This window comes from Haliotis rubra, unplaced genomic scaffold (genome assembly GCF_003918875.1).
Source record: "Haliotis rubra isolate DU_JTF1 unplaced genomic scaffold, ASM391887v1 Scf102, whole genome shotgun sequence".
NCBI lineage: Eukaryota > Metazoa > Mollusca > Gastropoda > Lepetellida > Haliotidae > Haliotis > Haliotis rubra.
The window spans coordinates 1,283,126-1,840,884 of NW_025764915.1; the positions used below are offsets into that span (position 1 = coordinate 1,283,126).

At 40.8% G+C, this 557,759-nt stretch overlaps 18 protein-coding genes, 1 long non-coding RNA gene and 6 other non-coding genes across 37 annotated transcripts; 10 read left to right on the forward strand and 15 right to left on the reverse strand.

The window, feature by feature from the left end:
• The first annotated feature begins 447 nt into the window (after positions 1 to 447).
• Positions 448 to 16,583, forward strand: LOC124270248 (cingulin-like). Its single transcript, XM_046705289.1, has 10 exons — positions 448 to 1,235; positions 1,645 to 1,696; positions 3,524 to 3,705; positions 4,192 to 4,273; positions 8,593 to 8,797; positions 9,095 to 9,162; positions 10,935 to 11,011; positions 11,952 to 12,058; positions 15,328 to 15,420; positions 16,458 to 16,583. The coding sequence occupies exons 1-9, from the start codon at positions 1,170 to 1,172 to the stop codon at positions 15,416 to 15,418; spliced, it is 930 nt and encodes a 309-aa protein (XP_046561245.1). The 5' UTR covers positions 448 to 1,169; the 3' UTR covers positions 15,419 to 15,420; positions 16,458 to 16,583.
• A 5,588-nt stretch (positions 16,584 to 22,171) lies between these two features.
• LOC124270237 (protein zyg-11 homolog B-like) lies at positions 22,172 to 48,349 on the reverse strand. The gene is given in 18 exon segments (XM_046705278.1): positions 22,172 to 26,473; positions 27,306 to 27,403; positions 27,977 to 28,029; positions 28,846 to 28,872; positions 28,874 to 28,979; positions 29,298 to 29,365; positions 29,854 to 29,925; positions 30,389 to 30,459; positions 30,743 to 30,884; positions 31,547 to 31,657; positions 34,559 to 34,612; positions 34,991 to 35,128; positions 35,130 to 35,168; positions 35,945 to 36,085; positions 36,372 to 36,483; positions 38,036 to 38,244; positions 44,305 to 44,978; positions 48,227 to 48,349. Coding segments are annotated over 17 exon segments (2,229 nt in total). The 5' UTR covers positions 44,950 to 44,978; positions 48,227 to 48,349; the 3' UTR covers positions 22,172 to 26,330.
• Positions 48,350 to 50,724: 2,375 nt separating this feature from the next.
• Positions 50,725 to 79,105, forward strand: LOC124270261 (major facilitator superfamily domain-containing protein 1-like). The gene is made up of 13 exons (XM_046705299.1): positions 50,725 to 50,818; positions 57,210 to 57,310; positions 60,218 to 60,354; positions 60,806 to 60,861; positions 69,279 to 69,422; positions 70,060 to 70,218; positions 71,039 to 71,154; positions 72,109 to 72,209; positions 73,396 to 73,516; positions 74,524 to 74,661; positions 74,983 to 75,122; positions 76,381 to 76,495; positions 78,515 to 79,105. Exons 1-13 carry the CDS (start codon positions 50,737 to 50,739, stop codon positions 78,656 to 78,658), a joined length of 1,554 nt encoding a protein of 517 aa, XP_046561255.1. The 5' UTR covers positions 50,725 to 50,736; the 3' UTR covers positions 78,659 to 79,105.
• A 16,817-nt stretch (positions 79,106 to 95,922) lies between these two features.
• LOC124270631 (ribosome-binding protein 1-like) lies at positions 95,923 to 96,351 on the reverse strand. The gene has a single exon (XM_046705671.1). It carries the CDS (start codon positions 96,349 to 96,351, stop codon positions 95,923 to 95,925), a length of 429 nt encoding a protein of 142 aa, XP_046561627.1.
• Positions 96,352 to 96,628: 277 nt separating this feature from the next.
• LOC124270270 (delta(24)-sterol reductase-like) lies at positions 96,629 to 145,001 on the reverse strand. The gene is made up of 8 exons (XM_046705310.1): positions 144,676 to 145,001; positions 130,738 to 130,999; positions 109,515 to 109,633; positions 106,906 to 107,172; positions 106,559 to 106,699; positions 103,472 to 103,669; positions 101,419 to 101,597; positions 96,629 to 97,945 (listed from the first exon to the last, which is right to left on the reverse strand). The coding sequence occupies exons 1-8, from the start codon at positions 144,916 to 144,918 to the stop codon at positions 97,792 to 97,794; spliced, it is 1,563 nt and encodes a 520-aa protein (XP_046561266.1). The 5' UTR covers positions 144,919 to 145,001; the 3' UTR covers positions 96,629 to 97,791.
• Positions 145,002 to 149,401: 4,400 nt separating this feature from the next.
• On the forward strand, positions 149,402 to 172,144 carry LOC124270277 (E3 ubiquitin-protein ligase UHRF1-like). The gene is made up of 17 exons (XM_046705322.1): positions 149,402 to 149,653; positions 152,581 to 152,745; positions 152,863 to 152,940; positions 155,224 to 155,744; positions 157,742 to 157,954; positions 158,417 to 158,544; positions 159,457 to 159,643; positions 159,917 to 160,040; positions 160,968 to 161,075; positions 162,097 to 162,201; positions 164,306 to 164,412; positions 165,289 to 165,454; positions 165,675 to 165,812; positions 168,509 to 168,611; positions 169,251 to 169,390; positions 169,798 to 169,896; positions 170,124 to 172,144. Exons 1-17 carry the CDS (start codon positions 149,501 to 149,503, stop codon positions 170,370 to 170,372), a joined length of 2,784 nt encoding a protein of 927 aa, XP_046561278.1. The 5' UTR covers positions 149,402 to 149,500; the 3' UTR covers positions 170,373 to 172,144.
• A 1,227-nt stretch (positions 172,145 to 173,371) lies between these two features.
• LOC124270298 (putative hydroxypyruvate isomerase) lies at positions 173,372 to 179,531 on the reverse strand. Its single transcript, XM_046705341.1, has 8 exons — positions 179,235 to 179,531; positions 178,779 to 178,890; positions 178,219 to 178,318; positions 177,967 to 178,045; positions 176,438 to 176,487; positions 175,464 to 175,533; positions 174,915 to 175,049; positions 173,372 to 174,240 (listed from the first exon to the last, which is right to left on the reverse strand). Exons 1-8 carry the CDS (start codon positions 179,500 to 179,502, stop codon positions 174,191 to 174,193), a joined length of 864 nt encoding a protein of 287 aa, XP_046561297.1. The 5' UTR covers positions 179,503 to 179,531; the 3' UTR covers positions 173,372 to 174,190.
• Positions 179,532 to 179,574: 43 nt separating this feature from the next.
• LOC124270288 lies at positions 179,575 to 190,756 on the forward strand. The gene is given in 11 exon segments (XM_046705332.1): positions 179,575 to 179,621; positions 180,236 to 181,627; positions 184,312 to 184,391; positions 184,394 to 184,499; positions 185,356 to 185,502; positions 186,121 to 186,225; positions 186,428 to 186,543; positions 187,948 to 188,018; positions 188,277 to 188,446; positions 189,248 to 189,394; positions 190,402 to 190,756. Coding segments are annotated over 10 exon segments (2,484 nt in total). The 5' UTR covers positions 179,575 to 179,621; positions 180,236 to 180,276; the 3' UTR covers positions 190,593 to 190,756.
• A 6,694-nt stretch (positions 190,757 to 197,450) lies between these two features.
• Positions 197,451 to 269,513, reverse strand: LOC124270307 (ras-related protein Rab-3). 7 transcript variants are annotated; one of them, XM_046705367.1, is made up of 6 exons: positions 269,449 to 269,488; positions 268,588 to 268,622; positions 221,138 to 221,362; positions 207,539 to 207,657; positions 204,636 to 204,760; positions 197,451 to 201,110 (listed from the first exon to the last, which is right to left on the reverse strand). In XM_046705367.1, the coding sequence occupies exons 2-6, from the start codon at positions 268,609 to 268,611 to the stop codon at positions 200,920 to 200,922; spliced, it is 684 nt and encodes a 227-aa protein (XP_046561323.1). In that variant the 5' UTR covers positions 268,612 to 268,622; positions 269,449 to 269,488; the 3' UTR covers positions 197,451 to 200,919. The 7 variants fall into 7 exon arrangements, with proteins under 7 accessions (XP_046561323.1, XP_046561316.1, XP_046561352.1 ...); XM_046705360.1 differs by lacking the exon at positions 204,636 to 204,760 and adding an exon at positions 205,307 to 205,431; XM_046705396.1 differs by lacking the exons at positions 204,636 to 204,760; positions 268,588 to 268,622 and adding an exon at positions 204,472 to 204,596 and having other exon boundaries at positions 269,449 to 269,513.
• A 9,120-nt stretch (positions 269,514 to 278,633) lies between these two features.
• LOC124270640 (F-BAR domain only protein 2-like) lies at positions 278,634 to 295,587 on the reverse strand. Its single transcript, XM_046705681.1, has 10 exons — positions 295,461 to 295,587; positions 294,433 to 294,548; positions 293,838 to 293,948; positions 291,103 to 291,308; positions 289,548 to 289,580; positions 288,139 to 288,294; positions 281,804 to 281,936; positions 281,079 to 281,257; positions 278,897 to 279,126; positions 278,634 to 278,677 (listed from the first exon to the last, which is right to left on the reverse strand). The coding sequence occupies exons 1-10, from the start codon at positions 295,585 to 295,587 to the stop codon at positions 278,634 to 278,636; spliced, it is 1,335 nt and encodes a 444-aa protein (XP_046561637.1).
• Positions 295,588 to 347,748: 52,161 nt separating this feature from the next.
• On the forward strand, positions 347,749 to 403,707 carry LOC124270357 (solute carrier family 4 member 11-like). Of its 3 annotated transcripts, none has more exons than XM_046705398.1 (19): positions 347,749 to 348,122; positions 372,937 to 373,106; positions 382,767 to 382,804; positions 384,005 to 384,212; positions 385,018 to 385,105; positions 390,108 to 390,231; positions 390,766 to 390,975; positions 391,752 to 391,836; positions 391,986 to 392,108; positions 394,738 to 394,851; positions 395,871 to 396,003; positions 396,232 to 396,305; positions 396,903 to 397,167; positions 397,782 to 397,888; positions 398,486 to 398,654; positions 398,867 to 399,040; positions 399,233 to 399,428; positions 399,721 to 399,890; positions 401,298 to 403,707. In XM_046705398.1, the coding sequence occupies exons 2-19, from the start codon at positions 372,941 to 372,943 to the stop codon at positions 401,356 to 401,358; spliced, it is 2,505 nt and encodes an 834-aa protein (XP_046561354.1). In that variant the 5' UTR covers positions 347,749 to 348,122; positions 372,937 to 372,940; the 3' UTR covers positions 401,359 to 403,707. The 3 variants fall into 3 exon arrangements, with proteins under 3 accessions (XP_046561354.1, XP_046561361.1, XP_046561369.1); XM_046705405.1 differs by lacking the exon at positions 347,749 to 348,122 and adding an exon at positions 355,545 to 355,563; XM_046705413.1 differs by lacking the exons at positions 347,749 to 348,122; positions 372,937 to 373,106 and adding an exon at positions 379,164 to 379,406.
• LOC124270726 lies at positions 385,797 to 385,940 on the reverse strand. The gene has a single exon (XR_006896868.1). It is a non-coding gene; the product is annotated as a U11 spliceosomal RNA (small nuclear RNA).
• Positions 386,758 to 386,882, reverse strand: LOC124270715. Its single transcript, XR_006896866.1, has one exon. It is a non-coding gene; the product is annotated as a U11 spliceosomal RNA (small nuclear RNA).
• Trnae-cuc lies at positions 387,345 to 387,420 on the forward strand. Its single transcript has one exon. It is a non-coding gene; the product is annotated as a tRNA-Glu (tRNA).
• On the reverse strand, positions 387,705 to 387,829 carry LOC124270709. Its single transcript, XR_006896865.1, has one exon. It is a non-coding gene; the product is annotated as a U11 spliceosomal RNA (small nuclear RNA).
• LOC124270722 lies at positions 388,618 to 388,742 on the reverse strand. Its single transcript, XR_006896867.1, has one exon. It is a non-coding gene; the product is annotated as a U11 spliceosomal RNA (small nuclear RNA).
• Positions 389,558 to 389,682, reverse strand: LOC124270701. The gene has a single exon (XR_006896863.1). It is a non-coding gene; the product is annotated as a U11 spliceosomal RNA (small nuclear RNA).
• Positions 403,708 to 405,860: 2,153 nt separating the features above from the next.
• On the reverse strand, positions 405,861 to 451,482 carry LOC124270382 (exosome RNA helicase MTR4-like). Its single transcript, XM_046705421.1, is given in 27 exon segments — positions 405,861 to 406,978; positions 407,545 to 407,649; positions 408,562 to 408,727; positions 408,824 to 408,986; positions 409,282 to 409,445; positions 409,725 to 409,820; positions 411,045 to 411,137; positions 413,001 to 413,111; positions 413,259 to 413,384; positions 413,938 to 413,979; positions 413,981 to 414,037; positions 417,877 to 418,049; positions 418,402 to 418,552; positions 427,949 to 428,074; positions 428,682 to 428,783; positions 432,167 to 432,277; positions 432,798 to 432,877; positions 433,787 to 433,921; positions 434,888 to 434,990; positions 435,533 to 435,631; positions 436,467 to 436,591; positions 436,800 to 436,890; positions 436,977 to 437,151; positions 437,237 to 437,412; positions 439,388 to 439,460; positions 439,626 to 439,730; positions 451,299 to 451,482. Coding segments are annotated over 27 exon segments (3,123 nt in total). The 5' UTR covers positions 451,421 to 451,482; the 3' UTR covers positions 405,861 to 406,925.
• A 15,023-nt stretch (positions 451,483 to 466,505) lies between these two features.
• LOC124270389 lies at positions 466,506 to 469,005 on the forward strand. Its single transcript, XR_006896748.1, has 2 exons — positions 466,506 to 466,556; positions 466,667 to 469,005. It is a non-coding gene; the product is annotated as an uncharacterized LOC124270389 (long non-coding RNA).
• Positions 469,006 to 474,964: 5,959 nt separating this feature from the next.
• LOC124270681 (dynein light chain Tctex-type protein 2B-like) lies at positions 474,965 to 487,485 on the forward strand. Of its 3 annotated transcripts, none has more exons than XM_046705713.1 (2): positions 474,965 to 475,108; positions 485,970 to 487,485. In XM_046705713.1, exon 2 carries the CDS (start codon positions 486,011 to 486,013, stop codon positions 486,608 to 486,610), a length of 600 nt encoding a protein of 199 aa, XP_046561669.1. In that variant the 5' UTR covers positions 474,965 to 475,108; positions 485,970 to 486,010; the 3' UTR covers positions 486,611 to 487,485. The 3 variants fall into 3 exon arrangements, with proteins under 3 accessions (XP_046561669.1, XP_046561684.1, XP_046561675.1); XM_046705728.1 differs by lacking the exon at positions 474,965 to 475,108 and adding an exon at positions 477,777 to 477,880; XM_046705719.1 differs by lacking the exon at positions 474,965 to 475,108 and adding an exon at positions 484,471 to 484,594.
• Positions 487,486 to 490,516: 3,031 nt separating this feature from the next.
• On the reverse strand, positions 490,517 to 493,711 carry LOC124270405 (SET domain-containing protein 9-like). 2 transcript variants are annotated; one of them, XM_046705456.1, is made up of 7 exons: positions 493,560 to 493,711; positions 492,937 to 493,211; positions 492,543 to 492,666; positions 492,181 to 492,296; positions 491,853 to 491,973; positions 490,969 to 491,082; positions 490,517 to 490,897 (listed from the first exon to the last, which is right to left on the reverse strand). In XM_046705456.1, the coding sequence occupies exons 1-6, from the start codon at positions 493,637 to 493,639 to the stop codon at positions 490,995 to 490,997; spliced, it is 804 nt and encodes a 267-aa protein (XP_046561412.1). In that variant the 5' UTR covers positions 493,640 to 493,711; the 3' UTR covers positions 490,517 to 490,897; positions 490,969 to 490,994. The 2 variants fall into 2 exon arrangements, with proteins under 2 accessions (XP_046561412.1, XP_046561407.1); XM_046705451.1 differs by having other exon boundaries at positions 490,521 to 491,082.
• Positions 493,712 to 493,721: 10 nt separating this feature from the next.
• Positions 493,722 to 502,481, forward strand: LOC124270396 (translation initiation factor eIF-2B subunit beta-like). The gene is made up of 13 exons (XM_046705441.1): positions 493,722 to 493,852; positions 494,349 to 494,435; positions 494,982 to 495,101; positions 495,565 to 495,613; positions 496,572 to 496,631; positions 496,856 to 496,905; positions 497,787 to 497,883; positions 498,880 to 498,939; positions 500,291 to 500,424; positions 500,783 to 500,843; positions 501,096 to 501,155; positions 501,367 to 501,503; positions 501,905 to 502,481. Exons 1-13 carry the CDS (start codon positions 493,776 to 493,778, stop codon positions 501,975 to 501,977), a joined length of 1,065 nt encoding a protein of 354 aa, XP_046561397.1. The 5' UTR covers positions 493,722 to 493,775; the 3' UTR covers positions 501,978 to 502,481.
• Positions 502,482 to 507,941: 5,460 nt separating this feature from the next.
• On the reverse strand, positions 507,942 to 519,501 carry LOC124270443 (zinc finger protein 367-like). Its single transcript, XM_046705470.1, has 4 exons — positions 519,122 to 519,501; positions 515,959 to 516,078; positions 510,049 to 510,187; positions 507,942 to 509,589 (listed from the first exon to the last, which is right to left on the reverse strand). The coding sequence occupies exons 1-4, from the start codon at positions 519,387 to 519,389 to the stop codon at positions 509,385 to 509,387; spliced, it is 732 nt and encodes a 243-aa protein (XP_046561426.1). The 5' UTR covers positions 519,390 to 519,501; the 3' UTR covers positions 507,942 to 509,384.
• Positions 519,502 to 519,786: 285 nt separating this feature from the next.
• On the forward strand, positions 519,787 to 530,779 carry LOC124270424 (plasminogen activator inhibitor 1 RNA-binding protein-like). 2 transcript variants are annotated; one of them, XM_046705462.1, is made up of 7 exons: positions 519,787 to 520,106; positions 521,723 to 521,894; positions 525,103 to 525,306; positions 526,673 to 526,744; positions 527,397 to 527,459; positions 528,395 to 528,623; positions 529,133 to 530,779. In XM_046705462.1, the coding sequence occupies exons 1-7, from the start codon at positions 519,902 to 519,904 to the stop codon at positions 529,340 to 529,342; spliced, it is 1,155 nt and encodes a 384-aa protein (XP_046561418.1). In that variant the 5' UTR covers positions 519,787 to 519,901; the 3' UTR covers positions 529,343 to 530,779. The 2 variants fall into 2 exon arrangements, with proteins under 2 accessions (XP_046561418.1, XP_046561424.1); XM_046705468.1 differs by lacking the exon at positions 526,673 to 526,744.
• Positions 530,780 to 533,948: 3,169 nt separating this feature from the next.
• On the reverse strand, positions 533,949 to 551,159 carry LOC124270459 (intraflagellar transport protein 74 homolog). Its single transcript, XM_046705471.1, has 23 exons — positions 551,072 to 551,159; positions 550,473 to 550,537; positions 550,127 to 550,173; positions 549,939 to 549,993; positions 549,517 to 549,594; positions 548,974 to 549,019; positions 548,100 to 548,198; positions 547,462 to 547,522; positions 545,902 to 545,961; positions 545,438 to 545,499; positions 543,734 to 543,812; positions 541,565 to 541,687; positions 541,392 to 541,425; positions 541,013 to 541,163; positions 539,387 to 539,466; positions 537,565 to 537,618; positions 537,188 to 537,228; positions 536,897 to 536,953; positions 536,324 to 536,444; positions 535,720 to 535,883; positions 535,051 to 535,176; positions 534,772 to 534,832; positions 533,949 to 534,640 (listed from the first exon to the last, which is right to left on the reverse strand). Coding segments are annotated over exons 1-23 (1,785 nt in total). The 5' UTR covers positions 551,074 to 551,159; the 3' UTR covers positions 533,949 to 534,521.
• Between the last annotated feature and the right edge of the window lie 6,600 nt (positions 551,160 to 557,759).

Sequence of the window (557,759 nt, forward strand, 5' to 3'; positions counted from 1 at the left end):
ATGGTGATGCTACCAGGACACGGTGATGCTACCAGGACACGGTGATGCCATCAGGACACGGTGACGCCATCAGGACGCGATGACGCCATGAGGACACGGTGATGCCATCAGAACACGGTGACGCCATCAGGACGCGATGACGCCATCAGGACTCGGTGACGCCATCAGGACACACTTATAAATATCAATAAGGGTCATAGCATTACATTAGAATTATGCTAGCTAATCCAAAATTGCATCTGAGAATTTCTACCACTGCTCATCTTATCCATATATCTTCTAAGACGGCCTTTTCTGTGTACAGTTGGTTTTATCATTAATACATCGAGAAAGAATTGGAATCACTACTTTATTAAAACCAAATAGAGGAATCGAGTTTCAACAGCCGGATTTATGGAAGCATCCAATATTCGAAATTTAGGCTAAGGAAAAGACTCTCTAACTTACTACGTGGAGGTCTGTAAATAAGCTCTTCTGGAACATACAACCCTGTGATTAACATCGTGAACATTAATCTACGCAGTGAACTGGGATACAGTTAGGCAATTAACTAAGTCACAGGATCCGAGCAGCCGGTCTATTTCGCCGCTTCTTACGACAAAGATAAGTTGCTGGATGGAGACCATATTCTTTGGAACCCTACTGCTTCATTGATAACGACGTCCTGTAAAGTTCTACAACACTGACGTTACATGTCAGATTTGGGTAATGTCCTGTAGACTCTTATTTTTTCTTGAAAAAGACATTCAGGACTAGTTGAGTATGCGGGAAAGAACAAATTTCAGTTAATTTCAGAAAATAAGCTTTTAATTATTCATCTGCAATTCCAAACGCAACTCTAATATAAGGGAAACAACTCCCATATCTCTTCGCAAAAAAAAGCTCTTTAGTGTTTGGAGATAGAAAGAAGCCATCGTTGATAATGCAAACGATCCGCTAAGCAACGGAACTAAGCCCTTAAAATTAGGAAATGTGTGATGTGTCATGTTGCATAATGGTTGCACTGCTTAGTGACACTTAGCTAAACAAACGGTGTGTAGGTTTTATTGTTATACGGTGTTGCTGTAGTTCACGCATCGAAAGATCATCGTGTCGACAAAACAAAGCCTAGATAATTCCCATGAGATCTTATGATTCATTGTCGTTGATGGTTCTTTCCAATCGGAAAAATGAACTGGGAAAGTAAATTTTCGTCAATTGTCCAAGAAACAGAAGCCAACTTGGCGAAGGTTAAAGTAAGTATGATTTTATACAGCGTGTTTACATGCAGAGAGCTGGCTACGACTGTGTAGATTCTACAGTTACCGTCGGTTATAACGAACTCAAAGGGACCAGTAATTTTAACTCGTTGTTACATTAGTTCCTTGTACACACTTCTACTACAATATTCACAACAAGTGAGTCTGGCTAAAACACAAGATCTTTATTGACGTAGTTTACTGTGTCTATTTATCACTATTCTCTATTCAGGTTATTTTGTAATAAAAACATCGAAAATCAAAATACAGAATTCTGTTTGTCTTCAAGGATGGGATATGAGTTAAGTCATATTCACCTTCACAAACACATGATTGCTTTCATCATCTGCAAGTAGATGTCCTGGTGTTTGGTGTGTATATGTGTCTTGAAATTTCTTTTTTACAGCAAAAGCTAAGGAGTAAAGCAAACCTGTCTGCAGATACAGTTTCCCTGGACTGTGAGTACATACAGACTCGTGCCAGCAGAGACCGTATAATAGTCTATTATATATGTATTATATGGTCTCTGATCACATTTATCAACTTACGTATGGTTCCACAATGCACAATCCCATAGGCCGCCATGTTAACAGAGTTCATCGCACTGTACATATGTTTATTAAACTGTTGCCATTCGATAAATAAGCAACAGAAAGTAAAACAGAAATATGTGATTGTAGGTAAGATGAGTCCTCACAAATGTGCAAAACTTGACACTGGGAGCTTACGAAAATTAAATTCACGAAAATTATTTATGCTACACTAAATTAACATGTAAGTCTATGGAAATTATGTCAAGTGTCTGAATATAACTGGCATGTGTCTGTAGTTCTTGTGTTCAAATATAACATGAACTGACAACCTGGAACAAGTTTGGATAACACAATGTCCCAAATGAACTCAAAGGTTGATTTGTGTTTGTTTGGCACTTAAAGACACACTATCATAAAAAATGATTTCACCTTCTGTCTAAATTTGTAGCATTTATATTAAAAAAACAGCTGTTCACCTGCATAACATATCTTTCTGCTTTCCTCACTATTGTTGCATGTTTATCTAAATTGCTTTTTGAAAGTAACTTGTTCAATTCAAAGATATGTAATATATACTGCTCACTTTACCCTAGTCATTACATTGGGCAGTACCAGTATGTATGTCAGTGTTGGTATGACAGTACCAGTATGTGAGTATGTATGTCAGTGTTGGTATGACAGTACCAGTATGTGAGTATGTATGTCAGTGTTGGTATGACAGTACCAGTATGTGAGTATGTATGTCAGTGTTGGTATGACAGTACCAGTATGTGATGTGAGTATGTATGTCAGTGTTGGTATGACAGTACCAGTATGTGAGTATGTATGTCAGTGTTGGTATGACAGTACCAGTATGTCAGTATGTATGTCAGTGTTGGTATGACAGTACCAGTATGTGAGTATGTATGTCAGTGTTGGTATGACAGTACCAGTATGTGAGTATGTATGTCAGTGTTGGTATGACAGTACCAGTATGTGAGTATGTATGTATGTCAGTGTTGGTCAGTGTTGGTATGACAGTACCAGTATGTCAGTATGTATGTCAGTGTTGGTATGACAGTACCAGTATGTCAGTATGTATGTCAGTGTTGGTATGACAGTACTAGTATGTCAGTACGTATGTCAGTGTTGGTATGACAATACCAGTATGTCATTATGTATATCAGTGTTGGTATGACAGTACCAGTATGTCAGTATGTATGTCAGTGTTAGTTTGACAGTACCAGTATGTCAGTATGTATATCAGTGTTGGTATGACAGTACCAGTATGTCAGTGTTGGTATGACAATACCAGTATGTCAGTATGTATGTCAGTGTTGGTATGACAGTACCAGTATGTCAGTATGTATGTCAGTGTTGGTATGACAGTACCAGTATGTCAGTATGTATGTCAGTGTTGGTATGACAGTACCAGTATGTCAGTGATGGTATGACAGTACCAGTATGTCAGTATGTATGTCAGTGTTGGTATGACAGTACCAGTATGTGAGTATGTATATCAGTGTTGGTATGACAGTACCAGTATGTCAGTATGTATGTCAGTGTTGGTATGACAGTACCAGTATGTCAGTATGTATGTCAGTGTTGGTATGACAGTACCAGTATGTCAGTATGTATGTCAGTGTTGGTATGACAGTACCAGTATGTCAGTATGTATGTCAGTGTTGGTATGACAGTACCAGTATGTCAGTGTTGGTATGACAGTATGTGAGCTACTCTGCATGGCTTATTCAATGCTTTGTTTTCACACAGACTCAGCGTCCCCCCTGTTGTCTACATCACTTGGCCACTACCCAGCAGCATCTACTCCTAAAACTCGACTGATGGACAGATATGGTCACAAGATAATCAACTCTAATATACGTCATGAGCTCACTGGAATGCCACAGTCCAGTGTCTTACAGCTACAGGAGCAAATTGAAGATCAGAATGCTGTAACGTTAACAGTCTTGTTGTAGAATCGATGTTCATTATTCAGTTTCACAAATCTAAACGTAATTAGGCAAAAACTTGAGTGAAATGTCATACACAAAGTTTGAAAACCATTAACATTTCTTTCAACAAAACAAAATTCATTGGAACAAGGCTCTCACAAACTCAAAGTACTTTCATAGGTCCCTTCAGCTTCAACACAACATTGTTTCACTGTTTATTACTTTGAACTGTACAAGCAATTGTAACTGTAACTCTTTTTCTCAAGGTATTCTTTTTTAAGATCTTTTAGAAGCAAACTGTCGGTTACAAGAAGATAACAGGACTTGGAGAAAAGATACCGGTTGATGATCATCTGATGATGATTGTTTAAATGAATTAGTTAGTTCATCATAGCCACCACTGTTACATGAAACAGAAAGTGTCTGCAAAGTATTTGAAATGAGATGTATAATTGGATAATTCATATATATAATGTTTTCTTCCAGACCATAAGTCGCCTGAACAAGACAGTGCAGTGTCTGGAGAAGGAGAGAGGAGAGTACCAGACACAGATTCAAATGCTCCGAAGTAAGTCTCGCCCAGAACATGATAGACAGAGTGTCATTAGTGAGACTGTTCAAAAACATGATAGACAGAGTCACTGTCATTAGTGAGACTCTTCAAGAACATGATAGACAGAGCGTCATTAGTGAGACTGTTCAAAAACATGATAGACAGAGTCACTGTCGTTAGTGAGACTGTTCAAGAACATGATAGACAGAGCGTCATTAGTGAGACTGTTCAAGAACATGATAGACAGAGTGTCATTAGTGAGACTGTTCAAGAACATGATAGACAGAGCGTCATTAGTGAGACTCTTCAAGAACATGATAGACAGAGTGTCATTAGTGAGACTCTTCAAGAACATGATAGACAGAGCGTCATTAGTGACACTGTTCAAGAACATGATAGACAGAGTGACATTAGTGAGACTCTTCAAGAACATGATAGACAGGGCGTCATTAGTGAGACTGTTCAAGAACATGATAGACAGGGCGTCATTAGTGAGACTGTTCAAGAACATGATAGACAGGGCGTCATTAGTGAGACTGTTCAAGAACATGATAGACAGAGCGTCATTAGTGAGACTGTTCAAGAACATGATAGACAGAGTGTCATTAGTGAGACTGTTCAAGAACATGATAGACAGAGTCACTGTCATTAGTGAGACTGTTCAAGAACATGATAGACAGAGTCACTGTCATTAGTGAGACTGTTCAAGAACATGATAGACAGAGTGTCATTAGTGAAACTATTCAAGAACATGATAGACAGAGTCACTGTCATTAGTGAGACTGTTCAAGAACATGATAGACAGAGTGTCATTAGTGAAACTATTCAAAAACATGATAGACAGAGTCACTGTCATTAGTGAGACTGTTCAAGAACATGATAGACAGAGAGTCATTAGTGAAACTATTTAAGAACATGGTAGACGGGGTCAGAATGTCAGTATGTCATTTGTGTTGTTGTTACAGATGTGTTGTGTGTTACAGGTGTTGTGTGTTACAGATCTGTTGGGTATTATATGTGTGTATAATTTGTATGTAATGAGACCTCGTGTAGTATTCTCTATATATGTTACAGGTGTGTTGTGTGATACAGGTGTGTTGTGTGATACAGGTGTGTTATGTTACAGGTGTGTTATGTCTTACAGATGTGTTGTGTGATACAGGTGATTTATTAACCACGTGGTCAACGTATGGGTAGTTGCATACTGATCTCATACGTCACACGAGTGTTGTATCACGTCGTGACGGAACTACTTGTCCATTCATAACGAACACGTGAATTCATCCATTCTACAACTCGCGAATGTTGCCGTATCGCTGTTTAATTGTGTGTCGAACTGAGACATTATATCCATCGAAAAACATAAACGCAATGTTTCCTCCAGTGATGTTAGCCGAGTGAAGCATTGCAAACCAAGAAAAGGGGTGCTACGGAGTAGTTTACTGTACGAGGCGATGACAACTGACATGCATCGTGACATCGGTTACTAAGGGGACAGATGAGAATGGCGTAGTGACGTCAATACATCGTGACGTCATGCAAAAGTGACTACAGAACAAAATTCTTCCGCAACCTCTTTATGAAACCGGTTTCAGTTTGAAACCATAACAATAACTAAAATACACTAACTTGTTAATTTAATGCATGTAAGACGTGGATAATAAATAAAATACCACACTCTGTCGCATTACATACAAATTATATGAAACTTGGACCTTACTATGGTATCTGACCGAGCGAAAGCGTAAGGTCATACACATTTTATCTGACCGAGCGAAAGTGAGGTCAGAAACCATAGGAAGGTCCAAGTTTCGTATAATTCGTATGTAATGAGACCTCGTGTAGTATTCTCTATATATGTTACAGGTGTGATGTGTGTTACAGGTGAGGTGTGTGTTACAGGTGTGTTGTGTGTTACAGGTGTGATGTGTGTTACAGGTGAGGTGTGTGTTACAGGTGTAATGTGTGTTACAGATGTGATGTGTGTTACAGGTGAGGTGTGTGTTACAGGTGAGGTGTGTGTTACAGGTGTGTTTTGTGTTACAGGTGTGTTGTGTGTTACAGGTGAGGTGTGTGTTACGGGTGTGTTGTGTGTTACAGGTGTGATGTGTGTTACAGGTGAGGTGTGTGTTACAGATGTGACGTGTGTTACAGGTGAGGTGTGTGTTACAGGTGTGTTGTGTGTTACAGGTGTGATGTGTGTCACAGATGTGTTGTGTGATACAGGTGAGGTGTGTGTTACAGGTGTGTTGTGTGTTACAGATGTGTTGTTTGTTATAGATATATATATATATGTATATGGGTATTATACAGCACTATAGTCCATCCCACATGCATGCTCAAAGAGCTTCTTTGCTTTCCCTCGATCATTGGATGTCAATCTTAGTGGCACATCATATTATCAATCTCAACTCCCTGGGGACCATACAACTCTTGCTGCCACTAGGCGCACCGAGTGAGTGTGACTTTCCCATCCTTTCGAGGTACCCATTCACAGTTGGGTGGACTGGGACACATAGTCACAGTACTTTGTCCAAGCTGTACCCGCAACTAAGTGTTTGCACGTATTCATGTGGCCACCGTTTGGTCATTTACCAACGGATTTGTGGATTCTTTTAGGCGCACAGGGTTGTGTACTGTACACTAGGGGCTGCGACATTGCACTGACAACACTGAAAGAGTCTGCACACAAAGTTGACTCCAAGGTTTTTACACCCGGTCACAGGTTGGCTCGATCCCGGCACCACCAAACTTGCTGGATCACTAGCCTGGCGCCTTAGACAGCTCACCCACCACACCCCATAGATGTGTAGCGTTACAGGTGTGTTGTGTGTTATAGGTGTGGTGCATGTTACAGATGTGATGTGTTAGAGATGTGTTGTGTTACCAGTGTTGTGTGTTACAGATGTTTTGTGTGTTACAGATGTTTTGTGTGTTACAGGTGTGTTGTGTTATAGGTGTGGTGCATGTTACAGATGTGATGTGTTAGAGATGTGTTGTGTTACCGGTGTTGTGTGTTACAGATGTTTTGTGTGTTACAGATGTGGTGTGTTACCGGTGTTGTGTGTTACAGATGTTTTGTGTGTTACAGATGTGGTGTGTTACAAATGTGTTGTGTGTTACAGATTTGGTGTGTTACACATGTGTTGTGTGTTACAGATGTGGTGTGTTACAAATGTGTTGTGTGTTACAGATGTGTTGTGTGTTACAGATGTGTTGTGTGTTACAGATGTGGTGTGTTACAAATGTGTTGTGTTACAGATGTGGTGTGTTACAAATGTGTTGTGTGTTACAGATGTGGTGTGTTACAGATGTGTTGTGTGTTACAGATGTGTTGTGTGTTACAGATGTGGTGTGTTACAAATGTGTTGTGTGTTACAGATGTGGTGTGTTACAAATGTGTTGTGTGTTACAAATGTGTTGTGTGTTACAGATGTGTTGTGTGTTACAGGTGTGTTGTGTGTTACAGATGTGGTGTGTGTGACAGGTGTGTTGTGTGTTACAGATGTGGTGTGTTACAAATGTGTTGTGTGTTACAGATGTGTGTTACAAATGTGTTGTGTGTTACAAATGTGTTGTGTGTTACAGATGTGTTGTGTGTTACAGGTGTGTTGTATGTTACAGATGTGGTGTGTTACAAATGTGTGTGTTACAGATGTGGTGTGTTACAAATGTGTTGTGTTCCAGATGTGGTGTGTTACAAATGTGTTGTGTGTTACAGATGTGGTGTGTTACAGATGTGTTGTGTGTTACAGATGTGTTGTGTGTTACAGATGTGGTGTGTTACAAATGTGTTGTGTGTTACAGATGTGGTGTGTTACAAATGTGTTGTGTGTTACAAATGTGTTGTGTGTTACAGATGTGTTGTGTGTTACAGGTGTGTTGTGTGTTACAGATGTGTTGTGTGTTACATGTGTGTTGTGTGTTACAGATGTGGTGTGTTACAAATGTGTTGTGTGTTACAGATGTGTGTTACAAATGTGTTGTGTGTTACAAATGTGTTGTGTGTTACAGATGTGTTGTGTGTTACAGGTGTGTTGTATGTTACAGATGTGGTGTGTTACAAATGTGTGTGTTACAGATGTGGTGTGTTACAAATGTGTTGTGTGTTACAGATGTGGTGTGTTACAAATATGTTGTGTGTGTTACAGATGTGGTGTGTTACAAATGTGTGTGTTACAGATGTGGTGTGTTACAAATGTGTTGTGTGTTACAGATGTAGTGTGTTACAGATGTCATGTGTGTTACAGATGTTTTGTGTGTTGTGTGTTATAAGTGTGTTGTGTAATTAATGTGTGTTGTAGGTGTGTTGTGTAACAAAGGTTGTGTTACAGGTGAGGTGAGTGAACTGAGCAGTCATGTGTTGGAGAGGGGCGGTCGCAACCCTCACCTTGAATGGCAGATGGACCAAATCAAACGAGACCTGGAGCGGGAAGTCAAGGATGTTCGAGACCAGCTGCAGCTTTTCAGGACTCGAATAGACAGTCACTCTACATCTGATCAGTCCTCCATCTCAGCATCTCGAAATATAGATGAAGTGTGAGGGAAATTTATTAACTGAATTTATCTGGTCAAAGGGTATCATTAACCTTCTGAAACTAGTTCCAATTCTTTTGTTCCAGTTAATTGATTGTTATTGACAATTGATAATCAGTTTCAATTATCATGAATCATAATCAATGAAAGATGAATAACATCTGCTGTTCCTAGATGTGTCCAAGTTGTAAAGTATAATATTATTATTGATCTGATATTAAATGATTTGTTATTTCCATGAAGGCAACTAAGGAGATATTACATTTCTATTCTCAATCACTAATGAGAGTTTTTGTCCAGTCGGCAAGACATTCATGATGAGCTGCGTTACATCAGGAAAGACGTTGATGCCCTCAGGAGAAGAGTAGGTAGGTTGTAACTATTCATGTGTCAACATAGTCAGGACAAGAGTAGGTGGGTTGGAGAAGAGTAGGTGGGTTGGAGAAGAGTAGGTGGGTTGGAGAAGAGTAGGTAGGTTGTAACTAGTCACATATGGGCATGGTCAGGAGAAGAGTAGGTAGGTTGTAACTAGTCACATATGGGCATGGTCAGGAGAAGAGAAGGTGGGTTGGAACTATTCACTTGTCAAAATAGTCAGGAGAAGAGTAGGTAGGTTGTAACTATTCACTTGTCAACATAGTCAGGAGAAGAGTAGGTGGGTTGGAGAAGAGTAGGTAGGTTGTAACTATTCACTTGTCAACATAGTCAGGAGAAGAGTAGGTAGGTTGTAACTATTCACATGTCAACATAGTCAGGAGAATGGTAGGTGGGTTGTAACTATTCACATATGGGCATGGTCAGGAGAAGAATAGGTGAGTTGTAACTATTCACATGTCAACATAGTCAGGAGAAGAGTAGATGGGTTGTAACTATTTATGTGTCCGTACGTACGTCCCGATTCTTGTTAACCCAATATCTCATGAACTGTTGTACCCAATGTCTTCAAATTTGGTGACAGCCTACATTGGGAGATTTTGCAGACACCAGTCGATTTGGGTGACCTTGACCTTATTTTCAAGGTTACCACGACACTTCGACCACTTTTCAAAATGTTGTTAACGTGATATCTCATGCACTGTTGTACCCAGTGTCTTCAAATTTCGTGACAGCCTACATTGGGGGATTACGCAGACACCAGTTTATTTTGGTGACCTTGACACTTTGACCACTTTTCAAACTCTTGTTTACGCGATATCTCATGAAATGTTGTACCCAATGTCTTCAAAGTTGGTGACAGCCTACATTGGGTGATTACGCGGACACCAGTCGATTTGGGTGACCTTGACCTTATTTTCAAGGTCACCACGACACTTTGATATCTCATGCAATGTTGACCACTTTTCAAACTGTTGTTAACCGTGGCCTTGATATCTCATGCAATGTTGTACCCAGTGTCTTCAAATTTGGTGACAGCCTACATTGGGGGATTACGCAGACACCAGTTTATTTTGGTGACTTTGACCTTATCTTCAAGGTCACCATGACACGTTGCACACTTTTAACTCTTGTTAACGCGATATTTCATGGACTGTTGTACCCAATGTCTTCAAATTTGGTGACAGCCTACATTGGGGGATTTCACAGACACCAGTTTATGTAGGTGACCTTGACCTTATTTTCAAGGTCACCACGGCACTTTGAACACTTTTCAAACTCTTCTTAACACGGCATCTCATGGACTGTTGTACCCAATGTCTTCAAATTTAGTGACAGTTTACATCGGGGTATTACACAGACACCAGTATATTTTGGTGATCTTGACCTTATCTTCAAGGTCACCATGACACTTTGACCGCTTTTTAAAGGCGATATCTCATAAAACATTGCACCCAATGTTTTCAATTATGTCAACAGCCTACATTGGGTGATTATGCAGACACCAGTCATTTCAGGCATCTTGTATGTGACCAAAAAATATAAAGTAGTAAATATAGATATTCTTTAGCGGCGGGGGACATTGCCATATCAGTGGCAAACACTTGTTACTCTTATTTTACTCAGTATGTCAGTGAATGTTTTGATTAGTGTTGTCAGTGAAATACAACCATACAGCAGCTGACTGTGAAAGTCAAATCAAGTTACTCAATCAGAACCTGAATGAAGAAATGAATTTGTAATTAATTATTTTCTGTATGTGCAGGGTCTGTAGAAATGGATGTGATGGGGTCTCACTATGACAGGAGAGATCTGGAAAGGTCACAGGAGAGGATGAACAAGGTCAGAGATAGATTTTTATTCACAGTATTTTAATCAAATTTCTATTTTGACATGTACAAGTCATAGCATTACTTTTTTGGAATCATATATTATAGTACCCACACAGACATTGTAACCCATTTTGAGTTTACCACCAGTTTGGATTAATTTCAAATATTACCGATATGAACGTTTTCCTCCACCCTGGTTTGTATCTGTCTGCAAAGTTACCATCATTATCTACCCATGAAGATTCGGGTTAGAATTGATCTTCAGCAACCCATGCTTGTCGTAAGAGGCGACTAACGGGATCGGGTGGTCAGACTCACTGACTTGGTTGACACACGTTATCATAATTCCAATTGCATAGATTGACGCTCATGCTGTTGATCACTGGGTTGTCTGGTCCAGACTCGATTATTACAGACCTCCGCCATATAGCTGGAATATTGCTGAGTGCGGCGTAAAACTAAACTCACTCACTCACTCAGTGTCATTATCATTTTCACTCGCTTTTGTCTGTGTGAAGATTGAAAAGTATTTGGCATGATGTTGTCAAGTCAGATGGAACAGCCTATACATGTCAGAAATATGGTACACTGCACATCGAACAATTATTTAGCCTAAAGGAATCCTCACAGCCCTGCAAGTAGCTATCGAAATGTTCATTGACGAAGATGATGGACACTATTTAACCAGTTCCACTGCGACAGGCATCCGAGAACATACCTATGTCTACTAATGTGAAGTAATGAATTTCACAAGATGCATCTTTCAAGGCAGTCATTGGGCAGCCCCTGAATTTTGGATAGTGGACAAAGTGAAATTTAGGATGCAGTGGCAGCCATTTTAGTGACAACTTTGATTCCTGTTTCTCTTCCTTCATCGACATGCTACTTACCTGTAATACATGCTGAATGAATAAATCACTGTTCATGTAGACGTGTATCCTTTCCAACAGTCCTTGCATGAGATCTCTAATGGTCGGACAAGAAATCTGGCTGAAATCTTGAAGACGTGTCCTGATGCTGACCGGACTCTTGGACACACGCAGCTGGAGCATCTCAGGTATTTAATGTTAACTGATTAGGGGGATAGTTTAATAGCTTTGCCACAGACCCAGGTAAGATGTGATGTAATGTGAAGCCTGGGACTGGATGTCATGTAAAGATGAACTAGTTCATGGCTGTTGTCTGTTTCACTCAGTCAGTATACACCCTGCTGCATCCGCCTGTTATGTGAAGCCTGGGACTGGATGTCATGTAAAGATGAACTAGCTCATGGCTGTTGTCAGAGCCAACTGTGTCACTACACAGAGTCACCTGGCTCCTGGGTGTCATCCCAATCTGTGGGCAGGAGAGCTGCTCAAAATGCCAGCACAACTAATATACAGGGAAAGAAATCTATCAAAAATTTCCACTAGACCACAGAACCAGTGAGTGGACAATAATTAGTGGCCCTGTCTGTACTTCACTGGTCAAAAATAACATTCGTAGAACTACTTTACTATCAATACAAAATTCACTGGCCACCAGGACCACTGCAAAGTTTATTACTAGCCAGGGACCACAGGACACACTGATGTATGTGACTGCAGCATCCAACATCATGGACTCACTTCTCACCTGTAGATCCTCCAGATTCTGTGAGCGACACTGGTAGTCCAGCAGACTGATGTGCCATAGAGTCCTCACTATAGTTGTTTCCCTAAGTTGACAGGGTCCCCAATAAAAGGGCCCCTCTGCAGTGTGCGAAATAGCCACTGACTTGCTAGCCCATGGCTAGTAAAAATGAAGTCGGGCTAGTGAATTTTCATGGGGTCATTTTGTAAATATATCACTCTCTCCGACTTGTCAAGTTATAATACACTTGTAAATCATGCAAGATTATTGCTCAATAAAGATGTTCATCATATTAGCAGCCTAATGATGAAACCTGTGTTTACATTCAAATTTCGGACTAGTGAATTATTTTGTTGGCTAGAAACTTTCCGGCATAGCTAGCCTGACTGGCAAGCAAAGTTTGGAAACTATTTCGCACACTGCCCCTCTGTTATGCCAATAGTTGTGGCATGATACTTGTGGATGTGGGTTTACCAGTTTGGAAGATGCTTGCTCTCACTTTAAGCTGATCTAAAATGGAATATTAAAAAAAGTTGTGGCAAACTTACTCACTCACTCATATATTCGTCTAGAAACATGATTTAAACAACAGCTATTTGGTCTTGTAGGTGTCTGAATGCATCACAGATGTGTACCCATAAAGATCGGTGTTAAAATTGGTCTTTAGCAATCCATGTTTGTTATAAGAGATGACTAAGGGGATTGGATGGTCAAGTTCGCTGATTTGTTTGATGCATTTCATTGTATCCCAGTTGCATCCCAGTCTGGTCGGGACTCGATTAATTACAGACCGCTGGCATATATTTGGAATATTGCTGAGTGAGGCATTAAATCATAGATGTTAACACACTCTATGTTTGCTGACCTCAATCACACGTCTACCTACCAATCTTTCAATCTCCCAATCTACCCCACCACTATCTCAAGCTCTCAATCTACCCCACCAATATCTCAAGACCTCAATCTACCCCACCAATATCTCAAGCTCTCAATCTACCCCACCACTATCTCAAGCTCTCAATCTACCCCACCAATATCTCAAGCTCTCAATCTACCCCACCACTATCTCAAGACCTCAATCTACCCCACCAATATCTCAAGCTCTCAATCTACCCCACCAATATCTCAAGCTCTCAATCTACCCCACCACTATCTCAAGCTCTCAATCTACCCCACCAATATCTCAAGCTCTCAATCTACCCCACCAATATCTCAAGCTCTAAATCTACCCCACCAACCTCTCAATCTGCCCCGTCAATGTTTCACGCTCTCAATCTACCCCACCAATATCTCAAGCTCTCACTCTACCCCATCAATATCTCAAGCTCTCAATCTACCCCACAAATATCTCAAGCTCCCAATCTACCCCACCAATATTTCAAGCTCTCAATCCACCCCACCAACCTCTCAATCTACCCGTCAATGTCTCACGCTCTCAATCTACCCCACCAATATCTCAAGCTCTCAATCTACCCCACCAATATCTCAAGCTCTCAATCTACCCCATCAATATCTCAAGCTCTCAATCTACCCCACCAATATCTCAAGCTCTCAATCTACCCCACCACTATCTCAAGCTCTCAATCTACCCCACCAATATCTCAAGCTCTCAATCTACCCCACCAATATCTCAAGCTCTAAATCTACCCCACCAACCTCTCAATCTGCCCGTCAATGTTTCACGCTCTCAATCTACTCCCACCAATATCTCAAGCTCTCACTCTACCCCATCAATATCTCAAGCTCTCAATCTACCCCCACAAATATCTCAAGCTCCCAATCTACCCCACCAATATTTCAAGCTCTCAATCCACCCCACCAACCTCTCAATCTACCCTGTCAATGTCTCGGCTCTCAATCTACCCCACCAATATCTTCTCAATCTGCCCACCAATATCTCAAGCTCTCAATCCTACCCCATCAATGTCTCAAGCTCTCAATCTACCCCACCAATATTTCAAGCTCTCAATCCACCCCACCAACCTCTCAATCTACCCGTCAATGTCTCAGCTCTCAATCTACTCCCACCAATATCTCAAGCTCTCAATCTACCCCACCAATATCTCAAGCTCTCAATCTACTCCCATCAATATCTCAAGCTCTCAATCTACCCCACCAATATCTCAAGCTCTCAATCTACCCCACCAATATCTCAAGCTCTCAATCTACTCCCACCACTATCTCAAGCTCTCAATCTACTCCCACCAATATCTCAAGCTCTCAATCTACCCCACCAATATCTCAAGCTCTAAATCTACCCCACCAACCTCTCAATCTGCCCCGTCAATGTTTCACGCTCTCAATCTACCCCACCAATATCTCAAGCTCTCACTCTACCCCATCAATATCTCAAGCTCTCAATCTACCCCACAAATATCTCAAGCTCCCAATCTACCCCACCAATATTTCAAGCTCTCAATCCACCCCACCAACCTCTCAATCTACCCCGTCAATGTCTCACGCTCTCAATCTACCCCACCAATATCTCAAGCGCTCTCAATCTACCCCACCAATATCTCAAGCTCTCAATCTACCCCATCAATATCTCAAGCTCTCAATCTACCCCACCAATATCTCAAGCTCTCAATCTACCCCATCAATGTCTCACACTCTCAATCTACCCCATCAATGTCTCACACTCTCAATCTACCCCATCAATGTCTCACACTCTCAATCTACCCCAGCAATCTGACACCGGGTACATTTCTCCCACAGGAGCACTCGGTGGGACACTGAAAGACAAACTAAATACTGTGGATGCCCGTCTCAAGGTAACGACAACATCTCCACACAGCAGCAACACTAAAGGTGAGTCAGCAAGTTCCAGACACATACACAAGGAAGGGTGTGTTTCTTTCAACCCCAGTGTTAAAATATGGGCTTACCTTGAGGACTTACCTTGATGATAGGCCCCAGAATGCATGTTATTTGTATATATTATTCATGTTGTTTACCCAAATAAGGCTGTAAATGTATTGTGTACCAAACTAGAACAGAGCTGTATCATTCCATTAATGATGTTAATCTGGAGAAGAAATGTCACAGAGACAGTACTATGTGTCACAGAGACAGGTGTATCAGTACTATGTGTCACAGAGACGGGTGTATCAGTACTATGTGTCACAGAGACAGGTGTATCAGTACTATGTGTCACAGAGACAGTACAATGTGTCACAGAGACAGGTGTATCAGTACTATGTGTCACAGAGACAGGCGTATCAGTACTATGTGTCACAGAGACAGGTGTATCAGTACTATGTGTCTCAGAGACAGGTGTATCAGTACTATGTGTCACAGAGATGGGTGTATCAGTACTATGTGTCACAGAGACAGGTGTATCAGTACTATGTGTCACAGAGATGGGTGTATCAGTACTATGTGTCACAGAGACAAGTGTATCAGTACTATGTGTCTCAGAGACAGGTGTATCAGTACTATGTGTCACAGAGACAGGTGTATCAGTACTATGTGTCACAGAGACAGGTGTATCAGTACTATGTGTCACAGAGACAAGTGTATCAGTACTATTTGTCACACAGACAGGTGTATCAGTACTATGTGTCACAGAGACAAGTGTATCAGTACTATTTGTCACACAGACAGGTGTATCAGTACTATGTGTCACAGAGACAAGTGTATCAGTACTATGTGTCACAGAGGAGGTGTATCAGTACTATGATAATGCTGTGTTATTTGGACATATACAGAGAGAACTGTGACATTTGTACATGTGCAGTACAAGAGGGTGGAAATGGGGTATTCATTTTCTGTAAATGAGTGATTATTAAATATACTTTAAAGACAATGCATCATATTCATCATTGTTCCCAATATGTGTATGTCAGGCTACACGTCCAGAACAACGAAGTCGTACCGGAGATCCAATGACAAAGATGTAGACATTGACTCAGATAGCGATGATGACCTTGACATTGATGACCTCTCTGACCTTGAAGACTCAGACACAGAACCCTTGTCCTCCAAGAACAAATACACCACAGCTAGGACAGGTGAGTCACAATCACATGTCTCCTAACAACAATTACACCACAGCTAGGACAGGTGAGTCACAAACACATGTCTCCTAACAACAATTACACCACAGCTAGGACAGGTGAGTCACAAACACATGTCTCCTAACAACAATTACACCACAGCTAGGAAAGGTGAGTCACAAACACATGTCTCCTAACAACAATTACACCACAGCTAGGACAGGTGAGTCACAAACACATGTCTCCTAACAACAATTACACCACAGCTAGGAAAGGTGAGTCGCAAACACTTGTCTCCTAACAACAATTACACCACAGCTAGGACAGGTGAGTCGCAAACACTTGTCTCCTAACAACAATTACACCACAGCTAGGACAGGTGAGTCACAAACACATGTCTCCTAGCAACAATTACACCACAGCTAGGAAAGGTGAGTCACAAACACATGTCTCCTAGCAACAATTACACCACAGCTAGGAAAGGTGAGTCGCAAACACATGTCTCCTAGCAACAATTACACCACAGCTAGGACAGGTGAGTCGCAAACACTTGTCTCCTAACAACAATTACACCACAGCTAGGACAGGTGAGTCACAAACACATGTCTCCTAACAACAATTACACCACAGCTAGGACAGGTGAGTCACAAACACATGTCTCCTAACAACAATTACACCACAGCTAGGACAGGTGAGTCACAATCACATGTCTCCTAACAACAATTACACCACAGCTAGGACAGGTGAGTCACAAACACATGTCACCTAACAACAATTACACCACAGCTAGGACAGGTGAGTCACAATCACATGTCTCCTAACAACAATTACACCACAGCTAGGACAGGTGAGTCACAATCACATGTCTCCTAACAACAATTACACCACAGCTAGGACAGGTGAGTCACAATCACGTCTCCTAACAACAATTACACCACAGCTAGGACAGGTGAGTCACAAACATGTCTCCTAACAACAATTACACCACAGCTAGGACAGGTGAGTCACAATCACATGTCTCCTAACAACAATTACACCACAGCTAGGACAGGTGAGTCACAATCACGTCTCTCCTAACAACAATTACACCACAGCTAGGACAGGTGAGTCACAATCACATGTCTCCTAACAACAATTACACCACAGCTAGGACAGGTGAGTCACAATCACATGTCTCCTAACAACAATTACACCACAGCTAGGACAGGTGAGTCACAATCACATGTCTCCTAACAACAATTACACCACAGCTAGGACAGGTGAGTCACAATCACATGTCTCCTAACAACAATTACACCACAGCTAGGACAGGTGAGTCACAATCACATGTCTCCTAACAACAATTACACCACAGCTAGGACAGGTGAGTCACAAACATGTCTCCTAACAACAATTACACCACAGCTAGGACAGGTGAGTCACAATCACATGTCTCCTAACAACAATTACACCACAGCTAGGACAGGTGAGTCACAATCACACGTCTCCTAACAACAATTACACCACAGCTAGGACAGGTGAGTCACAAACATGTCTCCTAACAACAATTACACCACAGCTAGGACAGGTGAGTCACAATCACATGTCTCCTAACAACAATTACACCACAGCTAGGACAGGTGAGTCACAAACACATGTCTCCTAACAACCATTACACCACAGCTACAGTCTGTTTGGGTCAAAATGATACCGATGAATCACAATCTAACTCCAAATCGGTTCATGATTAAACATTCATTTCATCGTAGAATGTAATGAAAACATCAGACCAAGTTTTTTAACATTTGTCTCCAAAATACAAAAGTTGTTAACAAGCTATCATCATTTTGTTTTGATTTTCCATGTAAAGTTTTACAAGGGTAAAGCAACTGTTGCAGGAATAGATACACATTATTGTTTGATTGTTTTTGCTACCTTCTACCTCCTTCTTATATGCTGTGTTTGCAGTCCTCAAGACGAAGGTTAGCTCTGACCCAGAGCTGAGTGACAGCGACGATGATGTAGATGTCGATGAAGCTTCAATAGATAGTGGGGACTTGGAGGATGATGACCTCGATGACATTCAAGACCTAGATGATGACGATGATATTGATGACATATAGAGGTTGTAATCTTGAGCAGACCCTCGCAATACATGGCACACGTCCCGTCATGCAAGAGTATGCATGAAACGATTTTACAGTACCATCATTGTCAAGGTCTGATTTCATGGAGGACTGTTCCTGTGAGTTATGATAACACTGTCATATCTGGTGCTTGGACTCATTATATCCACTTAAGTTGTCAAAGTGTTTATTTATCAAAACTCATTCCCTAGTGTCTGTCAGTTAGTGGTCTGCAAGGAGTCTCCATCACAGCATTATGTCCCTTGGAATTTCCAGTCCACTATATTACTACATATGTTACTACAACCAAAACATTGGATCAAACACCACATTGGATCCAGTTGTGATTTCACTTTCACCTACTGGGAGACCAGTCAACACACAGAGAGGCAGCACCCCTCTCCTCCCTACAAGTACACAAGGAATACCCAGTGCAGCTACGTGTATTCCCTACTGGGGCCTCCCATCACTCCTTGTACTGCTGGGCTGTGTACTGTCTGCTATGTTCCAGTAGCCATTTTACATGTTGGATGTACACACCGTACCAAAGAGATCTTCTACTTATTTACTTATATATAATATACATATCAAACCAGTATAAAGTTATCCACTGTCCCTTGTCAAAAGCTTGTCCAATGTACTGTTCCATTATGTTGTATATGCCTCTATAAGAAACTCTTATTTTTGCCTCAGAAATATTATATTATTTACAGTTTGTGCTCAATATGCTGCTCATATATGGTGTGTGTGTGATTGTGAGAAATACTACCTGGTGAGTAATTGTGTTATGTGTCGAGAAAAAATAAGTGTCCCATGGTAACAGAATATATTGGTGTTGTAAACCACTAACCTGAGATCTAATAGATGACCACTGGTGTAAGATGATGCTACATGCAGCATCAGTAGCAGCGGCATCCACACGGATATGTCTATGTGGGTGATGGTGTTACTGATGCTGGAGGGGAGTCACACACATACAGATATCATCAAGTTGTTCTACAGTCACACATATCCTCTGTAGCTACAGCTGCAGTGTCTGAACATATGACACTTGTTCTTGTGGTAATGTTTCATCTGCAGGGAGGGAAATGGGTAAATGTATGTCATGACAGCAAATCTCCAGTACCCCCTAATGTCCAGGGCCCCGTTTTACAAAGCTCTCGTAAATCTAAGATCTCGTCACACCTACGTTATATCTTACGATACCACGCTAAGGGCGTTTCACGAAAGTATCTTAGTACTCTCGTTGTTACGAGAAAACTTACGGTAACTTTTAGCAATTGTATTGCGAACTCTTTTGCTGAGAAGACTTGAAAAGAACATGGATTGCGAGTTATGTCCATTTGTGTAAACAGACGACAACCCGCCGTACAATGGGGGACTTGAAGTCAAAGGGAAGGGTTAGAAAAACGAATTTCTTGTCCTTTGAATTGAACATTTTAACATCCGAAGTGGCCCACAACAGCAGCTATCTATTTGGTAGACTTTCAGCAGTCATCACAGCTGCTGGCAAAAAGCGTCTCTGGAATGAGATTGCTGAAAAGTAAGTGATGATCGAGTCGATCTTTCGTTCGTAGGATTCTTCTGATTTCAGCTTAATTAAATTTAAACGCAGTGCTAAAAAAAACTCAACGAATAAACACACTCCTTAATGTTTATGTGTAACAAGTGTCCTAAAAGCAAATGATGTAATACTTTGACAAACATAACATCATAAAAGATAATGACAACCTCGCTATAACGAAATTAGTGGGTGTGACAGGTTACTGTGTCCTTAGATACAAAATGGCGATGGTGTCGGTATATTACGTACATTTGAGAATTTATCTTGTTATATGAAATACCTTCACATGCTCAACAAGTGGCCCTGTCCATTCGATAGTTCATGAACAGTTCGTCGTCACTTACGATGTCCAGTAGCAATGTTCGATCCCGAAAAACACGCTTATTTTGAATACTTTTCTTGCTGAGTTTCTCTTTTAACAACATATAATATGCCATTTTGTTTTTGACTTACGAGAATAAAGCTCATTTACGAGAGCAAATACTTACCGTAATTTTTATTGTAAAATTAATATATCGTAAGCCTACGAGAGTTTCGTGAAACACCCATAAAATCGTAAGATTGTGCTACGAGAAAAGTTACGAGATCTAAGGTTTACGAGAGCTTTGTGAAACGGGGCCCTGCACTGTCTTGAAAGCATCATCCATGTGATACTCAGGTGCATACAGAAGTATACAGGAAATTATTGTCATTCTGTTACTATTGCAACTGTATGGATGAGACATGTTTTCAAGATGTTAGTTCAAGGTTACTGCTGATGTTGCCAGTTCCCTCTTTCAACATACAGCCATCACCTGGTTCATGTGGATGAATATATCCAACATACATACCTTCGTTGTGTCAAAGAAAACAATATTTATCATTCTTTTATTGTAATATATTTGACACTTCCAATTGTTTTTCATGAAATCTTTGAATATACATGTACATGTGAGATTTGAGTGTCTTGCAAAAGGTACAAGATGTGTGGAATATTCTTCACTTTGGTTTCATGTATTTGATATAGGGATCATACAGCAATATATCCATCACACAATTTGTTATATGTTCTTGTCTATGTTGTAAGACACTAACTTTCATACTGACCTGGTGGTAGATGCAGGTCACCAGAACAAACTGGACATTCCATGACCAACAAACAGGGGACTTGGAATATACTACTCAAAAGAAGTAAGGGATCACCCAACTCTTTCAAGTTACAATAGTTTATTCGTCAGAGAGAATTAAGTGGTTCTTATCTTCATTTGAATAGCATACAACAGGGAAACATCATTTGAGATTCAGTTTCACTAGGTCATACTGCAGGAATATTACAAGGGTAAAACTAAGCCTTGATCGGGCCTGTACCACCTTAAGTTAGTTGGGTTTTATGCTGCTTTTAGCAATATTGCAGCAATATCAAGACAGGTGACTAGGAATTGGCTTCACTCATGGGAATGGAACACGAGCCTTCAGGAAGAAGGGCAACTCCTTTAACCACTCTCTACGCCCATGCCCACATTACCTGCAGATGTTATTCCTGTAGCAGGTGACTCAGGTCCGCATGGTTATCAGTATTATGGAGGTTACCTCCCCTTACACATCAGTGGCAGCTGGTGCAGCAATAGAACACTACTCCGTGTCAAAATATATATATTATATATACACTATGTTACTCAAGTCATGTGTTTGGTGATAATAAAGTTTAACCATACTAATTTTATGTCAATTTTTTGTTGATTTTATTGTTGTGCTGTTAATACGTCCATTTATTTGAAAATAAGTCTTGAATGCCAGGATAGAACAATTGTGGTAAGAGGTGACAAAATGGATCAAAAGAGCTGTGCTCACACTGTCTGTCACTTGACTGTCTGGTCCAGACTTGCTTCATCCTTCATACAAAACAGAACACCTGCTATATACATAACATTTTTATTCCTCTGCCTGCCCCTGGCCTTTCCGTGGCTGGTAGTGACAACTAGTCAACAAGATATATGTAACAACTTACACAGTCCCTCCTGTCGACCTCAATGTCATACAGAAAACAAGACATTAGGTCACATGAAATGAACGACTGGCCTGACAATTTGACAATCTGTGAAATTACCTACTTTTAAACCAGCCTTCAACACAGGGACTACTTTGCGCAACAGCTTCGCTTCATATGGGAAGAATTCTGTCCCTTGATCAAAAGCAAGGTGATACTTGGATCTAATGTTATCAGATCCTGGCAGCTAAGGGATGTCACTCCACACAGCTGTACCTCACCACTGGGCCACGCCCCCTTCCTAACTATGGTCAGGGACTCCTATCAACTTGAAAGAATGTTACTTGACAGAAAATTAATCATTATGTTTTTATCTGAGTACTGTTGATGTGTCTTAGCCATGAGTCATAGGTGCCTGCAAACAAATGACTGATTCATTATCTTTAACACATTCATATTTTCATTTGTGCTTCAACAACCCATCGACTTTCATCAACATCTCTCACCTGTAAAATATTTGTGCCAAACAATAAATTTGCCATAAATGACTGATGTGCTTGTGGAAAAGGTAAATGATCTACAAGTGTTGACACAGCTCTGATTCACCACGGGTGACCAGCTCAAGGTGCTTCAACCTGTGGGTGACTGAACGTAAGGAGATGTACAATGTTAACAATGAACACTTTTGTACCACTGATAATTTTGTAAATGTATGGGAGGAACAGTAACAGTTATTGCTCAGAGAGTTGGACAACTGGGAATCAAACAACAGGGATCATACAACTGTGTAAAACAGTTGCAAACTGTAACCATGGTAACAATCCAAGAAAGTCATCAGTGAACATTATGTGATAAGTTGGAAAGGTGTCATTCAAAAGTACTCAACATTTGGTTATACGCCTACGATGAGACTGCATCAATAGGGATCAACACGTGCTGTATGCCCACAATGAGACTGCATCAATAGGGATCAACACGTGATGTATGCCTACAATGAGACTGCATCAATAGGGATCAACACGTGCTGTATGCCTACAATGAGACTGCATTAATAGGGATCAACACGTGCTGTATGCCTACAATGAGACTGCATCAATAGGGATCAACACGTGCTGTATGCCCACAATGAGACTGCATCAATAGGGATCAACACGTGCTGTATGCCCACAATGAGACTGCATCAATAGGGATCAACACGTGCTGTATGCCCACAATGAGACTGCATCAATAGGGATCAACACGTGCTGTATGCCCACAATGAGACTGCATCAATAGGGATCAACACGTGCTGTATGCCTGCACAATGAGACTGCATCAATAGGGATCAACACGTGCTGTATGCCCACAATGAGACTGCATCAATAGGGATCAACACGTGCTGTATGCCCACAATGAGACTGCATCAATAGGGATCAACACGCGTGTATGCCTACGATGACTGCATCAATAGGGATCAACACGTGCTGTATGCCCACAATGAGACTGCATCAATAGGGATCAACACGTGCTGTATGCCCACAATGAGACTGCATCAATAGGGATCAACACGTGCTGTATGCCTACAATGAGACTGCATCAATAGGGATCAACACGTGCTGTATGCCTACAATGAGACTGCATTAATAGGGATCAACACGTGCTGTATGCCTACAATGAGACTGCATCAATAGGGATCAACACATGCCGTATGCCTACAAGGGAACATAATGATCATTAGCCACTGCACCTTCCTACTGTCAATTCACATAATGTAGTGGTTGATGTGTGTGAGCAGACTCTCCACAAACCCCTGTATTTAGGAGTACTTGAATGGAATCCACTGGGATTGCCTACCTCTCCGAGCCAAGTCCCACTCTAAACACAGGAAAGTTTCTGAATAAGCATCTCATCTTCTAGCATAAGAATAAATATTTCATTGCTTGTGCTCTTCAGGAATAAAAATGTTGGCAAAACTTCAACAACACTTTACACTCTATAATCTATTATTGAAAACAATCATAATACCTGTTTGTCAAATATAGTACATTTAATTGGTTACTAGAGATACCAAGTGACTTCATAATCTATCCAATAGTTCTTTGGAGACAGCTGTACAACAATAACATTAGCTCAGCAGCTTTGAGACACTGATTACATTACACCACGGGCAATGCTGGCCACAAAAGTCCACAAATAATGTGCTTCTTAAACTCCTCATCCTCAAGCAATCTCCTTGGCATGTTCACCAAAATATCTGAAACTTGAATAACGTTTGGTGGGAGCCACATGACTGACTGTCCATGAAGTCGCAGGGATAACAGCCGTAACATACTGGTGAGAAGTATTTCTGACATAACCATGGTAGTATTGTGATCATGATATACCATTGTAGTCAGTGTTGGCCCTTAACCCTGAACAGCTGCAGGCCCTAAGGACCCAGAACTATAAAAAGTTGTGGGTCCTGATCAGAAGTGTAGGCCCTATATTTCAATATGGAAATAACACTCTTAGTTATTGGGGATGAAAAAGCTGTCTGCCATAAGGACCTGCAGAAAACAAAAGTTGTGGGTCCGAGTGATTTTCATCCGGTCTAGGGCCTAATGACACGTTTATTTCGAACGCTGATTGCAGTAATAATAAAAGAGTTGTCAGGTTGCTCATTTTTAACGTCTCACCAGTATGATAGCAGTAGAGATATGTTTATGAGTTAAAGGCCTATCTGTGATCAGAATTTAAGGATATAAATCCACTCATAAAAGCATTTAAAAAAACTATTTTCATTAAATCATAAAAATGTAACCGACAATTTGTTTGTGGAACAATGCTGTATGAGTGGTAAGGGGACACTGCAACAGGGATAGCAGTGAATAACAATACCATTACCTTACTTCCTGTCCGTAGCCGAATACCACCTTCTTTATTTTACACTGAAATTAACTTAGACTCCAATTGCACCAAACACCACAACATGTGACCACAATATGGCAAATTCATATGTCTTATCAGCACTGATTTTGTACCGTTAAATGAAATATTTTAATGTGTAATCTATCAAAATTTTAGGGTTCACCCCAGATCCATTATGAAAATGTCAAATTTCAAGAAACTCCAACATGTCTTTCAGTCATAATATAAGCACAAGAACACACAATACAAAAATTTGATCATCTTTCATTAATAAGACAAGTGCTTATCCTTGGAAACTGAAATACATAGTGGATAATATGTAATTAACATGTAACAACAAAACAACCACAAAAAGCAGTGAAAGAGAGTCCATTATCTTCACAGCCCTCAAGAAACGTCAGGGTTGGTCAAAACAGTGTCTAATACAGTTGTCTCCCTTTATCTGACTCGGTGAACCACTGTACATCCAGCTGTTTATGTTCAGTAATACCATACAGTCCACTCCATGTGTTACAGCTGATAATATTACAACCAGGAAATAATAAATACACTACTACATATATAACCATGTCAAGTCACTGTACATCATCCATTATGTCAACTGGAATACAAACTAAAGAATGAGTCCATAAATCACATCAATGTCACTTGGGATACAAAATCTTGCCAACGTTGTAATGGCTGCTTCCATCTCCAGGATGCAGTTCACACATCCTCAGCATCCTCCATGTTGTCACCCACAATGCATCACTGTCATCATGAATGACAGCCATCTTGAAATTACTCTTCCAGGTCATGATGTCTTTCAACTATCACCCATCCATCTATGACCCATGTAGCTATGCTCGTGCACACACTACTTGCATGGAGAAGCTACATGAACGTTTTTCCAGCTCCAGTGATATACTCCATGTGTATGCTGCTGCAATCCCTAACTTGACAATGACTGAGCTGATTTATACACAACTTATACCCCACACACCAAAATACCAAATACCAGCTCTTACAACAACTTTCTGTATCTGGCAAAGTTGCCCATGTAGAATTCCTAACAACTGGTCCGTAAGTTCCTGGAAACACAAGATCCCTGATCATCTCGTTCTCTGTTGATTGCACTGAAATTCCTACGCCTAACCAACAAACCCCCCGTAGGAGTTCCTGTCTGCCCAGGAGTTGAGGTGAAGTCAAAGTGAAGGCACGGTCTACACACTTTTCACATGTTCTTGCAGCAGGCTGAGGATTGTTTTTGAGATGCCGACTACATTGAGATCGGCACTGGCAACCACCAGCTGGTGAATCTTCTCCACACCTCCTTCTTCCTTCAACAGAGGGCAGTACCGCTTGCCTGAAAACACATTACATACATGTCACAGTAGGAATGACTGTAAATGTTGAGAGCGGGAATGAGTGCTGTCATCTGTGATCTTGGGATCACCTGATCCTCATATTAGGTTTTAGGTCAACACAGTTTCACAGAAAAAATAAACAGCGTGCACTCACAAAGTTTAGCCAAACCTTTAGGGATTTTTAAGTTCTATGAAGATAGTCTTCCTTGGGGTTCATATATGCATTTCCTGCTGAAAAGAATTGTGGGGAGGTGGGAGGTCCTACCCCAAGGAAGACTCTGTCAATGTGTATGTCACCTGTCAATGTGTATGATTTTTGTATAAAATGAATGTACCTACTGATGTGAATAAAAAAATGTGAAAAACCCCAAAAACACTTGAGTTTGGTAAACAGCCTTGGAGGAGTAGATCTGCTGAGGTGAGTACAACAAATGCATATATGGACCCCAAGGAAGACAACAAATCCTGTCTTAAGAAAACCATAGGTTTCTATTGAACGAGGGGTGTATCAGCACATGAAGATATGTGTACCATAAGGATGACCTCTTTCAAACTATGTTGCTGGTTTATCTTTCTTGGGATACCATAAGGTTTGTTTCACATTTACATGCATCATGTTACGAGTCTCTCCAAGTCAGACATGGTTTGTGGCCCATATAGCCCAAAGCTGCACTCAGGCACACCCAGACCTACCATTCTTTGTGCAGACATGGTTGATAGCCCACACAGCCCACAGCTGCACTCAGGCACACCCAGACCTACCATTCTTTGTGCAGACATGATTCATAGCCCACACAGCCCACAGTTGCACTCAGACACACCAAGACCTACCATTCTTTGTGCAGACATGGTTGATAGCCCACACAGCCCACAGCTGCACAGAGGGAGCATCATGACAGTCCAACAGGGGGAAGAACGGATTAAATGACCTGGAAAAATAACGACACAGTCAAACAACAATATCATAAATCTTTTTCAAGATATGAAACATACTGATTTGATTCATTACAAAAGCTAAATATTTTTCTCGCTTTACCACTGGTGGCACTATCTGGTCTTTGCCACTGTGACATGTAAAGACTTTATCTCTTGTAGTGAGTGAGTGAGTGAGCGAGTTTAGTTTTACACCACACTCAGCAATATTCCAGCTATATGGTGCGGTCTGTAAATAATTGAGTCTGGACCAGACAATCCAGTGATCAACAGCAGGAGCATCGATCTGCGCAATTGGGAACCGATGACATGTGTCAACCAAGTCAGCGAGCCTGACCACCCGATCCCATTAGTCGCCTCTTACGACAAGCATAGTCAGCCTTTTGTGGCAAGCATGGGTTGCTGAAGACCTATTCTACCCCAGATCTTCATGGGTCAATCTCTTGTAGAATTGTAATGAATACATTGATATTTGTTTTCACACTATCAAGCAGATCGCAAACATAAAATCTTTGGTTTTATCACCATGCTTTCCCCACCACTCAGCCTGTAGTGAGCCAACAACTGACCTGTATGCCACCATTTCACTCTGTGGCTGCTGCCATCTCCGTACAACCGTAGCCTGAAACACATAACACATAACACTGTGGAACCTTGGGACTCTAATATAACCACTTATTTCAACAAATCCATTACTTCTCAATATCTTCACACATGTTGACTAAGCCAAGTAGGTGAAGAGCAAGGGAGGCAGTTTACTGACACACAAACCAGTCCTAGCTGAACACACATGGAAACACTGAAACCAGGTAGGTTGAAACATTGCCACTACAGTGAATGAGTGAGTGAGTTTAGTTTTATGCCGCACTCAGCAATATTCCAGCTATATGGCGGCGGTCTGTAAATAATCGAGTCTGGACGAGACAATCCAGTTATCAACAGCATGAGCATCGATCTATCGCAATTGGGAACCGATGACATGTGTCAACCAAGTCAGCGAGCCTGCATTGCCATTACAAGAAACATACATTCCATTTACTGTGACCTTATTCATCTCTATCAGAACAGAAACTTCTCAAATTACCAAAATGTTTGGGGCCTCATCATCTTAACAATAGCCTTGCCCAGAGCTTTTCAACACCGACATGCATGGCCTTTCAAGGTTTAGAACTGCTTTTCAAGGCTTTTAGTAGGACTCATACTGGCAATATTTTGTTTTAAATCCAGCATGCAATATATTGGTCATTAAAAGCAGAATGAGGATCATTCATACTTTATAAAAAGGGATCTTACAATTCAAGGCCTTCCATAGACTGTATGACCCTTGGGAGCTAAAACAAATCTATATCTCTGTAACAGAATGACAGTTTGCCAGGTCATCCTTATCACAGCACTGTTTCAGAGAGTCTGTCTTGTATAATTTGAGGGGCAGACATACCAGGTCTTCCAGAATATCCTCGCGGGCGGGGGGTGCCGGCCAGCAGCCAGGACTCCTCCCCATCACTGGCCAGGTGAGCTACAATCCCTGCTGCGAAGTAACTCACATCAATAAACTCTGTGTGCAGCAAACGTCTGGAACAAAGAGCCACACAGTTACATATTACATAACATATTACAAAATGCATTGTTCATGATAAAAACTTTTAAGATAAGATAAATAAACATCATAAAACCATGAAACCATTTGAAGTTTAGGCTTTGCTATGTAGTGAGAGTGAATGAGTTTTGTTGAAAACAGTATAAGTCAACAGACCAAAAATCTCGGACTCAAGTTTGCAGCAAGGGCTAATGGAAGCAGCTGTGCACAGAAAGAGCAAAATGTCTGACCAATGGGTCATCCCTGCTTCCTTTATAGAGTGAAGGCATTGTAAACAACAAACAGACACCTACTTGACCAGCATGATGAAGTCCTCTCTCATCAGGGATTGTCGTAGGGTCTGAACTTCAGCAATGTTGTTCTGAAACACAATAACACCCAGCTGATAACACCACACCAAAGAACAAGCACAGTGCTCTTTCAAGAAAACAACTCTCCCCCTCCTTCAAGAAGCACTCAGTTTCAACACATATGACTCATATTTAAGAATACAGCCCCATCTTAACCTTCCTTGAAGGAGAGAGTTCTATCATGAGCTTCCCCAAAGGAAACACTTGTGTGATGACCTTCCCCTTCCTTCTTCCCCCAGACTCCAGTGTGACTGGTCTCCCCCTCCCTGACTCCAGTGTGACTGGTCTCACCCTCCCTGACTCCAGTGTGACTGGTCTCCCCCTCCCTGACTCCAGTGTGACCAGTCTCCCCCTTCCCGACTCCAGTGTGACTGGTCTCCCCATCCCTGACTCCAGTGTGGCTGGTCTCCCCTCCCTTATCCCTGTGTGACCAGTCTCCCCATCCCTGACTCCTGTGTGACCAGTCACCCCTCCCAGGTTCAATGAATCTCTCACTCACCAGCAGCCCGAGTATTTTGGTCTCCACTTGGACCCTGCTCTCATTCTCCAGGTCAAGAGTGTCATTCAGAGTCTGCAACATCAGAGTCAGTGACACACATTCAATGTATCTACAGTGGAGATTGTATGGAATTATGTTTAAAGGATGATAGCGAGTTAAACAAGGCTTGAATAGTACCAGTTACTTTTGGGTGATACGGTGAAGGTATGGCATGGACAAATCTAGAAGCATATTCAAGATAAAATGACTGGCCAAGAGTGATAAAGTTGTATATTGCCTGGAAGGACAGTGGCAACTTGATGTAATGAAACAATTACCATTTCTGTATCATCTGATCATAAAATATAGCATAATTGGAGGCCACTTTTTGCAGTTATACAATATCATTTACACAAAAAGTATGTTTCACAAAGTGTCCCCATAATGGGGATCAAACCATGTTTTCTGTATGGGCAAACACTTGACCCACAAGGCTACCCCCGCACTAGCCATGATAGAGTGTGTGACATTTAGATATCATCAAGTGCATCATCACCTGCAACATTTTCATAAACAACTCCAGGCCACTCTCGTTGAGGAACACATGACAGGTGGGTGCTGACTCATCTGGAAGTAACAGCTGTGTGTTATGACATGTCGGACACACTACCCGATACGTTCAACGTGAAATAGCCTGTATGAACAGACTCAAGCACATATTATATATCAAACTTGAGTCTTGAGGATATACCATACATGAAACAAACTGCTAAGACAATATTTGATAAGCCTCAATTAATGTAATGTTTTAAGAAATTAAGCTGTAATTCCTGAATTGTACTTCATATGAACTCTCAATGTGGTGTAAGTGTACATCGCTGTTTCAGCAACATAATATCATGTGACTGACCTGTGAGGTTCCAGAGAGCACTGAGAGTAAACTTGAGGGTGATGTCAATCTGCACCGACTCCATTCGCTGCTTCACCAGCGACAGCAACTTCTTCATGTACCGAGACTTGGCACCAAGGATAGATGTCTGCTCTGTTGATATCTGGCAGATGAACAAACATCATCAGACACCTACAAGGGGTGCAAGATGGGGGCGGCTACAATTTGTGCAAGATTGGGTGCCTACAATTTGTGCTAGATGAGGCATTGCCTACAATTTGTGCAAGCAAGAGTGCCTACTGCAAGATGATGCCCACAAATTTGTGCAAGATGGAAGTGCCTGCCTCAAATTTGTGCAAGATGTGGATGCCTACTACAATTTGTGCAAGATGGGGGATGCATACAATTTGTGCCTTTCAAGATTGGCAAGATGGGGGCTGCCTACAATTTGTGCAAGATGGGGTGCCTACAATTTGTGAGTGAGTGAGTTTAGTTTTTACACCGCACTCAGCAATATTCCAGCTATATAGCGGCGGTCTGTAAATAGTCGAGTATGGACCAGACAATCCAGTGATCACCATCATGAACATCGATCTGCGCAACTGGGAAATGATGACATGTGTCAACCAAGTCAGCTAGCCTGACCACCCAATCCCGTTAGTCGACTCTTACAACAAGTATGGGTTACTGAAGATCAATATTCTAACCCGGACCTTCATGGGTCGACTACAATTTGTGCAAGATGGGGGCTGCCTACAATTTGTGCAAGATGGGGGGGTGCCTACAAATTGTAGCTTCCTGCAGACAGAAGAGATTTATCCTTACCTTGGCAGCAAGTATAGAGCAGATTGCCACTGACATCCTGTTCATGGAAGGGTCTTCGAAGGAACATAAACACTCCATGACTAGCCGGGCACATCGGAATCGATTAAAGTTCTGTAAAATAATAAATGATCTTGTTTGTTCATAACATGATGATTGTGAGCACTAAACCAACCTCAGAGTAGCATTACTTCAACTGATGGTACCAATGGTACTGACAGTACAGTGAGTGAGTTTAGTTTTACACCACTTTTAGCACTATTCCAGCAATATCACAGCTGGGGACACCAGTAATGGGCTTCACACATTGTACCCTTGTGGGGAATCAAACCTGGGTCTTCGGCGTGACAATTAATCACTTTAACCACTAGGCCACCCAACCGCCACCCGATAATACTGATGGTACTGAAGGTACTGATAATACTGATGGTACTGATAATATTTTCCTTTCTTAAGTGGCATTTAGAAGCTGGTATGATGAATAGGAACACTTTTTATGGATAGACAACTTCTTTGTTGCAGTAGTAGTTGCGACGTTGCAGTGTAGATCCTGAAACTGTTATCAAGCAAATGATACACAACATTTGCACAAGGAGAAATATCTACATGGCGGGTATTGGTTTATAAAATAGAAGAGGTAGATGTACAGCGTGTTGAAAGTGAGGTGATTTGAAGAGCGGATGTATTTCTTCTCCAAGTTGTTGAGTTTGTTGACAAGTGTAATTGCCATCTCTACATGTAGATGGCATATAACTTCCTTAAGTGGCATTTAGAAGCTGGTATGATGAAGTGGATACACAACTGATCATACTGATAATATTAATGGTACTGATGATAAAGTGGAAGGAACAATGGTACTGATACTATGATACTGATAAGGTACTGATAATACTGGATACTGAAGGATAATACTGATGATACTGAAGGTACTGATAACACTGAAGGTAAAGATGGTACTGATAATACTGATGATACTGAAGGTACTGATAATACTGATGATACTGAAGGTACTGATAATACTGATGATACTGAAGGTACTGATAATACTGATGATACTGAAGGTACTGATAACACTGAAGGTAAAGATGGTACTGATAATACTGATGATACTGAAGGTACTGATAATACTGATGGTACCAATAATACTGATGGTACTGAATGTACAGTCAATAAGGAGGGTACCAATAATACTCATGGTACTGAATGTACAGTCAATAAGGAGGGTACCAATAATACTGATGGTACTGAAGGTACAGTCAATAAGGAGGGTACCAATAATACTGATGGTACTGAATGTACAGTCAATAAGGAGGGTACCAATAATACTGATGGTACTGAATGTACAGTCAATAAGGAGGGTACCAATAATACTGATGGTACTGAATGTACAGTCAATAAGGAGGGTACCAATAATACTGATGGTACTGAATGTACAGTCAATAAGGAGGGTACCAATAATACTGATGGTACTGAAGGTAGTCAATAAGGAGGGTACCAATAATACTCATGGTACTGAATGTACAGTCAATAAGGAGGGTACCAATAATACTGATGGTACTGAAGGTAGAGTCAATAAGGAGGGTACCAATAATACTCATGGTACTGAAGGTACAGTCAATAAGGAGGGTACCAATAATACTGATGGTACTGAATGTACAGTCAATAAGGAGGGTACCAATAATACTGATGGTACTGAATGTACAGTCAATAAGGAGGGTACCAATAATAATACTCATGGTAAGGAGGGTAAACTGAATGTACAGTCAATAAGGAGGGTACCAATAATACTGATGGTACTGAAGGTACAGTCAATAAGGAGGGTACCAATAATACTCATGGTACTGAATGTACAGTCAATAAGGAGGGTACCAATAATACTGATGGTACTGAAGGTACAGTCAATAAGGAGGGTCCCAATAATACTGATGGTACTGAATGTACAGTCAATAAGGAGGGTACCAATAATACTGATGGTACTGAATGTACAGTCAATAAGGAGGGTACCAATAATACTGATGGTACTGAAGGTAGAGTCAATAAGGAGGGTACCAATAATACTCATGGTACTGAAGGTACAGTCAATAAGGAGGGTACCAATAATACTGATGGTACTGAAGGTAGTCAATAAGGAGGGTACCAATAATACTGATGGTACTGAAGGTACAGTCAATAAGGAGGGTACCAATAATACTCATGGTACTGAATGTACAGTCAATAAGGAGGGTACCAATAATACTGATGGTACTGAATGTACAGTCAATAAGGAGGGTACCAATAATACTGATGGTACTGAATGTACAGTCAATAAGGAGGGTACCAATAATACTGATGGTACTGAAGGTACAGTCAATAAGGAGGGTACCAATAATACTCATGGTACTGAATGTACAGTCAATAAGGAGGGTACCAATAATACTGATGGTACTGAAGGTACAGTCAATAAGGAGGGTACCAATAATACTCATGGTACTGAATGTACAGTCAATAAGGAGGGTACCAATAATACTGATGGTACTGAAGGTACAGTCAATAAGGAGGGTCCCAATAATACTGATGGTACTGAATGTACTGATGGTACTGAATGTACAGTCAATAGGAGGTACCAATAATACTGATGGTGGTACTGAATGTACAGTCAATAAGGAGGTACCAATAATACTGATGGTACTGAATGTACAGTCAATAAGGAGAGGTACCAATAATACTGATGGTACTGAAGGTAGAGGGTACCAATAATACTGATGGTACTGAATGTACAGTCAATAAGGGAGGTACCAATAATACTGATGGTACTGAATGTACAGTCAATAAGGAGGGTACCAATAATAAGTCAATAAGGAGGGTACCAATAATACTGATGGTACTGAATGTACAGTCAATAAGGAGGGTACCAATAATACTGATGGTACTGAATGTACAGTCAATAAGGAGGGTACCAATAATACTGATGGTACTGAATGTACAGTCAATAAGGAGGGTACACATTATATGGTTTGGGATCTTCACTGTACTCACCACGTCTTGAAGGATGCGATCACTGCAAAGGGTCAAGAGGGCATTCTTCTGAAGCTAAACAGAAATACTTAGTGTGCTCAAAGGGTTCATATAAACGTATCAAACTTAATATGTAGAAACAAAGTACTAGAAATGCTGGGCAGCCATTAACCATCGACTTGATCTTATGGTTGTCTAACATTATTCAGCAGAAGCTACATGACAGTGCACTTTTGATAATTAAGATCAAATAATGAGAAACAACAATTAATGCCATCAGAGTACGACGAGAAGCAAATCAAACATGTCATAAATCATAATCACAAATCTATTAAGCCACTCGGTATGACAGGCAAGTTGCAGGGGACCAGTTCTAAACAGGAGTCCCCACTGCAAGAACTGATCATGTGAATAAACTGTGCCGACCATACAACATCTCATGAGTTTTCCCACCTGTTGATGATTGGGGAAGTTCTCCATGGCCGTGAGGGTCAGATCAACCACACTCTTCAGGCAACCTGGGTGGAGTTTGGAGCCAAGTTCTGACTTGGTAAGATTGTACAGACAGGCTGTGGCAGCCATCTGTACCCCCGAGCTGCTTCGGGTGCCCCTTCATGGACGGCAGCACGACCTGGAAACATGGGGACACATTACATCATTCAGCAACAACAACTCTCTCTATGTGTGGCTGATTGTACTAGCCCACACTTTAGCTGGTTTTATAGTGCTAGCCCACTGAGATACCATGCCGCAGTTAAGCATGAATACCCCACTCAGACACATTATACTGACTTCCGAGCCGACCATTCCTTGTTATACCCATTAATGCCGAGCACCAGGCAGGGTCAACCAAGTACCATATTTTAACGTCTTTTGGTATGACGCGGACGGGGATCCAACCAGCGACCTTGCGCTCTCTGTGGGACTCATGTGGTAATACTATCTGCCACACTTCAGGATCAAGTACTGGGGTATTGCCAGGAGGCATGCATACAGATAGCTGGAGTTTGGCTTGGTATGGAGACAGCCACAGATATATCTCCACCTGTACAGATGCCAATATTCACCCCAAATTATCCAGTCGTAGTCAGTTCAAATTTCCATTTGGTAATTACAAATTTGCCAATTCATATTCATTTAGTTATAACAATAACACAACTTTCACCTTCACTGATAACAGGAAGTAGAAAGATATATTCTTGTATCAAGAGAAGAGGTTAAATACCCTATAATTTAAGAAAATAATAACTTAATTCCAATTTACACAAAGTGATGTTAATTTTCAAATTTCCCTGCAAATGGGTTTGTTGAACATCCTAGATATACCCTGATGACACTACCCTTTAAGGCACACCCTGTTTATATTTTCTCAAACACAATGATTGTACACAAGTTGAGGTGACTGACCTTGATTATGTCTCTCCGGGGTTCAAGCCAGGTCTGGGAGAAACTGAACAATTTAAACAGGGCTCTCTGTACATAGACAGCTCGTGTAGAGTACCTCCGCAGGGCCTCCACGATCTGCTTCTCGTTAGCCTCACCTGTCACCTGCAGGTGTGCCAAGAAATGTGTTAGCAGGCAACATAATCACAACATTATCATTTCAATTAAATTTCCAAGCAACAATGATTAACTTAAATCGCTAATTGTCTCATTAAACTATTCACTTTAACATTATTTGTGAATTATCTGAATGGTTTATACACAAAAAAAGACCAAACAGTTAGCTTATAATTTCCTGAGATTATGAGGACAACACATGCGGAAACAGGTATTTATCTCCGCCTACTCAAAGGTCAATATTCAGTATGAGGAAAGTGAGTTTAGCACACACCACAATGTCATTTCGATATTCAGGGCATTCGTCGATGAACATGGAGTATTGACAGGCCTTGATGAGAGCCAGGCCAAGGAACCGAAGACGTTGGTGATGGCTCAAGTATGTCCTGCAGACAAACACATGCAACCATGTTACAATCAACTCAAAAAAACACAGTCACATAAATGTTGAGATCATTGCAATTTGACTAAACAGTGCTGTTGTGGCCAAGATGATACATGAAGTGAGATTTCAAGACATCCTTGATACTATGAGTGCAAGGACCCATGTTAGAAGGGTTCCTACTGCTGCTGCCCCTTATTAGGCTCCTTATATCACCATTTGAAACTGTGAAGCTGTTGCAACATGATCATGATGATCCGTTAATGGCCCAGTGATCTTGTGTGGTTATCTACAGAGTTTTTCCTTCTGTATATTCCAGTTTCCGGGTTAACCTTTGTGTTTCCATTTGGGAGTCACCTCTTCACCTTATCACCATTTGATAGAAATATAATCATGATAATGGATATTAATAAAAGCCACAATCAGAGATGAGATCTTTAATACATTTTGACAAACCTTGTACTTCATGTTGAGAACAATGTAGTGATTTCTTTATGAACAGTTTCAGTGTTCAGACAACAGTTATTGGGAACTGAAATCTCCATAAAAATATAAATTTAATGGCTAGACAGTTGGGTTGGCAGGCAGGTGGATGGGCAGGTGGATGTGGGGGGGCAGGTTGATAAGCAGACAGGTGAATGGGCAGACACATGGATGGGCGGGTGGATGGGTGGTCAGGTGGATGGGCAGAAAGGTGGATGGGCGGATAGGCGGATGGACGAGCAGTGGATGGGCGGCAGGTGGATGGGTGGGCAGGTGGATGGGTGGGTAGGTGGGCCGGGTGGGCAGGTGGATGGGTGGGTAGGTGGGACGGGTGGACAGGTGGATGGGCAGACACATGGATGGATGAGTAGGTGGATGGGCAGGTACGTGGATGGACGAGCAGGTGGATGGGCAGACAGGTGGATGGGCGGGTAGCTGGATGGGCGGACAGGTGGATGGGGGAGCAGTTGGATGAGGAAGCAAGTGGACAGGCAGAAATGTGGATGGGCAGGCAGATGGATGGGGTCAGGTGGCTGGATGAGCAGGTGGATGGGGGGCAGAGGGATGGGCAGGTAGGTGGATGGACGAGCAGGTGGATGGGGGGCAGAGGGATGGGCAGGTAGGTGGATGGACGAGCAGGTGGATGGCGGCAGGTGAAATGGTAGGTGGATGGACAGACACATGGATGGGCGGACAGGTGGATGGGAGGCAGGCAGATGGACAAGCAGGTGGATGGGTGGGCAGGAAGATGGGCAGACAGGTGGATGGACAGGCACGTGGATGGGTGGGTGGTAGATGGGTGGACCGGTGAATGGGCGGACAGGGGCAGGCAGGTGGATGGGCGGCCAGGTGAATGAGTGTGCAGGTAGATGGGTGGATAGGTGATGAAAACCACTCATGGGCAAAGGGGCCCTTTAATATGTTAATTCTGAAGCCTACCAATCAACTGCAAAAAGAATTTAAGGCTCCAGTAGAATTCCTCTTGTTCAGTGAGTGTCATGCATCTACATTATTACAGATAACACACACTTCAAACAGGTGGGCAGTTATCAGCTGCCATCATGGCTACTTACTTGAGTAAATCTTCAGCAACATCATCTCTACCGGATATGTCCAGCGACGTCAAGTTGGGGTGACACAAGCTCCTCTCAAGAAGGGAGGTAATCTGAAACTTGGGCGGATAAATACTGATGAAAGACTGGGAGCTGTCACTGGAGATGTCCAGATGGACGAGCTGAGTCAGCTCACACAACACTGTCACCAAGTCCTCTGTGTTCGTCACCTGGCAAAAACAAAACATAGGCCTCAGATACATTATTCAATATTTGTTCATCATTCTTGCTTCTAGGGTTAGATCCTTCACATTAAGTTTAACTAATATGTTTATATAAGATTTTTATAACTGCTATTTTGAATCTTTTTTGACAATTCGAACTAACCTGTAGAGGTTTCAGATTCTTTGAATATATTCCTCCTTGGGGTACTTATAAGCATTTAAATGTCCATTTAAAATCCCTATGACAGTTGTAACAATATTTGAATAAATATTTACAAAACAAAAAACTACGTTTTTGTCTTGTGAGACCACCCCTACAGGGCCCTACTGCGCCCTACAGCCAAGAGCAGGTAACTCTAGACTATAACCTCGTACCTCGTACTTTCCATGCTGAACAAAATCAGACAGAATGTGGTGAGGTAGGCGGGCGTACCCCAAGGAGGAATATATTCAAAGAATCTGAAACCTCTACAGGTTAGTTCGATTCTTTTTCATATCTTCCTCCTTGGGATACTTATAAGCATAAGACAGACTCCTAAAGACGGATCTAAGGAGTGGCATTCTGTCCGCATAAAACAACCCCGACAAGAAGAGGAATTTCCCAAGCTAAAAATAGCAGAAAAAAGCTCACTTACCTGGTCACGTGTCCACCATAGCCAATCAGGCGGGGGCATGAGCCAGGGTCAGGGTCGAACACATTACAATTACAATGCGAAACCTCGCTAATGTAAACTGCTGAGATAAACCCCACCTCCCTCCCGTAATCAATCCGAAGTGAAGATAAGGGAATCCAGCAATAAGCCCCAAGAAACAAAATGCCGTAATACTTCTATTTAGCAATGGTTTCCAAGGCAATAGGTCTAGAGCAGAACGGAGTAATGCAGAAGACATGGGAATAAAAACCATCACCATATAAAACCCATCACCAAGGGAATAGGTAAAATTTTACAAAACCCAACACAAGTTAAAATCAGCAGATAATGGTTCATGTCATAAAAACCTCGAAAGCTCAATCAGCTAGAGAGGTGGAACCTTGCCCACTGGAGAGAACTGACTGACCAAACCGAGCACGCTCACTGGAGAGTCTGTCATTTTGGTAATGACGGATGAACGTACTCGGTCGGCTCCAAATAGCCGCGGAGCAGATCTCCTCAATGGGCAGGGCTGCAGCGTAAGCTTTCGATGTAGCAACTGCCCTAACGAATGAGCTTTCAAACCTTCAGGTGGGATCACGACCTTTGAGTATAGCTCATATGTATGGCAGAGACAAAAGAGATATGGTTTGCTTGGTACCAACCTTGCCCCGCCATAACAACAAAACAATGGTTATACGGATACCCATTGTTCATTTGATATAAGTCTTAAGGGTCTTACAGACATCTAAGACGTGAGCACGTCGTAGAGAGGTACCGGGCGCCGTCACATGAAAGGCACTATCTCTCTTAGGACGGTAAGTATCAGGCAACCGTTTGCTAACTCTGTCTTTGTGAAAAACAGTTAGCGCGGGATCGGCCGACATTGCTTGAATATCGCCTACCCACCTGCCTGAAGTTACTGCCACAAGAAAAGCCGCCTTCCACGTAAGGCTAGACCGGCATCCAACCGAGACTGGAGGAATTCCAACACAGATACTAAATCTGCAGAAAAGGGATCAAGAATCCCCCTGTTGACACACCAGCGTGCATAACAGGCCCATCTATCCTCATACTGAACGTTTGTCGAATCCCTCTACGAAAACCAGAATCGTGTCTGCAACTGGTGCAGGAATTCCACTCACTTGGAGGCGATTCCGGACAGCAGCCAAGCCACCCACTGAATCCTGGGATTCGGGTGGGGCGCTCCGTTCTGGGATAGGAGGTCCGGTCGAAAAGGTAATAGAACAGGAGGCTGAGCCAGAAACCTGATGATTACCGGAAACCAACTTTGAGCGACCAAAGGGGTGCAAAACAAGTAAGCGAGCTGGTTGCAGCTGGTCTGCTGAGACAGGACCTTTGAGATCAGTGGTATCGGTGGAAACGCCCACAGTACCCTGCCCGTCCAATCTAGCTGAAAGGCGTCGTTGGCTAGCGCTCTCAAATCCGGAATCCAAGAGCAAAACACAGGAATCTGGTTCGTCACCCCAGATGCAAACCCGGTCGAGCATCCGCACAAATTGTGGGGCTAGTATATACATGTAAGGAGAGCATCTGCATGCGCGTTAAATCTACAGCGGAGATAAACAGGCAAAACCCGAATGTTGAACTGATGCGTACCACAGTAGAAACTGCCACCTCCATGAAGGAGTTAGCCCGGAGACACTATGCGGCTTTGCGAGGATGCGTAATTCATAGCGTCCTGATTGTCCATTTCCGACGAACCCACACGACCCCTGAACAAACTCCGAAAAGCTCTCGAACACCAGCGGACTGCTCTCGAATTCTAACACATTAATACAGGCTGACTTCCCGCTCCACGACCATATACCCGAGACGCAGGTGAGTAGCCAGGACCCCACACACACACACATCTTGTGAAGGCGTCCATCTGAAATGAGAGGAAGGTGCGGGGTGTCTAAAAGGGATCCCCTTGGACCGAATTCCCGGCTTCCGTCCACCACAGTAGTGAGGAATCAATCACTTTCCGTCGCGAGAATAGTCTCTTAGCTCTGCGAAGTGGGACCACGCAGCGGCATGCGTCTGCTGAGCGGGTCTCATCCTCAGACCGCATGCGCCAAATACACATCCACTGCTTCGCAGCCGCCACATGTTGCCTAGCAAAGCCGACCATATTGAGCTTTAAGCGCGTAGACTCAGAAGAAACTGTAACACAGTCCTCTGGACTTTGAAGATATGGTCTGGGAAGCCAGGGAAACAATCCCCTGCTCCATTGTTGAACCTGCCCCAAGAACGCAGATCCCAGATCCTGCGTCTGAGCGAGGTCACAATTTTTAGGTTGATAATCGGCCCAGTAACGCAGAATATCCATCACATGCAGTGTTGATGCTCACGCATAACTGAGGACCCTAAAGGCCCTGAGAAGCCAGTCGTCCAGAATGCGGAATGTAACAACACCTGCCTGAGACCTGGCTTACTGGAATAAGCAGGGCGGTGGATCACAAAAGCTTCCACTGTGGCAAATGGTAAATCCCACAGGTGTGGACAGGACTGGGGATTTGAAGTGGCTACTTCCCACTCCGAGAGGAATAGTGACAACCAGCACACGCCTATAGGGGCGTTTGGCAGAAGGCGCACCCCACAGGCAGCAAGTCTCCGCTTGCTTGTGTGTGGGGAGCAAAAAGGAGCTCCGAGATCAAATTCGCTTGAGGCAGGGGAGCGCTTGCCCGCCTTACTTTAAAAGGCTGCTGGGACTGGAGGCAGGCCTGCCCTGCCTCTAGCTCTCCTACTCGCTTGGCTTGCAAAGGGGCAGTCAACCAGAAGCTCCATAAGCGGGGCAGAAGGATATCAAGGCAGTAAGAGGGATGGCGTTGGCGAGAATGGAGGTGATTCCAACAAAGGCTTAGAGTCTTTGAAGGTGGACACACGCCTCGGCCTCAGCTCTACCTGCAGTGCCCAGGAAACAGGGACCCCATTGCGCGGCGGCAGAGACAAGGCGCCTGATCGTGGCTACTGGAGAATGGCAGCCTGACAGCCAAAGCAAGCGCTTGCGCATGGCGGCATCCATCGCATCTGGCTGGCACAGCACACCTAATACTGTCCCGAGCCAGATGAGAATGAACTATCCGTGACTGGCAAGTCGGCACCACAAAGTTCTCTAGTCCCACAAGCTGACCCTGCTAATACGGACGACAGAGTAAGCTGGAGTGGACAGCCACTAACTGCTGGGCTGCACTGGTACTTACTCCTCAAAGGACCCGGTATACAGAGACTTCCAGCTGTCGGCGCGTGGTTTGAGAAGGAAGAAGCCGCCTGCCTTGCCTGGCCAAAGCTAATGGCGATGGGCGGCCCCGAGGGTAACTGGAGTCCACCACTGGAGATCCACCAAAATCGTGGCGGACACCTCGGCGACCCGGCTGAAAGCCTCCCGAAGGGCGGAAACTCCCCATGTCCGGGAGGCGTCTCTGCGGGGACAGCCACCTGGGGCAGTACTTCCAGCAGAAATCCTACTAGCGAACCAGCCGCGGGGAACTGACCCAAAGAGTGCGGGACCCCAACCTCGACTCCTCTCTCCCCTCATCCTCCTCCATGTCCAACCTGCGGCGATCCCGGCTGCACGTACCTCCTCAATCAAGAGGCCGCCCGAGAGTACCACACAGAGCCCGAGGAACCGCGAAGGCTTAAAAGGTCAAGAGGAACCAGAAGTGTGGGTCGCCCTGCGGAGTGGAACTGGACCAGGGTGCAGAGGTGCCAGAGAGGAACCTGCCCCTACAGGTTTTCCGAGGCGGCAGACGCTGACCACTGGCCGGTGTCCTGAGCTGGTCGGCGAGAAACCGCCAGTCCATAGGCGAACAAGACAAAACCTGCATCACCGGCGCCAGAAGCCTGTGAAAGCGAACCAGAGCAGCTAGGAGTCGCCCTGGAATGCCGAAGGCAGTCCATCACCTGAGCCCGAAGCCAGGATCAAGCTGTCTGGGAGGAGGCATTCAGCGCCCCAGATCGTCGATCCACCTGGCGACGGAAGTGACTGAGCTCAGCGGGACCCAGACAGCGCCATGTCAATCCAAGGGATTTCCGCGGACTGACATCTGTTCTCTAAATAGATTGGATTAATGCATAAAGCGTAACAGCGGGTGCGAAGCAACAGTAGGTACAGGGGGATATAGATATAGGAGGAGATACAGAAGGAGAGAGACAGGGGCAGTGGAAGCCCTCCTTAGTAACCTCCGCCCGTTTGGGAGGAGCCATTCGGTAGAGGAAGGCTCCAGGAAACTCTTTTACGTGATTGGCGCTTGGGCCTGGGGATCCTGGCCCCAGATATCACCGCCCCAGCACGAAACAAATTGCTATGCCAAAACAGGCGTATCAACGTCTCAGCTTAATGCGTCTAGGGGTAAAAAGCACCGCTGCACAGTCCTTCCTCCTCGCATGATTGGCCTCCGTCAGGCATCACTTAAGCACACCTGCGTGAGTGTCCTCACAGGCCGTGAGGCCGCGAAGCACAGGATTCCAGATAATGTAAGCATTAAGTTGATAATAACAAGTAAGACACACTGCAAAATAACTAACAATTACGACTGATAGCGTAAATATAGAAAATGCTAGCAGCGGAAACAAACGCCCAATGAAAATATTCAGAACAAATCTCCAAATCGCCCATGCAGGGAAAAAGAAACACTCATTGTCGCGTAGGGACCCACTTGTCGAAGTGGACCCACGTCTAGCCAGGGAAACGACAGCATGGAAAGTGAGGTACGAGGTTATAGTCAAGAGTTAACTGCTCTTGTCTGTAGGGGGCTGTAGGGCCCTGTAGGGGTGATCTCACCCCCTATTTTATTCAAATATTGTTACAACTGTCGTAGGGATTTTAAATGGACATTTAAATGTTTATAAGTACCCAAGGAGGAATATATGAAAATTAAGGACAACATGTATCAAACAACAAAATTCTTGAAGGACTACTTGCTACAGAATTAAGACCCAGGTACAATGGCAAAATATTTCCAGCCTAGATACATATGGCAGAAATCAATCCTTCCAGCTGAATACACTCCTTACCTGTAGATTGTACATGGACAGAGACTTCTGGAATACACTCCTTACCTACATGGACATTTGCATCTGGAATACACTCCTTACCTGTAGATTGTACATGGACAGAGACTTCTGGAATACACTCCTTACCTGTAGATTGTACATGGACAGAGACTTCTGGAATACACTCCTTACCTGTAGATTGTACATGGACAGACTTCTGGACTTACCTGTGGACATACTGGAATACACTCCTTACCTGTAGATTGTACATGGACAGAGACTTCTGGAATACACTCCTTACCTGTAGATTGTACATGGACAGAGACTTCTGGAATACACTCCTTACCTGTAGATTGTACATGGACAGAGACTTCTGGAATACACTCCTTACCTGTAGATTGTACATGGACAGAGACTTCTGGAATACACTCCTTACCTGTAGATTGTACATGGACAGAGACTTCAAACGGTCCTTGCACTTCCGGAGTGGGGACACATCATTAATCGCCGTCCCTGAGATGTCGATGCTCTCAAGACCAGGCAAATCCTCAGCTATAATCTCAAGTCCGTGTTTATTGAACTCTGTATGACTCACGTTTAAACTTTGAAGATTTCTCAGTTTTGATAAGGAGACAACAACACAAAACTTCGCACTGTTTAGAAAGGTTGAGTTGCTCACATTGAGTACCCGTAGATTTGTAAGCGTCCATTCACCTAAGCAACTGAAGATGTCATTCACAGTAACACTTTTTAGACCAGTTATCTCTAGTTCTGAGATTCGATGTGATTTGAAAACTCGTAAACCTTTTGTAGTCAATTGTGCATCTTTGATGCTAACGCGTCGTAATGTTGTGACACTGGGGTCAAACAGAGCCAGGGTTTCATCATTCAGACGTTCTTTGTCACATAGTGAAGCCATCAGCTGCTCAGAAAGGTTGCTATGGAAATAGGCATCTGCATCCTTGAATGTGTACTTCGTCTGATTGGTATCAAGACACGTTTGGACATCACACAATGCTTTCAGATTTTCACAGATAAAATCAACGCAGCAGTTCTGCAGGCTTATAGGTGTTTCGTACATCTTGCCTGTCCTCAATATTGCGACCTGTGCTGGAAACATAAAAGGAACAATGAACTGATTAATCCCCATCGTCAACAAAAACATTGACGTCAGAAGCATTATGACAATTGTCCATCCTCCTTCATATATTGTTTCCTGTGGTCTAGAGATGCAATGATAGCAGTGAGGCCACAATATGTATCCCAATACCATGGGTGTGATGTGATTCATATCCAGATAACATGGGTGCGATATGATTTGTATCCAGATAACATGGGTGCGATATGATTTGTATCCAGATAACATGGAGTGCGATATGATTCGTGTATCCAGATAACATGGGTGCGATATGATTTGTATCCAGATAACATGGGTGTGATGTGATTCGTATCCAGATAACATGGGTGTGATGTGATTCGTATCCAGATAACATGGGTGCGATATGATTTGTATCCAGATAACATGGGTGCGATGTGATTTGTATCCAGATAACATGGGTGTGATGTGATTCGTATCCAGATAACATGGGTGCGATGTGATTCGTGATCCAGATAACTTGGAGTGGTGTGATGTGATTCAGTATCCAGATAACATGGAGTACGATGTGATTCGTATCCAGATAACATGGGTGCGATGTGATTCTTATCCAGATAACATGGGTGCGATGTGATTCAGTATCCAGATAACATGGGTGCGATGTGTGATTCAGATCCAGATAACATGGGTCCAGATAACATGGTTGCGATGTGATTCGTATCCAGATAACATGGGTGCGATGTGATTCGTATCCAGATAACATGGGTGCGATGTGATTCGTATCCAGATAACATGGGTGCGATGTGATTCGTATCCAGATAACATGGGTATGATGTGATTCGTATCCAGATAACATGGGTACGATGTGATTTGTATCCAGATAACATGGGTACGATGTGATTCATATCCAGAGACAGTACTAGTATTTCATAACTACATACTTTCTTCTCGATGAATTACAATGGTCAATCACTTGCTGTCAAGTTTCAAACAGCAAAGATGGGATACTGTGGAAGGAAACATATAAGCTGTGGGCCCTGTGCACATGTGGCTGTTGGTAGCCAACAAGGAAGTAACAGACAATTGTATAAACAGGTTCTTGAACTGTTATTATTCACATGTTTTACATCAACATATCTTGCAATGTAATCAAAGTATGAATTGTGATATAGGAGTTGTAAAGTGGTGTCTTGTATCGTGAGTCTCTCATCACCAAAAGTAGGCTTCACATTTGGCATGCATGTTAGGAATCAAACCTGTGTCTTCAGATTGATGTGCAAACACTCTGACCACATGGCTACCCCATCCCCCATTTATTACGAATTACTTCCATATTGTTCACCCAACCAATACAAGACCATGCAAGGGGATGATCGTTTAACATTTTGAGGATGGACCTTGGATATTCTATAATCTACCCATAAAAAACATGGACAAATTATTCTTTCCTCAGGTATTACTCACAGAAGTATATTGCACACTGGGCAAGCTGTATGTTCTCAATAATACTGAAAACTGTGAGTACAAAATAGGTGTGTTATTATTTCTTATTGCTGCCATATAACCCCATATCTGTAAAAGAAAATCTAGTGAAGTAAACATTATGATTTACAAAGCTTATGGGGAGAAATTGTTATTTGACACAACCCATGCTTGAGGACAGAATCATTTCAAAACCTCATTCAAAAATGCATTGGGGCGATGGGGTAGCCTAGTGGTTAAAGCGTTGGCTCGTCACGCTGAAGACCCGGGTTCGATTCCCCACATGGGCAGAATGTGTTAAGCCCATTTCTGGTGTCCCCCGCCGTGATATTGCTGGAATATTGCTAAAAGCGGCATAAAACTAAACTCAAAAATGCATTGCATAATCCTGATGATAGTTAAGAAATGCCAGACTCCAAAACTAACAGCACACTGACCTTTTGAAAGCATTGTCTACAAACAATGGCCGAAAACCCCTTATTCCGCTTGATTTATTCGAGAAGAGACATGTCTGTTGTTTGTAAACAAACTTGCATAATCATATTGATATGCTACAACAACAGTGAAGTGCATGACAATACAACGTGACACATCACTAACCATCCATAGGGATTTAGTAACTGCATACTTTTTCACATTTTAGGACATATTTTCAAAGAAAATTAAACATTTCACAACATAAGATTATCCAAATTGATTGGTTGGTTGATTTTTTGACAATGAAAAAGGCTAGAAAACATGCACATCTTGAATGGTGAGTGATGGTGAGTGAGTAAGTTTATTTTTATGCTGCTTTCAGCAATATTCAAGCAATATCACGGCAGGGGACACCAGAAATGGGCTTAACACATTGTACCCATGTGGGGAATCAAACTCGGGTCTTCGTGATGATATCATGAATGGACTGTGTAAGATGTGACAATGTCACAGAGATAGTGGACTGGGGGCATGGAACTGCACAGGTAAATGAGTGATTGGTTTCATACAACCACGGCATTTATATTGTAACCTAGGGTTTGATCAACTAGCAATTAACATTTTGTAAATCCTCTGCAAAAAATACATGTAATATTTGTCAGCCTTGATGTGCTGAGCTTTACATGCCCTTTAATAAACATAAAGATCAGATTTGTATGGTAACAAGATGTTTGAACATATTTTGTGTACAAATGAAACGTTATAGGCAGATTAGGCACTACAACTGGTAAACAGGAACACATATAATGCAAATCCAGGAACTATGATTACAATCTCAGAAGCATATTTCTACATACTGGAAGTGCCATTTTAGTGTGCCTTCCTATTGCCTATTCTGATGTCTACATAAGCACAACTTAAATTAGGTGTGTATACTATCATTGATGGCAAGGTCCTCAGACACAGTATATATACTGGATACACTGGAGGAAGGTCGTTTCAATATTAACAACGAGACGCACTCGTGAATTCCATCGCCTTGTGTCAGCAATGGTCGTGTGCCACTGACAGTGACAGATGAAGTTGACATATCTGTGCCACCATTTTGTTAGTATTGAATATGATTGCCTCAGTAGCAACTGTGTGCTAGCAATTCGAGCGTTACAACCAGGTGGAACTTTCCAATGATACATATTTACTACGCCGTCGTCAAAGTGAAACAGGAAACTTTTCAGCCCACACACATTTCATTTTCGGATCAAACATTTTCCGTCCATGCGTTACGGGTTGATAGTGTCACTGTGTTTCTCCTTATCAGTAGACACATACTTAAAATTGATCTCCATTCTCGGATATACCTTACCTCAACGATCAAAGTGACACCCAAGTCGTTAAGAAATGTGTGGACATGGATATGTAAACGTCTACTTTCTGGCTACAGGTCGTTCGCCTCTGGATTCAGCGACATCTTCGCCATGACGCAAATTCAAGAACGGTAACTCTCATTTTAGCGCACCTGCCGACCTTCAAGTTGTCATTACTTCAAACATGTTGCCATGGCCCTGATGGTGTCAGATAGCTTTCACACATTTTATCTGACTTGTACACTCTATCTTAGCAGTTTGTAAAGAAGTGCGAAAATAGAATGGTGTAGTAGGGTGACTATACATCATATTACAATTAACACAGCATGCCATCCTTAGAAACATACTGAATAATACAAACAGAAAAGCAAAGAAGATGTACTTCACATGCCTTGACAGTCTGATATTGGTCTACTGTATTAAACTGAGTCATTGTTGGGGGGTGTCGTAGTACGCTAAGATTACTTGGATCTACTTGCCATATTACGATGTTTAATTTACTAATAGTACTAATATAGATTTTCCAATTATTTAATTAAAACTGACTGGCATTAGGGAAAATGCCTCAGGCAATTAATAAAGGACTATTAGATCATTTAAACGTACTCTGAACGTTTATTTTATGCACGTCCTCTTTTGGATAGGACGCGACGACGTACATTAACCCGACTTCGCTGCCATACAAAATATCCATTCCCCTTTGGATCTAGAAAAGGGTCCTTTACACGCCTGAAAACTCATGGTTCTGGCCGTCTTTTCACATTATGTAATATTCAAAACTTAGAGGATGAAACCCAATATTAGTGACATGTAAAAGCTTCAAATATGAATCGGACAGCCCTTATGGTACAGTGGTTAAAACGCCCACCAGGATAGCCGAAAGTCGCGGGTTCGATCCCCGACCGCGTCATACCAAAAGACGTTAAAATATGGTACTTGTATAATGTGTCTGTATAAGGTATTCATGCTTTTTTGCGGAATGGTATCTCAGTGAGCTAACGGTTAGGTCCCATACTGCCTGTAAAACCAGTAAAAACTTATCAATTTTTCATGATATATCCACGTCTCCATGTAGAGACGGAGAATTCTCAGAATGAATAAACCAACCAACACTTGTCATCATTTTTTTAACTTCTGTAGGCAGAGTGGGAAGACACCATTGAACAGGTCAGTTCATTAACCAAGTAACTGATCAAGTTCATTTTAGCAGGGGTAGAACAGGTCAGAGCGGTGTATTCCCATTAACTTCATTTCCTGATCACTGGACCCTATCATGTTGTTTTAACCTGTAGGCAGTTTGGAACTGTAGGCAGTATGGGAATACACCGAGCTAGCACTATAAAACCAGCTTAAGTCTGGGCTAGTACAAGCAGCCACACCTACACACACATGCACGTCGTCATATAAGCGAAATATTCATAAGTACGACGTTAAACCTCACCTCACCTCACCTCAATTATAAATCCTCCGTTTATCACCATGTCTTCACTAAACAAACTATTTACTGATATAAGAGTACTATAAATATGTTGTTTCTCTAATTTAACTGAAGTCCAATTACTTATGATTCATAGGCTTCTTAATTAATGAGGAACTGGTGTCTTATGTGTTAGTGTTTCGTACACCAATGATGACCGGCCTCTTTTCATTTTACGCTTGCTCTCATTGTATGTATTTTGTAATATTTTAATAAAATAGTATTATTATTCTACGTTATTTATGAGCCGGGAAATGCGCGTATCAAAATACTAGTCCCTGTTTTTTTACGATCATTTTTGTTCGAGTGAATTTATTATGCCAGAATTCAGGTAAATTATGTCTCAACAAATGTTTTCTGAACAGACCGACTATTAATAGTTTGCATATTGTAAGTGTAGTTGTGTTTTGTATCAGCGATATTGATTGTTGATACAGAAAACAAATATGCATCAATATATACTACCCATCAAAAGTTTAGACTCACTAGTATAAATGTTTCCGCTTTCTTCAGTCAACTCTTCTAAACTAGATTGTGCAAAATATTCCATACTGTTTAAAGATACTGTTTACACATGAACTGATGCATTGTAAAACAAATTCGTAACGTTGAAAAGATTATCATCATGAGTTTAATAAATGATGAAACACGGTGAAAATTGGCAAATTCTTAACAAAACTTTACACCAAAACGCAGCAGTTCACAAGTACGATATGTGCACATGCTTTTCAGCAATTTGATGGATGATCCTCGTGCAGTGCATCTGCATAAGGTCTGCAGTTGGTTCCCCCCAAGTTAGTGGAGAAATTCATCTTCGACGTAACCATATGTTTATACATAACACATAGTGACTGCTTTAAGTGAGTCTAAACTTTTGGTGGGTAGTATATATGGTGGGCGCAGTATCATCTACAGACTGTACGCGATACGTGGAACCAGTCTTGTCACACGTCGCTAGAAGCTTCAATGCGGCGTACGCTGCTTGCGAATTCTAAACGTCGCTGCAAGAAGCTAGTGATATTAGCGCATGTGATGCGGAAGTATCAGTTCAAAGGTCACGAGCAATTTGACAGACACAAAACAAGCGCTATGGCTGGACTCAAGGCGACAGATTGTGAGTTTTCACTTGACAGTCGCATGTGGTGAACACGTATCTAGCTACTCTCTCCCTGTGTGTCGAAGTAAATGCACGATTGTGTTTGATGCATGTTCAGGTGACATCAACCTGACACCATACGCCCATGTCATTTAGGATGAATGATATTCTGAATGATGGATCAAGTTGTTAACAAATGTTTCTGTAAATGTATAGATTGGCTGCAAACTGTGGAATTGTTTCATGTATCCATACTAAATAAGGGAATATGTAAATGTATGGAGTATGTAAATAAGGGATTTTGTAAATGTATACTATGTATACTATTAGTACAGAAGGGAATATGTAACTGTATGCTATAAGGGAATATGTTAATGTATACTATAATTATTTAGTAAATATGGAAATACGTAAATGTATAGTATTGGTATCTTTTATTCAGTAATGTTTGATCGTAAGTTTTCTGATGTCATATGTTTTCGGACGAAAATGTTCACTCGGGCAGTAATGAGGGGTGTTGCTAACTTTTAAATGATGGCTTGTGTTTAGGATAATTTAAGTTAGTGATATGTTTTACAATTGTACATGCGATATAATCTAGACAGCAAAGGATTTTCTTAAGTGTCCAAAAACCCACAACATACACACACAAGAATGCAAAAGTTATAGTGATGTACATGCTTCAAATTGGCTGGAAATTATGCTGATGAATGTTATAAGGGTGATTTAATCTTAATCTTTACTTTTAGAACTTGTGCTAGGAATTTACTCAAGCGTTTAATACTATGGTTATTTTAACTTGACATCAGTCTTATAAAGGTTTCAGTTGTTGGTGGGTTATTCATATGATTCGAAAAGCAGTCTCTTCTTGTGAATATCTGTTGAATATTAGCAGGTAGTGTGATTCATCTTCAATACACACAAAGTCCTTAGCATGGCAGAATATATGTTACAGTCAGATTGTGAAATCAGTCATTTCGTGAAATAACTAAACATTTCAGTCATTTCGTGAAATGACTAAGAGGGTCAGCCATTTCTCTATTGGCTATATAAATAGGTTTGGACGCTTCCATCAAATTTGATGTAAATGTGCTTGATAACGATTGCCAATGTTTGTGATGCACGAAACAAATCGCCAAAACTCATTTTTGGCCCCGACTATTAGAAACATGAAACACATGTCTTAGTCGGATACATGGGAAAGATCGTGCGAAAAACAGTATAAATGGCCTGTCCAACACTGCAATATCACTGCACATAAAGTCACACAGAGAGAATGCCAAGGTTAACCCAGGAAAAAATGAAATGAAATTTTAGTCATTTCATGAAATTACTGATTTCACAATCTGACTGTAACATATGCACAAACGTTCATGATATGTGGTATTTGCATGGCACCCATATACAACTGCAAGTCTGAAGTTATTGCACCTAAACAAGGTTATTACTTTCTGCAGATAAGGGAGAAGGTCAAGGTTAAATATTCTTCAACATGAACAAGAGATTTATACTGAGAGTAAAATTTACACTTGGGTGATTGATGCCATTGTTGAAGAAAGCAGTCATAAAATCTCTGTTTGAAAATTACTATGAATGACGAAATACAGTATCTTGCAACTGGCACAGGAATCCAATTCCGTAGTTAAATAATAAACTTCTCATATGAGTTGCCACGTAGTTTTACCATTGTCATCAAGAGTTTTAATCAAATTATAAGCATGGAGGGGAAGTCTATGTTGCTGTAGCTGAATCAGGCTGCACCAGTACTGGGCTGCTATGGAGGTGTAGTGATACTGCAGGGACACTCTGCCACTCTCTCCCCAAACTGTTGCTTACCTAATCACTTTGAGCAATGACTTGCAGAATCCAATGTGCAAACTCTCGATAACATTGCAGTAGATGAGTCCCCATATCTCAGATCCATAACACAAAATATGTGTAACCATAGAATCAAAATGTTTTTAAAAGATCATGATGGTTAATATATCCAAATTGTTTATGATAATTACAGACTGAGAATAATGCTTTCCTTGCTTGATCTGCATGTTTAAAATTTGGGCCTTTGTTTATGATATTTTCGGAGTGAAAATAGTACCATGACGTCTGTACACATTAACCACTTCTGCTATATTCAAGAACCATTTTTCACAATTTCGAAGTGCACCTCAATTGCGAAAGACTGTTATTTTAGTTTTATTGAGATTTATTTTCATTCCAGTTTCTGCACAAATAAAATGTTTTCCACATTAAGTTTCTTTTGAACCTATAAAGCAGTTTGAGATACAGATGATAAATCATCAGCAAATATTAGCATAATTACATCAGAAATGTGTGTTGATATGAACACACGTCTCCCACCTCCCTCTTCCCACATGCCAGCTGACTGATGGTAATGGTGAAAATCTGACCTGACTCAGTGAGTGAGATCATCTAAGGCCCCAAAAAATTATTACATGCTTTTCAAATATAGGGTAGGTGGGTCGATTATATCTTCTCCTTTTTTTTTCACTATTTTAATTTATTTTTTAGTAGCACCAGGTGTCTTCAAGAGTACGATATAATGTTGTGACAATGTCGTGTGGTGAAAATGTGAAAGATTTTTATATCAAATCATTATTCATGTTATGTATTTGCAGGTTTTGTCAGTGAAAGCCCATTGTGCCAATTCAGTGCAATCCATTTTAGCCCAGTATACACTAAAAACATGAAAATATCATACTCGGTTTGGATGCACTCCAGTCATGATTTTGACTTGGTTATGAAAAGGTTTAGGGTCGGTTGGGTGACCGGAAACGGACATATTTTTTTGTGGGGGCCTAAGAGTCTGTGTCGTAGGTTTGCTTGCTCCCTAAATATCCTCTTTGCTGCACTTAGAATGTTGTTTTTATGTGTAATCATGTGACCAGTCATGTGACTTTGTAGCGACAGGGGTCGCTACCTTCAGTCTTGCTTAGTGTACAGCGCAAAGTTTACAATAACTGGACAATTTCGTTGTCCATTTTGCAGTTGATTGGCCCTCATGATTAAAATGTCACCTACTGGGGTAATATCCAGTATGTATCTCTATTTTCTGCTTTGTCCCAAGTTTCGCTGCTTTCCTCCTCAATACCGTGGAAGAATAGCTTGTTTCTTCTTGATCGAGCCTCATAACCATCATGCTGGTCCTTCATTGTATTGAATTTTTCACACATGTGTTAGTTTTCAAAATCATTCACTCATCCAGTTTGTAGTAGATTGTTCAAAACTTTGATGTCATTTTTAAGTTCAATGTTATCTTCATTGGTGTATTTAGTGTTACACTGTTAGTGATTCCCACCTCACCTGATTCTTCTTGCGACAATGTTGACTGTTCGACTTCAGTGAGTCGGGGTTGGACTTGTCGTCACCACATGCAGTCAACAGCATAAACAACACCAAGACTAGCATAGGCGGATCCAGAGGGGGGGTGCAGGGGTGCTGAAAGTTTGTTAAATGACCATTGAAACTCGGGTGAAAATGAAGTGTGCACCCCTCCTTTTCTCAATAGTGTGCACACCCCACCCCTTTCTCAAAAAGCTGTATGCGCCCTGACTAGTCACAAAGTCATCAAAACATACTTTTTTCTGATCACTATTCCATGCATACTGTGTTTGGACTTGAGAGACTGTTCCTATATTGACTTAATATTGATCGAAACATATACCGGTACCCATTGTGGGAGCTTTGTCAACACGTCCACACACCTGCATTACCCAGCATGCAAACTCTAACTATCTTTACCATACATAATGTAATGAAACTAATTAACACTACACTCCACCAATAATTAACTGATAATCTGTTACTGGACAGCAGATACCGAAATATTTCTACCTAAAATATCAATATGTTAGAGACATTAGGCTAGAAGAAGGGAACGACAGGACAAAACTGAGTGGTGGGAATCGGTTGAAATATCATAATCGATTATCGGTTGCAATCCGATCAATGATTGATTGTACAATTGGTTACACTGATTAAGAATTTACAACTTGACACTTGTGCAATTCTAAGGTAAACATTTTAACTCTTTTACAATACTGTATATTTGTCATTTTTTTAATTATGTGATAACTGTGAGCATTAAATGAAATATGTCAGTTTTTGTGGTTGGTTTCTGTGAAAAACCTGACTTGAGGGTGCATCTACAAGAACTTAAAAACTCCTGAATATAATATTTTTCATAAGTTTTAATTGTCACTTGATTCTAGATTGTACAAAATTACAAACAACCTAAGTCTACATTGATCAACCAAAAATGTGTACAAAAATAAATACTGACAGACTACCAAGATATAGAACAGATGACTGTTCAATTCATTCTTTTGCTTACACTATCACAACAAATCGTCACTTTTTACACTAATGTCCCGTATATTACTGTAGATGAGCTGAATTTTGAGGACAAAAAATAGCAGTCTGTAGAAGGGAGTCGGCTTTTCTATGGGTTACACTTTCAACAACTTTTTCAGGGGATAAGAAAATGACATGGTATCGTTTTGAATGACAGACAGACAAGAGAAGACGACTTTACAGTTAAACATCACTCGACAAGATTATTTACCTTTTCATTTCTAATTGGTCTTGCTAGGCATTGTATTATATGCAGGGATTAAGATTACCATGTCTATTTGTCTCGTATGTAAAGCCGGAAATAGAAATCAGCCATGCACACGTTTCCCAGAGATCTAGTTAAAACATACCAAATAACATAATGGGATGATTCTGCCGCAGTGATCGTTAAAACATACAGTATATGACCCTCTATAAGCCGAATTTTGAGGACCAAAAAAAGCAGTATGTAGATGGGGGTCGTCTTATCCATGGGTTACGCTTTCGTCAAACTTTTTTCCAGGGGTAAGAAAACAACATTGTATCACTTCGCGTGAACAAACAACAGAAGACGACTTTGTCAGTAGAGACGTCAAATTTGCAATTAAACATCACTAGACAAGATTATTTACCTTTTAAGTTCTAAGTTGTTTTTGCTGGGCATTGTATTATTTGCAGGGTTTAAGATTACCGTGTGTATCTGAGCCGGAAATAGCAATCAGCTGTGCACGTTTCTGGCGATCAAGTTCAAACATGCACAAAATATAACGGGACGAATTCTGACGCAGTCATCAGTAAAATATAATACAGAATACTATAAGTTAACCCAAAGAAATATATCCTAGTATTGTGTAATTTTAATTACAGTTTTTGCTCTATAAATAAATTAAGATTAATATACGGTAATATCTAAAACTATTATTTTACCAAGACAAATATATCCTAGCATTGTGTAATTTTAATTACAGTTTTTGCTCTATAAATTAATTAAGATTAATATACGGTAATATCTAAAACTATTATTTTACCAAGACAAATATATCCTAGCATTGTGTAATTTTACTTACACAGGGCTCGATTTAGTTCTGTGTTACTTGCACTGGTGCAACCCAATATTACAAAGTGCAATCTAGCTATTAGCTGAACTTGCACCTGGTGCAACTCAAGTTTTGAGTGGGTAAACTCTCAATAAAACATCTACATAATTCAATACCATATTTCTTACATTGCATATTGCAATAAAAGCAGTGCAACTGGAATTTGGATGGTGCAACTAGGTTTTTATCTTAGGTTGCACCTGGTGCAAGTAGGTTAACATCTCTTAAATGGAGCCCTGTTACAGGTTTTGCTCTATAAATGTAAAATATGTTTAATCAATACTAAGGTTATATGGACCCTCACAAACATGGTAAGTGGAAGTTGAACGCGAATGGAGTGAGGTGAAATAAACATGCCATTTCACACACGTTTCCACCAATGTTACTGTAAACAAGGGCCTCCATGGATGATTACGTGGTAATTAGTTCATGATTGTTGAGAATAATCTGGAACTGAAATTGGTGCTATCGCGGTTGGAGCGAATAGCGTACCCCACATGAACATGGTAAGCGAAAGTTGTACGCGCATGAAATGAGGTGAAATGCACATGCCAGTTTGTTGTGATCGCCAGCTACAATAAGTATGACATTTAGCAAAATAAAATATGTATGCGTATCCATTTTCTGTCAACTACACTTCATTTCGAGGCGGTGAGTAGATGCAAAAGGATTATGATTTCTGTGAATAATGCGGATAGAAGTTATAATTATCGGTGACTGCCTGTTGTCTTGTGGTCTGAGTTGGGTATTCATTACTGTTTTTCTCATAATTATTAGCGACAATCGATTATGAAATTTTGCAATCGATTGTCGCATCGGAAAAGGGTAACCTATCAATTATCGATTATAATCGATCTTTGGAACACCACTAAGAATACAAGACCCTGACTTGTGTCTATTGAATTCTGTATCCTAAACTTCCTATGTAATATTGCCTTTATATCAGTCTTTCTGTATTCAAGGTGGCTACCGCTTTGTGGTCCTGTTCTTCAACTGCATGCTGACCTTTGGTTCATACTTCTGTTTCGACATGCCCAGTGTGCTCCAAGATGAATTCACACAGGTAAACAAAATATATGGAAGTGATAGTTTTAAAGGTCACATTCAACCAAAAAATCAAACATAATTAAAACACAATTATCACTTCTTCATGACATATAATATGCATTGCTGATTATGAAAAAACAAATAAACAAAATTATAAGCGTATAATCGCAAATCAAAAGTGCAATATTTTGTACTTGGGTTTACCTCCCTCGAAACGAAGCAGCCGGGATAGCGAACCCAGTCAGAGCGGGTGGGTGTGCACTCAAGTGTAACGGCTGGTTCATTAGCAGATGCTGCCTTCACGGCTCATTGTGTGTGTATATATAGAAAGTTGGGTTTTGTAAATACATGCTCATTTTTTGTGTATAACATTTTGCAATCAACAGACATCATAACATGTCATGTGTTCAAGTATCACACCTGCCTGTCTGTGTAATTACATAATGTGACAGAGACCGAACTCGGGCCATAAATCAATGCGTTTTGTTTATGGTGTATAGTCTGATTGGTGTTAAGTTCAAATTGCATGTTGTCAGTGATCGCAGTTGTGTATTGAATATTGTCATTAGCAGACAGGCAGGCAGACACACAGGTGTCAATAAAACAAGACATTGAGTTTTGTCTGTGACAGCGACATATCTATATCACAGTTAGAAATTGTGTCAACTCTAAATAATGACATTGCTTTTAAGTATCGAACTGAGAAAGTGACTCGGTAAGAAGAACGTGTGGTGAAATAGACAAATGAAATTATATAAACAGTTTATTTACTGTCATAACATACAAAAGCTCGCGCTTGTGAGATATCAACAAAACATTAGGAAAATAGCTCACACCAAAGCCTTCACCGAGTATTCACAAGACAGCCCGCTTCCAAGTTGCGCGAACCTATTTCACTGCGCACGTGCTATGAGCGCAACCCAGCTGTTGAAACCCGTATTCCCCAGAAAAGTCTGGGGAAAATTAGTGAAACGTTTGAACTCCGATTTCGCGCGTTTTTTTCAACGTGTTATTTTTCAACTTTATAAGTTGAATTTGCATTTTTGACGCTTTGTTTCGGTAAGTCCATACGGAAAGGTATCAGAATCTGCAAAGTTGTGTTTTACGTTGCATGTGACCTTTAACCTTTATTGCTAAATTCAGAAACTTCAGAGTTACATGCAACAATCCAACGTTTGTCTCACAGATATACAATAATTGATCAAACCTTAAATTAGCAAAGGAGAGCAGAAATTACAATGCTGATTTGAATGTGCATGCATGTAAGGGTGCGTGTGTGTGAATGTGCATGCATGTAAGGTGCGTGTGTGTGAATGTGCATGCATGTAAGGGTGCGTGTGTGTGAATGTGCATGCATGTAAGGTGCGTGTGTGTGTGAATGTGCATGCATGTGTGAATGTGCAGGTGAATGTATGTAAAGGTGCGTGTGTGAATGTGCATGCATGTAAGGTGCGTGTGTGTGAATGTGCATGCATGTAAGGTGCGTGTGTGTGAATGTGCATGCATGTAAGGTGCGTGTGTGTGAATGTGCATGCATGTAAGGGTGCGTGTGTGTGAATGTGCATGCATGTAAAGAGTGTGTGTGTGAATGTGCATGCATGTAAGGTGCGTGTGTGTGAATGTGCATGCATGTAAGGTGCGTGTGTGTGAATGTGCATGCATGTAAGGTGCTTGTGTGTGAATGTGCATGCATGTAAGGGTGCATGTGTGTGAATGTGCATGCATGTAAGGGTGCTTGTGTGTGAATGTGCATGCATGTAAGGGTGCGTGTGTGTGAATGTGCATGCATGTAAGGTGCGTGTGTGTGAATGTGCATGCATGTAAAGTGCGTGTGTGAATGTGCATGCATGTAAGAGGTGCGTGTGTGTGAATGCATGCATGTAAGGGAGTGCGTGTGTGTGAATGCATGCATGTAAGGGTGCATGTGTGTGAATGTGCATGCATGTAAGGGTGCGTGTGTGTGTGAATGTGCATGCATGTAAGAGTGCGTGTGTGAATGTGCATGCATGTAAGAAGTGCGTGTGTGTGAATGTGCATGCATGTAAGGAGTGCGTGTGTGAATGAATGCATGCATGTAAGGAGTGCGTGTGTGTGAATGCATGCATGTAAGTGCGTGTGTGTGAATGTGCATGCATGTAAAGTGCGTGTGTGTGAATGTGCATGCATGTAAGGAGTGCGTGTGTGTGAATGTGCATGCATGTAAGGGTGCGTGTGTGTGAATGTGCATGCATGTAAGGGTGCGTGTGTGTGAATGTGCATGCATGTAAGGGTGCGTGTGTGTGAATGTGCATGCATGTAAGGGTGCGTGTGTGTGAATGTGCATGCATGTAAGGGTGCGTGTGTGTGAATGCATGCATGTAAGGGTGCGTGTGTGTGAATGTGCATGCATGTAAGAATGTGCGTGTGTGTGAATGTGCATGCATGTAAGAAGTGCGTGTGTGTGAATGTGCATGCATGTAAAGTGCGCGTGTGTGAATGTGCATGCATGTGCGTGTGTGTGAATGTGCATGCATGTAAGGGTGCGTGTGTGTGAATGTGCATGCATGTAAGGGTGCGTGTGTGTGAATGTGCATGCATGTAAGAGTGCGTGTGTGTGAATGTGCATGCATGTAAGGGTGCATGTGTGTGAATGTGCATGCATGTAAGGGTGCGTGTGTGCGTGCACTCTGCAGGGCTGAGGTTGGATGCCTTGTCCACATGACCAAACGTTAACACATCAGCAAGTTGACATGGTGAGGTATGTAATCTGTAGAATGACACCACACTACAGGTACATGTAAACCACTGGCTTGGTCTCCCCTGCTGAGACAGAGCCGGAATCTTGCTAACAATAGGGGGGAAACGTTTTGCACTTTCTCACTCTGTCTGACATTGAATTGAAACCCGAATCATGTGTCCTAACTGTTGCTGTAACAATTTCCAGTCCAACAACTGTACCAACTCAACAGGAGGGAGTACATTTGATGTTGATGCTGGCAACAACACTTGCAACAACTGCACCGACTGTCTGGGGATGTCGCAGGATGACTACAACCTCCTCTACGCCATCTATGCTTGGACGTAAGGCCCACTGAATGTTGTGTTTCTAACCTAGAGATTATCATGGTTATACATGGTCAATTGGCAACATCTATGTGTCTTGTGTCCTTCATGGCTTTCAACCGTGTGGTACCTGGATTTGTATTTATTACAGGTTTCAACTGTTCCGTTAAGAATAAAACAATTTGTAAATGAGATTCTAAACGTACATGCCAGTCATTGTAATTTTTTAGTAGGAGTAGATTCGAAAATTCTTTTATTCTACACTGCTGTAGGAAATCTATAGTTATACATAGATGTATCTGTCCATTAAGTTCTCATTCAGAAATTATTGTAATTTTGAATCCTCTGATCAAATAGAATCCAGTATTTCCTAGTCATGGAAAGGATGAATCACAGTTATGTTTTCCAGTACTTTACATGTCCATGTGTTTATGAATGTGTTTATGAACGTCCTCGTTACCTGCTGTAGGAATGCTGTAGTTGTCATAGGTGCTGGATTCCTCATTGACAAACTGGGAAACAGAGGTAGGTGTATTGTATGAATACCTCTATTGACCGTATATCCCTGAGTCTGAGACAATACCATGTATAATGTTATCGCAAGATCATAAGCTAGCCTTGACAATATGTTGCATGGTGGTGGATCTGAAAGTTAGCCCTGTTTTGTGGAGCACAGTAATGTCATGTTACATACTGATGCTAATAGACTTGGGTTAATTCTTTTTCATATATTCCTCCTTGGGGTACTTATAAGCATTTAAATGTCCTTTTAAAATCCCTACGACAGTTGTAACAATATTTGGATAAAATAGTTACAAAACAAAAAACTACGTTTTGTCTTGTGAGACCACCCCTACAGGGCCCCACGGGCCCCTACAGCCAAGGACAGGTAACTCTAGACTATAACCTCGTACCTCACTTTCCATGCTGTCATTTGATTGACCAGACGTGTGTCCCTTCTCAAGAGAGTTGAGTTTGAATTCCCTTCACGATGAGTGCTTCGGAAACAGCTACTGTATGTATGGTTCTCTTTCTTCCCTGCATGGGCGATAAAGAGATTGTTTCTGAATATTTTCATTCATCTTTTGTTGTAACTTTGTGCCCGTCCCTGTCGGCTTGCCATGTGCCTGTCAAGATGGCGGATGGATGCCTTAGCTATGCTCATTCTTTCATTGTCTTCCATTTGGGTTTTCAATGTTTAATGTGGTTATAATGTATTTATGTATACGTTTGCGATTTATTACGCATTCGTTTAGCAGGTTAGGGTGTTTTTCCGCTGCTAGCATTTTATATATATATACGTTATTAGTCATATTTTATGGTCATGTTGCGGTGGGTGCAGCCTGTTATTATCTGCTGTTATTCATCTAAATGCATGTATGTGTTATATTAGCATTAGTTGTTTATCGCCCATGCATGTTTTGTGTATTGTATATATGGGGCACACTGTAGGACAGTTTTTCACTTTTGCAGTTTAAAACCTGCGCTATGTGTCATTCATCCATTCCCGTCAAAGATACTCATGATGCGTGCTTCCAGTGTTTGAAGTAGGGTAACCATGAAGAACAAGGTTGCCCCGCTTGTGCCTGTTTCACGCCTAAAACGATTAAGCCTCGGCGGGCGGATACTCTGTTTTACAGCAATCTGATCCGGGCGGGGGGTGATATTTGGGCTCAAGATCTCCCGTCCAAGCGTTCACATAAAAAGAAGGTGCCTGCTGGGGCCTCCTCCTCCACGGAGTTGGCTTCTAAAAAAGCCAAGGTAGTCAAGGAGTCCTCTCCTGCCCCTGTCTCTGCCTCCCCTGCACCTCCTGTTGCTCAAGCCCCTGTGGTAACATTTGATGCCTTATCAAGTTTGTTTCAGGAGCAGATGTCGTCCGTGAAATCTTTGATTGAGCTCAAGGAGCTCAGCACGCCTGTCATCAGGGAAGGATCGGGCACATCTTTGGGGGGACGGATGCAGCCCGATCCCAGGCTCGGGGATAGCTCCTCCCCCCGGGCAACTTGATCCGAGCTTGGGCTCAGGTGATAGTTTGTCTAGGGCACCTTGTGTCGACCTAGCTTCGGGCTCAGGTTCGTCACATGCACCCGGCGCCGGCGATTCAAGTCTTGACCTTTCTTTGCATGGTGCCCCGACCGGCATTCGCCCTGGCGCTGACCAGCTCAGGCGCTCCACGGCGCCCTGTGTGCAGTTGGGGCAGCCTGGGAATCCTGTAGGGGCAGGCTCTTCCCGGGCACCTTGGCGCCCCGGTCTGGGTTCCACCAGGGGGCAGGGTGACTCGAACCTTTTGGCTCCACTTGACCTTTTGAGCCCTTCATGTTCGGCATCAGTGGCGCCCTGTGTGTGTTTGCCTCTATTACCCTCAGGGAGTCGTCCACTTCCTCCCTGGCTTCGGCCAGGCAAGGCAGGCGGCTTCAACCCTTTCGGGCCAATGCCCCCACACTTAAGTCTGCATACCGTTCCTTCGAGGAGGTTTATCGGTGTGCAGCACAGCAACTCCGCATGGCTGTTCACTCTGCCTGTCTGCTTTGCAGGGGCAGCTAGTGAATCAGAGCACTAGTGGTGACGACTCGGTGCCCATGCTCACGCACCAACTCACTGACATCCACTCTCATCTGGCTCGGGACAGCATTAGGTGCTGTGCCAGCCAGATGATGGGTGCGGTCATGGGCATGCGCAGGCTTAAATGGCTCTCTGTGGCATGCTATTCGCCAAGCACAAGCACTGCTTTCTCTGCCATTCACAATGGGATCTTCCCTGTTTCCTGGGGCATTGCAAGTAGTGCGGGAGGCCGCGGAGGTGGTGTCAACCTTCAAGGATTCTAAAACCTTGTTGGAACACCCCTCCACTTCTCGCCATCGGCCTTCCCCTCTTGCCACCGCTTATCCTTCCACCCCGGTGAAGGAGCAAGCAGAGCATGAGGCAAGGGCAGGCCTGCTCAGTCACAGCAGCCTTTTCGGGGCAGGGGAAGCAACAGCTTCCCGTTGAATCTTCCCTTAGAGCCCTTACTGCCCCCACACACAAGCAAGCGGAGACTTGCCGACTGTTGGGGTGCATTGCCTTCTACCAAATGTCCCTGTAGGCGGCTGGCTGTCACTATTCCTTCAGGAGTGGGAAGCAGCCACTTCAAATCCCTGGGTCCTGTCCACACTCAGGGATGGCCATTTCCCACAGTGGAGGCAAGATCCACCGTCCTTCTCCGGGGTTCGGCACACACCAGTGCCAGCCTCCAGAGAGAAGACGGATGTTCTCCGTGCCGATGTGCAGTCTTTACTGGACAAGGCAGCCATCGAGGTGGTTCCGGAAGGTCAGCAAGGAGAGGGGTTTTATTCCACCTACTTCCTAGTTACCAAGAAAGACGGAGGGTTCAGAACCATTCTGAATCTCAGAGGGTTGAACAAGTGATTAGAGGTGTCGTCTTTCAGGATGGAGACACTCAGGTCAGTGATCTCATCCGTCGAGACAGGGACTCACGTCAATCGATCTCAAAGACACATACGTCCATGTTCCAATGCAACCCGAGTTCAAGAAGTACCTCAGGTTCTCCTTCGACGTGAAGTGCTACCAGTTCCGTGTGCTCCCCTTCGGCATCTCCACGGCGCCAAGGGTGTTCACCAAACTTATGTTAATCCCAGCTCAGCCAGGCTAACAGTTTAGCTGAGATTCCACACTGCGTGTGATGGATATTCTCGTGAAACTGGGCTGGATTATCAACCTCAAGAAATCAAAACTTGTTCTGATGCAGGATCTGGTGTTCTTGGGGGCAAGGTTCAACACTGAGCAGGGGATTGTCTCCCTAGCTCCAGACCGTATCGTCAAAGTCCAGAGAACAGTTCTACAGATTCTCGAGTAGCCCCATGCGTCAGCTCGAACATGGCTTTGGATGCTTGGCAACATGGCGGCGACAGTGGATGTGGTTTGGCGTGCGTGTCTGAGGATGAGACCCATTCAGCAGGCGTTAGCGCAGCTGTGGTCCCACTCGCAGAGCTACGAGTCCATACTCAAGATGCCCGAGTGGTTGATCCCTCACTTGCGGTGGTGGACGGAAGTCGGGAATTTGTCCAAGGGGATCCCTCTAGACACCCCGACACCATCCCTCTCATTTCAGACGGACGCCTCCCTCACATGATTGAGGGGGTGGGGGGGGTGTCCTGGACGACCACTCAGTCTCGGGCCTATGGTCGGAGCAGGAAGTCAACCTGCACATCAATGTGAGTTGAGAGCAGTCCGCCGGGTGTTTGAGAGCTTTCTGGAGTTTGTTCGTGGCTGCGTGGTTCTTCTAGAAATGGACAACCGGATGGCTATGACTTACATCCTAAAGCAAGGCGGCACAGTGTCTCTGTCACTCCTTCGGGAGGCGTGGCAGTTTCTACTGTGGTGCGACCAGTTCAACATTCAGGTTTTGCCTGTTTATCTCTGAGATCTGCTCCACGGCTATTTGGAGCTGACCGAGTATGTTCATCCATTACTATCAACTTGACACTCCAGCGAGCGTGCTCGGTTCGGTCAGTCAGTTCTCTCCATTGGACAGGGTTCCACATCTCTAGCCGATTGAGCTTTCAAGGTTTTATGACAATGACCAATTATGTGCGGTTTTAACTGGTGTCGGGTATTTAAAACTATTCTACCTATTCCCTTGGTGTCGGGTTTTATAGTGGTGGTTTTTATCCCATGTACTTTGCATTCCTCCGTACTGCACTTGACCAATTGCCTTGGAAACCTTTGCTTGTTAGGCAAATTTCTTCTTGGTTTTATTGCCAGATACCCTTATCTTCCCTTACGATTAATTATGGGCGGGAGGGGGGACTGTCTAACGCAGTTTACATTACTGAGGTTTCGCATTATATAGCTAGTATGTTCGACCCCTGCCCCTGGTTCATGCCCCCGCCCGATTGGCTGTGGTGGACACTTGACCAGATAAGTGCGATTTTTCCGCTATTTTCAGTTTAGGAATTCCTCTTGCCGTCTGGAGTCTGTCTTATGCTTATAAGTACCCCAAGGTGGAATATATGAAAAAGAATCGAACAAACCTGTAGAGGTTGCAGATTCTTTGAATATATTCCTCCTTGGGGGGAATGGCCGCCCACCTCCCCACATTCTGTCTGATTACGGTCAGCATGGAAAGTGAGGTATGAGGTTATGGTCTAGGGTTACCTGCTCTTGGCTGTAGGGGCACATGGGGCCCTGTAGGGGTGGTCTCACAAGACAAAAACGTAGTTTTTTGTTTTGTAAATATTTTATTCAAATATTGTTACAACTGTCGTAATCTGCAACCTCTACAGGTTTGTTCGAATTTTGCTGAAACATCTTACTTCTTTTCTCTTGTCCTTTAAGGTTTCAAAAACATTGATCGAATTGAGTTCCAACTACCTGTACAACATGTCTTTATCTTATGTGTCTTAATGACCCAGGAATGAAACTAAGACCAAATTGTACATTGATCATGTTTGTCTCAAGTCATTTTAAAGTTCAAGACCAAGTATATTTGTCTTGTACAATGTGTGCAAATCTGTAATTAAATGGATGCTCATATTACAAAATGTCACCATCTTAGAAATAGCACTGTCAAGGTCAGAAGAGACCCATGCTTAGTGTCTTAAGGGGCAACTGACTTAATTGGCTTATCACAGTGATTTTGTAGATGTATCTCATGGTATCTCAGTTAAGAGTCGATATAGGACTGCTGTCATATAGCTGCAGTATTGCTGAGATCAGCACTAAACAAGAACAAATACATATGACACTACTTACAACATCTAGACCTAGACCTTGCTTACAACATCTAGACCTAGACCTTACTTACAACATCTACACCTAGACCTACTTACAACATCTAGACCTAGACCTTGCTTACAACATCTAGACCTAGACACTACTTACGACATCTAGACCTAGACCTTGCTTACAACATCTAGACCTAGACCTTACTTACAACATCTAGACCTAGACCTTACTTACAACATCTAGACCTAGACCTGCATTACAACAACTACTCTACATCTAGACCCTACAACACACCTAGACCTGCCCACATCTTACTTACTTACAACATCTACACCTAGACCTTACAACAACATCTAGACCTAGACCAATATTACTTACAACATCTAGACCTAGACCTTACTTACAACATCTAGACCTAGACCTTACTTACAACATCTACACCTAGACCTTACTTACAACATCTACACCTAGACCTTACTTACAACATCTAGACCTAGACCTTACTTACAACATCTAGACCTAGACCTTACTTACAACATCTACACCTAGACCTTACTTACAACATCTACACCTAGACCTTACTTACAACATCTAGACCTAGACCTTGCTTACAACATCTAGACCTAGACACTTTACTTACAACATCTAGACCTAGACCTTACTTACAACATCTACACCTAGACCTTACAACATTACAGACATCTAGACCTAGACCTTGACCTTACTTACAACATCTAGACCTAGACCTACTTTACTTACAACATCTAGACCTAGACCTTGCTTACAACATCTAGACCTAGACCTTGCTTACAACATCTACACCTAGACCTTACTTACAACATCTACACCTAGATTACTTACAACATCTACACCTAGACCTTACTTACAACATCTAGACCTAGACCTTTACTTACATCATCTACACCTAGACCTTACTTTACAACATCTACACCTAGACCTTACTTACAACATCTACACCTAGACCTTACTTACAACATCTAGACCTAGACCTTACTTACAACATCTACACCTAGACCTTACTTACAACATCTACATCTAGACCTAGACACCTAGACCTTACTTACAACATCTAGACCTAGACCTTACTTACAACATCTAGACCTAGACCTTACTTACAACATCTACACCTAGACCTTACTTACAACATCTACACCTAGACCTTACTTACAACATCTACACCTAGACCTTACTTACAACATCTACACCTAGACCTTACTTACAACAACATCTACACCTAGACCCTTTACAACATCTAGACCTTACTTACAACATCTAGACCTTACTTACAACATCTAGACCTAGACCTTACTTACAACATCTAGACCTAGACCTTACTTACAACATCTACACCTAGACCTTACTTACAACATCTAGACCTAGACCTTACTTACAACATCTACACCTAGACCTTACTTACAACATCTAGACCTAGACCTTACTTACAACATCTAGACCTAGACCTTACTTACAACATCTACACCTAGACCTTACTTACAACATCTACACCTAGACCTTACTTACAACATCTACACCTAGACCTTACTTACAACATCTAGACCTAGACCTTACTTACAACATCTAGACCTAGACCTTACTTACAACATCTAGACCTAGACCTAGACCTTACTTACAACATCTAGACCTAGACCTTACTTACAACATCTACACCTAGACCTTACTAACATCTACACCTAGACCTTACTTACAACATCTACACCTAGACCTTACTTACAACATCTACACCTAGACCTTACTTACAACATCTACACCTAGACCTTACTTACAACATCTACACCTAGACCTTACTTACAACATCTAGACCTAGACCCTTTACTTACACACACCTAGACCTTACTTACAACATCTAGACCTTACAACATCTAGACCTAGACCTTACTTACAACATCTAGACCTAGACCTTGCTTACAAACATCCTCTACACCTAGACACTAGCTTACAACATCTACACCTAGACCTTACTACTTACAACATCTACACCTAGACCTTACTTACAACATCTAGACCTAGACACTTGCTTACAACATCTAGACCTAGACCTTACTTACAACATCTAGACCTAGACCTTACTTACAACATCTAGACCTAGACACTACTTACAACATCTAGACCTAGACCTTACTTACAACATCTAGACCTAGACCTTGCTTACAACATTACACCACCTTTACATCTAGACCTAGACCTTACTTACAACATCTAGACCTAGACCTTACTTACAACATCTACACCTAGACCTTACTTACAACATCTAGACCTAGACACTACTTACAACATCTAGACCTAGACCTTACTTACAACATCTAGACCTAGACCTTGCTTACAACATCTACACCTAGACCTTACTTACAACATCTACACCTAGACCTTACTTACAACATCTACACCTAGACACTACTTACAACATCTACACCTAGACCTTACTTACAACATCTAGACCTAGACACTACTTACAACATCTACACCTAGACCTTACTTACAACATCTACACCTAGACCTTACTTACAACATCTAGACCTAGACCTTACTTACAACATCTACACCTAGACCTTACTTACAACATCTAGACCTAGACACTACTTACAACATCTAGACCTAGACCTTACTTACAACATCTACACCTAGACCTTACTTACAACATCTAGACCTAGACCTTACTTACAACATCTAGACCATCTAGACCTTACCTACTTACAACATCTAGACCTAGACCTTACTTACAACATCTAGACCTAGACTAGACTTGCTTACAACATCTAGACCTAGACCTTACAACATACAACATCTAGACCTAGACCTTACCTTACTTACAACATCTAGACCTAGACATCTAGGCCTAGACATTACTTACAACATCTAGACCTAGACCTTACTTACAACATCTAGACCTAGACCTTACTTACAACATCTAGACCTAGACCTTACATACAACATCTAGACCTAGACACTACTTACAATATCTACACCTAGACCTTACATACAACATCTAGACCTAGACGTTACTTACAACATCTACACCTAGACCTAAGATATTTCGCAGGAAGTTCAGCCACTCTTAAAGTTCATTTACCGGTACATATTTATGACACCATGACACCATGCATCAGTGTACGCTTGAGCTGCTCTTGGACCAATATGTTCTTTGTCTGACTTATGTGGAAGAGTTGTTTCCCTTCTAGTGGGCGTGTTCCTCTTCTCCTTCCTGTGTGTCGTCGGGTCGTGCACTTTCGCTGTTGGTGCAATGCTGAAAGGAACGTCTGCCATGTTGCCTGTCATGCTAGTGGGACGTCTGCTCTTTGGATCAGGAAACGGGTCACTAACAAGTAGGTTTTAGTCCTCTTGGACAAGTAAATCTATAAACTGCATCATGTAGTTAATGGTTATCATTTCAAGTCATGTGCCTTTCATACATTTGACCAAATGTTATTTTCAAAAGAAATTGTCTCCAGGTCATTTATGTACTGCATGTATTAAATTAAGAAAGGGATGGGGTTGTGGGTAATGGCACAGGAAATATTACTAATCACATGACAAAGACAATATAGATTGATATCTTATAATAACAGTTACTCTTCATTATCTGGTAATTATTGACCGCTGAATATAATCTGACTGTGTGCTTGGCTGTTAACTGAATACCCTGTGTATACCACTTAAGGTGTCTGATAAAAAGGAATTGAACTTCAGATTTAAAGTTTTAATATTGTTAACCACTTCCCTGTTCTAATTATCATTAGCAGTATGAGATATTGATGATGGAAATTAACTTGCAGACAAGTGGACGAGCATATATTTTGGAAGGCTGTCCTGTAAACAGTATTTTCTCAGTGGACTTTACCTTAAATAATACTGAACAAAATACGATTTGACTGTTATGCATGATTAAATGTTTTCAGGAAGAAATAATTTCCATCAAGTTGGTGATGGGAACAATATAGAACAGGTGCTTCTGTGTTTCAGTTGTTCAGAACAAGATCACAGCCTTCTGGTTTAAAAACAAGGAATTAGCCATGGCATTTGGTTTCACATTAGCATTCTCCCGTCTGGGAAGTGTACTGAACTTCTTCTTGACACAGTCATTCTCTCAGACGTATGGGCTCTCTTGGACTCTCTGGGGCGGTGAGGAGTCCTTGACCTTGTTTTAAAGGGGTGAGGTGAGGTGAAATTGGGTTTAACGTCGTGCTTGAGAATATTTTGCTCATATGACGACGTGCATACGTTTGTATGTGTATGTGCGGCTGCTTATACAAGCCCAGACTGAAGCTGGTTTTATAGTGCTAGCCCACTGAGATACCATGCTGCAGTGAAGGATGAATAGGTGAGGTGAGGTGAAATTGGGTTTAACGTCGTGCTTGAGAATATTTCGCTCATATGACAACGTGCATGTGTGTGTATGTGTATGTGCGGCTGCTTGTACTAGCCCCGACTTAAGCTGGTTTTATAGTGCTAGCCCACTGAGATACAAATGCCGCAGTGAAGCATGTATATCCCACTCGGACACATTATACTGACTCCGAGCCGACCAGTCCTTGTTGTACCCATTAATGCCGAGCGCCAGGCAGGGACCAACAAGTACCATATTTTAACATCTTTTGGTATGATGCGGCCGGGGATCGAACCCGCGACCTTGCGCTCTCCGGGCGGACGCTCTAACCACTACACCACGGAGGCGGTCTGTTTTAAAGGAGTATAAAATATTAACCTTTTGTGGCCATTACATCTGTTTGAACGCACTTCAGTGCAGATTTTAACTTGATGTGTTTTTATCTTGAAAATGAGGGTCTGGTCCTGAAAATATTGACGTGTTTACTGGAAGCAAGGGTTATCTTATTTCACATCAATACCTTATAAATCACTTAATAAAGTGTGTTAGAAATGTTTATTACTTGAAAGAAGTCGATCGTGTTGCCCATCATGCCATGCTTTGTTTCCTCCAAAGGCGCCATGTTGTGTGGGCTGGGGTTTGTGTCGGCCATTGTTGTAAGCTTCCTGGACATGTATGGCGTCAAGCAGCTGGGAGATGAGGCCAGCATGAAAACAGAATCCAAGAAACTGGTAAGTCAAGGTTACTTGTTGGTGAGACTAGGATTCGCGTAAGACTGGGATTCGTATACTGAAACTGTAGCACACAGGATCAGTACTCACAGATCTACTACACAGGGTAAATACAAGGGCAGGCTATCAATCGATTATCAATTATTATCGGGGACGTAACATTGAGCAAAAATGCAAAAGTGTCTGGAGCATGTGTGGGACATTATAGAGTGGCGAATCCAGGCCCGGAACCCTCCAATACAGAATTTATATCAGTTGGGGGCAGCTCTGCATGCTGAGTGGTTTTTGTTGACCTGAGAACTCTGACTGGAGGCATGAGACGTAGGATGGAACGTGTCATCTGGGTACGTGGCGGGTCCACCCTCTACTGATTAGTCTCACTGAACACGTACACTAGTGTCTTCAAGGAACATTTTCATGTGACAATATCAATGTCATTGTCAACACCCTTTCATTGACTTGCAGCTCCATACTTTGGGGGTTTTGTTTCGGGGTAAAAACAGTACCTGTGATAACATGACATAATCGCTATTAAATTCTAACCACAGCCAACCGATGTTGCATTTCTGTCTTGCCAGATGGTTGTTCTATCAGATGGCATTTGAATGTCCGACCATTTAGGGCCATTGTGGACCTGACATGTTCTTTGACATTTGGCATTGTGAAAATATCAGGGGGTGCTTAACTTTTTTCTTAGTGTATAGTTATAGGTATTTAGAGTTTAGTACCTTAGTCATGCTATGACACTTTCAGGATGGCATTTGAAATCCCATTTTGCAGAAATCATGCCAGCTTTGCTTGGTAATCTATGACCTGCGGGGCATTGCTACTACAGTCAGCGGACACACTAAGATGTACCTGAGTTAATCCCAACTCACTCACAGCTTTGATTACTCATAGGCATTTATGAATAACCACTCATGTCTCCTGGCACTCACTAACTTCCTGCTTCAGAGGTTCACCGATATCCGCTACTTTTCCCTGTCATACTGGCTGGTGGCACTGGCAATCATGTTCTTCTACAACGGAGTGTTTCCATTTGTGGCTGATGCCAGGTGAGTTTAATGTTTGATCAGCATTCTTGTAGTTGGTGAGGTAACAACGAAGCATATGGCTTCAAGTATAACAACATATTGTTTATTACATGTGATGTTTCATGTATATTACTGCTTGATAACAGTGTAAGAATCTACATGTAAACATCACTCTATGAAATCAACAAAAGTTGTCCATAAAATCTATCAAATGCTTCACTTTGTGAACTGATGAGGGTCATATCACCTATGGATGGTTGTGTATCACCTGTACAGGGTTCTACTGATGACAGGTGTGATAAGGATGGTTGTGTATCACCTGTACAGGGTTCTACTGATGACAGGTGTGATAAGGATGGTTGTGTATCACCTGTACAGGTTCTACTGATGACAGGTGTGATGAGGATGGTTGTGTATCACCTGTACAGGGCTCTACTGATGACAGGTGTGATAAGGATGGTTGTATATCACCTGTACAAGGTTCTACTGATGACAGGTGTGATGAGGGGATGACAGGTGTGTATATCACCTGTACAGGGTTCTACTGATGACAGGTGTGATAAGGATGTTGTGTATCACCTGTACAGGGTTCTACTGATGACAGGTGTGATGAGGATGGTTGTATATCACCTGTACAGGGTTCTTCTGATGACAGGTGTGATGAGGATGGTTGTGTATCACCTGTACAGGGTTCTACTGATGACAGGTGTGATGAGGATGGTTGTATATCACCTGTACAGGGTTCTACTGATGACAGGTGTGATAAGGGAGGATGGTTGTGTATCACCTGTACAAGGTTCTACTGATGACAGGTGTGATAAGGATGGTTGTGTATCACCTGTACAGGGCTCTACTGATGACAGGTGTGATAAGGATGGTTGTGTATCACCTGTACAGGGCTCTACTGATGACAGGTGTGATAAGGATGGTTGTGTATCACCTGTACAGGGCTCTACTGATGACAGGTGTGATGAGGATGGTTACAGTGTTTTGTGTCACTCTGTTCATTCAAGAGTTTTTGTTCAGTTTGGGGATTCACAAAATGTCATGCTATAAAATATACAAAAGTATCCCGTGCTATGGATGATGGTATTCTTACTTTCCAATGATGTTATTAAAAACAAAATAGAAAGGCATCCTTAGATTTTCTTTTTCAGATGTCATGGATTGTTTTTTGTTTCATTATACAATATCTTTCCCTTTTCAGTAAATTTATCTACGACAAGTATAAGACAGAGTATAATTTGAATCAGAAAACGTCTTCATACATCGCAGGCTCAATCTACGATGTGTCTATGTTATTGTCTCCATTCCTGGGAGGCATCATCGTAAGTAATGTCTTTACTCCTTTGATACCACATTTATACTTTGTTGGTGGCCATAAGATGTAGATACCATATTAAAACTCTGTTAAACAGCTGTTGCACCAACTATGTGTCTTTGTAACATGGCAGCTCCACTGGTAAATATATTACATATGTCACTCACTGGATGTACAGGATTCCTCAAGATGAGTTTGCACCTTTCAGCCCCTCAATCACAGATGTAGCTCCTGAACTGTATATTTCAGGATGTGTTTTGCGGATGTGTTTTATGGGTAGGGTACGTGAAGCTTACTGGGTACTGTTTAGCTTTTGAACTGTATATTTCAGGATGTGTTTTGGGAAGCGAGGGTACTGTTTAGCTTTTGAACTGTATATTTCAGGATGTGTTTGGGAAGCGAGGGTACTGTTTAGCTTTTGAACTGTATATTTCAGGATGTGTTTGGGAAGCGAGGGTACTGTTTAGCTTTTGAACTGTATATTTCAGGATGTGTTTGGAAGCGAGGGTACTGTGTAGCTTTTGAACTGTATATTTCAGGATGTGTTTGGGAAGCGAGGGTACTGTGTAGCTTTTGAACTGTATATTTCAGGATGTGTTGTGTTGTTTGGGAAGCAGCTTTTGGTATATTTCAGGATGTGTTTGGGAAGCCAGGGTACTGTGTAGCTTTTGAACTGTATATTTCAGGATGTGTTTGGGAAGCGAGGGTACTGTGTAGCTTTTGAACTGTATATTTCAGGATGTGTTCGTGAAGTGTGGGTACTGTGTAGCTTTTGATCTGTATATTTCAGGATGTGTTTGGGAAGCGAGGGTACTGTGTAGCTTTTGATCTGTATATTTCAGGATGTGTTTGTGAAGTGTGGGTACTGTGTAGCTTTTGATCTGTATATTTGTATATTTCAGGATGTGTTTGGGAAGCGAGGGTACTTTGTAGCTTTTGAACTGTATATTTCAGGATGTGTTCGGGAAGTGTGGGTACTGTGTAGCTTTTGATCTGTATATTTGTATATTTCAGGATGTGTTTGGGAAGCGAGGGTACCTGGCCATACTGTGTTCGGTGTTCTCCATCCCCGTGTTTGCACTGTTGGCCTTCACCTATGTGTACCCCCTGGTGGCGACCCTGTGCTTCGGGCTGACCTACTCTGTGGCCGCTGTAAGTCTGTTCATCCAGGAACACTGTTTAGTTGATACAGTGTAAGATGTCACTCTTCCCTTTGTGTTCCATTGGTAGAAATGTCAATTTTGGAATTCTTCAATTCAATGCTAAAAGTCTAAAGTGCAGTGTTGGTGAACAGTTTGCAATATTTCCTTCAAGATCAACAGTAATTGAGATGAGAGATGAAAATGTGAAAAGTGTTAAATATTTGTTCGAGTTACTACATCATGAAAGCATGATCAATCCTTCTCAGCAGCTTAGAAAATCCCTGGTTCCTCAACCTATAATGCAGTCAGCGAGAATTTTGTCATTTTTCAGGCTAGTCTGTGGCCCTCAATTCCCCTTGTGGTAACCCAGGCAACGGTTGGCACGGCAATGGGCCTGACTACATCTATTCAAATGATTGGTATTGGCATTTCTAATCTCATTGTTGGCTCGATTCTTGGGACAGAAAAAGAGTAAGTGAAAACGAAAACAGTGTTTTTCTTTATCTACAGCAACATTATCCATATGACACTGACAGTGCTTGTATTCTGTATAACACTGACAGTGCTTGTATTCTGTATGACACTGACAGTGCTTGTATGACACTGGCAGTGCTTGTATTCCGTATGACACCGACAGTGTCTGTATTCTGTATGACACTGACAGTGCTTGTATGACACTGACAGTGCTTGTATGACACTGACAGTGCTTGTATTCCGTTTGATACTGACAGTGCTTGTATTCTGTATGACACTGACAGTGCTTGTATTCTGTATGACACTGACAGTGCTTGTATGACACTGACAGTGCTTGTATTCTGTATGACACTGACAGTGCTTGTATTCTGTATGACACTGACAGTGCTTGTATTCTGTATGACACTGACAGTGCTTGTATTCTGTATGACACTGACAGTGCTTGTATTCTGTATGACACTGACAGTGCTTGTATTCTGTATGACACTTGACACTGACAGTGCTTGTATTCTGTATGACACTGACAGTGCTTGTATTCTGTATGACACTGACAGTGCTTGTATTCTGTATGACACTGACAGTGCTTGTATTCTGTATGACACTGACAGTGCTTGTATTCTGTATGACACTGACAGTGCTTGTATTCTGTATGACACTGACAGTGCTTGTATTCCGTATGACACTGACAGTGCTTGTATTCTGTATGACACTGACAGTGCTTGTATTCCGTATGACACCGACAGTGCTTGTATTCCGTATGACACCGACAGTGCTTGTATTCTGTATGACACTGACAGTGTTGTATTCCATTCTGTATGACACTGACAGTGCTTGTATTCCATTATGACACTGACAGTGCTTGTATTTCTGTATGACACTGACAAGTGCTTGTATTCCGTATGACACTGACAGTGCTTGTATTCCGTATGACACTGACAGTGCTTGTATTCTGTATGACTCTGACAGTGCTTGTATTCCGTATGACACTGACAGTGCTTGTATTCCGTATGACACTGACAGTGCTTGTATTCTGTATGACACTGACAGTGCTTGTATTCCGTATGACACTGACAATGCTTGTATTCCGTATGACACTGACAGTGCTTGTATTCTGTATGACACTGACAGTGCTTGTATTCTGTATGACACTGACAGTGCTTGTATTCCGTATGACACTGACAGTGCTTGTATTCTGTATGACTCTGACAGTGCTTGTATTCATATTGTCTCCATTTGTTTTCCTTGTATTTCCCAGCACACCAACAGCGACCATCTTACTGCGCTGGAAGTATGTGATGATTTTCCTGCTGGCTAACATCCTTGCCTGTGTCGCCACCACATTCTTCCTGAATGTCATCGACAAGAGGAAGGTCAGACCTCTTGTGTTGTTTTGTAACACATCAATATAAGGTTATTTTGCTTTAAAAAATCCCCAAAAGATCTCAAACTGGGTTGTGGGGGGTTGGGGCATTCTTCTATTACCTTTATATAACAACTGGAAAATATTATTTTGATTATAAAATGACAAAGAATCAATTACAAACGTGAAGCCAGTATGTGAACTGAGTAGGGCTGTGTATTGGCAAATATGTTGTATTGCATTACAGGTATCAGTCTTGCATTACAGGTATCAGTCTTGCATTACAGGTATCAGTATTGCATTACAGGTGTCAGTCTTGCATTACAGGTATCAGTCTTGCATTACAGGTATCAGTCTAGCATTACAGGTATCAGTCTTGCATTACAGGTATCAGTCTTGCATTACAGGTATCAGTATTGCATTACAGGTATCTATAGCGATTTATGTAGAGGGTACAGTAACTCTCCATTCCTTAAAAATAATGGAGCAGTCTTTTTAAGGAATGGAGAGTTACTTATGGATTACCCTACTTAAATTACATTCAAGTATTGGGAATATTTTGTTATCAAAATTAAATGTCAGGCTCCATTCCTGAAAAGTAATGGAGCGAACAGACAATGGAATGACGTCACAAATGTAATTTAATGGAAGCTAAAGTGTGGTATGAGTAAATGTACATGCAGATCCTACTGTCCATATGCTAAAAACATCTGTTATGGTTCTGATTCCTGCAATCTCAAAATTAGTTTGGTTACTGAGCAATTTTTTTTTTGTACAATGTGTATTGTAAAGTATGCCATTTTGTCAGAAAATTGTGAAGGGAAACATCAGTCGATTTAAAAATAATAATATATTTATATGCATTATAAGTTGTTCAGTTCCTGTCCCGAACTATAAGTTGTTCAGTTCATGTCCTGAACTATAAGTTGTTCAGTTCATGTCCTGAACTATAAGTTGTTCAGTTCATGTCCTGAACTATAAGTTGTTCAGTTCATGTCCTGAACTATAAGTTGTTCAGTTCATGTCCTGAACTATAAGTTGTTCAGTTCATGTCCTGAACTATAAGTTGTTCAGTTCATGTCCTGAACTATAAGTTGTTCAGTTCATGTCCTGAACTATAAGTTGTTCAGTTCATGTCCTGAACTATAAGTTGTTCAGTTCATGTCCTGAACTATAAGTTGTTCAGTTCATGTCCTGAACTATAAGTTGTTCAGTTCATGTCCTGAACTATAAGTTGTCCAGTTCATGTCCTGAACTATAAGTTGTTCAGTTCATGTCCTGAACTATAAGTTGTCTGAACAGTTCATGTCCTGAAGTATAAGTTGTTGTTCAGTTCATGTTCAGTTCCTGTTCTGAACTATAAGTTGTTCAGTTCCTGTCCTGAACTATAAGTTGTTCAGTTCCTGTTCTGAACTATAAGTTGTTCAGTTCCTGTTCTGAACTATAAGTTGTTCAGTTCCTGTCCTGAACTATAAGTTGTTCAGTTCATGTCCTGAACTATAAGTTGTTCAGTTCCTGTCCTGAACTATAAGTTGTTCAGTTCCTGTCCTGAACTATAAGTTGTTCAGTTCATGTCCTGAACTATGTCCTGAACTATAAGTTGTTCAGTTCATGTCCTGAACTATAAGTTGTTCAGTTCATGTCCTGAACTATAAGTTGTTGTTCAGTTCATGTCCTGAACTATAAGTTGTTCAGTTCATGTCCTGAACTATAAGTTGTTCAGTTCATGTCCTGAACTATAAGTTGTTCAGTTCATGTCCTGAACTATAAGTTGTTCAGTTCATGTCCTGAACTATAAGTTGTTCAGTTCATGTCCTGAACTATAAGTTGTTCAGTTCATGTCCTGAACTATAAGTTGTTCAGTTCATGTCCTGAACTATCCCAGAACAACATTCCAGGGCCTTTCAGAATGAAATTGTAGGTCTCAAAGTAGTGGCTGGAAGTATGTACAGTGTAGAACAAATCTACCCCAGAAGACTTAGTTGATTCTCGTACAACCTTTCCCTACTGACCAATTCCTTGTCTTCAGGGCGGTATGCTGAACTTGAGTCGCAAACAGAAGCAGTCACTGGCACGGCGTCTGCAGGAAGAGGAGGAAGTCGACCCGGATGAGGAGGTGGCGCCAGTGTACAGCGAGAGGGACCCCCTCCTCCGCAATAACCGTATCAACTGATTCTGCTCTCCTCTGTTTGTTTTTTTTTTTTTTGATGAATGTAGTTCTCGGTGAATGTAACAGACTGCTTTTGGATCATGTGTTTGTAGAAGTATAATTATTTTCAGTGTCCAGTAAGGAATGCATTATCTCACTTAAAATACATTAAGTGCAACAAAATATTGCACATTCAAATTGAAAATAGAGCCTTAAAGTTATAGTACATCGTTGAAAAATGCAACATGAATATGCTGCACAGACATTTCATGCAGGACAAGAAAATATTTGTGCTTTACTGACTGCACTGGAACTCACATGGATATTCTTCGTGTTCATGCAGTTTATACAGTTTGATTGTTGTAGCATTTGTCCTTAGATATAATGTTTGATTCTAAAATTTGCATTGCCAAAAAGTAGGCCTGTAAACTGTCAATTGTTAACAGTTAACACTAGAGTGATGTCAGAGTTGTATGTTAATTAGAAAAAACCAACAAGCTGTGATTGATTGCCTGTCTTCCGTGAGTGAATTGTGCAAGCTACTTTAGGAAGAAACTTCCAGCAAGAGAGAGAAAGAGAGAGAGAGTGCTCTTAACCCTACAACTGTGTGAAGACAGCAGTGATGGATGTATTGTATCTGATACCAAGAAGGCATTACGAACATCTCAGGTTTTCATGCCATATATCCTGTGTGCGAGATATAGAACTGCCATGAGATACGGTTTAGTGTAGTTGTTGAAACATTTTCAATTTTTACTCAGGACTATTTCTATTTCCTTGTTGTGCAAAGGCCAGACTAACAAAATCAATTCACACAAAAAGGGTTATATGAAATCTATTTTTGGTTTCTTATCAAGATTGTTACTATAAGTAATCACATCGTGTCGAGGGAAATACGGGGTTTTATCAGTCCCGAGTAAGGTTAATGCAGCGCATGTTACTAAAGGCTTGGCGATGCACGCTTTTCTCACTTCGCGTGGTCACCGAGGCGTGGCGGGATAATATGACTTTTGTACTCCCTGCTCACGGATCGTGACGGGTGTACATGGTATTTTATCAGTCACGTGAACCAATCAAAAGTCGACATTCTTACATGAGGCTGGATAATGGATTTTGCATTTCTTTTGCATTCTCCCTATAAGTCTTCACAGAAGATGTCGCAAGTATATATACAGGAACTGGTCTTGGACTAAGGTTTCTTCAAACAATGGGCAAACAATTAGTCTATAATTTGTCCAAAGACCTGTGTGGTAGTTTGTCAGTTCAACAAGGGAACGAACTGGTCTCTGTCTTTACATGTACAAGACAGTGGAGTCAGACCAATATACTCATGCACTAGTGTGTGCTGTATTGTGCTAGAGTAACTTATCACCTTTACCATCATATTTTTGTAATGTATTGATAGTCACTTATATTTGTATATTAAACATCATTCCATCCTCCACCATGTTTATCATCACGTGTAACAAAGTCTGTATGACAGAACAACCTGGGAGTACACACAAGATGGATGGCTGTATTCTTAAGTACAACATTCATCAGTAACATTGTCCTGTCTTGTAGACAGCATGATCCTCTACTCACCTACTCACCCTTGTACTATCTTCGCCATATTCACTGATATGTGTCCATGGCATATGATGTTTGCTTATACATAGCTACATATATACATGTTGTATTTGACACATTTATGTCAGGTAGAGATCAAGTAAGCAGACAGTGTTTCATCTAATCTAAAGTAAAGGCCTGTGCACTGGACTGAGTGAGTGAGTTTAGTTTCATGCCGCACTCAACAATATTCCAGCTATATGGCAGCAGTCTGTAAATAATCAAGTCTGGACCAGACAATCCAGTGATCAACGGCATGAGCATCGATCCTGTGCACTGGAAAGGGGATGGCAGTATAGATTAGGTTTGAAACGTAGTTATTTGTTTTTCATCAGGGCACTCATTACCTAAGAAGGAATGGTTTACTCTGTATAATTGGAGCACCTTGCATACATATAAATACTACAGTATGTTTTAAGGAGATTGAAGAAAAAACTCAAATCAACTTTTCTGAAAATCAGGGCTACCTGAAAGAGGTAGTGTTATTATTTGTCAGTCTGTTAATGTTCCACACTTGAATGCGAATGTGTCTGATTGTGTGGAAATTCTTTTGCTCTCTTCTGGTGTGAATGTGTGAATATAGAGTATATGATTTGGTATGAAATCTTCATGTATGTGAAGCTGATCCCAGTTGATAGGCAGGTCCCTAAAGAGAAATGTCTCACGGAACTGATGTATAATTCATGAAAACTGAACAAAAAACGTGGAATGGTTATAACTTTAAGTATATTGCCAGAGTTCTGATGATCAGTACTGTTTCCTAAAGACAAGGCAGACTGTGACTGATGAGTAAGTGTATGAAGCACCCCATAAATATCTGTATCAGGGACACAAGAAGCTTTTGTAAGCTGTTATATTTGAGATTATCAGTAAAGTACAGATTCTAGTACTGACTACTACGTTCTTTCGACAACCGTGACATACATGTAATACATTTCATATGTATGTAGGACCTTGTCCCTTGTGTCTCATGTATTTCTGTATGTACTCCTAGGTTGTCTTGGCCCACACGTCTGGAACAGTGAGACGTGTACTTACGTACGTCTGGAACAGTGAGACGTGTACTTATGTGCGTCTGGAACAGCGAGACGTGTACTTATGTACGTCTGGAACAGTGAGACGTGTACTTACGTACGTCTGGAACAGTGAGACGTGTACTTATGTGCGTCTGGAACAGCGAGACGTGTACTTATGTACGTCTGGAACAGTGAGACGTGTACTTACGTACGTCTGGAACAGTGAGACGTGTACTTATGTGCGTCTGGAACAGCGAGACTTGTACTTATGTACGTCTGGAACAGTTAGGCGTGTACTTATGTGCGTTTGTAACAGCGATACGTGTACTTACGTACGTCTGGAACAGTTAGGCGTGTACTTATGTGCGTTTGTAACAGCGATACGTGTACTTACGTACGTCTGGAACAGTTAGGCGTATACTTGTAATATGCGCTTGTAACAGCGATACGTGTACTTACGTACGTCTGGAACAGTTAGGCGTATACTTACGTACGTCTGTAACAGTTAGGCATATACATACGTACGTCTGTAACAGTTAGGCGTATACTTACGTACGTCTTGAACAGCGAGACATGTACTTACGTACGTTTGTAACAGCGATACGTGTACTTACGTACGTCTGGAACAGCGAGACGTGTACTTATGTGCGTCTGGAACAACGAGACGTGTACTTACGTACGTCTGGAACAGTTAGGCGTATACTTACGTACGTCTGTAACAGTTAGGCGTATACTTACGTACGTCTTGAACAGCGAGACATGTACTTACGTACGTTTGTAACAGCGATATGTGTACTTACGTACGTCTGGAACAGCGAGACATGTACTTACGTACCTCTTGAACAGCGAGACGTGTGCTTACGTACATCTGGAGCAGCGAGACATGTACTTACGTACGTCTGGAACAGTTAAGCGTGTACTTACGTACGTCTGGAACAGCGAGACATGTACTTACGTACGTCTGGAACAGTTAGGCGTATACCTACGTACGACTGAAGCAGCTAGGCGTGTACATTGTACGTCTGGAACAATGGGCTCTCGCATTCCATGGGGAGTGATTATTTCGTTACACATGCATCGTCGTGTCTAATTTAAAGTGAGGAATTGTTTATTAGAAACAGTAGTCATCATGTCGAGGAAATACCTGCCTGTAGCGCACGACTTCGGTGAGGTCGGGGAAATCTATGCGACAGGTAACTAATGATGTCAACTATTTTAAGGTTATATACTATGGAATTCGCACAGGAAGACTATGACTGAACTATTCCAGTCACATGTAAATTGTCGAACTTGGACATCGCTCCACACTGTATTGGTATACGATCACAAGCATCCATGTTAGTCGCCTCTCACCACGAGGGTGGGTTACCGAGGACCGCTGTAACCCGAAACATCGCGGAGGCCATAGATATACTATTGATATGGAACACGACAGACAGAAGACCGTGATATAACTCTCCTGGGGTTAAGATCAGATCATTATTAATAAAAAACGCTGAGTCTGGGGCCATTATCTGCAGATGATAATGTGATTCAAAGGTATATTAGAGTGTATACCAGATTAGGAACGGAGACCTTTAGACGTGTTGAACTCAATGAGGTAATAACCTCTCAACCTGTATCACACAGCCATCACTAACACTGATGTGCACTTTTGTCATCAGTGTAGAAAGGAGAGAGATGGTCCATGCCACACAATTCCCCCTGCAGACATCTGTTATATATTGGATTACTCTTTCTCTGTAAAGTACAGATTCTAGTACTTTTTGGATTGATTCCAATCCGGGATTCGAACCCACATTCTCAGAGACAAGCATTGTGTATTCATCCCAGTGCAGAGCTGCGAAAATTGATTGCATGTTGCGTAATTTGTTTGTGGGTTCGAACCCAAGATATGCCCAAATTTGTGTTTTTGTCATCTCTCGTGTTTCACAAAGCGATAGTTCGGCCTTTAATCGAACATACACTGACACACCACGTGAGATAACTGCAATGCTGTTCACAGTGGCGTGCAGCCCTATCTCACAGTGTATATGTTACAGGGAATGTGTGAAACCAGGGATTTCACGTAATCCATGAAAGATTCAGTGATTTCGCGAAATCACTGTGACCCCCAGGGATTTCATGTATTCCCTACAATTTCCAGGGATTTCATGAAATTACTGATTTTATTGGTGTTCCATTACACACATTCCCTGTTAGGATATCAGTGAATGTGTGAAATTAATGTTTGTAGCTTAAAACTTTACTGTTGAGTCTCATTTCATCAGGGATTACGTGAAATCTCTGGTTTCACACATTCCCTGTAACATATATACTCTATGACGGGTAACGCTGAACATAATACTGTTTGTAAGGACATTACACAAATGTGTATAAAGACGTTATTGTCGGCCCCATGTAATGGATCTGTAGTGTCAGCTATACATTTCGTTGGCAAGATCCTTCAGTAAGACAATATCAAAAAAATTTCTTTGAGTGGCACAAAGAAGTTGGGAAGTACAATATAGACAGATGTTATGGATAACAACTTATTTCATGAGCCATTCCTGCTTGACAACGGCCAAGAATCTGTATTGAAATGTCGCACTCACGAAAGTTGTTATCCATAAAGTTTGTCTATGTAGAATCATATACTCATGGAACGAATAAGGGAACACATGAAAGTACAAGTGTTCCTTTATTCGTTTCCAGATTTTCACCCATAGTGCAATATAAAGCATGACATGAACATGAACAAGAGAATAGGAACACTGTCGTGTGTTCCTTTATTCGTTTCCATGAGTATATTTACAATTAGACACTATATTTAACCAATATTCATCGTCTTAGTGCTGGTTTATGACCTAAATCTTGATAGACAGCTGTTACCACAACTGAGTAAGCTGATGACTTCAACGTTTCTCTACAGGGGTTTAATCAATCCTCTCATGGCTGTCAGAAACAGCCATGTCAGCAATGGACGTTAGGATGTACAGTTGATGCAGACATTGCATTGGTTGCTGTGTATGCTCTTATCGGGATGCGGGTGAGGGATGTACAAGCATTTAATACAGGTTCGTCTCCACCCGCCGAGAACCCAGTGACGAACAGGACCTCGGTACTAAGCGTGTTGTTACTATACTCCCCATCAAAGGTTTAGACTCTTTTAAAGCACTCACTATATGTTATGCATATATGTGTGGTTACATCGAAGATGAATTTCTCCACTAACTTTGGGGAAACAACTGCAAACTTTATGCAGATGAATAGCACGAGGATCATGCATTAAATTGCTGAAAAGCATGTACAAATATCGTGCATGTGAACAGCTGTGTTGTGTAACATTTTGTGAAAAATGCGCCAATTTTCACTCAGTTTCATCATATTTTTAACCCATGACAATAATCTTTTCAACGTTACGAATTTGTTTTACAATACATCAGTTCATGTGAAAACAGTATGGAAAATTTTGCAAAATCTAGTTTAGAAGAGTTGACTTAAGTAAGTGGCAACATTTACACTATTGAGTCTAAACTTTCGATGGGTAGTATATGTGTGTAACCTTACTCCCCGTCATCGTGCCCAAACCGTGCGCGCGATTAATTTGGCGTCAAGCAGTGAATTACCTATTCCAAATTCTAATGCGGACAAGGCACCCATTAAGGTGGTAATACTTGGATCTATGTGCGTCTGGGGAGATAACCAAGACAATATTGAGTAAAACATGGACCTATGAACCCTTGCCATGCAATGCCAACAAACAAACCGTGACCAGTAGTCAGTCAGATCACCCGTCAAAATGAAAATATCTGACCAAAGCTCTTTCCATCGTCTCATGCTCTCTGGCTGGTTGTCAAGGGAAGAATGTTCCCTCTTCAGTTAGAGCATTGCCTTGTTCCTTTAGACGTCGTTTCAGGACCGAAGATCAACGCAGATGCATATACTGGGGTCAATACAAGCTTTCTTGGAGGCAGGGAAAACCTTTAAACCTTTAAACAAACTAAACGCCGGTCATGGCGAAAATATGTGTCCAAAATCAACTCCCGCACACCCATGTCCAAGGTGTGGAGCATGATTCAAAAGATTAAGGGCAAAGGATCCAAATCTGGTGTTCGCCATCTCAAAGATGGTGACTCTCTTCTAACAAATAAATTTAAAATTGCAAATAAACTTGGCGAAACTTTGGCAAACAACTCCTCTTCGACAAAATTATAACCCCAAGTTCCAGAAACGCAACAAGAAAAGAAATCAGTCAATTTTAACTCTGATAATGGTTAGGATTACAATGAAACGTTTTCTCTCCATGAATTACGTACTGCCCTGCGGCAGGCTCACGACACTGCAGCAGGAGCTGATGATATTCATTATCAGCTTCTGAAACACCTCCCTGATTCAAGTTTGGAAACACTACTCAATATATTTGATGACATTTGGACAACCGGCAACTTTCCTTCTTCGTGGCACAATGCCATTATCATCCCTATTCCAAAACCTGGCCGGGATCATACTGACCCCTCAAACTACCGTCCTATATCACTAACTAGCTGTGTTTGTAAAACCATGGAGCGCATGGTCAACAAACGATTAATCTGGTACTTGGAGACCAATAACCTCCTTCGTGACCTCCAATGTGGTTTCCGAAAGAACCGAAGTACCATTGACGATCTGGTGCGTATATAATCTTTTATAAAACATTCCATTGTCAACAAACAGCATACAGTATCTATCTTTTTCGATTTAGAAAAAGCATACGATACAACCGAGGAAACATGGTATCTTAAAAGATTTACAGGAATTTGGATTGAGGGGCAGGTTATCTCAGTTCATATCTCAGTTTTTAAACAACAGACAATTTCAAGTACGGGTAGGTTCCACATTGTCTGATTATTTCTACCAAGATCAGGGCGTCCCTCAAGGCAGCATCCTGTCTGTCACCCTTTTTAGCATCAAAATTAACAGCCTCACTAACGCCTTGAACAGGTGTGTCAATGGGTCCCTTTTCGTGGACGATTTCAATATTTCATGTCGTGGTAAGAACATGCACGCAATAGAAAGGCAGCTACAACTCTGCCTTAACAAAATCCAATTATGGGCCAATGAAAATGGCTTTAAGTTTTCAAAATCCAAAACAAACTGTATTCACTTTTTGTCGTAAATACAAACCACACAAGGATCCAGACATATCCTTAGATGGTACTCCTATCAAGGTAGTAGAAGAGGCCAAATTCCTGGCACTCATATTCGACCGTCACCTGACATTCTTACCACACATAAAATATTTGAAAACCAAGTGCTTGAAAGCTCTGGACTTACTAAAAGTCGTTTCAAATACAGAGTGGAGAGGGGATCAGACTACCCTCCTTCACTTGTACAGATCTTTGGCTCCATTGTTTATGGTGGAGCCTGCAAAAGCAATTTAGAAAAATTAGATTCTATCCACCACCAAGGCCTGAGGCTCTGCCTGGGAGCTTTTAGGACCTCTCCGGTAGACTGTCTATATGCAGAGGCTAACGAACCTTCCCTTGAACAACGCCGCATTAAACTTTCACTGCAGTATATCACTAAATTACGTTCAAATCAGTCCAATCCAGCATACAATTGTGTTTTCAACCCTCTCTATGAAAACCTGTTTCCTAAACTACCAAGCCTGGTTCCACCACTTGGAATCAGAATTCAACCACACATATCTGCAGCTAAAATTAATCTCAATATCATAGCACCTTACCGACTCCTGTTTTCGCCACCCTGGCAGATGGTGAAACCACAGGTCGATCTTACCCTCACTAAACTCAAAAAGTCCGAAACAATCCTTTTGTGTTCCAGCAGGAATACATACTGTTACGTTCCAAGTATGATACCCATTGATCCATTTTCACAGACGGATCCAAGGATGAGGGCCAAGTTGCCAGTGCTACAGTCATTGGCTATGACTTTTTCTGTTTGTAAATGACAATGTAATGAATATATGTTTTTGAAATAAAACTCACTTTGACTCTTTACTTACAATGTTTATTAATGCAGACTTGTCCTCGTCACTATATGGCTGGAATAATGCCGATGTGACGTAAAGCCCAACTCAACTCAACTCAACTCAACTCAACTCAACTCAACTCACCAGTATGTTGTACGGGAGATAGTCTGTCCATGGAAGCCCATGGGGACAAGCAGGGTGTACGTTAGGCAGTCAGTCTGTCCATGGAAGCCCATGGGGACACAAGCATGGGGTACGTGAGTCTGTCATGGAAGCCCATGGGGACACAAGCAGGGTGTACGGGTCAGTCTGTCCATGGAAGCCCATGGGGACACAAGCATGGTGTACGGGAGACAGTCTGTCATGGAAGCCCATGGGGACACAAGCATGGTGTACGGGAGACAGTCTGTCATGGAAGCCCATGGGGACACAAGCAAGGTGTACGTGAGACAGTCTGTCATGGAAGCCCATGGGGACACAAGCAGGGTGTACGGAGACAGTCTGTCCATGGAAGCCCATGGGGACACAAGCAAGGTGTACGTGAGACAGTCTGTCATGGAAGCCCATGGGGACACAAGCATGGTGTACGGGAGACAGTCTGTCATGGAAGCCCATGGGGACACAAGCATGGTGTACGGGAGACAGTCTGTCATGGAAGCCCATGGGGACACAAGCAGGGTGTACGGGAGACAGTCTGTCATGGAAGCCCATGGGGACACAAGCATGGTGTACGGGAGACAGTGTCACGGGAGACAGTCTGTCATGGAAGCCCATGGGGACACAAGCAGGGTGTACGGGAGACAGTCTGTCCATGGAAGCCCATGGGGACACAAGCATGGGGTACGGGAGACAGTCTGTCAAAGCCCATGGGGACACAAGCAAGGTGTACGTGAGACAGTCTGTCCATGGAAGCCCATGGGGACACAAGCAGACGGGAGACAGTCTGTCATGGAAGCCCATGGGGACACAAGCATGGGGTACGTGAGACGTCTGTCATGGAAGCCATGTCACAAGCATGTACATGAGAGTCTGTCATGGGGACACAAGCAGGGTGTGAGACAATCTGTCATGGAGACAGTCTACGTCTGTCATGGAAGCCCATGGGGACACAAGCAAGGTATACAGTCTGTCATGGAAGCCATGGGGACACAAGCATGGGGTACATGGAAGCCCATGGGGACACAAGCAGCATCTGGTTACGAGGACAGTCTGTCCAGGGTTTGGGGACACAAGCAGGGTGTACGGGACAAAATGGGGACCCAGGGTGTACGTAGGCCATTAGTACCTAATTTTGTAACATCCCTATAGGCTTAGCTACTAATAACATCGGCTATTGGTTCATCCCTCTAAAACATGGGGCACCAATGCTTAAATGTTTGCGCCAACTAATCCACTGAAATTAAATGTGACACCCATGCTAAAGTTCACCATCATGGTGAGATGGCGATACCCCCAACCACCTGAATCTCAATGGCCATCAACCCAGAATCTCTCGGCTGTCAACATAATATGTAAACACTGATGCCATCTTTATCTAGATCGTGACTGCCATTCAGCAGTTTCTGTCTGACTCACCATGTCACTTGTGGACGCTGTAATCAACATCTTATCTACTGACACAACACCGCCTCCACTCACACCTCACGTACAGTCCAAACAAAAGTACATGGCAGGTACAATTGTACCGGTACCAGATAACTCACATATGTAGGATACAATTCTGTTATCATAAATAACCAGCAATCAGATGTTGGACGTGACCAAGGTTTAGGCCAGGTTCTCAGTAAGTCTTTGGGCGGCATTTAGAGGTGATACATATAAAAGGCGAGAATGTATGGAAGTCAACTGAGGAACACCGGAGTATATTCTTACTGGTTCATCAGGCGAGTGAAATAGAACTAGGACGCAGCAGATAGCTATATAAGTACATGTGAACCAACCACAGCCGCTAACTGAACCATCTGAAGGAAACCGTGACTACACTTAACGGTTACCCCGCCCATATTACCTTAAAATATATAAGCAAGGCCCTCAAAACTTCCACACGAAGACCCAATCCTCGTGTGTGTGTGTGTGTGTGTATGTGTGTGTGTATCCGTGTGTGTGTGTATCCGTGTGTGTGTGTGTGTGTGTGTGTGTGTGTGTGTGTGTGTGTGTGTGTGTGTGTGTGTGTGTGTGAGTGACGTGACAAATGTGTAGATCAGGTCCCTAGTACCTCGTGTGTGTGTTGGACGTGACAAAGATGTAGATTAGGTCCCTAGTACCTCGTGTGTGTGTTGGACGTGACAAAGATGTAGATTAGGTCCCTAGTACCTCGTGTGTGTGTTGGACGTGACAAAGATGTAGATTAGGTCCCTAGTACCTCGTGTGTGTGTTGGACGTGACAAAGGTGTAGATGAGGTCTCTCGTACCCTGTGCGTGTACATGCGTGGGTGCGTGCGTGTGTGTGTGTGTGTGTGTGTTGGATGTGACAAATGTGTACATCAGGTCCCTAGTACCCCGTGTGTGTGTAGATCAAGGGCCCGTTTCTCAAAGCGATCTTAGCGCTAAGGTGATCGTAGCGCTAACTCCCATACTTATCATAGACTTACGACAGTCGTAGCACTTCGGTCGCTTTGTGAAACGCGCCCCAAGTCCCCAGTACCCCGTGTGAGTGTGCGTGTGTGCGTGCGTGCGTGTTTGTGTTTGTGTGCGTGTGACGTGACAAAGGAGTAGATCAGGTCCCTAGTACCCCGTACGTGTGTGTGTTGGACGTGACAAAGGTGTAGATCAGGGCCAATGGTCAAACGACCACTTTGTGAATGGTATTAGTACCGAGGTTGCAGTCAGCTGAGAGAGATCCGTCTTACAAGACATGCTGAGACAGCACGACTGGTGCTCACACCGTCAACCACTGGTTCCTCCGAGGCCACTGTCAGAGTGTAGTGTTACTCTCAGTTGCACAGCCCACTCCCGCTGGCCTGAATCTCAGACACACGTACAACCAGGTCAGCGATACCGAGGTCAGAGTGTACGGGGTTAGTGTCTCAAAGTGTCGCGCCACAAACCTTGGCCCCAGGTAATCCCACTTCAGCAAACCTCCCGGACTGTGGTATGTTGTCAACTATCAGCGATATCGCCTTGTGTTTGGTATTGCAACAGAAGGGCATCTGATATTTCTGCGATCTAGCAATCTGATTGGCCAGTAACCGTCGTGCTATATGAGACGATAACGAGGTGTGCAAAACCATTCAGCTGGTGAGATCCCCAACACGTCATTCATCGGTACAGGTTTAACATAGATTTCTCTGTGGGTCATACAAGGCAACTGGATTCCTGAACGAGTAATGATAAACACCCATGTATACGTATGTCGTAACGATTAATGTAGCGGAATTTGCCTCTCACACCACAAATGACTCTAGATGTCATACGTGATTGTTTTTCCGAACTAGATGATGTACAAAGTGACGACTTCTTTGATGGACATTTTATACGTTGAGTTGATGAAGAATAATGACAATTATTGTGGATATACAACTTCTTTTATTCTGTGGAGGCGACGTTTCGACATAGTTTCTAATGTCGTTGTCATCACTTGCTTGACAACGAAATTAGAATCTATGTCGAAACGACGCCTCCACAGAATAAAAGAAGTTAGTATATTCACAATAATTGTCATCATTCTTCAAAGTGACGACTTGCTTGAAAAACCTCGTACACCCAGATGGTGAGCAATGTCGATATTTACTCATGAACAAATACCATGTCGATCACGTTTGAATTATGGGGAAATCTTTTGGGAGAGTTACCAGAGGTATGCCATATTAGCTTACAAACGTCGTGGACAACATAATGTCACAGTGAATGACAACATAACATTGTCGTTCTGATCAACATGTTGCCTCAGATAAACTGCAGCTGTTCGTGACAGATTACCCACGTCCCAGTTATATAAATGCCAACTCAGCAATTAAATAATCTTCCTATTTAATTACGTTGAATGTTTAAACCTTCCGTTTTTACACTGCATCTTGCCACGCCACCCTCCATTACTTTTCGGTCGAAGGCTTAAAACTCCAGAGCAGCTCAGAGTGGTGATAAGCCATGTCGCAGCATGGTAGAGCTGGGTTAATCTGATCGTGGTGAGATACTCGGGGCGGCATTCAACCAGTCTTCAGCTTCTTGTTTGTAGTGTCAGGGTAGTGTTTGATTTTCTGCTACAGAATTCAGTGTGCATATAGAGATATATAGTGCACATTACTACTACTTTCTGAAAGAATACCTGGACATTAACCCACCAGTCACCTCGCCAGTTACCCCGCCAGTCATCTCGCCAGTTACCCCGCCAGTCACCTCGCCAGTTACCCCGCCAGTCATCTATTCCTTTTTGTCTCGAAAACCTTCCGAGACATCAAAGATGTCGAATGATGTTTATTACTCACCCGTTGAAGATGTCACTGTTTAACATTTTACAAAGTTATTAGCGAAAGCTGAGAGTCATCACCCTTAGTCTTAGGAAAGAGGTACTTTGCTCGACAGTATTTTGCTAATGTTGGGCGAGTAATAAATAAAATACTAAACTATGCCCCGTGTAGTACCATTTATGAAACGAGTGAATGGTTTGGTATCTAATGAGAGCGAACGCGAGTCTGATACCAATACCATTCACGTGTTTTACACGGGACATCGTTTAGTATTCTCTATGTATCATACATTCACATACATACCCATCGACAATTCACAAACGTCATTAGTTTGCTGATGTTTTCTGGCCAATCGGCTCCAGCACTCCCATAACAAATAACTTGCCATCTTTGAGCAGATGTCAGTTGAGGTGGTCCCCTATTTGCTTATCAAAATCGAAATCCATTGACTGTTTGAAAATATTGAGGTGTAAGAACAAGTTACCGAAACTTGATATTTACTAAATGCCGGTATCGCATGTGATGCTCATCTTTGATCATAGCATGTACATAAATCTAAAATCAATGTATCATTGTCGTGCCCGAAGTGTCAAAATAATCAAATAAACATAATTATGATATGAACATAAATGGTTGTAGGTGTGTAAGACCATCTGTACAGGTATCACTCTCATCTGTACAGGTGTGTAAGATCATCTGTACAGGTATCACTCTCATCTGTACAGGTGTGTAAGATCATCTGTACAGGTATCAATCTCATCTATACAGGTGTGTAAGATCTTCTGAACAAGTATCAATCTCATCTGTGCAGATGTGTGTGATCATCTGTACAGGTATCAATCTCATCTGTGCAGGTGTGTGATCATCTGTACAGGGTTGTGTAATGTACACTAGGGGTTGTGACAACACTGAAAGAGTCTGCAGACAAAGTTGACTCCAAGGATTTTACACCCGGTCACAGGTGGGCTTGATTCCGACACCTCAACCTCGCTGGATCACTAGCCTGGCGCTTAGCCAGCTCTCGCCCACCGCGCCCCCGCGCCGCTATACATGCAGTGGTATATTGACTGTGTCTTCTCTACTTTACAGCTATACATGCTGTGGTATATGGACTACATCATCTACGTACAGCTGTACATGCAGTGGTATATTGACTATATCTTCTACTACTTACAGCTGTACATGCAGTGGTATATTGACTATATCTTCTCTACTTACAGCTGTACATGCAGTGGTATATTGACTATATCTCCTCTACTTACAGCTGTACATGCAGTGGTATATTGACTATATCTTCTCTACTTACAGGTGTACATGCAGTGGTATATTGACTATATCTTTTCTACTTACAGCCATACATGCAGTGGTATATTGACAATATCTTCTACTTACAGCTGTACATGCAGTGGTATATTGACTATATATGTTCTACTTACAGCCGTACATGCAGTGGTATATTGACTATATCTTCTCTACTTACAGCTAAACATGCAGTGGTATATTGACTATATCTTTCTCTACTTATAGCTGTACATGGACTGGTATATTGACTATATCTTCTCTACTTACAGCTGTACATGCAGTGGTATATTGACTATATCTTCCTCTACTTACAGCTGAACATGCAGTGGTATATTGACTATATCTTCTCTACTTACAGCTGTACATGCAGTGGTATATTGACTATATCTTTCTACTTACAGCTGTACATGCAGTGGTATATTGACTATATCTTCTCTACTTACAGCTGTACATGCAGTGGTATATTGACTATATCTTCTCTACTAACAGCTGTACATGCAGTGGTATATTGACTATATCTTTCTACTTACAGCTGAACATGCAGTGGTATATTGACTATATCTTTTCTACTTACAGCTGTACATGCAGTGGTATATTGACTATATCTTCTCTACTTACAGCTGTACATGCAGTGGTATATTGACTATATCTTCTACTTACAGCTGTACATGCAGTGTATTTTGACTATATCTTTTCTACTTACAGCTGTACATGCAGTGGTATATTGACTATATCTTCTCTACTTACAGCTGTACATGCAGGTGTGTGATCTTCTATCTGTACATCTGGTACAGGTATTGATCTCATATGTAAAGGTGTGTGATCTTTTCTACAAGGTGCTTACAGCTGTACATGCAGTCATATCTCATCTGTATCTGTAAGGTGTGTGTCTGTACAGGTATTAATCATCTGTATCTGTACAGGTATCAATCTCATCTGTACAGGTGTGTGTGTATCATCTGTACAGGTATCAATCTCTCATCTCTGTACAGTGGTGTATGATCATCTGTACAGGTATCAACCTCATCTGTAAAGGTGTGTGTGATCATCTGTACAGGTATCAATCTCATCTGTACAGGTATTAATCATCTGTGTGTGTGATCATCTGTACAGGTATCAGTGTATCAATCTCATCTGTACAGGTGTGTGATCATCTGTACAGGTATCAATCTCATCTGTGCAGGTGTGTATGATCATCTGTACATCTGTATCAATCTCATCTGTGCAGGTGTGGTGATCATCTGTACAGGTATCAATCTCATCTGTGCAGGTGTGTATGATCATCTGTACAGGTATCAATCTCTGTATCTGTAAAGGTGTGTGATCATCTGTACAGGTATCAATCTCATCTGTAAAGGTGTGTGATGATCATCTGTACAGGGTATCAATCTCATCTGTGCAGGTGTGTATGATCATCTGTACAGGTATTAATATCATCTGTGAAGATGTGTGTGATCATCTGTACAGGTATCAATCTCATCTGTAAAGGTGTGTGATCATCTGTACAGGTATCAATCTCAGATGTTTCCAGACATATGTCTGGAGGGAACACGTCTGCCGAGTTTCACCATCATTGGTCTAGTGGTGTCTGAGGAGTGTGGGAAGTATATACTCAGGACTTTCAGCCAGGTGAGGAGAAAACACAACAAAGGACATTGTTTACAAATATGCTTGTTTACTGGATTTCAAAATGCATCTCTGACAACTGTGATACGTATCATGGAACAAAAGTCTTGTCATGGTAAGATTGGCAAGGATTAAAACATCTGTATATATAAAACTGGCTTAAAATCTGTGAGCACTGTAAACGTGTAGACTGATATTAGATGTAGAGAAGATAAAATGCTGACATAAGACTTCTGTAGGTAAGAGATGGAGTCATCTCATCACAAACACACTGTCATTTCTCCCCAACAAAACCTTTCTTGTCCATTGCTACAATGGTGACTGTGTCATAAAGAGGGGTCAGACTTGAGGCAGTTTGAAGGTATCTTCACAGGTTATTTAAATAACATTTTGTCAATAGACTAAAGTCTAATAATCTGAATCAATCTCATAAACAAAGACTGCCTCATTACACAGAGACTAGCGCTTGTTTAACTAACACGGACACTTAGCCATCCAAACTAGATCAGCTTTAAAACTGGCACACAAGGCATGAATGGACAATAATCCTAAGATATGATTATATAAATGTATATAGATCACTAACACAAACAGTCCGGTATTGTTTGCTCTCAGACTCCTACTCCTAAGGTTCCCAGACAGTACATGCCCACGCCACTTCTCAGTGAATACTGCTGTTTGTCATTCATACTTGCATTAATGTAGTGTCTAAGTTCAATTGCATTTTCTTCTACAATGAAGCAAAAAATGTCAAACAGAATTGAAGACATTAAATTTGATCTTGGATATAAAATAAGATATACAATGAAATGGGATTTCTGAATGATAGACACTGTGTTATATTAGTAACGGTCAGATAAGAATACTTTTGTTTTGAGAGAATCTAGCTGCAAACCCACTAAGCAGGGCTGTGAACACCAGTGGCTGTCTGGAGGAGATCGGACATCTTCATAGAACAAGGCAGCAGCGACAATTCAGGAGCATCTTCTGACAACACCTCTACACTCTCAGCTCAACCTCACCCTCTCCCTACTTTGCCCGCCCTCACCCTACCTTGCCCACCCACTCCCCATGTTGTCCACCCTCTCCCCATGTTGCCCACCCTCTCCCCATTTTGCCCACCCTCTCCCCATTTTGCCCATCCTCTCCCCATGTTGCCCACCCACTCCCCATTTTGCCCACCATCCCCCATTTTGTCCACCCTCTCCTCATGTTGCCCATCCTCACCACCCTCTCCCATGTTGCCCACCATCCCCCATTTTGTCCACCCTCTCCCTCATGTTGCCCATCCTCACCCTACCTTGCCCACCCTCTCCCCATGTTGCCCACCCTCTCCCCATTTTGTCCACCCTCTCCTCATGTTGCCCATCCCTCACCCTACCTTGTCCACCCTCTCCCATGTTGCCCACCCTCACCCATTTTGTCCACCCTCTCCCCATGCTGCCCACCATCCCCCCATTTTGTCCACCCTCTCCTCATGTTGCCCATCCTCACCCTACCTTGCCCACCCTCTCCCCATGTTGCCCACCCCACCCTCTCCCATTTTGCCCATCCTCTCCCCATGTTGCCCACCCTCTCCCCATGTTGCCCACCTCTCTCCCCATTTTGCCCACCATCCCCCATTTTGTCCACCCTCTCCCTCATGTTGCCCATCCTCACCCTACCTTGTCCCACCCTCTCCCCATGTTGCCCACCCTCTCCCCATTTTGCCCACCCTCTCCCCATTTTGTCCACCCTCTCCTCATGTTGCCCATCCTCACCCCTACCTTGTCCACCCTCTCCCCATGTTGCCCACCCTCTCCCCATTTTGCCCACCCTCTCCCCATTTTGTCCACCCTCTCCTCACCCTACCTTGCCCACCCTCTCCCCATGTTGCCCACCCACCCCCATTTTGCCCACCATCCCCCATTTTGTCCACCCTCTCCCACCCTCTCCCCATGTTCTCCCCATTTTGCCCACCCTCTCCCCCATTTTGTCCACCCTCTCCTCACCCTACCTTGCCCACCCTCTCCCCATGTTGCCCACCATCCCCCCATTTTGTCCACCCTCTCCTCATGTTGCCCATCCTCACCCTACCTTGCCCACCCTCTCCCCATTTTGTCCACCCTCTCCCTGCTTTGCCCACCCTCAAAGTAGGGACTCTGCAAATCATCGAGTTTTGTGCCCCTCAGCTTGACGCCCCTGAAATGTCTGCACAGCACTAACAACGATAGTGGATATCACAAAACAACAACCACAAACTACACAACAATGTATACATACTGGCAAATCACAAAACAAGTGAAATAAAAGTTAACAAGTATTACCACAAACCACAAAGGAAAAGTCACATTGTGTAGTTCTACGATATAACAAGTTTGATTTGGTCTTTGATTTTGTTTGATACAAGTGGATTGTCATCATCAATGCTGAAACTGAGAGGAATCCTGGCAAACGACTGGCTAGAATACTCCACAGTGACTATACAGTCCACTCCATTGCACATCACATGCCTCTGGGGCATGTATCATACCACTTGAAGGAGGACACAGATAGGAGATTGTCTTGACCTACTCACCAGCTAGTGCCTGATGCTCAACTACCATCCATAGCAGTATTCAGGTCTATAACGTTACATTCTGATGACTGCCGGTGAAACACAGGCTCATACATGTAGTCTTTACACCTGCTAATGCTTCATGTCGAGACAGAAGCTGAGAATCTGAGGTATTACATACATTCCCCTCCCATCCCAACCCCCAAATCATCTACAATACAGTATTATTTACCAATATGCCCCTTAAACTATATTGTTTAACATATTGTTTTGTACCCATCATCTGAGACAATCAATCAGATTAGAGCAAACAACATATTTTTCATAGTTCACAGCCAGGTCAATCAGAAGTCCTCTAAAATAATTGTTGTGGCATCTCAAGGTCACCTCATCAGTTCCTAAAAAAGATTTCTTTTTCTAAATCAAATAAAGTGATATCTTGTTGAGAGAGATCAATACAAGAGTAACAAGCAGTGGTACAACTTCTTATTCTCACTTCAACATTTTGATTTATACGCCAGTACTGATACTTAGCAGAAGTGGAAACAAAACTGTTTTCCATACCACTGACTATTAGCCAAATCAACTTGTAAATCAACAACCTACATGTAAGCTTGTCCACAAAGAGATGGACATCAGCAATAGAATTGTACACTGAACAAGGCTACAGTTTTTGCTTCCATCATTAGTGTAAATGGTTATCCATGTGACTAATCACGGACTTTGCGGTTGACTTTGTCGTAGACTTCAGGGAAAGCCTTCCAACAATCCAGCTTCAGACGCATCTTGTCATAGAGGGAGTGGTCGAACATGTCATGGAACTCTTCCCGGGAGAGGTAGGAATCTGCGTACAGCATCTGGAATCTAGGAGGACAAATGGCACATTGTACACTGTATACTGTTAAACCAGGTAATGACTTCACATGTAATGTGTATGTGCAGGGCCAGTCTTTCCAGTACTTAAATTGTGTAACAGTTGTACATGTCAATGAGGAGGGGTGCACTTATAAAGAGCTTTTGATTTTTAGTCTTGTGTTCTACTAGTAAATTCAGTTTGTAAAATCCCATCATTGACACATGTTACAGAAAAAGTCTGAAACAGACAGAACCTGAACCATGGGCTGACAACATAATCTTCAGTCACACACAGCATCACACACACAGTCACACAAAGTCTACCATCAATCACACACATCAGTCACACAAAGTCTCACACCAGTCACACAATCTCACATCAGTCACACAGTCTCGCACAGTCACAGTCTCACATAGAGTCACAGTCTCACATCAGCCACACATCAGTCACACAAAGTCTCACGTCAGTCACACAGTCTCTCATCAGTCACACATAGTCACAACACTCTCTCATCAGTCACACGGTCTCAGATCAATCACACACAGCCTCACATCAGTCACACATCAGTCACACACAGTCTCACATCATGCTCACATCAGTCATGCTCACATCAGTCACTCTCACATCAGTCACTCTCACATCAGTCACTCTCACATCAGTCACTCTCTCATCAGTCACATCATGCTCTCACATCAGTCTCACACAGCTCTCATCAGTCACTCTCTCATCAGTCACACAGTCTCTCATCAGTCACACAGTCTCATCATCAGTCACACAGTCTCTCATCAGTCACACAGTCTCTCATCAGTCACAGTCTCTCATCAGTCACACACAGTCTCATCAGTCACACAGTCTCTCATCAGTCACACACAGTCTCATCAGTCACACAGTCTCTCATCAGTCACACATAGTCACAACACTCTCTCATCAGTCACACGGTCTCACATCAATCACACACAGCCTCACATCAGTCACACATCAGTCACACACAGTCTCACATCAGTCTCAGTCATCAGTCAGTCACTCTCATCAGTCAGTCACACAGTCAGTCACACAGTCTCTCATCAGTCACACACAGTCTCACATCAGTCACACAGTCTCTCATCAGTCACAGTCTCTCATCAGTCTCACAGTCAGTCATCAGTCACAGTCTCTCATCAGTCACACACAGTCTCTCATCAGTCACACAGTCTCTCATCAGTCACACAGTCTCATCAGTCACACAGTCAGTCTCATCAGTCACACAGTCTCTCATCAGTCACACACAGTCAGTCAGTCACACACATCAGTCACACACAGTCTCATCAGTCACACAGTCTCTCATCAGTCACACTCTCATCAGTCTCTCATCAGTCACACTCACATCAGTCTCAGTCATCAGTCAGTCACAGTCATCAGTCACACAGTCTCTCATCAGTCACACAGTCTCTCATCAGTCACACAGTCTCACATCAGTCACATCAGTCTCATCAGTCTCACATCAGTCACACAGTCTCTCATCAGTCACAGTCTCACATCAGTCACACACAGTCTCATCAGTCACACAGTCTCATCAGTCACACATCAGTCACACAGTCTCATCAGTCACACAGTCTCACATCAGTCTCACACAGTCTCATCAGTCACACACAGTCTCACATCAGTCACACAGTCTCACATCAGTCACACAGTCTCTCATCAGTCACACAGTCTCTTCACAGTCTCTCATCAGTCACACAGTCTCTCATCAGTCAGTCTCTCATCAGTCACACAGTCTCTCATCAGTCACACATAGTCACAACACTCTCTCATCAGTCACACGGTCTCACATCAATCACACACAGCCTCACATCAGTCACACACAGTCTCACACAGTCTCAGATCATGCTCACATCAGTCATGCTCACATCAGTCACTCTCACATCAGTCACTCTCACATCAGTCACTCTCACATCAGTCACTCTCACATCAGTCACACACACATCAGTCACACAGTCTCACATCAGTCACACAGTCTCTCATCAGTCACACAGTCTCACATCAGTCACTCTCATCACATCAGTCTCTCATCAGTCACTCAGTCTCCATCAGTCACTCTCACACACAGTCTCACATCAGTCACACAATCTCTCATCAGTCAAACAGTCTCTCATCAGTCACACAGTCTCTCATCAGTCACACAGTCTCTCATCAGTCACACAGTCTCTCATCAGTCACAACAGTCTCTCATCAGTCACACAGTCTCTCACATCAGTCACACACAGTCTCATCAGTCACACAGTCTCATCAGTCACACAGTCTCTCATCAGTCACACAGTCTCATCAGTCACACAGTCTCTCATCAGTCACACAGTCTCGTCACAGTCTCTCATCAGTCACACAGTCTCATCAGTCACACAGTCTCTCATCAGTCACACAGTCTCTCATCAGTCACACAGTCTCACATCAGTCACATAGTCTCATCAGTCACACAGTCTCTCATCAGTCACAGTCTCACATCAGTCACACACAGTCTCATCAGTCACACAGTCTCTCATCAGTCACACACAGTCTCATCAGTCACACAGTCTCACATCAGTCACACATCAGTCTCACACAGTCTCATCAGTCACACACAGTCTCACATCAGTCACACAGTCTCACATCAGTCACACAGTCTCTCATCAGTCACACAGTCTCTCATCAGTCACACAGTCTCTCATCAGTCAGTCTCTCATCAGTCACACAGTCTCACATCAGTCACATCAGTCACATAGTCTCATCAGTCACACAGTCTCTCATCACACAGTCCCTCTCATCAGTCACACATAGTCTCTCATCAGTCACACATAGTCTCTCATCAGTCACACACAGTCTCTCATCAGTCACATCAGTCACATACAGTATCACATCAATCACACACAGTTTCACATCAGTCACACACAGTCACACAGTTTCTCATCACACAGTCTCACATCAGTCACACAGTCTCACATAAGTCACACACAGTCACACCCATACACAGGTGAGTCTGTTTTCCCCTGTTTGTGTGTTGTTTAACACTATGCTCAGCAATATGCCAGCTGTAAAACATCAGTCTGTAGATATCAGGACCAGACGACCCAGTGATTGACATCAGGAGCACAGATCTCCTCAATTGGGATACGATGCATCAACCCAGTCAGTCAGCCTGCCCACCGTAAGTGGCCTCCTCCTCCAACAAGCACGGGTTGGGGAGACCAGTTCTACATATGTTCACGTGGTTGTGGTTATCGGGCTGCTACAGCAGTCTGTGAACCTTCCATAACAAGGCTTAAATCTAGGAAATCATATAATTACATATACCATATATATATAGGACATATATATATTACATATATATAGTGGTATATGAAAAGGAGCAGTAGATCATTCTTGCCAGCTAGCAGAAATAAATCAGTTTTAATCATATTATGTATGAAGAATGTTTGTCTCTAACCTATTGCCTTACTGGATAACTGACATTCATTTACTCTCTACCTACCCATGGACTTTCTTCACGTAGTACTCGATTCTTCTAGTAGAAGGGATGGTACTGAAGCCTGGGTTCTTGGGAGCTCCATAGGCACCAATATCAACATACAGTTCATCCTCACCACTAGCGGGATGTACCATTCCTGGGTTATTGTACAGCATGAAGGGGCATAGCCACAGTGGGTATAGCTGTCAAAACACAAGACATACTGAAGTCATGTACAGCTGTAAGTAGAGAAGATATAGTCAGTGTACCACTGCATGTTCAGCTGTAAGTAGAGAAGATATAGTCAGTGTACCACTGCATGTTCAGCTGTAAGTAGAGAAGATATAGTCAATATACCACTGCATGTACAGCTGTAAGTAGAGAAGATATAGTCAATATACCACTGCATGTTCAGCTGTAAGTAGAAAAGATATAGTCAATATACCACTGCATGTACAGCTGTAAGTAGAGAAGATATAGTCAATATACCACTGCATGTTCAGCTGTAAGTAGAAAAGATATAGTCAATATACCACTGCATGTACAGCTGTAAGTAGATGATGTAGTCCATATACCACTGCATGTATAGCTGTAAGTAGAGAAGATATAGTCAATATACCACTGCATGTATAGTGCGGGGGCACGGTGGCCGAGCTGGCTAAGCACCAGGCTAGTGATCCAGCGAGGTTGAGGTGTCGGGATCAAGCCCACCTGTGACCGGGTGTAAAAACCTTGGAGTCAACTTTGTGTGCAGACTCTTTCAGTGTTGTCACAACCCCAAGTGTACAGTACACAACCCTGTGCATTTAAAAGAACCCACGAATCCGTTGGTATATGACCAGATGGTGGCCACATGAATACATGCAAACACCTAGTTGCGGGTACAGCAACGTGCAGTGAACTTGGACAAAGTACTGTGACTATGTGTCCCAGTCCACCCAGCTGTGAATGGGTACCTCGTTAGGATGAGAAAGCCACAATAACTCGGTGCGCCTAGTGGCTGCAAGAGTTGTATACTCCCCAGGGAGTTGAGATTGATAATACGATGTGACGTTGGGATTGACATCCAATGATCGAGGGGACAAATACATATCCAGTTGCCTGGATATGTGCGCTATATAAATATCCTATGATATGATATGATGATGATGTACAGCTGTAAGTAGAGGAGATATAGTCAATATACCACTGCATGTACAGCTGTAAGTAGGAAAGATGTAGTCAATATACCACAGACTGAGGGAAATTGTGGTGCATTGTATATTATCTTCTTTGTTAACAGTTGTAGACATTTCAATGTTATTAGATTACCCAAAGTATTTGAAAAATATTATGTTCTTCAGGTGGTTCAAATGTACAGGGCAACTGGATTGCCAATGGAAATACTGGTCAACCAAGTGGCATAAACAACGGTAACCATTAACAGTGTTGTAAATTCCCAAAAATTTCAGCCAGACAACTGGACTGGTAACTCTCAAAAGTTACCAGACCGGCTGGAAAGTTGCCAGTCCAGAATTTTCTGGATTAAGAAAATAAAAAGAAGGTTACGTTAATAAGAGGAGGGAACTGTTTAATGTCAGGTTATTGTCACAATAACACACGTTTTCAACTGTTTTTCAGTCAAGGCTGTAGTCATTATATACATTACAAAATTACACTGATTTAACAGCCAGACCATCGGGCGTGCAACTTTTTAAACTGACCGTCCGGTCGCAAAACAGACTGCCCCGGGAGGTCGGGCAGGTGGGAGTTTGCAACACTGCCATTAAGTGTATGACTGCCTTCTGATTGGCTGGTTCCAGCTATACTGGCTGCTGATTGGCTGGTTCCACCTTGACGAAAGTATAAGAACCTATACCGAAACGTCGCTATTGTTAAAATAAAGAAGTTGATCATCCATAAAGTTGTGTCATCTCTATACCAGCAACTTCTAAAATGCCACTCAAACAAACCTCTCGTACCAGGCTGGTATTTATGCATCATTAGTGAACTGACCTCCTTATTGGACACGTTCGCTGCTATTCACACCATAATACACTAGGACCAGTATAACTGTCCGTGTTTTATGAGTACATACGTCGAGTTCATGGTGGAAGACAGACAGCGCGTCACCAAGGTCCTTCATCGGGATGAGCATGTCCTGGATAATCTGGTACTTCTCGTACATCTTCTTGATTGTCTCCCCTTGGGTTAGCTTCAGTAGAGAGATCTTGGGGGGCACCATCCATCCCAGGAGGAAACGGAACACAGGGTTGTTGCCGAACGGGATGATGTCCTGGAAAGAAAGAGACATGTCAGCTTCCACTAAACCTTCCATCTGATACCTACTGTAACATAGATGTAGTCTGGCCGGTTAGTTACACAGTCAAACATTTTCATCACAAGACGAGACGTCCTAATTTGCACAGTTTCTGTGTGAAACTCTCTGCTTTCTAAACTGCCAGGATGCTGACGTTCCTGTTCCTGTGTACTGGTAACTTAATCTTAGCTGTCTTAAATAGTATGATGCAGTGGAATTCAACACTTCATTCCATACCAAGAGACCCGTGAAGATCTGGGTTAGAATTGGTCTTCAGCAACCCATGCGTGTCGTAAAAGGCGACTAACGGGATCAGGTGGTCAGGCTCGCTGACTTGGTTGAGACATGTCATCGTATCCCAATTCCATAGATCAGTGGATTGTCTGGCCCAGACTCGATTATATACAGACCGCTGCCATGTAGCTGGAATATTGCTGAGTGCAGAGTTAAACAAAAAAACAACCAGCCATACTTTGAGTTAAGGAAAAGCTAATGCTGTACAGAATCAAAACTTGGAAAATGATAATCTTCTTCTGTGCATAGTAACATTTTCAGTACAGATATGAATAACACGAGAAACTTGAATTACAAACCTGTTTCTTTGACATCAAAGCAGATATTTCAAAACTGATGAAAAGCATCATGACACAGATGGGTAAAACTGCTATTATTAAGCCCTACTCATTACTAAACCATAATATGTATTGTTGACTTTTGCCAGTCCACCCAATTCGTTCTTGAAGGATTTAAATAGTAGGGCTGCGCAATATAACCGGTTTACCGGTATTTACCGGTTCAGACATGAAAACGATACGTATTGCGATACGCTGGTTGAAAACCGGTATTTTGACTTGCATCCGGAAAACTTCGTAACACTCGGAAATCTTCTGATATTTCCTTGTTTCATTTGTGCAAAATTTTCTTCACATTTTTATTTTATCATGATTAAAAGTTGTTATTAAAGCTTAATCAAGCATAGTGATTTTGTTGTGTTTTTGCTCAATAAATCAAGCATTAACTAGATCTAGCTTATAAGTAGTATTTTGTTTAAAAATACTTCAGGCAATATATTGCAATACATATCGCAATACATGCTTTCGCATCGCAATATATTGCAATATGAAAATTCTGTGCAATACCCACCCCTATTAAATAGCATTGTCTTTGATTTTTAGTGGAGTAAGAAACCAGAATGAATAGAGAGATGTGAATTGTAATCCTATTAAAGATTGTGGACTGGGAATGTTAAACATGTTTGTGATTGTTAAAGCTATGAATGAGCTACAAAACTAAGCTCTACGAAAAAAGTTGGAAAATCATATTAGATGCTACTTTCCCCAAGAGGGACAATTTACCATCCTTAGGACTTCACTATGCTATAACAATTACTACAGGACATAAGAAATATTTTCGGGAAATAATGTCTTCAGTATCACCATGAATTTTCACAAAATTTGCTGTTGGGTCATTTTCAAAATTTCAAAATCATTAATCAGTTTTTTTCTGTATAAGAGACCCTTGAAGATCCAGGTTAGAATTGATCTTCAGTAACCCATGGTTGTTGTAAGAGGCGACTAATGGGATTGGCTTGTCAGGATCGCTGACTTGGTTGACACATGTGGTCACATCGCCATTTGTGTAGATCGATGCTCATGCTGTTGATCACTGGACTGTCTGGTCCAGATTCGATTATTTACAGACCACTGCCATATAGCTGGAATACTGCTGAGTATGGCGTAAAACTAAATTCATTCAGTCACTCATAGTGTAAGAAATGGTTTGACAAAGGAGTAAGTCAGGTGTGTGATCTCGTTATGGGTGATGGTTCTTTCAGGCCTTTTGAGAATTGCCTTTATACTAACTCCATTCTAGTGTCTTTTCTACAAAATCACAGTGAAATAAACGCATTTAGATCATATGTGAAGCATAAACCATTCAAAAAAGTGAATACCTCAATTCTTCTCGAGTCCACACCTGTACATAGAAAGCTCCAATCAACAAAAAAGGGGTCAAACTTGATATCAAATCTCAATTGAAATGGTGAAACCAGATGGTGTTAGACTTGAACTGGTAGAGCATTCATGCAAAAATAGTTAAAAAACACTTGGTTCCAAAACAGAATTATACATAGAATATCCTTCATCCACAGAATACACAAAAAAGAATCAAGTGTTTGTACCTTATGTTGTTTGCAGTGAAAACGTACCGATGAATTTCACTTTAAACAAAACAGTAAATCAAATTGAGTGAAATTAAGATTGCGAATCGTCATAATTTTACCTTGCCAAATGAACATTTAAATCTCCGAATTTTATTCAACTTGCAATAAAAGTTGTTTAACAAACGATCATAGTTTCAAATCGCTATTATTGTTTTGTATTACAAGGGGGTACTCACAATAGTTGGAACAGTGAGACAAATGCACGTCGGTGTGTGATGAGCGTTAACTTAGACTACCGTAGAAACCAACCCCTCTTGTTCTTGGGGTTTCATTTAATTGCTCTAGTATCAACACGCTAAATGAGTTGTGTATCATACATTAACTAAATAAAGAGATGACACTGAGGGGATCACTGACCCATCAAGGTCATTGCCTACTTATATCATGGATTGAAAGGCAAGAAAGTTTTGTAACATATCAAAAAAATATATAATGGTTTCAGAAGAAACGTAGATGAATACTTTTGTAGATGAGTGTTGTATCATATAGTTGGTACTGTGGTCTATTGATAAATCAGTGAATCACTCCCAGGATTAATGAAGTAGTATCTCACAAATATTGACACTACCTACACATGATACTCATGTCAGACTTGTCAATAAGGAAAGGAAAATAACAGCAAGCGAGCCACACTTCAGAAGTACCTCGAGTTCCCAGAAGATGCTGCGAGTGTGGCGGTGGTAATAGTGGCGGAGTGGGATGTATTCGACAGCGGGGCCAGTGCGGAGAAACTCCTCCACATGCTTGTAGAACCATGGCTTCCAGAAGTTGCCGATGGAGTTGATCTGAAACCAAATACACACACTGTACACCCACAAGACAGTCATTCTCTTTAACCATGCCCACTATATTTCCAATCACTTTAACCTATCTAGAAGGGCACCTGTCTGAACACAGAAAGGAATGGGGTAGTTAAGTTTTGGAGTCTCTGTACAAGTTCGTATCTGTAAGTGACAAGAGCTCCCACAATGCACCACCTGATGTGCCCTACCTTGTCCTGTTCCGCTTCATCTGTCATGTTGGCCGTCATGATGACCCCCTTGTCCATGGAATACACCAAACCCTCCACAAAATCATTGCCAGACTTCTTCTTTGTTTCTTCCTGGAACTTGCGTAGCATATCCCTCTTGGTGTGGACAGGGTAGTATTCTATCTTCACATACTTCCTGGCTGGGATGATCTTAATCTCCGCAGACACAAGAAATCCCAGAGTTCCATATGACCAGGGCACAGAATAAAACAGGTCAGGATTCTCAGTCTGGAAATATGATCAAATTCTTTCAGAAACACAGTGGTGTTTATCATTAAAAGTGTATTATGAAGTTCAGTATTGGACTGAATGGGTTTGTTATTTGTGAATTGTGCCAACATATGGCCAGACAACTTGTGTCCAGTGAGGGTCTGCCATTACTGAGAATGTCCATGAAGGGTGTGAAGGACAAGGCACCATTGCTAGACATAACATCCCCACCCACTCTGACTTTATTCACTTATATTCAAATGTTCCATACAGAATCACAGACACAATATGTAACATTAACAACCAATGACGGTTCCAGTTGGTTCACATGTAACCAATCAGGTCACAGCTCACAACCAATGACAGTTCAAGTTGGTTCACATGTAACCAATCAGGTCACAGCTCACAACCAATGACAGTTCCAGTTGGTTCACATGTAACCAATCAGGTCACAGCTCACAACCAATGACAGTTCCAGTTGGTTCACATGTAACCAATCAGGTCACAGCTCACAAGATATGGAAACAGATAAAAGACAAGAGGTTGCTGCAAACTAGAAGTTTTACAAGGTGCAGGGGTACCTCAGCACAAATATTAAAACTCCAACATCTTCATTCACTTCCATAAAAATGTATTGCTAGCGACCACTGATGTAACAGAATATATATGGGAATAGCTTCCACAATGCATAGTGCTTCAAAACTCTTGTGGTTAGCCACACAGGCCACTGTCTACAACCACTCAATCATATCAATCATAGGCCGCTGTCTACAACCACTGAATCATATCAATCATAGGCCGCTGTCTACAACCACTGAATCATATCAATTGTAGGCCGCTGTCTACAACCACTGAATCATATCAATCATAGGCCGCTGTCTACAACCACTGAATCATATCAATTGTAGGCCGCTGTCTACAACCACTGAATCATATCAATCATAGGCCGCTGTCTACAACCACTGAATCATATCAATCATAGGCCGCTGTCTACAACCACTGAATCATACAATCATAGGCCGCTGTCTACAACCACTGAATCATATCAATCATAGGCCGCTGTCTACAACCACTGAATCATATCAATCATAGGCCGCTGTCTACAACCACTCAATCATATCAATCATAGGCCACTGTCTACAACCACTCAATCATATCAATCATAGGCCGCTGTGTTCAACCACTGAATCATATCAATTGTAGGCCGCTGTCTACAACCACTGAATCATACCAATCATAGGCCGCTGTCTACAACCACTGAATCATATCAATCATAGGCCGCTGTCTACAACCACTGAATCATATCAATCATAGGCCGCGGTCTACAACCACTGAATCATACCAATCATAGGCCGCTGTGTTCAACCACTGAATCATATCAATCATAGGCCGCTGTCTACAACCACTCAATCATATCAATCATAGGCCGCTGTCTACAACCACTAAATCATATCAATCACAGGCCGCTGTCTACACAACCACTGAATCATATCAATGTATTAAAGACAACACTAAAGTCACTTGGATTGCCCTATTATTCTATGTCACACCAAGTAGACAGTTTTTTTTGTAGGCTGCGATTGGATGATATTACATATAGTGTTTATGGGTGTTTGGGATCACATGAAACAATCAGCAGGTCTGGTTCTTATTGGTGACATAAAATCTGCCTTGTCAAATTAACATCAGTTTCAGACTTTGTTAAGAATTTTACAGCCCAAAACAAACTTTCAACATTTTGACTTCTGCTTCATTATTTATATTCTTCATTACAGATGCAATGCAGGGTGAGGTAGTGAGGAAAATACACTGTATGTGTTGTGATCAGTGAGAGGTACAAACTCTACATACATATGGGTAACTGGGTCTCCACTGTATAATAACAAATACTGAAATGTTTATAGCATTGTGAATCAGTTTTCAATTGATATTTTAACATATGAAACGCACGTACAACCACAGGATAATTATGCAGTTTTCGCATACCGCATAACTACCGAGGGGGATATAAGGTCGTATCATCGCCACACACTCAACATTCAGGATATAATTGCTCCTTCATGTAATCTGATGACCTAGGTTACTGTTATCATGTATAATTGGCAGTGCACAATCCCATTCCGCTGTCCCTGTGACATTTAAACACACAATCCCAGCATTACTTATAACTACTCATCTTGTCAGCTTGTTTATCATAGATAATGTCTCTGTTAAGTAGCCAACAAATATGTATTTCAATATTTCATATCAAAATTCTTTTTTTTTTTAATTCTTTAATTTTCAAAACTGAATATACATGATCTTTCAAGTATATTATTTACAAGGTGTCATCATTTTCTTTGCTATAGTTTATTCTTTACCTTTGAACATTTGACAACACTCCCATCTGCAATAACCAGTTCAAAGGACTCGCAGCAGTGCTGGAACAGGCCGTACTTGTGGGATGACGTCTCGATGCCAACACCCATGATGAGGCCGCCTGTATCAACACATGGAAGTGGTCAGAGTGCACAACAACATGTACGTCCAAACATAACACTGATCATGTAAATAATCCATGTAAACTTCTTTCTGACAAAGTCCAGTTACATCATAATCCTTGATTTATAGATTGGAACTAGTCAAATTGCAACAGACATGAGATGTTGCTGAATTAGAGAAGAAAAGATATCACTTTGAATATGTCCGTTGAGACAAAATATATATAATTTATATATCTGTAAAAGGTCTTTGTTGAAAACCTTACACAACATTAAAGTGATGCTTGAAAATACTATACTTTTAACTGTACACAGTATTATTCCATAATTCTATTTGCAAATTCATCACAAGCTTTTCTAAAACAACAGTCACTAACAGATGTTTGTAGTTGGAATGACAAATGTGTGCACCTCAACATATATGTTCTTGCTGCTTAATGTCAAGCTAAAGTGTGTCTAAGCCACGTTTATTCAGCAGATTGTGTTAATGATCAGAACCTACACTTGATAAAGTATTACAAGATAATTGAGTATGTAGACTTTTCTTGGGTACCGGGTATTCTAGTAACAACTTGCAGAAGAAAAGACGGACACAAAGCATGTTTGTATTAGCCACTTTTGTGCTGTGTCATATCCACTTACCAAGAACCTACTTGTCATACAACTCATTACATATTTGTACAGACAACAAACTTCTGCTGAACACACTGTGATACTACAGCAGACCTAATAATGATGGTCCTGACCCTCAAATTGAACCATCTTCTCCGAAAAGCATCAGACACAGCTGTGGAGGACGTGGTTGGGAAACAAATCCTGCATCACCTTCAACCAATACATCACCTTCAACCCTACATACCCCTTTAATCCTGTATCACCCTTCAACCCTGCATGCCCCTACATCCCCCTTCATCCCTGCATGCCCCTTCAACCCTGCATGCCCCTTCATCCCTGCATGCCCCTTCATCCCCCTTCAACCCTACATCCCCCTTCAACCCTGCATGCCCCTACATCCCCCTTCATCCCTGCATCCCCCTTTAATCCTGCATCCCCTTTCAACCCTGCTTCCCCTTCATCCCTACATCCCCTTCATCCCTGCATCCCCTTTAACCCCTGCATCCCCCTTCAACCCTACATCCCCCTTCAATCCCCTTTAATCCTGCATCCCCTTCAACCCTGCATCCCCTTTAATCCCTGCATCCCCCTTCAACCCTTTAATCCTGCATCCCCCTTCAAACCCCTTTAATCCCTGCATCCCCTTCAACCCCCCCTTCAATTTTAATCCTGCATCCCCCAACCCTGCATCCCCTTCAACCCCCTTTAATCCTGCATCCCCCTTCAACCCTGCATCCCCTGTATCCTGTGCAACCTCTGGACCCACCAATCAGATAAGACACAGCACATTTCACGCCTATGTTCAGCTAAAGGGCAACATCTGAGAACTGAGAAAGGTAAACTTTAAAACATCCATATCAGATCTACTGCACTACAGCTTGATAACTACAATCAGTTGTGCCAACTATGACCCGGGCTGTGGTGACCATTTCATTCATATCCTTCTCTGTTGATAAAGTCTATCCCAGGTTGAGCTTATCAAGGCGAGCACCTAGTACCCTACCCTGTCCAAGCACTACACAGGTATGTGTACACACCACACGTCAAACCACACTTAACAGATAGGATACTTGGTTCTGAATGGATAGACACCTGGTATTTGTCACAGGGCCTGCACAACAGACCACAGGTAAAATCATGAATGTATACAGGTGGGCTTGGTGACATAGATGTGTACCTCATCATGACAATAAAGACCGTCATTGGGTTTTAGACAGATATAATACCATTTCTGATGTTTGTGAGATTATTGCTGTAGAAATTTTTCCAAACCTGCAGAGGTTTTCAATTCTTTGAAGAGAGTCGTCCTTGGGGTACATATTATGCATTTTCCGGCTGTAAAATGTCCTGTGACAGTTGTATCAATGTTTTTTGAATAAAAAGATTGTACAATAAATAAACTCTTTTATTTATTATACGGACCCTACCTCACGGAGTTACCTCCCTTAACGCATGCGCACCAACTGGGTAGGCTCCTAGACCCGTATCATCATTCCTTCTGCTGAATTCTCATCAGTGAACAGAATTGCGGGGAGGTGGGTGGGCCCTACCCCAGGGCGACTCTCTTCAAAGAATTGAAAACCTCTGCAGGTTTGGAAAATTCTTTTCAGAGAGATCGTCCTTGGGGTACATATTATGCATAAACACAGACTCCCAAAGACCGGAGGCCAGGGAGGAGGAATTCTGTCAAGCACACACAAAATATAGCGATCATTATCATGGAAAAAATTGAACAGGCATGCATAACACTCACCTGTCACTTTCGACCCAGTTTGGCTTCGCGAGGCATTATGGGAGGGAACTGACAGGGAGGATTTGTGCTCAAAGAGCGACCTCTAGCATAATGAGACATTGCACGTAGTGCGAATGTCAGTGAAATCCGACCCACTAAGTGGCTTCTTCATGAGAGAATTTGCGTGGGGGAAAACAAAATACCACTCACTAACGATATCGTAACTCCTTAGAGAATCGAAGGGGGTACAGGTTCTCTGAGTGCTGCATTAGCAGACATGTCAATAATGGAATCATTGTACAGTAGCGTCAACACAAACCAATAAACCAAGACTCACTTGGTCAGGGGTGGCAGGACACTGTCCACTGGAAAACGATGCGACCAAAGCTCGCGCGATTGCGTGAATGTGTATCGAGCTGATAATGGCGTATAAAAGTGCTTGGCGGCTCCAAATAGCGGCAGAGCAGATCTCTTCAATGGGGAGTGCGGCTGCAAAAAACTTTGATCGGCTACTGCCTGACCGAGTGAGCCTTCAACCCCTCAGGGGAGGCTTGCCCTTAGCCTGATAAGCGGCACAAATACGAAACAAGCCAGCGAGACAAAGTTTGCTTGCTGCGGCTGGCAGAACCAACCTTCCACGCCACCGTAACAACAGAACAGCTGGGTACCCGTGCGGATCCCCTGCGTTAAGTTTGATATAGACTTTGGCGTCTGGCCGGACATCCAACGGTGAGTGCTTTCGTAGGAGTGGTCCCGATGTGGAAGGCTGGGTAAGAGTAGGAAGTTCGATAGGAGCTGTCACATGGAAGCGTGATCGACCTTGATTCGGTAAGTATCTGGGAGGCGAATGCTGACCGCGATCCGTGTGAAACACAGTCAGCGCCCGGGTCGGACGACATAGCATGTATATCGCCGACTCTTCGACCAGATGTTACCGCCACCAGAAACACAGCTTTCCAGGTCAACAACTGAATGGAAATAGCCGATAGGTGTGAGAAAGTGGGACGGACAGCCAATCGAGCACGATCGACAAATCCCAAAGGTGGACTGGTTAGCTTCTGAGAGCAGGTCGAATCCGTTCAGCGCCTAGCTAAGCTATGCGAGGGTGCTGCCCCAGAAGAGCACCATCGACAGGGGTGTGAAAAGTGGAAATAGCGGTGGAGTAGCCACGAGATGGTCGGCCGCCAGGCCTTCTTCAAACGAGCTTGCAAAACTCCAATACTGGGACTAAATCCGCAGAAAAGGGATCTGCAATGCCCTATCTGAACACCAGCGGCGCGCATAGCGGGACCACCTATCCTCATACTGAGCGTTTGTCGAATCCGCCTCCGAAGCCAGAATTGTGTCTGCAACTGCTGCAGGAATTCCGCGTGCCTCGAGGTTAGACCTGACAGGCCAAGCCACCCACTGAATCCGTGGATTTGGGTGGGCGCTCCGTTCTGAGTGAGAATGTCGGTCGCCAAAGGTAATAGAACAGGAGGCTGAGCCAGAAACCTGAAATTACCGGAAACCAGCTCTGTGGCGACCCAAGCGGTGCCAGTAGCACAAGTAGCCGAGCTGGCTGGGTGGACAGCTGTGAAAGGACACGAGGGAATGAGTGGTAGTAGCGGGAGCGCCCAGAGCACTTTGCCGTCCAATCCAGCAGGAAGGCGCCGGCAGCCAGCGCCCTCTGGTCCGTATCGAGAGCAGAACACGGGTGTCTGATGCGTCCGCGCGGGACGAAACAGATCCACCTCGAGCGACCCGTACAACTGGGAGATTACTGTGAATATCTGCCTGTCGAGCATCCACTTTCGTCGCGGGGCCAGGATCGGCGAGAGCGCATCTGCTGCGACGCGTTCTCCAGCCCGGAGATAAACAGGAGTACCTGACAATGTACTGTACTGGGTGGCTCAGAGGAGAAAGTCCCACGCTTCCGGAGGGCGCTGGGACACCGTGCCTCCCTGCTTCAGGATGTACGACATGGCCGTCTGGTTGTCTAACTGAAGGCGGACTACCTGGCCGCGGACATGCTCTCTGGCTTTCGAATACCAACCGCACAGCTCTCAGTTCCAACACGTTGATGTGAAGGTGAGCCCGACGGACCAGAGTCCGGAAGCCGACAGACTGCCCAGAAGCGCCCCAGCCCGTGAGGGGCGCATCTGTCTGAACTGTGAGAGCTGGCGTCGGGATTTCAAGGGGAACCCCTGGTGAGATTCCCGACATTTGTCCACCACTGAAGGTGAGGTGTCAACCACTTTCGGGGACTGTGAGACTGCGCTCCAGATCCTCGTGTGAGTCCACAGCGAGCCAAAGCTTGCTGTATGGGGCGCATCCTCAACGCGCCGCCACACTACAGAGATCGTCGCCGCCATATGGCCCAGTAGGCGGAGCCAAGTCGTGCTGGTGCCTGGGGCTGGGAGAGGAATGAAGATACCATCTCCTAACTCTGGTGACCGGGTCGGGCGACAAGGAAAACGAGATCCTTGTTCGTTTGGAATCGGCTCAAGAAAAACCAAGTCCTGGGTGGGTACCAGGTCGGATTTTTGAGGTTGATGATCCACCCCAGTCGAGTTAGAATGTCTATCACTGTGTGAGTAGCATCTTGACTTCGCTGGCTGTGTTAGTGCTCGAGCAACCAGTCGTCTAGGTAAGGGTAACAACGCCTTCCTTTGCGGCGAGCTAGGGTAGCTGGGACTAACATGAGCTTGGTGAACACCCTTGGGGCAGTCGATATGCGAAGGGGAGCACCCTGAATTGGTAATACATCCCGTCGTAAGAGAGCCGAGGTACTGCTTGAACGAGGGATGTATGTACATCAATCGCATCCTTTAGGTCGATTGGCGTGAGCCAATCGCCGGGCTGAACAGATGAGATCACCGGCGCAGTGTCTCCATCTTGAAGGATGGTACTTCGAGCATCGCGATTCAACCCCTTGAGGTTGAGAATCGGGCCGGAACCGCCGTCTTTCTTCGGGGCGAGGAAGTGCGTGGAGTAAAATCCGCCTGTTCCTCTCCGGTGGAATGCGCCTTCGATTGCGGACTTGTCCAGCAGAGCCTGAACTTCGTCGGCGCAATATGTCCGCCCTGGCAGCATGGCGGCACGGAGGTCGCGGCGTATGCCCGGTGAAGTCGAGGCGGACCTCGCTTCCACAGTGGGAGATGGCCTATGCTGACCGTGGCCAGCACCCAAAGCGTTGTTGGTAGCCTTCTCCCATTCCGGCAGGAATAGAGAGGCGGCCTCCCACTGGGATATGGGGTAGGAGCGCGTCGCGTGGACCCTAGTAGCGGAGCTGACTGGGTGTGACACGGCTTGCGGCGGCAGCCTGTTGGGTTAACGGGGAGGTCGGGGCAGACCTCTGGCGCCCTTGAGGCTGGGAGCTAGTCGAGGACTGCTCCTTGCCCCTACCTTTGGCGGACCTACTCCTCCGCCTACCCCTACCAGCGGCGAAGCCAGCCGGCGGGCTTCGGGTGTAGGCTGCACCCGGCGGAGGAAGGTGGCGCGGGGCGAGGCGGGCGACACCCGCGGGTGCTCAACAAGGCCTTAGAATCGCCTTGAAGGAGGTAGCTGCAGCGGCAGCCTCCCGTATGACCTGCTGTGCCCGGGAAAGAGGGTGCGGCTCCCAGGCGGAAAGGAGAGCCAGCAAGGTCTGCTGTGTTGCTGCCCGAGTACCTAGGCGTCGACAGCCACAGCCTGCGCATCCCATGACTGCGCACATCACCGTCGGCGCAGCAGACCGCAAGAGTCAGCGCGAGTGAGCCTGAACTTCCGACAGCTGGCCGAGTAGCCAGCGACATCGCGGCGACCGTCGCCAGCATGCCCCTCCGCCTCCAGGGCCGACCTCTGTATCGAGGAGAGGTAGGCCTCATGGACCACCACCGCACCTGCTGCATCGGCGTTCCGGTAGACCTCCTCGTAGGTCGGTGGCGTGCGCCATGAGCGCCAGCGAGGGCAAAAGGTGGAGTGAAGCCCTTGCCGAGCAGCGGAGCTGCTCCGGAGGAAGCCGAGCCTCCCAGAGGCGGCGGAAGTGAAAACACACTTTCGTCAGCGATGCGGTCACGACGAACAGCAGGAATCCTCCCCAAGCTGGTAGCGCCCGCCGCGAGTTCAGGTAAGTCAAACCTGACTCGGGTACCAGACAAGAGGGGATCGACCCGTCCCGCGACCAGCGATGGCAGAATCGTGAGGAGCTGCGTCTGTGAGGTTGCCTAGGGGCAAGCGCCTCACCAGGCAAGCGGAACTCAGTCGAGTCCACGCAACCAGCAGGCACAGCTTGGCCTGGGGTAGGCCCTCGGCAATTCTCTGCCGGACCTCCCATAAGGCGAAGCAAAGCGGAAGCTGCCGTCATGCTCCTCGACCTCCCGAGCTCCATTGCCTCGGCGTCCGAGCCAGTCAGAGGCTGGGTCTCCTCCGTAGAGGGACCCTAACCCGACCGGTGGACTGCCTGGCGCTGGGCACCACAGGAAGGAGGAACAGACCGACTGCTCCCGTCGTCCGGCGCCAGCCGGCGTCGCGTGGACCCGGTCCCAGGCGCTGGAGGCAGGCCAGGCAGAACTGGTGCCTCCGGCTCTCATAGAGCGGGTGTGCGCGGGACGGAATACCAGGAATACTCAGCGGCCCAAGCGCAAGCTCGAGAGGGGACTGGGAGCACCTCCCTCTCTCGAGCAGCCGGCGTCCCGGACCGAAGCCAGAGGCAGCGGATCGACAGACGCCTCAAGGCTGAGGGATCTAGCGAGGCCGGCGATCCCACCCGGACTCTCCGCCCGTCCGGAGTGGGCGAGAACTCCTGGCGGAGACCTCCAACCGACTCGAGCGAAGGACTTCATTGAGTCCATCTGCTGCTGAAACATCGACTCCATTAGAGACATGTCAAAACCACTTTCGAAGTGGTAGGAGAGGGAAGGGCCACGGGATTTTTCCTTTTGGGCCAGCCCGTTTAGATTTTGGCGGGGGAACCTGCGTCAGGTCCCCTCCGCCTCACGCATCTGGCGGTAAAACAGGGTGTCGACGCCCGCCTCTTCTGTGCCCGGGGAAAAAGGCCAGACAAATTGAACATGTATCAGCCACATGGCCCGTCTTCTCCAGACAGGCCGCGCATTGCAGGAGTGACTGTCAGCCGGGGAATACTTCCCCACAGACCGAACAACAGGTAAAAGCCTGAAACAAACACGTAAACATGTTAGTTAACTTGTGGCCAGCAGCAGAAAACCGTAGAAAACATTGAAAAATGCATTGAAGGTTACCGCGCAATGAAGTAATAGTTGGTTTTAAACGCAATATTACGACGCAGCGACGCACGCTAAACTTCCCGCCATGGCAGAGCAAACTTATGCGTAAACCACGGGAAAGTTTGCGTATTTTGATAGTACTTATACAAAGTCACAATTATGGAAACAACCACTGTAAGGCTTTACTGTTATTGTTTTAGACAAATAAAACCAAACATACAGGTGGTGTCTCAGACATCTTAAAATACAGCGCCGTACGGCTCATGAAAGGTAATCACAACGAACGTCTGTTCAGGGCCGTGACAGCAGAAGGAATGATGATACGGGTCTAGGAGCCTACCCAGTTGGTGCGCATGCGCTAAGGGAGGTAACTCCGTGAGGTAGGGTCCGTATAATAAATAAAAGAGTTTATTTATTGTACAATCTTTTTATTCAAAAAACATTGATACAACTGTCACAGGACATTTTACAGCCGGAAAATGCATAATATGTACCCCAAGGACGATCTCTCTGAAAAAGAATAAATTTGATCAGTGATGTTCTTTGGGGATGGAATAAAAAACCTATCAACAGTTATACAGGGTGGTACTGCTCCTGCAACAGTTATACAAGGGTGGTACTGCTCCTGCAACAGTTATACAAGGGTGGTACTGCTCCTGCAACAGTTATACAAGGGTGGTACTGCTCCTGCAACAGTTATACAGGGTGGTACTGCTCCTGCAACAGTTATACAGGGCTGTGCTCTTATGCTCTCCTGCAACAGTTATATGGTACAACATTAGGGTGGTACTGCTCCTGCAACAGTTATACAAGGGTGGTACTGCTCCTGCAACAGTTATACAGACAAGATAGTTAATTATGGAACTTTTCTTGGGTACTGGTATCCTATTAACAACTTGGGAAGACAGGGTGGTACTACTCCAGCCAACATGTTTGTATTTATTAGCCACTTTTGTGCGCAATACTAGCCTCCTTGCCGAGGCCTAGTTGTCATACAACTCATGGTGCACTGCTCCTGCAATAAGCTGCCACTGAACACAGGGTGGTACTGCTCCTGACCCTAATGATGTTCCTGACCAGGGTGGTACTGCTCCTGCAAGCAGTTATACACAGCTATTGTAGGGGCGTGGTTGGGAAACAAATCCGCCAACACCTTCAACCAATGCATCACCTTCAACCCTACGCATACCCCTTTTAATCCTGTATCACCCTTCCAGCCTGCATGCCATTGCCCCTCTCATCATCCCTTCGCTGCCCTGCAACCCTTGCATCCCTTCAGCCCGCCATTACATGCCCCTTCAGCCCTGCATGCCCTATTTCATCGCTAAATCAACCCTATATCCCCGCCTTCAACCACTGCGTACCCCTACATACGCGCAATACGCTTTTCGTCTGCGTCCCCTTTTCAGCCCTGCTCTTCCCTCTCATCCCTGCGTAATCCCCTTCTCATCCTCAAAGATCCCCCTTTAACCCCTGCATCCCTTCACTGGCCTACCATACGCTTCATTAGCTTTAATCCTGCGTCCCCTTCAGCCCTGCATCCCCTTCAGCCCTACCATCCCCTACAGCCACTTTAATCCTGCATACGCTTCAACCCTGCATCCCCTTTAATCCCTGCATCCCCCTTCAGCCCTTCAATTCCCTTTAATCCCTGCATCCCCCCTTCAACCCCTTTAATCCTGCATCCCCTTCAGCCCTGCGGCGTCCCCTTCCAGCCCTGCATCCCCTGTATCCTGTGCAACCCTCCTCAACCCACCACCAATCAGATACAAGACCACGGCACATTTCACTTATGTCTTCAGCTAAAGGGCAAATGGCATCTGAGAACTGAGAGGTTAAACTTTAAAACATCCATATCATCAGATCTACTGCACTACAGCTTGGATAACTACAATCCGGTTATGCCAATCTATGACCCTGACGGTGGTGGTGACCATTCTATTCATATCCTTCTGTTGATAAAGTTTATCCCAGGGTTGAGCTTATCAAGGCGAGCACCTAGGGCACCCTACCTCTGTCCAAGCACTACACAGGTATGTGTACAATACCACACGTCAAACCACACTTAACAGATAGGATACTTGGTCTCTGAATGGATAGACACTGGTATTTGTCACAGGGCCTGCACAACAGACCATAGGTAAAACTCCATGAATGTATACAGGTGGGCTTGGTGACATAGATGTGTACCTCATCATGAGGATTATTGCTGTAGAAATTAAATTTGATCAGTGATGTTCTTTGGGGATGGGATAAAACCTATCAACAGTTATACAGGGTGGTACTGCTCCCGCAACAGTTATACAAGGGTGGTACTACTGCCCTGCAACAGTTATACAAGGGTGGTACTCCGCTCCAAGCAACAGTTATACAAGGGTGGTACTGCTCCAAGCAACAGTTATACAAGGGTGGTACTACTCCTGCAACAACAGTTATACAAGGGTGGTACTTACTCCTCCAAGCAACAGTTATACAAGGGTGGTACTACTCCAAGCATCAACAGTTATACAAAGGGTGGTACTACTCCAGCAAGTATCAGTTATACAGGGTGGTACTGCCAGCAAGTATCAACAGTTATACAAGGGTGGTACTACTCCAGCAAGTATCAACAGTTATACAAGGGTGGTACTACTCCAGCAAGTATCAACAGTTATACAAGGGTGGTACTACGCCAGCAAGCTCCTCAACAGTTATACAAGGGTGGTACTACTCCAAGCAAACAGTTATACAGGGTGGTACTGCTCCAGCAAGTATCAACAGTTATACAAGGGTGGTACTGCTCCAGCAACATCAACAGTTATACAGGGTGGTACTGCTCCAGCAAGTATCAACAGTTATACAAGGGTGGTACTACTCCAGCAACAGTTATACAGTTATACAGGGTGGTACTGCAAGCATCAACAGTTATACAGGGTGGTACTACTCCAGCAAGTATCAACAGTTATACAAGGTGGTACTACTCCAGCAAGTATCAACAGTTATACAAGGGTGGTACTACAGTTATACAGAGGGTGGTAATTACTCCAGCAAGTATCAACAGTTATACAAGGTGGTACTACTCCAGCAAGTATCAACAGTTATACAAGGGTGGTACTACTCCAGCAAGTATCAACAGTTATACAAGGGTGGTACTACTCCAGCAACAGTTATACAAGGGTGGTACTACTCCAGCAAGTATCAACAGTTATACAAGGGTGGTACTACTCCAGCAAGTATCAACAGTTATACAAGGGTGGTACTTCAACGAGGTACTCCAGCAATCAACAGTTATACAAGGGTGGTACTACTCCAGCAAGTATCAACAGTTATACAAGGGTGGTACTACTCCAGCAAGTATCAACAGTTATACAAGGGTGGTACTACTCCAGCAAGTATCAACAGTTATACAGGGGTGGTACTACTCCAGCAAGTATCAACAGTTATACAAGGGTGGTACTACTCCAGCAAGTATCAACAGTTATACAAGGGTGGTACTACTCCAGCAAGTATCAACAGTTATACAGGGGGTGGTACTACTCCAGCAAGTATCAACAGTTATACAAGGGTGGTACTACTCAGCAAGTATCAACAGTTATACAGGGTGGTACTACTCCAGCAAGTATCAACAGTTATACAAGGGTGGTACTACTCCAGCAAGTATCAACAGTTATACAAGGGTGGTACTACTCCAGCAAGCAAGTATCAACAGTTATACAGGGGTGGTACTACTCCAGCAAGTATCAACAGTTATACAAGGGTGGTACTTACTCCAGCAAGTATCAACAGTTATACAAGGGTGGTACTACTCCACAGTTATACAAGGGTAGCAAGTACTCCACAGTTATACAGTTATAATAAGGGTGGTACTACTCCAGCAAGTATCAACAGTTATACAAAGGGTGGTACTACTCCAGCAAGTATCAACAGTTATACAGGGGTGGTACTACTCCCAGCAAGTATCAACAGTTATACAAGGGTGGTACTACTCCATACAAGGTGGTATCAACAAGTATCAACAGTTATACAAGGGTGGTACTACTCCAGCAAGTATCAACAGTTATACAAGGGTGGTACTACTCCAGCAAGTATCAACAGTTATACAAGAATGGTACTACTCCAGCAAGTATCAACAGTTATACAGGGTGGTACTACTCCAGCAAGTATCAACAGTTATACAAGGGTGGTACTACACCAGCAAGCATCAACAGTTATACAAGGGTGGTACAGCAAGCATCAACAGTTATACAAGGTGGTACTCCCAGCAAGTATCAACAGTTATACAAGGGTGGTACTACTCCAGCAAGTGGTCAACAGTTATACAAGGGTGGTACTACTCCAGCAAGTATCAACAGTTATACAAGGGTGGTACTACTCCAGCAAGTATCAACAGTTATACAAGGGTGGTACTACTCCAGCAAGTATCAACAGTTATACAGGGGTGGTCCTACACCAGCAAGTATCAACAGTTATACAGGGGTGGTACTACTCCAGCAAGTATCAACAGTTATACAAGGGTGGTACTACTCCAGCAAGTATCAACAGTTATACAAGGGTGGTACTACTCCAGCAAGTATCAACAGTTATACAGGGTGGTACTACTCCAGCAGTATCAAGTATCAACAGTTATACAGGGTGGTACTACTCCAGCAAGTATCAACAGTTATACAAGGGTGGTACTACTCCAGCAAGTATCAACAGTTATACAAGGGTGGTACTCCCTCCAGCAAGGTATCAACAGTTATACAAGGGTGGTACTACTCCAGCAAGTATCAACAGTTATACAAGGGTGGTACTACTCCAGCAAGAATATCAACAGTTATACAAGGGTGGTACTACTCCAGCAAGTATCAACAGTTATACAAGGGTGGTACTACTCCAGCAAGTATCAACAGTTATACAAGGGGTGGTACTTCACTCCAGCAAGTATCAACAGTTATACAAGGGTGGTACTACTCCAGCAAGTATCAACAGTTATACAAGGGTGGTACTACTCCAGCAAGTATCAACAGTTATACAAGGGTGGTACTACTCCAGCAAGTATCAACAGTTATACAAGGGTGGTACTACTCCAGCAAGTATCAACAGTTATACAAGGGTGGTACTACACCAGCAAGTATCAACAGTTATACTCCAGCAAGTATCAATGGTGGTACTACTCCAGCAAGTATCAACAGTTATACAAGGGGTGGTACTACTCCAGCAAGTATCAACAGTTATACAAGGGTGGTACTACCAGCAAGTATCAACAGTTATACAAGGGTGGTACTACTCCAGCAAGTATCAACAGTTATACAAGGGTGGTACTACACCAGCAAGTATCAACAGTTATATAAGGGTGGTACTACTCCAGCAAGTATCAACAGTTATACAAGGGTGGTACTACTCCAGCAAGTATCAACAGTTATACAAGGGTACAAGGTTATACAAGTGGTACTACTCCAGCAAGTATCAACAGTTATACAAGGGTGGTACTACTCCAGCAAGTATCAACAGTTATACAAGGGTGGTACTACTCCAGCAAGTATCAACAGTTATACAAGGGTGGTACTTACTCCAGCAAGTATCAACAGTTATACAAGAATGGTACTACTCCACCAGCAAGTATCAACAGTTATACAAGTTATACAAGGTGGTACTACTCCAGCAAGTATCAACAGTTATACAAGAATGGTACTACTCCAGCAAGTATCAACAGTTATACAAGGGTGGTACTACTCCAGCAAGTATCAACAGTTATACAAGGGTGGTACCACAAGTCAACAGCAACTCCAGTATCAACAGTTATACAAGAATGGTACAACAGTTATACAGGGTGGTACTACAACCAGCAAGTATCAACAGTTATACAAGGGTGGTACTACTCCAGCAAGTATCAACAGTTATACAAGGGTGGTACTCCCAGCAAGTATCAACAGTTATACAAGGGTGGTACTACTCCAGCAAGTATCAACAGTTATACTACTCCAGCAAGGTGGTGGTACTACTCCAGCAAGTATCAACAGTTATACAAGGGTGGTACTACTCCAGCAAGTATCAACAGTTATACAAGGGTGGTACTACTCCAGCAAGTATCAACAGTTATACAAGGGTGGTACTACTCCAGCAAGTATCAACAGTTATACAAGGGTGGTACTACTCCAGCAAGTATCAACAGTTATACAAGGTGGTACTACTCCAGCAAGTATCAACAGTTATACAAGGGTGGTTACTACTAATCCAGCAAGTATCAACAGTTATACAAGGGTGGTACTACTCCAGCAAGTATCAACAGTTATACAAGGGTGGTACTACTCCAGCAAGTATCAACAGTTATACAAGGGTGGTAACTTTACTCCAGCAAGTATCAACAGTTATACAAGGGTGGTACTTACTCCAGCAAGTATCAACAGTTATACAAGGGTGGTACTACTCAGCAAGTATCAACAGTTATACAAGGGTGGTACTACTCCAGCAAGTATCAACAGTTATACAAGGGTGGTACTACTCCAGCAAGTATCAACAGTTATACAAGGGTGGTACTACTCCCAGCAAGTATCAACAGTTATACAAGGGTGGTACTACTCCAGCAAGTATCAACAGTTATACAAGAATGGTGGTACTACTCCAGCAAGTATCAACAGTTATACAAGGGTGGTACTACTCCAGCAAGTATCAACAGTTATACAAGGGTGGTACTGGTAACTACTCCAGCAAGTATCAACAGTTATACAAGGGTGGTACCTACTCCAGCAAGTATCAACAGTTATACAAGGGTGGTACTACTCCAGCAAGTATCAACAGTTATACAGGGGTGGTATTTTCTCCAGCAAGTATCAACAGTTATACAAGGGTGGTACTACTCAGCAAGTATCAACAGTTATTACACAGGGTGGTACTACTCCAGCAAGTATCAACAGTTATACAAGGGTGGTACTACTCCAGCAAGTATCAACAGTTATACAAGGTGGTACTACTCCAGCAAGTATCAACAGTTATACAAGAATGGTGGTACTACTCCAGCAAGTATCAACAGTTATACAAGGGTGGTACTACTCCAGCAAGTATCAACAGTTATACACTCCAGCAAGTATCAACAGGGGTATTACACCAATACCATGCAGCAAGGTATCAACAGTTATACAAGGGTGGTACTACTCCAGCAAGTATCAACAGTTATACAAGGGTGGTACTACTCCAGCAAGTATCAATGAGTTATACATACAGGGTGGTACTTACTCCAGCAACAGTCAACAGTTATACAAGGGTGGTACTCCAGCAAGTATCCAACAGTTATACAAGAATGGTACTGCTCCAGCAAGTAGTATCAACAGTTATACAAGGGTGGTACTACACCAGCAAGTATCAACAGTTATACAGGGTGGTACTACTCCAGCAAGTATCAACAGTTATACAAGGGTGGTACTTACTCCAGCAAGTATCAACAGTTATACAAGGGTGGTACTACTCCAGCAAGCATCAACAGTTATACAGGGTGGTACTACTTACAGCAAGCAAACAGTTATACAAGGGTGGTACTACCTCCAAAGCATCAACAGTTATACAAGGGTGGTACTACTCCAGCAAGTATCAACAGTTATACAAGGGTGGTACTACACCAGCAAGTATCAACAGTTATACAGGGGTGGTACTACTCCAGCAAGTATCAACAGTTATACAAGGGTGGTACTACTCCAGCAAGCATCAACAGTTATACAAGGTGGTACATCGGTACTACAGCAGCAAGTATCAACAGTTATACAAGGGTGGTACTACTCCAGCAACAGTCAACAGTTATACAAGGGTGGTACTGCTCCAGCAACAGTTATACAGGGTGGTACTGCTCCTGCAACAGTTATACAAGGGTGGTACTACTCCAGCAAGTATCAACAGTTATACCAGGGTGGTACTGCTCCTGCAACAGTTATACAAGGGTGGTACTACTCCAGCAACAGTTATACAAGGGTGGTACTGCTCCTGCAACAGTTATACAAGGGTGGTACTACTCCAGCAAGTATCAACAGTTATACAAGGGTGGTACTACACCAGCAAGCATCAACAGTTAGTATCAACAGTTATACAGGTGGTACCTACCAAAGTATCAACAGTTATACAAGGGTGGTACTACTCCAGCAAGTATCAACAGTTATACAGGGGTGGTACTACTCCAGCAAGTATCAACAGTTATACAAGGGTGGTACTACTCCAGCAAGTATCAACAGTTATACAGGGGTGGTACTACTCCAGCAAGTATCAACAGTTATACAAGGGTGGTACTACAAGTATCAACAGTTATACAAGGGTGGTACTAGTTATACAACAGTTATACAACTACTACTCCAGCAAGTATCAACAGTTATACAAGGGTGGTACTACTCCAGCAAGTATCAACAGTTATACAGGGTGGTACTACTCCAGCAAGTATCAACAGTTATACAAGGGTGGTACTACTCCAGCAAGTATCAACAGTTATACAAGGGTGGTACTACTCCAGCAAGTATCAACAGTTATACAAGGGTGGTACTACTCCAGCAAGTATCAACAGTTATACAGGGGTGGTCCTACACTAGCAGCAACAGTTATACAGGGGTGGTACTACTCCAGCAAGTATCAACAGTTATACAAGGGTGGTACTACTCCAGCAAGTATCAACAGTTATACAAAGGGTGGTACTACAAGTATCCAGCAAGTATCAACAGTTATACAAGGGTGGTACTACTCCAGCAAAGTATCAACAGTTATACAAGGGTGGTACTACTCCAGCAAGTATCAACAGTTATACAAGGGTGGTACTACTCCAGCAGCAAGTATCAACAGTTATACAAGAATGGTACTACTCCAGCAAGTATCAACAGTTATACAAGGGTGGTACTACTCCAGCAAGTATCAACAGTTATACAAGGGTGGTACTACTCCAGCAAGTATCAACAGTTATACAAGGGTGGTACTACTCCAGCAAGTATCAACAGTTATACAAGGGTGGTACTACTCCAGCAAGTATCAACAGTTATACAAGGGTGGTACTACTCCAGCAAGTATCAACAGTTATACAAGGGTGGTACTACTCCAGCAAGTATCAACAGTTATACAAGGGTGGTACTACTCCAGCAAGTATCAACAGTTATACAAGGGTGGTACTACTCCAGCAACAGTATCAACAGTTATACAAGGGTACTACTCCAGCAAGCATCAACAGTTATACAAGGGTGGTACTACTCCAGCAAGTATCAACAGTTATACAAGGGTGGTACTACTCCAGCAAGTATCAACAGTTATACAAGGTTATACAAGGTGGTACTACTCCAGCAAGTATCAACAGTTATACAAGAGGGTGGTACTACTCCAGCAAGTATCAACAGTTATACAAGGGTGGTACTACTCCAGCAAGTATCAACAGTTATACAAGGGTGGTACTACTCCAGCAAGTATCAACAGTTATACAAGGGTGGTACTACTCCAGCAAGTATCAACAGTTATACAGGGTGGTACTACTCCAGCAAGTATCAACAGTTATACAAGGGTGGTACTACTCCAGCAAGTATCAACAGTTATACAAGGGTGGTACTACTCCAGCAAGTATCAACAGTTATACAAGGTTGGTACTACTCCAGCAAGTATCAACAGTTATACAAGGGTGGTACTACTCCAGCAAGTATCAACAGTTATACAAGGGTGGTACTACTCCAGCAAGTATCAACAGTTATACAAGGGTGGTACTACTCCAGCAAGCAAAGTATCAGTTATACAAGGGTGGTACTACTCCAGCAAGTATCAACAGTTATACAAGGGTGGTACTACTCCAGCAAGTATCAACAGTTATACAAGGGTGGTACTACTCCAGCAAGTATCAACAGTTATACAAGGGTGGTACTACTCCAGCAAGTATCAACAGTTATACAAGGGTGGTACTACTCCAGCAACAGTTATACAGGGTGGTACTACTCCAGCAAGTATCAACAGTTATACAAGGGTGGTACTACTCCAGCAAGTATCAACAGTTATACAAGGGTGGTACTACTCCAGCAAGTATCAACAGTTATACAAGGGTGGTACTACTCCAGCAAGTATCAACAGTTATACAGGGGTGGTACTACTCCAGCAAGTATCAACAGTTATACAAGGGTGGTACTACTCCAGCAAGTATCAACAGTTATACAAGGGTGGTACTACTCCAGCAAGTATCAACAGTTATACAAGGGTGGTACTACTCCAGCAAGTATCAACAGTTATACAAGGGTGGTACTACACCAGCAAGTATCAACAGTTATACAGGGGTGGTACTACTCCAGCAAGTATCAACAGTTATACAAGGGTGGTACTACTCCAGCAAGTATCAACAGTTATACAAGGGTGGTACTACTCCAGCAAGTATCAACAGTTATACAAGGGTGGTACTACTCCAGCAAGTATCAACAGTTATACAAGGGTGGTACTACTCCAGCAAGTATCAACAGTTATACAAGGGTGGTACTACTCCAGCAAGTATCAACAGTTATACAAGAATGGTACTACTCCAGCAAGTATCAACAGTTATACAAGGGTGGTACTACTCCAGCAAGTATCAACAGTTATACAAGGGTGGTACTACTCCAGCAAGTATCAACAGTTATACAAGGGTGGTACTACTCCAGCAAGTATCAACAGTTATACAAGGGTGGTACTACTCCAGCAAGTATCAACAGTTATACAAGGGTGGTACTACTCCAGCAAGTATCAACAGTTATACAAGGGTGGTACTACTCCAGCAAGTATCAACAGTTATACAAGGGTGGTACTACTCCAGCAAGTATCAACAGTTATACAAGGGTGGTACTACTCCAGCAAGTATCAACAGTTATACAAGGGTGGTACTACTCCAGCAAGTATCAACAGTTATACAAGGGTGGTACTACTCCAGCAAGTATCAACAGTTATACAAGGGTGGTACTACTCCAGCAAGTATCAACAGTTATACAAGGGTGGTACTACACCAGCAAGTATCAACAGTTATACAAGGGTGGTACTACTCCAGCAAGTATCAACAGTTATACAAGGGTGGTACTACTCCAGCAAGTATCAACAGTTATACAAGGGTGGTACTACTCCAGCAAGTATCAACAGTTATACAAGGGTGGTACTACACCAGCAAGTATCAACAGTTATACAAGGGTGGTACTACACCAGCAAGTATCAACAGTTATACAAGGGTGGTCCTACACCAGCAACAGTTATACAAGGGTGGTACTACTCCAGCAAGTATCAACAGTTACTACAAGGGTGGTACTACTCCAGCAAGTATCAACAGTTATACAAGGGTGGTACTACTCCAGCAAGTATCAACAGTTATACAGGGGTGGTACTACTCCAGCAAGTATCAACAGTTATACAAGAATGGTACTACTCCAGCAAGTATCAACAGTTATACAGGGGTGGTACTACTCCAGCAAGTATCAACAGTTATACAAGGGTGGTACTACTCCAGCAAGTATCAACAGTTATACAAGGGTGGTACTACTCCAGCAAGTATCAACAGTTATACAAGGGTGGTACTACTCCAGCAAGTATCAACAGTTATACAAGGGTGGTACTACTCCAGCAAGTATCAACAGTTATACAAGGGTGGTACTACTCCAGCAAGTATCAACAGTTATACAAGGGTGGTACTACTCCAGCAAGTATCAACAGTTATACAAGGGTGGTACTACTCCTGCAACAGTTATACAAGGGTGGTACTACTCCAGCAAGTATCAACAGTTATACAAGGGTGGTACTACTCCAGGAAGTATTAACATCTACACTACACTCATAATTTTTACGTGTTTTTCACAGATTCTAGTACAAAATAATAACAATTTGATCGTAATTATTAATGAAAAAGTTTTAATATCACCATCTAACAATGCTCGCACTCAATCTCAAAACAACAAATTTAACTTTTTGGTGGGTTAAATGATCGACCTGGTTCAGCTATTTTCTAGATGGCTGGCAATGGCAAATATGGTATCACACGCTACAACAGGCTTCAGGAATTTCCTCTTAACTGTGGCTAGACATATTTCACAAGAGATATTTCAACCATGACTAATCAAGCCATGCTATACATCCAATATGTCCGGCGATGGCGATCAGTTGTAACAAAGAGGTACACTACAACAGGCTTCAGGAAATGACTCTTCACTGTGGCTCGACATATTTCACAAGAGATATTTCAACCATGACTAATCAAGCCATGCTATACATCCAATATGTCCGGCGATGGCGATCAGTTGTAACAAAGAGGTACACTATAACTAAGATAACATGTTCTTCCAATAAAATATTCCTGGTACCAAAGTTTGTTTTAGTGCTTGCATGGAATTTTGGTTTTGTTGTTAGTTTTTTTTTTGTTTAAGGTCAAACTGAGCAATATTCCCGCTACATGACTGAGCTTGGACCAGATAATTCAGTGATTAACATCACGAGCATCGAAATACGCAAATGGGATACAATGACAGGAGGGCAAGCCACCTGATCTTGTTGTCACCTATTACAAGCATCAGGTGATGAAGAGCAATTCTAACCCAGATCTTCATGGGTCATTTATCCACATGGGGCGGTGGGGTAGCAGAGTGGTGAAAGCATTGGCTTGTCACGCCAAAGACCTGGGTTTGATTCCCCACATGGGTACAATGTGTGAAGCCAATTTCTGGTGTCCCCCAGCATGATATTGCTGGAATATTGCTAAAAGCAGCGTAAAACCAAACTAACACACTCATTTATCCTCATATCAGAGAGAATACAAGTGTCTGGCTAAGCAAGGTTCGAATGGCATGACACTGCGTCACTGGCTCCGAACCAGGTGATACACAGTCTGCAACATGGACGTTCCAGTGCTACATGGAGATTGTGCTACACTGACAGGATAAATGGCAATGTATGCACGTAGACACTTATACAGACCGCAGCCCAGTACAGTGTCCAACAACCAGACAGTATGGAAATGAACCTATGGATACACTGGCCCACAATCCAGTCTGGACCAGACAATCAAGTGATTAATATCTTGAGCATCGATCTACTTAGCTGGGATGTGATGACATGTGTCGACCAAGTCAGCGAGCCTGACCACCCGCTCCCATTAGTTGCCTGTTAGGGGCGGTGGGGTAGCCTAGTGGTTAAAGCGTTGGCTCGTAACGCCGAAGACCCGGGTTCGATTCCCCACATGGGCACAATGTGTTAAGCCCATTTCTGGTGTCCCCCGCCGTGATATTGCTGGAATATTGCTAAAAGCGGCGTAAAACTAAACTCAGTCAGTCAGTCAGTCAGTTGCCTGTTACGACAAGGATGGATTGCTGAAGACCAATTCTATCCCGGATCATCACAGGCATAGTTGGGATACGATGACATCTGTCAACCAAGTCGGCTAGTCAGACCACCAGATCCTGTTACAACAAGGATGGTTTATTGAAGACCAGATGTAACCCTGACATCTGTGTGGACAAAACAATCACGCTGGTTATAGCCTGGCATGTAAATACTGGCTCTAACTGTCAGCCCCCTGTTACCAACATCACGCTGGTTATAGCCTGGCATGTAAATACTGGCTCTAACTGTCAGCCCCCTGTTACCAACTTACCCACAGTGAGATCATCAAGTTCAGGTAGGACTGGGAGAGTCCAGCCAAGGGGGTTGAGGAAGGCAGTCAGCTGACCCATGCTAGCCAATGGCTCAACTCGAACCACCTTACGTTCTGTATCAATATTGAGGATGTCGATGAGGTTGACTTGGATGTTGCGGAGTTTTTTCTTGTATAGACCACGTCTGAAGCTGACATTGGACCAGCCTGGTCTGGCTGTACACATCGGGGTGAGAGCGCCATCGTCACGCCACCTTCTCACCTGCAGACACAACACATGGCAATAGGTTAAACCAAGTAACATCACACCAGGAAGTAAGACTGTCTAACAATTAAAAACATCAATGCAAAAAACCTTCAATAGTGAAATATGCCTTTAACTAAAATACTACAACCACAATTAGTTTAAATTGCTTGAATACAAACATACATAAAATACATGTTGATTAGTGTTGGGAATTGGTTGAAATCTCACAATTGATGATTGCTTCATTACCAACGAACAATCATCGAACAAAATTGGTTAGCGTCATTTTTCAGATTTTCCTTTCCAGGTTGTTACTGCAGAAAAGTATAACATGTTGCAACTTGTTACTTTAAAGTGATGACTAATATATCATGAACATAAACTTCCTGGAGTCTTAGAGAAATATTCAGTCATGACTTTTCAGTTAGTGAAGTGGGTTTTCTAAGAAATAAACATATTTCCAGGGCCTGACAACTTCTAAGATATGTTCCATTGTCAAGTATTTCAAAGACTAAAACAGTAGTTCCAAAATTGTTTATGTTCGATTATGAGAAAATGTGATCGATTGCTTGGTTGTTTGGTCACTGCGACCAATCTTCGATTATTTCAATTAATTGGAACACCACTAATGTTGATAAGACAAAAGCACAATAACACCTTGAGTTGCCTTTTCAGTTTATACCTGTATGTCTATTTACTGACTAAATGCAGCGTCACATATGCATGGACCGTCGTTAATGGAATAATTAAAATTCAATGCATCACGCGGCCAGCACGTGACAATGGATGCTGCCGGAATAATAAGATTGCTCCCTCTACATAATCACCAATAACAATTCTATGATTGTTTGGTTTAATCACATTTATCATAATTTCAAATCACCCTAACCTTATTGTTAAATAAAAAACAGAAAAGAACTGACTGGTCATAAATTTATTAAGTTTTTACTGTATGATCATACTTGTAACATTTTTTAGTGCACCTAACATGATATGCCCTGTACTTGTTAAGCGTTTAAAACCAGCACATCGCCAATATTACTGTTTCACATTTCCAGAAATTAAAAAAACATAATAATCCCAGCAGTTTCTACAGGTGTGTGCTGGCCAGAACCTAGCCCTGCATGGCTGCTCAAACCACGATGGTGGCGACAGGTTTAAGGTGGTCATTGACTGGACTTTCATATTGCAATTTTATGCTAACTCAGTACCAGGCTACAATACACTAATGCGTTCGGCTACAATCTCAAGGACGTCAAATACTAACGGCATTTACAAGTATTTCCAGATAACAAAGCTGAGATTATCACTACCCTTCTCCATGAGGCAAGGGTGATTACAGAAGTCCAGTTCCATTTCATGTTTTAATCAAGGTGCATTGGTGGTCAGATGAACTTCTGACTTGTCACATAATGATCTTGATTATTGGTCAGGTCATCCTGATATGTTATGAGAGGTAGAATCTGATTGGTCAAATCAGGGACACTGAAAGGAATAACTTGTAGCAGCCAGTGGTGGCACTAACGATCATTTTACGAAGTACCTGCATAGTTCAGCAAGGTTGGACACTCGACTTAAATAGTCAGTTAACTTCCTTGCATACAGAGTGAATGAGAGAGTTCAGTTTTAAGCCGAACTGAGAAATATTCCAGCTATATGGTGGCAGTCTGTAAATAATCCAGTCTGGACCAGAAAAACAAGTGATTAACAGCATGAGCATCGATCTACGCAATTGGGATACGATGACATGTGTGAACCAAGTCCGTGAGCCTGGCCACCCGATCTATGATTAGTCGCCTCTTACAACAAGCATAGCTTACTGAAGATCAATTCTAACCCAGATCATCACGGGTCCCTTGCATACATAGAGAATACTACACGAGGTCTCATTACATACGAATTATACGAAACGAGTGTCCTTCCTATGGTTTAAAACCGAGCGAAAGCGAGGTCAGATACCATAGGAAGGTCACGAGTTTCGTATAATTCGTATGTAATGAGACCGAGTGTGGTATTTTATTTATTACCCACTTCTTACATGCATTAAATTTGACAAAATAGCGTATTTTTGTTATTTTTGGGTTTCAAACCGAAACCGGTTTCATAAAGAGGTTGCGGAAGAGTGTTGTACTGTAGTACAATATTTGCATGACGTCACACCGTAATGACGTCACTGCCTTGGTAACCGACGTCACGATGCATGTCAGTTGTCATCGCCTCGTACAGCCTCCTACAGTAAACTACTCCGTAGCACCCCGTTTCTTGGTTTGCAGTTGCTTCGTTCGGCTAACATCACTGGTGGAAACATTGCGTTTATGTTTTTCGACAGATATATTGTCACAGTTCGACTAACAATTAAACAGCGACATGGCAACGTTCGCAATGGTACATTCCCACAATGCATTTAAGTTGTAGAATGAATGAATTCACGTGTTTGTTAAGAATGAAAAAATAGTTACATCAGAATGTGACCTAATTGAGAGGTCATCGGTTATCCAATCAAATCGTTATAATCTCAGGTCAAGTCGTTACGACACAGGTCAACGCGATACGACACTCGTGTGACGTACGAGATAAGTATGCAACCACCCATACGTTGACCACGTGGGTAATAAAGAGGATGATCATACCCTTCTGGTTACACAATACACCAGCATTTCTCTGTGGGTCAAGGACACCACTGTGCTCACAGCCAGCAGACGACGCTGGTCAGGGGTGAGAAAGTACACGTGTTATTAGAGTGAGACATATTCCTCTTTCACGCACACACTAATCTTCCTAATAGCAATCTGTCCATGTCAAAAGATTTTGATTTCCTGTAAGTTCTATCATTTTGGCAAACGCTGAAAAATTGTGAAGTAATATTTTGAAATGTGTTCAGTTAAGAGCATATTAAGATGCCTGTCTGAACGTTCTTAACAGAGATGAAATAAAGCAGAACAGCATAAAATTTCATAAATCCAGGAATACTTGTAATGTTTCGGTGACACGTTCCAAGGTAACATGCCAAAATGCTGAATACTTAGCAAAACTTCTAGTCAGGCTTGATTTGAAGATAACTCACAAAACTCTCAAAATGAAAGCTGCAACTGAAAGATGTTCAGTCGGAGCATATATTCGTATTGCATATTTGTCATTTCTGTCAATTATTATTCTATGAACACGTTCCCTAACACAGTACAAACAACTGGTCTGGCTGTGTGAATTTATTCAGGCCTCAGCAGATGAACAGGACACAAGTCTCCCAAACTATATATCAGTATGAACATACCTACTTGATGTCTACAACAAAGCCATCACAGACCAGACTTAGGAAGTAAGTGGTGGAACTCTGTGAACATTGAGGCTTGGTGATGTGTCATCCAGCCCAACCCCAGAGATGTGATGTCAACAGGCATGCTAAAGAACTAATTTCCTCTTGAGATATATGTGTTTGATCAAGGACCCCCTCCTCAGTGCATGTTTAATCATCATGACCTTGACTCAAGAAGCCTGGTAAGTGTACACAAATATACCATACTTGTTGTTTTTCATCAAAAGTTTTTAATGTAATATTTTGATAGTTATTTCCTGATGATTGTGACAGGGGCATTGCACCGTGAAAGGCAAACTGAAGAGTGTTCATATTACATAATGTGTTACATGCCTTTAAAATATTTTGCTCAATGTGGGTTAGATTAATTAGGAAATAAACACTTCACTGTCATGAATGAATCATATGATCTGTTATGTTAAACAGGAAAAACATTGATATACTATGTTCAAATTAAATACAACCAGCATAAAGAAAATGTCCTATTCTGTTCATGTAACAGTTACACACTGGAGAAACAAATACTTCTCAATACTCATCCTGAAAATGGGGACAAGAAGGGGTCCAGGGTGTTTGCCAATACAAGATCAACATCAGAACAAACATGACACTACAAAGGCTTGACGAATCCATGAATAACATCCCATGATTACAAGGACATACCAAGTAGCTATTATCAAGAAAAGTTATCAAAATAAAAACTCAAGAAGGAAGCCTGTCCTTATTTAAATCTCACTTTAAGATTCCTACTTGATTCATGACACTCTTCTCAGACAGCATCACTCAGATCATTCAAGGTCCTAGCTATCAATAGTTCCTCCTTATAAACCACGGCAAAGGTCATCTAGATATCTAACAATCTTCCCTTTGAAATATGACATAGCTGAAATATTGACGATGTGAGTTAAATGGTGACTTCTTTGGAAAATTCTTTCAAAGATGGATCCAAGATATGGCTGTTGTGAATCCAAGGCAAAATCCAACTCAACTGACTGAGAGGTAGACTATAAGCTGATTGACAAGTAAGGTGTCTGAACAAATCAATGGAGGTGAAGGGGTGACAGGTGGGGGGTAGGGCTTCATGCCTTAAATGATATCACTCGGGTCACCTTACATGTCACCACTCAGATCATACCATACATGTCGCCACCTGGGTCATACCTTACATGTCACCACTCAGATCATACCTTACATGTCACTACCTGAGTCATACCTTACATGTCACCACCAGTCATACCTTACATGTCACCACTCAGATCATACCTTACATGTCACCACTCAGATCATACCTTACATGTCACCACCAGTCATACCTTACATGTCACCACCTGAGTCATACCTTACATGTCACCACCAGTCATACCTTACATGTCACCACTCAGATCATACCTTACATGTCACCACCAGTCATACCTTACATGTCACCACTCAGATCATACCTTACATGTCACCACCTGAGTCATACCTTACATGTCACCACCAGTCATACCTTACATGTCACCACTCAGATCATACCTTACATGTCACCACTCAGATCATACCTTACATGTCACCACCAGTCATACCTTACATGTCACCACCTGAGTCATACCTTACATGTCACCACCAGTCATACCTTACATGTCACCACTCAGATCATACCTTACATGTCACCACTCAGATCATACCTTACATGTCACCACCAGTCATACCTTACATGTCACCACCTGAGTCATACCTTACATGTCACCACCAGTCATACCTTACATGTCACCACTCAGATCATACCTTACATGTCACCACTCAGATCATACCTTACATGTCACCACCAGTCATACCTGACATGTCACCACCAGTCATACCATACATGTCACCACTCAGCTCATACCATACATGTCACCACCCAGGTCATACCTTACATGTCGCCACCAGTCATACCTTACATGTCACCACTCAGGTCATACCATACATTTCACCACCCAGGTCATACCTTACATGTCACCACCTGGGTCATACCTTACATGTCACCACCAGTCATACCTTACATGTCACCACTCAGGTCATACCATACATTTCACCACCCAGGTCATACCTTACATGTCACCACCTGGGTCACACCTTACATGTCACCACCTAGGTCATACCTTACATGTCGCCACCTGAGTCATACCTTACATGTGACCATCTGGGTCATACCTTACATGTGACCATCTGGGTCATACCTTACATGTCACCACCTGGGTCATACCTTACATGTCACCACTCAGGTCATACCATACATGTCACCACTCAGGTCATACCTTACATGTCACCATCTGGGTCATACCTTACATGTCACCACCAGAGTCATACCTTACATGTCACCACCTGAGTCATACCTTACATGTCACCACCTGGGTCATACCTTACATGTCACCACTCAGGTCATACCATACATGTTACCACTCAGGTCATACCTTACATGTGACCATCTGGGTCATACCTTACATGTCACCACCAGAGTCATACCTTACATGTCACCACCTGAGTCATACCTTACATGTCACCACCCAGGTCATACCTTACATGTGACCATCTGGGTCATACCTGACATGTGACCATTTGGGTCATACCATACATGTCACCACTCAGGTCATACCTTACATGTCACCATCTGGGTCATACCTTACATGTCACCACCAGAGTCATACCTTACATGTCACCACCTGAGTCATACCTTACATGTCACCACCTGGGTCATACCTTACATGTCACCACTCAGGTCATACCATACATGTTACCACTCAGGTCATACCTTACATGTGACCATCTGGGTCATACCTTACATGTCACCACCAGAGTCATACCTTACATGTCACCACCTGAGTCATACCTTACATGTCACCACCCAGGTCATACCTTACATGTGACCATCTGGGTCATACCTGACATGTGACCATTTGGGTCATACCTTACATGTTACCACTCAGGTCATACCTTACATGTTACCACTCAGGTCATACCTTACATGTGACCATCTGGGTCATACCTTACATGTGACCATTTGGGTCATACCTTACATGTTACCACCTGAGTAATACCTTATATGTCACCACCAGAGTCATACCTTACATGTTACCACCTGAGTAATACCTTATATGTCACCACCTGAGTCATACCTTACATGTCACCACCTGAGTAATACCTTACATGTCACCACCTGAGTAATACCTTACATGTCACCACTCAGGTCATACCTTACATGTGACCATCTGGGTCATACCTTACATGTCACCACTCAGGTCATACCTTACATGTGACCATCTGGGTCATACTTTACATGTGACCATTTGGGTCATACCTTACATGTGACCATCTGGGTCATACCTTACATGTGACCATTTGGGTCATACCTTACATGTTACCACCTGAGTAATACCTTATATGTCACCACCAGAGTCATACCTTACATGTCACCACCTGAGTAATACCTTATATGTCACCACCAGAGTCATACCTTACATGTTACCACCTGAGTAATACCTTATATGTCACCACCAGAGTCATACCTTACATGTTACCACCTGAGTAATACCTTATATGTCACCACCTGAGTAATACCTTACATGTCACCACTCAGGTCATACCTTACATGTGACCATCTGGGTCATACCTTACATGTGACCATTTGGGTCATACCTTACATGTTACCACCTGAGTAATACCTTATATGTCACCACCAGAGTCATACCTTACATGTTACCACCTGAGTAATACCTTATATGTCACCACCTGAGTAATACCTTACATGTCACCATTCAGATCATACCTTACATGTCACCATTCAGATCATACCTTACATGTCACCACCTGAGTAATACCTTACATGTCACCATTCAGATCATACCTTACATGTCACCACTCAGGTCATACCTTACATGTCACCATTCAGGTCATACCTTACATGTCACCATTCAGGTCATACCTTACATCTCACCATTCAGGTCATACCTTACATGTCACCATTCAGGTCATACCTTACATGTCACCATTCAGGTCATACCTTACATGTCACCATTCAGGTCATACCTTACATGTCACCATTCAGGTCATACCTTACATGTCACCATTCAGGTCATACCTTACATGTCACCATTCAGGTCATACCTTACATGTCACCATTCAGGTCATACCTTACATGTCACCATTCAGGTCATACCTTACATGTCACCACTCAGATCATACCTTACATGTCACCACTCAGGTCATACCATACATGTGACCGTCTAGGTCATACCTTACATGTCACCACATGAGTCATACCTTACATGTCACCACCAGAGTCATACCATACATGTCACCACTCAGGTCATACCTTACATGTCACCACCAGAGTCATACCATACATGTCACCACTCAGGTCATACCATACATGTCACCACTCAGGTCATATCTTACACGTCACCACCTGAGTCATACCTTATATATCACCACTCAGGTCATACCATACATGTCACCGCCTAGGTCATACCTTACATGTCACCACCTGAGTCATACCTTACATGTCACCACTCAGGTCATACCATACTTGTCACCACTCAGGTCATACCATACATGTCACCACTCAGGTCATACCTTACATGTCACCACCCGGGTCATACCTTACATGTCACCACCCAGGTCATACCTTACATGTCACCACTCAGGTCATACCTTACATGTCACCACCAGAGTCATACCATACATGTCACCACTCAGGTCATACCTTACATGTCACCACTCAGGTCATACCATACATGTCACCACTCAGGTCATACCTTACATGTCACCACCCAGGTCATACCTTACATGTCACCACTCAGGTCATACCTTACATGTCACCACCAGAGTCATACCTTACATGTCACCACTCAGGTCATACCTTACATGTCACCACTCAGGTCATACCATACATGTCACCACTCAGGTCATATCTTACATGTCGCCACTTGGGTCATATCTTACATGTCACCACTCAGGTCATACCTTACATGTCACCACTCAGGTCATATCTTACATGTCACCGTCCAGGTCATACCTTACATGTGACCATCTGGGTCATACCTTACATGTGACCACTCAGGTCATATCTTACATGTCACCATTCAGGTCATACCTTACATGTCACCATTCAGGTCATACCTTACATGTCACCATTCAGGTCATACCTTACATGTCACCATTCAGGTCATACCTTACATGTCACCATTCAGGTCATACCTTACATGTCACCACTCAGATCATACCTTACATGTCACCACTCAGGTCATACCATACATGTGACCGTCTAGGTCATACCTTACATGTCACCACATGAGTCATACCTTACATGTCACCACCAGAGTCATACCTTACATGTCACCACTCAGGTCATACCTTACATGTCACCACCAGAGTCATACCATACATGTCACCACTCAGGTCATACCATACATGTCACCACTCAGGTCATATCTTACACGTCACCACCTGAGTGATACCTTATACATCACCACTCAGGTCATACCATACATGTCACCGCCTAGGTCATACCTTACATGTCACCACCTGAGTCATACCTTACATGTCACCACTCAGGTCATACCATACTTGTCACCACTCAGGTCATACCATACATGTCACCACTCAGGTCATACCTTACATGTCACCACCCGGGTCATACCTTACATGTCACCACCCAGGTCATACCTTACATGTCACCACTCAGGTCATACCTTACATGTCACCACCAGAGTCATACCATACATGTCACCACTCAGGTCATACCTTACATGTCACCACTCAGGTCATACCATACATGTCACCACTCAGGTCATACCTTACATGTCACCACCCAGGTCATACCTTACATGTCACCACTCAGGTCATACCTTACATGTCACCACCAGAGTCATACCTTACATGTCACCACTCAGGTCATACCTTACATGTCACCACTCAGGTCATACCATACATGTCACCACTCAGGTCATATCTTACATGTCGCCACTTGGGTCATATCTTACATGTCACCACTCAGGTCATACCTTACATGTCACCACTCAGGTCATATCTTACATGTCACCGTCCAGGTCATACCTTACATGTGACCATCTGGGTCATACCTTACATGTGACCACTCAGGTCATATCTTACATGTCACCACTCAGGTCATACCATACATGTCACCACTCAGATCATAACTTACATGTCGCCACTCAGGTCATACCTTACATGTCACCACCCAGGTCATACCTTACATGTCACCACTCAGGTCATATCTTACATGTCACCGCCCAGGTCATACCTTACATGTCACCACCTGAGTCATATCTTACATGTCACCACCCAGGTCATACCTTACATGTCACCACTCAGGTCATATCTTACATGTCACCGTCCAGGTCATACCTTACATGTGACCATCTGGGTCATACCTTACATGTGACCACTCAGGTCATATCTTACATGTCACCACTCAGGTCATACCATACATGTCACCACTCAGATCATAACTTACATGTCGCCACTTGGGTCATATCTTACATGTCACCACTCAGGTCATATCTTACATGTCACCGCCCAGGTCATACCTTACATGTGACCACTCAGGTCATATCTTACATGTCGCCACTTGGGTCATATTGATTACAATTATAGGTAATGGCTATAAATAGGTTTTTACAATTATGACTGACACAAAAGACATCTTGAAAATAGGATTCGAACATTTTGAACAAACTGGAATTTCAGCTTCATTGGTCTTGTAGTTTCTGAGAAGTTCTTTGCATAAGCAACATGCTATGACATAAGCTCGCTCGACTTTCAGTCAGATGAGTTAAACATCAGGGTCTGAACATGCACCTGTAATAGATACAGGAACATTTAATATCAAAAATAAAATTCAATTTGCATGTATATACACAGATATGAGATGTTTTACACTCGTTCCGTCAGCATCCACAATTTAGGACATAAAACTAGTAGGTCAATGTAAATGTTCTCACATACAAAATACAGTCATGGGTGTAAATAATGTAACAGACACTCTTCACTGATAGCAAAGTCTTTACTTATCTCTCTGAGTGAAACAAAGTGCTTGTATATTTGAAACATAATAAACATATATTTTACAAGCAAAATATTCCAGAAGAACATTCTGCAAGCATGTTGCAACTTAGCAACATTGTATAAATACAAACATATACACAGGGATCTACAGGCAAACTGCAGCTGGTGGTATTCCTCAGTTAACACACCGTGTCCTGGGAATAACTGCAGGAATAATAAGGCAACTGTTCATGTGATTGTTATATTTGATCAACGATCAAAGGATCATCCCCCCCTCCCATCATTATGCAATCTGCATTGCCTCGCAGAGCGTTGAAATATACGGTCTACTCCCATTTGTGAGAACTCCCAGTTGTGAGACTCCCAGTTATGAGACAGTGGAGAAGGTAATTAACAACGAAAACACACCATACTCCCCTGTCTGATAGAATGGATTCACCCTAGCTACTAACTGATTTGCTATGTAACTGAATCTTGTGGAGGTTACTTAATGAAACTTTATAAGATAAATTGATTAACATACTCATGTAAATGTCTTTAATAATTAAACACTTTGTGTAGGTAACTTTGTGATCAAAGAGAAATTAATTTACCTACTCAGATTTACTCCGTCTCCGAAACTACAAGCTATAGTTTAACAAATAACTCTGAAACACAAGAAATTTCCAGTCAAACTGCCTCTCATGCCAAACCCTTTTACCCGACACAATAAATTTATAGAATGCCCTGCCAAATTCCAAAGAGTCATGCAGTCTCAAAGAATTTTAAAACCTAATTACAAAAAACGAAAAAAGATTTATATTGATCTTAATTATGGCTCTTGTTATTGTCAAATCGTTCACTGCCGCCTCAGGCTCGGATCTAGCGACCCAATCGCCGATATGTATAACAGACATTTAATAGACAGTGCATGTTGCTCTTGTGGATATCAACTACCCTTTATAACCTGGATAATATTTTGAACGGAAACAAAGAATTTAGTCCTTGTGTAAAACAGAATATATTTGAATCCGTCCACGATTATATCATCAAGACACAGGGCTTCAAATTTACTCAGGGAAATGCTTAAATTAACTCAACAACTTCTCGTGATTGATTTATATTCCTAAAATAGCTTGTTAGACACACACAGCTGTAAGTCTCTAATTATGACTACTTAGAGAATAGTTGCATTTGATGTAATCTGTATATATTTATATGTATTTAAAAATATATTTATGCAATAGTCAATATCGATGACGTCACATCCTCCATTTCGTTTTATATTTTATGTTGCATGGGAGCGGTGTTAACATAAGCAGTAATACTTCACCAATCCCAATTCATTTTCATAAATAATAATAAAATATGTTCAAACTAAAATTACTTTCAAACTTCATAATAGTCAATAAATATGTGTTATTCTTCTGAATCAATAAAATATTTATAGAACTATTTCTTCTGTGTAAATATAATCTTTGAAAATCTATTTCATTAGTCAACTCATCAATGGACTATGCCTCCTGTGGGTACTGGGCTGGGCTGATCTCACTTTCATTGTAGGGATGTGGAAACACCACCTATGTGCACTGAACCATTAATTAATGTGTCTCACAACTGGGAGTTCTCACAAATGGGAGGACACCAAATTTACACCTGGACAGATGATGTAATCTTTAAGGTATTGTCAGAGCAAGTATAGATTTCCTCAGCTCAATATCAGTATTCTATGGTCTACCATATTCTTCAACTCTGTTAGCTAAGGTAGATTAAAAATAAATATATAAAAACATTTTGTGACTCAATATTTATTTTTTCCCCCTCATTTGGCTCCCTGTTAACTTAAAAAAGTTGCAGTCCATATTTCCAGGTATTTTTTTAACAGAAAACAGCAGTTTCGGGTCATAATAACTGCCTAGTAACTATTCTCGAAATTATTTTAGTTTCAATATTGATTGAACTTTGTTTTCTACTGTTTTATCTGACAAAATTAATCAATATCGTTTTTATATACACCTCAACTGTGAAAGTGTAATCTCAAATATAACATGTGTTGCCTCCCCCCCACCCCCTTTGTCAATTTACTAAACTAAGTGGGTGTTGACAAAATCAAATACAGTATGTGAGATTTACAGCTGCAACTGTTGCTCAGCAGGTACATCACAGCAGGTACACCACAGTTCAATGTCTACATGATCTAGATAGGGGTGAAACACAGTGATGTGCCAAGCTGGAGGTGAAATGTGGAGTGGTGGCAAATATATCAGTCTGTAGTGTTTACATGTTCTGTATGCAAGAAAGGTCTAATAATAGACAGCACAGTGACGGAGTTGTTGGTGAGAATTCCTAGCAACCAATATGTCTGTTTATGTAAAGAATAGCTCAGTTTTATGTTTGGCATAATAATGAACATCTGTGGCTAGCTGCCAGTAATTAAACCTGTAGCCCATCTCCCCCCTCCCCCCACCCCCCTCTGTACCGAAGAGCTGTCACTGCTGCTCCAGTATAAAAATTTTAAAAATTCCTGTTTTCAGGAAAAATCTAAGTAAAGATATAATATCTGGCGCCAACTATAAATTAAAACAGTGTCTGCTATTTTCAGAAATCTGCCAGGCCACACTGTGATGATATTCAAAAAACATATTGAGTAATTTTTTTAACATTGTATCAATAAATTTATATTATTGAATAACAAAATATTCATTTATTGAATATGCCATCTAAGGCCACTGAAATTGAATCCATAACCATATCTCCAATAGATTTCATCAATAATATTAACTGAAATACGGCCTGCAGAATTTCCATTGCCATTTATATAAGCCAGTGGAAAATAACTGAACAAAATTGGACTTCAGATGATAATACGCTTCCCATAGTCTTATTGCCACTGAAATTGCATATTCACACTTTTTTATAATTACCAACCACGGAGCCTGTACATACAAAATAACTACATAAAACACAGTTGGGCATAGGTATGCGTCTATAACTCGCCTGCTGTTGAACAAGCTGTGGCCGACTAACGGATGCCAATCAACTGTATGCGCTGTAAATTTAAAACGGTATATAGTCAGTCCTACGCCCTTAACGGGAAAATATGTACGGTACGTTAAAAATTGTGTAATAAAAAATAACAAACCAGTCATCGATTATGTCAGAGACCATATATCGGTATATGGTCTCTGATTATGTTTAACATTTCCAACCATGCAACACGGATCGAATGTCAAACTTGACAGCGCTAGCTATTGACAGGACTAGTACCGGCGACAAGCAACACCACAAAGCATGAATGTCATTGAAGTAGTAAGATGTTAATTGCACGCATGCACGTGCAAACAGTACATACCTGTCTCTGCACGTGCTGAACCTTTTGATCGTGCTTCTTCGGTGCTGAGTTTAACTGGAAGACGAGCCAATTCCTCAGGTACATAAAAATATCGTAGATCACAGAGACGGGCAAGAGAAACAGACAAACGAACACCCATCGATAGTGAATTAAAATATATTCTAGCCCTCTGTATTTCACCCAAGACAACGAAAGCAAGGCAGGAACTGCCAAATACATGATAAAGTTTAGGGGCAAATCCATGTCTGCTTCTTCCCGGCACCCCGTACAACAGACCAGCGATGTAAGTGAGGATCGGGGTCACAGATGCCGGTGCTTGTCTGACGATGTTTTCACCTGCCAATCACGCTGTAGCACCATGAACCTATTCTGGATTTGTGAAACCAGAATGATTTCGATCGACGGAGTTGTATCCCCTTTAGGCGCGTAATGGGTTTAGTATAAAAGTAGTATTTTGAAACGAAATATAGTCGTGTGCCATATTGAGTGAGTGAGTGTGTATGGTTTTAAGCCGGTTTTAGCAATATTCCCCGTATATTGTACCCACGTGGGAAATCGAAGCTGGGACTTCGTGACGAGCGGATGCTTAAACCATTCGGCTACCCTACCGCCCCCTATGTCATTTTGATTACCCTTACTTTTCTTTCAGAAAGGTCTTAAGAAAACCTTTTTTGACATATATTTTTGTGCATGCACCTAGCTACTCACATCATGATAACCTATGACTCATTATCGAATTGCGCCGCGTTAAAATCATGAAAGGGGCATGGACATAGATAATTCACCTAATTCATAGACGAAGATGTTTTAATGGCCCCAACTTTATGCCGGAAATTCGTATGTCTGAAGTGTATGTGGACATCTCACTATTGTAAATATGTATTTATGACATGGTTATCATCCGTACCGTCAAACATCGGCTATTTATACCACACGTACAGTGTATATGTACACGTCTTTCGTCCCAAACTTTTCACAAATGTTTAATATACGTCTATGGAAATAGTAACACACATCGCTGTGCCGGGTTGTGTACCTTCGTCGCATGTCAGGATCCGCGAATCGTGAGTTCAAATCATTGGTGATCCAGTGTCTTTATGGGTTTCACCAACGCGGTAGACGACGACGACTACGACCTGAGTCTGAATGGACTTACCAATCAACGCCAGGACTTACCAATCAATCAATCAATCTTTTATTCCGACAAACCACCATTGGTGGTACAGGAACAATACAAATAAAGTTATAACATAAATGATACATTTATCACTTGGTAACAGTGAATATATTAGTGTGTTCATCTTTTTATAGTGTTATTGATAATTCTTATAAATCTTGGAATATTCTTAACAAGTGAATAATCCTCTAAGGTAAACAGTAGTTTAAATTTTGCTTTATTCGGCCATTTACTGTTATACATCGGGATATATTGTGATCTTATGTTATAAGTGAGTGAGTATGGTTTTACGCCTCTTTTAGCAATATTCCAGCAATATCACGGCGGGGACACCAGAAATGGGCTTCACACATTGTACTCATGTGGGGAATCGAACCCGGGTCTTCAGCGTGACGAGCGGACGCTTTAACCATTAGGCTACACCACCGTCCTTAAATAAGTAATGGAGCTCAGTCCACGTCAACAGACAATGCGAGTGAACTTGGTTCAACCCCGACAAAATGTTGGGAGCAAATTCCCCGATGATGCAAGTCTCGGAAGTTCACCACCTGAGTGAAACCAAATCGTTGCTATGGTACAGACAAACCGGAGAATCTTGCCCGGTTCGACGAGCGGACGCTTTAACTATTCGGCTACTCTACCGACCCCTATGCCATTTGGTTAACCCATACCTTTTTTCTGAAAGGTCCTGTGAAAACAGGCTTGACTTATTATCTTTGAGCATGCACCTAAGTGACCTAACTATACTCACATTACGATAACCTATGTCTCATTCGAATCAGACTACACTTTAGATTTTACGTTCGCTTTATGTAACTAATGTAGCAATGAAAACAGTCCTCGACACTTTGGAAACACGAAATACGAGTGAGTGAGTTTAGTTTTAAAACGAAACATACAACTTTATGGATGACAACTTCTTATTGATTGCATGAAGTGACGTTTCGATGTAGATTCTTACATCGTTGTCAAGCTTTTCATAAAGTTGTATGTTACATTTTTGAGTCACCAACTTCTAGAATGCCCATCAAACAATTAGTTTAGTTTTACGCCACGTGCACTCAGCAATATTCCAGCTATATGGCGGCGGTCTGTAAATAATTGAGTCTTGACCAGACAATCCAGTGATCAACAGCATGATCATCGATCTGCGCAATTGGGAACCGATGACATGTGTCAACCAAGTCAGCGAGCCTGACGACCCCCGACCCTGTTAGTCGCCTCTTACGACAAGCACGGGTTACTGAAGGCCAATATTCTAACCCGGACCTTCACGGGTCCGAAATAAGAAGGTATATAGTGCGCATCAGGAGCGGATACAGCTTTTGAGAAGGTGGGGGTGGGGGTGGGGTGGGGGTGGGGTTTGTTTGCACAGTTCAAGGGTGTGTACTAACTTAATGGGATAAGATGCAGAAATTTAGTATACAAAGTTCTGTTGCCCAAGTTTGATACGAAAACACTGCTAAGTATAGCCGGAGTGACTTCTTTGAGAGGCATTTTAGAAGTTGTATGGATGAAGGAAAACCAAGTTCTATGGATAGTACTTCTTTATTGCAATGAGTGCGACGTTTCGGTATAGGTACTAACACCGTTATCAAGCAAGTGATGAGCTGTCAATTTGTATGAATGCTTGATAACGGTGTTAGTACCTACACCGAAACGTCGCACTATCCATAGAACTTGGTTTTCCTTCATAGCCGGAGTTGCTAGTTTTCACTGTATCGGTAATAAAACACTTGTCGCAAGCCGCGTTCATTGATCATGATCGCGGTATTTGGTGGTTCCCTAATGGCGAGGAATAATAATTATTCCTTCTGTATTCCGATTCATTCGGGCTGCATTCGTGATCTAGTACATTTGGAATGAGTAAGAATAATTCGAGGCGGGTTCGAAGTGCGTTCTAAGTATTCCAACAGCTTTCTTACAAAGCTTGAAAAATTGTTTATTTTGACATTCTCTCCCGAATGCGGTTCGAATTTTGGAAATATCTATTTTTCTGACTGATTCTCCTTGATTCCTGTCAATTCGAAATAAGAATGAAGGAGCCTTAAGTGTCGAGGAATAATGCATGTGAACTCGGTGTGACGTTTAACAACAAACAAACACCATGTAAGTGTCGTGTTTGCACGAGATACAAACCAAATATCAGAAGATATTTGAACCAGTCATATTCAACACCCACCTGAGTCCAACGTAAAATATCTGACATGGACCTCAGGCCTTAGGTTACCACAGATACAGACTTCCTTCATTTGTAAACTATCCAAAAACAAAGATCAGATAATTCGGAAATACAAAACATACCTGACATTAATGGACTAGAGAGGTGATGGGATTCATGGCTGACATTACTACATCCAGCTCCTCCTGCCCTTCTCAACAAGACGATGGTGATGTAGCCAATGTCGCCGACGGGGTATAGGTGGGAGCTAATATAATAAATATGTTTATAATAAGGAATAAACCACCGTACCAAAAAATAATGTAAATGAAGGGCGTTAACTTATCTGAATTTGGAATAGAAATGTTTACAAGACACGCCGCTTGCTGATCTTCTGTAATTTTGATCAGACGTACAATGACAAGATATTATTTTCGAGACATTAATTTTGTCATACAGCTGTGTACATCGATCCAATCTCTTGTATAAACATTCATCTGGCTTCCTATCATTTGTATAATCTCTTTCAGTCCTTGTACGTCACCTAACTGGCTTCCAATCAACTTACTCAATCTCCTATACAAGCGTTGTACATCTACCTCATTTATTGTATAAACAACTCATCCCCAATCTATTGTAATAACAACTCATGTATATATTCTCTCAATTTGTTTCTCATGTATCACTTGCTTGACAACGACATTAGAATCTATGTCGAAACGTCGCCTTTCTATTCACAGAATAACAGAAGTCGTATATCCATAAAAAATTGTCATCATCCTTAATATTGACACGTTTACCTCTGAAATATTAAGACACTTATTGTAATGACAACATCTGCAACAATACAAATGTTACGAATTGCTGTCGCTGTGTATTGAGGCCAGTGTATCCTCAGTAATAAAACCTAAAACAAGGAACGCAGTGAAAGTTTCCGTTCGCCGGTCTCTTAAGTAATGATATAAGTTCTTTGAGTGGCATTTTCTTCTTTGAGTGGCATTTTAGAAGCTGGGAAGTACAAAATTGACAAACTTTATGGCTAACAACTTCTTTATTACGAGAGTGCGACGTTTCGATACAAATTCTTGTACCGTTGTCTAGCAGGAATGATTTTTTAATGATATAAGGTCTGACAAGTTAGTTGGACGACTTAACTCTGGTATTTTACAGCCACTTCTCCTTTCAAGAAAAACATTCAAAGTCGACTTATTAGATTAATGACTCGTTCTGTATTCTCTAAAGCTGATAGAACTAAACTGCGGCACCATAACAATCAAGTTATCGTGACCAATGGCGGAATATATACACATTCCAATTTCGGTGTTACCATTCCACCTTTTCAATGAATATCTATAAATAGGACATTGTTGTACCATGTGACAGATTTTCCCGCCAGTATTCCATGTGAAGCAGAACAGGGTTTGTCAACATTGTGTGCTCGGGCTAAGTAATAGCACAAGTGGTTAAATCTGAAAAGACAAGCCACGATGTGGATCCAGGTCCGAAGCATAGATGGAAAGAAGACTGTTCGCGTGGATGACTTATCAAAACTGACGAAAATAGAGGAGTTGCGCCAAAAATTAGTGGATCCATTCGAAGCCCCCGTGGAAACACAGCGTCTTTTTTTTCGAGGAAAACAGGTTGATCATTTTTGGTTCACATTTTAACCCCCGTATTTGTTTTCTTTACAAAACAACTGTTGATCTACTTTTATTGGCATTGCGCTTATGCAAAATGAGTATTGCCAACCTTGTTTTGGAAACTATAGTTTGGTCATTACAATTGTCGAGATTGTGTTCGTATATAAGATGTGTAAGATTACGTTATGAAAGTGTATTGCCATTTGATCTGATATATTGTATGTTTATGTGCATATGTGAAAAATGTGGAAAGAATCAAGCGCATCAGGCCTCGAGTTTCAGGTCACACTGCCCTTTGGAGAGTCATGACCTCAGGTCAATTTGAAAATGTGTTCTTTCGATACTGACAGCCTGAGGTTAAACGTCGTCAACATCATCACAGTTAACCAACTTTGGAAAGTTTTCTCGCCAAATAAAATCCTCAATCATTTCTTCCTGAAGAACCTGTTATGTACCCCATCAGTAAGCCTACTTATCCCTGGCGGTTGATCAGGATATGACCACTTAGGACACGGTAGACCAGTTTACTGCATCAGTTCCACACAATGGAACTCCACCACTGTTTTCAGCATGACCCATTCACTTCAGTGTTTGAAATGAGCCCAAAACCCAACCAGAAATCAGAGCTGATAACTTCAAAATGTTACCAGCCCAAATTGGATTTAACCAGACCAGACAATCCAAAGAAAATATATAAATTTTTAGTTACAATGAATAATTAGAATTTAAGATATGGTGAATTTACTCGGATGTTTTACCAGACCATCAGGCTGGCTAGCTGTAAATTTAGACCGTCTGTCAGGAATCTATCCTGTATCGTTCGGTCAGTCAGGCGGGTCTTATTTTACAGGGTTCACTTGGACTCAGACCATGCAGATTGAGAACACCTCAATTCTTGACGACTTCCTTATCTATATGGGGCGGTGGGGTAGCCTAGTGGTTAAAGCGTTGGCTCGTCACGCCGAAGACCCGGGTTTGAATCCCCACATGGGTACAATGTGTGAAGCCCATTTCTGGTGTCTCCCGCAAACTCCGTCAGTCCTTATCTATGTAGTAGTTCTGGGCTCACGGTGCTAGTGACATAGTTACAGTTAGAAAAAGTCAACCCTGTCTTGAGAGCACTCAGAAAACTGGGAAATGCAAAAACATAGGGATAATTTTGGATTTTATCTGAGACCCCTGAGAATAATTAGTTTGTTTATTTTATTGCAGTGTATGTGTTTAATTTGTGAAATAATGGCCCTTGATGATGTTTTCAATGGACGTTATTTACAATTTTCAATTTCAATGAGGGTGGTGCACTCAAAAATGGTATTTGTTTTATCTCTGATATGTAAAAGAGCACAGGAATTATATGGCCGCCATAATGGATTGAACTGCAGCAAATGCTTTTAAATGTGATCTAGCGATGGACGATTTACACTTTCATAACCATCCTTTACTGACTTTTGAAACTTTTGACTGATCACAATCATGGCTCGATTTAGTGCTTTGTTACTTGCACTGGTGGAACCCAATATTACAAAGTGCAACCTAGTTATTACTCTAACTTGCACCAGGTGCAAGTCAATTTTTGAGTGGGTAAGCTTCTGAATAAAACATCTAAATAATTCAGTAGCATATTTCTGATGTTACATATTGCAATAAAAACAGTGCAACTGGAATTTGACTGGTGCAACTAGGTTTTTATCTTAGGTTGCACCTAGTGCAAGTGGGTTAACATCTCTTAAATCGAGCCCTGACAATGAGCTATGATGAGACAGTGTGAGTTACGTTACTGTATGGTGCCACTATTTTAAAGGTCACATGCAACGTAAAACACAACTTTGCAGATTCTGATACCTTTTCGGTATGGACTTACCGAAACAAATCATCAAAAATGCAAATTCAACTTATAAAGTTGAAAAATAACGCGATGAAAAAAACCCGCGCAAAATGGGAGTTCAAACGATTCACTAATTGTCCTGACTTTTCGGGGGAAAACCGGTTTCAACAGCTGGGCTGCGCTCATAGCACGTGCGCAGTGAAATATGTTAGCGCAACTTGGAAGCGGGCTGTCCGGTGAATACTCGGTGAAGGCTTTGGTGTGAGCTATTTTCCTAATGTTTTGTTGATATCTCACAGGCGCGAGCTTTTTTATATGTTATGACAGTAAATAAACTGTTTATATAATTTCATTTGTCTATTTCACCACACGTTCTTCTTACCGAGTCACTTTGTCAGTTCGATACTTAAAAGCAATTTCATTATTTAGCGTTGACAGAATTTCTAACTGTGATATAGATATGTCGTTGTCACAGACAAAACTCAATGTCTTATTTTATTGACACCTGTGTGTCTGCCTGCCTGTTTGCTAATGACAATATTCAATACACAACTTCGATCACTGACAACATGCAATTTGAACTTAACACCTATCAGGCTATACACCATAAACAAAACGCATTGATTTATGGCCCGTGTTCGGTCTCTGTCACATTATGTAATTACACAGACAGGCAGGTGTGATACTTGAACACATGACATGTTATGATGTCTGTTGATTGCAAAATGTTATACACAAAAAATGAGCATGTATTTACAAAACCCAACATCTCTATATATATACACACACAATGAGCCGTGAGGGCATCTGCAAATGAACCAGCCGTTACACTTGAGTGCACACCCACCCGCTCTGACTGGGTTCGGTATCCCGGCTGCTTCGTTTCTTGGGAAGTAAACCCAAGTACACAATATTGCACTTTTGATTTGCGATTGTACGCTTATAATTTTGTTTATATGTTTTTTCATAACCAGCAATGTATATTATATGTCATGAATAAGTGATAATTTTGTTTTAATTATGTTTGATTTTTTGGTTGCATGTGACCTTTAAGGTTTCTTTAAGTGCCAGTTTTCTAACTGCTTACATTTTGTTGTTTCAGCTTGTCGACGCCCATACACTGTTTGACTATGGCGTCAATGTGAATGACTTGATCCAGTTGCTCGTTACACCAGGGTGTAAAGCTGCATCAGATTCTGGAGACAAGAGCTCTGGCTACTCCAGTGCAGGAGAGGATGGAAACAGCTCAGATAAGGAAAACCAGAAGGTAGATTTTCCCCTGGAATTATATCTTTTGCTACACAATATTCTTATTAACAAAAAGTGATAATGCTGTTTCCTTGTCTGTGCGAATGAACACTAAGCTGCAATTGTGTCTCTTCAGCCTCCATCTCCAAAGCCAGAGACTGCCTCCGGTAGCTGTGAGACAGAAGATGAGGACTGCTCTGACAGTTTGTATAAGGTGAGCACACCCAGGCTCTACAAGGATGGTTGTCACGGAGACATGTAATTGACTCTGTGCTCTGGTGAATAATCAAATGTCATGTTACCAGGCCACCAGCTGGCTAGCAACCATAACTACACACAGCATCTACAGTTTACTCATGGCGTCATTTGATGTTTTGATTGTAATTGTACAACAGTGTCTCTAATATTGCCTAGAAATCTGAGAAAATCGCCTTTATTATTTGCCGTTCTTGGTTAGAAATATTAATTTGACCACATCTTTAAGACTGAAGTGTGTCATGTGACCGAGGAGTGACCTTGGATTCATGTGACAAGTATTAATGAGTTCAGTTCAGTTCAAGGCCTCAGCAACATATGTGCGGGTCAATTTGCTGGGCCTGGTAACTTGGTTAATGGCATTGTTCCTAATTATTATCATATCCCAGTTACAAAGATAGATGTTCATGATGTTGATCACTGGATTGACTGGTCCAGACTCAATTTACAGACTGTCGTCATATAGCTGGAAAATTGCAGAGTGTGTCTTTAAATGTCAAACCATACAATCCACGTACCGAATTACTAGATCAGTACACATGATATCAATCATGCGCATCAACACACATGCACCTCTTTGACATTGACAGATTGTTGCCAAAATATCCTTCTTAACCCATTCAACACCGCAGGCCGCTTAAGCGGCCACAACGTTATGAGTCCCCAGAGACCGGAGGCCGATTAATCGGCCAGGCAGTAGTCACGTCAAAATTTTAGGAACTTACCTGACTTATGATTCATATATTAAATCCATCACATTTCACAATGTCTGAAAACACTTATTAAATTTCAATTGATCATATATTATCGGCAGAATTAAAATTATAAACTATTTTTCGCAATGTGATTTAAAGCAACGATTCTCGGACACATGCTTCGGCAGCGGGTCCACAATAACATTGTCAAAGAGCAAAGTAACGATGTTTCGAGATAATCATTAAATAAATTGAATAAACTAATGAATAAAATCAACAACAGCATTCATAAAAGTTGTCAAACGTACATATAAAATTACTATTTCCATCTTTTTGTGCGATCATGTAATGCAAGTCAAGTCACTGACAAGTGACATCTCGGCTCTCGCCGCCTCAATCTTCACGCTCGGACACGATGTTTAATGCAAAAATATTTGCATGAAGCATTTTTGTCACAGGTCATAACCTAGCACAATACGTCAAATAAATCCCATAATTTACATATAGGTAGCGATGTCTTGCTTAATATGTTCAGAATAGCATTATTTTACCCAAAACTTTCGTCTAAATCTAAAGGTTTCGTTTACGAGGACGGTATCCATTGCCGTAATATGATTGGCTGCCTTAGGTCACGTGTCTGATTTTGACCAATCACGACCCTTATAGCAGACGGTGGCGAAAAAGCGTCATTAGAAACCAATCTTTATCCAATAAAATCGCTTCTTACAAGTGTGAAAATACTCTCGGCAAGGGTACAGTGATATTGTTGATGTTCAGAGCTTTCGAACGATGCCCAACATCAAACGATTCGCCTCGCATGATATTCAAATGAAGCTTCAAAAACGGAGGTATTTTCCGTTGTTGTGTCATGTTACCGAGCGAAAAGCCACTGATGTCAGGAAATAGGCGACCATACATATTATTTAAGAAATCTTTTTATAATAATTCTCTGATTACGTAAAAATGAAAATATAAAAGAAAATGTCACGGGCATGTTATGACATGTCACAAATGGAAAAAAATCGCCATAGTGTTTGCTTCTTTCGTGGTTTATCTGGACATTATAAATGTAAACTTGCATTTTCATTAAAAAATAAATTTATTTAAGTTGTAGTTGTATTATTTGAATTGTATTATAAAAATAAATTTCATATTTATCAACGTTTGACAAGCTTAGATCTTTTAAATGGTGTATGAGATGTCATATTTATCAACGTTTTACAAGCTTATAATTTCCTTCATAAACATAGGCTCCATTTATGACCTTGGAGTCTCTGGAAACTCGGTGTCATGGCAATAAATGCCTCTGGTTGACTGGTGTTGAAAGAGTTAAGATATTTTCAAATTTGGTAATATTGTACGAGAATGTTGATGAAAATATTATGATGCAGTTTGTCTCAATTGGGCTCCAGCTGCCCAAACCGTGATTTTTCACATGGGGAAAGATGCTATAATTAATAGTGTTGACAATAAATATGACCATTTACAGCATATATAGCTTTAATCTCTTTTTTTTTTTGTATTGTGATATTTTTATTTATTGGCAGCTTGGAGATGTCATCGATGCTAGAGATGTCACCATTGGGGCGTGGTTTGAGGCAAAGATCTTGAAAATTCGAAAGAAGAAAGATGAAAAAGAAGAGGATGTTAGTTCATCAAAATCAGACAGTAGTAAAACTTCAGCATCTACATCTCGGACTATACTCGGTGAAAATGCTGAGTTCAAGAGTATGTTGGAAAAAGAAAAGACGAAAGTGGGTGTTAAGCATGAAGTGATGGATTGTGGTGGAGCGACAACACCAGTGAAACGAGACATTGCAAACCCAGATTCACAGCAGGGAGAAGGCAGTCAGGAGGTAAAGAGTGAAAATACAGACACAAACACAGAATCTACTCCTGGAACAGCACACTCTAACGAAAATTCCAAGGAATGTGTAAATAGTGAGAATGACACAAATGTTGAAATGAAAAGTGTTGATGAAAATGCAAATGAAAAGTTCGAGTTATCCAAAGACATTATCAACCCAAAGACCACAGATGGATATGTGTATCATCTCATTTTTGAAGGGTAAGTGTCAGGACGGAAGGAAGTTGTTTATTAGTTATGAAGTTGTATGTTATGCTAGGTACATGAATTATACGTTTTAGATTTTACTGGGTTTACATTCTCAAATTCTTCAGCATCTGTTTAACACTTGTGCTGAAACTATGTGGTCCTGCTGATCTGTATTCATTACGGTTAAAGACCATCGGATGGAAGTATATAAGGCCTGATTGGCCTTATATGTATTTACTTATTCATTTAGGTTGCTGGGGTGTTGTTGCTTTCTTTTTCAGGAACGTTACATGTCTGTGGATTCTCATGGGTCATGTGTTTCGAGGGTGCAGGGGACTTACATGGGTCATGTGTTTCGAGGGTGCAGGGGACTTACAACATGGGTCGTGTTTCGAGGGTGCAGGGGACTTACAACATGGGTCATGTGTTTCGAGGGTACAGGGGACTTACAACCAATAGAGGAATGAGCCTGAGAAAGTGGGAGAAACGGGAATGTCAAATATTAAATGTGCAATTGTGTATTTAGGGGTTAAAAACCCAGGTTAATTCCTTGATTGTTTTCGCAACAGCTAATGTGTAATAGGATGTGTTTACACTCAACCATGTTAGCAACTAACGACATACTCAGTTGTTCTAGCAGAGGATCACTCATCAGCCATGTTTAAAACACACTTCACCAGACACCTGAGTCATTAAGGAAACAGTACTCTATTCTCCAAGTTTCAAATATCTGTAACCTTCCATTGGAATTGCAGATTTTAAGAATGCCACACAATCCTAGCCAGTAATATGATACTTTATAGTAACTGATCATGACAATGACAGTGTTTTGATTTTTCTGTGATCTATTTCACGTTGACGTACATTACTTACTATGTATATTGTTGTAAAGAAGCGAAATTTTCTTTGTCCAAGCATGACATCTTGTTAAAACAAATGGTCAAATGACATTATCTGTAATTGTTTGACAAGAAATTGACATCCCAGAGATAATAGCAATCTTGCTAGTTTCCTAACTACTGTTCTTGAGCTTGGTGCTGTTTGCAGTAAACACAGGCGTCGGTATTTTATCTGCTATAGCCCCAACTGGGCTTCCTTTCACTAAGCACTGAGGTGATTGTAAGTCACTAAGCTAACCATAGTGCAGTGTTAAAGAATGGAAGGTTGCTTCATGAAAGTAGCCCCAGTTCCAATCAACAGTGCACCAGTTGCATGTGGGTTTAGCTCAGCACAGTTGCATGTTTGTAAAAAAACACCTTGGTGAAAGAGGTCTTGACAATCTGCTGATATTGAATATCTAGACTGAGGAGCGTGACATGTGCCCTTGTTGTGGCATCTTTTGAATATAATCTAAAGCTAGAATTGTAAAAGGTACAAGGTTTGTATGTATTTTTAATCCCCATATATTTCCTATTTCTGAACAGTTACAATGACGTTACCTTGAGGAATTAGTTGATCAAAACTTAGTTGATCAAAATACCAGTAGGCGATGTCTTCAACAGTAGAATTCAGCTATATTCCAATGCAAAAGATCCTCGCTAAGAGGCCATTGATCTCCAGTGCCTTGAATGTAAGCTTCCGATCCAATCGTGCCACTTGTGTTTTAACACCATATATTTTGTTAATAATTTTTTTATTTTTGTTGCATTTTTACAGTAGCGAATACACATTACAGTTCATGATAACTAACAAAAAAGTAAATAGTAACTTGACCAGTGCTTATAAATCATGTGGATATTTGAATGTATGGAGGCTTTATATTTAGTTAATATGTAATGGTCAGTTAGCTGATTTGTAGGTTTCTGGGTACTTCTGCAAATTTTCCATAAAGGAACATCTCTATTTGGTGCATGACCAGTAGATGTAGATAAAATGGCATCTCCAAAACTGACTGGCTGTGGGTACACTGTATAAGGTAAACATGCAGAACACCTACACAGCCGTATGTCGTGGCAGTGTGTCGTGTTTGAAGACATCACTGCAGTGATTTGCGTTTCGTGTTGACACAGGTACGAGGAAGATGTGGTGGAGGTCAGCTCAAATAACATCCGACCCCGGGCCAGGCAGAAGGTGAAGCTAAGCGATGTCAAGTGTGGTGATCATGTGCTGGTTAACTACAATTATGATGACCATGCAGAGAGAGGGTTCTGGTACGACTGCATCGTCTCAGGGAAGCGAGACACACGAACGATCAAGGAAGTTATGGGAACAGTTTTCATCGGGTGAGAGTCAGGGCAAAAGTAAACCTGGTTAAAGTATTGACCGCTATTGCATTGAATGATATCTTGCCCCGTGCTTTTAATGAATATTCCTTGAACAAAATACAGTTTTCATAAATTTTTAGAGTAGACGTGAACAGAAGCTGAATGCTTCAATGTCTGCATATCTTCGACGCTATGTTGTAGTGGTTGTTGGGTAGATTGGAACAGATAGGTCTGAATTGGTCTTCAGCTTGTAAGAGGCAGCTAACAAGATATGGTGGTCAGGCTCTCTGACTTGGTTGGCATGTCATTGCATCCCGAGTGCATAGACAGAGATTTTTTATCACTGGAATGTCTCGTCCAGACTGAATTATTTACAGACCGCAGCCATGTAGCTGGAATATTGCTGAGTGCAGCGTCAAACGACAAATGAAACAATACAAAAAAAAGGTTTGTGAATGTGGATGGACTTGTCTGTTTCAGTGCTGACCTCATGCCCCTCGAAGATTGCAAGGTTCTATTTGTGGATGAGATCTTCAGTATCGAGAAGGCAGGCACTCAACTCAATGAGACGCGAGATGCCGATAATCCAGCAATATCACCTGCCAAACGTACGTTTCTTGTTAGACCTTCATCCAAGACTTAGGACTGCTTATGCCATAATATATATCACCTTTTAAGACCAATTGTAAGATTGTAAATCTTGGTAATATTCTTGAAATATTTGCCACTGATAATAAAGGTCAAATTCACTTTCAAGACCTCAATCTCAAGCATGTATCTTCCCAACATTGTTGTACAACAAAATATCATGTTGGTGGGTTTGAGGAGGTAGGATTTGGGATGACCATTGAAGGTCGTGGTCACAAGCATGATGCTCCTTAAAGGAGCTCTGATTCTTGTGTAGGGAACCATCCCAGTGTTTGTGTGATGTTTTATGAGGGCTTTTCAGAGTATGAAACTCCCCAAAATTTCAGCCAGACCAACAGAGCTGGTTAGATGTAAAACTTGCCAGCCCTGACCAAAACTTACCTGCCATCAAAATATCTTCATACACATGTCCAATTTTTAACCCGACCGTCGGGCAGGTGAATTTGAGAATCTGGCAGTCCGTGTTGAAAATAACCTGACTGGCAGGTATTTCGAACACTGGGCTTATGCACTTATTTGCTACTGAACAGATAGCTAGACACATGGGAGGCCCTGTTTAATGTTCTGTTGCTTTTGGGATGTTTACCTTGAGCAGATGTATTGTCATGGGACCGGAAGTCCCATTTATACTGTAGCTCGAGTTACGGGAGTGATTTCTCAGCATTACAATAACAAGATGACTGGTGATGTCGCCTGATTTTCAGAAGTCAAAATGGTTCATAGGAGAGCTTTTCAGGGGGAGGTTTTGCTGGCATTTGTAAGGGGCTGCTTCTGTTTTAGCATTTAATGTGCACACCTCACTAGATCAATAATTTGAAAGAGGGAAATGGTTGAGTTGACCACAGTTTTGTAACAGGATGAATGTTGGGCAGGTAAGAACAAGCCGGAGTGTGATCATTGCCACGACAACCCCCGAAGGAAGTGTAAACACTGTGCGTGTTGCGTGTGTGGAGGGAAGGACAACCCGGATCGACAGATCCTGTGTGATGAGTGCGACCAGGCGTATCACCTCGACTGCCTCAACCCACCCCTAGAGACAGTGCCCGATGATGATGAATGGTGAGGAATAGTCTCATCTCCCTAATTTAATGGGCCTGGTTCACAATACTGTGTCTTTCTTGCTGAGAACCTTTACTTTCATTTCATGTAGCAGTTGGGACCTAAATGTACAATCACTTCATCCTGTGATTAGCCAACCAATAAGAAAATGTTTGTTAACATAGATTAATACATATTACAAGTATTGCAACAGTTGTATTGCTAAGTTTGTGTCCCTGTGGAAGGAGGGCATCTAGGCTGATCATGGAAGTGACTGGCTACAATGTTCTTCAGGTACTGTCCGTCCTGCAAAGTGGACACCAACAGTGTTGTCAAGGCTGGAGAGAAACTGAAGGAGAGCAAAAAGAAATCAAAGATGGCGTCTGCTACTTCCAAAAGCAGTCGTGACTGGGGAAAGGTATGATACATTTTTACCCCTCTGGCGTGCTCACATTACATGTGGAGATTTGTGACGTGTATGCATGAAGATGTGTGTAGTTCGTAATCTTGCAGAAGTACACCCATAAAGATGGTGTATAGGGTCGGTCATCAGATGGAAGGATTTGAAACACTAAAATACCACGTGAAAGCTTCTCCTTAGATACCTAAGCAGCAAGAGAAATGCCCACATGCCAAAGTGTTTATTAAATTGTTATCCCCCGCTGCACGTTTAGCGCGAAGCGGGGGATATAGTATTAGGCTCCCTCCGTCTGTCTGTACGAATTGGAATATCTTAAGAACCATTCGCTAGATTCTTTTCATATTTGGTACCTAGGTTCATCACAGTATTAGAAAGGTCCAAGTCAGGTTTGGTGACCTTGACCTTCATTTCAAGGTCAACAAGGGGACTGTAAAGTTTCACCTGCATGTTAAGCTATCTCAAGAAGCGTTCACTGGATTTTCATCATATTCAATACAAAGCTTTATCTAGGAAAGGCGCAGGGCCCATTCGATTTTGGTGACCTTCACTTAATTTTCATGGTCACAGAGACACTTTGAAGATTTCAGCATGTTAACCTGAATTGTCAGCAAGATATTTCAAGAAGGGTTCACTGGATTTTTTTCAAAGACTTTCAAGACTTCCCTTAAATGTTTTTCAAAAAGCAATTTCTTTAGTACTATTTTTGCATATATAATACACTGTGACATTCATGTCAAGGTCAAAGTCAGTCTTGAAAATATGTGTGTGTTTGAACACCTAAAGAGCAAGATATCAACAGAGGTTGACTGGTCATGTTTTTGTTGACATTTAACTTAAACTTTCATTACTTAATAAGTTTGATTTGATCATTTGCGGCGGGCGATTATGTCACCTTAGTGACAATGCTTGATGTTTTTCCTTCAGGGTATGGCGTGTGTGGGACGGACTAAGATGTGTACGCTTGTTCCCCCCAACCACTTCGGCCCAGTGCCTGGCGTTGAGGTCGGCATGATGTGGAAGTTCAGGGTACAGGTATGTCTGACTGAGATATCAGTAGATGCTCGCGGTCCCCTTGGAGCAGAAATACTCAGTACACATACATGTACATGGATCTGGTGGTGCACTGGTGCCTTTTGGTAGTTTTGGAATTCTGAATTAAATATTTTTTTGGCGTTTCCATGGCAACAAGTTCGACTTTGACTGAAATTAGTGGTAGTGCTCTTTTCCGGAGCAGAACTCTAAAACCGTTCAATATTTCTTCACCAAATTTGGCACTTAGATTGGTCTGGTGGTGTACTGGTGCCTTTTGGTAGTTTTGGAATTCTGAATAAAATATTTTTGGCATTTCCATGGCAACAAGTTTGACTTAGCCTGAAATTGGTGATAGTGCTGCTTTCTGGAGCAGAACTTTAAAAACCTTTCAATACTCTCCTTCCACTTTTCTATATACACACCTAAATATTTGACATAATCATAACTCGTAGACATAATCACGAAGAGTATTTTGCCATTGCGGGGGATATTGATGACTTTGTCTTCTTGTATTAGACTGGTGTGTCTGTGAGACTCCATGGTTATATTAGACTGGTGTGTCTGTGAGACTCCATGGTTATATTAGACTGGTGTGTCTGTGAGACTCCATGGTTATATTAGACTGGTGTGTCTGAGGCTCCATGGTTATATTAGACTGGTGTGTCTGTGAGACTCCATGGTTATATTAGACTGGTGTGTCTGTGGGACTCCATGGTTATATTAGACTGGTGTGTCTGTGAGACTCCATGGTTATATTAGACTGGTGTGTCTGAGGCTCCATGGTTATATTAGACTGGTGTGTCTGTGGGACTCCATGGTTATATAAGACTGGTGTGTCTGTGAGACTCCATGGTTATATTAGACTGGTGTATCTGTGAGACTCCATGGTTATATTAGACTGGTGTGTCTGTGAGACTCCATGGTTATATTAGACTGGTGTGTCTGTGGGACTCCATGGTTATATTAGACTGGTGTGTCTGTGAGACTCCATGGTTATATTAGACTGGTGTGTCTGTGTCAGGTCAGCGAAGCAGGATGTCATCGCCCCCATGTTGCCGGCATCCATGGCCGTGAAGACGAGGGAGCGTACTCCATTGTGTTGTCAGGAGGCTACGAGGATGACAAGGTACGTGCATCAGTCACTGAGGTAAACAATTCCAAATACTTATATTTGGTGCAGGAGTTGTATTTGTGGTGGAATGGTCCTACCGTGATTAGTGTGGGGAGACAAGATGCTCCTGGACCTGGATGAGGGTATGATGACACTGGCAGCGTGACCTGTAGGTCTCCCAGACTCCAGCTGTTGTATTTGTGGTGGAAGGGTCCTACCGTGATTAGTGTGGGGAGACGAGATGCTCCTGGACCTGGGTGAGGGCATGATGACACTGGCTGCCTGACCTAGGTCTCCCAGACTCCAGCTGTTGTATTTGTGGTGGAAGGGTCCTACTGTGATTAGTGTGGGGAGACGAGATGCTCCTCGACCTGGGTGAGGGCATGATGACACTGGCTGCCTGACCTAGGTCTCCCAGACTCACGCTGTTGTATTTGTGGTGGAAGGGTCCTACTGTGATTAGTGTGGGGAGACGAGATGCTCCTGGACCTGGGTGAGGGTATGATGACACTGGCAGCGTGACCTAGGTCTCCCAGACTCACGCTGTTGTATTTGTGGTGGAAGGGTCCTACCGTGATTAGTGTGGGGAGACGAGATGCTCCTCGACCAGGGTGAGGGCATGATGACACTGGCAGCCTGACCTAGGTCTCCAGCTGTTGTATTTGTGGTGGAAGGGTCCTACTGTGATTAGTGTGGGGAGACGAGATGCTCCTGGACCTGGGTGAGGGCATGATGACACTGGCAGCCTGACCTAGGTCTCCAGCTGTTGTATTTGTGGTGGAATGGTCCTACTGTGATTAGTGTGGGGAGACGAGATGCTCCTGGACCTGGGTGAGGGCATGATGACACTGGCTGCCTGACCTAGGTCTCCCAGACTCCAGCTGTTGTATTTGTGGTGGAAGGGTCCTACCGTGATTAGTGTGGGGAGACGAGATGCTCCTGGATCTGGGTGAGGGCATGATGACACTGGCTGCCTGACCTAGGTCTCCCAGACTCCAGCTGTTGTATTTGTGGTGGAAGGGTCCTACCGTGATTAGTGTGGGGAGACGAGATGCTCCTGGATCTGGGTGAGGGTATGATGACACTGGCTGCCTGACCTAGGTCTCCAGCTGTTGTATTTGTGGTGGAAGGGTCCTGCCGTGATTAGTGTGGGGAGACGAGATGCTCCTGGACCTGGGTGAGGGCATGATGACACTGGCAGCCTGACCTAGGTCTCCAGCTGTTGTATTTGTGGTGGAATGGTCCTACTGTGATTAGTGGGGGGAGATGCTCCTCGACCTGGGAGGGTATGCTGACCTGCCTGACCTGGTCTCCCAGACTCCAGCTGTTGTATTTGTGGTGGAATGGTCCTACTGTGACAGTGGGGAGACTGCCCTGGACCTGGGTGAGGTCATGATGACACTGGCTGCCTGACCTAGGTCTCCCAGACTCCAGCTGTTGTATTCGTGGTGGAAGGGTCCTACCGTGATTAGTGTGGGGAGACGAGATGCTCCTCTACCTGGGTGAGGGTATGATGACACTGGCTGCCTGACCTAGGTCTCCAGCTGTTGTATTTGTGGTGGAAGGGTCCTGCCGTGATTAGTGTGGGGAGACGAGATGCTCCTGGACCTGGGTGAGGGCATGACACTGGCAGCCTGACCTAGGTCTCCAGCTGTTGTATTTGTGGTGGAATGGTCCTACTGTGATTAGTGTGGGGAGACGAGATGCTCCTCGACCTGGGTGAGGGCATGATGACACTGGCAGCGTGACCTAGGTCTCCCAGACTCACGCTGTTGTATTTGTGGTGGAAGGGTCCTACCGTGATTAGTGTGGGGAGACGAGATGCTCCTGGACCTGGGTGAGGGCATGATGACACTGGCAGCGTGACCTAGGTCTCCAGCTGTTGTATTTGTGGTGGAAGGGTCCTACCGTGATTAGTGTGGGGAGACTAGATGCTCCTGGACCTGGGTGAGGGCATGATGACACTGGCAGCCTGACCTAGCTCTCCCAGACTCAAGCTGGAGCAAGCTGTCAGGAATACGGGGACTCATAGATAGAGTAGGTCCCAAGTACTCTGTGTTTCTCATGCAAGACGACTAAGTGGATCAGGTGTTGTGCAACTTTTGTGATACTATTTCAGGATGATGGTGACCAGTTTACGTATACAGGAAGCGGGGGTCGTGACCTCTCTGGCAATAAACGTACAGCAGAACAGTCATGTGATCAAGTACTGACCAGGATGAACAAGTAAGTGGCATGCATTTGTTTCTCAGACCAAAGGGACCATTTTCAGAAATCAGCAATGTCAATGTTCAAGCTTATTGATAGGTCAATATATTTTCACTGCGAGTTGAACAAGATGTAATGATGACATAAAAGTCATCCCAGTTTTGATTCCAGGTCAGAATTAGTTGTCCATAACCTAAGCTGGTCAAAGGAGATGACTGATGGTTGAGGTATTAAGCCTTGATAATTGTGCTTGTCGCCCAAATGCATGGATCTTTGTTGATATCGATCACTGGAGTATCTATGGGCCACCAGTTGGCAAAAATGGAAGCCCTTTCGTATTTTAAAATGTTACACACATGCTGAAATTTTTCCTTTCGATGTGCTTTCTTTTCTGAATTTTTATTTTTTATTTTATTTTTCCATGTTTTTACTCACCCACGAAGTATGCAATGGGAACAAGTATTCACAGAAACATGAATGAAATTTTGCAAGTTTTTATTGAAAACTGGCACGATAACTGTTATTTGCAACCAAATGTTAGGTTTTATATATTATTTGTGTAGGAGGACCACAAGTTATGCTGTTAGATCAGAAATACATTTAAACATTTGTTATGTTAGCTGGGGTGAGGTACTTTACCTGGTTTGACATTGTAAGTAGGCAGTGATTTTTCCAAAACTGGAAATACATGTTGTTTGTGATGGCAGGGATGGACTGGTTCAGTTATGTAAAAGTCACAAACAATACTTTACTTTATATACTGTTACTTCTGGATATTTGCATCTTCACTTAGTGCCATGTTGGTAATGTTGAAAATTAAAAACTTAAATATTTCACCTTTTCGATCATGTCATTTTAATAAATTCTTACATAAGCCATATGGTGTATGTGCAGAGCCTTAGCCAAGAACTGCAATGCATCCATCAATGCAAAGAATGGTGCAGATTCCAAGGAGGGTTGGCAGGACGGGAAGCCTGTGAGAGTCGTCCGAAACTGCAAGGGAAGCAGGCACTCCAAATATGCACCACTAGATGGCAATCGTTATGATGGTATTTACAAGGTGGGTTCACATGTTCAGGTATTGTTGTCTATTGTTCATCTGAGGCCTTCTGCAAAAATGAAATGAGGTTGGTTGACTTCTTGTCCAAAATTCCAATTATACTTTAAAATATTGTAACAGTAAAAATGTCCATGGTTCATCTAATCAGAAATATCTGACATTCAAGTTTCCATCTTGTGGCTAGTGACCTTGAATGAAATGAAGACTATGTTCTTTACAGATTGTGAAGTACTGGCCAGAAGCAGGCAAGTCCGGTTTCTTGGTTTGGCGATACCTGCTGCGTCGAGACGACCCCACACCACCGCCGTGGTCTGCCGCTGGGAAGAAACGTGTCAAGCAGATGGGATTTGAGATGCAGGTGCGAGTTGGGTGTTTGCTCTTGTGGTTTTGAATCTTTATATGTATGTTTGCATTTGTAAAAGTATGTCCTGAGTTAAGGAGTAGATTCTTGCAGAGATTGGAGAAAGTGATAAACCTTTGTCTGGACACAGTAACTTGCATTTTTGCATTTTAAGTATGGCCAGACTTTTGTTGACACTTGGCTTACAAATCTGTTGGAAACTATGAGAATGAGAAGCCAACCAGAAATCAGTAAAATATTTTTAAGTCAAATCCATTTACTCTCTCTATCAATATGAATAAATAAAGCTTCTATGATAAAAGTCTGTTCAACATTTACAAAATTTGCAAGCAAATCAAATTATGAGGAAACTGTACCCCTGCCCTCCCTTTAATGTTTCTCTTTTGTTCCTAACATTTTGAGCAAATGAAATTTTGAATCCCCAAAAACAGAAATAAATATACAAGAGAACACTGTTGTGTCGAACTCTGATAACTTGATATCTCGGTTGTCTCGATATAACATCGCGGTCCCAGCAAAATCCTTCATAATTTATCATTATTCAAGCTCTTTTAACTCGATACGGATGTCTCGATATAATTTCATGGTCCCAACAAGCAAAATTACCCTTTTAACTCCATACAGTGTACTCTGTCAATACCGGCATCAGTCGGGACCAAGTAAAAATGCCGGTTTTGACAGAGTGCCGGTTTAGCTAGGTTCGCTTATGACGCCTGCGCACAACGAAGTTCGCTGTCGTACTGTCACTTTAGCATTAACAAGATGTTTGAATAAGAAACAAGGCAGTGTCTGAATGCACATTCATGTTGTTTAAATCAAATAAAAATGTCTGAAATCTCTTATTAAATTTCAACTGATCATATATTATCGGCAGAATTAAAATTATAACAACGATTCTTGTTTATGCTTCGGCAGCGGGTCTACAATAGCATTGTCAAAGAGCAAAGTAACGATGTTTCAAACATCGAGGAAATCATTAAATAAATTGAAATCAACAATAACATTCATAAAAGTTGTCAAACGTACATATAAAATTACTATTTCCATTCTTTTGAGCGATCATGCAATGTAAGTCAAGTCACTGACAAGTTACATCTCGGCTTTCACACGATGCTTAATGTGAAAATATATGCGTGAAGCATTTTTGTCATAGGCCACAACCTAGCACGATATGTCCAATACGTTCCATGATTTACGTATAGGTAGCGATGTCTTTCTTAATATGTTCAGAATAGCATTATTTTACCCAAAACTTTCGTCTGAATCTAAAACTTTTCGCTTTACGAGGATCGGTATCCATTTTCATAATATGATTGGCTGCTTGGGTCCACGTGTCTGATTTTGACCAATCACGACCCTTATAAGCAGAGTGTAGTGAAAAGCGTCGTTAGAAACCAATCTTTATCCAATAAAATCGCTTCTTACAAATGTGAAAATACTCTCGGCAAGAGTACAGTGATATTGTTGATGTTCAGAGCTTTCGAGCGATACACGCCATCAAACGATTAAGCCTCTATGTAAGTGACACGTGCCACTCACTAATTAACAAGAAACTGATTGACACTTCCGTTTCTGAATAATCACGAGTCAATACCGCGAATCAACAAAATGTAAACACTTGCTTGTTTATACAGTCAAACTGCCCACTACATGTATTAATTACTCTATGTAAGTGTTACGTACCACTCACTGATTAACAAGATACTGATTAACACTTCCCGTTTCTGAATAATCTCGGGAGTCACAGCGAATTGTGTTGTTACATCATTTGGACCTAATTGCATCAAAGGGTTACGCCGTCTTTCATGTGCCGGTTTTTACAGATTCGTTTTCATAACAACTTGTTCGTTGGGACTGAAAAACAATGCCGATATCCTGAATAGACAGATGCCGATGTTTACAGAGGTTTCTAAATGATAATAACGTGCATTTCTGCCGGGACTGAAACTTTGTGCCGATGTAGACAGAGTGCCGGTGTTAAGAGAGGCCGGTATTGACAGAGTCCACTGTATTTGCAAAGAAACTCAATATTCACCTACCTTTCATGACCAAGTATTTCTCTGAACTGAGGTTGTTTCCACACGTTTTCACACAGTGCGGCATGAATCAAAGGGATGCGGTAGTGTAAACTAATTAGGTCTAATTGAGTTGATGGTGATGCTTGTTTGTTATTTATAGGAATTAATTAGGGAGTACCCTTTGTTACGTCTAAACACTACTGATAACGGATTATTGTTTCGAATCAAAACATATTGAGAATCCAATGAGGGTTTTGTGTAATCGCATGACTAGCATGTGAATGTTGAGTTGTTTCGATTGTTGAATAAATCCAACTTTTGTATCATTCAAGATGGCCGGTCACTGTAACTTGAGTTGTATCGTGTGTGATTACGACCCCTGTGATTAAAACTGTATATACAAATGCATATACATAAAACCTAATTTTTGTTTTCTTTCAAAGTGATATATGATGATATGTCCTGGTCAGATGTCTCGAAGTTCGGATAACTCGATATTTTTTCTTGGTCCCATGAATATCAAGAGAACGGTGCTCGACTGTATCTAATATAAATTTTAACTGATTTTTTTCAAATTTGTTTGAAATCTTCTACACCTTATATATGCTGATGAGAATCACTGTGTTAATGACTAATTCCTTGCACTATTCAATAAGACTTGGGTTATGATTACAGTACCCAGATGGATACCAAGAGGCTCAGGCTCTCAAGGAGAAGGAGAAGGAGGCTGCTGAAGCCACGCCCAAAGGCAGAGGTCGCAAGAAGAGGAAGGCAGAGGGTAATACACACTGCCTTTGTTAAGGCACTCATGCATGCACAAACACACATGTGGTGTCACAATTTGTGACTTTTCACTTTATAACTTTAATTTCATGTTCAGAAATGTAAGTTCTGTTTTGCTCATTAACAACATGCCTCGTAATATTTTACGAGCATTTCGTTCTTGTCATTCTATCTATAAACTGAGCATATTTGTACTACAGGCACGTAGAGGCAACACGAGTTACCTTCACTGTTTTCCTAGCTGAACACATGGCGCTAGATCAGTGTACGTCATTTCTTCTGCGTGTGAACGCACATTTTTTCCCCACTGCCTTGAGATATAATGCCAACATCAAAGGGTGCCTATAATGATGGAGAAGATCTAATACTACTACAAATATCTTTGTGAAGCCATTACAACACACACACACACACACGTTTAGCAGCTGATATATGTTTAGTTTTGACACTTACTTCACACGCCCATATTTAACAGTTGATCTGTGTTTAGACCTCAGAACCTGTTGGGTTTTTTTGCTTCTGATCTATGTTAAGACATGCACCTCTATTCAACAGCTAATCTTTGTTCTCTTTCACGGACGCACGCACGCACGCACACACACACACACCTATTCAACAGCTGATCTATGTTCAGACTCCCCTGTGAGTACTCCCAAGAAGGCGAAGGTGTCTCAGTTCAAGATCGAGTCTGAGCAGCTGGACAAGATCAAGGAGGACAAGGTCAACAAGAAGCTGTGGGAGGAGGTGATGGAGTTCACCAAGGAGGGGCGGCCGGTACGTACAACCTGGCACAAAGCCAACCGGGTTAACCAAAACTTCAGACTGCATAAGCATGAAAATGAAGCCATAGGACGGGGTTTGGGAGATTACTGTCAGCTGAAGATGCTGGCTTAACATTGACCCTCTGTGATAGTGTATGCCTGGAATATTGCTAGCAGTGGCATAAAGCAATTACTCTCTGTATCTAATGAAGAATGTGCCATGACAAATTGTGGAAACTTGAACATTTGGGTGTTTTGTCACAAATCTATGGTAAGTAAAGTTTCCAAGTAATTTGACACCTGGGAGAGACAATATTTATTTGCATTCCCTGCCTGTATATAAAAGGAGAAACATATTTATCCAGTGCCATGAAGAATGCCGTGTGAACCCTTTGCTTACTCCAGTCATTTTGTTTCCAGAAATTTATCCAGAAGATAGAGGAGACTTTCATCTGTATTTGTTGCCAGGATGTTGTCGTCAAACCGGTCACCCTGGAGTGCTCTCACAATGTCTGCAAGGTAGGCAGCTGGTCATCACTGGTTTTAACAAAGAAAGTTAGACAAAAACACAAGTGACGGCTGGTTAGGTGTGGTCTAATCATGTCAATGGGCTTCATTTTGTAATTGCACAGCCAGTATTTCAGTCTTTGTCTTAATCCATTGTGTTTCAATGCAGCGGCCATTAGTTGGGCGTGTTAGCTTCCCTTGCTGTGCTGTTGTGTGAGATGATACCTTCTGTCTTCCAGTCCTGTCTACAGAGATCGTTCAAGGCCGACGTCTACACCTGCCCTGCGTGTCGCTTCGAGCTGCCTCAAAAATACAACATGCCCGTCAACACCAGCCTCTCCGCTGTCCTCAACCACTACTTTCCTGGCTATGAAGCCGGGACGATGAGATTAACCTATTTAAGGATGAACATCAACAGGTTTACCCTATCTATGTCAACTGAAGTGATCAGGGAGAAGAAAGTGTTAGAGTTAGGAATTATACCGTGAAGTAAGGTGTTTGGGTGATCAGAAGTCATAACAAGGTGCCAATATATTACATATAATCACGTAGTATTTACAGGCCTATTGGACATTTCCAACCCCTACAGGGAGCATCCAGCTGGTTTGCATATATATTGTTTTACACAATTTGTATTCAGTTAGTAGATGCAATTATTACATAATAGAACTCATGTCGGTTATATAAACATTTACATCGGCCATATATCATTAAACAATACTACACAGTGATACACCAACTGTTATTCCTCATCATTTGTAGTCATGAATGAAATTAATAATCATGTTCATTGTAGGAAGAATAATAATTCTTTATCCCCCGTGTTGGTGAATTGAATTTGCTGTAGTGTCAATTGAAAGTGCTGATTAGTTCTGTGTTTAGATTAGTTAGGCAGCTTAAATTAAAAATGAAATGAAAGAATGTATATATTTACATAATCATAGTTTTATCACTTATTGAATTTAGATTTTATTGACATTCCTATTGGACCACATGCCATATTTACCTCCAAAGTTTATGTTTTATGTTTTTATTTAAATGTTTAAAGCATTTATTCTCAAAGTAACCATCAAGGGAAGAATTTTCAAACCTTAAGATATATTGAATGGAATGTTTACTTCACATCTATGGATGTACCATCAGCCTCCAATAATGACAGGTTGTTTGCTGCAGGAATTGATTCGATCATTCAAGAGTAACGATGCGAAATGTTCGTGAACACTCTAGTACTAATGAAGGTGGTGCCTGTCAACTAGTCCTTCAACTTCATTGTCAAGTCAGCAGCTAGTGTGTTGTCTGTTTATTGAATTTGCTCTTACTTGCATGCATCTTTTTTATACCTAAAACGCACAGATGTACATAATTTCTGTATTTTGTTACTTTTAGCCCCATATTTTTCATTCTGTATAATCTAACATATATTCAAATTAGTCCTCTACTCTAGTATTATCTGTAGATACTTATGAGTTGCCTTCCTTGAGTTTCATTGCAAGCGATGTCTTCCAAGAGCTCTCACATGACCACCTCAGTGTATACTACAAATATATCCTAGTGTTGTCAGTGAGTTCCAGTAGAGTTTGACTTATTTACTTTTACTCCTGGAAAGAAGCATAAGACATTTCCAATTTTGTTATGAAAGAATCTGGTAGTCCTTAACCTCGAGTGTGGTACACTTCGTTGCTGTACAACCTACATGTAGGAATGTTACCACGAGGAAAGTCAATGTAAACAGTGAGATTTGGGGGATAGGGAGTTCTGTTTTAGTTATTTTTTTAAATGTATAGAACCATTAGAATCAATTTCTCAGATATTGCTGCTGAGGAGATCGATTGTTAAAGCAATCGTCAGTCTTTTGATCCTATGTTTTGAATCAATTTCTTTAATGATATAATGCATTTTCAGAGGAACATGGTTTGTGTTAAACCAGTACAAGGTAGGCCTTGAATCTGAAAAGGTAGATTCAAGTTTGAGAAGGTGTGTTTGTATTTGTCATCATGAATCTCATGTCTCAGTCCTGAACCAGTTACCTGTACTTCTAATTTCCAAATTCTGACCTCAGTTACTTTTGTACAGATGTTGTTTTTTAAACCAGGTTCTCCTCCCGACGTGACAGGCCTTGTGTTTGTGAGGTTTTCAGGTCAAGTCATGGTGATCATGTGCTCAACGTTTTATAGAGGGATATGGAATGTATGATCCGTTTAATTCAAAGTGCATATTTTTTATGCTAATTTGTGTTAAATAAACTCTTCAAACAGCTGTCCAATATGTGTTGAATTATTCAATTTGTTGTTCCATTTTCCATATGTAAAGTGCTTGCCAATTATATGATGGGATCATGAATAAGTGAGTGTAAACATTCAAATCACCATTGAAATGTATCCAAACTCTGCATGAATTGCAGAAGCTTAGTTTATTATGTTTATTCTAACAAACCTGTTGGATTCATTTATGAGTTATGTGGGAAAACAATAATGGCTATCAAGTCCTTCATAAATCATTTACACTTGTGTGTCGGTACAATGAAGCAGAAAGTAAAACCATGAATAAATATTGCTTAAAGAGAAGGTGGGTTAGTGTCAGCTTGATGTAGGAGGTACCCATGAAGGTCTGGTGGGTTAGTGTCAGCTTGATGTAGGAGGTACCCATGAAGGTCCGGTGGGTTAGTGTCAGCTTGATGTAGGAGGTACCCATGAAGGTCCGGTGGGTTAGTGTCAGCTTGATGTAGGAGGTACCCATGAAGGTCCGGGCTACAGCAACCAATGCTTGTCTTGACAGGCGACAGGTGGTCAGACTCGCTGACTTGGTTGACATGTCATCGAATTGCATTGATCAATGTTCATGCTGTTGATCACTGTATTGTCTGGTCCAGACTCAACTACTTACAGACTGTTGCCATATAGCTGGAATATTGACGAGTGTCGCGTTGAGCACCAAACCAAGTTCATGTGGAAGGAGTGGAGATTCCAGATGTTTCATAGGATCTTCTCATGTCAAAGGAACACTACTCTGTAAAACGATGGGTTGCCTCTCGGCTTCATTGTCATAACAATTGTATAAATTATTGCAAAGAACCAACAGGTATAATTCGAGCTTGTTGGTACAAGTAAGGAGAGCAGACAATGCAGGCTTGGAGAATATGCTCACCAGATAGCTCTCTTTCAGCGATGGTGACACACCAACAAGATTACTCTGTAACTGAGATATTCTTAATCTCTGCTACAGTCTTTGTCAAAGTGTTTCGCCAGGGAGCCTGAATTTGGCACCACTTACTAATGTTAGTATAATATACTATTATAAGTTGAGACAGGAAGTTTGGGGTCTTCATGTCGGGTGGTGCCACTGATGATCAACAGACTACTGATGAATGAAGAATTTGCCACCACTTACTAATGTTAGTATAATATACTATTATAAGTTGAGACAGGAAGTTTGGGGTCTTCATGTTGGGTGGTACCACTGATGATAGACAGACTACTGATGAATGAAGTACAGTTTACAAAGTATTTGTATTTGGTTGATCATGCAAATGTTAAATACAAGGATTTCATACCTACTGATTGCATTGATCATACATAATCAAAATAAATATGTTTCTGATTTACATTCATCAGAAATATTCTGGAGCCCTTGTGTGTGGGAGCAGTTTCTGATATGCTTCTGTTCTGTCTTGATTAACGACAACAGCACAGTTTATGCACCAAACTCGGAGGAATATGGCTTACTGAATGTCAAGGTGACATCATTTGATTTTCCTTCTGTGAGTCCTGGAGCGGAGATATTCTACTTGTCCCATTGTGACTGTCTCTTCAGAGGGCTAAGACATGAAGAACCTCCAGGCCTGCTCCAGGGATGAATAGATCTGAGCTGACCAAGTTCCTCCAATAATAGTCATGAATGCTAGGGTCTCTTGCTAATTTCAACACTGAAGATGACCCAATGAGTAAATTTGTCCAGTGAGTTTCACAAACACTGAAGAATACCAAAATGGATGAAGGACATGAATGATAAGGGTTGACAAGACCAGTGACCCTAGTGTGGTTTATTACAAATCCCACCCAGCTGATCCAAGCAAAAAAGAGGTTACTTTGGCAATATGAACACTTCTTGAAGAATTTTCAAGCATTTGATTGTCAGTGACCATCATGAAGGTTAGACAATGTGATGAAATTGGCTATGAACGAATTTGTTTCATGTATATTGCAAGATGCAATACTTCCAGGTTTTTATGACAACCAGAATAAATCCCCAGCAGCCATCTTCATTTCCTTTGTTAATATGGTGTATGTCCTCACAAAGACTTGCCCTGTCACAGGAGACCCAGTTTCCGCAACCCTTCAAGTCCAGCCAGTGTATCTCCTGAAAACACCACCAATATAAGAGGACAGTGAAGTTTCCTGCATCGCCTAGCTACAGATGTACACCAGTGTGGATCCATCACCTCACTTGGTCAGTTAGACTATTCCTTACAATTTGTCCAAGACCATGGGGGCCACATTGTTACTACTTCAGCTACCAGTTCTACAGTGTAGGCCATACTGCATGCTGAAATATCATCCCTTGTAACCTTGCAATTCGAATGAAGCGAAACTATCCTCCTTGAGGACAACAGTTGTTGATATACTACTCAAAAGAAGACATTATATCATATGGCTACAGTGAGACGTAATAGTATACAGGAACACTGTCTACCAGATGAAAACGTTGCCAGGACCTGCAATGCCAAAACCATAAACAGATCGTTCGTTCGAAGTTGGAAGGTGAACTTAGTTGTGCATAATTAAAACATCCATCAAATGCAATGCCAAAGCCATAAACAGATCGTTCGTTCGAAGTTGGAAGGTGAACTTAGTTGTGCATAATTAAAACATCCATCAAAGGCAGGAAATGAAATAAACAAAGCTCAACTATCATCACCTTGAATTATCAGTGGTCAAATTTCAGTTTCCAGTAATCACATGAACAATCAGAAAACAGATCAGCTCTATGGCTGCTAAATTGGTGTTACACACTTCACAGTTTACATGCTTTACCTTTTGGGTTGTACTCCAAGCCTATGTAGCCATCATATCCAAGATTCTCCAGCACTTGGAACACATATGGGTAGTTGATCTCGCCTGGACTGTCTGGCTCATGGCGTTCTGGCACTTGGGAGATCTGTATATGACCTGAAACCATTTTAGTTGTCATGGTAACATGGATTCATCATTCATAAGCAGGGCCTTAGTTGTATTTGACACCACTCTCAACAGGGTTTAATTTATTACCATGTCATTTGAATATGGAAGAAAACCCCAGAAGATGCTGGTCTTGGATGTTTAACTCCCTTATGAAACTTGGAGGTGAGGTGAAATTTGGTTTTAACGTCGTGCTTCAGAATATTTCGCTCATATGACAGCGTGCATATGAAACTTGGAGGACACAGGTATGGCGCAGACAGACCATGATTCGGGGAGTCAAATCCATGACCTGCAGACACTGGCACTAGAGGATGGAGAGATGATACACCTGAATCATTACAGAATCATCCCTGTGATGGCTGGAATAGCTGAACTCAGTCACCACCAACAACACCTACTCACCGATGTAGGGGAACATTTCCTTCAGGTTCTTGGTGAGGTTTCCATCCATGATCTGCACATGGAACACATCCTGCACACACAGTGAAAACATGTTAATATCCAGCTTTCTCCATGCATCGAAACTCCATGCAATAAAGGATGACAACAGATCAGAAACAGGGGAAAGACTTGGCAGAGATAATTGCTGAACAAATGACGTAATATACACATACTGAACAACATTAGAAATGCACCACCCATATAATATGAAATATCCTCGTCAGACTGAAATGTATCCATGATATCTCGGCATTATCAGTGCATTTTAGTGTGGTGTGTTTCTAATGTTCAGTATACGTTACAAGGTGTTACCTACCTAATAATCTGTGTCCAATATAGGGCTGCGCAATATAAACGGTTTACCGGTATTTACCAGTTCAGATATGAAAACGATACGTATTGCGATACGCTGATCGAAAACCGATATTTTGACATGCATTCGGAAAACGTCGCAACACTCGGAAATCTTTGGATATTTCCTTGTTTCATTTGTGCCAAATATTATTCACATTTTTATTTTATGATGATTAAAATTTGTTATTAAAGCTTAATCAAGCATAGTGATTTTGTTGTGTTTTTGCTCTATAAATCAAGCAGTAACTCGATTATAAGTAATTTTTTTGTTTAAAAATACTTCATGCAATATATTGCAATGCATATCACAATACATACTTTCGCATCGCAATATGAATATTCTCTGCAATACCCCCTAGTCCAATAATATTTTCTTCAGACTTAATAAATCTCAGTCTCATAATCCATCAGTCTAGTAACATGTAACTTCTTGCATCATAACAACATTCAAAGATAAGTAAACTCAAAGTCCTGGTCACCACTGACCATGATCTCTAACTTCTTCTGGATATATTAAGTTAGCCATGCTACGACCTATACAGGTAATGTTACTTTAATGCAGGAGACACACAGATACTTACAAACTGAAGTTTTAAGTTGGGGTGGTTCAGTCGCTTCACATATTCCAGCCCTGGGGAGTAAATATCAGGTTTACATCATGTCATTCATTGATTCCTGTCTTAAACAAGTCATGCAGGTTTACATCATGTCATTCATCATTGATTCCTGTCTTAAACAAGTCATGCAGGTTTACAGCATGTCATTCATCATTGATTCATGTCTTAAACAAGTCATGCAGGTTTACATCATGTCATTCATCATTGATTCATGTCTTAAACAAGTCATGCAGGTTTACATCATGTCATTCATCATTGATTCATGTCTTAAACAAGTCATGCAGGTTTACATCATGTCATTCATCATTGATTCATGTCTTAAACAAGTCATGCAGGTTTACATCATGTCATTCATCATTGATTCATGTCTTAAACAAGTTTACATGCAGGTTTACAGCATGTCATTCATTCATCATTGATTCCTGTCTTAAACAGGTCATGCAGGTTTACAGCATGTCATTCATCATTGATTCCTGTCTTAAACAAGTCATGCAGGTTTACATCATGTCACTCATCATTGATTCCTGTCTTAAACAAGTCATGCAGGTTTACAGCATGTCATTCACCATTGATTCCTGTCTTAAACAAGTCATGCAGGTTTACATCATGTCACTCATCATTGATTCCTGTCTTAAACAAGTCATGCAGGTTTACATCATGTCACTCATCATTGATTCCTGTCTTAAACAAGTCATGCAGGTTTACAGCATGTCATTCATCATTGATTCCTGTCTTAAACAAGTCATGCAGGTTTACATCATGTCATTCATCATTGATTCCTGTCTTAAACAAGTCATGCAGGTTTACAGCATGTCATTCATCATTGATTCCTGTCTTAAACAAGTCATGCAGGTTTACAGCATGTCATTCATCATTGATTCCTGTCTTAAACAAGTCATGCAGGTTTACAGCATGTCACTCATCATTGATTCCTGTCTTAAACAAGTCATGCAGGTTTACAGCATGTCACTCATCATTGATTCCTGTCTTAAACAAGTCATGCAGGTTTACAGCATGTCATTCATCATTGATTCCTGTCTTAAACAAGTCATGCAGGTTTACAGCATGTCATTCATCATTGATTCCTGTCTTAAACAAGTCATGCAGGTTTACATCATGTCATTCATCATTGATTCCTGTCTTAAACAAGTCATGCAGGTTTACATCATGTCATTCATCATTGATTCCTGTCTTAAACAAGTCATGCAGGTTTACAGCATGTCATTCATCATTGATTCCTGTCTTAAACAAGTCATGCAGGTTTACATCATGTCACTCATCATTGATTCCTGTCTTAAACAAGTCATGCAGGTTTACATCATGTCACTCATCATTGATTCCTGTCTTAAACAAGTCATGCAGGTTTACAGCATAACATACAAATGGAATATGAGACTTTTCAATCTGAATGCCAGAAGATGAAACTACTTGTGTAGAGCTCTGAAGTTGCAGATACATATACCAGGGTCATTGTGTGAACTGTGTGAAACTACCTTTGTGAGGGTCGTACAGGAAGTAGTCCGGTACAGAGATTCGGTTGTTGACTGGCTCAATCACAGCAAGGATTCCCTCCTGATGATACAAGACAGTGAGACTAGTTCAGTGACTAGATGAGATAAAGATAAGAGCATGTCACTTGAGTATATAAGCAACAGCATAAAATGTAAGCAAACAGTTGACACAGAAGTACCAATATCAATCATGAATCTCCAACTTTACAGCTTCAATCCACTCTCTATACCTACTTTCTGTAGTCGATCTGCTGCATATTGGAGATTATCAAGGAATGTCTCCTCCATGACCTTATCATCTACTTGACCCCTCCTGCCAGCCATCAGATGCATCCTGTTGAAACAGACAAACCAAGCCATCCAGTTATCTCGGGTGTTTTTTTTATTCTTAATGTTCAAATGTCTCATACTGATAATGTAACATTAGTATCTCCAGTGAGACATGATATAAAATCCCCAAAACATCCAAATTCAAGTTGGCACTCCCCAGGTGCTTCTTCTTTCATGGCTCTCTGAAGAATGCTGCACAGACATAATTTTATATTTTCTTAACACCAATATAAACTATAAATGGACTGTGAATTGACATATTATATTTGTACAGACCTCTTGATTCCCTCCATACCAAAAACCTTTGTGCAGAAGTAATGGCAGGTAACTAATACAAGATAACTTTTCAATATTTCCACAGATAAGGATATGATCTGGAGAGATTAGGCTCAATAATTACTTTGCATATTAAATCTTGTATCAACACTCCTACAAAAGTCTTCTAGAAGTGATTAGTCAACTACCTTTTACACTCCAAAGCATTTGCATACTGTATTGATAATTCCAACTTTTCCCTGAATTCCTCTTTTCTGCTTGGAAGTGCAGCTAATCCAAGGTCACCATTTGCTAGGTCACCTGGAGAACAAAATATTCTTAGTTAGAATAAATGGCTGGTCAATTTAAACTTCTTTCACAATTCATTTTATGTTTTCACAATGACTGAGAATGTTCATTTCAAGTAATCTATTTCAACTAGTCTTAGAGAACTTATCATTATTCCCCAAACTTTATACACGTATTGTCGGTGTTGCAGTATAAGAATATATGAAAGACTTTGTTTGGCAATAATTATTTTCAAATGTAAGCAATATCAAGAAATATTAATTTGAAATTTACATTATCAATATTGATATATATTTTCATTCATTAAAATGCAATACACAAACTGTTCTAGTTGTCACGTTCACAAATGGATTTACCTGGGTATCCATTGATAAGCACTTGCTCAAGCCCCGCCCCTTCCCTGGCAGCCGCCATCTGATCAACTGGAACGTCATACGGGAACGTGCACTCCACAAACTTGAAGCCAGCATCTTTTGCAACCTGATATCTGTCAGCTAAATTTGGCGTTTCCTTAAACAAAAGAGAAACATTGGCTGCAATTTTCAGCGGCATACTGCTTGTCGATCGGTGCAGTGTTCTTAATGCAGCTACAGTAAAACCAAACGTTTTCTTCGCAGGCAGCATGTGTTTCTAGGTCAAAGGTTGTATTCATATAGGTCAAGGACGCTTTCTTCTCGCGAGATTCGCTGGTTGTCATGGTAAAGTGCGTGACGTACTTAAACAAGATGGCGGAATTCTGGCAGGTGCGTGTTTGTAAACAAATTCGAAAGAGTAAATTGCCCAACAGTTTGACTGTCTAGACACGAAGGCAGGAATCGATCAATTGTTCACAACCCTTGTTAAAATTATTTAACATATATCGACATCGAAGATATTGGATGAAGACATAAATTATGGACTGTGAGGTCTTCGTCGTCAGATCATAGGTTTTGAGCAGTGCTCACTCACGCTGTCACACAGACATTGTAATTTCTTTAATGATGTAGTGGGAACAGTATTCAGTTTATAAGTTAGTAACATGTTTTTCAATTGTTCATGCGATAATCGAGACAACAACAATAAAATTGACAACAGATCTGTATGGATCTATATCGCGGAGACTATTGTAAACAATATCGGTAACAGGATACTCATATTATCTAACACACTCAGAAACAGGAAATGGTAATAAGGTATTCTTAATTATTGACAAAATGAAATTGATGAATAGATAGTATTTTGTAATACATAACAACCAAAGCTGCAAAAATCAATAAATGCCTTCGGATGTGGAGCCTTGGATTTCCCTTTGGGAACATTAAATTTAGCTTTTCAGTTTTAACTGAAGCTAAATGTATTCTTTTAATATCTGTTCCAGATTTAAGTTATTTTGAAGAGCTGTAAAAACTTTCCACAAACATGATGCGCCATGAAACGAGTCATCTGCGTCGTGAGAAGGCCTCCAAGCCGCTGCTGTCACAAGGGCGAGTGAAGACCGGGAAGTACTACCTGCGGACACAACCAGGCCCTTCACCCCTGGATACAGAGGATGGACCAATCTTCATGATGAAGAGAAAACGAAATACATCCCTCATCTGGTTTGATGTGTTCATTACCATTCTCGAGATGTTACAGATCTTGGCACTAGTCCAGGTGATGTCACTACGATGGGTGTGGCCCAAGATATGGATTAACTACACATACTTTCTGTTCATTTTCAACGTGGATATCTGGGAGCTGGTGAAGGTTTCAAGTGGAGTGTTTCATGGAGTGCAAGACTACTTCACACCAAGCTCCTTTGTACCATTCAGCTATAACTACATTGTTTTGGGATGGGGCCTTTTCTTATTGTGTTTGATAGGAGGATTTGTAGGTACCTATGCAGTCCTTCGATACAGGAAGCGACCATACCTACTTGTCCATGTTGCGAGGATGGAGAGAGCTGGAATCATTATCGCCCAGGTCATAGCCATTCCACTTGGTGTAGCCATTGCCAAGTTATTCCAGTGCACAAACATATTTGCCAAGGTCGACCCTTTGAATGACCTTACATGTTTTTCTGGTTTACACTGGGCATATGTAGCACTGGCAATATTTGTCATCATTGGATTCTACTTCCTGGTTCCTGCTAGGATGATCTATAGAACCCGGCAGGAAATCCTGGCTGGGACACCTCAACACCATGAGACCTACCTCCAACTGAAAGAAATGGAGTACATGTCAGGCCTGGATGTCCTCTGGATCGTGAAGGGATTTCACATATTTTCATCCTTTAGATTGAGATCAGCTTACTTCAGACCATTCCTACACTTCTTTAAGTTTGTCTTGCTGAGCATATACGCTGCTGCAGTCCAGAACATATTCGCTCAGGCTTTAGCCACAACTGGAACACTGTTTGTTTTGCTGCTCGCTGTCACCATCATCAGGCCATTTCGAATAACCAGCTTCAATGTGTTCTTCGTAGTTGGCTATCTGTGCCTCTTGGGTGACTGCATAATGGGAAGCTGCTTGGCAAGTGTGCCCCCATCAGAGGTTCTGTCTCCATGGCTCGTGGAGCCATACTCCACTTGGATCCTGGTAGGGGTGAACGGCGTCTTGTTACTGAGTATGTTGGCATTCCTGGGTCACCTGCTGGTGTATAACCTCTACTGGCATCGACGTAAGGGACACTCACCACTGTGGCCAGACATGGCCAACCATGGAGCGGATAAAGTCGGCGTCGAGACTAAGAAGTATATGGTGTCTGTGCTCAAGGCTAGATCTATACTTGGTGAGTTGATATTTAGACAGATTGATGTTTACAGTAGTAATGTTCTTGGTGAGTTGATATTTAGACAGATTGATGTTTACAGTAGTGATGTTCTTGGTGAGTTGATGTTTAGACAGATTGATGTTTACAGTAGTGATGTTCTTGGTGAGTTGATATTTAGACAGATTGATGTTTACAGTAGTGATGTTCTTGGTGAGTTGATATTTAGACAGATTGATGTTTACAGTAGTGATGTTCTTGGTGAGTTGATATTTAGACAGATTGATGTTTACAGTAGTGATGTTCTTGGTGAGTTGATATTTAGACAGATTGATGTTTACAGTAGTGATGTTCTTGGTGAGTTGATATTTAGACAGATTGATGTTTACAGTAGTGATGTTCTTGGTGAGTTGATGATTCACAGGCTGAACAATGTTAAAGGTCACATGCAACCAAAAATCAAACATAATTAAACACAATTATCACTTATTCATGACATATGATATACATTGTTGATTATGAAAAAACATACAAACAAAATTATAAGCGTACAATCGCAAATCAAAAGTGTAATATTTTTTACTTGGGTTTACTTCCCTCAAAACGAAGCACCCGTAAGACCAAACCCAGTCAGAGCGGGTGGGTGTGTACTCAAGTGTAACGGTTGGTTCATTTGCCGATGCCCTCACGGCTCATTGTGTGTGTGTGTATATAGAGATGTTGGGTTTTGCAAATAAGTGCTCATTTCTTGTATATAACATTTTGCAATCAACAGACATCATAACATGTTATGTGTACAAGTATCACACCTGCCTGTCTGTGTAATTACATAATTTGACAGAGACCAAACTCTGGCCATAAATCAATGTGTTTTGTTTATGGTGTATAGCCTGATAGGTGTTAAGTTCAAATTGCATGTGGTCAGTGATCGAAGTTGTGTATTGAATATTGTCATTAGCAGACAGGCAGGCAGACACATAGGTGTCAATAAAATAGAAATTTTGTCAACGCTGAATAATGACATATCTATATCACAGTTAGAAATTCTGTCAACGCTGAATAATGAAATTGCTTTTAAGTATCGAACTGACAAAGTTCGGTAAGAAAAACGTGTGGTGAAATAGACAAATGAAATTATATAAACAGTTAAATAGGTAATCTACTGTCATAACATATAAAAAGCTCGCGCCTGTGAAATATCAACAAAACAGTAGAAAAATAGCTCACATCAAAGCCTCCCGACTCCTAAGTACTCACCGCCAGGAAAGGTTTTCCGTCTTGAAATGTCGAACGCCTCACTGGTTGACACATAGCTGAGTAGATCTAGATCCTTACAAGGTTCTTTTATGTAACGAGTAGATTATTTACTATTTATTTGTGTACACAACCAGGATTAGACTACTCCTGCTCACGACCTTATAATATGGGCATGCATCCTGTTTCAAGCTCCGCGAACCGTTAGGAGCGCAGCGCAGCATAGGTGTTGAAACCACTTTTCCTCCAAGCACTAGGGGAAAATTAGTGAATCGTTTGAAGTCCGATTTCGCTCAGGTTTTTTTCATCGCCTTATTTTTCAACTTTATAAGTTGAATTTGCATTTTTGATGATTTGTTTTGGTAAGTCCATACCGAAAGGGATCAGAATCTGCAAAGTTGTGTTTTACGTTGCATGTGGCCTTTAACAATAGTAATTGTCTATAATGATTGGTTAACTGCACCACTGCAGTGATCAGATGTGGAGAAAAGTATATGTTCTATTGACGTTTTAATCAAAAGATTCAATCCTGCCTTTGATCTAACTTAAGCTTTCGAAATATAAGAGATGTCTTCTTTTTTGAGTAATAGTGGTTTGATGATAATGACTGCAGGGGGAGCACGTTACGACCAGAAGTGGAGTATGACAGAACATGTTATTACCAGCAATCATTTCCAACAACTTGATGATAAGCGAAATCAATAAGACTGAAAAACATAACAGTCCACAGACATAATTGAAAGTGTTGAAATCAGTAATACCCAACACATGTTGTGACACTACTGCCTGGAGCACATGAACACTTGTCCTTGTTCTAATCATGCTAAAACTTGGTATTAAACATTTTCACATATATTTCATTATTCCTTCTTTTTTTTTTATAAGAGTATAATATTCAGCCAAACAGGTATTCTGATAAACGTTTTACAGACAAAATTTCACATCAATTCTGTCATAATGATAAATGCTTGGTGGATAATAACTGATGATAACCAGTGATTGATGATTAAATTATGCCTGTAAACAATGGTTTACAAAATGATTTTTGTTTTAATTATCCAGTACTGATTATCATGATTATTGTTACTATAATTAATATTATGTTGTATCCCAAAACATTCTGTTTGGAAGTAATGTATGCATCTATGACTTGATGATGAGATGTATGTTATTTATTGGAGTTATTGAGTGCTTCAGCTGTCTCAACAATGATTTTGAGCTTATGGGGTCTCTTCACAAACGATCTATACATTTTGTGAAGAAATCCTCTGAACAGAACCATACACCCAAACTGTGAGTTTGGAACATTCTACTCACAGTTATAATATTGTCAGCATGTAAACTGGTGTTTCTTTTAGAGAACAACAGCATAAACATGATGAAGGTATTTAAAATAATATTTTGAATACTGTTTCATAGCAAAGTATTTCTGACAAACTGTTTTGCTGTAGAGAAGTGCCGTAGCGCCAACCCCATGTTCGCCCCCGTCCATGAGCTGTCCCAACACATCCAGGTCATCAATGCTTACTTCCGAGAGAGGCAGAGAAACTAGGAGACGGTCTCCATGACACTCTGTGGGATCTCCTAGATGAGATGATTCAGGTGCATGAGAAGCTGGAACCAAAGTCCCTGTTTGGAGGTGAGGTTTATACAGATATGTTAACCCGGTGAACCATGATGTGGCAGATTAGGTCTGCCTTTGTATGTTGTATACAGTGAAGTCCACTGTGTACTGTATGTCCGTTGTTGAAACATCATGTTCTTGATTTCAACAGCAGCACACTGGGGTCATGTTGTTATCCTCAAGGAGCAACAATGTTAATTTTCGTTGTTATTCTGAGCATTTTAATTTTTTAAGTACATTATGATTGTTACCCCCAGGTATGAGTCTGACTGATAGAGTGTGTGATACAGGTGGAAAATATTGCAGTATTTAGTAGACCTGTATTGAGATGACATGGAAAATATACAAGTTCGTATTTTGGCCTTAAGTAGTACTTTCCATTGTGTTTACATCACCTTCTGTTCATTGATCATAACAAAGATTTGTTATCAATGTAATGATAATTTTCTCTCCCACTTGAAGAAAAAAATTGATAATTTACAGAAAAAGAACTAACACATCACATCCCAACAAAATCTCAGGCACTGATGTTAATAGAATAGTATACATGTGGTACTAGGATGGTATACATCCAGCTAGAGCCATGCAGGAAGCAACATTAATGCCATGGTCCCTAGTAGGGTGATCTACCTTCAGTTGTTGGCAATCTATAGTAAGTGTATATTGTTTTGTTTTGTATTGTAATATCATTCTATGTTTCAATGCTAGTTCTAAATGTACATCTGTGATAGTCTAGTTTTTTTTACTGTTTTTTGTATTATCAACGTGTCTCTGACGTGACTTTAAATTTTGACTCACTCGCTCACATGCGGTACTAAATTACACTTTATCACACAACAGTTGTATTGTACGTATTATATTTGTCCTGTAGATGGCGTGAAGGACTCCATCCGCGAGACAGCAGCAGAGTTGATGAAGCTGATGCCGATGTTCACACGTCGACTTGCTCAGAGAGACTACGACTTGATCCTTGTCTCTCCCCTCAAACGTAGGATGTTGCTGAAGATGACCGTCTTGAGTAGGTTCCCTCAAGGGGTGCTTGATTCACAGAGTAGCCTTATGTTGTTGTTTAGACTCCCTTGGCTGTGCCACGATCTGATTGACTTGGCTTTATGTCTAAGGTTTGCCGATTTCCCACTTATAATTTTGACCTTTGTACAGTGTCACCGTCATTTACCTGTATCCGAATGCTGCTCAAACTGTAGAGTAATCTTCTTTTTAACAGCAATATCATGTGAGTGGTTGATTTCAGTTCCAATAAAATACACAGTATTGGAAGTTTGTCTGAACCAATGTGAAACCTTAATGTATTTATCTCATTTTGACAATGAATTAGTCACAGCCCAATCTTATTCAAATCAGATCTTTTACTGCAATATGCTGCTTTATATAAAGGTCAGAGGGAACCTGCAAATGAGGGCTTTGTGGGTAAACTTTGTAATCAGCCTATCAGTACCAAGGCTTCTAAATTATCAGTATTAGGGAGACAAGCATTCATTCAAGCATATCCGATATATGTTAATGAAAGACAAATATTGATTGCTGCAGATATTGTTGGTTTATACGTTGCTTATTTTAATACACCACCAGCATTGGTCATCATCTTCATCAGTTGATTTTCTTGTTTGATGAACAGGCTTTTTCCTAAATGGACGATCAAGGGGTGTTGCCAAGAAACAGATAACTGGACCAGAGATGACAAGAATCTGGCCTGAGTCAGAGACCAACCCTCGAGTAGAAGGTCAGTTTGGGTGAAACATGTCACATGTCATACTGCAGAGATCTTAATGCAAAATTGCATGACAGTAAAAAGTACTTGACTAACAAATACTTTGTCACTATTGGGATGCATCAGAAGTTTCTTGTTCACTTTTTAGTTGTTGGTTTCATGTAAAGAACAGAATGATTCAAATTTGCTGTGATGTACGTATTTGTGTCCCCAGACACGATGGAGTATTATGAGGATCTGATGCCCGCCCCACCACAGGGTCCGGACCAGGAGCAGATGTACCTGTCCGAGTCTCTGTGCTTCCCCCTTCAGCTGGTTGATATCGATGAGGTAATACTAATAACACGAGTTCAATGGGTTCACCTCATACAGGCCCCTTTGAGTAAAACACAGTGACAAGAAATAGACAATGGTTACCGCAAAGACTGCCACTCTGGCCTTCTGCTCTAAGACACTGCATCAATGACCTTGGCAAGATGAGGTTGTGCATTACCTTTCATGAGGATGAAGTCTGGTCTAGTGGTACAAATATGCAGTCTCTTGTACGCTTCCAGAATATCATCCCTGCATCTGACATTTGTCGTCATGCCCTGCTGTAGGATATGGAAATCGGTCGTTTAATCTCTATGGATATAATCTCAAATAATGAATATGTTTCTCCTTGTCCACACCACACTCTGGCACAATGATATGTGAAGTCAATATGGTATCTCGATTCTATTGACAATTACTCAAGCCCAGCCCTGGTAGGTCCAACTGAAGTGATCTGTAGCCCAATCCAAACAATCTGACTGATGGCAATTGAGTGGGGTGGAAATGCTTGTCCTCCTTGACCAGAGACCTCCTCCTTGACCACAGTCACATGAAATCAACAGACCAACTCTGATGATTTGTCTCATAATTTTGGACATAAGAAAGGTTTTTTTTCACTATTTTTTATGATGGGGGACCACTTGCTGCTAGAACAGCCAGGTGTGTGAGTTGCAGTGTGAAATTGAAATTTCACTACAAATGCTTGTTCATTACCTGGCTGTTCTACCAGCAAATGGTCCCCCCTCATAACAAATTGCCAAAAGTGACAACAAAATAATGATCGTTTGTTAAACAACGCTTTGTTGCAATTATTAGATTTTGTGTTAGTGAGCAATTCATCAGTCTCAAATGAAATCAATCAGACTGTAAGTGGAAACATTAATGTCACTGGCATTCTGCAGGTCATTTCTGAGCACGATGGTGGTCACGAAGTGCTGTTGTCTTGCTCCAATCAGAAGGAACCTAATTTCATGCATACCTACGTATATGCCTAATTCTGCTTTCATTAAATGTCTTTGATGCTTAGGGGTAATGAGTGTATTCAGTTGTTGCAGTCCTCATTAGCAAGTATTATTGTGCTCTCTAATAATGATGTGCATAGGTTTCCAAACCCTTCATGCATATTGTACCCAAGACTTCATGCATCTGACCAGTCTTCATGATACTGATCCTATAGGGATTACCCAATCATCTTTTGTAGGATGATTTGGTTTATGTAATGATCAAAACTTGATCCTTAGCAAACTTTGAGTAGAATATTAACTCCTGGCTTAATTCCTAAGGCATGAGATGATTCGGTTTCCAAGTGCAAGCTCTGCAATGGAAATAAAATTATTATACAGCAGTTGATGAGCTAACCAAACGATTTTGTTGCAATTCGTAAAACTTAAATTTACTTTGGCCCCAATTTTTGTGTTTCAGGACGAGAAGAGTGTGTCCTCCATTCTGAAGGGAGCTCCCGAGATCCAGCTGCTGTCTCCACCACCTTCCAGGTCTGTGAGGCTGTGTGAATGTCTAGCATCTGCATGTGTCTGTAGTTAGTTTCTTGCATGACTGCATGCTCTGAAATTATTGTGTGATGCTAATGACATACTTGCCCAGGTTAGTTCATTATTTACAAGATACAGTCTCAAGTATTGATTTATAATGTACATGGAGTCTTGCATTCGTTGTCAACAATGCGATTTAATGAATTATTGAATTAAGTAGTTATAACTGTCTAATAACTGTCTAATGGAACTTGGTGTCAGGCCAAGTTCAAGTCTGTCGTGCCACAGCCGAGTGACCTTGAGAGGAGAGGACAATAAAGGGTTTGAAGGTGACTCTGGAGGTCAGACTGACACGGTCGTGGATCTGGAGGACTACAGCCCAGGGGAGACAACCACAGATGGCTTAATTCAGCTTCACACCAGTAAACAAGGTTTGGCTCAATTCCTAACATCTGTTAACTTCATGCATGATGATTTAGGCATTAGTGAAACTGCTATTTGGAAGTATGCCAACATTCCTAGAAATATCACAATTGCTGAAAATCTCTTTAAAAATCATGAAGGGGGTGGGGATTATTCTTTTTGTGTAGAACAATTGACTAATGAAATATTTTTCTGTGACAGGAATATTTTGTAAACAGATTAATGTTATGTAAATGATAAACCTACACATCTATATGAAGACAGATAAAAAATAAATTATTTGTACAAATATTCCTTTTACCTTTCCCAACTAGACTTGGTGATGTTTGTATATTAGGGCTGGGACGGGTATCCCGGATACCCGGGTCGGGTGGGTTATGAGTTGGACCTGGGTACCCGTATTAATACCTGGACCCGCTATGAACTTGGAACTAATAGATTAAACAATGTAATATGTTATTCTTTCATGCTTAAAAGATTGTATTGTCTTTGAAGATTTAGACATAATTTACAGTCACTTCTTTTGAATAATACATGGTTAAGATATTGAAAAACTCGACATTGTAGCCTCTGAGCTGAAGAATATATTGCCATTTCTTGCAAATTTGATGTCAGGAATTAACATAACAGGTATCTGGGTAGGGTAGGGTACCCGGGTAGAAAATTGGACCCATCCCAGCCCTAATGTGTATCTATTTTTACCTTGTTATTAAGGTTATTTCTAATTATTAACCTTATGGCATACCATGAGATAGGATAAGTATATAAATATACAATTTATACTAAAATTTCCAATTTGGTTAAAATAGATTCTGGTGAAGACACACAGGATACAAGTCCAACCAAGGCCAGCGGCATAACTATTTCCAATGACCATGACAAAGCTTCACAGGAACGGGAGATTGTTGACCAGAAGGGTCATCTGAAGAGGACATTGAGCTCAACACACATTACTGGTGAGTGCCTCACAGTCTCTAGTTAGAGGTAACAACATGTCACACTTACTAGTGAGTGCCAGGCTAGTAAGGGGTAACAGCATGACACATGTTACTGGTGAGTGCCAGGCTAGTAAGGGGTAACAGCATGACACATGTTACTGGTGAGTGCCAGGCTAGTAAGGGGTAACAGCATGACACATGTTACTGGTGAGTGCCAGGCTAGTAAGGGGTAACAGCATGACACATGTTACTGGTGAGTGCCAGGCTAGTAAGGGGTCAACAGCATGACACATGTTTACTGGTGAGTGCCAGGCTAGTAAGGGGCAACACATGTTACTGGTGACACATAGTAAGGGGTACTGGTGAGTGCCAGGTGCCAGTAAGGGGTAACAGCATGACACATGTTACTGGTGAGTGCCAGGCTAGTAAGGGGTAACAGCATGACACATGTTACTGGTGAGTGCCAGGCTAGTAAGGGGCAACAGCATGACACATGTTACTGGTGAGTGCCAGGCTAGTAAGGGGTAACAGCAAGACATGTTACTGGTGAGTGCCAGGCTAGTAAGGGGTAACAACAGGACACATGTTACTGGTGCGTGCCAGGCTAGTAAGGGGTAACAGCATGACATATGTTACTGGTGAGTGCCGGGCTAGTAAGGGGCAACACCATGACATATGTTACTGGTGAGCGCCAGGCTAGTAAGGTGTAACAGCATGACATATGTTACTGGTGAGTGCCAGGCTAGTAAGGGGTAACAGCAGGACACATGTTACTGGTGAGTGCCAGGCTAGTAAGGGGTAACAGCAGGACACATGTTACTGGTGAGTGCCAGGCTAGTAAGGGGTAACAGCATGACACATGTTACTGGTGAGTGCCAGGCTAGTAAGGGGTAACAGCAGGACACATGTTACTGGTGAGAGTGTTACAGTCCATAGTCAGAATGAACATGATTAATTTGGTCTGTGAGAGTGTACCTTGTACCATCGTTAAGGTATATAATTCTGTCTTTATTCCCACTCAGTAGGAGCTGAATCTGAGGACAACACAAACACTACCAGTCAGTCCCTGTTACAACCAGTTTCAACCAGTTCACCAGTGGTCACCACCAGCTCAGAACAGCAGCTGCCGGTTAAGGAGAAAAAAATGAGAAAGAAGAAGAAGTCCTCAAGGAAGAAGTCGAACACTGAGGACCCAGGAGACAGTACCGACTACTAGACCACCAGTTGTTTAGTGTTGATGACAATCTGTCCATCTAACAAGCAAGCAATGACACCCAGTTATATATAGAAGTGTAAATGTTTACTTTAACAAATGGAACATTGGTGGTATATTGCATAATGAAATTAAGTTCTAAAGCGATGTAACCCTTAATATCAAAATCAAAACCCTTTTGGTAATTTTTACATTTCATATAAAAAAGATAAATCATAAACCTTTCTCTGAGGAGTGGAAATATTGAGCCGCTCGGTTCAGTGGTAGCTATTTACCGGTAGGATACACAGTATTTCAAGTATTATCCTCAAGGCAGTATTATCCTCGAGGCAGTGTTAGCCTCGAGGCAGTGCTCTCTGGAGGTCCACTGTATATGCATCTGTGATATACTAATGTTTCCATGCAGTTGTTACATTTTTCATTGGGATACAAGGGCTTTACTTACTTCACATTATACATTTATTTTGTATTTGACCCATATTTATGGGTGTTTTTTCATTATATATTTTGTCGTACTTGCTTTATTTAATTGTGGAAGAATGTTAACATTCTTAACACTGTTGATGAAATCCATCCAACTCCTGGCAATTGTCTGTACATTGTCTGTTTATAACAGAAGATAAAGAATATACATATAAGGAAACAAATAGATATTGTTTGTTAAACCACTTATAGCACTCTGAGCAGCTGAGCTGAGCTGGATATCGGCGCTATACAAATGTTAGTATGTATAGTATTTGAAATCTTCATGAACATTTGTGAATGTTGTCGTATACTATCACCAAGTGTATGAAATTCACAAGTCCCCCCTACTGTCACCATTGACTCATTAGATGATGTCATGACAAAATTACGAACAGTGATAGCAAAGCAATCGAGAATAATAATTGTAATAATGTGGTTCACACATGGTTGCAAAGTAGGGTAGGAGGGTTGGTTTTTTGTTCATATATTTCAGTGTTGCCACTATTTTTTAACCACTGTAATGTTATGCTGTGTTTGATGTATGTTGCATGTGTTCTCTTATCACTATGAGCACTACAAAGTTAGTTTTACCTGAAACTGGGGTTTAGTTGTCATGGCAACTAAAACTGTAAATTCTATGTTTGAAAGAAGGTTAGGCTGAGGTTCTGGCCTGTTTCCTCTTAGCTCCTCTGAATTTCAGTTTTTTCGTTGTTCCATGAGAGAAGGAAGGATTGGTTGTTTCTTCTGTGTCCACATCTTGGTGTGGAAATGTTGAGTTGGACGTGCAGTAGGACAAGATTGGTTGTTTCTTCTGTGTCCACATCTTGGTGTGGAAATGTTGAGTTGGACGTGCAGTAGGACAAGGATTGGTTGTTTCTTCTGTGTCCACATCTTGGTAAATGGAAAGTGTTGTTTCTTCTGTGTCCACATCTTGGTGTGGAAATGAGATTGGTTGTTTCTTCTGTGTCCACATCTTGGTGTGGAGTAGGACAAGGATTGTTTGTTTCTTCTGTGTCCACATCTTGGTGTGGAAATGTTGAGTTGGATGTGCAGTAGGACAAGGATTGTTTGTTTCTTCTGTGTCCACATCTTGGTGTGGAAATGTTGAGTTGGATGTGCAGTAGGACAAGGATTGTTTGTTTCTTCTGTGTCCACATCTTGGTGTGGAAATGTTGAGTTGGACAAGGATTGATTGTTTCTTCTGTGTCAGTAGGACAAGGATTGGTTGTTTCTTCTGTGTCCACATCTTGGTGTGGAAATGTTGAGTTGGACGTGCAGTAGGACAAGGATTGTTTGTTTCTTCTGTGTCCACATCTTGGTGTGGAAATGTTGTGGAAATGTTGAGTTTGACGTGCAGTAGGACAAGGATTGTTTGTTTCTTCTGTGTCCACATCTTGGTGTGGAAATGTTGAGTTGGACGTGCAGTAGGACAAGGATTGGTTGTTTCTTCTGTGTCCACATCTTGGTGTGGAAATGTTGAGTTGGACGTGCAGTAGGACAAGGATTGTTTGTTTCTTCTGTGTCCACATCTTGGTGTGGAAATGTTGAGTTGGACGTGCAGTAGGACAAGGATTGTTTGTTTCTTCTGTGTCCACATCTTGGTCAGGACATATTGAGTTGGACGTGCAGTAGGACAAGGGTTGGTTGTGGTTTCAGTCAAAGCAGAATCTAAATGTTGTTTCATGTATATTTCTTGTTTTGATTTTTGTTGGTATTTTTTGTTACTTTGGGAAAACTGGTTTACTTCCACAGTCTCAAGTCATTAACCATTCTTCATTAATATATTTGTACTTTGATTACATGCAATTTATGCAAGTTTTACTGGACAGCATTATATATTTATGTGATAACTCGCATTTATCAAATGGATGTAGTATGTTCAGAGTTTGGCTCTTTCTCCACAATTTTCCATTGGAAAGTTTTGATGTCATAACAGGAAACATTTGTCATGCATATGACTGTTGCAACTGTCATCAGTGATTGTGGCCTTGCTCATAATGGGTGCAGTGTTGTGACACTTTTGGCTTTATGAAATTTAATACATATTTGTAAGCTGTCAACTCAGAATTAATATGGATGTATTGTTTGTTGTTCACTGATATAAACTCCAGCTGATCTGGAGCACTGTCTGGCTACACTCTTGCTACATGAGCAGTCCCAGGTTGGTACATATTACATCTGTTATTCCGTGATTAGTTGGATGCTGGATCATTCACACAATCATCATGTGAAATAAAATTTATACATCTTTTATATGAATACAGCTGTGTTTTGTTGTTTTTGCCCTTGTTACAAATAGTTTAAATAACTTCTCCCAGGGGACTGTGATGGGATTCCGGGGCAGGATACATCTTCAGTACCTCATTCTTGTTGGAGGGCTGTGTTGGGATTCCAGAGCAGGATACGTCTTCAGTACCTCATTCTTGTTGGAGGACTGTGTTGGGATTCCAGGGCAGGATACATCTTCAGTACCTCTACTTGTTGGAGGGCTGTGTTGGGATTCCGGGCAGGATAAGTCTTCAGTACCTCATTCTTGTTGGAGGGCTGTGTTGGGATTCCAGAGCAGGATACGTCTTCAGTACCTCATTCTTGTTGGAGGACTGTGATGGGATTCCAGGGCAGGATACGTCTTCAGTACCTCTACTTGTTGGAGGGCTGTGTTGGGATTCCAGGGCAGGATACGTCTTCAGTACCTCATTCTTGTTGGAGGGCTCTGTTGAGATTCCAGGGCAGGATACATCTTCAGTACCTCATTCTTGTTGGAGGACTGTGTTGGGATTCCAGGGCAGGATACATCTTCAGTACCTCATTCTTGTTGGAGGACTGTGTTGGGATTCCAGGGCAGGATACATCTTCAGTACCTCATTCTTGTTGGAGGGCTCTGTTGGGATTCCGGGCAGGATACATCTTCAGTACCTCATTCTTGTTGGAGGACTGTGTTGGGATTCCAGGGCAGGATACGTCTTCAGTACCTCATTCTTGTTGGAGGGACTGTGTTGGGATTCCAGGGCAGGATACATCTTCAGTACCTCATTCTTGTTGGAGGGCTCTGTTGGGATTCCGGGCAGGATACATCTTCAGTACCTCATTCTTGTTGGAGGGCTGTGTTGGGATTCCAGGGCAGGATACATCTTCAGTACCTCATTCTTGTTGGAGGGCTGTGTTGGGATTCAGGGCAGGATACGTCTTCAGTACCTCATTCTTGTTGGAGGGACTGTGATGGGATTCCAGGGCAGGATACGTCTTCAGTACCTCTACTTGTTGGAGGGCTCTGTTGGGATTCCAGGGCAGGATACATCTTCAGTACCTCATTCTTGTTGGAGGACTGTGTTGGGATTCCAGGGCAGGATACGTCTTCAGTACACCTCATTCTTGTTGGAGGGCTGTGTTGGGATTCCAGGGCAGGATACATCTTCAGTACCTCATTCTTGTTGGAGGGCTGTGTTGGGATTCCAGGGCAGGATACATCTTCAGTACCTCATTCTTGTTGGAGGGCTGTGTTGGGATTCCAGAGCAGGATACGTCTTCAGTACCTCATTCTTGTTGGAGGACTGTGTTGGGATTCCAGGGCAGGATACATCTTCAGTACCTCTACTTGTTGGAGGGCTGTGTTGGGATTCCAGGGCAGGATACATCTTCAGTACCTCATTCTTGTTGGAGGGCTGTGTTGGGATTCCAGGGCAGGATACATCTTCAGTACCTCATTCTTGTTGGGGGCTCTGTTGGGATTCAGGGCAGGATACGTCTTCAGTACCTCATTCTTGTTGGAGGACTGTGTTGGGATTCCAGGGCAGGATACATCTTCAGTACCTCTACTTGTTGGAGGGCTGTGTTGGGATTCCAGGGCAGGATACATCTTCAGTACCTCATTCTTGTTGGAGGGCTCTGTTGGAATTCCAGAGCAGGATACATCTTCAGTACCTCATTCTTGTTGGAGGGCTCTGTTGGGATTCCAGGGCAGGATACATCTTCAGTACCTCATTCTTGTTGGAGGGCTGTGATGGGATTCCAGGGCAGGATACATCTTCAGTACCTCTACTTGTTGGAGGGCTGTGTTGGGATTCCTCAGGATACATCTTCAGTACCTCATTCTTGTTGGAGGGCTCTGTTGGGATTCCAGGGCAGGATACATCTTCAGTACCTCATTCTTGTTGGGGGGCTGTGTTGGGATTCCAGGGCAGGATACGTCTTCAGTACCTCATTCTTGTTGGAGGACTGTGTTGGGATTCCCGGGCAGGATCGTCTTCAGTACCTCATTCTTGTTGGAGGGCTGTGTTGGGATTCCAGGGCAGGATACATCTTCAGTTACCTCATTCTTGTTGGAGGACTGTGTTGGGATTCCAGGGCAGGATACATCTTCAGTACCTCATTCTTGTTGGAGGGCTCTGTTGAGATTCCGGGGCAGGATACATCTTCAGTACCTCATTCTTGTTGGAGGGCTGTGTTGGGATTCCAGAGCAGGATACGTCTTCAGTACCTCATTCTTGTTGGAGGACTGTGTTGGGATTCCAGGGCAGGATACATCTTCAGTACCTCTACTTGTTGGAGGGCTGTGTTGGGATTCCAGGGCAGGATACGTCTTCAGTACCTCATTCTTGTTGGAGGGCTCTGTTGGAATTCCAGAGCAGGATACATCTTCAGTACCTCATTCTTGTTGGAGGGCTCTGTTGGGATTCCAGGGCAGGATACGTCCTTCGTGCTTGTTGTGGAAGCCAGCAAATATGAGGACCTGGTTATCAGTCTTGACGGACTTTCTGTGATATTGATTTACATTCCCACTGGTAAAGTGGGACTATTTCTGACCTTTGTGGGTAACAATAAACTTAAATATCACGTGTTGGAAAAATCCTGCGAATCTGTTGGTTTGGAGGAGTAGAATCAATAGTTTCAAATAATTTCTCTGACTAATTCTGTTCTGGCATTATGGCCTATTGTAGCATCTATAACTTGCTTAGAATTTCTGCATGTGTCAGTATTAGATTTAATACAGACCAAGAATGTGATCTTAAGAAGAATATATATTGATACACAAATTCATAAGCTGCATGTAGAACCCATGTAAACACAACCTCAATCTGATTCAAGAATGCAATAATTTTTGCATGCTTGCAAGCACAAAATCTGAACAAAATGCTCAACAACCCCGAGTTATTGGGGATTTTGTATTCAGTCAGGATGACGTTTCACAGGTGTGGGATGCACAAATTCCATCTGAACATTATCATGTTTATGCTCGACACAGCTGCACTGCCTGGGTCGAGCAGTAGCCTCATGATCTGTATCCACCAATCAAATTACTTGTGTTGGTGTAAGATGGAATGTACCACACTTTCTCAAGTGTCAACAAAGGTCATTGATCACAAGGATGGGTGTGACCACAATCAAGTGCAAATTAGTGTGATGTAGGCAAGCATTAAAAACTATGTCCTGTGAATGTCAGCTATAAATTCTGCAAAGTCTACCTTGTGACAGGTGGTGTTGACAACAGCCTGTGAACAATAGCTGCCATTGAAAAGTTGCTCCATACATTGATTTCTGATGTGTCCCAACGATCACATACTGAGAACGTGTGTGAAGGAATTCAAGATATATATATGATTTGGTTTCAGTGACATTTCTTATCAATATCTGGCATAAAGAATTGTGATCAATATTGTTTTTGTTTTTGAGTGCTTAAATGTTAAATTTGTATACTTTCTGAGCCTAGCTGTTGTGTAAGCACCTTTGTGTGATGGATGATGACCTGTGGTTGATGTTCTTGTTGGTCAAATCCTGTCATAGACTGAATATTCCTAGTTAGGAAATGGCTGTGATGTTGTCATACCTGTCTCTCACCCTTAAACATTGTATTGTCTTTATATAATATTAGACTGGCTTGAACAAAATACATACAATTTCATAGTCATGACTGTATCAAGCATCTTAACTTGATAACCAGAGATTATTCAAGGAGAGATCTTAGTTCTAAGAGTTTGTTTTGTGTACTTGAATTTGACAACCTGCTACTTATTCCAAGTGAAATCTAATCATGAAGAATATTGTAGTCAATTTTATAGTATGGATGTGATAAACAGCAGTACGCCCACTTCAAGGACTAGTTAGAGAGACATTAAATTCACTGGTAGAACTTTCAGCCATCTCTTAATGTCAGTGTTACCATATGGAATTCCTATATACCTGTAGATGTTCCTGGTGTGAAAGTCCTTGACTGCCTATGTCTGTCGTAGAGTTGACTGACAGGACCGTGGTCAGGCTCGGTGACTTGGTTGACAGCATGTCATTGGCGCCTAATGGTGTGGCATAGCACATGTCAACTACATACCTCCAGTATTACTGACTGCAACTCTCAACGACAATAAAATGTTCTTGTCAGTTAAAGACAACATTAACAATAGGTGATGTTAATGACTTTATTTGTACTTGCAGCTATAACTGACAGTGGACAGTTGCTACTGTGGAGTTACTAGACTAGCTTCATCAGAGAGAGACCAACAGATGATACAAGATGAAGACTGTGATGCTGTGGGGGAGGGCATCCACGGAGTGACTGGTCAACTAGTCCCCCAAGGTCCCCCTCCACAGGATCCTGTCCAGTGTAGCCATCACATCACCCATCATACCCAGAGGATCACATGTGTTCCTAGGAACGCCAAGCATGATGGTTATGTAGGTATAATATGAGAGAATATGCTTAAAATGTTGAGTTATTCATGCCAGTAAGTGGAAGTGTTTAAACTTTCCTATGTTCACATGGAAGTCTGGGTATCTATCTGCTTAATATCTTCGAACTTTTTTTTACGAGTCTTGGACATTCAACATTAATCATGTGAAAAACATTTTCAAGCTAGATTCTTGAACTGTAAACCAATTGAAACAAACCAGAACCACATTTTTTCCATATCAGATGTTCACTGTTCAATCGCTATGACAACACTGGGTGATGTGACGCTGTAGGTGTTGAATACATGATGCAATGAGCCTGCAATGCCAACATGCAGTGGCTACTGTAGATCGAGGGCATTATTGCTGGCAATGACTGAAGGAGAGCTAGACAAGTCTAGAGTGGTTCTTGTATCATACACATGTACAGAAATCATCATGATACTACAGAGGACAAATAAAAGTCTACAGATTTTAACAATTAACAAGAAAATCACAGCATATATGTTTGTCTCTCACAAAAAGCTTATTATTACAAGGGTAAAACAAGTATTATGATTGTAGGGAATCCACATGTACATCAACCAACTGTTAGACTCCAGTACTGCATGCCGAGAAGAACCTAACACTGAGCAGAGATACATAGCTAACTCAACACAGCAGGAGATTGCACATGTTGGGGGCTGTCAAGCTCCTTGAGATATTAAGTCAGAATGATTGCACATCAAAGTGATTGTTTAATACACAAATCTTACACTTAACAACCATTCCACATAAAGTGACAAAACAGCAAAACTGTAGTAGATTTTCTTTCTTTGATAAAATGTGCATACTTCCTCCATCACAACGAAATTAGCCTTAAAAGTGTATGTGTATTAATAAGATTTAAAGGTTCAATAGTATTGCTGCATTTTGAATCCAAGGATTCTGTGGTTTCAAGTTGGTTGTGTATACCTTTGATAGATCTGTTAAAACTTCGGCCAAATGAGTGTGTTGCTGCTTTGTCGCAAAATGTGGGAATTGTCATCACTACGCTGCCTACTCCTCGTAAACTAAACAGACAGGTAGACAGACTCATTCAGGCAGTGGGAAACACTGCACATCCAGCAACAATAAGCTACAGCTATGTACAGATAAAATGCTCTCAGAAACAACAGCCTACTCTCACACCAAGGCAACAGTTGCCATGAGATACAGTAGGCTGCCATGGTGACAGAGTTGGTAATGGCATGCTGCTGATGACTAGGTATATCAACAATGTGCTCTCCAACATTTCTAACAGATGTATATTCAAGTAACCTTTACAACAACAAGAGTTAATGTCTCACAAAGTTTCTACACTATACACAAATTTATCAAGACCGACTTAGAAACTGGGTGTTATGGTTAGTAATGCAATGAAAGGGAGAAGAGAGTTGTCATTTTAGTAAATTGTGATACTTGCGCCTCTGTCAACCAGGCTATAAAACTCTTACAGTTTAGAAACCTTAACAGAAATTATTGAAATGATAATTAGCATGAACCTCAATTTTTCCCCAGTTAACCATGATTCTCTTCGGGAAGTGAAGTTTCTGCTGTCACCATAATTATCATAACATCATTTCTGTATCAGAAACATGACAATTGTATTGGAACAGACATCATCTGAAGAGTGATAACATATTTTTAATTTACTGTATGCTGAAACATTGTCCCTAGCTAAATCTTACACCTGAGAAATCCTTACACACAACACTATGCAAGGTTTGGTTACCATGGCAACTCACCATTCATAACAACAAGGTGTTAACATGTGTAACCCTTCATGTTGCATATTACAGTTATACTCCAGATCATTGTGGCTGATAAATATCACATGTCAAGATATTCTACAATGAAAGTCATCCCATTTCACCGCAGATTACAGAAACCAGGAATGGAATGTCCGAGAACTGAGGGAATGTACAAACTGTTGATGAGAGACTGAGAATGTGCTCGACTGTTGAAACTAAAGACAGATGAGACAGAAGGAGATCATTCAATGTCATTCCATTTGTACGTTGATATTAAGAATCCTCCAGAGTAGAACAAAATGAACAAATAACAAAACTTCAAGTATTACCCAAACCAAATATAAATATTGGCAGATATGCCAAAGTAGAAATAAATATCTTCATTATAAACAAACTGGTAGATAAATCACATAAAAGTCATAATATAAATGTGGATTTCTATTTGCAGTACACTCTTCTAGATAACAATCGGCAAGAAAAACGGTACGGGATCATCCTGCCACACTAAAATTTGAGCCTGCTTTATATACATACAGCTAAATAGGAATTAGCAGAATGTGCTGTAATGCAAAAACATTTGAACGGATTACAACAGCATAAAAGCATGAAACAATGTTACGTTCACGCTATTTTGGCATGATGTTACATCCCTGACGTCGTCTTTCTTGCTGACCGTTCCTGAGATTCTACGCTAAATCAATCTAATATGGCCGCCACTCTGGCTACTTACAGACAAACTGATTACAAGTGATGTCATCATCATCACTGTTAATACTTGTTTGTCTGAACAGTGGGTGTGAGCTGGACTTGCCACAAGAATTCCCATTTTGTCTATACAATAGTTTCCTAACGACTAAGTATGAGCAATAAACACTCGGACAGTCCTGGTCAGAATACTTGGTCCCATATCCAGCTATGTTAACAATGAAAACAGAAGATGCCCTACTTGAGCTGTCTAAATACATGGAATTGCAGATATTAAAGTATTGATCAACAGACATTCTCTACAGGACTGAAGAGTACAAGTGAATATCTTCATTCCTCATTGCTGGACTTGTCTTAAATGACAGAGTGACCCAAGTATGTTAATTGTCGGGCAAGTTGGTTCGCTTACCAAATAACTGTATCAAAGGGGAAAATGTGAATATTAAGTCCCTACTCCCAATGAGTTCAAAATGGAATAGAAAGCATTAAACTGAAGTATGCCCAAACCAGGCATAAATCCTCAAAGGAGGTATAGATTTCCAACCATTCCTTGTATACAAAATCCAGGACAGTCTTGTCCTTTCACTCTGATTTAAATATCTCCCATAATAGTCACAGAATTTATAGAAAGATGAATGCATCAATCAGCAGTCTAAAACCACTACAAGCCAGATGTGAGACTTGAGTTATTCCCCTTGATACAACCATTTGTTGGTAGGTGTCGCTGATCAGCACTGGCAGCCACTGCCTTGTGGGTTTGGGTTCTCTGTCAGCCTGGTAGCCTTCGTCTGGCTGTTGGCGAGAGTGGGATCAGAATCGAGGCTCTCCGACATCTTGTCACAGATAATGTCAACCAGTCGCTCGAATACAGCTTTCACATTGATGTTTTCTTTTGCTGATGTCTCAAAAAATTCCAAACCTGAAACCAACAAGTAGTGTGACAGGAAAAGTGGTGAGTTACATGAAACAACACTTCCACAAGATGATGCACACTTACACTTTAATGATATGCCTTCCAAAAGAATTTTTGTCATACATTTTCAATGTCAATAATAGAACTGACATATTGCAGGCATCATAGATACCATCCACTTCTTGTATTGGAAATATAATAAATATTTTATGGAATGTTCTTCACAGGGTGAGAAAATGAGATGGAAAACAATCTCCAACAACGATCTAAGGCCAACAAGACATTGGAGAAAGTGAGGAAATGCCAAATAGCAATTTAGCTTAATAGTCCTTACATGACTGTTCATATTAACAACAGTCCTGTTGATCTGACCAATGCTGTGACACTCTTCACAACCATTTAAGAAACAGTGCTAGATGATGTTCAGTCATGAGGTATCACAGAGTTACAGACACATAATAACCTACATTGGAAACAAAACATGTCAAAATTACTGTCAAAAATGAGTATAATATAACCTGGCATCAAAATGTTACCATTTCAGTTAATCCCCAGCAATTTTACTCCCCCTCAAATTATCTGTCCCATCAATGAATTAACAATTCATATTCATAATGTACCATTTCCATAATAATATACAACAAAAACCCTGGAACAGAAGGAAATAAATGTTGAAACAATGCAGTATGTTGCATGGTGGGTAGAAATTACAGATCACAATAGTAACATGAGTAATGACAATAAGGTAGACACAACGTTAGTAGGATCAAGGGTTAGTGGAGCACAGGCAGCGACAAGGAACACTGGCACTGACAAGCAGATATATAGGCAACATGTAGTTGGTTAGTACTGTGCATAATCCATTACAGCAAAACATTAATAAAACATATTTGTTCTGTAGACGTCACTGTGTTGATGTCCACTCCTGGACAGTCTCTACCAGGCTGCTTCATAAAACAACCATATCTGTACATCCAATTCATGCTGCTACCACAACTGTTACCATCTTGGGAGGTGTGCAAAGCTTCACGCACACTTGTCAAATGTGACATATGAGAACAATGTATATACACCTGATGTAGTGTTTAGGCTGGCACTGTTCATAATCTTATATAAACTGGTCCCCATCCCTGAATAATTATATTACCCATAATGCATTACTCTGATTGGCTATCTCACACCCATTGAATTATGACTTATCTGCATTGAAGAAGTAATCTACCAAAGTTTTCTAACTTACAGAATGAATTCACTGAGGATGGACAGTCCATATCTCAATCTCAGTCACATGTTTCAAATAGTGAAACTGATCCATCAGTTAACTTGCCAACCAAATTTACTATCCTGAAGTTGTGTTGAGAAATAACATGAATCCATCATGAAAGATGAACCAAATATTTGTATTTACTCTAAGATCCTTTCCTATAAATCACTCCTTGTGGGAAAAAAACAACAGTTATCTTGTAGCCTTGTATCTAGAGACAGGGAGAGACAAGGAAGAGGCTAAGGTCTGACTGTGCTATGCCCTGAGTACTTTAGCCTTGTCTGTTATCCACTGTTAGCTTGAGTGTCGGGAACATATCACATATCATCCCACGTATATATCCACACACACAGAGCTAATTACATCCTAGCAAATACATAGTTCATGAAGAGAAGGGCCCTTGGTTACTAATCTACATACCGACTGCATACCACCAGCTTTGGAAATGCGGATCAGGAAACAGAATGAGAAAATGTTCATAATTGATGCTTGAAACAGAGTTGGGTAAACTCTCACGAGCCAACAACTGCCATTTGCCATTACTCTCCATTGAAAAAAGTCAAACAAATGACTATTGACACAGTTTTACTAACAATGCAGGTCCTTTGCATGAAGGGCTACACAGGATGCAATATGCTGTAAATCCTTCAATAATGCCTGCCTTTGATAAATGCTGTGATATGGACACTGATGGAAACCGATGCCTGCCTAAGATAAATGTCATTTATGGGACAATTTTGGGGGACAAGGAAATGGGTAAAAAAACCAACCCCACTTTTGATCTGTTCCTTTAACACTTAGGTTATTTCAAGATGATACAATAGGAACAAAACTGGAAAAAATTGATGCACAAGCCTCTCTGGGGGAAAACCTGCTCGACTTAAAACAAATATACAGAAACAACATAAACATAATGCCATTTAGTGAAGAATTTAGATTTGTTCTAATATAGTTATGAAGCAACTACAAGGGCAATAGAAAAAGATGCAGGCATGTCTCTAAATGCATTCATTCACCGGACTGACTGACTGAGTTTTGGTTTTACGCCACTTTCATAAATATTCCAGCAACATCATGGTAAGGGGACACCAGAAATGGGCTTCACACATTGTACCCATCATTCACTGGATGTCAGATTGTGACACTAACACATTATAAAGTAAGTTTGGGCAAGATTCACAGGGCCTTTTTCAGCATATCCAAAGGACTGATAATTTGTAAAGTTGTGAGATTAACAAATAACTATTAGAGTGAATGGCTGACCATTTTTTGAGTGTCATTTTTTTAATGCTTTGTGTAACTGCATTCTCAAGACAATTTCAAAACTTCATTCTGGATTGATCGGTTTCCATCAAATGTATGGCTTATGATTTTATCCACAAAACTGATTATGTTCTGTTGATGTAGAAGAGGGCATCTGTCGAGAGATGTTTATGATGTGATGACAGACAACATTCAGTACCTTGGCATTGGGTCCCATGTATCCCAAGAGGAAGTACTGGCCTTGTTTAGTGTTTAATATGCAGTGTAATACAAGCAGTGCTTGCATGGTGTCAATTATTTTAAGAAATGTTGCATGCCACAGTCAACAATATTTTCAATGGCCTGTAAATAACATCTCTGGTCCTGACTCACTATTGTCAGGCTGCCATGATCATAGCAGATCACAAAATGTGGCAATTAATAGTGTTCATTCACTCACTCACTTCCCAGTGGCTACAATATCAAACAATCAGGTGGGGAAGACATTATGACCATCCAATCTTCATCCCAATGAACAATCCAAACATTGGGTACAAATGTCAAGTATCTTAGCAATGTATATGTTACACTGTGTGCATAGCAGGAGACAAACACAAGGACATGCTTGTTTGGTGTGACTGAGAACAAACACTATATGATGAATCTAGACTAAAACACACACACACACAGCTTAGACTGAATATGGAACGTATAATTCCACAGAATTACTACAATATTGACACAGTGCAATCTTGCTAGACGAAGTACTCCACAAAACAAAGTGTCATGCCTTTAGGCATGGCTGACTGTAACATGGAGTGATGAAACGCTACAATATGCACAAGTCATGCTCTGAGGTACCTAATTGGTCTGCTAGCTGTTTTCCCCTCTCAGTTGAAACCACCCGTTCATCCTCCAAGTCACACTTGTTGCCAACTAAAACAACCTGAGCATTGTCCCAGGAATATGTCTTGATCTGGGTGCACCTGGAAGAAAGCAAGAAATGTGTCTGTGTTAAAACATACCTAGGTTATCTGCTAGCTGACGGCCTCTCTCCTCGGAGACAACACGCTGGTCCTCTTGGTCACATTTGTTACCAACTAAAATTACCTGACTGTTATCCCAAGAGTACATCTTGATTTGAGTACACCTGGAAAACGGGGGAGATACTGAGTTATGATGCCGTGCGGACACAGTGAGCAGTGTCTACATTGAGGCACCAGGACGGTACCTACCTCACCCAGAAGATCCACAAAGCAAGGAGGAAGCAACATCTCATGTACGATCAAATTCTTTGGGCACTTAGGAACTAGCAATCTTTCCATGTAGCCAACAGACACGATTAACCACAATGACATGACATTTACATTTCCGATGTCTTTCACAGGTTCACTGATCAACTTTGCCTCCTGGCTTGGAATGGGTGTTTTCTAATGTACTCCAGATGAGCATTAGCTTAACAACCTCTAGGACAAGTGGATTCAGAGTAGACAATATGATTGGTTCAGAATGTGATCAATGCCCTTGACCTTTGAGTTACAGAGATGATGCTTCAGGGTCTGGCTATATCTCAACATGACATTGCTGCACTTCCAAATGTCACATAAAGATACCAATGAAACAAAGGAAAGCAAACATAACAAAAACAGAACACAAACCAAAACCCAGCAGCCAGGCGATAGGAATGGAATCCTACCTAGGTCTTTGGATAAGTCCTCCCCTTCCTTACTATCGACAACACGGGACTCCTCAGCGTCACATTTGTTACCTACTAGTAATACACAAGCATTACTCCATGCGTGTGTCTTGATTTGTGTGCACCTGTGAATTGAGACAGACCGGGCATGCAGGAAACAGAAAGGAGAACTAAACATAGTGGAAGTATAGAGTCAGCTGAAGAAGTATCTATATCATTCACGCCTCACAATAACCCTCATCATTCAAATTGTTTGTGTTGATCACTTGCTGATCATTTATTCAGGTTATACATTAATATCAAAATCTTTCCACAAGCAGTGATTTGCTGGAATTCAAAGGTCAACTTCGACACCAGTTTACCAGTTTACTCTGGTGTGGTGTGGTGTGGTGTGTGGTGTATTGTGGTATGGTGTGGGGTATGGTGTGGTGTATTGTGTGGTGTGGTGAATGTGTGTATTTGTGCATTGTTTCAGAAACATTCAACCTAAATCAAACTAATCGAGTCTGGAACAAGCAAAACCTCTTCCAAACAGTTACGGGCATAATCTTTAAATTCCTAAAGGCATGACAGCATAGTTTGCGATAAAGAAGTTTCAATTTTCAAGCTTTCTGTTGACCCAAACATCTAACGTTTACTCTGCTGGTTTATTTCCATTCTGTTTCCTTCACAAAATGTACACAGCTGTGTAATCAGCTGTTTCATTCCAAAGTAATCATAGTGTTCTGAAACCCCTAACCAATCAATCACATTCTAATATTTCCAGTGTCATGATAGAATATCAGATTACCATTCACACTTACATTTGTGACCACACTTTTCAGCTCAGACATCCCAAACCAAAAGGAAAAATGAAATTGCCCTTTTGATATAATTATATGAAAAACATTCTTCAGCTGACAAGAATACGACGGAAACACAATAAAACAAAACAAAAATCTACAAGATCAAATGAATCATATAACTAGAAGAATATATGATGAAAGAGTAGCATGTATTATGACATCAATACAGATATTCTACAAACGACATCAGAATAAAAGACCAGCAGCAGTGTCACGTGGTCATGTTTTACTTGAGACTCACACTACCTTCACATGTATTCACAACACATATCACAGACTCCTGGTTCTTACATCTATTGTATTCACAATGGTAAACTTACTTCCAGGCAGATGATCATTTTATCAATATGTGACCAATATATTAAAAATACACCAATTCTCAGAATCCACATCTTGCCTCATAGCTTTAAACATCAAGCTTACATTACTTATGATAACTCCAGTATACCAACACGATCAAAATGTAAAATACTATATAGAAATTGATTGCTGTTCTGGCAAGAATGAGCACAATATTCAGACATGGAAATACTTTATTACTGATATGATTTTAATTAAGGCAATGGTCTCTATCTCTATTTTCAGATAATGGAAGCTATACAAGGTTTTCAGTTTGTATTCATCCTGATCTGTTGCTAGACACAGATGTTCCCTATGACAGAAGGCTGATGAACAGTCAGCCATACTATACTGCAAATGGTGATACATGTGCTTTGAAGCATGTGGGTTTACAACTTACCACAATAATTCTAGTTCAAGATTGTTTATTCAACAGCGAAAACAGCTCTCTGATAATATGCAAATCACACACACTGCCAGTTGTAGTTCTACTGACCATACAAAGACTGTTTAAATACAAACATGAGGGTTCAGTAGACTGTACTGAAATTCTTCCTTCGGGGACATTTTGCTTTGCATAAATATTTCCAATGCAGCAACACGATGATGATACAATGTCACCATATTTTCGTTGATAATCAAAAGAAGATTCATTTCATTTTTTTAATTGTTCAATCCTCAGGGTAATATCTCGGAAGTAGAGAGCTGTTGTAACGGTGTCCCCCAATGACCATTGGGAATCTGAGTACTGGTCTGACAATGTATGATATTGCACCACATAGATCAATTTCGGACGCTGGGAAGGCAATTATATAGTCTGATACAACACAGCCGCAAGATCACCACCTGCCTTATAGTCTGTATCAACATATTATCATAAAACTTCTGCATCTTAAAAATGCTCAACACATCTGAAGTAAGCTCTGCTGATAATTACCCTTATTTGCATTAAATCTTCAGATAATAATGTCAGACTCTAAGGCCAAAATGTTTTGTCACAAACTACATAAGTGTCATGACATTTATGTCATCAGTACTGAGTACTCACCAATCTTGTACTGCATTAAAGGACTCTTCATTGGTGACATCATACATGAGTATAAATCCCATAGCACCACGGTAATAAGCGGTTGTTATTGTTCTATATCTCTCCTGACCTGCTGTGTCCTGCAATACAAAACAAGTATGTTAAAAACAATTAAATGGCTATAAAACCTGGACTAGATTTGGCAGTATTTGGACAGTAGTCTGAAACTAAGTCAGTCTGGACAATCCGTCCATGCAGCTGGGATAAGATGACATACATCGACCAATCGACTAGCACTCTATCCTGTCAGTTGTTTCGTGATGACGATCAATAGTAACCTGCATCTTCTCCACATACAGGAAAGCGTAATATAGCTGCAACAATGCCTACTGTGACATCAAGAAACAGTCGGTTCAGTGATATTTATTACCAAACAATTGTTGAGTAGTTTCAGGGTTCAGTAAGATACATGGTTTGGGGAATGTATTTTTATATAATCTAACTGATAAATATAAATGCTTCAGAGATTTTAAGAATGTATTGTTTTATATAAACTAACAAGTAAACACCAATACTTCCGGCAGTTTTCCAATTTTCAGCACCACAGGTAGCTTGTGCCAACTTTGTGTAAAAACCTTACCACTTACATGCAGGGCAGCGAACTCAACAGTTCATGGCAGAAATGAATCTGTTCTCATTTGTAAATCATTCCCTTAGACCAACGACAAAAATCATGTGTCTTGTAGTACAGTGTGCAAAATTTACTTTGGTCCTGTGGTCCCTGGCTAGTAAAAAATCATCAGGACCACTAAATCATAAGGTTGCAGTGGTCTTGGTGGCCAGTGAATTTTGTATTGATAGTTAAGTAAATCTACAAATACTATTTTGGACCTGTTCAGTACAGACAGGACCACTAATTATTATTCACTCACTGGTCCTGTGACATAGGTGCAAGAGTGAAATATTTTGACTTCTTTCAGTGTCTTACGTGGAAAATAATGGTACAAAGTGGCTCATCATGGAAGCAAAATGTCTGAAAGGAAATAGCTGACAATGTCTTATACCTTGGATGGAGCAACTCAAACAAAAAAGATCTCATTTTCTGTTTCATATTACCAAACATTCAATCACCATATACATGACAACTAAAAACATGACAAATGATTTCACATAATCCATATCATCATTTCATAACCAAAGATAGAAAATGTGCAAGTAAAAAACGTTGACTCTCCAGAATAGTATCACCATTCTCAAACAACATGAGGTAATAATATATCATGACACTACTATTCAGAATCTGAAGTATATAGCCCTCACATTCATGGATATGAGACTCATGTTTTTATTCCAAAACTTGGTCAATGGTGGTTACAAATAATGTGTTTTTAGTTAATGCCAGGACAGAAAATTCCAGAAACATCACAACAACCTGTAAATGATCTGGACCAGAAAACAATTGATTAACCTTCGAAGTAATGCCCACCACATGATGAAGACCCAGACACTGAACCTGACCACCCAATACATCTTACTGTATGGTACTCCCACTCAAGCCAGCCTGTAACCCACGTGATGAAGACCACCACGTGATGAAGACCCAGACACTGAACCTGACCACCCAATACATCTTACTGTATGGTACTCCCACTCAAGCCAGCCTGTAACGCCACTAGGAGGGTGATCAATACCTGTCACTGACAGCACAGAAGAGCATATGCATAAATATACAGTTACACAACATAAATTGTGCTATGACAGCAGTTTTCTGAGAGCTATTTGACTGAAGGGTACTCAGGTGTGATTTGAAGAAGTTATGTCCATATGCTTTCAGCTCCTGCTCAAAGATGATTGTGGCTATTAGAAAATGTCTATTTAACCTTTTGATTACAAACTTAAAACATATGATGAAACATAATTTAGCTTCATCACAGTGATCTATCTGCAGAATTAAGAATGTGATATTGAGCTGATGCACTTAACATGGTGATCAGTGAAAATATTTTCACTGAATCCTTCAGTACCATGCAGTATCATCCCAGAATATTCATTTCATACTGCCTCCCTATCTTATACAAAACACAACCCAACACTGTTAATGAGATCCCCACCAGGATCAAGGAGAATCATTTACATCTCAATAGCACCACAAGAACACTTATATCAATCAATTATGTAACAAATACAATACGACTACATTTCCAGATAAATAACAAGGAGAAATGCAAGGAACATTCATCTGATCATCTGAGGCTGACTTCCATATAATCTGTGATATGCTTTATGTATGTACAAACACTAAGGCAACACGGATTGATTACCTAATTATCCCAATTTGTTTGCTTGCTTGATTGTTGCACCACGTTTAACAATGTGCCAGCTATATGATGTTGGTGTGTAAATTATCAGGTCTGGATCGGACTGTCCTGTGATTGATATCATACCCACACCATCAGGCTACAGTGACATGCAAAGTCTGTGAGTAGGACCACCTCATCACAGGTAGCTGGTGACCAAAGGTACCTCAAATCCCCTCTGGATGTACAGTATTATCAGAAGTGATTAATCTTAACACCAAATGGATCATAAAAATAGCATCCATATAAATTACCCCAAATGGTCTACACACACTACACACAACTGTCATATACTATTCACACTTTGCTAAGGATCACAAAAATTCTCAACTTTACTTAGACATAGATTTATGTATCCATTTAAAACTGGATAAATAATAATATGGTAACCCCTCATTCGACAAATAGTCACTTTAGGTTAAACTTATGCACTTGATACATGAGTAACCATAAAAATGGTTTTCATGACACCAATCAACCATTTTGCAAATCATGGAACGAGTCAATGGCAAATAAACAACACCTCCCAGTAGGGTAGCGTACCGATCCATCCAATTTCTGACTTCAGAGCAGTAAAATGCATTTGACGGATCGGCACTGTGATCTTAGCTATGAATTAGTTATCAAAACATTGGATCATACCAAAAAAAAGACGCAAGGGGTGTTGGATTGTTTGACTCTCTATACTTTTGTACTTTTCTACAGTATATATCTTTGCCTACTCATATGATACAATGAGAAATTGATGCATTAAATATGTTTGGACTCTCCATATTTTTTTTACTTTTGTACAAAATTGAAATTGATGCATTAAATAAAATGCATTCATAAGGAGAAATATATAGTTCGTGATGTTCAAACTTCTTGAGTAGTAATTTAGACTTGGTGCATAAACCTGGGAGTATAGTAATGTAAGGTATACAAAGTCTCACGGTAGAGATTAAAATTAGGAGTCTCTCTAATCTCAAATATCTTTGTTATAAAAATTGCTTAACACAAGGTAAGTTTTTCATTTTGGTTGGCTAGTGGTCCTACAAACTTAACAAAAAAAATAGGTGCTTTGTATAATATTCTGGTAGATACTTTTGTCTGCTCTCCTCATGCCTAAGACCTACAAGGAGGACATGGAACTCGTCTTCATCTGTGTTTCTACAGAACGGGCTGAGCGATGCTTCAGGGTCAGGGTTTTTAGCCCAATACAAGCCGACCCCTTAATTAATGAACTTAGACTCTCCCAGTGTGTTAACACAGTCTGAAATTCGACCGATTAGCACAGAACCACTCAAGCATGATTCGACGGATCAGCACTGCTGGCTGTTCAAAATTCGACGGATTAGGCCGTAACCCCCAATAGTAGGTATGGGATCCACAAGGTGTAATGACATACTGAAACATAGGATCCATGCTTACAATAGGCTTAGGTATTTACACCAAATTTGACCCCACATAATAGTTTTCTGTTGAATCCATGATTTGATCCTCAGCAAATTGTGAATAGTATACTTCATTTACTGTACATGATGTGGTGTTAGGGATACAAGATGCATAATTCATCTGGTAATGATAAATTTATCGAAGTCTGTGTCAAGCACTTTCATGCGAATTAAAATTTAGTAGAGAGTCAACAATTTGTGCAATTATTATTTAAGGTTATATTTTACATGTGTTCCCATCCCTTCCCTGTAAAATCTTTATTTAAAGACAGATTATTCCATCAATGCGTGCAAGTGACATCTTATCGACTTGTAATCTGTACTTGCGTCATCAATGTGTTATGAGTCTGCTTGACTTGCTTCCTTCACTGACAACGCCTTCAGCCCTTCTCACGTAACCTTTGTGTTATTTACACTGACATCAACATGTCACCTTCTCCAGTGCAAGATGCTTACTGGGCATTAGATGGAGATTTGGACACAGACAGGACCTAATTTCCTGCAAATGGCTATCCTGAACCTTTTGCCATTTAATGTCAGTAGACAAGCAGCATATTTGGAAAACAAAACATGAAATTCTGTAATTTATCACCTCACAATTACAATGTTTGCAAATGAATAGCCACAGCATCATTTTATACAAGATTTGTGAAACAAATTCTGTTTCATTCGGCATATAAATCCACAAGTCCAAGTCATGGTGTCCTGAGGCTGGAGTACAATGTGACTGATTGGATCCCCCGATAACTGTTGTTTATTATTTGCTTAATAGTCAGAAAAATCTTAACTAAATCTCAACCTGTTAGTGATAACAATCAAAGAAATCCTTATCTTTAGACAAGTAGAACAGTCTCTCAGAAGTGGAAACTTACAGGAAATTATGGTAGGTTGATATTAGTTCTCCTGTCACAGTAACAATACACAATATTATAGCTTTAAGGCAACTATGTAAAACAAAATTGAAACTCCACACAATGTAGTTCTTCACCAAGGAACTACAGATGATCTTGAAGTGTTCCCTGGAGGAGACATGGCACAGACAAAAGAAGGTCAATCCAATATTTTGTTAGTCTAAATCCATCACTTTACACTGGAGATGAGTCTGTTAGCAGAAAGCCTGGAAGGCTAGCCTAATTGACTTCAGGACACTCTGCACTGTCGGTGGTCAATATCATGCTGAAGGTCACTTTGTGCCTGGCAGACTTTGAATGAGGATGGCATCCTTAGCAGAACCATGCCACAGGTTTCATGTGTTGCAAGAGATGCCAAAATGAGAATACGTCAGAACAAAGTCTCATGAGAAAACCCATGAACATATGCAACACAAATAAACGTATAGGTCAATCTATCGTCAAAGAATAAATTACACACTTGAATTACCTCGGACACAACAGAAAAAGTATGAACTAAGAACTCCATACAATGAAATTATGCATTAGGATCATACTAATTCTCCATGAAACTGCTTTAGGCAGGTACCAGTTATTCTGCACAAAATGTTTTGGTGCAGTAAACAACATATTATCTTTGACATATTTCCTTTTAAAGTTATGTGTTATTAGCTGAGATCACTACAATACAACAGACAGAAAGACTTTTACAACACTCAGTGGCTCGAGTCACAGACTGCATGGATTTTAGATTTTGAATGTTCATATATATATACTCATGGAATCATGGAATTATTAATCAACACGATTAATTGTCAATCGGGTGATGATCGCATTACTCACGACCTGACACAAATGACTCACGAGCAGATACGAGTTGAAACGAGTAAATGCGAGTATTGACGCTTTTTCACGGACTCTCACGATCTGTTACTGCCGCCTCCACTATATCCTTGACAGTGTTGGGCCTCTGCTCTTGAGTACTGAGGAGACACCTGAATCTATTGGCCATGATCCCAAAGCCATTTTCCACCACTCTCCTCACCTGGAGAGTCTGCAGTTGAAAATCCTCTCCTTCTGTACATCCTTCTTCTGCTGTATGGCTTCATGAGGTAGTTCCTGAGTGAAAAGGAGTCATCCCTGGGGATGAAGAAGGGCATGTGTTGGTGGTCATCAGGGTTTGCAGTCAGAGGGCAGGGTGTAGTGGAGTGCTAGGTCTTCCTCTTCCAGGCCGTTGAACAGTTCCGAGTCTGATGTGTCCTTTTCCACCAAGCTCGATCCACACAATCTTGTTATCTGCATCCACCAGAGCTAGAAGTGGTATCGAAAAAAAGCCCTTGTAATAGAAGTACAGGCAGCCAGTTTGGGGTCATTTCTTGATGGTAATGTGTTTGCCATCGAAGAGCTGTGGTGTTAACCTTGTGTAGTTTTGGAACGCTACTGGGTCCTCCAGCCTCAAATGGGTGTGTAGGAGGCTGGAAAACTGACCAAACTGTTGCCTCCTCTCCTCTGTGAGCCATGGTCGCACCCAGAAGTGCCAGACTGCAACTCTCCTGGCCCTTTGTGGTTAGAGCTGTAGCTGGTCTGGCTGGTGCTCGTCTTATTCCTCTCTGGCGATAATGTAAGCATACAGAAATACGGCAAATGTCACATTGTCATCATCCTCAACTCCTGCCATCATCAAAGGTTGTGGGTTGTAGTGTTCACTTGTTGTAGAAGTTCAAGAAACAATGAAGTCCATGGTCAGTCAGGCTGTATATATACCTGTCGGCGTGTCCAATTGTAACAAAAATCGTGATCATCCTTGATCGCGATTGTGAAAGACATCGCAACCACAATTGTATCCTATCGCAACAGAGCGCATCGGTACATGATGAACGTATCAGTACGTACTTGCACGTACCAGATCGTCCCAAATCGGTGACCCCGACAATGATGATTGTGTCAGATTGCGACCCAATCATGGACTCAGTCGGGACAATCCTATCAGAACGTATGTGATCGTATCTGAACGGGAGACCAGATCGTGTTACCTTAAATTAACCAATCGTGACAATATCACATCCAAGCGCAACAAATCGCCTCAGAATGTATCGACTCACATCACCTTGTATCCAAACCTGAAATTTCAGAGAAGTTCCACGGTCAGCTATGAATGGCCAATCGTGGTGTTTGTAACGGATCGCACGAAAGTATGAACCTAGCATAAACAAATTAGTATCTGCTGTTCCTTGCCTCACCAGATACAAGTGTATGCATACAATATGAAACTACTCTAACATCCCTAATAATTGCACATCTACATCTGCATCAACACCCTTCTCCTCCACTCTTGCGTCCACCCACCAATACTTTCCAGCCCCTACATCAGCTCCTTGTCCACAACGAGATCCCTTAAGTAAATCAAAATGATCAATCTAGACATGCTCGGTGAATCCAGGAAATTGATTTCATGATTGTATCACCATGGATACCACATGTCTTTCACTGAGATGCTTGACAATTTGGACTTCCCTACAATACCTGTAAGTATTTATCTAGGTGATGACTTCTCAGGTTTGTCAATCCAGGTCAAACAGAAGTTTGCCAAGGAAAGAAATTATTGCAATTCTAACATTTACTTTGGGCTCATGACAAATAGTCACTGTCATAAAGAGTGCTAATCTTTATTGATTTACACACAGCTCAGCTAAAATTCAACTAGTTATTTCTAACTTGGCAGAATGACAGACATTAGAATGGTTAATGACAATGTCAGTGGCTAGCACTGGCGATGTCCTATATCCACTAAAGATTAACATGTAAAGTCATAATGAGGGAGACTATAATACAACTGTTACACACGTTTTCAATGAAACATATTAACCAGTCAATATAAAAAAATGGACACAGACGTTGTTTGATTTCTCATCCTTGTCTCCGTAACACAAGCAATTTAATCTACCATGCTTTCTAATCCCCACTGAATGCCTGGCTGACACGGTACTTCCATTCACATCAATACTTGGCATTCAGAATTGTATCACCATCCCTGGAGACCCACTCCATCCTGAGGACAGTCAGTGAACCGCTGTACTGAACCCTAGGACAGTACCAGTACCATCATGTGTACTTGTTTAGTGTACTCAGCAGCATAGTAGATCAGAGACTTCCACAGGCAAAACCATCATGTGTACGTATTCACCTTGGATGTAAACCCACTGATCTCTACATTGATCACATCGATCAGTTGACAGTTATTTAAAATCACATTGTCTTGCTTAGACAAAATTAGAATCAGGTTGTTGGTGTGAACTTTCTAACTGCTGAGGAGAAAAAAATCTTTCTGTGTTTGTGTCATCTGGATAGATGTAACCTGAAAACAGGCTTACATTTTGTTTTCTTCAATGATAGACCCAGACTTTTTAACTGAATGCTCATTATCATTGATGCACAAATTCCTCTTGTCACTTGCAGATGTAAATAGTGTAATAGTAACAGAGTCTGAGTGAGATATTTGCCAGAAATACAGGTCCTACTTACTGGTGCCCTTGAATCCAAGTCTGTGCAAGTATTGTCTTGTGCCACTTATATCAAATTTAAGCAGTTGACCACAAATTGGGCTTCAGACATTGTAAGACTGTATGATTAAACATGGCTTCTAATCTGCCAATGAATCACATTGTCTACAAATACAACAAGGTTTTACAAAACCATCTTTAACATGACTGTCTTTTTACTAGAACATACTCCTGGTAAGATTTGATGCACTCTTAATGAAATCATTTCAGTAAATATTCAATAATAAACCTTTGAACGTCAAGCACTCATGAAATTGCATGAGGACATGGACGTCTTCAGATGCAGTAATGCACCTTCTATTTCCCTCTGCTACAAACCATACATTGTTATACACATACATCAAGGAACCAGGTATAATTAACCATGTTTATGGGGTTCAAGGTTTCTGACTGGCTGACCGGATGAAACACTACTTCCCCTGTTGCCAAGACATTCACACTGCTCTGGTGTTAGGACAGATATGACCCATAATGACAGTTCTATCTACCAACGATCGATTCCACAGAATACGTAAACAGACCTGACATATCAGGAGCTATGAGCAGAAACTTATCATGCAATGAACAAGAATTTATTTGATATTCTGAGACATTAAAATCAATAGCTGGAGCCAACTGCATGACTGGAGATTCCTTCATAGGACTGTGATTGCCATTATATCGAGGCAAAATTTGAGGATGTTTATCTGGTTGGAGCAGTCTGGAATCGTGGCTTGACTACAGTGAGATACATGTCAGTAATTACTTGTTAAGGATGAGAGCCAAACAGAAGAGTTAAACTGAGCGGCAGACATATACTCGCCATCATCTCAAAATCATCATAAGGGAGTTTGAAGCTGGTGAAGTACTACAACTACAGTGAGAACACGCTCCTATCTTACTGCATTTGACAACAGAAAACACCAGGTGAAAGATCAATGACTTTGATATATTGTTGGTTTCCCTCCAACCTTAAAATATTCAAGTGGACAATAATCATGTTCAAATGAAGTCTCCTACATCAAGATCAAGTAATCATCATATGTTGTGGAAATACTTCAAGGATTTACCTATTTTCTGAAAGACTCATTGGTCTGCAACCAAAATTGTACTGAAATAACCATATCTCTTTCTAGCAACCTTCCTCCATTCATCAAAAATGTGTATAACGCAAAAGTGACAATCGAAGCTGGACTTCAGTAAGAGCCTTTTCCTTTACTCTAAATATGGCTTCTTCATCTTTGATCCTGTCAGTTCTGTGAAGACCGATCAATACCTCATCTCATACTGAAGAGCAACTAATAACAGGTATTATACCATGACCAGACAAATACATAAGAACCACCACTTTCTTGTCATATCTGATTTCGTACTTGCTATGTGGTCAAAGATCATGGTAACAACTCAAACCTGGTTTTTGATGACTTGAAAAAGAGAACTATCTTTAGAATTAAAATGTTCCTTATATTTACAGTTAAATATACCACCTGATACCAATATTCAGCAGCCATTGTGTGCTGATAATCTCCATTTTAGTCTCCTTTCATGACACATTTTGGGTATTTGGAATATTTTCTTACGCTGAATGATCAGGTGTTGCCCAAATCCCTGAAAATCATAACTGTACCAAAAAAGAACATTGTGAAGGAAAACACAATGTTGTCCTCAGATAGCTGCAGCAGTTATATTTGAAAATTCTCTGCAAGTCATAAAGCATAAAAACTTGCCCTCTAAGAAATGTTCAGTAGCATGTTCAATGAAACCTTTCGCAATGTGAGTCCTATGTCACACCCAGTTACAAAGCAAGTGCCTACTAATTACATTTCCCTGTCATGATCAAGATCTGCTTCCCTGCAGCAAGAGCCAGGTTGCCATGCCGTAGTGTTGGATGATGGTGTTTCTTGTTAGGCAGACGTTGCTGTGCCTCTCCTCAGGATTCCCACACAGGCAGACCGAATCAATACACAGCTCCCTCCACTGCCATATCAAGTTTGGATGATTTATCACTAGATTATCATATATGTTTTTATACCATTAGCTGTCATTCAAATGTTGGCCTTTCGGTTTTATGCACGAACTTATCTGCAATTTTGCCTTAGAATGGCAAGCAAAAAATCATTTTGGATGGGAATAACTTAGCTTTAGTTTACATGATGAGTTTGTGTTTGCTCAGGAGTCACCTTTATAGAAAAAGTCTAAGACAGATTTTCTGTCCTTACAAGCATGCAGTTTTCAAAACTAAATATCAGAAAAAATGGAACAGAACACATATTTAGGATCTTTTAAATTAGAATACAATGTAAGGTGCCTAATTTCTAACAGTGTTTATGTGAAAGTGTACAAGAACAATATAACATGCCAGATGAGACTAGCCAAATACTAATTATTACGACCCATCCATCAATCAAAACAAGACAGGAGAGGAGAAACAAATTAAGTGATACAATTCAAATATCTGCTATACTAACAAGGTATTGTTTTCTCTGAAGCTCCTTGTGGACACAAAGACCTATATTTCTGACCCTGGTTCACTAAGGTTAACATGACAGTTATTGACAAATAGGCACTCAGTTGTCCTAATAGTATTTGATAGTAACTGATCTTGTTTTCAGTTAATCCAATTATCTATTATCTATTACTTCCATTACACATAGTTCAGTCCTTCATAAACAAGGCTACAACACTGGACAAGAAAAAAAACTACATTGATTTCATCATTTGAGTGTAAATGACAAAGGTGACCGTGTTGCCATGCCAACTCAATTATGGCTCTAATGAGTGTTACTGAGCACCGTTGTAATGTAACCAGTAATAAGTCACTTAATCATCTCATTCTAGCCACAAGATTTACCGCCGTGGAATACTTTGAAAAGGGTACAAATACATGCCTGGAAATGATCCCAAATGAATGACCATGCATGCTGAGACCATGATGGCAAGAGGCTGACAGTTGCCAGCTAGGGGTCATTAGCTGTCTTAACACTAACTCAACATATATTCATAATCACAGATGAAACTGGTAATGGCTTGTCATGACAAATAGTTTGACAACAATGCTGCTTGTTCACAAGAATAAGACAAAACACCTTCAAACAGCCACAAAGCCAATGGCTGCACTTTCCATTTGTTGAAATCAATGTCTGAAGAAGTAGGATTTGGCTGTATTGAAACTAATCTGATTTTACAGAGATAATTTCTCTTAGTTTAATCTTCTTGTGTACCTTAGAGCTATATGGGTTGATGGTGAGCAGAAATCGATATCTAAATTCTTATTCAACTATTTTTGCATACATCTAATTGAAGAAAAACATGTATCTCCACCCACATAATATTCCAGATATATCCGAGATGAAATATATTGAGTTTATCATTTTTTGTCCATATAATATTTATCTAGTATTAAGAGACTCCTTCTGTAGATAGTTTTCAGGTGCGTGTCATATTACACCTATGACGTCAATGCGTTCAGCCATAGTTATGAATATTGCATTGATTTAATGAGCTTACTATTGATTTTGGTGACATCTCAAACATCCCTGACACTAATCCCTCAAATTAAGAAAAGTCGTGATCATCCAGTTAACACATTTAGCATTCTAAACCACAACCTTACTTCCAGTAAAATGTATGATCTAGTCAACATGATGGTTCAGAATATTGAACTTGGTAACTCTCAAGGATGTTGTCTACCACAAAGAGAATTTTGAAATTTGACATAAAAATAACACAATGTATTCTCGAATGTAATAAAAGGTATATTCCTCATGGAAAATGACGAGGACGTTTTGCATCATTTATGGACCCTATTTATATAAAAAAAACAAAAAAACTTTGTGATACTGAAGTATAGATCACCAGCACCACCAAACTGCGCCAGCCCAGCATCCACGTCTCATTGGCAGATTTAATGCCCGAACTAATACATATATAACCTGAATCCCACTTCCTATTTTTATTGGATAGTGGTGATGTATTCTTCCTCAGAATAACCACTGATCTATTTGTCACTAACATAATCTTTCTAAAAATATGTCTCTTTCTAAAAATATGTCTCTTGTCTTGAACAATCTTCAGAACAGTGGTTCCAGAAATAATTCCACTCATTCTATTTCTCCCAGTGCTAGAATTGGAAAGAAGTACATCACGATTACAATAAAGCTGTAATGGCCTGTATTCCCCAGAGTTTGTGACAGGGCCAGATGCTACTCACTACGTTTACTGTGTGTGGGAGCATTACACAGATACAAGTCCTATCTGCTGAGATGAATCAATACTGAATTAAAGTCATGACACACCCTAGCAAGGTTACAGAGACTGTGTCATAAATAACTTAGTGATATGTAGGCACAGAAACGTCAGTGAGAATAGTCAATATCTGACAAAGAAAGGGAGAAATACAGGCATCTACTTTTAGGCATTCCTTTCCTTCTAGCCTGTTGATCTCAAATCAGTTAGATACCAAGTAAAGTAAAGGATAAAAATGGGTACTGTAAAATATGGCTCTTCCTTTCCCAATTTGTTGTCCTTGATTCTGGTAACAAGTCAGTACTGGCAGCCTTGAAGACAGCCATATCCTTCTCAGACTTCCACATTAATTCACTCATGATTAGATCAAACGATGGATGGATTTCAAATTTCATTGCTGACAAACTGAATGACAAGGTGGGAATTGTATAATCTAAGCATAGAGCAAGACTTTCAGAAATGAATATGAAAGTCATCATACATATTCACAACAAGAAAACTTTGTTCATTACAACAACTGCAAATCTGGGACACAGAACAGAATCATTGTGAAAGTATTTATAACAATAATTTGTAATAATACTTGAGTTTGGTATTGATTTAGAACATCATTATAAACAAGATATTCTTGGTTTGACAAGATCACTTCATCTTACTTCATACAGTTTCATGACATGAACAGAAACACTAAACAGTCATTCAATCACTGGATGTGTAGTCATCAGAGCCATTAGTCCAAGTCAGTTCCTCATCATTCTCTTCTTTTAGCAGAAATGTATTAACATGCACTGGGTGTATTTTAAAGTTGGTATAAATATAAGTTGCATTTTGCAGTTTCAGGTTGCACCAGTGCAAGTTCTAAATGTTCAATTGGCTGCCATATAGCTGGAATATTGTAGAGTGCGGCGTAAAAATAAACTCACTCACTCTAAATGCTCAATTGAGCCCTGATATAACATATATCCCATACTGTCAGAGTTCCAAAATAAGAACTTTAAGAATCTTCCAAGTCCAATCACAGCACTGCCCACAACTGGTAGCCATTCTATTATCCAGCACTCTTGCTTAATCTTGGAGTAACAGAACCCATATCCATTACGGACAAGATGTAACGCTCAGAACATGATACAACAAAATAAGATGTTCTAACACTTACCCATATTTGTAATTTGACCCTCTTGTCTTGTCTGAATACTGTCTTGACTTTGAAGTCAATTCCGACTGTGCTGACGAAGGCAGACGTGAAGGAGTCGTCTGCATATCGGAAGAGGAAGGAGGTTTTACCAACAGAACTGTTGCCGATGATTAACAATTTAAACATATAATCAAAGTTCTGGTCAGCCGCATCTTTCTGCCACTTGGAGTCATTTGCTGAGGCCATCTGAAATTGAAACATTACACATTAATAATGATACACACTGGGTGAATTCAGGGGACTAAACAAATTTTATACAAAACACACACGTGGTCAAGAATGTCATATGCTAGACTGTGTAAAAGTCATAGTGGTCAAACCATCAATATACCACACTGTTGGCCAGGAAATTTGCACTGCTCAAGTTTTCTCAATATCAAAGACCCACTCTCATAGTATAACACATTACATCAGCTAAAAAAAACCTAAGAAATGAACATTAATGTTCAAATCCCTTCCAAATGACATCTACCGGTACATGAATCCTGTTTCAGTCACCACTTACAACAAACAACCGGAACCATGTCTAAAGGCCGACCCTATAATGCAGAGAACACAGCAAAACCTATCTCCTATATAGATGTCACAGAGAAGTATTGATGACTCATGTGAAAAACACTGTTCCATAAATACCATTAGTAGCACTGCTGGTTACACACCTGAAAGGTGGGGAGTGGTATTCCTGAGAGTGTTAGCACTCACTTGTTTGCCTGCACCATTCTGACTGTATACAAGGGAGTAAGAATGGCATATTTTGTATATTGTTCATATCTCGTCATCAATTTCATGAGTACTGAGAAAAAGTACCCTTTACTGGCATTGAACAAATCTGAACTAATTTAGTGTTTCTCACAAAAACAGCATATAAATCAAACACAGTATATTAATACTACATTACACCGAAAGTCAACTCCAGAAAAGGTATATTAACACAACAAAGCCTCGGGTAATTTTGTTATGCATGTATTCTAAAGGTCCATTAAGGAAAAACGTAGCTTTTCACACATGATTTACGTTCATTTCATCTTCAGCTCATTTTAGTAGAGACCATATGTTCTCTGATTTTAGAATTGACCCAAGGACAAAAATACTGGTGTAGAAATTGATTGCTGGATCACTTGTAAATTGGCTGCAACTTCATACAGAGTTTTGATTGGTATTTCAGCACTGATCTGTGTCCTGCTGCTTGAGGAGGAAATTACACTGCCGGGCTGGCGTCATCACACGCTACATTATTTCACTAAACTCTAGGGGTGACTATTTAAGGGGAAACAACTATCGCGATAGTGATAGATTATTGCAACATACTATTGCGACCAACTATTTCCAATACTATAGCTTCTTCTCTGTGAATTGTCTCATTTGAAGTCATTTGCCAAATGAATTTATAGTTTCTATGAAATAAAAACAAGTTGAACCCCGAGTCGCATGCCGGGTTTGCTGCTATGCTGGTTTAAGAGGTAACAGGGGCGGATAACTCTAAATCAAAGTGAACAAATCTGTGGATAGTCACACATACTCTATATGCCACGATAGTTTTTTGTTTCTAACATGACTAATTGCTATCGGAGACTCAGACGATATGATGCATCGTTACAGCCCGATTAAACTCACTACGCTTTCAGCTGATGTTGGCGTGATGCCATTTTGATAACTGAACAAGCATCATTTCATGAATCAAATATGCTTCAGTTAGACCTGTAAAAGGAGGAACTTCTTAACATATCTGATTAAGAGAAAACAACAAACACTAATCAATGTTGATGTACTGTCATCTCAACTCATTTCAGCCCAAATCAAGCTATTAGGCAACATTTTTGGTTTTTAACATGTTCATAGCTATGAAGTAAAATACCTACAAAACCAAAATCATGAAGAATCTGTATTAAACTTAGAACAAGGTTTCTTCTTAAACTTGGTGCAACATACTCAGCATGACCTTCTTGAATTCTCTCTATCCCAACTTAACCTGTCTAAGTGAAGTCAATGGTAACATCATTAGTAAAACCGGCACAGCTCTAATCTCCAAGCCTGAATGGTCATCAGTTGTCAGGCAAGCCAGAGCAGTAATGATATCCTACATTTCCATGGACTGCTCTCAACCAAGTGTCTGTGAACTACACTCTGCACATTGGTCACACTGAAGCACGGACAACACACAGCTCTTACAGGTAGAATACACCACTTCTCACTGCAGTATATTAGTAGTTTATCTCTTATTACAGTATATTAGTAGTTTATCTCTTATTACAAGGACTTAAAAAATATTTATGTCAAAGGTATGCTTGAAAGAAAAAAACTAAGACAGATGTAAGTTTGATTGTATCATCCTTTCTTCACAATAATGGACTACATCATAAGCTGTTTCCTTTTATATCCATTTCAACGAGAATCACTTGGATTTAATTGCACATAGAGCTAAGCATAGGCTATCCAGTTTGACTTATGTTCAAATATGAAACTCACATTTGGGTGTTCAAGGAAAATTCTAGCATGACCATGGAAACCTTAAGCTAATCACATTAAAACATTTGCCTGAATACTTCAAATTTCAGGGACGGTAGGGTAGCCTAGTGGTTAAAGCGTTCGCTCGTCACCCCGAAGACTCGGGTTCGATTCCCCACATGGGCACAATGTGTGAAGCCCATTTCTGGTGTCCCCCGCTGTGATATTGCCGGAATATTGCTAAAAGCGGCATAAAACTCACTCACTCATTCAAATTTTAAATGTGACCTGTTAATAAAGTTCACATTTTCTGTCAAAAAGAAAATTTCCCAAATATGTCAATATTTGACTTACTTCATTTTGATCAGTATGGCTGAATATCCTCACCTGACCAAGTGTGCTAACAACATATGTCTGACATGTCTGAGAAACATTTCATCATTTCTCACACATACTCTGCCACTGAGATGCAACACCTACTAAGAGCTTGAGCTGACACATCAGAATTCTTGCCGAGCTGTCCTTCCAGTATCCAAGCTGTGGTTGCTATGTGTGCAAGCTGTGATGCCCATGTTCAATTCATCGTTCTGTATTCTAGGAGTGGCATTTAGACATGAACAGCATAGGTCTTGCTACCGAAACATTACACAATATGAGGTAACTGATCCTGCCCGAGACTCGCAGCTGCCTACTGAAGCCTTCCCATTACTCTAAGCTGCAACACATACGTCCCTGAGGTTAGATTGTGTCATACATAGTCAGCACAGGTGAGATAAATGCGGTTAAATATCAAACTACCAATCTTTTGCTCTGCAGCCGTGTGCACTATCCACTTCACCAATGAGTCTGTTCTTCGTGAAAGAAGACAATGCTTTGTTTCAGATGACTTTACATCAATTTAATTTTCATTGCTGAAGCATTCGACATGCAATAAATGACAGTATCTGCAGAAATGAAAGAAGTTCACTTGCACAGATGCTCTCTCATTAACATAAATCAGACAAAGATAAAAAAAACCCAGTTCAATATCTTGACCGTTTCTGATCAAACGTGGACATTGTAAATGATCTATTTGTCACACGTCAAACCTAACACATTTTTGAAGCATGAGTTCAGTACACTATGACAGGCTACTAACATCAATGACATCGGTTAGTCACCATTGGTGATGGAGGAACATAGTGTAAATATATTAAAGTATTCACAACGGATGGCAATGTGTTATTTTTGTTTCAGTCATAAGTTTGTAGCTGTACAGTAACCTACACTTGTAGAAAGAGGTGCTTAGTATGGTTCATATTGTAAAGCTCTGGCTTGAAAGATTGAATGTCATCAATCTGCGTGGCCATTTCTCAGATCAACAACTGGACTGTAAGGTCAGGGCTCACATCACTTAGAGACTGCTGGGATGTAACTAAAACACTGAAGACTGAAGCATTTAACAACAAACAGATATAACTGTTCCATTATATATATGGCTATGCAATAGAAAAATCCATCAAAGTCACACATCCGATTTAAAGACCCAAGTGGAAATGCAGCCTTTCAGACTACGTGATAATGAGATATCCCAACTGCCACAGACACAGTTAACACAGCTAAGTGATAATGAGATATCCCAACTGCCACAGACACAGTTAACAAAGCTAGGTGATATTATGAGATATCCCAACTGTCACAGACACAGTTAACAAAGCTAGGTGATATTATGAGATATCCCAACTGCAACAGACACAGTTAACACAGCTAAGTGATAATGAGATATCCCAACTGTCACAGACACAGTTAACAAAGCTAGGTGATATTATGAGATATCCCAACTGCCACAGACACAGTTAACATTAACAAAGCTAGGTGATAATGAGATATCCCAACTGCCACAGACACAGTTAACAAAGCTAAGTGATAATGAGATATCCCAACTGCCACAGACACAGTAAACAAAGCTAAGTGATAATTAGATATCCCAACTGCCACAGACACAGTTAACAAAGCTAGGTGATAATGAGATATTCCAACTGCCACATACAGTTAACAAAGCTAAGTGATAATGAGATATCCCAACTGCCACAGACACAGTTAACAAAGCTAAGTGATAATTAGATATCCCAACTGCCACAGACACAGTTAACAAAGCTAGGTGATAATGAGATATCCCAACTGCCACATACAGTTAACAAAGCTAAGTGATAATGAGATATCCCAACTGCCACAGACACAGTTAACAAAGCTAAGTGATAATGAGATATCCCAACTGCCACAGACACAGTTAACAAAGCTTAACAAAGCTAGATAATGAGATATCCCAACTGCCACAGACACAGTTAACTTGGCTAAGTGATAATTAGATATCCCAACTGCCACATACAGTTAACAAAGCTAAGTGATAATTAGATATCCCAACTGCCACATACAGTTAACAAAGTTAAGTGATAATGAGATATCCCAACTGCCACAGACACAGTTAACACAGCTAAGTGATAATGAGATATCCCAACTGCAACAGACACAGTTAAAAAAGCTAAGAGATAATGAGATATCCCAACTGCCACAGACACAGTTAACAAAGCTAAGTGATAATGAGATATCCCAACTGCAACAGACACAGTTAACAAAGCTAAGTGATAATGAGATATCCCAACTGCCACAGACACAGTTAACAAAGCTAAGTGATAATTAGATATCCCAACTGCCACATACAGTTAACACAGCTAAGTGATAATTAGATATCCCAACTGCCACAGACACAGTTAACAAAGCTAGGTGATAATGAGATATCCCAACTGCCACAGACACAGTTAACAAAGCTAAGTGATAATGAGATATCCCAACTGCCACAGACACAGTTAACAAAGCTAAGTGATAATGAGATATCCCAACTGCCACAGACACAGTTAACAAAGCTAGGTGATATTATGAGATATCCCAACTGCCACAGACACAGTTAACAAAGCTAAGAACTGCCACAGACATAATGAGATATCCCAACTGCAACAGACAGACACAGTTAACAAAGCTAAGTGATAATGAGATATCCCAACTGCAACAGACACAGTTAACAAAGCTAAGAGATAATGAGATATCCCAACTGCCACAGACACAGTTAACAAAGCTAGGTGATATTATGAGATATCCCAACTGCCACAGACACAGTTAACAAAGCTAAGTGATAATGAGATATCCCAACTGCAACAGACACAGTTAACAAAGCTAAGAGATAATGAGATATCCCAACTGCCACAGACACAGTTAACAAAGCTAGGTGATATTATGAGATATCCCAACTGCAACAGACACAGTTAACAAAGCTAGGTGATATTATGAGATATCCCAACTGCCACAGACACAGTTAACAAAGCTAGGTGATAATGAGATATCCCAACTGCCACAGACACAGTTAACAAAGCTAGGTGATAATGAGATATCCCAACTGCAACAGACACAGTTAACAAAGCTAGGTGATATTATGAGATATCCCAACTGCCACAGACACAGTTAACAAAGCTAAGTGATAATGGATAAAAAACATCCACATACAATATAACCTTGAAAAACGTGAAGGTCATTCTGATGCAATGGTTTTCATGACAAATCGTGACCACAATGGCTGACTACTATTGTTACTTAAAAAACACAGCAACTACCTGTACAGTTTTCCAGTGCACACAATCAAATGGAACAATGAAATATTGGAAGCAGTTATTATTTAGATGTTAGCATATTACTGCATAATTCAAACTGAAAAGAAACTATAGGTAACAAAATAAAACATTTAACACATGTATGAACAGTATGGTCTGTGCTTACAACCATATTCCATTAGGCCTATATACACTGTACAATGCACAACTTGGTATCACAATGCTCTGTAGCTCGACTGACTTATAAAGTCATAATCTGATAACACTTTATCCATATTCTAGTACAAATACCTACAGTGAGGTAAAGAAAAAATGATGCAGAGATACAGGGAAATAGAACAAAAGACACCAGTTCACCACTAGACCTATCTTTCCTAATTTTGACGAACTTCTGAAATATTATATGGTTTACAATATCTGCCCTGGAAAACAGCACTGACTATATTTCCGGAATCTAAAAACAAATCACAAAATACTGAAAGGCACCAGTTCACCACAAGACCTATCCCTACACCACATTTGGAGAAGAAATATCGTACGGATTTCAAGATCTGCTCTGGAAATAAAATGTGACGGTTGGATGCATGGCACGCATTTCGATATAATCCAGTGCAAAATTTATTAGTATAAAAAACTGACCTGCTGTTGTTCACTATTTCTTCCTATATCCTATACCCAAATTCCTACACTTTGCGAAATAATCCCCAATGTCAGCAAATAACTTAATGACACTTAGTGGCAGGCTAGTGTGCAGCATCGTTTTAACATATGGTTTTCCAATTATATACCCACTTTGATTATTCCCCACCTAATATCGCTACCTCTAAACAACAAGCTGAAGACAAGCAGGCCTGTAACAACGAAGCAACCTAACACACCCCTAGATTTGTAATGAGAATGGGTCATTATCAATAATCCTGCAAAAGCTGTATGCCAAACTGCAATACATTTTCAAACAAGATGGCTGATAACTGGCCATTAATGGGTTTCCAAACATGACTGCAGCCACATAGTTTCAGGATAAACTCTCTTGGTATTCAGTCACGTGAACTGAAAACAATGTATTTTCAGCATCTACTTAAAACAGAATACATGTTTTCCCTTGTTGAAAACATCTGTTATGGTCATGTGATCGACAGACCTTCATATTTAATTCGAGGATCAGACAGCTATGGCATCATGACAACAAGCCCGAACACCCACTGGTGAAAGTCCTGTTAGTGGTCAGCAGGCACCATTTCTGATTCGAAGAGCCAACTCTGCATCACGAGTGACATTGTATACGTTAAGAATTGTTTCCAGAAATGTCTACATCGTTTAACTTTTGATGAGGATACCAGATATTAAGTATATATTAATAAGGACAATAACTTAAGATAGTGTGTACTGATGTTATCTTCATACAAAAATAGAGACAAAAATAAGCCAATTTCAAGGCAATATTGAAATCATTTGAATATTGAAAAGGCAGTATTTTAAAACTCTTGACTTGTCATTAAATAGTTGACTGAAAGTATTAGTGCTGCTGTATTATGAGCACTTTGTGGAAGATACAAAACAGGTCATCAATTTTCTATCGATACCATCCTACTGCTATGTCCAATGCTTTAGCTGCACTAATTACATAAAAGCACCAAATGTGAACTACACTTTGTTACACAACATAACACCCAAGGAAAAAAACATGAGAAAATACAAGTTTCAATGAACAGGTTTCGGACAACAAAATTGTTGACATGTACGTCAGTGTCAAGAACATCAATCAATTCTGTTAACGTGTGAAGCTTCTGTAAAACCATTACCCCTAGGCATTGCCACACCAGCTACACACTTCAGTGACCCAAGACTCAAGTCACAACAACAAGATACTGCCAGCTGAAATAGCTACCAGTCAGGAAAATAACCATGGTGGTCATGTTTTATCATCCTCCTTCAATATCACTAGACTACCTTAGTAGACATAATAATATCAAATATACATCATATTCTTAACTCCACATAAACTTAACATACATAATTTGCTGTTGCTAATGTGTTTACTCCCACCCACAGAGGACGCAGATTCATCTGAACGTGATTTACTATCCTTGCCTGACAGGCAACAAAGAAGCAATTAACCATATGCAGTATTGATGATAGTCCTTCAGACACTGATAAGACGCCCAATTTTCTCTTGAGCATCTAACTCTTTGAAATTTCCTTTGAGGGAATGTGACCTTGAAGGGCAACAAAGCCAAACCACTGTGGTTGTGAAACTGGCAGTCTCTGTGAGCCAAGCTTCACAACAGGGCTATGCTTGTGGCCAAGATATAATTAGCCAAATCTTGTATCTTTCAGGCTTCAGTGGCAGATATCTTGTAACAAACTACTGAAATAAAAGGAACAAATGTCCTTGATGTCCATGATTCAAACAATGATTTATCACACTGCCTACAAACATTGTTACTTGGCCACCCAAATGGTGGAAACAAGTTGTAAAGATGATTTCCCCTACAGGATAGTACTGTTACATGCATGTGGACTGAATTGTTGACTAACTGGAGTTTTAAAGACAAACAATTTGTGTTGGTTTTGGTTTTTTTCAGAGGGAACAAGGTCACATTCAATGTCACATGTTGTCTGTTATGTCCAGTAATAGCAGCTAATAATAGTCTACATGATAACACTAAAATCTAAGATGCTTAGAACCAGGCTTGTAGAGTTATACCTTTTTGTGATAGGTAGCCTTTCCAAACCAGGTCACTTCTGGAATGAAGTCACAGTGCCTTTGCAAATGAAACAACACCTTCAACAAATCCAAGTCATATCTTTCTGAGACAAAAACAGCAATTCTCAGTGAATGCAAACAGTGTTGTGACATTGCTATTGCCATTGTCCTCACTAAGAATGGAGGACAAGAACATGTAGGAGCCAAGTCTTTAAACACAGGCTACCAATCCACCTTCCCAACTACAACTGCAGAGAGTGTGGTTAATGTACTCGCTTAGATAACATACTTCAGATAAAGCAATACAGCGTAACAGCACAAAGGTGGGCAGCATTTGGAGTCCACATACAAGCATGTTTGGCATCTTTGGAATCTCCTTGAAGATAACACTCTGTCAGTTGTATCAACACAAGCAGCGGAATACATCCCCATGTGAGCTCTTGTAATTAAATACTTATGAGCAACACTTACGCGTAAACTTGGAAGTAACATATCTTGACTTTGGACTTTCCAACAAAGAACAGGAATCAGAAAATATGTCAACAGCCCCTGCTTAATCCACAGTATCCAAGACAGGCAAATTTGTTCACACGTCCTGAGCTGACTTCTCAGAAATGAAGAAATGCTAAAACTACTGCCAGTGGTTGTGGTGACTGGAACCTAGTTAGATGCCATGGCAATAGACCCTGTTGCTACAAATTCAATCTCCCATGACCATGGAAATGTCCCCAAATCTACTTATCTCACAAATTTGGTCATCTGCAATGGCATAGTGGGCAAGTCAATGACTGTCTTTGCAGACAAGGTGAATGAGATTGAAGACCCAGCCAGCTGCACGTCAAGAGGCCATCAAACAAGTATACTGATCAGAAGCATGGATAACAATAGAAACAGCTGAATAACAATGTGCACAGATAACACACACTACTTTGCAGAAGTAACAATAACACTGAAGTGGAAATAAGATGAATAATCTGTTGACTGAATTATGAGACTTCCAAAGGTTAAATAATGCTACACAGCTTTGTAAAGCACCTAAATGTTCTGGAATATTGGAGGAACAAAACATATAAAATTAAGATCATCTACAATCTACAAACTTGGCAACTAGTTCAAAGAATAGAAACAGTCCAGATAAAACTGTTAAATCCACTAAACTCATATACTATCATAACATATGGTCCCATATATATATCTATACCATATAGGAAAAGATGTTGATGCACTGCTAGAGTCAAGGCCTACATAAAGGTCAACAGGCATAATAGGACAAACATTAAAATGTACAACAAAATGTCAAACCATTTAGTTTGGAACAAAAGAATTGCTCACTGTATACAGAATTAAACATTGATACATGAATTTAATGGCCAAATAATGGGCCAAAATGACATTCTTAAAATTGAATCCTAAATAGATGTCAAATATAAAATATTCTAAAATTTATGAGGGCACATGAAGGTAAAAGGACATGGTGAGGTCAAAAGTATAAATATTCCATAAAATGCAACATGTCAATCCTACAGAACAAGCTTGCTGTAAATCACATATAGCAAAGATGAGCACACTAAGCCATGCCTTACCTAGAAAATAATGAAAAACACCATGGTCGTAAAATGATTTAACTGTCACTAGATATGAAAAGTGTATACCTTGTCATATATTCAGCAGTCACTCAACTGTTAACAGAACAGCCATCCATAACCAAATGATGTGGCACAGCTCAATGGCAATACACATCTGTTGAGACAGGTAATTGTTGAGCATTGTATTCACTGGTAGTGTGACATTCTATGTTGTTTACATTTGTGATGTTCTTATTCATCTCTATGTTCTGATGTAGCCACTCGGATATCAAAGAGTTAACAAACAACAAATTTAAATATAGAGATGACAAAACTATATGGAAGATCAACTTCTTTATTTTCACAATGGACATCCATAAAGTTTTGTCATCTCTATACCGTTAACGTCTAGCATGCCACTCAAACAAAACAAATATAGACTCAAATATTTTCAATACATTCTTATTTGACCCAAATCTCATCTTTTTAGCAATAATGTTACTGTTAATACTATTAAGTGAACAAACATTTTATCAGAGGGCAATATTATTACTGTAAAAGTAAGAACTCAGCATGAAGCATTCGAAATGCACAATGTTGTGCTATACAAAATATTGAGATGGTGAAAGTCATCCTCATCTAAATTAGTTTGGATTTTTGTATGTAAAGTAACACTCAACAATATTACAGCCAATATTATGATGGCAATCTGTACATAATTAAGTCTGCATCTGACAATCCAGTGATTGATGTCACGAGGACTGATTCATGCAATTGTGGTTATGAAGATATGATATCAACTATGTCACCAAACCTGACCACCCTCTTCATTTAATTGTCCCCTATAAGCATAGGTTGCTGGGTACCTGTGTTCTTACCCAGATACCCACTGGTTAATCTGTGGAATGTGGATGACAAACAATGGTGGTTACTCAGACTACACTATGCTATTTCCTTTTCAGCTGTCCTTTCCATGCATGACTTAGTGATGTCAATGTGGACAATTTTCAACAATGGGGTCAAAGTGAATCATAAACTGTTACCCAAATATCATGATTTGAAGAAATTACGGAACAAAGTGTTTAATGTACAGATTAGAACATTCCAACTTGCCTACATCCACTTCAAGTATCTGCTAGATTACTGCTTACATCATGTCCACTTTGATGACAGGACATAGAAAAACAGTATAAAAATATTCCTGGCCCATATTGTTAGTGAAATGTAAATCAAGTCTCAAGGACAAGGATTTACCCAAATGCTGCTTTCATATGAGCTATAATACCTGTCATTTCATTGTTTAGCAATAAATACCTGTTGTTCAAATGTTCACAAACTGCAAAGATCAAATTTTAAGAACTGAAATCTAATGACCAGGTCTGCAATTTCTACACTCGCAAGCCTCAACATAGCTCACATCATTACTCAGGATTAAGGCTAATGTTAATCTCTCAAGAAGACGGACATACTACAGATACATGGAGGTTGTTGACAGTGTCCTTCTCCTCACACTGGAGAGTGAACTCCCCCACATCATCATTCCCATACTTTATATCAAGTGTTATATCAAAATGAAATCATCCTTAGTTAATCTGACCAGTGGATTAGACTGAACTTTACAACATGTGAGCAGTTGGACACCATACAAATAACATCAAACAAGACTGATCTGTTTTCAGACTGGGATGTTAGTATACAGTAACATGTACATTCAAATGAATGAACAACCCGTATCCTGGATAATATGGATCAAAATATCTCAACATAATAACAACCATAATCTGTGACATAACAAAATACTTCCACATATAGTCAATCTCTTTACAAAGAAGATGTCAGCAATCCATGAATAACCATAGCTTACCTCAGTTGTTGAAATTATGATTCAAATACAATGATACGAATCCAAAACTGCCAGCTATGCAGGTCGAGAGAGAACTGTGAAGCTATGCATGGGCAGTCCCAGGTTGAGTGAGCTCACTGCACAAGCCCGGGGACGAGGTTAGCTGGCAACTCCAATACAGTATGTAGATACCACATAGGTATTCTGAAATAGCAGGGCAATGACGAAACCATTGATTTTCCCTGTTTACGGTCACCATCATGTGAGAGTTGCTGTATATATGTTCACCAGCTGTCACCCCAAACATGACCAGCTTTTCATCTTGTAGACACATACAAAGATAACAGTGAAGCCATATGCCAGATTAATGTGGTTTCAAATGTCAGAACTTCGGACATTTCATTATTCATGAAGAACTTTACTATGAACTAGACCTATATTTCCTTTGCTCACAATTGATTTCATTTAAAATGAAGTGAGGATATGTTAAAGTGCCAAGCCTATAAGACTGTGTTAATGCCTTCCACTACATTAGGTTCATGAGGTTATAAATTTTATGTAATACCAACCACAATGGAGTCTGTACCATTTCGGTCAACATCGTTTGCAAGATTGATGTGAAACAACAAAACGGAAAGTTCAACTTAAGAAACAATAAAAGAAGCCTGATAACTAAATTCAAAACACTTAGCTATCACAATACTCATGACATAGAAAGAAATGACTGACTGCCTCTTGTTGGTAAGCATTATACCAATGAATCATCATGACACATATCGTTTGTGGTCTAATCAGACATGACTGCAATGGAGCAATCAAAGCTGCACATTCATCTCAGTCATTTTACTGAAGTCAAACAAGGCAATAATTACTAATATAATCTGATGATAACCAAATATACTGTATTCATTCATGATACAGGTTTCATTGTATCAGCCTGTTCATACAAGGATTTGGTCTTGAACAGAAAAATAGCATATTATAGGGGTTTCTCCATACTGAGAAGGTCAAAGGCATGCCATATAAATTGCCAGAAGGTTGTGTATTGAACTTTTCACAGGGTCATACTCAACCTCAGCACAACAGTCAATGTTTTGATTCACATTAGTGAGCCCTTTGTAACATTGGTTGAAATCAAAGTGAGTTTACTACAGGAATGACCTCAATGGGTGTCTGTGACATGATAGCAAAAGCCTAATGTGGGAGGGTCTGGGGTGGTGAGAAGAGTGTGTGCAGCCTACATGTAATTGTTACCTTCAGCTGTCATGACTCAGTCTAGGATTAGTACATCAATACCCAGAACATACCTTCACATACAAAAAACTTGTAAACTTCTTAACTGAACATATGTTAAAAATGTCTTACTTTGATCCTTTCCATGTTTAATTTAAAGAATGGGACACCATGAATTTTGATAATGTAGCTGTGCAAGCACAGATACACCAATAAACTCAAGAGATTGGACAGAAAACGATTTGAAGTGCAGTTTATTACAAAATCAGTGACAACTCCATTTGGACTGCATTTCTGTCACTGCATACACATGACATTATTTGGTCATGATTTAGGGACTTCAAATGATGCTACCTTATATAAATCATCTGCCATACTTACCTCATCTTACATATAAGGACTGACTGACTGAATTTGGTTTTACCCCACTTTTAGCAATATTCCAGTAACATCGTGACGGGGAACACCAGAAATGGGCTTCATACATTGTACCCATGTGAGGTTACATAAAAGGAAGGCTAGTGATAACCATGTAGAAGACTGACTGACTGACTGAGTTTGGTTTTACGCCGTTTTTAGCAATATTCCAGCAACATCACGGCCGGGGACACCAGAAATGGGCTTCACACATTGTGCCCATGTGGGGATTCGAACCCGGGTCTTCGGCGTGACGTGCCAACGCTTTAACCATTAGGCTACCCCACCGCCCCCATGTAGAAGACGTCAACTGGGGATAGTAACACGGGTAGGTGACCATTCATCTGAACTAGACTAACCAGTGATTGATGTAATGAGCAGTCATCTGTGCTGTTTGGTTATGTTGATATGCAAAAAATTGAATTAGGAATACCTGTCTACTCAATTACTTAAGTTAAGTTGGCAAAAGTTACTTGGGGAAAAAGTTACTGTTACACAGAGCAGTTAGCAGGTGCCCCTGTAACATATGGAACACTTGAGATAGAACAAATATGGTGAGTGAGTGAGTTTAGATTTACGCTGCTTTTAGCAATGTTCCAGCAATATCATGGCGGCGGACACCAGAAATGGGCTTCACACATTGTACCCATGTGTGGAATCGAACCAGGGACTTCAGCATCAAGAGCGACGCTTTAACCAATAGGCCACCCAACTGCCCCGGAACAAATATGGAACGATGAGAGCAGTTTGTACATATCATTAAAGAGAATTGGACAAGCAGTACATACACATCAACAGCAGTTAGTAGATATCCCATAGAAACTTGAACAATGGCCTTCTGCACACCGAGAGCAGTTGGAAGGTGCCTCTGTTGAATAATGAACAAGGGGCACCTGCATCTTGAGGGCAGATAAAAGGTGCCCTATAGAAAATTCAACAATGGGCACCTGCACAATGAAAGCAGCTGGAAGGTGCCTCTGTTGAATATTGAACAATGGGCACCTGCACATCGAGATCAGTTAGAAGCTGCCACAGTATGGTATTGATCAAGGAGAACCTTCAAAAACCTGTAGGAAACACGAGGTACAATGTAGGCCTACTGTTAATCTAATACACACTTGTAACAGATATTTCACAATGTTACTTTAAAGCAAATCAATCTGTGATATAAATACCAATCTGCCAAGTACTGACAGCAGAACATGATAAGCAGTCACATATCTCAACCAGCTGAAATCATATTCCTGTCCCATCAGAGAAGGTAAGACAATATTTGGTGTAGAATGGTTCCAAATAAAGACTTTACTGTCTAACATGTGTGGTTATACAGGTTTTAACGTTAAATGACTGGTGATGTAAAATCTTCCACTTTGAAGTGAAGACATGTTGATGAATGCTTCACAAAGTACACGCAGCTGAAATTACTCATCAATACTTTCTCACAATATATGGGAACATGTGTGAAATACCCAGCATATAGCTCACAGAAAAACCAACACTCAGGATAATATGCCAGCCATTGTCTTATCTAATATTTTCTTTACATGTGAAGCAGGTGAAGGAAAAATCCAGAATCCTCTCATTAAAATAGAATACAGAAGCCATGTTTCTTGGTTTACATAAGTATAACAAGGTGACATCTGTAACTTGTCCCTTATCCGAGGTAATGCCTCATTATAATATAGGGTTTATATACTGAATAGTTGCTACTATTGTTTCAACTATTGTTAAACATCTGTCAAGTGTTCTCACAATGAACATGTTTTTTACTTGTACAGCAGTACACATAGGTGAAGGGACTGACTTTGACAGCTTTCCACATAAGTCTACACATACCTTATAAGTCCTTTGCCATGCTTTACCTATTTTAGTCAACATTTTCAAGCATGTTAGTAGTACTATGTAAATTTTTAAGGAGAAGGCATACAATGTTTATTGCAGTGTTCACGAATGGTGTTTCAAAGTAACAGGACATTGGGTCCTGTAAGTTTCAGATGTCTGTCTGACCCATTGAAAATTCACAGGACCCATAGAATAAAATTTAACACACATTACAGATTTAACATTTCTTATAACTGGCATTGAAATTATTAACAAACATACGATTTATAAACAGCAAACAAGTGTCACTTCTCATATATAAGAACTTCAGTCAAAGTCATTGTGAAATATACAGTCAGACACTGGGACCGGCAGGTTGTACAGTTCTATCGGACCGTTGGCGAATCTGCCCGGATTTGTCAGAGGGTCAGGCACTATTCGTGAACACTATTATTGTAACTTTACTGTGTGAAAAAATATGTTTCAACCTAACCAGTGTCCTGGCTCTATGCTTGAGCTCATCCACTTCTCTGGCTACATGACATAACGTGTATGATGTGGGTAACCTTACCAGAACATCATGTCGAACTGATACTCTCTGATCAGGGGACTTCATATCAGCTTGTTTGCTTCACCTTTTGTTATTACATAGGTGGACTGGCAAACATCTGAGACCTGAAGGTTTATTGCTTGGTCAGAGCTACTGAAGCTGCAAACACCATTTTGGCACACAGTATTCAGGTGATCTACCATGTGGGTATCGGGGGCTCAGCGGAGTATACAGGGGTACAAATCATACTTGGTACACAGATCCAACATTTAAAAAAGGAATAACACTGTACATTAAGATTCTATTCATATATTTTATTTTTTCAATATGTTTTACAATAATTTAGCTTCAAATCACACCCTTTTTCACCTGTTCATTTATGTTCCAGAGGTTTTTATCTATGATCTCTTGATTTATAAACCTTGTTCCAATGTAATATTAACCAGATACCCTGGTGTATATGCATAAAATATACATCTTGAACACATCCAGTGAAGTAAATAAGTTGATATTCAGTATGACAGTGACAAGGCAGTCAGCAATATTCCAGTTTTATAACTCTCTATAACCCTTTAATAGGTATGGTATACGAATACCAAGGCTGATATTATCATGAGCAAAGATTCAATGCATCAGAGCCAGGCAGGTCATACATCCTAACCACCGGCAGGTTAGTAGCTCAGACAAGCATATGGAACAAAGAGCCAATTCTGGAATCCCATAGCATGAGTGAGTGAGTGAGTTTTCACATCATTGTCAACGAAATTCTATCAACATCATCACTAGAGATACTTCATATGGGCTTAACTCATTGTACCAATGTTGAAATCGAACCTAGCCCTTCAATGGGACAAGCTAGCACAATAACTACAAGCCTACCCTAACGGTGCCCATTTGAAAGATTTACCTTCCAACAGATACAACATTGTGTATCAATGACAGAGAACATCTAACAATCAATCTGTAGCTGAATTACATGTATTTATGAGCTATAACCATGGATCTAGAAAACAACTTGTACACATATGACCCATTCATTGAAAAGATTACCATAAATGTACCTGAAGCAAATGTCATTTTTCATTTCTTTCAAATCTACTAGCTTTCAATCAACTAGTCTATATGTATGAAATTATTCAAACAATTTATAACTGTGAAATATAGCTAAAACAATCCTGTAATGAATATTCAGATTTACTTCAATGTCATATTTAATACAAACACTAGACCTAGACACATAATCTTCAGACATATGGCAATACAGAAAACACAGCATATATAACCCCATCCTGGCTGTAGTCAGGAATAAATTATGTCCATACCTTCAAGCTTTAGTTTCCTGCTTAGTTTGGCACCTCTGAAATATGTTGAGTTGTGAAATACGTTAGAATCCTTCAGTCTGTTGCACTGGATGTCGATCTGTCACAAATGGCGGAAAACTTGACTTCCACCAACGCACCAACGTCAGTCAATTAAACATGGCCGCCATTACAATGAGGCTGAGGTTGCATTCAATATTCATAGAATGTAGGGAGGCTTGGCAGAAACTGGTTGAATCTATAGCAGATATTGATCCAAGACTATGAGAGAGGGCAGGAGAAACAAGGGAGGTAACTCCTGACCTAATTGCCATCTAGCACTCCCTGAGGCTTTAATCAGTGGCTATTGTGTTCATCAAACACTTCATTTACAATAAGTAATAGTGTTTTGTACTACTTCTATTCAGATATGGTGAGAATCTCACCTGCCACCTTGCCAACAGTGCAGCCTAATGACAGCTTATTCTGACAATGCATAATTTCATGATGAAGAACATGCTCCTTTGACATTTGAATTTTCACTTTCTCCTAGTAGTACTGACACATGTTCAATTACTGTCCAATAAACAATGAGGGAGCTACAGCCATGTGTTTGAATCATACAACTTTCATTACTTAAGGACACTGTTTTAAACCTGATAGCTTTTAGTAACCTATGTTAAGTATGCTAACCTACATATCCATTATGTGAATTTTTTCAACATTTTAAGTAAACATAACTACATATGGTTTGCAACTGTCTGCCCTACAATTGCAATACAGTGATAGGAAGTTAAACATGACAGTAGTATTGTTCATAGTAACATTCAAATTTTCAACAGTCACCATTACTTTCAAATACATGTATAACAAAACTTACATTTTAGGGTTAAATTTAAGAATTGTAGCATGTGAATTTGCAAAGATTACATACATGTCATATTAGAGTTATTTCTCTTTGGTTTCATTAATGACAGGGAGGAAACAGTCAGCACAATTTAATTCATTTCTATCACATTGACTTATAAATATTAATCCACATGTCGGGTTTATACTATCACAAAACTATTGCATGAGTTGAAAACTATTGCAATACTATTACAATGGAGTAGGTTAATGCTGCAAAACAATGACCACAGTGAAAGCAGCTCTGATAGTCAACCCTAGCATTCCTAATCCTCCAATCCACCATACATGTCTGAAGAGAGAAGCCACATGCTCTGCCCTGAGCACAAGCCCTGACCTTCAGTTTGCAAGTAAGCTTCTTTCTTTATTATCCTCATTTGGTAAAACCTTCCAAACCTAAATCCTGAATAATATTTTTCAAAGAGAATGTCATCCCTGATGTGAAGCTAGACTTCCTCCTACGTCACTAAGACTCTTATATAAAACAACAATCTCATACCATAATGCTCCTGTACAAAACATGTCAACTACGGTCTTGCAAGCAGTATAATCAACTCTATTCCTGTCTGTATAATGATGGCCAACTTTAGACCTTGCTTTCTTCTATATCCGTGTTACATCCATGGTTAAATTAGGACACATGAAGTTTTTATTCTACATCCAATGTTAAATAAATGTACCTGGGGTCCAGCACCTGCCTCATTACAAGAAAATCAATGAAAAACACCACCTCATCAATCCTGATCACTTTAGAAATAGTCAAACAGAACGCAGCTTACCATTATGCCTTAGGGTATAAAATTTGTATAATCATGATGGAAAGCAGGTTTCTGATCAAAAGCCACTTTTGACAATATGAACCATCACTAGCTACATTATAGTAGTACATTAGGACATAACATGATACAAATCACAGCACGAAGTTCCTAGGAAAACATTACACTCTCACCCATCCATACAAAGCAATCCACACCATGTAAAACAACAGTAACATTTTTCTTCCTGAAATACTGATAACATCTAAGAAACCTAAAATTCTACCAGCCTTTGGTAAACCTTTAACAAGAGATGGTATTAGGAAGCAAGTGCAAATATCTATCCTGTAAACTTAGAGACATTTCCTCTGTGAAACAGATCACTTTTTCTATCACTTTCCAAGTAAGTGCGCAGAACACCGACTTATTTGCACCTGGAAACCAGCTGCATGAATGCATCTGACACATGACTTGTTAAAAAATACCGCTGATACCTGGGTAGCAATTGTTCCAACAAAAAGTCAAGGCCAACCACTCCCATCAGTTTGCAGACAAACTGGATATATTACATACTCAGATTTATATATCACATTCATAAATAATACCTTTACTCTTTAAACTATTGCTGAGAGCAGCATTAAATAACAAACCAACAACATTTGGTAGGGAAAGGGAGGTTTTGATAGTGATGTCAATAGATTTGAAATAGACATTGTCAATAAATAAGTTCAAGGGTTGTGTGACTTGAAATGTCAAACAACGTCACTGGATTACAAAAAACACCAATTTGACTACGTTTCTGACATTTTGTTTAGTGTCCTGTTATGGAAAAATTAAGAGTTACATGTTGAAAAGATCATCAGATTCCTCATAATCTTGACTACTCTCTAATTACATTTCTATTCACAACCACCACTTTGTCAAATAATATAACAAAAAGATTCAGACATTCCAGCAATATGTTACAGAATAAGTATTTTGAGAGTGTTCATTTCCTGCTGACTAACTAATACACATTTGGTAACTGAAGCAACAACATTTAAAACTTACTCAACCAAAATAATATATAAGAAACAGGTGAAACTACACAATGACTACCTAAGTCATTCATTCTAAAGTATGGTTTTATGTCCAACACTTCACCAGATCAATATAGGACAATGTGTTTATACGAAGCAGATCAATTCCTCTATCAATAGTATATTCTCACTGCCTTGTCACATTTAGCTTGTGTCCTGGAGTGACTAGTTCCCAACTTGTTCGTCAATACTCCCACTCAGCCCCCACAAATACATCAGTGTTCATTGGACTCTTCCCACAATGGTGAGGATAGGCGTCAACTCTATTTACGAGCAAATGGCGATGATGACTATAGTCCTATCATTCTCAAAGACTTGAGAGAATTGTAATACAGTTCACACTAACAGATGAAAAATACACTCTACTAGATTCTGAATAGAATGCTATTTCAGCATGGAACAGATATACATTAAACTTCAAATAAAACAAAGGGAAAGGTTTCAGCTATACTACTGCTTGATAATATAGTTAATGGTTTGATTTTATCAGCATGCCAGTTTCATGAAGGAAGACAAACAAAAGAGACAACTCTGGCATTAAAACCATAAGCAGATCCATGCATGATTAAGGGATGCAACCCTTCAATCAAATTACATGGTTTAAGAAATCGAGATCAACCTTGTCAACAGATCTTGCATGTATATAAACAATAGTAAATGTTCAGTGGGGTCACCAAGCCTGACAACCCTATCAATTTTATCACATCTTGCAAAATGAAATCTAACCTGAAATCCCAACAGAGTTTTCATAAAGCAATATTTCTGTCCAGAAATAGAGCAAAACTATTATTTCTTGAGCCAGTGATATGTCAACATTTCTGTACGAATGAGGTTGAGATCCTATCAGCTAATCAATGTTAGGTCCGTATCTAATATTAGTTGTAATAAGGACTAATCAATCATGTATATATTTGATATTCATGCACTTCCATTTACTCTGGTGGAATAAATCTATATAAATGCTCCTAACCATGATAATGGCCCTATAAAATGTTCCAGAAAACAGACATGAATGAGCATGACAAAATGTATAGAACATGTCTGATGTCCTTGCTGGACTGAAAGTGAAATGATATGACTGGAGGAAACAACATTGGTAGAATGATTAAACAGCAATCTATTAACAATTAAAGTCTTTGGTAAAAGCAACTATCAATGTCATAATCATATACATCTTTCTAAAGTCACAGGTTTCATAAACTTTATGAATAAAAACAACTGATTATTAATTCTGTGACCTCATCAAAATGCTAATCCATTTTTATCGCAAAATTAGCTAAAGAAGTTTGAACAGCTTATACTTTTACAATATGTTTGTCATTATACTGCTTTTTCAGTATCATAGTGATCTTCATAATTCTCACAGGTCCTTCTCCCTGAAACAAGACCAGCCCATTAGCCAGGACTGACTGACTGACTGACTGACTGAGTTTGGTTTTACGCCGCTTTTAGCAATATTCCAGCAACATCACGGCGGGGGACACCAGAAATGGGCTTCACACATTGTACCCATGTGGGGATTCGAACCCAGGTCTTCGGCGTGACGAGCCAACGCTTTAACCATTAGGCTACCCCACCGCCCCCATTAGCCAGGACTGCCTAACTGGAGGACCATCTGCCAGAACATAAGGCAGGTCAAGCTGATCTGAGGTGTGTCAGCTAGTAGTCTAATCTGAGGTGTATCAGCTAGTACTGCCTAATATGAGGAGTGTCAGCTAGTACTGTCTAATTTGAGGAATGTCAGCTAGTACTGTCTAATCTGAGGTGTGTCAGCTAGTACTGTCTAATCTGAGGTGTGTCAGCTAGTACTGTCTAATATGAGGTGTGTCAGCTAGTACTGTCTAATCTGAGGTGTGTCAGCTAGTACTGTCTAATCTGAGGTGTGTCAGCTAGTACTGTCTAATCTGAGGTGTGTCAGCTAGTACTGTCTAATATGAGGTGTGTCAGCTAGTACTGCCTAATCTGAGGTGTGTCAGCTAGTACTGCCTAATCTGAGGTGTGTCAGCTAGTACTGTCTAATCTGAGGTGTGTCAGCTAGTACTGTCTAATCTGAGGTGTGTCAGCTAGTACTGCCTAATATGAGGTGTGTCAGCTAGTACTGCCTAATATGAGGTGTGTCAGCTAGTACTGTCTAATCTGAGGTGTGTCAGCTAGTACTGTCTAATATGAGGTGTGTCAGCTAGTACTGTCTAATATGAGGAGTGTCAGCTAGTACTGTCTAATATGAGGAGTGTCAGCTAGTGTCAGCTAATAGTGAGGTCACTGTCTAATATGAGGGTGTCAGCTAGTACTGCCTAATCTGAGTAGCTGTACTGTCTAATCTGAGGTGTGTCAGCTAGTACTGTCTAATATGAGGAGTGTCAGCTAGTACCGTGCTGCCTAATAGTACTGTCTAATCTGGTGTGTCAGCTAGTACTGTCTAATCTGAGGAGTGGTGTGTCAGCTAGTACTGTCTAATCTGAGGTGTGTCAGCTAGTACTGTCTAATGTCAGCTAGTACTGCCTAATCTGAGGTGTGTCAGCTAGTACTGTCTAATCTGAGGTGTGTCAGCTAGTACTGTCTAATCTGAGGTGTGTCAGCTAGTACTGCCTAATCTGAGTAGCTAGTACTGCCTTAATCTGCATAGTGTCAGCTAGTACTGTCTAATCTGAGGTGTGTCAGCTAGTACTGTCTAATCTGAGGAGTGTCAGCTAGTACTGTCTAATCTGAGGTGTGTCAGCTAGTACTGTCTAATCTGAGGTGTGTCAGCTAGTACTGTCTAATCTGAGGTGTGTCAGCTAGTACTGTCTAATCTGAGGAGTGTCAGCTAGTACTGTCTAATCTGAGAGGTGTGTCAGCTAGTACTGTCTAATCTGAGGTGTGTCAGCTAGTACTGTCTAATCTGAGGTGTGTCAGCTAGTACTGTCTAATCTGAGGTGTGTCAGCTAGTACTGCCTAATCTGAGGTGTGTCAGCTAGTACTGTCTAATCTGAGGAGTGTCAGCTAGTACTGTCTAATCTGAGGTGTGTCAGCTAGTACTGTCTAATCTGAGGTGTGTCAGCTAGTACTGCCTAATCTGAGGGTCAGCTAGCTGTCAGCTAGTACTGTCTAATACTGTCAGCTAATACTGTTTAATCTGAGGTGTCAGCTAGTACTGTCTAATCTGAGGTGTGTCAGCTAGTACTGCCTAATCTGAGGTGTGTCAGCTAGTACTGTCTAATCTGAGGTGTGTCAGCTAGTACTGTCTAATCTGAGGTGTGTCAGCTAGTACTGTCTAATCTGAGGTGTGTCAGCTAGTACTGCCTAATCTGAGGTGTGTCAGCTAGTACTGTCTAATCTGAGGTGTGTCAGCTAGTACTGTCTAATCTGAGGTGTGTCAGCTAGTACTGTCTAATCTGAGGTGTGTCAGCTAGTACTGCCTAATCAGAGGGTGTCAGCTAGTACTGCCTAATATGAGGTGTGTCAGCTAGTACTGTCTAATCTGAGGTGTGTGTCAGCTAGTACTGTCTAATCTGAGGTGTGTCAGCTAGTACTGTCTAATCTGAGGAGTGTCAGCTAGTACTGTCTAATCTGAGGTGTGTCAGCTAGTACTGCCTAATCTGAGGTGTGTCAGCTAGTACTGTCTAATCTGAGGTGTGTCAGCTAGTACTGCCTAATCTGAGGAGTGTCAGCTAGTACTGTCTAATCTGAGGTGTGTCAGCTAGTACTGCCTAATATGAGGTGTGTCAGCTAGTACTGCCTAATCTGAGGTGTGTCAGCTAGTACTGTCTAATCTGAGGTGTGTCAGCTAGTACTGTCTAATCTGAGGTGTGTCAGCTAGTACTGTTTAATCTGAGAGGTGTCAGCAGCTAGTACTGCCTAATCTGAGGAGTGTCAGCTAGTACTGCCTAATCTGAGGTGTGTCAGCTAGTACTGCCTAATATGAGGTGTGTCAGCTAGTACTGTCTAATCTGAGGTGTGTCAGCTAGTACTGTCTAATCTGAGGAGTGTCAGCTAGTACTGCCTTAATCTGAGGTGTGTCAGCTAGTACTGCCTAATATGAGGTGTGTCAGCTAGTACTGCCTAATCTGAGGTGTGTCAGCTAGTACTGTCTAATCTGTGGTGTGTCAGCTAGTACTGTCTAATCTGAGGTGTGTCAGCTAGTACTGCCTAATATGAGGTGTGTCAATATGAGGTGTGTCAGCTAGTACTGTCTAATCTGAGGTGTGTCAGCTAGTACTGCCTAATCTGAGGTATGTCAGCTAGTACTGCCTAATATGAGGTGTGTCAGCTAGTACTGTCTAATCTGAGGTATGTCAGCTAGTACTGCCTAATCTGAGGTGTGTCAGCTAGTACTGTCTAATCTGAGGAGTGTCAGCTAGTACTGTCTAATCTGAGGTGTGTCAGCTAGTACTGCCTAATATGAGGTGTGTCAGCTAGTACTGTCTAATCTGAGGTGTGTCAGCTAGTACTGTCTAATCTGAGGTATGTCAGCTAGTACTGTCTAATCTGAGGTGTGTCAGCTAGTACTGTCTAATCTGAGGAGTGTCAGCTAGTACTGTCTAATCTGAGGTGTGTCAGCTAGTACTGTCTAATCTGAGGTGTGTCAGCTAGTACTGTCTAATCTGAGGTGTGTCAGCTAGTACTGTCTAATCTGAGGTGTGTCAGCTAGTACTGTCTAATCTGAGGTGTGTCAGCTAGTACTGCCTAATCTGAGGAATGTCAGCTAGTACTGCCTAATCTGAGGTGTGTCAGCTAGTACTGCCTAATCTGAGGTGTGTCAGCTAGTACTGCCTAATCTGAGGTGTGTCAGCTAGTACTGTCTAATCTGAGGAGTGTCAGGTAGTATTGTCTTATCTGAGGTGTGTAAGCTTTTGACAAGGTTTTGGGCAGTATTGGAAGTTTCTCTCAAAAAGGGTTTATACCACCAACAATATGTTCTCCAGACTTACAGCGTAAATTTTCTTTCAAAAGTTATATTTTCATCTAAATATATAATTTACAAAGATATTACTTCCAAACAAATATGTCAATTGTAGTTCAAATTTGAATTGAATTGAAGAGATGTTTTAAAATTATTTATGAAACCAGTCTATATAAAGGTAATCATTTTACTTTTAACTTGACTTTGATGAGAATATGCAAAACACTAAAGCAAGATATACTAAGTGGAATATTATGTATGACAATCTTCTAAAATAATGACCAATAAATGTCCTAAGCTCCAACAGGGGCAGTGGGGTAGCCTAGTGGTTAAAGCGTTGGCTCGTCACACCGAAGACCTAGGTTCGAATCCCCACATGGGTACAATGTGTGAAGCCCATTTCTGGTGTCCCCCGCCATGATGTTGCTGGAATATTGCTAAAAGCGGCGTAAAACCAAACTCAGTCAGTCAGTCAGCCTAAGCTCCAACAGCTCAGCAATGGCCTTAAAATAAATGGTATTATGCAATATAGTGTGTACAAATAAAAAGGCCTGTTTCACTCTAGCAGACAGACTAAGTGTCTTATGTCATCTTCAGGAAAATATCCCTGGACCAACATGAGTCCACCTCCAGAGTCTGTACAATTTAATCATTCAGACAACACGAAAATAGACATGAACTTGAAGTGACAGATTGCCTTAGCTCTACAGCAGTAATCATCAACATATATTCATTATTCAAAGTCTGCTCAGCAGAAGGCCATTTACACCAGTTCCCTCTTACAAAACCAGTAGAGAGGGAGATAGCATCTTGGATGAATATTTCCTGGCACCATTATCTGATCAACTTTCAAAGCAGTGAATTGAAACTGGAGTATGGCCAATACCTGACAGTGCAGAACTGATGTATTTTTAAAGACCTATCATGAACATTTGCAAAACATTTCAGTTTTCACCAGAATATTAAAACAACATTTTATCTTCTAGTATCATGGTGTTCATCGCAGAAACATTATGACCTTGCAGTTTTCTGGGTCTCCAAGAGCCTTCACCGCAAATATAGAAAATATCTGTGAAAACAATCATGACAATACCAATTATGAGAATAAATTGTCTTAACAATATGATTCCTCAGGACATTAAAAACACATCTCTAGTTACGTAACTAAGTATGAAACAAGTCACCAGGTGCCACAAAAGCTTCAACACCTAAAGATTCATACATGAAAACATATCACAAAGGGATGTTATTCAACACAAGAACAGCTAATACAATACAAACCGAAGTATTAATGTACCATCATCCCATGTTGATATACTTTATATACATATCTGGAGGAAGATACTGCAATAGCACAAGGACAATAATTTCACAAATCAAATAATGGTGCCCTTCCATTTACATAACTCGGAGCTATTTTCCCAGTTTCAATCATCATCTTGACTCAGTAGCATGGTGCGTGTGCCGACTATCATTTACTCAGGTACCAACAGAAATATTAGAGGAAACCAATGGGAGGCTTGTCACGATTAACTTGTGAAACAAAATGAATGATTGGTACAGATCATCACATGATACTAAACATAGCACTGTATATGCAAGCTTTATTCTGGCAAGTGTCTGCTGACCACTGCATGCAAGACGATGCTTAGTGTAGCTGAGATTCCAACTTCATTTCTGAGCCAATTGTTCACCTGTATTTCAACTTTATGGCAATACCTCCAACTACAACAAATACATGGCTCCATGTTTGTTACTTCATGACAAACTTGGCCCAACTGGCTGTCCAAACAGATTTGCTTCAAGTTGTTCAAACAGCACCTTCTGTGTCTCTTCACTCAAAGTGTAATTATGTACATCAATACATAATTCTTAATGAATAATCCTTTTACAAAGATACATCTCAGTAGCAACCTGGGCCCTGTTTCACAAAGCTATCGTAGAGCTTTGTGAAACGGGGCCCTGGACTCTAGGTGTGTCTGAAGATTTTTGGGAAGCAGGTCTCAAATGCTGTAATATAATTTGGCCTACCTCATATCTGCTCATTTGAAGAAAAAAATTCAGTTTAGCATACGCTAATAATTTATACCTTATGCTTTATACTAAGCTTTTATACTATACTTTAGCCATGAATGTTCATACAGACTAACTATTTGAAAATTCAGTATATGTAATCAAAATTTTACCCATCTTGCATGTAGCAGAATTTCTGCATACATATCTTATGTTTGTTGTTTAACACCACACTCAGCTATATTCCAGCTGTATGGCTACAGTAAATAATAGAGTCTGGACCAAACAATCCACTGATCAACAGCATGAGCATCAATCTACTTTATTGGGATACAATGACAAGTCAGCAAGCCTGACCATCTAATCCCGTTTGTTGCATCTTTTAAGCATAGGTTGTTTACATATCTTAACTTGAGAAGACTATGTTTTTACATATTCATGACATATATTTTAATTGTACTTAATGATCAACCAAACTGTGATGAGAACATTATATCACCTGCTCCTATGTCCCAGATATATCTCCAGCAAAGTCCCTATAATGATACATTTTACATCTCATGGGAATCACAGTTAGCATAATACCGGCAGAAGTCTGCTGAAGGATTCAACAATTATGTCTCCTGCAGTGATGTCTGTCCCGATTGGAACTTCATGACTAATACTAAGTTGGTCCAAGCCATATTAATATCCACCATGGACGCAGCAATGGATAACCGAGAATGGTACCTGACTAAGGATGTCTGAGACAGCAGGTATTGATTGTGCCCAGCCTCCATCGCTTACAGGCAGCTAGCTCCGAACATCACTTGCGGATCAAGTAAAGCCTCAATTAGCCAAACAATTGTTTCATGTCTACCCTGGATTGGAAGAACAAGATGAGGACTGACTCTGCTATTTCATTTCTATGAAGATGAACTTCAACATGTACAGCTTTTTTCACAAATATATGAAAGTAGAACCTATTACTCAGATTCCACAAGATTCAAATGAATATAATCAAATGAAAATACCCTTGTTCTCCAAACAATAAAGATAACTGATCATAGTGTTCCCATTCTCCTTGATTCATTGGCACAAACAGACCAAAGACAAATACATCATAAATTCTGTATTAATTCTTCATAAGAAGAATATGACAATAAAATAACACCAGAACAAAGATGACAACCCCACTTCTTGCCATGGTTACGTGCATGGAGAACAATCACACTGACATCCAGCATATATACCCAACATTCATGGTGTTCCAGCCTTCAACTATAGCCTTCAACTATAACCACTATGGTGGTTATGGTTTTATATGGTTATGTCAGTCAGTTGGAAGTGTAGACAAGTTTCTTAAAGAATTTAGAACTCGATCTGTTAATATGTTTTACCAGGAATGGCATTCCACTTTAGAAGATAGTTCACGATATGCATACTACAGAACTTTCAAGACCTTACTTCATCCAGAAATTTACCAACCAATACTCACAAAAGAAAACTTAAGGAAACATTTTATCAAATATCGGCTAGGTTTGTTAGACCTTTTTGTAAATGAAGGAAGAAAACTTTAAATTGCAAAATCGAAACAAATCTGTCAATTATGCGATATAGAAATAGAAAATAAATTCACTTTGTGTTCGTCTGTCCATTTTATAGTGACCTTCGAAAGAAATATATTAAAGATTATTTGATAGGGATGCCGCCATCGAAAGCTTACGTCTATATTTTAACGACTAAGAACGAATCCCATATAACATATGTTATATAGTGTGCTGGCGAATAGGTGCCTGACTCTGAGGGTGTGGGTTCGAATCCCGCATGGGACTCAACTCAAAAAGTACTAAAAATTTTACTTCACTAAAAAAGTGTAATCCCAAATATAACATATGTTACATTTGACCACTTTCTAAATGGCATTGTGTAATTGAATCTTATATATTAAACTTTTCACTATATATTAAACATGCACTAGTTAAAAGAAAAGAACGTGTTACTTCCTGTGTGTAACAGTATGATATGTACATACTCTCTTGTATATGGGCCGGAGGCCTTCTGTACAATAAACCTTTTGACTTTTGACTTGACTTGACCACTACCTCAAAGGTTGGGTCTAATAGACATTTTAATCTACCATTCCATGTTTACATCAGGTACGGTGAGGTGAAACAGGGTTTAACTTCGCTCTCAGAATATTTCGCTCATATAATAACGTGCACGCATGTGTATGTGTCGCTGCTTGTACTAGCCCAGACTTAACCTGGTTTTATAGTGCTGGCTCACTGAGATACCATGCCGCAGTGAAGCATGAATACCCCACTCAGACTCAGACATTATACTGACTCTGAGCCAACCAGTTCTTGTTAAACCCATTAATGCCGAACGCCAGGCAGGGACCAACAAGTACCATATTTTAATGTCTTTTGGTATGACGTTGCCGGGGATTGAACCCACGACGTTCCGCTCTCTGGGCAGACATTCTAACCACTACACCACAGAGGCAATCTTACATCAGGTGAAATGTAGAACAGTGAGCAGGATCATGACAAAAGCAGAATCAACAAAGTGATTTCTCGACTTAAATCATGTGATGGTATTTACATAATTTCTCAACTTTGCATACTAACGTATAGTTGCACAACTTTACTTGTTTAAAATGCACAATCAAAACAGCCAGTGAATTACTGTCTCAGAATCAACAACAACAGCATGACATCATCCTATTGATTTAATAGTGTAGGAGCAGTCATTCAGCTTCTGCAACACAAAGACTTAACCTATACACTAACCTGTCAGTCAAAGCCAGAGTAAGATCAGAAATACAATAGTAAATACAAACAAACAAAGGCAAAAGGTCTCTCCGGATTTACCACTCTCCTGCTCAACTGGATGTGATGCTCAGACATTTAACAACACAACCAGAAAGTCAAAGGCAATTCTCAGTACAGGGCCTGGTCAACTGAAATATCAGTGGACATCATATAGCATTGAGTGATAGAAACAGTCCTGGGCTCAATCAAACACAAATCAATATCAGCTGAACTGCTGGTGTGTATTATGTGATTAATGGTTTCGCTCCAGCAAGCAGCCATGATTACCCATGGACCAGGCATGAGGCCTCCATTGATTCCTGGACTCTATACTGAGAGCGAGTGGCGACCAGCCGGATATATTATAGATCTTTCTGATAACCAATCATCCATTTCCATTTTCGCATTTAGGTAGTATCTGTTCCTTGCCATAGAGATTTACTATCTGGACACTGCCACTGCTACTTTGTTGTAGAAATATACCACAATAATACAGTGATCACTTCCAGTAATGAATACACAATTGTGCAGTGAATAGTACATCATCCTTTCTAACCACATAGTATAGTTGAAGCTTCTACTGTGAGAGTAACAGTAACACCACTTCAGTGAACTCCAGTGCACCACTAAGGATATTTCTAAATTTGAATAACTATTCATTTCAATCTGAGAGGCCCGGGTCTTCTTCTCGAGATTACTGGCCTACTTCTTGCTTCACTAGATCATTAGATTAGCCATTAAGGTTCTCAGACACCTATACATGTCTTTATAATGGCCGTTTTCTGTTCCATGTGCGATTTCTGCAATAACACTCGCATCTACTTACAATGTTAAAAATTAAGACGATTGGGTCCTTGAAGTCTTCTCTTACAGTATTTGAATCTAGGGACCCACTAAGCTTTCACATCATGGTTAGGTCAAGGACTCCCTCGTGCTGAATTATGAACAGTGACATACATGCCTGCCTCCACAATTCTACATTGTAACAGTAGAAAGCAAACTACAATCAGATCAGTCGATCACACAAATACCCCACCTGTCAACCAGTAAACTCATTACATGCATATCTGTCAATATCTCTATGGTTATGGCCTGAAAAGAATGAAAATGTAATGATTTCCTGACTTCAATATGCCATACAAGATTCCAGACAACAACCACTGCCCATGTGATTTAATTCACACGCACAAACTACAAGATAAAAAAATAAATAATCAATTCCTCTATTTGTAACATTAACAAATCCTCACAGATCTAAGCACTGCAACCAATCGACATACCAGAAGTGAAACATACAAGTCGTTGAAACCTTTAGATGGTTCAGAGACCAAGATTCATAATTTATTACATGTTCACTTTCTCAAATATTCAAGCATAATGGTTTAAATCCAAAGTCCATAGCATTCCCGAGAGGGAAAGGTGGATAATCTTATTTCCTAGAGTACATACGCATGCAGTTCACACAATAATCTTGTATTGAAGATGAGATTCAAAATCCGTCCCAGAGCTACTTATCAAGATTGGCAACTGAGGCCCCATTGATGAGGAGAAAACACTAGGATGGTTGGAGACTCCAAATCGCTTGAGCTAATCAATAACGGCATCATGGGGAAAATCAAGATACTATGGCTGAAAATCACAGAAACAAGTAGTCAGAAAATGATAAGAAAATGTTTACCATTCTGTAGAGCAAGGGAAATACACGTCAGTGAGGGTAGAATATGGGGACTCCTGAAGCTGGTGACACCACTGTTCATTGGCCGACTAGACTCCCAACTTCACTGCAGTACTACTACCAGCATTATTGGATGGTGGAGAAATAGGGAGAAGTGCGCTGCCAGAGAGCCGAGTGGTACTGAGCACGCTCAGAGAAGCAAATGCTGATCAATTTCCTTCATTGGAAGGAGGGTGTTGCCATGGGAACGTTAACGCAACTTCTCTTCAGGCTGAATTCCATAACATGGTAAAAGACTGGCACATGTGAGAAGGGGCTTGGGACCAGAAGGGGCCATTGCTACAAGAGTCCATAGTTAGATAGCCAAGAATAAAAGTTCAAACATGAAGTTATTAACCAGATGAACTTGGAAATAGCCTGAAAGGGAGATTGTAAACAGATGCATTTAGAGGTGTGTCAGTATAGAATGTGATTAATGGATCTGAGGACGGCTTTTATCTAACTAGCTGGGCAATTCATGGGAGTATTGATCCTCTGACACCATTCATGGTGTATTCTGGTCCCAGCCTGGCACTACTGCTTACCCCTGGTGCCAGCCAGCCAGCCAGCCAGGCCATGTCAGTGTAAGTCAACATGGCTGTGGGTGCTGCCCTCCATTGCCATAATGAAGGAACTAGATAAGTGTAATGGGCAATGACAGAAATAAAGGAATCATTTCCTGTAAGCACTACATCCTAATGATTGTCAGTCATTCATGTTCTTCTATAGACTGGTACTGGTGGACACTGATGCTTGAAACAGGAAGCAAATGCTTTCAATGGTTTTACTGGCATATTAGCGGGTTCTGATTTACAGGATTATCAAAACAATTAGAGATAATGTTTTGACCAATCAAAACCTACACATAACATATTCTGGGTTTACACAACACAGAAATGTGTGTCCAGTATGCAAAAACATACAGAACAGACACGGAAAAAATATATCTTGCTTCCCAGGGTGTCCACAATAATATTCTTTGTACCATACTCTAGACAAGAAATATACAGTTCCTGTAATTCAAATAATTACTAAATCATACAGTTCAGTACACTACACCATTTAATTACTTAACAGGACCCGAAGATTTTGTGTTAGGTAAGGTGAGGTGAAATTGGGTTTTACATCGTCGTGCTTGAGAATATTTCGCTCATATGACAATGTGCATGCGTGTGTATATGTATGTGCGGCTGCTTGTACTAGCCCAGACTGAAGCTGGTTTTATAGTGCTAGCCCACTGAGATACCATGCCGCAGTGAAGCATGAATACCCCACTCAGATACATTATACTGACTCCGAGACGACCAGTCCTTGTTGTACCCATTAATGCCGAACGCCAGGCAGGGACCAACAAGTACCATATTTTAACGACTGTTGGTTTGACGTGGTCGGGATCGAACCCGCGACCTTCAACTCTCCGGGCAGACGCTCTAACCACTACACCACGGACGCTGTCTTTTGTGTTAGGACCCTTGAAATCAGTAATTGGGGATCATGTGGATCCCTAGTTTTGTAGGTAAATACCTGCATATTTCATCGAAATAATTAAGCAATATACACTTCTGTAAGAACTCAGTTTGTAGGTCAAAATCTCACCACCTTGCTGAATTAGACATAGTTCAAATATTGATGATAGTGAAAATAAGGTTCAATGGTGGAACATTTGATTTCAATCATTGCAATGACTTAAAAATACATAAATACTTAATGAAAATATATGAATGCAAGAATTAACTAAACTGTTAACTGTCTCAAATAACACTATCTCAATGATCAGTCTATGAGTTAAGCCATGAATCCAAATTCAAAGCTTAGTACTTGTATTAATAAATTTTCACTTGTAAGAACAGCTTTGTGTCCATTTACAAAGACACAAAACTACAGAAAAAGAACCCAAATGGTCAGTTTGACCATATGGCGAACACATTTTGACACAGACTGAATCATTCGCTACACTATTTGCCAATATAAAACAGTAGTAATTCCTACTGATGCTTCTCAACACATCTCTAACCCAGGCCTCTTCATTACCAAGTGTTCAGGTTCACGAGGTGTTTATCTCAATAATGCACCTGTTGTTTAGCAGCTCCCTAGCCACATCTATCAAGACTCCCTTTCCACAAACATCAGGTTTGCCATCGCAACTAAACCCCTGGGGAAACCTGTTCTTTAATCACCACTATTTTCATACATAATGAAACTGAACCTACTTGATCAATGTTTTTTAATGATAACCATGATAATTCCCTGTCCATACTTGCTACCTTAATTGGAACTTACAGCAAGGTGGTATGCTGCACGAGAAATTCTAACTTTAAAAAATCAATAATGCCCACAGAATAAATCAAACCAATTAGAGAATCCTCACATTGAATGCAACCACTATTTGGAATAAGTTGCTCTGGACAGCAGCAAGATTTAGGGCCGAGTTGGGAGAGATATGTGCAAAACCAATCCATTATTTTGTTCCTTTAGTAATCTGTATCTGCTATTTGTGGGTAATTAGAGGTGTTGGAAATAGTAAGAAAGGTTGAGTGGATAGAATCAATATCCTCAGGGTATAGAAGGGTGGACAAGTTACTCTGGTTGATGTGAAAAATAATTACTAATTTACAAAGACAAACATGGACAATAATCATGTTGTTAATTGCAGTGAAATTTATTGTTAAACAATACTGAAATTGTATTACAACATATTTCTGTTTCTTCAGAAGTTGACAACACTGTGTTTTAACAAGAATTACAAGTCAGAATAGTATTGATGTGCATGTAAGCAGTGATGTGGATTTTTACTACATTCAGATGCTTCGGGAGTCAAGTGTAATCTGGAATCTTCCAGAACTGTCATAGACTAATCTAGCTTAGTACAAAATTGTCCTGAGGGTATTTAGAATATTTAAGAATATTTGATGCCTCCATCATCTCATGTTACATCAAGACCAAGGGTTGTGTATAGATCATTGCTCTCACCACTGTTTTCTGCTGTTATGTGAATATTATTCTAACATTACTGCTTTTACCACTATATAAACTGACTACAAACGAAAGTTTACACCCTACATTATGTAAAAAAACCCCAACACTTAAATATTTAGAAAAGACTTTTGATAGTGACTTACAAGACAAAAATTGCCATTAAGTTTTGGACAATCGCTCTCATGTACTACCATACTTATCACCATCCAGAAATGTTAATTAAGTCAACATTTGTTGCAAAAAAGTGTTACAAAACTAATTGTGTTCCGGAAACTACTGAGAATTAATGAGCATCATGTGACCTGACGTCATTGAGGATAGTTGCCTTGTCTGCATCTGTGTGACATACATACACATACATACTAACATTTGTATAGCACCGATATCCAGCTCAACTGCTCAAAGGCGCTTTGTCCTTTTCCCTCGATCACTGGATGTCAATCTCAACGGCACGTCGTATTATCAATCTCAACTCCCTGGGGACCATACAACTCTTGCAGCCACTAGACACACCAAGTTAGTGTGGTTTCCCATCCTTACGAGGTACCCATTCACAGCTGGATGTACTGGGACACATAGTCACAGTACTTTGTCCAAGTTTACTGCTGTACCCGCAACCAGGTGTTTGCACGTATTCATGTGGCCACCATCTGGTCATATACCAACGGATTTGTTTGTTCTTTTAAGTGCACAGGGTTGTGTACCGTACACTAGGGGTTGTGACAACACTGAAAGAGTCTGCGTACAAAGTTGACTCCAAGGTTTTACACCCGGTAACAGGTGGGCTCGATCCCGCCACCTCATGCTCGCTGGATCACTAGCCTGGCTCTCTAGCCAGTTCCCCCACCACGCCTCATATTGTGCTGTTTTGTTCTTAGTAGCTAATAAGGTGTTTTTTAAAAAGGTGTGTGTAATGTACATAGTTATGAGTATTAACTTTGAATATTAAAATGAGAACTGAATTGATTTTAAATTATTTTTCAGCAAATAGATACTGCGTATACTGAAGATTCTCAAGACTACCAAAGATTTCCTGATTACTGTTGTAAAGTGCTCGTGTGGTGAATATAATCAGAGAGAGGCTTTCCTGTCAGTAAATCATGTTTGTCAAATTTCTTTTTTTCAAACTTTGTGGGCACAGCATTTTACTTCATTTTTGCTCTCGCACTTTTGCAACTAAGATTTTGTAGTTCTTGTGGATCTCTCAAAATGCAAGGAACATAAGACATTGCTGTATCCAAAATATCCTCCTGCTAAATCGTTACTTATACTTGGAAGTCTGAAGAAATGACTCTTTGGCCCTTTTCTGATGAACTGGGACACCCTCCCACAATATCTCCTCTCACTACATACCAAGAATAACGGAAAAATCACTTCATTGTCATGTAGATGAATGCACTTTAAAATGATGTCACTTCACTATGACGTCACAGCCCAAGCTCTGCCGTTCTCTAGGATTATGATATGCATACGCACAGGTTGTGGGATGAGAGCAGTTGTTTGTTGGTGTCTAGATAACAATGCCCAATGTATTTGTATTGTGTAATTAGGTATACATTGTTTGACCATTTAATGTATGTTACGAAGCTTATACTCAGTAGATCTTCTTTAAACAAGCTGTTTGGGCAAACATGAATATTTGATGTTCGGATTACTATTGCGTCAAAGGGTGATTAACAAACCATAGTTATATCATGATTGTCAGCTGGGTCTAGCCCAGCCAATTATCATGAAAGAGTGAATGTGAAAGTCCAGCATGCAGCTAAGCGATACACCTCTTCAAAGCAAGTGAGCAAATGTAAAGACAAATTATTATGATTTGTCAATCTGTCCCTTCTTTCTTAACAGCATAATAATGATGCTGAATCAAAATGTTATACAGGACAGGGGGTGCAGAGTAATTATCATCCAATACCGGTTTCCTGAGGAGATATTGTTTTGGTAAGTCTTGAGCTAATTGCTGATTGGTCTATATTTTCGAACTACCGGGTACTTTCATCTCCCTTAGCTGTAGAAAAAAGATGGCCACCGCAATTAAGTCATTTTTGACAGGTGACATAATTTTATTTGGTGGATCCGGCGAAAACTTTTACTTAAAATGCCACCAAGAAATGGTGAAACCTATGCATTGCAGAATTTAAACCATAAAATGTTAGCACTACTTTTTAATGTGCTTGTTCTTTTATGATGTGATGGTGTCACTTGTTCCCTCTTCCATCACTCTTGTTCACTTGAATGTATTCATACGAAAGTCTTCAAATTAACTTGTTACAGGTAAGGTTCTTTTTTCACCACTAATTCTTCTCTAAAGGAGTAAATTGGGGAAAATACCTAAACCCAAATGCTAATATTTCAGTCCTCTGTTTCTTACAAATAATTTGGAGGATTCATGTTGGCAGGTTCTCCTAGCCCCATTAGTATACATAATTTTTTCAATCCAGTTCAATGTAAAATAAACACTTGAATCACAAACAGCAAAGACTTGACACATGTATAACAAAGACTTGACCATTACAGAACAAATTTAAAGACTTAAAAGAAGAAGACAAATTGTTTACATAAAAGGGACATGAAGAGAAGGTGGATTCCGAGACACTGGCTTCACTTGTAATGAAAAACTGCACTGTCAGCTGTATTTCAGAGCTCTCTTGTGAGCCTCAATCTAAATTCAACCACCCCCCTGTAAATCAGAAAAAAGGAAATACCTACAAAAAACACAGACATGAACATAAATGTGCTAGAGCTAGTCAGCAAATTTTTCATTGTTGGGAATGCATATATTCATGTGGTATCAGTACCATTTGAAACTGATGGCATATGTGGTGGTTTTTTCCAATAAATATTCATAAATTCATATATGTACTATGTATCTTTAATATAATATTGAGAGCAGGATTTGCAGTATCCTGAGGCTGGAAGTAGTCTCACAGTATATATTCTTTGGGCCTTAACCTTCACATAGTTTCTAAGCACATCACTGAGGATTTAGTATCAATGCTGTACACCTTTCAGTATTTGTGGAGACAAGTTCTATGACCACAAGTTACCACAAATTTATTGGGTGCCACATGTGACCAAAATGGGGACTCCTATAGATTCCCCTGCAATCTCTGCTGGTCGTACAAGGCTTGGAACAGGTGGTCAGGCTTGGCGACTTGGTCATACTACACTAAAGTGTATGTTGCTCAGAATGCAATTTGCTGGTCCCTGTCGTCTAGGCTTCATTATTTTAAAGTCACTATCATAAAGCTGGAACTGTGCTCCAGACAAGTGGCATTTCAGCATAAGCACAGCTAAAAAATATGCAGATATGATTAAGTTTAAATTAATAGTGTATCATGTACAGGAGTGTACAGGTCTGTACGCCACTATTTCAGATTTGGACAGTACCTCCCCTCACGCCTCCCAGTCAGCCTTTATGTAAACATTGTAAACTTTGCAACTTGCAATGCATTAGGGATCTAATACATAAATGGGGAATCCTCATGGCTTAGCAATTACACATCAGCAGATAATGGCTGCATATAATTTTGATTGGCTAAAAATAATAACCACTTGGAACCTTGCATGTTTTTGTGAGTCTTCTCTTGCTGTTAAATCTGAAAACTATCACAAAATGTTTTTGTTGAAGCTAACATGTCTATGCCAAAATACTCAGTGAAAGATGTAGTCAGTGAACTTGTACCACTGCTAAATCAACTTCTGTTGGCTCTTACAGCATGCATGGACAGTTGGAAACCCATCCTTCCAACAATCCCCAGGTGGCACTTGGCTAGCTGGATAGTCTTAATACTATCTGTGGGAAATAAACAGTTTATAAGTAAACAAAACATTGTATTTTGTTTAACAGCTTAATGGATTTATGGATTCCAATTAACAAACTCTTATGCTACACATAATGCTAACAAACTCCTATCCTATGCATGCACAGTTGAAACAGAAACCCTAAATTATTTTGCGTTTGAAACCAGGGACAAAGGTCTTTGGGTTATATCCAATATCATCTTGCTGAAGAATTTATGACTTTGGACAAAAAGAATACACAAAAATCCAAATCATACACATCCTGGTCAACCTGGGGACTAGTTTTATCATGTGTCTGAAGGGACATATGTCTTTGAATGACATCACAAAACTTCTTTGAGTGGCATTTAGACTTGGTGTGATGAACAACAGGGAAAGCAAGTGCCCATCACTTGCTTGATACTGGTATTAACATCTACACTGAAACATTAGCTTACAATATAAAATATTAGAATATTATACCCTCAGATGAATGTTTTTCAATTTATTAATGTTTTCTTACATTTCGCTGTTGTAAAATCATACATTTGTGAGGAAGAAACAACAAATGAAAAAAAATTCTCAGTCTGAAACTTTAAAGAGATCTAGAGCAAGAGACATAACAACATCTTGCAAATCTTTGACCTAATTAGGTCGACACTTTCCCAGCATGCTAATTCCCGGGCCAGCTGTCCTTCAGGTGTGTGTTACCAATACTGCTGCCAGTAACCCAGGGGAGGCCAGTATGCTGCCAGATGTTCACACCTGCATGGAAATCATCACGACAACAAAACCTGCATGTCACGCTGGCCTAATGTGACAAGTCCTACAAATGAATGAACTTCAGTCCAATTGTTTGGCCATCCTCAGCTGTATAATACCAGAATGACCTGCTTGACAAACATCAACACAAAAAATAGTACACTGTAATTATGCACAGAAACTACCGGGTTGCAGATTTTCTGCATTCTTAAAGATAACATATACTCTACGGGTACAAATACATAAATCATTTATTGGTACATAAATCATTTATTGGTATTGAACTCTGTCATTAAAACCATTCATTTCGACATTTAATTAATAGTGCACAATTCGCCCCTGCGAACGAAATTTCAACCAATCAGAGGGGCGCGTCTCCGTGACATAATGTGAGGTATGCAGGGGCGCTGTAGAACTCATGTACATTTCCGGGGGTAAATTATCTTGTTTACAGGTTTGTCTAACCTGAAATCGTGACAAGTGTTGCGAAAAATGAAAGCTTTATGATCTATCATTTTATCTTGTTACCTTCTTTGCCTAGCTTCCGAGTTGCAACTTGTTTTCATAGACGAGTCTGTCAAAACTGCTTGTTGTCCTAACGGTTACCTGTTGGCTAGGTCTGGCTTTTGTTCCCGAATTTACTCGTTTGTTAAACCATTTATGTCAAGTGATTAAAATATGGTTAATTCGGTCGATTGGTATTTTGGTACACAGCAGACTCTGACATATCTTTCCCTTTCCATGGATTGCCAGTCCTGAAGCAGTGACTGTTTCTTGGATACCAATAAAAAAACAATCGCTTGGCCTTATTTGTTTGAGTCAGACACTCGTGATAGTGAAAACGATGTATTGACTAGTATCTACACACTGGTGAGTTGATGTTAACCACGTGCAAGAAATTTATCGCACAATATTGTCACTTCGACCCCCACCTCGCTTCCGTGGAAGAAATCATTATGTTACAAGTTGTGTCATGCAAAATCCATTTGGTCACGATTCAAATACATATTTAACTACGAGAAGAAAGTAGTTTTGATTTTCTAATGTGAAGAAAACAAACTATAATCTCATTGATTCTCAGAGAGACTTTAGCCTGTGACATGACGATTTTTAAAAATGACAGAGCCCTATCGCGAACATCCGTCAGTCTGAGAATAAATCCTATTTAGGTTTGTTCTCACCGGGTTACAAAATCAAAACTACTTTCCACTGGCAGTAAAAGATGTATTTGATTGATGGTCAATAGGAGTTTGCATGACATAGCTTATTAAACGGTGGAAATCTGTGCATAGTGACACCATCACCCGACCCCTAGGAGCAATTGATGGCAATGCAACAATTCGGCATGTCTTAGTTGACGTCGAGAAATCAGCAAAATGACGAGCTTGCTACACACTTTATATACAACTAACTGAAAATCCTTCCTCACATAATGTCACTTCCGGTTTGCTGCAGTGCTCTGTCAACAGAGTTACATAACCCGTCTGTTGTTTCATTGGCAGGCCAGAGTGAAGCCGACGACTTTTTGGCAACTTTTAATCACTCGGTATTAATTAACCACAAGTTTTTTAAGAATGAATTTGGTGTTCCGCTTAAGACTAACCACAAGTCTTTCATATGTAATGGTTAAAAGAGTACAAAAACCAAAAAGTTTATTCGTTCTTTAAAAGTTAAATCAATGATCTTTCATTAAAATCATATTTATGTTTCTCTATATGAAACTTGTGCAAAGCAAAGATTTTTTGGCTATATGAAACTTGTGCAAAGCAAAGATCTTTTGACTGAGCATCTTCTTTGTTTGGTGATTGAGAGTAGGACTGACTGATCATTTGGAAAGACATAGCAGAGACAATAGTGGAAAGACATAGCAGAGACAATAGTGGAAAGACATAGCAGAGACAATAGTGGAAAGACATAGCAGAGACAAATAGTGGAAAGACACATGCATAGCAGAGAACAGTGGAAAGACATAGCAGAGACAAATAGTGGAAGACATAGCAGAGACAATAGTGGGACATAGACAGAGAGACAAATGCAGAAAGTGGTACATAGCAGAGACAATAGTGGAAAGACATAGCAGAGAAAGAGACAATAGTGGTAAGACATAGCAGACAATAGTGGAAAGAGACATAGCAGAGACAATAGTGGAAAGACATAGCAGAGACAATAGTGGAAAGACATAGCAGAGACAATAGTGGAAAGACATAGCAGAGACAATAGTGGAAAGACATAGCAGAGACAAATAGTGGAAAGACATAGCAGAGACAATAGTGGAAAGACATAGCAGAGACAATAGTGGAAAGACATAGCAGAGACAATAGTGGAAAGACATAGCAGAGACAATAGTGGAAAGACATAGCAGAGACAATAGTGGTAGATACAGAGACAATAGTGGAAAGACATAGCAGAGACATTAGTGGAAGTGGAAAGACATAGCAGAGACAATAGTGGAAAGACATAGCAGAGACAATAGTGGTAAGACATAGCAGAGACAATAGTGGAAAGACATAGCAGAGACAATAGTGGAAAGACATAGCAGAGACAATAGTGGAAAGACATAGCAGAGACAATAGTGGAAAGACATAGCAGAGACAATTAGTGGAAAGACATAGCAGAGACAATAGTGGAAAGACATAGCAGAGACAATAGTGGAAAGACATAGCAGAGACAATAGTGGAAAGACATAGCAGAGACAATAGTGGAAAGACATAGCAGACACAATGGTGGAAGACATAGCAGAGACAATAGTGGGGAAAGACATAGCAGCAGACACAATAGTGGAAAGACATAAGCAGAGACAAATAGTGGAAAGACATAGCAGAGACAAATAGTGGAAAGACATAGCAGAGACAATGAGTGGAAGACAAATAGTGGAAAGACATAGCAGAGACAAATAGTGGAAAGACATAGCAGAGACAAATAGTGGAAAGACATAGCAGAGACAATAGTGGAAAGACATAGCAGAGACAAATAGTGGAAAGACAAAGCAGAGACAATAGTGGAAAGACATAGCAGAGACAAATAGTGGAAAGACAAAGCAGAGACAATAGTGGAAAGACAAAGCAGAGACAGTATACATAAAGACAAAGGAGACAATAGTGGAAAGACATAGCAGAGACAATAGTGGAAAGACATAGCAGAGACAATAGTGGAAAGACAATAGAGACAATAGTGGAAAGACATAGCAGAGACAATAGTGGAGACAATAATAGTGGAAAGACAAAGCAGAGACAATAGTGGTAAGACATAGCAGAGACAATAGTGGAAAGACATAGCAGAGACAATAGTGGAAAGACATAGCAGAGACAATAGTGGAAAGACATAGCAGAGACAATAGTGGTAAGACATAGCAGAGACAATAGTGGAAAGAGACAATAGTGGAAAGACATAGCAGAGACAATAGTGGAAAGACAAAGCAGAGACAATAGTGGAAAGACAAAGCAGAAACAATAGTGGTAAGACATAGCAGAGACAATAGTGGAAAGACATAGCAGAGACAATAGTGGAAAGACATAGCAGAGACAATAGTGGTAATAACGATTGGAGGCATAATGATTATTTGGGGGTAATATACTTGTATAAACTACATTTGTTCTCATTTCAACTTGGTATGCTTCAATAAGCAGGCTTTTTTATAAATTTTCTAAGCACACGGGCCAATCACCCGTGATGACTATGGTATATAGTAAGGCTGTAACGATTCACTCGTATATTCGGTGTATCGAACAGGAGCCCTTCATGAATTCAATTCGTTATTCGTGGTCACCAGAACCGAATATTAACAAATATTTACGATTTTTTTAAGGGAGCATGTTTTACTTGAACCCTTGTGTACTTTTGGAAAGTGAGATATGCAAGGATTGAATAAATACTAGCACTGCAGTAGCACAAGTCATGTTAGTTTGCCAAGGCTGCACATGGTACTGTCGACTATAACTATTACATACCAAATTTGAGTGTCATGAGATCACTGGTTATTGCTGTGACAAATCAAAACTGTCAACATTGACGTTCCGTATTGTAACTATCACTTAACTACAATATTGTATTCGTGAATAATTATTTGTATTCGTTACCCAATATTCATGATACGTATCATATTCGCTGCAGCCCTAGTATATAGTGGTTTAACCATCTTAGCTTCAAGTTGAATGTGCAGACAAAAACACTCAAAGCAATACTTGCTACAAAGTAAACAACAAATTTGATGTTAGTCCACTTGATGTACAGATCAGATGGAATGATAAGTTCTATGCACAATACATCACATTAAAACACAACAATCAATTGTAAGGATCAACACCAGACACTAGCTTTACAACATGTTCTATCTCACAGACTCTAACAATAGCAAACTAAACTTGACATTTGCATTCCAGAGTCATAAATAATAAACACAATTTGCATGTCATAGTGTGTTTCCTACTGACAGTCCATTAACAGGGCAAGAACTTCACTAGGTTTACGAGGTGCTATCTTGTAACATACGTTATATTTGGGATTACACTTTCTTTTTCAGGTGCTATCTTGTTGCTTCTATTGACAGTTCTTACCATACACTGGGAAAACGTCATTTACAAAAGAACAAAAAGAACTGCATTTGTATTTGTAGCAGTCATACTAAAATAAACTTTCAGCAGTGTTTTTCAGTATACGCTTCAAAAATTGAAACAAAAAAATGTATTTTGGTGACATTGGAAATATGATTGAATTCTGGAATGACAAGAGAGAGAAAGTCCAAATTTATCTGCATCATGGTACTCGTTTGAACCAAGCCTCTTTCCAAACAGTGGCAGGTCAAGGGTACAAGGTCAATTTCACCTGCAGTCCATCCCATGGATTGAGAATTGCTTGAAAACTTCTGCCTACGGACTCAAAAAAAGATTGAATTTCTGCATGGGGAATGGTGGCCGACTCAGCTTGCAATGCCAACACCAGCTGTGGAAGGGTCTGAAGCGGTGGTTGTTGCTATTGTAGATATCCATCCAACTTGTCCCACAAATGTTCTTTTGGGTTCAAGAGGGCAAAGGGAGAATGTTATTGTTGAGTAGGTATACAGCAGTTACACTTGCTGTGTGAGGCCTGGTGCTGTCATGCTGAAATACAGTCATGACATGAGGGCACATGATTGATGTAGTATTGCACCATTAGGTTCCCTGACAATGCATCAGGTTGGTACAGACATTGTGGAAGATTTTAGCCCACATCATTAAACCACCAAACCTGTCTACTTCCTGGATGCAGTTTGTCGCAGTATTCATGACACAGCAGCAAAAATCTTGACTTGTCACTGAACCATCACTGTTGGGCCACACTCTGTGCACCTGGCACTATTGAAGTCACTGAGGTTTCAAGATGACACCTCAAACTGGACATCTGGCATGAAGACCTGCCTTACAGGAGTAGTTCCACACCAACTGGTCCGACATTCTCTGTGTGCCCAGGTACTGCCAATGCAGTTGACGTCACCTTGGTCATTCTTTGATGTAAAGGGTGTGCCCGATAATTAATATAGCAGTGGTGGGCAGCAGTGGTAACACATGGTCTATGGATCTGGGTTAGTCATGAGTAGACCTAACTTGTTGATATTGGTCCCATAGTCTGGAAATGTGGCTTGAAGAGGGTTGGCTATTGGCATAAATCATAGAGATTGATAATTGTTCACTGATTATCGATTAGTTATTGATGAATATCGGAGAAGTAACTTTAGGCAAAAATGCCAAAACTATCTGTAAGAAATCAACATATTTAGTGATGACATATTTAGGCTTTGATTACAAACACAACACCATCTTAAACATGATTTAAAAGTAGCCCAACTTGGCGTATTGTCCGATTAAATTAAAACTTTATTTCATCACAATAGTTTATGTATGTTATTATGGATAACAAAGTATTTATATCGATAATCATTAATAATTTTCCCCATCAACAATATTTTTGATAATCCATCTTTTTAGCCATCCCTAGGCTTGAGGCCACATGACCTGACAATAGCCACTCTGGGTTCACTTGCTTCCAGGTGACCCAAATACAAACTAAATGAAAAGAAAAACCCTACCTTTTTATATGGTTGGTGTTAGTGTTACATGTACAGTACATGCACATTCACTGAATTTGTGAGTCGCATGTGGATGCTTTGTAGCGACATTATTCGGTTTCCATCAAACATGTTTTTGGGGTATGTTTTTTTATTTTAACTATGGTAATTTTATGAACATCTAAATTCACATCTTTTGCAAAAAAACTGAACAACTAGGTCATGATTTAGACATCTATTTCACATTTCATTCCTTTTGCATTTCTTTTTTGTTTGTATTGAGGCATACACCTGAAAAATGTCCTCATTGAACCTGGAAAGGCAGTTTATTTACTCGTACATAGAGAATCTCACCCAAGTGTCTTTTGATATCAAATATGTCACCACAAGTTAATAAATTAACATATATCCGAGGCTTGCCGAGGATATTTTTACTTTTATTAACAAGTGAAGAAGAAGACACAAGGGTGAGATTCTATTTATCAAAAAGAATCACTCTTCATTACATTAGCTTACAAAGAAAACTGTACATCTCTAGAGTTGCAGTGCAGTGATATCATAGCAATGTGATGTCATCAAGTTCATGATGTCATAGCATTGTCAAGGCATTGTGCAAAACCTACTCTCAAAACGATATCTCTTAGGAGATATCATCTGATCTCACACAAGCAATATCTCCTGTTGAACAGAGTTTTGGATGATAAACAGTTTTAGACAAGGGGAGGTAAAGTCTTGAATGTTGTACAGGTGCCAAGTACCAAGACAGTTTTAATAAACTTCAAGAGGGATTTCATTCACTTTAGATTTACACAGTTCTGAAACTGGTAAATGATACAATATACAGCTTACACCAGATATAATGATATTAGTTTGTTGGCACTTTAAAGCCACACAGAAAAATGGCATATGACCCTGAGACAGTGGTCGTTAAATATCTGAGTCTGGAACAGATGATCCAGTGATTGAGGTCATCAGCATTGATCAATGCATCTGACAATCAAATCGGTCTACTCCCATTTGTGAGACTCCCAGTTATGAGACAGTGGAGTAGGTAATTAACAAAGAAAGCACACCATACTCCCCTGCCTGATAGAATGGATTAACCCTAGCTACTTACTGATTTGCTATGTAACTGAATCTTTTGGAGGTAACTTAATGAAACTTTATAAGATAAATTGATTAACATACTCCAGTAAATGTCCTTAAAAATTAAACACTTTGATAATGATAATAAAATATGTTTAAACCAAAATGACTTTCAAAATTTCATGATAGTCAATAAAAATGTGTTATCATAATTACATATTCTTCTGAATAATAAAATATTTAATGAACTATTTCTTCTTTGTAAATAAAATCTTTGATAATCTATTTCATTAATCAACTCATCAATGAACTATGCCTCCTGTGGGTACTCTTCAACAACTGGGCTGATCCAACTTTCATTGTAGGGATGTGGAAACACCACCAATGTGCACTGAACCATTAATTAATGTGTCTCACAACTGGGAGTTCTCACAAATGGGAGGACACCATCAAATCCCATTAGTTGTCGATTCTGAAAAGCATAACTTCCAGCAAAGTTTTTCTAGCTTCTAATTCAGATATTACTGAGGATGTGTGGTGATAATCAAGATAGGTCTCATTCTTTTTTTTAACATCTGCATCTGGACTGTGAAAATAGTGGTTGATTGCATGAGAAAAGATCCTATATAGCATTTTGTGATAATGGTCTTTGCATTCACAAATTTACTTTTATCATGAGGGATCTTCATTTTCACATTGTTTAGTTTTACATATTATACCGAACTGTATAATTTCAACAATCAATCAAGTGAGTGACTGAGTGAATGAAAATATATAGTACATCAGCCATACCATGACTAAAACAAGTCACATATGATAATAAATACAGTTCCGTTATAAAATCTGTCAACAAACGACAGCAAAATAACTCATAGAAAACAATGGTATCTCAGTTATGTACTTTCGGCATGGTAATATTGATGTTTGTATGTACATGTGAACTAATGTGAAAGTTTAAAAAATGGAAACACATATCAACACAAGAAGCACTGACATCACAACACAGATATGCAAAATGGCTGTGGAGTCATGCATATTTTGTGAATAAGTGCAGCAACACAATACACAGTATGTTGTTCTTGTATACAACAGTTAAATACCTGCATTAGACCGTCCTGTCTCATAGCAGTGGTTGCTGAAAATAATACACAAGTTTTTTACAGACTCCAAATATATGAAGTTACTTCCACTTGTGCTTGTCCAGTCTTAGAAGAAGATCCAGGATAAATGTGAGTTCTGCATCAAAGGTTAGCTTATATTGTACATCACACCACTATCCGCCATGTAACAAGTTTATTGTAATTTCATAATTTGCGTACACTGGCATGGAAAGCAGATGGGCTGGGTGAATATGTGTGAATTTCACCCACTGTAGGCCTTCACACATGATCTGCGACTAATTTGTGATCGGCGCCCCCCTGTCACTTTTCGAGTGTTCACTCGAGCGTCACTAGTAATAGGGGCTTGAAGGTAGTGGAATCAAAATGTCCAGACCTACAACTCGTTCATTTGTGCTTTGAAACGCCCGTTTTTGTCTCGTTGGATTACGACATATTTACATTTTTCGTCCATGCCACTTTTCGTTGACTTCTACTTGTCCGTCCGCTCGCGTGCTTGATTGGTTCTATTTTGGATACGTGTATGCAAACTCCAGTCGCTCCTTGTCAGTAAGTTGAACTTATACGGCTCTAATTAGTGTGTCGTTGAACTTATAAAACTACGGATCGTGTTTGACAAGAGTGCTGTGTTTGTTTTGATAAATCCACGCTGCCACGCAGCTTTACAATGTAAACAATAACGCGTGTGGAGGGATTCAACAAGACAGGGGGACGAACTTTTGACTGAAATATAGTTCTTGTGGCATGGATCAACAGGTTTGTCATCTTGTCTTGTTTAATATACATTGTGATTGAATTACGTTCTATAATTTACGAAATCTAATAACTTCCACGCCATCTTACCTTCTGCAGTCCGTCGCTTATCGATTGCACGAGCAGGTACCCGGATGATAGTGGCAAGTAGGCGTGGTCTTCTCGCAAGTCCTGCCCACGTGTTTAGAATTTCATAATACGGCTCGGATGTATATATTGAGTCTGTAAACAAGTGCGGAATCGGAGCTGAAAGGTGTCACGAATTACCTGTTACTGCAAAAACTAATTTATGCTAAGCGTGAATAATGTTCTGGACACCTCTTAAATATGTGTTTAGCTATGGGAAAGGCAGTTAACAATAAACATTACAGGATCATAGAGTAACGATAGTATTTGACTATCCATAGTGTATCGAATGGCCCATAATGCTCATATTACAAAAAAACCGCTTCAAAAACAGATTCTAACAAGCTTGTGATATTCGTGTTCTATCCGAATGACTTAAAAAACAACAATAAATGTATACGAAAAGCTAAAATGTGTCAAAATGTTTCCGGAAAATATTGTACAAAAGTTTGACATGGTCTTTCACCTAAGCTGATTTTCTTAAGTACGATATGATGAACACCACATAAACATTCAAACATGGTTACAGATCATGCAGGTCGCCGATACAGTTATAGTTTATACCAGAATCAGGGGCCTTCTCATTCTTTGCTCGCTGTACCCATTCTCGTGTATCTGTGCATGCCAAATATTACAAACTTACAACGTAAGAAAGAAACAGGCTCCTTGTTAACTATCTACCTGATAACGCATTTTGAGCAAGTGTACAAAAAGGCTTATCATTTTCAGCAAGTTAGGCTTATCACGTGTATATATTTTTGGGTCTAAACTTGACGAAAGATAAATCCTGCTGATAACGAACTAAAAAGGTCGGTATTAGGACAAGGTCAAAAGTCACATGACAATGTTCAGGCCACATTTCGCCCGAGAATGGTTTCCAACAACGTCGTCAAGTACTGACGGATTTCAAGCAAGTTTTAAAACGTGTGTATTTACATAAAAAATGGACAGGTTAAACGGGTTACATTGTCAGGCATATTGATCGAATTTACAGAGGTCAAGGGTCACATGATAAAAGCCTACAGCTGGCATGTTTCGGGTCAAATATAGATGTAATTCATTAAGAACATCGTCGGAACAAGAAAGGCCCGTTTTGATCACGTGATTTGACGAATGATTCTGTTGGCACTGCCTCATTCGGGTTTCCAGGTTATCAGCAGATGAGGCGAAAGTATTGATTGATGTGTAGATATTACATATATTAACTTCGATAATCAGTCAAATTAATCAATACATTTATTGGTTCAAAGGTCACAAGATGACGAATAATACTGTCCTGGAGCTGTTTCCTGGATGTTTATTTGTACAAATACAGATCATCAGCTCCTAGTAAAAGCAGGTTGAATTCGCCTCCCAGCCCAATCAGACACTTAACACAATAATGTTTTCGAAAGTCATGGTACGACTAAATGTAATTGCGCAAGATGCATGACCTCTGTCTCTGCTGATAGCTGTTGTTCAGAAGCGCAGTGTGTGCACGAACGTACAGGAGCCCCCAAGATTCATATCAGTTAGTTTTACGTCGCATCGGATTTATTTCAGTCATATAGCGACGAGAAGAGAACACATTTTTATTTCGCAAAATAGAAACCTGCCTTTAAGGCTTGTTAACGCCGCTCCCGTTAACATAATTTACATAAGCTGGATACATAACATAATTAAATGAAAAACGCCAGAACCAGAGAGTAAAAGAATGATACTGGGGAAATGGACACTTATACAAGTATGTCACAACTATGATTACACAAGGAGTTGGTTATTGATAACAAATAATGTCACATTTATGACGGACCTAAATGTGGCTAATGTCATTTATTGACGGACATTAGCACCCGCAATAAAGTGTGAGATTTTCTAAACTAAACATTGAATTTTTGATTTTTTTGTTTGAGTTACATATATTTACAATAACAATCATATTTGAAAACAAAGTAACAATGTTTTATTTTCATTTTGTTTGTAACAAACATCAAGTTGGACAAACAGTGTGCACTTTTCAATGGAAGATGTCATTCTACAATATACAAAAATAAATTTTGTTTTTCTAAATATTCACTTAGATTGCAATCTCTACTAGTAGGATCAGATTTGAGCTTCTACTGGTAGAGATTGCGATTGTATAGGTTATTCTATATAATCAGTCTCTACTGGTAGAGACTCCGATTGCAATCTCTGCTTGTAGGATCGGAGATTCTCCGATTCTACCAGATCGCAATCTCTACCCTGACACCTATATACTAATGGTTGCAGCTGCAAATAAAAATTAAAAACCCCTGAAGTACATTGGGTATATATATGTTGTGACATTCGCAGGAAGCGCTTATTTTTAGTAATAAACTGGTGTATTGAGTTTAGGATTTTACTGTTGATTTATTCCGTGAGTCATTACCGTCAAGTAGTTTTAATATCGCATCCTTGAATATATAAATACACATTTGTTCTTAAATTTTATACTTTCGATGTAAGAAAAGGACCGAAAAGTCATATTTCTTGTGTGACCCTATATGTTATATCTATCGCTGTTTGGAAATGTTTAAACACGAGATTTATGGAAGAAATTCCTAGATCATCACTGGCGTGTATGTTAAGTACAGGAGACAGTTGGATCTGCAGATCTTCCCTCAACAGTCAGAGTATCGTTTCATGCAGTTTTGCAATATTCTTGTTAAGTCCCGACTGGTGGCACCGTGGGAGGGTTACTCTTTCGTCATGATGATCATGTTAAGATTATTTGAGGTAACAGCCATGAAAACGCTGTGTACAGACTACACACTGCTGTATGTACATCTGCATTGTGAAACGAGGTAAATGGGGACTGGCGTTGTGTAAAAGACATGCATGTTGAGTTTAATCTTTTAACGTTTTCGACATGACATTGGGAGAACCACCAATCTCAGGTGCAGAGGCTCTAAATAATAGATACAGTGTTAAATTATGGACGGGGTATAAAAAACTATACTTCTTTGATGGTCTGCCACCTTTGAGTAGTCAAGACCTGACGTGCACACAACTTATGGTCTCCCTTATGTTGTTGAATGCAACACATTCTCTCAGTGACAACTGCCATTGTGCTGTTATGTTTAAGTGTACACTGAATTGGACACATACATATACCGTTTTCTGGCTACATACAGGGCCATAGATAGCCGTGTGTGTGTGTGTGTGTGTGTGTGTGTGTGTGTGTGTGTACCTGCCCGCCTACAATATTTTTTCAGATTATTCTTTTTGTACATCAAAGTATTGATATAATAACACTCACTTAAAGTGGATAGTGCCCCCCTATTAAGAAAAGATAACTACAGCCCTGACATAGGGAAGCATATGTTTGGAGCCACCATTTACATGCCAAGTAAGCCATGGAAAGGTTTGGTTAGGTTTTTGTTTAACACGAACTCAGCAATATTCCAGCTATATATCCGCAGTAAATAATCAAATCTGGACCAGACAATCCAGTGATTAACAGCATGAGCATTAATCTATGAAATTGGGATACCATGACATGTGTCAACAAGCCTGACCGCAGGACCTCTTACGACAAGCATGGTTTGCTGAAGACCGATTCTAACCCGGATCATCAGGGGTTGCCATGGAATGAATGTAATGGAATATTCCAGTTTGGTTTATAAACATGCCAGGTAGCCTGTCACATTGTAAATGTTCACATGCTTTCCTTCCATTGATAATTTAGAGTGATGTTAAAATCAGTTATTGGAACATTAGCCAATAAACAATTAATTTTGTCTACCAGTTTGGATTGATAGTCACAAACTCCCAACAGTGGAATGTTAAAATACACCAGCACGTTATGTACAGTCAGTGTCATTATTGATAGGTCATCTGCTGTGTAGAGCATCAAGCATGAACACAGGCCACCTTGCTTGGACAGGTGTGGACAATGTAATGACCAGCTGTTATTTTATGCATATGTGATTGGATGCTTTTATGAAACTGGAAGAATGGACAACTATTAAAGAAACAAAAAGTTCAGCCTTTCCACCTACAATATAGGACAAACAACAATCAATGTGGGTACAAAATGTGGCCTTCCAGATGCAACTCTCGGAAGTTGAAAATGGGACGTTATCTGAATAGGTTTATCTTTTATTATCTGAACGAGCCTAGACAATAACGCTGACTCTACATATCCCAACAAGTCTGTTTAGACCCTGATCACATTGGTTACTCTACACCACCAACCCAAAGTATGAAGTGATACCTCAATTAACTTCCATCTGTCAATGGATTTTTAAAAATTGTTTTGATAGATTGCTGGACCATTCCTGTGGAATAGTGTGACTGATAATGGACACAACATAAGAACAACACAATTTGTCAGTTTCTTCCTTGTTTAATGATTTGTTGATAAATAATCTGGTGGATACATTTGATTTGCTAATTAGTGAAAATGAAAAACTTCATTATAATCTGTTTAGTTGTTATTGTGTTCAGTAGGGTTGAATTCATACACAAAATGTTGATGGTGAATATCTCACGATATATGATTTTAATGATGACATTAAAATCTTGCAAATACCTAAAATCATAGATATTAAAACAGTTTATACAAATTTGTACAATTTACAGTATGTTCAAAATCATACAAGAATTACAATGGCCTATCAAAGCACTTGCAGAAAGATAACAGGGGGATATTTCACATGCAGTTTAAACACATTTCCATAGAATGTACATATTTGGAACAAGTCATGTCCATCTGTACAGGTATAAATAGTAATGACACTGAAGCACATACAACAATGGAAGATGACTGTTGAGCATCAGACATTAGGCACCAAGCTGAGAACATTGGATATCTACACCTCACAACTGGTGATGCTGATGGGGACAAAGGGAGGTAACTTGCAAATGCAGGAATACAGAAGTTTGTTCCTTCAGAAGAAAGCCCCACCCAAAAATGATAGACATGTGATTCTTCTAAGCCGGTAACATCTAACATTAACAAATTAAAATGATTTTGGTATATCTACAAAACCAACTAAAATTTCTCAGTACTGGTCTTCTAAATGTCTGAGGCATTTGTTTGGACCTAACACACCCTATAGTAACAACTGCTACATGCAGTCTCATGGTTTTGTAGAATATCTTAAAATATTGAACAGGTCACTTGCATATTTAACTACACTTCAACAACAAAATCCAAATTTCAGATAGGAAAAGCAAACCGAATAGAATAAACACAATTAACTGTGCAACAACCGTGAGTGTCTAGACAAAAACACCTGACTGCCACCTTGAGAAGGGACACTGACTGAAGTGTTCAGTCAACTAATAATGTCAGATCAGCAATGATATGACGACCTGAATAATGAGTATTGCTACAGTTGTTTTACTGACAATGACAAAAGATTTGTAACCAAATACTCAATACAAAATATCATCTGACACAATATACATAATGAAATAGAAACAGTGACTGACACTATACTTAAAGAAACAACCTGAACAAGTAGCCTACACTTCATGAATACCCAGGTCCATGTAAACGACTGAAGATCATTCTGAAAACGCATTGAGCACAGTTGTCTGCAAATACGATTACAATTTAGCAATCTAAGCAGTAATCCTTTAATTCATGTGCTTGACACTTAATAATGGCTATCAAAGAATAGATCGTCTTTCTTCCTGAAGATAACTGAAAGAATACTTAGAAGTAAATCATAATTTGGGTTAACACCACTACTAATTTCTACATCTAAGTTGTAAACATCGTGAGAGGAAATTGCTAGTACAATATACAATCCCATGAGGCAGACTGACTACCTGAACCTCTGCATAGAGCACTGAGCTTCCCAACTGAATATATGAGAAGTATTTTGTATCAGGCCAGACAAGAGGAGAAAGTTCAGCAAGAAGTATTTTATGATTGAAATGAAAATTAAGGCACTTAAAAGCAACCCAAAAAAACAAACCAAAAAAACCCCCAATGATTGAAAAGTCCTCAGAGAAAAAGGAACAACATCCAAATTTATTACTTCATTCCTCTGAAGCAAAACTGATTACTTCAAGATGAAACTCTTACCATTCACACTCACACCCAAACATAACAAATAATGCAACAACCAACAGATAACCAAGTAAACCAGTAACAACTGAAGTAAAGCAGATTCCAAATGTTCTTAATACTAATTACAAAGATGGCATGACTTGCCTTATCAATATTACATCTTTCCCAGAGGTTGCTGGGGATTTATTTGTGTCACTTGATTGAATGATTCATTATCTCACATATTGCATACTTTGAAAACACTTATGAATGTCGCTTTTTTTTATCTGTCTAGTGTGTGCAATAACATGACTTCATCTATAACAAAGCAATCAATTTCTGGACTGAGAAACCAATATTACTGAAATCTATCATACCACACCAAAATATACAAAACAATAATTCATAGAAAATAAAGTACAAAGCATGCAATGCCAATCACATATGTTCGACTGAAATGAAGAGTTAATTACAGTTGAACACTGAAGTGTGAATATGAATTAAAAACAATGAACTGACACGCGGTTTCTCACATTCCCGAGACATTTCAAATTATTGCCATTTATTACAGAAAAAAATAGATACAAATTTGTTCACTAAAAAAATCCCACTGAATTTCAAACAGTATGTAATATATTGTACATGAATAAGACAAACAATATCAGACATGTTTCACATGATGAAAGAAATAGTATTTTGTATATGTGGGTATATGTGCCTGGTACCATTGTACCCTATCCCCTAGAATGGCTGGGGTAATATCTTTACATTAAGTACATCTGTACATTATACAGAACAACCTGTATGGGAACAATACAACATGTACTGGAGACTTTACATGATAAAGCAATGAGATACATGGAGCACTTCTCCTCATGGACTCCCTCTCTCCTTTCAGTGGTACACAACTCCAGGAACTGTGTACAGCAGATCACAGGGGGGGCATGTGTACTCCACAACACTGGTTGGCAGTGCCAGGAGCTGCCCAGTCACAAGCTCTTGCATACAGGACAGCACTTGAATGAAACATCTAAGTCAACCGTAAATGAAGGATTTCACTGCTGAAAATGCTTTTCATACTTGATCATACAATTCTATATAAGAGTGGTACAGAACAACAAACACTGCATGTAGAGTGGAACAATGCCCTTACAAAAATTGCTTTGATTTTCACAGTGCCTACTAAAATAGTACAAGTAAGATTATAAAAACTGTGCTGTTGGGATTGATAGTGCAACATGACTGAACACAGGTATGAAAGATACATGTATGTAAGAGTTTATGGGATTAACAATTTAATGTTGCTCATATTACATACTTTATAAAATGTGGAAATATTTCAAATGTCTGACAAGCAATAACACTGAAGTGAATTAAATGAAACCCATTTGATTTCTTCAACCTAACAACAGATGACCGCCATTAGTTTGTGAAACATAAGAGTAAATTGTAACTTCCACATAGAGCAAATTCAACCTGGCAATCATTATATATTACTCAAAAAAATGTTTAGGACCTCCTGATTCTTTCATAAACACATAGTTAACATGTCATGCTATGACAGACAAATAATAGTAATATGAAAAAATTGAATTGCCATTTTGTTTAGTAACTTTAACAACCATCAATAAAGGTCATACTTTCACCCAATCTTGTTTTCAACCATCTCTGGGCTACACCAACCTAGTCCGCATTTGTGAAATTTGGAATTATGAATGTAATTATCTACAAATCTGACAGAGGACCACCCTCCATATTAAAACCTGTATATCTACAATGATGACATCAATATGTTACAGATCACAAGCTACTATTGCACTTTCATGAGATGTATGTACACAATTCACAACATGGGAAGTTGTTGAAGTTGCTTTGTCCATTGTGTGTAGTCACAAGGATTCTACAGAGGCACTCCACTGCTGAACCTACTCTAACCGCTGAGGGGTTCAAACTTATTGGGGGGTCCAGGGTGCCCTTGTACAAAACAACCTTAACGCTAAGACTACCTTAAGTCTATGTTAAGGTATGGGAATTACGGTCACCTTAGCGCTAAGATTGCTTCGTACAGCGGCACCCAGGGGTCTTTAAGATGTTCTACTGAATTTGAATGTAACAACTTCCTCAATGTTAAAATTTTAACATGATTATGACAAGGGCCTTTCACTTGTCTGCTTAATTTTGATCACTGTTAATGACATACCATTTTGCTCATGCTGGACCCCATTCCACAAACTGACTTAAGAGCCATTACTGTCCCATATCCTTTTGTTAATCCCTGATGTAGGACAGTCTTGGTCTAGGATCAACTTGTAGAATGTGGCCTATGGCCCTGCTCCAAAAAGTAATCTAAACACAAAGACAAGTACAAGTCGAAGGTGAATGATGGGAGTTATGACAAAATCGTAGCACTACGAATCGAGGAATAGGTCTCCTGAACACACAAGCTAGAAGCACCATGGTTGATAATTCACATATTTTACATTTTGTGTATTCAAAACAAAACATGAACTCTACATTTGGCATTCTGTAGATGTATTGATAAAGTTCCTGACTGAAACTGTGCTAGATTGTAGTCCTGTTATTCATCTCACAACATCCAGAATCGATATATCTGTAGTTGATGGTTTACATCTGGACACAGTATTGGTACACATAGCCAGGACACAATAACCAATACTTCCAACAAAAACCATGAAAAAACAACCACATTTTATCATATATTTACATAAGGTCTCCTGAAATCTCATGGAGGTGACTGTATATAATATTAAGAAATGTTGTTCTGTCACTATTGTGTTGAACTGCTGCATGCTTTTGTTAAGGTGATCATTTATTCAATGTTCCCATCTGACTTGGTAATTGAGGGAGTGTGGTCAGCCTGCAGTGGTCTTGTCCCCTCAGCTCGACACAGGAGGCCATGGTGTACATGCTCCTGCTAGGTCTTGAATCTGGTCTTGAGGGTCGAATCTGGTGTGGGAGATCTGCTTGTAGGTAATACACTGAACCTGGTCACACTGATATAAATATCACAGATCCTCTTGTTTCTTCTCAAACAACAAATTACTGGAATTAGCTTAAAATCACAGTTTCAAGTGGAAAAAGAACCCTTGTGTATATAGCGTCTCTATAATATCCCTAGTTTTCATCATACTAACTTATTTTCAGGTTCAGGGTCCACGTAGTACTTTCCTGAAACAAAATAACAAATACATGTTAAAAAGTTTGCTCTTTTTGTTAGTTTCTGTTATATTACATAAATCATATAAGTTTCTTGCATGTTAATCTATGTACATTTTTCACTTATTTGTGTATACATATATATGTGTCTGAATTCATTGACCAGGGTGTAACTAGGTGACACAGGATGTACAGCACCAATATCAAATCTACATAAGAGTTCTCACTGACCTGAGGCAAACCTCTTCTTTGCTAGTGATATCCTATAGCCTGGGCCAGATAATTCAAAATCCACTCCTGACAGTGTGGTGCCCTCACACATGAATTGAAGGGCCGTGGTTGATGGCACACTTGGACCTGTCTTCAACTCAAACTTGGACCGAATACATCCCTGGCTCTCCTGCTCGCTCACCTCAGAGATGTCGTTCAACTTCCATGTTGCTCGACTGTTCTCTTCATTCCTGAAATAAACAGAAATTATCTAATGATCGTAACAAGGTAAACATTTCACACATTTACCACTTTGGTGAAACTCAAAAGCAAAGGTATGGCACTGACCAGCCTAGAAATTTAATTTTTACAAACTGGGTTTCAACAATGATATACCGTATATGACCGTCTATAAGCCGAACCCATGGATAAGCCGACCCCCAAACTTGACCCTCAAAATCAGTGTCAAAATCATATCTCTCATGGATAGGCCGACCCCCCGCGATGGGTCGCGGCCAACAGAGACCAGAGTACCCGGTAAGTATGTTCCATCAACGACGAGACACCATTACGAGAATATTACATAATAAAGATTACCGGTGTTTGTTTACCTTTTTTTAACGATCACTGCTTGCATCAACAACGAGACGCCATTTGGAAAGTGGATATACAGCGTAAGTGTTGGTGAGAATATTACATAATAAAGATTACCGGTGTATTGTGGCAACATGTGTTTGTGTTCCTTTTTTATATCCCGACGATCACTGCTTGCATCAACAACGAGACGCCATTTTGTGAAAACGTACCATCGGTAAATAAAAACTGAAGTCAACTTTTGTTTCAAAATATATTATTTAAGTGTCCATATTTCATCTATATATATATGACAATAAGAAAAATAGTCCACTAACAATAAACACTGACATTTCTGCAAGAGAGTTCTGAGATTTTCACAAGTCATCGGCCGTAAACCCATCAAATTCCGTGTCACTGTCCTCCTCATATACTGTAAGTCGATCCACATTATTCAAAGAATTCACTGTCATATATATTGTGTCTACTCACGGATCGAAACGAAGTGTAGTTGACAGAAAATGCATAATATATTTTGCTTCTCTAAATATCATATTTATTGTAGCAACAAACTGACTTGCTTATTTTACCCCATTCAACAATCACAAACTGATTACCGCCTCGGTTCCATGTCACGTGCTTACCACGTTCATGATGGTCCGTATAACCTTAGTGTTGATTATATATTTTTTACATAAAAACTATTACACAATGCTAGGATATATTTTTTTGGGTTAAATAATAGTATTCAATCAATAGAATTCATCCCGTTATATTATTGTGCATGTTTGAACTTGTTCGCGGGGAAACGTGTGCACAGCTGATTGCTATTTCCGGTTTTGTGTACGAGACAGATACGCACGGTAATCTTAATTAATTTATAGAGCAAAAACTGTAACTAAAATTACACAATGCTAGGATATATTTCTTTGGGTTAAATAACGGTATTCTGTATTATATTTTACTGTTGACTGCGTCAGAATTCGTCCCGTTATATTATTGTGCATGTTTGAACTTGTTCGCCGGGAAACGTGTGCACAGCTGATTGCTATTTCCGGCTTTGTGTACGAGACAAATACGCACGGTAATCTTAATCTCTGCAAATAAAACAATGCCCAGCAAAAACAACTTATAACTTAAATGGTAAATAATCTTGTCTAGTGATGTTTAATTGCAAATTTGACGTCTCTACTGACAAAGTCGTCTTCTGTTGTTTGTTCCCGCGAAGTGATACTGATGTTGTTTTCTTACCCCTGGAAAAAGTTTGACGAAAAAGTGTAACTCATGGATAAGACGACCCCTTCTACAGACTGCTTTTTGGTCCTCAAAATTCGGCTTATAGACGGTCATATACGGTAAGTTTCTGGTCAGCCTCGAGGACCAAGTCTCCATGGTGAATTGTGGCACCACCAACTCTCAAAAAACATTGTTTATCACCAACTGAAATTGCTGACATGAAAGCAACTGAAACTTCAGTAATTGTCCTGTCCAGATTTGTGTATCAAAGTCCAAATGATGTGAAGATATTACTCTCTGCCACTACTGGTAATGCTACTAATACTTAGTATGAAGTATTTGTCATTGTAAATACTATGATATTCTAACCAGTGCCCAGGGGGGAATGCTTTGCATCTTGGTGACCCCTCCGTTGATATTGACAGCAACGAGAACATTCTTGAGAGTTGCAGGCGAGGCCATGGAACTGGCATTGTAGCGGTAGTCAAGGCGATACTCTGTATTCTTGTCCTCGCATTTCCAGTACACAACCAGAGGTAGAGGAGTGCTCTCAACTCCAGGCTCAGCCCGTACCTATAAACATACCAGAGAGAATTATTCATAATATTGCATGCAGTGAGGGGTGGTGTTTAACATTGCCCAAACAGCGTCTCAGTTATATCAGTTTCATGTGGGAGAAAAAGTGTGCAGCAGTTTGTCACTTTGGCGCAACCATGAATGCATGCTAACAGACCTTGGCCCATAAACAGGGTAAATCTGTGATTTAAACCAAAAGGCAAATCCTGGTTGATGTCAAAGATAACATAAAATAACCAAAGCCCAGAAATAGTTTTCACATCACTTCATAAGGTTTTAGTGTTATCATATGGGCTATTGTTACCTGAGCTTATTTGATTGAACCCAGTTTTACTCTGCTTGAGACTAGTGGACGAAGGTCCAGGCTGAGTTGACAACTGTTTATGAAACAGATTGGGTTTAAGATTGTAGCAATAACAAAGTTCACCAATCTGAAACTCGATTGCAACCTACAATTGAGCATGTTCAGACACTTCATAGACACCCTACAGGTAGGTAGCAAACTGAAGCTGGGTTCTGGGAACTCATAAATAGGCCCCGTACCTGATATTTAATGATATCAATATTGAAGTAAGACGCCGTTTTGTTCTGTTCCCCCTGATGCCGAAGGTGGTCAACAAGAGCTCCCATGTCAAACTGGAACACATGGCTGTCTGCTGTACTCTGGGCATTGTCTCTGTAAAAAACAAAATGCTATATCAACATCTGCTACAACTACTTAGTACTCAGGTAAGTTACTGCTACTGTATTAAGAGTCTACACCTCACCGAGACGGCTACATACTGATTAGAACTGTCCCAATGGGTGATTTAGGATTTACAATGCACTTCTACACATCTGATTAGCCACAAAACATAATGTAATTTTTCAAGTAAAATTGATATTTTTATACTTATCCTGACTCATGATCTTTTGCTTATCTCCCTTTCCTTTTCGAATGGTAGTGGAACACTTGAATCCCTTGAAGTTCCCGAAGCGGACGTAAAAATACACTCACCCATGAGTTACCTCCCTTTTGCCCTTTTCCCACAGTCATGTGACCAGCCTTACTTGTCACTCTCTCCTGATTTTCTGCCCATGCACTGGATCTGCTGTGAAATCCAAAGTTTGTTCAGCGGGGAGGTTGGGAGGGTTTCTCGTCATGAGTCAGGATAAGTATAAACATATAAATTTTACTTGAAAAATTACATATTCTTTCTTATCCTGACTCATGATCTTTTGCTTATAGAATCCGATGGATTGGTGGTGGGTCAAGCCACTTCGTGGATTCATCAGCTGTCCTTAGATACGTCCTGTATCCCCCCCATGGGAACTGTGAAATGGCATTTCCGTGATCCTATTCTTCCAACTGCCGTTATAACTCGGGGGGGAAGGGAAAGAGGAAAAAGAGAGAGAGAGAGACCCCACTTTCTTGTCTTACTTCAGTCTCAGACAAGTTGAATCATGTTGATTCATGTGGATACAGATAAACTAGTATCTTCTTATTACTAGATATCTTATAACAACCCATAGATTATGATAAGATCTTTATCATAAATGAGTTGCGACCCCTTCATGTACAGGTAAGATCTTTACCCATACAGGATCTTTAATCACTCATGCTAGCCTGTCCTAGACTGTGCATGGACTTTCAAACTAATACTTTTTACTTAGTAAAAGTTATCAACAAGTCAACGTGATAAAGGGTGAGATTTTCCATCTCAGCGCCTTTGAGGAACCAGTAGTTGCTGTGCTACAACGAGAGGCCCAAATTGATGAATGCCTGAGACGTCTTCAGTGGCTATGTCTCGGAGGTAGTGGTTGGCAAACACCGTGTCCGACTTCCAAAAGCAGTCCTCCATAATTGCTGGTATAGAGCAATTTCCGTGCAGAGTCAGTGTTGACGCCAGTGCTCTGACTTCATGTGGGTTGGAAGCTCTAGGAGGTTCTAGTCCTGCAGCTTTATAGGCTCTCAATATGACGGCTCTCATCCAGAATGATATCGTCGTTCTTGAGACTTCTGCTGATGTCTCTGTTGATAATGGGATGAACAAGCGCTTGAATTTTCGTCTCCTTGTCTCAGTCTTTTGAAGATATATCTTCAGGGCTCTGACCGGACACAAGGATAGGTCTTCTATATCCTCTGGCCTAGGATTGTAGATAGCGCTGGTACGTGGAACTGTCTATCTGGCTGACCAGGTAGTTGGTTCTTAGCAATGAAGTCCCATCTAAGTCCTAGATGAACTGCAGCATGTTGCCCCCTGTCGAATCTGGTTCGACCAAAGTCCAGCGCATGTATCTCTGATGTTCGAGCTGCCGTGGCTAGCGCAAGCAGGAACAGAGTCTTCTGTGTCAGCAACTCAAAGGTAGTCTGGTCTAGAGGTTCGTAGGCATCACTCGTAAGATGACGTAGAATTACATTCAGATCCAAGGCCGGAGCTCTGAACTTCTTTTTGCTGGTCCTCCAGTTTAAAAGATCTCAGCAGAGCAATTAATTCTGGTACTTTCGTCAACTTGATGCCTGTTTTCATGGTAATCACTGTACTGATGGCGGCGAGGTATGTAGATAATGTCAAACCTTTCAGATGTCTGGTCTGTCTAAGATGACACAGGTATTCCACCACTTGAGGATGAGTAGCTTTCATCGCAGTGAAGCCTTTCCGACTTGCATAAGTCTCAAACTTCAGCCACTTGTCATCATACAGGTTACGAGTAGATCTGCGTAACTCTAGCGTTACTGCCCTGGCTGCCCTGGCGGAGTATCCTCTTTTCTTCAAACATGTTTTGATATGGTCCACACGTGTAGCTGGAACACTGTCGGGTTCCCGTGGACTTGCTTGGTGTGCGGATGTATGAGTAAGTTCGGCCAATCTGGTAACTTGATTGTTGGACTTCCGAGATCTTCTATTAGGTCAAGGAACCATACTCTCGCTGGCCAGTAGGGCACGACCAAAGTCAGTTGTAGCACCTGTGTCTGTTTGATCTTCAACAGTACTTCTGGTAGTAATATCGGGGGTGGAAACGTGTAAGCGTTTAGTCCTTCCCAAGATATGCTCAGTGCATCTGTTGCCCAGACTTGAGGATCTTGGAACCGGTGAGACAAACGTCTGTAGTTGTTTGTTGAACCTCGTGGCAAACAGGTCTTTGCAAGGGGATCGTATTTCCCTTAGGATGAGCCAGAACGCTTCTGGATGGAGCATCCATTCAGTAGGTGACGGGTGTAGTGGTCGGGATAGAGCGTCTGCAAGTACGTTCTTGGCTCCGGGTATGTGACACGACTTTATCCAGATGTTGGCTTCCTCCGTGATGTGGAACAACTGGAATGTGAGCTGTAGCAGGCTTGGAGACCTTGTGGATCCTTGCCAATTTATGGAGAATGCCACTGTAGAGTTGTCCGTGTGGACCATCAGCATTTTGTTTTTCAGCGAGCTTGACCATAGTTGTAAGGCGTTGATCACGGCTTTCATCTCCAGCAGATTGATGTGAAGATGCTGCTCTATTTTGGACCACCTTCCTGATGCAACTTAATTGTTGAGATGCGCACCCCAGCCTTGTATCGAAGTGTCTACGTAGAGATGTGTGTCGAAGGCCGGCTCTTGTAAATAGGTCCCTCCTCAAACGTTCGACCTGTGCGTCCACCATAGTAGATACCTCTTGAGGTTGTCTGGCAGCAAGATAAGGTCGACGCTGTCTAGATGTTTTTGACAGGAACCGTTGCAGCGGTCCTAGTTGTAACCTTCCTGTGCGAGTCAAGTCCTGCGCCGAGGTTAGTAGACCGAGGAGAACTTGCCATGATTGTAGTGTTAACGGAGAGATGACTGCTGGTGGAATCATGGCTTGTATCTTGATCCAACAATCTTCTGGGACGACAATATGATTCTGTGTTGTGATAAACCTTATCCCCAGAAATTGCCTTGTTTTGGTTCCAACTATGACTTTATAAGGTTCACAAGCCATCCTAGTTGAGTGAGCAACTTGATCGTGAAGTTCAGCTGTAGTCTGAGTTGACTGGCATCTTGGTGAACCTGAATTCCGTCGTCCATGTAGAAGGCATTGCATAGACCTCGATGATGTAGATATGTGACTATAGGCTTGGTTATTCGTGTGAATAGCCACGGGGCCGAAGATATTCCAAACGGTAGGACGTTCCATTGGAGCTGCTGCCCTCTGAATAGGAATCGTAGATACTTTCTTGATTCTGGATGTATGGGGATGTGCTGGCCATGTAATCTGCTGGACGGACGAGTAGTCTGAGTTGAGGTAGGTGGATCATTCTGAACCTGTCTGGTTTCAGTAGATAGTCTTTGTTGAATTTGTGCATGTTGTAAATCAGTCTGAACTTCTCCTTGGAGTTCTTCTTGGGTACTAGAAAAATTGGGGAGTAGAAACCTGGAGTGAGATGATGCTGATTTATTATCTCTACCGCCTCCTTCATAAGTAGTGAGTTGATGGCTTCTTGTAGTTTGTCTGCCTGCTCCTCTGCAGTCGAAGACCATCGGGCTGAGGGTTAGCGGAGGTGAGGCCTTGAGTTGTACTCTGTATCCTTCTCGTAGTACTTGGGAGATGTAGTCGTCCTCTAGTATTCCCCAATTTTTCCAGTACCTTTGTAGACGTCCACCCACTGTCGATGGTTTTACAGGAATGGCTGGGGATGGAAGACTCCAGTCGTTCCGAATCCTGATATCAATTTTGTAAATGGATCTATATGATGTAGAAGGAATCTCTTCACATTAAATGATGGCAGATGCTGACTCTGGTACTTGGATGCTTTCGCGAAAGCTGTGCGTAGGTTAGAGGGTACCTTGGATATAGGTTCAATCGGAGGGATAGTAACGGAGTCAAAGTCGTCGTTATGCATCATATAAGTGTAGATTTCATCTTTATCCTTAGAAGGAGACTCCAATTTCAACCCGTTGGCAATCCATGCTGTAACCTCTGAGTCTGGGAAGACGAAGTCTGCTTGCTGATCCAGAGTCTCCTGATTATTAGAGCTAGGCTTCTGCGACTCATCCATCTGCGAACCTGTATCCCTTCTCCAACCTTCATCATCCTTTCGCGAACCTCTATCTGAAGATTCCTCCCTATGCGCACGTCTATCTTGAGAGTGCTCTCTTCGCGAACCTCTATCTGTAGATTCATCTCTTCGCGAACCTCTGTGATGTGAGCTATCTCTTCGCGAATGTCAGTCGCTAGATGTATCCCTTTGCGAACTTTTGTGATGTGAGCCTTCTCTTCGCGAACCTCTGTTTCGTGATGACGGACTTCCGCGAACGTCTGTGAGAGATATGAGATCTCTATCTAGAGCGGCTAGGTGTAGGAAATGGGTCCTTCAATGTTCTCGAACGTTGAGGGTTCGCAGATGTAGAGCTGTGAGTAGGCATCTCATCTCTTCTATCCTCCTCTAAGATGACAGTCGTCCGACTGTGGAGGCCTTTGTAAAGGTGTACGTTCACTAACGTAGTCTTGAGATGTAGTTCTATGAGGAGTAGGTTCGCGCAGGTCTGTAGGTTTGCGCACAGTGTCGGTAGATGAGAGGCTTCACCGAGCCTTCGCTTCTTCCTCGAACCTACGTTCCATCATGGCCATCATCTGGTTGGTAAATTGTCTCATAAATTCGCCTGGGTCGAAGTTCTGTGTTAGTTGCAGCTGCTGCGGTGTAGATGAAGCGTTCGCGAAAAGCTGATGAGTTCTGCGCTTCAACTTTACTCCGTTGAGAAGTAGGTGGTTGTTCGTCAAACAGCTGGCCTGCTGTGACCGTTGCAGGGGACGATCAAGTAGTTGTAGAAGTCGATTGAGTCGCTGATCTCATAGGTACTTCGGGTAGAAGTAACGGGGGGTCATCGAAAACGTCTACTTCATGTGGTGGTAATATCTCTTCGTTGAAGGATTTCTGCTGCGTTGACTTACTAGCACGCGTAGATTTACCCTTTGCTCTGGTAACAGATGCCTTCTTCTGCGATGTAGAAGAAGATGACGTCTTTTTCTTAGCTTGAGTCGGAGTCAACTGCGTTGTAGCCGATCTCTTCTTGGCCCCCGTACCAGCAGACTGCCTCTGCAACGTACTAAACATAGCACCAGTATTAAGAACTTCAGCAGTAGCAAGCAACATAACGGTTTGTAGGCTGATCTCTTGTTTCATCAGCCGTGACTTGAGATGACTTCCTCACCCAATCCATGGCACATCTATAGATATAAGACAAATATTGATGAAATTGAAGATTTGATAAATCAACACAATAAGTACAGCGCAAGCTGGAAGAACATGGTTTTGTACACGAAGGGCACTGGGGGTGAAGATCAGCCATGGATAACCTGTGCCTGCAAACACTGCAAGATTTCATGAAATGTAAACAAAGTTACATTACGATGAATTTATGACATAAATACAAATAATTTTTACAATTTTTTTTACAAATAATACATAGTAGTTATTGCCAAATCCATATAGAGCATAATTTTGAAGAATAGGACCTAAATAAAAAGGATATAAGCCGTATAAGGGACTCCAGTGTTAAGCCCAACCATCCGCTTGAAAAATGAACTTAAGGCTGTATAGTATTGTGCTTAACAAGTAAGTGACAAGTAAGACTGGTCACATGACTGTTTGTGCGGGAAAAGGGCAAAAGGGAGGTAACTCGTGGGTGAGTGTATTTTTACGTCCGCTTCGGGAACTTCAAGGGATTCAAGTGTTCCACTACCATTCGCAAGGGAAAGGGAGATAAGCAAAAGATCATGAGTCAGGATAAGAAAACATAAATATTTTTTAAACTTTAACCGTCTTACTCCTCGATCTCCAAATACATTTGCTTTATTCATCAAAACCAAAAATATATTTTGAAAGTTTAAGTGGAATAATATGTGTCAGAATTGACATGATGAGAACATGTGAAGAGTCTTACTTGACCAACAACTGTGTGTTTGGCATGACGTTTTCCAGTTTAGCTGCATTGCGTATTTTAAAGCTGAGCACTGATGGTGAAGGGTTTTCTGTGAATGCTTTCACGATGCCAGCAGGGAATGACATCATCAAATTGCCTGTTGTTTTCACTGCACATCTGAAGTGTCAACAGCAAGCATATACATTATCAAACTTTTTGCAAACATTCCCCAATATAGTGTCCACTATGCCATGAAATGTCGACAACACAAGACAATGAATGAATGTTTGTATATGATGAAATACAGGAAATATTCCAAAGTATCTTATCGTCCTTGTTAATGGTTGAGTTAAAATAACAGTTTTGATTTACAAAAATTTAACAGAAGCAACTGAGGCTACACACTATAACAAAGGATGACTGCCATAAATCACATCAGGTTTCCCAGTGTGAACAAATCCTTCAGTAGTAGACATCTTTAACTCCTCCTAGAAAACTAAATGCATTTCCTGGCAGTTGAACCAAAAGAAACCATAACTGCTACCATGTTAGTTATTCCTTGGGGAGCCCCATGCTGTTAGAAAGCAATGAATGGAAAGAGTTATGCATCCTTCCTGTAAACCAGGAGTGTGTTGAGAAATGTCCATGCCTTCATTATCCACTCACAACATAAACACCTACTGTATACAATAGCGCCAAAACAACACTGATGCTATAATCATAGGAGTTTTTCTCTACACCATACAATAACTGATGCTTACCATTTAGGAACAGGATTCCTACAGGTAATGTGCCTTAGTATAGAATATGATTAGCACTAATCATGCAGTCGTCACAGTGGAGGTTTACAGAGAGTGATATGGGATATTTGGTGCTGGGCTTGCGTGCAATAAACAGGACCATTCCACGAAAACAAAGCAACTTGTATGATGTTCGGGTTTGAGCAAAGTTGTTCTGCATCGGTATGCCTATCCATGTTCTATGCTATACTCCTCAAAGGAAGTTAAGGGCCACCCAGTTCTCCCACATTATCACTGTTAATGCCCTGGACCATTAACTTTAGTAATATGAAAGAATCAGGTGGTCCTTATTTGGGTAGTATTCTATTAGCTTTGGACAAAACAGTTTGTTAACAAAGAAGACACTATTCTTCATGCCCTACAGTCAAGAATCACATTAATGGACAGAACCTGACCAAACTAATGATGGCTGTCTTGTTGTCTCACAACACCTTACAACAATGGGAAGGCACTATTGCTAACAAAGAAGGAAAGCATATCACTATCATTTCAAATTCTCATATCAGTGTTATCCAGATAATGTTGAAGGTAAAGAAAGCTGAGCTGTGGTTAGGCTGCCTTGCAAAGCTCCTTGTCAATAGACATGGAAGAGACAGGGTAGTAGGGTTCAATGGGATCACACGATATTACCTGTTTCTAGCTACCTCTTCTCCTGAGTTGGACCTGCAATACAGTTAGTAGCATGCACACAACAGTTACTGGATACACAACAGCAGTACACCCACACTCAGTGTATTGGTGGCAGGGTGGGGCCACACTCGTGGGGGGAGGGACACTAGCAGTAAAAGCTGCCGTACATTTCTACATGAGGTGAGGCTTTCCTCCAAATTGCGACAATAACACCTATCAAAAGACAGCCTACTTATTTTAGAGGAATAAATCAATACTACAAGATGGAGAAGACAACAATATGATTCTGACTCTGATGTGTGAATGCCAAATTTTATTTGCGATTTGACATTATATAACACTGCTTTTACCAATATTCCAGCAATATTATGTCAGGGGACAGCAGATATGGGTTTCAAACATTGTTGCTCAAAGTAAACAGTGCTGAAATGATTCATGATACTTAGAAGATTGACATTTGTTTTTAAAAGATTTAATTAGTATCATATGTCAATGATTCCTAAGCTACCAGTGCTAGAAAGAAACTACATGAAGGAAAGCTATTTTCAAGATATATTTGTATGTATGTATGATCTTTTGTTAAAAAACTAACAGGTGAAAATATATTTTATTCATACCCAGCTGAAAGGAACTGAAGTATCACTGGGAGTGTTAATATCTAGGTTGAAAGTCTCCAGCAAGAACAATATGAATTAGACCATCTCAGGTTTTAATTATCACCATGAAAACAGATTTGTTGTAGAAAAAGTGAAACATTTGTGTAACACAGCAGCCATTGATGTAAGCCTTGGTAAATGACTTTTAAAGGTAAGGGCTTTGTCATGTTGTGTTTACATGCAACTGTCTTTTGACAGGTGTCACTTGAGCCAGCCAATCACCACAGGTGAGGACAGAGAGTCTGCACAGTCAAGTATGCAGGTGAAACAAAGGCCAATATATATAACAGAGTAGTCAACAAAGCCAGACACTGGAATAGTTCAATCATTAATAACAAAGGGTGACACATTATTAGTGAGAAAAGGATATGATGAGTTCACACTAATAAAGGCTACAGGACGATCACTGAATGTGAAAACCATTCACAACACTTTTGTAATTTACTAAGATTCTTGGATAACTTGTTTGAGTGACATTTAGAAGTTGGTGTGATGAATACAGACAATAGTTGTATGGATATTCAACTTTTTATTACAATATATGTAACATTTTGGTGTAGTTGCTAACACCATTATCAAGCAAGTGATGTACAATACAGTAGGTAAAACATTAATATACCTGAGTAAAGATGTGTTTGTACATGTTGATAATGTTGATTGATGTTTACACAATGGATAAGGTTGATCAATCAACATGAATAATCTGTACTTTAACTGTATATACATAACTTAACTCGTCACATATAGTGTAATGCACAGTTGATCATCCAAAGGCATTGTCAAAAAGAAATAACTATATGTTGTATCTTTGCAATGGATATGTAGCCTTCATTGCTGTGTATAGAAAGCTAGCGAAAAGGATGAAGAAAGAAGACTGACTCCATCTACATTTGACTTACTTTGTTGCATCATGCCCCTTGAAGAAAGCGTTGATGGTCTCTGTGAAGGCCACCGCCAGCGGCACGGTGTCAGACATGCCGATGGTCAGTGGACTGGGTCCTCGGGAGGAGCCAATAGGCATGGAGGTAGTGTTGAAAGTCACGCTGCCACTGCTCTCAGAACGAGAGATTATTGGGATCGGACTGTTCTGACCCGTCGTCTTAGACTTGAAACAATCACATAGACAGAAGGTTTAATATCCCACAAGCGGTTTACTTGAAAATGTTAATAATAGGCAAATTCTACTATATCACTGTGTGTCCATAGTATATTTTCATGTCAAGTTAACAATGCGATTGGCAAGCAATCTTAAACATTTTCACTATAACTTGTGTATTCATAAATACTTTTCATATCTCACATATTGCACTTTCTCTTGTTCTTAAGACCATGGATTGGAACCTTTCCACCTCTATAAACGCCTCACCCAAACATACCCCAGCTCCATCTGTTGTTGTTGGCAGTCACAGGTAGCTCATGCAATGCATGCAGACTTACAGATATCTCCATTGTGTGCCTTAGAGCTGGAACCATCCCAGTGATCTGCACAGCCGGATTGGTCAGGTGCAAATCCATCAGTCAGTCATAGTCTCACTTTTGTGAGGTTGCTTTACAAAAACCCATGGCATAACTGAACACAACTCCTAGGGAGTGGGTGGACACAAGTGATTTAACGCCGCATCATTTGTCTGAAGACAAATGTGGAGCTAACAGAGGGCACTGAAAGCTCCGCCACGATTTTAACTGGTCCCAGAAGCTGAGAACCTTTCAGTTCTCAGTCCCAGCTTGTGAGTTCTTCAAACAGCCCTCGCAAACACTCAAAGAACGTTGGAAGGACAGCTCATATAACACTCTGCTTAACACTCTGCTTGCTTAACATTTTCTAACATTTTCCTCCTATCCTAGCCATCACATGACCCTTTTGAATTTAACTTACTATGATTAAACAAGATTCATCCTAGCCACATATGAAAGAACAAATCATCTGAGAGTTTTGAATTTTATAAATCTTATAAATGCCAGTATGGTTAAAAAAGATTCATATCATATCTGCCAAGTCCTGCTGAAAGATATTGAATGGTTTTCGAGTTGTGTTCCGGAAACTAAGCCCACCTCTCCCTTTTGAGACTAAGTCCGAATCGTTCCCATGGAAACCAGAAAAATAATAAATCACAAAAATCAGTAAATAGCAAAAGGCACCACTTGAGGTTCTTTTTGATATATCTACCAATGTTTGCAGAAAAATATTGAACGGTTTGTGAGTTATGCTCTGGAAACGAAACCCACCCCTCCCTTTTAGACTAACTCCAAAACGTTTCCATGGAAACCGAGAACACAACCGAAAAACTCATCAGAGAAATTGAAAGTTGTCGTAGAATTCAACAGCGGATATGTCAATTAACACAACAATTGATCTCAGCGTCATTAAACCAAATAACCAAGACTCATCGGTCAGGGTGGCAGGACACTGTCCACTAGAGAGAACAGATCGGCCAAAGTGTCCTCGATCACGGGAATGTGTATCCAGCTGATAGTGCTAGGCCGGCTCCAAATAGCGGCGGAACAAATCTCTTCAATGGGCAGTGCCGATGCAAAAGCCTTTGAAGTGGCCACTGCCCTGACCGAGTGAGCCTTCAACCCCTCAAGGGGAGGTTTGCCCTTAGCCTGATAAGAAGCACAAATGACCGACACAAGCCAGCGAGAAAGTATCTGTTTGCTGGCAGGAGTCCCAGCCTGCCCGCCACCATAACAGCAGAACAGCTGTGTACCCGTACGAATCCCTTGTGTTTGTTTGATATAGACCTTGAGGGTCTTACGGACATCCAACGGGTGAGTGCTCGTTGCAGAGGTCCCCGATGTGGAAGGCTGGGTAAGAGTGGGAAGTTCGATAGGAGCTGTCACATGGAAAGTGTGATCGATCTTCGGACGGTAACTATCCGGGAGGCGAATACTGACGAGATCTGGATGGAACACAGTCAGCGCCGGGTCTGCAGACATGGCATGTAAATCACCAACCCTTCTCCCAGATGTCAGCCACCAGAAAACGGCCTTATGTTAACAGCTGAATGGAAATAGCCGATAGACGTGAGAATGTAGGACCGGACAGCCAATCTAGCATGATTGACAAATTCCAAGGTGGGCTGGTTCGCCTGACAGCAGGTCCAACCCGATCCACGCCAGCTAAGAAGCGCTGCATAAGAGGGTGCTGCCCCAGAAGAGCATCATCGATAGGGGTGTGAAAGGTGGAAATAGCGGTGGAGTAGCGACGAATGGTCGAAGCCGCCAAACCTTCTTCCAAACAAGACTGCAGAAACTCCAAAACTTGGACTAAAAGCACAGAAAAGGGATCTGCAATTCCCCTATCTGAACACCAGCACGCATAGCGGGACCACCTATCCTTGTACTGAACGTTTGTCGAATCCCGCCTCGAAGCCGGTACTGTGTCTGCAACTGCTGCAGGAATTCTGCGTGCCTCGAGGCTAGTCCTGACAGAGGCCAAGCCACCAACAGAATCCGTGGATTGGGGTGTAGCAGCGCCGTTCTGAGTGAGAATGTCTGGAGAAACCTGAGAATTACCGGAAACCAGCTCTGTGACGGCCAAAGTGGTGCCAGAAGCACAAGTAATCAAGCTGGCTGGGTGGAGAGCTGGGAGAGGACCCGTGGAATGAAAGATAGTGGCAAACTCCCACAGTACCTTGCCTGTCCAATCCAGCAGAAAGGCATCAGAAGCAAACGCCCTCTGGTCCGGTATTCGAGAGCAGAACACGGGTATCGGATTCGTCCCACCGGATGCAAACAGATCCACCTGGAACGACCCATACCACCAGGAAATAACTCTGAATATTCTCTGATCGAGCATCCACTCGTGCGGGGCCAGGATCCGGCGAGAGAGAGCGTCTGCTCGCACGTTCTCTAGTCCCGGGAGATAGACAGGAATCACCTGACAGTCGCACCAGAGGAGAAAACACCATGCCGCCTTGTTTCAGGATGTACGTCATGGCTATGCAATTGTCTAACTGAAGACGAACAACCTGGTCCTGAACATGCTCCCGGAAGCGCTCAAAAACCAACCGCACAGCTCGGCTTCGGACCTGCGTCCAGACACTGACAGGCTGCCCAGAACATCCCCCCAGCCCGAGAGGGATGCATCCGTTTGAACTGTAAGAACTGGCGTCGGGATGTCCAAAGGGACCCCTTTGGAGAGATTCCCGACATTGGTCCACCACTGAAGGTGAGGAGACAACCACCCTGGAACTGTGAGACACTTCTCCAGATCCTCTGGAGCCAACAGACTCGCCAAAGCTTGCTGCATAGGGCGCATCCTCAACCATGCCCTCCACACAACAGAGACAGTCGCCGCCATATGAGCCAGCAGATTGATCCAAGTCTGTGCTGGCGCCCGGGGCTGGGAGAGGAACAAAGACACCATCTCCCGTACTCTGGTGATCCGGTCGAAAACAGAGACACAAGACCTTGTTGAGTTGTGAACCGCGCCCCGAGAAAAACCAAGTACTGGGTAGGTACCAGGTCGGTTCTTGAGGTTTCTGATCCACCCCAGTCAAACTAGAATGTTTATCACCATGTGAGTAGAATCTAGACTCGCTGGCTGAGTTAGTGCGCGCAGCAACCAGCCGTCCAGGTAAGGGTGACAATGCCTTCCTTGTGAGGAACACCCTGGGGGCAGTAGATATGCTGAAGGGGAGCACCTTGAATTGATAATACATACCGTCGTAAGAGAACCAGAGGTACTGCTTGAACGTGGGATGAATAGGTACAATCGCATCCTTTAGATCGATCGATGTGAGCCAATAGCTGGGCTGAACAGAGGTGATTGCCGAGCAAAGTGTCTCCAGCTCAAAGGATGGAACCTCGATCATGCGATTCAACCCCTTGAGGTTGAGATGGGATGGAACCCGCTGTCTTTCTTCGGTATGAGGAATAAAACCCCGCCTGTTCCTCTCCCGGTGGTATGCACTCTATTGCGGACTTGTCCAGCAAAGCCTGAACTTCGTCTCGCGGTATACCCGCTTTGTCTGGACATGATGGCACTGGAGTGCTCCTTATGCCGGTGAACTCAGCGGTAAATGGCTGACACGTACAGTGGACAGCACCCAAGAGTTGTGTGTAGCCTTCTCCCACTCCGGAAGGAATAGAGAGAGGCGGCCTCCCACTGGGATATGTGGTAAGAGAGTGTGAGTAGTCCCCTCCAGCTGAACTGGCTGGGACGCATCCGCTGGAGCAGCGGGTCGGGGCAGAGCCCCTGCGACTGTGAAAAGGCTGCTGGGAGCTAGACGAAGAGGGTGCTCCTTACTCTTACCTTTGGCGGGGCGGCTCCTCCTCCTTCCCTTGCCAAGTGGCCGAAGCCAACCTGCAGACACAGGTATAGGCTGCGCCCAGAGGAAGTGCCCGCAAGAAACCTGTGGTTGTTCTAGCAAGGCCTTCATGTCCTTGAAAGAAGTAGCTGCAGCAGCAGCAGCAGCCTCCCGTATAACGTATAACCTGCTGGGACCCTGGAAAAAATGTCGCACCCAGCCTAAATGGAAGGGCCAGCAAGGTTTGCTTGGTCGCCCCCGAGTAACGTGACGTCAACAATCACAGCTTGCGCATCCCCATAACTGCGCCGACACCGTCGACACAGCGGACCGTAATGAGTTCCTGGTCAGGTGGTCCTGCACTTCGGAGACCATGGACCACCACCCTGATCTGCTGCACAGCATTCCGATAAACCTCCTCGTAGGTTCGGTAAGCTTGCCGCAGAGGGGCGCCCGACTGAGCAAAAGGTGGCAACTAAACGCCCTTGTTTGGCAGCCAGAGCCTCCCCCGAGGGCGACCGAAGTGAAAACACATTCGTCCACCACCGGACCCAGCTGGTAACGCTTCACGAGTTCGGGTAAATCGAATCGGGGCCAAGAAGAAGCGAGCAACGGATCCACTACATCCTGGATCAGTGACAGAAGAATACGGAGCTGCGTCTGTGAGAGCTGCCGAGGAGCAAACGCCTCACCCGGCAGGCGGAACTCAGACAAATCCTGACAGCATGTCGGGAGACGCAGGAGGAAGCACAGGTAGAACTCCGCTCCTCAACGGGAAAATGGGCGCAGGAACCGGAACACCAGGAATCCTCAATGGTCCCTGCGCAAGCACCGAGAGAGGGACTGGGTGCAAACCCTCGCTCCCTGGAGTGGCAGAAGCACCCGGACCCGAAGCCAACGGCAACAGATCAACAGGCGCCTCAAGGCCAATGGATCGAGCCGAGCCGGCGATCCGACCCCCCAGCACAGTCAAGGCACGTGTGAACACAATGCGTGACAGCAGAAGGAATGATGATATTGGCCTGGGTGTTTACCTGGTTGGCCACGCATGCGTGGCAGGGAGGTAACTCCACCTGGTGGGGGCCGTATAATAAATAAAAAAGGCTTTTTATTTATTGTACAATATTTTATTAAAACATTGATACAACTGTCACATGACATTTTCAGCTGGAGAAAATGCATACATGTACCCAAAGGATGATCTGTATGAAAAAGAATGACAGAGGAACCATAAAAGACAGGATCAATGATCCAGGAGGGATCGACAATCCTGAGGCCAGGCGTAACAAGAAGGATGACACGGCTGCTATTCCAAGGGAAGACATGAGGGATTGACAAGGTAGTAGAAAAAGCGGACAAGCAAATGTAGAGATTGATATTCAAGTGGATACAAGAGTAGGGGCCAAAAGAAGAAAAGATTCATTTTAATTAACCGCATACCTTTCTCTTGCAAATAGCCACGTCATTCTTTCCCATACTTCATGTAAATCTTCTAGATATGCTAACAAGAAGTAACCTTGCCCTCTGTCAAAAAATATTCTCTAAAGACATGACGTCTTCACTGACAGGCGACAAAGAAGAGAATGGAGATAGCTGGAAGTCACATATCAAGGGAGCATATCGCCATTCATTGCATAAGCTACCTGTGTCTGCCTAAAATAGATGATGCTGAGGTGTGTTCGGCTGAAGGCTGAAAACCTTGTTCCAGGTAGTTTCCACTCCATGGTCGTAAGAACAAGAGACAGTGCATAACATGATAAAGGATAAGTTGTAACAATGTATATTTGTAGACTCCCACATGCAAAACATGTAACATATATATCTTCTTGTAACATGTGTAACAGGTACTAGAAGATAGACATATAATACTGAATTGATAAGTATTTTTCAACACCACAAAAACATTATTTGACCACTAAAAACATTGTTAGTGAAAGCTTGAAGTGATGTAGGTCTTACACATCTACCAACTATATAATTGGGCCACCCATGCCCCAGCCCCCAATACATAATAACCATATGTGTGTACTTAAGGAGGACCGCCAGATTCTGTTTTCTGAGGCTTCTACCTACAGTGATAAATGACTCGCAACATAATTACTCCCTAGATGCCACCAGGACACTGCCTGTGCTAGAGCTGTGTATACCTGAGAGAATATGCCTTTGTTTCGTGAAGGTGGTCTGGCAATGGCTGAAGACAGATTGATGCCCCCGAGGGGTGATGAGACCTGACTAGAGACTGAGGGAGTGTTCCGCCCTGTGCTGCTGCCACTGACATCATGACTCAGTAACTCATTGAAGGCTGGAGTGAAACAACAGCATCACATCAATCTAGGCTACATCCTACCAATACATCATCTTAATGTAAGACACTACAGCAGAGGTACTGACTGGGTTAGGGTCTCAGTGTAGATACAGGTAGGCATTAGTAATATTAGGTGCAAGAAGACACACATTAAACATTTGTGGTGGGGACTTTTTTTCCACTATTACATTCTACAACATCTGTTAATGATCAAGGGAAGTTTTTATTATCATTTACTGTTTGAATACTTTTACAAAACATCAATCATTATTAAAAGATTGAGTAGAAATCATGTGCATCCCAAAGCAAAAAGAAACATTTTGTGCATGTTGACAGCAACAGGATCTGGTCAAGTTGAAGTGAGTCATCCCTCCTGAAGCCAGTACACACAAGCCTACCATACTGACTATTTTAACATGTGATAACACAAGGGATCAGAGCCAATTTTAAGCAGTTTTAAGCAGTTTTCAAGGCAAACATTGCAATAATCATGGACAGATTACAATGTTTATTGAAAGCTTTCTCCTGTTTACATCACTGCATTGATGCACAACATAAAGTTGGTTGAAACTACTTAAAGTACCCTTCCCTGCACTGACATAGCTAAGTTTTAGTAGCCAACTGCACTTAGTAAACACTTAGATTCCTCTTGACAAGGGCTCGATTCATCGGACACTTCAGCCAGTCTACCAATCAATAAATAATTACTGACAAACATCTTTATTCCTGGACCTCATGAACTTGTCACTCCTTCATTGTACATTTGAATGGCCTGTGTGTATGACCTGACAGATACTAACAGATGGAAGCTGGGTATTGTCTGTGTGGTTTCAGGATGGGACTTTGATGTAATCTGGGGGTGAGTATGTGGTGACTGGGTAGGAGTTGGGTGTAGTGTGGGTAGGAGTTGGGTGTAGTCTAGGTGGGGGTGGGCGTTGAGTGTAGTGTTACTGGGACTTCGGTGTATTCTTATTAGGACTAGAGTGTAGTCTGAGCGAGAATTTCATTTTGTGTGATGCGGAAAGCAGGATTCAAACTTGCAATACAGACACTTACGCTAAACATTCTCCAATGCATACAATCCACAACATCAAGTGACCTATATTTTTGTTGGGAAGTGAAATGGTTAGTAAAGTTGGAATCAGGTATTTATTTAACACCATGAGGACTGATTAGTAAAATGGTAAATGTTCACAAAATGACTGTAAAATCACAGATTAGTAAAGATGATGTTAGTTCATATATGTCAACAAATGCTTCATCAGTGATATCCCGCCTGGTGAATTCCTCCTTCAGTGCTATAATCAGAAGTATTGCAGTAGATCCTACAGGTGAGAGTTTACCACGTTATGTTATCCTTTTGTAACAAAATACCTGAGATACATTAACTGTACAAGGCTACAGAAATATTTTTAACAGAAAGTCACATTTTCTTGTACCTATGCCCGGACAAGAATAATGACACAAATATTCCTGAAAGCAACAAAAGCCAATCTCACTGGTTGAAGCTGATGTAGGGGAGGTAACTGTGCTTGGCGAGGCACTATTCCAGTTGATTTGTGTTTGTGGCGACAGTGGCGAGGGCAGGTTGTAGTTACCAGTGCTGCCAGTAGGGGTGGAAGCGGTGGACGATGACACAAGAAAGTCCAAGTTCAGGAGATCTTGACTAGGTTTGATTGCACTGAAATGCAAAAGTATTTGTTATTAACATTGGAAATAACATGTTCCAACAAATACCAGTTAACTATGTCAGCTGTGACAGCAACTTTGAAGTAAGTCAGTAATGGTACAGCCATGATGGTGATTCCCATCATGGCTGAATGGTAACTGTCTGGAACACTGACGATGATAGAAGTGTACTTACTCTAACGTATCAGACTCGGATTGTGACCTTTTCATCTTCTTGTCTATCGGAGTTTGGCTCCTTCGCCGCTGTCAACAAACAGAACAATGATCATACAATGAAAGTCTGTGTTACATTCACATTTAGTCTCTCATGAATGTTAACAAAACAAGTGTTTGCCACTGGCATGGCAATGTCCCCCGCGCCGCTAAAGAATGGAATATCTATATTTACTACTTTTATTTTTTGGTCACATACAAGATGCCTGGTGTCTGCATAATCACCCAATGTAGGCTGTCCACATAATTGAAAACATTGGGTGAAATGTTTTAAGAGATATCGTGTATAATTAAGTTTGAAAAGTGGTCAAAGTGTCGTGGTGACCTTGAAGATAAGGTCAAGGTCACCCAAATCAACTGGTATCTGCGTAATCCCCAAATGTAGGCTTTCACCAATATCACGTTAACAAGAGTTTGAAAAGTGGTCCAAGTGTTGTAGTGACCTTGAAGATAAGGTCAAGGTCACCCAAATCGATTGGTGTTCGGGTAATCCCCCAATGTAGGGTGTCACTAACTGTGAAGACATTGGGTACAACAGTTCATGGGATATCACGCTAACAAGAGCTTGAAAAGTGATCAAAATGTCGTAGTGACCTTGTAGATAAGGTCGAGGTCACCCAAATGAACTGGTGTCTGTGTAATCCCTAATGTAGACTGTCACCAAATTTGAAGATATTGGATACAACAGTGCATGAGATATCATGTCAACAACAGTTTGAAAAGTGTTCAAAGTGTCGTGGTGACCTTGAAGATAGGTCAAGGTCACCCCAATCGACTGGTATCTGGGCAATCACCCAATGTAGGCTGTCACTAAATGTGAAGACATTGGGTACAACAGTGCATGAGATATCATATTAACAACAGTTTGAAAAGTGGTCACGGTTTCGTGGTGACCAGGGAAAAAAAGAGTCAAGGTCACCCAAATGAAATGGTGTCTGAGTAATCCCCTAATATAGGCTGTCACCAAATTTGAAGATATTGAATACAACAGTGCATGAGATACTGCGTTAACAAGAGTTTGAAAAGTGGTCCAAGTGTCATGGTGACCTTGAAAATAAGGTCAAGGTCGCCCAAATGAAATGGTGTCTGCATAATCCCCTAATATAGGCTGTCACCAAATTTGAAGACATTGGGTATAACAGTTCATGAGATATCGTGTTAACAAGAATTGGGACGTACGTACGTACGCCACTGAATACACAGTCCCCTGTTCCGCGTTATGGCAGGGGACAATAATCTAAGCATCATGACTGTCAGTGAATGAATGTTAGGCATTATTAGTCATCTGAGTGATAAGTCTCCTATGTTTCCAAGATACACCAAAGACCAAATTCTAAACAGTTAAAAACTGTGTGTCAGCACGCTTAGTGCCTATCAGATTTCACTATGTCTTGAAGGCATTTGTCAAAGAAGCTGGCATTTCGGACAACTCACCGCTGCTGTGGGGGAAAGGCGAAGACCTTCAACGGAGGCCTTGATATCCTCCACTGTTCCTGTAGGGGTAGCACCATTGGGAGACAGGGGACGGATCTCTACCTTGATCTTTCTTCGAGTTTCATCACCATCTGATATAAGAAACCATATGAGACTCACAGTTGTATTTTATCAACAACTTTGTGGAATATTATTCAACGAGGCATGCAGTAATATTTGGATAATTCCAGGCATATAATTGACATCAAGAGCAGCAATCTAGACAAATGGGATACAATGCAATCTACACAAATGGAAATCCGAGATGCATTAAAGAAGTGCGTCATTATGATACTGTCGGTTACCTCATGTCAAGATGCATATCTAAACTGATACAATGAAATGATTGTATAAATGCCATGTTATCTTGTACTATTGTATTTTAATAAACCTCAGTAAATCTGCACTCACCTGAATCTGTTTCACTATCACTGGAGTACCAACTGTTCTTGTCACCATTGTCTGAGTTGGATAAGGAAAGTCAACTTGACATAGAAATGGATCGGAGGTAATGTTGCATTCATTATATCAACAGAACAGCAAAGATTTAATGATAGTTATCTTCAAAATATCACATGCTGAAGCAAAAACTGAAAAATAGAGAAAAAATATTGAAGTTACTAGTGTTTGGGTACATGTACCACTAATACAGGAATCGACGTGTGTGTGTGCATGAGTGCATGCGTGCGTGCGCTCGCACATGGAGAGGGAGGGTGTGGAGGGCAGGGTCTAGACAAGCCACCAAGCTTGGTTTATTGAGTAAGGATACTGTCAGAAACTTCTCGTCTTATTGTGTAGCCTTCATCATCAACTTCTGCTGCTGGCTGTAGAGAAGACAGGAGTAAAACATTTATAACCACATTCCACTTGATCATGTTGAGATCATTCTCTTATCAACTAATCCAAATTGTGTCGGTTAAGCTACTATTTATATACTGGCCATGTATTGTTATGTTTATTGCTTATTATTGACTGATATACCAGATGACTGAATGTACTTGGTTTTGCAAAATCTAGGTGAATATTATGGTTATAAAACACATCAGTAAAAACAGAAAGGCCTGTGAGCATTCTGTATCTTCAGCAATAATAGATCTATAAATGGTAATCACTGCTATTGGCCGGCCAGGCAAGTGAGCTAAATATGCTAAACCTATATACTCACTCCATCATCTTGGTTTTCCGTAGTATCTCTGCAAAAATCAAGATATTATTGCAAAATCCATCTTGTATTTTTCGTTTAACTATCTTTTTTTTTAACAAACAGATGCAACAGTTTTATGTGCTCTCAAATTCTGCTCCGAAACTGACGGTGCAATGGATACAGCAGGTGCTATGATGAATCCTTTTGTACAGCATGTACAGCAACTGTTGCATTGAGATTAATTTACATCTTTCCATCAATACCTGGTACATTTCCATGAGATAATTTTGCACCCTGAAGTCTAACTCTACTGACCATGTTACAACACTATAATGAACTTTACTTTCTCCAAACCTTCATTCAATAACAGTGTGGTACTGAACTAGTCGCTGTATATGATTCAACTATTAGGTGTCACTTCTTTGTATGTCCAGTATAACCATCATTTGCATATTGAAATGTATTCTTTTATCAATCATAACCAATGTCTATACATATAGCTTCCAAAACTATCAAGGCGTTGAAACAAATCAATGAATGTATGTTACTTCATAAAATGTTCTGTTTAGATGATATTTCAGGAGAATGGAACATACACTCATAACTTGATGACATAAATTGAAACAACATTTTTGAAATGGTTGTGAGAATAAAAATTTTCATTGGCTTGATGGATCAGAGAATATTAGGGAAAAACCATGTTCAACCCCATCATTACTCAGGATGTACCAGTATACTATAAACATCAACACTGTGTAAAGTTTCCGGCATAGACCTCAGAAAATAGGTTCAATGCTAACACTTACACAGATTCGGTATCTTTCTCATCTTTATCTTTCTTCTTTTTCTTCTTTTCTTTCTTTTTTGTTTTAGATTTTAAAAACCCTGAAATGAGGACAAACACACATGATGACAGTTTACAACACTGATGCTGACTCCTACCTGAATCACGATCTTTGCTTTCAATAAAGATACTTATTTGAAATTATTTGAAATTGTCTTCTTACCATGATAAAGGGAACAATACTCTGAAATTATTAAAGATATTAAATGATTTTAGAAGAAATCCTACAACACACCTAACACCATTATATAATTTCCATATAGATCAAAGGTTTGTGCTTCACAAGTAAACAGTTTTGTGATGTTGTGACACAATGAAGTTAGTACACAACAGAATGCATAGAAACAGGATTAATTTGTTACATTTGTAAAGGTAGCAGTTACTTTTCTCTGCAGCAGAAGTTTACATTAAAGTGAACCTGTGGTTGAATATGTTTTTGAACAGATACTTGTTATTGACACTGCTGGGAAACCTTGATCAAGAATCTCAGTATAAAATGTAAGTGAATGAGCATGTTAGTTAAGCTTCTATCAGTATTCCTGTCATATCAGTTTCATGTTGGAAGACAGCCTTCAGTAATGTAGAACTTAGACATTTACGACTAAGAAACCCAGGTGTAGTGCTGTCAAACCAGGAACCATAATCAGGGCAAAGGATTCCATGATCACAGATTCCTGGCACACCCAAGGTACGCAATTCTGCAATTCTGTAAAGTCAATAATTAAGCAAGAAACTGTTGCACTGACTGGGGACTGACAAACCCACAGTGTTAATGCCTTCATGTGTGTGTTGCACTGACTGGGGACTGACAAACCCACAGTGTTAATGTCTTCATGTGTGTGTTGCACTGACTGGGGACTGACAAACCCACAGTGTTAATGCCTTCATGTGTGTGTTGCACTGACTGGGGACTGACAAACCCACAGTGTTAATGTCTTCATGTGTGTGTTGCACTGACTGGGGACTGACAAACCCACAGTGTTAATGCCTTCATGTGTGTGTTGCACTGACTGGGGACTGACAAACCCACAGTGTTAATGCCTTCATGTGTGTGTTGCACTGACTGGGGACTGACAAACCCACAGTGTTAATGTCTTCATGTGTGTTTGCACTGACTGGGGACTGACAAACCCACAGTGTTAATGCCTTCATGTGTGTGTTGCACTGACTGGGGACTGACAAACCCACAGTGTTAATGTCTTCATGTGTGTGTTGCACTGACTGGGGACTGACAAACCCACAGTGTTAATGTCTTCATGTGTGTGTTGCACTGACTGGGGACTGACAAACCCACAGTGTTAATGTCTTCATGTGTGTTGCACTGACTGGGGACTGACAAACCCACAGTGTTAATGCCTTCATGTGTGTGTTGCACTGACTGGGGACTGACAAACCCACAGTGTTAATGCCTTCATGTGTGTGTTGCACTGACTGGGGACTGACAAACCCACAGTGTTAATGCCTTCATGTGTGTGTTGTTGCACTGACTGGGGACTGACAAACCCACAGTGTTAATGCCTTCATGTGTGTGTTGCACTGACTGGGGACTGACAAACCCACAGTGTTAATGCCTTCATGTGTGTGTTGCACTGACTGGGGACTGACAAACCCACAGTGTTAATGCCTTCATGTGTGTGTTGCACTGACTGGGGACTGACAAACCCACAGTGTTAATGTTCCCATGTGTGTGTTGCACTGACTGGGGACTGACAAACCCACAGTGTTAATGTCTTCATGTGTGTGTTGCACTGACTGGGGACTGACAAACCCACAGTGTTAATGCCTTCATGTGTGTGTTGCACTGACTGGGGACTGACAAACCCACAGTGTTAATGTCTTCATGTGTGTGTTGCACTGACTGGGGACTGACAAACCCACAGTGTTAATGTCTTCATGTGTGTGTTGCACTGACTGGGGACTGACAAACCCACAGTGTTAATGCCTTCATGTGTGTGTTGCACTGACTGGGGACTGACAAACCCACAGTGTTAATGCCTTCATGTGTGTGTTGCACTGACTGGGGACTGACAAACCCACAGTGTTAATGCCTTCATGTGTGTGTTGCACTGACTGGGGACTGACAAACCCACAGTGTTAATGCCTTCATGTGTGTGTTGCACTGACTGGGGACTGACAAACCCACAGTGTTAATGCCTTCATGTGTGTGTTGCACTGACTGGGGACTGACAAACCCACAGTGTTAATGTCTTCATGTGTGTGTTGCACTGACTGGGGACTGACAAACCCACAGTGTTAATGCCTTCATGTGTGTGTTGCACTGACTGGGGACTGACAAACCCACAGTGTTAATGACTGGGGACTTCATGTGTGTGTTGCACTGACTGGGGACTGACAAACCCACAGTGTTAATGCCTTCATGTGTGTGTTGCACTGACTGGGGACTGACAAACCCACAGTGTTAATGTCTTCATGTGTGTTTGCACTGACTGGGGACTGACAAACCCACAGTGTTAATGCCTTCATGTGTGTGTTGCACTGACTGGGGACTGACAAACCCACAGTGTTAATGCCTTCATGTGTGTGTTGCACTGACTGGGGACTGACAAACCCACAGTGTTAATGTCTTCATGTGTGTGTTGCACTGACTGGGGACTGACAAACCCACAGTGTTAATGTCTTCATGTGTGTGTTGCACTGACTGGGGACTGACAAACCCACAGTGTTAATGCCTTCATGTGTGTGTTGCACTGACTGGGGACTGACAAACCCACAGTGTTAATGTCTTCATGTGTGTGTTGCACTGACTGGGGACTGACAAACCCACAGTGTTAATGTCTTCATGTGTGTGTTGCACTGACTGGGGACTGACAAACCCACAGTGTTAATGTCTTCATGTGTGTTGCACTGACTGGGGACTGACAAACCCACAGTGTTAATGTCTTCATGTGTGTGTTGCACTGACTGGGGACTGACAAACCCACAGTGTTAATGCCTTCACTTGCACTGACTGGGGACTGACAAACCCACAGTGTTAATGCCTTCATGTGTGTGTTGCACTGACTGGGGACTGACAAACCCACAGTGTTAATGTCTTCATGTGTGTGTTGCACTGACTGGGGACTGACAAACCCACAGTGTTAATGTCTTCATGTGTGTGTTGCACTGACTGGGGACTGACAAACCCACAGTGTTAATGCCTTCATGTGTGTGTTGCACTGACTGGGGACTGACAAAACCCACAGTGTTAATGCCTTCATGTGTGTGTTGGGGACTGACACTGACTGGGGACTGACAAACCCACAGTGTTAATGCCTTCATGTGTGTGTTGCACTGACTGGGGACTGACAAACCCACAGTGTTAATGTCTTCATGTGTGTGTTGCACTGACTGGGGACTGACAAACCCACAGTGTTAATGTCTTCATGTGTGTGTGTTGCACTGACTGGGGACTGACAAACCCACGTGTAATAATGTCTTCATGTGTGTGTTGCACTGACTGGGACTGACAAACCCACAGTGTTAATGCCTTCATGTGTGTGTTGCACTGACTGGGGACTGACAAACCCACAGTGTTAATGTCTTCATGTGTGTGTTGCACTGACTGGGGACTGACAAACCCACAGTGTTAATGTCTTCATGTGTGTGTTGCACTGACTGGGGACTGACAAACCCACAGTGTTAATGTGTGTGTTGCATGACTTCATGTGTGTGTTGCACTGACTGGGGACTGACAAACCCACAGTGTTAATGCCTTCATGTGTGTGTTGCACTGACTGGGGACTGACAAACCCACAGTGTTAATGTCTTCATGTGTGTGTTGCACTGACTGGGGACTGACAAACCCACAGTGTTAATGCCTCTTCATGTGTGTGTTGCACTGACTGGGGACTGACAAACCCACCGTGTTAATGTCTTCATGTGTGTGTTGCACTGCATACATATTCAACAGCAGCCTTTGTAATCAACTTTTATGTATTAGAGTAGATAAAGAAAATAGCTTCACATGGGTAGTGAATATGACAGTTATGTCATTACATGTTGCTTACATACATTATCTCAATGTGTGATAAATAGGTTAAACAAAGTAAACATTAGCACATGCGATCACTTCTGGGTGAAGGGACATTATTACTTTCTTGTGAAACAAATGTGTTTATCTCATGGAGTGAATGACAAATGGATTTACAACAAGTTACACAATAAGTTTGCCTTCCATTACTTTATCTGTATATTTACAACATATGTTGGGTCATAAAACATCCTACATTTCTGAAATATGATACTTAATGATTGATTGTAATGTTTGTGTATGTCAATCAAGGTTCCACAGCACATCAAAGTCAGTTTGTACAGACAAGTTAGTTCACCCTGCTACAGTTTTATCTGTGAGAGATCGGTGACTGCTGCAATGAGGGCGGGCCTTGGCACAGTTTGCTGTCACTAATGTTAACACTAACTACACTACATCTAGCACTACTCAACACACAAGCCCCAACACAAGCAAGCACGGTTCATCAGATGCACAACTCACATGATAATCACTACACATGCACAGTAAGACAACTCATGCACATAGCTGGAACCTATACAAAATGTCATCACAGTTATCTTGCTGTAGCGTTGTCACAAGGTAATTCACATGCTACCCACAAGGCATTCGCAGTGAATTCAGTCAGGTGAAGTAGTATCACAAGCATCGTTAATATTGTTTAAGGAACATTAACAAGCTGTTTAGGTAATAATAAAGTTCTCATTGAGACACCAGATATTTGTGAGGCATTGATGTGTCAGACAATCACATTAGAAGATGTCAGGTCATACTAGTGTCTGACTTGTTTGATGGGCATTTTAGAAGTTGAGTTGATGAAGAATAATGACAATTATTATGGATATACAACTTCTTTTATTCTGTGGAGGCGACGTTTCGACATAGGTTCTAATTGTCAACGACAAGAACCTATGCTGAAATGTCGCCTCCACAGAATTAAAGAAGTTGTATATCCATAATAATTGTCATTATTCTTCATACTAGTGTCTCTTCAGCCTATATGGGCTGCACATGGGGGGGATGCTGGCTGCATGAAGCGTATTGGACGATGCTGCTGTGATGGTAGTGTATTGTCCTCATGCTTGAAGCTGCAGGCTATGACAGTGCCTGTTAATGTAGTTCAGTCTGCAGTGCCAGTAACATTCTCAACATGGCAGTGACTTACTCAATATCAGTAATGCCAAACAATTCATGCTAAATACAGAACTTGGAAATTATTTTTGATGAAATCATAAATTCCACTCTTGTAGAATGGATGAGAAACATGAAGTAGTGAAGCTCTGTTAGTCCCATAGGTGTAACTCTATGAACTCATCCAGAATACTGATATCTACATTGATGTATGTACATGTCCTGAGCATATGTGTAGACATTACTAACAGTCCACAAAGCAGGAAAATTTGGACAGTGATGGGACTTAGCTACACTGTATACTTGTATTATATGTGCAGCTTCCTCGATGCCCACTGTGCATGTTGAACACCACTGACACAGAACACACAATCATTCTCTTAAGACAGCACACAATTCACATTCTCGTTTTAATTCTGAAATATATCGTTACAGTTTCAATTTTACTTTAACAAATATCTCCTCTGTGCATGAAATATTAGTTGAAGATGATATTACCAGAACAATATTTGATGTTAGTATATAGCATTGGATTGATCAAGAAAGTTCATGCAATACCATGTACAATTTTCTCCTGCTACGGGACAAACATGATGAATAATAACTTCACTATCTTATCATTACTATGGAGACCACTGCTGCAAAGTAAATAACATGACATCAACTGAAGCAAACAAACTGAAAGAGAAGAATGTTTTAGAGGCACAGAGGCATCCGGAAAAAAGAAATCAGCACATTTTCAACCAAACTCTTCACCAATAAAATGATTAGTAAATAGAGAACAATATAACTCTGGCAGAATGGTGTGCTCAATTTTATGTTCATCTGTTATGACTAAATAGCCATGAAATTAGAGTCAGAATGAATGCCTTGGTGGATGAAATTGATGAGTTGTAATTTTGATCGAGCTGATGAAACTGTTATACATCTGATATTTGTTGGCTGTGATTTCTCTGTTCCTGATATTCTGTAACAGAACAAGTACACCTGCACGCTATGGTATTCTTTTCAGATTATGTTCAAAATGTCATAAAACCGACCTCATCAAACCTCAACTCGCATCATGTTTAACCATGACTGTATCCGAAGATTGTTAAATGAAGAAATCATAATTGACCATCAAATATGTGATAAATTTGCTGATATATAGATGAATTTGATGTCAGGATTAATGACTGTAAGGAGTCTGTCTCCACTTAAAAGTGATGAAAATAATGAAAGGGGCGTACGCAAGAGCTTACATGGTGTACAAGCAGCCAATCAGACAAGAGTTTACATCAGTACAAAATGCCAAGGGCCCAAAATACATGCAGAAATTTGCCAGCAAGAACAGAAGCCAACAACAAGTGTGTGAGTCAGCCAATGAGGCTGAAACAGACAATGTTATTTACATGTGCGGGAGACTCGCAGTTTGACACTTCGGCTGAGTGGGCCTGGCTGATCCGACAGCACAGGGCTGGGAGTTCCACTAGAATCTGCAAAACAGAGCACCCATGTAAGTGAAGGGGAAGCGCTACTCAGCTCATGGTGGTGACAAGTATGGTGTGTGTACAGAGAGGAACATACGCTTCTGGCTCAGTGAACAACACCGGACTGAATGCGTGTATTTTGAATGTCTGCCCCCTAATCCAGGATTCAAATGTTACACTCAGGTTCCTGTCAATGATCTTCATTAAGATAACATCTATATTTGACACTCATCCAGCGTTTAACTACACATGGTACCAACATGCAATTTCTTCCAACACAATCTCTCCTTTTGTACATATAGCAAGATCACTGTTAATTATTTGTACACATTCAGGAAACCATTTCCCTTGGAACTACATGTTTTTGTCTCACGTTTGTTTTACTGCAATCCTCCATACTTTGTATCATCATACTACCATTACACCATGAACACTTATAAGCAAACTTCTCTCTGGATATTATCTAAAGAATCCAAGACATGAAATCACTATTCTGCGAACATTTCTCTGTGCATAAAATGCCCTCAACTGTACAGAGTGTACAATGGTTTACATAGTTTATTGATGTACCGGTAAGTATACATTGTCATATGGTACCCTATGTCCTCATCAAGGTTTAATGGAACATGGTGGAAAGGGAGTAAAACAAAAATGCTCAAAATATTTTTCCATATTAGTGAATTTTTAGTGTGGTGTTCTGTTAACCCCTCAATTAAGCAAAAGCAAAATACAAAACCAGTGTCTTATGTAACACCAAAATATGACATGTACTGTGTATACATTCACGGTACAGCGAAGTATTAGCCAGCTGCACTACCACTGATATGAAACCTAACCTATGTATCAAGACTCACAACCTATACGTAGCAGAGCCACAGTGACCCTCTGATATCAAAACCTGGGTATGTGTGTATGTCATAGCATGTGTTGTAATGAGAAACATTGTATTCATGAGCCAGAAGCGGTTGTAGCAACAAAATCTCAACAGAATGAGTAACAACAAGAAGAAGAACAGTGAGCGAGACAGTGATGTGAGATGGGGAGGGAAGATGAGGAGCAAGTTGTACATGAAGGGGGCAGGTGAGGGGTCAACAAGGAGACAGCAACAATACGTTACCAGAAAACAAAGCTGCATCTGAAACAACACACAACAGAAACCCCCCCATGTAGACAGACAGAGACAGACCGACACAAACAACAACCAAACAACATTCAAACAACAAACTGTTACACACAGGATGCCACAAATATCAGCAGACAGGTTTGTTTGGTTTTGTCACACCAGTTATGCATCATGTTGTTCATGTTATTTACATAATTAATCTCATCAGTAAAGCTTGCAAAAAATGATGTATTTCCCTGGTAGATACTTATCAGATACAAACATGGCCAACAGCTAGAGATGTGATACTAGCTAGTCCTCTGGTATTACAACCTCATCACACTGAGTTATCACTATCAATCATCAGGTGAATTACCATAATATGAAACATGTTGAGCCGAAAGAAATAACTAAAATAATCTCATTTTGATGTTAAGATTCTTCACACACTAGTTTTTATAGAAGATGATAGAACAGTATGTGTACTGTCAGCCTGTAGCAATGTAAGCTCGGACAGTCACCCCTTTTAGGGCATACACCATGTATACTAGAGTGTCTGACCTAAAACAATGACTGGCAGACAAAATGCTTCTCTGCATACACCATGTACATTGGCGAGTCTGACTATAAACAAATGAATGGCAGACAAAACGCTTCTCGGTTTACACCATGTATACTAGAGATTCTGGCAACATACAAAGGATTGACAGACCTGATGTCTGGAAATACACAGAATGAAAGGTATGTCATTTATCAATAAGAAAGAAACAGTTAAAAAACTACACTGATAAAACAAAATCACATATAAACCTTTTTATATATCTGACAAATAGTTACAGGTTACTCAATATCAATTAGTGCAAAACAGTTTTACTGTCCTAATTATTGAAACAAAAACTAAATGTAGGTGGGAACAAATGAAGTAAATCTTACCATATAAATGTAGCATTGCACAGTCGGTACTATATGCATCATTACAGCCTTACAATTATGTTATGACTCAAGCAATGAAAACAATTAGAAACGGTTGATGAACACATGTGATATGCTTTTACTTCTCTATTTCATCATATGTATGCATACAAATAAATCTAAGAGTTCAAGACACACAAATATCACATCAAGAAAAAGATAAAACAAAGACATCACACACACCCACTGTCATGTAGTCCACCAAGTATGTGCTATCACCATGGTTACAAAACTGACTACATGTCAGCAAAAACAGACAGAAGAAAGTGCAGTAACAAATGTAACATCCGACTGCAGTTATGATTGTATCTATTCATACCAACAAAACCCATTCAAATATGCACTCACCACAATTTGTTAATGCAAGCTAACATCCCAACAAAAGAATAGTATGGAAGCTGCAGATGCTGAAATAGAAAAAACAGCCAGCATTATGATTGTATCTATTCAACATTCTTTAACATTTGTTTCTGGTTTATCTAATTCCTCACTTCCGACAATATGACGGCAACCTTTAGATTGTCAGGCCCAAACCAGGCACATCAGTGACTGATGTTATGAGCATCTAATTACCCCATGAGGGTACAAGGATGTAATCAACCAAGTCAACACCTCGGACTTCCTGATCCACATAGTCACCTTGTACAACCAGCATAGTAGGAAACTATCATCACTCCAGAAGAAAATCACATACTTTACAAATATCCTTCACTGTGGCCTTGCGCTTTACATAGACCACTCAGAACCTTTTCAGATCACACGTAAAACAATGTAAGAGTGCTTGATTGAATTACATAAATGTGTTCCTCTTCTAGTTCTTGGAAGCTCTTTAAAGACAAACCACATACTCTATCACTTGTGTACAGGTAAAACCATGTCAGAGTGCTTGATTGAATTACATAAACATTAACAAACACAAGGTAATAATAAATATATGAATCTGGGGCCCCTTTATCATAAAAAAACCCCAAAACAATTAATAAACATGAGTTCCGAAGATTCACTACAGACTTATAATGCTTCCAATGGTCTTATAACAAACACTGCATTTGTGTCACTGGTAAAGCTCTAGGTGAGTATGAAAGTGTTACCTGGTTTCATGGACCCTGTCTGTTTCTGTTCTATTAATGTATTTATTAGCTTCTGAATGGTCAGCTCATCTGAGTGTCTCTTTAGTTCCTGGTAAGCCTGAAACCACATCATACATAAACAGTATACATAAATGCACATGAGGAAACTGGCTGAATCCTTACATTTAAGCAGGAACTTAAGGATATCCTTGAAGTTGAAATATTGAAGAAGTTACTTATATAGTCCTGAAGAAATATCTTTACATTTTCCAGATCAGTATTCAAAGCAGAATTTTTACCTCACTTTTCTTCACAGCAATTTTATAAAGAAACCTTCCTAAACAGTAAAAGAATGTATATTTATAAATCTTTCATAGATTTCCCTTGATTGTGTTAAACAACTACAGGTTTCAACAAACATGTACCTGTCCAAGGACAACATGTTCATTCTCCCAGCTTCTGGCATATGTGTCAATGAAATCCTTCATTTGACTGATGTGTTCCTCTTCTAGTTCTTGGAAGCTCTTTAAAGACAAACCACATACTCTATCACTCGTGTACTGTCAGAAACACAATTGACGAATATTACCGTAGATAAGCCGATCTCATTGATAAGCTGAGGTCCTAACTTGACCCTTAAAATCAGTATCAAAATAGTATGTCCCGTAGATAAGCCGGCATTACACTAAAGTGCAGTTGCATAACCTTAGTTATGATTATACATATTTTACATTTATGGAGCAAAACCTGCAATAAAAATGGCACAATGGTAAACATATTTCTCTTGGTATAACAATAGTTTCAGATACTTTATTTTCCCAATGACTGCATCAGAATTCATCTGGTTATATTATTAGGTATGTTTTAACTAAATCACCGGTAGATCGCGGGGAAATGTGTGCACAGCTGATTGCTATTTCTGACTCAGTATACAAGAAACATACACACGGTAATCTTAATCCCTGCATACTAGACAATGCCTAGCAAAAACAAATTAGAACTGAAAAGGTAAATAATCTCGTCCAGTGATGTTTAGCAAATCTGACATGTTTACTGACAAAGTTGTCTTCTCTTGTTCGTTCATACGATGTCATTTCTTACCCTCTGAAAAAAAGTTTGTCGAAAGTGTAACCCCTTCTACAGACTGCTATTTTTGGTCCTCAAATTCAGTTTATCTACGTTAATATATGGTAACCACACATACATTTGTGCTTATGTTTGCCTGTACAATTGCTTTCTAATAATGTCCTTCTCAGATTCTTGATTTTCAAAAGGATTTGATAATGTTCAAGCAAGAATCACTTACAAACCAAGAATGTCTCTAGAATGATAAAGCAATATTTTACTGCTGTCATAAAAAAGGTCAGAAATAAAAATACTTACACAACAAGAATTTGTCATCTTTTTCTCAAATTCATTCCGGACATTTGCAAATTTGTCTACTAGGTTTTTATATTCATCACCTGAAAACATGATAAAAACGATAAAGGCATGTGTGAATATGTCACTGTACTCTTTTACTCTGTATGTAGTTTGTATAGTGTTCTGTGACATGCCAGCATGTCGTGTACGGTGACTCATGATGTCATAGAGAGTGTACTGACCTGTCGTGTTGAAACAGTGATTCTTAAGTTTCTTAAGACTCATTACGCTTAAATCATAAAGTATTGTGTCAAGTTATGCCTACAAATTATTCAGGAATAAAGTAATGCAATACTTACATGCTTTTTTTGTACTTTGTTTCTGCCTGAAGGAGAAAAGAAATATATTCTCACACTTGATCTACTCTCAGTGATACATTATAGTTTTTATTTCAAATGAGTAGCCAAATTCATAATGGTGGGAAGATTAAGCTTTCCTCACACAGAACAAAGAGACAACAAAATGGGACCTACAATGGGACTTGTGATTGTAAACATACAGGTGTAAATGGGATAAAATACCTTCTCTATATCTTTCTGAGATGCATTTTCTCTTCTTAATCGCTCCAGTTCAGCACAGCGTGTATGATAGATTTCTTTAGCCTAAAAAGAACAAATACATTTCTAATAAATTTGAAAGTGTAAAGACTCCAGATATTTGACATATTGCATGTCTGCACATGAGTCGAAATAAATTTAGAACATGAATTGATCATGTTCACAGCCTCATAACACCTAACCTGAACACAACACATTCATAAGTGACCCTTCCGCAAGCATGCAGCTTGCTGTTGGTGAGTCCTGTGGCTCTCTTCTTAGTGCATAATTGGCTGCCATGTACCATGTGAGACAGAATAAGACTTTAATATATCAAATTTATAAATTCCACAACATCTTATGACTGATGTAACCAAGGCCATCAGAAGTAAATTCCAGGACAGTTCAGACAGTGCTGGGCAGGGAATCGAGAACATTTAACAATTTCCCTGGTGGTCTGGTTCACTGGAGAGCCGATCTAACCCTATCCACACCAGCTAAAAAGCGATGTACCATTGATAGGGGTGTGAAACATGGAAATAGCAGAGGAATATGTGCAAATGGTCGAGGCCCACAAGACCTTCCTCCAAATGGGACTGAAGGAACTCCAATACCCAAACTAAATCCGCAGAAAAGGGATCTGCAATCCCCCTATCTGTACACCAGTGCACATAGTGGGCCCACCTATCCACATACTGAACGCTTGTCGAATCCCACCTCGAAGCCAGAATTGTGTCTGCAACTGCTGCAGGAATTCCACTTGCCTGGAGGTTATACCTGACAGAGGCCAGGCCACCCGTTGAATCCGACGATTTGGGTGTGGAGCCCCGTTCTCAGTGAGAATGTCCAGCTGTAAAGGTAATAGAACAAGAGGCCAACCAGAAACCTGAGAATTACCGAAAACCAGCTCTGCGACTGCCATAGAGGTGCCAGAAGCACAAGTAGTTGAGATGGCTGGGTGGACAGCTGTGATAGGACCTTGGGGATCAGTGGTAGAGCTGGGAATGCCCACAATACCCTGTCTGTCCAACATAGCAGAAAGGCATCGGAGGCCAATGCCCTCAGATCCAATGTTCGAGAGCAGAACAGTGGTGTCTGATTCATCCAACAGACCTAAACAGATCCACCTGGAATGACCCATGCCACCAGGAAATATTCTCCAATCGGGCATCCACTTGTGCAGGGCTAGGATCTGGCGAGAGAGCAAGTCTGCTCACACGTTTTCCAACCCCGGGAGACACCGTGCCACCTTGCTTCAGGATATACGTCATAGCAGTACAGTTGTGTATCTGAGGACGAACCCCTGGCCCTGTACATGATGCTTGAAGCTCTCGAATACCAACCTGCCTGCTCTCAGTTTTAACACATGGATGTGAAGAAGGGCTTCAGTCTCAGACCAGCGTCCGGACACCGACAGACTGCCCAGACCATCCCCCTGCCGGTGAGGGGTGCATCTCTTTGAACTGAGAGAGCTGGTGCTGGCAGTACCAAGGGAATCCTTGCCTTGTCTGTGCAGAACGGCACCGGAATAAGCCTGATACCCGAGAAAACCAGGGACATTCGCTTCCACTATCCTGATGGTGGAAAGCACCCAAAGATTGGTTGTCACCTTCTCCAACTCTGCTATGAACAGGGAAAGACAACCACCCACAACTGGCAGAGTTGACACCACCTGGGTGTCCCGGAGACCTATCGGGGAGTCAAGGCAGCTCCCCTGCCGCTTCGAAAAGGCTGCTGGGACCCAGCAGTACTATGCCCCTTTTCCCTACCTTACTCAGCGGTCATAACCACAGTGTTCATTCTAGCCTTGATAAAAAGTCGGCCCATGGCCCACCAGCCCTCATGTCAAATTGCTGTGACTTGTTAGACATACAGTACTAATTAGTTACTAATTTGAGTTCACTTACTGGTCCGATAATTGTCTGTGCCATTCCCTGTAAGTGTAAACATATTATTTTTGTGATGGGTAATACACACCGTACATCGCATGCGATTTGCATCATCGTCGCGGTTGGTTGTGCTCTCTGTATCATCATCATGACAAGGTTTTTGATTTTTTTGCAAAAAAAAGAAAGAATTTTCTATTGACATCGGCGTTTGACAGCCGGTGTGTCCCCCATGGCAACAAAAGTATAAAACTGCTACATGCAACGTGATTGGATCATTCAAAGAAACCGACCAATCAGAATCTGTTTTACAAAGCGCATCAGATTTTGTCATAACACCGATTTGTAGGCTTCGCACTGTCCGTTTGAAACAGCTTGAAAGTGATGTGCAAAGTTCTTGGCTTCAGTGAGAGAAGGTAGCACATTTTGTTACAGTTAAACTAAGCCTGCATTTTGAATTTTGCTTGAGTTGACGCTTGAAAACAAACTTGTAATGCATTTCAGATTTATGTTTAATATCTCGAGTGGCGCCAACACGGCCCACCAGTATTTTTAACGTGCGCCATATGAACTTTCAGTGCGCGAATGACGCAAGGGCGCGGTCTAGAATGAACACTGTAACCAGCTGGTAGAGTCGGACGTATGCTGTGCCCTACCATGGGAGTTCAGGTGCGAGCAAGCCTCAGATGCTCCGACAAGGTTTTAGAATCCTTGAAGGAGTAGCCGCTTGCGCAGCCTCCCGATTCACCTTCTGAGCCCCCGTAAATAATGTTGCAACCAGCCAAAACGGAAGTGCCAGCAAGGTTTGCTGTGTAGCTGCTGAGTAACGAGACGTCGACAGCCACTGCCTGTGCATGCCCATCACTGTGCACATCACCTGAGATGCTGCAGATCTCAACGAGTCTCGGGGTCAGGTTGGCCTAAACCTAGGTCAGCTGGTGGAGACTAACGTTCCGATATTGCATGTCGGTACGCATCAGGACTCACACTTGGAAAAACAGTGGAATCAGCCTGTCCCGTTGAGCTGCAGGAGCCGAAGTGAACACGTATTCATCTAACACTGGTATCTGAAACAATGTGTCATCCCTAAGCTGGTATCGCTTGACAAGCTCAGGCAAGTTGAAGCAGATACTGCTGTCAACGTCCTGGACCAGCGAAGGAAGAACACTGATCTGGTCTGGGTCGGCTGCAGAGGGGCAAAAGCCTCCCTCGGAAGGCGAATCCTCCAACGTACAACCACTGATGCACCTCCCTCAGAGCCGAAGAAAAGCGGAACGTCCCTTCACAACCCTCCACTTCCCCAGCCTCCGTCGACTCATGCTCTGAACCGAAGCCCATGTCTAAGTTCTCCCTTACAGAGGACTTGACAACAGACCCATCCAAAGACTGTGTCAAGGCAGTCAGGGGAAAGAACGACTCTGGGAGACACTCCTCTCCAGAACCCACACATGGAGCAGAACTCGGGTCCTGCACTGGCAAAACAGTGGGCTCCGAGCTCAAGGGCGCCCGAGGCATTGAAATATCCGGCAAGCCCTCGTGCTAAAACATCAAGAGGGACTGGGTGCGAACTCTCCTCCTCGCCATGAGCCATAGCTACTGGACCCGACGCCAATGGGTCACATGATGCTAACGGCTGACAAAGACAACTATAATAAGTTGAAAAACGTAACACATTTAACATGCATTAAACATTGAAAAGGTGTGTAACAGAATGCTTAAATAAAACAACTGTATTTTATAAGCAAGTTTCAATTAACATGAGCCATAAGCAAAACTTCCAACATTGGTAAAGTCAACTGGTGTAACCCACCCACCCCATGTGGAAACATGCGTAAATTACAACTTTAAGTCACAGTTTTTAAGAAATGAATAACTGTAACGTCTTTAGAATGTCTATAACATAATAAAGGACAATGAACATACAGTATTCGGAAGTCTCAGACATTGTTTTGTTCAGTATCTTTGTTTAGCATGTGTGAACGTAGCCGTGACAGCAGAAGGAATGATGATTTGGGGTAGGAAGCACCTGGCTGCCTGCGCATGAATGGTGAGGGAGGTAATCCCACGTGGTGGGGGCCATGTAACAAATAAAAAAAAGATTTTGTTGTACAATATCTTACTAAAACACTGTTACAACTGTCACAAGACATTTTCAGTTGCAGGAAATGCATATATGTACCCCGATGATGTGATGATGATTTTATGGCGAATCATGTACAATGTGAATGAACCCCCCTAAAATTTATATACAAAGTAAGTGACCACCCCTTGCATGTCATACAAAATCAATGACAACACCCCACACCCCAAGTACACAAGTACATGTGTACAAAACTGATGACCCCCTTATCTCCCCAGAACAAAATGGGTTACCTCCGAAACCCCCCACCACCACCACCACTCACACACACACACACACACCCCTAAATCATCATCACCCCCCTAGCCATAAATTATGAACAGTCCCTTATATTAAATAAGTGCTTTGTGTATATGAGATCACCTGGCCTTTCATGCTAAGTTTTCTTCCTAATAAAAAGGGTCTGCAAACATCCCTTAGTGTTTTTAACCACTGTCGCTTATCATATCATATGCATGACATTGTGCATAATTGCTACTATCAACATGAAGTAGTCCACAAACGCCAGTTTTATGAAAATTGTGCCATGTGAATCGGGCAATGTACAGTCATAATATCACACCCTAAAGCAGTCCCTGATAAAGAAATCTACTATCATATATGAACCCTCCTTTTGTGAAACATAGAAACATAGAGTTTATTTGGGTATAAAGGCCAATGACCCACATACAAAAGAACAACAACAATTGAATAACAATGACAAACTGACAAGAAATTCATGTTAACAGAATAATTACTCATTCAAAAACATTTTCCTTTTACACAGTGATTCCCAAATCAATTTTGCACAATTGTTGAGAAAGATAGGATTAACAGATGTTAGCAGAACATAAAATGTCATAATAGTGGTTAGAGAACAGTAGTACAGAGGAGGATATCGTATTCTTGAGATATGATAGGCAGGACATTCTAGTTTAAAATGGTTTTCATTTTAAGTCACACATGAAACATAATCCTTTTGTAATCACTATAGAGAGCAACAACAGACCAATCAACTTACTTTATGTACTGCCACTGTTGTGTGTTGGATACTTTGAACAATTTCTAATGTGCCAGCCTCGCTCTCTTTCATCTATAAAGGGAAAACATCCTTTACAAACATCACAAAACAAATGCCACACACTAGCTTAATAGTAGATATACTTAAACTTGTAAAAATATTTCATTACTTTGCAGAATGGACCAGAACCTGTTGATGACAATTTCCACACAACCAATAACTTGTGGGTTTAATTATGTATGCTACTCAAAACAGGTGAGGTGAAATGGGGTTTAACGTCGCACTTAAGAATATTTTGACGGTGTGCATGAGTGTGTATGTGTGGCTGCTTGTACTAGCCCAGACTTAAACTGGTTTTATAGTGCTAGCTCAATGAGATACCATGCCACAGTTAAGCATGACTACCCCACTCAGACACATTATACTGACTAAAGATCAAGCCGACCAGTCCTTGTTGTACCCATTAATGCCGAGTGCCAGGCTGGGACCAACAAGTACCATATTTTAATGTCATTTGTTATGATGCAGCCTGGGGATCGAACCCATGACCTTCCGCTCTCTGGGCAGATGCTCTAACCACTACACCACGGAGGTGGTTGTTACTCTCTGGGCAGATGCTCTAACCACTACACCACGGAGGTGGTTGTTACTCTCTGGGCAGATGCTCTAACCACTACACCACGGAGGTGGTTGTTACTCTCTGGGCAGATGCTCTAACCACTACACCACGGAGGTGGTTGTTACTCTCTGGGCAGATGCTCTAACCACTACACCACGGAGGTGGTTGTTACATTTCTGGGCAGATGCTCTTAACCACTACACCACGGAGGTGGTTGTTACCTCTGGGCAGATGCCATGATCTACACTGTTACCGCGCTCTCTGGGAGGTGGTTGTTACTCTCTGGGCAGATGCTCTAACCACTACACCACGGAGGTGGTTGTTACTCTCTGGGCAGATGCTCTAACCACTACACCACGGAGGTGGTTGTTACTTAAAAGAAGTTAAAGAATACCCAACTACAGTTTAAAGGAAGATAAAGACATCAATATTCCCATACAATGGCATATATGTATTTATCAAATAATAATGGTAAATAAATGTTGGAAACTTGTTGCATGGAAATTTGAAGTGTTATCAAAATAGCCAAACACATCATTGAACCTATCTAGGTACTGAGTTATGTTGTTTGGTTTTCCAGATCTGACATCTAGATAGAACATCTTGTACTGAAAGACTGACGGATGGATGAAATATATGTTAATAGCCCGACAAAACATGTTGCATGGGAGTTGAGTGAATTAAAAGTGGTAACCATAAAGCATTCTTTGAGTTAACAGTACCTGTCTAGTAACAGTATTTATATTTTGAAGGTGACAGGTTGTGACTTTCACTTAATTGTTGGTGTTTGCATATAGCAGGATGCTGGCCCAAGCTAAGTTTTTCTAGCAGTTCTAGGGAAGTGTTGGAAGGACATAACACTGACCGCCTTGTGACGCTTGTGTTGTTCTTCATTGTAGCGGACAATATCCTTGATGAGGTCGGACCAAGTGTGCACCAACTGCATGTGGAGATTGGCCAGCTTCTCCACCAGGCTCTTCAGCACATGCCAAAATGGGGCAAAGGTTCTGTGGAAACAGACCTCCATCAATTATCATGTCATTCATAGTGGTACAATGAATTCAAACACTTGTTGTTGCCTTCTCAACATGCTTAAAACTGTAGTGAAAGACTAACTTTTGCATGATATCATTGGTTACATTAGACAAATGTTAGACTGACAGAACATTTCAGTTTCAATGTTAATCTTTTAATCTACAAGCAAAGGATGAGTAATCTATGTGAAACAGGAAGTATGGGAGTTACAACAGTGATATTTCTGTGATGGGATTGTTTCTTACCCAACATGAGAATTGTTGCTGGCACTGCGGGCAAGTTTAGTAAGAAGTTTACTGTAACTTTCCTCCACTTGACAGCTGTAAGAAAGTTGAAATAACTACTGAACCCATGACAGAGAGAATCAGATAACTCCAGACAGAACAATAATGTTTAGAATTATGACAATCTAAGAGATCAGATATTAAATCACCATGATCACCTCGGATTCAAACAACAGATACTAATGCATACATCACTGCAAAACAAACTGTGCTGCACATTTGGAATGCAATGAGGATGTTTGAGCATATACCTTGTATAAAGTACCAAACGCTGTTCAGTAGCAACTATCAGCATGATCGATGTTTCCTTATTTCAGATCAATAACCCACTCATATCACAGGACTAAGCACATACACCTCTTCTAACATCAAATATTTTGCTTTCAAATTTTCCATGGCAGATGGGAGATCAAACAAATTGTGGCTCTGAGTAGACCTATATAACTGTAGATTAACCACGCTAAGTTTAACACAAGAACTCTCATGCTGCATGTTCAGTTCCAAAATACATTTTGCATAATTAAATCTACTTGAAAGTTTAAGTAACCTAGTTCTACACTGAAAACACAACACATTTATTGCCTTAATCAGCTTAATGATCTACCATGATCAATCACCGTGTTTTGTAGTTACACAACATTGGCATTATTATGATGAAACCAAATTTGAAATCTTACACTACTGATCAAACTCAATAATGTGAATCTATGGTTTGAGATGGGCCACATACATATTCATGATAGTCTAGACAATGAAAATGATGAATCCAAAAGTGACTTGGGTTTCGTTCTAGGGAGATTTTAATGACAAAGTAGACTGACATCTAGTCTCTGAAATAAACATATTTTACAGAAAAAATGGTTCCTAAACAATAATCATAAAATATAATGAAAAGAACTTTTTTCATTTTCCTGTAGTGAAACTGCTACTCTAGACTTGCCACATATTCTAGATTTTGCGGGCTTTCTTGGGTACATCTTTTCAGGGTCTGTATGACAGGCTTACGACAGAGTTGCAGATCGATTTGTCTTCTAAGACACAGAATGATTGTCATCCACTGTCCTTAATATATTTTTCAATTTGGTCATGAAATGGAACAATGTCCTGAGAAAAGCTAGTAAAATCATGAAAATGTTCTATTATTACTGTTTCTCTCCTGCAAACTCACAGCAATAAAATATACTACAAACAAAATGTATGGGAACACCTAAAATTTGACAGTCATGTATAAACTTAAACGTGATGAGGTCAATTACACTCTAAGGTAACTACTGTAAATGACACGTTGGAACATGCAGTGAAGCAACTGATTCAATATTCGTTGAGTTTGACTTTGAGTGAAATGAAACATTGTCAAAAACAGCAAAAAACAAGGGTGATGAAACACCAGCACCATGTTTGAATCAAACGCCCAAAAACAACAGCCTAGTGCAAGTGGAAGACAGACTTCCTATGCAGCTTGTGGAAGCGGTTGCAGCTTGTGGCAACGTTTGAATCAAACATGGTGCTGGTTTGTTTGCACATGTTGGTGTTGTCTAATATTCCTTTAATGAGCATGCTTAGATACCATGCTTCGTAGTCTCCAAATGCACGACAATACATTGTGTACAATAATCATAATAATGATAATACATACCTTTCTCTCAGGAATTCAATAAGCTCTTTGCTCGAAGTTTGGCCATTTTTCATATTATGGTACAATACATAAAAGCCATTGTTTTTTTCTCCCTGTAAAAATAAATACAAATACAAGAAACATGATAAAACAAAGATCCTGTAAATCATTATCTATACCACTGGCACATATGGTAGAAAGTATATTCATCTTGTTTATTACAGACCAGAAAATGGGACAAAAAGGAATTATTATATTTCAACTGTAAAATATAATGATTATCACTCCTTTGCAAACAAAGTCACATAGTCCAATGTTAAAGGTATCACGAGGGTTTCATGTTCCTAATGATCCATATTATGAGTTAAACATTAGTCATCATTACTGAAATCATGAGGGTTTCATGTCATCATTACTGAAAACGAAAACAAAAAGACATCATCTCTTGTGATGTTAGCATGGTTAGTGTACTCATATGATCATTATATAATCAGTTGACAAGCTAATGTTGTTACATTGCCTGCATAGTGATCCAATCCCTGCATGAATTGCAATCAGTTTCAATCACTTGGATGACAGTTTCTTTATGCTGTCTCTCAGAAGCAGTTATTTATATTACAGTTAACCATGTATTTTAATCACTGAAGGGGGAAATAACTTTTCAGATGATATGCAGTGCTGTATCAAAAATATCCTGATAAAGTAATATTTTTCCAATTATCATGTTTCAGTTTTTACCAATTTAGCATTGTTAAATGCTAGTCTAAATACCAAATAATCATGTTAATCATGTAATACATAAGTTAGACCAACTCGTCTTGTCTAGTTTTATGAACTTACTGATGCTTCTTGACATCTTCATTATAAATTATTAGGGGCCGCTCGAGCAACACAATTTCTACTGCAACAAGGTTGTCTGGATCATATTTGTTAACAAAGAAGGCATTTGCCAAGCCACTGAAGCTATATGGGTAAGTGGGTGAGTAAAAGTGGCCTGGGCAGAAGTTCCAGGACACTATCCTGTAGTCAGACACAAACCTACTTCATCCTGTGCTCTTAAGTTTTTGTACAAGGAACATATAATGCAAAAGAAAATTGAAAACCACTACCATGCACATATTTTTTCAGCTCCCTGTTCTATAAAATGGATGATGGTACAACCATCTTAGACCACCATGGCAGCTCTTAATGAATGTTTTGCTTACAAAACAGTCTTCAAAGGAAATCGGTTAATAGCAAAAGGTGTTGCAAAATTGGTAGTGTTCAATGTTTGGATGTATGTACAGTGAATAATTATGATTATATAAAAATTAAACTGCATTTTGCCAAAGGCATCATAATGAACATTTTGGAATAAAAAAAATAAATAAAATATGTAAAGTCGTGCCCTGTTTATCCGTACTTCAAATATCCGGAAAACTCGGCTTCTGAACGAAAATTCCTTAAAACGAATTCACAACGTTGTAAACTTACTCACTTATCCGGAAATCCGGTTTCCGTAACCGGACAGCCATTTTCATGTACAAAAAGCTAAATTATATGCATATTTTTCTCGTATATCCGGATGGCTGAGCACCGGTCAGTATGTTTACACACGCATTTTACCGAGTGGCCTTGCGTGCCTAACCTAAAAGAAGTCGGCAGTATTTGAAGTGTGAGAGGATTAACTACCTGTACTTAGCAAGGTGACACTGAGTTAATTTTGAGTTGTGATTGGCAAGGCTAGATATCCCCATTGTTTTGGTAGTGACTTTAATCCGGAAGTTTATGTTAGGTACAGGAACAACGCAAATGCGTGGATGACATCAGAACTGTTTCTTGATTGGATGCTAGCATTTGACAGACAGATGCATGTACAGGTATGTACGCACGTGTTATTCACTTGATTACTTTATTTGACAAGATGTGATCTTATGAATGCACTGTTCATTGTTGATATCTTATCAATAAAGATTACGTATGAGGTCTATTATGTTCGTTTCTTTGTATGCCTTTTTACATATGGTCCGTGGTCCAGATATCCGGAAATTCGTTTATCCGGACAATTTCAAGAAAAACACAAGTGTCCGGATAAACGGGGCACGACTGTATACTGCATTATTAGTTCCTATGTATAGTTATTTAAGCCTCATGAATCAACATGATGAAGGCCTAACATCAAAGTATTTCCATAACCTGACTATAAAATACACAAGTGCAGGTTATACTAGTATATAAGTAAACAATGATACATCACTGAGAGGAGCACACTCGATGACCCCTGCTGTCAAAAGCTTTGTATTGCCAATACCTTTTACACAACAGCAAAATTTCATAGATTATGTCATAAGACATCATGTCATATTTGTGGAGCTAACTTGTAATTTAGTGTAAATGTAGGCCAAAAGTTTCCTGTAAAACCTTTTTCCTAAAGCAACTCATGACATAACGACCAAAGTTCAACAACTTCAGTATTTGGAAAGTCTCTCATCATCTCACCAAGTGACAGGGTTTAGGTTAATTCTATGTAAATGAAAAGGTTTACAAAGTATCTGCACATACATAATACATGGTGAAACTAGTGGGATAACAGTTCTCTGGTTTAGAGGTGATTGTCAACCGTGTAACAGTCATGCAAATTGACACCCTTAATGTAACATCATGTCTGACATGAACTTAAACATAATGACTGACATGTGTGACCTGTCACTTAGTGAGATCACTGGGTGATCAAAGCTGTGAGATGATCTAAGGATATGTATAGTCATTGATGACTAAGCAAGGAAGTGGACGTTCATTGTCACAATAATTTGCATTCCGAAAAAATGTGCAATTATAAGATATCTCTAGTCTGAACACATATTAGAGAAGACTCAAACAGCCATGAATAAAACAGGTCAAGTATACAAAACAAGGGAGGTCAAAGGAGGTGTGTCAGTTTGGCTCTTCACTCTTTCCACTTCCGCTTTTTGAAAAGTCGAGTTAACTGTTCAAACTGTGCCGTTTCATAATAAGAACTCATACCTCATACCACCACATGGAAGGTCATTATGCAATTAGAATACACTGACTTCATACAAATCAAATATATTCCACGAATAACATATTTTCGGCACCACTGTTTGAGATGATTCGGCCTTCCATGGACGAGAGCATCTTCATCTCAGTCAGCAGAAATGTATCCTCGCATATCCCACGATCGATTGCACTGGCATTCTTGCGCTTAGTAAACAAGGCTCCTTGAAACCTTTGTAAACTATAATTAATTGTCACTTACCCAAAAGAAATCTGCAAAAGTTGACATTCTTGTTTTCACTCATTTGTACACCAGAATATGGCGTTTATTTGGATATGAATGCGCATGCGCAATCTCGCCACTTCCCGTTTCATGGATCTCGCGAGTTGAAAAAACTTTGGCGGGAGAAAGAAAAACTTATGAACACGTTTTACAGTTTCTAGATGCCTTAAAGTACATAGTTCATCACCCATTTCTCAGAAACATAAAATACACGCAAAAACCCTCACACAACGCATATTTTCAGGATACAATCCCTTCTTTCCCAGGAATCAGGCTTTTGTCAGCAGAAAATCCTCATTATCATCTCTACTAGAATCTAATATATATTTTCGTAAACTGCATGGAAACGGAAATAGCATTTGAAAACTGTAAGCAATTTATTATCTAACTAGTATTTCAATTGCCAAATTGAATAATCATTGAATTAGCATAACTAGTGCTATCACATCTGCCTTCGTGTTCTATATAGGCCTAGTGGAATGAGTGCTGGTTCAGGTCCTCATAACAAACATTGCTGTTACATTTTTAAAGTAGCCACTAGTAACGTTAAACACCACCTCACCTACCCAACGGACTATTATATAGGACATTTTATGTTACGCGTCACGTCTACGAGAAAACAGCGTTATGATCCCTCCTTTACCTCGAACTGATTTTCTAAAAGCATGTACTGCAAAAGGGCAAAAAAAACCTCTAAAGCGTGGAGAAAGGGAGGGAAACACCAGAAAATAATAATTTCGATATTTATAATTTTTAACTCAGTCTTGACAATGATGTGTTAAACATAATTTAAGCATGTCCAAGTGTCATTCATGTAGGCTAATTTGAATAGTTTTTGAGAAAACACGTCCCAAATTAAGCCCCTATGCACTGAGTAAAACAGAGAAAAGCATAATATTTTCTTTAGAAATAACAGTACATCAAAAGGAACCATGCAGCTATACTGGATATATATATATATATGCCAAGGGTCTAAGTCTAGTTTGTTGCCAGGGAAATAGGCCTACAAGTACATGTGTTTTAGAAATACCAAAACATAAAAATGCACCAGTTCAGCATTTGTTTAATACTTCTGCAAATGCAACATATGTTATATTCGGGATTACACTTTCTTAGTATTAGCATCCACCCCACCACCCACCCCACGCCACTCACCCCTAACCATAAATGATGAACGGTCACTTAAAAAGAAATTATCGGGTATTCTGATGGGCGATTGGTTACTCAGAAATTGAGGCGACAAAACCATTTCCACATTCATAAGAAATCTCTGCCAATATACTCAGAAAAGAATGATTACAACAAAGTCTAACTAACATTTGGCCACATTTTGAAAAAGACAAACCAAACTGTTGCCAAAGCACCTAACGCAGAATCTACATCCCTTCTGGATCAGGACTTTCGGTCTATCAGAAAATTATGAAGAAAATTGACTGCGATTTCACACGCATTGGTTGTAACGAACTCATATTCGATGTAACTGAATGTGAAACGAAAGTATATAAAGTTGGAATAAGCTACAGTTGCTAGCTGACTGCGCATACAACCGCTATCGGACTTCAACTTCTAAAATGCCCATCCAAGAAACCGCTATGGGATACAATATACCAGACGCAGTGGGAAAATTCTTATTTCGTCGCGGCATGTGGATGTCCATGTTTTGAGCATATCGACGTGGTTTTGTGTTCCTGATCATGAAGAGTTTTGTCAAGATACCACTTCAGAAAACTTATTCACCGATTTATCGATGTACTCTATATTGTGAGAAGCGGAATCGTAGACAGAGTTTACAGGCAGCCTGTTTTGGCACGAAGGGCCCCTGTGTACACAGCTGGCTGCCACGTGAACGGGAATGCGATGTAACAGTGAATAACGCTTCTTTTACCCTGCAAATAATGAACCGTGCGAAGTCATTGTGTGTACCAGTTGCGTAAGAAAGCAAGAAGCATTCGTAAAATCTCAAGTATTGTCCACAGCCCAGTTGAAGGCGTTGAGCGTCTTTTCAGGTAAAATAATATAGCATTTTATTGTTCTGATAGACCTATCCCAGCAATTTTGATTTTATGTCAATATTCAGTTGTTAAACTCATCTCACAAATATATAGGCCCAGTCTTGATAGATTAAATATACTGATAAAATATTTAACCCCTGAAATCCACATTAAGTTCATATATTGGAAGAAAGATGTTCCAGCTTGGTATTTGTGACATGGTGCTGACTGTATTTAGTTTGTAGCGTATTTCTTCCATATTTGATAGAAGAAGAATATAACATTCAAGCTTACAAAAATGTTAGCTTATGGACTGTTCATAATTTATGGCTAGGGGGCGTGCGTGATGAGGATTTTAAGAGGTGTGTGTGTGTGTGTGTGTGTGTCCGTGTCCCACCCATTTCTTTTTTTTTTGGGGGGGGGGGAGTCATCAAATTTGTACACCTGTACTAGGAATTTTGTACATAAATTTGTCACAAATTATGCTTAAAACTTATGGGAAGGGGTGGGGGTGGTCATTAATTTTGTACATGACATGCACGGGGGTCATTTACTTTGTACATAAATTTAAGGGGGGAAGGGGTTATTCACATTGTACATGTTTATCTATAAAAATCATCATATGTGAATATCATAAAGGATAACATAATATATTTATTGTATACTAAACATCATTGAAAACGCACCACTTATAAAAGTTCAGATTATTAAAAGCACGTGTAAGGAATTGATATTTTTTTGAGTGGATAATAACAGATGGATGACTGACAAAAACAACAACACAGAAAAGACGCTCATTCATTGAAATGTTCCACAGTCAGAAAGGATCAAACACAAGTGGGGGCAAATCGAAAAGTCAATGAGCCATTTGCATTGACACATGCAGTTCAACGTCTCCTCATTGAGTCAATAAACGTCCGAATAGAGTTCTTGAGGATGGCATTCCACTTCTGCAGTAGTGCAGCCTCAAGTTTCCGGATGTTTCGCATCTGTTGTCGCCACGAAAGACGTTGACCAATTTCGTCCCACAAGTGCTCCATGTGGGATACATCTGGCTACTGTACTGGCCAATGAATAACCTGTATGTGTTGCTGGGCCAGATACTGCATGGAAAGTCTTGTTGTGTGTGCCCGTGCGTTGCCCTGTTCAAAAGTATGGACATCGTGGTGGTGATTGAAGACAGATACGATGTGATTCTGAAGAATCTGCTCACGGTAATAAAGGGCATTAACTCTCCCTTGACAGACATGAAAGCAGTCCTGTGACTGTGATATATTCCACCCCACACCATGACACTCCCACCACCCAAAGGTCTGACTGAACCACACACTCATCAGCATAACGTTCACCCCGTCTACACCAAACACGTAATCGGCCGTCAGCATTACGTAGATGAAGACGTGACTAGTCAGTGAGCTACCACACCATGCCATTATTGTAACCTTTACTGAAAATGCCTGCTAGCCCATTGTATACACTCATTCACGGTGTCTGTCAGTCAGAATTGGTCCAACGAAAGGACATCGAGCATGGAGCCCCTGTGGTGTGTAGAGCGACATTTCATGGAGTCAGCTGATGACACCCATCGTCCAACCTTAATACTAGTGCAGCAGTCCTGGCAGTCGGCAATGTTCAATCACTGATATGGACATGGTCAATATGGCGATCCTGATGGAGCGTCGTAACACGTTGTTGCCAAGGTCATTGAAGGTCACGGGTGCTGCCTGTCTACTGATGTCGATCTATGAAGCCTAACGATGGTGGAGTGGCCAAGTCCAAGTTGTTCGAGCAATATCCCTGCTGGTGGTGCCAACCTGAATCATGCCTGGTGCTGCGTTCTCTTTTTAAGTGAGGTGTGAACCTCGGCATCTCTGTCCTCGTTTCACAATCGTTAGTGAAGCAATGAGGATTGGTTCTCATACACCTGCTTTTAATGTCACAGTCAGTATGATTTCAGAATGAAATTCGCACTTTTTTTCATGGCGTGGCTGCATGTTGATGCATTTTGGAATTAAGAGTCATACTGTGGACCGAATTTGTTTCTAAAGCATGTTTTCAACTGGACACGCCCTTCGACTTCATGTTAGTTATATTCATTGATCATTGTCATGCTGAAATCCATCTTGATGAAAATATGGACAATTTTAGACTGGTGCGTTTTCAATGATGTTCAGTATATTATGATTGAGCTTGAATCATACTGGGGTTCTTGATGTTTGATCCCAAAATATGATCACATCTAGGATCATGGAACTTTAGATGTGGGTGATGAAAAAGATTTGCATCCTCAATTTTGAACACTGATTAATAATTACCTTTTTGAAATATTGTTTTGGTTAATTTTGAAAAGTACAGAACTATATTATTTCCCTGGCCTTGACTGTGGCATGTGCAACACTGGCATATAGTCCTGAACATAATGTATACATGGTGGTGGTATCCTGCGGTCTGTTGACAAACTAGCAACAGTTGGGACATACTTCAGTCCGTGGCATGTGCAACACTGGCATATAGTCCTGAACATAATGTATATATGGTGGTGGTATCCTGCTGGTCTGTTGACAAACTAGCAATAGTTGGGACATACTTCAGTCCGCGGCATGTGCAACACTGGCATATAGTCCTGAACATAATGTATATATGGTGGTGGTATCCTGCCGGTCTGTTGACAAACTAGCAACAGTTGGGACATACTTCTAGTCCGTGGCATGTGCAACACTGGCATATAGTCCTGAACATAATGTATATATGGTGGTGGTATCCTGCTGGTCTGTTGACAAACTAGCAACAGTTGGGACATACTTCAGTCCGTGGCATGTGCAACACTGGCATATAGTCCTGAACATAATGTATATATGGTGGTGGTATCCTGCGGTCTGTTGACAAACTAGCAACAGTTGGGACATACTTCAGTCCGTGGCATGTGCAACACTGGCATATAGTCCTGAACATAATGTATATATGGTGGTGGTATCCTGCCGGTCTGTTGACAAACTAGCAACAGTTGGGACATACTTCAGTCCGTGGCATGTGCAACACTGGCATATAGTCCTGAACATAATGTATACATGGTGGTGGTACAAACTCCAGTTTGGACACCGGTCTGTTGACAAACTGAGCAAATGTATACAGTTGGGACATACTTCAGTCCAGCAACAGTTGGGACATACTTCAGTCAACACTGGCATATAGTCCTGAACATAATGTATACATGGTGGTGGTATCCTGCCGGTCTGTTGACAAACTAGCAACAGTTGGGACATACTTCAGTCCGTGGCATGTGCAACACTGGCATATAGTCCTGAACATAATGTATACATGGTGGTGGTATCCTGCCGGTCTGTTGACAAACTAGCAACAGTTGGGACATACTTCAGTCCGTGGCATGTGCAACACTGGCATATAGTCCTGAACATAATGTATATATGGTGGTGGTATCCTGCCGGTCTGTTGACAAACTAGCAACAGTTGGGACATACTTCAGTCATATGGCATAATGCAACACTGGCATATACCCATCTGGAACAGTTGGGAATGTATATGGTGGTGGTATCCTGGAACATAATAGTCTGGTGGTGACAAACTGTTGTTGACAAATAGCAACAGTAGTTGGGACATACTTCAGTCCGTGGCATGTGCAACACTGGCATATAGTCCTGGAACATAATGTATGGTATGGTGGTGGTATCCTGCATGTTTTGGCTGGCATGTTGAACATAATGTAAACTAGCAATAGCAACAGTTGGGACATACTTCAGTCGGGATGTAGGCCAGGTGGAGTAGTTACTTTAAGATAGGTGAGTTGTTACTTTTAGGATAGGTGAGTTGTTACTTGAGGCCAGGTGGCATGTTGTTAGTTCTTCCAGCCAGGTGGGTGAAAATGTGCAGGCATATAGTCCTAGACATAATGTAGTACAAAGATTTCCTTCCCCCATTCATACTGGGTGGTGGAACCAATGATAAAAATGCTTTGCAGCTTGAAATGTTTATGCGGCAACACCATTGATATGTATTTTGCAGGACTGTTCCAATTGTCTGTGTATAAATGATAGGTCGCTAGGGATTAGAAAAGGCACCTGGATTTGTTCCGAATTAATTAACACAGAGCCAATACCACCCATTACACAAGCAAATCTATCTGCTGTTTCAGACAGCTGTTGTGCAGCTTTTATATAGCAACTTGATTGATAGGAAACAGACATGGAAAAAAGTACTTTGTGTGCAAAATATTGATATTACTTGAAACAGGTATCTTACCTGAGCATCAGAGCAATGCTTTAGTATGTTATTAACAGCCACCCCTTGAGGCAATGTAACAGTAAACATATTGTCCATGTTTTGAATATAATAGTTACACTCTTTATATGAGATAGTATTAAATATCCCGCTAATATTTCTAAACATCACTTCATGTTTGGATTGACTTACTGCTTGTATGTAACTTTGAGGGTATAACAGAACTTACATAAGCTGACCTCTTATGTGACTGTGGTATGAGTTTGATAATAATGGATAACACATTGATATGTTTTTTTCTTGGTCATGTCAGCTGAACTTGCCCGTACACGTGAAAATGATTGGAGTTATCAGTGCTAGATTATCACAGTGTGCTGTTGTCAGTCTACAGTAAACTAGATGTGTGTACAAACTGTATGTCAGTGGTAACCAGACACCCATTTGAGTCAATGTGGTAACCAGACACCCATTTGAGTCAATGTGGTAACCAGACACCCATTTGAGTCAACGTGGTAACCAGACACCCATTTGAGTCAACGTGGTAACCAGACACCCATTTGAGTCAACGTGGTAACCAGACACCCATTTGAGTCAACGTGGTAACCAGACACCCATTTGAGTCAACGTGGTAACCAGACACCCATTTGACTCAACGTGGTAACCAGACACCCATTTGAGTCAACGTGGTAACCAGACACCCATTTGAGTCAACGTGGTAACCAGACACCCATTTGACTCAACGTGGTAACCAGACACCCATTTGAGTCAACGTGGTAACCAGACACCCATTTGACTCAACGTGGTAACCAGACACCCATTTGAGTCAACGTGGTAACCAGACACCCATTTGACTCAACGTGGTAACCAGACACCCATTTGACTCAACGTGGTAACCAGACACCCATTTGACTCAACCTGTTTAGCTGACATTTTCAAGATTGTTTCTCAAAGAAATAACAAAACATGAAATGTGTGTCAAATGAAAATCCCACATTTCATATTTTGTCGTTTTTTTATCTTGAAAATAGACATGTGTAATTGTCATTATTGCATTGACAATGTGCCAGATGCATGTCATGTTTAGAATAGAGACTGGAAACACCTACTGCAGAGAAGCTGTCGTATCCTTTGTAATTGTATTGAGCTTGATGTCATACCATTATAACCATGATAATGTTATGATCTGGTAATTTGTACTTGTCATGTCATATAACCTGATAATGTCTCGTAAGCTGTGGTATCATTATGCTTTGTAATTGTATTGAGCTTGATGTCATACCATTATAACCATGATAATGTCATATCTTTGTAATTGTATTGAGCTTGATGTCATACCATTATAACGATGATAATGTCATATCTTTGTAATTGTATTGAGCTTGATGTCATACCATTATAACCATGATAATGTCATATCTTTGTAATTGTATTGAGCTTGATGTCATACCATGATATAACCATGATAATGTCATATCTTTGTAATTGTATTGAGCTTGATGTCATACCATTATAACCATGATAATGTCATATCTTTGTAATTGTATTGAGCTTGATGTCATACCATTATAACCATGATAATGTCATATCTTTGTAATTGTATTGAGCTTGATGTCATACCAACATTATAACCATGATAATGTCATATCTTTGTAATTGTATTGAGCTTGATGTCATACCATTATAACCATGATAATGTCATATCTTTGTAATTGTATTGAGCTTGATGTCATACCATTATAACCATGATAATGTCATATCTTTGTAATTGTATTGAGCTTGATGTCATACTGTTATAACCATGATAATGTCATATCTTTGTAATTGTATTGAGCTTGATGTCATACCATTATAACCATGATAATGTCATATCTTTGTAATTGTATTGAGCTTGATGTCATACCATTATAACCATGATAATGTCATATCTTTGTAATTGTATTGAGCTTGATGTCATACCGTTATAACCATGATAATGTCATATCTTTGTAATTGTATTGAGCTTGATGTCATACCATTATAACCATGATAATGTCATATCTTTGTAATTGTATTGAGCTTGATGTCATACCATTATAACCATGATAATGTCATATCTTTGTAATTGTATTGAGCTTGATGTCATACCGTTATAACCATGATAATGTCATATCTTTGTAATTGTATTGAGCTTGATGTCATACCATTATAACCATGATAATGTCATATCTTTGTAATTGTATTGAGCTTGATGTCATACCATAATGTCATATCTTTGTAATTGTATTGAGCTTGATGTCATACCATTAATATAACCATGATAATGTCATATCTTTGTAATTGTATTGAGCTTGATGTCATACCATTATAACCATGATAATGTCATATCTTTGTAATTGTATTGAGCTTGATGTCATACCATTATAACCATGATAATGTCATATCTTTGTAATTGTATTGAGCTTGATGTCATACCATTATAACCATGATAATGTCATATCTTTATACAGTGGTTTCCACAAACATGTAATGTATCAATAAAATACAAACTGCAAGATTACATTTCATAAAAAAGCTGAATGCCAATGAACATAAAGCATATTTCGCACTTGTCTTACAAAGTACTCTTTTTCTTTTGTCATGTTTCAAGACATAATCCTATTGTCTGTGGTCTGAGGCAAAGAGTAGGCATTTAATGCAAAACCTACCTATAAACATTTATTTGATATCCCTAAATTCAGTAAGGCATAAATTGTGATGACATGTTTTACACAGGTCCCGGTGTGGTTACAGTCTCATATTTCACCATTAAGTCAGTGGGTCAGCTATCATTTCCCCATATACTGGTGTCATAAATCAGAACTATCATCAAATACATAAACCGTTGTTCACCCACATGATTTTATTTGTGAATACAAAACAGATATTGAAACTGTTGAAGTCATTCTATTTGTATAATACTCAACCCAGTACAAAATGAATGATTATAAAAGTTAAATAGTTAATGTCTTTTACAAAGATTCATGGCACATTTATCATTAATATTTTATCACCATCTCCATCGCCAGATTATATAGACTGTAAAAGTGAGCTGCAATACCCAAGGTTTAACTCCTACACAAGATATCTATAAAGGTGAGCTACAACACCCAAGGTTTAACTCCTACACCAGACGTTAATAAAGGTAAGCTACAACACCCAAGGTTTAATTCCTACACAAGATATCTATTAAGGTGAGCTACAACACCCAAGGTCCTACACCAGACATCAATAAAGGTGAGCTACAACACCCAAGGTTTAACTCCTACACCAGACATTAATAAAGGTGTGCTACAACACCCAAGGTTTAATTCCTACACCAGGTATCTATAAAGGTGAGCTACAACACCCAAGGTCCTACACCAGATATCTATAAAGGTGAACAACAACACCCAAGGTTTAATTCCTACACAGACATCTATTAAGGTGAGCTACAACACCCAAGGTTTAACTCCTACACCAGACATCAATAAAGGTGAGCAACAACACCCAAGGTTTAACTCCTACACCAGACATCAATAAAGGTGAGCTACAACACCCAAGGTTTAACTCCTACACCAGACATCAATAAAGGTGAGCTACAACACCCAAGGTTTAATTCCTACACCAGACATCAATAAAGGTGAGCTACAACACCCAAGGTTTAATTCCTACATCAGACATCAATAAAGGTGAGCTACAACACCCAAGGTTTAATTACCTACACAACAGACATCAATAAAGGTGAGCTACAACACCCAAGGTTTAATTCCTACACCAGACATCAATAAAGGTGAGCTACAACACCCAAGGTTTAATTCCTACATCAGACATCAATAAAGGTGAGCTACAACACCCAAGGTTTAATTCCTACACCAGACATCAATAAAGGTGAGCTACAACAACCAAGGTTTAATTCCTACACCAGACATCAATAAAGGTGAGCTACAACAACCAAGGTTTAATTCCTACACCAGACATCAATAAAGGTGAGCTACAACAACCAAGGTTTAACTCCTACACCAGACATCAATAAAGGTGAGCTACAACAACCAAGGTTTAACTCCTACACCAGACATCAATAAAGGTAAGCTACAACACCCAAGGTTTAACTCCTACACATACCACCAAGATAGCTAAGAAGGTGAGATACGGAACCTAAATAACTGGCATGTGCTGCCAGACATGTGTATATGAAAGACTATCACGTGTAACACAGTGTTATCTCCCAGTTAACCTTGAATCCCTATTGTACCCCAACATACCTCAGTTGCCTGAAGCTGATAGATGTCGGTGCTGTGAGGGTTACACATTACCCAGTGTTTTTTCTACATAAACAGAGCTGGAATTAGAAAGGGCAAGATCCCATCTGCACCTTACAAGTTCATTCTGACATGAATTAAGTCCCTGAGTAGTAAATAATCTGACCCTCAGAGTAAGGTTGCTTGAGCAATAGTTACTCAGAGAATTATGCAGGATTATGTATTATCTGCCCCTAGTGGATTGAGCGAAACAGTTGAACAGATGGTATTACACAGCCTATGAGCTTTAAGCATAAACCACAATGGTGAGTGAGTAGTTGCTAGAAATATACTCTAGCACCAACAGTACACAACACAATCAACTGACATTGTTTGTGATAAACCTGTTGAAGGCACACATCAAGATGCCAATAATAGATTGATAATAGAAATCATAGATGAGGATAAACCTGTTGAAGGCACACATCAATATGCCAATAATAGATTGATAATAGAAATCATAGATGAGGATAAACCTGTTGAAGGCACACATCAATATGCCAATAATAGATTGATAATAGAAATCATAGATGAGGATAAACCTGTTGAAGGCACACATCAATATGCCAATAATAGATTGATAATAGAAATCATAGATGAGGATAAACCTGTTGAAGGCACACATCAATATGCCAATAATAGATTGATAATAGAAATCATAGATGAGGATAAACCTGTTGAAGGCACACATCAATATGCCAATAATAGATTGATAATAAGATTACCAGAGTGGAGCAAGAACAAGCCATTGGAATGTCACAGATCAGGATTGGAACATTGCCCAATGTTCAGCTGTACAATCATCAGACTAATGACATACACCACTCTGACTGGCCAGACGTCTGACAGTTCCAGATCTGGAAGTGTGACCATCCAGCAAGATGGTCATGACCTGTGCCTTCTCCATCTGTGCAACCAATTTCACAACTGGATTTGATATATGTGGTGTTTGGGCAACATTATGACAGGATATGGTTACTTGTAAGTCACAATCAAAACACTTTTGAAAACGCTGTCTTGTGTTTTTCAAAACAATCCCAAAGCACCAGGTGTGTACCTTCTTTTCTACATCAGTCAATCATGACATATTTTAGGAGCAGGTTGAGCCATGAATTCAGAGTTTACTAAACCCATAAAATTACAGACAATATCTTAAATCAATTTTGAAAATTCACTTTTTTCATGTATTTTCACGTAGAGTACCAGTATACCACTTTTGTGGAGGGCTTTGCAGGGTGTGATCACAGGGTGTGTTTATTGACTGTGTTTATTGGCTATGACAGTTACCTCAACAGCCCTATTATCAGTAAGTGCGGGATTGCTGTGTTGACAGGCGGACGTTAATGTTAAGTAAATTTCTCTCCAGCTTTTATGACCCCAGCATGTTCAGCATTCCTCTCTATAGCTCTCTATAGCTCTCTGAGAAGTCACTGTGCAGTTCTAATAAAGATAGAAATCACAGTTCCACTTAGTCGACACTTTGATTCAACATGCAATATCCTCGTGGAATCTGTGTGGAATCTTCGCGTTCTCAATCAATGGATGCTTGTCATGAGAGGGGCCCACAATACCGGGTCTGGTCACCTGCTTGTCATGAGAGGGACCCACGGGACTGGTTGTTCAGGCTGGTCACCTGCTTGTCATGAGAGGGGCCCACGGGACTGGTTGTTCAGGCTGGTCACCTGCTTGATTGCTTGTCATGAGAGGGGCCCACGGGACTGGTTGTTCAGGCTGGTCACCTGCTTGATTGCTTGTCATGAGAGGGGCCCACGGGGTTCAGGCAGGCCTTGGTTGTTCAGGCTGGTCACCTGCTTGATTGCTTGTCATGAGAGGGGCCCACGGCACTGGTTGTTCAGGCTGGTCACCTGCTTGATTGCTTGTCATGAGAGGGGCCCACGGCACTGGTTGTTCAGGCTGGTCACCTGCTTGATTGCTTGTCATGAGAGGAGCCCACGGGACTGGTTGTTCAGGCTGGTCACCTGCTTGATTGCTTGTCATGAGAGGAGCCCACGGGACTGGTTGTTCAGGCAGGTCACCTGCTTGATTGCTTGTCAAGAGGAGGGGGCCCACAGGCACTGCTTGTTCAGGCTGGTGCTTGCTTGTCATGAGAGGGGCCCACGGGACTGGTTGTTCAGGCTGGTCACCTGCTTGATTGCTGTCATGAGAGGAGACCACGGGACTGGTTGTTCAGGCTGGTCACCTGCTTGATTGCTTGTGGCTTATTTCAGGCTGGTCACCTGCTTGTCATGAGAGGGGACATAGGGACTGGTTGTTCAGCCTGGTCACCCGCTTGTCATGAGAGGGCCCCAGGGACTGGTTGTTCAGGCTGGTCACCTGCTTGTCATGAGGAGGGACATAGGACTGGTTGTTCAGGCTTGTCACCTGCTTGTCATAAGAGGGGCCTGGGACTGGTTGTTCAGGCTGGTCACCTGCTTGATTGCTTGTCATGAGGGGGTACCACAGGACTGGTTGTTCAGGCTGGTCACCTGGGTGCCGCATGGGACTGGTTGTTCAGGCTGGTCACCCGCTTCGTCATGAGAGGGACGAGCCTTCACCCGCTTGTCATGAGAGGGGCCGCGGCACTGGTTGTTCAGGCTGGTCACTGGTTGCTTGTCATGAGAGGGGCCCACGGGACTGGTTGTTCAGGCCACCTGCTTGATTGCTTGTCATGAGAGGGAGCCCGCGGGACTGGTTGTTCAGGCTGGTCACCTGCTTGATTGCTTGTCATGAGAGGAGCCCACGGGACTGGTTGTTCAGGCTGGTCACCTGCTTGATTGCTTGTCATGAGAGGAGCCCACGGCACTGGTTGTTCAGGCTGGTCACCTGCTTGATTGCTTGTCATGAGAGGGGCCCACGGGACTGGTTGTTCAGGCTGGTCACCTGCTTGATTGCTTGTCATGAGAAGGGACCACGGCACTTGGTGACCTGCTTGTCATGAGAGGGGCCCACGGGACTGGTTGTTCAGGCTGGTCACCTGCTTGATTGCTTGTCATGAGAGGGGCCCACGGCACTGGTTGTTCAGGCTGGTCACCTGCTTGATTGCTTGTCATGAGAGGGGCCCACGGGACTGGTTGTTCAGGCTGGTCACCTGCTTGATTGCTTGTCATGAGAGGGGCCCACGGCACTGGTTGTTCAGGCTGGTCACCTGCTTGATTGCTTGTCATGAGAGGGGCCCACGGCACTGGTTGTTCAGGCTGGTCACCTGCTTGATTGTCATGAGAGGGGCCACGGGACTGGTTGTTCAGGCTGGTCACCTGCTTGTGTCATAAGAGGGACACGCGGGACTGGTTGCAGGCCGGTCACCTGATTGCTTGTCATGAGAGGGAGCCCACGGACTGGTTGTTCAGGCTGGTCACCTGCTTGATTGCTTGTCATGAGGAGGGCCCACGGCGCGGTCACGGTGGCTTGTCATGAGAGGGGCCGCGGGACTGGTTGTTCAGGCTGGTCAGTCCTGCTTGATTGCTTGTCATGAGAGGAGCCCACGGCACTGGTTGTTCAGGCTGGTCACCTGCTTGATTGCTTGTCATGAGAGGGCCGCGGGACTGGTTGTTCAGGCTGGTCACCTGTGATTAGCATCATGAGACCCGCGGGACTGGTTGTTCAGGCTGGTCATAAACGGTTGGCAATGTGAGGGATGTTGTTCAGGCCTGGTCACCATAGCGGTTACTTGTCACGGAATTGCTGGGACTGGTTGTTCAGAGCTGGTCACCTGGCGGTGCATGTCATGAAGGGCCCACCGGACTGGTTGTTCGGAGCTGGTCACCTGCTTGATTGCTTGTCATGAGAGCCGCAGGACTGGTTGTTCAGGGGTCCCATGATGCTTGTCATGCACTGGTTGTTCGGCTGGCTGGTCACCTGCTTGATTGCTTGTCATGAGAGGGGGCCCATGGCACTGGTTGTTCAGGCTGGTCACCTGCTTGATTGCTTGTCATGAGAGGGGCCCACGGCACTGGTTGTTCAGGCTGGTCACCTGCTTGGTTGCTTGTCATGAGAGGGGCCCACGGCACTGTTTGTTCAGGCTGGTCACCTGCTTGATTGCTTGTCATGAGAGGGGCCCACGGCACTGGTTGTTCAGGCTGGTCACCTGCTTGGTTGCTTGTCATGAGAGGGGCCCACGGCACTGGTTGTTCAGGCTGGTCACCTGTTTGCTATTTGCTTACGTCATGAGAGGGCTGGTCACCTGTCTGGTTCGTGGAGGATACGGCATGGTTCGGACTGGGCCATACGCACTGTTGCTTGTTCAGGCTGGTCACCTGCTTGCTTGCTTGTCATGAGAGGGGCCCGCAGGACTGCATTATGTGTAAATCAATATACAATTCATGTATGAGAATTTGATCTATGATCGCCATAAGTTCCGCTGTTATACATTAAGTACAACAAATGATCTCATGAATCATGTTGTTTATGATGATAATTTTACAGATGAAATGCCAATGTGTGCCATTGTGTTGTCTCATGGTTCAAAATGAATTTCAAATTGAAACCATTACAAATGATCACACTAATGTTTTTGTATATTTAAGGATGTAACTGACCTCAGGGGTAATTATAAATGTTACTGGCTACTGAAATGTGTGCTCACATGTTCTAGAAACTGGACCTGTGCAATTTGCAGTTCAAATGAAAATATATCCTAGTCATTCCATCATGAAGCACAGCTATTGTACCTCCCCCTGTAAACCCTGTCCATTGATTCCAAATGGTAAGAGCCAGTTATAGGTGTGACTTAGTCTCAATGTAATGTAGCTGACCTTGTCATTGCACTGTAGCTGACTGTGATTGTACTGTAGCTGCCTGTGTGATGGTACTGTAGCAGTCAGTGTGACTATACGATAGCTGACTGTGTCATTATACCATAGCTGCCTCTCATTATACCATAGCTGACTGTGTCACTATACCATAACTGCCTCTCATTATACCATAGCTGATTATGTCGCTATACCATAACTGCCTCTCATTATACCATAGCTGACTGTGTCACTATACCATAACTGCCTCTCATTATACCATAGCTGATTATGTCGCTATACCATAACTGCCTCTCATTATACCATAGCTGATTGTGTCCATATACCATAACTGCCTTTCATTATACCATAGCTGAGTGTGTCACTATACCAAAACTGCCTTTCATGATACCATAGCTGATTGTGTCACTATACCATAGCTGCCTTTCATTATACCATAGCTGAGTGTCTCACTATACCATAGCTGCCTTTCATGATACCATAGCTGATTGTGTCACTATACCATAGCTGCCTCTCATTATACCATAGCTGATTGTGTTACTATGCCATAACTGCCTTTCATTATACCATAGCTGAGTGTGTCACTATACCATAACTGCCTCTCATTATACCACAGCTGATTGTGTCATTATGCCATAGCTGCCTGTCATCATACCATAGCTGATTGTGTCCCTATATCATAGCTGATTGTGTCATTATACTAAAGCTGCCTGTCATTAATACCATAGCTGATTGTGTCATTATACCATAACTGCCTGTCATTTTACCATAGCTGATCATGTCACTATATCATAACTGCCTCTCATTATACCATAGCTAATTGTGTCGCTATACCATAACTGCCTATCAAAATTATATAGCTGAGTATCTCACTATACCATAGCTGCCTGTCATTAATACCATAGCTTATTGTCTCACTATACCATAGGTGCCTGTCATTACACCATAGCTGAGTATCTCAATATACCATAACTGCCTCTCATTATACCATAGCTGATTGTCTCACTATACCATAGCTGCCTGTCATTAATACCATAGCTGAGCGTCTCACTATACTATAGCTGTCTGTCATTATACCATAGCTGAGTGTGTCACTATACCATAACTGCCTCTCATTATACCATAGCTGATTGTGTCGCTATACCATAACTGCCTGTCATTAATACCATAGCTGAGTGTGTCACTATACCATAACTGCCTCTCATTATACCATAGCTGATTGTGTCGCTGTACCATAACTGCCTCTCATTATACCATAGCTGAGTGTGTCACTATACCATAGCTGCCTGTCATTAATACCATAGCTGATTGTGTCATTATACTAAAAATGCCAGTCATTATACCATAGCTGATTGGGTCACTATACCATAGCTGCCTCTCGTTATACCATAGCTGATTGTGTCCATATACCATAGCTTCCTGTCATTAATACCATAGCTGAGTGTTTCACTATACCATAGCTGCCTGTCATTAATACCATAGCTGATTGTGTCATTATACTAAAACTGCCTGTCATTATACCATAGCTGATTGGGTCACTATACCACAGCTGCCTCTCATTATACCATAGCTGATTGTGTCACTATACCATAGCTTCCTGTCATTAATACCATAGCTGAGTGTCTCACTATACCATAGCTGCCTGTCATTATACCATAGCTGATTGTGTCATTATACCAAAACTGCCTGTCATTATACCATAGCTGATTGTGTCACTATACCATAGCTGCCTGTCATTATACCATAGCTGATTGTGTCACTATACCATAGCTTCCTGTCATTAATACCATAGCTGAGTGTCTCACTATACCATAGCTGCCTGTCATTATACCATAGCTGATTGTGTAATTAAACCAAAACTGCCTGTCATTATACCATAGCTGATTGGGTCACTAAACCATAGCTGCCTCTCATTATACCATAGCTGACTGTGTCACTATACCATAGCTGCCTGTCATTATACCATAGCTGATTGTGTCACTATACCATAGCTGCTTCTCATTATACCATAGCTGACTGTGTCACTATACCATAGCTGCCTGTCATTATACCATAGCTGATTGTGTCACTATACCATAGCTGCCTCTCATTATACCATAGCTGATTGTGTCACTGTACCATAGCTGCCTGTCATTATACCATAGCTGATTGTGTCACTATACCATAGCTGCCTGTCATTACATTATAGCTGATTGTGTCACTATACCATAGCTGACCGTTTGATTTGTATGTCTACTGCACACACACGCATGCACGTACGCCCGCGCACACACACACACACACACACACACATATACTACCTTATATCATCAATGTTTAACGTACCTTCCCTTCGCTATTACCTGTTATTGATCAATGTCTGTTGTCTCCCAGATTAAAGTGATTGCGTGTGTTCAGTATCATTGGTCATCCCCAAATAGACATTACTCTGATTATTGATGGCTGGTATAAAGAGGTGATTTCCTTGAAGAGTGAAGACGACAGTGATTTGTGAACACTGCCAATGTCAGTGTGGTCGTTGATGTTGCTACTGGTGTAGGAGGAAGCCAGTGTTACCTGTTGTCAGGTAGTTGTAGTTATTGTGGCAGTAGGAGTAGTTTATGATAGCAAGGTCAATAGCAGTTTGTCTGAATAATAGAGGAGTGAGATCCAGTTTACATCAATGCCTGTGCCAGTCATGTTCATCTAAATCTCACTCACTGTGTTTGTCAAGGTTGGTAATTATTTGCACATGTAGTATATTGATAGAGACGTGTTTTCATCGACTGTAGAAAAATGTCTTTCATGTTTGGGCATAGATAAATCAAACAGGATGTTAAAGGCATCTTGAGGGAACACCTCTCTGGTTTCTAAGTGTTCATCATAGAGCTGCAGTATTGATCTGTTGTGCGTGTGATGATTGTATTGATCTGTTGTGCGTGTGATGATTGTGTTGACCTGTCGTGCGTGTGATGATTGTATTGATCTGTCGTGCCTGTGATGATTGTATTGATCTGTTGTGCGTGTGATGATTGTATTGATCTGTTGTGCGTGTGATGATTGTATTGATCTGTTGTGCGTGTGATGATTGTATTGATCTGTTGTGCGTGTGATGATTGTATTGATCTGTTGTGCGTGTGATGATTGTATTGACCTGTTGTGCGTGTGATGATTGTATTGATCTGTTGTGCGTGTGATGATTGTATTGACCTGTTGTGCGTGTGATGATTGTATTGACCTGTTGTGCGTGTGATGATTGTATTGATCTGTTGTGCGTGTGATGATTGTATTGATCTGTTGTGCGTGTGATGATTGTATTGATCTGTTGTCGCGTGATGATTGTATTGATCTGTTGTGTGTGTGATGATTGTGTTGACCTGTCGTGCGTGTGATGATTGTATTGATCTGTCGTGCGTGTGATGATTGTATTGATCTGTTGTGCGTGTGATGATTGTATTGATCTGTTGTGCGTGTGATGATTGTATTGATCTGTTGTGCATGTGATGATTGTATTGATCTGTCGTGCGTGTGATGATTGTATTGATCTGTCGTGCGTGTGATGATTGTATTGATCTGTTGTGCGTGTGATGATTGTATTGATCTGTTGTACGTGTGATGATTGTATTGACCTGTTGGAACACTAGAGAAACACTTCCTGAACATGCCGAATCCAATCCTGGCTGAAAGTAACAGGATTTTCAAGCTTGTGTCAGACGACCCCTGATGCAGAGCTGTCAACCCCTTAAGATGGTTTGGAGTGAGACTGAAAATAATAAGCCGGGGTCCAGCGGAGTCATGTCGAGGGTGGCGCCCTGGTGGGGTCTCTGAAGTGAAGCCCCGTCCCAAAATGAAGTTTAGTGATTTTCAGGAGCATTTGGAGCCTTCTGGTGTCATTATTTTGACACTAAAAGATGCATGCTAATAAATAATAAGCCGAATCATTCGCATAAACATCGTTTTAGTACTTCATTCATTCAGGCGTTCTTTCAGTGTTCAACTTTACTCAAAAACGAACGAAAATGCGTATTAATTTTGAAATTAGTTTTGGCTACCAGATATGCGTGAGATTATTATTTGGAGGCGTGAGAGCGTGACATTTGTCAATAAAGCGTGAGACTCACGCCAAATGCGTGAGCGTTGACAGGTATGCTGATGCCATGTTGGTCTCCACTATAAAAACAAATATTCCAGAATAAAATCACCATAAAAACAGGTAATATAGAAGCTTCATGGGGAAAGATGTAGTATTTGTTAGATAATGCATTCACTTTGAAAGAATGTACTAGAACAATGTGAACAGGTAGAACAAATACACCTTGAGACTGAAATAATTACCAAGCTCACTATTGTCCTCGACACTTGAAACAACCACAAGATATCATGACTATTCAAAAACAAAGATAGCTGCGAGTGCATGTGCACTGGTGCTTGTAAAATCAGAGCAAGCCATTTCACCAATAAGGAACATTCCATACAGTAATGACAAATATTACGAAAAGCGTTTTTCAAGAAATACTCAGTTTGATAGAGATAAACATCTTTCACCCGTGAAGATCTGGGTTAGAATTGGTTTTCAGTAACCCATGCTTGTCCTAACTAATATGATCGGGTGGTCAGGCTCGCTGACTTGGTTGACACATGTCATCATATCCCAATTGCATAGATTGATGCTCATGATGTTGATCACTGGATTGTCTGGTCCAGACTCCATTATTTACAGACTGCCGCCATATAGCTGGAATATTGCAGATGGGGCGTTAAGCAACAAACCAACCAACCAACTTCTGTAAGTTGAGTCACATGGTTACCAAGTAAGGATCCAGTTAAGGAATGGCATCAGGTGACTTTGATGAGCCCCTGTCCAGCATCTCAACCAAGGTCAGGCGCACCAGCTACCTCACCTGCTGAAAGAACTGAACGAAAAGATATGCGGATATATTTTTAGCTCTTGACCTAGTTTAAGATGTGAAGCTGCTGAATCACTGCTCATCATTTACTGCACTTAATTATTTACTGATTTTAAATATTTACGGACATCAAATTGGTAATAAAAGTATTTGCTTACTGAACCTAATAATCTACTGTGCATATGTAATTACTGAACTTAATCATTTACTTGACCTAATTTTTCATTTGTTATATTTACTCACTGAATTTATTTTTTTACTGAACATATTTATTCACTGATTCTTTTACTGAATATATTTATCTATTGAATTTAACTATTTACCTTGCAAAAAAATTTACTGAACTAAATTATATGCTGAACATATATATTTACTGAATGTAAGTAATGTATACTAATGTAAATATCTACAGTGCATATATATTTAATGAACTTTAGTGTTTAGTCAGTCTATCTATTTAGTGAAATTAATTATTTGCTAGACATATGTTTACTTAGCTGAATATGCAGAGGAATGTTTGTTATTTTCACTAGTTTTCACTGTAATTCAGTTATTTATTCAGCAACTGTGTTTGATGATAAATGATGTAGTAGGTCTGAATAAATATTCACTTCAATTTAAAAAATAGTTTGAAATGGTATGATCATGAATCCCACAAAATGAAGTATTTGTGTGTATGTTCCATATCCAATCATCATATGTATAGTGTTTGCAGGGATTGTACATTGAATACATAAATACTGTCACTGGTTATCTGTAGCAGCCTGCACAGGTAGAGAAGCTGATTACCTAACTGGTTAATCAGCTTGCTGCACTGTAACACATTACTACCGGCTAGCCGGGACGCCCTTCACTTGTGTGGACCACTGGGCGAACAGGTCATGATCAATAATTCCACATGACATTTGTTTGTGTGATTATATTCATCCCTTGTATATGATTAGACTGACATGCCTTATTGATATCATTAGAAAACAATGCTGAGCGCCATCTGATGGCAGTGGGAGTGTGTGATAGCTGGAGATTAGGACTTGGCTATGATGTAAGAGGACTTGATTGCTCCGTCTTGGATATACAGGAATGGAGTCCCGCTAGGGGTTCTGGGATAGGTAGTTGTTCTCACATGCACACAATTTGTGAGAGAGCTACTTTCAGTAGTTTTGATGGATGAGACGCTTACTTAGTGATTTACTGTGATATTTGTGAACAACTTGTGAGATCAATACCTTTCCACTCTACCTGTTTACATCTTCTGTTCCAGGGGAGGTTAACGAGTGTGAGTAAATATTGTTTTTCTTCTTTTTTGAATTGATTTTTATGAGTTGGCATATTTTTCAAGTGATTCAAAATGTAAAATGGTGGATATTGTAAAAGTAAAGTGAAAATGCCAGTTGGATGAATGATTTAAAAATCTGATTATTCCATGTTTGCATGAAAGTACTTGTGTTTGACTTTGATCGGTATCACACTCCGGTGAGTTTGGTCGTAATATTTCATATACATGCACTACATATGATAAAGATGTACAATCATGCATTTCTTGATTGAATAACATTATGGTAATGTTCAAGATTCTGAAGTGTGCACAATTAGTGTACATTGTCATAGCTCTTAAGACAAGCACCTGCCTCACATGGCCTGCATAAACAAACTGGTGGAGAGAGCAAGGTGTTTGAGTTTCTGTCAGTTGATCAATCAAACATTCAACAAATATTCCTAATTCACTGGAAACCCTCTCAAACAGTGTTCAGGTTTGTACACAGTTGCCCCTTATCAGTGTGTGTCCTTGTGGGTTATCACAGTCTGTGTCAAGGTGATATGTGTGGTAATACTGTGACATACTATTTTGCTAAGAAAGGAACGAAACACTGTATTGATTTAGTGCTGTTTCACTGCTTTATCTCGCGTTGTTTAGGAAACATCAATAACATTTTAATTGTCTTGAAAGCAGCATATTAATTGGAACATTAAAAATATATTCTCTTTAAATGGATTCTTCAAACCCTAAAACCATGAATGCAGTCTGAAAAACCAAATATCTTGTATTTTGTTGTGATGTGTTTACAATGTGGGAAGCTTCAAGCTTCATGCTGCACACTTGTCAAAACAGAATTAGTTTCTTTAGAATTTCTTATATTTTAATGTCCCCCCACATACAGATGTGAGGTTGGAAAGACAACCAGGTCTGAGTCAGGCATGCAACATTTAATTCCAAGATTGTAATCTCCTTGTGGACTAAGGACACTCATTTGTCAATTAAGGATACATTCTTTTCTATGTCAACATGCAAACACTTCTCCCATAGGAATTTAATGTCATGTAGAATTTATTGCATAGTGAAACAGATTACAACTATGAAAAACAATCACATTGTCAAAATAACATTACAGAAAATTAACTTTTTCTGTGATCATGCACACCCTAAAAGTCATGAAAAACTTTCTGTGATATGTTAAAATCTAGGAAGTTACAACATTGATATCATGTATAGAAACATATTGAGATTCTCATATATTTTGTAGTGTTTTAAGGAAATTGGGAACATAAAAGATCAGGCAATATTCTTCTCCCAAACCACAAATTCAACAGATAGGTGAAACTGTATGAAAATGTGTAGAACCACAATATGACTGATTTGTTCATTACATGGAATTGAGAAAAAGCAAGGTATGGTCTCCAATTGGAAGTAATGGCCTCCCCATTTGGCAGCAAGTACTATACTAATATCTCCAAGTATTGTACATTTTTAACATCTGAATCTAAAAGGCATTAATTTCCTAAAATGCTCTAAGAGCTGATATTTTGATAAGGGCACATAGAGTATTACAGTGCAGTCAGATCTGGACTTGGATAAAGATTAACATATAGTTTTTTAAGAATTTAGTTTTAAAAGTATTTTATCAAGCTGAATGACTGGGTGCAGAATACAGATGATGTGTTTCTTTTAGGCATCACCATGTTTTCATTGCTGATGCTGTCAGAAATATTGCACCTCAATATTGGTACCAATAAGAACTCTACTCCAAGTGTATACCCGGAGAAAGTACTCATTGTTAAAGCTGAATGTATGGCTAAGGTCATCAGCCATGACAGCTTGGAGCATATCAGTCATCAACAGTTGACTACAAGTAACCTGTCTCCAACACAATAGAGAATATATCAAGAAATGAATCTAAGTCAAATCTAAATTGCCGGAAATTAAACATTGGTCTGTGCTCCATTTGGATTGTATTTTGTTGAGATATATATTTTAAATATCATTACTGTATTCTGTGACTAAATGTTTGTGTGGCTGCCTGCCACGCCAGGTCCATCAGCAGAAGGTGATGGGGGATGATGCAACTGTCAGCCCTCCATGAATTTTGATGAGATACAATATTGTAGCCATTCAAGTTGTTCCGTGTGTAGGTTGAACAGAGACCTTACCATGGGGCATCCAATGTTGTCTTGTGACATTTCCAGCAAACTTTGTCATCAGTCAAATTACTAAGTATTATGACTTTAAGTGCAGCAGCAGAACTGCCTACCAACATTGTCAGCAGTGATGATCTCTAAGTATTGTACATTTTAAACTTCTTGCAACTAAAGTGCATAGTGGTTTAAAGTTTAAGATTAGACTTTCAGCTCTGAATTGCTGGTGGACTGGCTGGTCAGTTCGCCCCTTCCTGTCCCTGGATTTCTTCTGGTCTGTCCGCGCTCCTCTCGCTGTCTGCTAGCTGGACCCCATCCTGCCTGCTTTTAAAGGCAGATGAGCAGCTAACAATCTGTGTCAGTCAGCAGTTCTCACAGACCTAATCTGCATATGTCGGCAGTTCTCATAGACAAAGTCTGCTTAGCTGGTGATATTTTGACGAGTTTGACATATGTCTAGCAGTGTGCACAGCAACAGTGGTAGATCTGTTACCTAGTTATATTTAATCCACTGTAGGTGTTTTTTGTCAGTTATAATACTCCAATATTTTTCCATGTAATACTGAATTCCCTAGATGTTCATTATATACTCATGCCAATAATGGTTGTCACCCCCTTCAATTTTTTAATTGGAGAGGGTGTGTGGGGTGGGGTGTGAGGTGTGAGGGGTTGGGGTGGGGAGGGTGACAACCTATTGGTATGAGTATACATTGGTGTGGGCTATGCCAAAAAGAATACAGTATTATACAATAATCTAATTATATTAATATTGATGTGATAGTTAAGTGTGGAAATTGTGTCCTGTTAGATTGATGTACATAATGGAACAACTTCGGTCAAACTTCCAAGGACAGATAATTTGCCAACAAGTATCAGTCTGTTGAAGACGGTGCTTGTTGTAGCAGTACAGGAAGTTCTCCAGGAAGTCCCTACTATCCTCACAGCATCAATTTTGTTGCTGAAGCAAAGTTAGAAATCCATCAGTGACACCCCCCATCTAGTTAACACAAGCAGCCACGTTGATTAACTGAATGCAATAATTCATTTGAGCCTCCAAGTTATCCAAGGATCCTGTTTTCATCACTGTTTTTATTCTTCCGTGGCTTTGAGAATCCAGAATCCTGAGTTGCCATGGATACCACAGTGGACTTGTAACAGTCTTCATTCTAACACTTCCAGATATTTAGAAACTGTGTTCTTGGAACTGTGATGTAAATAACTTGAAAATAATTAATCCGTGGAATTAATGGTGTGCAGTAATTGGTTGTACTTTGAATGTGACATTTGTAGGAATCAATCAGAAGTGTTTATTCTGCTTTTTCCCAGATCCAGGCCATTAGAGAACAGTGAAATATTTGTCATGTGTGCTGGAACGTGATCATCATGAAATACTTTTGCTTTGAACTCCTTGAGATGAGAGGCTGTGTTGTGTGTGACTTGTGCCAGGCAGGGGGACATGCAGACACTCACGTGGTCAGCTTTAACTGATAGATGTGTTCAAGTGGATATGACATGAAAGGGCAACATGTCATTGAAATACATCACATGACCCTGTGAAAGGGCTTTGTGTCACAAAGTATTGCAGAAAATGTAGGCAACGGGTTGTCAGTGTGATCTGATATAAGGCATTGTTTCACAACATGTTAAAGACCCTGTCATTAAGCTACAATATGTAATGTCACTATACTACAAAATATCACAATATTAAAGAATACAGCATTACATATTAATACCATATGAAAGGGCATCGTGTTACAAAATGTCACAACATGTCACAATATATTAAAGCATTGTGTCACAACATGTCACAATATATGAAAGCATTATGTCACATGTCACAATATATTAAAGCATTGTGTTACAAAATGTCACAATATTATTAAAGCAACATGGCACAATATATTAAAGCATTGTGTTACAAAATGTCACAATATGTTACAGCATTGTGTCACAATATGTTGCAGCATTGTGTCACAACATGTCACAATATGTTAAAGCATTGTGTCAAAACATGTCAATATGTTACAGCATTTTGTCACAACATGTCACAATATGTTAAAGCATTGTGTCAAAACATGTCACAATATGTTACAGCATTGTGTCACAACATGTCTCAAAATTAGAAAAAAACATTGTGCTACAGATTTCAAAACAAGAATGGGCAATGTGTGACAAAATGAAAGAGCATTGTGTGACCAGATATCCCTCTATAGAAGAACGTTGTGTTACAAAGTGTTGCAATATGAAAGTGAGGTGAGGTGAAATTGGGTTTAACGTCGTACTTGAAAATATTTCGCTCATATGACGACGTGCATGTGTGTGTATGTGTATGTGCGGCTGCTTGTACTAGCCCAGACTGAAGCTGGTTTTATAGTGCTAGCCCACTGAGATACCATGCCGCAGTGAAGCATGAATACCCCACTCAGACACATTATACTGACTCCGAGCCGACCAGTCCTTGTTGTACCCATTAATGCCAAGCGCCAGGCAGGGTCCAACAAGTACCATATTTTAACGTCTTTTGGTATGCCGCTGTCGGGGATCGAACCCGCGACCTTCCGCTCTCCGGGCGGACGCTCTAAGCACTACACCACGGAGGCGGTAGCAATATGAAAGTACATGGCACCACAACATGGCAGGACATTCTACATAACGAGGCACACGCGCAAACCACTATTACTGGAAAGTGTAGGTCCAAATCTGGCAGAAAACTATGATATCATGATCTGTTATTTTATGTTGAAATTACTTATGAAATAATTCTTTTATCAAAGACTGACAACAGTGATCCACTAGAAAGTTTTAACCGATAAGTGTCCTGTATTTCCTGTGTGATTATTAAACCATCGAGGAGTAATTACTGTGTGATTGTTAAGCCCTTGAGGAGTAATTACTGTGTGATTGTTAAGCCCTTGAGGAGTAATTCCTGTGTTATTTAACAATTGAGGGAGTAATTACTGTGTGATTGTTAAGCCCTTGAGGAGTAATTCTGTGTGATTGTTAAAAACAATTGCCCTTGAGGAGTAATTACTGTGTGATTGTTAAACCCTTGCCCTTGAGGAGTAATTCCTGTGTGATTATTAAACAATTGAGGAGTAATTACTGTGTGATTGTTAAGCCCTTGAGGAGTAATTACTGTGTGATTGTTAAGCCCTTGAGGAGTAATTCCTGTGTGATTATTAAACAATTGAGGAGTAATTACTGTGTGATTGTTAAACCCTTGAGGAGTAATTCCTGTGTGATTGTTAAGCCCTTGAGGAGTAATTCCTGTGTGATTGTTAAACCCTTGAGGAGTAATTCCTGTGTGATTATTAAACCATTGAGGAGTAATTCCTGTGTGATTGTTAAGCCCTTGAGGAGTAATTCCTGTGTGATTGTTAAACCCTTGAGGAGTAATTCCTGTGTGATTGTTAAGCCCTTGAGGAGTAATTCCCTTGAGGAGTAATTCCTGTGTGATTGTAAACAATTGAGGAGTAATTCCTGTGTTGTTAAGCCATTGAGCCCTTGTAATTCCTGTGTGATTGTTAAGCCCTTGAGGAGTAATTCCTGTGTGATTATTAAACCATTGAGGAGTAATTCCTGTGTGATTGATTGAGGAGTTAATGCCCTTGAGGAGTAATTCCTGTGTGATTGTTAAACCATTGAGGAGTAATTCCTGAATAATTCCTGTGTGATTGTTAAACCATTGAGGAGTAATTCCTGTGTGATTGTTAAACCCTTGAGGAGTAATTCCTGTGTGATTGTTAAGCCCTTGAGGAGTAATTCCTGTGTGATTGTTAAACCATTGAGGAGTAATTCCTGTGTGATTGTTAAGCCCTTGATTGTTAAACCAGTAATTCCTGTGTGATTGTTAAGCCCTTGAGGTGAGTAATTCCTGTGTGATTGTTAAACCATTGAGGAGTAATTCCTGTGTGATTGTTAAACCTGAGGAGTAATTCCTGTGTGATTGTTAAGCCCTTGAGGAGTAATTCCTGTGTGATTGATTGTTATTAGCCACTGAGGAGTAATTCCTGTGTGATTGTTAAGCCCTTGAGGAGTAATTCCTGTGTGATTGTTAAGCTCCCCTTGAAGAGTAATTCCTGTGTGATTGTTAAACCACTGAGGAGTAATTCCTGTGTGATTGTTAATCCCTTGAGGAGTAATTCCTGTGTGATTGTTAAACCCTTGAGGAGTAATTCCTGTGTGATTGTTAAACCCTTGAGAGTAATTCCTGTGTGATTGTTAAACCCTTGAGGAGTAATTCCTGTGTGATTGTTAAGCCCTTGAGGAGTAATTCATGTGTGATTGTTAAGCCCTTGAGGAGTAATTCCTGTGTGATTGTTAAGCCCATTGAGGAGTAATTCCTGTGTGATTGTTAAGCCATTGAGGAGTAATTCCTGTGTGATTGTTAAGCCCTTGAGTAATTCCTGTGTGATTGTTAAGCCCTTGATGAGTAATTCCTGTGTGATTGTTAAGCCCTTGAGGAGTAATTCCTGTGTGATTGTTAAACCCTTGAGGAGTAATTCCTGTGTGATTGTTAAGCCCTTGAAAGAGTAATTCTTGAGGAGTAATTCCTGTGTGATTGTTAAGCTCTTGAAGAGTAATTCCTGTGTGATTGTTAAGCCCTGTGTGATTGGAGTAATTCCTGTGTGATTGTTAAGCCCTTGAAGTGTGATTGTTAAGCCCATGAGGAGTAATTCCTGTGTGATGTGATTAAGTAAATTCCTGTGTGATTGTTAAGCCCTTGAGGAGTAATTCCTGTGTGATTGTTAAGCCCTTGAGGAGTAATTCCTGTGTGATTGTTAAGCCCTTGAGGAGTAATTCCTGTGTGATTGTTAAGCCCTTGAGGAGTAATTCCTGTGTGATTGTTAAGCCCTTGAGGAGTAATTCATGTGCTCCAGCTGAACCTGTAATGGGCTCGAGTTTGTTAAATTTGTATGATACAATAAAATGTAATTTTCTGTATTATTGTATTTACAATATATAATTGTATTTTTTGATATTTATACCTCATGATGATATTTAATCATGTATGTATAAAATATATATATATATATATAATCATTTGATGTAGCATTTTGGAGTGGCATGTATGAAACTGAGAGGAATTTGTCGAGCTCCTTGTTGATGATTGCCCAACTGTTTAACCTTGGACCAGAAACTCAGATGGCATGCAGGCTTGGAGCCAGCAGGTACTGACTGAGCTGTAATAGGTTCAGTCATGCAAGTCTGATTCAATGGCATGAAATCAATCAGCATGTGTTGATTGCATCTCACAAACATAAGTGGACCCCATACAGCCCCTGAAATACTTTGGGACTACGCTGGTAAGTACAGACATGCATATGAGGAATGCACAACAAGTGTGTAAGGACTGTTACATTTTGGAGTACACCATGCCCATAGTTATATTTGGGTGTATGATAGTGTGTGAGATGTGTTACTATGTGTATTAGTGGAGTACAACAGTGTGTGAGATGTGTTACTATGTGTATTAGTGGAGTACAACAGTGTGTGAGATGTGTTACTATGTGTATTAGTGGAGTACAACAGTGTGTGAGATGTGTTACTGTGTGTATTAAAGGAGTACAATAGTGTGTGAGATGAGTTACTATGTGTATTAGTGGAGTACAACAGTGGTTGAGATTTGTTACTATGTGTATTAGTTGAGTACAACAGTGTGTGAGATGTGTTACTGTGTGTATTAGTGGAGTACAACAGTGTGTGAGATGTGTTATTGTGTGTATTAGTGGAGTACAACAGTGTGTGAGATGTGTTACTGTGTGTATTAGTGGAGTACAACAGTGTGTGAGATGTGTTATTGTGTGTATTAGTGGAGTACAACAGTGTGTGAGATGTGTTACTATGTGTATTAGTGGAGTACAACAGTGTGTGAGATGTGTTACTGTGTGTATTAGTGGAGTACACTAGTGTGTGAGATGTGTTACTATGTGTATTAGTGGAGTACAACAGTGTGTGAGATGTGTTACTGTGTGTATTAGTGGAGTACAATAGTGGTTGAGATGTGTTACTATGTGTATTTGTAGAGTACAACAGTGTGTGAGATGTGTTACTATGTGTATTAGTGGAGTACAATAGTGGGTGAGATGTGATAGTGTGTGTATGGGTGAGTGGAGTGTGTGTATTACAATAGTGGGTGAGATGTGATAGTGTGTGTAGTGTGTACAACAGTGGTGAGATGTGTTACTATGTGTATTAGTGGAGTACAATAGTGGGTGAGATGTGAGATGTGTATTAGTGTGTGGGTGAGATGTGATAGTGTGTGTATTAGTGGAGTACAACAGTGGGTGAGATGTGTTACTATGTGTATTAGTGGAGTACAATAGTGGATGAGATGTGTTACTATGTGTATTAGTGGAGTACAATAGTGGGTGAGATGTGATACTGTGTGTATTAGTGGAGTACAACAGTGGGTGAGATGTGTATTAGTGGAGTACAATAGTGGGTGAGATGTGTTACTATGTGTATTAGTGGAGTACAATAGTGGGTGAGATGTGATAGTGTCTCTATTAGTGGAGTACAATAATGGGTGAGATGTGTTACTATGTGTATTAGTGGAGTACAATAGTGAATGAGATGTGTTACTATGTGTATTAGTGGAGTACAACAGTGTGTGAGATGTGTTACTATGTGTATTAGTGGAGTACAATAGTGGGTGAGATGTGATAGTGTCTGTATTAGTGGAGTACAATAGTGGGTGAGATGTGATAGTGTGTGTATTAGTGGAGTACAATAGTGGGTGAGATGTGTTACTATGTGTATTAGTGGAGTACAATAGTGGATGAGATGTGTTACTATGTGTATTAGTGGAGTACAACAGTGTGTGAGATGTGTTACTATGTGTATTAGTGGAGTACAATAGTGGGTGAGATGTGATAGTGTCTGTATTAGTGGAGTACAATAGTGGGTGAGATGTGATAGTGTGTGTATTAGTGGAGTACAATAGTGGGTGAGATGTGATAGTGTCTGTATTAGTGGAGTACAATAGTGGGTGAGATGTGATAGTGTCTGTATTAGTGGAGTACAATAGTGGGTGAGATGTGTTACTATGTGTATTAGTGGAGTACAATAGTGGTTGAGATGTGTTACTATGTGTATTAGTGGAGTAGAATAGTGGTGAGATGTGTAGTATGTGTATTAGTGGAGTAGAATAGTGGGTGAGATGTGTAGTATGTATATTAGTGAAGTACAATAGTTGGTGAGATGTGTTGTCAGGTGAAAAGAAACCATGTGTTATGTGTTGTCAAATGGGCAAGAAGTATTATCCCACACACATGAACATACACACACTCTCTTTGAAAGAATAAGATGGCACAATGCTTGTGTGGATGTATTTTTCCTGTGTGTCCAGTGATTCAGATATACATGGCCTGGTAGTGCAGGTAAAACAGTGCACAGTGACGTGTACAGTGCACTGTGCTGCCTTGATCAGCAGGTACAGACATGTCTAATGCCTCAGTACAAGTGAAATGATGGGTCTGCTGGGCTCCTCAAAGGCTTATTGGCTAAATGTACTGCTGCAGGTGCATGTCATAGTGATTAACGTGATCAGTGCCTTGTAAAGCAAGACATGCAGTGACACAAACAAGTTTGTCAAGTTGGTGTAGGTGTTGTTGCTGTCCTCGCCACAAAACAGTATCATTCCAGTAGATCTGCTAACCAACCAGTCATTACACACTTTGTGTTAAGAGATCTTACAAGTCCCTTACTGAAAGGTCCTTTGATCATATGTTGCATGTGGCACTGTCATTATGTTCACAGCAAGCATGAGATTTATCAACAGCTTCTCACTCTTCTGCCCCTGTTCCAGCATGATCCATTCTCCGGCACTGCTGCTGTCTCTATCGGTAGCATGAACTCTGGTGATTGAGGAGATACCTGCCTCTGTCATGGAGGGAGTCTCTGGGAGGATGGACATATCAGGGGGGAAGGATGAGATATTGCAGTGACTTTAGGAAAAGACATTGGTGGTGGGGTGGGTGGTAGAATTGAGATACTGGGGTGGCTTTAGGAAAAGACACTGGGTGGGAGATATAGAGAGAATTGAGTGTATCTTGGCCCATCAGTGATGGCTGCACACAGGTGTGTTAACTGAACATTGTGTTCTTTGTTTCCATATAGAACCTTGTACTGATCTATGAGACATCTCTCACACTGCATGTAGGCATGACCAGGGCAGTCTACCCTCACATACCTTGGAGATAAACTTTGTGATTGTAATTTTGATTTATGTTAACATCTGTTTGACTTACGTTGATTTAATTTTAAACTGTATAATGAAAGAAGAATCAGCTCTGACTGACTGTCAAGTATATTTCTACAGATACTAATCAACCTGTTTCTTATGCTGCTCTGTTTGCAACTATCTGCTTACTGGAGTTTTGACAAAAAGACAGTTTTACTAAACACTGATTATTTTTCCTGATGGCTGGAACACGAAAGACATGTATATGAGATGATAAATACATCGATGCATGCAGTTCCTTCAGTTTCAGGAATGTTAATGTAAGTTTGATACTTTTCACTGACCAATCAGAACTGAGCATCCTCAATGTGTTCGCGGTAGTTTGCTGCTGTTGCCATTGCTTCTTACCCCAAATCATAATGAAGATATTGAATACCCTAACTCATCGAGACTCCAGGGAGCTAGAGCACATTCCTACTGCAGCCCAGTTTTAGAATTAGGTTGAAACAGTTTAATGTTGCAATCAAAACATCACTCTGAGGTTTGGGTTGAAAATGTAGAACCTCAAGGTGAGGGAAAAGTCCGGCAGAGGCCATATCAGGGACCACCCCAAACTTACAAACCATCTAAAGGCAACAAAGTGGTTGCAGTGAAATTGAAGACAGTGAGACAAAAGCTAGGTGCAGCATTCAGACAACTAAAGTCATGATATGTAAGATTAAACATGCTTTCATCACCAGCAATACTGGCACAGTGGGTCACAGTATTAATCATGATATGTAAGATTAAACATGCTTTCATCACCAGCAATACTGGCACAGTGGGTTACAGTATTAATCATGATATGTAAGATTAAACATGCTTTCATCACCAGCAATACTGGCACAGTGGGTCACAGTATTAATCATGATATGTAAGATTAAACATGCTTTCATCACCAGCAATACTGGCACAGTGGGTTACAGTATTAATCATGATATGTAAGATTAAACATGCTTTCATCACCAGCAATACTGGCACAGTGGGTGGGTAAGATTAAACATGATGCTTTCACAGGCACATGGGTTAATCATGATATGTAAGATTAAACATGCTTTCATCACCAGCAATACTGGCACGATGGGTCACAGTATTAATCATGATATGTAAGATTAAACATGCTTTCATCACCAGCAATACTGGCACAGTGGGTCACAGTATTAATCATGATATGGTTAAACATGCTTTCATCACCAGCAATACTGGCACAGTGGGTCACAGTATTAATCATGATATGTAAGATTAAACATGCTTTCATCACCAGCAATACTGGCACAGTGGGTTACAGTATTAATCATGATATGTAAGATTAAACATGCTTTCATCACCAGCAATACTGGCACAGTGGCACATGATATGTAAGATTAAACATGATTCATCACCAGCAATATGATATGTAAGATTATTAATCATGATATGATTAAACATGCATCACCAGCAATACTGGCACAGTGGGTCACAGTATTAATCATGATATGTAAGATTAAACATGCTTTCATCACCAGCAATACTGGCACAGTGGGTTACAGTATTAATCATGATATGTAAGATTAAACATGATCTCATCACCAGCAATACTGGCACAGTGGGTCACAGTATTAATCATGATATGTAAGATTAAACATGCTTTCATCACCAGCAATACTGGCACAGTGGGTTACAGTATTAATCATGATATGTAAGATTAAACATGATCTCATCACCAGCAATACTGGCACGATGGGTTACAGTATTAATCATGATATGTAAGATTAAACATGATCTCATCACCAGCAATACTGGCACAGTGGGTCACAGTATTAATCATGATATGTAAGATTAAACATGCTTTCATCACCAGCAATACTGGCACAGTGGGTCACAGTATTAATCATGATATGTAAGATTAAACATGATCTCATCACCAGCAATACTGGCACAGTGGGTCACAGTATTAATCATGATATGTAAGATTAAACATGCTTTCATCACCAGCAATACTGGCACAGTGGGTTACAGTATTAATCATGATATGTAAGATTAAACATGCTTTCATCACCAGCAATACTGGCACGATTGGGTTACAGTATTAATCATGATATGTAAGATTAAACATGATCTCATCACCAGCAATACTGGCACAGTGGGTCACAGTATTAATCATGATATGTAAGATTAAACATGCTTTCATCACCAGCAATACTGGCACAGTGGGTTACAGTATTAATCATGATATGTAAGATTAAACATGATCTCATCACCAGCAATACTGGCACAGTGGGTTACAGTATTAATCATGATATGTAAGATTAAACATGCTTTCATCACCAGCAATACTGGCACAGTGGGTCACAGTATTAATCATGATATGTAAGATTAAACATGATTTCATCACCAGCAATACTGGCACAGTGGGTTACAGTATTAATCATGATATGTAAGATTAAACATGATCTCATCACCAGCAATACTGGCACAGTGGGTCACAGTATTAATCATGATATGTAAGATTAAACATGCTTTCATCACCAGCAATACTGGCACAGTGGGTTACAGTATTAATCATGATATGTAAGATTAAACATGATCTCATCACCAGCAATACTGGCACAGTGGGTCACAGTATTAATCATGATATGTAAGATTAAACATGCTTTCATCACCAGCAATACTGGCACGATGGGTTACAGTATTAATCATGATATGTAAGATTAAACATGATTTCATCACCAGCAATACTGGCACAGATGGGTCACAGTATTAATCATGATATGTAAGATTAAACATGCTTTCATCACCAGCAATACTGGCACAGTGGGTTACAGTATTAATCATGATATGTAAGATTAAACATGCTTTCATCACCAGCAATACTGGCACAGTGGGTCACAGTATTAATCATGATATGTAAGATTAAACATGCTTTCATCACCAGCAATACTGGCACAGTGGGTCACAGTATTAATCATGATATGTAAGATTAAACATGCTTTCATCACCAGCAATACTGGCACAGTGGGTCACAGTATTAATCATGATATGTAAGATTAAACATGCTTTCATCACCAGCAATACTGGCACAGTGGGTTACAGTATTAATCATGATATGTAAGATTAAACATGCTTTCATCACCACCAGCAATACTGGCACAGTGGGTTACAGTATTAATCATGATATGTAAGATTAAACATGCTTTCATCACCAGCAATACTGGCACAGTGGGTTACAGTATTAATCATGATATGTAAGATTAAACATGCTTTCATCACCAGCAATACTACTGGCGCAGTGGGGTTACAGTATTAATCATGTATTATCACCAGCAATATGGGTATGTAAGATTAAACATGTATTAATCATGATATGGGTACAGATTAAACATGATATTCAGATCAAACATGCAGCAATACTGGCACAGTGGGTTACAGTATTAATCATGATATGTAAGATTAAACATGCTTTCATCACCAGCAATACTGGCACAGTGGGTTACAGTATTAATCATGATATGTAAGATTAAACATGCTTTCATCACCAGCAATACTGGCACAGTGGGTCACAGTATTAATCATGATATGTAAGATTAAACATGATCTCATCACCAGCAATACTGGCACAGTGGGTCACAGTATTAATCATGATATGTAAGATTAAACATGCTTTCATCACCAGCAATACTGGCACAGTGGGTCACAGTATTAATCATGATATGTAAGATTAAACATGCTTTCATCACCAGCAATACTGGCACAGTGGGTTACAGTATTAATCATGATATGTAAGATTAAACATGCTTTCATCACCAGCAATACTGGCAATACCAGTGGGTTACAGTATTAATCATGATATGTAAGATTAAACATGCTTTCATCACCAGCAATACTGGCACAGTGGGTCACAGTATTAATCATGATATGTAAGATTAAACATGCTTTCATCACCAGCAATACTGGCACAGTGGGTCACAGTATTAATCATGATATGTAAGATTAAACATGCTTTCATCACCAGCAATACTGGCACAGTGGGTTACAGTATTAATCATGATATGTAAGATTAAACATGCTTTCATCACCAGCAATACTGGCACAGTGGGTCACAGTATTAATCATGATATGTAAGATTAAACATGCTTTCATCACCAGCAATACTGGCACAGTGGGTCACAGTATTAATCATGATATGTAAGATTAAACATGCTTTCATCACCAGCAATACTGGCACAGTGGGTCACAGTATTAATCATGATATGTAAGATTAAACATGCTTTCATCACCAGCAATACTGGCACAGTGGGTCACAGTATTAATCATGATATGTAAGATTAAACATGCTTTCATCACCAGCAATACTGGCACAGTGGGTTACAGTATTAATCATGATATGTAAGATTAAACATGCTTTCATCACCAGCAATACTGGCACAGTGGGTTACAGTATTAATCATGATATGTAAGATTAAACATGCTTTCATCACCAGCAATACTGGCACAGATGGGTTACAGTATTAATCATGATATGTAAGATTAAACATGCTTTCATCACCAGCAATACTGGCACGATGGGTTACAGTATTAATCATGATATGTAAGATTAAACATGCTTTCATCACCAGCAATACTGGCACAGTGGGTTACAGTATTAATCATGATATGTAAGATTAAACATGCTTTCATCACCAGCAATACTGGCACAGTGGGTCACAGTATTAATCATGATATGTAAGATTAAACATGCTTTCATCACCAGCAATACTGGCACAGTGGGTCACAGTATTAATCATGATATGTAAGATTAAACATGCTTTCATCACCAGCAATACTGGCACAGTGGGTCACAGTATTAATCATGATATGTAAGATTAAACATGCTTTCATCACCAGCAATACTGGCACAGTGGGTCACAGTATTAATCATGATATGTAAGATTAAACATGCTTTCATCACCAGCAATACTGGCACAGTGGGTCACAGTATTAATCATGATATGTAAGATTAAACATGCTTTCATCACCAGCAATACTGGCACAGTGGGTTACAGTATTAATCATGATATGTAAGATTAAACATGCTTTCATCACCAGCAATACTGGCACAGTGGGTCACAGTATTAATCATGATATGTAAGATTAAACATGCTTTCATCACCAGCAATACTGGCACAGTGGGTCACAGTATTAATCATGATATGTAAGATTAAACATGCTTTCATCACCAGCAATACTGGCACAGTGGGTCACAGTATTAATCATGATATGTAAGATTAAACATGCTTTCATCACCAGCAATACTGGCACAGTGGGTCACAGTATTAATCATGATATGTAAGATTAAACATGCTTTCATCACCAGCAATACTGGCACAGTGGGTTACAGTATTAATCATGATATGTAAGATTAAACATGCTTTCATCACCAGCAATACTGGCACAGTGGGTTACAGTATTAATCATGATATGTAAGATTAAACATGCTTTCATCACCAGCAATACTGGCACAGTGGGTTACAGTATTAATCATGATATGTAAGATTAAACATGCTTTCATCACCAGCAATACTGGCACAGTGGGTTACAGTATTAATCATGATATGTAAGATTAAACATGCTTTCATCACCAGCAATACTGGCACAGTGGGTCACAGTATTAATCATGATATGTAAGATTAAACATGCTTTCATCACCAGCAATACTGGCACAGTGGGTTACAGTATTAATCATGATATGTAAGATTAAACATGCTTTCATCACCAGCAATACTGGCACAGTGGGTTACAGTATTAATCATGATATGTAAGATTAAACATGCTTTCATCACCAGCAATACTGGCACAGTGGGTTACAGTATTAATCATGATATGTAAGATTAAACATGATCTTTCATCACCAGCAATACTGGCACAGTGGGTTACAGTATTAATTGTCGTATGTGAAGTTGCATAGCTGATGCACATCATGGAATTATTATGAAAATCATGACTTTTAACTGGTGAACATGAAATGCATATTAAAAAGCTGTTTACACCATTCAGGTTATCAGGGCATTTATAACTGGGAAACCTCTCATCAGATGTCACCTGAAATACCTGCCACAAGGTTTCTGGGGCACAGTAAGATACTACTAGTTCTACAGGCCAAGTGGCAGTATGTTTATAGATTACAACGATCTGAGACTCATGTTGTTTAATGTCATTGTTTCTCCAACTGGTGTGAGAGAACATCAATATTTCATGTGTGTTGCTGGAATCAAGCTCTGAAGGCTTCTTGCTGCACAAGAAATACAACCAAGATTTTGTTTTTTATTTATATTATATATCATATCAGATCTTACATTATAGAACAAACTTTATGGATAACAACTTCTTCTTATTCGTGAGTGCGACGTTTCGATACAGATTCTTGTACCATTTTCAAGCATAATGGAACATGAATGTGTTTGATGTGGATGGCTTCGGTGAGCTTGCGTTTAGTGAAGTCTGTTTGTTTGTTAGAGAGAATGGTGACGTCAGACCACTCTATTTGATGATTGGGGCTAACAAACAAACAGACTTCACTAAACGCAAGCTCACCGAAGCCATCCACATCAAACGCCAAAAGCCCACCATCAACCGAGACCAAGGATACTTCATTCCATCCACTTATGATGCACTCATCCACCAAGCCCAATCTACTGTATAAACTCTGCTGTATAAACATCTCATTATTATTTGTACATCATTGGCTTCCACGCCTGTCCTTTGTCTACTCTCTGGCTTCATCAGCTTTCTGCCTAGCCAATTATGTTAATTATGTTGTTTTCTTTGTTACATTGTTACATCCAGTATATATATACTTCCCCCTTCTTCATGTTCCATTATGCTTGACAACGGTACAAGAATCTGTATCGAAACGTCGCACTCACGAATAGAAGAAGTTGTTATCCATAAAATTTGTTCTATATTGTACTTCCCAACTTCTAAAATGCCACTCAAAGAAGTCAGATCTTACATGTTAATTTTGCACTCAACACAAAAGTACATTTTATACTGTTAAGGAACTAGCATGGAAAGTTGGCATGTTTTACAAGTTATGTTATTTGAGATTGGTCTTAAGCTTAGGACTATATTTTGGCAGCACCTTCCCCCGCCCATTCCCCAATATAATTATCGTAACATTATCTAAATTAAATCATGGGTTGAAGTAAGGTACCATCATTCATATCCCCACATCCTATAAAAAATTACTAGACCTTAGATAATATACAAATTTAAATTTCGGTATATAGGAAAAAAGAACTAACTTTTTTTGGCCCGCTCCCCATATATTTGTGATAAATTAAGGTAACACCCCACTCCCCCCCCACCCCCTTCTTCACTGTGTCAGGTCACCCATCATCTTAGCACAAACACATGCTCACAAGGACTGACACACACCAACACATATGCACGCACGCACGCACACACACACTAATAGTTAATTGAACTCAACCCACTCAGTCGCTCAGTTTGCTAATATTTTCCTTTTTCTCAATATCAAGTCTAAAACAGGCACAAAACTCCCACTTATGGATCAGTTTCCATCAGATTAGAATTCTTATGAGCCATTAGAGCTGCTTGATATTAACACAGGTGTTTGCGACCTCAAGTTTCCATTTCTAAATGCCAGCTCTCCAGCTTAATCCTCCAGCTATCTGGGAGTCTGGAAGTCCACCAATAACAACAAGCACCACTGATCCCCCCAACCAGTTGTGGTATAGCAGCCATCGAACCCAGCTTACCTGGGATGCTGGCTTCACACACAAAACATAAAGCTATAGATTTTTGGCAAGTCTGAAAGAGGATTAACCCCAAGTACTCTTTGTTCTCCGTGGTCATCGTGGATGTGTAGGGTGTTGACGATGATGTTGTAGATGGACCCTGCTTCTCATAGACAGGTATGCTGTGTTTATGTGCCTTCATACTTCCTCCTTCTCTGTAAATGCCTTTGGGCCTGTGTGTTTACTGATGAAAGGTATGGTGTGACAAGGTTTGGAGGGGCACACACAAAGGAATAGTCTCACGTCTGAAAATCTTTGCAAAGCTGTTTCATGTTTATTCAACATTATTGAATAACATTTTTTCAGGAAAAAATTGTTATGTGTTTGAGTTGAAGGTAGATTTTGTTTACTCTGATGACTGCTATGACAATGATGACAATGACAATATTTATTTACTGCAAGTAAATTCTTTTTGTAAGTGAAAGTGCATAAGTAAATAATTTGTAAAATAAAATATCAATATAAACGATATCAAACAAGAAAAAGTAATGTATAAAACAAAATGTAAGATAACTTTGTCCATAATTAATACATGTGTCAACTTAATTGTCCAAACGAAGTTTATATGTAGTTTTTTATATATGTGTAGGATGTAATAGTTAATAGTAAGAGTAGTGGCAAGAGTTGTCCTCAGTCTAAGCTGAACAGAGCTGAACAGCTGAAGGAAAGAAAGTATACATCCATATTTCATGGCAGTTATAAATGACACAGAGACAAGAAATAATATTCAGTTGTGATGTATTTGGCTTGTTTTAAACCGATAATGTTGGAGATTTTTTGGTCAAAACCAATTTTCATGTGCACACTTTTTCGCTTGGCTGAGTGAGTTTGTTTGCGTGACAACAGTTGTTCTGAAAGAACATTACTAATTATGGACATGATTTCAGTGACTGCTTTGGAGTTATTAAAGTCTAATCAAATTCCAGTGTAATTCACCAGGAGATCATATTCTTGCAGGTTTATTGAATTCATGAAGAAAAACTTCAGGAAATAATGCAAATCTGCTATTGATTTCTTAAAATCATACAGCACACACTGGTGTAAATATCATGGACCATATCATATAAAAGTAGGGAAATTAGAGCCATGATGTATTTTGCTAATGACATTATCCTGAATCCGGATGTGTTGTTTACACTTCTGTGATCGATGCTCTCACAACAACTGGAAACAACTCCATACAAGCAGGCATGTGGTACGTCCAGCCTGAATGGCCCAGTGGCAGCGACAGCTGGCCCCTGGCTTGTATTGATTAACCCCACCACTGCTACACAGCTACCACACTCCACGGCTACAGGCAAGTACTTGAAGTCATCCATGTGCTCACATCATACACAGACTAACTATGTCCAGATTTATCACAATATGGGATAATACCTTGATACTGATAATTCTGGGACACTGCTGTGTATGGATATTGTATAACCACCCCACAGTGTAAGATCACATGTGACACAGCGGTGCTTGAGGTCAGTTAGAATCATGAATGCTTTGTCAGCCTAATAATAGACAAGGCTTTTCACTGGGATTTTCCCTAAAGGAGAGCCATGTGCCACAGTGTCAGTAAGACGTCCACGTGTGGAACAGAGACTTGTTCTTTGTTTCTTGGGTTATATTTTTAATTGCTAGATTGATATTCATAATTAAAACAGACTAATAACAGTGGATATGAATCATCTTTCTAAGGACTGTCTAAATAACTATGATTATTGTTGAGTGGCCATCTTCCCTTTGCAAGGGTTTGCCGCCTTGCAAAATTTATATCTGTAATATTCAGAACTCACACTGCAATAATAAGCATGAACGTTCAATTTGTACGGTGTTATCATTTAGTTCAATAATTACCCAAACAATTATTAATTATTGAAACTGTAATGTATTTTCATTTATGGATGATAAAACAAGGGCTAAATGTTTTTCTGACTCAAGACCGATATTACAAGAAGGAATCAATGGCTAGACCATCATTGCTAAATGTTAAGGTATACTACTCCAGTTTGATAGGGATGATCTTTATCTTTCCATGCTACACAAACCTGATTCTTATATTTATTTGTATTTAAATAGAACAGCATGTCTGATAATCCCTATCGAGCGTTGTGAAGTATATATGTGCTGCAATGGAGGTTCATCGTAATAGGAATGTTTGAAATGAGGAAAATGTTGGACATATGTGTGGTAGATTATGATTACATATTGAAGTTTAAACTGAATGTTTACAGAACCGTTCTTATGACCACTCGACAATATTAGATTCACATTAATGAAAGTGTCTCAGTAATTTCTTCGCTGTGATTAATCATGACAGTTATAAAAGTATTTTACTTTGTTGTTTTCCAATATTTACCTGGAATACATTTCTGCTTTATAACCCAGTGGTTTAGCACAATTGATAAGTAAACCGAGCTTGTATTTTCTTAAACTTACATTGCTTGGGTATTGTAGAAAATCCTTCTTGTCTAGGAGATACTAGATCCTACTAGATCCTTTTATTCTATGATGTCATTGAATGTTTTGTAATCTTGGCATCTTTAGTGTACGTAAATAGCTTTATGGTGCAAATGTTTTTGAAAACATTTATAATTTTTATGTATTCTCTATTATGTATTCAGTCATTACAATGTCTGTGTTGATATTAAACCATTGTGTAAGAGAGGATTCTGATGGAATCACAAGGTTACACTGTGTGATAAAGATTCCAGATAATGAAGTGTCCAGTAAACAGAGTTTCACTCACCTGCTGTATGAAAGTGATTGCCTCATTACTGGCACTCCCACATAAGATGGTGGCTACATATATTCCACTGGAGTATTTGGGACACATAACGTTGAAGAACCAAGGATGAAGCAGTGTATTACAAGTCAGTCGGACTTGTCCTTTCGGGTACTTAGTGGGGGAGCGGTGTACATTTGCGCTTGTCAAGTCAAGGGGAATAATCAATAATCCAATCTTAATGCTAAATTATATAAATAATAAGAACAGTCTGTATAAAGGACTGATGTCTTTGTACTGTCTGCCAGTCTACACTTGCTAAATATGAGGATAGAGTTACTATTCATTCACAGCCGTATCATTCAGTACAGCCTTGGAGCAAGACTAGGGTAGGGCTTCAGGAGCTGGTGTGTATAGGTGTTAAGTGCTAGCTATCAGTGGGCAGGTGCCAATACACCAGTGGTTTAACTATTAACATACTTTGTGCTTGCAACATTTCTAAAGGGGATAAAATGTCTGTTAATCTCAGTAAATATTTTAGTAATAGGCTATAAAAAAAATGTCATTTCAAGCGTAAATGTTATGGTGCAAGTGTAAGGCAGACCCAACAGAAGTGTTGGAGTCACACTGAAGAACTGTCAAATCTATCACTATATGCCATGGTTAGGAAGAGTGAAGTGTTGAAGTCCCCCATTATAACAACACACATATAGCACTATAAAAGAATCTGTGGAACTACCACATCAGAACCCTGTACAAGAACAGTGTTTTATAGAAGGAAACCGATAGATACCGCCCAGGGAACATTAGTTTCTCCTTGCTGATAAGGTATGCTTTATAGCCGAAATGCTTCTAGCTCCTGTTTCTTCAGGAATTCCTCAACTGGAAGAGATGGATGTGATTAAACAGTCAGGCACAGTTTTACTGGGCAGTGTGTACACTGTGTACCTGGCTGGATCAGACATATGTACACTTGTGAGTCTGAATGGCAACATCAGGGAATCACAAATTGGCCACCACCCCCACCCCCGCCCCCAAGTCATGATCACCTGACTACCCTGTCCTCAGTGTGGGTGAGTGCAGTCAGCTGATGGCCTGCTGATCTCCAGAGCTGGCTCCTACTGGCACCACCCCCACCCCCAAGTCATCATCACATTCAGTGATGCCTTGACCTCAGTGTGGGTGAGTGCAGTCAGCTGATGGCATGCTGCTTTCCAGGGCCGGCTCCCACTGGCATCACCCCCCCCCACCCCAAAGTCATGATCACCTGACTGCCCTGCCCTCAGTGTAGGAGAGTGCAGTCAGCTGATGGCCTGCTGCTCTCCAGGGCTGGCTCCCATGCTGGCACCACCCCCACAACACATCACTGATACATGGACAGAAAATAGAATGCTTTGACTTCTCCGGAATGTGTTCCTGTTCTTCTGGTTTGTAAATAGATTTAATAGATTCTGTCAGACTGTAATCATAAGAACAACACAAGCTCACCTTATCTTGTCTTGTAGCAGGTTACTCTGTATTGTTTATTCACTAGCTGATAAATAACATGAAGCCTCGCTTTATTTTAATTTTGACAGGACTAATGCATTTCCTGACATAAGTGAGATGATAAGTCAGACAGCATTGTTTCATATTGATTATTTTTGGTATATACAATATTTTGTTTCATCCTAAAGCTATATTAGTGCCATTTTTCAAGAAATTGGATTAGGTATTGTGATAATAATGTGATATTTTGGCATATGCCACGGGAAATCTCCATCACAAACAACTAATGTATGTCCAGAAACTTGATTAAGTGAAGGCCTCTTTTATTACCCGTAGTCTGTGAGCGAGAGTTGCGACACTGGGACGTTGTGATATGCTCTTGTTACTATACATCATCAGGCTGAATACCATACTGGTGCTACAGATACAATGTACTTAATGCATTCAGTATGCAAATGATTTATTGTTCGAAGCCATACAGAATGAAGTGTGTTATATATGATAATAGCATGGCTGACAGGGAAATGTTTTGTGTGTAGTGACCTGATTTATGGATAAGCCAATCATAGCAATCAGAAATGTAGACAAAATGAAATTCAAGTTTTAGTCTTTTATTGAAACCAACCAGCCTGCCAATCACAGAGCTAAAACTAACCATTTCCCTACCTGACCCAGGTAAGTGATACAGGTAAGCGTACCTACAGGGGTTATAGCCTCAGTGGATATCATTAATAGCTGCACCGTGATCTAAGCAGTATTTAGGTGTATTCAAATGTTGTAAATGAATTAACATTCATCTAAAACATTCATAAAAAATGCCAAATAAAAATGAGTGAAACTAGTTAATCAAGGTCTTTTCAAATACCAACCATGTATGTACAAAGTTCAAAAACGAAACTGAAGGGTTTCATTGCATTGGGTTTTTTCATCATTTGATCTGCACATTTTGGGGTCTTGGGCTGTGAGGGGTTACCCCAGTAACAAGGTCATGTAGGGCTGGAATGGGTTACCCTGGTAACAAGGGTATGTAGGGCTGGAAGGGGTTACAAATGTAGCAATGTCATTTACATCCAATCACTGGCAGGTGGAACTGTGGTATCCTATCTATATTCACATGAGTAATATCTGGTTATAGGCACAGTGGAAGTGCAACACTAACATCACAATTCACATGTTGCAGTTCATGTATATATGCTCACATCATGACCTGTAGTACAATAATCGTAGAGGATACAATTTGTAATCACTATGAATGCCTGATTATCCAAACTTACAAGTTGGAAAACCTTTTCCTCGTAAGATATGAAAGTAGAAACATTCTGGATGTTTGACAATTTTTTAAAGATGATAACTTCGTTATCATCAGAGCACCTTTTCATCATGTAAATATTCAATTCAATGTGGTCTTTAGTCATGTTGGAAACCCCACCCCACCCATCAGGATCCGCCAATGCGTAATGCCATGTGTATACAAGATAGGATTTATGTACAAAGATGACAAAACAATTACAAAGCCAATGAGACTAACAGGAGAGAAACCAGTCAGGTACAATGAATGTGTAGTGATTGGATTTGATGAGATAACAAACAGCCATCAATAAGGCAATCAAGGTGTCCGTTTTGGTTGGATTACAGGATTAAAGCATAGTGGAGTACCCACTGGGTATGCCTTGGTCTCTGTTAATTGTTGGTACCTTTGGATTTCAGCAGTTTCTTGAAGTTTCCTTTCTTCCCCTGGGTTGACAGAGACAAGTCTATTATAGTATAAGGCCTCAGGCCCAGAATACAGTATTGAAATCGATTGATTATATTGTATGCCTTACTTTTAGTTTTAGAGTTCATGAGTTTACACGACATTCATTGAACACTTTGTACAGGAACATAGCTGTAGCTTGGGTTGTCTTTTTATCAGTGAATTGCATGAGCTGAACATATTTGTGCAAAGTTGGATTTTCAAAGAAATATTGGCTGATATAGGTTTTCCGTAGATGCTGACATGGAGTATCTTGTTGTCAGGAAGTATGGTTGTCAGGATTTTGTATGAATGGTTCCTAAAGATGTCAGATGTCTTGTGTTTTTCTATTCTGATGGCTCTATTACGGCTTGAAGTTTCTGAGTGGGACTGTTACCTTTGTTGTGGAAGATATTCCTAATTGTCTTGTTGGAGGAGAATCTATGTTGACTGTTTGTGAGAAGTTAGCTGATCTACTGACTAGAAGGGTCTTGGTATGGGTGACAATTTAATTACCTTAAAAAATGAACATATCTGACAGTTGAGTGTGTCCAGTTGGCCATGGCACATGTTTTATGCACTGCTACAAGCTTTACATGATCTAATGTGGGGACAGGAGGACATTCCGGGCATATTACTTGGCAAGAGAAGCATCCCAAATCCATATAGACTCAACATTTCCTTGCAGGCCTGACCAGTCAGACAGACTGCACCAGGATGGCAAGTAATGCTGGTATTGTGTTTTAGGGAGATGAGTGATACAGAAGAGGAAGTACAGGTGGTTCGGAGGAGGCAGAACGGACCCCCTGTGGAGCAGCTGCACCTACTGACTGTGCCAGGAGATGATGCCCCTCGGCCTGGGAGACTTGATGGACCTGGGTTAAGGCACAGTGTCTACTCCATTTCTGGGATCCCAGGTAAGGAAAGCGTTACAGCTTAGATTACAGCAAGAAGTCTGGGTTGATGTTTGACTTAAACAGACGATGTAGGTGGCCCAGTGGTCTAAGGCACAACAATTTTCTAGGCACAGTTATGTCCCTTACCGGTGGCAGGATCCACTGATCATGGGTTTAAATCCAGTATTCAGCCTGATGATGGCAGGTGATCCATCAATACAATCTAAATTTGGGTTGCATCAAAGTAATAAACATATATGACCTGTGTCACCCTGGGTTTTCATCTTACAACAAACCTGTGTACTGTGATGTAACTTAAATTTGGTTCATGTGGCTATAGATCACTAACTCACAGATCTGGCATCTATGATCCACAAACAGCCCTGTAGATAATGATGACAGGTGAAACCAGTTACCTTATTTATCCTTGACTTATTCCATTCTGTAAACTGATACAAATAGAAAACCTGTTCAACCAAAAACCTGTTCAGATTAGGAAATTAAGAGGTGGAAGGAATGCTCTTTTCTTCTCCTGCAGGAAATGTAAAATTTGAGGTTCTGGCAAGACTTTGAAATGAATGCATAAACATTATGACATGTTCAAATAGCTTTACTCAAGCCATTTGTCTTGCAGTTGCAAGTTTTCCAAAGGCAAATTTGACAAAAATTAGTGGAAAAGGCAGATTTTTAAAGCATAAAATGAAAATATAAGTATGATGAATTTGTGACCCAAGAATACATTTTGCCACATGATTGTCAGGTTTTAATTAACATCTCCTATGAAGGAAAACCAAGTTCTATGGAGAGTCAACTTCTTTATTGCAATGAATTCAATGTTTCGGTATAGGTACTAACACGGTTATCAATCAAGTTGGCTTTACAACTTCTAAAATGCCACTCAATGAAATGTCCCATGAATATGATCTTGTGTCAAAAAGACTTACTTTTGTTCACATATACTACTCTGGTTTGATAGGGACAATCAGTTATGTGTATAATTCTAATTCAACTTAGTATGTAACACGAGTTCTGATTGGTCAATGCTATAAATTTCCGACCGTATAATCAGCATATACGGTTGCAATTTGAAAACCGATTCACCAAAACCTTTGAATGTATCCCTACACTACTGAGGTAACGCTGTTTTTCAGGGCATTATCATTTGCAGAAGCCCTAGGTATGTTAACTCCCCTATTCCGCTAACATGGATGGAATTTGTGTTCAAAAAGACAAAACAGTATCATAAATTTAATTGTAAATTTACTTCAAACAACCGCAACGTGCTGTTGACCCAACACTAATAGATCATGTAACAAGATTTATGATGTCATTATGGAGCGTTATTTGACAACACACCTGATAATGGCCCGTCATTGAGGAATCAGCGGGCCATTGTCATTTGCAGCGGCCCGCTCATTTCTGATAACTAGAGGGCGGTTTCATGATAATTCTGTCCATTTTAGCTATAACACTATTATTTATTCATCATTGTCAGATTTAGTAAGTGTGCACATAATAAACGTTTTGAAGTTTGAAAAGTGAACTACTTTTTCTGGCGATGGCATAATTTCAAGGAGTGATATGATTATCCTTTGACCTGGTTTAAATAATGAATTTCTTTCACGAAAAAACAGCGTAAAAAGAGTTGAATTAAAATGGGGTACGCAGGGCTGACCACCGGTATACGTCCCCAATTCATCAAACACAGTACAGTTATCCCCTATACACGTCGCCGATATAATGTTAAATCTGCGGTTATATAACCACCAGTATACGTCCCAATTCGTCAAACACAGTAGTTATCCCCTATACACATCGCTGATATAATGTTAAATTTGCGGTTATATAACCACCAGTATACTTCCCCAATTCGTCAAACACAGTACAGTTATCCCCTATACACGTCGCCGATATAATGTTAAATTTGCGGTTATATAACCACCAGTATACGTCCCCAATTCGTCAAACACAGTACAGTTATCCCCTATACACATCGCCGATATAATGTTAAATTTGCGGTTATATAACCACCGGTATACGTCCCCAATTCGCCAAACACAGTACAGTTATCCCCTATACACGTCGCCGATATAATGTTAAATTTGCGGTTATATAACCACCAATATACGTCCCCAATTCGTCACACACAGTACAGTTATCCCCTATACACGTCGCCGATATAATGTTAAATTTGTGGTTATATAACCACCAATATACGTCCCCAATTCGTCACACACAGTACAGTTATCCCCTATACACGTCGCCGATATAATGTTAAATCTGCGGTTATATAACCACCAGTATACGTCCCAATTCGTCAAACACAGTAGTTATCCCCTATACACATCGCCGATATAATGTTAATTTTGAGGTTATATAACCACCAGTATACTTCCCCAATTCGTCAAACACAGTACAGTTATCCCCTATACACGTCGCCGATATAATGTTAAATTTGCGGTTATATAACCACCAGTATACGTCCCCAATTCGTCAAACACAGTACAGTTATCCCCTATACACATCGCCGATATAATGTTAAATTTATGGGTTATATAACCACCGGTATACGTCCCCAATTCGCCAAACACAGTACAGTTATCCCCTATACACGTCGCCGATATAATGTTAAATTTGCGGTTATATAACCACCAATATACGTCCCCAATTCGTCACACACAGTACAGTTATCCCCTATACACGTCGCCGATATAATGTTAAATTTGTGGTTATATAACCACCAATATACGTCCCCAATTCGTCAAACACAGTATAGTTATCCCCTATACACGTCACCGATATAATGTTAAATTTGCGGTTATATAACCACCAGTATACGTCCCCAATTCGTCAAACACAGTACAGTTATCCCCTATACACGTCGCAGATATAATGTTAAATTTGCGGTTATATAACCACCAATATACGTCCCCAATTCGTCACACACAGTACAGTCCTGTTAATCCGACTTCCGTTTATCTGACAATTGGCTTTATCCCACGTTTTTGTCAGTAACACATTGAATCAACATAATTTAGTCTAGTTAATCCGACAGTCCCACATTCCGACTCCGACAGGATCAATTAACAACCGACTGTCGTAATTACACTGTAATGGTGTAGAACATTTGGATGTGTTCAGCGTTGCTGACCTCGATGCCATTGCAAAGATGCAACAAACACTCAGAAACATTACAAGCAAAGCTAAATGCCAAAAGATCATCAGAGACCTTTTTGATTAAAGTGATTAGTTGTTTGGAAAATATGTAGCCTATAGTGATGGAAGTGTGTATTGACTGGCATATGTGAGTAAGTTTTAGATGGTTTTATTGCTTCAATATATATGCAATGTTAAAAATGAGACTGGTTACATTGTTGTGCATTTTTTGGTGGCTAATAAAGTACCTGAACTCTGAATTAATTATCGTTTTAGTTTTATTTACACACACACTTAACATGAATAGTGATTGTCCTGTTTTTGACCATGAACGTGATCTGTACTCAGAATTTGATGATCCGATATTCTTGTTAATCTGACAATTAACTGTGCAATGAAAGATGTCAAATTAACAAGACTTGACTGTATTTTAATATGAACTTGACATTTTAGGAAAATCAGTTTTGTCAGACTGTAGGAGATGCAGACAAATGCGTCTGGACAAGCAAGGGTCACTGTGAAGTAAATCAATGAAGATCTGTGCTCCTACAGCACAAGCCCTGTCTAATCTTTAGTTCTTAAAGATCTTCTTGCAATCCTAGAAACTAATGCTTTTTCCTTCCCAACTACGTTCTTGCCAGACAATTACTTAGCAACCTGATCTTGCTGTCCCCATCGATGTCACTGAGGAATGCATGATAATATGTTGTCCAGTGGCTGCATTGAATCTTATGTCAGTTAGCGGAGTCCACGTGATGCCCCTTCCTCTCTGAGGTAATCAGGTATGGAATGGTGATGTCTGGCATACACATGCTTCCTTTGTCTGAACCACTGTCCCCCAGTCTCGTTTAGAGGCCTTTGTTCCCTCTCTGTGTTTGTCTCATGGAGGATCAGAAAAAAGACCCAAATACAATTACCTTCCCTGAATGAGCCTCATCAGTTGGCGAGAGCTCCTTGTGATAATCAGTCATGTGCCAACCTCCTTTCTATATATTTACTGACATAAGATAATGTAATTTTGAATAGCTTCATGTCTATAATTTAGTCCTCCCCTCACCTCCAGGGTATTGTGTCTCCTTTCTAAGATAAATAAAGATAAATATCCTGGATATCGGTAACGAGGACTGTATTTTCTCTACTTGACACATCTTTATTTAAAGAGATGGTGGAGGTTGAAGGCAGGTGCTTGTAAATCCCATATAACACGTGTTATCAGACCCATCAAACGTTATACAGCTGTTACAGACCTGTTCATGCCACTGTGTTTCACTATTGGAGGAGTTCCATCATTAAGAGTAACTGAAGTGTTTCTCATAATCTGATTGATGTGGGATTATTGTTGGACCTGGACTTTATGAGGCCGGTGTGTTTCTTGGCTTCTGGAGTGATACGTCACCTGATGGTTATAGAACTGTAATACTGGTCAAACTATGGACACCACTCTCTAGTTGACTTTCTTGGTTGACATCACTCTCTATTGGTGACTTTCTTGGTTGACTTCACTCTATTGGTGACTTTCTTGGTTTAGATCACTCTGTTGGTGACTTTCTTAGTTGACATCACTCTGTTGGTGACTTTCTTGGTTGACATCACTCTGTTGGTGACTTTCTTGGTTGACATCACTCTGTTGGTGACTTTCTTGGATGACATCACTCTCTGTTGGTGACTTTCTTGGTTTGACATCATTCTGTTGGTGACTTTCTTGGTTGACATCACTCTCTGTTGGTGACTTTCTTGGTTGACATCACTCTGTTGGTGACTTTCTTGGATGACATCACTCTCTGTTGGTGACTTTCTTGGTTTCACATCACTCTGTTGGTGACTTTCTTGGATGACATCACTCTCTGTTGGTGACTTTCTTGGTTTCACATCACTCTGTTGGTGACTTTCTTGGTTGACATCACTCTCTGTTGGTGACTTTCTTGGTTGACATCACTCTCTGTTGGTGACTTTCTTGGTTGACATCACTCTCTGTTGGTGACTTTCTTGGTTGACATCACTCTGTTGGTGACTTTCTTGGTTGACATCACTCTCTGTTGGTGACTTTCTTGGTTGACATCACCAACATCACTCACCAGCAAGGGAGTCTGCCTATTGAGAAAGTTTAAAAAGGACACATTGTTATTCTTGTTATAGATACAGGGTAAATCTGTGAGCTCACCAAGTGTTGCGGATGGTCGTCAGTAAACCAGGAAGGAAAATGTATTTAGGATCCCGTTATACATACTTCAAACAGTTTGTATTAGATAAAAAGTGAATAGACTTGACAGTCTAAATATTTCTTATCACTAAGTGAAAACTTAAACAACAAAGAAAAGTGTCAGGAGCTCTTAATCTAATCAATTAAACTTATTTGCTTTATGGGTTTGCTTTTTTAGTTTGTTGCTAGGTATACTTACAACATACACAGTAGGTGATGGAAGTCACAAGAGCAACTGACACATTAACAGGTACTATCTAGAGAACCGTACCTTTAGGTGAGACGATCGCAAACACATACAGCAATACCATACAAAGTCTTGTGGTTCCATTGCTGTACAAGGGTATTTAACACAATCATATTGATGATATGTATTCTGTAAAAAGTGACTTAAAATTTAGGCAAGTAAATTAATAATAATAACCTTATTTTATATTTTCTTAGATGAACTTTGTAGCAAATACATCTGTTCCACAACCGAATGACATGTATTGTGAATTAAATAGCTGAAAATGAACTACGACTGAAACCCCTTCAACATACTCTCAGTGAACTGATCCTAAATCCATAAGATCATAGCTTACTTCTGAGTGAGCTCAGATCAATGAGGCATTGCCTGTCAACTTGTGATGACGTCGACATATAACTGTGTACACGTGATAAGATATTTACAAGAGAGGCCTGTGAAAGCGTGGAGCACTTATAAGAGCCTCAAACACAGGCTGTTTTCCCCGGAGACCCACGTCCACTCCACTGGCCACACGGATGTGACACACGTTTGTGAGGCATCCCCAACCTACCTCACCCCGTGTCAGGCAGCGATGGCCATTGATTCTTAAATAAACGAGGAAGGGAAACATCTTGCTCTAAACATACCAGGGAGCACTTAAAAAGTGTTGGGCTGAAAAAACTAATTCAAGGATTACAGATGGATAAATTACTTGAAAGTGGTCCATACAATTTGTGTAAGTACAAAACATGTGGATAGTGTGCAGGTCAGCTATTTGTCTGTATTTATACTTACACTGTGTTTATCTTTATTCCCTATATTTTTCTACTTTAATATTTTTATCTCGGTGTTATTATTTCTCAGTTTTCACCAATTACCTCTTCCTATTGCATATATCACTTTCTGTGTATAAATTATTTATTGTGAAAAATGTTATTCACACATTACAAATTTAAATCAAATAGAGAAGTATCAAATTCTCTACATGTATTTCCTTCAGCTCTCTGTCAAGAGTTACAATCAAGTCTGTCACAGTGGTTGTAATAATGAAATCAGCACACAACATAAGCCGTCCTCTGACCTGGGCACTGTTGTATATGGGGCTTATAGCATGATGGTTATGACTGCTATTTCCTTCTGGGTCTGGCAGATGTTGCAGGTCAATAGGAAGACAACAGATGGACCATACTGTGACCTGCACTACATTTGTCACCCAAAATAAATTGGTCAGATCAACCAAAATGTTTATACCTACACAATCTAAATTGACAGCAAATACATATAACTACTGTTTGTCTCTGGTTTAGGTTTAGTTTATGTAGGTTGCTGTTGTATAAATGCCATAACACTACCTTTGACCTGACATTTAAGAGCCATATAAATGTAACAAAAAAATGGTCAGCAGTGTGCTAAGTTTTAAACTGTCACAGGTAAATAGTGTGTTGTGTTGTAAAACATGCAGCTTAGATCCATCTCAATACATCTGGGTAAAATGAGTGGTGATATTGTCAATTTTACTGATAATTATAAACTTTGAATGCACAATGCCTTTTAGAAAGTGGCCAAACGTAACATATGTTATATTTGGGATTATATTTTTTTAGTAAAGTACAGATTCTAGTACTTTTGTTGGGTTGAGTCCCATCCGGGCTCCGAACCCACACCCTCAGAGTCAGGCACCTAATAGCCAGCACACAAAGGTGACTGATCTCATGGTGTTTACCTAAAAACATTCATATTCCTAAAAATCTAAGATTATTATATTGGCATTACACTGTACCACAGGACACCTGTTGACACCACAGCCTGTGGTACAGTATCAGTGTATGGAGGTGTGTCATCCACACTGTACCACAGGGCACCTGTTGACACCACAGCCTGTGATACAGTATCAGTGTATGGAGGTGTGTCATCCACACTGTACCACAGGACACCTGTTGACAACACAGCCTGTGGTACAGTATCAGTGTATAGAGGTGTGTCATCCACACTGTACCACAGGACACCTGTTGACAACACAGCCTGTGGTACAGTATCAGTGTATGGAGGTATATCCCTAGACACAGCCTCTGGTCTGCTGGCCTATGTCAGTAGGATATGTATGTGTGGTGTCTCATTAGGTTAGTGGCTTTGTTCCAGACATGCTTCTGTTCACCAAGCAGTGAATGGGTACCAGGCAGGAGGAGAATATAATGTGAGCCTTCTCATGCCTCAGAGGCCGCATACTCCAAAGGGAGCTGAGTGCACACTGATCTCTGGACCAGGGTAATAACGCGACATTATGGCATATCTAGCATATCTAGCTATTGTCCTCCTCCTTGGCATCATCATTGTTGTATAATATCAACACTGCTTTGGGATACATTCAGAAACACTTGCTCATGTACCATCGGCAGTCAAGTATAGATACAGGAAGTACATGGTTGCTAGGGGACAAGCCCTACTAGGTTGAATACAGTATACACTACCCCAGGTATATAAGTTCATCAAACCATGGATAACTTTCCACTTGCATGTGGATTTGGCTTCTGGCTAATGCCCATTGCTAAAGCTGATTAATTTTTCCTTGTGACAGACCATGTGACCTTACTCGGGGGTTTGGGTGGACCTTTGAGACCATTTCCTTCTCAGTGTAGGCTGGGCAGACATGTAGACATAATGTTCCTTCATCCAAGGGCCTTGTATCATATACCTGACTCACATTGTGCTGACATTTAGCAAATGTCAGTGTAAGACAAATGCCAAGTCAAACTGCCAGCCTACTTGGCTGGAGTGCAGGTAGAACTGCGGACCGCTCAGTCGGGTGTTTTCTCTCACCGGGAGATGGGATGAACGAGAACCTAGTGCTCAGTTATACCAGTTTGAGATTAATGAAGACTATGTTACTGTGGAGCACCCACTGTCACCCAAACTCTCATTGAAACCTGACAGCTCCAGCAGCACTTCTTGGTTACCACTTCTCCTGGTCATCAATCAGAGGTGACGTAAGTCTTCTCTATTACTGGGCAGGGCTCAGGTTTCCGCCAGTATGCTGTCACATCAAGGACTCCAAAGGATCACTGTTTCTTATCATTCTTGCAGGTTTCAAGTTTGATTCTGTGATCTTTGAAAAGTTGACAAATTCTGTTAAGGCATGCAACTTGTTCAGTTATCAGTGAAGTTACAGAACAATGATGACCAATGTCTGATATACATGGGCAGAATGTGTATGCTTCGTGAACAAGTGCCAAGTGTGATGACAATTTGACAATGGCGCTAGAGATCCACTGTATCCTCACTGTCACATGCTGGACTGGAAGTAACGATATTGAAACATTATGAACCTGACAGACAATATGGAAAGTGAGATGAAATCTGATATGTGATGGAAGATGACAGGTGACATTCCCTGTTTGATGAATCTCTAAAACATAATTATCAAGTTCTCTATACCATGTGATGGTGGATATTTTACAGTTGAACATATTATTCTACACTGGCCTCAGACTGGTGCAAGGGTTTACTGCTCAGGATTACATTAAGCTGTCTGGTGATTAGAACCGTGGCTTATACAAGTACTTGCATGTCGGCTGCAGAATATCTTCCAAAGAAAGCAACAGTTGTCCCGGTGACTCAGTGAATCAGGACATTATATGACAGTATAGTGTGTTGTGGAATAAGACAGTGGTATATTCCCATGTATAACATTGTTGGAGATGACAGATCTCTCTAACAATATGTACAACACTGTACCTATAGATGATGCGGGCATTATGATGTGTAACATCCAGCCAGAGATTACAGTGGAAGCTAATGGACATCATCATCTTCTTATCAAATGTATGTCATTGTAGTAAAACTGATCATTGAGGAAGATTTCCCTTTTTGGAGAGAGTGAGTGAGTGAGTTAAAATTTAACTGCAACCAAATGGATGAGAAAAAGTTCTGTAAGTTCTTGTAATAATTATTTCCAGGAAAACTGCTCTTTAAGGATGCTGTAGAGGTTTCTGGAAGTACTCGAACCTCTTGTCAAGTTTGAGGCATACACAAGCACTGTGCATTAGGACTGGTGACAACATGCTGCACTTGTTATAATGGATTTCTCTGACTGTTTCAGATGGAGAAGATGTCAGCTTACTGCATACTAAATTTGAGGTAAGTTGTGAATAGATTTCTGTTTAGATGAGATAATAATACAAATTATTCTGTGGTCAAGGTTACTTTAAGGATTACGTTAATGGCTTGAAAAGTCAGCTGATCCCCACAACCCCTACATGTATATATGCATGCTATAGAAACTACCATATATTACTGTAGATAAGCCGATCTCATAGATAAGCAGAGGTTCTAACTTTACCCATAAAATTAGAACCACCAACCTTTGTTCATCTTCTCGTTGTGATCAGTCATCAGAACTAGCGTGTCAACAAATTCATATTGGATTACACAAATAAATCCCATTGTTACACAATCTTGTAATAAAACATGTTCTTTGCATATCTGGACTTATGTTTGCAATCTAGTTTATTGATTTTACTCAAAATGTGATTCAAGAATGATTGCTGATTGTTCTTTCTGGTACTGCGTATGAGACAATTACACATGATAATCTTAATCCCTGCTTATAATACAATGCCCAACAAAAACAAATTATAACTGAAAAGGTAAATAATCTTGTCTAGTGGTTTAATTGCAAACTGCAAATTCACTGACAAAGTCATTTTCTCTTGTTCATTCACGCTAAGCGATACAATGTCATTTTCTTACCACCTGAAAAAAGGTTTGACAATAGTGTAACCTATAGATAACCTGACCCCTTCTATAGACTGCCTTTTTTGGTGCTCAAAATTTGGCTTATCTACGGTCATATACGGTAAATGAAAGTCATCTGATTGAGGATCCCCTGCAGCCCCGTGGATCAGGTTTCACATCTATAACCTTCTCTCTGTATAGGATCAGGTGAACATAAGGTGTAAAGTGGTTGGTTGTGTGTCACCTGAGGGCATGGGACCTAACACTGACACAGTCACAGTGTCACTGACATTTACACATTCACTTCCACCTCTGTGAAGGTTTCACATCTGTAACCTTCTCTCTGTATAGACAATCCCTGAGAAGGTTTCACATCTATAACCTTCTCTCTGTATAGACAATCCCTGTGAAGGTTTCACATCTGTAACCTTCTCTCTGTATAGACCATCCCTGTGAAGGTTTCACATCTGTAACCTTCTCTCTGTATAGACCATCCCTGTGAAGGTTTCACATAACTAAAAATCAGGTTTCACTCTCTAACCTTCTCACTGTATAGACAATTCCTGTGGAAAGTTTCACATCTGTAACCTTCTCACTGTATAGGCAGTCCCTGTGAAAGACTTCTCCGCTGAGGTCCGGGCATCTCTGGACGTGGAAAGTTACCTGAAGGATGCCACACTCATGCTGGACCTCCATGAAACTGGGATGCAGGAAATTGTCAACATCATGCTCAACCGCTTCATCAAGAACCAGGACAACCCAGAGTTTGACATTGCAGAGGCTAAAGCATCCCTGTATACAGCTGATTCAGGTGAGTCAATTAAGATCTCTGTATACAGCTGATTCAGGTGTGTCAATTAAGATCTCTGTATACAGCTGATTCAGGTGAGTCAATTAAGATCTCTGTATACAGCTGATTCAGGTGAGTCAATTAAGATCTCTGTATACAGCTGATTCAGGTGAGTCAATTAAGATCCCTGTATACAGCTGATTGAGTAGGGTTAATTAAGATCTCTGTTTACAGCTGATTCAGGTGAGTCAATTAAGATCTCTGTATACAGCTGATTCTGTAGGGTTAATTAAGATCTCTGTTTACAGCTGATTCAGGTGAGTCAATTAAGATCCCTGTATACAGCTGATTGAGTAGGGTTAATTAAGATCTCTGTTTACAGCTGATTCAGGTGAGTCAATTAAGATCTCTGTATACAGCTGATTCTGTAGGGTTAATTAAGATCTCTGTTTACAGCTGATTCAGGTGAGTCAATTAAGGGTATACAGCTGAAGGTGAGTCAATTAAGATCTGTATACAGCTGATTCTGTAGGGTTAATTAAGATCTCTGTTTACAGCTGATTCAGGTGAGTCAATTAAGATCCCTGTATACAGCTGATTGAGTAGGGTTAATTAAGATCTCTGTTTACAGCTGATTCAGGTGAGTCAATTAAGATCTCTGTATACAGCTGATTCAGTAGGGTTAATTAAGATCTCTGTATACAGCTGATTCAGGTGAGTCAATTAAGATCTCTGTATACAGCTGATTCTGTAGGGTTAAGTGTTACCCAATTTTTACACTGTTATGTTGTTCCTGATTATTGATGGCTAAATGTTATTATTTCAGGTCTTCTGTTGTCCAAGACAATCCAAGGAACCGTTGCTAACAGTGAGATGGGTGGGGTGGACTTTGACCAGTCGTGGCTGTGTATGATGTGAGTGTTGTGGCTGTTCTGACATCTACACCCTGCATAACGTTACTGGCACATCAGAGGACCTGGGAGTAACACACACATATCACAGAAATATTATTTACTTGGCCTGATATTGCACATAAACAGCCAAGCATAAGACCAATATATCAATGTATAATGGTGGCTTATAATGAAACAAGCCAAAAATGGACATCCAATGGTCAGATATGTTTTGGAACTTAAGTTTGCAATAATTCAGCCACTGTTTTCAGATAAATGACATTTTGACAATGATTGAGTAAGTGAGTTTAGTTTTACGCCACACTCAGCAATATTCCAGCCATATGGCGGTGGTCTGTAAATAATTGAGTCTGGACCAGACAATCCAGTGACATGTGTCAACCAAGTCAGCGAGCCTGACCACCCGATCCCATTAGTCGCCTCTTATGACAAGCATGGGTTACTGAAAATCAATATTCTAATCCTGATCTTCACATGTATTTGACAATGAAAATCCTGTTTCAACTGTATAACGATCTATATATTCCCCATTCCAGTAGGCGCCCCTGACCAACATTAGGATCAATCTGTTAATAATTTGTATAAACTAATGCTATGGCTTTCTGATGACAAAGTCGTCTCTGCTGAACAAGGCATAGGTTCAGTTCCATATAGTTTCTCCTTTAAATTTTCATTTGATTATATCAGGGCGCCAGGCAATATGAGCAAAACTAATAGCAGTTTAAGTTGCTCCAAAATTATCTTGAATTGCAACAATTCTGCATCCAAAATCTCTTGATTATGATTCTGCTCCATGATAGCTCATGAAGTGCTAGTGACAGCAAAGGCCCTTTTACTGATTTACAGGGTCATTGTTTACAGATTGAAAACTAAATTTCATTACAGGTTGGCTTACAATATTTCCATCTTTGATATTACAGCAGTGTTTTAAATCCATTTCTGAAAATTGGTGCACTGAACCTTTTTGAACATGTAAATGGTGATTGCAGTCATTTTGTGCTTGTAATGGAGGAGTGATTTCAGCAGTAGTATCATGGCAATGAACTTTGGCACAGTGGCTTGAATTTGGGTGCAGTTTTTGTTGTAAATTTCTTATATTTATACTTCTTTTGTTGCTTAATCAATCTGGATCCACACACTTGAATATAAGCAAACTGTCTTACAGGAGATTCGTCATCATCTTTAGTACTGTATTTACCAAAACATTTGTCCCATTCCAGTAAGTGCCCCTGACCAACATCTAGACCAATCGGTTAATAATGCTATGGCTTACTGATGTCAAAGCACAGTGGTGTGGAGCACAGTGGTGTAGTGGTTAGCATGCTGGCCTCTCACGCTACAGGCCCAGGTTCGAATCCTGGTTGGGACAGCAATATTTGTGACCTGGGCAAGGCACTTCATCCACATTGCACTCAGTCCACCCAGCTGTTTAAAATGGGTACCTGAGAAGTAGATGTATGGACCTATACGGTCGCGCGAAGTGCTTAAGCAGCTTTGAAAGTACAATTCCGTCAGGGTAATAATGTACTGCCAGAGAGCAGCATATGGTGTTGGATTCTAGGCGCAAAAAATATTATTATTATTAAAGCTGTATCTGCTGAACTAGGTTCAGTTCCATGTAGTTTCTCCTTCTAATTTTCATTTGATTATATCAGGGCACCAGGCAAAATGAGCACTAGCTGCCACAACTTCTAAACATTATGCCTCCAAAATCTCTTGATAGCGATTCTGCTCCATGATAGCTCATGAAGTGCTAGTGACAGCAAAGGCCCTTTTACTGATATACAGGGTTATTGTTTACAGATTGAAAACTAAATTTCATTACAGGTTGGCTTACAATATTTCCATCTTTGATATTACAGCAGTGTTTTAAATCCATTTCTGAAAATTGGTGCACTGAACCTTTTTGAACATGTAAATGGTGATTGCAGTCATTTTGTGCTTGTAATGGAGGAGTGATTTCAGCAGTAGTATCATGGCAATGAACTTTGGCACAGTGGCTTGAATTTGGGTGCAGTTTTTGTTGTAAATTTCTTATATTTATACTTCTTTTGTTGCTTAATCAATCTGGATCCACACACTTGAATATAAGCAAACTGTCTTACAGGAGATTCGTCATCATCTTTAGTACTGTATTTACCAAAACATTTGTCCCATTCCAGTAAGTGCCCCTGACCAACATCTAGACCAATCGGTTAATAATGCTATGGCTTACTGATGTCAAAGCACAGTGGTGTGGAGCACAGTGGTGTAGTGGTTAGCATGCTGGCCTCTCACGCCAAAGGCCCGGGTTCGAATCCCGGTTGGGACAGCAAAATTTGTGACCTGGGCAAGGCACTTCATCCACATTGCACTCAGTCCACCCAGCTGTTTAAAATGGGTACCTGAGATGTAGATGTATGGACTTATACGGTCGCGTGAAGTGCTTAAGCGGCTTTGAAAGTACAATTCCGTCAGGGTAATAATGTACTGCCAGAGAGCAGCATGGTGTTGGATTCTAGGCAGAAATTTTTTTTATTATTATTAAAGCTGTAGCTGATGAAGAACGCATAGGTTCAGTTCCATGTAGTTTCTCCTTCTAATTTTCATTTGATTATATCAGGGCGCCAGGCAATATGAGCACTAGCTGCCACAACTTCTAAACATTATGCCTCCAAAATCTCTTGATTGCGATTCTGCTCCATGATAGCTCATGAAGTGCTAGTGACAGCAAAGGCCCTTTTACTGATTTACAGGGTTATTGTTTACAGATTGAAAACTGAATTTCATTACAGGTTGGCTTACAATATTTCCATCTTTGACATTACAGCAGTGTTTTAAATCCATTTCTGAAAATTGGTGCACTGAACCTTTTTGAAGATATTAATGTTAGTTGCATTCATTTTGTGCTTGTACCCATGATGATCTGGGTTAGAAGTTGTCTTCAGCAACCCATGCTTGTCGTAAGAGGTGTCAAACAGGGTCGGGGTGTCAGGCTTGCTCACTTGGTGGACACATGTCATCGTATCCCAGTTGTGTAGATCAATACCCATGCTGTTGATCACTGGATTGTCTGGTCTTGCCTCGATTATTTTCAGACTGCCCCCATATAGCTGGAATATTTGCTGAGTGTGATGTTAAATACCAACCAACCATTTTGTGTTTGTAATGTAGGAGGGATTTCGGCAATAGTATTGTATCAACGAACTTTGGCACAGTGGCTTGAATTTAGGCCGCAGTTTTAGTTGTAACTTTCTTATAGTTATACTTCTTTTGTTGCTTAATCAATCTGGAACTATACACTTGAATGTAACTAAGAAAAAATATCTTGCAGGAGATTCGTCATCAATTTTTTTTACCATATTTGCCAAATATATTCCCCATTCCAGTAGGTGCCCCTGACCAACATTAGGATCAATCTGTTAATAGTTTGTATAAACTAATGCTATAGCTTCTTGATGACAAGTTGTCTCTGCTGAACAACATAGGTTCAGTTTAAGTCGCTTCTCCTTCTAATTTTCATTTGATTATATCAGGGCGCCAGGCAATATGAGAACTAGCTGCCACAATTTCTAAACATTATGCCTCCAAAATCTCTTGATTGTGATTCTGCTCCATGATAGCTCATGAAGTGCTAGTGACAGCAAAGGCCCTTTTACTGATATACAGGGTTATTGTTTACAGATTGAAAACTGAATTTCATTACAGGTTGGCTTACAATATTTCCATCTTTGATATTACAGCAGTGTTTTAAATCCATTTCTGAAAATTGGTGCACTGAACCTTTTTGAACATGTAAATGGTGATTGCAGTCATTTTGTGCTTGTAATGGAGGAGTGATTTCAGCAGTAGTATCATGGCAATGAACTTTGGCACAGTGGCTTGAATTTGGGTGCAGTTTTTGTTGTAAATTTCTTATATTTATACTTCTTTTGTTGCTTAATCAATCTGGATCCACACACTTGAATATAAGCAAACTGTCTTACAGGAGATTCGTCATCATCTTTAGTACTGTATTTACCAAAACATTTGTTCCATTCCAGTAAGTGCCCCTGACCAACATCTAGACCAATCGGTTAATAATGCTATGGCTTACTGATGTCAAAGCACAGTGGTGTGGAGCACAGTGGTGTAGTGGTTAGCATGCTGGCCTCTCACGCCACAGGCCCGGGTTCGAATCCCGGTTGGGACAGCAAAATTTGTGACCTGGGCAAGGCACTTCGTCCACATTGCACTCAGTCCACCCAGCTGTTTAAAATGGGTACCTGAGATGTAGATGTATGGACTTATACGGTCGCGTGAAGTGCTTAAGCGGCTTTGAAAGTACAATTCCGTCAGGGTAATAATGTACTGCCAGAGAGCAGCATGGTGTTGGATTCTAGGCAGAAATATTATTATTAAAGCTGTAGCTGATGAAAAACGCATAGGTTCAGTTCCATGTAGTTTCTCCTTCTAATTTTCATTTGATTATATCAGGGCGCCAGGCAAAATGAGCACTAGCTGCCACAACTTCTAAACATTATGCCTCCAAAATCTCTTGATTGCGATTCTGCTCCATGATAGCTCATGAAGTGCTAGTGACAGCAAAGGCCCTTTTACTGATTTACAGGGTTATTGTTTACAGATTGAAAACTGAATTTCATTACAGGTTGGCTTACAATATTTCCATCTTTGATATTACAGCAGTGTTTTAAATCCATTTCTGAAAATTGGTGCACTGAACCTTTTGAACATGTTAATGTTAGTTGCATTCATTTTGTGCTTGTGAGTTATAATATTTTTATAGAAAGATTAGGCACAAATTATGTATTTTGTACTTTATCTGTCATGTTTTTAGTTTCCAAGGGAGATAATAATTTCTGAGCCACCATACCGAAGCATTCATAAAATATCTCTGATTATATTTTTTGTGTCCTGAAGAGTTTGTTTCGAATGAAATGCAGTTTGTGTTTTAACAGCTGAAGATCGTCACAAGATTTGTGTGAGAAGTTCTGTATAACTGTGTGAGAAATGTTTTTTTAAGGTGTGATGTGACATCCATAGCCAAACGGAAGGTTGTGATTGCACGCCTCCACACACCGGCCAATCTGGGGGCCAACTGCCAGGAGGTCACCTTCATCGTCCTCATCCTCACACCCACCAGAGAGGTAATGTCTATCTGACTGTTTAGGTCCTCCATCTGACACTGTAGGTCCTCCAGTTGACTGTGTAGGTCCTCCTTCTGACTGTGTAGGTCCACCTTCTGACTGTGTAGGTCCTCCTTCTGACTGTAGGTCCTCCAGTTGACTGTGTAGGTCCTCCTTCTGACTGTGTAGGTCCACCTTCTGACTGTGTAGGTCCTCCTTCTGACTGTAGGTCCTCCATCTGATTGTGTAAGTCCACCTTCTGACTGTGTAGGTCCTCCATCTGACACGGTAGGTCCTCCATTTGACTGTAGGTCCTCCTTCTGACTGTGTAGGTCCTCCTTCTGACTTTAGGTCCTCCTTCTGACTGTGTAGGTCCTCCTACTGCCTCTGTAGGTCCACCTTCTGCATGTGTAGGTCAGGACCAGGAAGTTTAGGACCATGTGGAATAATTTTCATCTGTGCAATATTTCATTGCATACTATAACAGCCATTGATATGTGAAATACTTCTCTTTACTCTTTTCCTGTATTAAATAATTGCCTCTCTCCCCTGCAGAAAACCACCAAAAATTACTTGGAGACTGGTCGGACATTTGCGACATTGTTCATGGACCTGGAGTTCCGTCACTCGCTGCTTAGCATTACTGATGAGGATGAGTTTATCCGCCTCCTACAAGCCAGAACGAAACAACTTGTGTTGGAGCAGGGCCACCCAGAACACAGGAAGTCTCTGCCTAACGTGTCCGTCTTTGATGTTGATGGGGAGGTAAAGGTTCACATGCTTCATATCAACTGTTAACTAGTTAAACATCAGGGGTGTAGCTTCCATTTAGAAAAACAGCCCGGGGCTTACACATGACTGTTGCTAAAAAGGTTTGGCAAGCCATCAATACTATCTAAATATACAGCTTGGCAACCTGTCGCTCTTACACGAAATAATTGGCTTGCTACGCGCCTGAACATATATCGATAGATTTCATATTCAGAGGACCCGTGAAGATCTAGGTTAGAATTGATCTTCAGTAACCCATGCTTTTCGTAATAAGCGACTAACGGGATCGAGTGTTTCAGGCTCGCTGACTTGGTTGGCACGTGTCATCTCATCCCAATTGTGTAGAACAATGCTTATGATGTCAGTCACTGGATTGTCTGGTCCAAACTAAATTATTTACAGATCACCGTAATATAGCTGAAATATTGCTTAGTGCAGCTTAAAACTAAACTCACTCACTCACTGACAGAGTCAGAGCGGAATGATTATTCTGAATGTTGTTGATAACTGAAAACTCTTACAGCTGTTTAATGTTACTTTCAAGAGGCAGGTGTTAGATAACTGGAGTTCTGAGCCCTGTTCCCAAGTCACCAAGTACCCAATACCTTATGTCATGAAAGCTTACCAGTGATTGTAGGCCACTGTACCCTGTCATGTGGTACAAGTATCGATACAAACACAGCCCACATCTAGAGTAACACTATATGAAACTAAGTGGAGTTATTTTCAACAAAACAAAGTTAGTGTGTACATCAACGTTTGTGTTTCAGTCCAAAGCCCGATGTCCCATTGGGCAAGGGCTTCTGGGAGATCTCAAAAGGAGGCTGCCTCATTACTGGTCGGACTACAAAGATGGTGAGACAACGCCATGCCTATTATGTGATGTCATATTGTGATTTAAACAGAGTTGTTTAGTCTGCAACTGTAATTGTATTTACAAAGTTTGTAACATGAAGTTTGACAGAAACAGATATCTTCTCTAACTGTTTTCTCTTTGCGTGGCAGTATCATAGGTCACAAGACCCCCCACAAAGTGTTGGCCACGACTCTGTTCCTCTACTTTGCCTGTGTGCTGCCCAACATCGCCTTTGGTATGCTCAACAGTGACAACACTCATGGTGCTATAGGTGAGTAATTCACTGGTCTGTCCAACACTCATGGTGCTATAGGTGAGTAATTCACTGGTCTGTCCAACACTCATGGTGCTATAGGTGAGTAATTCACTGGTCTGTCCAACACTCATGGTGCTATAGGTGAGTAATTCACTGGTCTGTCCAACACTCATGGTGCTATAGGTGAGTAATTCACTGGTCTGTCCATGGCGCTCATGGTGCTATGGGTGAGTAATTCACTGGTCTGTCCAACACTCATGGTGCTATAACACTCATGGTGAGTGAGTAATTCACTGGTCTGTCCAATGGTGCTATAGGTGAGTAATTCATGTCCAACACTCATGGTGCTATAGGTGAGTAATTCACTGGTCTGTCCAACACTCATGGTGCTATAGGTGAGTAATTCACTGGTCTGTCCAACACTCATGGTGCTATAGGTGAGTAATTCACTGGTCTGTCCAACACTCATGGTGCTATAGGTGAGTAATTCACTGGTCTGTCCAACACTCATGGTGCTATAGGTGAGTAATTCACTGGTCTGTCCAACACTCATGGTGCTATAGGTGAGTAATTCACTGGTCTGTCCAACACTCATGGTGCTATAGGTGAGTAATTCACTGGTCTGTCCAACACTCATGGTGCTATAGGTGAGTAATTCACTGGTCTGTCCAACACTCATGGTGCTATGGTCTGTCCAGGTGAGTAATTCACTGGTCTGTCCAACACTCATGGTGCTATAGGTGAGTAATTCACTGGTCTGTCCAACACTCATGGTGCTATAGGTGAGTAATTCACTGGTCTGTCCAACACTCATGGTGCTATAGGTGAGTAATTCACTGGTCTGTCCAACACTCATGGTGCTATAGGTGAGTAATTCACTGGTCTGTCCAACACTCATGGTGCTATAGGTGAGTAATTCACTGGTCTGTCCAACACTCATGGTGCTATAGGTGAGTAATTCACTGGTCTGTCCAACACTCATGGTGCTATAGGTGAGTAATTCACTGGTCTGTCCAACACTCATGGTGCTATAGGTGAGTAATTCACTGGTCTGTCCAACACTCATGGTGCTATAGGTGAGTAATTCACTGGTCTGTCCAACACTCATGGTGCTATAGGTGAGTAATTCACTGGTCTGTCCAACACTCATGGTGCTATAGGTGAGTAATTCACTGGTCTGTCCAACACTCATGGTGCTATAGGTGAGTAATTCACTGGTCTGTCCAACACTCATGATGGTGCTATAGGTGAGTAATTCACTGGTCTGTCCAACACTCATGGTGCTATAGGTGAGTAATTCACTGGTCTGTCCAACACTCATGGTGCTATAGGTGAGTAATTCACTGGTCTGTCCAACACTCATGGTGCTATGGGTGGGTCTGTCCAACACTCATGGTGCTATAGGTGAGTAATTCACTGGTCTGTCCAACACTCATGGTGCTATAGGTGAGTAATTCACTGGTCTGTCCAACACTCATGGTGCATAGGGTGAGTAATTCACTGGTCTGCTCCATCATGGTATAGGTGAGTAATTCACTGGTCTGTCCAACACTCATGGTGCTATAGGTGAGTAATTCACTGGTCTGTCCAACACTCATGGTGCTATAGGTGAGTAATTCACTGGTCTGTCCAACACTCATGGTGCTATAGGTGAGTAATTCACTGGTCTGTCCAACACTCATGGTGCTATAGGTGAGTCACTGGTCTTCACTGGTCTGTCCAACACTCATGGTGCTATAGGTGAGTAATTCACTGGTCTGTCCAACACTCATGGTGCTATAGGTGAGTAATTCACTGGTCTGTCCAACACTCATGGTGCTATAGGTGAGTAATTCACTGGTCTGTCCAACACTCATGGTGCTATAGGTGAGTAATTCACTGGTCTGTCCAACACTCATGGTGCTTTAGGTGAGTAATTCACTGGTCTGTCCAACACTCATGGTGCTATAGGTGAGTAATTCACTGGTCTGTCCAACACTCATGGTGCTATAGGTGAGTAATTCACTGGTCTGTCCAACACTCATGGTGCTATAGGTGAGTAATTCACTGGTCTGTCCAAAACACAGTCCTGTAGGCGAATAGGTCATGTACAACGTGCGGGACTGGCTTAGTTGTAAAAAAACCCAGAAAAACACACAGTGCTATGGGTATGTATACCCTTAAGAGTTGCTAATTTGTTTGTGAGCCATTTGGAGTCAACTTTGTGTGCAGACTCTTTCCGTGTTGTCACAACCCCTAGTGTACAGTACACAACCCTGTGCACTTAAAGAACCCACGAATCCGTTGGTATATGACCAGATGGTGGCCACATGAATACGTGCAAACACCTAGTTGCGGGTACAGCTATGTGCACTGAACTTGGACAAAGTACTGTAACTATGTGTCCCAGTCCACCCAGCTGTGACTGGGTACCTAGTTAGGATGAGAAAGCAGCAATAACTTGGTGCGCCTAGTGGCAGCAAGAGTTGTATACTCCACAGGGAGTTGAGATTGATAATATGATGTGCTGTTGAGCTTGACATCCAGTGATCGAGGGGAAAAAATACCAGCACCTTGAGCATGCACTAGTTGCGTGGCTGTGTGCACTATATAAATATCCTATAATAATAATAATTCCTGCAGACCTTTCATGTTTTGTTTGCAGGTGTCAAGAAGATCCTGTTTTCCCAATGTTTTGGTGGTGTGGTGTTTGCCGTGCTTGGGGGGCAGCCGCTCATTGTCCTCCTGACTACAGCTCCCCTTGCCCTCTACACCAAAAGTAAGACAACAGACTCTCTGTTCATGAACAAAACATCCTCTACACTAAAAGTAAGACAACAGACACTCTGTTAATGAACAAAACATCCTCTACACTAAAAGTAAGACAACAGACACTCTGTTCATGAACAAAACATCCTCTACACCAAAAGTAAGACAACAGACACTCTGTTAATGAACAAAACATCCTCTACACTAAAGTAAGACACTCTGTTCAGACAACAGACATTCTGTTCATGAACAAAACATCCTCTACACTAAAAGTAAGACAACAGACACTCTGTTCATGAACAAAACATCCTCTACACTAAAAGTAAGACAACAGACACTCTGTTAATGAACAAAACATCCTCTACACTAAAAGTAAGACAACAGACACTCTGTTAATGAACAAAACATCCTCTACACTAAAAGTAAGACAACAGACACTCTGTTAATGAACAAAACATCCTCTACACTAAAAGTAAGACAACAGACATTCTGTTCATGAACAAAACATCCTCTACACTAAAAGTAAGACAACAGACACTCTGTTCATGAACAAAACATCCTCTACACTAAAAGTAAGACAACAGACACTCTGTTAATGAACAAAACATCCTCTACACCAAAAGTAAGACAACAGACATTCTGTTCATGAACAAAACATCCTCTACACTAAAAGTATGTCAACAAAACATCCTAGCCTTGCAGAGTTATACAGTATGTTCCAATGTCAGGGATTTCAGTACAGTAAGAAAATGAGTTTTTTTAGTAATCATTTTGCAAAACTTCTGCTGACTTTTTTCAATGCAGATAAATGAGTAAATCTAACTTTTGGTATGTCATTTTGAGCAATCATTATGAAAACTAGCTTTTGTGAACAGGCAGTACTTTGAGTTACCATACTGGTCACAGCATAGATCGAATGTCACATAATATGTTGATGCAAATATATATATATATATATATATAACTTGTGAAAACTTGACACTTGTATCTTGTTTGAACTCATAATGTAGCTTGTGTATGTGTGTGTAGTTATTTACAGTATCTGTGAGGACTTTGACTTGGACTTCCATGCAATGTTTGCGGCCACTGGTCTATGGAATGCTTTCTTCCTCCTTCTGTACGCCTTCCTCAACACCAGCAAAATGATGCGCTGGTCATCAAGGTCAGTGGAGGGGAATTAAAATGTATAATGAAAAATATTTTAATTCTCAGGTTCCTCATTTTCTTGTAAAACAGTCTTGAAACATCTTGACCATTTTCTGAGAAACTATTCAGTATTCATCCTTAGTTTGAGAACTGCTTATTATGAATAGTGTTGATAAGTTGATGATGAACAACAGCCAGATATACGGTGGTGATGTTTTGTAACCAATGTGTTTACCTTGTCCAGGTCGACAGAGGAAATATTTTCTGTCTTCATCACATTTGCATTCTCAGCAGATGCTATCAAAGATACAATTAAAGGTGAGTTTACAGTTAAAACATATAACTGATCGTATAAATGTTTCAGCTACAGAACTGTGTTTACCACAGAAGTTGCTCTTGACACTTGGGTACAGTTGTTACAATGGTTCATTGTCTCCTACGATGTGGGATGACATAAATACTAAATGGATAGATAGGACTAGAATGGCTAATTTTAGTGGTTTTCAGGAAGCATTTTCTAGATTTAATTGTTCTGCAAGTCTTTGACCCAAGCTGAGTCTCTGAGTGATGTAGGTAAAGTTAAATATAATCTTGGGTCAAATATTACTTGTTAACATGAACCTGACATCAATAATGCCATTGCCTCTCTAGGGATGTGCTGATTCTCTGTTTCAATACTAGGCATGGCCACATGATTATGTGTGTTGGGTCAGCTGTGGATGTCTTAACCATTTACAATTGGCTTCAAAGGGAGATAACACTTGGGTGGCGCTCCTGCATTTTATACAACTGTCCATATATTCCTGTCTCTATACATATATCCATTTTCTGTAGAAAGGTATTTAATGGAGACTATATAACCTACTTACTGGCACTACTCACAGATACTCACTTATATATCTCCATTTCTTTTAGATTTTGATTCCAACTACCATGCAGAAGCTTGTAAAGTGAAACCGAATACCACAAACCTGTATAATACTACTAACGTGCCAACTGTGATAACTACGCCTACTACTGTCCTGACAACTGTTGTTAGTAATTTAACCAGTAATATCAACAGCAGTATCAGCGATGTGCACAAGGAGCATGCTTGTCTGAGGGAAAATAGTGTATTATTTTTGCTGCTAATGCTTGGTACTGTCTGGTGTGGCCTTACTCTTCTCAACTTCACAAAAACGTAAGTAAAACTGGAAGACGTGTCTTTTCCAGTGCTGCACAAAGAAGAGTGAGTGTGTGAGTGACCGAGTTACATTTAATGTTGCTTTTAACAGTATCCCTGTTTTATGACAGAGTGTCAGGTTAATGTTGTAATGAAAGGTCTTCCATGTCTACCACTAGGGTGAAACAGGGTGAAACAGGGTGAAACCCATCAGCATGTGTGGTGCTGACAAACCCACAAATGTAATCGGGTCAAACTGGGATTTGAAACTACAGTCAAATGTTTCTGACTGGCTAAAAGGAACTCTGCACAGCAATTTGTCGTGCCTTAGACAACTAGGCCCTCTATACTGAGAGTACATGCAAGAAAATCTACCAGCAATATATTGTGGTACATCACTACAGCATGTTTAAGATAATACATATTCTGTACAATGCTGATCTTTGTTTCAGATATGAAAATATATCCCTTAAAATGTTACTTACTGAAAATCAGCATCTGCCTCGCTAACAGTAAATGACTACATGTCTTGGTAGTTTAGTCCATTGTAGAGCAAATTAAGATTTTATAATTTATGAATGCCATTGCTCTTTGCACCTTGTTTATCTCCTTTCAACCATGTTCATCTCCAGGCCGTTCCTCAACGCCAACCGGCGGGAGATTCTAGCAGACTATGCTCTCCCAATCTCAGTGCTGCTGATGACCTTCTTTGGCTCCTATGTCTTCTCAGAGGTCAACTGTAAGTGGCACCGAATCACACGGTGATTGCACCAAGTTTAAACAAATACTGTCCAGTCTACTAACACACAGGTGACAAAGCAAGTGAAGTTCACCAATACATGCTGGGGAGATGATGGTTTATAGAGTAGCCATGCCCTGCAGCATGACTGCCGACAGTTTCTAGGGCTTGGGGATGACACATTTCATGGTGATGTGTCTTCTCATGCAAGTTATTATGTTGAAAATATACCTCTGTTCTCCAGCAGTAAATGGGTACCCGGTAGGATGAGATGGTAGTGTGACGTTCTATAGCCACGCAAGCAGTTCTATATACCCCGCTGGGAGCTGAGAACTCAAGTGTACACTGATCAACTGACTGTAGAATCTAGGGCTTTGAGCATGTTTTAAGGCCTGGATTTGGCTCATTATAGATATGCACATTATTATTTCAAGTAGAAACAGATATTTCAACCCACAGAAATCCAGAGAATGGGTTTCTCTGAAGCCCCTGCTGGGCTTCAGGTCCTGTCAAATCAACCATGGTTATGTATGTTTAATATAGTCAGTTTCTTGCAGTAAAATTAGACTGATTCTGATGGTGATTTTGATTTTTCAGTGGAACCCTTTGAGTATAACCCGTCTGAGCAAATGTTTGAGCTGGCCCACATAGAGAGTCTCCCGGTGGGAGCCATCTTTGCAGCAGCAGGTCTGGGCTTCAGCCTGTCACTTCTTTTCTTCATGGACCAGAACATTTCCAGCGCCCTTGTCAACACACCCAACAACAAGTAAGTCAAGATGTCACTCGCCCTGTTCAACATTACTGGGTTTATCTGTAACTGTAGGTTCTTCTCAGTTCAAAAGGATGACCAAAGCAACACTGTAAGACCTCTCTGAATGATTTGATGTCCTTTACTGTGATAAACCAAGAATGGAGTAATCAACCCAGTATCATCCACGTTTCTGCTGGTGTTGGTATTTACTTCCTAGTCTCTTTCAGGTTGAAGAAGGGTGCTGCCTACCACTGGGATCTGTTTGTGGTGGCCATCATCAACGCCTTCCTCTCCGTCTTCACCCTCCCCTGGGTGCACGCTGCCCTGCCCCACTCCCCTCTCCATGTGCGTGCCCTTGCTGATGTGGAGGAGAGGGTTGAACAGGGACACATTGCTCAGACGTAGGTAGACTTGACTCAAGTCTTTACATTGCATTGAAAATAAAATACATAGACAGACATAGACAATGGGCTTACAGTATAAACTGTGTCTTGTAACACATGATTGAGTGTCAGGTTTGATTGAGATAACTTGGTTTTATGCCACTACTGCAACAAAGTGTGGCCTGAACATAACTTGTTACTATTTTTCAGTGTTGTCCATGTGCGTGAGACGCGACTTACTGGGATTATATCCCACGTCATGATTGGTCTCTCGGTGTTGATGCTGCCACTTCCCTTGTCATATATTCCACGAGCCGTTCTGGATGGCCTCTTCCTGTTTGTGGCCATCTCTGCTCTCTATGGCAACCAGTTCTATGAGAGGATTCAGCTGCTGTTTACAGAACAGGTGTGCACATTTGTATTATTTTTTTTGCTTCAAAATTCTATTTAATTTTGCAAAACCATTCTCATTTTGGAGAACTTTAATACTCTCTGTGATACCTCTTTTGCAGAATCTTAAGTAACTCTATATTGCTAAATTGCCATTGTGCAGACAAAGTTCTGGTTCTACATGAGTGAAGGTTAATTGCTACCTTAACAACAGGAAATGGAACTTTGGACTTTGAGGTGTTAATGTGCTATACAGCCCCCATAAAACACGAACTGTTGTACAAGTGGTTTACACAATTGTGTTTCAGGCGGCGTACCCCCCGAACCACTACATCCGCCGTGTTCCCCAGCGCAAGATCCACACCTTCACAGGCATCCAGCTCATCCAGCTCTTCATCCTGTGTGTGTTCGGCTTCTCCCCCATAGCTTACATGAAGATGATCTTCCCCATACTTCTCATGTTCCTCATGCCTATCAGGTACGTCCTTCAATAAGCTCCAAGTGAGTTGTAGTGCCCCTCAGACTATTCAGTACTACCTTCAGGGGAGTCTCAGTACTCCTCAGACCGTTCAGTACTACCTTCAGGGGAGTCCATGTACCCCTCGGACATTTCAGTAACACCCTTCTGGTGAGTCACAGTTCCCCTCAGACCATTCAGTAGTACCCTTCAGGGGAGTCCATGTACCCCTCGGACCATTCAGTAAAACCCCTTCTGGTGAGTCACAGTACCCCTCAGACAGTAGTACCCTTCAGGGGGAGTCCATGTCCCCCTGGACATTTCAGTAACACCCTTCTTGGGAGTCACAGTATCCCCCTCAGACCATTCAGTAGTACCATTCAGGGGAGTCCATGTACCCCTCGGACCTTTCAGTAACACCCTTCTGGTGAGTCACAGTACCCCTCAGACCATTCAGTAGTACCATTCAGGGGAGTCCATGTACCCCTCGGACATTTCAGTAACACCCTTCTTGGGAGTCACAGTACCCCTCAGACCATTCAGTAGTACCATTCAGGGGAGTCCATGTACCCCTCGGACATTTCAGTAACACCCTTCTTGGGAGTCACAGTACCCACCAGGTGAGTCAATAATACCCTGCAGATGTATTTTATCAGTGCTGTTTTAATGAGACATGCTATTGCTGTTCCATGAATCTGGCAAATGCCGTCCAGAGATTAATATTAGTGGCCCCTGGTCATACTCATGTCTACATCAGGTGAATCACACTAATCTCCCTCATGGGGGATATCAGTAAGGTGAAAGAGGCTAATGCTCCTCGAGTCTGTTAAGTAATTCCGTCAGGTGTGTCATATTTATTTTTGACAGTGATCAGCTTTTATGAGGTGAGGTGAAATTGGGTTTTACGTCGTGCTTGAGAATATTTCACTCATATGACGACGTGCATGCGTGTGTATGTGTATGTGCGGCTGCTTGTACTAGCCCAGACTTAAGCTGGTTTTATAGTGCTACCCCACTGAGATACCATGCCGCAGTGAAGCATGAATACCCCACTCAGACACATTATACTGACTCCGAGCTGACCAGTCCTTGTTGTACCCATTAATGCCGAACGCCAGGCAGGGACCAACAAGTACCACATTTTAACGTCTTTTGGAATGACGCTGTCGGGGATCGAAATCAGCTTTTATGCACTTGTGCAGGCCAATCAAAGTTTAGATTAGGTGACTGATACCATATTACAGTTTGTGATACCTGATTGGTCGACTACTGGGGATGTCAGAACTGATTCGGCCTCCCCACTGGTCTGTCTGGTAAAACAGTATGGTGCCAATATAATGTCTATTTTGTACACATATACAGTCAAATGACACTATCAGGATATCCTAAATACATAAAAAAACTACAAAAATATTTTTATTTTTACAGACATAAACTGGTTCCACATGTCATTGAATCGAGATTCCTGAAGGCCTTGGATGGACACTGAGCAGAGCAGACTCCAGCAACATGGCATAATTCAGATATACACTGACAGTGTAGAAATCTAGCAACATGGCATTATTCTGATATATCCTGGCAGTCTGTGTTAACATACAGGCTTGATGCTGGTTGGCTGTGGTTGACTGTATTTGACTGTGGTTGGCTGTGAACATGTCAGGCAGATGTAGATACATATCATATGCATGTAAGCAAGAGTGGATGTGTGTCTCAACTGTGTAGGAAGGTCTTGACAATTTTATTTCAAGCCTTTGATGCAAAGTGAGCCCAGGCTGGTGTATCTTGTTGGTCAATGGCTGACAGACCGCTCGTAAAACACTTACTCTTGAGACACAAGTTTCATAGATCGTCTTGTAAAAGTAGGTGTTTATTCAAGGATAACTTTAGTAAGGTTTCTATTTATTTTCCTTTGTGACATTTAGATTGATAATATGGAGAAGCTATGAACATGTATATTATTGCCAGAAGAGTACAGTTTCATGTCACCCCACGAATACTTCACCCAATGCATGCGAGTACAGCAGTGTACACTGTTTTAAGTCATCCCACTAACATTTGTGTGCTGTGTGCACAGCAGAGTATACACTGTTTCAAGTCACCCCATACTGTTTCAAGACATGTTTCAGCCCACCAGAACATTGGGTGCAGGTGTACCACAAAACGGTGTTAGTTCATGCCCAATGAAATGTATTTACTATAAGTAAATTCAAAGTAACACAATCCTGTGATAGAGAATTGAACCTTTGAACTGATGAATCGGACCCAAGTGGAGTGCACCAGTACTTGAGGAAGTAAACAAATGTAAAGGTAACAATCACAGTCAAAAGAAAAGTTTCTGTAGTAAATAATCCTTCAGTTAATTTTGTCTTCATTTATACTGTAACTGCCGAATTCCAGTCACAGATCAGTGGATGAGACTGGAAGAGGCAGTGCATCCAACAGTCAGTTTGTTGTGGTTGAAACACCGTTCTGCTCAGGTATTGTAACCCATGATACATCATGTTGAGCCAGAGATCAAAACGAGCATGTTAGAAATCTGGACAATGTACAGGACATTTCTCATTGGCGTTAATGGTATATGGTTTGCTCAGCTCACCTGTGATTCAGCACCTGTGATCATTTATACTCATGTTTCTTCAGGATTTGTTTGCAAAATTATTCTATCTTAGTAGCATTTAGTATTGTTTTCCAGAACAAAAAGTTTGCAGCCTGCTTATTGTGTTTGTTGTATCAGTATGAAATGTGTTTGGTGCAAGGCCTGTTCTAAGGAGGCTGTAACAGATACCTGCTTCCACACAGGGAGATGCACGTCCCATTTCTAAGGTTATATAATAGACACCTGCTTTAAGCCAATCAGGTGTTTGAAGAAGGATATGATTATATCTCCCTCTGTTTCATCCTGGAAAAACATGTCAGCAGAGACTTTCAGGACCTTCTGTGTAATCACATTACACATTTCCAGTCAGCCTTAGTTGTGCCGAGGGCATGCTACATTATACACAACATTGTCACATCTCCAGCTGGTTCCATTACTGAGTGCATGAGGTGAATTCTCCTCCAGTGAATGATTTCACAGTTATCTCACGTCAGTCAAACGGGTGAATGTGGTATTTGTCATGAATGATTGCAAATCAGCTAAATGTGAATAATGCTGACAAGATCAGGTTGGTTCTACTCACGTCTGCTGCAAAACCTTCTCAACAGTGTGGAGGTGACAGACAGTTGAGGAGAGTTCAAGGTCAGGGAATTTTAAGGGAAATATGTTGATGTGTTCAGAAAAGACTTTATATTGTTTCATGCAGTTCTTAGTGAGTTAAGATTTATAGTCACATCGGCAATCTTTCAGCCATATTGTGGCAGTTCTTAGTACTAATCTGTTGATACAAACAATTTTTGCTGTTATGCATATTCATCTTATACAAATTTCATGACCTTTGAAGCAAACTGATTTCATTGTTTAAAGGTGATCTGTTAGAAGGCTATACCCCAAATCCATGAGTTATGGTTAAGTTTGTCCTCAACATCTTCCAGGAAATCCAAGTGACCGGAGAACTTCGTGACCCTGATAGGGTGTTATCAGGTTGTGGAACAGAGGTACTCAGTCCAGTCCGCAGACCATGTACATCACTGCCTCAATACACTGGTAGCACCAGTAAACACATACTAACCTAGACTAACATGCAGCAATCCTGACAGGTGTATATCTGCCTGATGACAGGGCTAGAATGTTATATATTGTATTTAGACAACACACCAGCTGTGTGCTACATTATACGTCACTTTTAACAACTTCATTATCACATCTTATATGCTTGAACAATAAAAGCTACTATTTTCATTGTGTTTTTCTTAGATTCTGTTTAAGCTTATTCACCTGGAGCACCAAATTTAAAACACCCTGACAAGTCTGCGTCGCATGGATCCACTGATAACAAACAGCCTGACAAGTCTGTGTCACATGGATCCACTGATACCAGCCTGACAAATCTGTGTTACATGGATCCACTGATAACAGCCTGACAAGTCTGTGTAACATGGATCCACTGATAAAACAAACAAGCCTGGATCACTAGTAACAAACAGCCTGTCACATCTGAGTCACATGAATCCACTGATAACAAACAGCCTGGCAAGTCTGTGTCACATGAATCCACTGATAACAAACAGCCTGGCAAGTCTGCCACATGGATCCACCAATAACAAACAGCCTGGCAAGTCTGCCACATGGATCCACTGATTACAAACAGCCTGGCAAGTCTGTCACATGTCACATGGATCCACATGGATCCACTAACAAACAGCCTGACAAGTCTGTGTCACATGGATCCACTGATAACAAACAGCCTGACAAGTCTGTCACATGGATCCACTAATAACAAACAGCCTGACAAGTCTGTGTCACATGGATCCACTGATAACAAACAGCCTGACAAGTCTGTCACATGGATCCACTGATAACAAACAGCCTGACAAGTCTGTGTCACATGAATCCACTGATAACAAACAGCCTGGCAAGTCTGTCACATGGATCCACTGATAACAAACAGCTGGGCAAGTCTGCCACATGGATCCACTGATAACAAACAGCCTGACAAGTCTGTGTCACATGGATCCACTGATAACAAACAGCCTGGCAAGTCTGTGTAACATGGATCCATTGATAACAAACAGCTTGGCAAGTCTGTGTCACATGGATCCACTGATAACAAACAGCCTGGCAAGTCTGTGTCACATGGATCCACTGATAACAAACAGCCTGGCAAGTCTGTGTCACATGGATCCACTGATAACAAACAGCCTGACAAATCTGTGTGTCACATGGATCCACTGATAACAAACAGCCTGGCAAGTCTGTGTCACATGGATCCACTGATAACAAACAGCCTGACAAGTCTGTCACATGGATCCACTGATAACAAACAGCCTGGCAAGTCTGTCACATGGATCCACTGATAACCAGCCTGACAAGTCTGTGTCACATGGATCCACTGATAACAAACAGCCTGACAAATCTGTGTCACATGGATCCACTGATAACAGTCTGGCAAGTCTGTGTCACATGGATCCACTGATAACAGCCTGGCAAGTCTGTGTCACATGGATCCACTGATAACAGCCTGACAAGTCTGTGCCACATGGATCCACTGATAACAGCCTGACAAATCTGTGTCACATGGATCCACTGATAACAGTCTGTCAAGTCTGTGTCACATGGATCCACTGATAACAGCCTGACAAATCTGTGTTACATGGATCCACTGGATAACCAGCCAGCCAGACAAAGTCTGTGTCACATGGATCCACTGATAACAAACAGCTTGGCAAGTGTGTGTCACATGGATCCACTGATAACAGCCGGGCAAGTCTGTGTCACATGGATCCATTGATAACAAACAGCTGGGCAAGTGTCCACTGATAACAAACTGTGTGACATGGATGCACTGATAACAAACAGTCTCACAAGTCTGTGTCATATGGATCCATTGATAACAAACAGCTTGGCAAGTCTTCGTCACATGGATCCATTGATAACAAACAGCTGGGCAAGTCTGTGTCACATGGATCCACTGATAACAAACAGCTGGGCAAATCTGTGTCACATGGATCCACTGATAACAAACAGCCTGGCAAGTGATAACAAACAGCTTGGCAAGTGTGTGTCACATGGATCCACTGACAACAAACAGCCTTACAAGTCTGTGTCATATGGATCCACTGATAACAGCCTGACAAGTCTGTGTCACATGGATCCACTGATAACAGTCTGACAAGTCTGTGTCACATGGATCCACTGATAACAGTCTGGCAAATCTGTGTCACATGGATCCACTGATAACAGCCTGACAAGTCTGTCACACATGAATACACTGATAACAGCCTGACAAATCTGTGTCACATGGATCCACTGATAACAAGTATTGCGCAAATCACTTCCTGACTTTACTGTCAGATATTTCTCACATAGATATCACACAGGGTAATCACCAAGACTGAATCCAATTCAGATTTATTGACATTTTTTACAGTATATATATTTACAGGATTTACAATGATGTACACAACAGTGTACAGTGAATCATTTGTGTGATTGAAATGAACATGACATTTACAAATGAACAGGAAGAGAATGAAGCTGATCTTCTACATGCCATCCTTTCCTGGCAATCTACAATGTGACAATGCTGACATGTCTGCATCTAACAAACTAACCAAAAGTACAGAAAAAGTAGTAAGTTTCAACTTACTGATACTGCTTATTCTAAATTCCTTATAACAAGATCTACAACAGAACTAAATTGTTTCCATTACGATGTCACAAGAGAGCCAAGTAATTGTGCATTTCTGGGTACTCAAATAATAATTCTGGGTTCTCTCAATCCCCCCCTTCATCTCGGAGAGCATGTGGTATCGGCATTGGACACATATTACAACACATGAGAATCCCTACTGTCACCTGAATACGGAACTACCTTTCAATTGTTTTGATGGTAACAGGAGTTATCTCCCCTGACAGTGAGCTTCACAAGCTCCTTCCCAGCACGACACCTTCTTTACCATGATAGTATCATCACTGCCACCAATGCGCAAAATGGCCACTACAAAAATCTTTAAAATTTAAAATGCAATGTTTATTTTTGTCTAAGAATGTACTATAGTAAATGTTTAAAATGGCTTACAACTAACGTACTTTTTCCGAGGAGAATTATTGTTTGCTTGTTTACTCAGATTAATTCAAAATTGCTGACATTAAGAAAAACACCCAATAGCCCCTTACACTATGACTGTACCCAGTACATGATAGTTGAAATGAACTTCAAATTGACACACAAAATATTTGAACTTGAATATTACTTCGCATCAAGAAGTTTCACTTGGCTTGTAAGCAAAACAGTCAGTCAGCAGTTTAATTCCATGCATGGTTGTGTCACCACTGTAAGGAGCTGTGGCTGTTGGCCCCGACAGCATAGAGAGATCCACCAGTGGGCTATCACTGTGAGGAGCTCCTTGGATCCTTGGTGATGAAAGTGTCTGCCAGCTAATGACAAGCACCTGCTACTATAAGTACAGACTAGCAGCAAACACAATGTCCCTCTTGATTCTTCTAATAGCTGAAAGGAAGACATATACAATGAGAGTTACTATGGTCACCAAGACAGAGTCACATCATAGTTATGAAGACTAGCTTCTTCATTTGATACATGAAAAACTAACGCAACAGAACAAGACATGGTCTTGAAGTCTACCTCACTGCCTGATCCAGCCCTGTCCCTATATCATGGTAAACGTTTCTTTCTGGCAGTTGCCGTGATCAAGTAAATTGCTACCCGAAAGAAGTTAAGGCCAACCTGATTAATTCATATTACTACAGTTGACCCATCTAAGTGTTTTCCATATCATAGTTCAATATTAACCTTTAGCTCTACCATTCAACAATTTCATGAAATCTAAAAAATGTTACACACTAGTACAAACTTTAGAAAAACTAGAACATTTTCCCCTTTGGAGTGGAGTTAAAAAATCCCATTAAGTCATTTGGATTGTAAACAATACTTCGTATCTATAGATGATTTATCAGTTTGAACAAGGTGACTTTTGGCCCAAGATAAATATGGAAACTAGGTATGACATATCAGAAGTGATTATGTTGACCCACACAAACTATTTTGTTGCGTACCTTCCGAGAACTTGTTTTCCAGCTCTGTGTTCCCAATGGCTTTAGCTGCCTGCACCATCTGTCTGAGGAGTTCCTCCAGCCTCCGCATACACCGGATTATACTACCTGTAACCATGGTAACATGTTTATCAAACAGTATACACACCTTCCTTACTGCTAGTAACACATTCATGATACAGCATACCTACACCTGGTATACAGCCTGTAACACTCATCCACACAGTATACACACCTTCCTAGTTGCTAGTAACACATTCATGATACAGCATACCTACACCTGGTATACAGCCTGTAACACTCATCCACACAGTATACACACCTTCCTAGTTGCTAGTAACACATTCATGATACAGCATACCTACACCTGGTATACAGCCTGTAACACTCATATCAAACAGTATACACACCTTCCTAGCTGCTAGTAACACATTCATGATACAGCATACCTACACCTGGTATACAGCCTGTAACACTCATCCACACAGTATACACACCTTCCTAGCTGCTAGTAACACATTCATGATACAGCATACCTACACCTGGTATACAGCCTGTAACACTCATCCACACAGTATACACACCTTCCTAGTTCCTAGTAACACATTCATGATACAGCATACCTACACCTGGTATACAGCCTGTAACACTTCATCCACACAGTATACACACCTTCCTAGCATACACATTCATGATACAGCATACCTACACCTGGTATACAGCCTGTAACACTCATCCACACAGTATACACACCTTCCTAGCTGCTAGTAACACATTCATGATACAGCATACCTACACCTGGTATACAGCCTGTAACACTCATCCACACAGTATACACACCTTCCTAGCTGCTAGTAACACATTCATGATACAGCATACCTACACCTGGTATACAGCCGGTAACACTCATTCACACAGTATCGGTTGATGTAAATACAGCAAATGTATCCAGCTTTTAACAACAAGGAAGCTTCACTAGCCACACTGTTAGCTCAGATGAACATGGACTAACATTCTCACCTTCAAAGATGTCTGTCATTTTACACAACTGGAAAAATGTCGATCCATTGCACCAAGCGTTCACAACATCCATCATGTGTGGTCGGAATGTCTCGGCATAGGCCTCCTCCTCCAGATGCTCCAACTTGGCTTCCCGACTCACCCGGGCAATACGCCGAGCTGTGTCCTAAAAGTAACAAGCCAAGTAACATTATGCACACACTGAACTGTAAGATTGACAAAATCTGAAATGTCAGGCCCCCAAATAGCGCCAGCTCCTTACCTGCATGATACGTAGAGGTCCCGAGAGTTCCTCTGTCAGTTTGGGCATCTCATTGGAATTCTCCTGGAACACAAAGCAGCTGAGGAGGGCACAGGACTGTTGCTCCGTCAGGTTGTTGAAGACGCCGTTAAACAGCAGCTCTGTCAGCAACAGCTCGTCAGCGCTGGAGGAGAGTCACGTAACTGATGGTTAAATATGCCTGCAAAACTAGTCCATGTAAAAAAACTGCCAAATTATTATAGAAGTTGGCAAATACATGTCTTGGGACCACTATATGTCAAGATATCTGGAGTTATTAGACCCTGGTTCCTCCCGAGCCTATAAAGTTCACTCTTGCTACACAATGTGTGGAGACAACAGAGTACATCTAACTTGGATGGACATTTTCTCTCAGGCTGTTGTCATCACAATCGACTCTAAGTGTACACCGGACATGGAGTCATAAACAAAACAATTACCTGCTTATCTCACACGCCACCCGGCCTTTGATCTCGATGACATCAGAGCTGGTTGCGTACCCCATTCTCCGGAGAACACGCTTTCGACACTTGAGTTCATCCATCTGCAGCAGGGACTTCTTCTTCTTCAGCTCTGACTTGATGGCCTTCACCTCATTACCAAGCTGGAAGGTGAGTTCTCCAGAATGTATACCATCCAACAAATCTTGTTCATCACTGCGATCTATATATTCCAGCAATATCAGAGTAAACTGTAAATAGTCCAATCTGGGCAAGACCAATCGATATCCCACGTCTTGATATACAATGACACGCAATTAGTGGAGTTACCAAACGTGAAAATGTCATACTAGGAGCATAGCATCACTTCATTTACCTGAGACTATGTCATACAAGGTGTATAGCATCCACCCATTCACACAAAAAGAGTACACGCAACCTACCCGAGTTTTCTTGTCATACAAGGAGTACAACTCCTCCAGTTGGGGATCCTTATGGAGCGGATGAGAGTATAAACGATGTTCGAAGGCTTCTGTTTTCTGCAAAGAATAATTATGTAAAGTTGCCACATAAGATGTAAGACACAAAAATATTTTAAAGAGTTACAGAATATATTTGAATTTCTTGAGGAACAGGCTTCCACTTCACAAAGCAATCTCAGTCCTATGATGATCATAACCTAATGTTATCCCGGTGTCGGGTTTTCGACGATGTAAGATAAAAACGTATTTTTTATCTTTAATATCATTTAAAGTTTTTATTTTACTAACCCTGAGTGATAAAGGATATATTCATCTATTTCACGCAAAAATATCAAGTGTTCCCTACAAAAAGAGTGTTGATGGCATCGTATCGGCGAAACTGTTGCCACTCGTAACATGCGGTTATTTTGTATGGCTGACTGACTGACTGAGTTTAGTTTTACGCCGCTTTTAGCAATATTCCAGCAATATCACGGCGGGGGACACCAGAAATGGGCTTAACACATTGTGCCCATGTGGGGAATCGAACCCGGGTCTTCGGCGTGACGAGCCAACGCTTTAACCACTAGGCTACCCCACTGCCCCTATTTTGTATGGGTTTTCGACGATGAGCCATACTTTTTGCTCCGCACTGCGAGGGAGTGTTGTGATCACGTGGCTTCCTATTTATATATTGCCTGTCACCAGCAGACGACTGATCTAACTGAATTTTCGCTTTCTATTTTTTGTTATAAAGGCAACTGATTTTGCATCTGATGTGGTATTAACGATCTCGGGTAAATAATATTGATGTTTGTTTGCTTTTTATATAACTTTACTTCCCGATTTCCATTATCAATAAAACTTCTCACGACAGAGACAGGGTACCCGCCCTACCAGTGAAACTGTTTGTGCACTCCGATCACACACATACTCATGTACTCATGCAATCGTCGAAATCACCAGAACGTTGAATTCAGCTCGTGTTGGGATATAGTATGGGAGTTACGATCACAAGGGAGCTAAGATTGCGTTGTGAATGGCCCCGTTTCACAAAGCTCCCGTAAGCCTAAGATCTCGTAACTTTCCTCGTAGCATTCCTACTTCCTAATACTGTAACACTGACTAACGATAGTTGTAGCGCAACGACAGCCTTGTAAATGGGGCCCAGATCACTGGATAAGTTCGGATAATGAACAAGAATCAGTATTGACAAGATTGAAACCAAAACGCCAGGACTTGTGTGTGTTGCTTGGAGGGTATTGTGAGTGGTTCTGATGGCAGTATCAATGGCAGGCCCACCTTTATGATTTCCTGGAGTTTCTTGTCCTTGATGCCCATATCCTCTATAGGATCAAGGGGAGGTAAGCCATCTGGGAAGCGCTTCTCTACTTCCTGCAATGATACAACATTCCATCAGTAAGAATAATGTCTGCTAGAATATGACACTCCAGGGCTAGATACTGACTCTGTGAGACATCAGTTACAGTCTACTAGAACACGATGCTCCTGGGCTAGATTCTGACTCTGTGAGACATCAGTTACAGTCTACTAGAACACGATGCTCCAGGGCTAGATACTGACTCTGTGAGACATCAACTACAGATACTACAGTCTACTAGAACATGACACTCCAGGGCTAGATACTGACTCTGTGAGACATCAACTACAGATACTACAGTCTACTAGAACACGATGCTCCTGAGCTAGATACTGACTCTGTGAGACATCAACTACAGATACTACAGTCTACTAGAACATGACACTCCAGGGCTAGATACTGACTCTGTGAGACATCAACTACAGATACTACAGTCTACTAGAACACGATGCTCCTGGGCTAGCAAGATACTGACTCTGTGAGACATCAACTACAGATACTACAGTCTACTAGAATATGACACTCCAGGGCTAGATACTGACTCTGTGAGACATCAACTACAGATACTACAGTCTACTAGAATATGACACTCCAGGGCTAGATACTGACTCTGTGAGACATCAACTACAGATACTACAGTCTACTAGAACATGATGCTCCTGGGCTAGATACTGACTCTGTGAGACATCAACTACAGATACTACAGTCTACTAGAACATGACACTCCAGGGCTAGATACTGACACTGTGAGACATCAGCTACAGATACTACAGTCTACTAGAACACGATGCTCCTGGGCTAGATACTGACTCTGTGAGACATCAACTACAGTCTACTAGAACATGACACTCCAGGGCTAGATACTGACACTGTGAGACATCAGTTACAGTCTACTAGAACACGATGCTCCTGGGCTAGATACTGACTCTGTGAGACATCAGTTACAGTCTACTAGAACATGACACTCCAGGGCTAGATACTGACACTGTGAGACATCAGTTACAGTCTACTAGAACACGATGCTCCTGGGCTAGATACTGACTCTGTGAGACATCAGCTACAGTCTACTAGAACACGATGCTCCAGGGCTAGATACTGACTCTGTGAGACATCAGTTACAGTCTACTAGAACACGATGCTCCTGGGCTAGATACTGACTCTGTGAGACATCAGCTACAGTCTACTAGAACACGATGCTCCAGGGCTAGATACTGACTCTGTGAGACATCAGCTACAGTCTACTAGAACACGACACTCCAGGGCTAGATACTGACTCTGTGAGACATCAACTACAGATACTACAGTCTACTAGAACACGATGCTCCTGAGCTAGATACTGACTCTGTGAGACATCAACTACAGATACTACAGTCTACTAGAATATGACACTCCAGGGCTAGATACTGACTCTGTGAGACATCAACTACAGATACTACAGTCTACTAGAACATGACACTCCAGGGCTAGATACTGACTCTGTGAGACATCAACTACAGATACTACAGTCTACTAGAACACGATGCTCCTGAGCTAGATACTGACTCTGTGAGACATCAACTACAGATACTACAGTCTACTAGAACATGACACTCCAGGTCTAGATACTGACTCTGTGAGACATCAACTACAGATACTACAGTCTACTAGAACACGATGCTCCTGAGCTAGATACTGACTCTGTGAGACATCAACTACAGATACTACAGTCTACTAGAACATGACACTCCAGGTCTAGATACTGACTCTGTGAGACATCAACTACAGATACTACAGTCTACTAGAACACGATGCTCCTGGGCTAGATACTGACTCTGTGAGACATCAGCTACAGATACTACAGTCTACTAGAACATGATGCTCCTGGGCTAGATACTGACCTGGAGAGACTTGTAGACACTCTGTCGCTTGTCATGACTCTTGAGGTCCTGCGGGACATACAGTCGGATTGCACTGATTCCCTCAATCAGAGTCGTCAACACCGGTACAACCTGCACACAGAACTGTCAATCAGGAGAAGGGACATCTTCCATCAGGTCTACTCCACAGTTTCTGTTGCTGTGTAACAGCAGCTATTGTCTACAACTACACACTCCCCTGAATGAATATCAGGACTGTTATTTCTATTACACACCTACCTGCATTTCTCCACGCTGATCTTTGGGACAAGGCTTTATGTCGGTTGTTCTACGAGATTTTGCACTTTCCTTGGTGATATACATCAGTACCTCCGCTATGTAGAGAGGGCCTGTGTCATCGGTTGCCTGAAACACACCAGTAGTTCCATCACTAAAAACAAAACTCTAGATGTTTCAGGCAGGGAATGTGGGGTACCCTTCCTGGTCTTTCCAGCCCTTGGTGTCTTCAGAGCAGAAGGGCTATTACAGCATCCTTACAAACATATTAGAAACCATCCACTTTTCACACAGTTATACAATGGTTGTACATTCTTATACCATGGCTGTTCACAGTTATACAATGGCTGTACATTCTTGTTATACCATGGCTGTTCACAGTTATACAATGGTTGTACATTCTTATACCATGGCTGTTCACAGGTATACAATGGTTGTACATTCTTATACCATGGCTGTTCACAGTTATACAATGGTTGTACATTCTTATACCATGGCTGTTCACAGGTATACAATGGCTGTACATTCTTGTTATACCATGGCTGTTCACAGTTATACAATGGCTGTACATTCTTATACCATGGCTGTTCACAGGTATACAATGGCTGTACATTCTTATACCATGGCTGTTCACAGTTATACAATGGTTGTACATTCTTATACAATGGCTGCTCCAGTCTACCTTGCTCTGATCCATCTTCTTCTGGAAGTTGATGACAACACCCCCGCCGAAGCCATTCTTATACAATACCCCAGCCGAAGTCATCTTCTTTGTTCTTCACCTGACAAAACAGAGAACTCTGCAGTCAGCAAGTGTGGGCTTGTTGAGGGCATGGTCATGGTACACTTATGAATGTTTAGATGCAATACAATCCATATCTCCACAGAGTTGTGATAATGAATGAAAACCAATATGCCACATTGCTGTTTTTTTAGTTTTCCAATTTCCATCATTATCATCATGAAAGAGACTCATTCAAAACAGTTATGTAGATGACAAAACTTTATGGATGATCAACTTCCACATTTTCACAATAGCGACGTTTCGGTATAGCTTCTCATACCATTTTCAAGCATATGAGGGATGATGGGGTACACCAGTTACTATACAAGATACATGAACATATGATAATGATCTTGTATATCTTTTGTCCTACCTTGATGAGTGTGTCTACAGGTTGAGTGTCCTACCTTGACAGTGTGTCTACAGGTTGAGTGTCCTACCTTGACGAGTGTGTCTACAGGTGTGAGTGTCCTACCTTGACGAGTGTGTCTACAGGTTGAGTGTCCTACCTTGACGAGTGTGTCTACAGGTTGAGTGTCCTACCTTGACGAGTGTGTCTACAGGTTGAGTGTCCTACCTTGATGAGTGTGTCTACAGGTTGAGTGTCCTACCTTGATGAGTGTGTCTACAGGTGTGAGTGTCCTACCTTGACGAGTGTGTCTACAGGTTGAGTGTCCTACCTTGACGAGTGTGTCTACAGGTTGAGTGTCCTACCTTGATGAGTGTGTCTAAGGGTGTGAGTGTCCTACCTTGATGAGTGTGTCTACAGGTTGAGTGTCCTACCTAGATGAGTGTGTCTACAGGTGTGAGTGTCCTACCTTGATGAGTGTGTCTTAGGGTGTGAGTGTCCTACCTTGACGAGTGTGTCTACAGGTTGAGTGTCCTACCTTGACGAGTGTGTCTACAGGTTGAGTGTCCTACCTTGATGAGTGTGTCTACAGGTTGAGTGTCCTACCTTGATGAGTGTGTGTCTACAGGTTGAGTGTCCCTACCTTGGCGAGAGTGTGTCTACAGGTTGAGTGTCCTACCTTGACGAGTGTGTCTTAGGGTGTGAGTGTCCTACCTTGACGAGTGTGTCTTAGGGTGTGAGTGTCCTACCTTGACGAGTGTGTCTACAGGTTGAGTGTCCTACCTTGACGAGTGTGTGTCTACAGGTTGAGTGTCCTACCTTGATGAGTGTGTCTATAGGTGTGAGTGTCCCTACCTTGTGAGTGTCCTACCTTGATGAGTGTCCCTATAGGTGTGAGTGTCCTACCTTGATGAGTGTCCTACCTTGTGACGAAAGTGTCTACAGGTTGAGTGTCCTACCTGAGAAAGTGTGTCTACAGGTGTGAGTGTCCTACCTTGATGAGTGTGTCTACAGGTGTGTGAGTGTCCTACCTTGATGAGTGTGTCTACAGGTGTGAGTGTCCTACCTTGATGAGTGTGTCTACAGGTTGAGTGTCCTACCTTGACGAGTGTGTCTACAGGTTGAGTGTCCTACCTTGACGAGTGTGTCTACAGGTGTGAGTGTCCTACCTTGATGAGTGTGTCTAAGGGGTCCTACCTTGATGAGTGTGTCTACAGTTGTCTAGTGTCCTACCTTGATGAGTGTGTCTATAGGTGTGAGTGTCCTACCTTGATGAGTGTGTCTTTGGGTGTGAGTGTCCTACCTTGACGAGTGTGTCTACAGGTTGAGTGTCCTACCTTGATGAGTGTGTCTACAGGTGTGAGTGTCCTACCTTGACGAGTGTGTCTACAGGTTGAGTGTCCTACCTTGACGAGTGTGTCTACAGGTGTGAGTGTCCCTACCTGAGTGTGTCTAAGGGTGAGCCTACCTAGATGAGTGTGTCTACAGGTGTGAGTGTCCTACCTTGATGAGTGTGTCTACAGGTTGAGTGTCCTACCTTGATGAGTGTGTCTACAGGTTGAGTGTCCTACCTTGACGAGTGTGTCTACAGGTGTGAGTGTCCTACCTTGACGAGTGTGTCTACAGGTGTGAGTGTCCTACCTTGATGAGTGTGTCTACAGGTGTGAGTGTCCTACCTTGATGAGTGTGTCTACAGGTGTGAGTGTCCTACCTTGACGAGTCTGTCCTACAGGTGTGAGTGTCCTACCTTGATGAGCCTGTCTACAGGTGTGAGTGTCCTACCTTGATGAGCCTGTCTACAGGTGTGAGTGTCCTACCTTGATGAGTGTGTCTACAGGTGTGAGTGTCCTACCTTGATGAGTCTGCCTACAGGTGTGAGTGTCCTACCTTGATGAGTGTGTCTACAGGTGTGAGTGTCCTACCTTGATGAGCCTGTCTACAGGTGTGAGTGTCCTACCTTGATGAGTGTGTCTACAGGTGTGAGTGTCCTACCTTGATGAGTGTGTCTACAGGTGTGAGTGTCCTACCTTGATGAGTCTGTCTTACAGGTGTGAGTGTCCCACCTTGATGAGCCTGTCTACAGGTGTGAGTGTCCCTACCTTGATGAGCCTGTCTACAGGTGTGAGAGTGTCCCCTACCTGATGAGTGTGTCTACAGGTGTGAGTGTCCTACCTTGACGAGTCTGCCTACAGGTGTGAGTGTCCTACCTTGATGAGCCTGTCTACAGGTGTGAGTGTCCTACCTTGATGAGCCTGTCTACAGGTGTGAGTGTCCTACCTTGATGAGTGTGTCTACAGGTGTGAGTGTCCCTACCTTGATGAGTGTGCCTACAGGGTGTGAGTGTCCCTACCTTGATGAGTGTGTCTCACAGGTGTGAGTGTCCCACCTTGATGAGCCTGTCTACAGGTGTGAGAGTGTCCCACCTTGATGAGCCTGTCTACAGGTGTGAGTGTCCCCTTGATGAGTGATCTAGTGTGTCCCACATACAGGTGTGTGTCTAGGTGTGAGTGTCCCACCTTGATGAGTGTGTCTACAGGTGTGAGTGTCCTACCTTGATGAGTGTGTCTACAGGTGTGAGTGTCCTACCTTGATGAGTGTGTCTCACAGGTTGAGTGTCCCTCCTACCTTGATGAGAGAGTGTGTGTCCTACAGGTGTGGTGTGAGTGTCCCACCTTGATGAGTGTGTCTACAGGTGTGAGTGTCCTACCTTGATGAGTGTGTCTACAGGTGTGAGTGTCCCACCTTGGCGAGAGGTGTGTCTACAGGTGTGAGTGTCCTACCTTGACGAGAGTGTGTCTACAGGTGTGAGTGTCCCACCTTGATGAGCCTGTCTACAGGTGTGAGTGTCCCACCTTGATGAGTGTGTCTACAGGTGTGAGTGTCCTACCTTGATGAGTGTGTCTACAGGTGTGTGAGTGTCCTACCTTGATGGTGGTGTGAGAGTGTCCTACCTTGATGAGCCTGTCTACAGGTGTGAGTGTCCTACCTTGATGAGCCTGTCTACAGGTGTGAGTGTCCTACCTTGATTGAGATGAGCCTGTCTACAGGTGTGAGTGTCCCACCCTTGATGAGCCTGTCTACAGGTGTGAGTGTCCTACCTTGATGAGCCTGTCTACAGGTGTGAGTGTCCTACCTTGATGAGCCTGTCTACAGGTGTGAGTGTCCTACCTTGATGAGCCTGTCTACAGGTGTGCCCTACACGATGAGTGAGCCTGTCTTGATGTGTGTGTCTACAGTGTCCCACCTTGATGAGCCTGTCTACAGGTGTGAGTGTCCCACCTTGATGTCTACAGGTGTGGTGTGAGTGTCCTACCTTGATGAGTGTGTCTACAGGTGTGAGTGTCCTACCTTGATGAGCCTGTCTACAGGTGTGAGTGTCCTACCTTGATGAGCCTGTCTACAGGTGTGAGTGTCCTACCTTGATGAGCCTGTCTACAGGTGTGAGTGTCCTACCTTGATGAGTGTGTCTACAGGTGTGAGTGTCCTACCTTGACGAGTCTTCCAGGCTGCAGGAAGGGGAGCAGGTAGGCAGGTTTCTGTATGAAGTGCATCATGTCCTGGCCCAGGTTGTCCAGCTGCTGACGGATCTTGAAGTATGATGACACCTGGTCCTCGTTCTGGATCTTCATGGACCTGTAGTCTTCCTCCTTCCGACGCAGCTCTGAATCATGAACAAACATGAACAAACACGAACAGAGCAACAATCATGAAAAGGGAAACCACATCTACAAACTCAGTAACATAGATAGTAACACATAGCAAAAAATGAAGGATAGAGATCAGACAACAATTAGAGTCCTACAAACTTCATTTAATAAATTTAAAGGACGATCCAGAAAGAAACCATCAATCTCAGTATTTGCAACAAATGGCTTTTTCCTGAATTGGTGCTGTTAACTGTAGAGGTAGATTTGAACCTAAAAGGTCAGCCCTCCTAATTAGCAGCTACAGTTAGCAAAAGCCCAGCACTATTATATGATCGTAAAGCCTGTAACATATCTGTATGAACGTACTCTCCACAAGGTCAGGGATGGCGGCATAGTTCTGGAACTGGTAGAAGGATCTCTCCAGCATGTACTCTGGGTTGATCTCCTCCACCCGCAGCAGGTTGAGCACCATGTTGTACGTCAGGTGGAAGGCGCTGTTCAGGGGATCAGGCAGGCCCTGCGTAGGGGGAGGAGGAGGTATGTTCAAGTATGTTCTCTTCATTTTGTACTGACTACTATTTGATGCTGCAATGTTTTAATTTGTAATACTTCTAAAAACACATCAAATATTTATTCATCTGATTCTTGAATGCCAGTGCTTATTTTGAATGAAATTGAAAATTTTAATATAAATTGTATATTTATATACTTATCCTATCTCACGACTTGCACCTCTCTCTCTCGCTTCTCGACTTTTAGTGGAATGACTGCAAACTTTTTCCATAGGCCTCCTTGTCCATTCGCCCGTGCACTACATGCTGCTCTCCTTAATTAGCTTCCTAGTTCCTAATGAAGCTTGCAGTATGCTCCACTAATTGCCCATGTGACTACCTTGAATGATCATTCTCATCTTGGAGCCAACGTTGTAATCAGGGTAGTGGGGAGGCCGAGCGAGCATCCATCGCGTGAGATAGGATAAGTATATAAACATACAATTTATATTAAAATTTTCAAATTTCTAAACTTATCCTATCTCACGACTTGCACTTATCCCACGGTTGGATGGCGGGCCGCAGATTACCCTACTGTCTGGACAGTGCGAACAGCTGGTCTCGGAGCTGTGTGGACTGGTGACAACCGTAGATAATAATGTACAAGGGAGGCCTGTTACGCCTGCACGCAACTCCTATGCTTGTAGTGGAGAGACTCCCAGGGAGATGGGTGCTCCTGAGCGATGTGGTGTTCGGCCGCAACCTTGTACAAGACAAGGGACGCAACTCGGCAAGTAGGCCTCGCCTCCGAAATGGTCCGAACTGGTGTAGTCCCTGGACATCTGTGACAGACAGGTCTCGCAGGTAATGTGAAGAGAAGACTCTATCAGAATGCCAGAAGCAACCTTCCATGATAGCGGTCAAGGAGCAGTTACTATGGAGGGCCATCGTCGAGGCTAGTGCACGAGTCTCATGAGGATTGGAAGCGGCTGGAGGAGGCAACCCTGCAAAGGTGTAGGCTCGCAGGATCGTGGCACGCATCCAGAAGGCCAATGTGCTCCCGGAAACCTCAGTTCTTGAAGCGGTCGACAAGGGCATGAAGTGGCGCTTTCGTAGCCATCAACGATCCTTGGAGGCAGCAAGGTAAACGTGTAGAGCCCTAACAGGGCAGAGTGTCAAATCTTCATTATCATCAGGCCCAAGAATGGTGGACAACAGGGGAATGGTAAACATCCGTCCGGTTGCCTTGGCAGTTGTTTTTTCGCAATGAAGTCCCAGCTGAGACCCAGGAAAGCCTTGCCATGCTTCTTCCGCTTGAACCACACCCGATGGACATCAAGCGCTTGCAGTTCAGATATACAAGCAGCGGTAGCCAAAGCTACCAGGAAGAATGTCTTGAATGTCCTTGTTCAAAGTCCTTGTCTTCTAAAGGTTCATAGTCTGTAGAAATCATATGACGAAGGGCGACGGACAGAATCAAGGCCCGAGGTCTGAACTTCCTGGACTGGTAAGAGAGTCTATCGGAGCGTAGTAGACTCTGCAACTCGGGAACAGTGGAAATCTTCATGCCCGTGGTGGTAGCCAAAACCGAGTTAATGGCGGCTAAGTAGGTAGCTAACGTAGTACCCTTGAATTTCTTAGTAGTGCGGAGATGGAAGTGGGAGATGCAATTCCCCTAACCTTGCAATAGTCTTCAAACTTCTTCCACTTGTTGTCGTACAAGGAACTGGTCGAAGTACGATGCGATGAAGTGATAGCCGTGGCCACTCGGCGAGAGTAGCCCTTAGCTATGAGAGATCTCTGAAGATGTGCCAAACGTGTAGATTGAGGGTCTGAGGTGACCCGTGGCGCAATTCTGAGTGAGGGTGAAGAAGTAGGTCGTCCCGGTTGGGAAGCGGTACTGGGTTTGGCTCTGCCAGGCTTCTTAGGTTGACGAACCAACTTCTTGCTGGCCAGAAAGGTGCGACCAAAAGCAGTAGTATGTTGCTGATGGCCAATAGTTTCTGTATTACTTTTGGTAGCAAGCTGGAGGGGGGAACGCATAGGCATTGAGACCCTCCCATGATATTGCCAGCGCGTCGAGGTCCCAAGCCATGGGTCTTGGATTGGTGATACGAACTTTGGAAGTTGGTTGTTGAACCTTGTGGCGAACAGATCTATTTGAGGCCGTGATAAAGGGGTAGATCGACTGAAAGATCTGGGGCAGTAGCTTCCACTTTGTCGGGGACGGTCAGTTGGACCGGGACAAGGCACATTTTTAACCCCGGGAATGTGTCTGGCTCTGGTAACGATGTTGAGTGAGTCGATGAGATGGAAGAACCTGATCATAGCGGAACATTGTAAGAGACTGTAGGCATATTAGTGGTGTCAGAACAATGATCACCCGAATGTCGGTTAGAGGAACTGTATCGAGATTTCGACCTGGTAAGTACCGAAATAGGTTGGTAAGCCAGTGATCTGGATTCCCTAGCATGGCTAGGTGATCCAGTATGATATAAAGAACTAGTCCGGGTTGCTGTAGTTCTAGTTGGTGATCTGGTTCTGATTGGAGCTCTGGTTCGACCATCTGAATAGAATCGGCCATGAGATGTGGATCTTTACTGTGATCCTGATTGGTCAATGGCTCTGTAAGGTGATATAGATCGTATAGGTGACCTTGGTCGGTAAGATGATATGGATTTGTAAAGTGATCTGGATCGATTCAATGCACTAACTGGAAACTGTGATCATGATCTGCATCTATAAGGTGATCTGGTTTGCAGTTGCGATCTAACTTGATTTGGTGATCTGGATCGGCTAGGTGATCTACTTCAATGTTGTGATCTGGATCGGTTAGGTGATCTAGAAGGGTCCGGTGATCTGATTTGAAGTTGTGATCTGGATCCATTCGGTGATCTGGATGGGTCCGGTGATCTACTTCGATGTTGTGATCTGGATCGGTTCGGTGATCTGGATCGGCTAGGTGGTCTGGATCAGTTCGGTGATCTGATTCGAAGTTTCGATCTGGATCGGCACAGTGATCTAGATCGGGTTTGTGATGGTGATCTGGATCGTGAAGGTGATCTAGATCTTTGTGGTGATCTGGAATGATGTGGCGATCTGGATCAGCGATTAGGTGACGAAACCTGAAGTGTTGATTCGTGATGACAGTCAAGGGGATATGTACAGATGATAGTGTCGATCTAAGGTCCCCTGGTAGTGTAGATGGGACAGGCAACGATGGATTATCGATCACAACCACCCGCGAGTTATCTGACGCTGTGGAAGGAGGTGATTGATGCGCACGTAATAGGTGCCGAACGTGCTCAGATAAGTAAGAATCTGATGAAGCGTCCATAAAATCCTCTTAAAAAACAGACGTCGCTCTTTTGTGTGAAGGTACGATTTTCTGTTGCTGTAACTTGATACGCTTGGCGGAGTGTGATCAGATTCTGTTGATTCCCTGTCCCTATCGGCGATTCTCCAGGAGCAAACACGAAGGTAGGCCTTAAAATCCTCATCTTTTAGTGAATTACACTTTCTACATCGTTTGTTCCAGTTACATTGTCCAGTACAGTCACTGCAAGATGAGTGGGGGTCGAGGGACGAATAATTCGTCTTGCATTGACCACAAACTTTCCATTTCCTTGACTGATTATCTGTTTTCCCCATGATGTTAGGGTGAAATAATGTCCCTATTATACAGCACGTCCACACAGTCGTGCGACAAAAAAGAGAATGATCATTCAAGGTAGGCATGTGGGCAATTAGTGGAGCATGCTGCAAGCTTCATTAGGATATAGGAAGCTAATTAAGGAGAGCAGCATGGAGTGCACGGGCGAATGGACAAGGAGGCCCATGGAAAAAAGTTTGCAGTCAAAGCGAAAGAGAGAGGTGCAAGTCGTGAGATGGGATAAGGTTAAAAATTACACTCTCTGCTGAATCTTTGAACGATGATAACAATAAGCATTTATTTAAATTCCTTTCAGTAATTTTCTCAGTCAAGATTGCAGTAGTTTTAATATGTGTCAATTTGTGTTAGAGTTACATATGGAATGGCATCCCTGTCTACTGCAGAGTTCACTGGACTCCACCATGGACCCTGTAGCTCAGAAAGTGACATTAAAACTTATACAAACCTGTAGAGGTTATGAATTCTTTGAAGAAAGTCTTCCTTGGGGTACATATAAACATTAAAATGTCCATTTTAAATCCTAAGACAGTTGTTACTATATTTTTCAATAAAATATTTACAAACAAAAAACTCGTTTTGTCTTGTGAGACCACCCCTACAGGGCCCCACCGGACCCCCTACAGCCAAGAGCAGGTAACTCTCGCCGTCTACCTCGTACCTCACTTTTCATGCTGAACGTATCAGACAGAATGAGGGGAGGCGGGTGGCCGTACCCCAAGGAGGACTTTCTTCAAAGAATTCATAACCTCTACAGGTTTGTATAATTCTTTTTCAGAAGAAGTCCTCCTTGGGGTACATATAAGCATAAGACAGACTCCCAAAGATATTTGAGACGGGAGTGGCATTCTGTCTGGCAACAAATAAACCTGTGGTGGAGTGAAATCTACAACCGATACGGAAATAGAAAAAACACACTTACCGAGCCACCTGACCGCTGATGTCAATCAGGCGGGGGCGTGGCTAGGGCGGAAAATAGAGAGCCCAAGCTAATACGTCAATTGGCTCAAATCAATTATGACATAAAACCCCACCCCTAACCACTACAATGGAAAGGAATGTATGGGGACATGCCGAAACAACTCCAAGCCTTAATAGCCCGAACCAGAGAAGCGTGGCGAGAGGTATAAGGGAAGGAAAAGCGTAAAAAACGTTTAAAAGCCAATAACCCAGGAGTCGAGCTAATAAGTACTGCAAACTAATGCTCGAATGCACCCCTCCTGTTTGGAAGAAGGCTTGCCGGGACCTCGATAAAACCCGGCGTGTCAAGTCGGTAATGGCGAATGAAGGCGTTCTGCCGGCTCCAAAGAGCGACAGAACCGATCTCTTCATTGAGCAGTGCCGCTGTGTATTGTCAATAAAGCGGCATCTGCCCTGCCCAGTCTGCCTTCAACCCCCCGGGGGAAGGTAAACCTTAGCATTGTAACCGAACAATTACGGAAACAAGCCAACGAGATAAAGTCCGCTTGCTAGCAGACTCCCCAGTCTTCCCGCCACCAAACAGAACACATGGGTCCCCGTACGGATCCCTTTCGTTCGTTTCGTTATAGTCACTCCAACGGGTGAGCAATCGAAAGATCGGTCCCCGGTGTGGAAGGCTGGGTAAGGTGTGGAAGTTCGTTATGAGCAGTCACGTGGAAAGCAATATCTACAACCGATACGGAAATAGAAAAAACACACTTACCGAGCCACCTGACCGCTGATGTCAATCAGGCGGGGGCGTGGCTAGGGCGGGAAATAGAACCAACGGGAAATAGAACTCACTCCAACGGGTGAGCAATCGAAAGATCGGTCCCCGGTGTGGAAGGCTGGGTAAGGGGTGGAAGTTCGTTATGAGCAGTCACGTGGAAAGCAATATCTAACTGAGAGTGGTAGGTATCCGGGATGCGAATACGGACATGATCAGTATAAAATACTGTCAGTGTCGGGTCAGTGGGTATCGCATGGATGTACCCGACCCTTCTACCAGAGCTCACCACCACAAGTAAAGCCGTCTTCCACATCAACAAGTGAAGTGAGAGAGACGATATACTTGAAAAGTCAGGGCCAGACAGCCAATTGAGAATAATTGGCAATTTCAAGGTGGGCTCAGTCGCCGCCGAGGCGGTCGAACCCTGTTCATGCCAGCTACGAAGCGATGTACGAGAGGGTGCTGCCTAGGCAGAACACCATCGAATGAGGTGTGAAACGTGGAAAAAGCCATGACTACCCGGGAATGGTGGAGGTCATAAGCCTCTCAACCAAAACGAGATTATAGTAACTCCAATATCCGAACTAAATCCGCAGAATAGGGATTCTGAAATCACCCTATCTGCACACCAGGGATGTATCTGGCTGGACTGAGAGCGACGGTGTCTCCAGGGTGAATCCCTCAGAGAGACGCCTGACATCTGTCCATCTGACTGCATGAGGTTGACAATTCGGCACAGTTTCGTAAGAGTGACCAACACTGATCGTGAGGTTCCCAGACTCAACTGTTATTCTAAAACCCCGATGAGCCAGTCGCCTAGGTACGGGTGACAACACCGGCACTAGCTGCGATCTGGCTATCTGGGCTGTAATAAACCTCAATTTGGTGAACACCCTTGGCGCCGTAATGTAGCCTAAGGGGAGCACACGAAACTGGTAGCACGTCCCGTCGAACAAGAACCGAAGGTAAATCTTGAAATCAGGGTGCAATAGACAAGGAGGTACGCGACCTCGAGGTCGATTGACGTGCGCCAATCCCCTGTCTCGACAGATGAGTTCACAAAGCTCGGTGTCTCCATCTTGAAGGACAGTACCTCTATTAACTTGTTCGGCTCTCAGATGAGAATGGGTCTGAACATTCCATTCTTAATGGCAACAAGGAAATAAATGGAGTCAAACCCCACATTTTCCTGACCATTGGAAACCACCTCGATGGTTGCCTTGCCCAGCAGAGACTGGATCTAGGCACGGAGTATTTTCGCCCTCCCCCGGGAAGCAGACACTGGCGTGTCACACTTCTACCGGGGTTGTAGCAGAATACAGTAAACCACTGCAGTCGGCAACATAACTTTTGTCGGTGCCTTGGCACCTGAGGGATTAACGAGAAGCTCGACAGACTTCCGTATTCCTCGAAACAGTCCCGGGCGCCATAGGCCCATAACCGCACTCATCATTTGGCTGGCACAGATACAATGCAGTCCCTAGCCAGATGAGAGTTGACCTTCATCAGATGCCACCCTGAGTCGCCGATGAAAAATCACCGGCACTCTTTCCCCTTTCCACCAGCTCCCTCAGCGGAGCTGAGAGATCCGCCGAGGGGAGCATACAACGGGGAAACAACGGCAGACTGATGGTAGAGTGTGAGGCCCTGTCCCGGATGCCCTGCTGGAAGCAGACTTCCCTCCGGGAGGCGAACTCTAACGGTTCGGGTATTCAACACGGACAACACCTAAGGCAACACAGCCGCGATTCTATCTCGCACTTGCCTCAGGAACGAACCTACTCAGTATTAAGTTCAAAGTAGCGAAAAGAGCCGAAGCTCAAATCGACTTGTGCACTGTACGAGCCTGAACCCCGGTTCCCGAGGCACATGGCAGTAGCCTGATAAATCAGGGTATCCCAGGCACTCAGACAGAACTTGGGAGTGTCGAGGTGACCGACACTCCCGGCACACTCGATAGCTTCTTGGTCAAGGCGTCGATAGACATCAGGCCGAGACCTGAACTACCGGCGCCGGGAAACTGCACCCTACCAGTGCCGAAGCCCGGGTCGGTGCTACTCACGGGTTCAGAGCATCCGCGGAGCCAAAGCTCGACAGTTCTAGGCCGAAACCCCGATCCCAAGACACGTAGGAGTAGCCTGATAAATCAGGGTTCCCCCAGTACTGTCTCCAAAAGCGCACTGAGCATATAGTCAAATATAGCCTATAGCACTATATAAATACCCATACATATACATATATAATATATATATAAGTGCTCGGGTCGGCAGTTCAAGTTCGAACCCCGATCCCGAAACACCTGGGAGTAGCCTGACAATGCAGGGTTCCCCTGGTGTACACGGGTAGACCTCGAAGCGTCGAGGTGATCGGCAGCTCCGTCATGCTCAATAGCCTCCTGGCCTGGGCGTCAATAGTCGGTGCTAGTCCCCAGGTTCAGAACGTCCCCTGAACGTCCCCTGATCTGGGTCCGATCGTCCCCGGGAGGTCGGACCCTTCCCGGAGCCAGAGCTCTGGTTGGGACCTCCCCCAAAAGATGCGCTGGTGTAATCACTACCCGTAGACCGGGTACCAATCTCCTCTCGGAGTCTGGAAATCAAGTCTGAGATAACAGCATGCTGAGACGATCTCCGCTGCTGCTATAAGTAAGAAAGCAATCGTTAGTGTAGCAACATTGTTTGTGGGGGAGGAGTAGGTGTGGGGACGATAAAGGGATTTCCTTAGAAACCCTTCATCAAAATTATCCCCCGCCTGAAGCAGATTAGTGAAAAACATAAAATCTGCGTGCCTGAAAGAATGTGCGTGAGGCGCAGAAACCCAGGCAAAAAAACCAAACAAACACAACCTTGGCCACTATGAGCCACGTTGTGTATAAACGTATGAAATGTGTATGTGTAACATAACACAACATAACGTAACAGGAATATTGACGCAAGGGCTCTTATTATGAACATCCTTGATTGTCATGAGCGTCCTCGGGTAAACACCGGAGGCACACCTTATGACCATCCTGTGGCGGTAGTGTGCACAGGGCTTAAACTGCAACAAACAGAACCGCGCCAGTGTTACTAGCAGGAACTGTGAAGCAGCAAACATATAAACACAAGTAAATAGCAATAAATAAAACGCAGAGGCGATATTTAAATGCTACAAGCTACAGCCATTTAAATACTAAACATACAATGCAAAGTAGAAACAAGAAAAAATTGTGTCCAGGGACACGGATGCCCCCGCTGACATTCATAAGACATATAAAGATCAATAATTGAACAAAATTCATGAACAAGTTCAATAAACATCTATGCAACTATGAGATGCACACCTTTCGAGTCCCAATGAAACACATGTATAAGCTTAATCAATTCTGTCGAGCAGTTTTTGTGGAGAAGTGGATAGACTTAATCCCCTATTTCACTATCATCAGAGAGAAATTCAACAAAATTTATCTAAGTTCAAATGTCTCTAAACATACAAAAAACTATAAAATACAAAAACAAAATATGAGATGCACACCTTTAGAGTCTCTATAAAAGACATATAGAGCTAAATGAGTTTTGTGCAGTGGTTTTTGAGGAGAAGATGAATGAGAATATCAACATATGAAGTCCATCTAACGCCCGTGCGTAAAGAAAGGAACCATACATACAGATTGAGACTCTTTTACACTCATCGTATTGGTATTGAAAAGTGAGGTACGAGGTAGACGGCGAGAGTTACCTGCTCTTGGCTGTAGGGGGTCCGGTGGAGCCCTGTAGGGGTGGTCTCACAAGACAAAACGAGTTTTTTGTTTTGTAAATATTTTATTGAAAAATATAGTAACAACTGTCGTAGGATTTAAAATGGACATTTTAATGCTTATATGTACCCCAAGGAGGACTTCTTCTGAAAGAGAATACGACAATCCAAAGTCTACATATTTGAAGTTGGTTGGTTTGTTGTTTAACGCAGCACCCAGCAATGTTCCAGCTATATGGCGTCACATATTTAAGTATATAAGCACTGTCAAATGTCGAGCTAAGATTGTTCTGGACTGGTACAGATACATATTACACAGCAGACTCCCACCTTGAGAAGTGTTTTGCCGACAGACGGACTCATCTTCTCGTCCACCATCAGGATGACAATTCCTCGCTCGTCCAACCCACGACGTCCAGCTCGACCACTCATCTGGATGTACTCACCAGACGTCACCTGGAAACAGTCATGGCAGAAATTCATCAGAATGAATTCTCTCTCTGAAGTAGTCACAAACGATTCCAATGGCTGTGAGATGACACACAATAGAGCGGAGCTACTTGGTTCTGACAGCCTAGTGGCATGGAAACTGCTATTTACTGTAAACATGCCATCAGTCTGTATTTCCCAAGATGTGCAGCACAGGTTATACTGATCATCAATTGGTAAGATAGCATGTATGTCTGTGTTAGTATTGTTGGATCACTTTTTTTTTACATGTTTTATAATCGTAGTGTTTACTTACACTAACGCAGAGGGTTGTGTCTCACAGACTGAACATAGTAAAATGATGGCTTGTGGTTATAATAATGCTGTCTATAAAAGGTTACTGACATATGTTACTGTTGATCACGTGAGAATCAACCCTACAATGGCTGTTTTTTAAGTGTCCAAAAATACGATGATATGTTGTACCATGCCACATTCAGCAAATTCATTTATTGACATTGTCAGCAATAATCCCCATCTTCAGGTTATGAACAGACGCAATCAACAAATCAGCAAGCCTGACCATTGGATCCATCACTGAGGCCCTTCCAAAGATATCGCTGCATTTCCTTACCCATCTGAAGTCCTTGCCATCAAACTTCCGGGCAGCTGTAAACAGTACGGTTCTGGCAGGCATGTTCAGTCCCATGGCAAATGTCTCTGTAGCAAACAGTGCCTGCAACAGAAAGTACTACATGATGTTCTACAGGGGAATTTGTCACAGAACAAGATCAGGCATCTTGTGTCCTGGCCAGTGGTGTTTAGTAACATGCATAGGGTTGCTGCTCCTATGGCACTGCTGTCTGCATGATTGTACAGCCATGTCATTTGGACCAATTCTGAGAAAGCTATAAAAGTTTAGATGCACATGTAGAATACCATCATTAAAAAAGAGTCATCAGAAGATGACATATCCCCTCGCCCCTACATCTTTGAAAGAACAAATCATCTGACAGTTACTTAAAGTCCAGCTTGATTTTAGACTAAGTGCAAATCGTTTCCATGGAAATCATGAAAAATAAAAATACCAAAAATCTGCAAATAGCAAAAGGCACCACTTTGGGATCTGCCTCACATATCTGCCAAGTTTTGCTGAAAGATATTAAGAAGTTTTTGCGTTGTGCTCCGGAAACAAAACCTACCCCTCCCTTTTGAGACTAAGTCCAAATTGTTTCCATGGAAACTGAAAAATAATAAATCACAAATATCTGCAAATAGCAAAGGCACCACTTTGGCATCTGCCTCACATATCTGCCAAGTTTTGCTGAAAGATATTCAGAAGTTTTCCAGTTGTGTTCGAAACTTAAACCCATCCCTTCCTTTTTGAGACTAAGTCCCATCCATGGAAACCGAGAAAAATTCCTTATTGCAAAATAGCAAAAGGCACTAAGATCTGCCCTATCATTTCCATGGAAACCGAGAAATAATAAAATCAAAATAATAAATCTGCCCTTCAAATATCTGCAAATGAGACTAAGTCAAATCATTTCCATGGAAACCTTGAGAAAATAATAAATCACAAAATATCTCGCACCACTTCAAGATCTGCCTCACATATCTGCCAAGTTTTGCTGAAAGATATAGAGAGGTTTTTGAGTTGTGCTCCGAAACGAAGCCTACCCCTCACTTTTGGGATTAAGTCCGAATCGTTTCCATGGAAACCGGGAAAAATAAAAATGCCAAAAATCTGCAAATAGCAAAAGGCACAACTTTAGGATCTGTTTGATATATCTACCAAGTTTTGTTGAAAAATATTATACGGTTTTTGAGTTGTGCTCCGGAAACGAAAGCAATCCTTACTTTTTGAGAGTAAGTCCAAAATGTTTCCATGGAAACTGGGAAAAATAAAAATGCCAAAAATCTGCAAATAGCAAAAGGCACCACTTAAGGTTCTGTTTCATACATCTACCAAGTTTTGTAGAAAAATATTGAACGGTTCTTGAGTTATGCTCCGGAAACGAAGCCCACCCCTCACTTTTGGGATTAAGTCCGAATCGTTTCCATGGAAACCGGGAAAAATAAAAATGCCAAAATATGCAAATAGCAAAAGGCACCACTTAAGGTTCTGTTTGATATATCTACCAAGTCTTGTTCAAAAATATTAAACGGTTCTTGAGTTATGCCCGAAACGGCTTCCACCCCCTCACTTTGGGGACTAAGTCCGAATCGTTTCCATGGAAACCGGAAAAATAAAAATGCCAAAAATCTGCAAATAGCAAAAGGCACAACTTTAGGATCTGTTTGATATATCTACCAAGTTTTGTTGAAAATATTGAATGGTTCTTGAGTTATGCTCCGAAACGAAAAGCAATCCTTACTTTTTGAGACTAAGTCCAAAATGTTTCCATGGAAACCGGGAAAATAAAAAATGACAAAAAATCTGCAAATAGCAAAAGGCATCACTCATGGTTCTGTTTGATATATCTACCAACTTTTGTTGAAAAATATTGAACGGTTCTTGAGTTATGCTCTCGAAACGGCCCACCCTCACTTTTGGGACTAAGTCCGAATTGTTTCCATGGAAACCGGGAAAAATAAAAATGCCAAAAATCTGTAAATAGCAAAAGGCACCACTTTAGGATCTGTTTGATATATCTACCAAGTTTTGTTGAAAAATATTGAATGGTTCTTGAGTTATGCTCCGGAAACGAAGCCCACCCTTCTTTAAGACTAAGTCCAAAACGTTTCCATGGAAACCGAGAAAAATAAAAATGACAATTATCTGTAAATAGCAAAAGGCACCACCTTAGGTTATGTTTGACATATCTACCAATTTTGGTTAAAAAATATCGAACGGTCTTTGAGTTATGGTCCGGAAACAAAATGATTACGGACGGACGGACGGACGGACAGACGGACGAGGCGACGACTATATCCCACCGCATTATATGCCGGTGGGATAAAAATATCTCCAGGGCTGGCATTTCGGATTCAAGTGGTTCCTGCATTTTGAAATTACCTGCCCCTTGATTACTACGTGGCCTTATGTGCCTATCAGAATGTGAGTTGCAAACCAGCCTCAATGTTAAGTTGGCGATTTCAACAAGGTGGCCAGTCAAGTCTTGAGTTTATGAGAAATCTAATTTAAAAAACTGACTGACATGAAAAAGAAAGCACTGAAAAAACTCTTTCTGTTTGGATAGGATGTCATGTCCAGACAGTGGCTCTGGTTTCCACGTTATACGAGTTATCTCTGTTACCGTTTTATTGACATTTCATTGGTCAGTAAAATGTAAATGAAAATCAAGGGCAGGTAATTTCTGAACAACGGGAATGGATACCTGCATTACCGAACATGGGTGGCAAGTGTGTTTCTGTGTCCCAAATATCAGGAATGTTAGCAATAAAAATTGCAGTATGATTATCTATGTACTGTACAGACACACATGTGGGTAATAACCTCTCTAAAATATCATATATTTTCCCACTTTAGATAAATTAGAAAAGACTGTTGATTAGTTAACAGCCAATGCATATGAAACATTAAGATTCATGGGTAGTTTGAATCCATCTGACCCTGTTCCAGTGGGTAGTATGGATGACCTTGACAGTCTGCAACCTTTGACATTGAAATCCAAATCACTTGAATAATTCAACTAATATCATTATTAACAGTTCTTTTTCCCAAAATAATTTGAGAATATGCTATTTCTTATCTATGAGGTGGCAAATGATTGGAATTATTTGAAATAACAAGTCCCAAAGAACATAGGTTTTAAGCTCCCAGGAGTTATGCCCCCTGACTATCCATCAATGATGTTCGTCTGCCAAAGCAATCATGTTGAAACACTTTGTGACCGATACCATGGCAGAAGTAGAAGCGAAATGGATGAAAAGGGTTCAGAAAAACATGCATGAAACACCTAAAACATCTCAAGGGTAATACATTTGTTGTAACACTGACATTTGGGTCGTTAGTGATGGTATGGCCTCTGTAAATAAGATACTGGTCAAACATTGCATTTATGTACACAGCTTAAAATTAGTTCCTCATTTACATATTTATTGGATTGTAAAAAAACATGTCTGCTCAAGCAATGACACTGTAGAGTACGTTACCTTGATGAGACCTTCTGAGAAGAGAATTTCAATGGTTTCTTTCAGCAAGGGAAGTAACCCTGAGTGATGGATCCCAACACCTTTCTTCAGAAGTGGCAGCACATTCTCCACCTGGTTGAGAAATATGTCCACATTATATATATATTGGCTAGATATATATATACACACAAAAAACCCTGCTGATAATCAAAATCTTACACTCCATATGTCTCAATAAACTGTCACACACACCAATGCCTCAAGTTCATTCACTGTTAATCAGATGTAGTCAGCATTACACTCAGCTGATGTCTACATCTAAGAATAAAATAGCTCACAAATTTGATAAGATGGACTGACTGAGTTTGCTTTTATGCCGCTTTTAGCAATATTCCAGCAACATCACGGCGGGGGACACCAGAAATGGGCTTCACACATTGTACCCATGTGGGGATTCGAACCCGGGTCTTCGGCGTGACGAGCCAACGCTTTAACCATTAGGCTACCCCACCGCCCCTGATAAGATGGAAGTTAAGAGGACCTCTGCTGAAAATCTACAAGAGTTTATGATGTGATGAAAAGAAATTTTGAGATTTAGACAACAGAAGCAAACAACAGTTGCCACATACATGTATGAATGTAAAATTTGTACCTGTGGTAGTTTCTTGTCTTCATCAGAGAGCGAGTCTATTGCATTGTTAAACACTTCCTCCACCAAACCCTTTTCCTCTTCTGTAATACAGCATTATGACAAATACATAAAGCATGAAAAACACACAGTCTCACAAACATCAGACCTTAGTTCATCATACTTCTGGAACAAAAATCTGAGAACTTTCAATTATTGAGAATGACGTTTCATGAACTCCGACCATCAAAAAGACGAACAACATGACGACAACAGGCAATCAGACAATCAGCTTCCTGAAGTTAAACAGCTCTTGTCTCACACTGGCTGGCAAGTTCCATTCCGAATTCACCTTGACAAAATACCACTTTAAAATTTGAAAACAGAACAAAGAAACATTTTTGAATGTCTAATAGAGGTTGAGATTGTATGGCACTACTGTCCAGGGTCCACAGAAAGTCTCATCTGTTCCAAATGTTTACCACATGAAAGTGAGAGACACATGGAATTAGTGACACGAAGCATACCAAACATACTTGCATTGTACATCCAAGACGGTAACTGCCACTTGTCTTGTGGTCTGAGTTGGCCGCAATTAGGACCCCATTGCAGGGGTCGGCTAATGTAGGAAACATTCCAAGTTTGACACTGATTTTAAGGGTCAAGTTAGGGGGTCGGCTTGTCTATGGTAATATACGGTAACTATCATTTGGGATGCTGAGTTAACTTTGTCAAGGTTGAATGTTTACAAGACACATTCTGTCACTTTCTCAGCCTGGTAAACAATGCCTTGATGAAAGGTTGTTGTTGACAAGACCTGAAATAGGACGTTTTCAGGTCTTTGTTTTGTGTCTAAAATCTAAAAACTAAGACCTGATTCTACTGATGTTGTCCCAACACTAAAGGCATAGGCCACCAACATACTCATGTTCTGCCTATATTTTATCAGCTTTCACTAGCTAAAGTACAATGTATTTCTTCCTGGTTCATGAGACCACATCCTGTGTACAGACCTGTGTTGAAGTCTAGTTTGGCCATTTGCATTGCGTATGCTTCACAGTCCTTCCGGCTGAAACTGAACACAATGACTGGGGCAAAGCTTCTCTCCATGATCATCTTGACGATCTTGAAGCAGTTGGACTCGTGACCTGCAACAGTTGCCCATCATGAACGATGTAAGTACACTCCATGTCAAGTTCCATGAATGACGTACGATGACATAATTGTATTATGGGAGAGAGAGAACGGAGGCAATCATGAGGGACTGTACAACTCGTCAAGAAGTCAGTGATTAGATTAATCAACTGTCCATTATAAACAAGCATCTATTATTAAGAGATATAAATTAACTTATACTGTATATGAAGCTCTTTGTGATTTCAAACAAGCGGGTTGTTGTGAATGAGATGATTGAGTGTTAGTGACTATTAAGCTTCATGATGTACTGGTGAATAAAATCTTAATGAATAAATAAAAATACTGCTGTATTATTTCTTTCGAGTCGTTTCACGGTAATCTGTTTTGTATCAAACCATGTCATGTGACCAATTTCCATGGCGGCCACAACACACATTGCTGTTTTTTGACGGTCAGTAGTAGCCTCTGTTTGGGAGCTAATTAAACGGCAATGGGTTTGGCTCATTATTTAATTATGTTTTGGAAATCCATTACAGCGACAGTTAAGTATGATCAGTGCGTCATTTTAAAGATTCCGTTGATTTCTGTCTTCAAAGCGTGATGTGTTATGGTAACAACTCAGAGGTGTATCAGGCGTGGCTAGACTGAATGAATGACAGGTTTATTAAGCGGTGTATAAATTTTCGGCTAAAATGTTTTCTTGTGGCGAAAATAAAAAAGTGTTCCACCTTCTTGAGAAATATATTACGTTTACAGTACCTTATCCTGACGCATATGCTAAAATACACCTAATAGTTCCGTTATCTAGGGGTAAAGTTTGGGGTAAAATTGTAGAAATCTCATTTTTGAGCATGTATATTATGTTTCTGTGTAAGGTACAGTTAAAACCTCTGAGTGTTGTTAAGATTAACCTGTATTCCTGTTGATCAAACCTAAAACATGTATGCCATTGGGAGATAACTCTATTTTGTACTCACTCTTGGAGCCACCTTTTCGTCCCCGCTGATCTCCCTTGGCAGCATCTCCTGCATCTTTCAGTACACCCATCGCAGTGTTGAAGTTCTCCTCTCGAAAATCTCCCTGAAACATTTCATTCAGTAACACAACGATTGATGGGTCATCACTCACTGCAGGGGAGTCAATATCAACATGATGTACCAACAGAATATACATTGATGGAAGGAAGATACAAACTACATGTCTCCATGAACTCTAGAGGGACTCGAAGATCAAACAGCGTCATGTCCATCATGACAAATAACTGAATATGAAACAGGCTGTCTGCAACACAAGCAATATATCATATGCCCAGTCTCGATCACATTAATCTGTTCCACTAGGCTGAGAAACACAACAATTTCAGGCTTGACAAGTTTATAAGACCAACACAATAAGCATAATAACTGACTGACTGAGTTTGGTTTTACGCCGCTTTTAGCAATATTCCAGCAACATCACGGCGGGGGACACCAGAAATGGGCTTCACACATTGTACCCATGTGGGGATTCCAACCCGGGTCTTCGGCGTGACGAGTCAACGCTTTAACCATTAGGCTACCCCACCGCCCCATAAGCATAATAAAACAGTAGATGAGTGTGAAGGGTCCAAGGGAGTTACTCACGTTTTCATCCACAACGAGATGTAGCCCATCCCCGCCTGCAGGGAAGATGTAGTGCTGGAGTGGGATGGGTCGGTAGTCGGTGTACACAACGTGGCATGGCTGCAACAGTGTACAAACATGTCTCTACCTCAACACCAGCAACAGGTCAACTCAGGTCATGTAACTTATATAATTTCATAATCCAAACATCATTGAGGTCACTGATAACCTGACTACTGCAAGGTCAAGCTTAGGGTAGAGGCTTAAACCAACTTTGTTTGATCAGAGCATATAGGGACACAGTATACTGACTCTGTGTTAACCAGTCCTTGTTTGGAGCCTTAAAGCCCTTGAGTTCTCAATACTGCTCTCAGACATGATGTTTGAGAATAAATGTCCACATATGAACAGGCATTTATTATGATAAAAAAACCACTGTTCTCTTCTCCTGTTGGCACAGCTTGTCTTAGATTGTCTGGCCAGGCACAGTGACTTGGTCGAAATCTTGTCATACTATACGGATAGATGTTGCTCTTAATGTCAACCACTGGCCCAAATTCCTCAAGAACTTCAAGTCACAGCCGATATACTGTGTGGGTTACATCAGGATGAGTGAGTGAGTGATTGACTTTTATTTACCTCAACCTTAACTAATATTCGAGTCATGTAATGAGCGAGTGAGTGAGTTTGGTTTTACGCCGCTTTTAGCAATATTCCAGCAATATCATGGCGGGGGACACCAGAAATGGGCTTCACACATTGTCCCCATGTGGGGAATTGAACCCGGGTCTTCGGCGGGATGAGCGAATGCTTTACCCACCGCCCCGAGTCACATAACAACAGGGATACAAAATACAACGTTCACAGGCTGAAAAGAACTAACTTGTGTCTTTGCTGTTATGAACAAAGCCCACCACTGTCTATTCCCTGGTGAAACAAGGGTAGTGTACAATACCTGTTTGTGTAAGTGGCAGATCCACTCAGCAAACTGACGGGCATTGGGAATGGTTGCTGACAGGAACACATAGTGGACGTTGTCAGGCAGCAAGATAATGGTTTCTTCCCAGACTACACCTCTCTCTGACAGACACAGCAAACACAACATCGTTCAAATATATCAATAGCAAAATATGTGACACAAATTACAGAGCACAAGATCAAATGAAAAATGTCAAACTATGCTGAGCCCATATCATGCATTCTACTCAGGCAAACACAAGGAGAAGTGATCATATTCATGAGATAACACTTCTTGAAGGATTAGGCAAGCAGTGTTATCTCCTCTTACCTTTGTCTCTCATGTAATGAATCTCGTCAAATATAACCCAGGCTACCTCTCGCATCACCTCAGATCCACGATACAACATGCTTCTCAAAATCTGAAAGCAAGGTAGGTTATTAATCAGTTTCATCATCAGGGCAAATGTGAAATGACTTATGAATGATCAAAGCAAGGGCTTCCTACCTCTGTAGTCATGACGAGGCAGCTAGCAGTGGGGTTGATGGTGACGTCTCCAGTCATCAGCCCCACGTCCTGAAACTCTTCAAATAGCTCTCTGTATTTCTGATTACTCAAAGCCTTGATAGGTGTAGTGTAGATGACTCTCTGCTTCACCTGTAGCGACATGGCGATAGCATACCTGGAGACAATAATGAAGCCACATCACTTCAGAGGTCAAGTTGACATGCATAACATATGCTAGATACATGTACACAAGACATTGCACAGCTACGACAGTCTTTCCAGCTGATGTGTGAGCTGACACCAACACAGACTGGTTGTTCTCAAGACACAGAAGGGCCTCCTTTTGAAACGGATCCAGGATAAAGGGGAAGTCTTTAGCAGCCTTCTTCTGTGAGGGTTTGAGGGGCACAAACTCTTCATCGGGGGGCACTGCCACCTGGAAAAATCAAGCAATTCTTGTCACATTTTTACTCCCAAAAGCTAGTAACCAGCACCTCTAACAGTTACATGTCCGCATTTGTAAATATAAGCTTGTTGGATAATGGCCATAAGATAACCTAGGTCAGTGGGAGGACTTTAGGTCTGTATTGTATTTTACTGTGTTGGTCAGTGGGAGGACTTTAGGTCTGTATTGTATTTTACTGTGTTGGTCAGTGGGAGGACTTTTTACTGTGTTGGTCAGTGGGAGGACTTTAGGTCTGTATTGTATTTTACTGTGTGTTGGTCAGTGGGACGACTTTAGGTCTGTATTGTATTTTACTGTGTAGGTCAGTGGGACGACTTTAGGTCTGTATTGTATTTTACTGTGTTGGTCAGTGGGACGACTTTAGGTCTGTATTGTATTTTACTGTGTTGGTCAGTGGGAGGAATTTAGGTCTGTATTGTATTTTACTGTGTTGGTCAGTCAGTGGGATTTTACTGACTTTCAGTGGGTCTGTCTGTATTGTATTTTACTGTGTTGGTCAGTGGGAGGAATTTAGGTCTGTATTGTATTTTACTGTGTTGGTCAGTGGGAAGACTTTAAGTCTGTATTGTATTTTACTGTGTTGGTCAGTGGGACGACTTTAGGTCTGTATTGTATTTTACTGTGTTGGTCAGTGGGAGGACTTTAGGTCTGTATTGTATTTGACTGTGTTGGTCAGTGGGACGACTTTAGGTCTGTATTGTATTTTACTGTGTTGGTCAGTGGGAGGACTTTAGGTCTGTATTGTATTTTACTGTGTTGGTCAGTGGGAGGACTTTAGGTCTGTATTGTATTTTACTGTGTTGGTCAGTGGGAGGACTTTAGGTCTGTATTGTATTTTACTGTGTGGGAGGGTCAGTGGGAGGACTTTAGGTCTGTATTGTATTTTACTGTGTTGGTCAGTGGGAGGACTTTAGGTCTGTATTGTATTTTACTGTGTTGGTCAGTGGGAGACTTTACTTTTAGGTCTGTATTGTATTTTACTGTGTTTTACTGTCAGTGGGAGGACTTTAGGTCTGTATTGTATTTTACTGTGTAGGTCAGTGGGAGGACTTTAGGTCTGTATTGTATTTTACTGTGTTGGTCAGTGGGAGGACTTTAGGTCTGTATTGTATTTTACTGTGTTGGTCAGTGGGAGGACTTTAGGTCTGTATTGTATTTTACTGTGTAGGTCAGTGGGAGGACTTTAGGTCTGTATTGTATTTTACTGTGTTGGTCAGGTCTGTATTGTATTTTACTGTGTTGAGTGGGACTTTTTAGGTCTGTATTGTATTTTACTGTGTAGGTCAGTGGGAGGACTTTAGGTCTGTATTGTATTTTACTGTGTTGGTCAGTGGGAGGACTTTAGGTCTGTATTGTATTTTACTGTGTTGGTCAGTGGGAGGACTTTAGGTCTGTATTGTATTTTACTGTGTTGGTCAGTGGGACGACTTTAGGTCTGTATTGTATTTTACTGTGTTGGTCAGTGGGAGGACTTTAGGTCTGTATTGTATTTTTTGACTGTGTTGGTCAGTGGGAGGAATTTAGGTCTGTATTGTATTTTACTGTGTTGGTCAGTGGGAGACTTTAGGTCTGTATTTTAGGTCAGTGGGAGGACTTTAGGTCTGTATTGTATTTTACTGTGTTGGTCAGTGGGAGGACTTTAGGTCTGTATTGTATTTGACTATGTAGGTCAGTGGGACGACTTTAGGTCTGTATTGTATTTTACTGTGTTGGTCAGTGGGACGACTTTAGGTCTGTATTGTATTTTACTCAATCTCGTCTCAGTCCCATTTCATGTAACATTCTTTCAAGCCCTTCTCTCAAATACATGAAATGCTTTTTCAATACACACTCCACATATAACATACTCTCTTGCTGTTTCCATTGTCCTGTAAAATCTCCCCCCCTGCCCCCCCTCTCTCTCTCTCAAATATCAAAAGTTGAAGGTTCATTGTGTTCTTCTTACCTCATGCAAACAGGCCTCAACCGTTTCCACTCTGTGTACTTGGATTCGTGGCAGGACTTCTGTATTGGCATCACTATATACAAGACAATCACAAAATTAACTACACAACAGATTTCTCTATGTAACAACTCCATCATCAGTAACACCTTGTGTACAGTAACACACATGGGTATTTTACACACTTATCCAACAGTTGTTATAAGCGGGACCAGGTTGACAACAAAAAAGTTATACCCACCTAACACCATCTTCTGTTTTTTGCTTTTTTGACTCCTGGGATTCAAATTCAGTCCCTGCTGCCCTCTTAGTTTTTCCTACAATCTGTCGAAGGAGGTCTTCGGCTCTGCAGGAAACAAAATAATTAAACATTGATGGAGATGTAAGGCCAGCATAGGGCTCTGTAGTTCACCTGGCTCTAATCAACATGTATTATATGGAAAAAAAAGGACTCCAGTAGGCATGGTAAAAAGTGAGATTATCATACGTGTCCACAGTTTTAATCTGAGTGAGTGTTCACAACTGTTAGCAAAATACATCTATCAAAGTGAGTGAGTGAGTGAAGTGAGTGAGTGAGTGAGTGAGTGAGTGAGTGAGTGAGAGTGAGTGAGTGAGTGAGGTGAAATTGGGTTTAACGTCGTGCTTGAGCATATTTCGCTCATATGACGATGTGCATGCGTGTGTATGTGTATGTGCGGCTGCTTGTACTAGCCCAGACTTAAGCTGGTTTTATAGAGCTAGCCCACTGAGATACCATGCCGCAGTGAAGCATGAATACCCCACTCAGACACATTATACTTGTTGTACCCATTAATGCCGAGCGCCAGGCAGGAACCATCAAGTACCATATTTTAACGTCTTTTGGTATAACCCGGCCGGGGATCGAACCTGCGACCTTCCGCTCTCGAACAGACAACAAGTACCACACCAGTGAGTGAGTGAGTGAGTGAGTATAAGTGAGTGAGTGAGTGAGTGAGTGAGTGAGTGAGTGAGTGAGTGAGTGAGTGAGTGAGTGAGTGAGTGAGTGAGTGAGTGAGTGAGCATGGTTTTACGCTGCTTTTAGCAATATTCCAGCAATATCACAGCGGAGGGATAAACACACTGTACCCATGTGGGAAATCGAACCTGGGCCTCGGCATGATGAGCGGACGCTTTAACCACTTGGCTACCCCACCGCCCCAAACAGTGTATGTGATTAAGTTCAATGATAAATTTAGCTAAACCTGTAGAGGTTTCCAATTCTTTGAAGAGAATCGTCCTTGGGGTACATATATGCATTTTCTGAGGCTGAAAATGTCATGTGACAGTTGTATCAATGTTTTAATAAAAATATTGTACAATAAATAAAAATCTTTTTTATCTATTATATGGCCCCCACCACGTGGAGTTACCTCCCTGCTACGCATGCGCAGCCAACCAGGTAAGCACCTAGGCCCGTATCATCATTCCTTCTGCTGAATAAATCAGTGAACAGAATTGCGGGGAGGTGGGCGGCCCTACCCGAAGGACGATTCTCTTCAAAGAATTGGAAACCTCTACAGGTTTAGCTATCATTTCAGAGATCGTCCTTGGGGTACATATATGCATTAACTCAGACTCCCAAAGACCGGAGGCTAGGGAGGAGGGAATTCTGTCAAAGTACACATATAGTGATTGTTAGGAAGAATGTGACAGACGCCACAACACTCACCTGTCACGTGTCCCGAAGCTTCCACGAGAGGCATGATGGGGGGGGTACCAACAGGGAGGAAAGTACTAAGACCCGACCTCACAGGTTAAGCAAAGCAAAGCACACACAGTGCAAAGTAAAAAACCCGCCCACATCATGAATCTATTAAAGAGCACCGTAAGGGGGAAAACCAACTCACAACCGACCATAATCTCATGAGAGAAAATCGAAAGTAGTTAGAGATAAAAGCGGATATATCAATTATACACAATTGAAAGCAGCGTCAACTGTCCAGATAATCAAGATTCACTCGGTCAGGGTTGCAGGACACTGTCCACTGGAGAGAACCGAACGGCCAAAACTCGCACGATCATGAGAATGTGTATCGAGCTGATACTGCCTGATAAAAGTGCTAGGCCTGCTCCAAATAGCGGCAGAGCATATCTCTTCAATGGGCAGTGCCGATGCAAAAGCCTCTGACGTGGCCACTGCCCTGACCGAGTGAGCCTTCAACCCCTCAGGGGGAGGCTTGCCCTTAGCCTGATAAGCAGCACAAATGACCAATACAAGCCAGCGTGATAGGGTCTGTTTGCTGGCAGAACAGATGGGTACCCGTACGGATCCCTTGTGTTCATTTGAGATAGACCTTGAGAGTCTTATGTACATCGAACGGGTGAGTGCTCTTTGCAGAGGTTCCCGATGTGGAAGGTTGGGTAAGAGTAGGAAGTTCGATAGGAGCTGTCACATGGAAAGCGTGATCGATCTTCCGAAGGTAAGTATCCGGGAGGCGAATACTGACACGATCTGGATGGAACACAGTCAGCGCCGGGTCTGCCGACATAGCATGTAAGTCACCGACCCTTCGCCCAGATGTTACCACCACCAGAAATACGGCCTTCCATGTTAACAGCAGAATGGAAATAGCCGATAGACGTGAGAATGTAGGACCGGACAGCTAATCTAGCACAATTGACAAATCCCAAGGTGGGCTGGTTCGCCTGACAGCAGGTCGAACCCGTTCCACGCCAGCTAAAAAGAGCTGCATAAGAGGGTCCTGCCCCAGAAGAGCACCATCGACAGTGGTGTGGAAAGTGGAAATAGCGGTGGAGTAGCCACGAATGGTTGAAGCCGCCAAGCCTTCTTCCAAACGAGCTTGCAAAGACTCCAATACTCTGACTAAATCCGCAGAAAAGGGATCTGCAATCCCCCTATCTGAACACCAGCGCGCATAGCGGGACCACCTATCCTAATATTGAAGTTGAACGTTTGTCGAATCCCACCTCGAAGCCAGATTTGTGTCTGCAACTGCTGCAGGAATATCACGTGCCTCGAGGCTAGACCTGACAGAGGCCAAGCCACCCACTAAATCCTTGGATTGGGGTATGGCGCGCGCCGTTCTGAATGAGAATGTCCGGTTGCAAAGGTAATAGAGCAGGAGGTTGAGCCAGAAACCTGAGAATTACTGGAAACCAGCTCTGTGACGGCCATAGCGGTGACAGTAGCACAAGTAGCCGAGCTGGCTGGGTGGACAGCTGGGAGAGGACCCGGGGAATGAGTGGTAGAGGCGGAAACGCCCACAGCACCTTGCCTGTCCAATCTAGCAGGAAGGCGTCGGAAGCCAACGCCCTCTGGTCCGGTATTTGAGAGCAGAACACGGGTATCTGATTCGTCCCACCGGACACAAACAGATCCACCTGGAACGATCCTTACAACTGGGAGATAACTCCGAATATCTGCCGGTCGAGCATCCACTCGTGCGGGGCCAGGATCCGGCAAAGAAAGCTTCTGCTCGCACGTTCTCCAGCCCTGGGAGATAAGAAGGAAGCACCTGACAGTCACACTGGTCGCACCAGAGGAGAAATTCCCACGTCTCCAGAAGGAGGGCTCGGGACACCGTGCCGCATCGCTTCAGGATGTACGTCATGGCCGTTCGGTTGTCCAACTGAAGACGAACCACCCGGCCCTGAACGTGCTCCCGGAAGCGCTCGAAAACCAACCGCACAGCTCTCAGTTCTAAGATGTTGATGTGATTGTGAAGGTGGGCTTCACCGACAGACTGCTCAGAACACCCCCCCAGCCCATGAGGGACGCATCGGTTTGAACTGTAAGAGCTGGTGTCGGGATTTCCAAAGGGACCCCCTTGGAGAGATCCTCCGAGTGAGCCCACAGACCCGCCAAAGCTTGCTCTATAAGGCACATCCTCAACCGCGCCCGCCACACTACAGAGATAGTTGCCGCCATATGACCCAGTAGATGGAGCCAAGTCCGCGCTGCTGCCTGGGGCTGAGAGAGGAACGAAGACACCACCTCCCGTACTCTGGTGACCCCGGTCGGGCGACAAAGAGACAAGACCCTTGTGAGTTGTGAACCGCGCCCCGAGAAAAACCGAGCCCTGGGTGGGTACCAGGTCGGATTTCTTGAGATTTATGATCCACCCCAGTCGAACTAGAATGTCTATCACCGTGTGGGTAGAATCTAGGCTCGCTGGCTGAGTTAGAGCACTGAGCAACCAGTCGTCTAGGTAAGGGTAACAACACCTTCCTTGCGACCTTGCGAGGGTAGCCGGTACTGACATGAGTTTGGTGAACACCCTGGGGGCAGTGGATATGCCAAAGGGGAACACTGTATATTGGTAATACATCCCGTCGTGCTAATACATCCCGTCTTAAGAGAACCGGAGGTACTGCTTGAACGATGGATGAATTGGCACATGTAGATACGCATCCTTTAGGTTGATCAACGTAAGCCAATCGCCAGGCTGAACAGAGGAGATCAACGAGCAAAGTGTCTCCATCTTGAAGGATGGAACCTCTAGCATGCAATTCAACCCCTTGAGGTTGAGAATGGGACAGAACCCGCTGTCCTTCTTCGGAACGAGGAAGTACGTGGAATAAAATCCCCCCTTTTCCTCGCCTGGTGGTATGCGCTCTATTGCGGGCTTGTCCAGCAAAGCCTGAACTTCGTCTCGCAGTATACCTGCCTTGACCGGACATGACGCCACCGGAGTGAGCGTATGCCGGTGAACTCTGGCGGGCCTCGCTTCCACAGTGGTAGATTGCCCACACTGACGTTGGATAGCACCCAAGTGTTGCTGGTACACTTCTCCCACTCCGGCAGGAATAGACAGAGGCGGCCCCCCACTGGGACGTGTGGTAAGAGGGCATGAGTGGTCCCCTGCAGATAAACTGGCTGGGACGGACCCACAGCGACAGCCTGCAGGTTTAACAGGAGGTCGGGGCAGACCCCCGCGACCGCGAAAAGGCTGCTGGGAGCCAGACGAAGAAGACTGCTCCTTGCCCTTACCTTTGGCGGGACAGCTCCTCCTCCTACCTCTACCCAGCAGCCGAAGCCAGCCGGCAGTCTCGGGCATAGGCTGCGCCCCAGAGGAGGAACCCGCTACGAGGCGAGCCGTGGTTGCTCCAGCAAGGCCTTAGAATCCTTGAAGGAGGTAGCTGCTGCAGCAGCCTCCTTAGTGACCTGTTGTGCCCCCGGAAACAACGTCGCTCCCAGCCGAAATGGAAGGGCCAGCAAGGTCTGCTGTGTTGCTGCCGAATAACGGGATGTAGACAGCCACAGCCTGCGCATCGCCATGACTGAGCACATCACCGTAGACGCGGCAGACCGCAAAGAGTCTCGCGGCAGGTGGGCCTGCACTTCGGATAATTGGTGGAGCAGAACAACATTCGGGGAAACATCCCCAGTGCTCCCTTCCGCCGACCTTTGGATCGAGGTAAGGTACGCCTCTTGGACCACTACCCGCACCTGCTGCATGGCATTCCAGGTAGACTTCCTCGTAAGTCCGGGAGGCCTGCTGCAGGGGGGCACCCACTTGGGCAAACGGTGGAACTAACCGCCTTTGCTTAGCAGCCGGGGCTGCACCTGAGGAAGCCGAGCCTCCCCCATGGGTGACTGAAGTAAACACGCACTCGTCAACCGCCGGCACAAAGAACAGAGAGTCATCCCCCTAGGGGCAAACGCCTCACCCGGCAGGCGGAACTCAGTCGAGTCCGAGCGACATGTCGGCACCGCGGCTTGGGGTATATACTCTGCAATACGTTGCCTAACCTCCCGGAGAGCCGACGAGAAACGGAAAGTACCGTCTGACTCCTCGACCTCCCTAACCTCCATAGACTCGGCACCTGAGCCCGAGTCAGAATTCGGGTCTCCACGTGAAGAGGAGCCAAACCCCGACCCGGTGGGAGGCTGAGCCACAGACGCTGTGGGAAGGGCAGAGCCGAAGGGACTCTCCGCTCCGGCAAATGACACAATACTTGAACCCCAGTCCCGAGACATGGGAGGAAGCCCGGACAGAATAAAAAAATCAAATATTCAAAACCAAGCAGGGTTTTCCACTTGCTTGTCAGTGAACTGTATTTACTAATGTCGGGATTTCGTTGTTAAAATGGACTTGAAACAATTTTAAAGCATTGTAGTTATTCAGGGTTAGAACTTAACTTTTTAAAGCACAAGCAAAAACTGCTTGTGACATTTTAAGCTACAATCCAAATGGAATTTCAAGAAGCAAAAACATAAAAGTAATTCCAAAATCAATAACGTTTAGTTTTAACAACCTTAACTAACGGTAAACACTTGTGAAATAAATGTCTCTCTTTCTTAACTTTCTGTGCTGCAACAGCAACAGGGAAATTCCTTAGAACTGGGCCCCTCAGTTTGGATTGGAGAAAGGGGTCGGCTTATCTACTGGTTACACTTTCGTGAAACTTTTTTCAGAAATAAAGAAAACTACATTACATACCAGTTTGAGTGAACAAACAAGTGAAGGCGACTTTGTCAGTGAAGACAGTAAATTTGCAATTAAACATCACTAGACAAGATTGTTTACCATTTCAGTTCTAATTTGTATTTGCTTTGCATTGTATTGTATGCAGGGATTAAGATTGGTGCCAGTCAAATCGCCCCAGCTACAAAAAGCCCCAGCCAATTTGGTCAAAATGCCCCAGATTTTTGGTCAAATCGCCCCAGGTTTGGTCAAATTGCCCCAGGGGGGTAGTCAAAATGCCCCAATGTATTTAAATTGGTTAACTATATGCCACAAATGCATAGTTTTTGTCAACTTCCATATTATATTCTATATATAATATTATATAGTAATATTTCTGATAGATTTTCTATTAGTAAACTGATAACAGCAAAAGTAATATTCATGTATAGACAACACTATAATACCAATTATTTGCATGTTATCAATGCTTTTGTAAAGAATTACAAGAATAAAATGAAATGTTTGTATAAAATGTTTATTGGTTATAAATGCATAGTTTTTGTCAGCAAGTATGGTATAATACTTATCAAAACAATCTAGAGCTTTTATTAATTAATCTTGTCAAAAGGTGAGGCCATAAATGCATAGGTTTTCTCAACAAGTATGGTATAATGCTTATCACAACAATCTAGAGCTTTTGTTAATTAATCTTGTCAAAAAGTGTGGATAAAAACAGGCTATGAAAACATGTTCACTAATTGACATTCAATGCTGTGTTTAGTTAAAGGAAATGTTGAGGCTCGAGTGTATGAGCATTTCAGGCTATAAAAACATATTCAATAATTGACCATCACCTATCGAGATTCAAAAATGTAATTTTGAACGATTCTAATATCTACAGTCATTTTGACTTAAATTTCGGTAGCAGATTTTGTCTAATCATACATTCTCGTCTCCAACTTGAATGTAGTGATCTTAATGCGCACAAGTATGAAAGATTTATATCTCCAACATCATCTTGCTCTTGTGGCCATAACTATGAAGACTCTGCTCACTATTTCTTTTCATGTACTCTTTACAACAATATACGTCAAATTATGTATTTTTATACTAAAGGATTTGACCTAAAATCAATTTTTGTTTGGAAACCAACGCTGCTCCTCAATAGTAAACAAAGAACTTTTAATTTCAGTGCACTCTTTTATAAATTTAACAGGCAGATTTGATCCAAAATATTTTGTTTATATGACATATACCGTTTAACAATGATTGGCGTTATTTCTCGTTTTGGCAACATTTATATATCATTCACATTGTACATTCATCATGACGAGTTTATTCTTCCTTCCATTGTATCCCAGAGCGGTATTCATATAAGCTTATGCTTGTTTACCAATCCGGTTCCTTTCTTTGGAAATAAATATGTTTAAATAATAAATATTATACCATACTTGTTATGATTACATAATGCCATTTGTTGACCAAAAACTATTTATAGCCAATAAACATATTATACAAACCTTTCATTTTACTCTTGTAATTCTTTACCAAATAATTGGTATTACAGTGTTGGGCCCAGTGTTGTCTATACATACATGAATATTACTTTTGGTCTTATCAGTTTACTAATAGAAAATTTATCAGAAATATCACTATATAATATTATATATAGAATATAATATGGAAGTTGACAAAAACTATGCATTTGTGGCATATAGTTAACCAATTTAAATACATTGGCATTTTGACTACCCCCTTGGGGCAATTTGACCAAACCTGGGGCGATTTGACCAAAAACCTGGGGCATTTTGACCAAATTGGCTGGGGCGTTTTGTAGCTGGGGCGATTTGACTGGCACCCATTAAGATTACCGTGTGTATTTGTCTCCCATACAGAGTCAGAAATAGCAATCAGCTGTGCACATGTCCCCCGTGATTTACCCGTGATTTTCGAGATGAATTCTGATGCAGTGTGTAAACTGTTATTTTATCAAGAAAAACTTATTCTAGCATTGTGTAATTCTAATTGCAGGTTTTGCTCCATCAATGTCAAATATTTATAATCATAACTAATGTTATGTGACAGCACTTCGATGTATTGTTCATGCTGTTACCCCATTCTCAAGTATACCCTTGGTGTGCCAGACTATTTTTAGTTTGACATGAGGTTGTGATGCTTTCGACCAATCATCAAGCTAAAGAAAGTATGAATGTCGCCAAGCTGCTTAATATGCAACACCTGACTGGCTGAAGTAAACCTACGGACTATACTGTATACTGTAAAACGAGAAATTTTCCCGCCTATAAAGATTTGCAACTTTGATACCTCATCCGAATCTGCGACGTGTTATTTTTACGAGAGGCACACATCTATGCAAAAATAACATTGTTCAGCTCAGCTCAGCTCAACAAAGCCGACCAAGGGGATTAAAGCAGATCAAAGAGACTAGATTAAAACAATCTCTAATTAAGCCACCTAATGCTAGAAGTCTCAATGAGATGAACTCAAACTGCCACTACGCCAGAAATCACTTGTCATCTTTGATGTTTTCGCTGCGCAACTTGAGTCATTCCTCAAGTTGTTAAAACAACGTAACTTCCTGGTCAAGTTCGTCCCGGCTGGCTGCACCGGCGAGCTACAATCGATGGACTTGTCAGTGAATGCCGAGTTCAAGACAGCCAGGAAAGCTCAGTTCACGCAGTGGTACGCTGACAGCGTGACAAAGAACTTGAAGGACAAGACTGACAAACATGTTCATTTAAGGATTAGTATAATGAAGCCGATCCATGCTCGATGGGTAGTGTCCAGCTATGACCAAGTGAAGAAAAACAAAGAGACTGTTGTGCATGGCTGGCGAGCATCCGGGCTCCTTGACAAAATGTCTGCAGGCAAGTGACTGAGTGAATTGTTGAGAAGACAGTGTTGATAATGTTCTAATAAAGGATAGTGCTTAGAAACAATATGTTTTAAGTATGCTGCATTGTTTTTAAATATGATATATTATGGTATAATATGGAATAAAGATTTAAAAAAACGCGAAAAATTCGTTGCCGTTTCTGCGTCTTAAAATGTTTGCGAGGTCAGGACAAGCGCAAAATTCGTAAAAATATCCTGCTCACAAAATGTTCTCGTTTTACAGTATTCATATATGCAAAACCGAAAATAGATATAGGTCAAGTAACCTCTTTGGGTATTTGTCAGGAAAAGAGAGAGAATGATGAAACTGGTTTGGTTTAACAAACGGAAGAGTTTATCAACATGATTCACGGTCTTGTTTATATATTGACCAAAGTCACTTTTGATTTGCGATATGTATTTCAGCGTTTGAAATACCTGCCTGCCCGACCTCCCGGGATGGGTTAATTTCAACACGGACTGCCAGATTCTCAAATTCACCTGCCCGACGGTCGGGTTAAAATTTAGACATGTATATGAAGATATTCATCATATTTCAGGATAATAAATCCTTATTAATTCACTCGTACAAATAAATGACAAATTCCAATTCGATGATAAACTACGTCGCTTGTCAAACCTAAATTATTTGCGGGCAGGTAAGTTTTGGTCAGGGCGGGCAAGTTTAACATCTAATCAGCCCTATGGTCTGGCTGAAATTTTTGGGAGTTTCAAACCCTTTGTATATGCGTCCACACATGTTATGCTGGTGCGTGAGTTGACACAATATGATAGGTACATGGTCATTTATAATTATATTGCGTGACAGGACGGGCGTCGATGTTCATGTTTTGAGGGAGATGTAAGCGGGGAATAATGCAATCACGCAGTCTGGATGCAACACCGCGAGATGCTAAAAAAGTTGTCCTTTATTAAAAAATTAAATGCTATTATGAATGTTTAAACGCATTTAGCATCTGTTAATTTCAACCCTTGCAGTTTATTTATTGATAAACATGACTAGTGAATATGTAAGCAAGGACGCAATATTTGTGCGTCCTTTCAAATTATTCGCAAGGCGACGGGAAGATTTGCCTGTCAACTAGAAGTTAATGGATTACGGATCAAAATGAGCTTAAGAAATAGCATTAAAGGTCACATGCAACGTAAAACACAACTTTGCAGATTCTGATACCTTTCGGTATGGACTTACCGAAACAAAGCGTCAAAAATGCAAATTCAACTTATAAAGTTGAAAAGTAACGCGATGAAAAAACGCGGCGAAATTGGAGTTCAAACGTTTCACTAATTTTCCCCAGACTTTTCTGGGGAATACGGGTTTCAACAGCTGGGCTGCGCTCATAGCACGTGCGCAGTGAAATAGGTTCAGCGAAACTTGGAAGCAGGCTGTCTGGTGAATACCGGGGTGAAGGCTTTGGTGTGAGCTATTTTTTCATAATGTTTTGTTGATATCTCTGAAGTAGGCGAAGCTTTTTATATGTTATGACAGTAAATAAACTGTTTATATAATTTCATTTGTCTATTTCACCACACATTCTTCTTACCGAGTCACTTTCCGGTTCGATACTTAAAAGCAATGTCATTATTTAGCGTTGACAGAATTTCTAACTGTGATATAGATATGTCGCTGTCACAGACAAAACTCGATGTCTGTTTTATTGACAGCTGTGTGTCTGCCTGCCTGTCTGTTAATGACAATATTCAATACACAACTGCGATCACTGACCACATGCAATTTGAACTTAACACCAATCAGGCTATACACCATAAACAAAACAAATTGATTTATGGCCCGAGTTCGGTCTCTGTCACATTATGTAATTACACAGACAGGCAGGTGTGAGACTTGAACACATGACATGTTATGATGTCTGTTGATTGCAAAATGTTATACACAAAAAATGAGCATGTATTTACAAAACCCAACATCTCTATATATACACACACAATGAGCCGTGAAGGCAGCATCTGCTAATGAACCAGCCGTTACACTTGAGTGCACACCCACCCGCTCTGACTGGGTTCGGTATCCCGGCTGCTTCGTTTCGAGGGAGGTAAACCCAAGTACAAAATATTGCACTTTTGATTTGCGATTATACGCTTATAATTTTGTTTATTTGTTTTTTCATAATCAGCAATGCATATTATATTTCATGAAGAAGTGATAATTGTGTTTTAATTATGTTTGATTTTTTTGGTTGCATGTGACCTTTAACTTTAGATAAATACCAAAATAAAAGTCATTTCTGTACATGTATATTGTCTGGATTTACACATTGTATTGAACATATTTACTAATAAATAATGTCAACGTATATTTTTCATGAAGAAGACGCGTCTTCCATTTAATATATCTTGCATGTTACCTTGTCCGAAATAAAGCTTGATATGAAAACACCACGAAAATAGGTGACGAGACAGTATTAGAAGAAACAATGTTAACCTATTTGGCACCTTTTTTCGGAGAACAAAAACACAGCTTGACAGAAGGTTTAGATTGTACATACGCAATACCTCCTGTGCTGTTGGAACGTGTATTACACTCAGTAGAGATTATTTACACATTCTTTCGTTTTCGATTCTACCAATTGTGAACCAACAAGTACCTTTTCTCGTCGCTTAAGTTCTCGGCAGAAGAAGCATCTTTTTCCTCGATGTGCTTAGCAGGGTTTGCCTCAGCTTTTTCATCAAAGACATCAAACAAATCGTCTCCAAAGGAATTTGCCATCGTTTATTTTGGTGACAAATTTTACCATGTGGAGAAAACGGAAGTTGGAACGATTTAGTGCTGAACTAATGCGTGATGTTCCTAAAATGCAAAATGCATTATGTTAAGTGAAATCATGTATAGAAAACTGTCATACTGCCCACATTATCTACATACATGTATCATATAGTTCTTATGAGACAATTATTGGAATCGATATACCTCATATTTAAAAATATGATTGAACATCACTTGTACAATAACAATGGCGGACACCGGGGTGCTTGCGTGGATATCTGTGATTGTTGTCACCTGTCTGACACTTTCTAGGGCGAACCAATATGCCAGAGGTGCGTATTTGTAACATGTATTTAAAAACAAATCCGCCAAGCGTTTAATAACTTTTGCATTTAAATTTATTGTTAAATCGGAGCAGTTTCAAATGTGACATGACTGTATGGTAAACGTCATCACTACCATAAAAATATAAGGTGTCATGTCAGACTGATAGCCACGTTTAAAATGTGTATATTATCAGCTGAATTGCACGAGTAATTATGAACTGACTTTTTCTATTTTACATTAAAAAATGTTAATGTTAAAACAAAGTCATTTTCAATATACGTAGGAGGAAAATTCGTGTTTTGTCATTGTTTTGTGGATATACACTGCTGAACTTCACCCCTTTATAGTATCAAGTAATGCAATTACCAGCTTATTGATCAGCCTCAAGTAAAGCAATTATCAGCTTATTGATCAGTTGATTACATGACATTGCTTCAATCGGCAAACAATTTCCTTCCTGGTGATTGCTATTTGTAATCTCTTGAGAACCTTGACATGTTGACACCTATATTCTAAGTATCAATCTATAAATTCTTAACAATATGAAACAAATTATAACTTACCAGCTGTCACAAAAGTAATTCAAAACAATGAATAGAAAAAAGTCACAACTGGTGTGTGTTTTTTTCTGGTGTACATTAATCATTTCATAGAAATATTAAATGGACTTCAGCATTGTGAAATAAGGGATTATGCTGGTGGTAAACTTTACAGTATACACTATTAGTGGAATAGGTAGATAATAAATTGATAAATTAATTAAACCATAAAACACATATACTTTTCCACTGTCTATGATCTAAAGTACTGTTTCTTGAAGAACTGTGGGTATCTTTAAAGAAAACGTTTATATATCTCATGAGCTGTACTGTACTTACTCAACAACTTCCCAAGCAGTTTCGTGAAAATAGCACTTGTGGTCACAAGGTATTCTATGCTGTATCACAGTACAGATCCTTAGAGAGTATGTCATCCTTGTTACATGTGCAGGTGTTTAACATCTTTGCTAGTCCTGTCCAGATTGTTATGGTATGTTGTTAATATGGTTCATGACATTCTTCCTTCGTGTACAGGATGGGGTGATCACTTTGACTGGGTGAACTTACAAGATGGATTGGCAAAAGCTAAGGAACAGTAAGTATTTCATCAAAATGGTGTTACTGGGTTTTTTAAATACAGTTACAAAATACTTTGCATATTGAATATAATGTATCACTATCAGTGTAAGTTACACTTACTGAGAAAGTGTTATCCTAAAGATAACACATTACACATTCAAGTTAGTCTAATAAATAGTGACTATCTGCTGTTATCCCAAATATACTATATATGTGTTATCTTTAGGATAACACTTTCTCAGTAAAGTACAGATTTGAAGAAATAGAAGTGACAAAACCCTTTCCACATTCATAAGAAATCTCTGCCCAAAGCGAGTCAATTGTACAATTGTGACTACTAGTATATCATGAGCAGATATTGGTTTCAGCAGTATTGCAGCTGTATGATGTTGTTAGGGTCTGAACCAGACAATCCAGTCCCATCCAAACCTACAGCTTTCACAAAAACTGGAAGTCAGACACTTGGTGTCATCACTGATGTCTTCAATCCATTGATATTTGTTTATCTCTACTTTCCCTATGTGTGATAGATAACCAGGACTGATTGTTATCTTGTGTTGAAGTTTTGAACCTACTAGGTAGATTAAAGATAAAGCATAAGTTTAGAAGAGACCTGCTTTCTGCCAGTACAATGTATGACCAATATGAAAGAATATTATCTTTAATTTTTTGTAATTACATTGCAGGAACAAACCGTTGATGCTTGTTATTCACAAGTCTTGGTGTGGTGCTTGCAACGGTAGGAATACATTAATCATGTGGAGGATGGTCTTTTCTCATTATTGTGTATTAAGGCTGCTTTGAATACAATTACAGGGGCTTGTAACGCTAAAAACTGCCATCATTCCTGTATAAAAGGGTAATATATATTTTTATATATATAGTACTAAGACCCTGTTAGTGACCGAATATAACTTGATGGCAGTTTGTAGCGTTACAAGCCCCAGTGAATACAATAATGTTGGACTGGGTAACAAGTGGCTTTGGGAGTCATGATTATAATATTAACCCTTTTCAAAATTTGTTATATATCTTGGCCAAGACACACATAAACTTTGCAAGTAAGTCTGTATTTTCAGTTTGGTACATTGTACATAGTTGGAACCTCTTTGGAAGAAGCATTACTTTGTTCTCACTCATACTGATATTTTTTCTTCCTTTCAGCTTTAAAACCCAAATTTGCAGAAACGAAGGACATTTTTTCACTCAGTAAACAGTTTATCATGGTGAACACAGAGGTGAGTCTGTAAAATGAATTATACATATAATCTCATATTTTTATCATGGTAATGTTTGTTGAGTAACCTTCAGTGGGTTATATTAAGACAAACTTCAGCTTATCTCATATGTTGGGACACACAGAAAACACAATCAACTTCAGCCTAAAGTCAAGAAAGATATGTTTTTGACCATCTCCAAACACAGAAAATGAGATCTGAACCGTACAAAAACATTGTTGTGTTTGATGATCTCACGCCTCACTACTCTGAACAGCTTAATTGAATTTTCATGGCCATTTTGCTAAATTTTTACACTTATCTTATCTCACGGTTTGCACCTCTCTCTCTTCCTTCGACATTGAGTGGAATGACTGTAAACTTTTTCCCTTGGCCTCTCTTGTTCACTCGCCCATGTATCTCGTGCCGCTCTCGTTAATGGACAACTTACCACAGTCCATGCGAGGCATGCGAAACACTCCTCAGCTACCCACGTGACTACTGCTCACTCATCATTCTCTTTCTCATCGCGTCCCTGGTTGGACATACTTGTAAACATTGAATACTTCAAGTTCCCTTCCTGATTGTTTTGTCCACTATGGGGAAATCACAAGATAATAGTAAGCGCAACTTTTGCGCTCAATGTAAGAAGACGTTTTCGAGATTGGATCCGCACAGTTCGTGCTTGGACTGTGTAGGGTTATGCGAGGCTGATAATCGATGCAGTATATGTTCCCGGCTGTCAGATGAAGATTTTAAAGCATACCAACGGGTATGTTCATGTCGTTTAGCCGACCGGGTAAGGAATGCTTCCTCTGAATGTAGCCCATCGTCTGCAAAGAAAATTCGCATTCAAAGACCAACTTTAACCCGAAAAGCGGTTACTATCGCCTCCCTCAGGAGTGGAAGATTTCTTGGCCGTTTCGTCTGATTCGTACTTATCTGAAGACTTGAAGAAGTTGCTTGGCTCACATTCGTCTCCTCCGGAGTCTGTGTCCTCTAGAGTGGTGGTGATTGATTGACCGAATCTGCCTGATACTATTACCAACCCTACGGATCTTCGGATGACACTTTCTGCGTCTCGCTCGCCTACTTTATCCTTACAGATGGGGGGAGGAAGGAACAGCCGTGGTAGAGCAGCCGCCCCCCCCCCCTGCGAGTAGATTGAAGTCGGTTGTTATCCCTGCCACGCAGAGTACTTCTCGTCGTTCTAGGACTCCAAAGCGTTTGTCGCACAGTTTATCACGTTCAAGTTCATCTGACCATGCGGAACCGCCTCACTTCAAGCGATCTCATTCGCCTTGGAAGAATGGGAAGAAGAAATGCTGGCTCGTCTGATCGAATTGATCGAGTCATGCTTTGCCGAATGGTTCAGTGTCTCATCACCGAAGTGGTTCGGCACAACGAACTGGTTCACCGCAGTATGATCACCGTATGGACTCACCTCAGGTTGCTGTCCCTCCCATGTCTGAGTACTTTCAAAGAACTAATTCACGGCAGCGATCTGGTTCACCTCAGCCTTCCCGTGCCAGTTTGATAGGACGAATGGGTTCACCAATTCCTCGCCAACCACTTCTTCTAGCTGATCTAGATCACCGCATCAACAACGAACTAGTTCATCTTGCCGAACTGATTCAACTCGCAAACGCCTTTCCAGTTCTGCGAACCGATCTGTTTCACCTAGGTCTATGGAACCAAGTCGCCGAACTGGTTCAGCTAGCCGATCTGGTTCCCTTATGGGATTCACCCATACGTCATCATGTCAGGTCTCCCCATCGTACGGCAGTACCTCGTTCTGATTCTCCTGGTTATCATCATCGTTCCAGTTCATCTGGCAGAGGCACTTCACCACATCTGAGTGGTTCAAGTTTGCGAACTATTGTATCTCAGAATACCTCTTCAGTTCACACTGATTCTCATTACCGAACTAGTTCTTTTGATGCCCCTAGGAATCGGATCCTACATCATACTGGATCGTCTGGTCGAACTGCTTCTCATCCACCCACTACTTCGCCCGAACCGCTCAGAGTGTTATGGGACCCGGTTGCCTCACCATGATGTTTATCATTCACCCTCTTGTTCACCTCATACAGTGGGTACCAGGGTGCGTACTGACTCTAGCAGGTTGATTGGGTCTCGGCCCTCAGTTCATCTTCACTCGCCACCTGCGTCTCCCACGAGACGTCGTTACAGTTCGTTTTATAGACGTTCCCCCCGTCACCGTTTGATTGTTTCTGATTCATTGGTTGCTGCTCCAACTCAGATTTTACTGGAATCTTGGTCTCCATCTGGAGACACTGGATCTGGGCCGGACTTAAATATGATGCTAAGAGCTGTTATGGCAGCGTATCAACAGTTTCAACCTTCTCGTGCTGCTCAATCGTCATCTACTCCTGTCGGGTCTTGTTCGACTGATCATGCAGTGCACGTTCCTGAAGATCCTTCCCCAGCTCATTCCGAGATGTCCACACATGAGGGCAGTGTTGATTTGGTGGATGCTTCGCATGGGCTGGCTTGGATTACGGAGAAACTTCAACTACCACTTAGTAGTAATCCCGACGATCTTCGTGAGACATACACTCTTAAGGGTAGGGATCTCGCATCTTGGACGCTTCCCCCTCGGCCGTGCATTCTTCAAATGGCTGATACCTTGGACCGTGCTTTAAAGTCTTTGAAACGGACAAGAGACGGTCTCTCTTCGCCCAGGTTTAATCCATCGGCTTCGCATGTTCATGGGCTCACCTCCTTTGTTACGTCTCCAGCAGTTGATGAGGATGTTTCTACCCTTTGCGGAAAACGAAACAATTCCACGTTCATGGTGAAGGACAGAGAATAATACCACATGGATACCCGCCATTCGGCGGACCTTACCCTGCATTAGTTGTATTCTTTCAGCGGTTGATGCTGTGGCTGCTTCTGTAGAACATTCCTTCACTGACCAGGACGCCTACATTCGTGGAGCCATGTCTCTCATTTTGGAGCAGTTTCAAACTTTCCTTGACCAACTCTCCCATTTCTTTGGATACACTCTTGCAATACGACGTCGAGGTCCTCTTAACCTCTCTTCCTGGGACGTGAGGTTTGAAGCAGATCTGTTTAAACAACCTTGGTCTACTGATTACGTCTTTGGCGGAGCTATTGGAGACGTACAAGCAAAAGTGGCTCAGGAGGCCCACTATCAAGTGTCAGTGGACCTTCTTCAACTGCAGAAGATGCAGTTGCAAGATTCCTTGAAGCAGCGCCATGCTCCCCGCTTCCTACCCTCCAATCCTAATCTGAGGGAGTGTTTTCGTGGAGCCCACTCCGCCAGAGGTAGAGGAAAGAAGTCCTCACGAGGAGGCCAGTCCTGTCGTCCCGTCAAAACGGACATTGGCCCTGGAGCAACCAGCACCAGTAAGCAGTGACTGGCTGAAATCTACGCACAATTGGGAACTCCGGCCCCCCGTCCTTCCGATCTACGACTCCCTGGTAGACGGGAGACTCAGTCTTTTCGCCCCCAATTGGTCGATTCTAGGCGACCCGTTTGTCACGTCAATAGTAACTTGAGGTTATCTGCTACCGATCGTAGGCAACCCACCTCTGACGTTTCATCCCTTTCAGCGGAAATTACCCTCCAGCTCAGCTGCAGACCTTAAGGTCAACCATCGACACGCTGTTGGGAAAACAAGCCATCGAAGCCCTAGGTCCGTCACCGAGCAACCCCAGTTTTCACTCACCAATTTTCCTAGTTCCGAAGAACTCGGAGAAACTCAGATTGATATTCAACATGAAACTGTTCAACCATCAGTTTCTAGAGCACCAGCCCCACTTCAGGATAGTGTCTGTCAATCTGCTACGCACCGTTCTGAAGAAAGGAGACTTTTTAATCAGCCTGGATCTTCAAGATGCTTACCTCCACGTCCCCATATATCCAGAGCACCGGAAGTTTCTCAGGTTCATCTTCAACGGGGTCCATTACCAATGGAGGGTGCTTCCATTTGAAATTTCCACGGCCCCGTGGCTTTTTACCCGTCTCACCAAACCGACTACGAGTTTCTTGCATCGCCAAGGGATAAGTTTCAAGAGCTACATAGACGACTGTATCCAGTCTCACCAGGATCCAGTCGTTCTACATCAACATCTACAGTTCACCAGCAAGCTGCCTCGCCAGTTAGGGTGGCTGTTGAATCTAGAGAAGTCGGGGTTAACACCGACCCAGAGTCTTCAGTTCATAGGGGCAGTGTTCGACACTCGTCAGGGGATGCTCTTCGTTCCCAAGGACAGGGAAGATACGACATTATGTCCCAATCCCAAGGCATTGATTCGACGTCCAGAACCCTTGCAACCAGTTCTTTAGTGGTGGCTCAACGAACAGAACAGTCTATGACGCCCTTCGCACCGACTCATCACCTGTTTGTGGACGCATCCCTCAAGGGCTGGGGAGCTCACTTTCTCGACCATCAAGCGGCAGGGCTGTGGTCATCAGAACAGGTACTTCACATCAACGAGTTGGAATTCAAGGCCGTAATACTTGCAGTAGTGTGGAATATCAATCACCTAGGATCGACAGGATTGTGAATCTTCTCCCATGGGCAATGAGGTTCTTTCACCTCATAGACACTCTCAAACGTTGTCGCCCGAGCAAAACACATTCCAGGAGCAAAAAATGTGATCGCCGATGCCCTGTCCCGCTCAAAGCGCCCGTCGCCGACCGAGTGGAAATTACATCCCCAGGTCTTTCAGACGATGATTTACCCACTATCACGGCCTCTAGTAGACCTGTTCGCCACACAATTCAACAAGCAGCTCCCAAGGTTTAATGCATATATGTACCCCAAGGAAGATCTCTATGAAAAGAATTAGCCAAACCTGTAGATGTTTTCAATTCTTTGAAGAGAATCTTCCTTGGGGTAGGCCCGCCAACCTCCCTGCTATTCTGTTTCGTTAGCAGAAAGAATGATGATTTTGGGCTTGGGTGCTTACCTGGCTGGCCACGCATGCGTGGTAGAGGAGGTAACTCCATGTAGTGGGGGGCCGTATAGTAAATAAAAAAGCTTCTTTATTTATTGTACAATATTTTATTAAAACATTGTTACAACTGTCACATGACATTTTCAGTCTCAGAAAAAGGATATATGTACCCCAAGGAAGATTCTCTTCAAAGAATTGAAAACCTCTACAGGTTTGGCTAAGTTGTAATTGATTGTGCCTTCAATTCCTTATTGTTGTTCATGCTATTGAACACTTGTTTGACTGTCCCAGAATATTATTTCAGTGAAAACCAGTTTTTCCAGATTGTTATTCCTAAAAGCTTCTTCCAAATCTCCATACATAATTAAACAGACTTACTAGATATCCAGCCTAGTCTTTCAGTCTGTGTTATCTCACCAGCCCCTCAGCTTCTGGTTTCTACAGTTGAAGAGTCTATTACAATGATACTACTAATGTTCAAAGAATGTGGTCAATGAAGCTTGTGTGTTTGTTAAAGTATCCTGTTCTTTTGCCATGTGCAAATAGTAAGCAAGAGTTATTCCCCTTAATCACATAGGTGTCAGGGGTGTCTATGAATACAATGATGAAAACTCAGACTTGATATAATGTTCCTTCACAAGCAGACTTATGTGTGTGTTTAATGTGTGACCTGGTGTTATGTGTGTAGACCCTGAAGGTAAAGTCCGAAAGGAGTTCATCAATGAAGATGGCAACGAAAAATACAAATACTTCTATCCTGATACAGAAGACAGTAAGTCTCAGTCATTACAATTGTACAAATGTGTTAGAATGACCTGATACATACACAGGTATAACACCTGTTGTAAAAGGTACACTAATGCTTGTACTGTATTTGTTGCATAACCAATTCTTAGATTCATGTTTTGTTGTAGAGTATGTAATACAGTGTATGTAATATGTAGTGTATGTAATCTGTGGTGTATGTAATCTGTTGTGTATGTAATCTGTGGTGTATGTAATCTGCGGTGTATGTAATCTGTGGTGTATGTAATCTGTGGTGTATGTAATCTGCGGTGTATGTATGTAATCTGCAGTGTATGTAATCTGCGGTGTATGTAATCTGCGGTGTATGTAATCTGTGGTGTATGTAATCTGTAGTATATGTAATCTGTGGTGTATGTAATCTGAAGTGTATGTAGCCTGTAGTGTATGTAATCTGTAGTGTATGCAATCTGTGGTGCATGTAATCTGTGGTGTATGTAATCAGTAGTGTGTCATCTGTAGTGTATGTAATCTGTGGTGTATGTAATCTGTGGTATATGTGATCTGTATAGTATGTAATCTGGTGTGTAATCTGTAGTGTATGTAATCTGTGGTGTATGTAATCTGTAGCCTGTAGTGTATGTAATCTGTAGGTGTGCAATCTGTGTGCATGTAATCTGTGGTGTATGTAATCTGGTGTATGTATGTAATCTGCAGTGTATGTAATCTGTGGTGTATGTAATCTGTGTATGTGTATGTAATCTGTGGTGTATGTAATCTGTAGTATATGTAATCTGTGTATGTAATCTGGAGTGTATGTAGCCTGCAGTGTATGTAATCTATGCAATCTGTGGTTGCATGTAATCTGTGTTCTGTAATGTAGCCTGTAGTGTATGTAATCTGTAGTGTATGCAATCTGTGGTGTATGTGATCTGTGGTGTCATGTAATCTGTTAGTGTATGTAATCTGTGGTGTATGTAATCTGTAGTGTGTATGTAATCTGTGGAGTGAGTCATCTGTGGTGTATGTAATCTGTGGTGTATGTGATCTGTGGTGTATGTGATCTGTGGTGTATGTACTCTGCAGTGTATGTAATCTATGGTGTATGTACTCTGCAGTGTATGTAATCTGTAGTGTATTTTATCTGTTCTGTATGTAGCCTGTAGTGTATGTAATCTGAAGTGTATGCAATCTGTGGTGCATGTAATCTGTGGTGTATGCAATCTGTAGTGTGTCATCTGTAGTGTATGTAATCTGTAGTGTGTCATCTGTAGTGTATGTAATCTATGGTGCATGTACTCTGCAGTGTATGTAATCTGTAGTGTATTTTATCTGTTCTGTATGTAGCCTGTAGTGTATGTAATCGGCAGTGTATGTAATCTGTGGTGTATGTAATCTGCAGTGTATGTAATCTGTGGTGTATGCAATCTGTGGTGCATGTAATCTGTGGTGTATGCAATCTGTAGTGTGTCATCTGTAGTGTATGTAATCTGTGGTGCATGTAATCTGTGGTGCATGTAATCTGTGGTGTATGTAATCTGTAGTGTGTCATCTGTAGTGTATGTAATCTGTGGTGTATGTAATCTGTAGTGTGTCATCTGTAGTGTATGTAATCTGTGGTGTATGTTATCTGTAGTGTATGTAATCTGTGGTGTATGTAATCTGTGGTGTGTCATGTGTAGTGTATGTAATCTGTGGTGCATGTAATCTGTGGTGCATGTAATCTGTAGTGTATGTAATCTGTAGTGTGTCATCTGTGGTGTATGTAATCTGTGGTGTGTCATGTGTAGTGTATGTAATCTGTGGTGTATGTAATCTGTGGTGTATGTAATCTGCAGTGTATGTAATCTGTGGTGTATGTAATCTGTGGTGTATGTAATCTGTGGTGTATGTAATCTGCGGTGTTCTGTGGTGTATGTAATCTGTGGTGTATGTAATCTGCAGTGTATGTAATCTGTGGTGTATGTTATCTGTAGTGTATGTAATCTGTGGTGTATGTTATCTGTAGTGTGTCATGTGTAGTGTATGTAATCTGTGGTGTATGTAATCCGTGGTGTATGTAATCTGCAGTGTATGTAATCTGTGGTGTATGTAATCTGCAGTGTATGTAATCTGTGGTGTATGTAATCTGTGGTGTATGTAATCTGTAGTGTATGTAATCTGTGGTGTATGTAATCTGCAGTGTATGTAATCTGTGGTGTATGTAATCCGTGGTGTATGTAATCTGCAGTGTATGTAATCTGTGGTGTATGTAATCTGCAGTGTATGTGATCTGTGGTGTATGTAATCTGTGGTGTGTCATGTGTAGTGTATGTAATCTGTGGTGTATGTAATCTGTGGTGTATGTAATCTGTGGTGTATGTAATCTGCAGTGTATGTAATCTGTGGTGTATGTAATCTGTGGTGTATGTAATCTGTGGTGTATGTAATCTGCGGTGTTCTGTGGTGTATGTAATCTGTAGTGTATGTAATCTGTAGTGTATGTAATCTGTGGTGTATGTGTAGTGTAATCTGTGGTGTATGTAATCTGTAGTGTATGTAATCTGTATGTAATCTGTGGTGTGTCATGTGTAGTGTATGTAATCTGTGGTGTATGTAATCTGTGGTGTATGTAATCTGTAGTGTATGTAATCTGTAGTGTGTCATGTGTAGTGTATGTAATCTGTGGTGTATGTAATCCGTGGTGTATGTAATCTGCAGTGTATGTAATCTGTGGTGTATGTAATCTGCAGTGTATGTAATCTGTGGTGTATGTAATCTGTGGTGTATGTAATCTGTGGTGTATGTAATCTGTAGTGTATGTAATCTGTAGTGTATGTAATCTGTAGTGTGTCATGTGTAGTGTATGTAATCTGTGGTGTATGTAATCTGTGGTGTATGTAATCTGTAGTGTATGTAATCTGTAGTGTGTCATGTGTAGTGTATGTAATCTGTGGTGTATGTAATCCGTGGTGTATGTAATCTGCAGTGTATGTAATCTGTGGTGTATGTAATCTGCAGTGTATGTAATCTGTGGTGTATGTAATCTGTGGTGTATGTAATCTGTAGTGTATGTAATCTGTGGTGTATGTAATCTGCAGTGTATGTAATCTGTGGTGTATGTAATCCGTGGTGTATGTAATCTGCAGTGTATGTAATCTGTGGTGTATGTGATCTGCAGTGTATGTAATCTGTGGTGTATGTAATCTGCAGTGTATGTAATCTGTGGTGTATGTAATCTGCGGTGTATGTAATCTGTGGTGTATGTAATCTGCAGTGTATGTAATCTGGTGTATGTAATCTGTGGTGTGTCATGTGTAGTGTATGTAATCTGTGGTGTATGTAATCTGCAGTGTATGTAATCTGTGGTGTATGTGATCTGCAGTGTATGTAATCTGTGGTGTATGTTATCTGTAGTGTATGTAATCTGTGGTGTATGTAATCTGTGGTGTGTCATGTGTAGTGTATGTAATCTGTGGTGTATGTAATCCGTGGTGTATGTAATCTGCAGTGTATGTAATCTGTGGTGTATGTAATCTGCAGTGTATGTAATCTGTGGTGTATGTAATCTGTGGTGTATGTAATCTGTGGTGCATGTAATCTGTGGTGTATGTAATCTGTAGTGTATGTAATCTGTGGTGTTCTGTGGTGTATGTAATCTGTAGTGTATGTAATTGTAAGTGAATGTAATATAATGTATGTAAGCTGTACTGCATGTAATCTTCAGAGTATGTAGTGTATGTTATCTATGGTGTATTTAATCTGTAGTGTATGTAATCTGTGGTGTTCTGTGGTGTATGTAATCTGTGGTGTATGTAATCTGTGGTGTATTTAATCTGTAGTGTATGTAGCCTGTAGTGTATGTAATCTCTAGTGTGTCACCATAGTGCATGTAATCTGTAATGTATGTTATCTGGTGTACATGTAATGTTCAGAGTATATCGTGTATGTAATGTAGTGTAAGTGGTTTGTATTGTATGTAATCTGTAGTGTATGGAAAGTGTCAGTTTCACCCTTGTTCTCCCTTCTCATCTGTGATGTTTGTGTTTCAGTTGTCACCTCAATGAACAAGGTGTTGGAAGCGGTTGACGATGGTAAATTCGCAGCAGGAAAAAGTAAAACAGAACTATGATTACCACATGTAGTTGAGCATGGCAGTGTGCATGGTCCAGTATCTAGTTTAGGGGTACATCTTTAGCTGGACCTTGTACTCTCGTATATCACTTTAAATTTCAAACACATGTTTTCAATGAAAATATAAGGAATCCTTAGAGGTTTATATTTCAGAAACATTATTATGGCCACATAAAAAATAATGTGGTCGATAGAATAGATACCTATCTGATTGTACTCTTTGTAATCAACCATCATTCAGCTCTGTCCGACATTTGATAAACATTACACATAGAGTCAAACTGCTGTGGTTTGATAAAGGGAAGTTCATATATACTGAGGGAAAAAAATAAGGGATCACATGAAAGGACAAGTGTTCCTTTAGTATTAATTTTAGGTTTCTTCATAAGCTTTGTATCGCATAGCTTGTGAAGAAACCTGAAAAAATAACGGAACACTTGTGCTTTCATGTGATCCCTTATATTTTCCCTCAGAATATCTGATTTGTATTCTTTGTAATTTAACGATATCTCCATACCCTTGACAAATTGGCGAGGGCAATCCACTAATCAGGAAGTATAGTGGATCAGTGGCCAGGTACTTACATCAGCAGCAGTAGTTCTGCCTGGTGACAATATGAACAAACAAGTGTATATCACATGGGGTTTCTCCATGCCCACTGGCAGTAATCAGTCTTGGGTGATTGTTTCCCTTTAATTGTGGTCTCTAAGGATATACATGTACCGGTAATCGTATGCTTGGTGGAGGATTATGTCATGTTCGTGAATAGTTTACATGTATGTTATTTGAACAAAGATTTTCAAGGGTGGGATATTTTTCTTGCATATTTTTAATGTTTGTGTATAAGGGATTTGTGTGTGGTGGATGTGTGTTATTGAAGATTACTTTGATTGTGTATATGTCTGAACTGACTGTACTCTCTGTATTTGCATTCCAGAATTCTCAAAGTTGAATGAATTCTGAGGTGTTCATAAGATGTCAGCAATCAGTCATCCGGGTATAATCTTTTTATCTATAGCATGAGTTTCATGGTGGATGTTATGGGATGATGTTGCAGACATTAGATACCCCTGCTAGCTCTCCTCTAGGGTCCTGGTCCAACCCATGGCACTCCATCTCTACTTGGTAGACACTGAAACACAGGATGTCTCCATACACTAAATCAGATCTGCCATGAAATGTACAATTCTAGTTCATTTACTTGGTGCAAAAACAGTGTCTACCACACTATCTGTGTCAGCTAATTCATTCTGGTACTCCTCACCTACCAGGACCCTTCTACAATGGACTCTCGTCATATGACATTAAAATAAATATTGCTTCTCCAGTAATGTACTCATACATAGTACACAGATGACTATTTTATTTCAAACACCCTACTCAACACAAACCTGGTACTCCTCGGAGCTAGGAGGAAGCATGTGTGTTTGACTTGAATTGCTACTTACATGAGTCTCAATACCAGGAATTGAACCATGGAAGATGTAACAAGACTGATCCAGCACTTACAATATCTAAATATTTCAACGAGAGTCTACTGTATAATTAGATGGTGTTGGCTTTACAGAGATTTTGATTGTTTCTGTGTGACCTTCGAGTGTCCAATCCAATGTAATTACATGAAAGTATGTATCGGTGTATGTCTCAATTGTTGTATCTGATAGTTTAAACATCTAGTCATATCCAGCCATGTTGCAGCTGGTCTTGTCGTCACAACTGGTCTTGTCGTCACAGCTTGGTGACAACAAGGCAGCACAGAACTGACATGTAGCACCACGTGTACAATCAAATCTCTGATTCAGGATTGTCATTTTGCTAAGGGTTTTTATTATTTTCCTCAGCAAGTTTATGTTGTGTTTATAGACTAGAAAGATACATTTTGTTTTCCTCACAACAATGCTATGTACACTGATGGTGTACAGCACGTACACTGTCATATTCATAGTGGTGTGTTGGTGAATAGAAGAATAGGTGATCCTTTTTAAAGAAAGACTCAATTCTTGAAATATGTGTAAATCTCAATCCTACATGTTAGTAAAACATTCAGTGACATTCAACATACTGATAAGAGCAGAAACACGTGAAAAAGTGGAATATAAATATTTTTATTTTGTATCATGAGAGAATTGCTTTAAATATGTATTTTATTTCTGTGCATAGGTGTACCCTGTATCACCAGTGTAGTCAGTTGTACATTGCTCAATATTTCATGTCCTGTCAAGGATGAAGTCCTGACGTTCACTGAATAAGTCAGCTCTTTGTGTGTTCAGCCTGAACATTCATCCCAGTATTGGCATCTCCGAGAGGTCCCAGCATCTTCAGGGCAATGTTGTTTGCAATCCTGATGCATTTTCTATATACCTGTCAAGTCTGTCAGACCCTGACTCAAACATATTTAATTTCTGTATCTCAAAAAACATTAAAATAACATTTCTGAATGTGGTAGATGATCAGGCTTCACCACCATATAGTTCCGTCTCAATGTCATTTCATATACACAAGAAAGGAAGTTCCATTGAAGGATTTCTCCTGAATTGAAGTAAAAAGAGGAGACACTTAAAAAGTTGTCTGCTGACTGGTTCAACAACCCACACATTCTACACTGGGTGGTACAGAACACTCAGGTGTCACCTGACACAACCTCCACACATTCTACACTGGGTGGTACAGGTCACTCAGGTGTCACCTGACACAACCTCCACACATTCTACACTGGGTGGTACAGGTCACTCGGGTGTCACCTGACACAACCTCCACACATTCTACACTGGGTGGTACAGGTCACTCAGGTGTCACCTGACACAACCTCCACACATTCTACACGTAGAATGGGCTGTACAGGTCACTCGGGTGTCACCTGACACAACCTCCACACATTCTACACTGGGTGGTACAGGTCACTCAGGTGTCACCTGACACAACCTCCACACATTCTACATGTAGACTGGGTGGTACAGGTCACTCAGGTGTCACCTGACACAACCTCCACACATTCTACACTGGGTGGTACAGGTCACTCAGGTGTCACCTGACACAACCTCCACACATTCTACACTGGGTGGTACAGGTCACTCAGGTGTCACCTGACACAACCTCCACACATTCTACACTGGGTGGTACAGGTCACTCAGGTGTCACCTGACACAACCTCCAGTGTAGGTGTGCTCAGAGTTACTTGCAGATAGATATCACATCAGGGGAAAGATCTCATGATAAAGAGATTTGTGACGAATCCTCACTGGACCAGTTTCAGTCCTTAATTTTACAATACAAAAATATTCATTTCAATCATATATATGTTTCACATTCCTGTACCTAATATCAGTAATGGTGTGGATTTCACTCTGTCCAAACAAAACATAGAAGTCCGGTTCAGACAGATTCCACTGTACCTATCTACCAGTTGATTCTAACTCAGTTCCTCAGTATCACACATGACCCTCATTAAGATGTCTACACCTACCCTGAAAATAGTTCTCAGACCTTGGAAGTAGCCCCTTTATGTTACATCAAAGCCTGAGGTACTCTGTGTGTTTACTTCCAGCATGGACCATGAGGACTAAGTATACAAGGGATGTATGGTACATGACTGTTGTGAAAATGAAGGGCTGTCTGACAGTGGATGTATTCACTATCAAATTGGCTTCCAGAGCGTGACTGTCAATGTTTTACTATTACTGATAGGCCGATTTCGTATGAACTATGCAATATTGTTCTTTACACTGAAAGGCGGTGATTGATGTGATTTTAGCTTGATAAAGAATACCTCCATTAATCAATGTTAATCATCAATGCACATATTTATATTCATCTTTGGTGCCGGTATGAACTGATGTGCTATTTTTCTCTTAACTTTGAAAGTTGATTTTAGTTCACCTCAACCAAAGGTTCATGTCAACATGCATCATGACAACTCCTGTTTTGTCTTTGCATGTTACCATTTGGCATCTCTCCTTGAAAACATGGTCACCTGACAGCATCTAGGAAAGTGATCTTCCATCTCCCATGTATAGTATCTGTAAGAGATGACCACCGAAACTCAGCTTATATTAGAATTGGCCTCACAACAGCCATAGTGAAGGAAAACCAAGTTCTATGGATAGTCAACTTCTTTATTGCAATGAGTGCGACATTTCGGTGTAGGTACTAACACGTTATCAAGCAAGTGATCCATAGAACTTGGTTTTCCTTCATCTATACAACTTCTAAAATGCCTCTCAAAGAAGTTAACAGCCATATTGAAACCATTATGTTACTTCCATTCATTTATGTAAGTTATGTATTTTGAAACATGCTGCAAATTGGGTCCAGTGGAAAACTTCACCCTTGATCATGTTTATGTATTTCCATTCATTTTGTGACATCTCAAGGGAGACAACTGTGTTTTTGAAGTGGTAAGATTGTGTACATAATCTAAACAACAGTGCTATTCATATGTACTTACATTATTTCAATCCATTTTAAAACACAACAAATACCACTATTGCAGCCATATTGCATACTACACCAATGTTTACACTTGTATCAGTGTGTGATGTTATGTATGATGTATATGTGCAGGTGACAATTCAAGCCCACTATGTAGCCTTTGGGCTAAGTGCTGTGTAACAATAATGTATTTCTATACTATTTGGCTGATCTACTTAACTGTGTTTGTACAAAGTGTATGTGTGTGCGTATGCTACAGTCTGTAAATCCTGGGATGTTTTCATACTGGAATTTGAACTTCTTGCCTTCTCCTAGTGGTCAGACTGTGGCCACTCTAAGCAAGGAAATTAATGTAGAACTGAGATATCACAAAATCACTTTGTATCACTGGCTGCTTTCATAACCTGGATGTATATATGAGGATATAACTTATAATCATGAAGTGTCCTAAATATGCATAATGTGTTATGATGTATTTTCTGTTAAAGAGTGCTTGCGACTCTCTTGTAATAGTTGAAGGAAAGTAGGTTTTGTTTCAAGTTTGGTAAAAGAAATGGTAATTGGAAGCATGAAGATGTAATGGTACATGGATGGTGAACCACATTGGTATTCTGACTTTTGTTCCCAGAATAGTGCTCTCTATTATTGTTTGGTTTGTGACTTTTAAGTAAATTATCATATAAATCTACAATGTTGTGTTTGTTGTGTAATGTCTTTATGCTGGTGTTACAGTCATACCTGGTGTCTCCATATCTCGTAGTACAGTAGTACACCACCCAGGTGGAGCAGCAACATGCACTATTATACAATTACTGACTTCACTTGAGGTTGATCCATTGATTTATTGACCTTGGACAAGTGATATTCACCCAACATATTACTGATTGTCCTAGATAGTTTGAATCCATTCCAAACCAGACTTCTCTAGGTTGTTTGCAAAGTCTATCTGATGTATATCAGCCCAGAATTGAATTATCACTTATCAATTATTGTTATGAGACAATTTCTATGTTTGACACAAGACAGTAGGAAACATGAAAAATACAAATCCTTGTTTATAACCTATTTATGCACAGCTCTGTCATATAAGCATGCATCTTATATTCAGACCCACTACAACCACTGACATGTGGAATCTAGTCTGTGATAACGTAAATTTCCAAATTTAAAATATCCAGACTTTTGTCTTGTCCAGGCTATGTCCCATGAACATCAGGGGCGAGTGTGTGTTGAGCTATATGCACAGCCAATAACGTATAGTCTTATCTGTTCAAACACGACTGTGTTCAAATTTATAATGGCTATTGAGAGACACAAGTGGGTTCATTGTTCTGTAAGTCCATATAAACCTTCTCGATAGTGCTTCTGAAGTTTAATCTTTGTGATCGCACTTCAGGTTTATGATATATACCTGCACTAAAAGCCTGGAATAATGGACGTATACCTAAACGACGTGAGAGTTTTATTACCACGACACTCATGTACATTAACCAGTGGGTGTATAAACACGTGGCCATGACGTCAGCCGTGCTGTATACGTGGCGTGTCGTTCACGTCATCGGCCACTGTTTGTCAGGTGCAGACCCGAGTATTTACACACCACCGCCATACAGCTCAAATTACTGCCGATTGCGCAATACCACTAGAGCCAGGTGAGGCTCGATGACAGTACAAAAATTACTATTATCTCAGCGAAGAAGTTAAAACTCTCAGGCACTGTTAACACATATGATGCGAATTCGATGCTCTTTCAACATGCTTTACGTTTTGCACGAAGTGACCGAGATGTTTTAACAGCGTGTTTCACGGAGTATAAGTTATATTATGGAATATGGTGTGTCATCTCATTAGGCGGGTAAGCCATGAACGCAGGTACAACTTTTACAGACAAACAGTTGGTGACGAATCATGGAATCTAACCTACAACCATCAGACCAGCGTCTAATGGCGCAGCACTAATGGCGAGATGAGGTGCTTCAGAATATGTCCCACACATTCCTCCCGTTTCTGATTTGGACAAACAACATTTTACATACACGAATAAACCACGCAGAGAAACAGAACAATGTGGAAGCCGCTATGGCGGAGTGGGCTAGATGGCTGACTTTGTTTGCTGGCGATTAGGTGTCTTACTCTGTGAGTGTGGGATGCCAGATGGACCGACTCAACCCAGGAAAGTACTAGAATCTCTACTTTACTGAGAAAGACCGCCTCCGTGGTGTACTGGTTAGAGTGTCTGCCCGGAGAGCAGAAGGTCACGGGTTCGATCCCCGACCGCGTCATACCAAAAGGCGTTGAAATATGGTACTTGCTGGTCCCTGCCTGGCGCTCGGCATTAATTGGTAAAACAAGGAAGGTCGGCTCGAAGTCAGTATAATGTGTCTGAGTGGGGTATTCATGCTTCACTGCGGTATGGTATCCCAGTGAGCTAGCACTATAAAACCAGCATAAGTCTGGGCTAGTACAAGCAGGAAACACATACACACACGCATGCACGTCGTCATAATGAGCGAAATAATAATATTCTTTATTCCTCCATAGGAGAGTACAATAACACGGACAGGCAGAAAAAGTACATTAAGTAAGAGAGGTATTTAAAAAGAAGAATACATTAGAGTTATTGGAGCAGCACTGGATTAGATGAGTTTGGTATTAAGTCACTTTACGATAAGGTAAATCTGGTGTATTTACACAGTCTATACAATCCTTGAACGACCAGAGAAGAGTAGATGGTGTTGTCTGTGTCATCCAAAGGGACACATGGAGTGCATGATAGAAGACAGCATACCACACCCTCGTCAGGTTGGTTGAGCAGGTTCACTCCCAGCTCTATTGGACCAATGCTTGAGATTTCAAGCCACAGTTTATCTAGTTCACTCATCTTATCTGTACAGTGACAGATGGTATGGATGAGTAGGTCTTTGAAGTGTGACTGACACAGCTCACATATGCCTTGTGCACCTCCTGGGCGCCATGATGCACATAGCTTGACCACAAATTTGCATTGCTGTTTAAGATGTGGGATATGTCGGGCAATGAACCAGGCTCTGTGTGGGGCCAGCACAGGATGGATTTTCAAGAAATGTCTCATTTCAGGGTCGGCGTCGACACGTTGGTGCCATGCTACAGTTTCAACATCAGAGATTGCCTTCTTGACAATCTGCTTCCATCGTGTGTATTGGCAGAGACGTCCAGAGTAATAGATATATTTCAGATAGTCACACAAGTTATACTTCGTTAGGATACGAAGTATGTCTGAGATGAATCCTCCTGGGTCAACCACACAGTTGTTTCTCAAGGCATAGATTCGTGTCATAAGTAGCTTGTAGCTTGTAGCTTGCAGCTTGTATTCCTGGAGGAGGTGTGGCACAGTCTCCCAAAGAACAAGAGTTTGCTTTTGTTGATGTGGGCTTCTATGGGCAACCATCCTAGCAGAGCATTACACACGTCAGTCCTGGTTGTTTTGGGGAGATATTGAATCGCTTTAATGCAGAAACGTTGTGCTCTTTCAAGGGCCAATATTTCACTTTTGGTGAGGCAGGACCAGTTCGCATCCGTAACACGCTTTTGGAAGACAGATTGTTTGCAATATTTTAGAGCTAGTGATAGGGGTCAGGGCGTCACCATAGCAACCAGACTTTTGCACAGACATCATTGCGGCTTTCAGTTTGGAGCAGGCTTTGATTGAGCGATCCCACGAGTTGAAGTTCTTGTGGAGTTGAGCGATCCCACGAGTTGAAGTTCTTTCTTGTCCGTGAAGGTAAGAGCGCCACTCTGTTGTACCTCATCTTCTAGTCCTCTGTTTTGGTTTTACGGTTTTAGCAATATTCCAGCAACATCACGGCGGGGGACACCAAAAATGGGCTTCACACATCGTACCCGTGTGGGGATTCGAACCCGGGTCTTCGGCGTGACGAGCCAACGCTTTAACCAATAGGCTACCCCACCGCCCCAGTCCTCACAAATGTGTACCAGATCTTGTAGGTTGGATGTGAGCGGACTCAAGAGAGTGATGTTGGTCAGCTTGCGTTGGAAAAAGTGACGTGGAGGTCCAAGACTAGTGCACTTTTGCCAGAAGCTGACAATTTACATAGCAGTTCATTGATGAAGACAAGATATAGTCTTCATCAAGACAGGTGTTCGAGAAGCACTTTCACAGACAAAGTTATTTGTTCATTAACCTGTGCTGTGCCGTCTCCATCCGTTCTCGAACACCTGGCTGCCCCTTTCTCTGCACTCCTCCCTCGTAACAAATAATGAACTGTGTCAATATTTTAATGATAGATTGTTAAACAACTTTCCTTTTTTTTTAGGACAAAAATTCTGCAAAAACCTCATAGAGTTGGTATGATGTTTTGATTATGATCAGCGTTTCATTGAGTATTTTATGTTTATTAGTTTTCGAGTTTGATTGCAATTCATCGGTCCGCTTTTGGGCCAAACGGACTGTACCTACAAACCCGATGACGTCAGCAGGAATTAGGATGTGGTCAATAAAGGATTCGGGACCCCCGTCATAGGCTTGAAATGTGGAGACCCAGCACAAAAGGCTTCCATGTTTACTGACAGCAGTGACTATTCGTTCAGAAATGATCTCAAAGCCTTGCACCTCTTATCATTGGTAAATGAAGATCTAGGACCCTCTATTTTTGCATTGAAGTCACCAAGGAATATCACAGTTCCCTTCTGTGAGTAAGTCATGAACAGCTGAGCTAAGATCTGGATTCTAAATATACTGCTCGTTTTTTGACCATGATACGTCCTGTGATTTCACATTTTACGAGGGGTGGCTGAAAGTTCTAAGCGTTTTGACGAAGGATGGAATATACCCCATTAACAATTTGGGTGCATTAAGCAGACAGGCTGCAGTGAACACAAAACACAACCAGACGACATTTTTTCCAGGTGCTGTAGCTAGCTAGGTTCCAAGACTTCCAGGTTGTGAGAATACATTTAAGAAGACCCAGTATATTTTGATCACCAAAAGCAGTGAAGACGTCTGTCCCGTCAGTTGACAAGGTGATGTTTCGGTTTGTGGGATTCCAAAGGAACCCTTCTTGCTGACTACCTCCAAAATGGCTAGACCATCCATGGCCAATAGTACATGTTACACTGGTTTAGCAACTGTGTGAGAATGAAGAACGAACAGTTATGCAACTGATGGGACTAGTACACTTTAAGGGGGTAGTCATCTCCAAAAGGGCGATCTAGGCACCCAGCTTTATTGGCAGAAGAACGTCTATCTGAGGAAGGGGCTATGTTGAAATATATTCAGCCTCTAACGCCATTAATGCAGTCCTTCATAGACTTTTCTGTCGGCCCTTGTCTGTACTCGAACATTTCTCCTTCATTAATTATTTTTCTCCATTAATATACGTGAGGAGCCATTGCCAGAAGACAGCATGTGAACGAATTCTCCATATACCACGGGGTGAGATGTATTGACTTTGTACCTGATGTTAATACAGACATGGTTGATGGATTCTGCCTAACTGTAGATGGGCAGCTAATATAGTTACTAAAACTGGTGGCAGGGAATGTTACAGTGTACATTAAGAATTAACTTAAAGGGCGATACATATTCTGAACACGTGAAGGTCCGGGTTAGAATGAACCTTCAGTAACCCATGCTTGTCATAACAGGCGACTAACGGGATCGGGTGGTCAGGCTCGCTGACTTGGTTGACACATGTCATCGGTTCCCATTTGCGCAGATCGATGCTCATGCTGTTGGTCACTGGATTGTCTGGTCCAGACTCGATTATTTACAGACCGCAGCCATATAGTTGGAATATTACTGAGTGTGGCGTAAAACTAAACTCACTCACTCACATATTCTGATGTAAATGCCTTGGCGAATGAAATCCGTCATTAAGTATGTAAACCGACATATCGATAGGCGACTGCCGCAATCGGAAGGCCAGACTTGCTAACGTGACTGATGCATGTCGCCTGAAACTAGCAGTACATGAGTGAATGTTGCTTAAAGCCGCATCAGCGATTGTGCAGCTATTCGCGGCCACCTGAAACTAAAACGTGAAGATCAATATTTATGTAGTCACTTGATTGTCTGGTCCACACTCTATTATTGACAGAGCACCGTAGTCACCGTAGTTATATGTTAGTTTAAATTATAAAAAACCGAGATTTAATTGAAATTACAAGTCTCATGTTTATTAATTTCACAATCAGTATTTGGAGTATGTATGGACGAAATGCGCGACTCTCTATGAAGATGGGTATAGTTGTTTCTTGCCACTGGTGATATATTTAGATAAGTATCGACAATAACTGCGTGGGCTGTAGGGAGCGGTACATCTCTGATTCCATGTCGTCAGATCTGGTGCCGCTCAACACGCGGCCTACCCGCGTGGCCATGGTTACCGAAACACTCTAACGTCACAGGGGCACATTTGCAATTCTGAAGCATTCAGCGAACTATGTCTTCTGTCACAGAACAATCCATTCTTAGCTGCAAGTGGTTCTTTCGATTTCCCAATGCATATCCTTTGAAATAACACTAAATATTCAGACTCGAATAACACACGTCGCTCACGGTAACTGCCGCATATGTTCCTTGCAAAAGATTGCTACAAAGGGAGATAACCCTATCACGGTCGAGTTGTTTTCTCATTCGTTGCTCCCCTGGGCTCTCTGAAGTCGTTTGGTTTGTGTTTTGGTTAACTCAGTCTAGTGCGGTGTCGTCTGTCGGCAACTAGCTCCGTAAGCGATAGGCAACTTTTATTTACATGGACAACAGTTTACTCGTATAAGTAAACAAGATCAACCAGAAGGTAAGATACTTTATACAAGACGATTTGATCTAAACCAGATTATTTCTATCAAGTAAGTAAACCAATGGATCATATTGTACTTTTACTTATCACACGTATCATCATGAAATGTTGCGGATATTTTTAAGTCAGGGGAATCGTTTTGTGGACTCCCATAGTGACTTACGTTGTCAACAATATGAGCGACTGTCATGCTCCTTCATAGGCCAGTTGTTGAAGTTTTCGCCCAGGTACGAAGGCGTCTTAATGGGGATCGGGGTTCGACTCTCCACATGGGTACAAAGGCGGGAACCTATTTATAGTGTACTTCGTCGATACTTCAGGAATATTGCTAAAATCAGCGTAAAGCCCTACTCGCTCTCCCTCTTGCATCACCTGTGCGTGTATGAATCATCGCAGATAGTGAACGGAGGGTAGCGGTTCCATACCAGGCCGCGTCAGCTTTTTCATCAGGTGTGTGTGTGTGTGTGTGCGTGCGTGCGCGCACGTTGCGTGTGTGTGTGTGGGTCGACAAAGAAACGAAGACGCAGCTTTTTAGTGCGTGTTGTGGGTGTGTTGGGGTTGGGTGGGTGCACACTATTGAGAAGGTGTGTGTGTGTGTGTGTGTGTGTGTGTGTTGCACACTTCATTTTCACCCGAGTTTCAATGGTCATTGAACAAACTTTCAGGACAAAAGGGGGGAGGTGCGCAACCCTGCACCCCCTACCCCTCTGGATCCACCTATGCGCGTCTTAACCAACAGACGTTAAAAGATGGTACTTGTTCCTTCCCTGCCCGCTAGCTTGGTGTCGAGGTGATATTTGTACTGATCTGGGTATACTGTCTGACTTGAGGATCCATGTTAAACTGTGGCAAGGTGTCTCGGCGGGATAGAACGATAAAGACGGTATTACACCGGGCTATGATAACACAAGGAGTCTTTCTCACTCACTCACTCACTCTCACGCACACACACACACACAGAAAAAAGAAGCTATATTCATGTATTATTTTAAACCGTCGTCAAGGACCATTTCACCTTGCGTCACAAATTAACAAAACTCTGAGTAGTACGCATGTCGGTAATGGACATCATCCCGTTTGTGGTCGTCCTTGTGCACGTAGATACGGCCATCAAGTGTTAGCAATAGTGTTGCGTTCCCCGAACATCGCTGTGTTGCGCTGAACGAGCATTAAGCGCGACTGTTTGCAGGTGTCAAGATAATTAAAGTTCGTGAACATGATTGTTGAAAATCAATTCGGTAATCACTAGAAATGAAGACCTCTGACTAGGGCCACGCAGACATGTACACGTGACACAGAGACAGACACACACGATCACACGCACCTGTCTCTGCACACAGGTCCCAATCACGAACCAGATCTATAGGCTTCCTTTCAACGACTTCAAATATACAGATAAAATCTGGCGAAGACGTGTTGACACAGAATTAAGAGGGAAATTGATTTGTGTGACAGGTATGTTTACAACAAAGCTTGGCGAAAAGGGTATTCATTGTGTAGCTGAGGAGCTTCTTTAAACACACGGAGGTGGGGTAGCCCAGTGGCAACAGCGTTCGCTCGTCACGCCGAAGACCTGAGTACAATGATTGAAGCCCGTTTCTGGTGATATTGTTGGAATATTGCTAAAAGCAGGAAAACTAAACTCACTCACTCTTGGATTACAGACGAATTTTCCTTAACATGTGTTCTCTCAATACACTATTCAAGAATTATTTTGAACCCCTCAATAACATACATTGTGTGCGCCACACGTAATGTTAAGCACTTGATAATATACATTTCCAGTTACTCTTCAGTTACTCTTAACTGGTGCTAAGTCGCTAACAACTCTCTTTATAGGATAGGGGTGGGAAGGGAATCGGTAGGTCAGAGGGAATCAGAGGAGGGTCAGCATCGGGGGTGGGGGTGGGGTGTCTGTTTGGGGTCGTAAATATAATAGACATATATGTGGAGGGTCATGAAATAAAAGAGCATTTTCTAATAAACATAAAGTGCTTCTTCAGTTTGTCTGTTTATGTCTTTCCATACCTTCGTGTAGAGGGACATGGAACATCCAGGGTAATGACAAGCATTAGGGGAGAGTGTTTATGATCAGAACGCTTGTTCATCAAAAGGCTCGGAGCCACACATCTCCTGCAACACGAGGTATATATTTGATAGGCACTTTTAAAGAAACACCTGACCCTTTTAATATTACAACTGATCAAGAATGATATATCTGCAATGTTTCGCTGTAGCATGAATGTAATACATTTAAATGCTGTGAACTGTAGGATCGTCTTCTCACGTTGTCGTTTCTGCCAGATATATCGGCGGATCCTATTTCGTGCACGTGCTGCAACAGTTTTCAACAGTACAGAAATATGTAACTATGACATATGTTGTCAAAATGTTGACACAGTAATACGTGACGGAGGCTTCTCGTATATTCCCAACATGCCGTGCGACAATAGAGGCTTGTAAATCTACACTGTGCAGTGTATACAATAATCTGTACTCATTCTTAAGCGTAACGATATAACAATGGGAAAATAAAATACATGTAAGATCTTTTGATCTACTTAGCTCCGATGCAGGCTTGTCACCCCCCACCAAGGTCTGTAGTAGCAATTAATCCTACTTGTGTGTTAGCTCATTAACCTGCATTGTACTGGACGAAGCTGTCTCAGTGTGAAGCACAGCCTGTGATTAGGGCCGAGTGTCGGGGATTCCAACATTCACCACTATACCACTCGGGAAGTTACACCCATCAGGGCCACACAAGACAAGGTAATGTGATCAAGCTACGAATAGGAATGCTCATTTGTTATGGGAATACTAACACACTTGTATTTATGAGTCAAGGTGACATGACTACGCCCACACTGTTAGGGGCACGCGTAAAGCTCCACTGGTGTCTGGGTCAATACTACATCTATTACACATATACATACCGCTAATGAAGTGAGACCACGGTGCATACGTAGTTCTGGTTGTGTCTCCACCATGTGATGACACATATGTTAGGCGATAACTTTGGCAGCGTTATTTACATTACATGATATTACGTGTAGCGTTTGTTCTTGTCAACAGTATATTGTCAGTAAAGTATTGAAAGTGTGTTGTTCTACACTAGAGAACTCTTAGCATTGGGACTTTGGTATTGTCAGTACAATATTCTAACTATAGTACCTGATCATATAAGGTATTGTTTGTGTGTTGTTATTGACTATAGTTTTGTTTGTGCATTGGCCATGTCTATTCAGGGACCAACATGACACATGTTTGGTGGTCACGGAGATTCCTATGTTCATGCCTCCATGTTATCAGCGATTAGAAACACAATGTAGAGACATATTTACTCAGATTATCCACAGATTCCACCGGGCGTAAAACGATGACGAGTAAATGAATGAATCAGAAATCAGTGATGACACCAGGCGATCGCGAACAGTGTTAACGTCATCAGGTCGTATACAAAGAGCAGCCACATACGAGTGACAATTGTCTCTTACACTAATGCACCATAACCGTTTAATATATAGAGTAGGACACATTCATGCTATTCATTTACTTGGACAGGTAAGAGAGCAGGGAGGACCAGTATCTATGTGACGTCATGTCACGAGGGGGTGGGGCGGTAGTCACCTTTGTGACGAGACGATATCGGGTATAATGCACTTTGTATACAACTCGCAACTCGGCTTCTAGATGTTACTGTGCACAATGGCAACTATGTGTATAATGGTCTATTAAGGGAGTTGCTTGGGACGCATGTTATAACAGTCATGTAGTATGGGTAAATAAATACATGGGGTCTTGTTGCATGATCCCCTGGTCTGTATAGGTAGTCGCCATCAAGGTATTGTACATGTACTTTTAGCATTATATGTCAGATATATGTCATATAGCAAACATCCTTTTGATTTGGATGTTGTTCCGTAGTTTAGGATCAGCTTCAGCAAAACACCGTTTATCAAACGATTTTATAACTAGTGTATGGAACGTTCGATAGGTTTTGATCTTCAGGCCATATTGATCTGGTAGACCCCATACAACCTTTGATGTGAGACGTATGACGTATGCAAAGCTTGTAATGTAAGCCAGTGTGTTTGAACCAATGTCCCTGTGGACAGACAACCATGTCCTGCGCGAGATCTACAACAGCATGACGTCTTCATGCTATGTTTTCAACATCTCCTATATAACAGAAAGGTAGATGGTGTGTGTGACCGTTCCCTGATGGACACCCAAAAAGTAATTCCGCGAGAGGAAACAGTGGGGCACCATAGTCTGTAGTTTCAAATGCTGTTATCACTTTGCATGAAGCGCATGTCCGTTGCTGTTAACGATTGTGATGTTACGGCTCCACCAACGTAGACACGTATATTACTTCAAACCGTGGCCGATAGCTCCTCTATGTCGAGCTGACTCTTCCTCGACAGTCGCATGGTTACTACTTAATGGCGGGGGACTGAAGGGACGGAACCTTGGTAGCTGAACCCTTTCTACAACCGTACACATCTCTTTTTACTGCAGCCATTGTACGATTCCAACTTATCATTAGCATGTTTATGCAGTATTATCATATAGTGATAACGCCAGGTGTTCGCGATTGCCTGGACCATCCAGATGGATATACTGACTGGAGGACATGACTTGGATTCGTTCAATGGTTGCTTTGCCTCTGATTGTTTCAAAGACTAAAGATGTTGAGTTTGGTCTCAGTAGGGCTGAACCCAGTTGTACCATGTCGGACTGGCATAAGCTTCATCGATCTTCCATTTCCGTTTTCCGCCTCGTGGTTACAAGGACACCTACTGTTAACAGCATTGCTATGATTATGACGTCAGATGCCAAAAGATTATGTTCAGGCTATTTCGAGATTATATCCACCTCACCTAGTTGGGTCAGATGTTGAGCAAGATCACCCTGTGGGACGAGAACGAGGACAATATATGAACGTTTCATGATCCATGTGGCCTAGTTCAGATTGTATATTGTTTACCCAACTGTAAAATTTGTTACCGTCGTGTTGACCCTGTTCTCTACCATTATTCTACGGGTAAACTGTTGCAACAAACATTACTGAACATCTCATACAAATAAAACGCTCTTGATAGTCGTAAACCCTCCCTTCACACAAAGCATGGCTGACTATCACATATATGTATGAAAGTCACTTAACACTTAGTGAAGCGTAACGGAGATCGCGCAAGCAGTCTGAAAGAATATCAGATAAATATTCCGGTCAATCAGCCAGTCAATAGTTGTCCCCGATCAGGACCCAGGCTGGGAATCGGATCAAAGAAATGTATCGATTTCGAATGCTCCACTCAATCATCCAATGTCGTAGCAGCTGTGGCCGCCATGTTGGATGCAAGTTGATAGGAATCTTTGGTTCACGTGCTCTGTAGTCATTTACCTGTTTTCCTGGAGCAGACGACAGAATAAGCCGGATCAGAACGGCCAGTAAACAACACACCGCTGGACGTTGTCACCCAGATTGCGGTGTGATTACAAATACAGGATACGAATCAATAAATATTCGCCAATAACGAGATTTATGCATAACCTGTTACAGTTATAGTGCTATAACTCTTGGCCATGTATTACATATGTTTTATATTAACATTCCATCTGAAAGATGGATACGATGTATAGTAGCGTGGTTGTTGAAGCGTTAGATTGTCCCGTCGAAGACCGGGTTCGTTTCCACGAGGCTACAAAGCGTGAAGCCCATTCTTCTGTATTGGTCCATTGTGATATGATAGTGTTTTAATGGATGCGTAAAACCGAACTCATGTAGGCTACTCACTGTCTAATCAGAGTCACATTTGGAATAATACATTAAAGAGCTTCAAATCTTTGGTCTAATGACACTCAAAGAAAGTTTCATTCAAGTTATTCAAACACCATAATTATCATGTTTATATGTAATAGCAGAACGCTGGTCCTGTGGATAGAGGGTCTCCCCGGGGAGTGCAGGGTCGGAGGTTCGATCGCCGGCTGCGTCGTAGTAAACGGTGTTACTTTTTGTTACCCTGCCTGGCACTAGGCATTTTGCCAAAGTGGACTACCACTTGTCAGTGTTAGTATAACCATCCACACACAGACATAAACGCACGCACGCACGTACGCACACTCTTTCACGTCGTATGTAAGTGCACGAATCTTGATGGCGATGTTTAACCCACTTCACCTGTCGCAGTACGTCTGTATTATGCAGACCACCTGAAAATAGCCTCGATATGAACACAGGGTCCGGATGCAGAGTTTCCATGTTACACTGGCCTTTGGGAACGCTCGTGGTCACTACAAATATACATCTAGAGTAGACTATTTACGTTGAGAATCAGATGAACAGCAGCTATATTCCTTATGTCATTCTTACACACAGGCGCGATATACATGAAGTACTGTCAACAAAACTCACTCACTCACTCCTATAATACAATATATGGAGTCTGGTCTAAGACCTATACTTCAATTAACGTAGAGGACGAGTTACTACAAATAACACTTAATTCTCAATCACACTCTATCGGCAAACCCGCAGTCTTATTCTTAAAACGCTATACCTTTCATGTTAGTGCCGTTCTTTCCCAGTGGACATAAGCCATTCTCTATTCATCGTGCGAAGTGGTCCGAGTGATTCAACACTTGATTCAACAATGGAAGTGCACCTGAGACTGACCCAAACATATAGTTATTCATTTGCCAACAGAGATGGGTCCAAACTGGTTGCGGAGATCAATGAGACATGTACACTTATAGCCTGGCGTTAGGATCCGATTAGAAGGGGTCGCGGAGTTAACGGCCATTGTCGTCCCAAGTGAGGGGCTACACAATAGCGACCGATCATTCACGGCAGTGTTGAGCAGCGACAGACATTTAGTAAAACAACGACTCGTGCGTCGTACAGGACAGGAGTCTGAAGGTGGTTAGTCGTACACGTAGTTCAGGGGAAGAACGTCGTAGTAGGAGGAGGAGGTAAGTCGTATGCCCCATGTTCGGTTAGGGGTTGATGTGGTTAGGATGTGTTTGGTCATATAGGTTATAGTGATACCCAGCTCAATACACAATTCACGTTGTCGTGGTATGCCCAAGATGATTGTCTGACTTTGTCTTCGGCAAGAACAACATTGCAGACGTTTTGGCACAGTCTTGATTCCAACGTGTATAAAACATTTTGAAGGAATATTATAATGAAGTGTGCCGTATGACGTGCTATATTGTCGGTACTGCAGGAATGTACAGCGGATGGGAAGTTCTCTGAAGACTGAACTCGCTGTGCTCATCAGATCATATTCTTGACTATTCCTAAATAGGAATAAGATGTTTGACTATTCCTAGTTTAAACTTTACTTGTTTCTCTTGTTTTAGTTTCTCTCTGGTTGTTCTTGCGATACGATGATACTTTTCTTTAGATGACACTTGACCCTTCTTGGTTATTTTGTAGATTGTAAATAACTGACAATATTTTAGTTTTCATGGTCCATAGCATAAGTATATGAGAATTAACTGACATTTAAGTTCAGCGGAAGGAATCTGCTTTAAAATGGAATAATCGTAAACTGTATGATGTCTTTTCTTCGACGTGAAGGGAACAGTTATGCAACCATGATCTTTCTGAAGAAAACGGCTCATTGTTTGGCAATAATGAAGTTTGTAGAGACGTCATTTCAGACATAATTCAGCTGCATTCTATATGTCATGCTCAGACAAACAGCTAATCGACTCGTGGAACTGTATATAGAGTAATCCCTCTTTGACAGCCTGATCGGGTCAAGTTCCGTAGGGAGATTGTTGCCTCGACAGGGTTGAGGTGATACATAACTGACCATCCCTGCCTTGTTTCACGTTCAGACAACCCCGAGAACCTACGAGTCTCCGCTCAGTCACCCATCATCAACCTAAATAAAATAGTAAGTGGCTTAATGGCTTCACACATTACAACTGACAACGTGTGGGTCACCAATAGGACATGGCGATCAACACGTACCCCCATCTCTGTCAACTCCCTCACCGTCTAACTCGGTAATTACGTAACTCATATGTCTATAGAAGTAATGTTTACTTATCCTTTAAACACATATTGACACGTACACAAGGACACGAGAAACCTATTACAGGTTTGTTTGTTCTCTGATATACAGTGACTCATAGCTAGGTGTCTGAGTGTTTTTGTCGTACAACCACAGCACAGGAATATAGATGGGGGGTCTTATAGAACAGCATGCATATACGTCTATACTCAACCACTTCACGTTTATATGCAGATTGTGTGACTGGGGGGAAGCCAATGGCTCGGGCAGGACATGCTTTACCTTTTAGCGAATACTAGGTGTCGTCAGAGATTTTTTTATGATCTATTCATATATTGTTCACCCCTTGCCAATGGAACCTGTTTTGGTGAATCTTGATCCGAATCCCGAATATCCAAGATATCACCGTATGCAAACTCAAATGCCTCTTAACTTAGACAACTAAGCTTTCATATTTATTTGTATACAAACATGTTTCATTCCACATGACAGATCGGGTGGAACAATCGCGGTATTGTTCAGTAGTACCTGACCACTGTGATGACGTCACGATATTGTTTTGCATTTGAGCTAGGAATTCAATGGAAATTTGCGAGTGCATTTTCAATGAGTAAGAACTGACGCATTTAGAGATCGATATGTGAAATTACAGAAAACTTTACTTGACCTATAACATTGTTTAAGTCAGAGACATTACTCGAATCTGATCCGAACGTAGAATCAACTGGTCCACGTTACTTCTCCATTATGACACCTCTCCTAGCCAGGGTTTACATGTACCGGGTCCGATCCCGGACGTTTCACCTCAGTTAGACCCTGAACCACTGTGCCCATCACTCGTGGTTTGCCTGAACCAGATTCGACCCGACCCGACCTCAGGCATGTACAACGTATATAACCGTTGTTTGAGCTCCCCGTGTGGAGCATGTCATGCAGACACTGTCGGCGATATCCTTGAAACATTACCTTGTGAAAAATAATACTTACAACCAAACCACTGGGACAATCAAACAAACAACTGCCATCCTCAAACCCCTTTTAATGTGTCTGATAGTTAAGGGGTATATTTGTTTATCTCAATGAAACAACTCCCAAAAGCTTGCACTCTTCATCTCGGTATAAACTTAGGTATATTATTAATACGTGTCCGTTAGTGTTGACTGATAGACTTTAGATAGCCAGCATTGAGCCTGTCTATGTGTGCTTTGATCGCACGCGAGACGCCTAGAGCAAACAAACTATCTACCGTTGACAAAACAGGTTGTGAATCAAGTATCTCAGTTATTATTTTCCATAACAAAAGGCCACGGTGTGTCACAATAGCGTGTAGTGTGAGCCAGAACGCCCGGACTTTCGCCGTGTTGTGGACCACCAATCCCTGGCTTAATCGCGGGCATGTTAACAGAGTACCGGCTTTAGTTGTAGCCATCGAGTTGACTAACACAGCCTGTATGGTGTGAGTATAGACACGTGTTCTCACAACTAACATAGTGTTTCAGCTCTTCTAATCATACCCCTTAGCTAATTATGATATATTCCAGCTAACACTGCATAGTCCCATAGAGGCTTGGACGATTTCGACGTTAACTGATTGAATTCCTGATTTTCCTATACTGACATGCTCCCTGCCTGTACGTCACGACTGTCGCTAACCCTACTACACAGACGGCTACCAGGCAGAATCTAAATGATCAGGAGATGACACACGTTTCTACGTGTATCTATTATTTATAAAATTCAAATAAATAATAAATGAAGATGTATGAATTCCAGTTGTAAACTCAATATGTGGCAGCTATTCCCACTGTATGGTGTGTAAGCCCCCTCTCACATGTCGGCCCTGTAGGCTACATGGCATTAATATATATCACTATCCACTTCTCAAAGCCTTCAGTACACACACCTGACTAGTGGTGATGTTCGTGTACACGTGCATTGAATCAACCCGTCATTATTCTGTAAGGTACCATAGTCTTCTGCACAGGGTGATGACGTCCACCAGCAAGGTATTCTCTAACGCACAATAGCCACAAACTAAAGAAAGTCACGTCCTTATCTATGTGGCTGGTATGTTTGAATGTATTGTATAACGTAATTAGAAATGAACTCCTGGTGACAGCATAAACACAACTGTCACACCGTAACGCTACGGCTCGTCCCTAGCAACGTGGGAGGAAAAGTGGAAGTCGATGCCCTAAACGTAAGATTTACCCAAGAGGTTAAATGTTCGCGAACCTATAAACTCCCCACCTCATAAATATGTTAATGGACATTGTTAGAATAATAGATGTACCCCTTTTAATGACCAAATGCTACGACCTCTGGTATAAGATAGCCATTGCCAATTCACTGAAGTTGCCCTGTTCTACAATTCCACCTACAGATCGTGTTATTATCTAGTGATTGTGAATGTCGTGGCAAGAGATCCTCGGAGACTCCTGACTCACGATGTATCGGAAAACCCCATTCTTCCAATCTCTGTGTGTCTAATATCTGAAACTAATGGACACAATTCAAGAGGACGGCAACCGATAGCTCTTCTTTCATTGTGGGTATATGGTGTGACAGATCTGGATGAAGGATCTCCAGATATGTAGTTGTTGCCTAGGATTGGCCTTCAGAATTATCTGGGTGATTGTTGTGGGAATTGATGAATTTGTCGTGACATAGTAAGCAGTGTTATGGTCAAACCATCCTGAATGGCCTTGGCGGGAGTATGATTGTTACATGTAATTTGCCCCGTCATTAACGGTTTTAATGACAATAGAACTAATTTAAACTAATCCTAATCCGTATTAGATTTTGCATTAATCACTGTCCTTTGTTTTCAGATTGCTTGTGCAGCAGACGACACTGAGGAAATCGTGCAGACATGTCTAGACTTACCATGGAGAACCTAGAGCAGCTTGACGGTGCCAAGCAACCGTCACGGCGCATGTCTATTATGCCTCGTGATGGAGAAGGCATGACGTCCGGGCCGTCGATCAGAAGGATGTCCCGAATGATCGAACCTCGACAAAGCGTTCAATATGGCAGACGTATGTCCCATGTGTCAAGAAGTAGCATATCCGGGGCGTCTTTCGGCGCCAAACACATGTTTGCTGCAGTGAAGATACAAAACTCATATAGGCTTGGTCCGGATAAGGAGGACAAATTCAACGCTTCACGTGCCGAACAGACGATGAAACGCGTGCTGGAGTCGTACTTGGATGGAGAACAATATGACAACAATCTATGTAACAACCTGACCAGAGACTTGTCTGAAGTTATCAAAGCACGCATCAAAGATCTTGGTTTCAGTCACAGGTACAAGTTTGTGTGTGTTGTTACCATGGGCGAGAACAAGAACCAGGGACTTGCTCTCAGCAGCCGGAGCGTGTGGAACACAGACACGGACAATTATGCATCTGCCACGTATTCCAAGGGCAATTTGTTCGCCGTAGCCCAGATATATGCAACATATTTTGAATAATGTACAATAGTTCATTTATCATGTAAAGAATATTTCATACATCGTGTAATTTGAATCACGACCAGCTGACATCCATCTTATTGACGTCGCCGCTATTTCTCCATACGTCGGGATAGTATGCAGTTGGTGTGAGAATCATAGCTCTTTTATGACCAAAAAGGTTATTCCTATAATTATGTGAGAACGCATAACGAAATATGTCGTCTGACCCATCATTTCTAACGTCTTACGTGGACGCGACGTACGAACGATTCAGGTCACGGTCACAACCTGAATATTTATTCCGACAAAAGTATGTTAGCATCCGTCCACTTAGATAGGCCTAGCGCCACTAATCAGCGTCCAACTGTGATATATAACGCCTGCTTTGTGTTATATTAACATATAGCTGAACAACAATTGTTGTCCATTACCCCAGTTTTACACGTGGATATCTCTAGAATGAACGGCGCAGTGGTGACCACGCAAAGATTCATGTAAGAATGGCGTTAACTTTTCCAAACTTTTCCAAAGCCTCTTTTCGAAATGTGCCAATATATTGTTTACAAAGTTGAGTGTATCCAGCAATATGTAAACAAATATAACTTAATTTCAAATGGTCGTGTTATATGATATTCTACTCCGTCCGCAAACGTTGCAACTTTACGGCAATGACGATAGCCAGGTATTATACATGTATACGTATGTCATTCTTTACAATGTCTGTGTTATGATGAAATCCTTTCTTGTTGAATATTTTTGTGTTATTATGACTATATAAAAAACAGTTTATAAATATTTCATATATTTCTTTGTGGATTCAAATTGAATGTTTCTGTATGTCTACAAATAGTGTATATACAAGAGCCTACTTATTAAACACTTCATATACACTGTTCACTCTTTTGTTCTGACCTTTACTGATATACAGAGGTTATTGTTTCATTGTCGAAACATATTGTTCAAAACAATCAACTGTAAGTTGGTGTTCCACCGTGACGTCAGTCATGCATGAGTCGCCTTCTCTAACGTGGGGAGTTAATTAACAACTGATCCCTCTAATATCAAACATAATGAACACGTACATGTATTTCATTTTCAACATTCAACCGATAGACTGGCCCAAAGCTATCCCAACAGAATACATGACTGTCGGTGTTATGTCAGTGCTCTTTGTATAGATAACCTAAAGGACTCAGGTGTAGTGTAATAGAAAATCGTCGCCATATAAATATTTGAATTTATATTTGTATAGGGGCACCTGTGACTATTGTCCAACTACATTTGTATTGTAAATTGAAGAAATAACCCACTGTGTACCGATAACCCACTAGGGTGATGGTCAATCACTTACTGAACCACCTGATTCAACCTTCGGGCTGGATATGGCTGTGCTGTATCTGATTAGTTTTATGACACTGTGATTCAGATCTGGAGCAACTCAGTATTGAAATAGTGGAAGGACGTGTCTCCTGTTGGCGTTGACCGAGTCTGTCCTAGATATCTAAAAAAAAGGAACAGCGTCCTGCATGCTCAAATTCATATTTGAAAATTACCAAAACGGCAACACCTCATTGATGACAATTAACCACGTCAATCGGCTGTGGCGTTACATCCATCTCCAACTGTACGGATTGATAAATTTATACGGCAGGGAGATTTTATGGATGTCAACTTCTTTATTATGAGGAACACAATCTTTCGGAGTATATATGTAAATATGTATATATGTATATTATATGTACGGCTGTCCGAACACTATGTGAGTGAGTGAGTTAGGTTCAAGCTGATTTTCACAGTATTCCAGTTACGGTGTGTAACATGTGAAGAAAGTCCGAGTATATACTGTAAGAGGAGATATATGTGGGTGCAATACACTGGATAACAGGGATGCGTACGACCCAATTATACCGACGTACTTTCTAAAATCATAGAACAAGCATACATAACTGTCGGTGGCTTTCAAAGTCACTTTTCCTGACTCTGTCGTTGATATATAACCAATAAGTCTTCTGTTAGGAATTAAGTTGTTAATATTGCATCATCTTGTCCAAGCTGAAATGAAATGTTTAGCAGTTCTATAAAGACTATATTATTGGCAGACTGGGCAATGTAACCATTAAAAGGCGAGCTGTAATGCGTTATATGATGTTCAGATTGGCGTTATGAAGTTAAGCTGGCGTTCTAATCTAAGTGCCAGCTTAGTGTAAGATCACTCGATGTGTCTGGATACAATTAACTGCTTGATTTAAGCCAGCTCAATCCGGTTATATCACACAGCCGTCCTAAAAGCGCGACAACTGGGTACATAGTAACATGCCACAAGCCACAAGGGGCTAAACAATAACATAAAACACGACCTTCAGGTGAGCCCCAGTACCTGATGGCAATGAAGCGAAGGAAACTGGGTTGTTACCAAAGTTGGGTGTAAAGTTACACGAAATGTTTAAATTGTAGATGGCGCTGCAAAGGGTGGGATATTTGCTATAGTGACCAGACCCCACGAAGGTGTAGGTTACAGCTGTGTCGTGATACACCCGCCAACTCGCAGTGTTCTTACCGGGAGACACGGTTAATGAATGCATGTGTGCCAAGATTACGGGTTTATATTTCAAAACACTGTTGTCTCACATGGGATCAAATAAGCTATTTTAGTTGGCAGGCCAAAGTTCGCCGTACTTGAAAAAGACATGGCATCAAAGTGCTACATTCTCTAGTTTTATGTATGCGTGCACACTATGTTGTTTGACCTACATCAGGCCGACCCAAGGCCACCACTAGGAAGCTACAAAACTGTGGAATATGTACCCGCTTTAAATATATATATAAAAAAACACATTTAAAAATTACAAAGACAGAATCTTATATAGATTGTATCGTGGCTCAAAGCACCCGGCACGTTTAAAAATTAACCCAAAACAGTAAACCATGCAGATTGTAACAAACTTTGTGGGGTGCGTGTCTTTGTAATTTGTGTGGGTATGTCTATATATTACCTGTGTACATGTTCCATATTCTGGCCAGCCTATGAATAAGCAACGTTTCTTGATAATAACAGATATAAAACATTTACGACAAGTTTAGTAGATTAAAACGACTTTTTGAATTGTCGAAGCATTCTAATTATTCATGGCCCTACGGGAATACATGAACAAGTACCAAACATATCACCAGTTGACAGAGGCAGAGACTAGTCTAAACTACTGGTCCGGTGGACGTCATTCAGTGAAAACACCCCCAATATCACTTATATTTTTGTGACTCGTGAAGGTCCGGGTTAGAATTGATCTCCAGTAACCCAAGCTTGTCGTACGAGGCGACTAACGGGATCGGGTGGTCAGGCTAGCTGACTTGGTTCACAGAGGTCATCGGTTCCCAGTTGCGCAGATCGATGCTCATGCTGTTGATTACTGGATTGTCTGGTCCAGACTCGATTATTTACAGACCGGCGCAATATCTAGAATATTGCTGAGTGCGGCTTAAAACTAAACTCACTCACTTATATTTTTCTTAAAGAATTCACTGGTCACATTCCTACATGTATGTGTTTATGAACTGCATCTGCACAAATACTGCTGTGTAGAAATATGAGGTTCATGTGTTCTCGTGATGGGCATAAGACACAATCAACAACAAATCTAAACACATTCCCCAACAACATTGTGTTACCTTGTCAATCGTCAGAAAGACCAAACTAATCCTCACCACTAACCAAACAAAGATTGACATCAGTTTCATGGCCCCGTTTCATGATAAACCAACAAACATAGAGAAAAACAAACTTTATTGTATAAATAATACCATACAAAACATTCAGTCACACTAAATATAATCAGAATTTGCCATACAAACCACCAAAGAAAAAGACTTTTGGTGATTTAGGTAAGATACACCCCACACATGCATTCGTTTAAATGCTGAAAACAACTAGCTATGGCACATGTTGGTCATCTAATAGACTATATTTCTGGCACAATGTCACACACATTGAATCTTGTATTTCTAGTTGTATGTCCATGTATAAGATGTGTTACCATGGTTACTGCACTACAGTGAAGTAAGTGGAGAACAGCTACTCCCCGCACTGTATGTCCATGTAAACGATGTGTTACCATGGTTACTGCACCACAGTGAAGTAAGTGGAGAACAGCTACTCCCCACACTGCTTGTCCATGTAGAACATGTCTTACCATGGTTACTGCACTACAGAGAAGTAAGTAGAGAACAGCTGTCAATGTATAAGATTTGTTACCATGGTTACTGCACCACAGTGAAGTAAGCAGAGAACAGCTCCTCCCCACACTGTATGTCCTTGTAAAAGATGTGTTACCATGGTTACTGCACAAGTAAGTAGAGAACAGCTCCTCCCCACACTGTATGTCCATGTATATGATTGTTACCATGGTTACTGCACTACAGTGAAGTAGGTAGAGAACAGCTCCTCCCCACACTGTATGTCTCGTGTTGACACCAGCACCACAACTCTCATCAGTCTGAAACAAAATACCTATATCTATCATCTGTCATTTCATATCTACACATAATAATACGTTTAAAGTACAATGAGTGACTGAGTTTGGGTTTAGTACTCCTGTGAGTCGTGTTCCAGCTACCTCACAGAATGTCAGATCAGTGTGAGGGGAAAAGTCTGAAGTGATGGTGAGAACCACTTGGCAACACCCACAAGCAGTTAAGGGAGACAACCCTGCACAGCACCTTCAGTCAGCAAAACATGATAAGTTGCTGTGTGTTAGAAGTGGCATTAGATTGCAATATGCTTTTACTAGATTTGACTTATGCTAGAGCTATTCTTTTTATGAGTGAGTTTGTTAAATATTGCCTCTGTTCACCTTGCATAAAATGGGTACCCGGTGGTATAAGTCATATGACCTTCTAGCGCCTCACTGGCACCTTGGGTTATCAAGGGTAATAATGTCCATTGTGTTGTATCTGCTTAGTGGAAACAGAGTATCATGCTCCAGCCAAGATATCATGTAATCCTTACTGGGATTTGTATGGTAGCCTTCTGTTTAGGTGTTGTGCAGTGTGACAGGGAGCATTGTCAATACCGAGTGGGATACACATCATATGGGATCTAGACTACCGATTGTCACACTGTCATTCTTGTGGAATCTGCGGTAGCTGAGTGGATTAGATTGCTGACTCAACCCCCAATGTTACTAAAGCTTTAAAGTGAAACCCATAATACAACTGTTGTTTCAGCATCTTGCCTTTCTGTGTACATGTTGTGCAAACATCTCACCTGTCATGTGTGATACTGTCAGTACTAGCACCATAGTGGACATTAGGAATATACTTGAGGAGCTGAAAGGGGAAGTCACTCGGGATGTCAAACTCCTGGTAGGCCACATTGGCTGGGTATTCTGCATCAACAGAAATGGTTGTGTGACAATTCTTTCTTCTCAGAGCACACTACCTCCCCCTTGGAGGATTCTAGAATAGATCCCCTTTACTTAACACTACACGTATTTGTGTATCCTTTACGATAAACCCTTCACAAATCGTAACATCTACAATGGCTTACTAAAACAATTAAAATGTCGGATATATTAGTACTTCAGTGAACCTACTTGCAGACTGGTTGTTGACGTACTGGCCAACAGCCAATGGATTGTGAGGGGACTCTGTTAACCAGCTGGAGTCACACGACAAAAAGGGACCCATTCTGTCTCGCCCTTGACATGACCTACATATTTAACAATCAGTTATTAGTATATGCATTTTGATTACAAATGGTTGCAAATTCTGTGTTGTCCAAAGCATATTACAGAAAGTGCAGACAATATCACTGTAACAATAAGATCATTGCCCTGAAAGTATTCAATCAGCTCACTGTTTGTGCTTTGATGCATATATGCTTTATGATAATTGTGACACATCTGATCTTGTGAGATCAATATACAGAATATGAACAAGGATGAAGCTACCTCACTTGTAAATGAGTTTGGACAAGTTCTTGTCATTTCCATCGATAAGGACTCCATCTATACACCGAAATATGAATGAATTTCCCAGACTTTGAAAAAATATTGGTTCATATTGCTCATACACTGCCCCTGAAAAAAACAAACAAAGTCTTGATAAAACAAAATTATTTGGGTTGATAATACTTTAGTCAACATAATTCATAATAAATGATAGATCAGTTGTCTTACACTATTAATATCCTGAAAAGTATATTTACTAATTACAAACAAATACATGTATAATGAAGAATTTTGATTAAAAACAGGATCAATCTGCATCAAAGATGTGTACGTGTGCGTGTGTGTGTTTGTGTGTGTGTGCGGTAATAAATGGTGCAGAAGCAGAGAATCAGCCCTCACCAGGGTACATGGACACAATGGTTTTAGCTGGGACTGTGCCCCTTGTCACAAACACCCCTCGACCCCCATTTTCCAACAGACTACACTGTCTTTCAGTCACAAAACCAAGCTGCTTCATCATGATGTCAAGGTTTTCCTTGAATATTGTGTGTCTGTCCTTGATAGGTGATGTTTCTTTCTCATGGAGGCTTTTGAAGAAACATTGCAGAAAATTGGCAACAGCCTTGTTGGAGATAATGGCATCATCTGCTCCTTTTGGTACTTCTCTCACAGATCTAAGTGGACAACAAAAATAACATTCACTATGTGACTCCACATGCAAACCACAAATGCCTCAATATGTTTTGAGGAGTTGTACAAAAGAAGTTGTACTGAAATCACTTTTTATAACAATTTCATTCAACACTCATTGCATCTTCCTCCATGAAATATGCCATCTGTATTTGTCAGCATATCATTTAATGTTAAGATTAGATAGTCACACGTCAAAGGTATGGGTGCTTTAAAAACAGGTATACTGGTACAAAGCGCGAAGCCCATGTCCCACGGCTTGATATTGCTAAAAGCGATGTGAAAACTTTAGGAGGATGACAACACATAAATCATTAGCGGTAAGTAACAACCTGTCCTTCAGATTAAAAGCTATCCATGGGACAAAACGATATTTGTATTGTTTCCATTTGTTCAATACACTCTTTATCATGTCGCGAATGTATCATGGGCGCTGACATATTACAGGATCGCACTGAATATCAATTCCTATTGGTTGTGTCTCCACCAAGGGGAATAACCCTAATCATATCCGGGGAAAAGAAAATTCAGAAAACTGCAATTTCGTCATGCCAAGTGGAGAAATGGAGAAGAAAGAAGATCTAAACGAACGGATAGAAACGTTTATTAATGAGACAAAACAAGGGTAATTTATAAAACATATAATTAACAAATCTTAGTCTGTTGAGGTGTATGTTGCTCTCACAAAGTGTGACATATGGGAAATAAGAGCTTTATGAAAAGTACAAATTGGACAAACATACAAAATTAACAATATTACAGTTTCGTATACATACCCGGTATATATTTTTTCAGTGATTCCTTTAATGATGAGCCTGAGAAACAATAATAAAAGTCGGTCATTCGTTAAGGGTATGGGCAGTGAAGAAATGACGAAACAATGTGACAGTCTGTAGATCTTATTAAAAATAATGTAAGTTTCAAGGAGACAATATGGACATTTTATGATGAAATAAAACTTGCCCCCCTGTAATAAAGGCTTGTTCTCCCGATAGCTTTTTAGTAGTTTCACCACAACTGCTAAAACAAATTCTTAGCTCATTTGTATTTTAGCATGTATGTCCTCTCAGCAATTGCTAACCAATGAGATATGTACGGAAGAATATATGTTGCTTTTGCAGGCTGACACAAGGTTCCTATGATGTTGCATGTAAAACTGTCAATTTGCTTATGCGGATCATCTCACTGACAAAATGGTCGAATGCAAAGTAAGTACAACATAATACACAAAGGGGAAGCACCATTAATTTTGAGTCTGTATCAGTTCCTGCTGATGTACCGCATACATTGCAGTATTAATGGGCAACGGTTCTCCAACTCGCAATTGTATTGTCTCACCTACACATCTTTCATTAGCCTGCTTATAAATTAACCTTGAACACAAGACAAATCAAGTGAAGATTATGGTTCATAATAATATAATTTTGAACCCGCAATGAAAATGCTATCTATTTTTCAATACATACAAAGTTGGAGTATTGTTGAACTGTATATTACCATGTAGAAACAAAAATCCTGTAATTCAGTCATGTATAATATGTTGTTTTGTAATACCATAAAGACAGCAAAAGATTATTTGAAAACAAAGCTTCTTAACCTCCGAAATATCCTAATGATAAAAGTAAAATGTGTACAATTTCAGTTTGACATATTACATGAGTGGCATCATGTCTTTGATAAAAAATATAACTAACCTGATCTGCAATAGATGTCCTTGTCATGCACAAATATTCACTGTTTATCCTTTTGAACAGAGAATTAATGGAAGTAATTCGAGGAGAAGGAAAACGTTTGATGTCAGCAGAAGCAACAGAAACAGTTATTGGTAACATGGTGCGGAGAATACTCAAAATAATCCGTGAAGAGTATGCAAGGTATGTGTTTATACAGTCAAGGGGTTGCTTAGTTATTAGAGTCTGTTGAGTAGCCAAGTCAAACTAAGGGGTTCTTGAAGCATTTTCTCTCAGGGTCTAGGACAAATGCCACCTGGACCGGGTGGCTTTTGTCCTGCTCCCGTTCACTCAGTGGGTTCTAGACTAGTGGTAGCTAGTCATATGAAAGGTCTGTGTACATTTGCCCAAATAGGGAGAGTGTTGGAGGCCCATTCTTGGTTTCCTTGCTTGTTGCTGAAATGTTACCTGATATCAAGTGTGAAAGTGACAATGTGTTTTTGGCTTGAAATCAAACACCTGAAAGTTTTGGATTATACCTGTACTTTATTGATATTTTCATGCAAAAGATGTTCAATCTAAAAAATCATGAGAATAAGACATGGCAACTGTTTCCATTGCTATACTAGATATTGGTTCTCATCAAATACGCTTATTTTCTGCCCAGGACCTCTCAAGGACGATCAGAAGAAGGTGACCCACAGGAATCACTTCATGTGAGCACTGTTCAGCAATCCTGATATGTTAGACCAGTTTAGTGTCTTGATTCACAGATTTTCTAGGTTGACACAGAGTTGGTTATAGGTCACATGCAACGCAAAACACAACTTTGCAGATTCTGATACCTTTCGGTATGGACTTACAGTAACAAATTATTAAAAATGCAAATTCAACTTGTAAAGTTGAAAAATAACGCGATGAAACACCCCACTGATGTGAAATCAGAGTTCAAACTATTCACTAATTTCACCCCAGCACTGGGGTGAAAAGTGGTTTCAGCAGCTGTGCTGCGCTGCGCCCATAGCACATGCGCAGTGATTAGGTTCACGCGGCTTGAACCGGGAAGGTGACTCATAAACACACAGCAAGGAATTGCGTGCAAAGATTATCGCTGTGGTCGAAGTTGGAGAACAAAATATGTTTCTTGTGATTACAAGCATCTTGGGTCTGCAGTAATAAAAATGCAGTAATAGACTTAGTGTCTGTTTTATTGACACCTATATGTCTGCCTGCCTGTCTGCTAATGACAATATGCAATACACAACTTCAATCATTGACCACATGCAATTTGAACTTGAAACGTATCAGGCTATACACCATAAACAAAATACATTGACTTGTTTTTCACTGTTTTTGACATTTTTTCATTTCATTCAAACTCAACGAATATTGAATCAGTTGCTTCACTGCATGTTCCAACATGTCGTTTAAGTGCCCATTAAGCACACAAAAAGTTGCATTTACCTTTGTGTATAAATGACTTCACCACGTTTAAGTTTATATATGACTATCAAAGTTCCCATACTTTTTGTTTGTAGTATATATATATCACAGTCACTAAAATTGAACTATGCGTGCATTATGTGTGATGTGTGATGTTATAGTACTAGCAGTAACCGTAATGATTATATGTGTAATATTTCAAATAATTTTGTTCAATGTTCTGTTTTTCAGAAACTGCTGTTGGCTGAGGGTCAAATCGATGATTACAGTGTATATATTCCAACATTAAAAGTAAGGGGATTCAAGAGTCAATCTACATGTGTTATCTAAGTACCTTCTGCATAACGTAAACAGGGAAATAAGTTAACCTTGATAATCTACGTTAGATATTGTTTACAGTAATGCCTCAATTGAATTTCTTTCCTTGATACTATGAAGCTATAAGTGTCATTCTGCATGTATACTGAAAAATTGGAGTCCGTCCTCAAAAATCCCCACCTGTTTGTTTTTTGTAGGCCTCAATTATAGAAGCTATTGGAGAACTCAGATCAGAGCTTGAAACAAGGTAGGTGATGCATATTGGTGGTGTATATTGGTGATGCATATTGGTGGTGTATATTAGTGGGGTGTATCATGATGGTGTGTATTGGTGATGTGTATTGGTGATGTGTATTGGTGGGGTGTATTGGTGGTGTATATTATTGGGGTGTATCATGATGGTGTGTATTGGTGATGTGTATTGGTGGGGTGTATTAGTGGGGTGTATCATGATGGTGTGTATTGGTGATGTGTATTGGTGGTGTGTATTGGTAGTGTATATTAGTGGGGTGTATCATGATGGTGTGTATTGTTGGGGTGTATCATGATGGGGTGTATTGGTGATGTGTATTAGTGGGGTGTATCATGATGGTGTGTATTGGTGGGGTGTATTGGTGATGTGTATTGGTGGGGTGTATTGGTGATGTGTATTAGTGGGGGTGTATTGGTGATGTGTATTGGTGGTGTTTATTGGTGGTGTGTATTGGTGATGTGTATTGGTGGGGTGTATTGGTGGGGTGTATTGGTGATGTGTATTGGTGGGGTTTATTGGTGGTGTGTATTGGTGGGATGTATTGGTGGGGTGTATTAGTGGAGTGTATTGGTGATGTGTATTAGTGGGGTGTATCATGATGGTGTGTATTGGTGGGGTGTATTGGTGATGTGTATTGGTGGGGTGTATTGGTGATGTGTATTAGTGGGGTGTATTGGTGATGTGTATTGGTGGTGTTTATTGGTGGTGTGTATTGGTGATGTGTATTGGTGGGGTGTATTGGTGGGGTGTATTGGTGATGTGTATTGGTGGGGTTTATTGATGGTGTATTGGTGGTGTGTATTGGTGATGTGTATTGGTGGTGGATTCGTATAAAAGCATTTTTCAACTGATACTTGTATGATTCTGTCTTTCAGTGCTGACAACATCGCCACACAAGCTCTTGAGCACATTCACTCAAATGAGGTTATTATGACAGCTGGAAAATCAAAAACTGTTGAAGCATTCTTAAAGGTAGCAGTCTTTCTTCTGATTTGTGTAAGACGGTATGATACTTTTTGACATGGTATGAAATGATTCATGGTAGGATGGTCACAATTCACAATATTGGATACATTATAAGGGTTGTGTTGCAAGGCAGTGAACATAAGTGTTCTTAGTTCACATATATCAGTTGGAGCTGTTGTAATACCATTCAGTATTTCACAATTTAATTTCAAACCATATAGTCCCATTTTTATATATATAGAGTATTCTGCAGGAATAACCTCACGAAACAATATGCATCCAACAGCATTGTCACAGTAACCATAATTCATCTTGTGTTAGCACTATTATTGACTGTGACAGAGATTCATGTTGTGATCATGCATCTACCACAGCTCATCTTATGTTGGCACTATTATTGACTGTGACAGAGATTCATGTTGTGATCATGCATCTACCACAGCTCATCTTATGTTGGCACTATTATTGACTGTGACAGAGATTCATGTTGTGATCATGCATCTACCACAACTCATCTTATGTTGGCACTATTATTGACTGTGACAGAGATTCATGTTGTGATCATGCATCTACCACAGCTCATCTTATGTTGGCACTATTATTGACTGTGACAGAGATTCATGTTGTGATCATGCATCTACCACAGCTCATCTTATGTTGGCACTATTATTGACTGTGACAGAGATTCATGTTGTGATCATGCATCTACCACAGCTCATCTTATGTTGGCACTATTATTGACTGTGACAGAGATTCATGTTGTGATCATGCATCTACTACAACTCATCTTATGTTGGCACTATTATTGACTGTGACAGAGATTCATGTTGTGATCATGCATCTACCACAACTCATCTTATGTTGGCACTATTATTGACTGTGACAGAGATTCATGTTGTGATCATGCATCTACCACAACTCATCTTATGTTGGCACTATTATTGACTGTGACAGAGATTCATGTTGTGATCATGCATCTACCACTATTCATTTGTTTCCCAGGATGCAGCCCGAAAGAGGAAGTTCCAGGTGATTGTCGTTGAGTGTGCTCCCTTCTACCACGTGAGTGCTTTCTCCAGTTGTTATCAACAATTTCGCCAGATTCCTCCCCAGACAGCAGAGAAGGCTTATTTGTTAATCTTTCCAAATTAAGGATATGAACCATTATTCCTGGTTTGAGACTCAGCCATTGGAAATAAACACTTAGACCTGATTACTTTGTATCGGCTATCACTTTGCTCTAACTAACTGAGTCCCCACACTTGCGTTTAGAGTAGCAGAGTTGGGTATTGATACCCTCTAAGTATTGTTCATCAGGGCCAGAAGACTTCTGTAACATGAACTCGGGTTGGGTATCGAGACATTCAGTGTATTATAATCCTGTTCAGGGCCAAGTTGGGTATCGAGACATTCAGTGTATTATAATCCTGTTCAGGGCCAAGTTAGGTATCGAGACATTCAGTGTATTATAATCCTGTTCAGGGCCAAGTTAGGTATAGAGACATTCAGTGTATTATAATCCTGTTCAGGGCCAAGTTGGGTATCGAGACTTTCAGTGTATTAAAATCCTGTTCAGGGCCAAGCTGGGTATCGAGACATTCAGTGTATTATAATCCTGTTCAGGGCCAAGTTAGGTATCGAGACATTCAGTGTATTATAATCCTGTTCAGGGCCAAGTTAGGTATCGAGACATTCAGTGTATTATAATCCTGTTCAGGGCCAAGTTAGGTATCGAGACATTCAGTGTATTATAATCCTGTTCAGGGCCAAGCTGGGTATTGAGACATTCAGTGTATTATAATCCTGTTCAGGGCCAAGTTGGGTATCGAGACTTTCAGTGTATTAAAATCCTGTTCAGGGCCAAGCTGGGTATCGAGACATTCAGTGTATTATAATCCTGTTCAGGGCCAAGTTAGGTATCGAGACATTCAGTGTATTATAATCCTGTTCAGGGCCAAGTTGGGTATCGAGACATTCAGTGTATTATAATCCTGTTCAGGGCCAAGCTGGGTATCGGACATTCAAGACATTCAGTGTATTATAATCCTGTTCAGGGCCAAGCTGGGTATAGAGACATTCAGTGTATTATAATCCTGTTCAGGGCCAAGCTGGGTATCGAGACATTCAGTGTATTATAATCCTGTTCAGGGCCAAGTTAGGTATCGAGACATTCAGTGTATTATAATCCTGTTCAGGGCCAAGTTGGGTATCGAGACATTCAGTGTATTATAATCCTGTTCAGGGCCAAGCTGGGTATCAAGACATTCAGTGTATTATAATCCTGTTCAGGGCCAAGTTAGGTATTGAGACATTCAGTGTATTATAATCCTGTTCAGGGCCAAGTTAGGTATTATATTCCTGTTCAGGGCCAAGTCACATAATGAGACCTCTAGTGTTTTATTATCCTGTTCAGGGCCAACAGCTTGCTGTAAGTCTAGCCAAGTCTGGTATCGAGACAACAGTCATCACAGATTCGGCGGTGTTTGCCATCATGTCAAGGGTCAACAAGGTCATAGTTGGCACCCATACAGTCATGGCCAATGGAGGGTGAGACGACGACAGCATTATATCAATTATGTCCTAGGTCAAATGATGATTAAATGTGTGTTCCAACTTGAATATATGTATTTCATCCTGAAGGTATAAGAAGAAGTTATATGTTACTGTTTTGTTCGGATTTATGATATATATTTTGTATATTGTACACCCAGTCTGTTGTGATTATGTACCCAGTCTATTTTGATATATGTACTGAAGACACATCATTCTCCTGTATAAATACTGTGTTGTTACCGATATGTTGACCAGTTGTGTTGTAATGAATACTTCAGACCCATTCTATATGAGAACTGCAGTTGGTCACACCAACCTATAAATGCTACTCTAAGAAGACATTTTGTTTCAGGTTAAAAGCCATCAATGGGAGTCATGCAATTGCCCTCGCTGCCAAGCATTATTCTGTTCCGGTAAGTATCTGGTTCTAGGATGTAAAGAGATGTCATCAAATCTATGTGTAGCCATCATCAAATCTATGTGTAGCCATGTTCAGAAACAACCTCTTATGCTGATCACCACTGATTACCTGTGTAGTTCCATTTTGATTTGTACAAGACAGGTCTTTGAATTGTAATAATAGTAAAGTATTCTGTTTTTGTGTTATCCTCGTATCCTTAACTCTTGTTTGAAATTATTATTAATGTTGGTACTTTTGTCTTCAGCTGATTGTCTGTGCAGCCATGTTCAAACTCTCCCCTCAGTATCTCTGCTCATATGACCAGGTGTGTAGAGTTATCTCCCTTTCATCGCTCCATTTAATATTAGTTTTCTTTCATGCCTTCTAATGTTGTTTTAGTAGATTGTGAAATGGTCTTTTTTGTGATGCCAGTCATTGAAATTCATTTAACTATTGAATGTTTATATTCATATGAAAACTGACAAAATGAGAAAGTAAACATTTTACTTACATTTGTACCTTTACTTTGAATGTAGGATGCCTTCAACAAGTTTGTGAGTCCACACAGTGTTATGAAGTTCTCCGAGGGTGAGATCCTAGCAAAGGTCCACGTGCAGAACCCAGTGTTTGACTATGTCCCACCAGAACTTGTCACTCTTTTCATCTCAAATATGTAAGTGATACCCTTGTTTTGTAATTCTCATCTATCTAATTTTAAAGTTCACTTCTGTTTCAGTAAATTTCTTGGACCACAATATCTATATTAGAATTAGACATTCGTTTAAAACTGAGTATCTTTTCACAGGGTATGGGGATGTGCCTGTATGGGATGTTTTTTATATCACATAGAACTGAACTGAAAACATAAAAAGACATGAAAAATTTAGAAGGACCTATAAAAACAGTGGGATGTTACAAAGAAAGTATGAAGAATGTTGCTGTGATATAAGTAGTTCACTAGTTGTTATGTTTTATATGCGACTCTTAAGTGTGTTATAATGATTAGAAATAGTTCCTGTTCATCTTTCTGAGATAGGACGTGGTGAGGTCAAGTCTATTATTAATATGTTTCAGAGGAGGAAATGCGCCATCTTATGTCTACAGATTATTAAGTGAACTGTATCATCCAGATGACCATGAACTTTGACCTATGAACACAGTGTCATGATGACCTAGTGGGATCTGTACAGCTTGTTGTGTGAGCAGGAAGTAGTGGAACAACGGCAGTGTCAGATTATACCGAACCAGGAAACAGTTGGCTGGATGCAACATGTGAAGTCTTATAATTATCAAATCATCCCACTGGAATGTGTTGTGTAATCATTTGACTTTTGCTCATCAGCACGTTTAAAGCGGGCATAAAGGAAATGTTTATCGAGGGATTTAAATGCCTGTTTTGTGGATATCATGTTGATGCTGGATTCTGGTCAGATTATCCCTAAATATGATAAGAAGTCATTTAACATGTCAATATGACTGTTTTTATATATAAATGAAATTTGACCCTAGGTAGCAGACACTCTTTTATAAAACAATATAGCTCTTATTCCCAGCCGGTGTTTCAGATTACTTCTTGCATGCATGGGAGGCTTAACAATATATTGATTTCTTATGACATTGTTAGTGAACATGAATACATCATCAAACCAAAGATGTAATGCTGGTCTGTTATCATATGTTGTGTTGAGGTGGAGGAGGCAAGTGTGGCCCAGTGGTCTATGGGGCAATGATTCACTGCCAGAGTTATGTGAATATCTGGATTCACATTGATATTATCATCCATTTTTTGCCCATGCCCACCTTTTTCACTTTCCTTCAACAAAAGCTGATGGTAACCATGGTAACTGAAATAATGTTGAGAGAAGCATTAAAGGTTGTAACTTGTCATCATTTGGTAGGTACTCCATGTAACAAGGCCAGTGTTTTGGGGCTGGAATAGTGATTCCTGATGAAAGATGTTAGCTTATATACCAGTACCCAACATTTGCAAAAATAACCACAAGATATGTACGTTCAGGGTACTTGTTAAACAGTGGTTGAACATTCATTTTGAGGTTGCACTTGGGAGATAAACATCATGTGTTGGCCAATTTCCGGGTGTTATTGAGTATTTGAAGCATAGGAATTCATTTGGAACCGACGGCATTAGCCGGAGGTTCCAAATGAATTCCCGTGCTTCAAATACTCAATAACACCTGGAAATTGGCCGACAGATGTTTATCGACATTGTATACACAAAAGTAAACCATGGGTTTTACTGTCTGTACTCGTCGACATCGAGTACAGGTACAGCAGTGAAGTGTCATCAGCTGGCCGTTTCAGCCGGTTCCCATAGTAGCATCTGGAACTGCTCATTTGTGACATCATTCCAACTTTCATCACAATATGATTTGAATGACGTCACCACTGCTGACGATGCAACAATACAATTGTGTGCAATATTTGTCCTTGTCAATACACAGTGAATAGTCTTGCGGTTTCCGGGAATTGAATACCATTTGATCATGTTTTCCAACCAATCAGATTAAAGAACACGTTGACTTTTGGTTTACAATGTGTTGAAAGAAGGTTTCTAGGTAAAGGAAAATCAACAAGACATTTGTTATAACTTTATTACAGCTATTGTGTCTGTAAATACAAAAATTCAAAAACAATTGATAAGGAACTGTTCCCTTGTTAAAAAATAATTCTGTTGTGATATACTCACAAATGGACAAACTCAGGACTACGTTGACTTCAAACCATTGCCCATGCACTAAACAAATATGTATATTGTGATGATAGCCGCATACTCCAGGGCTAGTCTGTACCAGAACTGTACACATGATCAGCAAAACTTGAGCTGTGGATCAAGCACTGGACGTATGAACTGGGAGACTTACACAGAATATGCTGGTACAAATGTCTTATGTTACAGGCAAACTGGTTTACAAGCTGACTTTACTGTCATCTGTTTCATCTATATAGCAAGACTAATGCAAGGCATGACAGATTACTTATAGATACATGAAATAAGGTTGGGTGGTACTTTATGTCTTGTGAGTAGTACTGATGATCTTGTCAAGCAAAAACATTGCTTAAAGGTTGAATTGAAATATTTCTTGTAAATCAATTAAATTTGGAATATGTGAAAAATATTTTATGTCTGTAGCAATCATGCAATGGATTCTATGAATTTATATTTTAACCTTCATAGATTGTGAGTGAGTGAAAATGTATGAACACATCAAATATTGCCTCAGGGTGATTGCGGCCATGGTTTGAAGCCCAATGTTAATATTAGCACTACCAACAAAATAGAAAACCCACAAACTGTCAGGTAATGTATGCTACAACCTAACAAGCGCCATAACCCAGTCCCCAAAATCAATACTGCTTATTACAGAATATAAATAATTATCTCATGGAACATGACATACCACATTTGCCATATTAAGTGTCGTGGGTGCTTATAAAATTGACAAAGTAGGGCACTCATTAAAACAATTCACAAGACATTGCCACAGTCTAAGTAAACTTAGGCTTAGTATTTTTCGTTACACTGCCCTACTGTATACTGTATACTGCTAGACTGGACATTGCCATTGCCAGTTATAACTTTAACATGTCAACATTCCATGTCAGTGTGTATGATAAGTACCCTGTCTGCAGAATTGTATTTTCTGACAGAACAATCTGTTTCTGGCTTTGTACAAGGCACTATTACTTGCAAATGGGTCTAGAAGTGGTGAAGAGGTGCTTATTGGAGTGGTGCACTGTATGCAGCCAATATGGCACATGTTATGACAAACCTTACATACATTCCACAGTGTAAGGCTGGTCATGACAACTAATCACAAGTATACTCCAGAAATGAAACCTGGTCTGTTAGCATACCCACATTGTGACACAGCTCTTAGATTTTCCTGCCACCCTAAACCTACATGCTATAAGACTGATAATACTGTTTCACTCATTGGACAAGTACAACACCCTTAGACTGGGAATGTGTTTGTTGATACTTAAGCAGAGATGCCAACCCTAAATTAGCCCAATTAGTATTTTGACCAAACACTGATGCAAAAATTAGTATGTTTTGGCCATTGAATGATCATATTTAATAAAAGATACATACATATTCTAAGAACTTGTTATTAACATTGTACTTATCTCAATCAGTAGTAAGTATCCACATACAGCTTGATACTGAGTAAAATGTGGTTGAAATTTACTGTGTATGGTACGTATGCTTTTTGATAATTACATTTAATGGGTTTTTAAAAAAAATATTTATCGTAGACGCGTATTTTGTGTTTGGGTTTTTTTTCGTAATAAATACGATAATATGGGTTGGCATCTCTGCTTAAGATGTGGCAACCATGCATGTAATCGTGTTCCTCTTGACAATAATGCCACACAAATAAAGTGGTGTGAGTGCAGTATTAGAATCTGAGGTATTCTTGAACCTGGTGAAAATCTAGGAAAACCTTGAGAGGGGTGGGATAAATATCTGTATCATATATTACATATATATGATCAACTGAAACTGGCAGGATGAAAATCCTGTTGTCAAATATCATTGGCTATTAATTATGATTAGAAATGCCACAATTCTTTTCAAAATAATGTGCAAGTTTGGTTTTAGTCAAAGGTATTTATGAAAAATCTGAACGTTACAGGAAGTTTTGAATATCCAACTTTGTTTTGTCACAGGGTAGTTAAATACATGTATTTTTGTATCCGCTGTTGGCTGCTTGACTTGTTCTGCAAGTTACTTTAGTATTTAGCCAAATCCTTTACATTGCTTGTAACAGGATACACTTCAGTGATAATCTGATCCTAAGCAGCTTTCAGAAAATTACAGAACACAAAATATAAACTGGTAATTAGCCAGGTATTGTGTAACTTCATTGCACTCTTTAAAAATGTTCAAGGGTCTGAAAGGAAATTCATGGATTAATTATGCATTAAATAAATAAATAGAAAATAAATACATGTCTATATGTATATACAAATATCATTGTACACACTTGTAGATTTAAAAGTGAGAATATCACAAGAACGTGGAACTAGTTGATTGGTGAACAGGACTGGATTATGGTACATCTCTATATCAACACAACACCGTTGCCCTGTCAACACAAGCAGATACACTTGTCAGGAATATAGCATTTCGGAAAAGTCACACATTAGGAATTACCTGTTCTTGCATACCATTATTTGAGCTGAACTTGAGCAGTATTGATGACAGGAGAAGACTTGAACCCCAGATAAGAAATAATGACGCTGATGGACATCTAGTATAAACACCAAGGAATGAATAGGAGTCGCTAGACTGTGAATATCAAACTCTCGTACTTGTCTCACATGGTGATTTTCAATAAGGTTGACAAACAAGTCAGAGAATAACTGAAATATATTTTTTCGGGGTATAGTGGGGATTGGAAAGCAACATATTAGGTAACCTTAAAATTGTAGCTCTGTAATGAACTGAGAACTTGCTGCCATTGTGATGCAGATAGGTAGCTAGCGATATAGGAAAGTTTCACACTGACATGCTTTCTGTAGACAGAAACACTAGCTACAATGCAAATTTCAAGAAGAGAAATCTAAAGCTCCCTAGGTTTCAAATATGACTTCCTTCAGTGCTACTGCTTTCACCTTGCTTGATGGAACCAAATGATATACAGGTCATGTGACAGCATACAGACACACATTGTTGGTTGACAGGGTAAGGGTTAATCATTGCCACAGAACACACAAGCACAGAACACACATAAATACATGCACAATTTAAAACATTGTGTCTACAGAATCTAACACACTAACACATTGTTTTGGATGGAATGCAGGAGGTTGATTAACTTTTACACATTTAATATTTCATTACACATATCTCTTGAAAATATAACAGGGACACTTGTGACACATGAAAACATGAAAATCTATAGGAATATTTGCACCATTGTCCATTCTGGGTTGGAAGGGAGACGACTGCCTCGAGATACTGTAGAAATGAAGGACCGAGATGACATTGGATGGTGGTGTCGATGGACAGTATGGACCGTGGGCTACATGGCATATACCACCCCCATTGGTGGTAGTCTATGTCAATTTATACTTGTGACATTAAGTACATAATGGTGTGAAGAATGTTTATGATACATTTGTAAGAATGTTAATGATATGTTTGAGATTATTATTTTGATTCAGTATAACTTCAGTTACATTCTGAATTAATACAGGCAGTATCAGATGCGAACAACAGATTATGATTGTGACCTTATTTTTTCATATCGTGATGGCATCAATACATTTTGTGACCCAACTAAGAAGATAAATGTCAGTAAATGACATAGGTTGATAATATAAAATGATTAAGATATTATATTTTGATTGATTTTTTACCAGAACAAAGTTTAAAGGGAGTCCTTTATGATATGGTTGTGTCCTATGATAACATCAGAAGTACTGTTCTGTAAAGGAAAGTTACATTATCTCCCTTCAAATAACAACAGGCTGGGTTTCTCCTTACTGCTAAATTCCGAGTCCTATCAAGTGAAGGCTTTGCGAGTCCTGACCACTACATAGCACACTGCTTCATGTTCTATGTCTTATTGTGCTCTGTTCCTTTAAGTCAGGTCTTAGTGCTTGCTAATGCTTTCTGTACTGGTAGCAAGTGCTCAGATCTAATTTTGAGATTGTATTACATGAAATTTCTGCACAAGTTTAATAATAAATTACATAGAATGATAAACTTGATAACAAAACGCATATTTCTGCATAAAAATTAATAAACATGGATGGCCCTTATGCATTATATTGAAGCATTACCTATTGTCTTTTGATGGGGGACCGCCTCCGTGGTGTAGTGGTTAGAGCGTCCGCCCGGAGAGCGGAAGGTCGCGGGTTCGTTCCCGACCGCGTCAGACCAAAAGACGTTAAAATATGGTACTTGTTGGTCCCTGTCTGGCGCTCGGCATTAATGGGTACAACAAGGACTGGTCGGCTCGGAGTCAGTATAATGTGTCTGAGTGGGGTATTTATGCTTCACTGCGGCATGGTATCTCAGTGGGCGAGCACTATAAAACCAGCTTAAGTCAGGGCTAGTACAAGCAGCCGCACATACACATACACGCATGCACATCGTCATATGAGCGAAACATTCTCAAGCACGATGTTAAACCCAATTTCACCTCACCTCACCTTTTAATGGGGATTTACAGCCATTACTTACACCTGCAGGACTGAAGACCAATCTGTGTACAAGGAGATACATAGTACAGAGGGATGGAGGACATGCACACCACAAAAACTCCTCCCATTCTGCTGGTAATATTATTCACACTTCACCAGTGACACAAGTACTGTTACACATTTACAATATAAATATATTGGTAGTCCATTATTACCAGTACCGTTGTTTGACTATAATTCCAAATGCTTCAATTTTGCTACAAATTGGCAATGAACGTAAGTGACAGAACATGTAAACTTAGTGAACATTTTTGTCATGTTCAAGAAGGACTAGCCACAGCTAATGGTTACTCTCATCATCTGGTTCAGATGCACTAAGCTGATATCCTAGCAAAACTTAAATTGATTTTTATAGAATTCTTAATATGTAGTAGTGTGTTTTATCATATATCACACACAAAAAATCAATGAACATGATTCTTTCATAATATTGTTGTTAATCTGATATAGCATCAGTGCAATAACCACATCAAGATGAAAGAATCTTGTGTGTTATAAATTCTTTGGAGTAGTACATTGGTACACAATGGATGACTTACTGTAAATGCCACAAGTTTACTATGAACACATCAATTTCTAGGAATGATCTGAGTGATGCCGTGTTTTGTTTAGTGTGATTACAGTAAAGCACCAATTATTAATGAAGATAGGATTTTCTAGGACATTACAACAATAAACTACTAAGTGATACTTCTATGGACACCAATAAAAGATGATAAAATATACAGCCTTCATTCTCATACAGAAGAACATCGTACTTGAGCCTTCCCACACTCGCTATTGCAGTATATCAGAGGACGGTCTCTCTGGAATGTTTCAAGTTTCTTCCAAAGTCAAGAAAATAAAATATATTAGGGCAAGTCCAATACAAATAAATAGTTTGGAGTAAATATAACAAATGTTGTACAACTATGAACCTGGTTATAATTTAGCATGAAACAAGCACCACTTCGTACATCAGCTGGACGGACAGATAGAAATGACTTGGGGTACCTGTATGTTAGGACGGAGTGGAAAACGTAAATAGTAGATCATAAATATGTTAGGACGGATGGCATTTAGGACACACAAACTTGAGTAACATAAAGGAATGGCACCCATTGTTGGGGTGTGAATAATTATGCTTTGTGATGTCATTGACAATATCATTACAATGATATGGAGCAATATTGGAAATGGACGGCAGCATCATGGAATGCTGAGCTCAAAAATTGCCAAGCATTGAACACCTCAGGAATAAATAAAACTTCCATTATAAAAAAGCAAATTGTATAGCAAAATTCATAAATATTGTGAAGACATTGGACGGATAATGATGTCATGACACAACACCACGGGCGAGTTCCATGAGGGCCAGTGCAGAAATCCATTTATCTCTTTGTTCAGTCTGCTGTAAGGGGGATGTCATCGAAATGTGGCCGCTCTTTTTTGCATGGAGATTATCTTCATCGTCCTTCTCATCATAGAGACGGCGCTTGACAGGTGACTTGAGTTGACTTCGTTCCTTGCGCTGGGCATCATACCTGCAACAGTTGACAAACAAACCTATAGCGGAACTTGACAAAGTGAGTGTTATAAAGAATAAATAGTCCATGAAATAATACACAATATTGTGTCTCGGGGTTAAAGGTCCTTTCGTGTATGAAGCTGCCTCGGTATTTATTTTGTAACTTATTTACACTGAACACTTAGTTCATGACGATGTCTCACGCCCTTGTTCCGGTAAACAACATCAAACTGTGTAACCACACATGATTTGTGAGGATGACGATATGTAAAAGCATATTGGTATTTTATGTTCGCTTCTCACAGTTACAAACTTCTCTCGAACATGAAGACCCTACTGCTATAACACTTCCTAGATTAACACTAAGTGTACAATAAGTCTGTTGTCATGTAGCGTACCTTTCGCTTCATGGTGTTAACAGAATACTTCCGGCGCTGAAGTTCGACGGAATGTGTAATGTTCCTGCAACTCTTACCGTATTAGCCACTGTTGAACTTCATAGCTGTTACTTTTGAAGGTGGGCGATGACGTAATGTCTGTCTCCACCCGCTGCAGGGAAGCGTATGGGTGGTCGGGACAGTGGCGGTTTGCATGCGTGAAGCGACTTTGGCAATCTGAAGGTAAAAATATGCGAGCCGCTATAGGATATGTTCGCCACCCAGAAAGAAAAAGAATGAAAGGCTAACCCTAACCTAGTTCATATGAATAAACTCATATTCCGGTGCAAAGTCGTCTAGTTATATGCTGGACTAACCCTAACTCAACCACAGGGGCGTGTCACGCTTAGAAACAGCGTTAGAAAGACATATAGGTATATATACCCTACCCTAGTACTATATAAAAAGTCCTTTTATATAGTTCTAGGGTAGGGTCTATATACCTATATGTCTTTCTAACGCTGTTTCTAAGCGTGACATGCCCCTGTGAACCCAACCCTGAGTATTAGAGGAAAGGATTGCTGGTATATAACCATGGTAAAATAGTTACAAAATAATAGGGGCGTAGCTACCGTTGTAGAAAAAAGAACGGGCTTACACATGATTGTTGCTAAAAAGGTTGGACAAGCCCTCAATACTATATAAACATAAAGCTTTGCGACCTATCGGGCTTACACAAAACTGGCTTGCTACGCGCCTGAATTATAAGGTGGCGAACATATTCTATAATCACACCGAATCTTGTAACGCAAAAAAACTGGCATCAAGGTTTATACTGTCACTGACGGGCTCAGAAGGATCTCCATATATAGTATAAAGACCCCGTATTAATATATTATATACCTTGATGTCAGTCTATTGCGTTACAAGCCCGTGTGCTAGAGGGAACCTACACTAACACTCCTCTCTCGAGTGTTGCAAACAGTTGTGACAAGCAGAATATTTTCACAATGTGCACTACCTCTTTCACTGACTGCTGCGTGTGTGTGTGCGTGTGCGTGTTACATACGTGTATTCACACGTCGTCCTTGGCAAACGGATATTTGGCCCAAACGTTCACTTCGGTATGACGGGAAAATAATCCAATTTAAATACTTCCAAGGAGGGTAGGTAGAAAAGGAGAGAGAGGAATGCGGAAAAATCAACAGGTGTCCATTACAGCATTTTAATTAACATACATATGTTGGAAACGACAGTGAATGAGTTTGTACTTATTTATTTTATAGTGTCGGCGGAAGAGAAAAAAACAGCCGTTTCCATGTGTTTCGCATTTCTACTGTGGAGTCGCTGGATTCGTACACAACTATTGATAAAAATCAGTGAAGCTTGGAAATCAGTGCAAGTGATGACACCAGGTAGAATGTGTTGGTTTAAAACATATTCATGATTGATTCTCTGTCCAAGTTCAACCGCTATAGCAACAAGCAAGAGCGCCACACACATGCCGGGACTTCAGAACAACACTGTCAAGCTGTTACTATGTATCTACATCTGGCACCGAGCCGTCAAGGTCCGGGTTAGAATTATTGGTCATCAGCACCCCATGTTCGTTGAGGCGACTAACGGATCGGGTGGTCAGGCTCGCTGACTTGATGAATGTCATAGTATCCCAATTGAGTAAATTGATGCTTATGACGTCAGCCACTGGATTGTCTCCGACTCGTCATATAGCATAAAACATATCGCTGATGCACGGTGACGTCGAACAACAAACAAAACAAACAACATATGGTACATTTCAATACTCATACAATACAGGTCACCCAGTGTAATTAAAAGAAATGATTTTGAATTTGAATATAGTTTCCAGCCAGTTAGCTGACTGAAAAACAATATATACTAGTAGCCTTTGTCATCACCTGGTAGTAAAAGGTACTGGTCTGTACGACAATAGCGATGAAGCTACGGGTCACTTCTCCCCAGTGACCCAATGGCGATAGTCCCGAACGAGTGAGTTCGTCTGTAATTCCGAAGAGGTTTTAGAGAGAAAACACGTATGAGACGCCAACCTTACAGGGAACCTTCACATAACGCAGGTGATAATTCAGGTGACGTAATGTAATTTGTGACGTCATGAACAATGGACGTCGTCACGTAATGTTCTCACCAAGGAAGCACTGTAGCGTTACCTGACCAATCAACATGGGGCATCGCTAAAATGTATATGTGCAAAATTTAATATCGAACCGTTATTACACATTGATCACTCTGTGCTACTGGGTAATATTAGACTTGCGGGAGTTGAAGAACAAAACAATATTGTCGGTTACTATTTCACTCAGAAATAATTATTCGACCAATTTGTACGTATATGTTAATGTAAAATAGAAATGTATTCTACGTGTACCTATTATATATGTTATAACATGAAACATTGTGAACTATAGGCATGGTGCATCTCTTCATTGAATGAACGTCTTTCCGTGACAGAGAATCATTTTACAAATGATATAAAATAGCCCAAACTGTAGATATGGACGGTGTATCACGGAGTCCTCGTTCGTTTACCGGCACACTAAACCGTGCGAACAAGGAAGATATGCATTTCGTGGAATAAATGTATTGCAGGCGTATTATAGTGGATGTAAACAGGTTCACATGTTACCTATCGCTGCATATTGATGCACCGTGTGCATGCAACTACATGCAAATGTAAAGGCGAGCCAAGCGTTAAGTACATTAGCCCAGACATCCCACTGGTCCGTGTGTTCTCATCTTACACCCATTGTACACAGCTACTCATGTCGACGTATAGGGAAGGATGAACTGACGACACACGGAGCTGTCCATGGCGTATTTTAGACGTAAAGTGTTTCGTTCCATCTACCATAAATATACATATTTGGCAAATTATTTAAAAGCAATTATGTCTCTACAATGAGCAACTGATGTTGTTTATGAAACGTCTTCATTAAGGCCGGGTATAGCCACAGTGACCTAAGTAGCCAGACTGACAATCTGTAATCAGCGCCATGCACCAACGTTATACACGTCATAGAACAGCTACTATCTGTAGTGTGGCATGTCGGGACATTGGGGGCGTGTCAATACGACACGGGCACCTGACGCACACAGATGCAATTGTTAGCCATTGCCTGAATCAACATCTACAACAACGAGAGACGAAACACCGCCATTGTCTAAAATCCCGTAAACTATCAGCTGTTTAGTGTTAAGTTGAACAGATACTGCTACACGTCCGGTAACATACATGGTGTGCTCCTCTTGTGACAACAGTTATATACTGCCCTTCGTGATATATATTCATATAAGAATACACCTCTGAGTTACGTATACCTATTACCTACACACACAACTAGTATTACTACAACTACTGCTACTATACACACAGTCACACAGAGGTATTTACATACACAATCATAGCTAATATATAGAGATTACTCTTTCGGTTCAGTGCCACGGCCTATGATCACATCCCGAACGCAAACACATACGAGAGACGTATTAGAGAGTTAGTGAAGTTTAGTGTTACGCCGCTATGAGCAATATTCCAGCAATATCACGGCGGGGGACACCTAGAAATGGGCTTCACACATTGTACCCATGTCGGGAATCGAACCCAGGTCTTCGGCGTGACGAGAAAGCAAACGCCTTAACCACTAGGCCACCCCACCGTCCCCCCGTACGTAGAGAATACCGAGGAGTTGCATGTATGCTATTTAAAGTCCAATCCCAGCTATGATATTTTATGACACATATCGTGTGTATTACTACAGTCTTCATACATATATTAAAGGGACACAAAACTCCAACACAGTATCCCTTCATGCAGAAAATTCAGGTTAACGAACAGGTAATAAACAACTTGATCAATAAAATGTGAAACCTGATTATTTACTGTTTGTGTTGTTTTTGCGGTATAGTTTTAAACACAGTTGTAGATATAAATTATATTGCAATTTGGAATAATTGCTTGCTATTGCCAGATAATTGTTTCGTATGGAACAGTTTGATCATTAACCACTGAGGTTCCCCCTACAACCAGTGAATCAAAACAACATGCAAAGGTCGTAATTACAACCGACAAAAAGTATAATTATAATATCAGACAGTTTCCTTGATCGAGGAATCTGTCCGTCAACATCCACAAACGGGAACAATATCACGTACATCTTAAGCTGTAGTTGTACTGTGAATACAACAGATGTTGATCGACAATTGATAGAGGTTTAAATATTGATATACAACTGTTCAAGGCCTACCGGAAACAGGTGAATGGCGAGGGGAAACATGGAATTTGATCACAAACACGAACGCACACACGACAGGCAATTAATATACATGCATCATTGAAAACTAACCCTTTTCAATAATGTAAACATTTATTAAATGACTTACATGTGGGTATATTTATTGCTTCCCTAACAAATAAACACAAACCCATTAAACACCTAGCGAAGACCCAGGGAGTCAATATGGAATCTAGAAAAGCAGACGTCCAAGAGTGGGGAAATCTGCAGAGGTTCACCAGGGTATATACGGCGTTGCATGGTTTGAATTTGTTTCTGATCTGCATTGCATATGGGAACTCTTGGGAATATTCGTCGCTGTTACAAAACAATACTGTTGCTACAACTATCGCAGCGGATACTAACAGTGTTTTAACCGACAATCGAACACTATATATATTGATACATCCACTCTGAGGAAGCTCTTCCATGTGTCGTCATCCAACCGTATCAGCCTTCGGGTTCAGCCGCGTGTTCAGTGAAGCTTGACGAAATCAACCATGAACACATATAGGCCTTCCAGCAGACCTCAAGGAAAAGTAGGTCAGTGAACGTCAATGCACTGAACCCGGCCATGCAAATATGTGTATATATACTATACAAACTAGATAGATTCATATTAGAATTTATGGCTTCTGAATTGGTAACGGACCTGACAGAATCCATACAACATACATACGACATTCAATCCCTCATCTACAAAGTATTACATTCACCATAGGAATCAGTTTATTCATAACCAGTTAACTAAAAGCGTGAATATCAAAACTTGACTTGAAACACAAGAGCTATCGCATGCAGATGACGTGACGTGAAGCATGTACATGGGCGGCTGGTGAAAGGGGAATGCATCCCTCCACCGTCCCATTGTTCATTTCGAGACTTCAATAAAATGTGCATTTAGCCAATCTGCCATTCTGGAGACCCTGGAACCCGTGAAGATCCGTAAGAATTGGTCTTCAGCAACCCAGCAGAGCTACAGATAACTTTTTGGGTCATTGAGTTATGTACTCGCTTATGTTCATCTCAATTGGTTATCCTAATTTTCCTTTGAGTAACCAAATAAATTCTACTCACTTCACTCTAACTCAATTGGGTATTTTGCCGTTTTCCATTAATTTTGAAAACATAAAAAAAATTAAATGTTAGTTTTTGTTATTTATATTTGATCTGTAATATGAGTGACGACAAGAAAGACTGCAACTTGTCAAGTTCATATGCTGTAATAGAACCTCTCAGTATACCTCAGTTATTTTATCTATCCACCGGTACCCAAGCTAAGATTTGACATTTTCGTGTGTACGCATGTAAGATCACATTTATTGAGTATTTACCAAATTTCAAGCGTACTTGTACGCACTAGTCTTATAAGGAATTGAGTTTTCACAAAAAATTTGCGTAATTTACGCAGATACGCAGCTTATCTGTACCTCTGTAACCCATGCTCCTAACTAACGAGAGTGGGTGGGCAGACTCGCTGACTTGGTTGACACATGCCACCGTATCCTAATTGTGTAGATCGATGCTCATGCTGCTGATCACTGGATTGTCTGGTCCAGACTCGATTATTTACAGACCGCCGCCTTATAGCTGGATTATTGCTGAGTGCGGCGTAAAACAACAAACCTACCAACCAATCTAAACCTTCTTCTGATACAACCAATATCTGCGGCCAGTCACCACTGGTGATGGGTTTACCTTGTACAGAGCAGGCGAAGGGCTTCTCCCCTGTGTGCAGCCGCTGGTGAGTCTTCAGCTGCCCACTCTGACAGAATGCTTTGCCACATCCAGGAAAATCACACGAATAGGGACGCTCACCTGTAGGAAAAACAAACATGAACTACAAATCTGAAAACGTCACAGTACCGTCTCTGTCTCCAGCGTGTGCATACACGTGAGTGTTACAATACTGGAAGCAACTGCTTGTGTGTCCCTTCGGGAAGAGAGAGGACTCAATTCTCCCCATAGTAATTCCCATGTGGGTATGTTATATTTCGTTTAGTTAATTTCCTCCTATCATCTAGTTGACAAACATAAAAGACGAATGCAAAAATGGCGTTGGTTTGTCAATTGCCCGAAAATGGAAGCGTGTGCGGTCAAGTAAAACCGTTTTCCGGGAACAATGCACAACGTAGGACCAAAACAGATGCATTTTTATCCACGTGTACTGTGGTGAATCACCAGGTGGACTTGGTTAACGGTTTCACAGACCCAACAACACACATATGTACACTGTCTAGGATTGATCTTACTCATAACCTGTTATGGGAAGATGAGATAAGTCTACGGACGTATGACTTATTTCCATTATTCTCAACCTGGTATATTTTCGTTTAACGTTGCACGTTGAAACCTCCCTCTTGTGTGTCTAGAGTAAAACCCTGCACAGAACATGAGTGTGGCACACTGAAATGAAAACTGGATATGTCTATCTATATGTTAACAACAGTATCGCCGTAAAAGGTGACAAAGTTCTTCGAGGCTGACGACTTTACGTATGAAAGTGTAAATGTTGTCGGCTTACGTATAAGTCGTAGGTAAGTTTCCTTTGTGCGATGCTGACCAGAGCTCCAGATAAGATTTAGCTCATGTGGGTACTGTACCCACTGTATTTTTTGGAGTGGGTATTATGAATGTTGAGTGGGTATTTCATTTTCCGTTACCCACGTACTGCTTTCAAATATGTGCGTATTTCAGTCATTTTACCCACCTAAGTATATATCACTGAGTAAGTTTACTAAGCAGGTATGTTCTGCCTTATGTCATACCTAATCAAAACCAACTTAAATATAATGGAAATGATTTCATAAAAAATCACTCATCCTATACTGACAGTACAACACTTGTCCTATACTAAAAGTACAACTTGATAGCAATCGATGTCTTTTTCATTACGCAAGCGATTTCTTACAAATATATTCCGTACGCTTTTGTTTTAAACTTTTTGCGTATCTAACATTTTAAATGTGTAATTGGTACACAACAATTATTTTTCAATGCGTAATTTGGAAATTTTCTATGCGTATTTTACCCGGATACGCAGCTTATCTGGGCCTCTGGGCTGACAATATCGTACACCTCTACCGTCTCTCTTTATAGTTATTTACACGATGATCCAAACCATATAGTGATATGACATGCTGTAACAACAGTAACTCTCAGTCGTGTAGTATTTCTTCTTGGCGTGCTTTCTCTCTCCCCCCCCATATATCATGATTATGAACGGTCCCTTGCGGACACAAAAAAGAGGAGTTCCTAACGTTTTTCAAACAACAATAGACTCAAAAAACACTATTGAATAAATTAGACCAGCACAGAACCGTGTACATTTCTTTTCAAGGTTGAGAGTTAATATTCCTCAGTTCAGTATTAACATGTTCCAGTTATATATTTATTATCACAAAAATGTATCCAAATTATATATATACGGGTCGCATTTCGTTTGGATTATAGTTCCTGAAATAAAACTTGGAGATGTGCATTGAATTCTATCGAACGCTAAAGGCGTAAAGCGCGGTCAGTTGGTTCGTGAATACACGAATAATAAATAGGGCTATTGAAGAGTCGCAAAAGAACTCCGAGTGACAGTTGACGGGCCACCGATTCCTTGGCAACCCAAGAAAACACAGGGCTACGCGAGCGTGAAAAGGGGGTGTGGTCTTTTTGAACCACAACAATGTCACGTGCATGACTTTCAGCTTGTTCAAACCTATCAGGCTTGAAGAATAACGGTCGCCTGGACCGTAATTCATTGCAGTGAGACAAATTCAAAGGGAAGTAACTGTCGTGTTATCAAAGCGTTTCGGGCTGATCATTGCTGCGATTCGATCGCGTGCGACCTTAAGATCCGTTCATTTAATATATTCAGTGCGAGACAAGGTGAAGTATACAAGTCTACACAGGCAGCCACTCAGCTCTCGCTCGGACCTGTACACATTCCTGAAAGGGCACATTTACCTGTCTCTCTGTGAAATCATCAAATATTTCGCCACAACGAAAATTACACCAGCCGAATTTAATGAAATATCCACTATTTACCCAGGGATTATACACAACAAACACAGATCAATTACGAATTTCCATATTTTAACACTAAAAAATATCAACGAAAAGAATGATTCCATAAAGTTTCAAACTAAATAGTATATATTCTAATTAGCTACAGTCCCACCTGTAATCAATAAAGACAGGTGCACTAGCGTTCACTACGGCTTGTGTAAATAATTGATGATGAATTATGCCGTATCGAACGCCGATCGATCAGGACCTAACAATAGCGAAATCTAGGCTGTGGCTGGACCGATGCCAATGTATGGCCATTTAAACCATCTGCGTTGGGATATACGTGAAATACAAACCTGTGATATTATAACATGCAATATAGTACTATAAACACAAACAAATATGTATTTCGAAATGCAGTTGGAGGAACTGAAAGGGAGGGATTAAAGGTTTAGCCGGTTCAGTGACCTCGGGACGAAAATCAAGTCGTATTTGATGCACAATGTCGCGAAAACGAACATGCAAAATATAGCAATTCCATGCATATATTTTATTTTTAAACTGTTGCAGAGGGGTCATATTAATCTGCAAGTTTATTGTTTTGATAGACAGAAACCAAATGTTTGTAATTACGTGTGTTGATACCCTTGCATTATTAATGCTCCATGTTTAAAAAAATGTTGTCCTTTTCCATATTTGCGTATTATACATAATTTTCATATAAAACCCCAGTATTTTCAGCAATAAACACCAGACATGGGTTACTAGTCAAATGAAGGTCTTTTCGATGGTTCAGTTATCAGGGTGTTCAAACACATATTTCACGATTTTCCAAAAAAGTCTAAAAAATATATCTTACCTGTATGCGTTCTCAGGTGTGCCTGAAGTGATTTCTCCCGAGGAAAGACGCGGCTGCAGATTTGACAGCGAATTCTGCTTCTTGACGAATTTCCTTCTTGTATGAGCGATGATATAGCGTCGGCCCTAGGTCTTCCCCGCTTGATCGCATCTTTACCGTTATATGAACTGGAGTCCCCATTTTCGTCCTCTCCCTCCCCCTCACGTGAAATAATGGGTGGCGAAAACTGGCAGGAATGGACTTCGTTACTCCAGGTTAACGGATGCATGGTGATTTGTGTCCGTGGATGTGGCAGTACTGGTGGAATGCATGGCCTACTTACATCGCAGGTCTTTTAACATGCGTTGTAAATAAAGCAAGCTTTCATGTTCATACCTGCCGAGCGTCTATTTATAGTAACACGGTGATCCCTGTTGCTGCTAGAAATCCTCTGCGCGATGTTTGAGGGCCGTGTGACAGAAACTGACTGGCTAGTTATGCACTTGTTTTAAAGTCGTTTAATAATCATGAAGTTTTGTGAAAGTGTGTTTTACCTAATTACTAATAAATATTTATCTTGAGAAAAAATAATATATTCAAATGAAATGTATGCTAAATTGTGTCTATGGCGAGGTTCCCGCCACCACTGCCATTTTAGGCTTTGTGACATCACATATTCCGGGGGTCACCGCGCATGTGCAATCATTGTGCGGGAAGCACGCCATTTTGCAGGTTCTGAAGTTCGCCTAGGAAAAAGCCGTCGGTAAAATCCATTGCCATCCTCTACCAGAAAGAGGAACAATGGAGAACCAATACGGCATAGCAATTAAAAATCGGTTCCTTACTATGGTAGATATCGATGACGATCCTTTAGAGTTTTTGAAGCAGCAAGAGGCAGCCAAGACCAAGAAGGAGAAGTCTTCGAAATCCAAACAGTCTGGTAAAAAGGTTGCAAACGCTCCGTCCGAAGGCAAAGTCAAGGAACAGAATGCACAGAGAAAAGAAGGTTTGGCAACATTTGTGTCTATTTATCATGATTGCATTGTCGGTAAAGATGACAATTGAATAGCATATTAAACGTTAACGAAACAGACCATGTGGGCGCATACAGATGCGCATTTACAACTTATGTTTTCGGTGATAGTATAACAACATTATTATTTACTAAGAACCAGGGACACTAAGTAGCCTACGTGTTATTTGTGTTACTAAAAAATCGTCCTTATATGCTGGTGGTTTTGGTATTTGTGTGCAATATTGGATTATCTTTCTGAAACGACCTAATATGGTCCATTGACTAGACTTTAGTGTGATCGTCAAGTGTCAAGGACGATAGTAGACCACGTGGGTACAGTTTTGCCTTGACAACAAGACAAGTAGATGTATGTACCTGTATTAGAACCTTTCATAGATTACAGCCGATTACGGGGTCTCAAAATTCGTAAACATCAGCTGACCGTACTGCATAGGATCGCAATGTAGAAAGTAGGTAAGAATTCTCTTCGTGGAGCTAACCCACGTGGTGCGTCATGCTCGAATAATCAACACAGTGGAATGCCTATTTGACTATGATGTTATGTGGTAATTAAACTCTGAAGATATTTCTGCATGGCACGTTAATGTACTCAATCATTATTTATGTAGCTGTTAAATTTATCAACATCAGGTGACTATATTGACAATCAGCAAGCTCAGTCAGTGTCCATTATACACCTTGAAGGTGTTATGTTGAATTAAATAAATAATGTAGAATATTTTAAAATTACTCTGGTCATTGACAACACTTCGATTTCGAACTTGGAATTACTCAGATTCTTGATTGTCATGTTTCAATGTGTAGTCTGTTTGCAGTGAAAACGTACCGATGAATTTCATTTTCACTTTAAACAAAGAAGTAAATCAAATAGAGTGAAATTAAGATTGTGAATCATCATAATTTTACCTTTGCCAACTGAACATCTAAATCTCAGAATTTTACTCACCTTAGGATAAAAGTTGTTTAACATACGATCATACATTCAAATCGCTATTATTGGTTTGTATTACAAGGGGGTAAGCGCAGTAGTTGTAACAGTGAAACAAATACATGTGCGGTACGTGATGAGCGTTAACTTAGACCAACTCTACTTGTTGTCGGTGTTTCGTTTAATGTGTATACCCCCTTGTAATACAAATCAATAGTAGCGATCGTTTGTTAAACAAGTTTTATCCTAAATTGAATAAAATTCTGAGATATAAATGTTCAGTTGGCAAGGTAAAAATGAGGATTCACAATCTTAATTTCACTTTATTCGATTTACTTTTTTGTTTAAATTGATATTCATCGGTAGGTTTTCACTGCGAACAGACTATAGGTATGCTTCATTAGGATGTAACGAGTCTTAAATATTTTAAAATCAGTTCCATGATTTTTATGTTCTGAGATATTGATCAAACATAAGGTAAATTTTGTTTTTGGACCTTCATAGTAAATGGATATTGTCAACTTTGATCAGGATACTTTTGGCTGTATAACATAACCAGAACCAAAAAAGTAAGTTATGTATTGTGATATGCAGTAAATGTTTGAGGCAGAACAGACAATACCAGGAAAATAATTTGTAAGTGTTATTGTTTTTCTAGAAAAGGAGCGAGTGAATTCAGCAAAACCCAGTGAGCGCAGTGGTCGTGGAGGGCGCCGTGAACCACGGGAAATCCGTGAAAATGATGGAGATAGGAGGCCACCCAGGCGCCAAGGGCCACGAGAATACAGAGACAACCGGGGAGGCGATGAAAATGTGCCACCGGAATTCAGGTTACGACGATTACCATTTGCATTATTCAGTCCAATGTCAACCGTTGAGTAGTCAGTGGATCCTTGTTTCAAACTAGTTGCTAGATTGACAGTGATGCCATTAGGTGTCTTGTGGTAGCTACTGATTTGCCTGTTTATTATTTCCTGATCTGCATCTACAAATTTTCTGAAAGATCTGCCCAGGGATTTATATGCACCTGGTTAAAGGTACATATATGTCAGTGTTGAGAGTTAGTGTCTTAAAAATAAATTCCCGTATGGAAATGGAAACTTTCCCATTTCAAGTTAGATGTACTGGACCCTGCATATTTTGAGAATGTATTTTCGTCGTGTAGACTTCTGACCATGAAGGTTTATGTCCCTGAACTCTTTAGAAAAAAAACAATAAATAGTATAGTATATAGTAGTATACTATTGTATGGATACAATGGTTTGGTCAAAGCGACAAGTGCTGTATGTTTCACTGACAGGACCAGTATGAAGAGGCTTTAACCTGAAAAGAAATGTACATCCAGTGTTGAAATATGTGAAAAATTTGTCTTCCCGGTGTTTGATCTAAGAACCTTTGTAGTGTATTTAATATGGGATATAAGAAACAATAGTTATGAGCATCCAATAACATTGGCAGAGTAGATGTGATTAAGTCTGGACTATTGCAACATGAATACACAATGTCATTTAGAAAGTGGTTAACAGGTTGGGGAGAACCTGAAAACGAGCTATAATAGTTAGATCGAGCTGTAGTAGTTCAGACGAGCTTTAGGCCTATAGGTCGATCGAGCTATAATAGCACATACATGGAAGAGGCCCTTGCTCCACTCGACTGGAATCGTCTTGCCCATATTTGAAGCTATTTACACCACAAACCCTAGCGTTTTTGATATGAGCTGCTAAACTACCTAACCCTATCGACATTTACACTTGGGTGACAAAATAACACACATGAAAACTGAAAATATACCCTACCTCGCGAACAGCTGAACTTGACAATTGCATGACTTCTGATTTGGAGATAGTACTCGTTACACATGTATTTTTTGTTTTCCACTACCGTTAGACGAATAAACAAAAACTATGCGTGCCCAGTGTGGGACACATGTATCGGTCGCGCGAATTCTGAATCTGGGAATCGTTTTGAAAGAATGCCTTGTGTAATGTTATGTAACATGTTGAATAATATGTATCAAAATCTTTGTTATGCTAATCAATTATCTGTTTGTATAATGCCTTATTAAAAATGTTTTCCAGGGTTTTACCACTTTGAAAAGAGTCATGGTGACCCATAGTATTGAACCCACAGTCATTAAAATTTTAGCTCAATATTTGTGTGTATATCAAAAAGCAAGAGTTTTGTAAAGATTTTATTGTTTTGTGTTGTATTGTCATTTATATGTTAGTCAATAAATAGTATATTTTTCACTGTTCAGTTCAGCCGTAACAAACTCTATTACACTGAACAAATAATCAGGTTTGTGATTTATTCACTGTAACATAGTTATTAACATGAATTGAAAGAAAAAACTATCATTGTTTGCTTATCAGATTGATTTTATTGACTCTGAACTGAATTCTGAGAGTCACTCATAAAACTTGCGTCAAGCTGGACTCAAATGATAATATTTTGAGTCTTTTACAAAATTGTTACGTCAAGTATGCAGGAATCAACGCTTCATGTTAAACCCTGGTTTTCATTCCTTAGAAACTGAATTTGTCGGGAAGTTAAACCTTTAAACAACCCGCATCAGGGATTTATGTATATGAGGGTCCAGGGGAGTCAGGCTTATAATTTTCAGGGGTCCTTGACAACAAAATGGGGGTCCCATACACTTAAATATTATTACTAATACTGTTATTGTATTGTGTACCATGATCAACACTTTAATTGTTACAGTAATGAAATTGCAAATGATGCCATAACTCAGCTAGTAGCAAACTCAGTGGTTACTTGATTGGAATTTTTACAGAAGTATTTGGACTTTTTCTTTGTCTCTGCAGATGCGCGCTAATAAGTTTCGTTGCGTCCATTGTCAATTTTTGTGGGTATAGGACACGTCCCGTAATTCGCGTCCCGTAAATCCCTGCTGCATTGAATTTTGGGCCAAAATAATCTAAGCCTACACTTTAAAAAATAAACTTTATTGCATCCTTCTATAACAAGTTTGGGTCATTTTTAAAAGTGTGTGAAATTTAAGGTGGTCCTTTGGTCCCTGGCTAGTAAAAATTTTGTATCGATAGTTAAGTAAATCTACGAATGTTATGTTGGACCAGAGAAGTACAGACAGAACCACTAATTATTGACCACTCACTGGTCCTGTGGTCTGGTGGGAAATTTTGAAAGATTTCTTTCCCTGTTTTAATAAGCCCTCATAGTTTTAACCCTACTGTTTTCCCTTGAAAAGGCAACTATTCATTCGTATTAGAATTCTAAAATTGTGAATGGCTCTAAGGCATTGTCCACATGCTGTGAATTTTAAAGAGTGTGACATTATTGGCTGGGAGTTTTTTTAAATCTGAAATCATTTTATGATTTGTGGCTTTGTGGTTGCCCTCACGATACCAAGTACATTTTCATGGGTGATAGTTTAATTTCTAAAGTATACAAGGCTCTTGTTTCTTATAGTTCAAAGGGAGGTTACAGTTACTTTCTTGGTCAGTGTCTCCTTGTGTAATATGATGGATCTTGGGTAATATAGATACAGATATTTACTTGGATAAGAATGTGCATGTCTGTAAACATGTATTAAATTCATTAAGAATGGTGATGAGTCCCTTTTCGTTACCAAATGAATTCAGCAATATAGAATTTAGCTTACTTTTTCTGCTCACTGGCAGTTTTGTAATTTATGAAACTGATTGTATCATACCTGACTCAACATGGAAATTTGTCTCGACCTCAGGTAGACAAGTTGCTACATCTGTCGACTTTGAAATTGAATTAACATCTTTTCCTAAATTTTCAGAGAAAGTAATCCTGACATATTCCGTTTACAATTACAGGACATATGACTATTATATCCAATTCATGACTTACGATGCAAGGAGAACTGAATGTACTAGTTAGCTGTTTTTTTGCTTTGATAAATAATACAGCCCATACTGCATGTGTCTTGTACATTATTTTTTCAACAAATTGCATGGAAATGTGACTTAAAATTGTCCCTCCATACAATAATTGTACACGTATATCTAATCTGCAATTTCCTTACAGGGAAAGGCCTGAAGGCAGCAGTGGGTCCTTCAACCGTGAAGGTGGTGAAAGGGGGCGAGGAAGAGGCAGAGGAAGAGGTGGATTCCGTGGAGGCCGTGGAAGAGGAGGCTTCCGTGATAATGATAGAGAGAGAGGGGAGAGGCAAGGGTTTGGGGCTCCCCAAGGCAAAAGGGATTTCGACAGGCACAGTGGTAGTGATAAAACGTATGTTGGTTTCACTGGTGTTGATCACTGACATGCTTAAATGTGATAATCACATTATATATTATTTTGTGCTGGCATGCTTATGAATTGTCACTGGTCCCATTAATGCCAAATAGGTAAAAGGTAGATAGCTACATGCCCAGTAGAAGTTACGAAGTGTATGTTTTTATTTAGAACTCCACCATTTAGTTTTTCCACCATTCCTAATCTATATGCTATGAAATCAGTTTCAACACGGTTCTAAGTACATCAGTTGTCTTGTGGGCATGGATTCTCAGAACATCTTATTGGGCGGTGTGGTAGCCTAGTGGTTAAAGCGTTCGCTCGTCACGCTGAAGTCCCGGGTTCGATTCCCCACATGGGTAAAATGTGTGAAGCCTATTTCTTGTGTCCCCCGCCTTCATATTGCTGGAATATTGCTTAAAACAACGTAAGAACTCAATCACTGAATATCTTGCATACATTTGGCCAGAGACAAGAGTAGAAATGTAGCCTTGCTTACTGCTAACTATTGTCGCAGCTCCATAACCGTATGTTTAACTTCTTTCAAGTAGTATACATGAAGATCTGCAGATGAGTATATTCTTCTGGTCATATGCACAGCTGAACTACACAAGTGTTTAATAAATGCCAATTTCTAGCAGGTATATAGCCTGTCAGATGTGGGCAATATGTAATGAAGATTCGTCAGTTTTTCAAATGTCTGCAATTCACCTGCAGAAGTTAAGAATTAGATAATTAAGAATAAAAACTTGAACTCGTCTCGTTTTTGAAGGAGCAAATGAATAATTTATTCGAGGATTTGAAAGAAAATCATGACGTTCAACAATACTGTTAAACGTTTTTAGTCTTTGGTATTTTCTTTCATAAACGGACTGTGTTGATAAGATGCTGGAAATTCCGTGCTCTGTTTGTGTTTCTTCTTCCTCGAGTGGTGGTGATAAGCCCAGATAAAAAAAAATTAGCCTGTAGGCATTTGATAGATGTAGAATTTCATTCCTTGGGTAAATATTGTTACCTCTTTGCAATGTCTAATTTTGCGATTGAAGCAGTACTAAAACAAACTCACTGTATCCCTTTTTGCAGGCATATTAGGTATAAACTGTCTACACTGTGATGTCATGTGTAGCTGAAATATGCTGAGATTACACCCACAGTTGCTTTGTTTTTTTCTAATAACACATGTATTGATGAATTCATTTACTAATGCACAATTGGAGGTCATTTGATGTCCACATGTTCATGGATGAAACTCGCACATGAGATTGGTCAACATTTTCCCTGACGTATGAACCCATTTAGGTTCAATGTGTGTAGTGTTAAGAGCTAAGCTAGACCAGTAGCAGTGTGCTTGGATCTCTTTCAGTGGTGTGAAGGCAGTTGAGAAGAAAGATGGAGGTGGTGCCCGCAACTGGGGATCTTACAAGGATGACTTGGCGTAAGTTTGTCAGACACGGAACCCTGCTACAGGCAACAACCTAACTTGAAAACTATTTGACTAGTATAGCAATACTAATAAAATTGGGATATCTTTCACCAGTTTATAAACTTTGTGCTGGCTTATTGTGACATTTGTTTTAAGAAAATAACATCAGAACAGGTTTGGGATTAAGGTGTCACTGGTTCTTGTCTGTTCTTACTATATGGACCCACTAAATTAATGAAACTACCCTATCTGTTAGTTTACATCATTTGTGACAGTGCTTTCGTATGCACAGTTAATTATGAGAAATAGTTACAATAGACTTGAATCCTTGTAGAAGTTGCTCACTTCAACAGGTACAAAATGTTGATATTTATGTGGAAAAGTTTTGAACTAATCGCATGATGTTGCTCAAGTTTTACTTAACACTCATCCATGTGCTGTGGTCATTAAATGACATGTCAGTTTGTTTTTGATTTTGTTCACTATCCTGCATGAATTTTCAACATATGGCACTTTGAATTGTGACTTTCTTATGCATTTGTTATGTGCATTTATTTGGGCGTTGTTTTTCAGCAATCTTTATCTGTGCACATGTTCAACAGATGACGTCTGAGGTACTTGCTTTGATGGATAGTTTTTAATAGAAAGAATATTTCCGTTATAGGGAACCTCAGGAGACTGAAGAGAGGGCACCAGCAGAAGAAACCACTGAAAACTTTGAGCTCAAGTAAGTTTGCTGTTAAATGACCATTAACCTAGTTGCCAATAAGTGCTGTTCCTCCTGGTAATTGGTGACATCTTGGCTGAATATTCAATTTGATTAAAGTAGCCTGTAAATTAACTGAAAAGGTCATGATGACTTTACTCTGAATGTATGGGGGGCGGTGGGGTACCCTAGTGGTTAAGGCGTTCGCTCGTCACGCCAAAGACCCGGGTTCGATTCCCCACATGGGTACAATGTGTGAAGCCTATTTCTGGTGTCCCCCCACAGTGATATTGCTGGAATATTGCTAAAAGCGGCGTAAAACCAAACTCGCTCACTCACTGAATTTATGGTGCTGATGCACATTTCTGCCAAGATTATTGCTCGTTCGTACAGGGAAAATGACACCGATTTGCCTGATAGTTTATGACATGAACATTTTGCTTTCTTGACACAACCATTTTGGTTACGTCAGTCTGCTAGATGGAAACACAAAGATCACCATCACTGCAACAGAGTTGTTCTTTGGCCAACCAAATCATGAACTTCAACATGATTGATGAAACATAATAGATGAACCTTTAGAATAGTAACTGGTAGTGTGTTGGCTTCTGGTATAGAATAAGACCCCAGTAAAATGTTGGTCGTAGGAGGCAACTAAATGCTGTGACTTGACAGATTGCATGTTGTACCCACATGAAGTGGACTGTTGCACACGGATAGAGCACACAATTGTCTGGCCAAGGCTCCGTTATTTACAGGCTGCTAAAATGCAAAGTGTAGGATTAAATGTCGTTAGTACATGGGTAAAATCAGTGTTGTTAGTATACACTTTTGGCCTCATTTGGCATTTTGAAAATGTGTTGGGCATGAACTATGGTCCAGGGGGTCAGGTCTGTGTATTAGATATGCATGATAAACCTGCCAAAATAAGCTCATTGGTTTACCTTTTTCTACAGTGAAAGCGGCGAGGGTGAACAGCCTGCAGGTGAGTCAGAGGACCAACCTAAGCAGATGACTTTGGATGAGTGGAAAGCCCTGCAGAAGAATGAGCGCAGCAAGCCCAAGTACAAGATCCGAAAGGCTGGCGAGGGTGAGGAGGCTCAGTGGAGCAAGGGCACAGCCTACACCAAGAAGAGGACTGGAAGCGAAGATGAAGAGGAGGAGGAAGAAGATGATGAATTTGAGGTTTGGATAAACATTCATCAAATATCAGAACTCATGTTCATTGCCTTCTTGCCCCTGTGAACAGGAAGTTAGAATTGAGAACCATGCATGACTTCGAAGAGTAGCAGATTAGGTGATCAAGCTTGCAGACTCTTTTTATTCACATTGTTTAGCTTGGTCAATTGCTGGTTTGGAATACACAAATGCTTTCAGAAAGTGGTCAAATGTAACATTTCTTGTATTTGGGGTTAAACTTTCTGAATGTGTTTCTGAGAAAGTGGGATTGCAAGTATGAGAAATGTTACCGGTACTATTGCTGGTTTGTCTTGGTCTAGAATATTACACTGTGCTATCTTAACAGCCTCCTTCCTGCAGTGTGCAGTGTGGTAGTTGGAACAAGATGTATCCATTCAAATAATCCAAGTTTTGATAACCAATATGGTTATATTAGTTTCAGACAAGTAACTATTTATATTCTTGAACTATTTGCATTTCCTCCAATGTGTTAAGTTCAAATGCTGTTATTTCAGGATGAGAAGAGACATGGTAACAAGAACCTTTTGGACATCAAGATAACATTCAACGACCCTGTAAGGAGAGGTCGTGGTGGCAGGAGACCACGAGATGGCCGTGGTAGAGGCCGTGGAGGAAGTGGTCGGGGCGAGAGGAAACCCCGTGATTCTGCTCCAAGGATGGATGATGAAAATGATTTCCCTCGTCTCGTTAAAACCGAGTCGTGAGAATGGTGCATTGTGAATTGCACCTTATCCTTGCATTGCACAGTGGTGGAGCTGTCCATTGATGTTTTGATTTCAGTAGTTTGCCAAATCAACATGTCCGATGAAATAATAAGAAAAAAATTGACACCAAAAGTATCTTCAGACAAGCATTCAGAGACTGCTGCAAGACTAATACAGCAATCATTTCATGCCCACTTTTGCATATGAATATGTACCTCTCTGCATTTTTTCATCAACCATTGGAAGGTGTGTATGGGATCTTTGTTATAAACTTCTTGTGATAGTGCGCCAGGACATGGTGCATGTTGATGTACACACCCTTGAGAGCTGCTGTGGAGTGCTATGTTTCAAGTGCTGTCGTTAAAACTGTGTCCTCAAGACGCCAGTCTTTTTGTTTTGTTACGAAATGAATATATGAATTAAATGGTTCCTGAAGTGCTAGTAACTGCAGATTGACTTTGATTGTTCAGGGAGACCCTTGATGGATGAACATGACAATGCAGGACACCTACTTGAGATTCTCTCAGGGTTGGTGGTCAGCCATCGGTGAAGAAACATTTGTAGACAATTGTGATGATATATATTATATTCCCGTTTTCAGTGTAAAATTTTGTGTACATCTTAATAGTTTATGGACTAACTTAAGATGTCTTGTGAGAATACGTGGGTATTCCAATGCCCTCATAATACTGTTTTTTGTCCAGAGTACTGGACGGTAGGTGAAAGAAGAAGTAATGTTAAGATTTGATATACTGAGATTTAAGCTTTCAATATTTTTATACTGCCAAAAATCATTTTGAGACTAGTTTAGCAATTTGTAGTTACAATATACCCTCAAGCATGTTGAAGTTCCTTGTTTTGGTTTTGTTACATGGTCAAAGAAATTATGTTATTTTAATGTTTTGTTCCTTTTAATTAATGAATCTGTGCATGTCAATTGGCTTTGATTTCTGTCTGAATCCCGTGAAACTATTCAGACCTCATGGCGAGGCCACAGATAGCTCATTTAGGGTGAATAGTGTGGTCAGGGAATCTCTTGTATAAGGTTCCATATGCAAACTGTACATATTTGCAAGCTATCGCACAGCCACACATTCCTTACAAGTGTAATATCTGGCCTAGTATTATCATTGTACATTAATAACATTAATCTCATCCAACTCAGAAGTCCATTGCTTGGCTGTCATCTGTAATCTGATTTTGTTACTTAGGGGGAAAAGCATTGCCATCCGCCGGCAAGCAAGTCTGTATGCAGGGGCATGTATCATCGAAGTTGCTATGTACCTTGACTGAGTCAGATTGTCGGCCAAGGTACGAGAGTGTCATGTCGTTGCTACTGTTTGGTGTTTTCACTGAGAATGCTGGTGAGGGGCAGCAGTTTCTTGGACAGCTATCACTGTAGTTATTTATTTGAAAATAACAACCCATCTTTCTGGATCATGTTTATTGTTTTCTCTACATGGTTGACTTTCTGATCACACGTGAAGTAGTATTTAGTTTCTTGAAAAAACTTCTTTACCCACAGCAGTTGCAGCACAACATTTAGATTAAGTCTTTCAAACCTGCCTGATAAATGAAATATTGATCAGGTTGTGCTGTGGAATCAGAATTTTGATCCAGATCAATTATTTGCTATTTGACATGGAAACCTGAAAACCATTTAATTCACTATTTACTAACTTGTTCAACTAGAGTGAAACATGCACGTTTGATCCAGCAGTCTTAACATAGGTTCATTGTTCTTCCCATAATAGGTAATGTACACAGTTATGAAAAGATATCATGACTTCAATTTCTTGGTACAGAATGTTTTGGAAACCCACAGCATTGCGGCAGGTTGAGGTCACTTGGTCAGTCCCCATGACAGACTTGTGTATGAATGAAAAGTTAAAGTGCTCTAGGGTTTGTGATCACGTTAAAATTCTGAAACGATGGTCACAAGTGTATGTAGTTTTTCATACATGCCAGAATGTGATCAGCTCCTTGTTTTGTACTTGTGTAGATACGTTGCTCCCAGGCAAGAAGGGGTTATAGGATGGATGCTATACCGGGAGTAGTAGCGAGACTGCCTGACATCTGTTATGACAGTTTTTTATCCCTAGAAGTCAATACAGCTGATGAGAAGCACAATCACCATCTGAAGCCAATATTTATACTGGACAGCAAACACTAAACACCCGCAGGATGTGGGTTAGAATTGATCTTCAGCAACCTATAGTAGTAAGAGGTGACTAATGAGATCTGATGGTGAGGCTGGTTGCACTCGTGTGCATGGTATCCAAAACTACAGATCGATCTTCATGCTATTGATCACTGGGCTTTCCAGACTCAATTATTATACCCCGGCTACGGAGTAACGGGTATATAGCGTTCATTCCGTCCGTCTGTTTGTCCGGAGCATAACTCTTAAAGTTTACATGCTAGGTTCACCAAACTTCACACACATGTTAATCATTACCCATTGATGTGCCTTTTGCTATTTTAATTTTTTTCTTCAGAATTTTTGTTGTTTCCATGGAAATATGACTTGGTGCAAAATGTGTTTGATGGTTACCTGGCCACAGCATATCATCGAAACTATACATGCTAGGTTCACCAAACTTAATACACAAGTTAATCATGACCCACAGATATGGCATGTGCTAAAAATAAACGATCTCCATCTACGTCCCCTTCATTGTGTGCAACAAGTCCATTGTATGTCAGGTTTCCACGGAAAACAAAAAATGTTTCCATAAATGATTACTGTAATCAGTACATGGCAAAACTATTATCTAACATGTATATAAAGTTTAGTAGAGTCAAGGAGAAAGTCTTGTGGGCTGCTGATCCTTGTCACGTTATATATATCAATATCAGTCATTTCCATGTCCCAAAGTGGGAAGCGGGGGTATGTGAGCTGTGCTCACTTCTACACTTGTTTCCAGACTGCCACCTTATAGCTGGAATATTGCCGAGTGCAGCGCTACACAAAGAAAACACCAAATGTGTCAACACAAAACCTATAGCCAATTTGTGAAGATAAAACCCAACAAACCATGGATGGAAAGACAAATTCATATCAATGCAGTGAAATGATCAGCATGAAATTGCACATGAAGCTGATCAGGACTGCAACTCAAGGACTTAGGAGTTGAGTTTTTAGCAAAGGGAGGTAATTACTAACGTCAAATTACATTTTAATTAGTATTTGAAAGAAAAACAATCAACCCTACATTTTTTTCATCAAATACAATTTACTTGTCAAAATATATCGAATGGATTAATCTAAAATATGACTGGAGATGCTCTTTGTTCAAATTGGCTCAAGATATCGGATGCTATTTTTAACCAAAGCCAAGTGCTAAAAACTTTCAAGGACTTTCAATAATACATATTTGCAGTCTAAGTTCATATTATAAACACAGTATTATATACAACATGACAATCTTCTATAAGCATGTCTAGCTCTGGTATCCGAGTCACTACATGGATAACGGCAATCTATGAATATTATTTCATTTCCTAATTCTTGGTCTGACTGCATGGGATCCCAGCTTAATCAATCACTCATGGCACCCAATATATAAGCCTACATTTTGATTATGTAACAGTGACAGTTTTAACAGTGTTTGTATAGAAACATTAATTCTAATTCAACTTGGTAACATACCAATGCTATAAATTTCCGACCGTATATTCGGCATATATAATTTTGAAAACCTTTGAATGTATCCCTACACTATTGGGGGTAACGCTGTTTTTCAGGGCATTGTCATTTAGGAACCACTGGGCCATTATCATTTGCAGAGGCCCGCTCATTTCTGACAACTAGAGGGCGGTTTCATGATAATTCCGTCCCTTTTAGCTATAACACTATAATTTATTCATCATTGTCAGATTTAGTCAGTGTGCACGTAACAAACGTATTGAAGTTTGAAAAGGGAACTACTTTTTCTGGCGATGGTAAAAATGTTGAAGGAGTCATATGATTAACCTTTGACCTAGAAGAACTTTGACCTGGTTTAAATAATGAATTTCTTTCACGAAAAAAACCCAGCGTAAAATGAGTTGAATTAGAATGGGGATAACTGTACTGTGACTGTTGGGGACGTATACCAGTGGTTATATAGCTGCAAATTTAACGTTATATCGGCTCCGCTTACGCATCAGTTATCCCCTAATTACTTCAAGTATGAAGAGGTTGCCATTTTGTTTCACTTGCATTGATACGTTTTCTTCTCTAAAAAGGTTTTTATCATCTCCACATATTATCCAAATAGACACGTAATTTGGATACAAACACAAATTCCTAGATAATTTTCCTGTTTCAGATACATTTTGCCATCTGAGTAACATTGTGAAAAGTTAGTTTTGAAATGAACAAACTTCTTTTCTGGAATGGGAGACCTACGCTAGGTCATGTGAAGTGATGACAACAGCACTCTGGTTAGACTCCATGGACAGAGGACAGAACTGGACAAGAGGACCAACAAAATACCTGTCTCTCAATGTCCATTTAAGAATTAAGAAATATTTGAAGTATGACATTACCAGTATACACAAATCAGTTGATGTTAATCATTAGTCCATCCCCATGAGGACAGTACAGAAGTACATGTAGAAATGAGGCGATGTACACCTTTATTGAATATAATGTATATCACAGTTGTCCTTGGAATCACATTTTATTGACAGTGATATAGATCAACCCATTTGTTCTTAACTTTACCATAACATAAGGAATAATTCCCAGGATAACCAAGGACATGACACAACACACACTGCAACATGACAATAATTTATTACACAATATATTCTAACAATGGACGGATTTGTTCAGTTGACATAACAACAATGAACATAAGATAAGTGTTAATGGAATGATTGTTCAACCTGTTCATATTGTTTGCCTCAATCACTATTTCTACTAATGATAGAGAAGAATTATCAGATGAACTCTTGGAGAAGTATGGCTTTGTAAATGTGTCATGAATTTTGCTAGCAGTTTATTTTGTATACTCTTAGTTTTACTTATGTCAATAAGTTTACTCGATAGAAATATAACTCGCCTTCATCATTTAGTATACATTTTGTTTTAATAAAATGTCATAAAACTGCAGATTCCCACCTTAATAGGTTTGTGTATGAAATAATATAAACAGGTTGGAATTGATTACAGTTGCTGGTTATCATCACTCTATAAAGCGTGCTTGCCAGCGAGTCTGTCCTGGAGCAAAATGTTGAAGTCCTCGTGTCCTCGGTACACGCGGCGACTGATTGGGACAAAGTCGCACTCCATTGTCCGTGCAGAGATAACTTGGTTTATTAAGGAAATATTTTGAAATGTTATTATCTAAATTGAACACATTAATTAACTCTGCTGAACATGAGGTGAAAATTAAGAATAATTTTTATTGTTCACAACTTTAGATATTTCAAAAGGATACATTCTTTCATGGAGAAGTTGTTCTGTTCGTGGTGCTGCCATTTCCTCTCCAAATTTGACAGCTGAAACAAGTCATCATGAACATTTTCGCATAGAACTGCATGTATTTCAATGTAATAGATACATTATGTACTACTTCATCTTCTTCAGTTCTCAGGAAGGAATACAAAATTCAATGACCGTAATTCATAGGGATATATATTGTCAATTTGGCTGTACATGTTTGGGATGTAAAGTTTTAGTCGATACTGCTTGGTAATAATAAGCTGTAATATTGTACCTGTGTATATGTTTCATTGTCATTCAGCTGTGCCTTGAGGCCCTCGTACTTAGACTGGAGTTGCTGAATCAGCTTCTTGAAGGCATCACGGCGACGCGAAAGTGTGATTCGATCCTCCATCAGTTTCTGTAACAGGTCAACATACAATGTGAGAATTACTCTGACTCAGTCTGAGTATATAGAGATTCATACTAATCATGTAAGCCATACAGTCCTATATTCAAACAAAAAGACAAGGTCATCAATATCCCCCCCCCCCCAAAAAAATCTCTACCCTTGGGGATACAGTCAAGAAACGCATGACAAGGGCCATAACTCTGTAACAAATTGTAACACGGTTTTCGTTAAAAAAAAAAAATGGTTTCCCTATCTATAATGGTTTCTGAAAAAATCTGTCCCCTTCATTTCGGACGGACAGATGGAGCTCAAACCTATCTCTCCTCTCACCTCGTGGCGGGGGATAATAAAGAAATAAGTTATAACATGTTACTGTTTTATTGCATGTTCACTATGACATGAGAAATAACCACTTCATTAGAGGATAAAATTTTAAGAGTGTTTTCAGGACAGCATGATATTCCTCACTTCCTTTACCAGTCCTGAATCCTTTAAGCCCCATTCAGCTAGATCTGTATACATGAAAATCTGCAGTACAGCTACTCATCTCACATTTTTCTTGGCTTCTGATTCTTCCTTGAGTAAGTTGAGGTCCCCATAGGTTTCGATCTCCTTCTCCATGACCTTCACCTTCTCCTTGAGGACCACCAACTCTTCCTTCAGTTTCTCCTCAAACTGATGCATCTTGGCCAAGTCCTGCTGTAGCTTCTCCCGCTCTGCAGACAACACACAGGCAATCTATACATTGTATATGCATATCACTCAACAGACTAGTAACTGAGTTTACAAAAATGAAAGTGATTTTACAAGATTCTTGATTCACATTATTGCCAATGGCATTGACAAGGGAGGTAACTTTGTAATTTCGAAAATCAGTAACAAGCAGCCAACAAGCATACTGTATACCCACTGACTGACTTAGTATGGTTTTACGCCGTTTTTAGCAATATTCCAGCAATAGCATGGCAGGGGACACCTGAAATGGGCTTCACAAATTGTACCCATGTGGGGAATTGAACCCGGGCCTTCTGCATGATGAGCGAATGCTTTAACCACTAGGCTACCCCACCACCCAGCATACTGTAGAAGTGTTAGACTGATTTCAAGGTTGGAATTAGTCCGAATATCTTATGTGGCATCAGACCAGCTGCTCTACCTGAAGCAAGTCCAGTAGCCGTAGTTTCCGACTTCTTCATCTCCCCCTCCTTGAAGGCCAGATCCTCCTTCATGCTGGCCAGCTCCTTGGGTGTCGGCAGGTGGGAGAATCTACCCATGTTCTGAACACAACACTCACACGTTACAATCAACAAGAGCCTTGTGCTGGTTTTATTTGTTTCATGTTTCACAACCTACTGTGCAATATTCTAGATGCAAGACAGCAGTCTAAATGATTGAGTCTGGACCAAACAATCTACTGATTGACATAATGACCATTGATCCACAGAACTGGGATACAATGATATCTATCAACAAAGTCACCAAGCTTAACAGCCCAACCCCATTAGTTGCCTCTGAATACAAACATGGGTTGCTGATAACCAAGTCTAATCAAGGATTTAGACAAAATTCGATCATTTGGACAACAAAGATTACAGTCCCTGTTGTTTTCTCCCATACATGAAGCTGTGACTGACCTAGCTCTCACATCACTCTTCAGAACGTGAAGGACTGTAGTAGATGGACATGTGAGATGCAACTTGGATAAGAAATATTTCCTTGAAAGCCTTACCCTGCTCATGCGCTCCATTGCCTCTACAATACTTCCTTCAAGCTCTGTGATTCTTTGCTAAAACAACAATATGATCACAATATACATCATTCTGTATATACACATGTACCTGCCAATTCAGTGATGTTTCATGTTGACACATCTACCGACCAACAGTTTATTTTACTCATATGAAAGGATCTTGTCTTGTAGTACAATGTTTTTATCACAGAAAGGTTTACTGTGAGCAAAATATTAGCTACTGGTACATAAGAGCAGGCCATGGTGTATAATATCCTTGCCGATTCTTACCAGTTCATGGGACTTGGATGCTTCATACGTGTTCAGGAATTCTAAAAACATACCACATAATAGATGTCAAAAATGTTGAAATATAATAAAAGGTATCTGCTATAGTACTCCAAACCAACTATGTATGCCTGAAGACAACCCAATCCATAACTTATAGCATGGCTTACTGCCTAGTCCAATAAAATGTAGGTTCTTTCATACGGGTAATTTGGGCCAGACACCAATTATCATGGTTTGAATGAAAATTTAATCTAGTTGGAATTATATAAGACATGCATCTCAATGGGCTCTTGCACATAGAGCTGACATGATCTATGTACAATGCAATACGTTGTTGAGAGCAGTAACTTGCTTTAACACAGAAATGTTCAACCTACCATCCATATTCTCCTCTCTCTTCTTCAACTCCTTGTACTTCTGATTTCTTTCTCCTGTGAGTACACAACACATCATGCAACCATTACTTTGGAAAGTTGCATACATGTACCTTTCAAATATCATCACCAACAAAATACAAAGTGATACATACCCTGTCAGTGATACACACCCTCACCATGTCGGTGCTATGTACCCTGTCAGTGATACACACCCTCACCATGTCAGTGATACATACCCTGTCAGTGATACACACCCTCACTATGTCGGTGATACGTACCCTGTCAGTGATACACACCCTCACCATGTCGGTGATACATACGTGCCCTGTCAGTGATACACACCCTCACCATGTCGGTGCATCGTCAGTGATACATACCACCATGTCAGTGATACACACCCTCACTATGTCGGTGCCTATCGTGCCCTGTCAGTGATACACACCCTCACCGATGTCGGTGATACACCCTCACCGTGCCCTGTCAGTGATACACACCCTCACCATGTCGGTGATATCACATACCCTGTCAGTGATACACACCCTCACCATGTCGGTGATACGCACCCTGTCAGTGATACACCCTCACCCTCACCATGTCGGTGATACATACACTGTCATACACACCCTCACCATGTGATACACACCCTCACCATGTCGGTGATACGTACCCTGTCAGTGATACACACCCTCACCATGTCGGTGATACATACCCTGTCAGTGATACACACCCTCACCAAGTCGGTGATACATACCCTGTCAGTGATACACACCCTCACCATGTCGGTGCTACGTACCCTGTCAGTGATACACACCCTCACCATAATCGGGTGTCAGTGCACACCCTCAGTGATACACACCCTCACCATGTCGGTGTCCTGTCAGTGATACACACCCTCACCGACCGGTGCTACGTACCCTGTCAGTGATACACACCACCATGTCTCACCATGTCGGTGATACACTCACCATGTCGGTGTATACCCTGTACCCTGTCAGTGATACACACCCTCACCATGTCACTATGTCGGTGATACGCATTCCCCCTGTCAGTGATACACACCCTCACCATGTCGGTGCTACGTGCCCTGTCAGTGATACACACCCTCACCATGTCGGTGCTCAGTGATACATGCACCTGTCAGTGATACACACCCCTCACCGGTGATAATGCACTCTGTCAGTGATACACACCCTCACCATGTGCAGTATCGCACCCTGTCAGTGATACACACCCTCACCATGTCGTCTTACGTCACTGTCAGTGATACACCCTCACCAAATCGGTGCTACGCACCCTGTCAGTGATACACACCCTCACCATGTGATACACTGTCAGTGATACACACCCTCACCATGTCCGGTTACCATGTCTAGTCCGTCAGTGATACACACCCTCACCATGTGGTGCTATGTACGTCAGTGATACACACCCTCACCATGTCAGTGATACATACACCCATGTCTCACTGAGTCAGTGATACACACCACTCACCATGTCGTCGTCAGTGATACACACCCTCACCATGTCGGTGCTACGCATACTTCTGTCAGTGATACACCTCACCCTCACCGAAGTCGGTGCTACGTACACTGTCAGTGATACACACCCTCACCATGATACACACCCTCACCCATGTCGGTGCTAGTACACACCCTCACCATGTTGGTGCTATGTACCCTGTCAGTGATACACACCTCACCATGTCTAGTCTGTCAGTGATACACCCTCACCGAGTCGGTGCTACTACATGCACTGTCAGTGATACACACCCTCACCATGTCGGTGATATGTACCCTGTCAGTCATACACACCCTCCACGTACCCTGATTCTCCTCGATGTCAAGGTCCAGCTGCCTCACCTCCTCCTGGATCTGCTCGATGCGCTCCTGTAACTCTTTGGTCCTGGAATATTAGATGTTATACGTAATCTACCTGGAACAGGTAACATGGAACTGAATGTTCAAGTTTTGATCAAAGGTTGACATCACTTACTGACACATAATTGTCTGATTCTGAACTCTGAAGTGCTGAACTCGAACACATACATACTAACCACAATTTTGCATTCAAAGGTTTTGACCATTTTGAACATTAAAATCAAAATTCTAGTTTTCTGTTGTGTTCTAATGAATGAACTTGATAAATACCTGTGTTTTTCCTACAGATTCCGACTAAAGCATGCACAAGACACACATGTAATATAATAAGGTGAGTGCACAGGGCCAATGCCAAAGGGAAAGCGGGCACATAAACTAACATTCCAGGAGGTACTTCCTGTCTCTCCATGTGTTCAGGATGTACTTTCTGTTTCGATATGTGTTCAGGAAGTATTTCCTTTTTCTAACTGATTTGAGGAGGTACTTCCTGTTTCTCAATGATTTGAAGGTACTTCCTGTTAGAGTTGTGTTCAGGAGGTACTTCCTGTTTCTTAATGATTTGAGAGGTACTTCCTGTTAGAGATGTGTTCAGGAGGCACTTCCTGTTTCTAAATGATTTGAGGAGGCACTTCCTGTTTCTCAATGATTTGAGGAAGTACTTCCTGTTAAAGATGTGTTCAGGAGGCACTTCCTGTTTCTAAATGATTTGAGGAGGCACTTCCTGTTTCTAAATGATTTGAGGAGGTACTTCCTGTTTCTCAATGATTTGAGGAGGCACTTCCTGTTTCTCAATGATTTGAGGAGGTACTTCCTGTTAGAGATGTGTTTAGGAGGCACTTCCTGTTTCTCAATGATTTGAGGAGGTACTTCCTGTTTCTCAATGATTTGAGGAGGTACTTCCTGTTAAAGATGTGTTCAGGAGGCACTTCCTGTTTCTCAATGATTTGAGGAGGTACATCCTGTAGGAGATGTGTTCAGGAGGTACTTCCTGTTGGTGAGTGAGTTCAGGAGGTACTTCCTGTTAGAGTGAGTGAGTTTAGTTTTACGCCACACTCAGCAATATTCCAGCCATATGGCGGCGGTCTGTAAATAATCATGTCTGGACCAGACAATCCAGTGATCAACAGCATGAGCATCTATCTACGCAACTTGGATACGATGACATGTGTCAACCAAGTCAGCAAGCCTGAACACCCGATCCCGTTAGTCACCTCTTACAACAAGCATGGATTACTGAAGATCAATTGTAACCCGGATCTAAATCACGGGACTACTTTCTGTTAGAGATGTGTTCAGGAGGTACTTCCTGTTAGAGAGATATTCAGGATGTACTTCCTGTTAGAGATGTGTTCAGGATGTACTTCCTGTTAGAGATGTGTTCTGGATGTACTTCCTGTTAGAGATGTGTTCAGGATGTACTTCCTGTTAGAGATGTTTTCAGGAGGTACTTCCTGTTAGAGATGTGTTCAGGATGTACTTCCTGTTAGAGACGTGTTCAGGATATATACTTCCTGTTAGAGATGTGTTCAGGATGTACTTCCTGTTTCGGAATGTGTTCAGGAGGTACTTACTGTCTCTCCATGCTGGCTATCTCCTGGTTGTCTTCCTTCACCTGCTTCAGCAACTTCTCCCTCTCCTCAGCTGGCGTCCCCCGTGACTTGGCCTCTTCCACCAGCTGGTCTCGCCTCGCCTCCAGCTCATGAAGCTGCTCGTACAGTCGCACTGGAACACCATACAAAATATTTCAGCTGGGTGGGAGTTAGCTGCAGGCTGCATTTCACAGCGGGAAGCTGTGACTGATTGCAGTGATAAAAGTAGCTCTGCTTACACGCTACCCCTGTGAAGAGCTTGGGAGTTATGGACCTAAGGGATGCAACTCAGCACAGTGTAACGATGTAGGAGACAATATTCCTTACAGGTTGTATCGTTTTTGTCACATTTTTATCTTACCTGCTTCTTGCTTGACTTGTGACATAGACAGCTCCTATAGAGAAAGAAGCTGTCAGGGTTTCAGACAATCAGACATTATCCCAACACATTCTAAAGAATATAATATGTCTTAAAATATCATTATCATTCAACTACAAACATGTCTTGAATCAATAATTTCACAGAACACATACATCCTGCAAGCCCTCGATCTTGGAGTTGAGCTGATCCAGTTCCTGTTGGCCGTTCTCCAGCTGCTTCAGCAGGTGCTCGTTCATGTCCTTCATCCGGAAATACTTCTGCCTCATCTCTGGCTCCTGCCACACAGAACAACCAGAAATAGATCTACATCCCAGGCAGTGTGCTGTACAAGTGGAGAGAGTGTTAACATGAGGGCAGGGTGCTATACACGTGGAGAGAGTGTTAACATGAGGGCAGGGTGCTATACACAGGGAGAGAGTGTTAACATGAGGGCAGGGTGCTATACACAGGGAGAGAGTGTTAACATGAGGGCAGGGTGCTATACACAGGGAGAGAGTGTTAACATGAGGGCAGTGTGCTATACACGGGAGAGAGTGTTAACATGAGGGCAGGGTGCTATACACAGGGAGAGAGTGTTAACATGAGGGCAGGGTGCTATACACGTGGAGAGAGTGTTAACATGAGGGCAGGGTGCTATACACAGGGAGAGAGTGTTAACATGAGGGCAGGGTGCTATACACAGGGAGAGTGTTAACATGAGGGCAGGGTGCTATACACATGGAGAGAGTGTTAACATGAGGGCAGGGTGCTATACACAGGAGAGAGGCAGGTTAACATGAGGGCAGGGTGCTATACATACACAGGAGAGAGTGTTAACATGAGGGCAGGGTGCTATACACAGGGAGAGAGTGTTAACATGAGGGCAGGGTGCTATGCACAGGAGAGAGTGTTAACATGAGGGCAGTGTGCTATACACAGGAGAGAGTGTTAACATGAGGGCAGGATGCTATACACAGGGAGAGAGTGTTAACATGAGGGCAGGGTGCTATACACGTGGAGAGAGTGTTAACATGAGGGCAGGGTGCTATACACAGGGAGAGAGTGTTAACATGAGGGCAGGGTGCTATACACGTGGAGAGAGTGTTAACATGAGGGCAGTGTGCTATACACAGGGAGAGAGTGTTAACATGAGGGCAGGGTGCTATACACGTGGAGAGTGTTAACATGAGGGCAGAGGTGCTATACACGTGGAGAGAGTGTTAACATGAGGGCAGGGTGCTATACACGGAGAGAGCGTTAACATGAGGGCAGGGTGCTGTACACGTGAGAGAGAGTGTTAACATGAGGGCAGTGTGCTATACACAGGGAGAGAGTGTTAACATGAGGGCAGGGTGCTATACACGTGGAGAGAGTGTTAACATGAGGGCAGGGTGCTATACACGTGGAGAGAGTGTTAACATGAGGGCAGGGTGCTATACACGGGAGAGAGTGTTAACATGAGGGCAGGGTGCTATACACGTGGAGAGAGTGTTAACATGAGGGCAGTGTGCTATACACATGGAGAGAGTGTTAACATGAGGGCAGGGTGCTATACACGTGGAGAGAGTGTTAACATGAGGGCAGGGTGCTATACACAGTGGAGAGAGTGTTAACATGAGGGCAGGGTGCTATACACGTGGAGAGAGTGTTAACATGAGGGCAGTGTGCTATACACACAGGGAGAGAGTGTTAACATGAGGGCAGTGTGCTATACACAGGGAGAGAGTGTTAACATGAGGGCAGGGTGCTATACACGTGGAGAGTGTTAACATGAGGGCAGGGTGCTATACACGTGGAGAGAGTGTTAACATGAGGGCAGTGTGCTATACACATGGAGAGAGTGTTAACATGAGGGCAGTGTGCTATACACAGGGAGAGAGTGTTAACATGAGGGCAGTGTGCTAAAGTGGCAATGGTCCTATTTCAAGTCTTCATGTTTGTTTGTTTGCTGCGGCTACACTCAGCAGTACCTGATCTATGTGATGGTGATCTGGAAATAACCAAATCTAGACCAGTCACGATATCATGAGTAGATGCCATTAGGTTACAATCACTGACAACCCGATGACGGTTAGGACCAGCCCTTATAATCAAGCAGAGGTGACTTGGGACTTATTCTTGTCTTAAGTTTACATATCAGTGTGAAGTATAGATGTTGAATCTCTGTAAACAGGGTAATAATTAACAATTGAGTTTACACATCATAATAACATCTAGCACCCCATAACATCCAGAACCCTACAGGGCAAAGGATTCTATATTGATCAGAATTACAGGTCTTCATATAACTTGCTCAAAAGTATAGAAGTGTGTGTGACCATGTCTCTGGCAACTGTGCCCACCATATCATTGACGAGACTGTCCGCCATTCGCTTCTCTTGATCCAGTTCTGTGTTCAGCTGGGTAATCATATCTTCTTTCCTGTGAACATCAGATCAACCATTGTTAAAACCACTAACTAAAATCATATCAACCATTGTTAATACCAGCAACATCACATTAACCATTGTTAAAACCAGCAACATCAGATCAACCATTGTTAAAACCAGCAACATCAGATCAACCATTGTTACAACCAGCAACATCAGATCAACCATTGTTACAACCAGCAACATCAGATCAATCATTGTTACAACCAGCAACATCAGATCAACCATTGTTACAACCAGCAACATCAGATCAACCATTGTTACAACCAGCAACATCAGATCAACCATTGTGACAACCAGCAACATCAGATCAATCATTGATACAACCAGCAACATCAGATCAATCATTGTTACAACAGTAACATCAGATCAACCATTGTGACAACCAGCAACATCAGATCAACCATTGTGACAACCAGCAACATCAGATCAACCATTGTTAAAATCTCAAACCATTAAAATTAGATCAATCATTGTTACAATCTCAAACCAGAACAATTAGATCAATCATTGCTACAACCAGCAACATAAGATCAATCATTGATACAACCAGCAACATCAGATCAATCATTGGTACAACCAGCAACATCAGATCAATCATTGATACAACCAGCAACATCAGATCAATCATTGATACAACCAGCAACATCAGATCAATCATTGATACAACCAGCAACATCAGATCAATCATTGATACAACCAGCAACATCAGATGAATCATTGATACAACCAGCAACATCAGATCAATTATTGATACAACCAGCAACATCAGATCAATCATTGATACAACCAGCAACATCAGATCAATCATTGATACAACCAGCAACATCAGATCAATCATTGATACAACCAGCAACATCAGGTCAATCATTGATACAACCAGCAACATCAGATCAATCCATTAATACAACCAGCAACATCAGATCAATCATTGCAACATCAGATCAACCATTGTTACATCAACATCAGATCAACCATTGTTACAACCAGCAACATCAGATCAATCCATTGATACAACCAGCAACATCAGATCAATCATTGATACAACCAGCAACATCAGATCAATTATTGTTACAACCAGCAACATCAGATCAATCATTGATACAACCAGCAACATCAGATCAATCATTGATACAACTAGTAACATCAGATCAATTATTGTTACAACCAGCAACATCAGATCAACCATTGTTACAACCAGCAACATCAGATCAATCATTGATACAACCAGCAACATCAGATCAATCATTGATACAACAGCAACATCAGATCAACCATTGTTACAACCAGCAACATCAGATCAACCATTGATACAACCAGCAACATCAGATCAATCATTGATACAACCAGCAACATCAGATCAATCATTGATACAACCAGCAACATCAGATCAATCATTGATACAACCAGCAACATCAGATCAATCATTGATACAACCAGCAACATCAGATCAACCATTGTTACAACCAGCAACATCAGATCAACCATTGTTACAACCAGCAACATCAGATCAATCATTGATACAACCAGTAACATCAGATCAACGATTATTACAACCAGTAATATCCTAAATGCATAATAGTACAATCAGTTGAGATGAGGTTCTGTTGGACTCACTGTTTCTTGACGTCAAACATGTCTTCTATTTTCTTGGCTTCTCTGTCATTCTGTGATTTCAGCTGTAATATAATCAATCAGAATACATACAGTTCCTGTGTACAATATGAAAGATACATAGATCACAGAGTATCAGATATTGTCAGCACATTATAGCTTTCACTTTTAATAAATGTTACAAGTATCCAGTATGATGGGGACTGAGTATACTGATAGATTTCAAATTCTTTATTCTTTCAAAGTGACCTTACAGTCCACATGACAATATTGTCGTCAAGAACGTGATGCTAGAATAACCCCAGTGAAAGTATATAAAAGCTGAAGTCCATAAATGAACTCTGTCCTTGCACCTGCAACCACGACGAGGCCACATAAAAATACAAAAGTACATACTGTACATCACGTTATGTTCACTTTGTGAGTTGTGTAGTGTGTGCATGTCTACCCCTCTGCTGTCTACTCACATTGTTGCAGTCAAACTCCACATCCTGGATGTCCTCATCTGTGGTCAGTTTGTCCACCAGCTGCAACAAGAACATGTCTTGAATACACAGGCCACAAATAAACATGTACTAGAATCCTACTTAGGTGTACACGTAATACTGCTATCCAATTTGGGTGAGTTACAGTATTATAATCCTACCTGGATGTACTATACACTATCATAATCCTACCTGGATGTATTTACAGAATTATAATCCTACTTGAGAGTAGTTACAGTATTATATTGTGAGTAGTTACATTACTTGAGAGTAGTTACAATACTATAATCCTACTTGAGAGTAGTTACAATACTATAATCCTACTTGGGAATAGTTACAATACTATAATCCTACTTGAGAGTAGTTACAATATTATAATCCTACTTGGGAGTAGTTACAGTATTATAATCCTACTTGAGAGTAGTTACAATATTATAATCCTACTTGAGAGTAGTTACAGTATTTTAATCCTACTTGGGAGTAGTAGTACTTACAGTATTATAATCCTACTTGGGGTAGTTACAGTATTACATTATTATCCTACTTGAGGTGTAGTTACAGTATTATAATCCTACTTGAGTAGTAGTTACATATACTATAATAAGTCCTACTTTGGAGTAGTACAGTTACAGAGAGTATTATAATCCTACTTGGGAGTAGTACTTACAGTAGTTACAGTTATAATCCTACTTGGGGGAGTAGTTACAGTATTATAATCCCTACTTGGGAGTAGTTACAGTTACAGCATTTATAATCCTACTTGGGAGTAGTTTACAGTATTATAATCCTACTTGGGAGTAGTTACAGTATTATAATCCCATTATAATCTTTGGGAATAGTTACAATACTTGATAATCCTACTTGAGTAGTAGTTACAGTATTATAATCCTACTTGAGTTACAGAGTAGTTACAGTATTATAATCCTACTTGGGAATAGTTACAGTATTATAATACAGTCCTACTTGAGAGTAGTTACAGTATTTTAATCCTACTTGAGAGTGTCCTTTACAATACAGATAATACTGATTTTTTTGTCAATCCTACTTGGGAATGTAGTATTATAACCCTACTTTTGGACAGTTACAGTTATAATCCTACTTGGATATACATTCCTACTTTGATGTTAATGACCATCCTTGTAGATATCTGATTTAGGTGTACTGACAGTATTATAATCCTACCTGGATGTACTTACAGTATTAAAATTCTACTTGGATGTACTTATAGAATTATAATGCTACTTTAGTGTACTTACAGGTTTTTTCTATCCTGCTTGGCTGTACATACTCTATACTAACACTACTTGGGAGTACTTACAGTATTTTAATCCTACTTAGGACTATATACAGTATTACAATCCTATTTTAGAGTGTACTTACAGTATTATAAATCCTTTGTGAGTATTATAATCCTATTTGGACACTTACAGTATTATATAATACTAACTGGATAACATTACTTTTAGTCCTACTTGAATGGTGAGTATACTAACAATACTTGGGTCTACTTACAGTATTTTAATCCTTTGGGAGTATACTTACAGTATTATAATCACCAAGTTCTCCTTGCAGGTCTCGTATCTCGCCAGCCAATGCCTCAGCTCTACAACCAAGAATATGATCATAAAATAATTCTGTTCATAATTGATGTTACAAGAAATATGTAAGATTCAAGGTGCACATACTGAAAGAAGAACTAAATTGTTTGGCATATTAAGATATCTGTTAATTTTTCTTCAAAGGGTGTCTGTTAATGGTGAAAGAAAATGATGTACAGCAGACTTATCTTATAACTATGACTGACTGAGTTTGGCTTCTTCTATTCAAGCAATATCACGTAGGGGGACACTTAAATGGGCTTTACATATATTGTGGGGATTCAACCGGGTCTATGGATATAACAAAGTGGGTTGGACTTCTTTAAGTGGCATCTTTAAACTGGTTTGTTTTGCCCCAGTCACATGATGTATATTGTAGTTGAAATGACAGGTTATAATGAAGGTTGAGGCAAAATGGGGCCATGCTTCCCATTCTAGATAAGTGCATGTTTGAACATCTTCTTCTTCTGTTGTGACGTGGCAGATTGGCGCCTTCTCTTACTGTAAGAGTTTTATACACTATAAGACAATACCCAACATCTAAAATGTGGTATATACTGAGAAGCTGCAAAAGATGTGTACCTTTTTTCATAGGACAGGTAACTGGAGTTCTCATCATTAGCATTCTCAATGTCCTTGTTAAGTCGGATCACTTCTGCATTCAGCTCATTGATCTTACTCCTGCAACACAACATTCACATAATGAGGACAAATATTACATCATCAGTATCAGTTCCTCTGCATGCTCCCTCAGTAAATCATAGGGCTGGGTATTGCAGAGAATTTTCATATTGCAATATATTGCGATGCGAAAGCATATATTGCAATATGTATTGCAATATATTGCAAGAAAAAAACTACTTATAATCGAGTTAATGCTTGATTTATACAGCAAAAACACAACAAAATCACCATGTTTGATTAAGCTTTAATAAAAAGTTTTAATCATGACAAAATAAAAATGTAAATAATATTTGGCACAAATAAAAAAAGGAAAGGAACAATTTATAAAATGGAAATATCCGAAGATTTCTGAGTGTTACGAAGTCTTTTTCGAATTCATGTCAAAATACCGGTTTTCAATCAGCGTATCGCAATACGTATCGTTTCATGTCTGAACCGGTATATACCGGTAAACCAGTTATATTGCGCAGCCCTAGTAAATCATATAGAATGATGCAGAAATAACTAGTGCTGGCTACGACAATCCGAGCTTGAGGGACATAGCTTGGAATTCATGGTATCCTTCTACTCATCATTCAGTGGAAAATGTTCAAGATACCGTTCTTATTGACTGGTTCCTTGGAATTGACCTTTGACTGGTTTTCAGAATGTATATTTCTTGAAAGCAGAAAAAAAATTCAAGAAGGTCATAGATGCACCATTCCCTTTTCAGAAAAAAGTCTTGTTCTAAAACAAATAGTTCCATTCAAACTGTTAAAACTGAAGTGTTTACCTGATCAAGCCAAGGTAGTATGTCTTGTCCATAACTTGTCTTCCACCTGCAACACCATTGTCATCATCAAGGAGGAACAACAACGTTACATTATCATCTAGCATATCTTCAGTTCCACTATTGTATTTCTTACATAACATATGTTATATTTTGGATTAAACACTCTTAGTAAAGTACAGATCCTAGTACTGTTGTTGGGTTGAGTTCCATCCAGGATTTGATCTTACACCCTGAGAGTCAGGCACCTAATTGCCAGCACACAGAGTCAGACGCCTAACCTGCTCAACCACCGCAGCTTCCACAAAAATGGAAGTTTGACAACTGGTAGTCTAGACTGTAGACTTTGAGTACCCCTCTGATAACTGTAAATTGGCACACCTCCCTTGCCAAAGTATTCATTCTTATTCTTTGCACAGTTGAAGTAAAGGATTGTCCTCATGTGATGTGAAGGCATACATGGCATGCCACAAACACACATGATGTACATATGAAACAGAAATATTCTTGTTTATATCTGTAATTTGATGGTGATGTCCTGCTAACCTTGCTTGGCAGTTTTCATTCCACCCAAGCCCTGCTGTGTGGTTGGACGATCCACCACTGTCACCTGTGACATCAGGGCTGTGGATACAGAGGACATGTATCAGTGCACCTAAATTTATATACATATTGTGTTTTAAAGGAACAAAATACATCATAAATAAACAATCAAAGATATGTGAAAAAGATATTTTTCAAATTCTATGCATTTTCTCAAGTAACCTGTTTCAGTCATTTCCATCAAGCATTTCACTATTAACAGAGAGAATTCCAGAATTTTCCTTTATCGATAAAGTTTTTATTAAACAATTACAAACAATTTACTATTAAACTGATGGTGTTTCAGTTTCCTTTTAAACATTGAAAAATGCCGAAACTCCAGGTCATTTCTTACTCGTTATGTTTCTGGGGCCATGACTACCTACCCACGCCTCCTCCGATCTGTCCTCCTCTCGTCCCTGGTCTAGCTGTACCTGGATTCTGAAAGATTATTGATCATGTAGAAAAGGATACTAATGCACACAGTAAACCGATACTTTTGAAACCTTCAATTCTTTGTGTGAATAAAAGCTGAAGTAATGAAGTAAAATCCACCACATGATAATGAACCTACCATAGCAGTTGTCAATCTGGTGGCCGTTCCTGGCTGTCTTCCAGCAGCTTGCAACAAAGAAAAACAAATTCTGTAATTACCAAACATATACAGGGGAATGATTCTAAGAAACATTCACCTGAAGAATGAGTAAGAATTAACTCTGAAACATTGTGTTAAACAAATAAAGAATTTATATAAAAAAAAATATCACTAAATTCCAAGATGCTTAAAATATTAAATTGGTAAAACCATGTTTGGTGTTCTTATGATATTGATGAAACTTCACTTTTTTCTGGGAAAAAATGTTTACAGACATTTAATTCATCAAATTCTAAGAATTATTGACAATAATATCATTCACTACCTGTCCCTGGGGGACGAGCTGCCCCTGTGACTGGACGGCCACTGCTACTTGGGGGTCTTTGACTCCTTTGAATGAAAAGTAAGCACTATACATAGTATTGCATGTCAAAAGTAGTCAAGTCAAAGACACTTTAATGTAGATCGAGGCAATCTTACAGCCAAGCCTACGTCCTACATGTACACTTATAAGGAACACATACATCAACAGAAGGTAACTTCATGAACAATTTTAAATATGTATGAATATCGGTAAGATTTAAGGTAACTAAATGTACCTTCAAAGTACAATGCATTACAATACAAACACAAAGTTATTGAAGTCACTGATTTGTCATATTTTCATAGATTTGACTTGATCAAACAGGTCGTCTTATACTTATTCTTACAGTTGCCAAACCAATAAAACCTGTTTACAATGTCCACGAAACTGTGCAAAAAATAAATTTATTCGAATTACTCTCGAGAGTAAAGATCGCAAAGATCAACCAACTTAACATCACTATATACATTAGAGGGAACCGACAAAACCCGAAAGAAGCCATAAGAATTTTTTTTTTTTCATCTGATTACCAAAACATCACACAAATGTACAGTACTCACATTTTCTTGGTTGCGATGTCAACACTTGTCTGGAATGCAACCGGAAGCTAACGTTGTCGTGTAATGGGCGCGATAGAACACGAATATGTTGAATTGAGTTATGTCCCCTTACTTAAGCGGAAGAAGTCGCACGGGTACGGGTGTGGGTTCTTATGCTTGTGCCGACAACGACACCTTTAGCCTTATTGAATGAAAATTGTATTGACAGCAGCGAATCTTGCACTTGGTTTGGACAACACGTACCCTCGGGGATTCAAACCCACTGAAAATGGCTAACTCATTCCTAAAATCCCCGCCTAGTTATTCATTTGAACTCTCTTCAAATATATCTGGCTGACTAGCTCACGAAGTTTCAGGACCCATACGCTTTGTTGATTTGTAAAATTTGTTGCAAGCAAGGTGTCCTAAACCGATTACATGTATTCTAGCACATTTTGGCACTTAGGGAGCCATAATTTATGGCTAGGGGTGATGATGTTGATTTTTATGGGGAAGCATGTACAATGTGAGTGAAACAAAAAAAAACAACCCCCAATTTATGTTCAAAATAAGTGACCCCCCTGCATGTCATGTACAAAATCAATGACCCCCTTCCCTTCCCATAATTCCGAGCATAATTTGAAACATATTTTTATGCTGACCCCCTAGCTCCCCAGAACAAAATCATCAAAATCATCATCACCAACCTAGCAATAAATTATGAACGGTCCCTTAATGAATAACACTTTCACAGCATAGCCTATCGTTATAATCACATGGAAATATTGTGAGCCCTGTTAGTTCATAAATCATATACATCATTCGTTGTACATTTGTACATACGGTAATGTTCTCTACAACAAAACTAACCCATTCAGTGTCTGGGTGGCCCAGTTGTCTAAGATGCTATGCAGAACTGCCCTGCCAAGCACCTATGATGATTGGTTCCAAACACTCTGATACTTTGTAGATGTTCATCAGTTCAATACCACTGTTTCATCAAACGGGTAAACACTGAAATACTGCTCAAATCACTACAAACACTTAGGGGTAGAAACTGTTTTGAGGACACAAACGGAACTTCCTTGTTGAAATAAATATAAGCATTTGCTGTGTTCTAAAGTTAAAAACTGTATATACCTGGTTACCTAAGTAAATTTTCAGATTTTTCTAGCAGTGGCAAAGTTGGGTTGTTTAGTTTACAGATTCAAATAAATCAAATGCATGTTTTTAATATCATGGGTAATAGACAGGCGCGTAGCAAGGCAATTTTTTCGTGTAAGCCCGATAGGTTGCAAAGCTTTTTATTTAGATAGTATTGAGGACTTGCCCAACCTTTTTACCTACAATCATGTGTAAGCCTGGGCTTTGTTTTAAAATGGTAGCTATGCCCCTGATAGACATCATATTCTTATGTGACATGATTAAATATCGAGGTAAATATCACAGAAATAGGATCAAATTGGATCAGTCATTATACCATCCACACATTAGAAAATCCGAAAAAGCCTACACTGCAGGGATACTACAATCAGACAAGAACTACCGGGGATATTTTCAAATAACGACGTCTGCTTGGCATCCACCCTTCTTAATGTCCCACTGTTTAGGTTGACGAAATTCTGCCACAGTGGACAGTAGTAGCCCAGTTCCCATGTCCGTCACAGACGAAGGAGCAGGGACTGACCAGCTTTCAGCTAAGATTCATTATTAGATTGTTAGTGTGAAACATAAATTGCTCTGAATTTTTATAGTGGCCTTTTAACAAAATTCACTCTCAATTAGAAACAATCAATTGCTTATCTACTGAAGCTGTGTAACTGATCTGAGTGATTATTGGTAAGTATTGTCACCATGTGATCCCTTGTCAGTTTGCTTGTATGACATTGGAAATTCCCTGGCCGCAAATCCACATGGCTGCAAGTTCCTGGTGACAGTACTGGCAGTTTTGTGGTTTCAGTATAGAGCGATGCCAGCAAAGAATATAGGGATGGTTGTCTTTGTGCTGCAGCGGTACAGTAACGGATACAGGCAGGAGTTGGGTAAACATGCTTTGATCATTATTTCACATGTAATGTGGGAGGGAAGAAAAAGTCTGAAAAAGTTCAAGCATCCTGTAAAGATTTGTCATATGGGGTAACATGGGATTTGTTGTCAGATTCAATGACTTGGTTAGTCACAGCTCAATCACAGGTTCCCCGGTCCATGCACAGTTCTTTAGAAACGGCAGACCTTCTCTTCTTTATGAGGGGCCACATTGGGGGGATTCTGGTTTAGAATAGATCCCCAGCAACCAATGTTGGGTGTAAGAGGTGACCAGTTAAATCACAGGTCAATCACTGGATTGTATGGTTCAGACTTAATTATTTACATTTGATTGTCATTTAGCTCAAATATTGTTGACTAAAAACACACAAAGTTGATAATCGCTGCCAATGTGGGAATGACGACACACTGGTAACACGTCTCCACATATACAACAGGTGCTCTTCATGGTATCAGCAAAATAAAAACAAGATACTCTCTCCTTAGAATGATTGATTTATTAAATAAAATCAACATGAATGAATGATTCAGTGAATTATAAAAACAGTCTACAAGACTGTGTTCTTCCAGTAGTGATGAGCATCCTATCAGTGTGCCACCAGAATTCTTCATTGGCTGGAATCACAAGTGTATGAGACAGCAGCTAACAGTTCAGACAGTCAACATTGCACCTCACATACAGGTAACATAATAAACCACTATTGAATGTTGCTGCACAAAACAGGTAACATAATAAACCACTATTGAATGTTGCTGCACAAAACAGGTAACATAATAAACCACTATTGAATGTTGCTGCACAAAACTAATCACTAATATATAACGCATATTACACAAAGTTACATTTGTTCCCTTTTCAAACTTTTAAATCTTGAAATAATCACAACAAACCTGTTTTCACATTGATTATGTAAGTTATTTCATGTAATTCATAATCTCTTTTTATGTATAATATGTAATAATGGGGACATGATTTTTAACTGCATGGAGTCTGTATCTCCATTCCATTAAGATGCATACCCTGAAGCCTTCACTACCATAGCTTCATCATGAGCCCAATTCAAATGACAACACTTAAAATAGCCATCAACCCTATTTCACTGTGTGCAAGAGAAATTCTATGCTGAGACCGCCATTGGACAGGTGGAGGTGAAATGCCACATTCAAAACAAGGCTTTGGTACAGGGTACTCATCAGAATACAATTGAGATACAATACCCTGGTTGACAGAGGTGACAATGCCTTCAGAGACTGACTACCTGTAAGTTGGGGGGTGGGGGTTGAGAGGGGAAGTCAGTTTACATATTAACCACATAGTACTTATCATCAGGTAAGTAGTTGCGAACATAGTCATTTCATGAAGTGACATTATGTTGTCAAACTCACTGTTACATTTGGCAAGAGCACAAATACCAAAATAGCAGACAACAGGCAAACACCAAGCATTTCATATGTGACAGATCATCCAAGTAAAACTGACTTGGGTCCAGCCAATCGCCAGTACTAGCAGATTTGATTCAAATAATAACTTAAAACTCATGAGGTTTATCTGCAAACTGAAAAAATAATCACAATGCGTATCAAACAGCAGCCCAGTAAAAAACGACAACATCTCAGTCTCACACATACCATTGCTGCAACGTCTGCACAACCAAGCACTGAGCAGCAGTCACCAAATCGTTATCTGCTCCAAACAATGTCGGTGTGGGAGCATACATCTGTAACCAAATATCTCCCAGCGATACTGAAAGAACTGCATCTGTCCTCGTGCAAGATGCACACAGCACTGAAACCTGTTGAAACAAATGCTGTCAGTATCCCTGACGCTCTCCTTGTTGACATGCTCTCACTTCCCTCCGACAGTCAGACACCAGACACACCTGTACGCGAGGGGAGTTAAATGCCGAGTACAGAATGCCAAGGAATGTTAGTATGAGTTTCTTCACAATACGTTTGACTTAAAAACATTGCTCTCTTGAAATGAAACAAGACTTTAATGTCTAGAACATTTGTCTGACATAGGCACATAATTCTTGTAGAATAGAAAACAGACTTGCACCCATTACATGCTCTGTGTTTCCGTGGTGATGTGTAGCACCATGGTAAACGACGTCATACAGTTTTGGGGATGGGGTTCAAGGCCCACTCAAGTTTCTATTTTCATATTCAATTCACAGCTTGCAAACACTGGTCATGACCGTGATATCATCCCAAAACTACCCATGACCATAGTCAACTGCGAGTGGCATACCAATGTTGAGTGGAATGGCGATGGTGTCTTGTGTATATACTGATACAAGTTTCAGATGTTCTAGTAGAGGGAAATGTTGGATTTCTTCATCACACCAGACAAGCTGAGGTCATTTTTTTTTTTTGGATTGGTTAAAAAAAAAATTCACCATCAGAAGACCACCAACCAGCATCTATGGCCTCGATTTCTTGTTTTGAAGACAAATAGACAGGTATAAAACATAATGATGGAAAAATGCCATCTTCATAATCTTTAATACAGGACCTTTTTGAAAATTATGCCATCAAGATATGACATATTCATGGGCAACTAAAAATGGATTGAAATGGGTTATCAATATTACACCAACTTTTCCCTGTAAATATTTATGCTGAATTGAATTGAATTCTGCTGAAAAGTGGCATAACTCATAAATCAAAATATAGACTGGTCAAACATAATGACTTCTTCATGGCTAAATCCAACTGAAGCTCAATGAACAATGTAAATATTGCTGTAAACAATAAACAGTTACATGTTTCAAAACAATTCCACACAAACTAGGAACATTCGCCATTTGGTTATGTAAACAAGCTGCAGAACTCTCTTGTGAAAGTTCATCTACAACGACTTCAAATGATAACAGTAAAGTGTGATAATATCCAGAATGCCTGTTAAGAATTCTGTAAAGTGGCAGTTCTTGACACAACCTCATTTCAGTACTGAATGAATATGAAAGACTGACAATTAATTTTGTTTTGCGTTCCCACCAACTCCATTGAGCTAGGAATCCAGGGACTGCTCATTATTCTTGACCGATGTAGATTCTAGGGATGTCACGATACATAAGTTTCATGAATCGATACGTATCACGATACCTATTTTCGAGGCATTATTGCATAAATTTAGATTTTTTTTAACATTAATATTTCATATTTCATAATTGTCCATGAAAAGATCAACATTTTTTATTCTCAGAGATTAAAAAGTTCTAATTTCCCATCTTTGTGCATGAAAAATAATCATTTATAACTTTCATAACATCAAAAAACATGATACAATTGCAAAATGTAAACAATACATGAACATATTTAAACCGATACTTTCACAACTAAATATCGATAGTTTTGAATGTATCGATAATTGTATTGTCTTAGAAAAACTATGGATGCATCAATGTATCATGGCATCCCTAGTAGATTCTGCATTATGTGACAACAAAGATTTTGATATTCCTGCAAAGGTTCAACAACAAAAAGAAGTACATGCCCACATGGAAACATGAATCCTGATAGTCAATATTTAACTTACTATACTAAAAATATACATGTATATGATCTAGACACACACCAGACCTTTGTCGTTTCAGCATGTCGTAATTTCACATTGTCAAAATGAAATGAACATATTTCTGGAAGAATACACAAGTTCATTATGTAAGCATCAATAAACACATGTTAAATGAACACTGCATATTTTTAGCATCTTCAAACCTCTCATAAACAGTGAACAAGTAGTAGTTGTGTGTACAGAATTAGTTGGGTTTAACTTCATTTTGAAGAGTACTAGTATTTCAAGAATGTCATGGCATGACAGCTTCACGTGGGAGGAGATCCCCAAGTGATTAATTTTTACCATTTTGGAGAATCCAACCAATACAAAGTTTCAAGCCTAACAATGTCAGGGGGACACAACTCTGCTGAGTGAATAGTGACACCTCACACATCTCGACCTCCAATGCCAAAACAGTTAACAAGGAATCAAGGCAATATTGCATAATGAAACAAACCCTCAACTACACCTATAATATAACTGATACCAAACTGATACTAATAATTTCTAAGTGCAATTTGACTTTGTTTTGCAGCAGTGAACCTTGGAGTACTTACAGTCTTTAATGCCCCAATCTAACCTTAATCCTGGCTTGAACCTAGTTTCCCCATGTACCGGAGAGCATACCCACTCTCAGTAAAAACACAGCAGTGGTTGTACCTCTCATTAGGTTCTGATATTAGTTAGACTGGCCACGTAACTGTGGACTGAGTGAGCTGGTGTCCAGTGATTGTTGTCATGTTCTGATTCAGGACTTTCTGTATCACGGCATCTTGACAGAACAAGGACCACACTTGTTTCAAAGCAATCATATGTCATACCAGCAGTATTCAAATTCCTATTCAGCAATTGCTCTATCAGAGCTCCCACCATCTCTGTGGCAAAATATATGACATACTCTTTCTGTAAATTCTGTTTCTCAGATCATTGAACAAATTTCAAACTTAACTTATTGCCATGTGCGTACATCAAGCCAGCTTCAGCAGCCATGCAGCTTGACATGCAGCTTGACATGAAGTGTGCAGGGTCTATTGAAGTTAAGATGTTAGTTTGTAATCAGTGTTATAAAAAAACCAATCACACTTGTTTCCCTGTTACCAA

What these genes read in the sequence shown, in the direction of transcription:
- LOC124270248 (XM_046705289.1), top strand. Translation starts at nt 1,170, where the DNA reads ATGAACTGGGAAAGTAAATTTTCGTCAATTGTCCAAGAAACAGAAGCC. An exon ending in CCAACTTGGCGAAGGTTAAA is followed by an intron (nt 1,236 to 1,644) that starts GTAAGTATGATT and finishes TCTTTTTTACAG; the next exon opens with CAAAAGCTAAGGAGTAAAGC. An exon ending in ACGCAGCTGGAGCATCTCAG is followed by an intron (nt 12,059 to 15,327) that starts GTATTTAATGTT and finishes TTTCTCCCACAG; the next exon opens with GAGCACTCGGTGGGACACTG.
- LOC124270261 (XM_046705299.1), top strand. Translation starts at nt 50,737, where the DNA reads ATGCGGAAGTATCAGTTCAAAGGTCACGAGCAATTTGACAGACACAAA. An exon ending in AGGAAACGGGTCACTAACAA is followed by an intron (nt 69,423 to 70,059) that starts GTAGGTTTTAGT and finishes TCTGTGTTTCAG; the next exon opens with TTGTTCAGAACAAGATCACA. An exon ending in ATTCTTGGGACAGAAAAAGA is followed by an intron (nt 75,123 to 76,380) that starts GTAAGTGAAAAC and finishes TGTATTTCCCAG; the next exon opens with CACACCAACAGCGACCATCT.
- LOC124270631 (XM_046705671.1), bottom strand. Translation starts at nt 96,351, where the DNA reads ATGGGGAGAGGGTGGGCAACATGGGGAGAGGGTGGACAAGGTAGGGGT.
- LOC124270270 (XM_046705310.1), bottom strand. Translation starts at nt 144,918, where the DNA reads ATGGATTTGCCCCTAAACTTTATCATGTATTTGGCAGTTCCTGCCTTG. An exon ending in ACTTGATGATCTCACTGTGG is followed by an intron (nt 109,634 to 130,737) that starts GTAAGTTGGTAA and finishes GTGTTGATACAG; the next exon opens with GCGGCCTCATCATGGGTGTT. An exon ending in TACGTGAAGAAAGTCCATGG is followed by an intron (nt 97,946 to 101,418) that starts GTAGGTAGAGAG and finishes TTGTCCTCCTAG; the next exon opens with ATTCCAGATGCTGTACGCAG.
- LOC124270277 (XM_046705322.1), top strand. Translation starts at nt 149,501, where the DNA reads ATGTGGATCCAGGTCCGAAGCATAGATGGAAAGAAGACTGTTCGCGTG. An exon ending in TTTTTTTTCGAGGAAAACAG is followed by an intron (nt 149,654 to 152,580) that starts GTTGATCATTTT and finishes TTGTTGTTTCAG; the next exon opens with CTTGTCGACGCCCATACACT. An exon ending in GTTATGATGGTATTTACAAG is followed by an intron (nt 165,455 to 165,674) that starts GTGGGTTCACAT and finishes TGTTCTTTACAG; the next exon opens with ATTGTGAAGTACTGGCCAGA.
- LOC124270298 (XM_046705341.1), bottom strand. Translation starts at nt 179,502, where the DNA reads ATGCTGCCTGCGAAGAAAACGTTTGGTTTTACTGTAGCTGCATTAAGA. An exon ending in CAGCAGATCGACTACAGAAA is followed by an intron (nt 178,046 to 178,218) that starts GTAGGTATAGAG and finishes TTGTATCATCAG; the next exon opens with GAGGGAATCCTTGCTGTGAT. An exon ending in GGAAATGTTCCCCTACATCG is followed by an intron (nt 175,050 to 175,463) that starts GTGAGTAGGTGT and finishes AAATGGTTTCAG; the next exon opens with GTCATATACAGATCTCCCAA.
- LOC124270307 (XM_046705367.1), bottom strand. Translation starts at nt 268,611, where the DNA reads ATGAGACAGGACGGTCTAATGCAG. An exon ending in GGGTCAAATTACAAATATGG is followed by an intron (nt 207,658 to 221,137) that starts GTAAGTGTTAGA and finishes TTTGTATTGCAG; the next exon opens with GACACAGCAGGTCAGGAGAG. An exon ending in TTTAATGCAGTACAAGATTG is followed by an intron (nt 204,761 to 207,538) that starts GTGAGTACTCAG and finishes CCCGTTTTCCAG; the next exon opens with GTGTACTCAAATCAAGATGT.
- LOC124270640 (XM_046705681.1), bottom strand. Translation starts at nt 295,587, where the DNA reads ATGAAGGCCTTGCTAGAACAACCACAGGTTTCTTGCGGGCACTTCCTC. An exon ending in TTGATATCATTAAATATCAG is followed by an intron (nt 281,258 to 281,803) that starts GTACGGGGCCTA and finishes GTATGTTTATAG; the next exon opens with GTACGGGCTGAGCCTGGAGT. An exon ending in AAAGAAGAGGTTTGCCTCAG is followed by an intron (nt 278,678 to 278,896) that starts GTCAGTGAGAAC and finishes ATTTTGTTTCAG; the next exon opens with GAAAGTACTACGTGGACCCT.
- LOC124270357 (XM_046705398.1), top strand. Translation starts at nt 372,941, where the DNA reads ATGAGTGATACAGAAGAGGAAGTACAGGTGGTTCGGAGGAGGCAGAAC. An exon ending in CAGGGACACATTGCTCAGAC is followed by an intron (nt 399,041 to 399,232) that starts GTAGGTAGACTT and finishes ACTATTTTTCAG; the next exon opens with TGTTGTCCATGTGCGTGAGA. An exon ending in ATGTTCCTCATGCCTATCAG is followed by an intron (nt 399,891 to 401,297) that starts GTACGTCCTTCA and finishes TTATTTTTACAG; the next exon opens with ACATAAACTGGTTCCACATG.
- LOC124270681 (XM_046705713.1), top strand. Translation starts at nt 486,011, where the DNA reads ATGTCTAGACTTACCATGGAGAACCTAGAGCAGCTTGACGGTGCCAAG.
- LOC124270405 (XM_046705456.1), bottom strand. Translation starts at nt 493,639, where the DNA reads ATGATAAAGAGTGTATTGAACAAATGGAAACAATACAAATATCGTTTT. An exon ending in CATTGTGTCCATGTACCCTG is followed by an intron (nt 492,667 to 492,936) that starts GTGAGGGCTGAT and finishes TGTTTTTTTCAG; the next exon opens with GGGCAGTGTATGAGCAATAT. An exon ending in TTGTCCAAACTCATTTACAA is followed by an intron (nt 492,297 to 492,542) that starts GTGAGGTAGCTT and finishes TTAAATATGTAG; the next exon opens with GTCATGTCAAGGGCGAGACA.
- LOC124270396 (XM_046705441.1), top strand. Translation starts at nt 493,776, where the DNA reads ATGCCAAGTGGAGAAATGGAGAAGAAAGAAGATCTAAACGAACGGATA. An exon ending in TATATATTCCAACATTAAAA is followed by an intron (nt 496,632 to 496,855) that starts GTAAGGGGATTC and finishes TGTTTTTTGTAG; the next exon opens with GCCTCAATTATAGAAGCTAT. An exon ending in ATCTCTGCTCATATGACCAG is followed by an intron (nt 501,156 to 501,366) that starts GTGTGTAGAGTT and finishes CTTTGAATGTAG; the next exon opens with GATGCCTTCAACAAGTTTGT.
- LOC124270443 (XM_046705470.1), bottom strand. Translation starts at nt 519,389, where the DNA reads ATGCATCCGTTAACCTGGAGTAACGAAGTCCATTCCTGCCAGTTTTCG. An exon ending in CTTCGCCTGCTCTGTACAAG is followed by an intron (nt 510,188 to 515,958) that starts GTAAACCCATCA and finishes TTTTACCTTCAG; the next exon opens with ATTGCCAAAGTCGCTTCACG. An exon ending in GTTCAACAGTGGCTAATACG is followed by an intron (nt 509,590 to 510,048) that starts GTAAGAGTTGCA and finishes CAACTGTTGCAG; the next exon opens with GTATGATGCCCAGCGCAAGG.
- LOC124270424 (XM_046705462.1), top strand. Translation starts at nt 519,902, where the DNA reads ATGGAGAACCAATACGGCATAGCAATTAAAAATCGGTTCCTTACTATG. An exon ending in AATGTGCCACCGGAATTCAG is followed by an intron (nt 521,895 to 525,102) that starts GTTACGACGATT and finishes ATTTCCTTACAG; the next exon opens with GGAAAGGCCTGAAGGCAGCA. An exon ending in ACTGAAAACTTTGAGCTCAA is followed by an intron (nt 527,460 to 528,394) that starts GTAAGTTTGCTG and finishes CTTTTTCTACAG; the next exon opens with TGAAAGCGGCGAGGGTGAAC.
- LOC124270459 (XM_046705471.1), bottom strand. An exon ending in AACTTGGTGATTATAATACT is followed by an intron (nt 545,962 to 547,461) that starts GTAAGTATACTC and finishes TTCTTGTTGCAG; the next exon opens with CTGGTGGACAAACTGACCAC. An exon ending in AGATCGAGGGCTTGCAGGAT is followed by an intron (nt 541,426 to 541,564) that starts GTATGTGTTCTG and finishes CTTTCTCTATAG; the next exon opens with GAGCTGTCTATGTCACAAGT.